The sequence below is a fragment of the Geotrypetes seraphini genome, chromosome 9, assembly GCF_902459505.1.
Source record: "Geotrypetes seraphini chromosome 9, aGeoSer1.1, whole genome shotgun sequence".
In the NCBI taxonomy this organism is placed as follows: domain Eukaryota; kingdom Metazoa; phylum Chordata; class Amphibia; order Gymnophiona; family Dermophiidae; genus Geotrypetes; species Geotrypetes seraphini.
In genome coordinates this window covers 111,625,183-112,201,898 of record NC_047092.1, presented here as the reverse complement: position 1 = coordinate 112,201,898, position 576,716 = coordinate 111,625,183, and the positions used below count along the sequence as shown (strand labels likewise).

Sequence of the window (576,716 nt, the reverse complement as noted above, 5' to 3'; positions counted from 1 at the left end):
ATACCGCGCTCACGGGTATACCGCGCATGCTGCCCGACGCTCCTTTCGCCCGCCCTGACTTTCCGTGCGCTGTCCCGACTCTCCGTTCACCCCCCCTGACTTCCGTGCACTGTCCCCCCTTGAAGGTCTGTCCCCATCCTGAAAGCCTGATGCCCCCCCCCCGACGTCCGATACATCCCTCCCCCCCCCCCCCCGAAGGACCGCCGACTCCCCAACAATATCGGGCCAGGAGGGAGCCCAAATCCTCCTGGCCACGGCGACCCCCTAACCCCACCCCGCACTACATTACGGGCAGGAGGGATCCCAGGCCCTCCTGCCCTCGACGCAAACCCCCCTCCCCCCCAAGAACCTCCGACCGCCCCCCAGCCGACCCGCGATCCCCCTGGCGACCCCCACGACCCCCCCACCCCCCTTCCCCGTACCTTTGGTAGTTGGGCCAGAAGGGAGCCCAAACCCTCCTGGCCACGGCGACCCCCTAACCCCACCCCGCACTACATTACGGGCAGGAGGGATCCCAGGCCCTCCTGCCCTCGACGCAAACCCCCCTCCCCCCCAAGAACCTCCGACCGCCCCCCAGCCGACCCGCGATCCCCCTGGCAACCCCCACGACCCCCCCACCCCCCTTCCCCGTACCTTTAGTAGTTGGCCGGACAGACGGGAGCCAAACCCGCCTGTCCGGCAGGCAGCCAACGAAGGAATGAGGCCGGATTGGCCCATCCATCCTAAAGCTCCGCCTACTGGTGGGGCCTAAGGCGCGTGGGCCAATCAGAATAGGCCCTGGAGCCTTAGGTCCCACCTGGGGGCGCGGCCTGAGGCACATGGTCGGGTTGGGCCCATGTGCCTCAGGCCGCGCCCCCAGGTGGGACCTAAGGCTCCAGGGCCTATTCTGATTGGCCCACGCGCCTTAGGCCCCACCAGTAGGCGGAGCTTTAGGATGGATGGGCCAATCCGGCCTCATTCCTTCGTTGGCTGCCTGCCGGACAGGCGGGTTTGGCTCCCGTCTGTCCGGCCAACTACTAAAGGTACGGGGAAGGGGGGTGGGGGGGTCGTGGGGGTCGCCAGGGGGATCGCGGGTCGGCTGGGGGGCGGTCGGAGGTTCTTGGGGGGGAGGGGGGTTTGCGTCGAGGGCAGGAGGGCCTGGGATCCCTCCTGCCCGTAATGTAGTGCGGGGTGGGGTTAGGGGGTCGCCGTGGCCAGGAGGGTTTGGGCTCCCTTCTGGCCCAACTACCAAAGGTACGGGGAAGGGGGGTGGGGGGGTCGTGGGGGTCGCCAGGGGGATCGCGGGTCGGCTGGGGGGCGGTCGGAGGTTCTTGGGGGGGGAGGGGGGTTTGCGTCGAGGGCAGGAGGGCCTGGGATCCCTCCTGCCCGTAATGTAGTGCGGGGTGGGGTTAGGGGGTCGCTGTGGCCAGGAGGGTTTGGGCTCCCTTCTGGCCCGATATTGTCGGGAAGTCAGCGGTCGTTCGGGGTGGGGGTGCGAGTGGTCCTGCCGGGGGGGGGGGATGTATCGGACGTCGGGGAGTCGGCCGGGCAAGAGGGCTTGGGCTCCCTCTTGCTCCGATCGTGGATGCGGGTGTGGGTGGGAGCGCGTGCGAGCGGTCGTTCGGGGTGGGGGTGCGAGTGGTCCTGCCGGGGGGGGGGGATGTATCGGACGTCGGGGAGTCGGCCGGGCAAGAGGGCTTGGGCTCCCTCTTGCTCCGATCGTGGATGCGGGTGCGGGTGGGAGCGCGTGCGAGCGGTCGTTCGGGGTGGGGGTGCGAGCGGTCCTGCTGGGGGGGTGAATCGGGCGTCGGGCGGGGTGGGAACTATGTTTTAAAACTTTGGTATACCGCGCTCACGCATATAACGCGCGAGGGGTATGCGCGGTAGGTAAAAACGCGTATAACGCGCGCGTTATATGCGTGAAAATACGGTACTCCTTTAATAAACCAAATTTCTATCCCCTCATGCTCATTTTCTAACAGGTCTGTGAAGCCACAGAAGCCATAGCTACAGGATACCCCTCTCATCCTTAAACACTGGTGCTTGGGCCTCTTCATACTAATAATGTAACCAGCTGCTTATTTATTTTCTGCAGTTCTCACATCCCTTCTCACTCTCTTCAAGCTCAGTTTTGTGCTCTCTTGCTGTCTCTCCAGAGTTTTCTCCCCACTATCTGCTGAGCAAGGGTGAGGGCCAGCGGCCCAATACTGTCAATCATGTGTGCTGGTATCGGAACCAGAGCTTCTCATTTTCTGATTACCTGTGTATGATTTAGGTAAACATGAGTCCTTATGTCCCTTTGAAAGGATTTTGCTATTGTAATAATGCTGTTTTAAAACCACAGGACTTATCACCATTATATATATAAATTTCTTTGTTACTCCATCCTAAAATATAGTCTTTGTTATCTGTATGCTCTCTCCTTTAGCCATTCCTACCTCATTTCCATTACTAAGGTGGTAGCTTTGAGTGTCTGTGATGTGATGACTGTTTCTCCTGCTTGTCTTGTTTCCTTATCTGGGAGATGATAGCACCATTTCTGTTATGTCCCTTCCAGATTCTATCCGCTAGGTGTTCAATCCCAACCCGCAATCTGGGAGTTGCAGAAATCCACAAACTTTTCTGAGCACATGCTCCACCTCCTTAGCTTGAGAGCTAGCAAACATATCCAGTTACAATTTCTGCAAGCAATCCGTGCAGAAGTCTTTGCAGTTGCTCTGCTTCTTTTTCTTATTTTTTTGCTTAAAGTTTGTTTTCTCGGTGGCTTCAGTGCCTTGAGACCCCTTCCCAGTGGTCCCCTGTCGGAGGAAAGGATGTAGTCCCGTGGTGCTAGACTGCTGCTTCACAGAGAAACTTCCTGTTCAGAAGCCCTCTCGTCTGCTTGTGGCAGACCTTGATTGCAGTAGTTGCCATGCAGATATTATGACTCTTCTGTCTCCTGCCACCGTTTTTATTTTGGATTCGGTTGATTCCTTTGCTGGGATTGGTCACCTCAGCCACCCTGAGCATCCAGATTTGGGTGCTGACCTTTCCTACTGCTGTTGTTCTGAAAGAGCTCCATTTGGCTTCTCCACCTTTCACTTCTCAGGCTTCAGTCCTAGACCATTCTCCTGTGGCAAGGGGTCCAAATCTCCTTTTTTCCACTTAGTCCACAGCTCCTTGGTCTGGTTTCATAATAATGTAACACCCCAGAAAGCTCTTTCTGACCTTCTAAAGCAATGTCTAAGCTTTACCACCTGGATCCTGATTTTCGGCAGGTTTGAACAGCCTGATGTAGATTCCACCTTAGCTCAGGTTATCCAGCATGCAGCCCTTCCTCGTGATGAGGGAGCAAGGTTTAAGGACTCTCAGAGTGGATATTATAATAAAAATGTTCTCTTCTTGCGGAATCTTTGGGTATCCAAGTAGCGGTGGCTGCTTCCTTTATGGCGTAATCCTGTCATTCCAGCCTGTGCAATACATCATCTGTGGAAGTGCATGTCTGTCCTCTACTGGTGAATGTGCCGGACCCCCTTTATGATCTCATTCGAGTTCTTAGTACATTCTCTGCTGGGGCAGTCTTTGCACTGGTCTCTTTGGATCCATCTTTGAGCTGAGGACATTGTCTCAAGGGTCACCTTAAATGGACATCTTTTCAAGGGCCAGCTTCTTGTTGGTACAGATCTGGATGACCTCTACACTGGTGTTGCCGAGCGCTGCCCTAAATTTCTCCCTGTGAATGAGTTTCACTGGACGTTGGGAGAGGGTCATAGTGCTTTGTTCCTCACGCAGCTGTCATCGGAGATTTACAGGTTTTCCTCACAGAGACATTCCCAGAGCTATGCCCACATTACAACAGTTCAAAATCCAGGTGGCCTCAGGTTCATAGAAACATAGAAACATAGAAATAGACGGCAGATAAGGGCCCACGGCCCATCTAGTCTGCCCACCTTAATGTCCCTCCCCTACCTTTGCTCTGTGAATAGATCCCATGTGCCTATCCCATTTGGCCTTAAAATCAGGCACGCTGCTGGCCTCAATCACCTGTAGTGGAAGACTATTCCAGCGATCAACCACTCTTTCAGTGAAAAAGAATTTCCTGGTGTCACCTCGTAGTTTCCCGCCCCTGATTTTCAACGGATGCCCTCTTGTTGTCGTGGGACCCTTGAAAAAGAAGATATCTTCCTCCGCCTCGATGCGGCCCGTAAGATACTTGAACGTCTCGATCATGTCCCCCCTCTCTCTGCGCTCCTCGAGCGAGTATAGCTGTAATTTGTCAAGCCGTTTTTCGTATGGTAGATCCTTGAGTCCCGAGATCATCCGGGTGGCCATTCTTTGCACCGACTCCAGTCTCAGCACATCCTTACGATAATGCGGCCTCCAGAATTGCACACAGTATTCCAGGTGGGGCCTCACCATGGATCTATACAATGGCATAATGACTTCCGCCTTACGACTGACGAAACCCCTTCGTATGCAGCCCATGATTTGTCTTGCCTTGGACGAAGCCTGCTCCACTTGATTGGCAGACTTCATGTCCTCACTGACGATTACCCCCAAGTCTCGTTCTGCTACCGTTTTTGCTAGGATCTCGCCATTAAGGGTATAAGACTTGCATGGATTCTGGCTGCCCAGGTGCATAACTTTGCATTTTTTGGCATTGAAGTTGAGTTGCCATGTCCTGTACAGGTTCCTGTACTGTAGCTGCGCCTGAAAAGCCCCGATGATGCTAGGGGTCGGATGTGGTTTCCTCATCTCGGAGACTGACTTCTCTGTTTTACTGGAAATGGACTTGACTTTCATCGGACGCTAGTTAGTCCTCCTTTGCCCACCTCCGGATTTGTTTCTGCATTCTGGCAAGTCGACCGGAACGGAGTCCAGGGTCCAAATTCTCTGCAACACCTCTTAGACATTGGGATGCTAGAACCTGTTCCTAAACACGAATCAGGCTACAGTGGATACTCCTTATACTTCATGATACCTCAGGGCAGCTCAGAGGATTGGAGACCTATTCTGGATCTCAAGTTGGTCACCCACTTCTTGCAAATTCCCTTTTTTGGAATGGCAACGGAGTACATGGTGATAGCTACTGTCTCTCCAGGAGAGTTTCTATTGTCCTTGGATCTCACAGAGGCTTACCTCCATATTCAAATCTACCTGGATTAAAACAGGTTTCTGCATTTCCAGTTCGCAGCTCTGCCCTTTGGTCTTATGGTAGTTGTGGTAGCTGTGGTAGTTGTGGTAGCTTTCTGCCATCAGGGGGGTCCAAGTCCACCCTTCCTGGGACAACTGGTTATTCTAGGCTTCGTCTCATCAGGAGTAAGAAAGTGCGGTGGATGCCTTGGTTCGGCCCTGTTCAGCTCACAAGTTCCTGTATGATGTTCTTTCCATGACCTTTGGTCAGTTGGGTCCTCCGCCAGATAGCTTCAGACTGGCCTGGTCACCCATGGTATGCGGATCTTGTCTGTCTTCAGTGGGATCAGAATCTCCAGCTGCATCTTCATTGATATCTTTTTCAGTCAAGGGCCGGTGCCCATGGAGAACCCATAGCACTTTGGTCTTGTGGCATGGCTCTTGAGTGCTCAGCTTTGATGAAGTGTGTTTTTTTTGGATGTAGTTATCTCGCCTTTTTTTGTGCTTGATAAAACCCTCTCCTATGGTGTCTTAGGCCAAAGCCTGGACAGCTTTTCAATAATGGTGTTCTATGAATCACGTGGAGCCTGAGAGGGCTTCCTTTTCAGTGGTTCTGGGTTTTTTCTTCAGGTGGGCCTAGAAATAAGTTTAGCAGTGGCCTCCCTTACAGTTCAGATTGCAGGCCTTTCATGTTTAGAGTGCACAGAGGCGCTAGTTAAATTTCTGATCATCTAGCTTGTGTCCAGGTTTCTGAGCTAGGCACTTCGTTTGCGACCTCCCTTGCATCTTCCTTTCCCTTCATGGACTCTTAACATCGTTCTGCAGGGCCTTGGAGAGGATCCATTCGAACTATTGAAGGATGCTTTTCTTCTGGATCTGACAGTCATGACTGTCTTTCTGATCGCCATTGTCTTGGCATGGCGTTTTTCGGTACTTTAGGCTCTTTAGTGCAGGGTGTTCTTTGTCCATATTCTGGAAATGGGAGTTTTCGCCGTACTGTGCCTTCCTTCCTTTCTGGCAAAGGTGGTTTCTGCCTTCCATGTTAACAAGGAAGTTTGTTTGCCTGCGTTTCTTTCCACAGGCTCAGAGTGAAAGGATTGGATCTTGCACAAGTTGGCTGTCAGGAGAGTCTTGCTCCACTGTTTGGATAGGACTAATGATTCCTGGCTGTCTGATCACCTATTTGTCCTGACTGCTGTACCTCGCCAGGGGCAGCCAAGGCTTTGATCGCTAGAATGGCTATTTCTGCGCCTTTCATTGCCCATGGCAAGCAGACGCCGATTTTGTTTAACGTCCACTCATCTGGAAGTGTGGCTGCGTTGTGGGTGGTGTCTCGTGCAATTCATCCTGATGAACTTTGCGGGATGGCTACTTGGTCCTCTATTCATAATTTTACATGGTTTTGCCGAGTGGCTGTGGTGGCTCATTCTGCTGCCCCTTTTGGAACCTCGGTGTTGAAAGCAGGCTTTTCTGTCCCTTCCTAGATGTTACCATTGCTTTGGTACGTCACCTACCTTATGGAATCCAGAAGGGATGTAACAGAATGGAAGATTAGGTTTATACCTTCAGTAATCTTCTTTCTGTTAGTCCATGCAACCCACCCTCTCTGTGTACACTCAGTTGTTTGGAATAGCTTGCTCCTTTCTGCCTTGATGATTCTCCTTACAGGCTTGAACACTTTCCAGCCAGTTGACAGATCCTGTGGAGTGTTTTCTGTGAGTATATGCATTATCCCAGGACAAGCAGGCAGCATATTCTCACATGTGGGTGACGTCATCCACGGATCCCCAGTACAGACAGCTTTAAAAGTGCATTGCCACTTTAAGAACTTAAGAAAGTTCACAAAATGCCCACACCACACATGCTTAGGTTAAGAGGGTGGAGTATGTGCTCAGAAAAGTTGTGGATTTCTGCAACTCCTAGATTGCGGGTTGGGATTGAACGCCTAGCGTATGGAATCCTACAGGGATTAACAGAAAGCTTATTGAAGGTATAAACCTAATCTTTCATTCTCATCACGGCTTCATTGTGTAGAATGAAAAAGTGTCTTCATTGATTTAGCAGTATAAATGTTTTTTTAAAAATGTACATACCTGATGAACAGATGTGGTGCTCTGTGCTATTATATAGCATCTCAGTGTTCAGTTTCCAAGCCCCTCTCCTGCTGAAGTACTCAGTTCACAGCCCTTGGAGTCTTTTAATATCTCTGTACAGCGGTGCACCAAAGCTTGCTTTTACATACACTTGCATGAGGCTTTGAAGAGAGATGCAGTCCATTAACATAGGCAGCTATGACTCATGTCCCAGGTCTCTCACCAATCTGGTCCACCCCCTCTGTTAAAATGAAGATTGGGGAGCTGGCCTGGGCAAGAAACATATGACAGTTGAAATTGTGGTAGTGATAGTGATTGGGACTTGTATACCGCCTTTCTGTAGTTACACAACCACATTCAAAGCGGTTTACGTTTAGGTACTCAAGCCTGATGGGCTCATAATCTGTCTAATGTACCTAGGGCAGTGGAGGATTAAGTGACCTGCCCAGAGTCACAGGGAACAGTGAAGGGTTTGAACCCACAACCTCAGATTGTAGCTCTAACTACTGTGCCACACTTGGTACAACTTAGCTGCAGTTTTATTAACAGAGAACCAATCGACTACATAATTGTACCTGAGCCAACAATTCTAAACCCATTACATTTGTATATGATCCCCATCATCTGATCCAAGGCCTGCTGCCAATGCAGTAAAGGAGCCCAACTGCAGGCACAACTGACTCAGCTGTGCCACATGGCATGTTAGGATTCTGCGTGTGCCTCCCCCCTCCCCAGATCTACCCACTGATGGTTTTGAGTCAACCCTGCCATGAATGTAGGGAGTCCATTTGTCTATCAGCAGGTCTTCTAGATCATGTGCCCCTGCTAGCTGAGGCAATTTAAATATCAATAACATGGGGATATAAGATTGAGTAGGAGGGACGGACTGTTTGCATACAGATGTCTGGAGGAATGCTGGCCATATCAAAATGTGGAGGTAGGGGGCTATTTTAAATCCGTTGCAGGCATCACCCAAACTCAGAGAGGTGTCTGATCCATAGCAGGAAAATCTTCAACTGTGGCTCAGGCCGCCAATCACAAGAGAGTAGTTGAGGGGCAGGTGGCTGGAGGCACAGCACCATGTTGCAGGTGCACCTGGCAATCCAAATTCTTTTTCTCTGCCAGAGGATCACTGTTGTGAAAATAGGCTAAGGAAGTAATATATGGTGGTGTTAATGCCTCTCTTGTGGCAGATTGATTGGACAGGAGTTGTCCCACTAACACTTTTTTCCCTGTATCCTTATCCAATAGAACCAGCTTTCAGGATATCTGCTGCGGAAGTTCAAGAACAGTAATGGCTGGCAAAAACTCTGGGTGGTCTTTACAAACTTCTGTCTGTTTTTTTACAAGACCCATCAGGTATTTGGGAGAAGAAATGGGCATGTGTGTGTATATGGACAAAAAGCCATTTTGTTTAATAACCTACATATGTCTCAGTTCTGTGTAAGTTTCTCCACTGTAGATCAGTGTTTCTCAACTTCTTCAAGCCAAGTACCCCCTAAGCCTAGCAAATATCAATCGTGTACCCCCGCCCAAGCTCCACCCCAGACAATCGCAAACTCCGCCCTGACTCCACCCCCATAATAATGGTACTAATTGTAATGCAATTTCTTCCATCCATTTTTCATATACATACAATATAATCTTATTAATACATAATGGTAACCACAAAATTTAGAAACCATAAAGCACACCGTATGAAGAGAAAATGTTAATTATCATTTATATTTGGGGGGTTTTCAAAGAGATCAATGCAGATGACTTTAAAATATGCAATGTCACCTCAGTAACAACTATAGAAAAATAGACAAATTTAGTACAAAATATAGATAGTAGATATATATTCTCAAAACTGACACATTTTGATCACTAAATTGAAAATAAAATCATTTTTCCTACCTTTGTTGTCTGGTGATTTCATGAGTCTCTGGTTGCACTTCCTTCTGACTGCATCCAATATTTCTTTCTTTCTGCCTCCTGCATGCTTCCTCTCCTCCATACCTCATTCCATTCCCCCAACCAACATCCCTCTCTATCCCTCCATGAGTCCAACTTTTCTTCCTCTCTCCTCTGCCCCATTGGCAACAAGTCTCCCTCTCTCTCTCTCTCTCACTGTCCATCTGTCTTGAGAGATCAAGGCATCTCTCCCACCCCCTCTACTGCTATATTCAACATTTTTCCCTCTCATCCCCCAGATCATGTGCAGCATTTTTCATCACTGCCCACTGCCCCATGCCCATTTCTCCTTCTATCACCCCTCTCCAACACCATGTCACCATCGGTAAAAGCATGTCGTTACAAGAGATTCTTAGGAAAAACTTTTGTATTTCAGGCTAGTGCAATAAATTCATGTTGCAACACCCTTATTCCCCAAGCTCTGTCTTATTATTTATTTAGAAAAATTCTCAAAACTTACCTGTTTAATAAATATGTGACTTAATTGCCATTTTTGTATTTTCTGATAAATATTTGATATGCTTATGTATGTAATTTACTGTTTTTACCGTTTCCTCTTGTAAACTGCCTTGAACTAATGGTTTGGTGGTATATAAGAATAAAAATTATTATTATTATGCCACATCTCTCCCCACACTGACTCTCTTCCAATAGTGGGGAATTCCATCTTTTCTCCTGGTATGGAACAGGGTCCTATTTGCAGATGGATAGATTCTTTGTTGGAACATATATTTTCTTTTGTGGGAGAGGACAACAATATAATTTCATTTGATGCATTATTAACTAATTTGGGTGTGAGGCACACTGACATATATGCTTATACGCAATTAGTTCATTATATTACCACACTGAAAAAGGAAGGTTTGACATTGGGAGTGGGATATAGATTGGGAACTTTTTTTGAACATCTGGAAGCTCTACCCTCAATTTCATACTTTAAAAAGACCCTTGATTTTGTATATCCACATATGAGCTATAAAAAGAATTGTAGATAAGTGGACTGAGGAATTGGGAGTGGAAATTAGTGAGGTAATAATAGAAAAGGCTCTTCAATTAGGCATTTCCTCAATTTCTTGCACTTATTATAGAGAGAGTCTATTTCAAATGGTTATGAGAGCTTATGTTTCTCAAGTTCAGGCTTCACATTTTGGTTGTGTTGAGACGAGAATATGCCTAAAATGTAAAAAAATGGATAATACATTGGGTCATGCTTTTTGGTTATGTCCCAAAATTCAGAAATTTTGGAATGCTGTTTGTGTTTTTCTTGGATCAATTATTTCTAGAATTGTGGTTCCTTCCCCCCAGATGGTATTATTTCTTCAATGGGACAGGATTTTTAAGAAAGGGATTAGGGAATTATTTCGTAAATCCTTTATTATAGGTCAAAAATGTATTTTACAACATTGGTTGGAAGAAAGTCCACCCTCATTTTGGCATTGGAGGGCAGCATTTCATGCTCTTATGATTATGGAAGCTAGGGCGACCTCCCCATCTTATAAAAAGCAGAGTAAATTTTGGATGACCTGGGAACCTTATATACAGCAATTACCAGTCAGAGCACGCAGTTTTGTAGTGAACTCATTACATTTGTAATTAGAAAGTGAAACACTATTTATTAATAATATTTGGGAATGGAATGGGTGGAGGGGGGCAACGGGGGATGGGAAGGGAGGAGGGAGTGTTGGGAGTTACTTTATCGTGTTTGTATTGTGATGATAATTGATTTGTTGATTTGTTTAACTTATATATTTAATTGAGATGATATTCTTTGTAAGATTTTTGTTATGTATATTTTATTTTTATAACTCAATAAAAAATTATTGGAAAAAAAAAAAACAAAGTCATCTGCCTTGACCTCTTTGAAAAGAAAACCCGAATATAAATGATAATTAACATTTTCTCTGTGTACAGTGTGCTTTGTGTTTTTTTTTTAATTTTATTGTTGGTAGATCATTTTGACTTGGTCATTTTTAAAGTAGCTCGCAATCCAAGAAAGTGTGGGAACCCCTGGTATACAGTATTGTTAGAAGTCTGAGGCCTGCTGTAGGAAGAGGAGGCTGTCTCCCTATTGGTAACATTTGCCCTTTTGGCTGTTTTACAGGATGATTACCCACTGGCCAGTCTCCCATTGCTGGGTTACATTGTCAGCACACCAGTGGAGACAGATGGGATTCATAAGGATTACGTCTTCAAGCTGCAGTTCAAATCTCATGTCTATTATTTTAGGGCTGAGAGTGAATACACCTTTGAGAGGTAAGTTTGTTTGCATAATCAGAATGCCTGTGTGGCACTTTGTCTCAGATCACTGGTCCCCCAGACCTCCCACCGATCTCAGTGGGTGACCCTCTCTAATTCCCCCAGTATCCATCTTAACATGTCCTAGTGGCCTAAACTAAACATTTGCTTCAAACACTACATATTACTGACAGCACACACTTTTTAATGCAGCAGTCATTTGCATGCTGTTTTCTTATGGCAATAGGGAGATCACTTTGTGTTAGAAAATTTTGTGCATGGCTCTAATAGTCTTAGTGTATGGGTTCCTCTTTTGCACAGAGTTAACAAGCCAGTGTATTATGCTGTAGATGCATTTTGAGCGGCATAGGTATTGATATCTAGTACCTAAGACTTCTGTATCTCTGCAGGTGGATGGAGGTTATAAAAAGAGCAACAAGCTCCCCAGGGAGAAGCAACATGCTGATTCAAGGAGATAAAGAGAGGTGCAAAGACTGAGAGGAAACAGAGTTTTAATTCTGCCCTGGAATAATCTCAAATGACATTACAGCATAAGAAAAATGTATCCCCCTTGCATGATAAGAGACTCATAAAAAATAAACAGCTGGTGCTAGCTGCTGGAACCACAGCAGTGTTAACTAGGCAAGTAAACAGTCAGGCACTGTTTTAAGGAAAATTATGGAAGCCTAAACTAGCTATGAATCATTCCATTTTTTGTACTGCTTATGCTTAAGAGCTGGAGCCCTCCTTATAGTGTTGTGTTGCAGTGATCCTCTATGATATGTTTAGTTTGAGGGAAATAAGATGGTTTCCCATCATCGGCATCATAGCTTGAGCCTTTTTCCTCCAGTCCTGCCACAGACTGAAGCACTGCTCCAACTTTAGCTTTATAGTTTTGCATTGCTTCTAACTTAATAAAATGTCATTAAGGTTACCCCTGAATTCTTAGTGCCCTATGCTATTCGACTCAGTTAAAATCCCTTGTTACTAGCAATAAGCATTTGTTAGCATTATCTTATGTATCGAGCAAGGAAGCATGCAGTCTGAACTTAGTGTGCAATAATAAGTGGTTAGAATTTCTCTCTTGAAACCCTGCAGCCCATGGGCATACCTGCACTTAGGCAAGATTTCTCCAGTTGCTGATATATACAGAGAATAGCTTTTTGTTCTTGTTTAAAATGAAGACAATAAGAGTTTGACAGCTGTGTTTTGTCATCCTTTTGAAAACTGGAAATCCTGTATTCTTTTCAGTTTTTCATCATACCTGTTCTCTCTGAAAGGGTGCCTGTTCACGCATCTTTATCATCGGGACACATTCTATAATGAATGGCAAGCTCTGATAAAGAAGCTGGTAGGTGGTTAAAGTGAAGGAGAGACAAGTCTAAATTGTAATGGCAGGTAGTAAGATGGCTGGCAGATAAAGCAATGGGACAGTAATATGTTGGGAATTTGAAGAGAGGTGGGAGTTGCTAGGAAAGTAGTAGATGCTGGTGTAATAGAAATGACATTGTGAAGAACACAACTTCTAGGAATAGAAGGACCATGGTAGATCAAATTTGTATAGTAAGGTATGAGCTGCCATTGCAGACAATGGAGAACCAAATATATATGGTCGTGTCCCTTAGCAAAATGAGACCTGGCTTCACACTAATATGGTATATATGTTCTATTAGATTTTTCAGATAATGAGGGATGCAAATATTAAATAAATGATAGTAAGACTCAATTAGGTTATTAGTAAAAAGCAAAGGATTGTATTAATGCCTAATATGTGAGCTAAAACCACAGCCCTAATTTTTCATAGATTGAAAATAGCCTTTTATCCATCTAATTCACCTGAATGGGTGGTCTAGCAATAAAGAGATTAGGTTCTTACCTTGTTAATATATTTTCTAGTAGATAGATGTGTCATTCTGGACAGTAGGGTATTCTCCCCATAATCATGAGCTGTGCAGAAGGAATCCAGGTTTTCAAATTCTCCTCCTTCTCCAGAGGGCTCTGTTGCCCCCTTCAGTTTGTACTAAAGCAAGCAATAGCCTTATATAGGAACACATAAGAAGGAGGAGTACAGGGAGACTTCCTGAACTACCAATCTGTTCTTCACTGAAAGTATAACAAACATGTTAAATATTTTAATTGAACAATCAAAAGAAGCATACCAATCAGAAATATTTATGAAACTCAAACATTCTCCTGTTTGGCTAACATCAGAATCTCAGGTTTGACTCAAATTTCCTGACTGAGACAGTAAATAGGCTGTGTAAATATTGTAGGTACTGTTGTTAGAAACTGATTCCACACATTAAGAATGATCAGAGCACTATCTAGTATCTTAGATCTCTCATCATTAAATATACTGATTCATTCACTTGTAATGGTGAAAATTGATTACTGCAATTCTCTATATAAGGGTATATTACAGAAAGAGATTCGGTGGCTTCAACTTATTCAAAATGTCGCTATTAAGGTCATTACAGGATCTAAAAAATATGATCATGTTACTCTGTTGTTGATAAAGGCACTCTAACTCCCCATCCCCCATAGAATAACATATAAACTCACCCTGATAATATTTAAAACACAAAAAACAAATGAACCAGCATATGTAGATAAATTGATTATTCCTCATGAACCAGCCAGCTAGGACATGTAGATCCTCAAACCAACATCTTCTTTTTGTTCCCTTGTTGAAAATAACCGGCACTCGCCATACAACAATATTTTCTGTAACAGCTCCCACAATCTGGAATTCTTTACCTTTACACATTAGATCTGAAATCAATTTAGAGAAATTCAAAGGCACCTTAAAATGTTTTTTATTCAAAGATGCCTTTGAACTCTAGATATTTCATTCTGCCTAAAGATATCTAGGGATGCCAGGTACTCTTTCCATATCTGCTATTTGTCTCGTCCAGTCTTCTTTATTTCTTTTAACAGAAATTCAGCAGCATAACATATGTTTCCCCTTCCTAGTGTTTGTTCCTGACATGTTTCCTTTTTTAACTTTATTGTAGTTCTTTCCCCCTTTCCATGTATAATCTGTATGGTTTGTCTGTAGTTTGAAGATAACTGTGTTTTAAATTATTGTATCCTTTATTTTTATTAATATTGTACTTTCGCCTAGAATTTTTGATAGGCGTGTAATCAAATTTTAAATAAACTATGAAACTATCTACTAGGGGGGTGGAGCTTGGCCACGAGTGAAGATGGCAGCATAATCTCACTGCTCTCCCCTGCCTCACATACTTGAACATTCTGGAAGATTTAAAAACATCCTTTTTCTATGTTGTTGTTTTTTTTTAGATAGTGTCAAACTTAATCTAGACATGGCTTCAGGAAGGCAAAATAAGAAAGATGCTGCTTGTTCATCGGAGGGAGATCACAAGAGGTTGAAAACTGAATTTCTCTGCCTCAGGAATCCAATGATCTTATGGAGCCGGTGATAGCAGATTTACAGATAATAAAAGAACTGCTTAAAGAGACTACATCTAAATTAAATGGTCTTCAGAATGAGGTCTCTAATTTGTCTCATCAGATGGCAGCAACCAATGTTCGTGTTGAACATCTAGAGCAGAGGATTGTGGCAGTGGAGGAGACTAGTTTTCTGAACAGGATGGATCACAAAGTTATTGCCCAGCTTTCCACTGATCTGGAGGAGATGGAAAACAGATATAGAAGGGAGAATATTCAAATTATAGGAATCCTGGAGGGCTTGGAGGGGGAAAACCCCATTTCATTCCTCACCAATCTCATCCCTGAGGTTTTATCCCTGAATTTTAAGGAACTGTTTGAAATTGAGAGAGCACACAGGATGCCATCTTATGTGCAGAGCAATCAGAGGGGATTTAAACCAATGCTGATAAAAGTATTGAGATTCCAACATGTAATGAAGATTTTTGAGGCTACCAAGCAGATAAAAACAGTGAAATGGCAGGATAAAAGGCTTCATTTTTTCCTGATTTTGCCAGGCAGACTGCCTCTGTCAAGAAGCAGTTTTTTGGATTTCAGAGTGCAGCTTTGGGATTTAGGGGCAAGATAAGGATTATTTTATCCTGCTGTAATGAGGGTGACCACTCACTATCGGGACCCAAAGAAGTTGGAAGAATTTATAAATCAGCATAAACATCACATGGAAACATAATTGAGAGGGATCTAGCAGTTGGTGACAGTTGGCAAGGCAGTTAATTTGCTGTTCTATTTATGTTTTTAATACATTTTACTATTTCTTTAATGCCTTTGGAGATATGGGAACACTAAGAGAGGGGAAAATCTTGGCAACATTTTATTATTCTCTTTGTCTTTTGTTTCTTTAGTGATTTATTTGATCCTTTATTTTGACATTTGTTTCTGTGAGTGATTTTCACATTTCTACCAAGGAGGTAGAAGCTTTGGATGGGGCGGGACTTTGTCACCAAGACTCCCGTGCTCTGATTGGAGTCTGCTACCTTTATTTCTGCTGTGACTTATTTGGTGGAGCAAGCAATCTCGACGATTTCACCGGCAATGTGTCAACATTTATGTGCTTCTGGAAATAAGTTTCTGTCCATCTGGTTTGTTACCGGACTTTCACTTGCCTGGCAGGAGAAAGTTGGGGGAAAATTTTTTGTTTACTGCTCAGCTGACTGACTGTAGCGGCCTATAGTGAAAGAAAGGCCGCGTTGATCCAGGCTACTACTATTACTAAAGATGTGGACCATGTTTGGGGGTGCATCTCATTAGCAACTTGCGCGAGTGTTTCGGGGAGTGTGTGCTGTGGTCATGTTTTCAGCCATCCAGTAAAGCATGTGGCCAGGATTGCTGAATGCGAGTTGTCTTCCTTATTTTTATTTTTATTTATTTTGGGTATATTGGGAGGGAATATTGGTAGAAAGATTTACAGTAAATGTGGGGAATATAGTATAAGAATTCAGTAGGAAATTAATGGGTATTTACTGATTATTACTGGGATGTTTATTGATACATTTTTACTTCTGATATTCAATATGATATGCTAATTAGTTTATTTAAGTAGTCTTGATTATTGCAAATGAATTGGGGTAATATGTGCTGTACTTATAATTTGATTAATGTAATTTGAATTAAGGGATGGGGATAAAGGGTTTCATGTAAATTGTGGGGTGGGGGATAGTGGTTTTGTGTGCCTATTCAATCTGTATCCAAGCTTACATGAATTATTTTAGGGGAAGGGTTAGGGGTAATGGGATAAATGGGGTCCTGGATAGGAATAGGGAATTATTCATTAGAGTTTATTATGATGGAAGGGGACGATACTAAGCTATTCAGAGTAGTGAAAATGCAGGAGGATTGCAATCAGTGGCGTACCTAGGGTATGTGGCACCCGGGGCCCATAATTTTTTGACACCCCCCCATGTAAAAAAATATTTTTTGTAATAACCATGAAACTGAATAAATGGTCATAATAGAAACAGGCAGTGAAAATTTTCTTTTATTGAACCTCATATATGTAACCATTATTCCAAACATACCATAACATAACATAAATTATGTCTGAATTGTCATGACATGAGAAGTACATATGGAGTAGTTGCAGGTGATGCTTGAGACAGTTCTGATTGTGTTAGTTCGGTTTTATGTGTTTTTTGAATAGAAGGGTTTTTATTTCTTTTTTGAAGGTTTTGTAGTTTGTGGTCGAGGTCAATAGGTTGTAGAGTTGGGGGTCGAGTGTTGCAGCTCGAATGGCTAGGAGGTTGTCGAACTGTTTTTTTCTTTTGACGTTTTTGGTTGGAGGGTGTGTGAATGGTGCGTGAGTTCTCCTATGTCTGGTTGAGGTGGATTGAATTATTTAGCTGAAGAAATTAGTTACCCCCCATTCCACACACATTAATTCTCTTCCATTTTTGTTCCCATTATAAAAAACACTGATAAGTTCTCAGAAAAAAAATACATTAAAATAAGAAGTGAAAACAAAGGCCCCTAAAGATGAGACCATAACATAAGAATAGCCTAACTGGGTCAGACCAATGGTCCATCATGCCCAGTAACCCATTCTCATGGAAGCCAATCCAGGTCACTAGTACCTGGTCAAAACCCAAAGAGTAGCAACATTCCATGCTACCGATCCAGGGCAAGCAGATGTTTCCCCCATGTCTTAATAACAGACTATGGACTTTTCCTCCAGGAATTTGTCCAAACCTTTCTTAAAACCAGCTACGCTATCTGCTTTTACCATAACTTCTGGCCACTTCATTTTTAAGCTGAGATCTTTCCTTCCAAACAGAGACTTTGCTAGATGTAAAATACAGCACAAGGTAACTTCACACGGACTTAGCTGTGCAGGAAATGTGAATCTCCTCATACACCCACCATATAGTGCAAAAATGTGCAAAGGTCTGTTTTTTTCTTTTGATCACTACATAGACTAATGCCACACAAGCAGCGCTGTTACAAACATATTCTGTAGGTCAGTGCTAAGGTTAACAAAGTTTCCTTCCTTGGGCCAGAAGGAGATACTGACAAACCACTGGAAGAGATCCCAAAACAACTACCCAGGAACAACACCCAAAGACCCACTCAGTGTGTGAACCAGTTGAGTAGAGTGGACTAACTGGGGGGTGGAAATGGACCCGGAGTTTACTCAGCAGAATTTCCCAGATCACCTCTTCCTCTCAACACTGACACGCTGCCACCACCACCACTAGGAACACCTCACCAGGTAGGCCAGCAATGCTATAAACTTTATAAAACACATTATTATATTTTCTTATAAAGCACATATTTTAACTGAACTCTCTGAATTTTTCAGCCTTTCCATTCACAAAAATAGAAGGAAGAAAAGTTCCCATTTCCTGCTGTCTCATGTCCCCGGCCTATACAATATTTTTCTTCTGCAGAGTGCAGACCCTTGAAAAATCTGACCAAATCCTCATTTCACTTGCATTATAAAGTACTGAGGATGCCATCTCTCCCCAGTCCCAGGTCCTAAAGTCTAAGACAGTAGCACAAACCAATGCTGCCAGATTCAGGAAAAAAATTTTTGATTCGATTCAGCCTATTGAATTGGTTTATCGATTCGATTTTCCTGCCCAATTGGGGTTTTGTTTTTTTTCAAACAAAACAAATTTTATAGCTTTTTCACCTCCCTTTGGCTCCTCCTAACCACACTGGCGCTGTGGTGTAAATAAAATAAAGAAACAAAAAGGTCTTTTCCTCTCTCTGTTAAATCCTAGCTCACGTTTGCGGTCTAACACCAGCTCTGGCAGGATACACATTTCAAATCTGACATATTGTAATCACAAAACAGAAAATAAAATTAGTTTTTCTACCTTTTTGTTGTCTGGTTATTTTTCAAATCTTGTTGGTCCAAGGCTCTGGTTGTCTTCTGATAACTTGCTTGCCAGGGTCTCCTTCTTTCTTCTTTCTCCGTGCTAACCATCCATCTGCCATCTCTGTCCTCCCCTTCCGTTTCCCTTCTCTCCCCCGGATGTCTGGCATCTTTCCTTTTTTTGTCTCCCTCCACAGATCCACCTTTTCTTAACTACCCTTTCATCCAGCAGCTCTCCCTCCTTCCCCACCACCCCAGGGTCCACCATCTCTCCCTTTCTTTTCCCAACTACCCTCCTAACCAGTATCTCTATCCCCCCTCCACACCATCCCTTGTGTCCAACTTCTCTCCCTTTCTGTTCCTTCCCTCCCTAAAACCCATGTCCATCATCTCTCTCTCTATCCTCTATTTTCAGACCCATTATTTCTTCCCACCCAAAGTCCGGCATAAGCACGTCTCTTTGAACCCCTCCCCCTTCCCTCCGTGTACTTCTACACCAGGGCCCCCCTCCCCTGAAGGCCTGTCCTCCCCTTAAAGGTCTGCATCCCACCCCTGAAGGCCTGTCCCCCCCCCTGAAGGCCTGCCCCCCCTGAAGGCCTGTCCCCCCCCCTTTGAAGGCCTGCACCCCCCGAAGGCCTGTCCCCCCTCTTGAAGGCCTGCCTGCCTGTTCCCCTTGAAGGCCTGCCCCCCCTGAAGGCCTGTCCCCCCCTTGAAGGCCTGCACCCCCTGAAGGCCTGCACCCCCCCAAAGGCCTGCACCCCCCGAAGGCCTGCACCACCCCGAAGGCCTACACCCCCCTCGAAGGCCTGTCCCCCCCTTGAAGGTCTGTGCCCTCCCTTGAAGGCCTGCCTGCCTGTTCCCCTTGAAGGCCTGCCCCCCCGAAGGCCTACACCCCCCCCGAAGGCCTACACCCCCCTCGAAGGAGTGCACCACCCCGAAGGCCTACACCCCCCTCGAAGGCCTGTTTCCCCCGAAGGCCTGCACCCCCCCCCCCGACGGCCTGTCTCCCCCCCGAAGGCCTGCACCTCCCCCGAAGGCCTGTTCTTCATGAAGGCCTGTCCCCCCCTCCACAAGGTCTGCCTGCCCGCCCCACCCTGAAGGCCTGCTGCCCCTCCCCCACTACCTTGAAGGGCCGCTCGGCTCGGCCCCACCACCACCACCACGAAGCACTGCTCATTCCCCCGGCCTCCACGCTTCATTTCCCTGGGGAAACAGCCTGCAGCAAGATCGCGCGATGCCTGCAATCTTTGCTTGCTTTGGCTGTTTCCTCCGCTGCGGTCCCGCCCCTCCTCTGGCGTATAGGACCACTGGTCTGACCCAGCAGCGGCAATTCTTATGTTCTTAACTGCTTTGAATTTTATTGTGAATCAATTTTTTATTTTTTTTTTAATCTTTATTTATTGGATTATTCATTACAATACCTTAGTAACAAACATTCATGAATGAACACAAAAGATGCAAATGTAAATTCCCTACAAGGAACAACAAAATAGTTAAGGAAACTAATCAACCATATCCTAGTCCACATTATTGCTGATCGCCAGTATTTTAAAATAAATCATCAAATCAATTATTTCTATCTACTATCTAGGAGCAGGCAATTGGCTTTTATATACCGTATTTTCACGCAGATTACGCGCACCCGTGTAAAACACACACACGGGTATAGCGCGCAGAAACCACGATTTTATGTACAAAAACTTTTGTATACCGCGCATGCTGCCCGACTGTCCTTTCGCCCGCCCCGACTCTCCTCTGGCCACCCCGACTCTCCTTTCGCCCTCCCCGACTCTCCGTGCGCTGTCCCGACTCTCCGTTTACCCGCCCTGCCCTGCCCTGCCCCCCCCCCCCGGCAGGACCACTCGCACCCCCACCCCGAAGGACCGCCGACTCCCCGACAATATCGGGCCAGAAGGGAGCCCAAACCCTCCTGGCCACGGCGACCCCCTACCCCCACCCCGCACTACATTACGGGCAGGAGGGATCCCAGGCCCTCCTGCCCTCGATGCAAACCCCCCTCCCTCCAACGACCGCCCCCCCAGCCGACCCGCGACCCCCCTGGCCGACCCCCACGACACCCCCACCCCCCTTCCCCGTACCTTTGGTAGTTGGCCGGACAGACGGGAGCCAAACCCGCCTGTCCGGCAGGCAGCCAACGACGGAATGAGGCCGGATTGGCCCATCCGTCCCAAAGCTCCGCCTACTGGTGGGGCCTAAGGCGCGTGGGCCAATCAGAATAGGCCCTGGAGCCTTAGGTCCCACCTGGGGGCGCGGCCTGAGGCACATGGGCCCAACCCGACCATGTGCCTCAGGCCGCGCCCCCAGGTGGGACCTAAGGCTCCAGGGCCTATTCTGATTGGCCCACGTGCCTTAGGCCCCACCAGTAGGCGGAGCTTTGGGACGGATGGGCCAATCCGGCCTCATTCCGTCGTTGGCTGCCTGCCGGACAGGCGGGTTTAGCTCCCGTCTGTCCCAACTACACAAAGGTACGGGGAAGGCGGGTGGGGGTGTCGTGGGGGTCGGCCAGGGGGGGTCGCGGGTCGGCTGGAGGGGCGGTCGGAGGTTCTTGGGGGGGGCGGTCGTTGGAGGGAGGGGGGTTTGCGTCGAGGGCAGGAGGGCCTGGGATCTCTCCTGCCCGTAATGTAGTGCGGGGTGGGGGTAGGGGGTCGCCGTGGCCAGGAGGGTTTGGGCTCCCTCCTGGCCCGATATTGTCGGGGAGTTGGGGAGTCGGCCGGGCAAGAGGGCTTGGGCTCCCTCTTGCTCCGATCGTAGATGCGGGTGCGGGTGGGAGCGCGTGCGAGCGGTCGTTCGGGGTGGGGGTGCGAGCGGTCCTGCTGGGGGGGGTGAATCGGTCGTTGGGCGGGGTGGGAACTATGTAAAAAAATTTTGTATAACACGCGAGGGGTATGCGCGGTAGGTAAAAACGCATATAACGCGCGCGTTATATGCGTGAAAATACGGTATATTATACATCATCCTCCAAAAGTAAACTCAATATTAGAAATTAAACTTTTAGCAAAAGTTTCTCTTTAATAAAATCTTCCACCTGGGCTGGATCAAAAAACACATATTTATCACTTCCATATGAAATCAAGCATTTACATGGAAATTTCAAAAAGAAAGTAGCTCCGACTGCCAAAACCTTAGGCTTTAGCTGAAGGAACTGTTTCCTCTTGAACTGAGTTTGTCTTGAGACATCTGGAAAAATTATCACCCATTGACCACAAAACATCTCTTGTTTTTTCAGGAAATATAATTTCAAAATATCTTGTTTTTCAAGCTCTGTCTTAAAGGTCACGAGAAGAGTTGCTCGTTATCAATTATGTCTTTAGATGACTCCAAAAACTGTGACTTCAAAAACTGTGATACATTCAAACTATCAGGTAACACTATTCTATCCATTCACCTTCATCTACCTTTTCCTTGGAGTCTCTTGAGATGTAATATAGGTTATCAACCTCAAAGGTCTCCACTTTAGTATAATGTAATATCTCCCTCAAATACATTCTCAAGAGCTCCATCGGAGAAAAGTAATGTGTGATTTAACAGGCGAAGATTTTTAACTCTGATAGCATTTTCCATTTTTTCTAATTTAGCATGTATCATCATACTATCCTTTATATTAGAAACAGCACTAGCTTGTAAATTACCTACTACCTGATCTAGCTTTTCAACCTTCACAGCTGTTTCTCCAATTTTATTATCTTGTTCTTTAATTTTCACAGTTACATCAGATGAAAATTGACATAAGTTCAAAACGGTTTTTTGTAAAGATGACTCTATTCTATTAATACTTAGCCAAACATCATTTAGAGTGATCACCTTATCCCTGGGGAGAGCGTCCGAGCTTTGCCCAGTAATCATCTGTACTGGGGTTAGTTCTTTAGTTTGCCCCAGGGATTGTCCTGAAACCTCCAGACCAGATACTAAAGATGATTGAGGGGAAGAAGAAATTAACCGTGAGGAATATGATGGTTGAGGAGGTAGTGTTGGTTCCCCGGAAGATAAGGAAACAGCTTGAATGTTAAAAGTTACCTGTTCCTCAACATGTGGCAAGATAGGAACCACAAGATGGCGATCCATCGGGCCTGTTGTTCCAGCAGATGGTATTGCTTTAGCTTTCCTCTTACTAATGTTGAAGATTCGATAACCCTGCTCCCTGCTCCTCTTAGGCTCCGAAGGGGCAAGCCCCTTGAGCCACGCCCCTTCAGCTCGTGACCCGGGGCTCACGACCGCGGGCCGCGTACCGCGGCTGTGCCGGTGTTTTAAGGCTCCTCTCCAAGGGCCCTCTCAGCTGGCTGGGTCGGGCAGCAGCGGGACTGCCTGCCCCGATGTAGAAAAGTGCAACAAGCACTAACGACAGGCTCCCTCTCTGCTGTGCCGGTGTTTTAAGGCTCCTCTCCAAGGACCCTCTCAGCTGGCTGGGTCGGGCAGCAGCGGGACTGCCTGCCCGATGTAGAAAAGTGCAACAAGCACTAATGACAGGCTCCCTCTCTGCTGTGCCGGTGTTTTAAGGCTCCTCTCCAAGGACTCTCTCAGCTGGCTGGGTCGGGCAACAGCGGGACTGCCTGCCCCGATGTAGAAAAGTGCAACAAGCACTAACGACCTATTGTGAATCATTTAAGATGTCCTTAAAAATATTTTCATTAAATGTCAATGGTCTTAATCATCCAATTAAGAGGAAAAGAACACTAAACTTTCTTAAATAGCAGGATGCTGATATATATTATATTCAGGAAACACATTTAAATGCCATGGAATCAAATAAATTGGAATGGGGGTAGGTTACACAATGTTTGTTTGCTCCTGCTGTAAGTAAAAAGGCTGGAGTTGCTATTTTAGTTAATAAGAAATGCTTAGCTACTTTTAATTTGAATTCTGCTGATCCCTCAGGTAGCTGGATCCATGTGGACATGAGCATAGGCAAAGATACGCTGGCACTCTTTAACATCTATGCCCCTAACTCACATCAGGCTGAATTTTTAAGGCTCTTCAACAGTTGATACTACTGGCTATTGTACTTGCAGTCTAAGACCCTTGTTCCTCTGAAAATGCACTAGTGCCATGTACCACAACATACATGGTCAATCCGGTGCTACAAGGACAACTTTCCCTGGGTTGTTTGATTTTTTTGTGAAATATCTGCCCTATGATTAGCCAAGGAGGAAAATGTACAAGAGCTCACTCTTTGACCACAGCTGGACTTGGGCATCCAGACCTTCACTTCCGGGCTCAGATCTTCGACTGAAGAAGCAGTCTGCCTTCTTGTTCCTCACTGTATCCATCAGATGGAAAGTTGGCTGACCCTATCAACGAACAATGGACTGACACTGCTGCAAATAACATCCATTCTTCTGGGTCAAAAATCTGTCTGCTGAAAAAATCAGCTTGGACATTGTCCACTCCCACCACATGCACCACAGAGATCGCCTGTAGGTGCAGCTCTACCCATCAGAACAATAAGTGGATTTCCAACTGAGAGTGGTAGAAATCTGGAACACTCTTCCGGAGGCTGTTATAGGGAAAGCACCCTTCAGGGATTCAAGAAAAGGTTGGATAAGTTCCTACTGGAACAGAACATACGCAGGTAAGGCTAGACTCAAATAGGGCACTGGTCTTTGACTTAAGGGCCGCCGCATGAGCGAACTGCTGGGCACAATGGACCCAGTAGTAGTCTGACCCAGTAGCAGCAAATCTTGGTGCCTCCTTGGTGACTGACATAAGCCACTGCTGTAACATTGTCCAAGAAGACGTGGACTGCCTGTCCTGCCACACTCTTCTCCAGCTCCAAACGCTGAGATATTCAGGCTGCCAGTTGGACTGATCCTAAACCTCCCGCATGCAAAGGGGGCAGATGAAATCACAGCTGACACCCTGAAGAGCCCTGTTGAGCCCCCAGCAGATGCCTAACAGTCTGCATTCAAGCTCCTACGATTCAGTAGGCAAGCTAAACTACTTGGGATACAGACCCTGAACTCCATAAAGTTCTCTACAGGCTGGCAAAACAGGTCCCCCAGTGATTAACCCTCTGACTGCAGACCCAATTCTGCTTCTCCATGCAGGCAGAGCTTTCACCTGCACTGGGGAGCTCTACTGCACTGATAGCTGCAAAAACTGTGAAAACACCAAAAATAATAGATATATACAGAACAGATCAGAAAACACCTTCTAACTCACTTTCAAAAGGAAAAACTGAAGGGGGCAGCAGACCCCTCTGGAGAAGGAGCAGGATTTGAAAACCTGGAATGGATTCCTTCTACACGGCCTCATGCCTATTGCACTAGAAAAATGCATTGCTCATTTCTAAAATATATATACCTCAAATTGGATTAAATCTAAGAGTACACTATGGGCCTGTTATATGAAGCCGCGCTAGCAACTGTGCTGTGGTAATGGCCCATAGAGATTTAAAGGGCTTCGGGGCCGTTGCTGCGCGGCTTCATAAAACAGGGGGTATGTCAGAATCTCATTCCTCCCTTATATCTTATATTATCTGATTAGATTAAACTCCATTTCCTAGCTTCAGTCTGTATCACATATATTTCAAATTTTTATTTCCCTTATGCTGCCTTCTTTGAGAAGATAGCCTTTTCTTGCAGGTGTCTGCTTTCATGGTTGGATATCATGATGTAAAGCAGGGGTAGGGAACTCCGGTCCTCGAGAGCCGTATTCCAGTCGGGTTTTCAGGATTTCCCCAATGAATATGCATTGAAAGTAATGCATGCAAATAGATCTCATGCATATTCATGGGGGAAATCCTGAAAACCCGTCTCTTGAGGACCAGAGTTCCCTACCCCTGATGTAAAGCTATGTGACAGGAGTGACATGTATTGGGATCTCAGAAGTGAGGGAGTATAGATGCTGGGGTGTAGTGGCATTATTTTAGCTTTTGTATGAATTCCCTTAGGAATGCAGTGATGGAGACACAATGGCTGCTAGGCTAGTGATGACAGGTTAACGTAGGTGAACAAATATATTCACTAGTAGCTTTTTATCTAGCTCTTTTTTTTAAACGGTTTTAATGTATGTATAAATCTTTGTATATACTGCATATGTTAATATATTTTTATGATAAGCTATTGCTACACATGTTTGATGACATTTCTATAAACTGTCATCCTTCTCCACTAGCTTCCCCACACAATTTCATATCATTTTTAAGTCAAGGTGTTGTAAATGGTGCTAAGACATAATAATTCAGGTCTTTTTCCTTTGTATAATGGTTATTCTGAAATTGGCTATTGCAAATACTACTTAGATTTAACTTTGGAGTGTACATTGAGTTACCTAAGTAGAACCCATGGTTTTCTTGTTTTAGAACCTATTCACAAAACATTGGAACTAGGGACTAGCTGGCTTCATGCACACTAGCATAGTTTAGCCTAGTTTTTTTTTTTTTTTTTTGGCTGGGGAGGGGACGTGTTTGGTATATGTCTCAAGCATCTTGATTATGTTGGTGAAGTATAGGTCACACAATATGAAGATGGAATGAACTTATTCTCCCTCTTGTCCAACAATACTAATTACTGATGCTTATTAAACATGTAGAGGGTTCTCTCTATGGTACATGTGAAATAAAATAAAAATCTATGATACTTAATAGCTGGGCCTATTCTACTAGAATTTATTGGAAAAGGAATCATGTATGTAGATATAGCAGCAGGATACCCAGTAGCTCACTTCACTGGAGTAAATATAATTTGTTGGTGCAGTTTGAAGCTTTGTATTCTTGATACAATAATTATGCAGCAAAACCCTGCTAAAGTGTAACTTATGGAGCCTATGTTACACATGCCAAAGGGGCCCATGAAACTCATGCCGCTTTCTGGGCAAATTGACTTTATAAAAATGATGGTCTTAGACTGGTACCTATTCTGAAGCTTGAAGGCTATGAGAGGGAGTCATGGGAGAAAACCATCTGTCGATAGTGTTATGAGATATGAGACCCTTCCTGTTTATTAGGGAAATAAAATTAATAAATCATGAAACCAAACCACTGTGTGAATCTTGTATCACTATTCTGAGGTCTCTTGTGAAATTGTTATTCTGGTGACAGCATTGGAAACCTGTTCAAAACATCTGAATGTGAATAAGCTATGCTGAGCTGATCATCCTTTTGTCTTAGTACAATCTCATTTATTCACATCATGATTAGTTTAAAAAGTAGTATTAGCTAATAATTTGGAAGGGCAAATGTTAAATGCGAAAATCATGCATTATGTCCAAACCAGAAGCAAAAATATCATTGCCTACCTACAAGTATAATTTCTTTGAATGGATCTAGCACAGCAGTTCTCAACCTCTTTACATTTGGGATAGACCTTGATAGATGATGCTTGCTTTGTGAGGCACTTCATATGCATGACCCTCACAAATCTTTAGTCTGATACATTATGGCAGTTCTTATGAGTTAAATATAAACATGCCCTACATTCAGAAAAAACTCCTAATGGATGCATATCAAAACTAGTATATTTTCTCCATGGAATTATATAAATTCTGATTCTCATGCCATCTGAGTAATCCTCTATAATAAAACTTTAAGCGCGCGCACGCGCACTTATGATGCCATGATCTCTGCCACCGTGATGTGTGCTTTTGTGCCGCACGTGCGCACTGCCTGCCTTCTGCCCCAATCTCCGATGCCGGCTGACTTCCTGCGCTGCCGCTGCCAGGACGCCTGTTCTCACTCCTGGACCAGCAAACGCAGCAGCTGCGGGGCATTTGCTAGGCCGACTCACTTCGATAATGTGAGGTAGGCCGGCCTAGCATAAGCCCCGAGGCTGCCCAGGCTAGCGGATGCTGGACAGGGGGAGCAGAGAAAGGAGTAGGGGTACTACTGAACAGGGGAAGCAGGGAAGGGGTGCTGCTGGACGGGGAGGAGGTAAAAGGAAGGGGTGCTGCTAGACACAGGGGAGGTAAAAGGAAGGGAGAAGGGCTACTGCTGGACAGGAGGAGCAGGCAAGGGATGGTGGTGGACAGCCAAGGAAAGAGAGAGACAGAAAGTCAGACAGACAGACACACACATCTATTCTTGCACCCGTTAATGTAACGGACTTAAAGACTAGTAGCAGTATAAATCTCTCCACTACCAGGCATATTGAAATATAAAACCTGAAAATATCCTAACTCAACATGTTTCAAACCTACCATAGAAACCCACCTATGAATAGGCAGCACTACAAATTTACACAGTTGGCGTACAGTGCGAGATTAGAGAAACTGGGCCTCTTCTCCCTTGAAAACAGGAGACTGAGAGGGGACATGATTGAAACATTAACAATAATGAAGGGAATAGACTTGGTAGATAAAGACAGGTTGTTTACCCTCTCCAAGGTATAGATTCCGTACAAACGTAAGGAAGTTCTTCACCCAGAGAGTGGTAGAAATCTGGAACGCTCTTCTAGAGGCTGTATAGGGGAAAACACCCTCCAGGGATTCAAGACAAAGGGCTCCTTTTACTAAGCTGCATTAGGGCATTAACACATGGATTAGCACGCGCTAGATGCTAATGCCAGCATTGAGCTGACGTTAGGTCTAGCCATGTAGCGTGGTTTTAGTGCACACTAAAATGCGTGCGCTAAAAACGCTATCACAGCTTAGTAAAAGGAGCCTAAAGTTAGACAAGTTCCTGCTGAACCAGAACGTATGCAGATAAGGCTAGACTCAATTAGGGCACTGGTCTTTGACCTAAGGGCCACCTTGGGAGTGGACTGCTGGGCACGATGGACCACTGGTCTGACCCAGCAGCAGGAATTCTTATGTCCTAGAACACCAATATAACTACTAGTAAAACAACAAGTAGGACTGTTAAAGAGTTCTACACAGAAACTACATGCAAACAGAATACTACATCTCTGTCACATGAAAAATGCAGACAGACCCTCATTAAATACAGCATTGGGAATAACAAATACGAAGAAAAATTGAACTGGGAAGCCTAAGAAGTCAAACTAGGCATATACCACAACATAGGAGAAATAAAATCAGCAATGTATTTCCAGCAAAATAGAAAGATATCCTTGATGCAAGTTTTCCAAAACTAACATATATTCCACATATTAAATTCCAAAACAAAACACTTTTTTCTACCTTTGTTGTCTGGGCATTTTATTTTTCCAACCATTTTGGTCCCAGTTTCTCTCTTCTTGCTTTCTTGTCTGTCTTCTGCTCTCTTTCCAGTGGGTGCTGTCCACTTTTCCTTTCTCCACTTTTTTTCCTGTCTTCCATTCCCTCAACATATCAGTCTCTGAAATATAGGTGGAGGTCTGAAGAATGAGAGAACGAATTCTTAGTGGACAGAGAGGAAACATGTCACTTATCTATCAACTTTCAATCTCTTTAGTTCACTTTCTAGCTCTCTTGTCTTGTTCCTTCCCTGGCTTCCTATTCTGTCATCTTTCACTCTCTTCCTATTATTACACTTTTACCCTCTATACTCACCATGCTCCTCTTACTCATCTCCCTTGAGAAACACCCATGGTCTCTCCCACATGGTTCCACCATGCCAAGCATCACCCCTCCCTCTTCCTTCCTACACTCTTGTAGCACATTCCCTGACCTGCCCTCTTCTCTCTCTCCTCTACCCCTATTATCCAGCATCCCCTTCTTTTCTCTTTCCTCTCTTCCCTATGATACTGCACCTCCATGTCCTCCCTCTGTTCTTCCTCCTTATGTTCTAGCAATTCTTTGTCCCCACTCTTCCCCCCACTCAAATAAAGTACAGCATCAATATTCAGCAGGTAATCAGCTTGGAGGGAAGGTGGTTGCAGAAAATCCAGCAGTATTAAATGTGGTTACACTGAAAGGTCACTTTGGTCCGCCACAAAACCTCAGAGACTTAAAGAAAGAAACAGGCTCTTTATTCAGCAATTGCAGAATAGACTTCCAAGCACCTATTTGGCAGCTTTAGAAGTGAAGTGAATAGGAAGTACAGTGATATTTATTCATTTCCTGATTATACATCAGCTCGCTAGCTAAAAGTTCTTATTTGCTGTTTTTCTAACATCTCTCACACGCCTTCATTTACTATTGGGTCAAGGGGTTCTGCTCCTACTGTCCTATGGGGAGCATTTCTACCTTTTTAAGCCTTGCAGTTTCAGTGTTACATGTCCAGGAGGGAAAAGTACATATATGGCAATGTCTTCAACACAAACAGGATGGGGTTACAGCACATAGCTTGTAGCTCAGGCAGAATGAAATGAGAGGAGTCTGAGAAGTAAGATTAAACACAAAGCAGCTTTTAAGTCAAGGAAAAACTCAAGGTCATGTCAAAGTCCTTCATTTCCCCCTTTCAGGCTAGTTGACCGAAGGAACAGACAAGCCTGACAAAGTTCAAGAAGGGGGAGGGTCGGGGTCATATTTTTTTACCATTGTGAATAAGTTTAACGGCAAGGTTTTGAATTATCTGTAAACGTTTCTTTTCTTTTTGAGTAATGTTTAATAGTAATGAATTACAATAGTCTAGCTTGGCAAACAGTTATACAGAAGGCACCTGCTAAAGGCACTAGTTGGAGGCAACGATAAACCACGGCTGTCAGTTACACTTAAACACTCGTAAAGGGTTATAGGCAGGACACCTGTTTAACCATAGCAGTAAATATTCAGAACAGTTTTGAAGTTTTAGAGATCTTCAGTTGGAGGTCGGTTTTGTCCGGGGCGATTTGCCAAACACTGGCTGGCTTAATCCAGGTTTCATTACAGTACACCTTGACAGCTGTAGGGGAAGAAATTAGAACAGTGAAAGGACCTATCCTCCAGACTTCCAAGTTTTCAACCATACTGTATCTCCAGGGACATACCCATGGGCCTGAGTAGCTAGCGGTAATGGGGCCCTTTCCAGGACCCATTTGTGGAGCTCCTGAAGGGCCATGGCTAAAGATTGGACCTGGCTCTGAATGAGGTCCAATCAAAGAGTAGCAAAGGAACCAGGGTCGGGGTTCACAATGGGCGGTGGGCGGCCAAACATGAGCTCAAATGGGGACAGTCTTAGTGGGTTTTCGATGGAGTACACCTGATTTGGAAAAGAACAGAAGGCAACAGGACAGGCCAGGGCAGATTAGTTTCTTCAATTCATTTGTCGAGAAGGGTCCTAAGAGTTCTGTTAATTCGTTCGACTTGGCCTGAGCTCTGGGGATGGTAGGCAGCATGTAATTTCCATTCAATGGAGGGCTTGGGCAGCTTGTTGGACAACCTCAGCAATGAAGGCGGGGCTGTTGTCACTGCCTATGGAAACAGGGAGACCGAACCATGGAATTATGTCATTCAGGAGATGTTTGGTTACTTCCCTGGCGTGTTCAGTGTGAGTAGGGAAGGCTTCGACCCATCTGGTCAGGGTGTATGTGAAGACTAGGAGGTGACTGAGGGAACGGGAAGTGGGCATGTGGGTAAAGTCTACAGACAGGACCTGCATCGGATGTGTCCCAATGGGTTGGTGTCCAGGAGGTGGCAATCGTCTGGTCGGGGGATTTGTTTTTGAACAGACAACACACTATCTGATAGTATTCCAGACTAGCTGGTCAAGGTGATTGATAAAGAAATGTCTCTTGAGGGTCATTTTCATAGCGGGTTCTCCAGAGTGCACCAGGTCGTGGCATCTCCTGACAATAGTGATGGCCAGGTGTTGAGGAATGAATATGAGGGTACCCGCTGTGTTTGCGTTTGAAGTACCAGTCTGTAGGTCTGGATTGGCGCTTGGAGTGTGTCACAAACCCGATACTGAGGTCAGGTTTGTGCCTGTAAAAATACAAAAACCCCTAATCTTTAAAAGGGCTGATCAATGTAACAGCAGTGCTAGCAGGGGAGAACAGGATTCTAGCCCTGATGAGAGTGCCCAAGAGCAGGAGCCCTGGGGGGAGGGGAAGCAGGATGAGTTTGAGAACTTCCCTGAACCTAGAACAGTCCCTGCTAAAAAGCACTCTGGTAGGCAGGCTCTTAATCAATCTAGCACACAGCTCCTGAGACTAATTGAGCAACACCAGAAGGCTCAGCAAAAGCCAACCCTTTCCCCTTTCAGGATAGGGCGTGGCTTTCTCAAGTCTGGTCATAACCAGCAGTCCAAGCTGGGAAGATTCAGTCTGGATCCAACCTTGGAAGGAGACTCATGGCCAGGTGCTGCTCCCGTGGCTCAGCAAGGGAACGAGATTGAGATGAAGGACCTGAGTAATTTCCCTTTGGCAAGCCTACCTGAGGAAGCAATGGATATTACCTGCGAACTTGGAGAAGACTGCATGGAAGAGAGTTAAGTTGTTTTTTCTATGTTTGTTCTTCTCTTACAAAACTGATTGGTGTTTTGAGGCACCTGGGACTTGTGCTGGCTGGGACTGTGTGTGTGTGAGCATTTTTATTAAGTCTCACCCTAAAGAAACTCTAAGGACTGTGAACTCTGTTTTGAGTTTTTGTTTTTCCTTTTTCCTTGGTGATAAGGAGCTACTGATTGTTTTCCAGTGGGAGTTGTGGGGTTTGAATTCACAAAGATCCAAGGTTGGGATAGAGGGGCCATTCTTTGGCAAGTTAATTAAGTGAATTCAGCAACTCCCCACCCCCGCCAGCTTGGCTGGTTTAAAAGGGGAGAAGCCTGTGATACACTCAGGCTAACACAGTGTGCTTGCTATAACAAACTGACTTTAAGTTTCAATAATAAGGACTACCTGATAAAGGCTTACCCTGAGGAAAGGGCTGCTCATGTTTAGCTCTGAAATAAGCTGGACTACTGAGCTTTCTTTTGGTTTTCTTTTATTTTTTTGATTTGGACATGAGCACAGTGACTGTATTAAATAAAGTGTGCTATCTTTAAAAACTCAGATATCCTGAGCATTTTTGTGTGTCCTGACATTATTATCACCAGCAGGGCCTTTCAATTCGCGAAGGCACGTCCAGGAACTGTGTTTGTGCTCAGCACCCGGTAGCCATTCTGACTAGCCAATACCGGGTGTGCGACAAGTGGCACATATTTGCATCCATCCCCCTTTCAGGATAGACTGGCCCAAGAGAAAGCGGGCCCAAGTCTGTTCCTCAGAAGTGTTTTGGTGTGTAAGGGAATCCAGAAAAGGAATGATTGTGTACAGAGGAACCGAAGGAGGGGGGCAGAGGCTGGCAGATTGGGCTGTGCGGTCAGCAAGGGCACTGCCGCAGGAAACAAGATTAGTGACACGGCGGTGGGCTCGACAGAGCATAACTGTGACACAGGAGGGCAAGTTAATGGCTTCAAGGAGGTCAAGAACGAGGGGAGCATGATGGATCAGGTGACCAGAGGCTGTGATGAAACCTCTGTGTTTCCAGATGGCCCCGTGAGCTTGCAGGGTAAGGAAAGCATATTTGGAGTCAGTGCAGGACTGAGAGACAGAATGGCGCAGGGCAGAAGTGAGGGCATACAGTTCAGCTTCTTGGGAGGAAATACCGGAGGGCAGGGGGCCCATGAGTAAAGGATAAGTGGCTGAAACTACTGCATAGCCAACAATGCGGATACTAGAAGGGGTGATAGAGGAGCTACCGTCTGTGAAAAGAGTGATATCCGGGTCCTGGAGTGGGATGTCAGTGAGATCAGGACGAGAAGAATAAACTGAGTCAACAGTGTCAAGGCAGTCGTGTGCGATTGGCTGGGTAGAGACAGGGTGGAGGGGTAAGGAGAGAGGAGACAACAAGTGAGACCTGAGGGTTTTCGCAGAGAAGAGCCTGGTATTTGAGGAGGCGCTCATTCGTGAGCCACAGGGAGCCTTTATGTTCTAGGAGGGAGGTCACACATGTGGGACAAAGAGATCAACATGTTGGCCGAAACTGAGTTTGTTAGCGTGCTGTAAAAGGTCTGAGACAGCGGTAATGGCATGAAGGCAAGGAGGCCACCCAGCAGCAACCGGATCCAATTGTCAGGAGAGGTAGGCGATGGGCCTATGCCAGAAGCCGAGGAACTGGGTAAGGACCCCGGCTGCAATGCCAGATTTTTCATGAACATAAAGCTGGAATGGTTTGGAGGGGTCAGGAAGACCAAAGGCAGGAGCTTGAGTCAGAAGATTTTGTAGGCAATGGAAAGTCCAATCCTGAAGTTGGGTCCAGACAAAAGGGGCTGAGTCCGCGCCCTTAGTGGAATCATACAGGGGATGGGCAATGGTAGAGAAATCAGGTATCCAGATGCGGCAGTATCCGGCAATACCTAGGAAGATGCGCAGAGCCCTGCGGTTATTCGGAACAGGGAGACTAAAGACGGCCTGGACCCGGGTGTGAGGAAGGTACAAGGTAGCCAAGGTAGGTGACACGAGGAAGGCACAATTGAGCCTTTCGGTAGCCACAGTGGAAGAGAAACTGAAGGAGAGACCTAGTGTCTTCCTGACAGGCAGAAACAGAGAACAGAGGAGGAGATCATCAACATACTGGAAGACTTGGGAGTCAGATGAAAGGGCAAAATTGGCAAGGTCTGAAGCAAGGGCAGTGCTGAACAGGGTGGGGCTATTTTTAAAACCTTGAGGAAGACGAGTCCAGGTAACCTGTGAGGTTTGACCAGTGGAAGGATTTTCCCATTGGAATGCAAAAATGGGCTGACTGGAAGGAGCTAATAGACAACAAAAGAAAATGTCTGAGATCCAGCGTAGTAAAGTGGGGGAACTAAACCCAACAGGGTGTAGGGATTAGGGACGGTAGGATGAATGTCCTCTACAACAGTGTTTTTCAACTTTTACACCTATAGGCCAGCAGAAATAAAATAATTATTCTGTGGACCGGCATCGGTCCGTGGACCGGCGATTGAAGAACACTGGGCTAAGTCGTGGGCCAGACCCCGCCCATCTCTACCCAATCTCCACCCCAGACCCGGCCCCCATAATAGTATTAATTGCACCTTGCATGTCCTGTGCCTCATCTGGAAGCCTTCCCTCTGACGTTGCAATGTCAGAGAGAAGGCTTCCGGTTCAGGTGCAGGATGCCCATAGGAATCACTGCCTGTGGCTTTGTGCACTGAATCAGTTAGGAAGAGGAAGCTGGCTTGAAGATAATGTCGCATCGATCGCACCGTGGACCGGCGGTTGAAGAACACTGTTTTGGGCCTGATGCACATGCTGGCCCTGTGGACCGGCAGGAAATTTCTGTGGACCGGCACTGGTCCATGGACCGGTGGTTGAAGAACACTGCTCTACAAGACGGTTGACAGCACATAAATCCTGGACAGGGTGGTAATCAGGTGGGTCTCCGGATTTTAGGACTGGGAGGAGGGGGGGTGTTCCAGGGTGATTTACAGGGAACCAAAAATCCACAGTCTAGCAAATGAGACAAATGGACATGTTTTCCCTGGAGGGCAGACTGGGAAATGCGGTACTGCTTAATAGAGACCGGGTGAGCAGAAGTCTTAAGGGTGACGATAAAAGGTGGGATGTTGCGTGCTAGCTCGGGGGACCCAGACTCGGCCCAAACAGTCAGATCAAGGTCTTCAAGAAAATCAGGTACAGAGGGAGGGGATTTATCAGCTTTGGGTTCCGATAATAAGGGACAGAGAAGGCTCAGTGAGGGGGCAGACGAACGGTCAGATGGGAGGGTGAGATTTGCAGAGGGGAGGTCCATAGTTAGACCGGCGGAAGAGAGACGAATAGTAGCTCCCAAGCGCTGGAGCAGGTCCCGACTGAGCAGGAGAACAGGGCAGGAGGGCATGTATACAAAAGAATGTGGCACAGATTGGCCACCAATGCGGACCGAGATGGGTTCAAGGATAGGAACAGAATCAAAGGAGCCAGTTGCACCAATAATGGAAATAGATTTGGAAGAGCGCTTGCTGAGAGGGCGGGTCAGAATGGAATGCTGGGCACCAGTATCGACCAGCATAGAGATGGAGTGGTCCCCTATACGGACATTGACCAAGGGCTCGTGGGAACCAAGTGAGTAAGTTGGGAACAATCCGGTAAGTTCCCGATACTCACTGCGAGCCAGTCTATCTCAGTATTCAGTTTCAGAGTCAAAGTGGAAGGATGCCAGACCAATAATAGGTTGGTCCTTAGTTTTAGTCTGGCGGGTACAGGGTCTGTGTAGACATTCATTCTTCCAATGACCAATCTCCTTGCAATAGGCACACTGATCCCATTCCAAGTCCTTGCAGGGTCCTGTCCTATCAGTGGGTTTTGAGGAATCAGTGGAATAAGGGGGACGTTTGGAGCGTGGCTCAGAGTTTCAGGCTAGGGGCCGGTTATTTGGGAGCGTATTCTGGAGGGCTACCGCAAGAAGGTCAGCTTTACGTCAGAAGAGTTTATCAGGGGGGGCGTGGCTTGGAGCTGCAACGGAATGGACGGGTGATATAGTAGCTCCCTTATAACAGGTCTATATCTTGGATAAATAAGCTTTGAAGAAGAAATTTTTTCATTTGAGACGGTGTTTCTGTGAATATAATGGCAGCTTCAAAACAATCAAAGGGAGAGGTGGCTGGTACAAGCGGAGTAAGTGCGAAAAGATCAAAAACTGAAACGCTGACCCCCTCAAGCTCCGTTGCCAGGTGAGGAAAGAATTGATGTAGGAAATGAACTCAGACAGATTAAAAAAATAGTACTGAATAATTCAAAAAAGATACAAGAAGCCATTGATGAAGTGGCACTTCTTACAAGGAAAATGGCAGTGTTAGATATAAAAATGGATCAGTTAGAAAAAAGAACTGAGGTGACTGAAGCAGAGATTAGACAGTTGAAGCCAGATAAAAAGTTACTTATGAGCCTTACAAGTGATCTGGAAGATTGTATTAATCGCAGTAAAAGGAATAATTTGAGGGTAATTGGTTCTGCCGGAAGGATCAGAAAAAAATGATCCTGTTTCATTTCTAGAAAATTTTTTACCTAAAATCTTACCTTTAAAGTTCAAGTATCCGATGGAGTTTGAAAAGGCTCACAGAATTCCAACAAGAAGATCAAATAAACAGCTGGGACCGCGTCCTTTGATATTCAAGTTGTTAAGATTTCAGCAGGTTGCAGAAATCCTGAGACTGGCTAAAGAAAACCGGAATTTAAAATATCAGGATTCAAAAATATACATTGTGCCTGACTTCGTCAGGGCTACGGCTCAGAAAAGAAAGAAACTGTTGGACTTCAGACCGAAATTAAAGAGTCTAGGGGCGAGATATGGGCTGTTTTATCCAGCCATAATGAAGGTCACATACGACAATAAGACTCTTAATTTTGAGGATCCAGAGAAGTTAAGTGACTTTATTGAAAACTATGAATGCCAGATGTCAGTTTAATTTATTTTCAATGCAGCTAGCAGACTGTGTGTAGGAGTGGAATGCTTTGAGTGAACATTCTAAATAGATCTGGACATATAAGGAAAATGAAAAACTATTGGTGTGAAGGAATAAATAATTTGTGGGACAATTTGCTTAAGTTTAAAGTAAAATGTTGGAGAGTAGGAATGAATATGGAAAGATATTCAGCAAAGGAAATAAGTGCTGGAATTAATGTACAGTGGGTTGTTAAAGAAGTGGAAAGGCTAGCACTACTACTGTAATAAAGATGAGAAGCGGAGTTGAAATATAAACTATGCCAAAAGCTTTGATGAATTGAACAGATATAAGATTTTATGAAAGTGCTGGAGTTAAAAAAAACCAAAAGCAACAATAAACTGTTAAAAGGTTGGAATAGCAGCACTACGTTTGAAATTAGGAGAAGCGGGGATACAGTTTAAGATATGACATTATATTGAGGATTTTCAAGAAGATGAAATGGCGAGACTTTTGGAAACAGGAAGTGAAGCAGAATTACAATATAAAACAAGACAATGTATTCAAGATGTGGGAAGTTATAGGATTTTAACATAAGTACTTTTCTTGGAAGATGATTGAGAGAATGGATTGCATATCAGAAATTTGACTTTAAGAATGCTGAATGGTCTTAAATATATGGTATATGTATTGGATAGTATGGATGAATTATAACTCAGTATTTCATATTAAATGGGGATATAGAAAGCACAGTTACTTACCGTAACAGGTGTTATCCAGGGACAGCAGGCAGATATTCCCACACATGGGTGACGTCACCGAAGGAGCCCCGCAGCGGACAGCCTCGAAAGCAACTTGCTTGAAGATCTCGAGCTTTCGAGTGCTGCATCGCGCATGCGCGCGTGCCTTCCCGCCCGAACTAGGGGGCGCATCTCCTGTGAGGATCCTCAGTTCAGATACCAAGCTAAGAAGCCAACCAGGGGAGGTGGGAGGGTTGTGGGAATATCTGCCTGCTGTCCCTGGATAACACCTGTTACGGTAAGTAACTGTGCTTTATCCCAGGACAAGCAGGCAGCATATTCCCACACATGGGTGACCTCCAAGCTAAGTAAAAGGGAGGAGGGAAGTTGGCAATTTACGAAAAAAGATTTTGCAAAACAGATTGGCCAAAGTGGCCATCCCTCCTGGATAAAGTATCCAGACAATAATGAGAAGTGAAAGTGTGAACCGAGGACCAAGTGGCAGCTTTGCAAATTTCCTCAATAGGAGTTGATCTGAGGAAAGCAACAGAAGTCGCCATAGCTCTGACTTTGTGACCCGTCACTCGACTCTGTAGAGAAAGACCAGCCTGAGCATAGCAGAAAGAAACGCACGCAGCCATCCAGTTGGAGATGGTACGCTTCGAAACGGGATGACCTAATCTATTTGGGTCAAAAGAAATGAAAAGTTGAGGAGAAGTTCTGTGAGGTTGAGTACGTTGAAGATAGAAAGCCAACGCACGTTTACAATCTAAAGTATGTAGAGCCGCCTCACCAGGGTGAGAATGCGGCTTAGGAAAAAATACCGGTAGGACAATAGACTGATTGATATGAAAATCAGACACTACTTTAGGTAAGAATTTGGGATGTAACATAGTAACATAGTAACATAGTAGATGACGGCAGATAAAGACCCGAATGGTCCATCCAGTCTGCCCAACCTGATTCAATTTAAAAAAATTTTTTTTTTTTTTTTTCTTAGCTATTTCTGGGCGAGAATCCAAAACTTTACCCGGTACTGTGCTTGGGTTCCAACTGCCGAAATCTCTGTTAAGACTTACTCCAGCCCATCTACACCCTCCCAGCCATTGAAGCCCTCCCCTGCCCATCCTCCTCCAAACGGCCATACACAGACACAGACCGTACAAGTCTGCCCAGTAACTGGCCTAGTTCAATCTTTAATATTATTTTCTGATTCTAAATCTTCTGTGTTCATCCCATGCTTCTTTGAACTCAGTCACAGTTTTACTCTCCACCACCTCTCCCGGGAGCGCATTCCAGGCATCCACCACCCTCTCCGTAAAGTAGAATTTCCTAATATTGCCCCTGAATCTACCACCCCTCAACCTCAAATTATGTCCTCTGGTTTTACCATTTTCCTTTCTCTGGAAAAGATTTTGTTCTACGTTAATACCCTTTAAGTATTTGAACGTCTGAATCATATCTCCCCTGTCTCTCCTTTCCTCTAGGGTATACATATTCAGGGCTTCCAGTCTCTCCTCATATGTCTTCTGGTGCAAGCCTCCTATCATTTTCGTCGCCCTCCTCTGGACCGCCTCAAGTCTTCTTACGTCTTTCGCCAGATACGGTCTCCAAAACTGAACACAATACTCCAAGTGGGGCCTCACCAATGACCTGTACAGGGGCATCAACACCTTCTTTCTTCTACTGACTACGCCTCTCTTTATACAGCCCAGAATCCTTCTGGCAGCAGCCACTGCCTTGTCACACTGTTTTTTCGCCTTTAGATCTTCGGACACTATCACCCCGAGGTCCCTCTCCCCGTCCGTGCATATCAGCTTCTCTCCTCCCAGCATATACGGTTCCTTCCTATTATTAATCCCCAAATGCATTACTCTGCATTTCTTTGCATTGAATTTTAGTTGCCAGGCATTAGACCATTCCTCTAACTTTTGCAGATCCTTTTTCATATTTTCCACTCCCTCTTCGGTGTCTACTCTGTTACAAATCTTGGTATCATCTGCAAAAAGGCACACTTTTCCTTCTAACCCTTCAGCAATGTCACTTACATACATATTGAACAGGATTGGCCCCAGCACCGAACCCTGAGGGACTCCACTAGTCACCTTTCCTTCCTTCGAGCGACTTCCATTAACCACCACCCTCTGGCGTCTGTCCGACAGCCAGTTTCTGACCCAGTTCACCACTTTGGGTCCTAACTTTAGCCCTTCAAGTTTGTTCAACAGCCTCCTATGAGGAACTGTATCAAAGGCTTTGCTGAAATCCAAATAAATTACATCTAGCATATGTCCTCGTTCCAGCTCTCTGGTCACCCAATCAAAAAATTCAATCAGGTTCGTTTGGCACGATTTACCTTTTGTAAAGCCATGTTGCCTCGGATCCTGTAACCCATTAGATTCAAGGAAATACACTATCCTTTCTTTCAGCAACACTTCCATTATTTTTCCAACAACTGAAGTGAGGCTCACCGGCCTGTAGTTTCCTGCTTCATCCCTGTGACCACTTTTATGAATAGGGACCACATCCGCTCTCCTCCAATCCCCAGGAATCACTCCCGTCTCCAGAGATTTGTTGAACAAGTCTTTAATAGGACTCGCCAGAACCTCTCTGAGTTCCCTTAGTATCCTGGGATGGATCCCGTCTGGTCCCATCGCTTTGTCCACCTTCAGTTTTTCAAGTTGCTCATAAACACCCTCCTCCGTGAACGGCGCAGAATCTACTCCATTTTCTCGTGTAACTTTGCCGGACAATCTCGGTCCTTCTCCAGGATTTTCTTCTGTGAACACAGAACAGAAGTATTTGTTTAGCACATTTGCTTTCTCCTCATCACTCTCCACATATTTGTTCCCAGCATCTTTTAGCCTAGCAATTCCATTTTTTATCTTCCTCCTTTCACTAATATATCTGAAAAAATTTTTATCTCCCTTTTTTACATTTTTAGCCATTTGTTCTTCCGCCTGTGCCTTCGCCAAACGTATCTCTCTCTTGGCTTCTTTCAGTTTCACCCTGTAGTCCTTTCTGCTCTCCTCTTCTTGGGTTTTTTTATATTTCATGAACGCCAACTCTTTCGCCTTTATTTTCTCAGCCACTAGGTTGGAGAACCATATCGGCTTCCTTTTTCTTTTGTTTTTATTGATTTTCTTCACATAAAGGTCCGTAGCCATTTTTATCGCTCCTTTCAGCTTAGACCACTGTCTTTCCACTTCTCTTATGTCCTCCCATCCTAACAGCTCTTTCTTCAGGTACTTTCCCATTGCATTAAAGTCCGTACGTTTGAAATCTAGGACTTTAAGTATCGTGCGGCCGCTCTCCACTTTAGCCGTTATATCAAACCAAACCGTTTGATGATCGCTACTACCCAGGTGAGCACCCACTCGAACATTAGAGATACTCTCTCCATTTGTGAGGACCAGATCCAATATCGCTTTTTCCCTTGTGGGTTCCGTCACCATTTGTCTGAGCAGAGCCTCTTGAAAGGCATCCACAATCTCCCTACTTCTTTCCGATTCCGCAGACGGAACATTCCAGTCCGCATCCGGCAGGTTGAAATCTCCCAACAGCAGAACCTCCTCTTTCCTTCCAAACTTTTGGATATCCACAATCAGATCCTTATCAATTTGCTGCGATTGAGTCGGAGGTCTGTAGACTATACCCACGTAGATAGAAGTTCCATCTTCTCTTTTCAGAGCAATCCATATCGCTTCTTCCTCTCCCCAGGTCCCTTGCATTTCGGTCGCTTGGATATTGATCTTTACATAGAGAGCTACTCCTCCACCTTTATGACCATCTCTGTCCTTCCTAAAAAGATTATATCCCGGTATGTTTGCATCCCATCCATGTGATTCACTGAACCATGTCTCTGTGATAGCAACAATATCTAGATCTGCCTCTAATATCAGGGCTTGCAGATCATGAACTTTGTTGCTTAGACTGCGAGCATTTGTGGTCATCGCTTTCCAGCTATTTTTCAGCGATAATCTCCTTCTTCGTATGGATTTTTGTGTCGTGTACGGAGCACCACTTTATCATGGTGAAAAACTGTGAAAGGCGGATCCGAGACCAAAGCTTGCAACTCACTAACTCGACGAGCTGAAGTGAGAGCAATCAAGAAAACAGTTTTCCAAGTAAGATATCTAAAATGAGCCAAGTCAATAGGTTCAAAAGGAGGTTTCATCAGTTGAGCCAAGACCACATTAAGATCCCATACAACAGGAGGCGGTTTGACAGGTGGATGGAGATTAAAGAGACCCTTCATAAAACGAGAAACTAGAGGGTGTGCCGAGAGCGGTTTCCCATCCAAAGGCTGATGAAAAGCAGCAATTGCACTAAGATGGACTCTAATAGATGTGGATTGAAGACCTGACTGGGATAAATGAAGCAAATAATCCAGAACAGAAGCCAAAGAAGAAGAGTTTGGCTGAAGACTATGAGTGGAACACCAAGATGAGAATCTGGTCCACTTTTGACCATAACATTGACGAGTGGACGGTTTTCTGGAAGCCAGAAATACATCCTGAACAGACTGAGAAAATTTAGCAGAATCCGTCAGGTAGAAAGGAACCATGCTGTCAAATGAAGAGACTGCAGGTTTGGATGAAGTAAAGATCCCTGACTCTGAGTGAGCAGAGAAGGAAAAACTGGCAGAAGAAGAGGTTCCTTGATGCTGAGTTGAAGAAGAAGAGAGAACCAAGGTTGTCGGGGCCACCGAGGCACTATGAGAATCATCGTGGCATGGTCCGACTTCAGCTTGACAAGGGTTTTGAGAATCAGAGGAAAAGGAGGAAAGGCGTATAGGAACTGACCCCTCCAATCCAGAAGAAAAGCATCCGCCTCGAGACGAAGAGGCGAGAAGATGCGGGAACAAAACAGAGGAAGTTTGAAGTTGTTGGGTGACGCAAAAAGATCCACCCGAGGACTCCCCCATCGAGTGAATACTTGACAAAGTGTGGGGGAGTTGAGCGTCCATTCGTGAGGCTGAAGCAGACGACTCAATTTGTCTGCAAGGCAATTCTGAAGACCCTGAATATAAACAGCGCGAAGAAGGATGTTGTGCGAAATCGCCCAATGCCACAACCTCAGAGCTTCCTGACAAAGAGAGTGGGAACCCGTCCCACCCTGTTTGTTGACATAATACATTGCTACTTGATTGTCCGTCCGAACAAGGACTACTTGGTCGTGAAGGAGGTGAATGAAAGCTTTGAGAGCAAGAAATATCGCTCTGAGTTCCAACAGATTGATGTGACATCGACGATCTGTGGCAGTCCATAACTCTTGCGTACGGAGACCATCTACGTGGGCTCCCCATGCGTACTCGGACGAATCTGTTGTGAGAACTTTCTGATGAGGAAGATGGTGAAACAGCAAACCTCTGGAAAGATTTGAAGAGAGCATTCACCAGCGGAGAGACTTCTTTAATGAAGGCGTCACCGCTATATGACGAGAAGGTGAATCTAGGGCTTGTTGCCACTGGGACGCCAGTGTCCACTGAGGAATGCGAAGGTGGAGTCTTGCAAATGGAGTCACATGCACCGTAGATGCCATATGTCCGAGAAGGACCATCATTTGTCGAGCCGTGAGAGTCGACAGGGAAGTTACGTGATGACAAAGGCTCAAGAGAGTATCCTGCCGATTGAGGGGGAGGAAAGCTCTCATGCGAACAGAATCCAACACTGCGCCAATAAATTGGATCGATCGAGTTGGAACCAACTGAGATTTGGGAAAGTTGATATGGAACCCCAGACTTTGAAGAAAAGAGATAGTCTGAAGGGTCGCTTGAGTAACCCCTGGAAGAGAAGGAGCTTTGATAAGCCAATCGTCGAGGTAAGGAAAAACTTGCAGTCCCCGAGCCCGAAGGGCTGCGGCTACCACAACTAGACACTTGGTGAAGACCCGAGGAGAGGTTGCCAAGCCAAACGGAAGAACCCTGTATTGAAGGTGAAGGTTCCCTACCTTGAACCTGAGATATTTGTGAAAATTTGGATGGATAGGAATGTGAGTATAAGCCTCTTTGAGATCCAGTGAGCACATCCAATCCCCTTGATCCATGAGGGAGTACAGAATCGGAAGAGAGAGCATGCGAAATTTCTCTTTGACTAGAAATTTGTTGAGAGCTCGGAGATCCAGAATGGGTCGCAAATCCCCCGTCTTCTTTGGAACTAGGAAGTATCTGGAGTAAAACCCCAGGTTGTGTTCGGAAGGAGGAATCTCCTCCACCACTCGAAGGCGAAGAAGCGCCTGAGCCTCCTGAAGAAGAAGGGGGAGTTGCGAGGAACTGGAAAGACACTCTCCTGGAGGGTGATCTGGGGGCACCTGAAGTAGGCGCAGAGAGTATCCCTCGCGGATGACCGTAAGGACCCAAAGGTCCGATGTAATGGTTTCCCAGACAGATGAAAAAAGGGAAAGGCGACCTCCGATGGGAAGGGAGGAATTTGGATGTAAGGAGGTTGGAATGCTCACCACTGGACCGTCAAAAAGACGGAGCTGTTTTGGTTGGAGCAGGCGTCTGGGACTTTTGAGGACGTTGTTGCTGTGGCCGTCTAGGTGGAGGCCTAGAAAAAGCCGGTGTGGACTTCATCGGGTAACGACGAGCTGGAGGTTTGTAAGCTCTAGTCACAGAAGGTTTTGGTTTTGGACGAAGAAGAGAGGCGAAGGAGCGCTCATGCTCAGAAAGCCTTTTAGTAGCTGCTTCAATAGAGTCATCAAAAAGCTCAGAACCTAGGCACGGCAGGTTCGCTAAACGATCCTGTAAATTGGGATCCATGTCTACTATTCTGAGCCATGCAAGACGTCGCATGGCCACTGCAAATGCCGAGACCCTGGAGGACAGCTCAAAAGCATCATAAGATGCCTGCAACATGAATAGACGCAATTGAGAGAGAGACTGAAGAATGTGTTTGTATTCAGAAAGGCGTTCTTTGGGCCAGTCTGGGCAAAAGGATGACAACTGCTTCAAAAAATGATTAAAATATGAAGTAAAGACATAGTTGTAATTCAAAATTCGATTTGTCATCATTGAATTTTGATAAAGTCTGCGCCCAAACTTGTCCATAGTTCACCCTTCGCGTCCTGGTGGAACTGTTGCAGACACCTTAGAGGGATGAGCCTTCTTCAGGGACGATTCTACCACTAGAGATTGATGAGAAAGTTGAGATTTCTCAAAACCTTTACATGGAACAGTGCGATACTGAGACTCCAGCTTCGATGGGATAGCTGTCACAGAGTAAGGAGTCTCCATATTACGTAGAAAAGTCTGCTTCAGCACCGGTGTCATGGGTAGACGTAAAGTCTCCTTAGGAGGATGGGAAAGTTCCATATCCGCCAAATATTCAGGCGTGTACTTCGAATCAGAATGTAAGTCAATATTAAGCGCCTGCCCCATGTCGAAAACAAATTTCGCAAACGAAGAAGACTTCGAGGTCGAGGCTTCCTCAGGGGAGGCAGAACGAGTATGAGGCCCCACTGAAAACGATGGAGAAGCCTCGCGCGAATATTGAGATACAGGCTCCGATTCAAGGTGCAAAGTGATGGATGATGCTCCACTGCCCTTCAAAGGAGGAGTGGCTGAATGCTTCCGCTTAAGGCTCCGAGTTGGAGAGGTGCGTGGAGTATGAGGTTTAGCCAGAGGAGATCGATCTCGAGACAAACGCCTTGAAGGTGGAGTCCTCGACCTCGAATGCCTCGATGAAACTGAAGAGGCAACGGTACTATGAGAGCGAGGTACAATCTTGGAAGCGAGATCCGAATGCCTCGAGCTCCTCGTGGAAGCGAGCTTCGAAGACCGAGATCTATGCTTGGATCGAGGCAATGATTGTTTAGCAACCTGTTCAGGTGAGGAATCCGACGAGGAAACCCTGGATCGAGACCTGCGACGAGGAGATCGTCGACGAGGTGCAGACTGCTGCTCAGGCTGGAGTTGCGAAGACAGAGTCGAGGCCGGGACCAACTGAGCCACTATTGAGGAAATTTGCGTAGTCAAAATTGACTTAAGCATATCCTCAAACATGGGGACAGAGACCAAGGGACTTGGAGTCACAGGAGGTCTCGTGCGTTCCAAGGAGGGCGACCTCGATCGAGAGTATTCCCTAGACTTGGAAGCACGTTTTGAAGGTCGAGAAGATGGAGTCAAACCTGGAGCCCCAGGTTGGATGGATGCAGACTCCGTCGGCTTCTTAGGGATGGTACCTGAAAAGGAAGCAGGAGACTTACCCCCCAATCCAGGCTTCGAGGACACCGTCGAGGCCTTCGAGGCCGAGGACCCGGAGGTCTTCGAGGCCGAGGCCTGTCGAGGAGGCGAGGTTGAGGTTTTAGCACTCAAGGTTTGACCCGAAGTCGAGGTTTTAACAGATGCCTCGACCGAGGCCACAGCTTTTTCAGGCTCCATGCGAGGGAAAAGTTCTAAAAACCTGTCGCAGCGGCGCTTGAAGGCACGAGGTTGAAGAGTGAGGCAGCGAAGACAATCTTCAGGGCGATGAGTCGACCCGAGGCAGATCATACACCGACTATGTGGATCAGTGATGGAAATAGTCCTGCCGCACTGATAACACCTTTTAAACCCGGTAACAGGCCGGGACATAGATAGGACAAAGTCCGTGTCGAGAACGAGGAAGAGAGGCCTAGGCCTCAATCTTCCAACTCGACGTCAAATGAAAAACAGAAGGATGTTTGTTTTGTTTTTTAAATAAAATAGAATCAGAACACAGCGACCGAAAACAATAAAAGTACTCAGCCGCGGTGAAGAGAAGGCACAACGCTACGGGAACCAAGTCGACAAGTCTTCTCAGCTCCGCGGAAAACGTTGAACTGAGGATCCTCACAGGAGATGCGCCCCCTAGTTCGGGCGGGAAGGCACGCGCGCATGCGCGATGCAGCACTCGAAAGCTCGAGATCTTCAAGCAAGTTGCTTTCGAGGCTGTCCGCTGCGGGGCTCGTTCTGCAGCATAAAATATGCTAAGATGACATAAAAAAAGATAAATTTGTCAAAATGGTGAAAATGGTGGTCTTGCTGAGGCCAAACTCTTTGACGAGGTCACACTGTTTTACCCCAAATTCACTCCTTCTAATTATTTCCCGTTTCATTTCAACAGAAATCACCTTCCTGCTTTTTTTAGAAGCCATGATATATAAAAAATATTGAGTTTATCTTAAAAGGACGACTGTATACAGTGAGAGAGGGCAGTTAAGCACAGTGACTAACGACTGCCTGCAGTGCCTGCGCGGAAGGATGCAATACATCGACAGCTCGGGCGACTTCGTTGTGTGAAACGAAGTTCGTTGTGTGAAGTTCGTTGTGTGAATCAAGACATGAAGTTCGTTGTGTGCAGCGTTCGTTGTGCGAGGCGTTCGTTATGTGAGGCACCACTGTACACAGTTTCTTATATAATGAGCCTGTTGTTATAATTTAATGGTAATTACAAAGGGCTCATTATAGAAAAAGTCTTATTAACCCCTTCTTTTGGATATTAGTGCAAAGTATTAATGTAAGAGTTAGGGAAGGTGTTGAAAAGTTGAGAAGGATTTTGTTTCATTTATAGGAATGAAAACAAATTTTAAATATTGTTTTATGGGGGTTTCTTTTATTGTTAAAAGGGAAAAGTGAATATAGATATAGAAGCTGGTTATAGGATTTTTGGAGGAGATAAAGGATGAGTGAAGATAGTAACTATTTTAATATCTAATAGATATATAAAAAAAAAATATTTTTGGGGGGGAAGATGTATGAAAAGTTGATGCATTGTAAAGTATTTAAAATTATTTGGATCTTGTCTTAACAAATTGGTATGAAGACTAGATATTTTCAAAGATATTTATGAATTTAGTATAATTTGAGGGGAAGGGAAAAAAATTAGTAAAAGAGAGTAAAGAAATTAAATGTAATTTATGAATTATATTTATAATGTTGTACTGCAAATATTATAATATGAGAAACTTTATATGAGAATTTATATGATAGAATATACTGATGTTTAGTTATAGGTTAACTAAGATGTATTATGTTAAAGGGAGGTAATAAGGATAGAGTATTTTATATATAATTGTTATACACTAACTGGGTATTCCTTATCAACTTTTATTAATGTTTTAGGGATTGACTTATAAGGATGGTAATATTTATTTGGGGATTTTTTGAGATTTTGAGGGGAAATTGGATAAAAGTTTCTTATAAATTAATTATTAAAAGAATTAATTTAGTTAGGGATTCATGGGAGGAAATAAATGAAGATAGCTTATTGATTAGAATGTGATATATGTATAATTGTCACTCACTCAATCAAAATAATAACCTCAGCTTAACTCATATGATAAGACCAACACACAACTCAAAGGTGGCCACAGCTCAATACATAGAGATGAAGACTAAATTTCTCCAGTGCCCAAGGTTAACACCTAGAACTAATCTTGGTAATTAAACCCTCGATTGAGCTATCATCGAATGTAGTCTTATTTTCTCTAAGAGCTTTTTATGTTCTCATTATATATGTAACATATTGCAAGCTGGTACTCATATTAATGCTGCATTACTTAAATGCTATATTGTACTGCTGTGCAAGTGTGGTACTTAGCTCGGGTAAACCAACGCCCGGCAGGAATCCCACGTCTTCCGTTGTCTAGGCATGGGATTCCTGCCGGGTGTTGGTTTACCCGAGCTAAGTACCACGCTTTCACAGCAGTACAATATAGCATTTAAGTAATGCAGCATTAATATGAGTACCAGCTTACAATATGTTACATATATAACGAGAACATAAAAAGCTCTTAGAGAAAATAAGACTACATTCGATGATAGCTCAATCGAGGGTTTAACTACCAAGATTAGTTCTGGGTGTTAACCTTGGGCACTGGAGAAATTTAGTCTTCATCTCTATGTATTGAGCTGTGGCCACCTTTGAGTTGTGTGTTGGTCTTATCATATGAGTTAAATATATGTATAATTGACCTGGGGAAGATTCTTGTCACTTGTTGCCATATGTGGTTTTCCAGGCTTTCACTTTTATTAAAGGGTGGGGGGGATAGGGTGGAGGGATGGGATGGGGAGGGGGGTGGGATGATTAATGTTTCTTTAAGACATGAAATTAGGAGGAATGTAAAAATTGAATTGTTTCAATATAATTTTATTTTTTGGGAAAAAAGGGATGGGGGATTAGGGGAAAGGAGTTATATCTTAAATATGTGCGGATGTCTGATCATAATACTTATTATAGAGTTATGTGTCAAATTTTAATCATAAAAATAGATGGATATTAAAATTTTCTCTATAAATGTCAATAGTCTAAATCACCCAATTAAGAGGAAGAAAATGTTAGCTTTTCTACATAAACAGAATGCGGATGTATATTTCATTCAAGAGACGCATCTTTCTGGGATTGAATCTAAGAAGCTATCAGGGGGTTGGGTATCTAAATGTTTGTTTGCACCTGCTGTTGGGAAAAAAGCTGGGGTAGCTGTTCTTGTAAATAGGAAATGCAGTGCTGATTTTCAATTAATAAATTCTGGTCCTTTAGGAAGATGGGTGCATATCAAAATGGTTTTGGGAAACACAACCCTGGATTTATTTAATTTGTATGCTCCTAATTCGAATCAAATGGAGTTTTTCAAACAAATTCAACAAATATTATTACCACTGGCTGCTTCTAATTTAGTGGTAGCTAGGGATTTCAATGCTATAATGGATCCGATTTTGGATAAGAGACCAAGCAGAATTATGAAATCGTTAGGATTAGATAATTTGGTACAATCTTGTGATTTAGTTGATATATGGCGTATTCTTCATTTTAATGATCAGGAATTTTCATTTTGTTCTCAGGTCCAGAAATCTTTTTCACGAATTGATTATATATTTGTGTCTAATAATATAGCACAGCGTGTAATAAAAGCAGTTATTGATCCTATTGTAATATCGGACCATGCTGGTGTGTGGATTGACTTTCAGAATGATGATTTGGTATATTCTAAATCAATTTGGAGATTTGATAATGTTTTACTTGCGGATTCGAACTTTCTGGAAGATCTTAAATTAAAGATGAATGAATTTTTTCAAATTAATAATTCGGATAATATAAATGTTAAGATCTTATGGGATGCTTTTAAAGCAACAATGAGAGGAAATATTATTTAATATTCAGCATTTATTAAAAAACAACTTAAAAAACAATTTGTTGATTTGGAAAAAGAAATTAAAGTATTAGAAAATAAATTAATTGAGAAATGGGAACATAATATATTACAAAAATTATTAAAAGCAAAAGCTAAGTATAATGAGATTTCTTCTCAATTTGTGAGGAAAGATATGTTCTCTCGGCAAGTTCAGTATTATGGTAATTCAAACAAGGCTGGAAGATTATTAGCAAATTTTCTTAAAGCAAAAAAAAGGAAATCTAAGATTATTGCAATTAAAGATGTACAAGGCAATACACACACTAACACTAAGGATATTTTAATACAGTTTCTTGATTTTTATAAAGATTTATATTCTTCTGAATCTTATGAAAATAAAGAACAAGATGGGTTAGATTTTTTAAATTCATTTAATGGACCAAATGTTCTGGATCATATAAAAAGAAGTTTAGAAGATCCTATATCTTTAAAAGAAGTAGAATCAGCATTGAAGTCTCTTAGAGTTGGATCCGCTCCAGGTGGCGATGGATATACTGTTTAATTTTATAAATCATTTCAAAATATTATTTTACCATATCTATTAAATTTATATCAGTACCAAATGAATAATGGGAATATATCAGGTACTATGGCTGATTCTGTAATTATTGTCTTGCCAAAACCAAACAGGGATCCTACTTTGGTTTCAAATTACAGGCCTATCTCTTTATTAAATGTAGATGGTAAATTGGTTGCTAAAGTATTAGCATCAAGATTGGCAAAAGCTCTTCCTTTTATTATTGATGTCCACCAAACAGGATTTATTGCTAAAAGGCATTCTTCAAATAATACTAGATTAGCATTTCACTCTTTAAATTTAGCAAAAAATATTAATGATCCAGCCTTTATAGTGTCTTTAGATGCAGGAAAAGCATTTGATAGAGTGGAATGGAGTTTTATGTATCAAGCTTTAGAATGGTTTGGTATAAGCCCCGGTTTTATTAAAATGATTCAGACATTGTATAGCTCTCCTGGTGCAAGATTATATATTAATAATAATTTATCAGATAGATTTAACTTGCGAAGGGGGGTTAGACAAGGATGTCCTTTGTCCCCCTTACATTTTGATGTTGTTCTTGAACCCTTAATAATTGCAATTAATCAAACTAAGGGGATAAAGGGAATCCCATACTCTAACTGGGAATTTAAACTTTCTGCATATGCAGATGATATTTTACTATATTTAAGAGAACCGGGGAATACTGTTCCATGTTTACTTAATCTTCTAGAGAAGTTTGGAAAATTTTGTGGATATAAAATTAATTGGAGTAAATCTGAAGTTCTTCCAATTAATGTTCATTGTACCAAAGGATTATTTGATTCATATTCATTTATATGGAAAGATGAAGGTTTAAAATACTTAGGTATTATCAAAAATACAATTGAGGACACAGTGAAAGAAAATGAAAAACTTTTATTAAGTAAAATAACAGAAATGTGTGAGCAATGGAATCCTTTACATCTCTCTTGGTGGGGAAGAGTTCAAACAATTAAAATGATGATATTGCCTGTGGTTTGTTATCAAATGAGTATGATACCAATATTTTTTCAGGGGTCATTTTATAAAAAGTTAAACAATGTTCTTACAAAATTTGTTTGGTTTGGGAAAAGACCCAGAATTGCTTTAGCATCATTACAAAGACCAATTGTGGAGGGAGGGGTAAATTTTCCAAATTTTTATAGGTACCATCAAGCCTATATTCTAAGACAGGGTATGTATTGGATCCTCCCAGATCTCATGGAGAATGTACCTGATTGGTTATATTTAGAATGGTGGCTCCTGTTCCCATTACATTTAGAGCATGTAATTAGTATAAAATTGCCTAGGAAATACAAAGATAATAGAATTTTATTTGATACTTGGAAGACCTTAAGGTATATTAGTAATTTGTCACCAGATCCAATTGCAAAATCATTAAATCAATCCATTTGGGTTAACTCCAGGATCAGGATTGGCGGATTTAAGATCGTATGGAAGCAGTAGATAATTGCAGGTATACGGACATTGAATGATGTTATTTCAGATGGATCACTGCTTAGTTTTTCACAATTGCAACATAAATTTGGCTTAAATAAAACACAATATTTTAAATGGTTGCAATTGAAGCAGGCTATTCAGGTAGGGTTCCCTGAATGGAAGGGTCTTAACACTCAATATAGCTTGCAGGTCCTCTGCTTTCAGGTGGATTTTTTGGGACACGAAGCTGCAAAATGGTATAAATTATTATATGGATTTTTAAATAAAAAAAAGAAAACTGGACTTAGGGATATTTGGAGTATTGAGATTGGACAGACAATTTCTGCATCTCAATGGCCACGATTTTGGTCCTGGAGATTAAGGTCTACAAGGTCAGCATCTATGAGTCAAACGTGGATGTTTTTGTTACATCGAGTTTTATGGACCCCTACATGTTTACAAAAGTTAGATAGCACTAGATCCAATAGATGCTGGCATTGTAGATTAGAAGTTGGGACGTTAGATCATTTGATTTTTTTTTTGTCCTTGTGTAAATGCTTTTTGGAAACTAATTTGCCCCCAAATTAATACATTATTAGAAAATCATGTAGGACTCTCGTATGACACTATATTATTTGGCACAGCAATGAGAACTCAGAGCCCGATTTCTGCAAATAATAACAAGTTATTATTAATATTGACAGGGGTCGCCATGCAACAAATTACTCAAAATTGGAAAGATTATACTAAATTAAACTATACATTTTGGTGGAATTCAGTTTGTCACATATATAAGATGGAAAAGATGATAGCGTTACAACAAGGGAATATTCATAATTTTAAAAAAATATGGGGACCATTGACTATTTATTCTAATGATCAGATATCATAGCACATGGGTAGTATATATGTGGGGGTGGGTTAGGGAATGTATATCATTTGGAATAGGATTGATAATAAAAAGGGGGGTATTTAATTTATCATATAAGAATATTTGATTGTAAATACAAGTGATATGTGGAAATTGTTTATATTATGTTTAATTCACTTGTTGTAAGATGCAAAAATGAATAAAGAATTATTTAAAAAAAAAAAAGAAGAGTGCCATTTGGCACTGTCCCAAATCATGAAAACATGCTTGGCTATTTTAAAAAGCAAAACCGTCCTGTTTCTGAAGTTTTCTACGGATATCAGGTTGTGTTTGGCTCACAAATGAGGTGTTAACCATACGAAGGTTTTCAGGTTTTTCTGGATCAAAGGGAATGAAGGTACAGTAGGCATCACAGAGGTGCTCATAGAGTGTGGCTGGAGATTCATCAGCCTTTTGGAGAACTTCAGATACTTTTGAAATGTTGGTGGGCTTCCAAGAAGCCAAGCGGAGACCCTCAAGGGTATACTGCTGGTACCGGGCATGGAAAGTATTATGAGTGATGTCATTGGGATCCCAGTTAGGGCCCTGAGAAGGAAAGTGGTTGTTAATCCAGTTGGGGTCGGCTGCATCTGCATCCGACTGGGCTCTCATAAGGGCTTCCTGCAAGACATGTCTATGTTCTTCGTTGTTTAGGAGGCACAGAAGCAACTCCTGACAATCTGACCAAGTGGGGCGGTGAGTGCAAATAATAGACATAATAAGGTCAATAGTGGCTTGGGGCCATTCAGAATAAGGGGGCAGTGGGATTTCCAGTTATATAAATCAGTGGTACTGAAGGGTTGGTATACAAGGCTAATAGTGGGCGGCCTAGGATTTCCGGCGTCGTCCAGTGGGTTGGCAACAGGAACTTGGCGGGGGGGGGGGCATGGCTAAATGGTTAGTATCTAAAGTCTCCTGTTTCAGTCGTCTTCTCGAGGGAATCAGGGAAGGAGGATCAGTTCTTAGCCGGTGGCTAATAGGGGAATCATTGGAAATGGAAAGGGTGTCCAGAGACAGATAAATACTTTCATGAACTGAGATGCTGGCTGGGAGTTATGCAAAGGGAGCTGTGGCTTGAACAAGAGATTCAGGGTTAAGATTGGGTACAGGCTGAGAGGTGGCAGATTGCTGAACAGGGGGATCAAGATTAGGGTGGGGTACTGGCGGTGGCACCTCTAAGTAAGAAGGTGGGGCAGTGGGTATTTCGAGTATGTCAGTTGAGAAATCAGAGGCGAGAACTTGACCAGGGCGGCAATGGTCAGTGGCAGTTTTCCTAAGGGTGAGGACTTGGGACTGGAGTTTCTTGGGTATGGGAGGAAAAAGCCAAGAAGGCTTGCTATGGACTAGGTCCAACCAACTATATAAGGGAATTGGTCAGGGTGGCCAGTCTTAGGGTGGGTTATTACAATAGAGACCTGATGGGTTATGGCTTCATCCAGAGAACCAGATGGGAGCCAGTCCACACCGATTGTCGGCCATTCTAACTAGCACAGACGAATGAGGGTTGATTTCTTAACTGTGGTCCCATAATTGAAGCCAAATCCCTTCTTAAAATTAAGTAACATTGTATCTAGGGGATCCCCACAAGTAGACTGACTTACCCCCATTGTACAATGGAGGACAAAAACGCTTCCCTGTATTCTTGACCCTGCCCGTCTCCGGACTAGGGAAACATAGTACTAACAGGTCCGCACTCGCTTTGTCCACAAAGACGTCTCAAACACTCTCAAACAAACAAATACACAATAACTTCAACTCAGTTAATCAATTACAAAATAACAGTTCCCAGAATCCCTCCCTGCTACTTCAACAATTGATCAGATTGTCTACTAAGACAAGAAAAAGGAAACAGGACAGAAACGATCAATTTCTGCACTTACCAGATTGGTGGCCAACCCAAAACTAGACAGATACCAGGTCCTGCGCTTTGAACCAGGACTAGAGTAGTCAGTTGAGTCAGTCCAAGTCCCAAGTGCTACCGATCTCAAGAGGAGATAAGCCAGCTTGGCAGACAGGTCGGTTTTCAGACCAGACACAAGTGACCAATCGAGTAGCCGGCGGTCAAAAGACCTTCAAGTCCCTGTGCAGGCGCCAAATGAAAGGTCACTTTGGTCAGCCACAAAACCTCAGAGACTTAAAGGCTCTTTATTTGGCAATTGCAGAATAGACTTCCAAGCAGCTTTAGAAGTGAAGTGAAGTGAACATTTATTCATTTCCTGACTATACATCAGCTCGCTAGCTAAAAGTTATTTGCTGTTTTTCTAACATCTCTCACATGCCTGCATTTACTATTGGGTCAAGGGGGTCTGCTCCTACTGTCCTATGGGGAACATTTCTACCTTTTTAAGCCTTGCAGTTTCAGTGTTACATGTCCAGGAGGGCAAAGTACATATATGGCAATGTCTTCAACACAAACAGGATGTGGTTACAGCACATAGCATGTAGCTGAGGCAGACTGAAATGAGAGGAGTCTGATAAGTAAGATTAAACACAAAGCAGCCTTTAAGTCAAGGAAAATCTCAAGGTCATGTCAAGGTCCTTCAACACAAACCCTGATGCCATGCTCCTTCCCTGGTTATGTAGATAGCAAACCACACACTGGAAGTGAAAGCCTGTTAAATGTGGTTTATCATCTACATAACCAGGGAAGGAGCATGGCATCAGGGTTTGTTTAGCCTCCCTTTCTTCTCCAGTTCAACATCGCATATACTCACTCTCTCCCTCTCCTTACAGTCTGACATGTTTCCCTTCCCCCTACCCTCCATGGTCTGACATGTCCTTCCCTGCATATTTCCAGTGCCTCTCCCTCTGCTTTCCTTAATCTTCTTCCTATAGGTTTAGCATTGCTTGCCTTTACTCAGTTCAGTAACACACTGCCTAGGCCGACCTGGTTCCTTTCCTCTGCAATCTTTCTCCCATGTGTAAACAATCAATTATATCAGAGAAGCAGGATGCTGCAGAGGGAATGAGGTAATGTTACTGCAGTCTGCATTGGCAAAGTACTCAAGTTTGTTGGTACAGGGACATTGAGGGAAGACAAGGAAGAGGTGCTAGGCTCTGGGGGGGGATTTGGGTTTTTTTTTTGGGGGGGGGTAGGAGATAGGTGCCAGATTCAACAGCGGGAGAAATGTTGCTGCATTATGAACAGGAAAAAAAGTTCTGGCTACTGGCCCCACAACACACTAGTGTGTCATGACACAGCAGCTGGGAACTGCTGGTTTAGGTAAAACCAAGTTATTTGCCTGTAGCAGATATTCTTGAACAGCAGAATACATGCCCTCACAGCATGGGGAGATATCATGGATGGAATCTGGTGCATGGTCCTAAAGTAAAACTTCTTTAATTGTCCCTGACCCTGAAGACCTAATAGCTCCAGGGGGGTCCCGCAATCTGGGCATTGCTTCCCCTTTTTGGGCCATATCCCTCCCTTCTCCTCTCCGTAGCGGGCGCTTTTCAAAATCAGTTTTCGCTCTCAGAGGGGCCATGACATGACAGCCATTCCCACAAGTTGCACGTAGCTACTCCGAAGCTTCTCCTATGACGCAGCTTCCTGTTTCCACCAGGGTGGATCACAGCAGAGGAGAATCGTCGCGGCAGCCACATGCAACTTGTGAGGATGGCTGCTGCATCATGGCCCCTCTTGAGAGAAAAGCTGATTTTGAAAAGTTCTGCAAAGGTGAGGGGAAAGGAGGCAGATGGCCCAATAAGGGGAAGAGGTTGAGTGGCGCTTCAGTTTTATTGTTTGGAGAAAGGGGGCAGCCACTGGATGGAAGTGGGGGGAGTGAAAGAGGGGTAGACACTGGAAGGAGTGGTGAGAAGAGAGAGAACAAATGCTGAATGCAAGTGGAAGGGGGAGCAGACGCTGGATGGAAGTGAGAGGAAAGCAGTCGCGAAGGAAGTGAAGAGTAGAGAGGGAAGTAGTCACTGGAAGAAAGTGGGAAGGAGAAATGTCACACCCAGGGGAAGGAGAGAGGGCAGAGAGTGAAAAGTTGGGCTCATGGAGGGAGAAAGGGATGTTGATTGTGGGAGGGAATGAGGACCAGAGGAGAGGAAGCATGCAGGAGGTGGAGGGAAAGAAATGTTGAACTGTTGGGAAAGGATAGAGAAATGGACTGGAAGGAGGGCCAGAAAGAAGGAAGGGAGGGGAGATGTTGGATTGCAGGGGGTAGAATGAAGGAAGGGAGAGAGAAATATGACATTGGGGGGAGAGATGACTCAAGAAGAGATACCAGACCAGGAAATGGGGAGATAGAGATGCCAGACTGCAGGAAGGGGGAAAAGGAGGGAGAGATGTTGGACCACTGGGGGGATGGGAAGGAGAGAGAAATGTCAGACCATGGAAATGGGAAGGGAAGAGGAGAGAAAGCCCAGACCATGGAAACTTGGAGGGAAGGAGAGAGACATGCAAGACCATGGGAAAGGAGAGAGATGGGAAGGCATGGAAAAGTAGAGTTTGAGAAGAAAGCATAAAAATGGAAAAAAGTTTAATGTTAATTGTTTTGGGGTTTTTTTTGAATAATTTTTATTGGTAAAGCAGACAATATAAAATAGCAAATTAGGCAAAGTACAGCATAACCTGTCCAGGATACATACAGTCTAGGAATGGAAATGAAAACACAACAGTAGATAAACGACAAATACAATGCCCACCAAAAGGGGAAATACGCCAATGGCCATCAATGAGGGGAAGTCCCCCCGTAAAGAAGGCATGATAAGGTTATAAAGAAATCACCCTCCTGGAGCTAACCAGGGCTGCAATAACATTTTTGAAATATGGACCTAACTTTCCCCTCCCTCTCCCTCCCAACCGACCATTCCATCCTGCGCAGAACACACTAGCCTCATCATGCATACCCCATACATACCCCATGCGTACACCAATCATACCAGCTTGAGAGCAATCATGCAGTGCCAATAAAGTGAGACCCAATAGGTTATATCCCTGGAGTCCCTCAGGGCAGAGTCGGAGCGGAGCAGCAGCTACATATGACTCATCTGTGGCCCAGAACACCCATCATAAAGAAACAAAGCTTTTTATCGCTATTCAAGACAGCAGTGTAGGTCTGTATCTCAAAAGTAGCTATCTCCCGCATTTTCTGGAGCCACTGAGGGAAGGAGGCCAGCGCCGCCACCATCCAATGTAATAACAAAAGCTTTTTTACCAACAGGAGTGGCAAGGCAAACCCCCCTCCCCCCTGAGACACTTCCCTCAGGTCCCCTAGTAGCAGTAAATCATAATCCTGGGGCACTGGCAGTGGCGTACCTAGCATATGTGACATCCGGGGCTTATCATTTTTTTGACACCCCCCCCCCCATCTGTACGAAAAACATGATTTTTAGTAACAAGCCACATGAGTACCTAGGAAAAGGCAGCATCTTACATACTGCAGTGAGCAGAACAACATCAATACACCCATTGTAAAACTAAACAAGCCAGACTAGTACAGATCAATCCTGCAGTCAATCCTAACAAAAAACCATGTCTTTCGAACACACAGAACACAGAAAACACCTTCGCCTAGTATGGAATATGTAATCACAAACTAACCCCTCCCTCTTTTACAAAACTGTAGTGTGGATTTTAGTCACGGTGGTAACAGCTCTGATGCTCATAGAATTCTGAGTATCAGAGCTGCTACCACCACGGCTGGCACTAAAAAATGCTCCACAGTTTTGTAAAAGGGGGGGATAAAATAGAAATACATAGACAAAGGTTAAATTGAACCAGTAAGAAGTTGGACTCTGCATACAGTGCACCACAGAAACAGTGACACATGTCTCCTAAAGCAATAAATAAATAGAAAACATTTTTTCTACCTTTGTCTTCTGTGGTTTCTGCTTTCCTCATCTTCTTGTAACTCTCTTCCTTCCATCCACTGTCTGCTGTCTTTCTTCCCCTATATGGCATCTTCTCTCCTTCTATGCCCCTTCCAGAAACTGTATGCCTCCCCCTTCCATCTCTTCTTTCACCCCCATTGGTCTGGCATCTCTCTCCTCTCCTTCCCTCTCCCACACCTCTCCTCTGCAATCCTTTTCCCTTTTCCCCTCATTTTCTTTTTCAATTTATTTTCTGCATCTGTCTAGATTACGTTCTTACTACCCTCTCATCAATGTCCTTTTTTACTGTCTACCTAAAGCTTGCCACCTCTTTCCCTCACCTCTCCAGTGTTTCCCTAACTCAATCCTTTTCTCCCCATCATGTGCCCTCCTTTTATTTATCCCCTCCTTCCATCATTTATCCTCCTTTCTCCAACCCTTCCAACCCTTCCTTCCATCCAGCGTCTGTTCCCCTCTTTCTCTCCTCCCATTTCCTTCCTGCATTTGCTCCCTTATCTCTCCCATCTGCACTTCCATCCAGCATAGGCTCCCCACTACCATCCAATGTCTGCCCTTTCTCTCGCCATTCACCTCTCTTCAATCAGCATATGCCCCCTTTCTTTCCCTCCAATATCCTTCCCCCTTATGTCTCTCCCCTTTCTCTGTACATCAATTCTATCAGCACTACCCTTCAATACCACCCTGCCCCCTTTCTTTCCCTCCACCACTCTTCCATTCCAGCAATCTTGCTCCTTTCTCTCCCTTCATTCAGCAAGGTTCCACGATGACTGTAGCTGCTGACTGCCAGTCCACCCCACTCTGACGTACTTGCTTTGGAGTGGACTCAGCAGCCGCGATGACTCGTCTGCTGGCTCTGCTCCGGAAGAAGTAAGTTACAACGGAGGGGGTGGACCCGGCAGATGCAGGGAGTTGTGGCAAAGTCCCGCAATGACTGCGTCTTCCGGGTCCACCCCTTCCGACGTAACTTACTTCTTACGGAGCAGAGCCGGCAGATGAGTCATCACGGGACCTTCCTGCACCTCAGTGCAGCTGCCAACTCTGCCGCAGAAAAAGTAAGTCAGAGGTAACCTGACCATTTATTTTTTTCATCAAAAGGGGACATCTATTAATTGACTGTGTATCCTTTCTTTCATTTCTTTCTTTCTGCACCCAGTCCCAACAATTATCCCTTTCTATTCCCTCCCTCCTTCCTTCCTGTGTCCTTAGTGCCTCCAGTGCCTCCTTCCTGTGTCCTTAATGGCCCCAGTGCCTCCTTCCTGTGTCCATAGTGTCCCCAGTGCCTCGTCTTGTGTCCTTAGTGCCCATATTGCCTCCTTCCCATGTCCATAGTGCCCCCAGTGCCTCCTTCCTGTGTCCATGGTGCCCCCAGTGCCTCCTTCCTGTGTTCTTAGTGCCCCCAGTGCCTCCTTATGTCCCCCCACTGCCTTCCAGATTTTCTCCACCCTCAAAGCCAGCCTGCCTGTCTGCCTACCTATCTCCCTCCCTTCCTGATGCACTAAAGAAGCCAGCATGCCTGCCTACATCCTGCACTATCTACCGTGGAAAGAAAAAAAGCGCCTCTCCCCTTCCTTTCTCCCGGTCCACACCTGCAATCTTACCTCCACCCGCCGACAAGAAGTCTTTCCGTCAATTCCGACGGAATCACTTCCGTCGCTTCCGTCGGAATCAATTCCGACCAATCACTGCCTGGTTGGCCCAGAACGTCCTCTCCGACGTCTGAATTGACGTCGGAAAGACTTCTTGTTGGCGGGGAAGGTAGGATTGTAGTAGCGTGGCCGGGGAAAAGGAAGGGCTGGAGGACCTGGCCGGCTGTGCACCCCCCCAAGCCATGCACCCGGGACGGATCGCCCGCCCACCCCTTGGTACACCACTGGGCACTGGCCAGCCAATCAGGTCGTCGAGGAAGGGGAGAACCTGGAGCCAGATAGCCGCATGAGGGCATTCCAGAAACATGTGTATCAGCCTACCCGTGGTCTTCTGGCAATGGGAGCAGATTGCGTCAGCCCAAAGGCCCATAACTTTCCACTCTAGAAATGTAAGCATGGTGCAGGATTTTAAATTGCATCTCCCTAAGGTCTGTGGCTCCAACTAGTTGAAATAGATTAGCAAAAAGATCCAAAAATTGAGTTCTAGATCATGAGACCACTGAGCAGCCACCCGATCCAAATAAGGAGCTGGGAGGGCTGTCTTAAAGACCCTATACTGTGGCTAAAGTGTTCATTTGAAAAGGTAGCAAAGCCAGGTGGGCATCCAGCCTACCAAGAGACCACTGCTCCTCTCCATCTGCATGATAAGGAAAAATGATAGTGCCTCACCTGCAAATAGGCCCAGAACTGTGTATCAGGGAGCTCTCATTGGGACTGTATCTATGCAAAAGTGGGGAAAACCCCTGTACCCTCTCAGAAAGATGCCTCAGGCTGACACAGCCCCGAGACTCCCATAAGCGAAAACCTGAAGTACCCATCCCTGGGAGAAAGTCCACATTCCCCACCAGGTGCAAGAAAGGAGATGCCTGCGGAGATCGATGCTGTGTCCTCCACCACCACCTGGCGTATAGGTCACAAAAATTGAAACCATGAATCAGCCCCTGGCAAGGCCCGTGATAGCCCGTGCAATAAGGAGTGAGGAGTGCACCACTCGGTTATCCAGCCAGATGGGGAGTATTTATAGTATCCCGATATAACTTCATGTACAAACAGCAGCAGCGAAGCTATATTGTACAATTGAAGGTGGCAAAACTAATCCAAGCCACTTTATTAGCCAAAGAAAAGAAACAAGGATGGATTTAAAGGCCTGTTCATACTTAGTAGTTATCCACATAGGAACGGTTTGTAGCAGGTAAAGAAGCTTTAGCAATAAAACCATCTTAAACAAGGGGATAAAAACCACTCTGCCCCAAGGGGATAACGGCAAGTCCTTCCATTTCATACAGAGTTTGCGTATAGCCTCGATGTGATGAAGAACATTATACTGATACATGAGTTTAAGTTGGACACTCAAATAGATTCCCAGGTAGCGCATCGATTTCCGCACAGGGGGTACAGGGAGATTATCATGCCAGCGTTCATAGAGGCCAGGCGCAATAATTCTGATTTGGTGCAATTAACTCGAAGGCCTGAAATGGACCCAATGTCCTGGACTACAGGGTGAAACTGAAAGAAGCCAAGAGAGAGATACGTTTGGCGAAGGCACAGGCGGAAGAACAAATGGCTAAAAATGTAAAAAAGGGAGATAAAATTTTTTTCAGATATATTAGTGAAAGGAGGAAGATAAAAAATGGAATTGCTAGGCTAAAAGATGCTGGGAACAAATATGTGGAGAGTGATGAGGAGAAAGCAAATGTGCTAAACAAATACTTCTGTTCTGTGTTCACAGAAGAAAATCCTGGAGAAGGACCGAGATTGTCTGGCAAAGTTACACGAGAAAATGGAGTAGATTCTGCGCCGTTCATGGAGGAGGGTGTTTATGAGCAACTTGAAAAACTGAAGGTGGACAAAGCGATGGGACCAGACGGGATCCATCCCAGGATACTAAGGGAGCTCAGAGAGGTTCTGGCGAGTCCTATTAAAGACTTGTTCAACAAATCTCTGGAGACGGGAGTGATTCCTGGGGATTGGAGGAGAGCGGATGTGGTCCCTATTCATAAAATTGGTCACAGGGATGAAGCAGGAAACTACAGGCCGGTGAGCCTCACTTCAGTTATTGGAAAAATAATGGAAGTGTTGCTGAAAGAAAGGATAGTGCACTTCCTTGAATCTAATGGGTTACAGGATCCGGGGCAACATGGCTTTACAAAAGGTAAATCGTGCCAAACGAACCTGATTTAATTTTTTGATCGGGTGACCAGAAAGCTGGATCGAGGACATATGCTAGATGTAATTTACTTGGATTTCAGCAAAGCCTTTGATACAGTTCCTCATAGGAGGCTGTTGAACAAACTTGAAGGGCTGAAGTTAGGATCCAAAGTGGTGAACTGGGTCAGAAACTGGCTGTTGGACAGACGCCAGAGGGTGGTGGTTAATGGAAGTCGCTCGAAGGAAGGAAAGGTGACTAGTGGAGTCCCTCAGGGTTCGGTGCTGGGGCCAATCCTGTTCAATATGTATGTGAGTGACATTGCTGAAGGGTTAGAAGGAAAAGTGTGCCTTTTTGCAGATGATACCAAGATTTGTAACAGAGTAGACACCGAAGAGGGAGTGGAAAATATGAAAAAGGATCTGCAAAAGTTAGAGGAATGGTCTAATGCCTGGTAACTAAAATTCAATGCAAAGAAATGCAGAGTAATGCAGTTGGGGATTAATAATAGGAAGGAACCGTATATGCTGGGAGGAGAGAAGCTGATATGCACGGACGGGGAGAGGGACCTTGATAGTGTCCGAAGATCTAAAGGCGAAAAAACAGTGTGACAAGGCAGTGGCTGCTACCAGAAGGATGCTGGGCTGTATAAAGAGAGGCGTGGTCAGTAGAAGGTGTTGATGCCCCTGTACAGGTCATTGGTGACTTGGAGTATTGTGTTCAGTTTTGGAGACCGTATCTGGCGAAAGACGTAAGAAGACTTGAGGCGGTCCAGAGGAGGGCGACGAAAATGATAGGAGGTTTGCGCCAGAAGACGTATGAGGAGAGACTGGAAGCCCTGAATATGTATACCCTAGAGGAAAGGAGAGACAGGGGAGATATGATTCAGATGTTCAAATACTTGAAGGGTATTAATGTAGAACAAAATCTTTTCCAGAGAAAGGAAAATGGTAAAACCAGAGGACATAATTTGAGGTTGAGGGGTGGTAGATTCAAGGGCAATGTTAGGAAATTCTACTTTACGGAGAGGGTAGTGGATGCCTGGAATGCGCTCCCGAGAGAGGTGGTGGAGAGTAAAACTGTGACTGAGTTCAAAGAAACGTGGGATGAACACAGAAGATTTAGAATCAGAAAATAATATTAAATATTGAACTAGGCCAGTTACTGGGCAGACTTGCACGGTCTGTGTCTGTGTATGGCCGTTTGGTGGAGGATGGGCAGGGGAGGGCTTCAATGGCTGGGAGGGTGTAGATGGGCTGGAGTAAGTCTTAACAGAGATTTTGGCAGTTGGAACCCAAGCACAGTACCAGGTAAAGCTTTGGATTCTTGCCCAGAAATAGCTAAGAAGAAAAAAAAAAAAAAAATAAAATAAAATAAAAAAATTTAAATTGAATCAGGTTGGGCAGACTGGATGGACCATTCGGGTCTTTATCTGCCGTCATCTACTATGTTACTATGTATGTTACTATGTTACTATGTATGTTACTATGTTACTATGTATGTTACTATGTTATGATAGAGAAAGCCACCGGTAATTGCAAGTGGGAATGTTCTAAATATAACAGTATGTCATCTGCAAATAGGTTAATCCGGCTCTCCCTAGCCCCAATTTTAATACCCAGAATAGTGGGATCTGATTGGATCTTAACTGCCAGTGGTTCAATAGCCAGCAGAAAGAGGAGTGAGGACAACTATAAAATTGATCCAGGGAAGATTCTGCACCTCAAGCTTAACGTGGTGATAAAGTTTGAATGTGGAGTGGTGCATTTGAGGTAGAGAATGACACGGGGAAAAAATCTGTCCCCGTCACTGCACCGTCCTCGGCCCACCATCCACTGCACCACCCCGTCACCGCCGCTCCCTTCACCGCCCTGTCACCGTCACCGCCATCCCTTTCACCGCCCCGTCACCACCACTGCCATCCCATTCACCGCCCCGTCCCCGTCCCCGCAGCATCCATATAAGCCTTAGTACTGCAATATTTAGCTTATTCCTTTCTTATAAATCAAAGTTCCTGTTGCTGAACTAGAGAAAGAGATGTTCAGCTGGCAGGGCTTTGTTTATAAATTTTTATCAACACAACTAATATACTTCTTTATCCTAAAGCAAAAAATAAATAAATATAATTTTTTTTTCCTACCTTTGTTGTCTGGTTTCTGCTTTCCACATCTTCTCATTCAATTCCTTCCATCCACTGTGTGTCTTCTCTCTGCGTCTTCCATTTGCTGTTCTGTGCCTCTCCCTTCACCCCCTCCCACAATTGGTCTAGCACCCATCTTCTTCCCTCCGTTCCCCCATAGTCTGTCATCTGTCTTCTTCCCTTCCAGCGTCTTCTCCCCACTCTGCCTTCCACATTTCCCTTCAGGGTCTGTTCCTCTCTACCTTCTTTCAATGTCTGTTCTATTCCTTTCCACCACCACCCTTCCCTCCCTCCTTTACCATCTGTTCCTTTCTACCACCCTTCTTTCATATCTTCTAACAGTCCCCCCACCATCACTAGCAGTCTTTCTTCTCCCTTACCATGAGCAAATAGAACTTCTGAAAATTGTAGTGCTGAGGCATTATTTCTAGTACGCCTTTTTTTCCAGATGGATAATGACATCAATTTTATAATTCTAACTGTCTGCTCTGATTTCATTCACAATTTGGTTTGTGTTTTGTACCTGAGGATTCCATGAGGCATTTAACCTTTTCCTGTCTCTTCTGTGATTTCAAGTTGATTCCTTCAATAATGGAGTCTCAAGGCAGTAGCAGTTTTCTCTTTTGGGCTCTTTTGACATTGTTTAAAGGATTTCTTGTACATTTGGTGCTGGTCTTCTTTGATGAGGTCACTTCAGAATCTATTTCCAAGGAAGAGAAACTTTTTCCCTTTCACCCCCTCCTTCCTTGTGTGAGCCGGAACACGCGGACTCCGCAGCCCCCACCCGCACGCCGGCTCGATCGTGTAACCAGCTTCCTCTCTCCAGCTCTCCTTAGTTTGCCGGCTTTCTTTTTCGGCGACCGGCACGCTTTCAAAGAGCCGCGCATGCACGGCTGCTCAAAGTTCAATCTTCTGCTCTGCTGCAACTTCCTGTTTCCAGTTGGGTCAGAGCAGAATATTGAATACTGAGCAGCCGCGCATGCGCGGCTCTTTTGAAAGCGTTCTGGTCGCCGAAAAAGAAAGCCGGCAAACTAAGGTGAGGTGGAGAGAGGAAGCTGGTTAAACAATCGAGCCGGCATGCAGGTGGGGGCTGCGGGGACCGCACAATCCTTTATACCACACTGCGGTGACAAGACCATTCACCGCTCCACAGGGCGGTGATGGCCTTGTCCCCGTCCCCGCAGAGGCTGCTAATTTTCATTCCCCGTTTTTGGCGGGTTACCCGCGGCTAAACGCGGTAGCCGCGGGTAAACCGCCACCGTGTCATTCTCTACCCAGTATCCTGCTTCCAACAATGGTTAATCTAGGCCACAAGACCTGGCAGAATCCCAAATAGGAAGATTCCATATTACCAATCCTAGGGATAGCAGTTTCTTACCCTATGTCTAGCTCAATAGCAGACTATGAACTTTTCCTTCAGCAACATATCCAACCCTCTTTTAAACCCAGATAATGCTAATCGCTGTAACCACATCCTCTGGCAATGAGTTTAATATCCCATCCCTCCACCACAATAAAACACCCCACTGCGCTCGCACTTGTGCAAACATAGCACAACCTACTGCTCACTACTGAACTGACTAGTGACTTCCCACACAAGAAGCAATAAACAGTGTCCCTGTAATGACAGCCAGCTTAAAATAAATGCAGCCCTGTCTTTGACTGTTTAAATATTCATCTGGAATGTTGATATTGCCAAGATTCCAAACTGTTTGCAAGTAAAGTCAGTTATGGCCATACTGATTAATATCCTCATGAGAATCACAGTTTAATGTCATTAAATTTTTGTGCAGTGCTCAGACCTGCAACCAAAAGCGTGCTCAACAAATGCGGTTCCCCAATAGGACCATTATAGCACTCACTTGTCTAACCGCCACTTAGCAAGATATCACATTGGATTACATTCTTAACAGAAAAACTGATAACTTATCTGATAACACAAAAGAACTGTTCAACATAGTTACAAATTTATTTGACACCACACATTACACTCAACCCATGCATAACACCAAGCTACCCTCAGCAAATGATCTAGCACAACATTTCGATTCAAAAATAAAAAACCTAAGAAATAACTACTCAACAATTGTTGCATACGAACATCAGTCAATTTATATGCACAGAAATGAAATACCAGCGGATATGATCTGGAGCTCCTTCCATAAGTTAGAATGGAATAACTACATCAAACTATATAACAAATACTCAAAATCATACTGTGTCCTGGACTCAGGTCCCCCAGAAATTATGAAAGCAGCTCCAATAGACTTTAAATTATCTCTACTGAATTATGTAACCAATAACCTAAACAATGGAAAATGCCTCACTAACAATGGGCATATTATAATAACTCCAGTCCCCCAAAATCGTAAAGAATCATCAACAGTAACCAACTATAGACTATTCCATTCATGGTAAAAATCATGGAAGGATTGGTACACACCCAGCTAATGGAATATCTCAACCAATTCTCTATTCTGCACGAAACTCAATCTGGTTTTAGGCCTATGTTTAGCACTGAGACAGTAATTGCGGCTATCCTGGACAATTTGCGCTACCTATTCAGTAAGGGCCTCAACGCCCTAACCATGCAATTTGACATGAGCTCTGCCTTCGACCTGGTGGACCATGGAAAACTGTTACAATGCCTAGACACCATCGGAATCAGAGGAGATGTACTGAACTGGTTTCGAGGTTTCCTTATATCATGCACCTACCAAGTCCGTTTTAATCACGATCTCTCTGACACCTGGAGCAATCCATCTGGTGTGCCACAGAGATCACCACTATCCCCTTTGCTCTTCAATGTTTACTTGTCCTCACTGGGTGCGCAATTGTCCCAGCTGGGGATAAAACTATATAGCTACGTGACGACTTCACGATAATTATCCCATTCACTAACTCTAACTCAGAAGTCACCCCCAAAGCAACAGAAGTACTAAATCAGATGGAGCAATGGATGACTGAATTCAGAATAAAACTAAACTCAGCTAAAACAAAATTTTTCATAGCATCGCCACACCCACTTGACACAAAAACACCATTGTGTATCAATAACTTTAGTTATCCCATTCAACCCACTATGAAGGTATTGGGAGCAACACTGGACCAGAGCCTGACCATGAAAGACCAGGTAGACTCCTTGATTAGAAAAATCTCTCTCACCCTCTGGAAGCTTTGGTCCATCAGAGCTTACTTCGATGCTTCAAGGTACTTTATGGCTTAGCCCCTAAATATATAACAGACCTTTTCTCTTTCTCAATCAACAAACATAGGCGAAGCTCACACCCGAACTTTGTTTCCCCACCGGTCAGAGGCTGTAAATTTAAAAGTCATCACCAACATCTTTTCTCACATCAAGCAGCTCTGTGGGATAAAGACCTAAAACAATTACTCGTGTCTACTACCTATAGGGAATTCAGAAAATGTCTAAAAACACATCTGTTCCTAAATACTCATGAAACTAACCTATACAATCCTAGCCCTCAACAAATGATCTCTAGAACTGTCAATCACCAAGTCTATACTTTGTTGATTCCACTCTATTTGTAACATCTTTAATCACTGTAAACCGCATAGAACTTCACGGTCCTGCGGTGTATTAAAAAACTGTTGTTATTATTATTATTATCTGAATGATTGTGACAGGTAGAGATGTCCATCCCATAAGTTGGGCAACTACTTGTGAAAACGCATTTAAGTGAAAGTAAAGCTCCTGAAGCCATAATAATCAAGCCATCACCCCCATTCCCCGACTCGAGTTTCATGTTTCTTGCTTCCTCAGGAGAGGAATCTAAAAAAACAACAAATAAACTGAATAAACATTTGTTCACTATATGTTGAACACGTTGTTGGTTGCGGGTCTGAGCACTACACAAAAAATTTAATGACATTAAACTGATTCTCGTGAGGATTATATAGTTATCACAGGTATTTAATAAATTACTCCCATTGTATATTGAGTTGGCTATAGCATACTGATTAACAACCATATCTAAATAACAATTTAGTTCTTTGAGTTGACAGTCTCTCTTGCATTGCTAAAAACTGCTTTCTTCTTTGCACAGTTTCCTTAGTTAGATCAGGAAAGATCATTACCTTCTGTCCTTCAAATTGCAGGGATGCCTTAAGCTTCGCACATCGCAACACCTCCATTACATGAGGAAGGCAGAGCATTTTCACCACTATTGGTCTAGGGCAGGGGTAGGCAATTCCGGTCCTCGAGAGCCACAGGCAGGTCAGGTTTTCAGGATATCCTAATAAATATGCATAAGATAAATTTGCATTCCAAGGAGGCAATGCATACAAATCCATCTCAAACATATTCATTGTGGATATCTTGAAAACCTGATCTGCCTGTGGCTCTCAAGGACCGGAATTGCCTACCCCTGGTCTATGGTATTTAGAAGCAGATGATCTTAGAAGCAGGAACTCAGCGAGCAAAACTCAAAGGGTCTGCCTGTTTGCATCCCCACTACCTAGGGAAACAAGGTTTCCATGAACTGCATTAAATCAGGGCCCTCTGCCCCCTCCTGGATACCCAGAACACACCATTTATTCTTTCTGGCCTGATTTGACTGACTTTATAGCTCCTTTTGCCAGTGACTCTGTCAACTGTTGTTTCTTTTGCAGCTGAGCTATGGTGTCAGCATTAGCATTGCTGCTTTATTGCGGCAATTTCCTCTTATGTCTTCCCTATCTGTGCATGTACATTACACATTTTGGATCACAAATCATCCAATGCTGTAGTTAATATTTAAAAGCTCCTCCTTAATGTGCTGCAGTGTAACTGTATCATTTGAAGTAGGATCAGACTTAGATCTTTTGTTAGCAGGCATAGAACCAATGTCAGACTTGTGCGCTTTCCAGGAAGACAGGAAGTCAGCAATGTCTACAATAAAGTAGATTTTTACAAAAGCTGTGATTTAAATGTAGGTAGAGATCAAGTATTTAGAAAATTATGGGAAGCCTCTCGCTTAGGCTGCTATCCATGACAACATTCTCTAATGGAATCCACTTGTGAAATGGAATCCACTCGTGTTCTAATGGACTGGCCACACATACATGCCAACAGAACATTAGGCCACTGCTGTGAACTTCACATAAACAATGCCAGAAGTACATCTCACCATAACCCCTTCTAATGTATGGTGAGCCTAGCCAAAACTCCACTAAAATCTTTTTTTTTTTTTTTTTATATACTCATTTTTATTGAGCACAAATGGTACAGCATAACAAAAACATTCAAAAACCAGTAAGAACAGTCAAGAACACAAATGATAAATACAGTTCACCGTAAGCAGTACAATGAACACAAATAGTTCCCGTGTGGGAAAGCGGAACTGTAAAACTTATCTGTAAGGTAATGTAACCTCAAAAGTGCAGTCATTCAGGCACAATGTAATAAGGAGCAGACATAAGCGTCAACAGCAACTCGTGCCAAGAATGTGAGTAAGAGTAATACTACTGTAATCCATAAGGATCAGTGATTATATAATATACCGTTGCAAAGGGAAGTCCAAAAACCTCCCACCCCCCAAATGTCAATTCCCACAGACGCACACAACATTCATACACCATGCACACTCGAACCAGTTCAGACAAGCATGAAGAGCAACTAAAAAAATGAGATGGAATGGCTTAACATGGCTTGTAGTGTCAGTCAATGGTAGGAGAGAAGAGCAAAGAATGAGCATGAAGAGAGGTATATGAATATGAAAAGGACGAGCAAAGATACAGAAGAAACGGGAAAGAGAGGGAAGAGAGGAAGAAGAAGAAGAGGAGGAAGAGGAAAGAAGGATGAAAGCAGAAAACAGAGCATAGGGTAACCTGCTCGGGGTGGAAACAAATGTGACCAGAAATCCATCCCCATCAAGGCAGACCAATCTAGTAGCTGTTCAGGAATCTATCCCACATAGCGCTGTATTCTTTCCAGTGTTCCTGAACACGCGAAGAGTAAGTTTGTAATTCATATAGTCCTAGAACCTTCATGCGAGTTGTCCAGAGCGAGTAAGCCGGAGCTTCAGTGGATGCCCAGTGCTGTAGAATAAGCTGTTTTCCCAGCATAATCGCATGAAGGATAAATTTTTGAGAGGAGGTATTAAGCTGCTGATGGGCCAGGTCCTGCACATCCCCCAGCAACAATGCAGCCGGGTTCCAAATCAGGGTGCAACGAAGGGTGGAACCAAGGCTGTCTCGGACAGAATCCCAGAAGGAGAGGGTAGGACAGAGAAAGAAAGAATGCAGATAGGTTCCTGGAGAAAGCTGGCATTTGACACAAATGTCATCTTTCCAAAGTTTCATAATAAAACCTTTTTGACGGGAGAGATATGCGCGGTGCAAAATTTTGTATTGAGTTTCCCTTAGCGAAACATTTTTGAGAAAAAAGTAGGTATTGTGGAAGAAACTCTGCAGATCCTGGAGAGAAACTTCCATTCCCACATCCCTGCCCCACTCATCCGCTATAGATTGGAGGCATATTTCCCCCTGAAAGTCTCGTCCCTCCTTATACCAGGTAGAAATCTTGTTTTTCTGGGGAGGAGTAAGTAAAGCTTTTTCGTCAAGGGTACCGCAAACCCAAGAAGAAGAGGGGATATTAGAGAAGGAGGAAAAATAATGTTTGATTTGTATGTAAAGGTATACCTGTGTGGCGCGGAGCCCCCAGTGAGCTCGCAAAAGGGGGAAAGAAGGAAAGTTACCGCCCCCCACATGCAACAAGGTAAGTATAGTGGTGTCACATTCAGTGCGGTCCTGCAAACCCGGCAGACCCCGCAATCCGGGTACAAATCCCGGGTTGCCCAGTAAAGATAGGAAGGGGGACGGAGTAGGAACCCTGTGCTGCAGACGACGCCACCACGTCCACGCTTTGCGGAAGGCACGTAGAAAGTCTAAGGTGACCGTCGAGCCGGAGCTCCCATGAATAAATGATACAAAAGATATAGGGGAGCAGCAGGAAGCCAGGAGGCCCGGTGGGTAGTATCTACGGTGTGAGGTCAGCTGTTCATGGATCCACCGAAACAATGCGGCCACATTGTAAAGGCGAATGTCTGGCAGACCAAGGCCTCCCTGCTCCCTACTGCGAGCTCTCTTGTCCTGCCAGATGAATTTACGGATGATGAAATTATAGTGGCGTTCATCCTCCCGGCTGACCCAAAAAGGTACGGTTTGAAGGGCGTATAGGATTTTGGGGAAGAGAACCATCTTGACCAAAGCCACTCGGCCCATTAGGGACAGGGGGAGGGAGCGCCACCGATGACAAAGAGATTTAATCTTCCCAATAATCGCTGAGATGTTAGATTCATAAAGAGCCTTCGGGTCTTTATGTAGAAGTATCCCCAAATATTTCAATTTCCCGGGCGCTATACCAACCCCCAGACGTTCAGACCAGGTGTTGTCTGTTGACTCGTCGAGGAGAAGAGCCTCAGTTTTATCATAGTTAATTTTTAGGCCCGTAAAAGAGCCAAAAGAGTTAATAATATGCATTAAATGGGGGAGATGAATATCCGCATGATTGACATATAGTAGCATATCATCTGCGAACATACTGATGCGGAACTCCGACCCCCCCACCCTCAGGCCCTGCAGGATGGTATCTTGACGGATTTGGATAGCAAGGGGCTCAAGAGAAAGAAGAAAAAGCAGTGGGGACAATGGGCAGCCTTGTCGTGTGCCGCGGCCGAGAGTAAAAGGATCCGATATCCCTCCATTGATCAGCAATTGTGATTTGGGTGAAGAGTAGAGAGTGGATACCCAATGCACGAAGTCTCCAGAGATACCATACTTTGCAAGCACCCAGAAAAGGTGGCGCCAGGAGACCATATCAAATGCTTTTTCTACATCTAAACTGGTGACTAATGCCCTGCGCTGAGCCCGAGGTGGCGTTTGGAGAACCGCCAAGACCTTTAGTAGGTTCATGGAAGCATGTCTTCCGGGGACGAAACCCACCTGGTCTTCATGAACCAGTTCCGGCAACAGTGCATTCAGCCGTGTCGCCAAGATTCCAGCCAGAATCTTGACGTCCTGATTCAAGAGCGAGATTGGTCGATAGGAGCCTAGTTGGTCCGTGGGCCTCCCGGGTTTCGGTAAGATAATTATATGAGCAGTGTTATGTGTATTTCCCAGGGGAATGTCTGAACGAAGTCCCATAAAATAATCTTGGAGAGCACACAAAGCGGGGGGCGGTAAGAGTTTATAAAATTCCGGTCCGAAGCCGTTCGGGCCCGGGATTTTAGCTAATTTTAACCGGCGAATAGCTGATTGCAATTCCTCACCACTAATCGGCCGACTGAGAAGAAGATTTTGAGATTCAGAGATGGTAGGCAAGCGCAGGTCCGAAAAGAAAGCATCCCGGGCTCGATCATCAGAAGGCTGCTCAGCATAAAGCTGCCGGTAAAATTGTAGAAATTGGTCCGTGATCTCCTGCTGCTTGGTATGCAGGGTACCCACTTTATCCTTAATTTGCGTGATAACATGCCGAGTGCGAGGAGGCCGGATTAAGTTTGCAAGTAGTTTACCAGTTTTATTACCCCATGCATGCAGTTTATATTTGTAAAAGTATATACTTTTGGTAGCTCTGTGAGAGAGTATATCGTTAATCTGACGTTTCACTGAGTGGAGTCGGTCCCTCAACCCATGTGCAAGATTGCCTATATGGGAACGCCGCAGATTTTGCAACTCGATAGTTAACTTCAATAGTTCCCCATCCCTCCTCTTTCGAGCAGCCGCAGAGTAAGCGAGCACGTGACCTCTCATAACGGCTTTGGCTGCCTCCCAATACACCACCGAGTTGACATCCCCCACACTATTTGTGGCGAGGAAGTCCTCCCATTTGCCCTCCAAGTAGGGTTTAAAATTAGGATCAGAGTACAAATGAGGAGACATCCGCCAAATTCTGCCAGGTGATGCGGAAGAGAACTGAAAGGTAGTTCCCAAAAGTGCATAATCCGATACCAGTGGGGCGGCCATAGTAGCCTTAGACAGTTTCGGGAACAGCCCAGCAGAGACAAGTATATAATCAATTCTAGTATATACATTGTGGGGATGGGAAAAGAATGAGAAATCGCTATCATCCGGATTCAGGGTCCGCCAAGCATCCAGTAATACCCAATTCTCGAAGGAGAAAGGGTATACCCCTGTCATAATGGCCTTTAGAAGCCGTTTTAGCGGGTTTGCGATCCACCAGGGGCTCCGCCACCACATTGAAGTCACCCCCTAGAATCAGTTGGTGAGAGGAATAAGGCGCTAATAGTCCCACAATTGCAGAGAAGAATGCATGAGAATAAATATTTGGGGCATAAATAGAGCCTAACACTATAGGGACTCCCCACAGCTCTCCAATCAGAAACAGGTATCTGCCCTCAGGGTCAGTAATCTCCTTATGAGAGATAAAGGGAAGTTTTTTATGAATCAAAATCGCTAACCCTCTCTTCCGAGAGGTGTAAGCGGAGAATCCCACCTGTCCCACCCATTCCCTGCGGAGTTTAAGATGCTCAGTGGATGACAGGTGAGTCTCCTGAAGGAGTGCGATATCACATTGCTCTTTTTTCAAGTAGGATAGAATTTTTTTACGTTTCACCGGGGAGTGGAACCCATCCACATTCAAAGATTTGACAGAAAGACTAGCCATAGAAAAAGACATTAGAGTTAAATAGCAGAAACCAAGGTCCAGAATCGCTGGATACAGGGCAGGGGGCGTCCCAGCCAAATCCCCCCAGCCCTGCATCCGCGAAAAGTATGCATCCATCCCACAGCCGCAGCCACCATACCAGAAGAAGCTCCACACGCCACTGCCTGTCAAGAAAAGCACAGCCATTCATCCCACAAACATACCCCCACACACTCACATCCCTCCCCAATCCCCCCAATTCCCTTTTCTTTCCCCATCCCCCCATCCCCAGACTAGTTAGTCTACCCCTACATAACATTACAGCATAGAAAAGAACATCAGCTCCGGGCCGCCCCACAACATGCAAATAGTATTTGTGTAAAAAAAAAAAACGCAATATATAAAGGAGATGTAGCAGTTAATGCAACCAGAGAAGTATACCATGACATGCATCAGAGGAAAATATACAGAGAACAACCAGAAAAACAACTATATGCAATCAGTATCTAAATCAGAATGCACGGTTAAAGCAACAGTAGCAACCGAAATATGGTTGAATGGTACTAGTAAGGGGTACCCCCCTGAGAGTACTCATAAAACAGGAAGCATTTAGGTGGTGGGAATTTCCAGAGTGTAATATTGCTATAAACCTGTATGATTGGTATATAAGATCCATCAAGAATTGAAGAGTAAACAAGTCTGTGAAAAGAAAGTAAATCCCACACCAGTGGTCTGCCTGCCTGCCAAGGCCCTGCTCCACATGGCCTCTGTCGTATGGACGGAATGCAAGATCAGGCCCCACATATGCCTCTCGGGGGTGTAAACCGAGGAGTCAATGTCAGCAAGGTCTTACCCCATTCAGTCAGTCAGCCACTCCTGGCAGGTTTCGATCTGCAGGTAGTTTTTGGATGAATTGTTCCATTGCTTGTGGATTGTCCAGAAAGATAACCTTGTTGTTATGAAAAATCCTTGCACGTGCAGGGTACTGAAGAGTGACTCTGATGTTTCGTTTGTAAAGCTCATTACAAAATGGAGCCATGGCTCTGCGTTGATAGGAGACTTGAGGCGAGAAGTCTTGAAAGATAAGAATTTTCTGCCCTTCAAATTGCACAGCAGCCCCTCTGCGATATAGGGATAAAATTCTCTCTTTGGTCGCATAGTTGAGGAAACGCGCCATGACCGGGCGCAGGCGTTGGTCTTCCTCTCTGCGTGTGCCCACCCGATGAGCCCGTTCTATGATCACCGGGTTCAAAGGTGGCTGGAGGTCAAAGATTGTGGGCAGCCATGTTTCCAGTCGGGTGCGGAGATCCACATCACGCACCGAGGTAGGTATCCCTATAAACCTCAGGTTATTTCTGCGGCCGCGATTCTCTTGGTCCTCCGCTCTATCTTTCAATGTGGTGGCAGAGGTTTCCAACGAGCGCAGCCTTTCCTCGAAGTTATCAGTGCGGGCCTCCTGTTGGGCTATTCGATCCTCCGCTCTTTGCAGCCGTTGAGATTGCGCTTCCAAACCCTCTCGCATCTCTTCCATAAAGGATTGTATTTTAGTAAGTTTGTCATCCATTACGAGGGTCAGAGAGCGAGTGAGTTCCTGCACAGCAGCCTCCTGGAGGGTAAACATGGGCACCTCGTGTTGCTCCGCCATCTTGGGCGCCGGCGAGGTGGGTTTGGCCTTCACTCCTCGCTGCGGTTTAATCGGCATACCCCACAGGAGCCCAGCAGAAAAGATGATTATCAGATGCCCCACAGCTTTGGGTTAAGTCCGCTGTGAAAACCGCGGACCGCAGATGCCGAAAATCGGGCTTTTGTCAAAGATTTGAAACGGAGCAGCCCGGAGCCGAGGAGAGGCACGTCCGATCAGGTCTCCAGCATCACGTGACCCCCCCCCTAAAATCTAATATACCCACCTGTCCACCACCTCAATATCCCTTATGAATGTAGAATTGTAGGGTTTTGGTGGGCTCACTGTTCACCATTAATGTAGTGGTTTAAAGTGAATTATGGGGCTGACTCCTCTCTATGGTTCACTAGCCTACCCACCTGACTACTTAAGACACTTATGTAATTTAATCATTTTTTTAATTAAATGAAATAGTACAATATATGAATATATATATATATAAATAGATGAATGTAAAATAATCATGTATAACAAATAAATATAAATACAAAAGTAAACACATCTTAGAATAATTAAATTAACTCCAAAAGGGAGTACCTAAATAGGCCACCGCGTGTGCGGATCACCGGACAAGATGGACCTCGGTCTGATCCGGTGCAGGCATTTCTTATGTTCTTATGTAACTCAACTATATTTCAGATACAATTGTAATAGAAGAAAGGCTACCTAACTAATTACCCCTCCCAAAAAATCCCACTCACTCCCCTTCCAGGACTGCATTAAGAAAAATTAAGGTCTACATTATATAACATGACTTCGAGCAATGGGTGTCATTGTATTTTAAAATGGTTGCCAAATCATGAGTAACATTTTACCCCTTTTCATATCCCAATCAGAAACAAACAGCCTCCATGAACACAAAATATAACATACGAGCTGTCCAATGACCGTAAGTCAGACCTGTAGATCTTATCCATAAGTAGAGAATAGCTTTTTATCCCATAAGAATTACTCTTTTCAAAAAACCTTTATAGCCTTTATTCAGGTATTGAATATCAAAAATCCAAAATAGGCTATAACTATTTTAATGCCATTTTACCTGCCACATAATACTGACTTTGGAGAAAAACTCTGACCAAAAATTGTGAATTAAAGGGCATTCCCAAAACATATGAGATAATGTCGCTTTGATGTGACCACATTTCAGATAAGAACCCAAAGATATGATTGTTGCTTTATAAGCTCGCCAAGGTGCCATATATAAGCAACAAAGAAATTTGTATCCCATCTCAAAATAAGAAATATCATGTAATAAACCATGCAGCAATTGTAAAAAACATTTACGGTGAGCACCTTGCAAATTTATCTGCAATTCATTATTCCAAGCACAGGCCACTTTGTCATAATCCATAAGAGGAGAAAATTCCAGCATTGAATGTCTACAATATTTTAAAGGTACTATCAACTGAGCCTCTAACCAAAGCACCTCTGATGAAGTCTCATAAATTTTTGAACATAAAAATTTGGACTTCAGTGAAGATATCATAATTGAAAATAAGAAAAAAATATCCAAATCAGGCCACCCATATTCAGTACACAGATGAGAATATGTTGGCAGAGGATCATCTTCTCTAAGAATTTGATATAGGTAGATAAGAGTCCCCCTCTTTTCTACTCTAAGACCTGTTGATAACATACCAGGTTTACTTTAAATAATTTTTATTGAACATGAGGAAGTACAATGAGAATTAGATATAAAATAAATTTGTAAATGTAAACATCAAAGATCAGATTTAAACAATTTCAATTTCAACTACCAGTCTCTATCCCACCAACCCATTTCCCACAACTCACCCAATTTCCAGAGCAATAAATATGTAAATATAATAATTGAAAAATAAATAAATAATGAATATATCTCCCCATATCCCCTTCCAGGACTACATAATGAGTATATCTACCCATATCCTCTTCCAAGACTGCATAAAAAAAAATTATTTAAGGTCTTCCTAACAAAACACAACTGTGAGCAACTGGAGTCAATGTTTCTAAAAATGGTTTCCAAATAATAAGTAAATTTCTACCTTGTTTCATATCCCAGTCAGAAACGGACATAGCTTCCATGAGTACTAGATATAACATTTGTGCTCTCCAGTGATCATAATTTGGTCCCGTAGGTCCTATCCATGAATATAGAATTGCTTTCAACCCTGAAAGAATCACTCTTTAAGACCCTTAGGTACTGGATGCTGTATATCAAAAAGCCAAAATAAGCTGTAACTATTATAATGCCATTTAACAAGCCACATGCTACTAACCTTGAAAAAAATCTCTGACCAAAATTTACAAATCAAAGGACATTCCCAAAACATATCTAATACTCATGGAAGCTATGTCCATTTCTGACTGTGTTCATCCGAAGGCAACATTATCACATATAACATTTGTGCTCTCCAGTAACCATAATTTGGGTCCCGTAGGTCCTATCTATGAATATAGAATTGCTTTCAACCCTGAAAGAATCACCCTTTTCAAAAAATCTTTAAGACCCTTAGGTACTGGATGCTGTATATCAAAAAGCCAAAATAAGCTGTAACTATTATAATGCCATTTAACAAGCCACATGCTACTAACCTTGAAAAAAATCTCTGACCAAAATTTACAAATCAAAGGACATTCCCAAAACATATGTGATAATGTTGCCTTCGGATGATCACATTTTAAACAAGAACCTACAGAAACAATTGTCGCTCTATAGGCTTGCCAAGGTGCTATATACATACGACATAAAAATTTATAACCCAACTCAAAATAAGAGATGTCAGGTAAAAGATCATGGAATAAAGATAAAAATCTTTTGAGATGAGTACCTTGCAAATTTATCTTCAATTCAACATTCCAATCTTGGGCTACTTTGTCATAATCCATATTTGGAGAAAATTCCAGCATTGAGGCCCGGATTCTGTATAGGACACCCGTCCCAGGCATCCTATACAGAATCGGAAAAAAACCTGCCCAAAGTAAACCCGGTTCTGTAACCGACGTCCATGTTGCAGACGCTGGTTACAGAATTGGGTTTGTTTAGATGCAGCCGCTATACTTAATCACGGCAAGGGATCTCCCTGCTGCGATTAGTATAGCGACCGCGGCTACAGCAGTCAGCCTCCTCTCCCCACCCCATCCCCTATGATCGCAGCAGGAGGGTGCCCAACCCCTCCTGCTGACAGAACCCACCCTCCGAAGATTGCCGGCAGGAGGGTACCCACCCACCACAACCCCCCCCCCAACAAAATGCCCCAACTGCCCTCCCAGGACCCCCCAAACAGCCTTTCAAAGATTACCAGCAGGAGGGTGCCCAATCCCTCCTGCCAGACCCCCAACTAAACCCCCACCCCAGAACACCCCTCGGGCTTACCTCCAAGTTGGCCGGACAGGTCTTCGCACTGTCCGGCCAGCAGGCCCGCCTCTATCCAAATGAGGCAGGTCCGCCCCTCCCCTGCCCAACTCATAGGATCCTAGGGCCTGATTGGCCCAAGCACCTAAGACCCCCCTCCTATTTGCCCTCTCATTGTAGCTTTCAAAGCATCCCAAATAATTTCTAAAGAGATTTTCTCTGAGGTATTGATTTGAAAATACTCATGCATTTTTATTTGAATTTCCTTGAGAAAGTTTGAATCTGCAAGAAATGTATTATTAAAACTACAAACAGGTCTATTAGAATCTTTTTCAGTAAACTGAAACTCTATCCAAATTTCAGCATGATCCGTCAAAAGGATCGGGTCTATGCTGGTTTTTATAACCTGTTGAATTAAATGATCTGACACAAAAATGTAATCAATACGTGAAAATGATTTATGAACATGTGAGCAAAAAGAAAATTCACGAGCATTAAAATGAAGAATCCACCATATATCATTCAATCCACAGGCTTGCACAAGATTATCTAGGCCCAGTGATTTCATCTGCTTACTAGGCTGCTTATCTAATAATGGATCTATGATAGCATTGAAGTCTCTGGCAATGATTAGATTAGATGTAGCCAATGACAACATTGTTTGCTGGAGTTTTTTGTTTTTTTTTAAGAACTCAGCCTGATTTGAATTAGGGGCATAATTATTAAAAATTGTCAGGGTATCATTACCTGAAGTCATATCCACATGAAGCCATCTACCCAAAGGATCAGCTTGAGCATTACCAAATACAGCTGAACAGCTTTTATTGACCAGGATAGCCACACCAGCCTTTTTCGCTACCAGAAACAATACTTAACCCATCCCCCTGCCAATTTAGCAGCCTCAATCTGCAAAAAGTACGTTTCTTGCAAAAAAAAATAAATAGACATCCGCCTCCTGCTGCTTCAAAAAATTAAGAACCTTTTTACTCTTAATAGGATGGTTGAGTCCATTAACATTTAAAGAAAAAAATTTTAAAGGCATCTTATTTGATTAACACATATTAATAAATAAACCCTCAAATTCCAATTAACCAAATATCTACTTAATACTTCCACACACATCTAGGGCCCTAAACAATAACCTCTCCTCCCCATCCCCTCCCTTAAAATAATATAAAAACTTCTCCAAGTCCTCCGCCATGCCCTACAATAATTCCAAACCCAACCCCAACATCTATTTTATGATAATTGCATTCCCAGCTCCTATAATTAAAATTCCTACAGTAATAATATTACCTAGATCAGTGGTTCCCAACCCTGTCCTGGATGACCACCAGGCCAATCAGGTTTTCAAGTTAGCCCTAATGAATATGCATGGATCAAATTTGCATGCCTCTCACTTCCATTATATGCAAATCTCTCTCATGCATATTCATTAGGGCTTGCCTGAAAACCCGATTGGCCTGGTGGTCCTCCAGGACAGGGTTGGGAACCACTGACCTAGATCAAACAAAATAATCAAGTAATCCTATTACCTTATAATTAATCTAATTATAATACTCATAGACATTTTATTATGTATCCTAAAACCCCTGTCCCGTTGTCCCCAAGTACAGCCTTGGGACACCCGTTTTCAGAAAAAGCATCCCGCAGCTGTGCTCAAAATGTCAATTGCAGAGCCCGGGATTTTTCCTTGCTTTCCCAATGCCGATACAGCAACAGATCAGGTGTATGCAGTAACTTACACAAGCCTTCCCCCCTCCCCCTGTCAATTCTGATGTTACAGATCACTGCCTGGCTGGCCCGTAAACACCTTCTGCTCCTCCGTCTGGCCACAACACCACTGGGCCTTAGGCCCCACCCTGGTGCATCATGGCAGCTTCAGTAGCTTTCCTCAGATCCACTCCTATTGAAGAAATTTGCAAAGCTGCCACCTGGTCCTTGGTTCATGCTTTTACCTCTCATTATTGTCTGGATGTTTTCTCCATACAGGATGGCCATTTTGGCCACAAAGTATTACAAAATCCTTGGATGCAGAGAAGGCCTTTGGTTGTGTGGAATGGACCTTTATGTATCAAGCAATGGATTGGTTTGGTATTGGTTCTGAATTTATACAAATGATTCAAACCTTGTATAGTTCCCCTACTGCCAGATTATATATTAATAATACTTTTTTTAATGTTTTCATCTGGAAAGGGGAGTTAGACAAGGTGTGACCTTAGAATACATGGTTCTAACTGTACCGAAAGTCATTCTCAGGAATTTGCAGTGGAGGTTTGTGGGGCAATTTGGTGTTCAATGACATGTGCGGATTTACCATGTAATTTCTTATGAAATGAAGGAATGGTTAAGTTGCAATAAATCCTCGTGAGTGTTGTAACATCTACATGTCAGATAGAACCCAGAAGTCATCTGAGTTAAAAATACTGAAAATTGTCACTTAGAACCCTGTAATTCTAAGGTCGTGAAGGGTGTCCATTATCGCCTTTACTGTTTGATATTGCTCTGGAACCCTTGTTATTGGTTATAAAGCAGGCAAAGGAGATTCAGGGTATTTTTTAAGCAGGTCAGGAATATAAATGCAGATGATATTTTGCTTCATTTGAGGAATCCTGAAACTACCATTCCACATTTACTAGATTTGATTGATAGATTTGGGAAATTTTCAGGGTATAAAATAAATTGGAGTAAATCAGAGGTTCTTCCGCTTAATGTACATTGTCCAAAAGGATTATTTGATTCATTCCCCTTTCTTTGGAAGGAAGAGGGTATAAAATATTTAGGAATTTGGATTTATAAAACATTGGAAGAAGCGATGAAAGTAAATGAAAAATCTTTATTGCTAAAGGTCACAGAAATGTGTGAGCAATGGAACCCCTTACATCTGTCTTGGTGGGAGAGAGTTCAAATGGTTAAGATGATGATTTTGCCTGTGGTTTGCTACCAGTGTTTTTTCAGGGGTCCTTTTACAAGAAATTAAATAGTATTCTTACTAAATTTATTTGGCTGGGGAAAGCTGCGAGAATTGCTTTAGTATCTTTACAAAAACCAATTGCAGCAGGTGGGGTAAATGTTACCAATTTTTATATAGGCTATATAATGCGTCAGGGTATGTATTGGATCCTCCCCGAGCTCATGGAAAATCTTCCAGATTGGTTATGGTTGGAATGGCAACTCCTGTATCCATTGAGATTGTGTCACGTTTTGAGTATCAAATTACCTAGGTTGTATAAGGACAATAGAATTTTATTAGACACTTGGCAAACATTAAAATTCATCAATAATTTAACATCTATTCCGATTCATAAATCCAGGTGTCAGTCCCTTTGACTGAACTCCAAGATTCAAATTGGTGGATTTAAGGTCATCTGGAAGCATTGGCTGAAGGTGGGCATACGAACTCTGGATGATGTAGTATCAGATGGAAAGCTGCTTGATTTTTCACGACTGCAACAAACATTTGGTATTGTTAAATCTCAAAATTATAGGTGGTTGCAAGTTGAAGCAAGGGGTTCCCTGATTGGCAAAATCTTAAAAATCAGTATAGTTTACCAATCCTATGCTTCCAGATGGATTTCCTGGGACACCAGGCCACTCAGTGGTACAAATTAATATCTGAATTTTAAAATAAGAAACCAAAGACTGGTCTTCATGACATTTGGAGCATTGAGATAAAGCATCAGATTACTGTGCCTCAATGGCCACAAATCTGGACTTGGAGGATGAGATGTATGGTGTCTGCATCTATGAGACAAACATGGTTTTTCTTGTTATATTGAGCATTTTGGACGCCTGTTCGATTAAAGAAATTAGATAGTTCCAAGTCTAATATATGCTGGCACTGTCATCTCAAAGTTGGGACGTTGAATCATCTATTGTATTATTATCCCTTGATACTTAAATTTTGGAGATCCATCTGGGATCAAGTGAACAAAATATTGGAAAATCCAGTGGCATTGATATACGATACCATCCTATTTGGTACATTAATGAGGGCTAAAAGCCAAATATCTGCTCGGAATAATAAACTTCTCTTTATAATGACAGGGGTTGCCATACAACTTATTTTGAGGAACTGGAAAAACTGGGATCAGTTAAATTATACTTTTTGGTGGGAATCTCTATATTACACTTTTAAAATGGAACGAACGGTGGCCATACAATAGGGACATTATAGGAAGTTTATGGATATTTGGAAGCCATTGACAAAATTCTGTAAGGAGCAATTGTTGATTTTCCCCTTTGGTATTACACATCCAGGGTGGGGGGTGGGAAGATAATTTTAATTTTGCTGTTAAAGTGTATGTTGACTGTATAATATGTTGCACTTATTTTTGGCTTTAAAATGAATAAAGATTTATTTAAAAAAATTAGCCAGAGAATAGGCCAACAGCGATTGAGTCACTATCTTTAGAGAATCTGGACCAAAGAAATTTCTTTTAGAGCTAGATTCACTAAACCTTCTGATCCTGTACCGACAATTGCAAAACCAGTTTTACTGGTTTTGCGATCAGTCCCCGACCCAATTCACTAAACTGATGCCCGATCAATCTCCTATCCAATCCGATCCTCCCTTGCAAAATAGCCAAGCGATTGATTCACGAACAATTGCTTGGCTATTTTGAATCGGGTTTTACTATTGTCAAACCCGACTGCTGCAGACCTGTTGGTAACTGTGTTACCGACAGGTCTGCCTGTTTTATTTTATTTTTTAAATGGCCCTGATATTTTGCATGTATTATTGAATTTCCAAACAGGTCTACTACAATCTTGTTCATCAATTTTAAATTCAATCCAAATTCCACCATGGTCTGACAAAATGATTGGATCTATGGTAGCCTTTGTAACCTGCTGCACAAATTGATCTGAAACAAATATATAATCTATTCATGAAAATGATTTATGTATCTGGGAGCAAAAAGAGAATTCCCGAGCACTAAAATGAAGAATCCTCCAAATGTCCTTCAATCCACAGGATTGTACCAAGTTATCTAACCCTATTAATTTTAGTATTCTACTGGGTTTTTATCCAATACCGGATCCATAACCACATTAAAGTCCCCCACCACCACTAAATTAGATGCAGCCAGTGGGAGGACCAATTGTTGAAGAGTTTTTAAAAATATATTTTGATTTGAATTAGGTGCATAGATGTTAATAAGCTCCAGAATATTTTTCCCCAAGCTCTTATCCACATGTAACCATCTGCTGGTAGGATCAGCAGAAATTAGATGAAATGCAGCTGAACATTTCTTATTAACTGTTCCCTACAGCGGGAACAAAAAAAACAATGTTTCACCCCCCCTTCCAGCTTTTTAGATTCCATGGCATTTAAATGTGTTTCCTGTATGTAGCATATATCCGCATCTTGTTGTTTTAGGAAGTTAAGTGTTTTTTCCCCTCTTAATTGGATGATTGAGACCATTGACATTTAGGGAAAACAGTTTTAAAATCATTGTACCATTTTTAAAAATTGAAACCATAAAAAACCCTCCATAATTCTATTTATATCTAACAACACCTTTTGATCAATACATGTCCACATCCCTATAATAAAATCCCCATGTGCTTCCCCTCCCCAAAAAACATTTGACTACTTGAAAGCGCACATATAGACAAGCAACCAGAAACCCCCCCAGGCAATACAAGTATTTCCCCTTAAATCTATCCCAATATACAATAATAATAATTGAGTAGAACCTTAAATAATTAAATGAAATCAATAATAATCAAAGATTAAAGAATAACAAATTAAAATTAATGGAAATTCATAATTAAAAAAAAAAATCATTGTCCTCAAAGGTAGTTAAAAATAAAAAATATCAGGGAAGAGATCAAGAAAGCTGCAATAAGGAAAATTTTCAGAACTGAAAAGGATTTCTTCATCCAGGACCCTTCCTACAAAGCCAGGGCAGCACCGAGAGCTATGCATTAAACAGCAGGATTACAAACACATTAATTACACTCTATAACATGACTGCTTTGTTATCAAATTATAGAGCAACTTCTTAGCTCCTCACAATACTGTCAGTACCATGATGATTTTGCAAAGGCATTGCAACCTGAAACTGTTAATGTTTTGGTTAAACTGAACAGTTTGCAATAAAAAACCTTCATCTTGTTTTTCCCTTTTTTTCCTCAACCAAATAGCTTAATTAAGAGATTTAAAAACTTTCACAAGGGTAGGTATATTTTAAAAGAACAAATCACATTCATAGTCAGAAGAGACCACAATTAACAATTTGATGATGAAAGCTCTGACTGTAAATGTATTTCTCCCTTTTAAATTTAGCAGTACATATAGTAAAAAATGCTTAGCAGAGCTGCATGCTTGCAACTGATTCAGACCCAACACAGGTCTCAGGAATAGGTTCCCCATTCATTATTAACCTTATGATGCTTTATATTTTACGTTACCTTCTGTTGTTACCATTGTAACAGTAACATTTCACCTATAATCCACATGAGAAATGCAATTTCATGGCAGGTCTTCATCTGCTCTGACACTAGCATTAAAGGCATTTAATACCACAACAAAAGCATTTCATACCCAACTTACCATGTCCTCAATCAGTGACACAAATACTGTAAAACCCATCTGTGCCTTTTATTAAATGAAAGGAATGTAAACCTCTCGGTTAGGCATCAGTATTGCATATACTTAAATCCTTCCATATCAACATAAATCCAGCTGCAACTGGTTACAGATTGGCCAGGATGAAATGGAGAAAGGCAGCACAGACCATCAATTTCCATGTCAATGCAATATTTTAACATGAAAATCATCTGAAGTGGGGGAGGGGGGTGCATGAAAAATGTTCTTTCCATGTCCCTTGCACGATAAGAGTCAAATCCAGGATGGGCTGTGCACCGAATCAAACTTTTGCACATTGATGCAGATAAACACCCCCATTTCCCCATGAATTGTTTTCTTTTTCTCATATGAGGGGCTCACTTTAACTGTGCCACCTTGAGTGTTGTGCTGGTTGTTTCCATGACAGTGGGGTCCGTGGTGGCGCTCCTCAGCTTAGCCATCCTCCAGTTGGTGGCCATCAGTTCGGAGCGCAGGTTGCTCGCCTCCTGGCCAGTGAACTGGAGCGCTCTGCCAATCCTCAGGGCCAGCTGCTTGTTGTCTTCCATCATCCTCAGGATTCTGGCCTGAGGAGAGAGGCAAAAGAAAGCCGCATGATAAGTGGGCACCGGGGCTGGGGGAGAGGCAGAGGTCCCGTCCCTCGCTACCCTCCTCATCTGTTACATGGATGGCCAGAGCTGCCGGAAATTGTCATTCTGCATCTCATCCACAGAGGTAAGTGCCCTCCGGTGCTCTCCCCTGGCGTTCTAAAGACCAGCCCATTCTAAAGTTCTTTTTCCTTCCTCTGACATGTCATCTTACTAGCGTGCTTCCTGAATGGAGGATTACATTCTCCTAATGGGCGGGAGCAATAACAATCTAAGCCTGCTATTCGTTGAAATTGAAACAGAGGGCTGACTCCTGCTGGAGATTCCACTCTCCAGTCAGGCACCCCTGCAGCCCACCACTGACAGCTGCCGATCGAGGAGAGGTCCTCTCTCCTCGGGATAAAGACCGGGTGAGCCGCGGAACTAGAGGGCTGACTGACTCCTGCTGGAGATTCCACTCTCCAGTCAGGCACCCCTGCAGCCCACCACTGACAGCTGCCGATCGAGGAGAGGTCCTCTCTCCTCGGGATAAAGACCGGGTGAGCCGCGGAACTAGAGGGCTGACTGACTCCTGCTGGAGATTCCACTCTCCAGTCAGGCACCCCTGCAGCCCACCACTGACAGCTGCCGATCGAGGAGAGGTCCTCTCTCCTCGGGATAAAGACCGGGTGAGCCACGGAACTAGAGGGCTGACTGACTCCTGCTGGAGATTCCACTCTCCAGTCAGGCACCCCTGCAGCCCACCATTGACAGCTGCCGATCGAGGAGAGGTCCTCTCTCCTCAGGATAAAGACCGGGTGAGCCGCGGAACTAGAGGGCTGACTGACTCCTGCTGGAGATTCCACTCTCCAGTCAGGCACCCCTGCAGCCCACCACTGACAGCTGCCGATCGAGGAGAGGTCCTCTCTCCTCGGGATAAAGACCAGGTGAGCCGCAGAACTAGAGGGCTGACTGACTCCTGCTGGAGATTCCACTCTCCAGTCAGGCACCCCTGCAGCCCACCACTGACAGCTGCCGATCGAGGAGAGGTCCTCTCTCCTCGGGATAAAGACCGGGTGAGTCGCGGAACGTGGCCCGCGGACGCGTGCCCGAAGGGGCGTGGCCAAAGGGGCCAGACACGCCCCTTTGGAGCCCATTCGGAGCCAGGAGCGAGGAGTGATTGGAAGAACAATGGGGAAACGTAAAGCCAAGATTACTTCTTCTTCACCTTCTAATATCTGTGGACCTATGGATCGTCACCTTTTAGCTTTACAAGCGATATCTGAAGGTAAGACTGATGTTTCTTACCAATCAGCCTCTCTCTCATCTGGCGAACCCACGCCTCCACCTCAACTTTTAATTGCATTATCGGAGAAGGCTGACTCCATTTCCCAGTCTGGACTGGACTTAGCCTCCCCATTACCTTTAGAGTTGGACTCTAAAAATAATTCTTTAGGGGAACATTCCTTTATGGTTACTCCTGTTTCAATGCCTACCGGACCTATTCAAAGGCCGGAGGTGGGCAATAAACCAATTACTTTGCAAGATGTCTGGACAGTTGTTAATAGAATTGAAAGTTCACTACAGGGCACAGTAGTGCAATTATGCAAATTTTCTTCAGAAATAACACATAAAGTGGCTGAACATGATACTCAATTGGTAAATATGGGGAAAAAATTAGAAAAAATTGAATCAACTGTACCTGTATTGCAATTTTGTATGATATCTCAAGTAAAAGATAACACTTTACTACATTTACAGTTAAAGGAAAATTCAAGAATCTGAGGTTCCTAGATCTCAAAGCATTCTCCATTTTCTCTATCTCATTTTCTTTCTCCCTTAGAACTACTTAAAATGTATTTAAAAGATGTACTATCTTATACTGGTTTAGAAAGGTTTTGTCCAGATAACTATTTATCCAGTAGTATAATAAAGGTTTCAGAAGAAGGGGGGGAAAGATCAATTAGTGTCTCCTGATAGCTTGAATATTTCCCAATTCTTGGAGTCATCTAAAGACTATATAGCCAAAAGAGCAACATTATTAGTCACATTTAAAACTGAGGTGGAAAAACAAGATATTCTTAAATTGTATTTCCTAAATAAAACTGCAATGTTCTGTGGTCAACAAATAAATGTTTTTCCAGATGTCTCTAAGCAGACACAATACAGGAGGAAGCAATTCCTACAACTTAAGGATAAAACGTTGAGTGTAGGTGCTTCATTCTTCCTTAAATTTACCTGCAAATGTTTGGTGGTATATCAAAATACCAAATATATTTTTTTAGATCCAACTCATTTAGAAAATTTTCTTATAGATAAACCTAAGTTGGACATTTTACCTCTTACTAATACAGAGGTTAAGATGGAATGATAAAAGGAATAGTTACTATGCTTGACTCTAGAGTGTATTTAAGTTGATTATACTGATTATGTTTAACTATTGCTTGTTTAAAGGATGAATCAGGAACAGCCAGCCCTAATAATGTGGACTTGAAAATTATTATCTATATTTTTTATTCCTGTACTTGTTTATTTTTCCTGTATTTGTTATTTGTTTATAACAATTAATAAATAATAAATAAATAATGTGAAATTGAAACAGAGATCGTTTTCCTTCCTATCACAAGGCTTTTCAAAGAAAATTAGAATGTCCTTGAGGTCTGCATCTCTGTGACAGTTGGAAGCCTGAGAAATCCGTTAATTATTAATGCCAATGCAAAAACAACAAAAAAGCAATATATCCAATAAATCTGTTTTCAAAAACACATGGATAAAAACATATAGAGTCCTGATTCCCTCCAAATATCTTAAGACTCTTCATCCGATGCCACCCCCGTATTTGACAGGAATCTGACTCAGTTCATTGGTGTTTCTTGCTGCTCCAGAAATTCCTTTAACTTTTCAGGATCCTCAAATTTAAAACTTTTATCTTTATATGTAATCCGCATTAACCTAGGACAGTAAAGGCCATACCTTGCACCAATCTCCTGCAATTTTGGTCTCATTGTTAAAAATTGTCTGCGTTTATTTGCAGTTTCCTTGCACAGTCTGTGAGAAAAAGGATCTTCAAGTTAGATTTCTATTTTCCTTTGCCATTTTTAATATTTCCAAAACATTTTGAAAATGCAGTACATGAAAAATTAGTGGTCTGACCATTAACCTTTCTACCTGGTATTCTGTATGCCTTTTCAATCTCCAACAGCACTTTTAGCTTAAGGGGGAGTATCTTTGGTATATTCTCCTCTAAAAAGGCTATCACATTCTTCCCTTCAACTCCCTCTGCTAAACCCAATATTCTCAAATTTGTTTCTTGGTGCGTCAATTTTGGGGTGTTGTTTTTTCTAAGGTTGAACATATATGGAACATTAAATGGCATTGTAATAGTTATAGTCTATTTTGGATTTTTGATCTTAAACATCCTATTCCTAGAGGCCTAAAGGTTTTCTTCAAAGAAAAATGTTATCAGGTCTGAAAGTCATACTCTGTCTTTGGATTGGACCCTTGAAACCAACATATAGGGCTCCTTTTACTAAGGTGCGCTAGCGTTTTTAGCACATGCACAAAATTACCATGCACTAAACTTCTAGAATAACGCCAGCTCAATGCTGGCATTAAGGTTTAGCATGTGCAGCAATTTAGCAAGCACTATTCCGTGCTTTAAGGCCCTAACGCACCTTAGTAAAAGGAGCCCATGGCCATTGGCATTCTAGAATGTTACATATTTTGACAATGCAATTATTAGAATGGGATAATAGACAGGGGAGACAATTTCTCACTGTTTGGAAACCTTATTTAGACACTTTAAACACCACATACTCGCAGTTGTATTTTAAATAATGTGTCATGATTTGATTTTTTAAATTTATTTTGTAATCACAACTCTGGGATGGGGAAAAAGGGAGGGAATTGGGAATATTTGTTTTTATTGATAATGTTGATTATATAATAGTTTTGTAAATTTTGTTTCTTCCTTGTATTTGAAATGTTTCTTACTCTTTTATTTGTACCGTATTTGCCGGCGTATAAGACGACTTTTCAGTACCTTAAAATCCTCCCCAAAGTCGGGGGTCGTCTTATACGCCGGGTACTGTTTACATGCCCTTACTTTACATTAGAGAGCTGCACGGGGACGCCCCTAGGGTCGCGGGGATCCCGTGGGGACGCCCCCTAGGGTCGCAGGGATCCCATGGGGACGCCTCCGAGGGTCGCGGGGCTCCTGCGGGGCTGGATGTACTCAGTCTTCTGGATGTACGCGGCTCTTCTTCTCCCTACCTTCTCTGCTTGCAGCACAGAGCCGAACGGAAGTCTTCCCGATGTCAGCGCTGACGTCGGAGGGGAGGGAGGGCTTAAACAAAGCTTAAACAAAGCCCTCCCTCCCTCCGACGTCAGCGTTGACGTCGGGAAGACTTCAGTTCAGCTCTGTGCTGCAGGCAGGGCAGATAAGGAGGAGAGTAGCCTCGCGGTTCGAGTGGCTACCAAGGGAGAGGGGCGGCCCGCCCCGCCCCGGTTGCAGCACAGCCGGCCAGGTTCCCTTACTTTTGAGGCACTTCCCCGACCGACCGATAACAGCCCCGGTCCGACATACCTCCCTGCCCTTAACCGCAAATCTAAATTACCTTCTTACAGCAGCTGTAAGAAGGTAATTTAGATTCGTGGTTAAGGGCAGGGAGGTTTGTCGGACCGGGGCTGTTGTCGGTCGGTCGGGGAAGTGCCACAAAAGTAAGGGGACCTGGCCAGCTGTGCTGCACCCGGGGCGGTAGAGAAGGAGGGGGGGAGGACGCTGAAAGGCCATGGTGAAGACAGGAGGGGGGGAAGGACTCTGAAAGCACTTGAAGACAGAGGAGGGAGAAGGACGCTGAAAGCACATGGGGGAATACAAAGGGGTGGAGAAGGACGCTGAAAGGCCATGGGAAGGGCGGGGGGGGGGAAGGACTCTGAAAGCACTTGTGGAAGACAGAGGGGGGAGAAGGATGCTGAAAGCACATGGGGGAAGACAAAGGGGTGGAGAAGGACGCTGAAAGGCCATGGGGAAGACAGAGAGGGAGAAGGACGCTGAAAGGACATGGGGAAGATGGGGGGGAGAAGGACACAAAGGAAATGAGGAAGAGAGAGTAGGGAGAAGACGCTGGCAGGGAAGAAGACAGATGCCAGACTATGGGGGGAGCGGAGAGAAGAAGATGGGTGCCAGACCAATTTGGAAGGGGGAAGAAAGGGAGAGGCACAGTAACAGAGCAAATGGAAGATGCAGAAGGAAGAGAGATAGTGGATGGAAGGAATTGAATGAGAACATGAGGAAAGCAGAAACCAGGCAACAAAGGTAGGAAAAGAATTCTATTTCTTTTTTTTTGCTTCAGGATAAAGTAGTATATTAGTTGTGTTGATAAAAATTTATAAACATTAGAGGCTCTGGTAGAAACCCGTTTACAAAGTATGTATTCTTCCCAATTAATATTTTCAAATTAATAGTCTTTTTGCTTATTTGTAAATGGGTTTCTACCAGAGCCTTTAATTCAGTAGCATAATTAAATGAAATAACTATTTCTGAAGTTTATAGGGACGGGCGGGGACGGAGGGGATTCCTCGCGGGGACGGGTGGGGACAGGTGGGACTTTGGCAGGGACGGGTGGGATTTCTGTCCCCGCGCAACTCTCTACTTTACATGCCCTAACATCTCCTTCCTTACCTCCTTACGGTGCTTACGGTACTAGTAAACCTGCCGGGACATCAGCGGGGCCATGGCGGGACATCAGTGTGACAAGGGTGCCAGCTCCTTCATCCTGCGCAGCGGGAAGCAGCGGCGCTCTGGCCCCACCCCTTTTCTCTTTACTACGTCTCTCGCACATGCGGCCGTGTGTGGAGTCTAGCCCTTAAGGAAGTTGTGGGGGCGAACAGGAGGCTTTTGAAGGCTTTTAAAGGGAAACTGTCATGCCAGCAAACTTGCTAGGGACTTGCCCGGCACTTGCTCTCTCCCTCTATGTGTTATCTTCCTTCTATCATTGACAGTTTCAGTTTGGTTAACAGTTTAGAAAACAAATAGCATGGCAGCTCCCATGGGTTTATTGTTCTATTCAGCTTTAGTGAATTAATTAAAATTGTTGAAATAAATTCTGATGTTCTTTTAAGTTTTATTTGTTGTGCAGAAGGTGTGCGGAAGAAGGGGTAGTCTTATATGGCGAGTATATAACAAACTCTATATTTTAACTGTAAAAGTTGGGGGGTCGTCTTATACGCCCAGTCGTCTTATACGCCGGCAAATACGGTATTTAAAATTTAATAAATATGATTATTATCAAAAATCTATGGCTCTCCCATTTCAATCAACTTTACCTGTGCAATGGAATGGTACTATACAATGGAATGGTACTATACAATGGAATGGTCTATACCTATCTATACCCCCCAATCCCTTTTTCTTCTAGGAATCTATCCAAACCTTCTTTGAAACCATTTAGTGTTTTCTTGTCTACAACAGCCTCTGGAAGCGCGTTCCATGTATCTACCACCCTCTGAGTGAAAAAGTACTTCCTAGCGTTTGTTCTAAACCTGTCCCCTTTCAATTTCCTCCAATGCCCCCTTGTGCTTGTGGTGCCCCTTAATTTGAAAAATCTGTCCCTGTCTACTTTTTCTATGCCCTTCAGGATCTTGAAGGTTTCTATCATGTCTCCTCTAAGTCTTCGCTTCTCCAGGGAGAAAAGTCACAACTGCTTCAATCTGTCGGTATATGGGAGATTTTCCATTCCCTTTATCAGTTTGGTTGCTCTTCTTTGTACTCCCTCAAGTACCGCCATGTCTTTCTTGAGGTACGGCGACCAGTACTGGACACAGTACTCCAGATGCACGATACAGCGGCATGATAACTTCCTTCGTCCTGGTCGTAATACCCTTCTTAATGATACCCAGCATTCTGTTTGCTTTCCTAGAGGCTGTGGCGCATTGCGCCGATGCCTTCAGTGTTGCATCTACCATCACTCCCAGGTCTCTCTCCAGGTTACTAACCCCTAGTGGTGTTCCCCCCATTTTGTATGTGAACATCGGGTTCTTTTTCCCCACGTGCATGACCTTGCATTTCCCCACGTTGAAGCTCATCTGCCATTTTTCGGCCCACTTTTCCAGCTGCGTTAGATCCTTTTGGAGATCCTCGCAGTCTTCCTTGGTTTGAGCCCTGCTGTATAGTTTGGTGTCATCTGCAAATTTAATGACTTCACACTTAGTTCCCGCCTCTAGGTCATTTATGTAGATATTGAACAAGAGCGGTCCCAGCACCGACCCCTGCGGAACTCCGCTCGTGACCCCTTTCCAGTCTGAGTAGTGGCCCTTTACGCCAACCCTCTGCTTCCTGTTTGCCAGCCAGTTTTTGATCCATCGGTGGACCTCCCCTTGTACCCCGTGGTTCCATATCTTTTTAAGCAGTCTCTCGTGTGGCACCTTGTCGAAGGCTTTTTGGAAGTCAAGGTAAATGATGTCTATAGATTCCCCTTTATCCACCTGGCTGTTCACTCCCTCAAAGAAGTACAATAAGTTTGTGAGGCATGACCTACCCTTACAGAAGCCATGTTGACTCGGTTTTAGCTGCCCATTTTTTTCGATGTGCTCACAGATGCTGTCTTTAATCAGTGCCTCCATCATCTTTCCCGGGACTGAGGTCAGGCTCACCGGCCTGTAGTTTCCCGGGTCCCCCCTTGCGCCCTTCTTGAAGATGGGCGTGACATTTGCTATTTTCCAATCCTCCGGGATCTCTCCGGTTTTTAAGGATAGGTTGTATATCTGTCGAAGTGGCTCCGCTATTACGTCTTTTAGTTCCTTGAGTACCCTTGGGTGAATGCCATCCGGACCCGGCGATTTGTCGCTCTTTAGTCTGTCAATCTGCTTGAGTACATTCTCTTGGCTTACCTCTAAATCGACCAGCTTATCGTCTTGGTCTCCTATTACGATCTCCTCGGGTTCCGGAATGTTGGTTATATTCTCCATCGTGAAGACTGACGTGAAGAACTCATTTAACCTGTCAACTATCTCTTTCTCTTCTTTTACAACTCCCTTTCGGTCTCCATCGTCCAATGGTCCCACTTCTTCTCTCGCCGGTTGCTTCCCCTTGACGTATCTGAAGAACGACTTGAAGTTTGTTGTTTCCTTTGCCAGTCTCTCTTCGTATTCTCTTTTTGCTTTTCTAACCACTCAGTGACACTCTTTCTGGTGTTCTTTGTGCCCTTTTTGGTTCTCCTCTGTTTGGTCTTTTTTCCATTTTCTGAACGATGCTTTCTTGTCGCTTATCGCCTTCTTCACTGCACTTGTTATCCACACTGGGTTTTTTGTTCTATTTTTTTTGCACCCTTTTCTGAACTTGGGGATGCATATGCTTTGTGCTTCGTGCACAGTCTCCTTGAGTAAGGTCCAGGCTTTTTCTACGGATTCCGTCTTCCCTATGTTGCCTTTGAGCTTCTTTCCCACCATTTTTCTCATGGCATCATAATTTCCTTTTTTGAAGTTGAGTGCCGTCGTTGTGGTTCTTTTCCCCTTTGATGATCCAATTTCAAGCCTGCACTTCCAAGAATGTGGGCATCACCTTGTATTGCAATAGTTATAGCCTATTTTGGTTATTTGATCTCACTCATCCTATAGAGGCCTTAAAGGCTTCCTTCGCCGAGCAATTTTGGTAGGTATGGTCATATCTCTTTGGAAAGGACCCTTGAAACCTGAATATGCCACTGACACTTGCGTATAATTCATTTATTGACTATGGAAAGTATGCAATTGTCTGAGTGGGAAACTAAACAAGGAAGGTTGTTCCTTACAATTTGGGAACCTTTTTTGGACACATTAACTCCTTATGCCCATAGTCATGTATTCCTTTGTAATTCTTAATATATTTGATTATTCTTTTGTAATGCACTCCTGAGATGGATGGGTTGGGAGGGTGAGTGGGTTAATTTATTGTATAATTGCTTTATTAATTGTGTTGATTTTGAGATTTGTTTTTATTCCTTTTATTCTTAATTTGTTGAAATGTAATTTTATCTTTGTAAAATCAATAAAAATGAAAAAAAAAAACCATTAACTGCATTAAGTTAACAAAATCCAGCAAAGAGACCATATCTTGTTTGCTTCCGTTTTGGTTCATGAACTTCCTCTTGCCCCCCTACTATAATGCCCCTTCCCCTCCATGACCAGCAGCTTCAGTTGTAATTTTTATACACCTTTCTATGGACTGACTGGGTGTGTGTAATGGCTAGTCTGGCACCACCATGGGCTTGCTCAGAAATGACTTGTTACCAGAAGAGGCTCAGAAACTCCAGAACTCGTCAAGTATTTAGGTACGTGTAGTTGCCTCAGTGTTGATGGATGGTGGTTTCCTGGGTCGCATCCTGTTCTCTCCAAGCTGTCTCTTCTCACCTCTGATCTTCGATATATTCGCCATTGTACCTCTTCTCTTATTCCTCTTCAATGCACAACATAGCTTGCAGAACAGCCTTCCTGTAACTATACCAAGCTGATCTTTGTACTGTAGGCATGACTATCTTCCTTACTTCAGACTGTTCTGTTAACCATGTAACCTCCACCACAGCACTCTACAATCATTTATATGTTTTTCAGATTATGCTTGGAAATCCGTATTCTTATTAACCTTAGAGCTGTGAGCCATCTGCTATGCAATACAGGTCCTATTTTCAACAGGGTCAGATTCTTTGCAAAGACACCTGTTCTAATGATAGTTATAATTCTATAGCCATAGCTTTGATCTGTGATTTTACAATCTGACCCTTGGGAATGGCTGCAGATTGACTGAATGGCTCTTGCCCATTTACTTACACTCTACACATCTAAAGCCCAATGCTTGGGTGTATCCTTCAAGCTCTGGACTTTCAAAAGATATGGTAAAGACAGGTGCTTGAGTATAACAAATGAACCCAGTATCTTGGCTCCATCTACCAGGTTATCAAAAGTGTCACACCTCTTGTCAATGGAGTGCCAACAGATCAAACAAATACCAAATTGTGATACCAAACGATACTGGAAAATATTAGATCAGGGAATGCAGATCTATAAAAGACAGGCTTCAACCTCCTGACACACACACACACACACCCTCCTTGTCAATTGAGGATAATTAGAAACAAAATTATGACACAGAAGAGGAATTCAGGTCTATAAAAGAGAATGGCTTTAACCCCTTGGCTCTCTTTTCTATATCTTCATCTACACATCCACCCATCAAGACATATTCATTGAGATAGGGCATACCTTCCCTGCTTTCTCACACAGACACCCTTCTTCCCCAAACCCAGATCACACATCTGCAGAACCACATTTTTACTTAGACACACACATACACACGCTGAAGTTGCTTTATAATCATATTATGCTCTATATTTGTAATAAGCTTATTTCTATATAATATACTCTCTTCTAAAACACCCCTGGCTGTTCGTCTCATTATTTTACTTCCTTCCTCTGAGGCCTGATACCCAAGACTCAAAAGACTAGGAAAACACAACAGATTACAGTCACTATCTCAAAAAAGATATATTACAACTGGAAACAGAGACGGGTACAAAGAATGATTAAGGGGCCTGAACAGCTTCATTTATGAAAACAAGCTAAACAGTGTAGGGCTTTTCAGCTTGCAGAAAGTGATAAGGGAGGAGAGAGAGTCCTGTACAGGTATACAGGTGAAGATTTTAAGTCCTCTATGAGACTAGAGGTGAAGACAGAGCCCCCTGAAAATCCCCCAGAATAGGCCAATAAACACTACTAAAGGCCTAAGATGGCTGAGAATGCTCTGACTAAAGCTTTCAGTCTTTGCACAATCTATGCTTGCTGAAATCAGCAAGCCAAGCGAAACTTATGCTAAGATAAGCAAGTCTAGCGAAACTTATTCTTTCACATAGCAACTGGTATCGCATCTGCTATGGTGTCATAAAAACAGGAAAGCAAACATAAGGATTAGGACATGTCCTGACCAAGATATAAAAATACATCATTTGCAAGATAAATCCTGGAATGGGCAGATCCTTACCCTTTGCTCAAAATTGATGATTTGATATTAAAATGGCATTTGATGGGAATAGTTATTTTAGTAAACAAGGCATGCGTACAATATGACACAGGAGGTCGGTCAGCGGGATGAAGACATCATGCAGGAACTAAGAAGCCTTAGGGAGGAGGTGAAACGTCTGAGAGGCATTAGAGAGGATGAGGCCTACATCGATGGGATAGTGCAGGAACTATCCCAGGTCACAGAACGGGCCCGTGACGGATCACCCATGATGACTCCCGGGCCGTTGACAAAGAAACCAACTGTTGCAGTTCAGGAGATGGATGGAGACACTGACTCCTGGCAGTTAGTGACCTCCTCCACAAGTAAACGTAGGAGACCCCCCCAATTTACAATATCCTCACCTTCTCACTCTTTCTCTCACCAGGGCAGCTCCACATCGACTCCACAGCTGAGCCTGAAGAACAGATTCCAGGTCTTGCAGGAAGAGACTACCGACGTGGACCAGGATCAACACACTTCTCCATCTCCGGGGACGATGGATCGACACCCCCAAAAGAAGCGTAGAGTAATAACCATTGGGGACTCCATGTTGAGGGGCACCGAGGGACCAATATGCAGACCGGATATGCAGTCGAGGGAGGTCTGCTGTCTGCCCGGAGCCAGAATAAGAGACGTGACCACCTGTCTCGATAGACTTCTCAGGCCCCAGGACCACTTCCCCATGCTGCTCATCCACATCGGAACGAATGACACTGCCAAGAACACCCTGGAGGTCATAGCGAGAGACTTCGGAGCTCTGGGAAAGAGGCTGAAGCAGATAGGAGCACAGGTAGTATTCTCTTCCATTCTTCCTGTTAGGGGCAGAGGAAGGAACAGGGACGAATGCATCCTGAAGACGAATGAGTGGCTACAACGATGGTGCCAGGAGATGAACTTCGGATTCCTGAATCACGGAGAGACACTATAGGGACTACAGGGACCAGACGGATTCCACCTGACCAACAGAGGTAAGAATGTCTTCGGACACAGACTAGCCCGCCTACTTCGAAGGGCTTTAAACTAGGTAAGTCGGGGGTGGGTACCCACTTTTACACCGGAGCAGCAAGTAATAATCCTGATGTAGCGAACCAACATTACGCTTCTAGGTCTGAGGTAAATACCTTTACTGCAAACGAATCGCTAGGAGACAATTTGAGCAAACAGAAAGAGTGGAGAGCTATGTATGTTAACGCACACAGTCTAGGGAATAAATTTCTAGAACTAGAAACAGAAATAGTTAATGCAGACCTAGACGTAGTATCAATATCCGAAACATGGTTCACAGACTCTCATGGGTGGGATATAACCATACCAGGATACAACCTGATTAGACAGGACAGAGAGGGTAAGTTAGGTGGTGGGGTAGCACTTTATATCAAAGAGAACATTAAGACAACCAGGATCACAGATGTCAAGTATACTGGGGAATCCATCTGGGTAAACTTGGCCAGAGGTAGAGAAAAATGCCTGTACCTTGGTGTGGTATACAGACCTCCGAGACAATTGGAGGAAAAGGACGCAGAATTAATTGAAGACATTGAGAATATCACCTTACGGGGGGAGGCTGTTCTATTAGGAGACTTCAACATGCCTGATGTAGACTGAAACACACTATCAGCGACAACTTGTGATAGCAGGAGGATATTAAAGTCCATGAAGGGAGTACGGCTTAAACAAATGGTACTAGAGCCCACTAGGGCCCAGGCCATCCTGGACCTGGTACTTACGAATGGGGAAAGCGTCTCGGACGTCTCGGTGGGAGAGACGCTAGCCACCAGTGACCATAACATGGTATGGTTTAACCTTAAGAAAGGCTTCCCTAGATCACAAACAAAAACAAGGGTACTCAATTTCAGGGGCACTGACTTCGCACGCATGGGAGATTTCGTCTACCAGACGCTGCAGGTTCAAGAAGCAACTGATAATGTGGAAGCTATGTGGTCAACCTTGAAATCAATCCTTCATGAGGCAACTATCCGCTACATAAAATCGGTAACCAAACAACAAAGAAAAAGGAAACCCCAATGGTTCACAGATAAGGTATCATACCTCGTCAAGGAGAAGAAAAGAGCATTTCTCTCATACAAACGCATGGGGGAAAAAGAAGCAAACATTGAATACAGGACAAAGTCTGCAGCGGTCAAAACAGCAATCAGGGAGGCCAAACTTCGTATGGAAGAAACTCTAGCGAAGAACATCAAGAAAGGGGACAAATCCTTCTTCAGATACATTAGCGACAGGAAAAAGAACACAAACAGGATAGTACGCCTTAGAACGCCAGACGGGAATTATGTGGAAACTGACTCCGATAAAGCCAAACTACTGAATGATTACTTCTGTTCAGTCTTTACCTGCGAGGCACCAGGGCACGGGCCTCGGCTGGATACAAAGCAAAGCCTGGATGACCCATTTCAGAAGTTTGAGTTCACACCAGCTGATGTTTACAGAGAACTGTCAAGACTCAAGGTGAACAAAGCCATGGGACCGGACAATCTGCACCCAAGAGTGCTCAGAGAGCTATGCGATGTTTTGGCGGAACCGTTAGCCATGCTCTTCAATCTCTCCCTAAGTACGGGGAGAGTCCCCCTGGACTGGAAAACTGCCAATGTTGTTCCTCTGCACAAAAAGGGTTGCAGAGCGGAGGCTGCAAATTACAGACCAGTAAGTCTCACATCAATAGTGTGTAAACTCATGGAAACTCTACTTAAAGGGAAATTAGACACGATATTGGATGAGGGGAATCTGAGGGATCCCTGTCAACATGGATTCACTAGGGGCAGGTCATGCCAATCCAATCTTATCAGCTTCTTTGACTGGGTGACAGGAAAGCTAGACTCGGGAGAGTCTCTGGACATAGTGTACTTGGATTTCAGTAAAGCGTTTGACAGTGTCCCACACCGTAGACTATTAAACAAGATGAAATCGATGGGGTTAGGTGAGAAACTAATGGCATGGGTCAATGACTGGCTGAGTGGAAGACTTCAGAGGGTGGTGGTCAATGGCACCCTCTCTAAGACATCGGAGGTGACTAGCGGATTACCGCAGGGCTGTCCTGGGACCATCCCTTTTTAACATATTCATAAGGGACTTGACCCGAGGGCTTCAGGGAAAAGTAGCACTGTTTGCCGACGACGCCAAACTGTGTAATATAGTAGGTGAAAGCGATCTCACGGATGGTATGGCGCAGGATCTGATCAAGTTGGAAAACTGGTCCTCAACATGGCAGCTGGGCTTCAACGCAAAGAAGTGTAAGGTGATGCATCTCGGCAGCAGAAATCCATGCAGAACATACACCTTGAATGGAGAAACACTAGCTACGACCTCAGAAGAACGGGACTTGGGAGTAATCATCAGTGCAGACATGAAGGCTGCCAAACAAGTAGAGAAGGCCTCATCCAAGGCAAGGCGAATGATGGGATGTATCAATAGAAGCTTCGTCAGCCGTAAACCTGAAGTCATAATGCCACTGTACAGAGCCATGGTGAGACCTCATCTGGAGTACTCTGTGCAATTCTGGAGGCCACATTACCGTAAAGATGTACTTCGAGCTGAGTCAATCCAGCGAATGGCCACTAGGATGGTCTCCGGACTAAAGGGTCTCTCATATGAGGAAAGACTGGGCAAATTGCAGCTCTACTCTCTAGAGGAGCGCAGGGAGAGGGGTGACATGATTGAGACATTTAAATACGTCACAGGTCGTGTTGAGGTGGAAAACGACATATTCTTTCCTAAGGGACCTTCAGTCATAAGGGGGCACCCACTCAAACTCAGAGGAGGGAGATTTGGTGGTGACACCAGGAAGTATTTCTTTACAGAAAGGGTGGTGGATCACTGGAACAAACTACCGGTGCAGGTGATCGAGGCCACTAGCGTGCTCGACTTTAAGAATAAATGGGACATCCACGTGGGATCTCTACGTGGGTTGAGCAGCACTCTGACTTAATGGGGTGGGCAGACTTGATGGGCTATAGCCCTTTTCTGCCGTCATCTTTCTATGTTTCTATGACACAAGATAATGTTAACCAATTAATAAACTGATAAATGTACTGATGTTTATAAGTAACCAATGAAAACTAATAATGTAATAATGTAGCAGCGTAGCCTCAGGCTATCAAAATTGTATAAAAGATAGCCTTTTTGATTGTGTAGGCAGAACAGATCCGAGATATCAGGCCTGATGATCCTATGCTCTGTTACTCTATATGCTGATTTATTCTTGTAAACTATTATTGATTTACTAATAAAAATATGTATTACTTATACCAGCATATTGAGTGCTGGGAGGTCAGTTATTGCAGCAGGCCCCAAACAGTAGGCCACATCAATTGGTGACCCCCCGGCTGTTGCTAGAAGGGAAACGCAGGATTTAAAGACCTATATCTGCTTGTCAGCCTCTCCGCTTACTTGTGATCACTTAGGATTTATTTGCTTAAGACTTTATACATAACTTGCGCTTGTGCTTGTTCATCTTTCTTGCAGCTGTGTCTTTGCTAACATTAACAGTTTTACTTCCTCTAACGATCCTTTTTTTCTTTTTCCTTATAGCCTATTATCCATATGCTTTAACATTCTGTTCCAGCAACTAGCAGTGACTAGTGGGGTTCCGGGCACCGGTAGCTAGCTCTGACTAGTGGGGTCCTAGGAACTGGTAGCTAGCCCTGACTAATGGGGTTCAAAGAACCGGTAGCTAGCTCTGACTAGTGGGATTCAGAGAGCTGAGACTAGTGGAGAAAAAGACAAACTTGGTAGCCGTAGTTAGCTGTGCCTAGCGGGGAAGCTCCAGGTTTTAACCACCATTGATCATTTTCTTGACGTAGAACCAGCTTTGACTGGTGGATAAGCTGTTTCAGTGGTCCCGGGCCACGCCTGATCTATTGCTAAAAAGGTACCTGCTCGCTTGTAATCACACTGCATCATTTTGTAAGTATTCTTTCTTTTCTTCCATTAGTTAGTAAAGGCCTTAATAATTTTGTTTTCAGATTCATTATTGTTACTCATGGGGTTTGTAGTTATATTATTTCTCCCATGTTGCCTGCTCCCGCAGTCTCCCCCTCAGCCTCAGTTCCCATGCCACCTGATTGCATTGAGACCACTGTAGTGGACCCACCCCCTTATTCTCATGTTTCTCCATTTTTGCTGCTAGCATCTCAGTCCTCCTGCTTGTACCCATCTCTGCAGCCTCCAGAACCACATACTTCTCGTTCATCCAGTCCTATTTCTTCCCCTGCCTTGCCACTTCATCTGCCCCTTTGTTCTCCCCAGAGCATGTTCCTGCTCCTGCTGTCCCAATGCCGATTTACCCCAATACCAACCATAGACCATGACTCTGTACCTTCCGTTGCATGTCAAGTGCAATGGCAGGCAGATAACACCCTTACATCACATAATGGTCGCTACTCTCCTGTCGCATAGCCCACAATATCGCAGGCAATAGATATCGATGAAGCTATCAACAGCAATGCGGCCTGTCCCCACCTTCCCCCATTTTACAGGAAAATATGGTTAACCAGTGTTCCTGTCTCAAGAACTCACATCTTGAACAGGAATGCCCTCTATGTCCGATTCCATCTCCTGCTGCTTCTCCCACTACCCTTGATGACATTATGAATCCCCTGTCTTATACTTCTCTGGCTTGGTCTGGCTGCAAGTGCTAGCCCTAATTATTTGTCCTGTGACCCTCACCCTGGCCTCTCTTTGTCTTGCCTGTCCCCTCCTGATTCTATCTGCCTCCCATCCCTTTTTCCTCCTTATACTCTTGCATTTCAACCTTCGGTATTGCCCACCCAAGGCCCACCCCTTGATCTCCCTGTTGATACAATATGTTCACATCCAGATCTTGCACATGGATATTTGGTGCTTACTCACAAGAAACCAAATCTCTACTTATAACAATTCCTTCTGGCCCTTCTTCTCAGTGGAGCCCACAATGACTGCATTTGGTTGGTAAAGCTGAGGGAACTTTTCAGTTTTCCTCCTTAAATAAGGATCGTCTAACGACCCTTTGGGGCATTCTGAAGGGCAATCATAAAATGATGACTTTGGCTCACGCCCTGCACTCATATGGTGAGACAGGGGCTGTAAAAAAGGTCAAGAAAAAGTTAACTTATCAGTTTAGTCGAGCAGTTTTGGCTATGTTTTTAACATAGCCCTCCCCGCTTGCTTGCCATACACTGTTGATACTGTTCCTTCCCTATCCTTTCAGGCACCTTTCCGCTTGCCCCCAAGCCAGCATTGCTATTCCCGGTTTTCCCTCCCTGCTATTTTTCCTACTACCTTCTGTCATGCTTCGTATTTTTTGCATAGGTCTTCTGTTAAGCCGTTGCATAGGCACTCCTGTTTTACTGTTCCCATTCTACCCCATATTTCCTGCCATTATTGAATGGAAAGAATACACTGCTTCTCTGCACTATGCCTTGTGCTACGTAGCCCCAGATGATGTCACAATACTGCTTGATTATGACATTACTTTGATTGACATACAGGCTAACTTTGCCCAGCTTTCTTTATTTATGCATGATATGTTGTCTTCCTGGATTTTATTACTATAAGTGGTATTATCCCAGGACAAGCTGGCAGCATATTCTTAACTGATGGGTGACGGCACCAACGGAGCCCCGGTATGGATAATTTTAGAGTGATTGCACTCTAAGAACTTAGAAAGTTCTAGCTAGGCCGCACCGCGTATGTGCGAGTGCCTTCCCGCCCGACGGAGGCGCGCGGTCCCCAGTTTATTAGTTTCCGCGGAGCTAAGCAGACGCGTGTTTTTCAACGGCTGTTGAAAATTTTTTTCTCTGCCTTCCCACTCGCGTGTTTTTTCTCTTTTTGGAAGCTTCTCTTCCTCTTTTTATTTCTTCTCTTTATAATCTAAAAAAAAAAAAAAAAGTAAAATTTTATTTATTTTTGTGGATTCGCCCCGGCGGGGCCTGTAGTCATCATCGAAGCCTCCGCTTTCGATTTGGCAGAGGCTGTCTTTACCTTCATGCCCCCTCAGCCAGGTTTCAAGAAGTGCCAACGGTGTGCCCAGCCCATTTCTTTGACCGACCTGCACAACTGGTGCTTGCAGTGCTTGGGTCCGGATCATAGGGCTTCCACCTGCACCCGTTGTGCTACTCTAAAGAAGCGCACCTTAAAGAACAGGCAGCTTCAACAGAAACTTTTGTTCGGTGCCGCGATGGCTGATCCTTCGGCATCGGCGTCGACGGCTTCTCAGCCGGCGCCTACCTCATCGATGGCGCGCGATACTGCCCCGGCGTCGCACCCCTCAGGTAAGCCGGCTAAGAAGCCTTCCTCTTTGGAGCATCCTCCGGTCGCTGTGGCAGAGAGTCCAGTCCTGCTGACATCGAGGCGCCCCCGTAAACGCTCCGCCCCTATCGAGGTGAGTGCATCCTCCTCGGCCTCCTCATCCTCTGGGCGTCAAGCGGCACCGCAGGTACCGCAGAAAAAGAAAGCGATACCGGTGCCTTCCTTGGATGACTGGATTACGGCTATCCTCCAAGTCCAACTTAAGGAGCAATTACAACAACTCCTTCCTGCTCTGTTGGCACCGAACCTTCCAGTCCCGGTCCGGTCTGAGCCGCCGGTACCGTCCGTAGAGCAGCCTATATTGTCAGCTTCTACCCTGTCGGTACCGGTCCATTCTGCCTCCTCGACTTCCATGCCAATTTTGTCTGTGGAACCGAGAGGTTCAAACCACCGAACCCCACTCCTTTCTGATCAGTGCCGGCACCGACAACCCTTAACTTCCCCCAGTGCCGCCTCCTTACGTTCCAGGAAATCGGTGCATAAGACCCGGCACGCTGAGCCTTCCACACCGGACTCCCGGGGCCGTGTCTCTCAGGTACGGGACCCTGATTTGTGGGACGACTCTGAGGAGCCTCTGCTCTCTGAGGATGAGGTTTCTTCAGTTGAAGAGGACCCCTCTCTACGGGACTCTTCTTCCAGACTGGAACATTCATCCTTTACCTCCTTTTTAAAGGATGTGTGAGTCTCTGTCTATTCTTTTGGAGGCTGAATCCAAGAAATCTAAGGCATTTCTTGAAGCTTTGGACTTTGATCAGCTTCCAAAGGAATTCCTTAAATTGCCTCTTCATGACATTTTGAGAGACTTTTTACAAAAATCTTGAGACACATCTGACAATCCCTGGTGCTCCTCGCAAGTTGGATACCTTATACAAGGTCATTCCCATTCCAGGTTTTGACAAGCCCCAACTACTGCATGAATCTTTGTTGGTTGAGTCCACCCTAAAAAGTCTGCGGGCACTAGTGTCTATGCTTCTGTCCCTCCTGGCAGAGAGGGGAAGGCCATGGATAAGTTTGGCAAGCGTTTGTACCAAAATGCTATGCTTGCCAACCGATCAGGCAATTATGCATTTCATTTTTGAAACACCTTGTTCAACAACTGGCTTCCTTTGAGAAGTACTTACCTGAACGGAAACTATCTTCTTTCCACCAATACAGTTCCAGCCTGTTACAGCTTAGAAAATTTATGGTCCGTTCAATCTACGACACCTTTGAACTCACCTCAAGGGCTACTGCGATGGCTGTGGCTATGCACCGTCTCGCTTGGCTTAGCGTTTTGGAGCTTGACATCAATCACCAGGATCGCCTTGCCAATGCTCCTTGCCTTGGAGATGAGTTATTTGGTGACTCTCTCGATTCTACCACACAGAAATTGTCGGCACATGAGACTCGCTGGGACACTCTTCTCAAGAAAAAGAAGCCTCCACCTAAGCGGCCCTTTCGCCCACAATCTTCTTATCAGCGCCGCTACACTGCTAGACCCTTACCATCTGCTCCTCAGCAGCCTAGGCGTCAACGTCAGCAGCGTCAACAACTTCGTGCACAACAGCAGCAACAGGTGAAACCTCCTGCACAACCGAAGTCCACTCAACCCTTTTGACTTCGTTCTCCAGGGTCTAGCCAGTCTGCTACCATCAACCCTTCTGCCTCAACCCATAGGAGGACGTCTTTCTCTTTTCATCAGCCCTTGGGAGATCATCACTTCAAACCAGTGGGTTCTAAACATCATTCGCCATGGCTATTCTCTCAACTTTCAGACTCTTCCCAACCAAAGTCCTCCAAAAAAGTCTGCTTTGAACACACCTCAGTCCTCCCTCCTCCTTCAGGAGGTCCAATCCCTTCTTCTTCTGAACGCCATAGAGGAAGTTCCCTCAGATCAGAAGGGGCAGGGATTCTACTCCCGCTATTTTCTGGTTCCCAAAAAAAAACAGGGACCTCAGACCTATACTGGATCTCCGAGATCTCAATAAATGCTTGGTCAAGAAAAAGTTCAAAATGCTTTCTCTGGCCACACTTTATCCTCTTCTCTCTCAGGGCAACTGGTTATGCTCCCTCGATCTCAAGGAGACCTACACTCACATCCCAGTCAATCTGGCCTCCAGACAGTATCTCCGCTTCATGATCAATCGCTGTCATTACCAGTACAAAGTGTTACCCTTCGGTCTTGCCTCCTCTCCCAGGGTCTTCACAAAGTGTCTCATTGTGGTGGCCGCTTTCCTACGATCTCACCATCTTCAAGTCTTCCCTTACCTGGACGACTGGTTAATCAAGGCTCTTTCATCTCAGGAAGTCCTTCAAGCCACCAACCAGACCATCCTCTTTCTCTAACTTCTGGGTTTCGAGATCAGTCTGCCCAAGTCGCATCTCATCCCCACTCAGCGACTTCAGTTCATCAGAGCGATCTTGGACAATGTTCTCATGAGGGCGTTTCTTCCACCCAATCGCCTTCAGACCCTTCTTCATCTGTCAGCAGGTGCTCTCACAGCTGTCCATCTCTGCAAAACAAATGATGATACTCTTGGGTTACATGGCCTCGACAGTTCATGTCACTCCCTTCGCACGTTTTCACCTGCGCACTCCTCAATGGACCCTAGCTACCCAGTGGTCCCAGGCGACGGATCCTTGTTCGCGACACATATCTGTGACATCGTCTTTTCGACAGTTGAAATCTTACAATCTCTCCAGAGGCCTTCTGTTCCATCTGCCTCCTCATCATCTCTTTTTTTATTTTTTTGCAAAGAATCGATTTATAAACAGACACCAAAGCATTAAAAACACATATGATTTACAAGTATTTGAACAGAATCATTTATCCTACCCCCTTCCAATAATAATCAACATTAGTAACAAACATTTTTACCCGCCCTCCCACCCACCCTGGATGTGCATAGAATTATCAAATACAATATTCAAAAATAATCAGAAATCATATCTACAAACTACCATAGGTTATATACACTTCTCCCTCCGTATTCGCGGTTTTAGCAATCACAGTTTTGATTATTCATGGTTTTTAGCTTGCTGGCTCCTCCCCTCCAATTATGTCAGCTTGCTTAGAGAAATAGCTGTATTTAGATGAGGTTCCTAGACAGGATATTATCATTTCAAGCTGGTCAATGGAACAAACGCCTAAGTTGAGTTTATTTTAAATGCATTTTCTTACCGAACCTTTAGAAAAATCGGTTAAAACTTATCTTTTAGATAAATTGATTTGATCCTATGTTTTTGCTGAGGTAGTTTTGACTGTTTCAAGTAATATCGCTGTCTGCACGCAGTCTCTTTTTATTGTAAATCGCTCTGAATTATTTGTAGTACTGTGGTATATACAAAGAAACCCTCTCCTTCACTAACGCGCAGTGCGGTAACTGCTCTGGCGCTCATAGGAATTCTATGAGCATTGGAGCAGTTTCTGCCGCTGCTAAAACCCACGCTACACGTTAGTAAAGGAGTGGGCAGTTATTATTATTATTATTAAATAACCGGGGGGGGGAAAAGGACAAGTTTTCAAAGTACAGTAGTACCTCGGTTTACGAGTGCACCAGTTTGCGAGTGTTTTGCAAGACGAGCAAAACACTCGCAAACTTGGTGCCTCGCAAACCGAGCTTGCCTCGCTGTACGAGCGCCCCCCCCCCCCCGAGCAGTCAATGACACCCTCCACCAGACCCGGCACCAGCGCCCGAAGATCCCCCCTCCTCTGTCGCAGCCTGGGCTGGGCGGTGCATCGGAGACCCTCCCCCCCCTAGTCCGGGCCGGGCCGGCCCTGAGCATCCGCGCATGCCCAAAGCCCTCTGGTCTCGCTCTCAATCTCGGAGAGAGCGAGACCAGAAGGCTTCGAGCATGCGCAAATGCCCTAAGCCAGTCCAGCCCAGCCCAGAAGAAGGAGGATCTCCGATGCACCGCCCAGCCGTGCCAGAAGAGGCAGGATCCTCGGGCACCGGCACTGGTGCCAAGCCGGGCAAAGGGCACCATTGACTGCTCGGGAGGGGGGAAAGTAGAATCGCGGTGGAGGGGGGAGCAACGCGAGCGGGGGGAGGATGCTGGTTCGCTGGGGGGGGGGGAAGCTGGATCGCAGGGAGGGGTTTGGAACAGCGTCGGATTCCTCAAGGGGGGGGAGAATGGAGCAGCACCGGTAGCCTCGTGGAGGGGGGGGTAGGAGGTGGAACCAATCAAAGCAGTTTCCCTTACTTCCTATGGGGAAACTTGCTTTGATATACGAGCAATTTGGTTTACGAGCATGCTTCTGGAACGAATTATGCTCGTAAACCAAGGTTCCACTGTATCTTTAAATGTTGTATAAGATAACTGAAGTTTGTTTGTTTTTTTGTCCTTAGTTGTTCCCTGATTCAAGTCAGGAGTTTCACTGGCGGTCCTGCCACAAAGCTGTGGAATTCAATGTAATTTCAGGACGCTTGAGAAATTCCCCCTGCTGTTCATTAAGCATCAGTTGGACATTCCAGTTTAGTGCGTTATGAAGAAATAGCCAATATTTTAGTAAATCAGCTTTTGTGGTATTGGCGGTGGTGCTATTTGATTTTTTGGGGATCACTAGAATGATCAAATCGCTCGTGCAGGAAATGAAAAAGTAATGGATGAGCGAATGAAGATTTATACAGAGGGACTTAAATAGAACTTTAATGTGAAGGTGGTAGTTTATAAAAGTGAAAGTAAACAAGAGGCTTTTCTAAAGTTGTTTGCACATTTTATGTATTGCATACAGCGTGATTATATATATATAATATAATAAAACGCTAGACCGCGCATGCGCACTTCCTATGTGTGCGCCGGTTTTCCGTGAGCTGTAGCAACACATAGGAACTGCGCATTCGCGGCATACGCTCTGTCCTGCTCCATGTTGAAAGAAGCAGCGTCTCCCTTACTGTTGCCGCCTCTCTGCTCTCTCTCTTCCTCCATCCCCCACCGAGGCGGATGTCGACCGCAGCGGCCCGAATCGGATGTCTTTTTTTTTTTTTTTTAATTTATAGTTTTGAATACTTTACAATATCCAACAGTTCAGAAGAAAAAAGGATAACACCAGAAATAATACATAATCAAATCATACATACAAAGCTCCTTTCAAGCCCACATTAATGGGGAGTATATCTCATTATTTCTAAAAATAAAGTTCAGAAAATATAAAGGATAATGATTCTTGATTCATACTATGAACCCTGAGTCATTCCTTAATCCGGGATACATTTTATTAATTCTCCTCATATTCTCAGTAAAGTGAAACAAATCTCATTTCTATTTCTTTTCTCTTGCAATTAAGAATTGTTGTAGTTGTATTGGATCCCAAAATGAGTATTCAATATCTTGTAATTTAATCATACATTTACAGGGAAATTTCAGGTAAAAGGATGCATCCAGAGCCAACACTCTGTCCTTCAGTTTCAAAAATTATTTCCTCCTCAACTGTGTGGTTCTGGATACATCCGGAAAAATCCTGACCAAATCCTCACAAAATTTTGTTAACCTATTTTTAAAATAAAGTCTCATTATCAACATTTTATCCATCTCACTCATGCATGTTATTACCAGGGTGGACCTAGTCTGAATCACATCCTGTGTATCTTCCAAAAATTCCGACAAATTTACCTCTGGTGTGGTCAGATGGTCCTCTCCCTGGGCAGATTCAAGTTTTTTTTAAGGGAATATAATAATAATTATTTATTGGAAAATTCTCTGCATTGGTTAATCCCTTTAAAGAACTTCCTTAATAAAATCTCAGGTGACAATAAATGAGTTACTGGAAAATTGATCAAGCGTAGATTTTTCACTCTATTCATATTCTCCATAGATTCAATTTTAGAATGTATTACTGTTGAATCTTTAACAGCTGATATAGAGACAGCTTGCAAATTATTACATTGATTTTCCACCACATTTAATCGTTTATCCAAACAACCTAAATTAACGTCCACATTTTCTAATTTAGAAGAAACTGACAGAGTAATCTCCCATTTGCTTCATCGTTGTCCTGAGAAACCCTTCAACTCTGTTTATTCCTAACCATAAATCTTTTAAGGTAATATCCTGTGTTTCTTTTGTTCGTGTGGTTTCATCCACTCCACCCAAAAAAGACAAAGGTTTAGGTATTTCAACATATACTAGTTTACTTGAATGGGTGGGTGAAGTCACTTGAACATCGGATATAGTGGGGGTTATATTCCCACCATCACTGGGTACCAGATGAAGGGGGGGAGTACGATTGAGAGGACTTATTGAAGCTCCTGACAAAGAGGAGTCTACATCTGGTGGGTTCGCTGGTGAATTATCCGAGAATAATACTAAATGTCTGTCCATTGGACCAGACACCACTGGTGTGGAACTTTTAAGCTTTATCTTTCTTTTCCCCATGTTCTTAAAGTCTTATAAGATTTTATATATTACCAAACCAGTCTCCGGCTCCCGAGCTCCTTGTGGTTCCAAGGGGCTCCCAAGGGGCCTAGCGTGCCCCTTAGGGCACGCCCCTTCGTCCACGCCCTGCGGCCGCAATCGTGGCGGCGGCCCGACTTTAAAGTGCTGGAGACGGACCCGGTGACGTCAAGGGGTCCGTCTCTGAAAGTGCCTGCCCGCAAAAACAAATTAGTATTCAGCCCGCTGCTGCAGGAGATCAGGAACAGGCAGCAATTCCTCCCAGGTAGTATCCTCCAGTCACAAGACAGCTCCCAATTCGACCGCGGCGGCAGCCCAACTTTAAAGTGCTGGAAACGGACCCGGTGACGTCAAGGGGTCCGTCTCTGAAAGTGCCTGCCCGCAAAAACAAATTAGTATTCAGCCCGCTGCTGCAGATCAGGAACAGGCAGCAATTCCTCCCAGGTAGTATCCTCCAGTCACAAGACAACTCCCAATTCGACCGCGGCGGCGGCCCGACTTTAAAGTGCTGGAGACGGACCCAGTGACTTCAAGGGGTCCGTCTCTGAAAGTGCCTGCCCGCAAAAACAAATTAGTATTCAGCCCGCTGCTGCAGGAGATCAGGAACAGGCAGCAATTCCTCCCAGGTAGTATCCTCCAGTCACAAGACAGCTCCCCCTGCCTCCTCATCATCTCGTCATCACCACAGACGCATCCCCATATGCCTGGGGAGCTCACTTGAACGATTTCCAAACTCAAGGTCTTTGGACTGCCCAGGAAAAGAAACATCACATCAGTTTCCTGGAACTCAGAGCGATGTTTTATGCCCTCAAGGCTTTTCAGCATCTCCTTTTTCCTCAAGTTTTACTACTTTGCACAGACAATCAAGTAGCAATGTACATCAACAAACAGGGTGGGACGGGCTCTCGCCTGTTGTGTCAGGAGGCCCAAAAAATTTGGTCTTGGGCGACAGCTCGCCATTTGTTCCTGAAAGCTGTCTACATCCAGGGAGAGCAGAATTCCTTAGCAATCTCAGCAGAATTCTACAACCCCACGAATGGACTCTCGATCCCCTAACTCTCCAGTCCATTTTCGTTCAATGGGGCACCCCTCAGGTGGACCTTTTTGCAGCTCCTCATAATCATCAACAGCCCCAATTTTGCTCCAGACTCTACTCTCCTCACCGTCTGACAGCAGATGCGTTTCTCCTGGACTGGACCAATCTATTCCTTTATGCATTTCCTCCTCTACCTCTAATGTTGCGGACCTTGTTCAAGCTCAAGAGGGAACAAGCCACCATGATTCTCATCGCTCCATAGTGGCCCAGGCAGCATTGGTTCTCCCTTCTGCTTCAACTCAGTTCCAGGGAGCCCATACTTCCACTGTTTCCTTCTCTGCTTACTCAGCATCAGCAGTCCCTCCTACATCCCAACTGTCTCTGCACCCGACAGCTTGGTATCTCTCGGGCTGACCTCGGCCCATTCACTTCTTTCTCAGCCTGTCCATTCTATTCTTGATGCTTCCATGAAGCCGGCCACTCTTCAATGCTATCAACAGAAGTGGACCCGGTTTTCTTCCTGGTGCTTTCTGCATCATCATGATCCAACTAGCAGTAGAACTAGTGTTGGATTATCTACTTTCTTTGTCTAACTCTGGTCTCTAATCTACTTCTATCAGAGTCCACCTCAGTGCCATTACTGCTTTTCATGAGCCAGTTCACAGAAAACCTCTTGCTGCTCATCCTTTGGTTTCCAGATTCATGCGGGGACTTTTCAATGTGAAACCACCTCTCAAGCCCCCTCCTGTGGTCTGGGATCTTAATGTGGTTCTTTCCGCCTTAATGAAACCTCCTTTTGAACCATTGGCCACAGTTCATTTCAAATTTCTCACTTGGAAAGTGGTCTTCCTTATTGCTCTCACCTCTGCCAGGAGGGTCAGTGAATTGCATGCACTAGTTGCCGATCCACCTTTCACAGTCTTTCACCATGACAAAGTGGTTCTACGTACACATCCAAAGTTCCTCCCTAAGGTTGTATCTGACTTTCATCTTAACCAGTCCATTGTCCTGCCTATATTCTTCCCGAAACCTCATTCTCATCCTGGAGAACAGGCTTTGCATACTTTGGACTGTAAGCGTGCTTTGGCTTACTATTTAGAGCACACTAAGCCTCACAGATCGTCTCCCCAACTTTTTCTGTCCTTTGATCCAAATAAGTTGGGACATCCTGTTTCTAAACGTACGTTATCCAAATGGCTTGCTGCTTGCATCTCGTTCTGTTATGCTCAGACCGGACTGCCACTGGAAGGTTCTGTCACGGTCCATAAGGTTAGAGCTATGGCAGCATCTCAGATCAACTCCTATTTAGGAAATCTGCAAGGCTGCTACTTGGTCCTCAGTTCATACTTTCACATCTCATTATTGTCTGGATGTATTCTCCAGACGGGATGGACACTTCGGTCAATCTGTTTTACAAAATTTATTTTCCTAATGGCCAACCTTCCCTCCATCCCTCTTTTTGTTAGCTTGGAGGTAACCAATCAGTTCAGAATATGCTGCCTGCTTGTCCTGGGATAAAGCACAGTTACTTACCGTAACAGGTGTTATCCAGGGACAGCAGGCAGATATTCTTACGTCCCACCCACCTCCCCAGGTTGGCTTCTTACTGGCCTATCCTAACTGGGGACCGCGCGCCTCCGTCGGGCGGGAAGGCACTCGTGCATGTGCGGTGCGGCCTAGTAAGAACTTTCTAAGTTTTTAGAGTGCAATCACTCTAAAATTGTCCGTACCAGGGCTCCGTCGGTGCCGTCACCCATCAGTTAAGAATATCTGCCTGTTGTCCCTGGATAACACCTGTTACGGTAAGTAACTGTGCTTTATGTGTAGCAACTATTTTGTATGGGTTTTTGCATATTAGTTCTGTTCTTACGGGTTTATTTTCTTTGTTACCAATGAGAGGGGTAGTACAGCCTTATTAGCACAGCTCTAAGTGTTTTAGTGTTATGTTTTCAGCTTGTCATGCTGCCTAACGGCTTCCTTTGTTTTTCCGTTTATACTGTTTGATTTACATTTTAGCTGTCGGCTTGTGTACGGGATTTCTATTAAACTTTATGGGAAATCGAAAGCATTGTTATCGTGGCTTTTGTTTCCTGTTCTTTTGTGGTTTCCCTCACAAACCAAATACAAAATAAAGTAAAACATTTTTTTTTTTGGGGGGGGGGGTTTAGGGAAATTAGGAAGTATATTTTAACTGTGTTTTAATGTTACCATAAGCTTTAATTAAAAATTTAGCTCATACAAGTTTGCTGTATTATGAGTTTGCTTTGTGAGAGAAAAAGAATCACTGTTGTTTTTGTATATAAAGGCAGCGAGAAGGAATAAGAAAAATACCGGAAGTCAATAGTGTCATGTAAGAATGGCAATAAAGGGAAGATGTAACCAGGTTATTGCAGGTCAGAGAAAGATAGTGTACATAGATAAGAATTTGTGTTAAGTGTTTGCACAGTGATATATGCCATGATTACTTCTAACTAAATAACTGACAGGTACTGAGTATGATAACTGGCAATGTAAAAATAAAAAAACCTTTGTCTTTATAGGTCTGGGATTTTAATATGGGTTTTTCCCATCACCTCACTTTTTCCCCATTACTAACGATTGTTTTCTAGAGTTAGGAAAAAAAACTGCAGTCTTCTACAGTGCACTTTAAGAGAATACCTATTGATTTTTATGAGTATTCTAAAAACATAAACAGGAGGGGTGGCTCTCCGGGTAGCTCCCCCCCTAATACAATGTTTGTCCATTTTTCAGAGCTATAATCCTTCAAGTTACAGCGAGTCATTATCATTTTTGTTATGCCATACATCAAATTCAGTGTTTTTGGAAATGAGTGGATTTCCATTTGAGTGCTCAATATAATTACCAATATAAAGAAAAATCATTTTTCACCACAACAATCTCAAACCTTTTTCTTTGTCTGTGACCAGTTTAAGAAATTAATTTCCTCTTTTTTCCCGTTATACAAACACACATAGCTACTTCCTGGTTGATGTGTCTTTGTGTTTAGGGACACTGGGAGATGTGCTATATTTCTTTACCTTAAAATTATCTGCAGCTATTTTCTTTTTGTTTTTTTTTCATTATTCATGTCCCTATAATAACTGGAATACATTCCATGGGGTTCTCATGACCCTCTTCTTTCCCAAATAGTAATATTAATTGACATTGTACCATATATCGAAGTGAAAGTAACTTCTGCTTTCCATTTCCTATGTCGCAGAGGAAAATAAAAGGAAAACCCGGGGCTGATTAATCTCATGGGGAGGACAGTGACATCTATTCAGGCACCCCTGCGGCTATCCCCGGCTTTGTGCTATCAGTCAATTTAATTACATCATTAATTATTCCCCTCTCTAGATTTATTTGATCTTTTTTATCCCATCCTCCCAAAGGAACTCAGAATGGGTTATATATATATTTAGATCATTTACAAATATATTAAAAAGCAGTGGTCCCAAAAACTGCTTTCTTCTCCTTTGGGTAGGACATGATAGGTCTGGATACATTCTTATCACATTAGACAAAAAGGGAACATCTTTATGTTTAAGAAACAGTTTAAGCATCCATTCCCTATCAGAGTCTAAAGCAAATTTAATCAATAGTGTAGCCACAACCTGGACTTTTGGGGATTTTTTTAGTTTTTGATTATGAGACCTCAGATTCTTCAATTGGGAGCCACCTTTGTTCTGAGATACCCTTGTAAATGTGTTTAAGGAAAATGAGCCGCAGCAACTATCCAGATTTATTTCCGCTAAAGGACACTGTTATTTCTTGAGTTATGTTACCGATTACTAGCTCAGCAACGCCAAATTCGGGACCTAGATAGTCTCATCTTTAGTTTACCTTATTTTCATTTTCTGATGTGGTTAAATTTCAGTCTAATTTCAGCTCCTCTTTCATATATGGTGGACTAACTACAATCTGTAATTTAAAGTATTATTTCTTTTTTGGAATAACAAGTAGACAATGTAACACACTGGATTGACATGTTTTTTTTAGTACAGATTGTTTTTCCATTTTCTTGAGTTGTAAAATTGTCAGTTAAAAATCATAAATAAATAATAATAATAATAATAAAAAAGCAGCGGTCCCAACACAGGCCCTTGGGGAACCCCACTATCTCTACCCTTCTCCATCAGACTATGTACCATTTATCCCTACTCTTTTGTTGTTTTTTTTTTTAAATCTTTTAACTAGTTCTTAATCCATAATAGGACAATACCTCCTATTCCATGGCTTTCTAATTTCATAAGTTACTTTGTTAGATGCCTTTTGAAAATCCAAATCCAAAATCGCAACTGGCTCATCTTTATCTACATATTTAATCATCTCATCAAAGAAATGTAGTAGATTGGCTTGGCAAGATTTCCCTTGACTAAATTCACATTGGCTTTGTTTTATTAATCCATGTTTATGTATAAACTTAATAATTTTGTTCTCTATAATAGTCTCTATTTTTTGCCTGGTACAGACATCAGGTGAACCAGGCTATAATTTCCCAAATCGCCTCTGGAACCCCTTTTGACTCCAACTCCAACTCCAAAAGCAACACATTTTTATAGCAGAAAGTCTGTATCCCAAGAAAAACACAAAAAGCACTTGCAAAGTCCTTCATTGATGGTCCTTTATGAGGGAGTGCTCCAAATAATTTCAAATGTCCAAATTATCAGCAGAAAGTTTCCAACTTTCTCACTAACTTTCTAAGCTTTCAATATGTGAGGCAATGCCAACTCAGGGATGGACAGGATCTCTCAAAGATAATTTCTTGAACAAATCTCTTTGATATACTGCATGTCTTGGGAAAGTTCAGAAATCCTTAAGTATCTGAATATGTTACCTAAATATTCCAACCTACAATGAAAAGCAATCATTTAACTCTGCTGGCATCTCTTGGACTTTCTTACAATTTTCCTTCAACATCTCCAATTTGTCCTCATTGGGCTTTGGCTCCCCCAACTAAACCAAAGTGTCTTGTTGGATATCCAAAAAAGAAAAAAAGTATAATCACTGTGGAAATCGAATTAAGAAGCTTAGAAAGTCTTTTAAGGTCTCGTACACTAGCACTGATTTCAACAATGAGGTAATACCCTCACCAAAACCAGCACCACAGTAACTAATGGGAGGAGAGGCTGTACAGCTTCTTTCACATTAATAAATAGTACAATAGTCAAGACAGTACCATATATCTGGTCTTGTAACAGGCTTTCTTTGCTCCATTGCAATGGCTGCTGATTAGACCTGCTTGACTTCCATGAGCAACCAGATTCTTCAAATGAAGTGAGAAAGCCCCTCTCCTGGGCTCAGCAGTATCAAACATACCAGAGGTAGGGAGTTCTTATCAGGGAATAGGTGCAACTGCCTATTCATCTAAACAGATATTTCTTCTACCAACAGATATGGATGAGTCCATTAGCTGTCAGAAGACTGCTTTAGCACCCATGTTTGTCAGAGCTTCCCCATAGTAGAAAATAAAACAATATGCCTGCAAAATGAACACATCTACTTCCCTTCCAAGAGCACGGGCTGACTTTTCATGTGTTTATATCCAGGTGTTTCTGACTACATCTTCTACCTTTAATATCTGTGAGAAATGGATGGTCTTTTAAAGGGATGAGCACTTCCTCACTGAGGGTGCAGTTTAGCTACCTAATAGCAGGCAGTACCAAACTGCAACAGCAGGTACTGAGTCAGAGAGAAGGAAGCTTAAATGTTCTGAGTGTATATAAATCAGTGAGTTCCTGAGGCAAGAGGTCTCTGGAAGGGGAGGTCCCAAGGGCAAGGATCCTCCCAGCATGTCTTGCTGGATGCAGTACCTGGGAAATGTCTGGGAAGTAGAGAAGTTCTTTGAGACTCTAAGAAGTGACGTGCGATACCTGTCAGGGACAGAGTATAAGGATTGGATTTGAGAGACTTTGTTGAGAGTGCCAAACCTGTGAAGAAACTAGCCTATTTTTCTCTTTTTGTGCAGAAATAAACTTTTCCTTTTGACCTCACTACCCCATTGTTTGTATTTTATGAAGAGTCCATGCCTTAAAATCATACACGCAATCACAATACCATAAATCGTGAATAACTCATTTTGCAGTTTCCATATTTTAAGCAATGTTCTGAAATGGTTTAAATCTTACTTGGCAGCTCACTCAAATTAAAACAGGTTGTAATGGGTCCAAATAATTCCCATATGAAAACTAGTGTATTGGAATGGTCAACTTTGCAGGCAATTTTCTATATGTGTCGCCATTTAGAAAGAGTTTTGCTGAATTTCAAGTAGGTCACAGATTTCATAGAGAAGAAAACCCATTTTTCCCTGTGTTATTTCAGTAAAAAAGAAAAAAAAAACCCAAACATCTTCATATTTTCTAAAATTTGTCAATTCTACATGTATTTTAACAGTTTTTACATTTACAGTTAAATAGGTGACAAGGTTTAGTTGTAGATTTTCATTTCCTCTTTTTTTAAATATTTGGCTCCTTCTCATTTATATCATGAGTGCTCTTAGCTAGGGTTTACTGGGCAGTCATTGTGCTTACACTAGACTTCAAAGCAAGACCGCCTTTCCTCTGAGTCCAGGTAAGCTGAGCACAGGACATGCACTAATTTCTGAGGATCTCAAATCATTCCTGAAAATGGCCACAAGAATTATTGATGCAGTTAAACAGCTTGTGTGTAATATCTATTACTATATATATTTTTAAAAAATATCTATGCCCTATTAAAAAAAAAAAAAAATAAAAAATTCTACAGTGAATTTTGGTAATTTATAGGAACAATGTCATTTTCTGTTTTTGTATGTACCTCTCCCTGTCATGAAAAACAAGACATGAAGTACCAGCTAGCTATCTCCACCTTTTTTCCCCCATACATGTGAAGGCTACAAGGCAGATACTTCTATGAAGTCCAAGTTAGCAGCACAAGAAAGTCATTTTCATTCTATAGATGTAGTTTCTTTGAGGCTGAGAAATGTCACTTTTCATAACCCAGAAAGGGGGGAAAAAATCCACAAAACAGCCCAACAAATCTCCATGATGGCTACTTTTCCTCTTCAGCGACTAGAAGCCAGACTGGTCTTGCTGGATGAAAATCTGCCAGAGAAAGAAAAGAGAGAAACTGTTTACTTCACTGCAAAATGCAGAAGTCAGAAAAGAGATCAACCTGGAGAGAAATAGATCAGATGTGCAAGGTCGGCAGAAGGAAAGCCAACCATTTATTTTTATTATAAAATCATTTTTATTAAATGAAATAGTACAATGTACAATATATGAATGTAAAATAATCATGTATAACAAATAACTATAAATACAAAAGTAAACATATCTTTAATTAAATTAACTCAACTATGGGCTCCTTTTATCAAGGTGCGCTACGGGGTTAGCACGTCGGACATTTCATCACGCGCTAACTCCCGCAGCAGCCTAAAATCCTAGTGCCTCGTCAATGGAGGCGTTAGGCACTAGCGCGGCAGGCGGTTTAACGTGCGGTATTCCGCGCATTAAACCGCTACCGCGCCTTTGTAAAAGGACCCCTATATTTCAGATACAGTTGTAATAGAAGAAAGGCTACCTAATTAATTACCCTTTTCCAAACCCCCTTCCCCCACTCTCCTTTCAGGACTGATTAAGAAAAATTAAGGTCTACCTAATAAAACCCGACTTCAAGCAGTGGGTGTCATTATATTTAAACATAGTTGCCAAATCATGAGTAACATTTTACCCTGTTTCATAACCCAATCAGAAACAGACTTAGCCTCCATGAACACAAGACGTAACACACGAGCTCTCCAATGACCATAAGTCTAACCTGTAGATCTTATCCATAAGTAGAGAATAGCTTTTCATTCCATAAGAATCACTTTTCAAAAAACCTTTATAACCTTTAGGTATCAGGTGTTGAATATCAAAAATCCAAAATAGGCTATAACACCAGATTAAAGAAGAACACCAGATTAATCTGGTGCGATATAACATTAGCTGAGCTGATGTCACCTGCTGGTAATATTTATTGAATGATGGTGTGGGTAAAATGGGGGGGGGGAGAGGGTGAGGGGAATATATGAGGTGTTGTCAAGGGTAGAGAGTTGCGTGGGGACAGAAATCCCATCCGTCCCCGCCAAAATCCCACCCATCCCCGTGAGGAATCCTTCCGTCCCCACCCGTCCCCGCAAGGAATCCCCTCCGTCCCCGCCCGTCCCTAGAAACTTCAGAAATAGTTATTTCATTTAATTATGATATTGAATTAAAGGCTCTGGTAGAGACCCATTTACAAATAAGCAAAGACATTTTATTGATTTGGAAATATTAATTGGGAAGAATACATACTTTGTAAACAGGTTTCTACCAAAGCCTCTAATGTAAATATAAAATATAAATACTCAGCTGATGAGAACCCCCAAGCTGTCAACTGAGGACTTCCTTTGCAGTTGGCCGGGGGTCCCGTTTGCCAAGTTTGGCAGGTAGCAGTAGCGTCCCTGAGTCACAGATGCGGGCACCTTAGTGGCTCACGGATGTTGCCAGCGACTGCTGTGCTTGGTGGAGGGGAGTTCTGGCTGTCTCTAGAGGAGGTTCTCTGCTGGTGGTGCTTGGGGATCCCTACCAGCCACAGCAAGGGACAGCAAGTACTTCAACACTGTAAAAATAAAACCAGAAATGCATCTGCTATATACATTTCCCAAAGCTAACATATTTAGTCAATAAATTCCGTTTTTTACCTTTGTTGTCTGAAGACTTATTTTTCCATAAAGTTGGTCCCAGTTTCTTTTTTCCGCTTTCCCATCTTCTGTAAATTCTTCTGTTGCTGTCCATTGATTCCTCCTACCATGGTCCAGCATTTATCCCTTTCTCATCTTTCGCCCCTGCCTACCAGCCCCATGCCCAACATTTATTGAATATTTACCCCTCTATCACCCCTCTCCAGCACCATGCCACATCTCTCCCTCCATTCCCTTCACCACTATGTCCAACATTCCTCCCTCTTGCATCCATTTCAATCTGTCCCACTGTTCCCTTTACACCACAATATTTCTCCCTCTCATCTGTACCTCACTCCCTCCCTATGACCAAAAATTCTCCTTTCTTCCATTCCCCAAGTAAACAACCATCTCTTTCCCTCCCTTCCTCTCTCCCATGTTCATGCCTTTTGTCCAAAAACGCATTCCCTCCCCCACCTCAGCATCTCTTTCCCTCCCTTCCTGCATCCTCTCTCCCAAGTTCATGCCTTGTGTCCAAAAACGCACTCCCTCTGCCTTTTTGTGTTCCGCATTTGCCTCCCATGTTCAACCTCCTTCTGTCCCGCATTTGCCTCCTACGTTCGACCCCTTCTGTGTCCTGCGTTTGCCTCCCACATTCGTGTCCAGCAACCTTATCAGCAACTTTCTCATCCAAATGGAGCTCTGAGAGGTAGCTGGAGCCGCAAGGTTCGTCTTCTATTTCCTGCCTGCCCTGCAGCAGCACACATAGCTGACCAGAAGTCTTCCCTGATGTCAGCGCTGACGTCGGAGGGAGGGAGGGCTTTGCTTAAGCTCTCCCTCCGACGTCAGCGCTGACATCGGGGAAGACTTCCAATCGGCTATGTATGCTGCTGCAGGGCAGGTAGGAAAAGAAGACGAGCCTCGCAGCTCAAGTTGCATCGAACCTCACGGGATCCCCACGGGATTCCTGTGACCCGAGGGGGTGTCCCCATGGGATCCCCACAACCCAAGGATTGACAAGTTTATAAGAGGAGGTAAGAAAGGGGTTAATAGACAGAGCTTGTAAGAAAGAAAAATGATTAGGAAGGTTTCTAAGGTGATGGGGTGGAGCAGTCACGTGATTGGTTGGATGTTGTGGCAGGCTGGAGTGAATTCTGTGAGGAAAGGGGAACAATAGAGTAGTCTCTTCAGGAAAAATTATTCTCTTCAGAGTATATTAATTCTTACTAAAAATATTCTTCTTCATTGTGATTTTAATGTTAGGAAATTTGGTTTGTTTCGAGTAAGGGATTTTTTGCCTTGTTAACCTCTGTGTCTGTGTTTTAGTCAGGGCAGGCTATTGTGTCTGTCAGGTGCTGGATTTGTTGCCTGAGGAAGCAGAGGCTGCAACGGAGTGGCAGTTTGGGCTGTTCTGTGGAGGTTTGACTTCCTGGCAGCACAACAGTCCCTTGTGTGGAGTAGCAGTTAGTGTTGAGCTGCCATTTGGTGAGTTGTCTGCACCACCATGGGTAGAGTGGGTTGGCTGTGAGGGAGATGGTATGTGAAAGGTGTTTGCTCACTAATGTACAGTGTGTGAGAGAGGGGGTTATTTTTGTGTCACACAGAGAGGTAGTTTCAAGTTTCAAGTTTTATTAATTTTAATATACCGACTATCAAATTAATATCTGGCCAGTTGACAATAAATTTAAAAGATAGGAAGACTAAAATAGAATTAGCATATTAAAAATATTGTGTGAACATGAATAACAATTACAAGACATACTAGAGAGTGAGGGAGAGGGGAGAGGAGGGGAAAAGTTACATATTTAAGAAGAAGAAGGGGATAGTGGGGTTAGGATAAGACATAGTGGGTGGGGTCGCTTTATCAAAGCGGTTTGTTGCTGGTAAGAAGATGGGAGATGAGGAGTCTAAGTGTTAGCGAATGCATCGCTGAATAGGAAAGTTTTTCCGTCATGTTGTAATTTTGCCAGATTGTTTTTTAGTAGGCTAGTTTGGGGGAGCTGGCAGATGGTTGGTCTTTAGTTCACGAGGGTGGTCAATGTGCCACACAGTTGGGCACTTCTGGAAAGGTTTGAGGCTTTGATGCTGAATTCTGGTGTTGGAGGTAAGGAGGGAGTTGGGAGGTGCTGATGCTGCATTCAGGTGTTTGTTTTTACAGCTAGGCATAGTTGTGGATTTGCGGCCTTTGCGGATTTGGTGTTCCTGTGTCTGGTGTTCGCGGATTTGGTGTTCCTGTGTCTGGGAGCTGAGGAGCACCGGCAGCTGCCTTTGCAATAGTTGTGTGCTCAGCGGCTGCTTGATTGTATGGCATCACCATTTTCGCAGCATTGTGATTTTAAATTTTGTTTGGAGTGTCAACAAGGGCCATCTTCCTAATTCTCCTTTTGTGCTGTGACCTTTCTGGGTCTCTTAGGTCTTCCTGTAACTGGCGTTCTTTCTGTGGCGATTCAGCACGGTGTCAGTTGTCCTGATTCGTTACCTTAGCAGGAGAGGACCTGTTGTTAGTGTTTCAGGTGCATTCATATTATGTACTTGTGGTGTTTTTCTGGGTGTGTGGTGTGTGTGTGTTAGAGGGAAATACATTTCTTGGTGTCTGTCTCTGTGGAAAGGGGGGTGGGTCATTGTAGTAAAGTTAAGGATTTGTTGGTGCTGGAGAAATTAAAGGGGACAGTTTTTATGGTGTTAGTGGGGGGGATCATCTAGGTAAGTGGTAGCAAACCTGAACAAAGTTATTTTAAGGGTAACAACCCATTGTGCATGTCATGTATAGGAAATACTGAGTGAAGTGCAGTGGAAAGGGTTGATGTGAATTGTTTGTTCACTCTTTCCAAAAATACTAGGACTAGGGGGTGTGCAATGAAGCTATTACAACAAACCAGAGAAATATGTCTTCACACAATATGTGATTAATCTATGTAATTTATTACTGGAGAATGAGGTAAAATCAGTTAGCTTAGGGGGGGTTTAAAAAAGGTTTGGATACTTTCCTAAAAGAGAAATACATAGGGCCTTATTGAGATGGCTTGGGGAAATCCTCTCCTTACTCCTATGATAAACAGCATTATTTCTGTTTTATTACTAGGGCATGGAATTTGGATTATAGGATCTAGCTAGGTTCTTGGGTCCTGGGTTGGCCACTGTTGGAAACAGGATACTGTTCTTGATGGACTTTTGGTCTGTCCCAGTATCACAATTCTTATGTTCTTCTGTTCTTATGAGGTGCAAGGCATCAGAGGCACTATTGGATAGAGTTAAGGAGAGGTTGGTTGAGTAGTCTGGAAAGCGAAGATGGAGATGGAAGGATAAATAGCTACCACGGTAATGATGGGGGACAAGACATTTTTAGATTTATTAGGGATAGGAAGACATGCAAAAGTGGCATTGTGGAACCCAAGGGTACAAGGGGGCAATAAGTAGCAGCTTATAAAGAGATAGCTGACTTCTTCACTAATATTTTCTGTTCTGGGTTCACAGCTGAAGGGTTTGGGGGAGGGAGGGTGTACAAACACCTCTTGTGACTGGGGCAGGAGGTGTGATAAACCCTGATTGATTTTCAGTGGCTTGGGTTTGTGAGGGTTCGTTAGAACTACGGGTGGATACCGTGAGGGGAATGATTGGTACATCCAAGAAATTTGGGGGTAGTTCTGGTGACTCTGCTGACTGGCCTTCTCACTGCTTCTTTAGAGCTGGGAGTGGGTAATGCAGGAATAGAGCAGGGAGGATGTGGTTTCCCTCCACAACAAAGAGAGAGAAGGCAGCACTAGGGATATACAGGCCGGTAAGTTTGACTTTTTAGTAAGTAACTCAATAGAAACACTTTTAGAACAGAGCTTGAGGATTCACTAGAGGCGGGTTTAGTTCAACAAACCTGCTTACTTTCTTTGGGTGATCTTGGCATTAGATAAGGGGAATGTGGTGAATATGGTGTATTTTGATTTTTGTAATTTTTACCATTTTCATAGACATATCATATTCTCAGTGTTCTCGTATGGGGGGCTCCACTGGTGGTCTGGGGCAGAAACTAGTTAGTCAGTAAGGTGTCAGTAGGTTGTGGTCCCAGGAGATGGTTATGCCAAGGGGGGATCGTATTGGTAGTGTGTTTGAAGGTTTGTTATTGGGCTTGTTCTTTTCACAAGCAATCTTGTAAGCAAGATTGTTGTAGGGTTGTTAAGTAAGATTTGCCTTTTTGTGGAGGAGGCCAAAGCAATACTGGACTAGACAGTCCTGATGGAGTGCCTAACTGAGGACAGGCTTAAGTTTGTGGAATGGCTTCATATTGTGCAGCTCAGAAATACCAGGTCATGCATTTTAGTTGCCAAACCACAAAGGCATGCTACGATTAAAGGATGAAGACCTTGGTGTACGAATGAGGAGTGTGGGGTTTGGTGCGATGAGCTACATGAGGCAACCAGGTTGTAACAGTGCTAGCAAAAGCTAGGCAGATGTTTGGGTGCATGGGGATCAGTATAGCCAGCAGGACAATGGAAGTTTGCTGCCCCTCTCTAAACATTTTGGTGAGACCTCATTGTGAATTTTGTGTACATTTAAGTTCAGTTCAAAGGAAGGCTACTACAAGGGTTGATGCTCTATGTCCTATAGGCATATGGGAACTAAGTTCATGATCTCCATCTGGATGCTTTGAGGAAGGGCATGAAAAGGGAGATAATAGTGATGTTTAAATATCTATGTGGCCTAACTATGCATGACATGACTCCCCTTTTATTAGACAGCAAATCCAGAGTAAGAGGGCAGGGGATGCAGTGCTGGGCTCTGCAGTACTGTATGGCACTACGTTGTTTACAGAAGGTGAGGTAGATGCATGAAATAGTTTTGGAATTCCAGTAGGTGTAGTAGTAGTAGATGTATGAAATAGTTTCTGAATTGGGGAAGGCATTGGATAGGCATATGGACTCTCTGGGACAGAGGAGGAGTTAATTGTTGCTGTGCAGGAGTATACTGGCTGGAACTTTTGGTCTTTATCTGCTCTTATGTTTTTTCTAGGTGTATTTGCTTGTGTCCTCAGGCTGGGTTATGAGGAACTGCAAGGTGCTGGGAGCCAAACTGCTTTGTTTGACTCGTTTTCTGCAATTTTGGGTGCCAGAGGTGCGTTGCTACTTTCTCATATGGAGCAGCCGCTTGTTCTATTAGAACTGTATGGTTTGTTTGTAGGATGATTTGGGGATATGGTTCACTGGACATTTGCTGGTGTAGGGATTTTATTTAAGTTATGAAACTGGTACTGAAATTGTTTGTGGGTGCGTGTGATCCAGTGTCCTTGTGCAGGGTTTACTTGGTTTTTTTTGTATGAGGGTTTGGTGACATTTGTTTGCAGTATGGAAAAATTATGTTCTTACCTGTTAATTTTCTTTCCTTTAGGAGCAGCAGATGAATCCAGAGACTAGTGGGATAGCTCACATCGACCAGCACGTGGAGATAGAGAAACTGATTAACAGGTGGTCTTATAGACTGGCATTCCTCCTGTATATTCAGTTATGCTCCTTGCCCAAGCATCCAGAGATAGGAGAATGAGCATCCAAAAAACTTCTTTCCAGTAGCGAATCTCAAATAGTAAACTATAGAACACAACTACCAACAATAACCCAACTGAAACACACCACACAGAATACCGACAGATTGTCCACAGAAAGGGTGGGGCTCTGGATTCATCTGCTGCTCCTAAAGGAAAGAAAATTAACAGGTAAGAACATAATTTTTCCTTCCTTAGCACAGCAGCAGATGAATCCAGAGACTAGTGGGATGTAGCAAAGAAAAACTCAAACCGGGTGTGAAGCTAACGCCGCCTCCGCAATAACCGAAGCGCCAAAACCAGCCTCCGCACGGGCCGCCACATCCAACCGGTAATGTTTCGAAAAGGTATTCCCAGAAGACCAAGTAGCCACGCGGCAAATCTCCTCTAAGGAAAGACCTCCGGACTCCGCCCAAGACGTAGCCAACGCTCAAGTCGAATGAGCACGAAGTTACTCCGGCAACCGCTTCCCCGCTATCAAATAAGCCGAAGCAATCGTTTCTCTGACCCAACGAGCAATGGAAGCCATAGATGCCGCCATACCTTTGTTCTTGCCCGCGAACAACACGAACAGGTGGTCCGACCGACGAAAGTCGTTAGTCACCCCCAAATAATGCAGAACAATCCTGCGCACATCCAGGAAACGCAACGACGAGAAGCGCTCCCCCCAATCCTCCTGCCGAAAAGCCGGGAGGAATAAACACTGGTTCACATGAAAGGAAGAAACCACCTTAGGCAGAAAGGATGGCACCGTCCGAACAGACACCCCAGCATCCGAAATGTGCAAAAAAGGATCCCTGCAAGACAGCGCCTGCAACTCCGACACCCGTCTGGCTGAAGCCATAGCCACCAAAAACACCGTTTTCAAGGTGACATCTTTCAGAGTAGCAGTAGACAAAGGCTCAAACGGTGCTGCCCGCAATCCCCCAAGGACAAGTTTAAGACTCCACGCGGGACAGGTTCGTTTTACAGGAGGCCGAATATGGTGAACCCCCTTGAGGAATCGAACCACGTCAGGTTGCGACGCGAGCGCAGAACGAGAGACCCGGCCCCTGTAACAAGCAATGGCCGCCACCTGAACCTTCAGGGAATTATAGGCCAACCCTTTAGCTACGCCCTCCTGCAGAAAGGAAAGAATAGCCGACAGAGACGCCTGGAAGGGCGAAATACCCTGTCCCCTACACCAAGACTCAAAAACTCTCCAGACTCTAGCATAGGAGGCAGAGGTAGAAATCTTTTTGGCTTGAATAAGAGTGGAAATAACCTGTTCCGAATAGCCTCTACGTCTCATCCGCGACCGTTCAAGAGCCAGGCCGTAAGACCAAAGTGGGACGGATTTTCCATGGAGATTGGACCCTGAGTCAGTAAGTCCGGAGTCACCGGGAACGTCAGCCGATCGCCCGCCGACAGCTGAATCAGGTCCGCGTACCACGGCCGACGCGGCCAATCCGGAGCCACTAGGATCACCCTGCCCTGAAAGAGAGAGATGCGGTGCAACACCCGACCTATCATCGGCCAAGGAGGAAACACATAAAGAAGGCAACCCGGAGGCCAAGGGAGGGCTAACGCGTCCACCCCCTCCGATTCCTGTTCCTTGCGTCTGTTGAAGAATCGAGGAAGCTTCGCATTGCGGTACGAGGCCATGAGATCCATCTCCGGAAGACCCCACCGCAGGACCAGCAGATCGAACGCCTGAGCGGACAGCTCCCATTCAACTGGATCGAGAAGATTTCTGCTGAGAAAGTCCACCTGAACGTTTTCGTGACCCGCAATGTGTGCCGCCGAGAGAAGAGGAACATGCACCTCCGCCCATCGAAACAGAACCATCGCCTCGTCAGCCAACTGAGGACTCCGGGTGCGATTGATATACGCCACCGCCGTGACACTGTCCGAAAAGACCCTGGTCGGACGGTCCTGAACCATGGACTGAAACGCCAGAAGCACAAGCCTGATCGCCCTCAACTCCAGCATATTGATCGACCACTGGGCCTCCTCCTGGGACCAAACTCCCTGCACCGAGGCCTGCAGACACTGTGCTCCCCAGCCCAGAAGACTGACATCCGTCGTAATCATCCGGACCCAATCCGGCGTCGCAAGCGGCATGCCCCGGAATAGATTGACCTCGCTGAGCCACCACTGCATGCTGCGGGACGCCTGAGGACTCCACTGGAGATGCCGATTGTAGTCCTGAGACACCGGGGACCACCGGGAAAGAAGAGACTTCTGCAACGGCCTCATGTGGAACCGAGCCCAGGGCACCACCTCCAGAGCCGCCACCATCGAGCCCAGAACCTGTACATAATCCCAAACTCGAGGCCTGGGCGACCGGAGAAGCAGACGAACCTGAGACTGCAACTTCTCTCCCCGGTCCCGGGGCAGAAACACCTTCCCCAGACAAGTGTCGAACCTCACTCCCAGATGTTCTAATGACTGGGACGGGGACAGAGAGCTCTTGGGAAAGTTGATGATCCACCCCAAAGACTGAAGGAGAGAGATCACTCTCTGAGTAACCGACAGACTCTCCTGCCTGGAAGAGGTGCGGATCAACCAGTCGTCCAAGTAAGGGTGCACACGAATTCCCTCTTTGCGCAGAAATGCTGCCACCACCACCATCACCTTTGAAAAGGTGCGGGGAGCCATGGCAAGACCAAAGGGCATCGCCCGAAATTGATAATGCTGGCCTAGGATCGCAAACCGAAGAAACCTCTGATGCGGAGGCCAGATCGGAATATGGAGGTACGCCTCCTTGAGATCGAGGGACGTGAGGAACTCCCCAGGTTGAACCGCTGCAATAACTGGGCGAACAGTCTCCATACGGAAATGGCGAACCCTGAGAAATTTGTTGACCCTCTTGAGATCCAGCACAGGTCTGACCGACCCCCCTTTTTTGGGCACAATGAAGTAAATGGAATACCTGCCGAGACCTACCTCTTCCAGGGGAACCGGCACTACCGCCCCCAGATTCAGAAGCACCTGAAGAGTTAGGCGGACCGAGTCTCCCTTGGCCGCCCCATGGCAGGGGGATACCAAGAAAGAATCGGCGACGGGAGAGGAGAACTCTAACTTGTAACAGTCTCGAATAATGTACAAAACCCACTGATCTGACGTTATCTTGGCCCACTCTGCCAGAAAAGAAGACAGCCGCCCCCCCAAGGGAATGGTGGAGGGAGCTGAGACCCTGTCATTGTGGAGTGCGATTTGCTGGAGCACGGTCTGGCTGAACTGATGGGGGTTTCGCTGTACGAAAGAAACTCTTTTGTGGAAACCTAGGTCTCGAAGTAGAGAAGGAACCGTAAGCGGGCTGAAAGGATGGCTTACATGGCCTATATCTCTTAACATCCCGGAAGCGCGGTCTGGCAGCCGAGGACTTCAAAGAGGGTCGAGGCCTGTCCTCCAGTAAGCGCTGTGTTTTGGTATCGCCAAAATCCTTCACCAATTTATCCAAATCCTCCCCAAACAACAAACGTCCTTTAAAAGGGAGTTTCACGAGCCGAAGCTTGGACGCCGCATCTGCCGCCCAATTACGGAGCCACAAAGATCTGCGAGAAACAACCGAAAGAGACATCTGCTTGGCAGAAGCGCGAATAATATCATACAAGGCATCTGCCAAATACACCAGACCAGACTCCAAATCAGCCAGTTCCAAGGGGACAGAACCCCCGGACTCCATCATATTATCTGCCATCAGCCGAGACCATTGCAGACATGCCCACGCAGCATACGAACTGCAAACCGCGGCTTGTAAGGTGACCGCTGCCACTTCAAAGGACATCTTCAGTGAAGATTCAATCTTCCTATCCTGGACATCCTTCAGCGCAACACCCCGCGCAACACCCCGCGGCCACCAGCGCGTCAACCCTGGGCAACTTAAACTTCTCGAGTTCATTCAGAGCAATAGGATACAATTGCTGCATGGCTTTCGACACCCTTAGACTGGCCTCCGGCGTATCCCATTGCGTCGCGATAAGCTCCTGCATGGCTTTTTTTTTTTTTTCAAACGGAGAAATCCCGTCAAAACCGCCGACGCAGCCCTTCCAACAAACAGATACCCGGTACCGACCGAACCGTACCAGACACCCTCAAAACAGCAAGAATCACTCACCCAAATCCTTACAGTACAACAGCAAGAAGAGTTATGGCTGGCAGTTGCAACAAGAAGCTGACCAAAAGGCACAGCCCAGCACAGTATAGGGAGGCTCAATACAATTTTTTTTTTTTTTTAACACTGGAAAGAAGAAAATGCAGAGCCCAAGTAAACCCCTCAATCTACAGGAGGGGAGGGTGGAGAAGGGACCTGGGGGGGCCCAGGTGTAGCTCCCAAAGCCGGCACCGCTCAGCCAGGCACCCCTGTCTCTCTGAAGAGAACTAGTCTTAACAGAAGAATAGAAATTCACACAAAAAGCACCCGGCATAGCCAGAATCCAGGAGCTAGATGTATAGCTACGAACCCCTGCTGGGAGATAGAGCAAACTGAATGTACAGGAGGAATGCCAGTCTATAAGACCACCTGTTAATCAGTTTCTCTATCTCCACCTGCTGGTCGATGTGAGCTATCCCACTAGTCTCTGGATTCATCTGCTGCTGTGCTAAGGAATGCCTGATGTGTGCACTTCATGATTTGTAGTGGTGCTCTGGCGGTTCGCCTTTTTGCGGCACTTGGCATCTTATCGAGTGGGTAAGCTGGCATCTTCTCAACCTGCTATTGTGTTCACGGGGTAGCTGTCTGGAGATGTTGGGTTGACTGCAATTGCCTATTCCCTGGTCACCTGCTTTGGATCAGGAATTTGGATTCTTTTGTACGTGTGTGTGTGTGTAGCAATGGGAACGTGCAGTATCATGTGTACCATTCTAATGGGCTGGGGAGGATTGTCTTAGCTGTTTCTGATTCCAGTGGGGCATGGACTATAGATTTTATGGTTAGGTATATGGAGCATTTGTTGGGAGTGACTCTTGCTAATCCTTTTCCAGCAAAGACAATTTCCTAATCTCCTATTCTGCTCTACTTCTAATTCTTTTGGTGGGTTGTAACATTTGTTCAGCAAAGGGAGAGGATTTCATACAGCCCATGAGGTGGAATTTGTTGTCTGCTGCTTTGTTTTCCCTAATGCCCCCCCCCCCTTTGTTTGGTTCTCTATGTTTCCTTCATGGAGTGTGTAAGGAGGATTGGGACATGGTTGCTATTGAGTGGCTGTGTAGATGGGTTTAATACTGAGCTTTTGGAGTTACGGATAGCTTTTGAGGGTTTAGAGTGGTATCTCATGAGTTTATTGCAGCTGTTTTCCCTGGACATTATTGTCCTGATGCTGTCTACCTTTCAGGCATAGGTTTGGCCAATTTTATTGGGATACTCTTTAGGATTTGTTGGAGACTTGTTTTAAAGCTGTTGGCTGCAGCTTATGTGGTGGGGGAGCGGTGACAAACTCGAGGCTGTCACCGCTTGTGGCGGAAAATGGGGTTTGGCCCAGTTAGATCTGGGAGATGAGCAGTTAATAAATAAATAAATGTAACACTCTTATGTGATACCGCTGCGAGGGGAAGCATGGCCCTGCATCACTATGGCTCATGCTTGGGGGAGGGGAAACATGGCCTTGCGTCACTGTAGGTCATGTTTGGGGGAATGTTATAAGTTTAAAGACTTAACGGGAGCTAGTTTTGACACCGAATAGCTCCCTGGGGGTGTGTGAAATATGCATTGGGGGTTTGTTGGTTTTTGGATACAGATTGTATTGTAAGTGGAGATAATATTCAGATAGATAATAAAGCTAAGACCAAATATTTATTCCAATAAAATTGAGTTGTGTGATTATTGATTGATGGTGATTAGCTTTCAGATGCAGGTGATGGGAATGTGAATGCTAATGTTATGCCATTTTACCTGCCACATACTACTGACTTTGGAAAAAACCTTTGACCAAAAACTGCAAATTAAAGAGCATTCCCAAAACTTATGAGATAATGTCGCTTTGGTGTGACCACATTTCAGACAAGAACCCACAGATATGATTGTTGCTCTATAAGTTCGCCAAGGTGCCATATATAAGCGACAAAGAAATTTGTATCCCATCTCAAAATAAGAAAGGTCAGGCAATAAACCGTGCAGGAATTGCATCATTTAAATGAATACAGATATAGTAATAAATAATATATTACAGTTTTAAATTGATAAATGTTATATCAACTTCAATTCCTTTTTACTCTCATCTTTCTCATCCCACCCTAACCCCTTTTCCTAGGACAAAATATATTAAGGTTTTCCTAATAAAACAAGACTACGTACTTTAGGTGTTAAGGTATCTAAAAAAGGTCGCCAAATATTAAGTAATTTCCTTCATTGTTTAGTATCCCAGTCAGAAAGACACAGTTTCCATTGTTAACAAATAGAGCATACGAGCACGCCATTGTCCATAACTCGGACTTTGAGATCCTATCTAAAGTGAAAGAAGGACTTTCAAACCAGAAAGTATTACCCTTTTCAAAAAACATTTATAACCTTTAGGAGTAGGATGTTGAATTTCAAATATCCAAAACAAACTATAACTATTATAATGCCATCTAGTATTCCACATATTGTTAACTCTTGAAAAAGTAACAGACTAAAAGTGTCTAACCAAGGGGCATTCCCAAAACATATGCGATAGAGTTGCTTTAGAATGTCTACATTTCAGGCATGAACCCTCAGAAACAATTGTTGCTCTATATCAGTGGTTCCCAAACCTGTCCTGGGGGACCCCCAGCCAGTTAGGTTTTCAAGATATCCCTAATGAATATGCATGAGAGAGATTTGCATATAATGGAAGTGACAGGTATGCAAATCTCTCTCATGCATATTCATTCGGAATATCTTGAAAACCTGACTGGCTGGGGGTCCCCCAGGACAGGTTTGGGAACCACTGCTCTATATGCACACCAAGGTGCTATATATATAAGAACATAAGAACATAAGAAGTTGCCTCCGCTGGGTCAGACACGAGGTCCATCGTGCCCAGCAGTCCGCACCCGCGGCGGCCCATCAGGCCCATGACCTGTAATGTGATCCTTCTCTAATCCCTTTTATCCTTCTATCTATACTCTGTCTAAAACCTATCTTTACCCCTATTTGTATCCTTCAATCCCTCTATCGTTCAGGAATTTATCCAAACCTTCCTTGAACCCCCGTAGTGTACTCTGTCCTATCACAACCTCCGGAAGCGCATTCCAGGTGTCCACCACCCTCTGTGTAAAGAAGAACTTCCTAGCATTGGTTCTAAAATTGTCCCCTTTCAGCTTCTCTGAGTGCCCCCTGGTGCTTGTGGTTCCCAATAATCTGAAGAATCTTTCCCTTTCCACCCTCTCTATGCCCTTCATGATCTTGAAAGTCTCTATCATGTCTCCTCTGAGTCTCCTCTTTTCAAGGGAGAAGAGCCCCAGCCTTCCCAACCTGTCCGTGTATGAAAGGTTTTCCATACCTGTTATCATTTTCGTCGCTCTTCTCTGGACCCTTTCAAGTATCGCCATGTCCTTCTTGAGGTACGGTGACCAATACTGGACACAGTACTCCAGATGCGGACGAACCATCGCACGATACAGCGGCATGATGACTTCCTTCTTCCTGGTCGTAATGCCCTTCTTAATAATACCCAACATTCTGTTTGCTTTCTTGGAGGCCGCTGCACATTGTGCCGTTGGTTTCATTGTAGTATCTACCAGTACACCCAAGTCTTTTTCAAGATTACTATCCCCTAGCACTGACCCCCCCCATTTTGTAGCTGAACATCGGGGTTTTTTTTCCTAAATGCATGACCTTGCATTTCTCTATATTAAAGCGCATTTGCCATTTGCTTGCCCACTCCTCCAGTTTGTTTAGGTCCCTTTGTAGGTCTTCACATTCTTCCGTGGTTCTAACCCTGCTGCAGAGTTTGGTGTCATCCGCAAATTTTATAACTTCACACTTCGTCCCTGCTTCTAGGTCGTTTATGAATACATTGAACAACAGCGGTCCGAGCACCGACCCCTGGGGAACACCGCTCGTGACCTTCCGCCAGTCCGAGTAGTGTCCCTTCACTCCGACCCGTTGCTTTCTGTCTACCAACCAGTGTTTAATCCATCTGTGTACGTCCCCTTCCACCCCGTGGCTCCACAGCTTCCTAAGAAGCCGCTCATGGGGCACCGTGTCAAAGGCCTTTTGGAAGTCGAGATAGATGATGTCTATGGGTTCTCCTTTGTCCATCTGGTTGTTTATCCCTTCAAAAAAGTGCAGTAGGTTCTTTTGGCACGATCTTCCCTTGCAGAAGCCGTGCTGGCTCACTTTTAGTTGTCCATTTTTTTCTATGTGTTCGCAGATGATGTCCTTTATTAGTGCCTCCATCATCTTGCCTGGGACTGAAGTCAGGCTTACTGGCCTGTAGTTCCCTGGGTCACCCCTCGATCCCTTTTTAAAGATAGGTGTGATATTTGCTATTTTCCAGTCCTCCGGGATCTCCCCAGTTTTCAAGGACAAGTTGCAAATTTGTCGGAGAGTTTCCGCTATTTCGTTCCTTAGCTCTTTTAGAACCCTTGGGTGGATTCCATCCGGGCCCGGTGATTTGTCGCTTTTTAGTCTGTCTATCTGTTTGAGGACCTCCTCATGGCTTATCTCTATATGCACCAGTTTTTCCTCTTGATCTCCACTTATGATCTCTTCTGGTTCTGGTACGTTCGATGTGTCCTCGCTCGTGAAGACCGACGAGAAGAACTTGTTTAACCTGTCGGCTACCTCTTTTTCCTCTTTTACCACCCCCTTTCTGTCTCCATCATCCAACGGTCCAACTTCCTCCCTCGCCCGTTGTTTCCCCTTGACGTATCTGAAGAACGATTTGAAGTCTCTGGATTTCTCAGCCAGCTTCTCCTCATATTCTCTCTTTGCTTTCCTAACCACTCGGTGACATTCTTTCTGGTAATTTTTGTGTTCTTTCCGGTTTTCCTCGGTTTGGTCCTTTTTCCATTTTCGGAACGATTTTCTTTTATCTCCTATCGCCCTCTTTACTTCTGTCGTTATCCATACCGGGTCTTTTGTTCGATTTTTTTTGCACCCTTTCCTAAACCTGGGAATGTACAGGTTTTGTGCTTCCAGCACCGTGTCCTTGAATATGGACCATGCTTTCTCTACGGTTTCCATCCATTTTGAGCGATTTTTGAGTTTCTTTTTCACCACTGCTCTCATAGCTTCATAGTCCCCTTTCCTGAAGTTGAGCGTCGTCGCTGCAGTTCTTTTCACTTTGGATGCTCCTACCTCTAGTTTGTACCGGATCATGTTGTGATCACTATTTCCTAGTGGTTCTACAACTGCCACTTCCTTTGCAGGTCCCCCTAGTCCATTTAGGATTAGGTCGAGAGTGGCATTTCCTCGTGTTGATTCTTTAACAAGCTGTTCCATGAAGCAGTCTCCCACAGCCTCCAGGAATTCTGTTTCCCTCGCACAGCTTGAGTTCCCAATGCTCCAGTCTATCCCGAGGTAGTTGAAATCCCCCATCACCAGTACACTTCCGCTTTTGCATTCTCTCCTCAATTCTGCTTCCAGTTCTTTGTCGTTTGCTTCCGTTTGCCCAGGCGGGCGATAGTACAGTCCCAATTTTATGTCAGCTCCATTTCTTCCTGGTAATTTAACCCATAATGATTCCAGTTCTTCCACCCTTGCTGCCGTATCCAATCTGGTCCAATATAGTGCTATTCCTCCGCCCTTCTTGTGGGTCCTGTCTCTCCTATAGAGATTGTACCCGGGTAATACTACGTCCCATTTGTTGTCCTCAGTCCACCATGTTTCTGTAAAGCACAGTTACTTACCGTAACAGGTGTTATCCAGGGACAGCAGGCAGATATTCTTGACTGATGGGTGACGGCACCGACGGAGCCCCGGTACGGACACTTTTAGAGTGATTGCACTCTAAGAACTTGGAAAGTTCTAGAGACCACACCGCGCATGCGCGAGTGCCTTCCCGCCCGACCCCGACGCGCGGTCCCTCAGTTAAGATAAGCCAGCTAAGAAGCCAACCCGGGGAGGTGGGTGGGATGCAAGAATATCTGCCTGCTGTCCCTGGATAACACCTGTTACGGTAAGTAACTGTGCTTTATCCCAGGACAAGCAGGCAGCATATTCTTGACTGATGGGTGACCTCCAAGCTAACGAAAAGAGGGATGGAGGGAAGGTTGGCCATTAGGAAAACAAATTTTGCAAAACAGATTGGCCGAAATGTCCATCCCGTCTGGAGAAAGCATCCAGACAATAATGAGATGTAAAAGTATGGACTGAGGACCACGTAGCAGCTTTGCAGATTTCCTCAATAGGCGTGGAACGGAGGAAAGCTACAGATGCTGCCATAGCTCTAACTCTATGGGCCGTGACAGAACCTTCCAGTGTCAGTCCCGACTGAGCATAGCAGAATGAAATGCAAGCCGCAAGCCAATTAGATAGCGTACGCTTAGAAACAGGACGTCCCAATTTATTCGGATCAAAGGACAGAAAAAGTTGGGGAGATGATCTGTGGGGCTTAGTATGGTCTAAATAGTAAGCTAAAGCCCGCTTACAGTCCAAAGTATGAAGAGCCTGTTCTCCGGAATGGGAGTGAGGTTTAGGAAAAAAAACAGGCAGTACAATAGATTGGTTGAGATGGAACTCAGAGACAACCTTAGGGAGAAACTTTGGATGTGTACGTAGAACCACCTTGTCATGATGAAAGACTGTGAAAGGTGGGTCAGAAACTAGTGCATGGAGCTCACTGACCCTCCTGGCAGAGGTGAGAGCAATAAGAAAAAGTACCTTCCAAGTGAGAAATTTGAAAGAGGCAGTAGCCAAGGGTTCAAATGGAGGCTTCATCAAGGTGGAGAGAACCACGTTCAGGTCCCAGATCACAGGAGGTGCTCTGAGAGGTGGTTTCATATTGAAAAGACCTCGCATGAATCTGGAGACTAGGGGATGAGCTGAAAGGAGTTTCCCCTGGACCGGCTCATGAAAGGCCGTAATGGCACTGAGATGGACTCTGACGGTAGTAGACTTAAGACCAGAGTTAGAGAGAGAAAGCAGATAATCCAAAAGAGTCTCCACTGCAAGAGACTTGGGGTCATGATGATGAAGGAGACACCAAGAAGAAAACCTCGTCCACTTTTGATGGTAACATTGTAGAGTGGCTGGTTTCCTGGAGGCGTCCAGAATGGAGCGAACAGGCTGAGATAGAATAAGATCAGTTGAAGTCAGCCCGAGAGATACCAAGCTGTCAGGTGTAGGGACTGCAGGTTGGGATGGAGAAGGGTTTCCTGATTCTGTGTAAGCAGAGAGGGAAACAGCGGAAGTAGAAATGGATCCCTGGAACTGAGTTGAAGTAGAAGGGAGAACCAATGTTGCCTGGGCCACCGCGGAGCAATCAGGATCATGGTGGCCCGTTCCCTTTTCAGTTTGAACAAGGTCCGAAGCATGAGAGGTAGAGGAGGGAAAGCATAGAGGAACAGATTGGACCAATCCAGAAGAAAAGCATCCGCTGCTAGACGGTGGGGAGAGTAGAGTCTGGAGCAGAATTGGGGCAACTGATGATTGTGAGGAGCTGCAAAGAGGTCCACTTGAGGAGTGCCCCATTGGGCAAAGATGGACTGTAGAGTCGATGGGTCGAGAGTCCATTCGTGGGGTTGGAGAACTCTGCTGAGCTTGTCCGCTAAGTAATTCTGTTCTCCTTGAATATAAATCGCCTTCAGGAATAAGCGGCGAGTGGTTGCCCAGGACCAGATTCTCTGAGCTTCCTGGCATAAGAGGCGAGAGCCTGTTCCACCCTGTTTGTTGATGTAGTACATGGCTACCTGGTTGTCTGTGCAGAGTAGAAGAGGAAACAGAAGGTGTTGGAAGGCCTTGAGGGCATAGAACATTGCCCTGAGTTCTAGGAAATTGATGTGATGCTTCTTTTCCTGAGGAGTCCAAACGCCTTGAGTTTGGAACTCGTTCAAATGGGCTCCCCATGCATAAGGGGAGGCGTCGGTGGTGATGACCAGTTGATGAGGAGGCAGATGGAACAGAAGGCCCCTGGAGAGATTTGAGGATGTCAACCACCATTGTAGAGACTGACGAAGAGATGATGTCACAGATATGTGTCGTGAGCAAGAGTCTGTCGCCTGAGACCACTGTAGAGCCAGGGTCCATTGAGGAGTGCGCAGGTGAAGACGTGCCAGAGGTTGACATGAACTGTGGAGGCCATGTGACCCAAGAGAATCATCATCTGCTTTGCAGAAATGGAGTGCTGGGGCAGCACCTGCTGACAGAGCGATTGGAGGTTGTGAAGACGGTTGTCCGGCAAGAAGGCTCTCATCTGGACAGTGTCCAGCACTGCTCCAATGAATTGAAGTCTCTGTGTAGGAAGAAGGTGAGACTTGGGTACATTGATTTCGAACCCTAGAAGTTGTAGAAAAAAGATGGTCTGGTTGGTGGCCAGAAGAACAGCTTGAGATGAAATGGCCTTGATCAACCAGTCGTCCAGGTAGGGAAAAACCTGAAGGTGGTGGGAGCGCAGGAACGCTGCTACCACCACCAGACATTTTGTGAACACTCTTGGAGAGGAGGCAAGACCGAAGGGGAGCACTCTGTATTGGTAATGACAGTGATTGAGCATGAAGCGAAGGTACTGTCTGGAGGCCGGGTTGATTGGAATGTGAGTGTAGGCCTCTTTGAGATCGAGAGAGCATAGCCAGTCGTTGTGATCGAGGAGAGGATAAAGTGTTGCTAGAGATAGCATCTTGAATTTTTCTTTGACCAAGCATTTGTTGAGGTCTCGCAGATCTAGAATTGGTCTGAGGTCTCCTGTTTTTTTGGGAACTAGAAAATAACGGGAGTAGAATCCCTGCCCCCTTTGATCTAGAGGAACTTCCTCTATGACGTTCAGAAGGAGGAGGGATTGAACCTCCTGACGAAGAAGGGCAGATTGAGGAGTGTGCAAAGCAGACTCTTTTGGTAGACTTTGGCCCGGAAGGGTGTGAAAGTTGAGAGAGTAGCCGTGGCGGATGATGTTGAGGACCCATTGGTCCGAAGTGATAACTTCCCACCGGCTGAGAAAGAAAGAGAGTCGTCCTCCTATCGGTTGAGGGAGGAGAGGAGATGTTTGAACGCTGGCTATGCCCTCGAGGACTAAGTCAAAAGGGCTGAGTCGATTTTTGCTGAGGAGGCTGCTTGGCTGACTGTTGCTGCTGAGGTCTAGGCGTTTGCCTCTGTTGTTGACGCTGCCTCCGAGGTTGCTGAGTGGAAGGCTGCAAGGGGCGAGCCACAAAACGCCGCTGATAGGCCGATTGCTGTCTAAATGGCCGTGGAGGTGGGGGTTTCTTCTTGGTCTTAAGAAGGGTATCCCAGCGGGTTTCATGAGCCGAGAGCTTCTGAGTCGTTGAGTCCATAGATTCTCCGAACAGCTCATCCCCTAAACATGGGGCATTAGCCAACCGGTCTTGATGATTAACATCAAGCTCGGAGACTCTGAGCCAGGCCAAACGTCGCATGGCTACAGACATGGCTGTTGCTCTAGAGGTAAGCTCAAAGGTGTCAAATATAGACCTTACCATGAATTTTCTGAGCTGGAAAAGAGATGAGGAGCATTGATGGAAAGCCTCACGATTCCCCACAGGAAGGTACTGCTCAAAGGAAGCCATGGTGGTAAGGAGATGCTTTAAATAAAAAGAAAAATGAAAAGCATAGTTACCAGAACGATTAGCAAGCATCGCATTCTGGTAAAGTCGCTTACCAAATTTGTCCATGGCTTTTCCCTCTCTGCCAGGAGGAACAGAGGCATAGACACTAGCTCCTAAGGACTTCTTGAGGGTGGATTCTACAAGGAGAGACTCATGAGGGAGCTGTGGTTTATCGAACCCAGGAATAGGGATCACTTTATATAGGGAATCCAATTTGCGGGGAGCTCCCGGGACAGTAAGAGGAGTCTCCAAATTCTTGTAAAAGGTCTCCCTCAGGATGTCATGTAAAGGGAGTTTCAAGAATTCCTTTGGAGGCGTCTAGAAAAGCTTTGGACTTTTTAGACTCAGCCTCCAAAGGAATGGAAAGAGAGTCACACATATCTCTTAAAAAAGAAGAGAAAGAGGTGGAATCAGGTTTGGAGGAAGTATCCTGAAGAACAGGCTCGTTCTCCTCTGACGAACACTCCCCTTCTGACAGAAAAGGTTCTTCAGAATCGCCCCACAGATCAGGGTCTCGAATATGGGGACCACGGTCCCGAGACTCAGGGGTGGATGGTTCCCGGTGTCGGGACTTCTGTACCGACTTACCCGACCTCATCGACGCGGTACCGGGTGATGTTATCGGTTGCACCGGAGCCGAAGTCTGTACCGATTGGTGATGAGACCTGGGCTCCGGTGCGAGGACAGGCATCGATACCGATGAGGCCGAGTGTACCGGTACCGAAGGAGTGGATGGAGACAATACAGACTGTTCCACAATCGGTACCGGTTGCCCAGTGGGGACCGACACCGGAGGGCTCGGTGTCAGGAGAGCTGGAAGGAGTTGTTTGAGCTGTTCCTTCAGCTGCACCTGTAAGATGGCCGCAATGCGATCATCGAGGGAGGGCACCGGTACCGCTTTTTTCTTCTGCGGTACCTGCGGTGCCGCTCTACGCCCCGGAGATGAGGAGCCCGATGTCGAGGGACTCACCTCAATAGGGGCGGAGCGCTTCCGCTGGCGCCTCACGGTCGGCAGGATTGGACTCTCTGCAATGGAGACCGGAGGACGTTCCAGCGGGGAAGGCTTCTTAGCCGGCTTACCTGCATGCTGCGACGCCGACACGGTGGGTGCCGACGAAACAGGTACCGAGACCGGTGCCGAAGACGCGGGGTCGGACATGTCGGTGCCGAAAAGCAGTCTCTGTTGTATTTCTCGATTTTTGAAAGTCCGCTTTTTCAAAGTGGCACAGCGGGTGCAGGTGGAGGCCTGATGTTCCGGACCCAGACACTGAAGGCACCAGTTGTGTGGGTCTGTAAGGGAAATAGGCCGTGCACACCGCTGGCACTTCTTGAACCCGGGCTGAGGGGGCATGAACGGAAAAACGGCTTCTGCCAAATCGAAGGCCGAGGCCTCGATGATGGCAGTAGGCCCCGCCGGGGCAAATCAAGAAAACTCGAAAAAACTAAGTTTTTTTTTTTTTTTACAAAAGAAAGAAAAAAGGAAGGGCAAAAAAACCCGAAAAAGTTTACGCGAATGAAAAAAATTTTTCAACAGCTGTTGAAAATGCGACTTCTTAGCTCCGCGGAAACTAAGAAACTGAGGGACCGCGCGTCGGGGTCGGGCGGGAAGGCACTCGCGCATGCGCGGTGCGGTCTCTAGAACTTTCCAAGTTCTTAGAGTGCAATCACTCTAAAAGTGTCCGTACCGGGGCTCCGTCGGTGCCGTCACCCATCAGTCAAGAATATGCTGCCTGCTTGTCCTGGGATAATTCCTATAATGTCCAGGTCCTCATTTTTAGCTGTGACTTCCAGTTCTCCCATTTTGGCCCTTAGACTCCTTGCATTAGCATATAAACAGTTTAAGTCCTGGTTTTTTCCCTTTCTCGTTCTGCCTTGTGAATTTTTCCTCTTGCCTTCCACCTTGCGGGCTTCCAGCCCCTGAATTCCATTTTGTTCTTCTTCTCTCAATGTCTTGTCTTTCCCGTCCTCAGCCTGTTTCCTCAAATTCACCTGTTCCCCTAACTCCTGCTGTATGCTCTTCGTTTTGTTCTCTGGTTCCGCTTGACCTTTGGACCCCTGTGGTGTGCCATTTGTTTCTTCCCAGCATTGTTCCCACTCAGCATCTTCATTTGATACTGTTTTCCGAAATGTCGACGTCTGGTCGATGTTCAGCTTTCCCCTTTTTCTCAGTTTAAAACCATCTCTATTTCTTTCTTGATGTTGTTTGCCAGCAGTCTTGTTCCCGCCGTGCTCAGGTGTAGTCTGTCCCTCCTGTAGAGCTTGTTCTTCCCCCAAAAAGTCATCCAGTTCTTCACAAAGTGGAAGCCTTCCTCTTCACACCATCTCCTCAGCCATGCATTCATTTCTTGTAGCTCAGTCTGCCTCTTCACATCTGCCCTCGGTACTGGCAGGATCTCTGAGAATGCTATCCTGTTCGTCCTCAGCTTCAGTTTCTTCCCCAGGATCTTGAAATGTTCAGTTAGTGTAGTCCTGCTGTAATTTCTGCTGTTGATGTCGTTTGTTCCAACGTGGATTATCACCGCTGTCTCTTCTGTTTCAGTTCCTTTCATGATCCTTTCGATTCTGTCGGTGATGTCCTTCGTCCTTGCACCTGGGAGACATGTCACCAGCCGGTCCTCTCTCCCTCCTGCTATGTGACTGTCCACTTCTCTCAGGATTGAGTCTCCCACCACGATTGCAGATTTCCCCTTCCTCAGCTTCCTCTCTGGTCTCAAGTCTGTATCCTTGATGAGGCTCGATGCTTCTCCCTCAGGGTTCTGGTGAATCCTTGTCTCCTCTGTCTGCTCGATGCTTTCATGAGGGCCTCCTCCCCTGGTGTCTGGAGGCTATTGTCTTCCGTCTGTTGGTTCCTGTCTGCACTGTTGATGATCCTGGTTCTCCACGCTCCTGTAGGCCTCCTCGATGAATCTCTCGAGCTCCCGTACTTGCTCCTCAATGTAGCTCTCTCTTGTGGGGTTCTCAGCTGTCCACGGTTCTTCCGAGATGCGGAGTCCCTCCAGCTCCTGGACCCTGACCTGCAGTCTACCGACCTCCTTCTTCAGGCTTTCCAGTTCCTGACACCGACCGCATATGTATGCCTGCCTTCCCAAGGGGAGGTAGTCATACATATGACACTCCGTGCAGTACACCGGAGAGCTTCTCTGGATTCCTGCTGCTTCCATTTCTCTTTCTAGTCTCTTGGTGTGAAGTGTGCAAAGGCGGTCCCTGCTGGGAAGAGAAAAAGAAGAAAGAATTTAAGAGAGAAGTACTGGTGTCTTACTTTCTAGTTTAATCTGCTGGTGGCCTGGTCTCCTGGCTCCTTCACAAGGCTCCTTCGCAAAGGTGCTCTCGCTAAGGCGAGCGCCTTTGCCGCTCGCCTTCGCCGCGCGCCGAACGGCTGCGCGCCGTTGGCTCCCCCCCTTTTAAGGGGGAGTCCGGGCGCTGACGACGCTGGTGACGCGGTGCGGGTGGGCGGAGCTTACTCTCGCTACCCGCTCCTCGCCACCAACAGTCCCTGCTTTCTCCTGCCTCCTCCAGTCTCTGCTCCCTCTGTCTCCGACTCCCGCAGCTACCTCTCCTGCCTCAGCTGCCGCCTGGGTTCGCCTCCTCCATGCGGCTTCTGTGCCCCTCACGCCACGGCTCCTTCCTGTTAAGGGGGAGTCCGGGCGCTGACGACGCTGGTGACGCGGTGCGGGTGGGCGGAGCTTACTCTCGCTACCCGCTCCTCGCCACCAACAGTCCCTGCTTTCTCCTGCCTCCTCCGGTCTCTGCTCCCTCTGTCTCCGACTCCCGCAGCTACCTCTCCTGCCTCAGCTGCCACCTGTGTTCGCCTCCTCCACGCGGCTTCTGTGGAGGAGGCGAACACAGGCGGCAGCTGTGGCAGCTTTGAAATTTATACCCCATTTCAAAGTAAGAAATATCAGGTATGAGACCATATAGAAATTTCAGAAAACTCTGGATATGGCTTCCTTGCAATTTGATTTGTAGTTCAGTAGTAGATCTCTAAGCTATCATATCACAGGGCAGTCAGAGACACCTGCCTGAAAACTGCTATAGCTGAATAAGTAAAAGCCCTGTGCTCTTCTTCCAGAGGTCATAAGTTCAAATCCCAGCCAGTTACCCAGCACATATTTTAATTGTGGCATTCTACCTTGTAGGTACACCTTGATGATCTCACAATGAAGTTACCATTGTGCAGCTGCAAACCTCCATTTGCAATGAAGTAGAAGCCATGCTAAGGTCTGTATCTGTTTTTTCTATTTTTAAGCTTTTGCAAATGAAGTTATGTTTGCAATCTATATATTTTTGTCATATGCTTTCTTTGCTTTCAAGAATGAGCTGATTGGAGCACTGTTTAGTCAGAAAAAAAGGGTAGCTTTTTAGCAAGAAAACTAAAGCTATGGTTTTCATGTGCTGTGCTTCAGTTAATGGATCTTTTTCTCTAATTAGCAAATAACATTGCTGTTTGTCCATAAAAATAGGTTTTGCATGCAATATATCTGTTTTGATGTGCCCCGTTTATGTGGTGCCTTATTAAATGTATTTTGAGCTTAATAAAGCAAAAATAAAAACCCAGAGCTATTTAGCAAATCGCATTAAGGACATCCAAACTGTGCCTAAGTTCCGGAAGAATGTCCAAAGAGTGCCTAAGCTCCATCCATAGAACTCAGATCTATTTGAAACCCAAACTAAGCTCAAAAGTAGACCTGGTTTTCATTCACCTACAACAGGGGTATCAAACTCAATCACATTAAGGGGCCGAAATCCAAAACACAGGCTAAGTTGCGGGCCAGACCCAGCCCAATCTTCACCCCACCCCGCCCCAATAATACTACTAATTATAACACCATTTTTTCCATTCATTTTTCATATGTACACACACAATATAATCTTATTAATACATAATGGTAATGGTTAACCACAAAATTAAACTACACAAAGCACACTGTATGCTTCTCAACATTCATTCCTACCAGAACACAGATAACCCTTATGAAAATACGGGACCAAAAACTAAAAGTACTAATATATTTTTAAAAACACCCTAAGCTTCAAGATTCTGCATGCAGTACAACTCCCAGAGAAAAAGAAACAAATGTATTTCTTCCTGAGCAGTGCAAAAGATAGACAGCAGATTAAAATGCTCAAAATTGACACAATTCAAACACTAACTTGAAAATAAAATCATTTCCTCTACCTTTGTTGTCTCCCTCCCTCCATACTGTGCCTCACCTGGCCGTTTTATGTGGCCCACGGTCCGATGCCCCCCGGTGTTATCTTGTGGCCGGCTCCCTACTCCTCACAGCTGCAGTGTGCACGAAGCTGCGTGCAGTGGCTCCTCGTGCGTCCTACACATGAACTGGAAACCTTCTCTCTGACATCGCAATGTCAGAAGGAATGCTTCTGGATGAGATGTGGGATGCGTGAGGAGCCTCTGCACGCAGCTCCGTGCACACTATGGCTGTGAGGAGGAGGGAGCCGGCCACAAGGTAACATTGGGAGCATCAGATCGCAGGCCGCATAAAATGACCAGGCGGGGCAGATTTGGCCCGTGGGCCTTGAGTTTGACACCTGTGGCCAACAATATAGGCATGATATGGATGCCCTAGGTCGTTCAGTGTTATGTAAATGAATCAAAGGAGGCCCAAATTGAGTCATTGCTCAAACCACGCCCATTCCACACCCACGCCTATTGAGTTAGGCGCGAGTTTTAAACATGGGTGTCCATGAAATTGTGGCTGCGTCTACAAAGTGGTGTCTACGTTTTTGCAAGCCTAAGTACCAATTATTGCTTGTTAAGATCCTTAATTGGCTAATTACCTACTTAGATTGGATGCTTAAAGCAAGTCTAACTTTAGGCATGACTTAGGCACCCTTTATAGAATCAGGGCCATAATGTTTAAGTTGTAGATAAGAAAAAATATCTAAACTACACCAACCATAACCAGTGCATTATTGTTTGCCTTCATCAGTTAGAATTTGATATAGAAAAATAATATTTTCTTTTCTTTCAAAAAACTTATCGCAGTCATACAAACATGTCGCCAAATAGATCTCAGAGGTACAAGTAAAAATAATAAGGATTCCCCAGAACAACATTCTCTACTCTGCACAAGGGGAGACCATATTCCAGGAGGCTATGAGGGACTGTTTCATGGAACAGCTGGTCACGGAATCAACACGGAGAGATGCCACTTTTGACCTAATCCTCAACGGGCTAGGGGGACCCGCAAAGGAGGTGGCAGTACTAGCGCCACTAGGAAACAGCGATCACAACATGATCCAGTGCAAGCTAGAAAGTGGATCATCAAAGGTGACAAGAACCACAACCACAGCACTCAATTTTAGAAAAGGGAATTACGATGCCATGAGGAAAATGGTGGGAAAGAAACTCAGCGGCAGCTCATGGAAGTTGGGGACCGTAGAAAAAGCCTGGTCCCTACTCAAGGGCACGATGTACGAAGCACAGAACCTGTACGTCCCCAAGTTCAGGAAAGGGTGCAAAAAGAATCGAACAAAAAACCCAGTGTGGATAACAAATGCAGTGAAAAAGGCGATAAGTGACAAGAAAACTTTGTTCAAAAAATGGAAAAAGGACAACCAGAAGGAGCACAAAAGACACCAAAGGGAATGACACCGAGTGGTTAGGAAAGCAAAAAGAGAATATGAGGAGAGACTGGCGGTGGAAGCAACAAACTTCAAATCATTCTTCAGGTACGTGAAAGGGAAGCAACCAGCCAGGGAGGAAGTGGGACCACTGGATGATGGAGATAAGAAGGGAGTGGTTAAGGAGGAAAAAGAGATAGCTGACAGGTTAAATAAGTTTTTCTGGTCAGTCTTCACGAGAGAGGACACATCCAATATTCCAGAACCCGAGGAGATCATAAATGAGGATCAGGATGTAAAGCTGGTCCAACTAGAGGTTAGCCAAGAGGATGTCCTCCGAAAGATAGACAGACTAAAGAGTGACAAATCACCGGGTCCGGACGGCATCCACCCAAGGGTACTCAAAGAGCTAAGAAACGAAATAGCGGAACCACTTCGCCAAATATGTAACCTATCCTTAAAAACTAGGGAGATTCCGGAGGATTGGAAAATAGCAAATGTCACGCCCATCTTTAAGAAAGGTTCAAGAGGTGACTTGGGAAACTACAGGCCGGTGAGCTTGACCTCGGTTCCGGGAAAGATGATGGAAGCACTGGTTAAGGACAGCATCTGTGAATACATAGAAAACAATGGACAGCTGAAGGCGAGCCAGCATGGCTTCTGCAAGGGAAGGTCTTGCCTCACCAACTTACTGTACTTCTTTGAGGAGATAAACAGCCGGATGGATAAAGGGAAGTCCATAGACATCATTTACCTTGACTTCCAAAAAGCCTTCGACAAGGTACCACACGAACGGCTGCTTAAGAAGCTGTGGAACCACGGGGTGCAAGGGGATGCCCACCGATGGATCAAAAACTGGCTGGCAGGCAGGAAACAGAGGGTTGGAGTAAAGGGCTATTACTCAGACTGGCTATGGGTCACCGCTCCTGTTCAATATATTTATTAACGATCTGGAGGCGGGAACAAAATGTGAGGTTATTAAATTTGCGGATGACACCAAACTCTGCAGCAGGGTTAGAACCGCGGAAGACTGCGAAGACCTACAAAGGGACCTAATGATACTGGAAGAGTGGGCGAAAAAGTGGCAAATGAGCTTTAACATTGAGAAATGCAAGGTCATGCATGTAGGGAAAAAGAACCCGATGTTCAGCTACAAAATTGGGGGATCACTGCTAGGGGTAAGTAACCTTGAAAGAGACCTGGGGGTGATGGTAGACACAACTTTGAAGGCGTCGGCACAGTGCGCGACGGCCTCTAGGAAAGCAAACAAAATATTGGGTATCATTAAGAAGGGGATCACGGCCAGGACGAAGGAAGTCATCATGCCACTGTATCGTGCAATGGTGCGCCCACATCTGGAGTACTGTGTCCAGTACAGGTCGCCGTACCTCAAGAAAGACATGGCGGTACTTGAGGGAGTCCAGGGAAGAGCGACTAAACTGATAAAGGGTATGGAAAGCTTCTCATATGCTGACAGGTTGAAAAAGCTGGGGCTGTTCTCCCTGGAGAAACGGAGACTTAGAGGAGACATGATAGAAACCTTCAAAATCCTGAAGGGCATAGAAAAGGTAGACAGGGATAGATTCTTCACACTGTGGGGAACCACAAGTACAAGGGGGCACTCGGAGAAATTAAAAGGGGGCAGGTTTAAAACAAACGCTAGGAAGTTCTTTTTTACCAAGAGGGTGGTGGACACATGGAACGCGCTTCCGGAGGCTGTGACAAGCCAGAGCACGTTGCAGGGCTTCAAAGAGGGTTTGGATAGATTCCTAGAGGATAAGGGGATTGAGGGGTACAGATAGGAGTAGAGGTAGGTTATAGGAATAGTCAGGGACCACTGCACAGGTGATGGGCCTGATGGGCCGCCGCGGGAGCGGACCACTGGGCGGGATAGACCTCTGGTCTGACCCAGCGGAGGCAACTTCTTATGTTAAGAGTATGTAAAAGGTAGCTAAAATGGTAAGGTTTCCAAAACTAAAGCTCTACTTGAGTCCAAATAAGATGTAGAAAGAAAGCAATCATGAATATGTCTCATATGACACGATTCTATATATCTCCTCATAAACAACAAACCAAGGCTGTTAAATGAATACTTCTGTTCAGTCTTCACCCGCGAGGTGCCGGGAATCGGCCCTCAACCACATACAAGGATTAAATCAGTAGACCCGTTTAGTAATTTCAAATTTACACCCAGCAGCGTCTACTGCGAGCTGTCAAAAATCAAGGTCAACAAGGCAATGGGGCCTGACAACCTACACCCTAGGGTACTCAGGGAGTTGGGAGATGTCTTGGCGGAACCACTATCCGCGCTCTTTAATCTCTCCCTTAGTACAGGTAACGTCCCGATGGACTGGAAGACGGCTAACGTCATTCCACTACACAAGAAAGGCTCCAGGGTGGATATGGCAAACTACAGACCAGTGAGTCTCACTTCAATAGTGAGCAAACTAATGGAAACCCTAATCAAACACCAAATGGATAGGATCATGGACGAGGAGAATCTGCGGGATCCCCGCCAACATGGATTTACTAAGGGGAGATCGTGCCAATCCAACCTGATCGGCTTCTTTGACTGGGTGACGAGGAAGCTGGATGTTGGTGAGTCCCTGGACATCGTCTATCTGGATTTCAGCAAAGCATTTGATAGCGTGCCACACCGCAGGTTGCTGAACAAGATGAGTTCTTTAGGTTTGGGCGACACTTTAACAAAATGGGTTGGGAACTGGCTTGGAGGTAGGCTTCAGAGGGTGATGGTGAATGGCACTCCCTCCGAGATGTCGGAGGTGATAAGTGGAGTGCCACAGGGCTCCGTCCTAGGCCCGATCTTGTTCAACATCTATATAAGAGACCTGACAGAAGGGCTTCGAGGTAAAATAACATTGTTTGCCGATGATGCCAAACTGTGCAATGTAGTGAGCAAAAGCACAACAGACAAAAAAGCAATGACAGACGATATGGTGCATGACTTACTTCTGCTGGAGCACTGGTCTAGGTCCTGGCAACTCAGTTTCAATGCCAAAAAATGCAAAGTCATGCACCTGGGAAGCCAGAATCCATGCAAGATCTACACCCTAAATGGCGAGATCCTGACAAGAACTGTAGCAGAAAGAGACTTGGGAGTGATTGTCAGGGAAGACATGAAGTCGGCAAACCAAGTGGAGCAAGCTTCATCCAAAGCAAGGCAAATCATAGGTTGCATACGCAGGAGTTTCATCAGCCGTAAACCTGAAGTCATTATGCCACTATATAGATCCATGGTGAGACCGCACCTGGAGTACTGTGTGCAATTCTGGAGGCCGCATTACCGCAAGGATGTGCTGAGACTGGAGTCGGTCCAGAGAATGGCCACCAGGATGGTCTCGGGACTCAGGGAGCTCCCGTACGAGGAGCGGTTGGGGAATTTGCAGCTCTACTCACTCGAGGAGCGTCGAGAGAGGGGAGACATGATCGAGACATTCAAATATCTCACGGGCCGCATCAAGGTGGAAGAAGACATCTTCTTCTTCAAGGGTCCCGCGGCAACAAGGGGGCATTCGTGGAAAATCAGGGGCGGGAAACTGCACAGTGACACTAGGAAGTTCTTCTTCACTGAAAGGGTGGTTGATCGCTGGAATAGTCTTCCACTTCGGGTTATTGAGGCCACCAGTGTGGCGGATTTTAAGGCCAGATGGGATAGACATGTGGGATCTATCCGCAAAGATAGATAGTGAGGATCACTGGGGTGGGCAGACTTGATGGGCCTTGGCCCTTATCTGCCGTCTATTTCTATGTTTCTATGTTTCTAAGGCCAACTGATAGAGCCATCTTACTTAATGAAAGGTGAGATCGTTTTTCTTGCCAAAGAAATCCCCTAAGCATTTTATCCAATTGAGATTCAACTTGCCATGTAAGAGATAAAGGCAGTATTTGATAAATATATAACAATCCAGGTAAAAATCATCATATTATAAAGAGAAATGCGCCCCCTTAGTGATATAGGAAATTGCCTCCATATCAAAAAACGTGATTTAGTCTTTTCTAACAAGGGCTGTATATTTACTTCATGAAGTTGGGTTATATTTTGTGGAATTGTAATTCCCAAATATATTATTTTTTCAGATGCCCATGTTAAAGGAAAAGTGTCATTCCATTGTTTTGGTAATGTAGATTGAAAAGGTAGAACTACTGATTTCTGATAATTTAACTTGATGATTTTGGAAACCATATTCAGCCAAAGCATCAAGTAAATGTGATGAGGATCTTTCTGGATCTGTCAAAATCAACATAAGATCATCTGCAAAAGCCAATACCTTCAATTCATACTAAGACCTCTAATATGAACATCTCTTTGCAATGTACATAACAATGGTTCTAAATAAAGAAGAAATAATAGCGGGGGATAAAGGACATCCCTGACGAGTTCCTCACAAAATTTTAAAGGGAGAAGAACGACTCATTTAGTAATATAAATGCCTGAGGGTCAGTGTATAGAGTTTGTATACTTTCTAAGAAACCAATATAAGACAACGTATGAAAGAGAAAAGACCATTCTACCCTATCAAAAGCCTTTTGGGCATCTAGGCTAGCCAACAAGCCAAGAATTCCAATCTTCTGACCAGTCACTAATGCCATCAGTACCTTTCAAACATGTATACTGATTGTCTACCACAAACAAATCCAGCTTTTTCATTCACAATTAATTGAGGCAAATAAAATGCTAATCTATCTGCTAATACCCTTGCAAAGATTTTTAGATCTACATTAAGCAAAGATATAGGATGATAAGAATCAATATTTTGAGGATCCTTCCCTGGTTTCGTGATTAAAGCATCTATAGCTCCTAAAGGGAAGGAACCATCGTCTACACATGCGGTAAAATAGCTCACCATCGGTCCCGGAAGCATTTTATAATATTCAGCAGTAAAACCATCAGGTCAGGGTGCCTGTAGATAAAGATTTAATAGTCTTTTGCATTTCTATTGCCCGTAAGAGCTTATTTAAAGAATCTAACATCTGAGAGGTTAAACATTTCAACCCAGCATCTTCCAAATATGTCTGCATCAATGAAAATTGAGAAGAGTCTGCTGTATAAAGTCAAGAGAAAAAAAATCATAAAAAGCTTGAGATATCTTACCAGTGTTACTAGTAATAGTTCCATCTGAGAGACAAATTGTGTTAACCAATCTTGGTCCATTCCAAGCTTTGGTAAGATGTGCAAGATATCATCCAGGGTGATTTTCAAAACGGAAAAAACGTAATCTTCTATAGATGGCACTACGCTTGGTCCTTTCCTGTAGTAAGAGTGTTCAAAGCTACTTGCGCTGTCAACATTCCTTCTTTATTTGCCAAAGTTGGACGACATAGATAAGTCTTCTTGGCACTTTGGAATTAGCATTAAAGTGAGATGATTTTCGATTCAATTCTACGATTTCTTGTAGCTACATAAGCAATAACATGTCCCCTAATTACTGCTTTAGAGGTTTCCCAGAATAGGACTGGATCTGTAGTATGTTCTGAATTAAAATGGGTATAATCTGCTCATCGTTATATGAGATACTGTTGGTAATGAGAATCTTCATATAAATAAGCAGGAAAATACAAACCCCTTCCGCTGCAAGTTCCTACTTCCATATCTATATATATCAGAGAATGATCTGAAATTGTCTGTGGACCAATAACAGAATAACTCGAGAGACATCAATTGAGATACTAGAATATAATCTATGTGAGACCAAGTTGAATGAGAACAAGAAAAATGAATGTAGTCTCTTTCTGTTGGATGTAGTAATCTCCAAGGGTCAATGAGATTTAAAGTTGAGCATAAATAAGGAACACCCCTATAAGAACATAAGAATTGCCACTGCTAAGTCAGACCAGTGGTTCATCATGCCCAGCAGTCCGCTCACACGGCGGCCCTGTGGTCTAAAACCAGCACCCTAACTGAGACTAGCCCTACCAGCGCACGTTCTTGTTCAACAGAAACTTGTCTAACTTTGTCTTGAATCCTTGGAGGGTGTTTTCCCTATAACAGCCTCTGGAAGGGCGTTCCAGCTTTCTACCACTCTCTGGGTGAAGAAGAACTTCCTTACGTTTGTACGGAATCTATCCCCTTTCAACTTTAGAGAGTGCCCTCTTGTTCTCCCTACCTTGGAGAGGGTGAACAACCTGTCCTTATCTACTAAGTCTATTCCCTTCAGTACCTTGAATGTTTCGATCATGTCCCCTCTCAATCTCCTCTGTTCGAGAGAGAAGAGGCCCAGTTTCTCTAATCTTTCGCTGTACGAGGTAGAGTAGGCTGCTGTCCTAGGGAGGATCTATCTAGAGAAGAATCTAAAACTTGGTTCAAATCACCAGCCAAAATAAGAGGGCCTGCATTAGTACTCAATACAGTCCTGGCAAGCCTCTGAAGAAAGCATGTTCTAAATTGTGAGAACATAAACTACCAAAAGGTTAAAACTGAAAGAACTTAAAGTCATTTGCAAAAATACAAAACGGCTGGATGTGTCCTTTGCAAGTAGTTTAGTTTGACATTGCAATTTTTTGCTAATAAGTACTGCTTACCCACCCTCTTACAAGTTGTTGAAGAATAATGAATCTCTCCTACCCAACCAGATTTAAGCTTTAAATGTTCTACATCAGATAATTTAGTTTCTTGTAAACAAGCTATATCTATCTCATGTCACCGTAAATAAGATAGCAATTTATTTCTTTTAATAGGCGAGTTCACCCCGATACATTCCAAGATGCTAATCACAACGAGGAATATGATTTAACCTCAATCATCCCAGTTAGCAAAAGGGCCAAATAACAAAACCAAAAAATAACATTCGAAAGCCCAACCCTTCGCCTGAATGTGAAAGATTACAGCAGTCTTGTTATTGTAATATAAATTGTTCAAAAAAAAAACAAAAAAACACCCCATGATAAAATGTATATTGTTCTAAAAATAAAAATATACTAGAAAAAAGTTGCCAAAATAAAAGAGATAATTTGTAGAAAATGAATAAAAACTATGACAGTCCTGGGAACCCACCCCAAATTCAACCTCATAACTCCCCAACCTTCTCCCTTCCCCAATCCCTCCAAATCCCACAACCTACACAACATCTCTAATTCCCAAAAAATAGGAATTAGTGAGCTAGAGTCACATCAAATGTGCTCAGCCCCCAGGTCTCATCTAGACAATTAGATCAATTACAATTGTGTTCCTTATTCATTAAATATTATCAAATATAATAAGCCAAATATAAAATCTATAGTTAAAAGGCAATACAAAAATCATGTATTAAACCTCAAGTTCTATTTAAATTATATATAAACCATTCAATCTCAACTAGTACTAACTTAACATATATAATGATAAGTCACTGCAGTTTCTTCATAGTATCTATGGTAGATAATTAAATAGATGAAATATACAAATAAACAATAAATAATTAAATAGATTAAATATATATATAAATGAATAGATATATATGTACTGTATTTTACGCTCTATAAGACGCACTTTTTTCCCCAAAAAAATTGGTTGGGTGAATACCCGACCTCCCCCCCCGACCTTAATTCCTTTGGCATTCCAGCACCGACTGACTCCCTCTATGTAGACACCACTGTCTACAAGCTTACCCTCAGTGCTGCTCCACGCCAGCATGGAGGAAGAGTTGCTGAAGCAGTTCAGTTTTCAGCACTGGCGGGGGAAGGCAGCATAAAAAGAAGTTTTCAGCTCTGGCGGTGCTGTAAAAAACGGAGGACCTCTGACGGTACAGAGGTTAAATACCGTCACTACTCTGCTTGAAACGCGAGGACTCCCGCCGACATCGGGACTGGGAAAGAGCTGGCGAAGCAGCAACATCTCTCTTCAGGGCCCTTCCTCCAGCTGACCCCCTCCTGCCCTTTCCTCCAGCTGACTCCCACGGTGCAGGACAAGGCAGGAAGCAAAACACTTGCACTTGCCTTCTGCACAGCTTTGACTCTGATGCAGCATCTGACTGATGCAGCGTCAGAGTCAAAGCGGTGCAGAAGGCAGGTGCGAGTGTTTTGCTTTCTGTCTTGTCCTGCGCCGCGGGAGTCAGCCAAAGGAAGGGCCCTGTCACTCGGAAGTCAGCTGAAGGAAAGGGCAGGAGGCTGAAAGCTCCTGCCCTACAGCCCTGGACCGCAGGAGGAATTGAGGTAAAGGGGGGGCCCTGCCTACCTGTCTCAGTGTGGGGGCCCTGTGTGTGGTGGGGGACCCTGCTGGGGGGGCCCTGCCTGCCTGCCTGTCACCAGGCCATTAGGCCTGCCTGCCTGCCTGCCCTGTGCCCTATCCCCGCCAGCCCTGTGCCTTGCCCCAGCTCACCCTGTGCCCTGTCCTGGTCTGCCCTATGCCCTGTCCTGGCCAGAGGGGGGACAGGGTACAGAGTCTGGCAGGGAGGGGGGGCAAGGGTGCAGAGCCTGGCAAGGAGTGTGGAGTTGGGTGCAGAGCTGGCAGGGAGAATTTGGTTCAAAATGTTTTTTTTCTTGTTTCCTTCTCTAAATCTAGGGTGCGTCTTATGGTCAGGTGTGTCTTATGGAGCAAAAAGCACAGTTACTTACCGTAACAGGTGTTATCCAGGGACAGCAGGCAGATATTCTTGACTGATGGGTGACGGCACCGACGGAGCCCCGGTACGGACAATTTTAGAGTGATTGCACTCTAAGAACTTGGAAAGTTCTGGCATGCCGCACCGCGCACGCGCGAGTGCCTTCCCGCCCGACAGAGGCGCGCGGTCCCCAGTTATGATAAGCCAGCTAAGAAGCCAACCCGGGGAGGTGGGAGGGACGCAAGAATATCTGCCTGCTGTCCCTGGATAACACCTGTTACGGTAAGTAACTGTGCTTTATCCCAGGACAAGCAGGCAGCATATTCTTGACTGATGGGTGACCTCCAAGCTAACAAAAAGAGGGATGGAGGGAAGGTTGGCCATTAGGAAAACAAATTTTGCAAAACAGATTGGCCGAAGTGTCCATCCCGTCTGGAGAATGCATCCAGACAATAATGAGATGTAAAAGTATGAACTGAGGACCAAGTAGCAGCCTTGCAGATTTCCTCAATAGGCGTGGAACGGAGGAAAGCTACAGATGCTGCCATTGCTCGGACTCTATGGGCCGTGACAGAACCTTCCAGTGTCAGTCCGGTCTGAGCATAACAGAATGAAATGCACGCTGCCAGCCAATTAGACAACGTACGTTTAGAAACAGGACGTCCCAATTTATTTGGATCAAAGGACAGAAAAAGTTGGGGAACTGATCTGTGGGGTTTTGTACGCTCTAGATAGTAAGCTAGAGCCCTTTTACAATCCAAAGTGTGCAAAGCTTGTTCCCCAGAATGAGAATGAGGTTTTGGAAAGAAAACAGGCAGAACAATGGATTGGTTGAGATGGAATTCAGAGACAACCTTAGGGAGAAACTTTGGATGTGTACGCAGAACCACCTTGTCATGGTGAAAGACCGTAAAAGGTGGATCTGCAACCAGTGCATGAAGCTCACTGACTCTCCTGGCAGAGGTAAGAGCAATAAGGAAAAGTACCTTCCAAGTGAGAAACTTGAAAGGAGCGGTAGCCAAAGGTTCAAATGGAGGCTTCATTAAGGCGGAAAGAACCACATTGAGATCCCAGATAACGGGAGGGGCTTTAAGAGGTGGTTTCACATTGAAAAGACCCCGCATGAACCTGGACACCAGGGGATGAGCTGAGAGAAGTTTTCCATGGACCGGCTCATGAAAAGCAGCAATGGCACTGAGGTGGACTCTGATGGAAGAAGACTTAAGGCCAGAGTCAGACAAAGAAAGCAAATAATCCAACAACGTCTCCACTGCTAGGGAAGTTGGGTCAAGATGATGAAGAAGACACCAGGAAGAAAATCTCGTCCACTTCTGATGGTAACATTGCAGAGTGGCTGGTTTCCTGGAGGCATCTAGAATGGAACGAACAGGCTGAGACAAAAGCGTATCATGAGAAGTCAGCCCGAGAGATACCAAGCTGTCAGGTGTAGAGACTGGAGGTTGGGATGTAGAAGGGTCTCCTGATGCTGTGTAAGCAGAGAAGGATACAGTGGAAGAAGAAAAGGTTCTCTGGAACTGAGTTGAAGTAGAAGGGAGAACCAATGTTGCCTGGGCCACCTCGGAGCAATCAGAATCATGGTGGCTCGTTCCCTCTTGAGCTTGAATAAGGTTCTCAACATGAGAGGCAGAGGAGGGAAAGCGTACAGGAACCGATTTGACCAGTCGAGGAGAAATGCATCCGCTGTCAGACGGTGAGGAGAGTAGAGTCTGGAGCAGAATAGGGGCAGCTGGTGATTGTGAGGAGCTGCAAAGAGGTCTATCTGAGGAGTGCCCCACTGAGCGAAGATAGACTGTAGAGTTACAGGATCGAGTGTCCACTCGTGAGGCTGGAGAATTCTGCTGAGCTTGTTCGCTAAGGAATTTTGTTCTCCCTGAATGTAGATAGCTTTCAGGAAGAGATGGTGATCTATGGCCCAAGACCAGATCTTCTGAGCTTCCTGGCACAAGAGGCGAGAGCCTGTCCCCCCTTGCTTGTTGATGTAGTACATGGCCACTTGATTGTCTGTGCACAGCAGAAGGACCTGAGGAAAGAGAAGATGTTGGAAGGCCTTGAGGGCATAAAACATCGCTCTGAGTTCCAGGAAATTGATGTGATGCTTCTTTTCCTGGGCTGTCCAAAGACCTTGAGTCTGGAACTCGTTCAAATGAGCTCCCCATGCATAAGGAGAGGCGTCGGTGGTGATGACTAGTTGATGAGGAGGTTGATGGAACAGAAGACCTCTGGATAGATTTGAGGATACCAACCACCATTGTAGAGATTGACGAAGAGATGATGTCACAGATATGTGTCGTGAGCAAGGATCCGTCGCTTGGGACCACTGAGTAGCAAGGGTCCATTGAGGAGTGCGCAGGTGAAGACGTACGAGGGGTGCGACATGGACTGTGGATGCCATGTGACCCAAGAGTATCATCATTTGTTTGGCAGAGATGGAATGTTGAGGAAGCACCTGCTGACATAGAGACTGAAGAGTCTGAAGACGGTTGGATGGTAGGAATGCTCTCATGAGGAGTGTGTCCAATATCGCTCCAATGAATTGGAGTCTTTGAGTGGGAATGAGATGAGACTTGGGTAGATTGACCTCGAATCCCAATATTTGTAGAAACAGGATGGTTTGGTTGGTGGCCAGGAGAACTGCTTGAGCGGATGTGGCCTTGATTAACCAGTCGTCCAGGTAAGGAAATACCTGAAGGTGGTGAGAGCGTAGAAAAGCAGCTACCACGATGAGACATTTGGTGAACACCCTTGGAGAGGAAGCAAGACCGAAGGGCAGCACCTTGTATTGGTAATGACAATGATTGATCATGAAACGGAGATACTGTCTTGAGGTTACATTGATCGGTATGTGAGTGTATGCTTCTTTGAGATCGAGGGAGCATAGCCAGTCGTCTTGGTTGAGAAGAGGATAAAGAATGGCTAAGGAAAGCATCTTGAATTTTTCCTTTACCAGATGTTTGTTGAGATCGCGAAGATCTAGAATTGGTCTGAGATCTCCTGTTTTTTTGGGGACTAGAAAATAACGGGAGTAGAATCCCTGCCCCTTTTGATCTAGAGGAACTTCTTCTATAGCGTTCAGAAGAAGGAGGGATTGAACTTCCTGAATAAGGAGGGCAGATTGAGGACTGTTCAAAGCAGACTCTTTTGGCGGGTTTTGGGACGGAAGAGTCTGAAAGTTGAGAGAGTAGCCGTGGCGGATGATGTTGAGGACCCATTGGTCCGAAGTGATAACTTCCCACCGGCTGAGGAACAGAGAGAGACGACCTCCTATAGGTTGAGGTAGGAGAGCAGATATAGGAGTACTGGCTATACTTTGGAGAAGTAAGTCAAAAGGGCTGGTGTCTTCTGCTGTGGAGTTGGCTTCACAGGCTGCTGTTGCTGTTGTTGCCTGGGAGGCTGACGCTGTTGCTGCCGTTGACGCCTGGGTTGCTGAGCAGTTGTTGGCAATGGCCGAGCTGTGAAGCGGCGTTGATAGGCTGACTGTTGTCTAAAAGGCCTTGTTGGGGGAGGCTTTTTCTTAGTTTTAAGTAGGGTATCCCAACGTGTCTCATGAGCAGACAGCTTTTGAGTAGTCGAGTCCATGGATTCCCCAAAAAGCTCATCCCCTAGGCATGGGGCGTTGGCTAACCGATCTTGATGATTAACATCAAGTTCAGATACCCGAAGCCAGGCCAGGCGACGCATTGCTACAGACATTGCTGTCGCTCTGGATGTAAGTTCGAAGGTGTCATAAATGGACCTAACCATGAACTTACGCAGCTGAAACAGAGATGACAAGCAATGGTGGAAAGATTGTTGTTTCCGGTGAGGAAGGTATTTCTCAAAGGAAGCCATGGTGGTAAGGAGATGTTTAAGGTAAAAAGAAAAATGAAAGCCATAATTTCCAGCTCTATTTGCCAACATTGCATTTTGGTAGAGCCTCTTACCAAATTTGTCCATGGCTTTACCCTCTCTGCCAGGAGGTACAGAAGCATATACACTGGCTCCCGAAGATTTTTTAAGGGTGGATTCGACAAGTAAAGATTCATGTGGAAGTTGCGGTTTGTCGAACCCAGGAATGGGAATTACTTTATATAGAGAGTCTAACTTACGTGGGGCCCCTGGAACCGTTAAGGGAGTCTCTAAATTCTTGTAAAAAGTCTCCCTCAAGATGTCGTGAAGAGGGAGCTTCAAAAATTCCTTTGGAGGTTGGTCAAAGTCCAGGGCATCCAAAAAAGCTTTAGACTTTTTGGACTCAGCCTCCAAAGGAATGGACAGAGAATCACACATATCTTTCAGGAAACTGGAGAAAGATGAAGTGTCATGCTTAGAGGACGGGTCATGTACAGCAGACTCCTCCTCATCTGAGGAACATTCTCCTTCAGAGAGAAAGGGTTCTTCTGAATCTCCCCACAGATCAGGATCCCTGACATGGGGAGAATGGTCCCGAGATTCTGGGGTAGATGGTTCTACATGCCGGGTTTTGCGCACCGATTTACCCGATCTCATCGATACCGACCCAGGCGATGTAATCGGTGGCACCGGAGCCGAAGTCTGCACCGACTGATGTTGAGCTCTCGGCTCCGGCGCAAGGACTGGCATCGATACCGATGAGGTGGAGTGAATCGGTACCGAGGGAGTGGATACCGACAGTATAGGTTGTTCCACTATCGGTACCGGCTCAGTACGGACCGGCACCGGAAGGTTCGGTGCCAGGATAGCTGGAAGGAGCTGTTGTAATTGCTCCTTGAGCTGTGCCTGGAGAATGGCCGTAATACGGTCATCAAGGGATGGCACCGGTACCGCTTTTTTGTTCTGCGGTACCTGCGGTGCCGCTCGACGCCCTGGAGAAGAGGAGCCCGATGTCGAGGGACTCACCTCGATAGGAGCGGAGCGCTTCCGCTGGCGCCTCACAGTCGGCAGGATTGGACTCACTGCACTCAAGACCGGAGGACGCTCCAGCGGGGAAGGCTTCCTAGCCGGCTTACCTGCATGTTGGGACGCCGGCGCGGAATCTCGCGGCGTCGAAGAAGAAGGTGCCGACTGAACTGGTGCCGAAGTCGGAGTCGATGGAACGGGATCGGACATCTCGGCACCGAACAGTAATCGCTGTTGTATTTGGCGATTTTTTAATGTTCGTTTTTTAAGTGTGGCACAGCGGGTGCAGGTGGAGGCCTGATGCTCAGGACCCAAACACTGTAAAGCACCAGTTGTGTGGGTCCGTGAGAGATATGGGCCGAGCACACCGCTGGCACTTTTTAAAACCTGGCTGAGGGGGCATGAACGTGAAGACCGCTTCAGCCAAATCGAAGGCCGAGGCTTCGATGGTGGCAGAAGGCCCCGCAGGGGAAAAGCCAAATTGAATCAAAAAAAGTAGATTTTTTTTTTTTTTTTTACAAAAAATCAAAGAAAAAAGAAACAGGCAAAAGCCAAAAAGGTTTACGCGAGCGGGAAGGCAAGTCAAAAAAATTTTCAACAGCCGTTGAAAAAACGCGTCTTCTTAGCTCCGCGGAAACTAAGAAACTGGGGACCGCGCGCCTCTGTCGGGCGGGAAGGCACTCGCGCGTGCGCGGTGCGGCATGCCAGAACTTTCCAAGTTCTTAGAGTGCAATCACTCTAAAATTGTCCGTACCGGGGCTCCGTCGGTGCCGTCACCCATCAGTCAAGAATATGCTGCCTGCTTGTCCTGGGATAAAATACAGTATGTACATTTATAAGTAAATAAAATAGATATATATTTAGTTATTTATATAAGTGGCTTTATGAATAAATAAATTGATATATAAATTATTAAATATTTAAATAGCTATATGAATAAACAGATAAATAGATAAGTATGTAAATAAATGAATAACTATGAAAAAATAAATGGCTACTGATGCATTTTAATTAGTAGACGCCAGTGTGTTTTTTTCCTGAAAGCACCTTTTAGGTGCATTTGCTTTGCTTATTCTTACCTCGGCATGGCGAAAAGGAGAGGTAGGAGTGCTGCTGGAGCCTCAAGGTGTTCTGGAACAGCAACCTCCGGCAATATCGAGGAACTTCTTAGGCGAATGCAAGGTGTCATAGTGCCGTCAGTGATACCGCCGCTTGAGACACCTCAGGCAAACGGAATGGAGGCGTCTCTACGAGGCCTTGAGACCACTCTGAGTTTCGACGTTAGAGCACTTCTCCCGCATTCTCGAGCCACCAGCTCCCCAGAGGTTGAAAACCTACCGGAAGTCAGGATGTGTTCTCTCTCAGAGGCTACTGGGAGTGGTATGGCGAATGACGACTCAGGCTCCCAGGTTTCGCAAGACAACCTGAGTATGGAGGAGGATGTCGTAACAACAGAAATTGGACCATCCCAAGCTAGGGGAATCGGAGGAGAGCTACTGGCTGGTGAGCAAAGCTTTGTACAAACACGCTTGCAATGTCCTATCATAGTAAAGCCCCAAGAAGTTACTTTGGACGCTTTGTGGGATCTGATGGCCAATTTAGTGAAATCGATGAATATTCAACATGTGCAAATGGATGGGAAAATAAAAGAGCAAGAAAAGGAAATTATCCAGATAAAATAAGATATTGGTGACTCTTTAGAGAGTATTAAAAACGAATTAAAATCTTCCAAACAACTTCATGAAACATTAATGAAAGATAATGTGAACTTAAGAAGAAAGATAGAGACATCTGAAAATTTCTCAAGGGGTAATAATATTAGATTGATTAATTTTCCTTGAATTATAACAACTACCCCTCGAGAAATGTTAAAACGCTATTTGATGGAAATACTGAAAGTGCCTGAAGATTCAATACCTCCATTTACACAGGTTTACTATTTACCAAATAAAAATCAAAACCAGCAACAGGAAATAGTCAAGGACCAATAAATGTATCAGCTTTATTGGAGTTATCAGATAGAGAAATGGCAATTTCTGCAATATTGGTGGCGACTTTAGCCCTAACGCTGGATAAAAATTGGATATTGAGATTTTTCTTTAAAATTAGAGCAAAATAATTTTTGGGCTTTAAGATACAAATGTTTCCTGACTTGGCTAGGGATACACAAAGGCGTAGAAAATAATTTCTTATACTACAACCAGGAATTATAGCTCTTAGAGCAACTTTTTATCTTCGTTACCCTTTCACGTGTATTATACAGTATAATTCTCAAAAAACATGTTTTCTTTGAGCCTTTCCAGCTGATGGCTTTCCTCTCCCTGTCCCGACTTGAGGGGAAAAAGTAGTGAGGACCAATGTTCCCTCTAAGGATTGATGAGGTGTGTGCAAAAAAAAATATGCATGAGCGACAAGTTATATACTCCACAAATTTATGAGTAGGCGCGGAGGACGAGTGCCCGTGAGATTGTGGGAGGGTTAAATACTCAAAACTTAGAAGAATAACAATTTACTTAAAGTTTTTGTTTCGCCAGCTTTCTGGTATCTCTACATATAGTGGCATACCTAGCATATGTAACACCCGGGGCCCATCATTTTTTGGCACCCCCCCCCATCTGTACGAAAAACATGATTTTTAGTAACAAGCCACACACCTAGGAAAAGGCAGCATCTTACATATTGCAGTGAGCAGTACATCAATACACCCATTGTAAAACTAAACAAGCCAGACCAGCACAAATCAATCCTACACCGTCAATCCTAACAGAAAACCATGTCTTTCGAACACACAGAACACAGAAAACACCTTCGCCTAGTATGGAATATGTCATCACAAACTAACCCCTCCCCCTTTTACAAAACTGTAGTGTGGATTTTAGCCACGGTGGTAACAGCTCTGATACTCATAGAATTCTGAGCATCAGAGCTGCTACCACCACGGCTGGCGCTAAGAAACGCTCCACAGTTTTGTAAAAGGGGGGATAAAAAAGAAATACACAGCTTCAACGCTCTAGCTCAGGGGTGCCCAAACTTTTTGGGCTTGCGAGCTACTTTAAAATGACCAAGTCAAAATGATCTACCAACAATAAAATTAAAAAACACAAAGCACACTATACGCTGAGAAAATGTTAATTATCATTCCTTTTCTGGGTTTTTTTCAAAGAGGTCACCTCAGTAACAACCATACAAAAATAGACAAATATACCCCCCTTCCTTTTTATTAAACCACAATAGCAGTTTTTAGCGCAGGGAACTGCGCTAAATGCCCAGCGCTGCTCTCGACGCTCATAGGCTCCCTGCACTAAAAAACACTATTGTGGTTTAGTAAAAGGGGGCCATAGTGCAAAATATAGACAGCATATATAAATTCAGACACATTTTGATCACTAAATTTAAAATAAAATCATTTTTCCTACCTTGTCTGGTGATTTCATGAGTCTCTGGTCGCACTTTCATCTTCTGACTGTGCATCCAATCTTTCTTCCCTTCTTTCAGCCTGTATGCTTCCTCTCCTCCAGACCTCATTCCCTCCCCTAACTTTTTCTTCCTCTCTCCCTGCCCTTTCTTTCTTTTTTCTCTCTTGATGCCCCCTTTCTTTTTTTCTGTTTCCCTTCTGTCTCCCTGCCTGCCCCCTTTCTTTCTTTCTCCCTACCCTCCACAAAGCTACTGCTGACACCATCGGGGGAAACAGGCCCCAAAGCCACCGCCATGGCTGCCCCAAGCTCTCTCTGTTTCCCACCATCGGGCCAACCAGCATTCCCCCGACGTCAATTCTGCCGTCGGAGAGGAAGTTCCGCCCAGCCAGGCAGCGATTGGCTGGCCTGAACTTCCTCTCCGACGGCAGCCTTAGGGGGGTGCACAGCCGGCCAGATCCGGACCTGGCCGGCTGTGCACCCCCCTAAGGCTGCACCCAGGGCTCCCTCCTTGGTACACCACTGAAGACGTGGCAGCGGCTCCTCTCACGAATCCCCACCTGCGTCGGAAGTCCGATGCAGTCAGGGATCTTGAGAGGAGCCGCCGCTGCATCTTTCAACTTAAAATACACTAAGGCGAGCTGGGCAGACCGCCGCTGCCGCTTCCTCTCACCTCTGCCCGCCCTCGATTGAGTGACACGAGTAAATGTATGAGCGACGCCACTGAAAATAGTGAGCGATCGCTCATGCGCTCAGCTTAGAGGGAACATTGGTGAGGACTATAGAATGTATTAGATGCCCATATTTCAGTTAATCTGTATCATCTTTCCTATGTTAGTTTTTTTTCCTTAATTTCTGTTTATATATTACATTTTGGATCTTTTGTGGACTTGAGCTGATTTAAGCTAAATTCTGTACTTTAAAGTGTTTTCTTTTTTAGATTTTCTTGTCTTAAATTGTTTTCTGTACAAGTGTAATCTTGAATTGTATTTTGAAAATGTATAAATAAATAAAATAAATGATATTGATGTATGATTAGGAGAAATGAGATGAATTTTATGGCCCTACCAGTGCACCAATGAAAAATTCTTATGTATCAGCGATGCTCTTAGGCACATTACCAGATAAATGAAGCACGTTACAGGGCTTCAAAGAAGGTTTGGATAGGTTCCTAGAGGACAAAGGGATTGAGGTGTACAGATAGGAGTAGAGGTAGGTTATAGGGATAGGAGCAGAGGTAGGTTATAGAAATAGTCAGGGACCACTGCTCAGGCAATAGGCCTGATGGGCCGCCGCGGGAGTGGACCGCTGGGCGAGATGGACCTCTAGTCTGCCTCAGCGGAGGCAACTTCTTATGTTCTTATGTTACATATGCAAAATAAAGCTGAATGAGTTATATCAAGGCAAATTAAAAGGAAGGCAGTCAAGAAGTACAAATCACATAGTATCTCCTCAGCCAAAGATAAAGAAACAATCATATCCCTTGATAAATTTAAAGTAGTTTAAAGGCCTTTCTTTTTAAAGATGCATATGATGTTTGATAGTCCTTTTAAGGACGGTAATAGAAGTCCGTTCCCTGCCATTAGACTCGTAATTTACTTTCTCTTGTTTTTACCCTCTTCCCATCTTTTTCTATTTAAATATTGTACTTCTGCCCAGTTGCCTCTCGTGTCGGTGTGTCATTGTTTGTCAGTGTGTCAGACTGTTAGTGTTATTGTATTGAAATTTGTTTTTAATGTATGTTTTTATAATTTCTTGGTTTATATATATATATATATATATATACATATATACACTATGTAAAACCGCTTTGATATTTGATAAGACGGTATATCAAATTTTAAATAAACCTAAAATCTGATCTTACTTCAACACCGGATTTGCATAGAAGTTGCCTGGTCGAGTAATGCTAGTAACTGATTTCCTTTTGCTTTCAAACTTGGGGGTGATCTTGCCAAGAATAGATTGGATCTTTAGGGAAGTTCATCCACAGTCTGGCAAATTGCAGCAACAGTATTATCCTCATCAGGGATTTCTACAGCCTCTATAAATGTCTTGTTGAGTCGGAAAGTAAGCAGAGGTTCCTTGAGATTTCTGAGGAAGTCTTTTAGAAGGCCACAAACATCCACCTTACTGAGCATAGGGGCAGCTTTCCCATAAAGAAACTTTTCTTTCAGATCCTTCACTGTACAATCGTAGCCTGAAACTCTGTGCAAGCTAATCTCATGCAATCCATTCTGTTCGATTTCATTTACACAGTGAATCACAATAACAGGAATCATGAGGGATGTCTGGGACTCAAAGTCAGCAATGGCGCCCTCTCCAGTTCATACGGGGGTGCCTATAACTGTTGGGATGCAGGGAAGAGGACATCACTCTCGACATTCAGGGTGAGAGACAATTCAGCAGTCCCGGTATTTTAAGGCCAATTTACCAAACTTTATCCTCTTTCCACAAGGAACACATGAAGGGTTTGATAGCCATTTTTGATACTAAGGGGTCCTTTTACTAAGCTGTAATAGCGCTTTTAGCACGCGCTAAACCCGCGCTACGTGGCTAGAACTAACACCAGCTCAATGCTGGCGGTAAGGTCTAGCGCACTAAAACCGCTATCGCAGCTTAGTAAAAGGAGCCCTAAATCATGAAGCCGCATGTTTGCTTTTCTCTGTGGAGTGCCACAATCAATCTTGGGTTTTTGTTCCATCTACTGACTCACTAGGGAAGTCTCACTATTCTATGGCTGCAAGTTAATTGTCCTCCTACAACTTCTAGTCCAACATGGATGGCACTGTCTCAATAGTGAAAAATAGCTATATGGCTATATAAATAAATAAATGAATAGATATATGATTATGTAAATAAAGAAGTAATAAATAAATATACATATAGATAGTTTATTAATGTCAGGATTTCTATAAAACAATTTTCAATAACTACTGAAGCAATGTCTTAAAATCAATTCCTTTAAAGCTTCAAAACTCAGAACCCGATGGTATCGAGTTGAAATATTCCCCAACTACCTCTACAGTTTGAAATGATCAACACCCAGTCGACGTGAAAATTCGAAGTACAGCTGGATAGGCCAAAGTAAAATGTTGGTTTTTCTGTGAAAGAGCTATACAAATAGGTGAAATTTTTTTCCTTCTATCAGATAATGAATTTGAGTAGTCTTGGAATAATTGCACTTTATATCCTTCAAATTTCAACGACTCTCGATACAGACGATATTGTTGCATTAGCGCTGCTTTACCAGCGTAATTGTGTTTAATAATAGTTATTCGGGGCTTCTGGCGATTTTCTATTTTACATCCTAGGCGATGTGCCCTCTCTATTTTCAAGGATCCTAGGCTCACCGGATCTGTCTGTAGCCATCGCTCCACCCTTGATAGGACACCGGATTAGGAGATAAGACTCTGGCAGACCTACAATACATATATTGTCCCTGCGGGAGTGATTTTCTAAATCAACCAGCTTTTCTTCTTGTTGTCGAAGTTGCTCCCTCAAGGACTCCATGGTTTCCGAGTTCATTGTCGTTGAGTCCTCAATGTGTGCCACACGAACTTTCAGTTCACCTGTTCTCCTTGAAAGATCTGCGAAAAGTGCCTCCATATTAGATAGTTGGCTAGTGATTTGTGTAAAATGAGGATCTAGAGCTTGTATCACTGCTACGGTACTCTCAAATATAATCGGAAGTCAAAGGTGCTGTTGAGTCTCCCGCCATGTTGTTTGTCATTTGGTGCAGTTTTTCTTTATCTTTTTCCTTAGGGGAAGACTTGGAGCTCATCTGACTGCTATATGCGACAAATACCTGTCCACAGAGAAGGATTTAATTCAATTTAGGTTTAGCTGAGTCAAACTGAAGTTTGATCAACTTGCATAGACAGCCCTGCTAAAGTTTTTATACTTGGGAGTGAAATGGAGTTTTTTTGCCAGTGAGGTTATCATCCAACCACCTTAATCCACCTTTGTGGCGATGGGAGGGCTTCTGTCTGAGGCTTTTCCTCTATTTTTTTGAAACACATCCCTTTAAACTAAAGCAGCACTGTCTACATTATAAATGACATTTTTGTATCTTTCTTGTGAAAGTGTATCTTTAATAATAATGATTCTACAAACTGACATAAAGGTAGTAAACCAAGACCACCCTTGTCTATCAATAAAGCCATCGTACACAATGGGAGACGAGACCGACCCCCTTGCCAAAGGAATCCCCGAAGAAATTTATTCAATTGTATCTCGATTCTTTGATAAAGAACAAGAGGGTGCATCTGATAAATATACAACCATTGAGTTAATATAATCATATTGTAGAGAGCAATACGCCCCATCAATGAAACCGGAAAATGTCGCCACAACAAAGACGAGATTTAGTCATATCCAACAGAGGCTGAGCTGAGCAAGATCTTGTGGATCGTTATTCCAAGATATATTACTTTACCAGGTGCCCAGGTTAAAGGAAAGGTGCCAGTCCATTGAGAAGGTAATGCCGAATGAAAAAGAAGAGCCATCGACTTCTGGTAATTCAACTGAAAACCATTCATTTTTAAAGCAAAAGCTGTGCTGTAGCGATGCTACCATTGTAAATGAAGACCGACAAAAAGGCAAAAATTGTCAAGGGTTCCAAGAGTGGTAGCAGAACAGCACACCCCCCAAAAAAAGAAAATCAACAGTTAGTGTTGAAACTAAACGCTTAACTGTGAATAACTATAAGAATTTTGTGAGGTTTAGGAATCCTCAGTGTGGAGGATCAGCGACGGGAGCACTGCTCCAACGCTTCGCACAACAAGGTGGCGCCTGTAAGGCCACCACCTACTCACCATCATAGGGAACCTGTGTGTGTTTTAAATCAAAATAACTCTACCACCATCAAAAATAGTGTAAAATGAACACAGGTGAGAACAGTTACAGCCTCTCACCTGTGTTCATTTTACACTATTTTTGATGGTGGTAGTGTTATTTTGATTTACTCGAGTGGTGGCTGTAACTGCTCTCACCTGTGTTCATTTTACACTATTTTTGATGGTGGTAGTGTTATTTTGATTTAAAACACACACAGGTTTCCTATGATGTGTGTAGGTGATGGCCTTACAGGCGCCACCTTGTTGTGTGAAGCGTTGGAGCAGTGCTCCCGTCGCTGATCCTCCACACTGAGGGTTCCTAAACCTCACAAAATTCTTATAGTTATTCACAGTTAAGCGTTTAGTTTCAACTCTAACTGCTGATTTTCTTTTTTTAGGGTGTGTGCTGTTCTGCTACCACTCTTGGAACCCTTGACCATTTTTGCCTTTTTGTCGGTCTTCTGGTAAGGTGCTTTGACAATTTTGTTTTGGAGACTGTTGTGACCATTGTAAATGAACCAAAAAACCCACAGGAATTCAATGGGCTTTGGTGCATTTACTGCCACTTTATAAGAGGGGCTTTTAGGTTTAATACTTGATGACTTTTGCTCTATTTCATTTCTTCATAGAAACTTGCTTTTCTGGGATGATCTGAATTTCAGGCATTTTGGGGTCCTTTTTCTAAGGTGCGCTAGCCGATTTTGCACGCGCTAAACGCTAATACGTCCATAGATTATAATGGACGCGTTAGCGTTTAGCCTTAGTAAAAGGACCCCTTTGTCTTTATCCTCCAAATTTTGCCATGGTAACAGCAATTCTTCAAGCAAGGAGCAGAAACTGCACTGCAAGACATTGCCACCTCCTTACCACTGCATCTTCCCTGTTTCCTCTATTCTTCCTCCTCTTTAAATGCAAACACTGGGGGAAAAGTAAGCTCTGCTTTGCTCCTAACACTACAGGATTAAAAACCTCAACACATTTAAATTTGGAAAGGAAAAGAAAATGTTAATCTGTCATCAGAGCTAGTACTTACTGCTGTACTCGTTCCACCATTTGTGCTATGAGTTTGTCAGAAATGCCTGGACAAGACTCTTCAGCCAGGCTGAAGGCATTCTCCAGTTCCTCCATGGCACCTATATTGCTACCGCTCTGCTTGCGTTTATCCTTCAACTGCAAAAGGAAAATTCTTTGTTATTTCATGCTCTAGTGAAATAAAATTCAGATGTGACAATTCAGACCTCTATTCTCACTACTAAGTAACTGCCAGGCCATTCACACACAGTCATGCACACAGTTATCTGTCCACAGGACTGAAATCTGCAGGAAACTTTTGTCATATTTTTAAAGGAAAAATTAAAAATTAGCCTCGTTTTGCATTTTTGTTTTGTCTAAACTTTTTGCCCCTTGACATGAAAGTTTAAATACATAGTTCAATTTTCAAATTCTACTTTCACTTAAAATTAAACTTGCTGTTGAATCATCACATTTCCTATAAGTACTCTAGAGAGAAAACCTGGAGTATAGAATATGGCAGCAAATGTGGAATACAGGCTGAGCTTGGAATTTTTGGGACCGAAGTAACAATATGGTCAAACACACATCCTTCAGCAGAGGCATTTTCCTCAGACTTAATCCAGGCCATCCTGTTTGGGTATGCTCAGATGTCTTGTTGAGAAATACTGGGTCTGGAGCTCAGGCTTGACAAAACTTATTGTTTAAACATTATCTATATGCCACAAATAATGGAATTTCTAAGCAGCTTACAAAAGAACATATAAATACAATAAATATTGTTTATTGTAAGCTTCTATACTGCTACTAATGACTGAGTAGTCAATTCAAAGCGGTTTACGATACATGAGCTTCAGTAATGGTGTTACTACTATACCTGAGGTACAATTTATGAGCTTCAGTAATGGTGTTACTATACATGAACTCCATTTATGAGCTTTTATAATGAAGTTATGATACATGAGCTTCAGTAAAGGTGTTACAATACATGAGCTTCGATATACTTATTAATTTGTTTTCTATCCCACTGCCCCCAAAGAGCTCAGAACAGCTTACAGGTTAATTATATGTCATGCGATGTGGTGGGCTTAACAAGACGAATCCGTGCTGAGCTCCTGCTCCCCAGGTCTTATCGATCCTATTTAAACATCAACTTGACTTGGCAAAACTTAAATTGAATTAAACTCTTCTTTGTGGACAGATATTTTCTTTATATAGCAGTCCAGATGAGCTCTAGGTCAGGAGTGTCCAATCTTTTGGCTTCCCTGGGCCGCATTGGCTGAAAAAAATGTTTCTGGGGCCTCACAAACACACAAACACTGCAGCAAGACAGAGGAGGGAACCGGCAAGACGGTAAACACCCAGGGTCATCAGAGGAAAACACTGCATTGCCCTTGACTGGGGCGGCACAAAATACTTCACAGGGCCACAGGTTAGACACCCCTGCTCTAGGTCGACCCGTAAAGAAAAAGAAAAGGAAAAACTACAACAACTGACAAATAACATGGTGGGAGACTCAACGGCAACTTTGATGACTTCCGATTATGTTAAAAAGATTATCGCAGCAGTGATACAAGCTTTAGAGCCTCGTTTAACACAAATCTTTAGCCAACTATCTAATATGGAGGCACTTTTCATAGATCTTTCACGGAGAACAGGTGAACTGGAAATGCGTGTGGCAGACATTGAGGACTCAGCGATGACGAACTCGGAAATCATGGAGTCCCTGTGGAAGCGACTTCGATGTCAGGAAGGAAAGCTGGATTATTTAGAAAATCGCTGCTGCAGGAACAATATACTTATTGTGGGCTTGCTGGAGTCTATCTCTGACTCCAGTCTCCTATCAAAGGTGGAGCGATGGCTACAGATTTACCGCTACTGGTAAGCCTAGGATCATTGAAAATAGAGAGGGCACATTGTCTCGGTCGCAAAACAGAAAATCGCCATAAGCCTAGAATAACAATTTAAAAAATATACAACTATACCTGTAAGGCAGCACTAATGCAACAATATAGTCTCCATCGAGAGTTGTTGAAATTTGAAGGACAAAAGGTGCAGCTATTCCAAGACTATTCAAATTTATTATCTGAAAGAAGGAAATATTTTCACCTATTTGTACGGCTTTTTCACAAATAAACCAAAGTTTTACTTTGGCCTATCTGGCTATACTTAGAATTTTCATGTTAACTGGGTGGTGATCATTTGAAATTGTAGAGGCAGTTGGGGAATATCTTAAATCAATACCGTCGGGCTCCGAGTTGTCCCATTTGAAACTTTAAAGAACCAATCTTAAGACATTGTTGGTGATTTCTTCTGCAGTTATTGTAAATTGTTTTATAGAAATTCTGACAATGATTATCTATTTATATATTTATTTAGCTATTTATCTATAAATTTAACTATTTATTTATTATCTATTTATCTACATAATCATTATTTTATTCATTTATTTATTTATTTATTTATATAACCATATATCTATCTCCACTATTGAGACAGTGCCATATTGGGCTAGAAGCCATAGGAGAACAGCTAATTGCAGCCATGGAACATTAAGATTTCCCGAATGAGTCAGCAAATGAAACACAAAACCGAAACTGATTGTGGCACTTCGCAGAGAATAACAAACATATGACGTGGAGGGGCATAATCAAAAGGGAGGTCTAAGTCCGTTTACGTCCATCTCGCAAGTCGTCCAAAGTTAAAAAGAGCCTAAGACACATTTTCGAAAAAGACGTCCAACTTTTTTTTACTTTCGAAAATCATCTAATTATACGTCCTGCCGATCTGATCGTCCAAGCCACTAAATCGTCCATCTTTATACCACATTTCCGTCCAACTTTCCGTCCAAGTCCAAAACACCTAGAACAAGCCCTATTGGACGTGGGAGAGGTCTGCAAAGTGATGGACTGCATACCCAGACATGCCACCTAAATAGTGGGGTACCTTACAGGGCACTGTTGTGAACTTCACAAAAAGGGTGCCATGGCTTCTCCTCACTACAACTCCCTTATAGGTGATGGTGAGTCCCCCAAACCACCTCCAGAATGCCCTAGACCCACTTATCTAACACCCCAATAGCCCTTATGGCTGCAGGAGCCACTTATATGCCAGTAAAAAAGGGTTTTGGGGGTGTATAGGGGAGTGCACATGTTTAAGTATTAACGCGGTGATTACAGGGGCTTATGGGCATGGGTCCTCCTCTCCATGGGTCCCTAAACCACCCACAAGATAACTTAATCTGCCTCTGGGCTGGACGACTAGGCTTTCCTATGCCAGGCGGCCAGGTGATGATGGTCTGGAGGCTGAATTTTAAAGTTCTGAATAAAATTTTTATGGGGGTGGGGGAGATCGGTGATCACTGGGGTAGTGTGTGGGGGTCTGTGTTATACATATAGTAGATGACGGCAGATAAAGACCCAAATAGTCCATCCAGTCTGCCCAACCTGATTCAATTTAAATTTTTTAATTTTTTCTTCTTAGCTATTCCTGGGCAAGAATCCAAAGCTTTACCCTGTACTGTGCTTGGGTTCCAAATGCCGAAATCTCTGTTAAGACTTACTCCAGCCCATCATTTTTTTGACAAGGTGAACAAGCAAATCGACAGTGGAGACCCGGTGGACATAATTTACTTGGACTTCCAGAAGGCGTTTGACAAGGTCCCGCACGCAAGACTTATGAGTAAATTACTAAGTCATGGAATAGGAGGAGAAGTGCACAGATGGATCGGCAAATGGCTAGAAAACAGAAAACAGAGGGTGATCATAAATGGGAAATTCTCGGATTGGGAGAAGGTGACTAGTGGCGTGCCCCAGGGCTCGGTTCTTGGGCCCATCTTGTTCAACATTTTTATAAATGACCTTGAGGAGGGAACGACGTGCAATATAATCATGTTTGCAGATGATACAAAGCTATGTCGGGGGGTTGGCTCTCCAAGGGACTGCGAGGATCTTCAGAAGGATCTGAATCAGCTGGAAAAATGGGCAATAAAGTGGCAAATGAATTTCAATATAGACAAATGCAAGGTGATGCATCTGGGAAAGAAGAACAAAGAACATGAATATAGATTATTGGGAGTGACATTAATCGAATGCGAACAAGAAAGGGACTTGAGAGTCCTGATAGACAGAACCCTAAAACCATCGGCTCAATGCGCGGCGGCAGCAAAGAAAGCTAACAGGATGTTGGGTATGATTAAAAAGGGGATCACGAGTAGGTCGGAGGACGTCATAATGCCACTTTACAGAGCAATGGTCAGACCACACTTAGAATACTGTGTCCAGTACTGGTCTCCATACCTCAAGAAAGATATAACTCTGCTGGAGAGGGTGCAGAGGCGAGCCACGAAACTAGTCAAAGGTATGGAGAATTTGAGCTACCAGGAACGCCTCAGAAAACTGGGACTGTTCACCCTCGAAAAGAGAAGATTGAGAGGGGATTTGATAGAGACTTTTAAAATATTAAAAGGATTTGACATAATAGACCAGAAAGAAGCATTACTGACTTTTTCAGACGTGACACGGACAAGAGGCCATAGCCTGAAACCGTGTGGCAGCAGGTTCAAGACAAATATCAGGAAGTTCTTTTTCACACAGCGAGTGGTGAGCGCTTGGAGGAGACTAGTGTTCAGGGTTTCAAGCGCAAGTTGGATGCACACCTTCTTGCAAATCATAGCCAGGGATAGGGAAACCCGGGTCTCCAACAAGGAGCACCTAACTGGGCCTCCGCGTGTGCGGATCGCCGGACAAGATGGACCTAGGTCTGATCCGGTAAAGGCGTTTCTTATGTTCTTTCTTACACCCTCCCAGCCATTGAAGCCCTCCCCAGCCCATCCTCCACCAAACAGCCATATACAGACACAAACCGTGCAAGTCTGCCCAGTACTGGCCTTAGTTCAATATTTAATCTTATTTTCTGATTCTAGACCCTTTGTGTTCATCCCATGCTTCTTTGAACTCAGTCACAGTTTTACTCTCCACCACCTCTCTCGGGAGCGCATTCCAGGCATCCACCACCCTCTCCGTAAAGTAGAATTTCCTAACATTGCTCTTGAATCTACCACCCCTCACAACCTCAAATTATGTCCTCTGGTTTTACCATTTTCCCTTCTCTGAAAAAGATTTTGTTCTACGTTAATACCCTTCAAGTATTTGAACATCTGAATCATATCTCCCCTGTCTCTCCTTTCCTCTAGGGCAGTGTTCTTCAACCTTTTTACACCCGTGGACCGGCAGAAAAAAAATAATTATTTTGTGGACCGGCAAACTACTAGGACTAAAATTTAAAAATCCCGTTTCCGCCCCATCTCCGCGAGCTCGGTCCCCACAAATCATCTGATCCCATCCACACAAGCCTCAGTTATGATTTTATATTGAATGTATTTTATTAAAGTATAAAAAGAAACAATATTCTGTAGAATTGTCATTTTATAAATACAAATAATTCAGAGCAAGGATCAACAAAACCCCTGTCTCCCCTCCCCTTCACATATATCCCCTCTACTATCAAGAAAACTGAACAAGCCAAATTATTACAGAATGCTACACAAAAATATCATGCTAACAGAATACTGAAGTAACACATGACAGGAATAGTTTTAGGGGAGTGCAACTAGGGCAACTGCCCCCTGGTCAGAGAGCGCCCTAAGCCAGCTGAAAGCTAAAGAAGCACTGCCTGGGTTTTGCAGTCCCCAGTTATGTCTAAAACCAGCTCTAGCAGGATATATATTTCAAATCTGATATATTCTAATCACAAAATAGAAATAAAATTATTTTTTTCTACCTTTTGTCGTCTCTGGTTTCTGCTTTCAATCTTTTTTTCACTCTCTTCCTTCCAGCGTATGCCCTCTCTGTCTCTTCAATCCAGCATCTGCCCCTTCCATCCACTATCTGTCCTCTCCCCCTTCCATATGGTATCTGTCTTCTTTCTATGTCCCTCTCCCCTTTCCATCCAGCTTGTGCCCCTCTCTCCTATTTACATGATTCATTCCAGCTTCACTGCTCTCTTCATTTTTATCTCTCCACCAGATCTATCATCTTTGTCCCTCTGCTTATTTTTCTGCTGACCCCTTCCTATCATCAATCTCTCTACTTTCTCATGCCTGTGTCTCCCCTTCCCCTCCTCTAATCTCTCTGCCAGCTGTTTCCTTCCTTTTTTCATTCTCCTTTCCCTCCTCCTCCTGTCCAGCAGTAACTCTCTTCCCTTCCTCCCCTCCCAGCAGCATCTCTCCGTCTCCCTCTCCAGTAGCAGCTGTCCCTTTTTTTTTCCTTGCCCAGCAGCTTCCCAGATTCCTTTCCCTCCTCCCCTCCCAGAAGCATCTCTCCTTCTCCCTCTCCAGTAGCAGCTGTACCTTTTTTTCCTTGCCCAGCAGCTTCCCAGATTCCTTTCCCTCCTCCCCTCCCAGAAGCATCTCTCCTTCTTCTCCCTCTCCAGTAGCAGCTGTCCCTTTTTTTATCTTGCCCAGCAGCTTCCCAGATTCCTTTCCCTCCTCCCCTCCCAGAAGCATCTCTCCGTCTCCTTCTCCCTCTCCAGTAGCAGCTGTCCCTTTTTTTCCTAGCCCAGCAGCTTCCCAGATTCCTTTCCCTCCTCCCCTCCCAGAAGCATCTCTCCTTCTTCTCCCTATCCAGTAGCAGCTGTCCCTTTTTTTCCTTGCCCAGTAGCTTCCCAGATTCCTTTCCCTCCTCCCCTCCCAGAAGCATCTCTCCTTCTTCTCCCTCTCCAGTAGCAGCTGTCCTTTTTTTTCCTGGCCCAGTAGCTTCCCAGATTCCTTTCCCTCCTCCCCTCCCAGATGCATCTCTCTTTCTCCTTCTCCCTCTCCAGTAGCAGCTGTCCCTTTTTTTTCCTGGCCCAGCAGCTTCCCAGATTCCTTTCCCTCCTCCCCTCCCAGAAGCATCTCTCCTTCTCCCTTTCCAGTAGCAGCTGTCCCTTTTTTCCCCTGCCCAGCAGCTTCCCAGACTGATAGTGGTTTTCTCCCCTCCCAGCAGCTCTTCTTACTTCCCAGCGCAGCGATTCACGAAGGCAGCCTCGGGTCCTTTGTTGGGTCGCGCCGCCTCTGAGGAAAGAGGAAGTTGCATCATCAGAGGCAGCCGCGACTCAGCAAAAGCCCCGAGGCTGCCTTCGTGAATCGCTGCGCTGGGAAGTAAAGGAGAGCTGCAGAGAGGGGAGAAAGCCACTGTCGGAGGCTCCCCAAGATCTCTCCGGCCCAGCGCACGCTTCCGATGCTGATCTTGCCGGTCCTGTGCGGACCGGCAGGAAGTTCAAATGAGTCAATCTTGCCGGTCCTGTGTGGACCGGCAAAAATTTCCTGCGGACCGATACCGGTCCGCGGACCGGCGGTTGAAGAACTGTGCTCTAGGGTATACATATTCAGGGCTTCCAGTCTCTCCTCATACGTCTTCTGGCGCAAGCCTCCTATCATTTTCGTCGCCCTCCTCTGGACCGCCTCAAGTCTTCTTACGTCCTTCGCCAGATACGGTCTCCAAAATTGAACACAATACTCCAAGTGGGGCCTTACCAATGACCTGTACAGGGGCATCAACACCTTCTTCCTTCTACTGACTACGCCTCTCTTTATACAGCCCAGCATCCTTCTGGCAGCAACCACTGCCTTGTCACACTGTTTTTTCACCTTTAGATCTTCGGACACTATCACCCCAAGGTCCCTCTCCCCGTCCGTGCATATCAGCTTCTCTCCTCCCAGCATATACGGTTCCTTCCTATTATTAATCCCCAAATGCATTACTCTGCATTTCTTTGCATTGAATTTTAGTTGCCAGGCATTAGACCATTCCTCTAACTTTTGCAGATCCTTTTTCATATTTTCCACTCCCTCTTCGGTGTCTACTCTGTTACAAATCTTGGTATCATCTGCAAAAAGGCACACTTTTCCTTCTATCCCTTCAGCAATGTCACTCACAAACATATTAAGAACATAAGAACATAAGAAGTTGCCTCCACTGGGTCAGACCGAGGTCCATCTCGCCCAGCGGTCCGCTCCCGCGGCGGCCCATCAGGTCCGTGACCTGTGAAGTGGTTTCTGCCTATTTCTATAAACTACCTCTAGTTATATCTGTACCCCTCTATCTCCTTATCCTCCAGGAACCTATCCAAACCCTCCTTGAACCCCTGTACAGAGTTCTGGCCTATCACATTCTCTGGAAGCGCGTTCCATGTGTCCACCACCCTCTGGGTAAAAAAGAACTTCCTAGCATTTGTTTTAAACCTGTCCCCTTTCAGTTTCTCTGAGTGACCCCTAGTGCTTGTGGCTCCCCACAGTTTGAAAAATCTGTCCTTATTCACTTTCTCTATGCCCTTAAGGATTTTGAAGGTTTCTATCATGTCCCCTCTAAGTCTCCTCTTCTCCAGGGAGAACAGCCCCAGCATTTTTAACCTGTCAGCGTATGAAAAATTTTCCATACCATTTATTAGTTTAGTCGCCCTCCTCTGCACTCCCTCGAGTATCGCCATGTCCTTCTTGAGGTACGGTGACCAGTATTGAACACAGTACTCCAGGTGCGGGCGCACCATTGCGCGATACAGCGGCATGATGACTTCCTTCGTCCTGGTTGTAATACCTTTTTTGATGATGCCCAGCATTCTGTTTGCTTTCTTTGAGGCTGTCGCACATTGCGCCGATGGTTTCAGTGATGTGTCGACCATCACCCCCAGGTCCCTTTCAAGGTTACTCACCCCTAGCAGTGTTCCCCCCATTTTGTAGCTGAACATCGGGTTCTTTTTCCCTACATGCATGACCTTGCATTTTTCTACGTTAAAACTCATTTGCCACTTTTTTGCCCAGTCTTCCAGTTTCGTTAGGTCCCTTTGCAGGTCTTCACAGTCTTCCGTGTTTCTAACCCTGCTGCAGAGTTTGGTGTCATCAGCAAATTTGATAACCTCACATTTTGTCCCTGCCTCCAGATCATTAATAAATATGTTGAACAGTAGAGGTCCCAGCACTGACCCCTGTGGAACTCCGCTCGTGACCCATTGCCAGTCAGAGTATTGGCCTTTTACTCCAACCCTCTGCTTCCTGCCAGCCAACCAGTGTTTGATCCATCGGTAGATATCCCCTTGCACCCCGTGGTACCACAGCTTTTTAAGTAGCCGTTCATGAGGTACCTTGTCGAAGGCTTTTTGGAAGTCAAGGTAAATGATGTCTATGGATTCCCCCTTATCCATCTGGCTGTTTATTCCCTCAAAGAAGTACAGCAAGTTCGTGAGGCATGACCTTCCCTTGCAGAAGCCATGTTGGCTCGCCTTCAGTTGTCCATGGTTTTCTATGTATTCGCATATTGTGTCCTTTACCATTGCTTCCATCATCTTCCCTGGAACCGAGGTCAAGCTCACAGGCCTGTAGTTTCCCGGGTTACCCCTTGATCCCTTCTTAAAGATGGGCGTGACATTTGCTATTTTCCAGTCCTCTGGGATCTCCCCTGTTTTTAGGGAGAGGTTACATATTTGGCGAAGTGTCTCTGCTATTTCGTTTCTCAGTTCTTTTAGTACCCTTGGGTGGATGCCGTCCGGGCCTGGTGATTTGTCGCTCTTTAGTCTGTCTATCTGTCTGAGGACATCCTCTTTGCTCACCTCTAGTTTTACCAACCTTTCATCTTGTTCTCCGTTTATAATCTCCTCGGGTTCCGGAATATTGGTTGTGTCCTCTCTGGTGAAGACTGACGAGAAGAATTTGTTTAACCTGTCAGCTATCTCTTTTTCCTCCTGTATCGCTCCTTTCCTGTCTCCGTCATCCAGTGGTCCCACTTCCTCTCTGGCTGGTTGTCTCCCTTTCACATACCTGAAGAAGGGTTTGAAGTTTCTTGCTTCTCCTGCCAGTCTTTCCTCATATTCTCTCTTTGCTTTCCTGACCTCTCGATGACATTCTTTCTGGTGTCTTTTGTGCTCTTCCTGGTTTTCCCTTGTTGGTTCCTTTTTCCATTTCTTGAAGGATGATTTCTTGTCGCTTATAGCCTTTTTAACTGCAGTTGTTATCCATGCTGGGTTTTTAGTTTGATTTTTTTTGCACCCTTTCCTAAACTTTGGGACGTACAGGTCTTGTGCCTCGAGTACTGTGCATTTAAGCAGTGTCCAGGCTTCCTTTACGGTGTTCACCTTCCCTGAGCTGTTGCTGAGCTTTTTTCCTACCATTTTCCTCATGTCCTTGTAGTTTCCTTTTCTGAAGTTGAGTGCTGTCGTTGTGGTTCTTTTCACCTTGGTTGTTCCCATGTTTAATTTGTACTGGATCATGTTGTGATCGCTATTCCCTAACGGTGCTAGTACCACCACTTCCTTTGCGGGTCCCTCTAGCCCGTTGAGGATTAGGTCTAGAGTGGCATCCCCTCTCGTTGGTTCCGTGACCAGCTGCTCCATGAAACAGTCCCTTATTGCCTCTAGGAATTTAGTTTCTCTCGTGCAGTTTGAGTGCCCAATGTCCCAGTCTATTCCCGGATAGTTGAAGTCCCCCATAACCACCACTTTTTCACTTTTGCACACCTGTCTCAGTTCGGCCTCCAGGTCCAGGTCGTTTGTTTCTGGTTGTCCTGGTGGGCGATAGTACAGTCCCAATTTGATGTCAGCTCCTTCCCCTCCTGTCAGCTTAACCCATAGTGACTCCAGACTGTCTGCCCTTATTGTTGTTTCAATTCTGGATGAAGCAATGGAGTCCTTTATATACAGTGCTATTCCTCCCCCCTTCTTGTGTGCCCTGTCCTTCCTGTAGAGTTTGTACCCTGGCAGGGCCACATCCCATTTGTTGTCCTCTGTCCACCATGTTTCTGTGATTCCTATTATGTCTATGTCCTTATTTCTGGCTATAACTTCTAGCTCCCCCATTTTAGTTCTTAGGCTTCTAGCATTTGTATATAGGCAATTTAAGTCCCAGTTTGTTACCTTTTCTTTTGGATCTACTCTTGATTTGTTGCTCCTGCTGGTCTCCTCGCGTGTTGTCTCCTGCGGTGTGTCTATTTTGTCCTCTGCCCGCTTCTTTGTTCTTTGATAGCCCTCTGGTTCCGGCTGTTTCCTCCTTGTTTTGCTCTTTAGCTCTAAATGCCCCTCGGTTCCCTGTGCTGCATCTTTGGGTTTGTGTCCATGTGGTGTCCATTTTGTCTCTAGTCCATTGTTGCCAGTTCCTGTCTCAGTATCTTTGCTCGATACTGTGGTCCGATGTGTCGAGGTCAGATCGACTATCGGCTTTCCCCTTGTTATCAGTTTAAAGTCATGTCTATGCAGGTCTGGATGTTACGTGCCAGCATCCTCGTCCCAGCCGTGCTCAAATGCAGACCATCTCTCCTGTAGAGCTTGTTTTTCCCCAGGAAGGTTGACCAGTTCCGTACAAAGAGGAAGCCCTCCTCGTCACACCATCGCCTCAGCCATCCATTTGTTGCTTGCAGCTCGGTCTGCCTCCTCGCATCTGCCCTAGGTACTGGCAGGATCTCTGAAAAGGCTATCTTCCCTGTCCTCAGCTTCAGCTTCCTCCCCAGGATCTTAAACTGTTCGGTCAGTGTAGTCATGTTGAAATTCCTTCTGCTGACGTCATTTGTTCCGACATGGATTATCACTGCTGTGTCCTCTGTCTCAGCTCCCTCCATGATTCTCTCGATTTTGTCGGAGATGTCCTTTGTCCTTGCCCCTGGGAGACATGTCACTAGGCGATCCGCTCTGCCTCCTGCTATGTGACTGTCCACCTCTCTCAGGATTGAGTCTCCCACCACGATAGCAGATTTACCTCTCCTCAGCTTCCTCCTAGGTCTCAGGTCTGTGTCGGTGATGATTGGGTCCTCCAGTCCTTCCTTCTCCTGGTTGGTTCCTCCGCAAGGTTCCTCTCCCTCGGCTCCTGGTGGGTCCTGGTGGGTCCTGGTGGGTCCTGGCGGGTCCTGTCCTCCATCCGTTTGTTCCCTTCTGAAGAGCGGGTGATCCTGTGTCTCTACCATCCTGCAGGCCTCCTCGATGAATCTTTCGAGCTCTTTGATCTGTTCATTGAAGTGGTTTTCTCTGGTGATGTCCTCAGTTGGTTCAAATTCCTCTGGTTCCTCTATGGAGCGGAGTCCCTCTAGCTCCTGTACTTTGATCTGCAGTCTCCCGACCTCCTTCTTGAGGCTAGCCAGTTCCTGACATCGACTGCATATGTAGGCCTGCCTCCCGGAAGGGAGGTAGACATACATGTGACAGTCGATGCAGTATACTGGAAAGCTTCGCTGACCTTCTGCTGCTTCCATTATTCCTTCCTTGTGACTAAAGTTGGCGCGCTGGAATTTGCCCGACGTGTATCTGAAGTCCCTTGGTGTGTAGGAGTGGTACCCGGTGTGCAGCTAGTAGAAAAATAGATAGAGAAGAGAAGAATGAGAACAGTAGAAATTTTTTTTTTTTTTTTATTTTTATTTTTTTTTTTTTAGGTTAGAGTTAGAGTTTGAGTTAGAGTTTGCTGCTGGGCTGCCTGTGCTTCTGGCTCCTTCTCTAGGCTCCTTCGCAATGAACAGGATTGGCCCCAGCACTGATCCCTGAGGGACTACACTACTCACCTTTCCTTCCTTCGAGCGACTTCCATTAACCACCACCCTCTGGCGTCTGTCCGACAGCCAGTTTCTGACCCAGTTCACCACTTTGGGTCCTAACTTCAGCCCTTCAAGTTTGTTCAACAGCCTCCTATGAGGAACTGTATCAAAGGCTTTGCTGAAATCCAAGTAAATTACATCTAGCATATGTCCTCGATCCAGCTCTCTGGTCACCCAATCAAAAAATTCAATCAGGTTCGTTTGGCACGATTTACCTTTTGTAAAGCCATGTTGCCTCGGATCCTTAACCCATTAGATTCAAGGAAGTACACTATCCTTTCTTTCAGCAAAACTTCCATTATTTTTCCAACAACTGAAGTGTTTGCAGTGCTTATCTGGTGACTTTAGGTGGGTTTTTGTGACCAACATCCAAGTTCCATCTAGGCTCTGTTGTTAAACTTTCGGTTATACATGCTGTACAACTAAGTCTAAGCCAGCCCATGTCCCGCCTAACTCCCGCCCTCGACACGCCTCCCAAAACGCCCCGTTTAGCTCTGGACGTTGAGCGGCACTATGAAGGCCTAGGTCGTTTAGAAATACGTCCAAAACCCGTTTTTATTTTCGGCAGTTGGACATTTTTGAGAAAAGTTCGTCCAAGTGCCGACTTAGGCCGGTTTTTGAACGTTTTTCTCTTTTGATTATGAGCCTCTTAATATCTAAAACGGCTATCAAATGGGAGTCATGTGTTCCTTCTTGTTGAAGAGGATAAAGATTAGAAAAATTGGCCTTAAAATTGACCTTAAAATGAATTGAAGATGCCATTTCTGATTCTGTGTCCCAGACATCCCCCATGATTCCTCTTATTGTGATTCATTGGGTAAATGAAATTGAACAGAGTGGATTACATGAAATTGGTTTATACAGAATTTCAGGCTATGATTGTACAGTGAAAGATCTGAAAGAAAAGTTACTACGTGGGAAAGTAGTCCCTATGCTCTGTAAGCACAAATCATTAAGGATTGAATAACTGATCAGAAGTTAGAATGTGTATTTATTTCTGAAACCTGGCCTACTTTTAAGGAAGATCCTATTATTAATGATGTGTTACCGCCACATTATAAAATGGTTCCACTTTGTTGGAATGAAAAAAGAGGAGGAAGAGTGGCACTCTTACTGCAAGAAAATTTTAATTTTAGAGTGCAAGACTCAATGATAAAAAATGGTTTGGAAATTGTGTCCTGCACTCTAAATAGAAAGGATTTCCAGGATTCTCTTAACTGTATACTCTTTTATACCCCACCAGTTCATTGGACCTCAGTCAAGGATGTTTTTTATGAATTTATTTTTAATAACTCTTTTGCTACCTCACAATGTTTATTATTAGGGGATATCAATCTATACTTAGAGGTAGAGTAAAACCAAGATGTGGCCGATCTCAAAGCCTTTCTGTCTTCTTTAGATTATTCACTCCCACAATTTTCTAAATCCCATATAAAAGGTCACCATAAGAACATAAGAACATAAGCAGTGCCTCTGCCGGGTCAGACCACAGGTCCATCCCGCCCAGCAGTCCGCTCCCGCGGCGGCCCAAACAGGTCACGACCTGTCTGTATCACCAGAGGGGGCTCCCTTGCCACCTTGGTTTCTCATTTAAGTCCTGTCTTCCTATCGAAGTCCTAATCCTCCGGTCTTGCACATGCACGACCTGGTTTCTATACTCATTTCCTGGTTAGCTTTCTATACTTGTGTTACATCCCAGTTCCTCCCTCAGTATCCTATGATCCCTTTATCCTTCAGGAATCCGTCCAATCCCTGTTTGAATCCCTGTACCGTACTCTGCCTGATCACTTCCTCCGGTAGCGCATTCCAAGTGTCCACGACCCTTTGGGTGAAAAAAAACTTCCTTGCGTTTGTTTTGAACCTATCTCCCTTCAGTTTCTCCGAATGCCCCCTCGTACCTGTTGTCCCCTTCAGTCTGAAGAATGTAATGTAATGTAATGTAATGTAATTTATTTCTTATATACCGCTACATCCGTTAGGTTCTAAGCGGTTTACAGAAAATATACATTAAGATTAGAAATAAGAAAGGTACTTGAAAAATTCCCTTACTGTCCCAAAGGCTCACAATCTAACTAAAGTACCTGGAGGGTAATAGAGAAGTGAAAAGTAGAGTTAGAGGAAAAATAAAAATAAAATAAACATTTTAACAAGACAGCATTGATCTAAATACTTTGGAAGGTAGAAGAGAGGAGAGAAAGGAATAGAAGCAGAAGGGGGAGCCGTTGAACAGTAGAATTCTGGAGAAATTTAAATGATAGAAATAGAACAAAACAAAGACAAAAGGCAAAACAATAGATAAGATTAAAGATAAATCATAAGCTGGAAAGAAAAATAAAATAAAACTTTGTCTTCAATCCACGGTTTCAGCGTCAGTGATGAAGTGGAGCAAGTAAGTTTAGGAGGAGCGATTGACGTTTCCAGAAAGGGCTTCTTCAGGGAAGAGACTTGGCAGACAGTCCCAGGATGCCTATGTCTCCTCCCCTGCGATGTTCTCCCATCCATGCATTCCCTCCCAGATACACTGCCCGTGCCCCAGCCGCTCCAAGGAGGCTGCCCCAGATGAGGCCCACGGTGAATGCAGGATTCTCTCCTCTGCGGGAAAGCCGCCCGGAGCCGACAGTCGATCTTCTTAGCGGATTGCATGGGGGGAAGAGTTCACACTCTTGGTAGGATCGGGTCTGTGTGCTCTCGGTGGTTGTGGCTGGTCTCGTTGCTGCTTAGGTGTAAAAGCAGTTGATCTCCACTGCTGCTGATATTTAAAAGCAGGCAGACTGATCTCTCCAATGGACTGCAGGGGGAGGAGTTCACACTCCTGGCAGGATCGGGTCTGTGGGCTCTTGGTGGTTGCGGTAGGTCTCGCTGCTGCTTGTATGTAAAAGCAGTTGTTTTTCTACTGCTGCTGATATTTAAAGCAGGTAGATTGATCTCTTAAACGGGATATAGGGGGAGGAGCTCACATGCCTGGTTGGATCGGGGCAAGGGCTCCTATTATAGGCTGCTTAGGTGTAAAAGCAGTTGATCTCCTACTTCTGATAATATTTAAAAGCAAGCATATTGATTTTTCCAACGGAATGCTGGGGGAAGAGCTTACTTGTTTGGCTGGATCAGGGCAAAGGGCTCTCGGTAGTGGTGGCTGGTCCTGTTGCTGCTTAGGTGTAAAAAACAGTTGATGCAGGGGGAGGTGGAGCTCACACTCTTGGCTGGATCGGGTCTGTGTGCTCTTGGTAGTTGCGGATAGTTCCGCTGCTGCTGAGGTGTAAAAGCAGTTGATTTCCCACTGTTGCTGATATTTAAAAGCAGGTAGATTGATCTCTCCAATGGACTGCAGAGGGAGGAGCTCACATGCCTGGCTGGATCGGTCTTGCTGCTGCTTAGGTGTAAAAGCAGTTGATTTTCCTAGCGAACTGCAGGGAGGGTGGAGCTCATATTTTTGCAGGACCGGGACTGTGGGTTTTTGGTGGGTTGGTCCCGTTGCTGCTTAGGTGTAAAAGCAATTGATCTCCCACTGCTGCTGATATTTAAAAGCAGGCAGATTGTCCAGGGAGAGGAGCTCTGCACTCAAACTGCCATCCTCCTCGCCTCCAAGTTCCGGAATATGTCCCTATCCACCCTCTCTATGCCCCTCATGATCTTGAAGGTCTCTATCATATCTCCCCTGAGCCTCCTCTTTTCCAGAGAGAAGAGCCCCAGCCTATCCAACCTCCCGGCGTATGGGCAGTGTTCCAGCCCTTTTACCATTTTCGTTGCTCTCCTTTGGACTCTCTCAAGTACCGCCATGTCCTTCTTGAGGTGCGGCGACCAATACTGAACGCAGTATTCCAGATGTGGACGCACCATCGCTCGATACAATGGCATGATGACTTCCCGTGTTCTGGTTGTTATGCCCTTCTTTATGATGCCAAGCATCCTGTTGGCTTTTTTCGAGGCTGCTGCGCACTGAGCAGATGGCTTCAGTGATGCATCCACCAGCACACCCAAGTCTCTCTCAAGTCTGCTGTCTCCCAACAATACCCCCCCCCAATTTGTAGTTGAACAACGGGTTCTTTTTCCCTATATGCATGACCTTGCATTTGTCCGCGTTAAAGCGCATTTGCCATTTGTTTGCCCAGTCTTCAAGCTTGTCCAGGTCTCTTTGTAGGTCCTCACACTCCTCCCTGGTCCTAACTCTGCCGCACAGTTTGGTATCGTCTGCAAATTTTATAACCTCGCACTTTGCCTCCTTTTCCAGGTCATTGATAAATATGTTAAAGAGTAACGGCCCCAGCACCGACCCCTGTGGTACACCGCTTGTGACTCCCCGCCAGTCAGAATATTGACCCTTTACTCCGACCCTCTGCAGTCTGCCCGACAACCAGTGCTTGATCCATCTGTGCACATCCCCTCCCACCCCGTGGTTCCACAGCTTCTTAAGCAGCCTTTCATGTGGCACCTTGTCAAAAGCCTTTTGAAAATCGAGGTAAATGATGTCTATGGGTTCCCCATTGTTCACCCGACTGCTTATTCCCTCAAAGAAGTACAGAAGGTTTGTTAGGCACGACCTTCCCTTACAGAATCCGTGCTGGCTTGTTCTCAATAGGTCATTCTTTTCGATGTGCTCGCAAATGCCTTCCTTGATCATAGCTTCCACCATCTTCCCTATAATTGAAGTCAGACTCACTGGCCTGTAGTTCCCGGGGTCACCCCTCGATCCCTTCTTGAAGATAGGTGTGACATTCGCCAATTTCCAGTCCTCTGGTACCTCACCAGTTTTCAAGGATAGGTTGCAAACATGCTGGATTGTGCCCGCTATTTCTTGTCTTAGTTCCTTCAGAACCCTTGGGTGGATCCCGTTCGGGCCCGGTGATTTGCCGCATTTTAGCCTGTCTATCTGTTTGAGGACATCTTCCTTACTTACCTCTATGTGATCCAATTTTTCAGCCTGTTCCCCACTCATGAGCTCCTCTGAGTCCGGTATATTAGATGTGTCTTCGCTCGTGAAAACCGACGAGAAGAACGTGTTCAACCTCTCGGCTACCTCTTTATCCTCCTTAATCACTCCCTTCCTATCCCCATCAAAGCTGAAGTAGTTCCCAAAATTCAGTTAAAATATTGTAGATGGCAACCTATACCTTGGGTCAGATCATTACATCTATTATGTTTCCTTGGGATGGATCAAAAATCAAAATCGAAAATCGAAACGGCAAAGACAAGAAATTCTTATTAGAAAAACACATGATCCATTAGATTTTTGGAAACGGGTAGAGCCATTATCTGATGGTAATAGAGAAATTTCCATCAGATTGCAATACCATCTGTGATAAAATTTTAAAAGGCATCACCCATACAGGAAAACTTGGAACATCCCTCCTCTTCAAGATCATCGAGCTGTGGAACAGCTTATCTGCCCCTCTTCGAAGTTCGTCCTCCCTCCAACGCTTCAGAAAACATTTGAAAACTTGGCTTTTCTCTAAAATGTAACCACTCCCTCCCTCTCCTCTCTACTTAGTCCCCTCCTTCCTTCCTTTTTACCAAGCCCTTCTCCTTCCCATTGGAGTTCCTTTCTTTAGTAATTCCTGTAAACCGTGTCGAGCTCTACTTCCGTGGAGATGACACGGTATATAAACTTAAGGTTTAGTTTAGTTTAGTTAGAAATTGCTCCTAAACATATCATAAAAAGACATTCATAAGAAGATAATAAATGGTATGACACAGAACTGATAGGGATGAAATGAATGGTACGATTAGAAATAAAATGGTTAAAATCAAAATTAGTGAATGTTCCCTCTAAGCTGAGCAGGTGTCCTCCAGCTGCATTGCTACCACTAGGGGGTGGAATATTTTCAGTCGCTAAGGACAGGTATGTTCCCTGGAGTCCTGCAGAACTTGCCTGTCCCTCACAATTGAAAAATGTGCTTACTTCCAACGATTTAGCAAATTTCTTCAGCTCCCTGTGTACCTTGTCCGAAGAATATAGACTATTATAAAACTAAGACTCAGGAGGAAACCAAGGTGGATCTTTCATGGACATGGGGAGGGGAAGGAGATGGGAAGGTTTTGAAATTGGGAAGGTTAGGTGGGCTCCCAGGATTGAATATTTTTGGGATTGGCCATTAATAGATTTTTAATTTTTCTCTTTTATATATTCTTTTCTTGTCTAATTTATCCTGCCTTGTTTTTTGGTTTTTGCTTTGCTATATCCTCTCATTTGCATGACTGTGATGCAAATTTACAACTGGGGGAAGGGCTGGGCCCCTAGATGCTTCTATTTAATTTTATTGCAAATTACACCCTTTTTCGTCTGGGATGATGGTGGTTAAATCGCTTTCATCGTTACGAATTGCATCTTAGAATGTTTCAGGGGTAAACTCAGTTATTAAACGTGCTAAATTGCTTTCTTATATCTGATGTTAGGAGATAGACAGCCTGTTTACAAGAAACAAAATTACCTGATATAGAGCATATGAAGCTTAAAACTGGTTGGGTAGGAGAAGTTTATTATTCTTCAACTAATTGTAAAAAGGGAGGGGTAGCTATTTTAATTAATAAACGTTTGCAATGCCATACTAAGCTCATGGCTAAAGATTCTTACGGTTGCTTTCTGTTATTACAGATTAACTAAGCTCCTTTTCATTTAACCTATTGGTGGTTTATGCTCCAACTATGAACATGCCTTTTTCCAATCTTTAGCTCGGACTACTGTATATTAAGTTTTGAAAATGGTCCCTTTATTTTGGCTGGAGATTTGACACAAGTATTAGATCCCTTCCCAGGACAGCAGACTTTTATTTCTCATAAGGGAGTTCCCTATTTATGTTCTACATTAGAATTAGTTGATCCTTGGAGAATATAATACCCTGTTGAGTGAGACTATATACACATATCTTGTTCTCACTCTACAAAGTGACAGGCTGGGTCAGGAACTGGTTGAGTGGAAGGCGACAAAGGTAGTGATCAATGGAGATCGCACTGAGGAAAGGGATGTTACCAGTGGTGTGCTTCAAGGTTCTGTTCTTGGGTCTGCTCTTTTTTAACATTTTTATAAATTATATTACTGTATTAACAACTGGTATAGAGGGACTTCTGACTTTACGGCCACGCCACTGGAGTTATCTCTGCTGGCTCCGTTTCATGTAAGCTATATTTTGCATGTGGCAGATCCGCAGATACGTCCTTTGGTGTCCCACTACCTGATATTTGCGCCAGCCCAGCGAACCTGGAAGTGGGTCTGTAAAACAGCTAAGTTGTCCTCTGGGGTTTCTTTATACTTGCCCATCCAGGGCAATGGAGCCTTTCAGCCGGGATTACAAAACACCTCCTTCCAGAGGTGGAGTGTGCAGGGACTTCAATACCTTTTCCACCTGTTCTTGGAGGAGGGGAGAATGGCAACTTTTGCAGAATTACGCCAGACTTTTGATTTACAACCCAATGACTTCTTTGCCTATTACCAGATCCGACATTATGTTCAGTCTCTACCAGGGGATCATCTTACTGAGGACACTCGGGATGTCCTTTCGGAACTCTTTAGTCTATCTGCACAACAGAGGATTCCTCTTCTTTTTCACATTGTGGGGATCCGGGACTGCCAATCTGGCCCCAATTTGGACATTTTGGCCATAGCATGGGCAGAGGACTTGCAATGCACATTAACAGCCCAGCAGCTACAGCGAGTACTGAAGCATATTCAGAAGGTGTCTCCTAATATCACTCACTGGGAAATGCAATTGAAAATTGTTCTGAGACTCTATATTTCGCCGGAACGAGCAGCCAGGATGGGGTTCACCGCGTCCCATTCTTGCCCGAAATGTAACCAGACTCATGCCTCTTTGGGCCATATGCTTTGGACCTGCCCTAAAATTCTGCAGTTTTGGAGACATCTAGGGCATTATATTACGACGCTTTGGGGGAGGCGCTGGCTCCCACAACCGAGAGCGTTATTTGGATATTACAACTTAGCCACGCCTAAGCCCAAGGGAATGTCAGCTTTCGTAACCAGAGTTATGGGGAAGAAAGCCATACTCACTAACTGGTTGTCCCGTGAGCCCCCGACTTATGCACAATGGAGATCGCTAATGATAATCCATGCCACGCTGGAACGGCGACTGGTAGGAGACTTGGATTGTGGACCGGGTCGTAGATTTTCTCAGACCTGGGAATGTTTCTGGCAGGATCTCACCCCACATGCTCGCAGTAGACTCTTGAATCTTTAAGTTTAACTCAGACTCTCAGTTTTGCCTCTAGCACTGGACTCTGGGGGTGGGGAGGGATAGGGAGGGGGGGATGTGATTGCCCTGTGGTTTATTGGTTGATTCTTATTGTATTTGCTTGTTTATAGTTGAAACAATAAAAACAATTGAACATAAATTATATTACTGAAGGGTTGTCGGGTAAGATTTGCCTCTTTGCGGATGATACAAAAATCTACAATAGCGCAGACACACTGGATGGAGTGAATAACATGAAGAAAGACCTGGTGAAACTTGAAGAATGGTCTGAAATTTGGCAGCTAAAATTTAATGCTAAGAAATGCAAGGTCATGCATTTGGGCTGCAAAAACCAGAAGGAACGGTGCAGTGTAGGGGGTGAAGAACTTATATACATGACAGATGATCTTAAGGTGGCCAAACAGGTTGAAAAGGTGACGACAAAAGCTAGAAGGATGCTAAGTTGCATAGGGAGATCAGTAGGAAAAAGGAGGTTTTGATGCCTCTGTATAAGACTATGGTGAGACCTCATTTAGAATATTGTGTAAAATTCTGGAGGCCGCACCTTTAAAAAGATATAAAAAGGATGGAGTCGGTCCAAAGGAAGGCTATTAAATGGTGTGTGGTCTTCGTGATAAGGCGTATGGGGACAGATTTAAAGATCTGTAATCTGTATACTTTGGAGGAAAGGTGGGAGAGGAAAGATATGATAGAGACGTTTAAATACCTTCGTAATATAAATGTGCATGAGTCGAGTCTCTTTCATTTGAAAGGAAACTCTGCAATGAGAGGGCATAGGATGAAGTTAAGAGGTGATAGGCTCCGGAGTAATCTGAAGAAATACTTTTTTACGGAAAGGGTGGAAGATGCGTGGAACAGCCTCCCAGAAGAGGTGGTGTAGACAGACTGTGGGCTCCTATTATAAAAGCGTGCTACTGCCGCCTCTTGAGCAGGCAGTAGTTTTTCAGGTAGCGCGTGCTATAGCACACGCTAATCCAGTGCGTGCGCTAAAAACGCTAGCGCACCTTTGTAAAAGGAGCCCTGGGTCTGAATTCAAGAGGGCTCGAGATAGGCATGTGGGATCTCTCGGAGAGAGAAAGAGATAATGGTTACTGCGGATGGGCAGACTAGATGGGCCATTTGGCCTTTATCTGCCATCATGTTTCTATGTTTCATAGCCATCTTCAGAGAGCCTTCAAGGTGACTCCCATTGGTCAGTGACTAAGGAGGTGATGTCCAGATGAGTAGGAAAAAAAGGTCGCTTGTGTATTAGTGCCACTCATAATGGAGAACTGAGATGTGGAGGGCTGCTCGGCATTGAGCTTCAATGCAAAGAAGGTGTCAGAAATGACATGTAAAATGGGGGGGGGGGGGGTGAAGTGACCTCACAGCACAAGCTGGTCGTGTAACATTGGGGTTTGGCCAACAAAAGTGACATTAGCAATTTTTGCAACTTTTGGATTACGGTGATATCTGTGTATATGTAAAGGATGCAGGCACTGGAAGCAATGAAAAAAGGAACGCAACACCGAACTGATCTTGAGACATTTGCGTTCAAGTCAGCGGCCACTCCTAAAGCTCCAGCAGGCAAGATGGCGATGGGCAACGTTACATCAGGTGGAAAAAGGAACAGCAGCATAGCAGGTCATCCAGGAGCCTGATGCTGATGTCGAGGAGGATCCTATGCTAGGATTTCAAGCGCTCTTAGTAGATATAAAAACTGACTTGAAAGCAGTGCGATTGGAGTTAATGGCCCTGGCCAGCAATTTGCGTGGAGAAATCAATGAATTGGGCAACAAACTAGTGGAGCATGAATCACGACTGGATGAGCACCATGTGGTGATTTATAGTCTAGAAGATTCCTTACAGGCTAGTACTGATCTCTATCTACTTAATAAAATTGAGGATTTGGAAAACAGGTCCCGGAGGCACAACCTGCATTTTTGCGGCCTACCGGAGAGCCAGAAATATAACAATTGAAAAACCATAATTCCGAAACTAGTAAGTGACTTATTATCAGATTACACGCATGCATTAGACGTGGATAAAGTGCGCATTGAGAGAGCTCACTGCACGTTGGGTCGAGTCTGGCCTAATGCACCATGTGACACTGTGGCGAAATTTGTGGATTATAAATTAAAGGAAACTATTCTCTCATTGGCACACTCTAAGGCACCATTTACTTGGGATACTTATTCCATTGAAATATACCAAGATCTAATCACCAACATGCTATGGAGACAGCATGAGTTGCGACCCTACACTCGATATTTGGCAGACACAGGAATAAAATATAAATGGCAATATCCACTTGCACTCAATTTCTATTTGGAGGGAAAATTACACAGTGTGCTCGATGCAGGAAGCGAAGAAACTCTTCCCTGGCATACATAATTCTCTCGATAAAGAACGGGAGGCAACTCCTCTTCAATGTTCACCAGGAGACCTTCTTCAACCACACTCCAAGTGGCAGCGGTCCACAAAAGGAAAGGGTTGTCTCACAAGAAATGCCTTGACAGCTCCAGTGGAATCTTTGCAACAATCAGGACATGGTTAATTTTCCTGGAATGTTTTAGAGTATTACTGATTTGATGTGTCATAATGATCCAAGAAAATGTGACTGTAAAGCCATATGGACTTTACTCCCAAGGTGTGTGATATATGTCTCTGGGAGAGCTTTCCGAGTGGTTTTCTATTATATTAGTTTATTAAGAGAGCTCAGGCTGAGCCCTGCAGATTCTACCACCCCTGGTTGGGTTTGGTTCCCCTCGATTGTAATATGACGGAGTTCTGTCATAGATTTTTTGGGGTACTTGCCCCCTGTAGGCAATTTCTTTTCCTTGTTATGTATCTGTTGTAACAGATATTGTGTGGGTGGGAGGGGGAGGGGGAAGAGTTGGGATTTGGGGGTTTTCAGGGGGAATTCTTCACCATTTTGCCCATGAGAGTTTGTGTTCACTTTGCCCTCAGATGACTGATGTACATTTTATGTCCTTTAATGTGCGGGCTAAGTCACACTGAATATAGTAGAGGGTGTGTAATCGTAGCTTAAAGGGCAAAGAAGTCAAAGAATTACTGTATAACTGGATAAGACTTCTCAGTATGCAAATAAGCAAAATATATATCTGACTTGTAAAATAAATAAAGTGTTCACATATACTCAGAATTGTGAAATTTGCCAAGAGCATTAGCTCCTATAGCCAAACCCTCTGCCCCATCACTGTGTATGACTTATTTTGAAAAAGAGCTTGAAAAGGACATACTGTTCAAGTGCTCAACTAATTTTCAGTGGCAAAAGAGAGAAAGAAGTTCCCAATTAACTTTCAACTGTGTCAGCAGGTCCCGACATGGACCATGTACAAGTCATTGGTGAGGCCCACTGGAATACTGTGTCCAGTTTTGGAGGCCTCATCTCTACAAGGATAGAAAAAAAACCGACCAAACACCACAACTTGAGGTAATTCAGAGGAAGGCAATGAAAAAACAACAGTACAGGGTTTATGTCATAAGAAGTATGAGAATAGACTGGAGGACTTGAATATGTATATGCTAGAAAAAAGAAGAGATATGGTATAATATAGACCTTTAAGTATTTGAAAGGTACTAATATTCAAACAAATCTCTTTCAGATACACAGAGGCAGTAGGAGTAGCAGACATAAATGGAGGTTGCAGGGAGGTAGACTCAGTTATAATTTCAGGAAATACTTTTTCACAGAGAGGGTGGTAGATGCTTGGAACTCCCTTCTGAGAGAGGTTGTAGAGTCCAAAACTGTGAACGAATTAAAAAATGTGTGGCATAGACACATGTTTAAATAGAAAGAGGATGGAAACACAACATGGCTTGTGTGAGGATAGTGGGAGGTGAGCCCAATGCCAGACAAGACTTCTACAGTTTGTGTCCCATAAATGACGAGAGAGAAAGAAAATCCAGCATGGGGGAATGGAGCCCGATGTCAGACAGACTGTGTCTGTGTCTTGTATGTGGTGAGAAACCAAGAAGAGTGGTCAAATCCAGCATGAGGGAATGGAGCCTGATGCTGGTAAGACTTGTACAGTCTGTGTCCTGCAGGTGCCGAGAGACAGATGAAGGTTTGACAACTCCGGTGTGTTGATCATTTTATTGTCACACGAGTGGCGGACACTACATATCATCCCTATTATGGCTGGCATAGTGGTGATGTCACAATCAACATTTAAACATGGGTGACCCGGGCCTACAAAGAATGGTGGGCAAAGTTCTGGTCACTCTGGTTTGACTGCGAGGGTCCTTTTATGTAGTTATTTACTATATTACCTAAATTGTTACATATCTGCTTCTACAGTCAAACTTCTGAGATACTAATATGGTCCCACTTTCCTTACCTGAGAAGGCCATATACACTCCTCCCTCTGTATTCGCGGGGGTTAGGGGAAGAGCTGGCTTACAAATAAGGAAAATTTGCGAATAACGTTTGGGCTGACTCTGACCCACCCTGGATCTTATCTGGTGGTCTAGTGGTGATGCGGGGCAGGAGCGATCTTACACTCCTGCCCCGTGCAGACCCGTGCAGTGTGTTCCTGTGGTCCACGAGACTAATAATAATAATAATAACAACTTTATTCTTCTATACCACCACAGTCGAATGACTTTTAGGCAGTTCACATCGAAGAAGGCTGGACAATCAGTCAATTACAGAATGCAAGAAGTGAGGGTACAACTTATTACATAAGAAATATATAAAAGGAAAATATGAATCTTAAGTATGTAGTATAGATCTCTTGTATGCAACCCAAGGAATAAAGGCGAATTGCAGAATGAAGCGAATTACAGAATAAAGCAGATTACAGAATAAAACTGGACAGCGAATTACAGAATGCAATTAGTGAGGGTCTCAGTAGACAATTTTAGACATCTAAGAGTCTTCATAGATTCCTGGTATTGTTTTGGTGTTCAAATTTATGGGAGTTTCCGTTGTAGTCTCACTGTAATAGCCATGTACGATAGTGTTTGTAAGTAAGCTTTAGCTGAGAACAAGGACTGTTGAATTGTTTGAACACAATGAATGTGTTTCTGTCTTATGGAAGGAAATCTTTGGCTTATGTCTAAAAGGGCTCCTATAAACCAAGGTGGATTTGATTTAAATCATGGTTTTCTTGCTGGTATAATCTTAATATTTATAACCAGATGTCATCAGAATAGAACAGTTCTTGATATACTGCTCAAAATAGTCCACTACAGAGTTCCATTTAACATTTTGGGATAGCGTTAGCTTGGTTCTAACCATTCTTTTCAGAGCTGCTGCAGCAAAATGATTGTTCCAGAAGTATTTAGCAATTTTAATGACATTAGTCTTTATTTTGGGGAGGCTGGTCTTTGGCTAGGAGGTGCAGCAAATGAGTACTGCAACCATACGAGCTTGGTATTCTCTTCATCCTCTTCTGAATTTCTTCTCATCTTGGATATATTTGCAGCTTCATCTGTGACTAAATTGCATCCTAGAAATTTGAATTTTTGTTCACATTTTATTATAGTTTCTGCTGTTACTTCCTGTAAGTGTTCTGCTGTATATTTCCTGAGGTATCAATTGTTTCTGCAAGAAAGACAGTCCCTTCTTCTGATGTTATACAAGCACATATAATCAGATCATTGTGGACATTATTCCACCCATCAAGACTTACCCAAAAATTTAACATTGCATGAATATACAGCCTCATGCTACATAATTAAAGATTAATCCTGATTTCATGATGCATAACTTTTGGCCTATAATGCATCTAATATAATAAAACGGTAAGCCGCGCATGCGCACTTCCTATGCGTGCGTCCGTTTTCCGTGAGCTGTAGCGACCCATAGGAAGTGTGCATGCGCGGCTTACGGTCTGGCCTCACGCGAGGCAAGACAAGTGCACATGCGCGCCCTTCCCTGCTCTCCACCTGCGGAGCGATGGCTGCCGGCCGCTAGCACCCCCTGCCCTCTCCAAGCCGGGACCGAAGCCAGCCAACGATCGCCTCCACAGTGCAAAATTACTTATCTGCCAAGCCCGCGAGGGGAGGAGGGAAAGGGCTGGGGGCTGTCCCGCTGGCAGCATGGCCCCGATCCCCTTGCGCCGCAGCAGTGTCAGTAGGGAACAAGTCGACGACTCCCCCCTCCCGCACCAACCGCTGCCGCTCCTGTTTGAAGTGGCCTGATGAGGTTCGCGGCCGGCTCCCGTTCTTACCTCCCTCCATCCATTCATGGTTCCTGCCGCCGCTGTCGCTCCTGTTCAAAGCGGCCTGCTTAGGTTCATGGGCGGCTGTATTGAACCTCGCAGGCCGCTCTCCACATGAAGCACGTTCCCTCTGACGCAATCGCGTCAGAAGGAACATGCTACTATATGGAGAGCGGCCTGCGAGGTTCAATACAGCCCCCATGAACCTAAGCAGGCCGCTTTGAACAGGAACAGGAGTGGCGGCAGGAACCATGGATGGATGGAGGGAGGTAAGAACGGGAGGGGAAGCCAAAAATGAAGGGCTATGGAGCAGGCAGAAAAGGGAGCTGTTTTGGTGGGAGGGTTGTGCTGAGTGCACGAAGCAGGCAGGCAGGCATTGCACAACAGGGGGAGAGGCAAAGGGGGCTGCTTGGGGGTTGTGCTGGGGGCCGACAGCAATCATGGGGGGAACAGAAGAGGGCTACAGAGCAGGCAGATATGGCACAACAGGGGGCCAGAGGGAGAGCGAAAGGGGGCTGCTTTGGGAGGAGGGGTGTGCTGGGGGCAGACAGCAATCAGGGAGGGGGGAGGAACAGAAGGGGGGCCACGAAGCAGGCAGGCATTGCACAACAGGGGGAGAGGCAAAGGGGGCTGATTTGGGGGGATGGTTGTGCTGGGGGCAGACAGCAATCATGGGGGGGGGAGGAATAGAAGGGGGCCATGGAGCAGGCAGGCATTGCACAACAGGGGGATAGGGGGCTGCTTTGGGAGGAGAGTTGTGCTGTGGGCAGACAGCAATTATGGGGGAGAACAGAAGGAGCCCTAAGCAGGCAGGCATTGCACAAAAGGGGGAGAGGGAAAGGGGGCTGCTTTGGGGGGATGGTTGTTCTGGGGACAGAAAGCAATCATGGGGGGGACATAAGGGGGCCACAGAGCAGGCAGGCATGGCACAACTGGGGGCCAGGGGGGGAGGGAAAGGGTGCTGCTTTGGGGGATGGTTGTTCTGGGGGCAGACAGCAATTATGGGGGGGAACAGAAGGGGGCCAAGAAGCAGGCAGGCATTGCACAACAGGGGGAGAGGGAAAGGAGGCTGCTTTTGCAAGCAGGGGGGCCAGGGAGACAGACAGAAAGAAAGACGCACAGACAGGGGACCAGGGAGAGACACAGACACAAAGAATGACAGACAGACAGTGTCCAGAGAGAGAGAGACAAATAAAAAACAAAAAACAAACATACAGACATCTAATCTAGCACCCGTTATTGTAACGGGCTTAAACACTAGTCTTAAATAGAAATATATAGATTTTTCCTCAGAAAAGCCTTTTAGTTAAAAAATATCCAATTAAAATAATCTGATTTTTTAATTAAAAAAAAAAAAATCATTGGTTTTTATTCATCCTGCAATAAACAAGACTCTGTGAATTGAAGAATCAGAGTTGATGAAAAATCTTGAAATTTGAAAAAATGAATTGTCCCTGAAACATATATGCCAATGATTGGAAGACTAGCCAAATGGTTAACACAGTAGGCTGTAAATCAGGGAAACTAGGTTCAAATGTCACTGTAGCTACTTGTGATTTTGGGCAAATCACATAACCCTCCCATTGATTGTAAGCTCTCTATGGATAGGATATATCTTCTGTATCAATAAATGTAATTTGCCTTGAACTACTGAGAAAGACAGGAGCTAAATGCAAGCTGTAAGATTCACTACTACTAATTATTTCTATAGTGCTACCATCTGGTACGCAGTGATGTAGAGTCACAAATAAGACAGTCCCTGCTCAAAAGAGCTTAAAATCTAAACAGACAAGAACAATCTAAACAGACTAGAAAGAGTAGTTTAACTATCAGAGAGCAAAAATCAAAAATTTAAAGAGATCTGGAATGGTGCACATGCATCTTACCTCTCTAAAGACTGGGCTTACCAGTGTAGAAAGACACTGAGATTTGGGCTGGCGTTTGATTGGTTCGACCTGTTGGACATTTAAGCAAAGAAATATCATTGAATATGATTATGAATCCCATACACTGGCTATCTGTTCTATGATGAACACACACTTATGCATCTCACTCTATTTCAACACAAACAATGTGATCCAAGCCTTCTCTCATATAATGACAATAGGTATGCATTATATTTTGCTGCATTAGTAAAAATGTGTTACTATGTGAACTTTGTTGTTTTTTGTTTTTTTTTTTGGGGGGGAGGGAAATACCAGCACTAGATTATCTGGCATATAGCAGATTCACAAGAATTTAAGCACAGTTTGCAAATTGGCACAGAAGCACAGGAATTGGGCATACATTGCTGCTGTCTACACTTTTTAGATTTCTCCCCTCTCCTTCTGCTTGTGAACAAATACATCCTATACAGCCTTGGCTCATACTATCATACTATCTAAAAAAGCCAGTGAATATTCAAGTGATTTTTGCTTTTGCCCCATTAACTAGCTTGTGGTTATAGGATTTCCAGATCCCATCCTGAGGAGCTCTACTATGAAGCCATTGCTCTAGCTTTCTCAAAGTATGCTCATATTCCCTTTACACATGACTAGCGTGGAGGTTTTAACAGCAATCTGAAACCTTCTTGGATTCTGGCATGCAGCTATTACAAGCAAGAGTCAGTAATACTGATACAGTTCCCCCAAGGTATAGTTTAGAGCAGTAGTTCCCAATCCTGTCCTGTAGCACCACCAGGCCAGTCGGGTTTTCAGGCTAGCCCTAATGAATATGCATGAGAGAGATCTGCATATAATGGAGGTGCCAGGCATGCAAACCTGCTCTATGCATATTCATTAGGGCTATCCTGAAAACCCGACTGGCCTGGTGGTCCTCCTGGACAAGGTTGGGAACCACTAGTGTAGAGATTGACACGGGGAAAAAAATCTGTCCCCGTCACTGCCCTATCCCCGGCCCACTTTCCCTTCACCGCCCCATCACTGCCATCCCCTTCACCGCCCCGTCACCGTCACTGCCATCCCATTCACCGCCCCGTCCCATCCATACAATCCTCAGTACTGCAATATTTAGCTTATTGCTTCCTTATAAATCAAAGTTCTGGCTACTGAACTGGAGAAACATGTTCAGCTGGCAGGGCTTTATTTATAAATTTTTATCAACACAACTAATATACTACTTTATTCTAAAGCAAAAAAAAAAAAAAAGAAATAGAATATTTTTCCTACCTTTGTTGTCTGGTTTCTGCTTTCCTCATCTTCTCATTCAATTCCTTCCATCCACTGTCTCTCTTCTCTCTGCATCTTCCATTTGCTCTGTTACTGTGCCTCTTCCTTTCTCCCCCCCCCTCCAAATTGGTCTGGTACCCATCTTCTTTCCCCCCCATAGTCTGGTATCTTCTCTCCACTCTCTCTTCCCCATTTCCCTTCAGCGTCTTCTCCCAATCTCTCTTATCCATGTCCTTTCAGCATCTTCTCCCCACTCTGTTTTCCCCATTTCTCTTCAGCGTCTGTTCCTCTCCACCCCACCTTTCCTCCCTTTCTCCCTCCCTGCCTCTTACCTTCATGGCGCTTTTACCCCACCCCTGCAGCAAGAACACCTCTTAGCCGCTTCCGCCATGCACCCTTGAAACACAGGTCTTTTTCTCCGTGTTAACTACTTGCCTTTCAGCCTTTTTACGTTCCGCTATTGGCAGTTTTATTCTGAATATTTGCTGTGATATTTTCTATTTTTGATATTCAGCTTGTTTATAGTTTTGATAATTTGTCATTTGATTCAAGCATATTTGGACAAAGTGCAACAAGCTATCCCATAAGGCAATGTAGTATTTCTTATCGAAGCAGGAGGAGCTCCCAAACCACTTCCGTTCAAAGGTGGCCAATTCCCGCAATTTAGCGTGCCACAGCATGGTAAAGGGAGAGTTCTCCGAGATCCAACTAGATCTACATCCCCGAGACGCCCACCCCTGAAATACTGAGCTCCCCCATCCGTCAGGAAGTTGGAGTTACCCATGAAGCGGAGAAGAGGAGAGACCGCTGTGCTGAGCCCTGTCTACGCCTCCACCAGCATCAAGCCTGCCGCAAAGGCCAAATAAATTGCAGTTGCTCTCTATGCCAGTGAGAAGGGTCCTGTTGTGAGTGAAGCATGTTCATGAATGTAAAGGGAAAGCTCCAATCCTCAACCCACCCCGGAGGAAAATAACACTCGCACCCCATTTTCCCTTCATGTATCCATCTCATAAGAGCGGCCACATTGTAAAGGTGAATGTCCAGGACATTAAGACTCCCTAGCGATTTGTCCAGCATCAGTTGTGCCATACTGATTCTAGGGGCTTTAGAGTTCCAAATAAACTTGGATATAAGCGTCTTAAAGTTAAGTTCTTCTCTGTGTCACAGCCAGACCAGTATCGTCTATAAAGGGTATAACAATTTGGGGAGCATTACCATTTTGACGAGGGCCACCCTGCCCATCAGTCCCAAAGGGAGGTCCTGCCACGCCAGACACAACTGACCAATCTCCTCCAAGGGCCGTATTACATTGGCAGTATAGAGAGTAGAGGGCTGTGTGCTCAAGAAAATACCCAGGTATCTCATTGGCTTGACCGTGGGCAGGATGGCCAATAAAGCATGCTATGGTTCCGGTTCCGGTTCCCCCACCGCCAACAATAAAAATTCAGACTTAGTACAGTTAACTTGGAGGCCAGATGGATGGGGGGCCTGGTCCAGATATAAAAGAATATCATCCGAGAATAAACGAATTGTGCACTCTTGACCCCCCACCCCACCCCACCAATGGTGTCGCACTGTCGGATTTTAATGGCTAAGGGCTTTATGGCCAAAAGGAAGAGCAGTGATGACAAAAGGCATCCCTGCCAAGTTCCCCGCTGAAGACCAAAGCAGGGAGTTAGACCCCCATTGATCAACAGACGTGGCTGGGGCTCGAAATTCAAAGCCCTCACCCACTCCAGGAAGGAGCCCTCAAACCTGTACCGCTTCGGTGTCCAGAAAAGATACTCCCAGGAGATGTTGTCGAATGCCTTATCCATATCTAATCCGGCGATCGCCGATTGTCCCCCCTTCCCCACATGTTCTCAAATAGCTCCCAAAACTTTCAGCAGATGCATAGCGGCCTGGTACAAAACCCACCTGATCTGGATGAATAAGGCAGGGCAAGATGGAGTTTAACTGTCACGACAAAGTGGCCGCCAGCAACTTGATATCCTGATCTAAAAGAGAAATGGGCCTGTACGAACTCACCAGTTCATGGTCTTTACCGGGCTTAGGCAAGAGAACCACATGGGCTAAGTTATCATGAAATGTGCCTTCGCCTGCAGATACTTCATTATACAGGGCACACAGGGATGTGCTACTAAATCCTGGAGTATCCTGTAATATTCCGGGACCAGACCATCAGGGCCTGGCGCTTTCACCAGGGTGAGGGAGCGTATACTGGTCAAAACTTCCTCCTTTGTAAGCGGAGTATTTAAGGCTTGCAGCTGCAAAGCCGGGAGATTAAGATCAGAGAAAAAGGAAACCATAGCTTCCTTGTCAAGTGGGTGCTTGGCGTACAGGTTCTTATAGTAGGAAACAAATTGCTCTGCTATTTGCAGAACATTGGTGTACCGCACCCCCCTCTCATCTCTGATGGAGGAAATTATTTGTTTCTTTTTGGGCGGACGCACTAAATTGGCTAAGAGTTTTCCAGTTTTGCTCCCCCACCGGTACAACTGGTACCGATTAAATTGCCAAGTGTTCCGCATGTGGTCATTAAGCACCCCCTTAATCTGGTCCCCTTAACTCTGAGTTCATGTTTGTCCGAGTCAGAGACTAAATATGATTCTGCCGAATAGCACGTAATTTTCGTGTTAGCTGCAGCAACAACCTGTCGCACTCCTTCTTATGCGCAGTGTATGCTAGAATATGCCCAAGTAACACTGCTTTAGATGCATACCAGTATATCCCAGGATCCACGTCTGCAGTTTGCTTTGTCAACCCATTTAGCTCCGAGATATGCCCGAAACTCCTGATCCGAGTACAACTGGGGGGACATTTTCCATGAAGTATCTGTGGTTGGAGATGAACAAGAAAGGGCAATCCCCACGGGAGTGCGATCCAAGACAGTGCAGTCATATATCTGCGCGTGTGGCCGAAGCAAATAACTGATGATCAAGAAGGAGGTAGTCCTGCCTCGCATAAACAGTGTGAGCATGTGAGAAGAAAGTAAAGTCTTTGTCGTACGGGTGTAGCATTCGCCAAATGTCCACGAGGTCCAAGTGGTGGGATAGAAAATTGACCCCCCCCCCACCAGCAGCCTGATCACGGGGCGGTTTACAATCCATACCCAGGTCAGCGGTGATATTAAAATCGCCGCCCACAATTATGTTATACTCAGGATATTCCGACAAGCGAGACAGGAGTGAGGAAAAGAAACTATGAATGTACACATCTGGGGCATAGATGTTACAGAGCATCGGCTTCATTCCCCAAAGTTCCCCCAGAACCAAAACATATCTCCCTTCACGATCTTGAAACTGCTTATGTAACTGAAAGGGTAGCTTTTTATGGAGAAGGATCACCATCCCTCGCTGCAGACCCCCAAACAATGAGGAATACACCTCACCCACCCAATATCTGTGTAGTTTAGAATGTTCCAATTGGGACAGGTGAGTCTCCTGGATATAGGCTATGTCTGCATTCAATTTTCTTAGGGAAGCCAGTACTCGGGATCTTTTTATGGGTGACCAAAGGCCATCCACATTGAGTGTGACCACCTTCAAGTCAGCCATTGTCATAGGGCCAATACATGTTCACAAGGCCGGAACATAGTGCAAACCACCCCGACAGGAACCCCCAGCTAGGTCCTCGGGCAGAAAAAAATAAGAAGCAGCCCTCCTGTCTAGGACCAATCAGTCCTCACATTCGCTCCCCCACAAACAGCCATACTCCCCATTCATTCCCAGTCATACAACCCCGGACATTCCCCCACAACCCACCCTTCCCCCCTTCTGTATCCATTGCGGTATCTCCCTACCCCATTCCCGCAAATCCCAAATCCACACTTCCCACCCCGCTTATAAGGAAGCCCCCCATATCCCCCAGATAGAAACCAAACAACGAGCGGAGAATAATTGAGGTGCCGAATCAACCCCAAAGAGAAAAAAAAAAAGAGAAAGAAAAACATGGGCTACGGGCTATTGCCAAGCTCTGGGTAGCCCCAAGAGAGTATGTAGATGTTAAGAGTCAGCCAGAGAAGAGATAGAAATATAAACCACAGAAAGCCATCTTAAGCAACCAAATGCAGGTCCATGGTGGGCCCCCTGCCACAGTATAGAGTCATAGGCCTGTCCTGGGAGGATAGAACTAAACCAATCAAAATCAGCAGGAAAGCTGAGAGAGAGAAAAAGAAACCCCAGGGTGCACTAAATGTGGCCTCCGGTGAAGCCACCCTGTCGTCCCATGCCGGCATTCCAAACCTAGGTTCAACAGGCTATAGTCCAGTGTCCAGAAATAGGCGAGCTTCATCCGCATCCTGCAGGGTAAACGACTTGCCATCCCTTCCAAACTTGCAGCTTAGTAGGAAAAGTGAGGGTGAATTGAATGCCTTTGGAGTGCTGTGCTGAACAGAAGGGTGTCATTAGCTTGCGCTGCACCTCCACTCTGATGGAATAGTCATTGAAGACGAGTACTTTCACTCCATTGTATTCCAAGGGCCCCTTTTTACGGTAAGCCCGCAGGATGCTCTGTTTCTCCCTCCAGCTGCTGTATCTTACAATTGTTGTGTGAGGCCTCCGGTTTTCCTGCTGTTGTGGGGAGCCGATCCGATGTGCCCTTTCACAGGTAAAGAGCATGCCGCTCTCCTGCAACTGCAGCTGTTCAGGCAGCCAGGTAGAAAAGATGGCATACAGCTCAGCATCCTTAATGGCTTCCGGGAGCCCCACCAGCCTGAGGCTATTTCTGCGGCTCCTATTCTCCTGCTTATTGAGCTGCGCTTTCAGGAGCTTGGTTTCTTTTTGCAGCACGAGCAACTGGGAATCAAGGCCGCTGTACGTGTCCTCTTGCGCCGCTACTCATTGCTCCACCTTTGTTGGCCGGTGGGCATGAGAATCAAACTTCTCATGCATTTCCTCCATGCTTGAATGGAGTTTATTCAAGCGATCCGCCAGCGCTGCAGACACCGAGCATGTTATCTCTTGCATCCATTCCCCTGCGGGGACTGTAAAAGTCGTGGTCTCCTCCACCATTTTGGCCGAGGTTGAAGCGGGCCGATCTTTAACTGCTCTTGCCGTTTTTAAGGGCATACCAGGGAAACCACTCTGGATGCGGCAGATCATAGTCCTCTCCACCCCAAAGGTAACAATCTGGTCATTGGTAGCGAATAGCAGAAGATATTAGCTGATATTAGTGAGGATATGAGGGAGCTCCACTTGCACGCGTCCACTCAGGCAGGATGCATCACATGACCCCTCTGTATATTCTGTTTTGATGTACAGTGCTGCGTATGTCTAGTAGTGCTATAGACATGATTAGTAGTAGCAGCAGTAGTAGTACATGGTCCCAGACAGTAGCAGAACTATTCCCATTTTCTGAAATAGCACCTGAAGAGAATGACAGGATACAATTTTGGAACCGAGTATTATTGAGGGGGATGGGAATTTGGGATGCCTGATAATGAGGGATTTGATGCCTGATAAAAGGGTTTTCTTGTACTGGGGGCCTGGGTCAGGAGGTCCTTTGATCAGAGCGCTTCCATAGTTACACGGTCGAGTCACATTTTGTGATCACCGCCTACCTCTGACGTCAAGGACGCATAGCCAATGAATAAATGCACGTGTCGTGCGCAGACTTCCCTATCTTGCCAAACTAACAAAAAAGATTGTCTTTAATCAATTAACACCATTCCCCGAGCAAACAAATGCACTTCATCCTAACCAAATAGGATATAGACCACATTACTCAACAGAACTATCTCTTTTGGGCTTAGTCACAGCGGTCAGAAATTATTTGGATCAAAGAAAAATCGGTTCTCCTGATTTCACTTGATTTAAAGATATTGTATAGAGGGGCCTTAACCAAATATCAACCCTAAAATCGTATACCAAATTAGATGAAGGGAAGATAATCCATTGAATATGTAGAATAATCAAATCATTAAAGCAAACACCATGAAGATGTAAAAATGAAAACCACTATAGTATCTGATTATTCTACATATTCAATGGATTATCTTCCCTTCATCTAATTTGGTTCACTTGACACAATTGACCATACACTTCTCTTCAATCATCTTGAAACACTAAGAATTGCTGGAGTCGCTCTTAAATGGTTCAACTCTTACCTCTCCGACAGACAATATCAAGTCCACTTTCAAAACTCTTCTTCAAAGCCATATTTCCCAAGATTCAGGAGTACCACAAGGGTCTATTCTCTCGCCTATGTTATTTAACTTGTTTCTTGCACCATTGTTAACTGTTGCCCAATCTGTAGGATTCGCAGTTTATGCCTACGTGGATGACATTCAACTAATCCACCCAGTCCAGAACTACAATCATGCCTAAATCTTGAATATTAATCAAAAATTAAATCTTGTGTCTGACTGGTTCTGTCAAAATCTTCTCTATCTTAATATACCAAAAACCAAATGTATGCTTTTTTCCCAGGATCAATATGAAACCCTTGTATCCCCAATATGTATCTCTTCAATCCCAATTGAATTTGTACTAAACCACTGAGCCGCGTGTAGGCAGCGGCGAAGAGACACAGGAGCCGGAGAGAGTAGTCCGAAGAGGGGAGAAGGAGAACAGCGGAGCGGGTAGCGGCGAGAGGAGGCTCCGCCCACCCCACCGCGTCAGCGCAGCATCATCGGCCGGGCTCCTCCTTAAGAGGAAGGGAGCCGTGGCGCTTGAAGACTACCGAGCCGCGTGTAGGCAGCGACGAAGAGACACAGGAGCCAGAGAGAGTAGTCCGAAGAGGGGAGAAGGAGAACAACGGAGCGGAGCGGGTAGCGGCGAGAGGAGGCCCCGCCCACCCCACCGCATCAGCGCAGCGTCATCGGACGAGCTCCTCCTTAAGAGGAAGGGAGCCGCGGCGCTTGAAGACCACTGAGCCGCGTGTAGGCAGCGGCGAAGAGACACAGGAGCCGGAGAGAGTAGTCCGAAGAGGGGAGAAGGAGAACAGCGGAACGGAGCAGGTAGCGGTGAGAGGAGGCTCCGCCCACCCCACCGCGTCAGCACAGCGTCATCGGCCGGGCTCCTCCTTAAGAGGAAGGGAGCCGCGGCACTTGAAAACCACTGAGCCGCGTGTAGGCAGCGGCGAAGAGACACAGGAGCCGGAGAGAGTAGTCCGAAGAGGGGAGAAGGAGAACAGCGGAGCGGAGCAGGTAGCGGCGAGAGGAGGCTCCGCCCACCCCACCGCATCAGCGCAGTGTCATCGGCCGGGCTCCTCCTTAAGAGGAAGGGAGCCAACGGCGCGCAGCAAAGGCGCTCGCCTTTGCGAAGGGCCTTTGCGAAGGGCCGGGTCACTACATCTAAGGACCCCAAGATAAGAAGACAATCAAGGTAAGGACACATCCACATCCACATACAAACAAGAAAGGCGTAGGGTTAACAAACACAGAACAAAAGGCAGAGTAGGCCCAGGGAGGACCACATATATAGGGAAACGACAGGCAAGGAAGGCACCGAAGAATAGAAGCAGGGGCAGAGGACAAGAAGCATGGGCAGAAGATAAAGTAGAGGCAGGCCAAGCAGGTAGCACACCTGTGAACATACACAAAGACAGCAACAAGCACTGCAGAACAAGATAAGGCGGAATCGAGGAAAAACACAAATACACGAGCAAGCGGAGAAGGCAAACACAAGGCAAACAAGAGGCAAACATACACACACGCACAAGCAAAGGGGAGCGGAAGACGAAGAAGGTAAGGAAGAGCCAGGCCCAGGGGTGAACATGCTAGCATCAGGACTCCTAAAGAGAAAAAAAGAATGCAAGCCGAAGGAACACAGAGGATGAGCTTCCCAGTGTACTGCATGGACTGCCACATGTACGACTACCTCCCCTCCGGGTTGCAGTCATACGTGTGCGGGCGTTGTCAGGAACTGAAGAGCTTGAGGAGTGAAGTCAGTCACCTGAAGTTGAGGATCCAGGAACTAGAGGGACTCTACATCTCAGAAGACCCCTTCCAGACAGCCAAAGATCTTACGCGAGAGGGGCGCATCGAGGAGCAGGTCAGGGAGCTCGAGAAGTTCACTGAAGATGCCTACAGGAGAGTGCAAGAGCAGGAACACGAGAAGTGGAGAGACGAGGAGGACACACAGAGCAGAAGACAAGAAGTATCTGACACCAAGGTAGAGGATACCCACGGAGGAAGTTTACTGAAAGAAGAGGAGAGGCACTCTCAGTGCCTAGAGCGAGAAGAAATGAGGAACACCAGGGACACAGACCTGCGACCGCAACGGAGGCTGAAAAAGGGAAAATCTGCAATCCTGGTGGGAGACTCAATCCTAAGGCAAGTAGACAGTCACTTAGCAGGAGGGAGAGAGGATCAGCTAGTGACCTGTCTCCCAGGAGCAAGAACAACGGACATCGTCGACAGAATTGTAAGAATCATGGAGGGAGCAGACACGGAAGAGACAGCAGTGATAGTCCACTTCGGGACGAACGATGTCACCAGGAGAGATTACAGCAAGAATGCACTGACCGAACAGTTCAAGATCCTAGGAAGGAAACTGAAGACGAGGACCCAGAGGATAGCCTTCTCAGAGATCCTGCCAGTACCGAGGGCAGAAACGAAGAGGCAGACGGAACTACAATCAATAAATGCGTGGATGAGGAGATGGTGTGAGGAAGAGGGATTTCTCTTCGTGAGGAACTGGACAGCGTTCTGGGGAAAGAACAAGCTCTACAAGAAGGATGGTCTACACCTGAGCACGGCAGGAACTAGACAACTAGCAAATAACATCAGAAGAGCGATAGAGCAAGCTTTAAACTAAACGGAAGGGGAAAGCCGACAGTCGACCCGATATCGATGGTTCGGGAGACAGTATCCAGTGAAGGTACTGAGGGGGAAAAATGCTGGGCAGACACATGTGGACAGCAACAGGTTATGGAAAAACAAGGGAGACAAAAGAAGAGAGAGGAGGACATGATAAACATACTACAAGGGGAAGTCAAAAAGGAACGGGAAGATGGGAAGGCACAGGAAGAAGAAAATACGAACATGCCACATGGGCAAGGCAATAGAAACATACCACAAAGGGAGGACAAAAGAGATAAAATGCAGGAGTTGGCTGGCCAGGAAGAGGACAGAAAGAAGACTGAAGCACATGGGAAAACAGCGGGGAAGACTAAATGCCAGGACTTGAACTGCATGTACACTAATGCAAGGAGCCTAAGGAACAAATAGGGGAATTGGAAGTCATGGCCAAAAATGAGAACCTAGACATCATAGGGATCACGGAAACATGGTGGAACGAGGAAAACAAATGGGACATAGTACTGCCAGGGTATAAACTCTACCGAAAAGATAGGACTTATCAAAAAGGAGGAGGAATAGCACTGTACATAAGGGAAACCATCCACTCAACCAGTGTGGATACAGCAGCGGCAAATGGACAACTAGAGTCATTGTGGGTTAAAATACCAGGAAAAAACGGATCCGAGATAAAGATGGGACTGATCTACCGTCCACCTGGGCAATCTGAAGCAGTGGATACAGAAATGGTAGCCGAGCTGAGGAGGGAATGCAAGAACGCTAACACTATAGTTATGGGAGATTTCAACTATCCCGGGATAGACTGGCGTCTTGGAAATTCAAAATGTACGAAGGAAACGGAGTTCCTGGAAGCCGTCCAAGACTGTTTCATGGAACAACTTGTCCAGACTCCAACGAGAGGGGCAGCGATCCTGGATCTGATCCTCAACGGGCTTAAAGGACCTGCAAAGGGAGTGGAAGTAATGGGACCGCTAGGAAACAGTGACCACAACATGATTCTGTTCCAAGTGGAAGTAGGATTACCAAAGGGGAAGAGATCAAAGGGAACAGCGTTTAACTTCAGGAAAGGGAACTATGATGCCATGAGACAAATGGTGAGGAAGAAGCTCAGAAACAGCTCCAAGAAAGCTCTGTCTGTGGAGCAAGCCTGGTCCCTACTCAAGGACACGGTAAGTGAGGCACAAAACCTATATGTACACAGATTTAGGAAAGGATGCAAAAAGAATCAGACTAAAAACCCAGCATGGATAAACAATGAAGTAAAGACAGTGATAGGAGACAAGAAAACATCATTTCGGAAGTGGAAGAAGGACAAAACTGAAGGAAATTGGAAAGAGCACAGGAAGCATCACAAAGAATGTCACCGAGTGGTCAGAAAAGCCAAGAAAGAATACGAGGAGAGACTAGCCAAGGAAGCAAGAAATTTTAAACCATTTTTCAGATATGTAAAAGGGAAACAGCCAGCGAGGGAGGAGGTGGGACCTCTGGATGAGGGAGACAAGAAAGGAGTGGTGAAGGAGGAAAAAGAGGTGGCTGATAAGACTAAACAAGTTCTTCGCGTCGGTCTTTACAAAAGAAGACACATCCAATGTGCCGGAACCGGAAAAAATCTTCAAGGGGGATCAGGAGGGTATATTATCATGCATGGAGGTAAGCCTCGAAGATGTTCTAAGGCAGATAGATAGATTAAAAATTGACAAATCTCCTGGCCCAGATGGGATCCACCCGAGAATACTGAAAGAGCTCAGAGACGAAATAGCGGAGTTACTCAGGCATATTTGCAACCTATCCTTGAGAACAGGGATAATCCCGGAAGATTGGAGGATAGCAAATGTTACACCAATCTTCAAACAAGGATCGAGAGGCGACCCGGGGAACTATAGACCGGTGAGCTTAACCTCAGTTCCCAGGAAGATGGTTGAATCACTGATCAGGGAAGGTATCAATGAGCATATAGAAAAAAATGAACTGAGGAGAACAAGCCAGCACGGTTTCTATAAAGGACGATCGTGCCAAACGAATCTATTACATTTCTTTGAGAGGATAAGCAAACATTTGGACCAAGGACCAAGGACCATTGACATAGTTTATCTGGATTTCCAAAAAGCTTTCGATAAGGTACCCCATGAGCGCCTGCTGAAGAAACTGTGGAACCACGGGGTGGAAGGGGACGTCCACAGATGGATCCAAAATTGGCTGGTGGATAGGAAGCAGAGGGTAGTAGTAAAAGGACACTACTCTGACTGGAAAGGGGTCACGTGTGGTGTCCCGCAGGGGTCAGTGCTGGGACCGCTGCTGTTCAATATATTCATTAACGATCTGGAAACGGGCACGAAGTGCGAAGTTATCAAGTTCGCAGACGATACAAAACTCTCCAACAGGGTCAAAACTGTTGAAGAATGCAAAGAACTGCAGAGCAACCTGAACAAACTGTGTGAGTGGGCAAAAAGATGGCAGATGAGCTTCAATGTGGAAAAATGTAAGGTCTTGCACATGGGGAAAGGGAACCCCATGTACAGCTATACAATGGGAGGAAGGGTGATGGGGAAAGGCACCCTAGAAAAAGACCTGGGGGTTTTGGTGGATAAAACAATGAAGCCAGCGGCGCAATGTGCAGCGGCCTCAAAGAAAGCGAACAGAATGCTAGGCATTATCAAAAAAGGTATCACTACCAGAACGAAGGAGGTTATCCTGCCATTGTATCGAGCAATGGTGCAACCACATCTGGAATACTGTGTCCAATACTGGTCACCGTACCTTAGGAAAGACATGGCGATACTTGAGAGGGTCCAGAGGAGAGCAACTAGGATGATAAAAGGAATGGAGAACCTTTCATATGCCGAAAGGTTAGACAAACTGGGGCTCTTTACCCTGGAAAAGCGGAGACTGAGAGGAGACATGATACAGACATATAAAATCATGAAAGGCATAGAGAGGGTGGAGAGGGACAGATTCTTCAGACTAGCGGGGACAACAAAAACAAGAGGTCACTCAGAAAAACTGAGAGGGGACAGATTCAAAACGAATGCAAGGAAGTTTTTCTTCACTCAGAGGGTGGTGGACACCTGGAACACGCTTCCAAAGGAGGTAATAGGACAGAGTACAATACTGGGTTTCAAAAAGGGACTGGATGACTTCCTGGAAGCGAAGGGGATTGCAGGGTATAGATAGAAGGTTACTCTACAGGACAAAAGCGAAAAGCGTATGTGAGTTTTAGGGTAGGAGCACTAGGTAGGACCTGAGGGGACGCCGCGTGAGTGGACTGCCGGGCACAATGGACCTCCGGTCTGACCCGACAGAGGCAAGTCTTATGTTCTTAAAGTTCTAGGAGTGATCCTGGACAAGCTATCTTTTAAATCTCAGATCAGCTCTGTGGTACACAAATGTTTCTTCAAATTAAAAATGATCAGATCTCTCAAATCACTACTTAATCCGAATTCAATCAATTTTCTTATCCATTCTTTAGTAATTTCAACTTTAGATTATTGTAACTCACTTTGTCAGGGCATCACTCAAAAGGAGATCAGGAGATTGCAAGTCATTCAGAACACTGCTGTAAAAATCATTTTTAATACTAAAAAATTTGACCATGTAACACCATTCCTCAGAAAAGCTCACTGGCTACCCATTTCACATAGGATTACTTTCAAAATACTACTTCTTACTTTTAAAATTCAATCTAATCACATTTCATCTTTTATAGATAGGATGTTAATCTCATATGATCCACATAGCATAACTACGTTCATCCCAACAATATCTTTTAGTGGTCCCTTCAGTCCGCCAATTGTTTTATGATATAACATGTAGAACAATCTTTTCTGTAACCGCTCCTACACTGTGGAATGCTTTACCTCTGACCTTAAGACAAGAAAAGAATCTCAATAATTTTAAATCGAATCTTAAAACATTTCTTTTAAGAGATACTTTTGAGATTTATACTTAATTTTTTATTCAAAACCTCAGACACCAGGCCTTACATTAAATATTCCCTTTTTACCTTTTGTATTTTACCTCCCCTTTCTTTTATTTTATGCAATGTATCCTCCCCATTTTTAAATGCCTGTTCTATTAGAGGCAAAGCCCAAATCATTAAAGATTGAATAATTGATCAGAACCTATCATGCGTTTTTCTCTCTGAAACCTGACTACTTTCCGATGAAGATCCTATCATTAATGATGTGCTACCCCCTCATTACAAAATCATTCCACTCTGTCCACTATACTACATGAGACTTTTAATTTTACAATACAAGACTCTTTGATTAAAAATGGATTAGAGATAATCTCTTGTACTTTTAATAGATTAGATTTATTAGACTCTTTAAACCAGGGGTGCCCAACGCGTCGATCGCGATCGACCAGTAGCTCAGGAAGGCAACGCGAGTCGATCGCGGAGCCTATCCCGGGCTCTGTGATAGACTCGTGTTGCCGTCCTGATCTACGGGCCGATCAGCCTTCCTCTCCAGTTTTCTTTCTCCCTAGGGCCTTTTAGCTGGGCGATCCGCCCAGCTGTCATCTGCCGCTGCTGAACAAAAAACCGGGTCCTGCCTTCGCGGAAACAGAAAGTAGGCAGGACCCGGCAGGAAGAAGAACAAATGCTTGTCTCCCGCATTAGCCCGTAGCGAACGCTTGCTTCAGGGCTCTCAACATGTGCGTGCCGGCTTCTCTTCTCTTCCCTCCGAAACCGGAAGTTATGTCCGGGGGGGGGGGAGGGGAGAAGGGAAGCCGGCGCGCACATGTTGAGAGCCCTGAAGCAAGCGTTCGCTACGGGCTAAGCGGGAGACAAGCATTTGTTCTTCTTCCTGCCGGGTCCTGCCTACTTTCTGTTTCCGCGAAGGCAGGACCCGGCAGCATTTCCCCTAATAGGTCGATCGCGATCTTGGGCTGATCAGCCTTCCTCTTCCCGATGGCAGAATTGACGTCAGGGAGAGGAATGCTGGTTGGCCGAAGCAGGGAGAGCTTGGGGCCTGTTATTGGTGGCGTTTGGGTCCTGGTCCCCGATGGCAATGGCAGTGGCTTGGGGGAGGGCAGGGAGAAAGAAAGAAAAAGGGCAGGCAGGGAGACAGAAGGAAAGAAGAGAAACAGAAAAAAATGAAAGGGAGGCAGAGAGAAAGAAAGGGCAGGGAAGAAGAAGGAAAAGTTGGGGGAAGAAATGAGGTCTGGAGGAGAAGAAGCATACAGGCTAAAAGAAGGGAAGAAAGATTGTATGCACAGTCAGAAGAAGAAAGTGCAACCAGAGACTCATGAAATCACCAGACAAGGTAGGGAAAATGATTTTATTTTAAATTTTGTGATCAAAATGTGTCTGAATTTATATCTGCTGTCTATATTTTACACTAAGGTCCCCTTTTACTAAACCGCAATAGAGGTTTTTAGCGCAGGGAGCCTAGGAGTGCGAGAGCAGCGCTGGGCATTCAGCGCAGCTCCCTGCACTAAAAACTGCTAACGTGGTTTAGTAAAAAGGGAGGGAGTATATTTGTCTATTTTTGTATGGTTGTTACTGAAGTGATAGTGCATAGAGTCATCTGCTTTGACCTCTTTGAAAACCCTGGAATAGGAATGATGATTAACATTTTCAATGCGTACAGTGTGCGTTGTGTTTTTTTAAAATTTTATTGTTGGTAGATCATTGTGACTTGGTCATTTAAAAAGTAGCTCGCAAGCCCAAAAAGTGTGGGCACCCCTGCTTTAAACTGTATACTGTTCTGTTGCCCTCCCGGATCTTGGGCCCAGACCAAACAGTTTTTTATTAATTTATTTTTAATAATTCATTAATTGCCCCCCCACTGTCTGTTAGGTGATATTAATCTCCATCCGGAAATAGATTCTAATCCAGATGTGAATGATTTAAATATTTTTTTAGCTACCTTAGGCTTTCATATTTCACAAATTTCTCAAACTCATAAAGATGGTCACCAACTTGACATGGTTTCCATAACTACTAAAACAGATTTTTCACCTACAATTGAATTATGAGGAGGACGTTGGTCACAGACCCCTTGGTCCGACCACTACATATACTACTTTCTTGTAGATTGGACTGTGCAATCAAACTCAATCTTGACACAACAAAAACAAAAAATTTTAGTTAGAAAATCTCCAGACCCCATCGAATTTTGGAAATGCGCAGATTCATTCTTAGAAAACAATACTTCTGAATTTCTATCTAATTGGAACAACTGTAATACCATCTTAGATGAAATTGCTCCATAAAAAGATGTTCAGATGATGCTAAAAAGTGGTATGATATTGAACTATTGGAAATGAAACATTCTTAAGACACCTCGACTGAGGGCCATAACATCTCTGCTTTGGACTATGCGCTGCAGTTTTTACTGGTTGCGCTCTGCGCTTCTCTTTTGTTTATTGTATTGTACTTTCAATGATCATTGTTTTATTTTCCTTTTTCTTTGTATTCTTGGTCTCTCTTGTTGACTCATCAATAAACATATTTTCGAAAAAAAAAAAAAAAAAAAGACACCTCGAGAAAAAATGGATAAAATCTAAACTAGCCGAGGATAAAGTAAAATGGAGACTAGAAGTTAAAAATTATAAACTTATGTTAAGGGGCAAACAAAAAACTTATTATTCAGCTAAAGTTGGTGCTACTACTTGTAATGTTAAAAAACTATTTCTATTAGTCAATTCCTTTCTCTGGAAAAGATTTTGTTCTACGTTAATACCCTTTAAGTATTTGAACGTCTGAATCATATCTCCCCTGTCTCTCCTTTCCTCTAGGGTATACATATTCAGGGCTTCCAGTCTCTCCTCATATGTCTTCTGGTGCAAGCCTCCTATCATTTTCGTCGCCCTCCTCTGGACCGCCTCAAGTCTTCTTACGTCTTTCGCCAGATACGGTCTCCAAAACTGAACACAATACTCCAAGTGGGGCCTCACCAATGACCTGTACAGGGGCATCAACACCTTCTTTCTTCTACTGACTATGCCTCTCTTTATACAGCCCAGAATCCTTCTGGCAGCAGCCACTGCCTTGTCACACTGTTTTTTCGCCTTTAGATCTTTGGACACTATCACCCCAAGGTCCCTCTCCCCGTCCGTGCATATCAGCTTCTCTCCTCCCAGCATATACGGTTCCTTCCTATTATTAATCCCCAAATGCATTACTCTGCATTTCTTTGCATTGAATTTTAGTTGCCAGGCATTAGACCATTCCTCTAACTTTTGCAGATCCTTTTTCATATTTTCCACTCCCTCTTCGGTGTCTACTCTGTTACAAATCTTGGTATCATCTGCAAAAAGGCACACTTTTCCTTCTAACCCTTCAGCAATGTCACTTACATACATATTGAACAGGATTGGCCCCAGCACCGAACCCTGAGGGACTCCACTAGTCACCTTTCCTTCCTTCGAGCGACTTCCATTAACCACCACCCTCTGGCGTCTGTCCGACAGCCAGTTTCTGACCCAGTTCACCACTTTGGGTCCTAACTTCAGCCCTTCAAGTTTGTTCAACAGCCTCCTATGAGGAACTGTATCAAAGGCTTTGCTGAAATCCAAATAAATTACATCTAGCATATGTCCTCGATCCAGCTCTCTGGTCACCCAATCAAAAAATTCAATCAGGTTCGTTTGGCACGATTTACCTTTTGTAAAGCCATGTTGCCTCGGATCCTGTAACCCATTAGATTCAAGGAAATACACTATCCTTTCTTTCAGCAACACCTCCATTATTTTTCCAACAACTGAAGTGAGGCCTGTAGTTTCCTGCTTCATCCCTGTGACCACTTTTATGAATAGGGACCACATCCGCTCTCCTCCAATCCCCAGGAATCACTCCCGTCTCCAGAGATTTGTTGAACAAGTCTTTAATAGGACTCGCCAGAACCTCTCTGAGTTCCCTTAGTATCCTGGGATGGATCCCGTCTGGTCCCATCGCTTTGTCCACCTTCAGTTTTTCAAGTTGCTCATAAACACCCTCCTCCGTGAACGGCGCAGAATCTACTCCATTTTCTCGTGTAACTTTGCCGGACAATCTCGGTCCTTCTCCAGGATTTTCTTCTGTGAACACAGAACAGAAGTATTTGTTTAGCACATTTGCTTTCTCCTCATCACTCTCCACATATTTGTTCCCAGCATCTTTTAGCCTAGCAATTCCATTTTTTATCTTCCTCCTTTCACTAATATATCTGAAAAAATTTTTATCTCCCTTTTTTACATTTTTAGCCATTTGTTCTTCCGCCTGTGCCTTCGCCAAGCGTATCTCTCTCTTGGCTTCTTTCAGTTTCACCCTGTAGTCTTTTCTGCTCTCCTCTTCTTGGGTTTTTTTATATTTCATGAACGCCAACTCTTTCGCCTTTATTTTCTCAGCCACTAGGTTGGAGAACCATATCGGCTTCCTTTTTCTTTTGTTTTTATTGATTTTCTTCACATAAAGGTCCGTAGCCATTTTTATCACTCCTTTCAGCTTATACCACTGTCTTTCCACTTCTCTTATGTCCTCCCATCCTAACAGCTCTTTCTTCAGGTACTTTCCCATTGCATTAAAGTCCGTACGTTTGAAATCTAGGACTTTAAGTATCGTGCGGCCGCTCTCCACTTTAGCCGTTATATCAAACCAAACCGTTTGATGATCGCTACTACCCAGGTGAGCACCCACTCGAACATTAGAGATACTCTCTCCATTTGTGAGGACCAGATCCAATATCGCTTTTTCCCTTGTGGGTTCCGTCACCATTTGTCTGAGCAGAGCCTCTTGAAAGGCATCCACAATCTCCCTACTTCTTTCCGATTGGATTATTTAATAAGCCTTCTAAGTAAAGGCAAAAGTGCACTAGTGCTTCAATTTGATCTTAGTAGCGCCTTTGATCTAGTAGATAATCATACTTTATTAATTTGTTTGGATACTCTGGGCCTTCAAGGAAATGTTTACTCCTGGTTCAAAGATTTTCTAGAGTCCAGATTGTACCAAGCTAGGTTTAGGACCCACCTCTCTTCAATCTGGAATAACCCATGTGGTGTTCCTCAGGGTTCTCCACTTTCACCTACACTATTCAGTGTTTCTTTCATCATTTGAGCAACCTGGATGTAGAACTGTTTAGTTACGCTGATGACATTACTATTGTCATACCTTTTACTTCAGCCCTATCCCAGATTACCACAAAAGTTGAAATTGTAATGAAACAGATGGATTCCTGGATGCAAAAATTTAAACTTAAACTAAACTCTGGCAAAGCAAAGTTTTTTGTGGCGACTGCTAGTAATATTTCTTCTGAACCTTTTATTAGTATAAATTCAACTCAGTATATAATTCATCCAACGATTAAAATTTTAGGAGTTATGAAAAGAATTTCTGTTAAGGAAACCTGGTGTTTTATCTCTGGGGGCGACTTTTTACTTGCGACACCCATGTAAATGTGTTGTTAATTACCATTCTCATAAATATGTTTTCTTTGAGCCATCTCAACTGACAACTTTTCTCACAACTGCATCTTTGGAGAAAGAAAGTGCTTAGTTTAAGAAAGGGTGCCTCAATCTCATTCGACTAGCTATTACTTTGTTTTAATAATTTTTTTGTCGCCTATTTTCCTTCTTGGATCTTTTTGAGGACTTGAGTAGAAATTTATGCTTATATGTTCTTTGATATATGTTTTCATTTGTATTAATTTCTTGCTAAATTTCCTTTCTGTACAAGTTATAATATGCTTGAATATATTGAAAATCTCAATAAATATTAAATTAAAAAAAAATAAAAAAAAAAAATTTTAGGAGTTATTTTAGACCAGCATCTTACAATGCATGCTCAGATAGATGCTGTAGTGCGTAAATGCCACTTCACATTATGGAAATTGCGAACAATTAGATCTTATTTTGAATTTACTGCTTTTAGATTATTTTTTTTATTCAATTTTCTATACCGTTCTCCCAGGGGAGTTCAGAACGGTTTACATGAATTTATTCAGGTACTAATCATTTTTCCCTGTCTGTCCCGGCAGGCTCACAATCTACCTAATGTACCTGGGGCAATGGGGGAATTAAGTGACTTGCCCAGGGTCACAAGGAGCAGCGTGGGTTTGAACCCACAACCCCAGGGTGCTGAGGCTGTAGCTTTAACCACTGCGCCACACACTCCCCACTGGTTCAATCGTTACTACTGAGTCTTCTCGATTATTGTAATATCTATCTGACAGTCACCAAGAAAGAATTAGCAAGACTTACAATAATACAGAATACAGTGGTTAGAATGATTTATGCCCTGAAGAAATTTGATCATGTTACACCCTTTTATCGCTAATTGCATTGGCTGCCAATGGAGGCCCGGGTATTGTTTAAACTAGGCTGTTTCTGTTACAAGACTGTTTATGGTACAGCTCCTTCTTACTTAGTTAATAGATTTTCTTTAGCATCATACAGACATAGTAGAAGAACTCATCCTTTGTTTAATTTTCCATTTGTGCAGGGTTGCAGGAGTAAGAAATTTCTGAATCATACTCTGGCATCTCAGGCAGCTCTTCATGACAACGAATTCCGAATATTGTTGCTTACTACCTATTCCTATGGCCATTTTAAAAAACAATTGAAGACCTATCTTTTTCTAAATATTTGACTGTTTAACGAATTATCTTATTTCATGTAACATGTTTACTTTTATAACTTTTTGTAAACCGCGTTGAACTTCTGGTTATGCGGTCAATAAGCACAATGTTATGTTATGTTATGCCCATGTGTATCATGTTGCGTCTGTATTGTAACTGTGAATTTGTTCCCTTTATTTTATATTTTAAACTTTTTAATACTTTGTATTAATTGGAAACCGCTTTAACTATAAAAGCGGTATATTAATATTCAAATAAACTTGAAACTTGGATGGCAGCAAGTTGCCAATATAGTGACCATAGTTGTCATGGAGAAAAAAAGCGCAATTTATCAGACATTGAAAAAGGCATGATCATTCCCTACCAGGCTAAGGGTGACAGCATTTTGAAAACGATGGAGTTTAACTATTCACGGGCTGCTGTGGTTAAAGTGTACCATGAGTAGATGAATGGAACCTTTTCAATGACCTAACATGGTAACTGTAGGGTAGCACGAGTCATCGATGCGAGAGGTGAACATCGGCTGCGCAGGTTGGTGTGGGCCAATCAGCATGCTACCGTGTAGCAACTCACCATCCAAATGAACTAGGGGACTTCCAGATCTGTGTAGCGACAGCTGGCAACTGCACCCATGCTCACGATGGTTCATCACAAACAATGGCTGCAATTTGCACAGGAGTACCGACATCGGACTTGCACAGACTGGCAAAGGGTTACCTTCTCTGATGAGTCATGTTTTGAACTCCAAACGGATGGAGGTTGGTGTATCAGGTGTGAAACCATCGAGAACAAACACCCAGTAACCACTGTTAGATGTACACAAGCTGGTAGCAGCAGCGTTATTATCTGGGGAATGTTTACTTGATATGTTCTGGGTCCCTTGATACCTCTGGAAGGCACTCTCAACTAATATGAGTCTCTCTCCATCCTTGCTGATCCAAGTACACCCATACATGTTAATGGTCTTCCCATGGCTGATAGGATCTTTAAACATGATAATGCAACATGTCATACCACCAGAATTGTTTGCGAGTGGTTTGCAGAGCACTGACCAAGACTTCCAGCTACTTCCTTGGCCTCCAAATTCCCCAGACCTTAACCCAATTGAGCACTTTTGGGACCATCTTGATCAACATGTTCAATGACTGGATCCATCACCACTCACCCTTCAGCAACTATCAGACATACTGCAGTTTGCATGGCTCCAGATAACTCTAGCAACCATCCAGCATCTTATTAAGTCACTCTCATGGTGTCTAGCTGCCGTCTGTTCTGCTAGAGATAGTTATTCTGGATATTAGCAGGTGGTCGTAATAACGTGACTCAACCGTGTAAAATAGAGGTAAAAGTTAGACATTAATTTTACCTCCATTTTAATGCATTACTTCTGGTTTAGTGCTATTTTTTTCACTACTTCCATTTAGCTTAATATTGTACTGTACTATGCTTGGGGTTTTTTTGTTGTTGTTGTTGCTGCTTTTGTGGTCACTTCCTACACATCTTTCCAGGTTGGGCAGAAATCTGAGAGTGATGTATGTGCTGGGAGGCGAGAGGCTGATATGCACAGATTGGAAGTGATAGTGTCTGAAGATGTGAAGATGACAAAGCAATGTGACAAGGTGGTGGCTGTAGCCAGGAGGATGCTAGGCTGTACAGAGAGAAGCATAACTAGCAGAAGAAAGATAGTGTTGATGCCCCTGTACAGGTCATTGGTGAATACACCCCACTTGGAGTATTGGGTTCAGTTTTGGAGGCCGTACTTGGCCAGGGATATAAAAAGACTTTAAGCAGTCCAGAGGAAAACAATGAAAATGGTAGGGGGCTTGCGTCCAAAGTACAGGAAGAGAGTAGAAGACCTCAACATGTTTACTCTGGAGGAGAGAAGGGACAGGGGTGATATGATACAGATATTTAAATATTTGAAAGGTTAAATATAGGACCAAATCTTTTCCAGAGAAGGAAAATTGGAAAAACTAGAGCTCCTGTTAAAATTAAAGTAATTAGATCTACTAAATTTAATTCTTGGTATACTGAAGCGCTAAGTGTAGACCAATGTATCGCAAACTGTGTGCTTCCTGAGATTTCAAGTGTACCGCAGAACACAGGGCAGGAAGAGAGGCTCCAGCGTCTGTGTCAGCTGACTCCTGCCTTTGCGCATCAGCCGCCGAGACTCCTGCCTTCGTCTTGTCTCCGCACCCCCAGACCAGCAGCAGCAGCTCTGTGTGCTTTTAAACTTTGCCACACAGCTGCCGCTAGCAAAAGTTTAGATACGGTTTCATGAGGCAGCCTCGGGGCCCTTGCTAGGCTGGGTCGCTTTGATGATGTGAGACGGGCCGGCCCAGCAAAGGCCCCGAGCCTGCCTGATGAAACTGCGTCTAAACTACTGTTAGCAGCAGCTGTGTGGTGAAGTTAAAAGTACACAGAGCTGCCGCTAGGCTAGAGAGAGAAGAGGTATTGCTGGAGAGGAAGGAGGAAAGGGAAAAGGGAAGGGAGAAGAGGTGCTGCTGGACCTGGCAGAAGGGGAGGGAAAGGAAAGGTGCTACACACTGAAGGGGAGGATGAGATGGTGCATGGTGAGATGGTGCTGGGAGGAGTGGAAAGGAGGAATGCCATTCAAGGAAAGAGGCAAGGACAGAGAAAGAAATCATGCAGGAGGCAGAAAGTGTTGGACTCATGGAGAGGGCAAGATGGATGGGGAGGACAGAAAGGAGGGAAGGAGAAATGGCACACTTAGGGAAGGGGGAGAGGGCAGAGAGTGAAAAGCTGGATTCATGGAGGGAGAGACAGAGATGTTGGTTAGGGGAGGGAAGGAGGACCGGAGAAGAAGCATGCAGGAGAAAGAAATGTTGGCTGGTAGATAGGAGGGAGAAATGTTGGACTGGGAGGGGGACCAGAAAAGAGGAACGGAAGGGAGTTGAACTGCAGGGAGCAGAACGTAAGGGAGAGAGAAATGTTACACTAGGGGGAGGAGAGATGACTAAAGAACGGAAGAGATGCCAGACTAGGGAATGAAAGCGAAGGAGGGGAGTGTTGTAGCACAATAGAAATAGTAGAAGTAGCAGTAGTAGTAGTAGTAGTAGTGGAAGAGAGAAATGTCAGACCATGGAAACGGGGAAGGAAGGAGAGGAAAGAGATGACTTGGAGAAGGGAGGGAAGGAGAGAGATGTCAGACCATGGAAACGGGGAAGGAAGGAGACATGGAAAAATATATTTTGAGAAGAAAGCAGAAAAATTGAATGTTGAGTGGATGCATGGCAGAAAGTGAAGAAGGAGAGAAAAACAGTCAATGAATAAGGCGGCACTGGAAACAGTTAAAAATAGAGAATGACACGGGGAAAAAAATCTGTCCCCGTCACTATCCCGTCACCAGACCACCGTCCCCTTCACCGCCCCATCCCCGTAGAATCCACCCTTCCTTCTCGCCACCTCACTGCCCTTCGGCACTCCTTGCGCGGTCCATGCATCTCCCTCTCTCCCCCTTACCTTCTCCATGTGTTTTAAGGTTTCACACTTGTTAAAAGCCACCAGAGTGTTCATCAGAAGTTGCATCAGAGGAGAAGCTTCTGCCCACACATGTACGCGTCTGCACATATGCTCTGGCGGCTTCAACAAGTCTGCAACCGTAAAACACGCCACAAAGGTAAGGGGGAGGGAGATAGATAGATTCGGGTGGGTAGGTAGGAAGGAGGGAGGGGGCTGCTCATGATCGGTGACCGCACACGTTCCTTCCCTTAACTGCAGGGGCAGTGTATGGCCTTGACCCTGTACCTGTGGTGAGCACCTTTCCCCCTCCACCGTTTTGGTGGGTTACCCGTGGCTATTTGCGGCTAGCCGCGGGTAACATCCACCGTGTCATTCTCTAGTTAAAAGCACAGAAAAATAAAGTCACCAGACAACAAAGGTAGGGAAAATAATTTTTATTTTCAATATACTGCCTGAAATGTGTCAGTTTTGAGAATTTATATCTGCTACGTATATTGTGTGTATATGAAAAATGAAAGGAAAAATTGCATTATAATTAGTAAAGGGGGCAGGATCTGGGGCAGACTCTGGGTGGGTTTAGAGTTGGGTTGGGAGATCTATGGTTGGGGGTACTTAGATTGAAGTAGTTGAGAAACACTGTGTGGTATGCAGCCTATGCCTGCTAGGAGTGTCCCTAGAGCAGTGCACAGTTCAAAAGCAGACACTACACAAACAGCCCCATTTAAACCCCAAACTGAGACATTGGATAACTTTCCTTCTTTGACCTATAGAAGGAGAAGGAGCAGCTAGAGAACAGGCAGCGGCACTCAAGGTTGAGAGCTCTGAATGGCAGCAACCATCTGGAAAGCATGGAGCTGACTGAGGCTGGAGCGGAACCGCCTCTCTGCATGCCTGAACTTCCTCAGGACATGGAGCTGGACCCAGAGCCATATGCTGAGCTACAGAATGAAGTCCTGCCCATGGAGGTTTGCTATTCTAGAGGCAAACAGTTGAAACTGCTTAAGTAATAACTGCAACTTTGCTTAACTAAGCTAATTCAAAGTTCTCTTTTTGGGTAACCCTGATGGAGGGGGGGTGTGCTTGGAGGCACCCGATGAGAACTGTGAAAGACTTATTTTGAATTTTGTATTTTTCTGTTTCCCCTGAGTGGGGGAAGGGCTGTTCCAGTCCCAGGCAGTGGGATTTGCCCCGCGTTCTCAGTGGTGGGATAGAGGGCCTATTGTTGGCAAAGTTGTTACCACGCGGAGCACATTGCCTGACCAGCACATCAGCTGCTGGTAGGGTCAGTGCCGTAGCACTGACTCAGGCTGAAGATATCAGCACCAGAGACTGTTTTAATTTTTTTTCAAGTTATTGGACTGTGAATTGGCTGGAGAGCCAGTCCCAGCTTTGAGGAAGATTTTGCCTTATATGTTTGGGACTATATCTAACCTACATTTACTCAGAGACTGTTTAATGATGTTTAATGATATATTTTGATTGTTTTGGGACTATTCTTGATCACTGAACATCCTGACAAGTTATGTTTTTGTTTGAATTGATTAATATGGAAACAAGCAAGCTGGCTTGATTTATTTTGATTTTAAGAATAAACCCAGTGATTACCTGAAGAATACCTACCTGGTGAAGTGGTGTTTCCTTCTGTTTTCCTTACCTTGTGCTGCCCGCTGCGGCTCACAAGAGTTTTTTCATGTCCCGGTGTCCCAGGACCCATTGCCCTGAGGCTGCCGGTGACAACTGTTGTAGGCAATCAGCTGGCGCTAGCACCTCTCCTTCTCTCTCCTACCCTCTTCTCTGCTGGTAGCCCCTACTCAGGACCCATCTGTAAGGCCTCATAAAAACATAAGAATTGCCGCTGCTGGGTCAGACCAGTGGTCCATCATGCCCAACAGCCTGATCCCGCGGTAGCCCTTAGGTCAAAGACCAGTGCCCTAATTGAGTCTAGTCTTACCTGCATACGTTCTGGTACAGAAGAACTTGTCTACCTTTGTCTTGAATCACTGGAGGGTGTTTCCCCCTATAACAGCCTTAGGAAGAGTGTTCCAGATTTCTACCACTTTAACTTTAGAGAGTGCCCTCTCATTCTCTCTACCTTGGAGAGGGTAAACAACCTGTCTTTATCTCTAAGTCTATTCCCTTCATTATCTTGAATGTTTCGATCATGTCCCCTCTCAGTCTCCTCTTTTCAAGGGAGAAGAGGCCCAGTTTCTCTCTCACTGTACAGTAACTCCTCCAGCCCCTTAACCATTTTAGTCGCTCTTCTCTGGACCCTTTCAAGTCCTTCTTCATGTAGGGTGACCAGTGCTGGATGCAGTATTCTAGGTGGGGATGTACCATGGCCCAGTACAGCGGCATGATAACCTTCACTAATCTGTTTGTGATCCCCTTCTTAATCATTCCTAGCATTCTGTTTGCCCTTTTTGCCGCTGTCGCACATTGCGCGGACAGCTTCATTGACTTGTCTACCAGTACTCCCAAGTCTCTTTCCTGGGGCGTTTCTCCAAGTACTGCACCGGACATCCTGTATTCGTGTCTAAGATTTTTGTTACTGACATGCATCACCTTACACTTATCCACATTACACCTCATTGGCCTTGTCGCAACCCATTTCGAGCGTATTTATGTCACGTTGCAGGTCTTCGAAATCCTTCTGTGTCTTCACTACTCTGAATAACTTTGAATTATCTGCAAATTTAATCACCTCGCTTGTCGTACCAATTTCCATGTCATTTAAAAATACAGTGGAACCTCGGTTTGCGAGTAACCCGGTTTACGAGTGTTTTGCAAGACGAGCAAAACACTCAGAAAATTTTTGCCTCACAAAACGAGCATGTTCCGATATGCGAGCACCTCCCCCCCTGAACCGGCATCGAAACACCCCTCCCGCGAACGCCCCCCCCCCCCATGAGAACCGCATCGCACCCCCGTGCTGAAAGCAGCATCCGCCCGCCCTTCCTCTCAAACACGCTCCTTACCCCTTCTGCTGGTTGTGAGAGTGAAAGCAAGCTCCCACCTCTTGCCTGGGCCAGGCCTTGAGCATATGCCGGTTAGAGTGGGGGGAAGGGGTGATGGAGCAGCGCCGGTAGCCTCGGGTGGGGGAGGGGGTTTTGTGGAACGAATCAAAGCGAGTTTCCAATCATTCCTATGGGGAAACTTGCTTTGAAATATAAGTAACTTGATTTACGAGCATGCTTCTGGAATGAATTATGCTCGTAAACCAAGGTTCCACTGTATGTTGAAGAGCATGGGCCCAAGCACCGAACCCTGCGGCACTCCACTCGTGACACTTTTCCAGTCCGAGTATTGTCCATTTAACCCACTCTATTTCTTATCTGCCAACCAGTTTTTAATCCCATGGAGACTCTACCTTATTTTTCATTTCCAGTGTGTTCTCTCCAGTAGACTCAATTCCCTCTTTGATGTATAGGGCAATACCCCCACCTATTTGTCCTACTCTGTCTCTGTGGTATAGCTTGTATCCCAGTAGCACAGTGTCCCAGACATTGTCCTCGTTCCACCATGTTTCCGTGATGCCGATATCTTTTGTGCCATAGCTGCCAATTCCCCCATCTTATTCATTAGGCTCCTTGTATTCGTGCACATACACTTGAGTTTGCAGCCTATTACGTTCTTGCATTTCCTTCCCTTTTGTTTCCCTTTTGATCTGTCAGGATTTCTATATTGCCTATGATCCGGTGAGTCTTCCCCGTAATCTGCTTGCATGGTATCCTCTGGGTATACCGTTTTCCAAACCATCGACTCTTTGGTTGACTGTCAGCTTTCCCCTTCTTCCTAGTTGTTGGTTTTTTTTTCATATTTTCGTTTATTTTTATATACAAAAGCAGTACAAAAATACAACAAAGTGATAACAACTCTCAACCATCAAGAAAATGATAAGAGTCTACTGCATGGTTTCTTCACGGAGACAAGAACCCAACAATGGCAACCACAACCAACCCCCTCCCCACCCCACCCCCCTCCAGCACCCTTCTTTCTAGTTTAAAAACTTTTCAATTTCTTGCTTGATGTTGCTTGCAAGTAGCCTCGTTCCATCTCCGCCTCTGCGCGGATGTTGGCGTGATGATGTTGACGTGATGATGTCGGGGTGCCTCGAGCTGTGGCCAGTACCTTTAGTGTGCCCCGGTTCGTGAAAGTTTGAGACACTGGTGTAGACAAATAGAGAGAATATGGCAAAAGGAGAATGCAATTCAATCAAGGACAAATTGGGGAATGACAATTAAATCTTATAAATCACATATCAGACAAGTCCTATTTATGTATTAGAAAAAGGGACAGGTAAAAGTAACTCTAAAAATACTGTTCCAAATTATGCATTAATTAAACAGATTCTTCTTTAGTAGGAAGCTCCATAACTAAATCTCAACCTTCAACCTTTTGTTCTCAATAAAAATCACCATGTTGCATCAACATCTTGAAATAATTATAATTTTAGATGAAGGGATTGAGAAGCAATTTATTTCTGATTCTCTGGAGTCTAGAGCAGTCCAGATATAGAATACTTTTAAAGTATATAAGATTTAATACTGTTATTAAAAAAGCTTTCTTCTAAAAATTGTGCACTGGACATATGCCCTTCATCTCTTTTTGTTTCTCTCCCAAATACTAGTTCTCTCCCAAATACTAGTTAGTTGAATTTATTAATAGGCTGTTAGCTGAAGGTTATCTTCCGCAAAATACGAATAATATTGTCATTACACCTATACCAAAACAGCGATCTCTCTCAACCATCTAACTTTAGACTGGTAGCCAATATTCTTCCGTTGACTAAATTGTTAAGAGTTTCTGGTAAATAAGCAGCTATCAGAATATATAGAACAATTCTTTTGTTTACATCCAACTCATTTGAGTTTCAACCTAAACATACCGTGTTTCCCTGAAAATAAGACCTATTTTGGGGGGTAGGTCCTAATATAAGTCCTAGTTAGATAGACCCCCCCCCCACGAAAGCCCCTCCAAAGCAAATGTAAAAGGGGGGACAGATTATTAAGGTACACAACCCTCCGCAATGTGGCACAAGAATTGAGTGGAGGAGAGGAAGGGAGAGTTAATCATTGTACATGAAAATTAAGACATCCCTGAAAATAAGCCCTAGTGTGTTTTTGGGAGCAAAAATTAGTATAAGACACTGTCTTATTTTCAGGGAAACATGGTAGCATTGAATTGTTATTATTAACGTTAATATCAAGAGTAAAATGTACTGGTTCAGTTTGGGTAGTCAATCTATATTACTACAATTTGATATTAGTACAGCATTTGATTCAGTAGATCATACACTATTAATAAGTAGATTAAGTAATCTGGATTTGTGTGGATCAGTTATTAAATGGCTTAAGGAACTTCTTATAAATCAGAGTTATTGTGTGATCAAGGATGGAATTTTCTCTAAAAGATATAACTCTTTGTAGAGTTCCACAGAGGTCTTCTATTTCTCCTGTACTTTTTAATATCTTTATGAGTTCTGTGCAGACATTGGTTCTGTCGGGTGAAGATCTTTTACTTTCTTATGCTGATCTTTTTTGGTTAATTCCAATGGAATGGAATATTGGAAATGTCAATATTAAGATCAGGGATTGTATTGGAAAACTTGAAAGATAGGCTTTGTCCTATAAATTAAAGCTAAATACAAGTAAGACAAAAGTTTTCTGGTTTAATAATCAGTTACGACTACATTAGAATCTGGAGCTTCTCTTAAAGTTGAAAAACAACCCAAGTATTAGGGGTTATTTTGGATCCCTCCTTGACATACAAGGATCAAATTGTAATTCAAACTTAAATTCAAAAATAGTAAAAACAAATTGCACTAGATTCAAAATAGTGCAGTGAGATTGATATATGGTCTGAAGAGATACAAGTGTTTCTATATTTTATAAGAAATCATTGGCTGCCTACAGAGAAATGTACAGCGTTTAGTAACAAAGTAGATGACGGCAGATAAAGACCCGAATGGTCCATCTAGTCTGCCCAACCTGATTCAATCCAAAAATTTGTTTTTTTTTTTCTTCTTCTTCTTCTTAGCTATTTCTGGGTAAGAATCCAAAGATCTGCCCATTACTGTTCTTAGGTTCCAACTACTGAAGTCTCCGTCAAAGCTCACTCCAGTCCATCTACACCCTCCCAGCCACTGAAGCCCTCCCCAGACCATCCTCCATCAAACGGCCATATACAGGCACAGACCGTGCAAGTCTGCCCAGTACTGGCCTTAGTTCTTCCATATTAACTATTATTTTCTGATTCTAGATCCTCTGTGTTCATCCCACGCTTCTTTTAACTCCGTCATACTTTTCATCTCCACCACCTCTCTCGGGAGCTCATTCCAGGCATACACCACTCCCTCTGTAAAGAAGAATTTCCTTACATTGCTCTTGAGTCTACCACCCAACCTCAAATTATGTCCTCTGATTTACCATTTTCCTTTCTCTGAAAAAGATTTTGTTCAATTATTTGAATGTCTGAATCATATCTCCCTTGTCCTTCCTTTCCTCTAAGGCAGGGGTGTCAAACTCAGCCACATTAAGGGGCCGAAATCCAAAACACAGGCTAAGTCATGGGCAAGCCCCCGCCCAGACCCCACCCCCATAATAGTACTAATTGTAACACCAGTTTTTTCCATTAATTTTTCATATATACACACACACTATAATCTTATCAACAACACATAATGGTTAACTACAAAATTAAATTACACAAAGCACACTGTATGCTTCTCAACATTCATTCCTACCAGAACACAGATAACCTCCTATGCAAAGCTCCTATGCAAATACTGGACCACAAACTAAAAGTACTAATATATAGAAAGGAAACCCTAAGATTCAAGACTCTGCATGCAGTACAACCCAAGAGAAAAAGAAACAAATGCATTTCTTCCTGAACAGTGAAAAATATAGACAGGTGTAATTTCTCAAAATTAACACAATTCAATCACTAAATTGAAAATAAAATCATTTCACCCCACTTTTGTTGTTTCCCTCCCTTCATGCTGTGCCTCAACTAGGTGCCTGCCTCTAGCGGGTGTCTTACCTTCTGGCTAGCTCCCGCCTGGCCCTTTTAAGCAGCTCGTGGTGTGATGTGATGTCTTCATTGCCACCCCTGGTGTTATCTTCTGGCCGGCTCTTTCCTCCTCACTGCCGCTGTGTGCACAAAGCCACGGATGGCAGCTGCTCATCTGGAAGCATGCCCTCTGACGTTGCGACGTCAGAGAGAAGGCTTCCAGTTCAGGTGCAGGAGCTGCAGCCGCTGCCCGTGGCTTTGTGCACACTGCGGCAGTGAGGAGGAGAGAGCCGGCCAGAAGATAACACCAGGGGGCAGCAATGAAAATGCTGCATTGCACCGCGGGCTGCCTAAAACGGCCAGGCAGGCCGGATTCGCCCCGTGGGCCTTGAGTTTGACATCTGTGCTCTAAGGTATACATATTCAGGGCTTCCAGTCTCTCCTCATACATCTTTTGGCACAAATCTATCATTTTCATCGCCTTCCTCTGGACCGCTTCAAGCCTTTTTGTGTCCTTTGGCAGATACAGTCTCCAAAACTGAACACAATACTCCAAGTGGGGTCTCACCAACGACCTGTACAGGGGCATCACCTTTGTTCTTCTACTGATTATTCCTCTCTTTATACAGCCCAGCATCCTTCTGGCAGCAGCCACCACCTTGTGGCACTGTTTTTTCACCTTTAGATCTTCGGACACTATCACCCCAAGGTCCCTCTTACCATCCGTGCATATCAGCCTCTCACCTCCCAACATATATGGCTCCTTCCAATTATTAATCCCCAAATGCATTACTCTGCATTAAATTTTAGTTGCCAGATATTAGACCATTACTCTAACTTTTGTAGATCCTTTTTCATGTTTTCAATTCCCTCCTCGGTGTCTACACTATTACAAATCTTGGTATCAGCAGCAAAACAGCAAACCTTTCCTTCTAACCCTTCAGCAATGTCACTCACAAACATATTGAAAAGGATCGGCCCCCAGCACCGAACCCTGAGGGACTCCACTACTCACTTTTCCTTCCTCCGAGCGACTTCCATTAACCACCACCCTCTGGCAACCAGTTTCTAATTCAGTTCTCCACTTTGGTTCCTAACTTCAGTCCTTCAAGTTTGTTCAAGAGCCTCCTATGAGGAACCGTGTCAAAGGCTTTGCTGAAATCTAAGTAAATTACATCTAGCATACGTCCTCGATCCAGCTCTCTGGTTACTCAATCAAAAAATTCAATCAGGTTTGTTTGACAAGATTTACATTTAGTAAAGAAAGCCATGTTGCCTCAGATCCTGTAACTCATTAGATTCTAGAAGTACACTATCTTTTCTTTCAGCAACACTTCCATCATTTTTCCAACAACCGAAGTGAGGCTTACCAGCCTGGAGTTTCCCGCTTCATCCCTGTGCCTTTTGTGAATAGGGATTACATCCGCTCTTCTCCAAGCCCCAGGAACCACTCCCGTCTCCAGAGATTTGTTGAACAAGTCTTTACTAGGACCCGCTAGAACCTCTCTGAGCTCCCTCAGTATCCTGGGATGGATCCTGTCCAGTCCCATCCCTTTGTCCACCTTCAGTTTTTCAAGTTGCTCATAAACACTTTCCTTCGTGAATGGCGCAGAATCAACTCCATTTTCCCGTGTATCTTTGCCAGACAATCTCGGTCCTTCTCCAGGATTTTCTTCCATGAACACAGAGCAGAAGTATTTGTTTAGCACGTTTGCTTTTTCCTCATCACTCTCCACATATCGGTTCCTAGCATATTTTAGTTTAGCAATTCCATTTTTCATCTTCCTCCTTTCACAGATATATCTGAAAAAAGTCCATCTCGCTTTTTTAAATATTTTTAGCCATTTGCTCTTCTGCCTGCGCTTTCGCCAGACATATCTCCCTCTTGGCTTCTTTTAGTTTCACCCAGTAGTCCTTTCTGTACTCTTCTTCTTGGAGTTTTTTTATATTTCAGGAACGCCAACTCTTTTGCCTTTATTTTCTCTGCCACTAATTTGGAGAACCATGTCAGTTTCCTTTTCCTCTTGTTTTTATTTATTTTCTTCACATAAAGTTTCATAGCCATTTTTAAAGCTCCTTTCAGCTTAGACCACTGTTTTTCCATTTCTCTTATGTCCTCCCATCCTAAAAGCTCTTTCTTCAGGTACTCTCCCATTTTATTAAAGTCCATACATTTGAAATCTAGGACTTTTAGTATTGTGCAGTCAACCTCCACTTTAGCTGTTATATCAAACCAAACCGTTTGATGATCGCTATTTCCCAGGTGAGCAGCCACTCGTACATTAGATATACTCTCTCCATTTGTGAGGACCAGATCCAATATCGCTTTTTCCCTTGTGGGTTCCGTCACCATTTGTCTGAGCAGAGCCTCTTGAAAGGCATCCACAATCTCCCTACTTCTTTCCAATTCCGCAGATGGAACTTTCCAGTTCGCATCTGGCAGGTTGAGATCTCCTAACAGCAGCACCTCCTCTTTCTTTCCAAACTTTTGAATATCCACAATCAGATCTTTATCAATTTGCTGCAATTGAGTCTGAGGTCTGTAGATTACACCCACATAGATAGAAGCTCCATCTTCTCTTTTCAGAGCGATCCATATCGCTTCTTCCTCTCCCCAGGTCCTTTGCATTTCACCACTCGTTGTGAGAAACAGAACTTCCTGGCATTCGTCCTGAACCTGCTGCCACCCAGTTTCAGGCTGTGACCTCTTGTCCGTGTCACATCTGAAAATGTTAGTAATGCTGGTTCTTGGTCTATTTCATCCAATCCTTTTAATATCACTGCACAACAATTTTTTGGTTAAGTCTTGATTCCTGAAAAGTTTTTGGTGATTATGACAGGTACCAACTTGGTATGCTCAAATATGGTTTTGGTTTTACTGCATCACGTAAGAACTATGAGAAATAGACATTTTTATGTTTACTGACAATAAAATATATAGTCAAGTTTACGTTTCGCACAAGCGACTAAATGAAACAGAATTAAAAGTGTTTTGCTCCCGAGTTTCTTTTATATTCAGTGTCTGGTGCATCACGTTGTAGCATCCAACAATAGTCGGCAAGCATTGACGGATTCCAATTGCCCTGGTATCGTTTCTCCATCGTAGCTATGTCTTGATGAAACCTTTCACCGTGCTCGTCACTCACAGCACCGAGATTTGCGGGGAAGAAGTCCAAGTGTGAATGGAGGAAATGAATCTTGAGTGACATATTGCACTTCATTCTCTTGTATGCTTTGAGAAGTTTGTCTACCAGCTGAATGTAGTTTGGGGCTCTGTAATTGCCCAGAAAATTGTCAACAACGTCTTTCAAGGCTTTCCAGCCAATTTTTTCCGGCCCAACTAACAGATCTTCAAATCGCTTGTCACTCATAACATGTCTGATCTGGGGCCAACAAAAATACCCTCTTTGATCTTGGCATCAGTTATTCTTGGGAACATCTGTCTTAAATAACGAAAACCTTCCCCTTCCTTGTTCATTGCTTTCACAAAATTCTTCATGAGTCCCAGTTTAATGTGAAGAGGAGGCAAAAATATCTTTGTCGGGTCAACAAGCGATTCATGTGCTACATTTTTCTGTCCTGGAACTAACTTTTTACGGAGTGGCCAGTTCTTTCTAGAATAGTGCGACTCTCTGTCTCGGCTGTCCCATTCGCAGATGAAACAGCAGTACTTTGTATAGCCAAGCTGCAGTCCTAGTAACAGAGCAACGACTTTGAGGTCTCCACAGATATTCCAGTTATACCTGGTATACTGGACATACTTTAGTAACATTTCCATATTCTCATATGTTTCTTTCATATGTGCTGCATAGCCAACAGGTACTGAAGGATAAACGTTGCCATTGTGCAACAGAACAGCTTTCAGGCTTAACATTGACGAATCAATGAAAAGACGCCACTCTTCCGGGTTGTGATCACAACCAAAGACCGAGAACAATCCTTCAATGTCACAACAGAAACAGAGACTGTCGACTTGTGCAAAAAATTGGTTATATCATGATGCCGGTCTCGAAACACAGAAATTTTCGTACCTGGTGATAGTAAACACCATTCCTGCAGTCTCGAACCTAGCAGCTCAGCTTTTGCTTTTGACAGACCCAAATCTCTGACCAAATCGTTCAATTCGGACTGTGTTATCAGATGTGGATCGCCTGATGAGGATGGTTCAAAATCCGGGTCAATGTCACTGTTAGAACCCTGCACTGCAGTTTCTTCATCTGGTTCGTCTAAGGTCCAATCCTCTGGTGGTTTCGGAACTGGAAGACTGCCATCATGTGGCATGGGTCTCATTGCTGAAGGCAGATTAGGATATTCAATTGACTTCTTGTTTTTGGCAGAGAAACCAGACACATTAGTCAAACAGAAATAACAGTCCGTCACATGGTCTTTCTGTTCTCGCCATATCATCGGAACAGCAAATGGCATCGTCTTTCGAGTACCTCTGAGCCAGGCTCTCAGACTAACAGCACATGTCGCACAGCAAATGTGAGGCGCCCATTGCTTGTCTTGATCACCTATTTTGCAGCCAAAATACAGATGATAGGCTTTCTTTACAAGGGCAGTCATCGAACGTCTCTGAGGCGTAAGTGTATATTCCCCACAGATATAGCATAGTAACATAGTAACATAGTAACATAGTAGATGACGGCAGATAAAGACCCGAATGGTCCATCCAGTCTGCCCAACCTGATTCAATTTAAAAATTTTTTTTTTTTTCTTCTTAGCTATTTCTGGGCGAGAATCCAAAGCTTTACCCGGTACTGTGCTTGGGTTCCAACTGCCGAAATCTCTGTTAAGACTTACTCCAGCCCATCTACACCCTCCCAGCCATTGAAGCCCTCCCCTGCCCATCTTCCTCCAAACGGCCATACACAGACACAGACCGTACAAGTCTGCCCAGTAACTGGCCTAGTTCAATCTTTAATATTATTTTCTGATTCTAAATCTTCTGTGTTCATCCCACGCTTCTTTGAACTCAGTCACAGTTTTACTCTCCACCACCTCTCCCGGGAGCGCATTCCAGGCATCCACCACCCTCTCCGTAAAGTAGAATTTCCTAACATTGCCCCTGAATCTACCACCCCTCAACCTCAAATTATGTCCTCTGGTTTTACCATTTTCCTTTCTCTGGAAAAGATTTTGTTCTACGTTAATACCCTTTAAGTATTTGAACGTCTGAATCATATCTCCCCTGTCTCTCCTTTCCTCTAGGGTATACATATTCAGGGCTTCCAGTCTCTCCTCTTATGTCTTCTGGTGCAAGCCTCCTATCATTTTCGTCGCCCTCCTCTGGACCGCCTCAAGTCTTCTTACGTCTTTCGCCAGATACGGTCTCCAAAACTGAACACAATACTCCAAGTGGGGCCTCACCAATGACCTGTACAGGGGCATCAACACCTTCTTTCTTCTACTGACTACGCCTCTCTTTATACAGCCCAGAATCCTTCTGGCAGCAGCCACTGCCTTGTCACACTGTTTTTTCGCCTTTAGATCTTCGGACACTATCACCCCGAGGTCCCTCTCCCCGTCCGTGCATATCAGCTTCTCTCCTCCCAGCATATACGGTTCCTTCCTATTATTAATCCCCAAATGCATTACTCTGCATTTCTTTGCATTGAATTTTAGTTGCCAGGCATTAGACCATTCCTCTAACTTTTGCAGATCCTTTTTCATATTTTCCACTCCCTCTTCGGTGTCTACTCTGTTACAAATCTTGGTATCATCTGCAAAAAGGCACACTTTTCCTTCTAACCCTTCAGCAATGTCACTTACATACATATTGAACAGGATTGGCCCCAGCACCGAACCCTGAGGGACTCCACTAGTCACCTTTCCTTCCTTCGAGCGACTTCCATTAACCACCACCCTCTGGCATCTGTCCGACAGCCAGTTTCTGACCCAGTTCACCACTTTGGGTCCTAACTTTAGCCCTTCAAGTTTGTTCAACAGCCTCCTATGAGGAACTGTATCAAAGGCTTTGCTGAAATCCAAATAAATTACATCTAGCATATGTCCTCGATCCAGCTCTCTGGTCACCCAATCAAAAAATTCAATCAGGTTCGTTTGGCACGATTTACCTTTTGTAAAGCCATGTTGCCTCGGATCCTGTAACCCATTAGATTCAAGGAAATACACTATCCTTTCTTTCAGCAACACTTCCATTATTTTTCCAACAACTGAAGTGAGGCTCACCGGCCTGTAGTTTCCTGCTTCATCCCTGTGACCACTTTTATGAATAGGGACCACATCCGCTCTCCTCCAATCCCCAGGAATCACTCCCGTCTCCAGAGATTTGTTGAACAAGTCTTTAATAGGACTCGCCAGAACCTCTCTGAGTTCCCTTAGTATCCTGGGATGGATCCCGTCTGGTCCCATCGCTTTGTCCACCTTCAGTTTTTCAAGTTGCTCATAAACACCCTCCTCCGTGAACGGCGCAGAATCTACTCCATTTTCTCGTGTAACTTTGCCAGACAATCTCGGTCCTTCTCCAGGATTTTCTTCTGTGAACACAGAACAGAAGTATTTGTTTAGCACATTTGCTTTCTCCTCATCACTCTCCACATATTTGTTCCCAGCATCTTTTAGCCTAGCAATTCCATTTTTTATCTTCCTCCTTTCACTAATATATCTGAAAAAATTTTTATCTCCCTTTTTTACATTTTTAGCCATTTGTTCTTCCGCCTGTGCCTTCGCCAAACGTATCTCTCTCTTGGTTTCTTTCAGTTTCACCCTGTAGTCCTTTCTGCTCTCCTCTTCTTGGGTTTTTTTATATTTCATGAACGCCAACTCTTTCGCCTTTATTTTCTCAGCCACTAGGTTGGAGAACCATATCGGCTTCCTTTTTCTTTTGTTTTTATTGATTTTCTTCACATAAAGGTCCGTAGCCATTTTTATCGCTCCTTTCAGCTTAGACCACTGTCTTTCCACTTCTCTTATGTCCTCCCATCCTAACAGCTCTTTCTTCAGGTACTTTCCCATTGCATTAAAGTCCGTACGTTTGAAATCTAGGACTTTAAGTATCGTGCGGCCGCTCTCCACTTTAGCCGTTATATCAAACCAAACCGTTTGATGATCGCTACTACCCAGGTGAGCACCCACTCGAACATTAGAGATACTCTCTCCATTTGTGAGGACCAGATCCAATATCGCTTTTTCCCTTGTGGGTTCCGTCACCATTTGTCTGAGCAGAGCCTCTTGAAAGGCATCCACAATCTCCCTACTTCTTTCCGATTCCGCAGACGGAGCATTCCAGTCCGCATCCGGCAGGTTGAAATCTCCCAACAGCAGAACCTCCTCTTTCCTTCCAAACTTTTGGATATCCACAATCAGATCCTTATCAATTTGCTGCGATTGAGTCGGAGGTCTGTAGACTACACCCACGTAGATAGAAGTTCCATCTTCTCTTTTCAGAGCAATCCATATCGCTTCTTCCTCTCCCCAGGTCCCTTGCATTTCGGTCGCTTGGATATTGATCTTTACATAGAGAGCTACTCCTCCACCTTTATGACCATCTCTGTCCTTCCTAAAAAGATTATATCCCGGTATGTTTGCATCCCATCCATGTGATTCACTGAACCATGTCTCTGTGATAGCAACAATATCTAGATCTGCCTCTAATATCAGGGCTTGCAGATCATGAACTTTGTTGCTTAGACTGCGAGCATTTGTGGTCATCGCTTTCCAGCTATTTTTCAGCGATAATCTCCTTCTTCGTATGGATTTTTGTGTCGTTTCACTTTCCGTTGCAATACTAAGAAATGAGTTGCTGATATTGCTTATGTTGCAGCCTTTACTACTATCACATCTTTTCTTTTGCCGGGGGTGGTCTTTATAATTGTCCTTCGTACATACACCACCCCCACCTTCTAGTTTAAATGCCTGGAAAAATATTGTCTAAATTTCTCTGCAAGGTTTCTTTTTCCTGCTGTAGTAATATGTAGCCCATCAGTGCAATATAGCTTCTTGTCCTTCCATGTATTTCCCCATCCTCCTATGTACCTGAAGCCTTCTTGATGACACCAGGCTCTGAGCCATCTATTAAAGTCCTCTGTGTTTTTCACTCTTTGCTCTCCTTTTCCATATGCAGGCAGTATTTCAGAAAAAGCTAAAGTCTTTACAAAAGGTTTCACGCCCTCACCAAGCTCCCGAAAAGCTTTCTGTGCTGCAAGTGTGGAGTTGTTGGCCAGGTCATTTGTTCCCAGATGGATAACAACATCAGTGTTAAAATCCTTAGTTTCTTCCTTAACTATAGTCAGTATTTGCCTGGAACTCCTGGTAGCTGAGGATCCTGGAAGACATTTCACTATTTTGGACTCCTCGCCCTGTGTTCCAAGGTTAATGCCTCTGATGATGGAATCCCCCAACAGTAATAGTTTTCTGTTTTTGGCTTTTTTATTTGTACTTAGGGTGCTCTTGTTCTCTTGAGTTTCCTTCATTGGTTCCAGTCCCACCTCCCTTCTGTTTTCCTGAGTATCGCAGTGCACTAGTGGAGCGAAGGAATTCTGTAGAGGTAATATTAGTGAAGGTGGATGTTTCTGTGTTACATGTCGCAGTCTTCCTGAGCCTACTGTGACCCATTTATTCCTGGGCTGTTTTATTCTTTGAGGTAGAGGTGGTAAGTTGGTATGATTTTGTGGAGTGATGGAAGCTGCTTTAATTGTATTCAATTCCTGTTTAAGTTTGCAGAGCTCCTCCTTAATACTGGCAAGTTGAAGACAGATGGGGCAAGCCTTAAGCCTCCAAATAGTATGTCTTGGAATTAAAGCACCACAGTGATTGCATAGAATAAAGGTCATCTTGATTGGTTGTGAAGTCCTGATTATATGGGTCTCTATATATGAATAGTGGTCCCTGGGGTTGGTGGGACTATAAGTAAGACTACTAGTAAGGCAGAAATATAGGCTCTATACCACCTAAAACACAGTATTTTAAACAAAACTGCAGGAAGAAGAAATAAGATTTAACAGAGGAAAGAGAAGGATTTTTTTGTGCTTTTTTATATTTTTTTTTTAGTAAGAAACAGGGAGGAGAAGAGAAATTAAGCAGATATAATGCTGAAAACCAGTGAAAAGAGCAGAATATGAAATGGTAACTTAGCTTTTAGAAGTTCACAGGGCAGCCTTGTTTCAGCAATGTCCCAAAGATAATGCAATTAACCTTAGAAGTAAAACAGAACCCCTCCCTTCTCCACCTAATCAGCAGAAAACAATGGCTGAATACTGGTAAGACAGAAATATAGGCTCTATACCACCTAAAACACAGTATTTTAAACAAAAATGCAGGTTCTATCAGTGCTACCCTAAAACACAGGATTTATAACAGGATTTTCCCTACTTTAGTCCCCCTGAGCCACAGACACCAGAAATATAGGCTCTATACCACCTAAAACACAGTATTTTAAACAAAAACGCAGGTTCTATCAGTGCTACCCTAAAACACAGGATTTATAACAGGATTTTCCCTACTTTAGTCCCCCTGAGCCACAGACACCAGAAATATAGGCTCTATACCACCTAAAACACAGTATTTTAAACAAAACTGCAGGAAGAAGAAATAAGATTTAACAGAGGAAAGAGAAGGATTTTTTTGTGCTTTTTTATATTTTTTTTTAGTAAGAAACAGGGAGGAGAAGAGAAATTAAGCAGATATAATGCTGAAAACCAGTGAAAAGAGCAGAATATGAAATGGTAACTTAGCTTTTAGAAGTTCACAGGGCAGCCTTGTTTCAGCAGAATGTGTCGCGGCTGTTACGACACCGACGAGACATATTGCCCGACACCAAAACGTCTATAGCATCAAGCTTACTTACTGTTATATTGCTACAGCTACTATACTACTATACTTTACTATACTGATACTATATACACACACAGACTATCTATATTAACCAAATGAGCAGGATCGGTGTATGGAAGCCACCATTATAGCATGGTGAGACAGCGCAAGCTCGTTCAGACCTGCCCAGACATGCCCAGGATGTCATCTTCCATAAAACAGCTTCCAACCTGGCTAGATTTTATGCATGGACATACCCAGGCGGCACAAACCGTTGTTGATAAGACACTTATGGGAGAAAAAATTGTTTGCATCCAAATATAAGAAAAAATCACGACAAAATTGAAGATTTCTCTGAAATGGTACGTGATGGGTAATTTTTGATGTAATATTCATGATCAGCACCCAAAATTCTATAAGAAACACCCAGCAGTGTTCAGGAAGCAAAAACTTTGTTGTGCAGTGTATTTTAAAAGTCTCTATCAAATCGCCTTTCAGTCTTCTCCTCCCAAGTGTGAACAGTCCCAGTTTCCTGAGGCGTTCTTCATAGCTCAAATTTTCCATTCTTTTGACTAGTTTCGTGGCTCACCTTTGCACCTTCTCCAACATAGTTATATCCTTCTTGAGGTAAGGAGACCAGTGTCACTTGGATATCGATCTTTACATAGAGAGCTACTCCTCTACCTTTCTGACCATCTCTGTCCTTTCTAAAAAGATTATATCCTGGTATGTTGGCATCTTATCCATGGGATTCACTGAACCATGTCTCTATGATAGCAACAACATCCAGCTCTCCCTCTAACATCAGGGCTTGCAGATAATGAACTTTATTGCTTAGACTGCAAGCATTTCATTGCTTTCCAGCTATTTTTCAGCGGTAATCTTTTTTATATAGATTTTTGTTTTATTTCACATCCCATTGCAATGCTAATAAGTAAGTTGCTAATATTGTTTGTGTTACAATATTTACTACCATCACCTCTTGTCTTTTGCTGGGGGTGGTCTCTATAATTGTTCTTCATACATATGCCACCCCCACCTTCTAGTTTAAATGCCTATAAACATATTGTCTAAATTTCTCTGCAAGGATTATTTTTCCTGGTGTAATAATAATAATAAATCAGTTTATATACCGCAAGGCCATAAAGTTCTATGCGGTTTACAATAGTAAAAACAACAACAACAATAAAAGAAGTTGAATAGAACTAAAAAAGTTAAAAGCCAATAATTAGAGACAAATGATCAAAATAGTGCATAATAAAATTTTTACAAATTAGCTGCCTAAATACTTTGAAAACAGATGTTTTTAGATGTCTCCTAAATTCCCCATAAGTGTCAGTAAGCAAAAGCAATTGTTCTAAATCATAATGCTGCTCGATATGAAAAAAGATTTTGATGATGTTTTTTAAGTTTACATCATCTAAAAGGCGGAAAAACAAAATTCAGATGTGAGTTTCTCTTATGTTTGTTGGTTGCAAAAGAGAAAAGCTCAGTTATATATTTGGGAGCTAAACCAAACAAAGCCTTAAAATTAACTTATGTAGCCCATCAGTACAATATGGCTTCTTGTCCTTCCATCTATTTCCCCATCCTCCTATGTACCTAAAGCCTTCTTGATGACACTAGGCTTTGAGCCACCTATTGAAGTCCTCTGTTTGCTCTCCCTTTCCATATGTTGGCAGTACTTCGGAAAAAGCTACAGTCTTTACAAAAGGTTTCAAGCCCTCATCAAGCTCCCGAAAGGCTTTCTGAGCTGCAAGTGTAGAGCTGTTGGCTAGGTTATTTGTTCCAAGATGGATAACAACATCAGCTTTAGACTTCTTAGTTTCTTCCTTAATTATAGACAGTATTTGTTGGGTACTCCTAGTAGCTGAGGATCCTAGTAGGCGAGGATCCTAGGCTCGTCTTGTGTTTCAATGTTAATACCTCTGATGATAGAATCTCCTAAAAGCAATAATTTATTGGCTTGAGGTTTCTTACTCTTCATTTGAGAGTGCTTTTCTTCTAAGTTACCTTCATTGGTTCCAGTTCGATTTAAAACTGCTTGTCTGATTCATCATATTATACAGGCTTCCTATCATCTTACTTTGTTCTTTTCACGTTTACATTATTCATCTACTAGATTGAGTAATACATTTTAGAGATAAACATTTTAAACGTCAGTTTAATTCTTCTTTTACATATACTGCTATTGTTATTTGGAATGATTTACCAATAGAAATAAGGACAGAAGTTAGTTATTGGAAGTTTCAAAGAATGTTGAAAACTTATATGACAGATTATAAAGTTAGCATTTTTAGTTAAAAAAAACCAGTAAGGATATCTTTTTATTCAAGCAATTTTATTTTCCCATAGAATTATTATGGCTTCTTTTTGATGCAAGTCTCTTTGAACTAAATGGCATTAGAGTAATTCAGAAATTTCGTATTAGATTAGATATAAATTGAGGTTGAAGGGTCATAGACTTATTCTTTTTCAAGGAGAGGGTGGTAGATGCCTGGAATGCCCTCCCGAGGAAGGTGGTGGAGAGGAAAACTGTGATGGAATTCCTAAAACCATGGGATGAACACAGAGGATCGCTAATTAGAATATGAATGAGCAAACTGTCAACAGTCTGAATCCAGCAAAGGAGATGGTTTGGATATGCTGTAGTGAGTTTCAACGGCAACTCCAGTAGTTGGAACCTAAGGACCGTACCAGGTAGACTTCTAAGGTCTATGGCCCAGAAATAAAGAAAAAAAAAAATATATATATATATATATAATAAAACCGTAGGCGGCGCATGCGCAGTCTTATCGGCGTGCTTCCATGATCCGTATGTCCGTGGCCGCCAAGACTGCAGCATGCCCCGCGCTTACTACGGCCCCACGCGCAGCTCAGTTCGGCACGGCGGTTTCCCCAGATAGGGGAAGCCGAAAAACTCAATCCCGCCTCATGGTCCTGCCACCGCTCACGAATTCCCCCCCCCAATCCTCCTGCAACAGCCGCTACCGCTCCTGTTCAAAGCGGCCTGCTGAGGTTCGCGGCCGCTGTAACGAACCTCGCAGGCCGCTCTCCACATGGTAGCACGTTCCCTCTGACGCAATCGCGTCAGAGGGAACATGCTACCGAGTTGGAGAGCGGCCTGCGAGGTTCGTTACAGCGGCCGCGAACCTCAGCAGGCCGCTTTGAACAGGAGTGGTTGCGGGAGGGGGGGGAGTTTTAACAGGAGGAGTCGCCGAAAAAAACCTTCAGCCGCAGCAGGCCAGCACACGGGAAGGGAAGGGGGAGGGGCCGAACGGAGCAGGGCAGCTCAAGGTAAGAAGGGAATGGGGGGTGGGGGGAAATGTTTCTACTACTCAGCAGGGACCTGGAGGGGAAGGGAAAACCGCTGCTGCTTCTGCAAAGGAAAGTGGTGGTAGGGGAGAGAAGGGAATGGGGGTGGGTGGGGGAAAATGCTGCTACTACTTCTCAGAGATCTGGAGGGGAAGGGAAATATCACAGCTGCTTCTGCAAAATAAAGTGGGGGGGGGGGAGAGAAGGGAATGGGGGGTGGGGGAAAATGCTGCTACTGCTTCAGCAAGGACCTGGAGGGAAAGAGAAATACCGCTGCTGCTTCTGCAAAGGAAAGTGGGGGGGGGGAGAGAAGGGAATGGGGGGGTGGGTGGGGGGAAATGCTGCTACTACTTCACAGGGATCTGGAGGGGAAGGGAAATAGCACTGCTGCTTCTGCAAAGGAAAGTGGGGGGGGAGAGAAGGGAATGGGGGGTGGATGGGGGGAAATGCTGCTACTACTTCACAGGGATCTGGAGGGGAAGGGAAATAGCACTGCTGCTTCTGCAAAGGAAAGTGGGGGGGGGGGAGACACAGAAAGAAATACAGACAGACAAAGGAGGCTAGGGAGAGAGACAGACAGAAATAAAGACAGACAGGGGATCAGAGAGACACAGAAATAAAGACAGACAGGCAAAGGGTGCTAGGGAGAGAGAGAAAAAAATTGCAGGAGGGAGAAAGACAGAAAGAAAGAAACAGGAACAGGGAGAGAGACATAAAGAAAGAAAGACAGCCAGCCATATATTCTAGCACCCGTTAATGTAACGGGCTTAAACACTAGTAAATATATATGTATGTATGTATGTATGAAAAAATGTCTTTTTTTATTTCTGGGCCATAGACCTTAGATATATATATACTGAGATTCTCGAATCTTGGCAAAACTTCAAGACTCAAAACAGCACTGGCAGGGCCACGAGCAAACTAGGAGAAACGGAGGAGGAGAGAGGGAGGAGACAGAGGGAGAGGCAGAACAAGACACTGAAGGATGGGTGGAGAGTTGGCGGGGACACTTGCAGCATACAGTCACAGCTACGTAGAAGTCCTTCTTGCCCCCTCCCCAGCACCAATCTAGAACCCTCAAATATGGCAAACCTATCAAAGATCGCAGTTCAACGGGGGAATAAACTTCAGCGGTGAGTCCAAGGACCAGGACAGGACTCAGATCCAAAGAGGAGAGGGGTCTCCTAGGCCCCTTTCCCTCCTCCCATGATCAGATCCCCCGACACATTGCTGCTCCCTCAGACGGGCTCTATATTGCCCCGTTCACTCCCCATGGATAAATCCACGAACACTGTGACCAGGCAGACACGATGCCTGTCAGGGTCCCTGGTAGTTCAGGAAAAAAAGTAAAAATGAAAACCCGAGGTGGAATCAGGAAGGTCCATGTAAATCCTGAGACTGATAATTTAGTCTGTGACCACCAGAGGGAGCCTGATTTATGTGATGAAGAATTGGGTGATTCATCCCCGAGCTACCACCGGGGGAGCTCAAGAGGCCCCTGGAACATTGTCGACTCAGACAGAGTAGGGCGTCGCTCTAAAGTATTTAAACCTGTAGTTGAGAACAGACAAGGAGGCCAGCTAGGGAGGAGGTTTAAGCCTTTTCTCCCTAGAGAGTCCCCTGGGCCAAGCAGGAGCAACAAACCCATTCCAATGGAGCTGTTAGAGGCTGGACAAGCTGAGGAGCTGCTTTTTCCAGGAGAACAGCCCATGGAGTATGAGGAGAGTCTGGCAGAGTATGCTCCTGATGTTCCTGAAGCCATGCAGGTGGGCTGGGCTTTCACCTATGAACAGTGAGTTGTGATTTTTGCTCTGGACTGTTTGGGGACTATTTTTGTTGTGCAAGCTAGGAGTGTGATTTGTTTGGGAGAGGTTTTGCTAACACCCTGGGAGGGAATTTTTGAACTGTCTAGAGGCTTTAATTTGCAAAACCTGACACTCTCCTGTCCTGGCAGTGAATTGAACTGGCCAGAGGCTTTAATGAACTTTGAGCACTAGTGCTACTGAATAAGTGCCATGAACTGTTTTTTTTTGTGTTTTTGAAACTGCCTGCCTGGAAGCAGTCAGAACTAGCTCTGAGGAGAGCTGAACTCTCAGACACAGCTGAGACTAAATCATTGCTGAGCGCAAGCCAAGAACTTTAAATGCTGATTGTTTGCTTGCTTATTTTGATATTTTTGTTTGCTGCTGTTTGGGAACATTCTGACAAGTTTGGCAGCTGTATCATGAACTACTTACCTTCAGGAAGGAATGAGTAAAATTGATTTATTTCCTATGAACTTCAATTGTTGTGTTTTGTTTGGGGATTTTTGGTTCCGGTTGAAAATAGTTCAGTCCTGCAGGGTGACTCCATTTCGGGTCACACGCTGGTGTGCTATTTTGTAGTAACCACTGAGAGTGCTATTGAGCCCTGTCCTGGGCTACAGTGGGCTACAACACATAACTACTACTCCTGCTCCCCCAGGAAGTCTCAGTGGCCACTAAGTTAAGAAGGAAACACTGTTTTAAATGGTACTTAATAAAATTTCAAAGCATCTAAACAAGCAGCACTAGAATCACGTCTCTGCAGATGCCTACCAGCGCCTAAAACCACTGTAGGCATGGCTAACGCCAGAAGTGGCATTAGGCGCTGGTAGGTGCTTCCAGAGGTGCACTTCACATCAAACGTAGGTGCTGGAAATGTAAGTCTTGAAAACCCTGGCCTACATTTCTAACGCCTACTTTTGCCAGAGGTGTGATTCTCTAAACGACGCTGTTGCATGTTTGAAACGTGATGGGCAGCCATTTTTAAGGTGGCTGCAGACAATGGCGCTGTTTAGAGAATCTGGGGGGGTAAGTGCAAAAAAGTTGCCCAAACTAACCAGATGACCACGGGTAAGATAAAGGCATGACCACTCAATCCCTCAGTGGCCACTGATTCCCCTTAGACATAAAAGTAGCAGCATACCAGGATCTGAAGATAGCTGCAGATATAAAGGCCATTTCTCTTAAAACTGCAAGCAGGTCCATTGGAGTAGCCTAGTGATTGGTGTAGTGGACTGTAGAGAAGGGGACCCAAGCCCATATCCTACATTAACTGGTACACTTGTGGTGGAGAGTGTGAGCGCTATAAAAACTACAAAATACCTACTGAACCCACATATAGGTGACACCTGCAGGCATAAGGACTACTGTAGTGATATACAGTTGAATAGAGTAGGTTTTTGTTGGGTTTTAGACGGCTCTCCATACAACGTAAGGGGATAATGGCGAGATGTGTACCTGGGATCTTTATCTGAGTTTCACAATGCCCCCTAGGCTGTCTAAACTGCTCTGCTTAGATGCCTGTGTGACAACTCTAGTAAGACAGCTGGCCCCCAGAAATCTAATGGCTTGTTTTATTGTGTTTTTCTCTTGGATGGGTGTTTCAAAATAGCCCTTAAAGAATGATGCACTAAGCACAAAGACATCTAAAACAGTGTGATTTTTAAACTAAATTGATAAACTTTTTTTTGGTATGAAAATGGACATATTTACTACTAGATTCGCGGATTTTTTTTGCAAAATGTTCAAAATCAGATTTGGATGTCATATCAAAAGTACCTTTCACAGTTAGTCTATCACACCAGAAGTAAAATAAAAAAATCAACATCAAGTAAACATAAAAAAACTACATTAAAAATCTAATATTAATATAGTTTTATTATACAAGGCTGTACTATGTGACTATATAGTTTTATTATACAAGGCTGTACTATGTGACTATACAGCCTTGTATAATAAAACTATATTAATACAGTGGTGCCTCGCATAACGGACGCCTCGCACAGCGAACGCTGCGCATAACGAACTTTTTGTCTTGCTCCCTATAACGAACTTCGTTTCACACAACGAAGTCGCCCGAGGGGCCCGGGGGGGGGCGGAACTACTCTCGCCGCTTCCTAATGTGAGCCGGGAACAGCAGCACCCTCCTGTCTGAATGCAGTGTTCCATCATCTCCCTCCACCTTACCTTAGATGCCGAGTTTTCCGGCTTTCTTTTTCGGCCAGCCACACACTTTCAAAGAGCAGCACATGCGCGCATGCTCTGTTGTTCAATCTTCTCCTCTGACGCAACCGGAAACCGGAAGTTGCAGGAGAGGAGAACATTGATCAACTCCAGCAGCTGCGCGTGCACAGCTTTTTGAAAGCGTGCGGCTGGGTGAAAAAGAAAGCTGGCAAACTCTGCATATAAGGTGAGGTGGAGGGAGGGAAATGTAGGGCTGCAGAACGAATTATTTTGTTTTACATGTATTCTTATGGGAAAACAGGGCTGCAGAACGAATTATTTTGTTTTACATGTATTCTTATGGGAAAACGCGTTTCACACAACGAACTTTTCGCATAACAAACTTGCTCCTGGAACGAATTAAGTTCGTTGTGTGAGGCACCACTGTATTAGATTTTTAATGTAGTTTTTTTAGTACAGCCTTGTATAATAAAACTATATTAATATTAGATTTTTAATGTAGTTTTTTTATGTTTACTTGATGTTGAGTCTATTTAAATAATCTTATTATATTATTGTGATTTTCTTCTTTATATAAAGTTTCCAAGTTTCCAAGTTTATTAGTTTTTAATAACCCGATCATAAAATGAATATCTGACCGGTTTACAATTATATAATAATTAAAAAAGAATTTAATATAGAATAGAGAGAAATAAAAAGAGTGTAAAAGAGTAGTTAGAGTGAACACGTATGACATTTACAGACAAACTAGAAAGTGAGGAAAAATGGGGAGGTGGGAAAAAGTTACATAATTGTAGAAGGAAAAAAGGATATAGAGGGAAAAGGGGATGACACATAAGGGGTGGGGGTATAATAAAAAAGAAGGTGGACTGCTCTAAAATAAAAAAAAATAAAAAATAAAAAAATTATATTATTATTTTATGATTAGGATTTATCATACGCATCTTGAAAAAGGAAAGTTTTGAGATTGACCTTAAATTTTGGTAGTTGGAGTTCATCGCGAAGATATTGAGGGAGAGAGTTCCATAAGGTGGGTGCTGTTATTGCGAAATTAGTTTTTCTAGTGTAATAGGATTCTTTTAAGGATGGTATATAGAGAAGTTTTTGATCAGTAGATCTTAAAGAACGAGGTGAACTTTGGGGTATTAATAATTTATCAAGAAATGAAGGTAAGTGAGAGTTTTTAATTTTGAAAGAGAGGAGAATAATTTTATAAGTTATACGGTGAGTGATCGGGAGCCAATGAGCCTCCTTAAGGAGAGGAGTGACATGTTCGAATTTGCCTTTTTTATTTATTAATTTGATTGCTGTGTGTTGTATGAGTTGTAAGCGTCGAATTTCTTTTTGAGGCAGACCATTAAGAAGGGAATTACAATAGTCTAAATGTGAGATGACTAATGAGTGGATTAGAATATTAATTGAATCTGTATTTAGAATAGTACTGAGAGAGCGGATGATACGTAATTTGAAGAAGCAGGTTTTAACGACAGAACTTATGTGGTCATGATAAGAAAGCGTACTGTCAAAAATGACACCTAATAATTTTATATGATTTTTCATAAGTAATGGGATAGATTTAATGTAGATAGTTCCTGGTAGTGATTCTGAAGTTTTAATCGGGAGAAGAAGACCACAGGATTTTTCAATATTGAGTGAGAGTTTGTTGGAAAGGAGCCAATCACTTAGAATATCTAATTTGATATTTAGATCTATAATATCTGAAGGGTTTGATGTATTGATTGGATAGAGCAGCTGTATATCGTCTGCGTAGGCGAAAATTGAAAATCCTATTGATTGGGCTAGAGAGAGAAGAGGGGATAAGAAGATGTTAAAAAGTAAAGGAGACAGAATTGAACCTTGGGGTACTCCAAACGTGTTTGAAATTCATGCTTAAGATTTCAGTCATTTCATATAAATGCTAAAAAAGTCCATAGCCTGGTGAAGTCAATGAAGCTGACTGTGATGGTGCTATCAGGTTGTGATGTGTTTCGCCCTCGTGGGCTGCCTCAGAGAACCCACCACTTCTTGTGACAACCAAGAGGATTACTGCTTCTCCTATAACAACTAATAGCAAGTAGTATCATATTTTAAAACATTCTATTTCTTTGTTTGCTATATGAGCAGCAAGTTAAATTTGTGCAGTCTCTTTCTGATTGTAGAGGCATGCATTTTCACATCAACAGTAGCAAGAGCCTACAGTAAGTCCCGTGATGACATTTTAGGGTTTTTGGAGAATTCTTTTAGCATCTTGCAGTCTGCTCTGGGAGTCAACTTGCTTGGACGGTCAGACCTGGGCATGTTGGCAGTTGTTTGGAAAGTCCTCCACTTGTACACTATTTTCCAGACTGTGGAATGACTAATGTCAAATTCTTTCGAGATCTTTTTAAATTCCTTACCAGACTTATAAGCTGCTACAATCTTTTCTGAAGTCCTGACAGCTCTTTTAGTGTTAATTCTCACCGCAGCAGTCATGAGCATACCAAACTAAATGTCTGAGGTTTAAATAAGGCAAATCTACTTCAAAATGCTGAGTAACCATGTTCTAATCATGTGCACCTAATATGATACACCTGAGTGTGATCTGAGCCACTTTAAGTGGGAGGATATGCAGGGCAGGATTAACCAATAGGCCAACTAGGCACGTGCCTAGGGCCTGAAGTTGTCAGGGGGGCCCGATGAAACAGAGGACTCGTTTTATTTTTTTTCCCTTGGCAATGCGGGCCCCCCAGGAAAGATCAGCAGTGCTGGGCCCCCCCAGGAGATCGCCAACACCACCCTTCCCCGGCATCACCATCAACCAACCTGAATAAGTGACATCGGAGGGGGTGGACTGGCAAGGTCCTTTGATGACTGCGTCTGCCGGCTCTGCTCAGGGAAGAGGTAAGTGACGTTGGAGGGGTTGGACCAGCAGATGCAGTCATCACGGGACCTTGCAGCAACTCTTTGCATCTGCCAGTCCACCCCCTCCGACGTCACTTGGTTGATGATGGTTGGTTGATGGCGATGCCGGGGGAGGGCGGTATTGTCGATCTCCCGGGGAGGGGGGCCCAGCGCTGCTGATCTTTGCCGGGGGGGGGGGGGGCCCAGCACTGCCAATCTTTCCCGGGGGGCCCGCGTTGCCAAGGAAATAAAAACCCACTGGATCCTCTGTTTCTTCAGCGGGTCCCCTCTGACCTAGAAGGGTGGTGGAAGGAGAGAAAGGGGCTGATGGTTATGGAATTGGTGTGCAAAGGAAGGGGAGAGATATAAGGGGAAGGATACTGGATGGAATTGGGTTGGAGGGAAAGAAAGGGAGCACTGATGGAATTGGTGTGCAGGGAAAGGGGGGAAAACATAAGGGGTAAGGATACTGGATGGAAATGGGTTGGAGGGAAAGAAAGGGGGCTGATGCTGATGGAAGTGGGGGAAGGGAGAGGAGAGAGTGAAATTCCAGACCATGGGGGTGTGGGTGTGGGAGAGGGAAGGGAAGAAGAGGAGAGGAGAGAGATGCCAGACCATTGGAGGAGGGAATGGAAGAAGATGGATTCCAGACCAATGGGAATGAAGAGAAAGATGGAAGGGGGAGGCACAGAAGGACAGAAGTGGCACAGAAGGACAGAAGATGAAAGGAAGAGAGTGACAAGAAGATGAAAGGAAGAGAGTGACAAGAAGATGAGGAGAGCTGCTGAAACCAGACAAGACAAAGGTAGAAACAAAAAAATTTCTATTTATTTATTTATTTGCTTTAGGGGACATGCATTGCTGTTTCTGTGGTGTTGCATTGTATGCAGAGTCCAGCGTCTTGATGGTTTTATTTAACCTTGTCTACGTATTTCTATTTTATCCCCCCTTTTACAAAACTGTAGAGCATTTTTTTTAGCGCTGGTTGTGGCTAAAAACCATACAACAGTTTTGTAAAGGGGGGAGAGGTTAGTTTGTGACTACTTATTCCATACTAGGTGAAGGTGTTTTCTGTGTTCTGTTTGTATGAAAGACATGATTTTTTGTTAGCGTTGACTAGCCTTGTTTGGCAAAATGCATCAGGCATGGTTCTTGGGAGTACCTTGAATTAATCTGATTTGAATCTCCTTATTTTCTGCCAATCTTCTTTTGTTTCACGTTGGATTCTTTGGTGGACTGCTTGCCTTGTTATTTCGTTGCAAATTAACATACATGGTGTGGAACATACTAGAGGAGTTACAGATTTGGTTGTTTATACATACATATGGGTTACAGTTGGTTGATGTAGAGTGAGGCAGTTGAGAGGCGTTGTAAACTTGGTTATTAATACAGACTTATATTTCGGATAGTATTACTGCTTTACAAATATTTGAACATTTTCATATATGCATGGAAAGGGCTCAGAGTTAAATTCCTGGGTAAGTATGTGGGAAGGGAAAGAAGGGGGATTTGTTCAGAGATGTTTGGGAGTTGCATAGAAGAAAAACTGTGCACTGGTATACTAATCTTTGTTTGTTTTGAATTAAAAAAAAGAAATACAAATAGAAATAAAGAAGAAAACAGATAAATGGGGGCGGGGCAGGGCCAGGGGGCCCAGTGTACTTGTGTGCCTAGGGGCCCTCGAAGAATTAATCTTGCCCTAAGGATATGTGGGGGTGTCCTAGTTTATTCCTCAGTTAGAATATACATTTTTGTAGATATCTTTTGTTTCATGAGTAAATCAAGGAAAATTTTGTTTACCTGCAATTACATCACTTTCTTTTCCAGAGATTAAAAAAAAAAAAAGATTTGACATCGATATGTGAACATTTGTTAAGAAAGAACTGAATATTTCATGGGGGTGTTCTAATTTTTTCATATGACTGTATATATCTCTCCAAGCAGAGATAGAGAGCCTACCACACTCATCCTCCATGAATGTGGTAGGCTCTCTATCTCTGCTTGGAGAGTGAAAGCAGCTTGGACTTACTTTGTGCGAGTTGTTGAGGCTGTTTCCTTTGTGCAGCTTGTTCAGAGAATTGGGACGGATGGTTGGTGGAAATGTCCACGTGGGTACCTGGTTTCCATCATCAACATCTCCTTCTCTGGAAAAAGAAACAGACTGCTAAGGCCTAAAAGCTACAGAGAGAGAGGGGATTGAAATGGGAATACAGCTGCAGTAGTGACCAATGAGAGAATAGCAATTTTCAAGTCTTGCCAAAGAGTTTGCAACTTCCATGGCTAAAGCCATTTTGTGTAAGGTGGTCATTTTATTTAAGTATAAGATTCAATTATGGATCTTCCTATCCTTGATTTTTTATAAAAAGAGATTATGTTCTTACCTTGCTAATACATTTTCAAGTAGATAGGTGTGCCATTCTGGACGTATGGGTAATGTCCCCATGCTTGTGAACCATGCAGAAGGATTTCACTCCAGCTTTTGTATCCCTCATCCTTCACTAGAAGCTCTGCTGTCCCTTCAGTTTGTACCAAAGCAGGCGATAGTCCCATATAGAAACAGATGTGAAGAAAGGGTAAGGGAAAACTCCCCAAACTACAACTCTGTTCTGCTCTGATATTATAACCAACATATTAAACATTGAACATTCAGAACAGCGAAACAATCATGCCAAACACATATTTATGGAACTCAAATAATACCCCAATGTGTTCTAGCAATAGACTTTTCTTCATACCCTTAAGGTCTGACTGATATCAAAATATCAGTATGAACTTGAATGTTCTGAATGAAACAGTAGGAAGGCACTGGAGATAACAAGACAGGGCAGGGCTCCAGAATGACACACTTATCTACTAGAAAAGATATTAGCAAGGTAAGAACCTAATATATTTTTCTAGTGCAATAGGTGGATCATTCTGGAAGGATGAGACGTACAAAAGCAGTCCCAGAAATCTTGGGCAGGACCACTGCACCATCTCATAACACCGAGGACCCAAAGGCACAGTCCTCCCTTGTTGATACATCCACTCTGTAAAACTTGGAAAATGTATGTAGAGTAGACCAAGTCGCTGCCCTACAAATCTCCTCGAGGAAGACCACCCAAGCTTCTGCTCACGAAGAAGCTTCTAGTGGAATGCACCTTTACAAAGACTGGTGACTGTTTTCCACAGGCAATATATGCTGACAAAATGGCCCTATGTCTCCATCTGGAGATCGTGGCCTTGGAAGCTGATGCACTGTGTCTAGCCTGCCTAGTGAGCACAAAAAGATGGTCACAAAAACATGGTCAGACTTCAAAATATCAGTGAAATAAGTTAGCTTAGCAGGATTTAAACAAGGTTTGGATAATTTCCTAAAAGAGAAGTCTATAGGCCATTACTGAGATGGCTTGGCAAAATCTACTGCTTATTCCTAGGATAGCAGCATAAAATCTGTTTTACTACTTGGGTTCTAGCTAGGTACTAGAGAATGACACGGGGAAAAAAAATCTGTCCCCGTCACTGCCCCGCCGTCCCCTTCACCGCCCCGTCCCCGCAGCATCCACTCTTCCTCTTACCACCCTTCCTCTTACCACCTGCCCTTCAGCAGCTCGAGAATCTCCCTCCTTCCCCCTTACCTTTGCGGCGTAAAGAAACTTAAGGGAGGGAAGGCGCGCGGTCCCTTCCCTCCCTCTGGCCAAATCTATTTCCTTCCCTCCCTCGCCCTTACCTTCGCGGCACTTTAGAAAAGAAACTGATGCCGGCGAAGCCTGCCTGTGACGCCCTGCAGTCGCGTGTGTGGGCGGAAGCTTCTCCTCTGACAATTGTCATTTTATAAACACAAATAGAGCAAGGTTCAACAAAGCCCATATCTCCTCCTTTTCACAAATATCCCCTTCACTATAGTGAAAACTGAACAAACCAAATTACTACAGAATGCTACATAGAAAAATCAAGCTAACAGAATGCTTTAGTCACACATGTTAAGAATAATGTTAGGGGAGTGCAACTAGGGCAACTGCCCCCTGGTCAGAGAGAGCGAGCGCCCTAAGCCAGCTAGAAGCTAAAGAAGCACAGCCTGGACTTTGCGGTCCCCAGTTATGTCTAATACCAGCTCTAGCAGGATACATATTTCAAATCTGAAATATTCTAATTACAAAATATAACATAAATTTATTTTTTTTCTTTTTGTTGTCTGCCAATTTTATTCTTCAAATCAAATTGGTCTCAGGCTTTGGTTTTAGGTTCCTTCTGTTTTCATCATGGCATGGCTGGCTCCTGAAGGTAAAATAGGCACAAGAAGAGCTGGGGAGAAGATGCCAAGTCTGACATGGGTGCAATTTTTTTTACCACAGGAGTAAGATTTTTCACCGCTCTCACGGGGTAGTAAAAGATCTTATCCCCATTCCCGCGGTAGACCAATTGCAAATGTCTCCATTCCTGCGGTTTACTGTGGTGACCCGCGGTTTACCGTGGTAAACAGCCCCTGTGTCATTCTCTACTTCAGACCTGGTTTGGCAACTGTTAAAAACAGGATGCTGGGCTTGATAATCTTTGGTCTGTCCCAGTATGGCAATTCTTATCTTCTCACATCCAACTTTTTCAGAACCCAGTCCTTCTTAGAACCTGTGGACTGGAATGCTGGCAATCTGACTTCTTGATCAACCTGGAAAGCCAAAACAACCTTCGGTAAAAGGATGGAATGGTGCGCCAAGAAACTCTGGCCTCTGTGAACTTGAGGAAAAGCTCTCTGCAAAAATGAACCTGAAGCTCTGAGACTTTTCTTGCTGAGGTAATAGGCACAAGAAAAAACATTTTAAGTGTCAGATCCATCAGGGACACTCCCTTCAGCAGCTAATAAGGAGCCTGACTGAGGCCTTGCAAAGCCATGTTAAGGTTCCAAGAGGGAAACAGGTGTTTTACCAGTGGCCTGAGCCGCAGTGCCCCCTTTAGAAATCTGGGAATGTCTGAACGACATGCCAACAAAACCTTACATTCAAGCCCTGAAACAAGAGAGTCCTTCTACTTGGACTCTGAGGAACACAATTGTAAATCCCATGTCAAGGCCAGCCAGGAGGAAGGCTAAAACCACATTTAATGGGGGCTTCAGTAAGGAATTCCAAGGCTGGTTTTAATATTTAAACAGTTTTACTGATGACCAAGAAGATTAAAAACAGAAAAATATACGTGAATAGAATACAAATAAGTCCAAACGGAACAGGAGTGACTACAGCAAGTCATCAAAGTTTCAATACAGTTGAACATTACCTCCTCCCCGCCCCCCACCCGAAGCAGAATCCCAACCCTAACTTCCTCCCATCTTAAAGATGGTGCAGAGGCATGAATGGAAAGAAACAAACTACTGCAAATAATAGGGGTGCTCAAAGCTGATTCAAAGTTTGGCTGCGCATTTGAGATGATAAAGTTAAGATAAGGGTCCTAAATAGCTAGAAAATGTTTTCTTCTTTTATAGGTGCCCTTATCATCTTTGGCTTTCCATCCCATTAACTCATGAATGGTCAATCTCAAACTCCAATAGGAGGGGGGACAGGGCCGCCGAGGTCACTTCTTGAAGATAGATTTCAATCCCAGGATACATAACCTCTGGTCCTCAATCTTAATCCCCGCCCCAGAATCTCACTAGTACCTAAGCAGACTGAAAAGGAACACTTCCGGAGACAAGACCAGGCTCTGTCCCAATACATGTCAAAAGGTCAAAGCCAAAAAGCATGAAAAAAAGTGGCCTCTTCTAAACTTTGCATTTCAAACAAAGAGGTATTTGTATACGCCTTCCCAGTTTCATAGAATGGGTTAGCATAAGCCCTATGAATCACTCTCAAGGTGCATTACCATAGGTGGGCCCTTCTGACTTCAATGGTAATATATTTTATACTGGTCTGAACTTCCCAGATCACCCTCCCATCTGCTGCGTAGCTGAAAAAAGTCTTTTGCAGGGCCTAAATCTAATAGAAATCAAATCAAATCAAAGAATTGGCGCAATTTATCCCCAAAGGGAAAGCTCATAGTTGTTCTATCTAACAAAAGATAATAATGTTTAAGATGGCAAAAAGCATAACAGTCTTTCCTTTTAGGTTCAATTATACGAGAGAATTCTGCGTAAGTAAGCAAAGACCCTGCAGAGGTAGTGAGGTGCTCTAAAAGACCCATACCTACCTCCTCCCAATGTTGAAAGGCCTTATTTTCTCTTCCCGGTAGGAAAGCCATGTTCTCTCTAATGGGCAACAAAGAGAAGATTTGTGGATTACCTCCCAAATGTGATACCAAGAACTTCCATGCATCTCTCAGTGGCGAGACAAACCAACTATATCTGAGGTTTCAGGGCAGAAGCCTCCTGGGAGCTTGCAGAATAGAACTAAAGTGATAGGGAGCTACAAAAGCCCTCTCCAAATCCAAAGTTAGCGGTTCCTCTAAACCAATCAGTAACATGCCTAAGGAGACAGGCTATATTATATAGTTTGAGGTCCAGAAGCCCCAAGTCTCCTGAAGTCTAGGTGCCAGACAACAGGGGGAAACGAATTTTAGATTTTTTATTGGCCCAGCAGAATTTGCAAAGCATCCAATTGAGATGGGAGAGGTCCCTGGCTCATAGTTTCAGAGGGAGAACCTGAAGCATTAAGAGTCATTTAGGGAATATTATCATTCTATAAAGATTAATCCTACCCAATAAAGATAAAGGCAGGTGCTGCCACTGCTCAAGCTGATGGTCACCACTGAAAATTACCTGGTGGGAGCAACTAGCAACTAGTAAAATGATGATCCAACCCAAAATCAATTATAGGTTAAGCATGTTGCCTTATCTTCTGAACAAGAAATTATATCATGATGTTGAGCAAGCTCTTAGCAAATTTCTGTGGAAAAATAGCCAACCTCGGATTGCATTGCATAATCTTAAAAATTATAAAACAAAAGGTGATGTCAACTTCCCAGACTTTTTCAAATATCACCAGGCATTTATAATGTGCCAAGGCTCCCTGTGGCTACTTAAAACCATGTCTGATTCACTCTAGAGAAAAGTTTGCTTGGTACCAATACTCTAGCTTTTACCTTATCAATGCCTATTTCTTTGAAATCACAATCCAACTACATTCATCGCTCTACGAATGTTGTACTTCAACAGTTTGACAGCATCATGAAGACTAAATGGAAGGACACATCTCTGATCTCACTATGGAACAACGACACCTTTAAAATCCAAAACTCTACTTTGAACTGGTCAATATGGCAAAAATGTGAGATATGGACGTTGCAGGACCTGCTTAATCATAAGAGCTGGATGACTTTTAAAGAACTGCATGACAAATTTGATATTCCAGCTAATCAATATTTTCGATGGCTTCAACTAAAACATTGCGTTTGCGCATCGTATCCAGTCCCTCAAAATTAGAGACCACACCTGACCTCATTCCGCAAACTCTTTCTATCACCTCTCTTAAAGGTGCTGCCTCTAAATGGTATGCATTGCTGCAACAGGCTTCTCCCATATCCATCTCACAGTTGATGAAGCCTGACCTGGATATGTCTGCTGATGACGATCTTTGGCAAGAAGTATGGACTAGAGTATTTAAGTCCATTCGATTGGCTGTTCTTCAATCGATATATTTATCGGACCCACTGGACCTCAAAGAAACTTGCTAAATTCTCCCATGAGGTATCTAACCTATGCTGGTCTTGTTCGAAATCAGAAGGTACACTGTCCCATATGATATATCATTGTACCCACCTTAGGGTGTATTGGGATAAGATCTGGAACACCATTTCTTCCATATTAAATATTCAAGAACCTTTACACCTTCTTGGACAGCATGGTCTTGTGCATTTTCTTTCTGAACCCAATACTCGATTGCCTAATATTTTGGCTATTAAAAACATTCTGCATTGCTGGAAAGATTTATCCAAAGTGGAATTCATTGTATGGTGGAATACAGTATGTACAACTATCAAATTTGAAAGTGTTATTTCGGAGAAACATAATTCTACTAATTCATTTCTGAAAGTCTGGAGCCCTGTTCAATCCTATTGTGCTTTGGACCGTTGACATATGAAATTTCAGGTTGTACTGTACAGATGTATAACTAAATATTTCTCCTTAGCTTAAAATTGTTATTTTAAGATGCTGGTTGGGAATTCTCCTCCATGCATTGCATGCATATCCACTGATGAAAGTCTTTGTTCTGGTTTTGTCATATATGGATAAGTGCAAGGTGATGCATGTCGGTAACAAAAATCATATGCACGAATACAGGATGTCCGGTGCAGTACTCGAAGAGAGCCCCCAGCAAAAAGAGACTTAAGAGTTCTTGTAGACAAGTCAATGAAGCTGTCCCCACAATGTACAGCGGCAGCGAAAAGGGCGAACAGAATCCTAGGAATGATTAAGGAGGGTATCACAAACAGATCTGAGAAGGTTATCATGCTGCTGTACCGGGCCATGATGCACCCCCACCTGATATACTGCGTCCAACATTGGTTGCCATAAATGAAAAAGGACATAGTACTACTCGAAAGGGTCCAGAGAAGAGCGACAAAAATGGTTAAGGGATTGGAAGAGTTGCCATACAATGAGAGACTAGAGAAACTGGGTCTCTAATCCCTTGAAAAGAGGAGACTGAGAGGGGACATGATAGAAACATTCAAGATATTGAAGGGAATTGACTTAGTAGAGAATGAGATTGTTCACCCTCTCCGAGGTGAAGAGAATGAGAGGACACTCTCTAAAGTTAAAAGGGGATAGATTCCATACAAATGTAAGGAAGTTCTTCTTCACCCAGAGAGTGGTAGAAATCTGGAACGCTTTTTGAGGCTGTTATAGGGGAAAGCACCCTCCAGGGATTCAAGAAAGGGTTAGATAGGTTCCTGCTGAACCAGAACATACGCAGGTAAGGCTATACTCAAATAGAGCACTGGTCTTTGACCCAAGGGCTGCCGCAAGAGTGGACTGCTGGGCACGATGGACCACTGGTCTGACCCAGCAGCGGCAATTCTTATGTTCTGACATGAGATAATTGGTTGTATTGTTTCAACTCATTCATTTTTCCTTGCATATTACTCATAGTTCGTACAGCTGGATTGTATCATGTCTTAGTTACAATTTGAATACCTTTGTTTACTTATATCATAAAATCAAAAAAAAGTTTGAACTAAAAAAAAAAAGAAAGACATTAATAAGAGTATAAATATTTGACATTCTGGGTAAACTGAATGCCCAACTACCTGAAGGAGCCATCTGCCCACTGAAGCAGGAAAAGTTCCCCAGTCGTGTCTCAGATTCCCCATGGGTGCCAGGGTCTCAGATTTATCCAAGTTCAATTTTAAACCCGCAAAATCTTCATATTCCTGAATAAGCGGGGAGACACTCTCTAGGGTCCTGAATATGCACCAGTAAGTCATCAGTGAATGCCACTATTTTTAAAAATTCCTGATCTCCTATACTCACTCCTTTAATATCTGGCATGGTTATAATCTCCCTGATAAGAGGGTCCAAAGTCAAAATGAATAAAAGGGAAGACAAAGGGCAACCCTGTCTAGAATTGAGGAGAGCTCAAACCATTCAGTCAGAGGTACGCCCGGGGATCTGTATACAGCATTTGGATGGCTTGTACAAACATGCCCCCAAACCCATAAGACTGAAGAAACAAATATAAAAAGTCCCAGCGCACTATCGAAGGCCTTCTCCGCATCAGAACTGATCAACTGAGAAGGCCTTCATTCCCTAGTAACCTTTGGCAGAGGAACATTATCTAGATACATGGTACTCTCCAACCCCTATAAAGTGCAGAATAATAATCCTGAAAAATCTGACAGATTTGGTGGTCAGTGACATCTTGTCCATTCGCCCCTTGCACCCACAAAATGGTAGAGTAAGCCTCTGCCACCTTTACCAACTGGGTCAGAAGTTTTCTTTCCACGTTCCCATATCTGTAGAGATGATATCTAAAATAAGTCACTGATTTCTTTGCTCTTTGATGTGGTAACATATTAAGTTCTACCCGAGTCATCAATTTTTCTTTATCCATTGGTAGATGGGTGTACCCAAAGTGCTTTCTCTCCTGCTGTAACTGGCGCTCCAGGTGGCGAATCTCTCTCTCTCTCTGGCCTCTCTTTTATGGCTGGTATAACTGATGATATGGCCTTTCAACACAGCCTTAGCCACTTCCCAAAAAGCACAGTTACTTACCGTAACAGTTGTTATCCAGGGACAGTAGGCAGCTATTCTCACATATGGGCGACGTCATCCACGGAGCCCATATGCGGACAGTCTCACAAGCATACTTGCTTGTAGAAAACTTCAAAATTTCGAGTCAGCCGCACCACGCATGCGCGAGTGCCTTCCCGCCCAGCACAGGGCGAATCTCCTCAGTTCAGATAGCTAGCAAAAAAGCCAACCAGGGAGGTGGGTGGATTGTAAGAATAAGCTGCCTGCTGTCCCTGGATAACAACTGTTACGGTAAGTAACTGTGCTTTATCTCAGGACAAGCAGGCAGCCTATCCTCACATATGGGTGACCTCCAAGCTAACCAGAATGGGATGGTGGGAACATTGGCAACTTAGGAGAATAAATTTTATAATACTCTCTAGCCAAAATGGCCATACCGTCTGGAGAAAACATTCAGACAATAATGAGAGGTGAAAGTATGAACCGAGAACCAGGTGGCAGCTTTACAAATTTCCTCAAAAGGAGTGGATTTGAGGAAAGCTACTGTGGCTCTGACTTTATGGGCTGTGACTCGACTCTGTAGATGCAGTCCAGCCTGGGCATAGCAGAAAGAGATACAAGCCGCCATCCAGTTGGAGACGGTACGCTTAGAAATAGGATGTCCCAATTTATTTGGGTCGAAGGAAACAAAAAAGTTGAGGAGCAGTTCTGTGTGGTTTGGTGCGTTCCAAGTAGAAGGCCAAAGCACGTTTACTGTCCAGAGTATGAAGAGCTGATTCTCCAGGATGAGAATGAGGCTTTGGAAAAAATACTAGAAGAACAATGGATTGATTGAGATGAAATTCTGAAACCACTTTAGGTAAGAATTTAGGATGAGTACAAAGGACCGCCTTGTCATGATGGAAAACTGTGAAAGGTGGATCAGCAACTAAAGCTTGCAACTCACTGACTCTGCGAGCAGATGTGAGGGCAATGAGAAACACCACTTTCCAAGTGAGATACTTCAGCTGAGCCATAGACATTAGTTCAAATGGAGGCTTCATCAATTGAGCAAGAACAACATTGAAATCCCAAACCACTGGAGGCGGTTTGAGAGGAGGTTTAACATTGAAAAGTTCTTTCATAAATTTGGAAACCACCGGATGAGCAGAGAGGGGTTTCCTTTCAATAGGCTGGTGGAAAGCAGCAATTGCACTGAGATGGACTCCGATCGATGTAGATTTGAGGCCAGAGGTGGATAAGTGCAAAAGATAATCTAGAACAGAAGATAAGGAGGAATCTTGAGGTTCCTTATCATGAGAGATGCACTACGTAGAAAATCTAGTCCATTTTTGATGGTAGCATTGCCTAGTGGTAGGCTTTCTAGAAGCCTCTGTTTCTTACAGGTTGAGAAAACTGAAGAGGAGTTATGTTGAGAAGTACCAAGCTGTCAGGTGCAGAGACTGCAGGCTGGGATGAAGTAGAGATCCTTGACTCTGTGTGAGCAGAGATGGAAAAACTGGTAGAAGGTATGGCTCCCTGCTGCTGAGTTGAAGTAGAAGGGAGTACCAAGGTTGTCTCGGCCACTGAGGAACTATCAGAATCATGGTGGCATGATCGTTCTACAACTTGACAAGAGTCTTGAGAATGAGAGGGAATGAACGGAATGCATGCAGTAAGCGATTCGTCCATTCCAGTAGCAAAGAATCTGCCTCAAGGTGATGAGGAGAATATATCCTGGAGCAGAACTGAGGCAGTTTGTGGTTGTGGGGAGATGCAAAGAGATCTATCTGAGGAGTTCCCCACTTTGAAAAAATGTGATGAAGAGGCGAGGAATTGAGTGTACATTTGTGAGGTTGCAGAAAACGACTCAATTTGTTCATCAAACAGTTTTTCGCCCCTTAAATGTAGACAGCTTTCATGAAGATGTTGTGGATTGCCCAGTCCCAAATCTTCAGAGCTTCTTGACAAAGGGAGGGAGATCCCGTCCATCCCCGTTTGTTGACATAGTACATGGTGCTTGGTTGTCCTTTCAAATGAGGACTACCTGGTCGTGAAGATGTTGAAAAGCTTTGAGAGCATTGAAGATCGCTCTGAGTTCCAACAGATTGATGTGACACTGACAATCCATGCTGGTCCAGTGGCCTTGAGTGCGGAGACCATCGAGATGAGCCCCCCAAGCGTGGGTCGAGGAATCTGTGGTGAGGACCTTCTGATGAGTGGGCGTTTGAAATAGCAAGTATCTGGAGAGATTGGAAGAGAGCATCCACCAGCGGAGAGACTGTCTCAACGAAGGAGTGACTGTAATGTGGTTCACAAGCCTGCGTCCACTGAGATGCCAGGGTCCACTGAGGAATTCTGAGGTGAAGTCTGGCAAAAGGAGTCACGTGCACTGTGGAGGCCATGTGACCTAGGAGGACTATCATGTGTCTCACTGAGATTGAAGAGCAGGAAGACACTGCATGACACAGTTGAGGAAGGAATGCTCTGAGTTGAATAGTGTCCAGAACAGCTCCGATGAACTGTAGATTATGAGAGGGCTGAAGCTGGGATTTAGGGAAGTTGATTTCAAATCCCAAGCTTTGTAGGAACCACATAGTCCATTGGGTCACTATAATAACCCAAAGATGTTGAATCTTTGATGAGCCAGTCGTCTAGGTAGGGAAATACCTGAAGACCATAGTTCCTTAGAGCTGCTGCTACCACCACCACCAGGCACTTGGTGAACACTCTGGGAGATGAAGCCAGGCCAAAAGGTAGCACTCTGTATTGGTAATGCAGATTCCCCACCCGAAATCTGACGGGAGGTCGGATGAATGGGAATGTGAGTATAAGCCTCCTTGAGATCTAAAGAACATAACCAATCGTTCTGATCTAGAAGGGGGTAAAGGGATGCCAGGGACAACATGCAAAATTTTTCTTTGACTAAAAATTTGTTGAGAGCCCTGAGATCCAGAATGGGTCGCAGATCGCCTGTCTTCTTCAGAACTAGGAAGTAACGGGAGTAAAAACCCCTGCTCTGCTGTTCCAGAGGAACTTCTTTGATGGCACGGAGATGAAGCATAGCCTGAGCTTCCTGAAGAAGAAGGGCGGTCTGGGATAGATTGGAAGGATACTCTCTTGGAGGAAGATCTGGTGGAACCTGAGTGAAATGAAGAGAGTATCCTTCCCTGATTATTGACAGCACCCAGAGGTCGGATGTAAAGGTCTCACATCAATAGTAAAAATGATGGAGACGACCGCCTACGGGGGGAAGGGAGAACAGAGGCAGAACGATGGAGGTTATGCTCTGTTTCAAACAGTCAAAAAGGCTGCACAGCCTTAGGCGCAGCAGAAGGCTGAGTTTTCTGTTGTTTCTGTTGCTGTGGTTTCTTGGGAGGTGCTCGAGTGTAAGGAGCCGCCCTTGAAGTATAACGCCTCTGGAAAACTGGAGGAGGGCATGAAGGTTTTGCAGGAGCTGGCTTTGGTCTGACAATGGAAGCAAAAGATTTTTCATGTTCAGCCAATTTCTTAGTGGCCGCCTTTATGGAATCATCAAAGAGATCATTGCCCTCACAAGGAATGTTAGCCAGATGGTCATGAAGATTAGGGTCCATGTCAATGGTGCGAAGCTAGGCCAAGTGGTGCATCACTTCAGAGAAAGCAGTGGCCCTAGCAGATGGTTCAAAGGCATCATAAGATGACTGGAGAAGATGTAATCTGAGTTGTGACAAAGTAGCAGTGACTTATTGGAACTCGAAATGCCAGGTTGATCCAGGTTCTTCAGAAAACCTGGAAGAATATCAATGAGGAACTTGAGATAAGTAATGAAGACAAAATTGTATTTGAGGACATTGGAGGACATCATAGCATTTTGATAAAGATGACGTCCAAACTTGTCCATGGTCTTACCTTCTCTTCCAGGAGGAACTGCAGCATAGACCCTGGAAGGATGGGTTCTTTTCAACTAGGACTCCATAAGGAGGGATTGGAGAGAACTGTGAATTCTCAAACCCTTTGCAATGTAGAGTTCTATACCTCATGTCCAACTTGCCTGGAACAGCAGGTATAGCATAAGGAGTCTCCAGACATCATTTGAAAGTTTGAGACAAAAGCCGGTTAAGAGGGAGCTTAAGTGACTCTGCAGGAGGTTGAGGCAGATGCATTACCTCTAGATACTCCTTAGAGTATTTAGAACCAGGTCATCAGCCATCTGACGAAGGAAGGAAGAGAAAGACAGCTGATCCGTCAAGGCCCTGTCTCGAGAGGGGCTCGATAACCTCGAGGCGCCTCAAATGGAGAACGAAGGCGAAGCCTCTCTGGAAAAGTGGCAATCCAAAGAATATGGAGACTTGGAGGAGGCAATGGAAGAAGCTGAGTCCTCGGGTTCTGGAAGCGGTGACCTCGATCGAGAAGTTGGAGTCCTCGAAGAACTGGAAGGTCTGGAATGAGGCCTAGACAAGGAAGGCTGCTCTTTGGAAGAAGACCTGCGCCTCGATGTATGTCTCGATGAGGGCCTCGATCGACAACGAGAGTGGTGTCTGGAAGCAGGTCTCGAGTAGGATCGAGGAGACTTTGCTCTATGTATGGAAACAGGCAATGCCGCTGGTGAATGAATAGGGCTAGAAGCTGTAAATCGAAACTCAGTGGCTTGGATCGAGGAATCTCAAAGCACTCCCAAAGACTCTACTCCTTGTATGGAGTGTGAGGATTCCTGTCAAGACACTCGCAAAGAATCTACTCCTTGCATAGAGTGTGTTGTTGCCAGACCAGACACTTGCAAAGACACTGTTCCTTGCATAGAGTGTGAAGCTTCAGCTCAAGGCACAGGCATGGACTCGACCTTGCGGGAGACTGCTGATTGCCCAGGCTGGATTACAGGAGGCATAGAAGAGGCAGAACAATATTTGCTCAGTAATTGAACAAATTGCTGCTCCAACATGGTCTGGAGAGAAGCCTGCAAATGTGGATCCATGTCTGAAACCGGACCACTTGCTTAGTCTAAAGCAGGGGTCCCCAAAGTCCCTCCTTGAGGGCCGAATCCAGTCGGGTTTTCAGGATTTCCCCAATGAATATGCATGAGATCTATGTGCATGCACTGCTTTCAATGCATATTCATTGGGGAAATCCTGAAAACCCGACTGGATTTGGCCCTCAAAGAGGGACTTTGGAGACCCCTGGGCTAAAGGCTCCAAGATGGCAGTGGAAATGTGCTTCGACTTGAAGGTCTTGGAGAGCTTGAGAACCACCGCCGGAACCTTCTGCTTAGGTATCTGACCTGAGGGAAACTCAGGAGAAGACAAAGCAGGTGTACTCGAGGCCAAAGACGATTCAAACGAGGAAGGTCTGATGAGATTCGAGGTCGGAATCGTGGAAGCAGGAGGACCCTCGATGGAAGGTGGAACCGAGGCAGCACTCGAGGTCGAGGGTGTCACTGAAGAGTCCATCCTGAAGACTTTTTCCACTAAAACCCGACGACATTTAAGGGCTCGAGGTTGAAGAGTAGCACAGCGCTCACACGACTTGGGACTACGGTCAGGCCTGAGGCACTTAAGGCACCAGCAGTGTGGGTCCGTGAGAGAAATCAAACACTGGCACTGACTACACTTCTTGAAGCCCGTTACTGGCTGGGACATAGGAGGGAAGATAGCCGCTACGAAGTCGAAGCCCGCAGGCTGCTGCCGAGCGGCCTGCCCCGCCAATCAGTCGACGAAGAAAATAAAATAAGTCTTTTTTTTTTAAAAAGAGAAAATAAAGTAACACAGCGATTCGCGACTAAAAAGAATACAAACCGTGTTGAGAGAAGGCACGAAGCGAATGAAGTTCAACGCAGAGTGTTTCAAAGTACAGACTTCTCGGTTCCACTGAGAACTGAGGAGACTCGCCCTGTGCTGGGTGGGAAGGCACTCGCGCATGCGCGGTGCGGCTGATTCGAAACTTCTGAAGTTTTCTACAAGCAAGTATGCTTGCGAGACTGTCCGCATCCGGGCTCCATGGATAACGTCACCCATATGTGAGAATAGGCTGCCTGCTTGTCATAAGAACGTAAGAACTGCCATCACCGGATCAGACCCTGGGTCCATCAAGTCCGGTTTTCTGCTCACACGGAGGCCCAGCCAGGTGTAACCTGGCGAAAAACTTAGTCACCTGTAACCCTCTATGCGCCTTCCGAGGAGATGTGCATCTAACTTGCCTTTAAATCCTAGAACGGTGGGTTCCGCAGCAATCTCCACCGCGAGAGCGTTCTAGGTGTCCACCACTCGCTGTGTGAAGCAGAACTTCCTGGCATTTGTCCTGGGCTTGTCTCCCCTCAGCTTCAGTCCATGACTTCTTGTCCTAGTCACATTTGACATCGCAAATAACTTTTTGTCCTGCTCTATCTTGTCGATTCCTTTTATTATTTTAAAAGTCTCAATCATATCCCCTCAGTCTCCTCTTCTCAAGGAAGAACAGTCCCAGTTTTCTAAGCCGTTCTTCGTAGTTTAAGTTCTCCATACCTTTTACCAGCTTCGTTGCTCGCCTCTGCACCCTCTCAAGCAATTTTATATCCTTCTTAAATAGGGAGACCAGTGTTGGACACAGTATTCCAAATGTGGTCTGACCATAGCTCTAGAAAGCGGCATTATGACACACATCGATCTACTCATGATTCCCTTCTTTATCATGCCCAACATTTTATTTGCTTTCTTTGCCGCCACCACATATTTCTAATATCTCTTACTACTTAGAAACATAGAGTATGACGGCAGAAAAGGGCCGGTGGCCCAACAAGTCTGCCCACTCAAGAACCCTCCCTCCTCGAGAATCCATTTTTTAAGCATTCCTCTGGAGCGACTCCACCAGACGGTCCCATTGACTCTTGAAGTCGAGTGTGGTACTGGCCTCAACTACCTGACGTGGAAGTCCATTCCATCGATCAATTACCCTTTCGGTGAAGAAGTATTTCCTGGTGTCCCCATGAAATCTTCCCCCCTGAGCTTTAGCGGGTGCCCTCTTGTCACCGTGGGACCCGTAGGATAAAAGATTTCTTCCTCCACCTCAATACGACCCGTGACGTATTTGAATGTTTCTATCATGTCCCCCCTTTCTCTGCGCTCTTCTAGAGAATATAAGCGCAGCCTGTTCAGACGTTCTTCATATGGGAGATCCTTGAGTCCTGAAACCATCCTAGTGGCCATTCGCTGAATCGACTCCATTCTCTTCACATCCTTTTGATAATGTGGCCTCCAAAACTAAACACAGTACTCTAGGTGAGGTCTCACCATGGTTCTGTATAACGGCAGTATAACTTCAGGCTTTCGGCTGATAAAGCTTCTTCTAATGCGTCCTAGCATTTGTCTAGCCTTTGCTGACGCTTTCTCCACTGGACCATTGTTCTAGTAAAATTAGGTCCCGTTCCATGATGTCGGGCATGGTTGCGCCGTTAGGTGCTGCTGCGCTGCCCACAACGTTACATAGTTTAGCGTCATCTGCAAATAAAGTAATTTTGCCTCGAAGTCCCTGAGGCAGATCCCTTACAAAGATATTGAATAGTACTGGGCCTAAGACCGAGCCCTGCGGTACTCCACTGGTCACGTCCGACATGTTTGAGGGAGTACCGTTCACTTTGAAGTCTGCTGTTAAGCCAGTCTTTATCCCCTTTTTTAACCTGTCTTGCTATATTTTCCTCCATCTGGAGTTTGGCCTCCCTGACTGCCATCTTAACATTTATAGATTTTGCCAGATAGTTTTCTTTAGCTTCCGGCCTTTGTGATTGTTTGTAGGTTATGAATGCTTTCTTCTTTTGCTTTACTAGTTCTGAAATCTCCACAAAGAACCACTGTGGTCTATTTTTTCTGCGTCTTTTGCTTGCAGTTTTTATGTAAATGTTGGTTGCTTCTTGTAGGGTGGATTTCAGAGCCGACCATAGTACCTCCACACTGTCCATCGTGCTCTGGTTTTGTAGCGTTTTGTAGACATAGTCCCCCATGCACTGAAAGTCAGTTCCTTTAAAATTTAGGACCTTATGTATTTGACCTAGTGGTTCCTTTCTTTAGGTAGAACCATACCATGTTGTGGTCACTGGAGGCCAAAGCTTCTCCCACCGATACCACTGTGACACTGTCCCCGTTGGTGAGCAGCAGGTCCAGGATCGCCTGATCCCTGGTGGGTTCAAACACCATCTGTTTGAGGTGTGCTCCTCGTATGGAGGTTAGTAGCCTTTTGCTGCTGCTGATTGTGGCAGAAAGTTTGTTCCAGTCCACATCAGGCATATTGAAGTCTACCAACAGCACCGTCTCACCTCGCAGTGTGATGGTCTCAATGTCCTCAATTAGCTCTTGGTCCGTATCGTCCTTTTGTCTTGGTGGTCTATACACAACACCAAGATATAGGCATTTGTTGTTGCCCCTGGCAAGGTTCACCCAGAGGGATTCTCCTGTATACTTGATGTCTGTGATTTTAGTAACTTTGATGTCCTCTCTAATGTATAGAGCTACTCCACCTCCTGATTTGCCTTGTCTGTCATGACGTAGTAAGTTATATCCTGGTATAACCATATCCCATCCGTGGGACTCCGAGAACCACGTTTCTGATATTGCCACCACATCAAGGTCAGCGTTTCTTATTTCTGTTTCCAGTTCCAGAATTTTATTGCCCAAGCTACAGGCATTAGCGTACATGGCCGTCCACTCTTTCTGTTTGCTCCTCTCAATCATGCCTTTGCCGCTCTTAGTGTTGCCTGTGTCCCTTTCAATATTCCTATCAGTACTTGTGCGATTACTTACATCATTGTACAGAGAACTGTATTCATACTCACAGAGGGACCGTCCCACCACAGTCCCCGCCCCAAGCCTTCAGCCAAAGGAGAACAAAATAGCACAACCATCCCACCAAATACAATCAATCACACTAACATCCATCCATACCCTCACCACCCCTCCCCCACCTCAACTTCCTTCCTCTCACAGTCCACCTGCAACCTTCCATCCCCCCTCCCCAAACCCAAAATCAGAGCCCAATCACACAAAGGTGCTACACTTCCTCCCAAGGCTCTGACGTTCTCCCACCCCTAAAGTCCTATATCTGGCATAAGAGAACAAAAAAAAAAGAAATCAACATGATATTCACACAGGTAAGCACTCCCCCTCCCAACTCCCAAACGGTATGCATGAAGCGCTCCATCGCCCTTCCAAACAGAGGTATGCAACAAAATAACAGAGGTGATTTCACCGCTCCCATTTTAGCTTCCAAATCAAAATTTAACTTTTCCATTTTAGCTATCTGTTCCTTGAGTCACACTAAACAGCCTAGTACAAAATCAATTTCAGAGGAAAAAATAATATTTTCTCACTTACTAAAGCATACCACAATAAGCCCAAAGACACTACTGCAGGTCAGTCTACAAAGATCTTAGCAGCTGGCACAGCAATTCCTCCAAACTCAGATATTAAATACCAGAGGAACAACTCTTTCTTCCTTTTCCCTCTCTTCCAAGAGGGTTCCCTGCAATTGTTCCTGTCTGAGGAAGCTGTTACTACCCCACTGCCCCCCCCCCCCACCTCAAGCAAACAGGGGTGCTGCAAGTTCAGAAAGCTTACCATGTATTGGGCCCATCTATTTGGAGGACGTCATTGACTGAGAGAAGGAAACACACTACTGCAGTTAAGCTGGAACTCATCTTTTCAAAATAGGCCCTCCTAGGAAATCTAAATTCCTCTTCCCTGTACCATCATCTCATCTATGCATTGAGACTCTGGAGCTCTATCTGCCACCTAAATCCTGTGTGTGGTATGGAAGTATTCCTGGTTGTTCTGAATTTTTGGAGAGGATAAGTAGCCTAATGGGCTAAGAACCAATTCCAACTATGGCTCCTTGTGATCCTGGGCAAGTCACTAATCTTCCACTGCCCCAGAATTAAAAACAAAATCCCAAAATCCACCATCAACCCCCCCCAAAAAAAAAAAACCCAAAAAAACATAACAACAACAACAAACACACAAAAACAACAACAAACAAACAAGAAAAAACAAACAAACAAGTCTTAGATTGTGAGTCATCTAGGAGCAATGAAGTTCTTGCATATAACAAATGTAAACCACTTTGTTTGTATATCACATATAGGCAGTATATTAATTCCATGACCCTTTAATTTCAATGTTCTATCTAAACCTAAATTTAACTTCCAGAACCTCCCTCCCACATTTTCCTATGTTACTGGTACCCACATGTAACAAGACAACCAGCTCCTCCCCAGCTCCATCTAAAATCCTATACAGATAATGGGTGCGATCCATCATACTAGGCAGGCCAATGACGAAGCAATCCTCATACCCACTAACCACCCAGCTATTTATATGTCTAATGATTGAATCTCTTTAACTAAAACAGTCATCTTAATTATCCCCTGGCTGGGCAGAATTCCCTCGAGGCACATCCTAAAATGGCAGGATAACTACACAAATAGGGATAGTTCAAAATGTTCCCCCTCAAAGAGCTACATAACATAGAAAAAGGTGAAGAGGCACAGGAATATTAGCTCAAAACTATGTCACACGGCACTTATCATAAATGCCAAAACAGTGCTCAGAAACTAGTAATTTTTCAGACCAGAAACCGGGATAACCCGGTAGTTTTTAACAGCTGGCATATGAGGTTTCTATCATTGCACTATTTTTGTTTGGCAACAGCTCAAAAAAATATAATAGCAAAACTTATCTTGTTGCTTAGTTTGCTTGTATAGACTCTGGTCCTAACGCGTTTCGCGATAGTTTCTTCTGAAGACCCTTAGGCTGAATCTCAAAAAATGTGGTCTACAAAACATAAAACACAAACACAACATTACAATTTGACACTGAAATATTACAACAAAGAACATCTAACACATACTTGCAGCAGTAACAGGACATACCTAATCTAATCTAATATTTGTGTGTCATGCACACCTAAACAGGCTCTAGGCAACTTGAGGAAGGAAGGAAAATAGGGTAGGGAGGGAAGATGACGCGGATGGGGGACAGGAAACAAAAATCCTAGGCGAATTAAGAAAAGGTCAGGTACTTAAGGCGATCTTAGAAGAATTAATTGTCAAAGAGTGAAGTTCTCAGTTTCTTCCGGAATACGGTATGGTTGGTTTCAGTTCTTATAATGTCTGTGAGATCATTCCAGATTTTGACTCCGAGGAAGGTGAACATGGACTGGAAGATTCTTCTGTACTTGAGATTTTTTGTCAAGGGGAGGTTCAGTTGGATCCTGTTGAGAATTCTGCATGAGATGGACCCTGCTTTAGTTAAGAGTTTGATGACTGGGGTGGCTGAGTGGGGTAGCTGTCTCTCTTACGTTGAAAAACTTCCAAAATTGCAGACGGAGCACTCCAAAAGGCTAGCCTAGTTTAAAGCTCCAAAACAAGAAATGATGTCACCCGCAGACACGGGAAATTCAAATATCTGACACAGAGAACAGCACAAGAACTTACTGGTGGTGAAATAAAAGCCCACCATTCAAGTTCTTTGTTAAGGCCACCGGGGGCGACAGTATCCCACAAAGATCCATTTTTTGCTCTTTCCTCCAAAAAACCTTCATTAGATTGCCACCACGAGGTAAGTGCGGAGCTTTCAAAACAGTATACTTCAAGTCTGAAATCATGTGAGCCTTCTCCTGCCAATGAGCTGTTAAAGGGTCATACAGATCACCACATCGAATTTTACTCAGATGTTCCCCCACTCATGTTTTAATGCTTCGTGTGGTATGGCCCACATAAAACAGATTACATGGGCAGACAGTCAGATAAACCACGCCAGAAGTATTATAATTTGTTGACATTTTGGGATGAAGTTCGTACTGCAGATGGGGATGAGTAATCACATTATCCAAAAGAATACGTGCACAAGTAACATAGAAACATAGAAATAGACGGCATATAAGGGCCACGGCCCATCTAGTCTGCCCACCCTAATGTCCCTCCCCTACCTTTGCCCTGTGAATAGATCCCATGTGCCGATCCCATTTGGCCTTAAAATCAGGCACGCTGCTGGCCTCAATCACCTGTAGTGGAAGACTATTCCAGCAATCAACCACTCTTTCAGTGAAAAAGAATTTCCTGGTGTCACCTCGTAGTTTCCCGCCCCTGATTTTCCACGGATGCCCTTTTGTTGTCGTGGGACCCTTGAAAAAGAAGATATCTTCCTCCGCCTCGATGCGGCCCGTAAGATACTTGAACGTCTCGATCATGTCTCCCCTCTCTCTGCGCTCCTCGAGCGAGTATAGCTGTAATTTGTCAAGCTGTTCTTCGTATGGAAGATCCTTGAGTCCCGAGACCATTCGGGTGGCCATTCTCTGCACCGACTCCAGTCTCAGCACATCCTTGCGATAATGTGGCCTCCAAAATTGCACACAGTATTCCAGGTGGGACCTCACCATGGATCTATACAATGGCATAATGACTTCCGCCTTACGGCTGACGAAACCCCTTCATATGCAACCCATGATTTGTCTTGCCTTGGACGAAGCCTGCTCCACTTGATTGGCAGACTTCATGTCCTCACTGACGATACAACCACAAAAAACAGGGAGGAATGGAGGGAAGTGTAATCCAAAAATCCAAAAATATCACTCCAAGACAAAAGCACCACACAAGCCAAGAAAGCTAGCTTATTACTTAAGCGAAAGAAAAGCCTCAGACAAACAGAGAGGTGTACCCACACTCTTCCATCCAAGCATCATAGGCAAAACACTTTTGCACAAGTTTAAAGTTAGCAGGTGGGAGCAAAAAAATAGCCGAGAATGATTAATGGTAAAAATCACTGAACACGATCGTTTCGTGGTGGGTAACCACCAAATCAGGGCCTTAGCGCCAAATCCAGGCTATTAGTACGCAGCTTCTAACTGCTGCTTTCAAACACTGGCCACACTATCGATGTCCACTTTCCAAGAGTGTAGAGGCAGGGGGGAGCAGATATTGCCATCTCATAACTTGATCCCTCAAATTTCTACCCCTTGCATATGCAAAACGAGGTGGGGGAGAGGAAAAAACCCCATGCACTTGGAGAATGTGCCAATGTCTTTGGATCACTTTCTTGAACTGAAAGATACGAGAAGAGTAAGGCAGTATACAAACCAGGCCAGTCAAAGTTTTAGACTGACCTGGCCCATTTCTAAGCTTTTCTTATCACCGCCGCAGGGTACCCCTTCTCCTTAAATCTCAAACACATGTCTTGGGCATTTTCTTTGTACTCTTTGTTCCACAGTAGTGCACAATCTTCATAACCGTAAAAATTAGCCCACAGGTATGTTATTTCTCAGGTGGAACGGGTGATGACTGTCATACCACAGCAGGTTATTGCGATCTGTAGGCTTGCGGTAAAGAGATATGGTGAATCCTGAGCATTACAAAGTGATCCAGGAAAGCCACAGATTCAGGACTCAAAACAGGAGAAAAAGTGAGATTAAGGTTGCATCCATGCCATTGTACAAAAATCAAAAAAGCAGAGGCAGATTGTAACCAAACCATAAAAATATCATCAACGTACCTTTTCCATAAAAAAAATATTCTTAAACTGTTCTGAGCTGTACAAGAACTTTTCTTCAAATGCTGATACGTAAAGACAGGCAATAGTGGGGGCCATAGTTGTGCCTTGGCCATGGCTGTGCCTTTAATTTGCATAAAAATTGTTTTGGCAAACAAAAAATAGTTCTTTGCGGGTGCCACCCCCACTATGGATAACAAAAATTCCACCCGTCCCTAAGATAGAGAAAGCTTCCTGAGGTGGTATCGAATAACTTCCAGTGTTTAGCGAAGTAACATCTATTGGCTAACAAAGCTCCAGCTGGAACATTGGTATAAGACTGAAGAAAGTTTAACAGAGGTGGTATCTTTAATATTGAACGAGCACATAAAACTTCAGATTTCAAGTGGTAGTCTACAAAATCTGACAACGGCTCTAGCACCGAACCTATGCCAGCCATAATCAGACGTCCTGGAGGGTCTGTAAGATGCAAACTAAGCAACAAGATAAGTTTTGCTATTATATTTTTTGAGCTGCTGCCAAACAAAAATATCAGTGCAATGATAGAAACCACATATGCCAGCTGTTAAAACTACCAGGTTGTCCTGATTTTTGGTCTGAAAAATTACTAGTTTCTGAGCACTGTTTTGGAATTTATAAGTGCTGTGTGACATTGTTTTGAGCTAATATTCCTGTATCTCTTCACCTTTTTTCTACATCCTAAAATGGAACAGTTGAATCTTGATTTGTTTAGTAGAATCGATGAACTGTTCAGGCCTTTACCTGCCATCATCTTCTATGATACCATGTTACTATGTGAGAATAGCACTTACCTGCGACAGGTGTTATCCAGGGGCAGCAGGCAGATATTTGCACAGATGGGCGATGTCATCCATGGAGCCTGGTACAGACAGTGCAAAACTACTTTGGAAGTACTAGCTTTGGAAGTACTTTGGAAGTAGCTTTGGAAGTACTTTGGAAGTACTAACTTCTTTGGAAGTCTCAAGACTACCTGTACCGTGCATTTGCAAGTGTCTTCCTGTCTGACATTGGCGCACGGGACCATCAGTTCAGTTAACAAGCTAAGAAGCAACAAGGAGAGGAGGGAGGGTTGTGAGAATATCTGCCTGCTGTCCCTGGATAATACCTGTTACAAGTAAGCAACCGTGCTTTATCCCAGGACAAGCTACTACGAATGGGATGGAGGGAGTTGCGACTAAACAGAGAATAAATTTTTTTTGTAGAACTGGTTGGCGAAACGACTATCCCATCTGGAATTGGGCTCCAGACAAAAATGGGATTTGAAAGTATGGAGTGGAGATTTAAGAGTCTGTTTCATAAATGTCCACAATGGAGAAGGAATGGAGTAAACTACTAAGGCTACCACCGCTGTTATTTCATGCACTGGAGTACTACTGGCCAGTGGTGGCCAAGTCTGAGCATGGCAGCATCATATGTAGTCCATTGAGTATGGAGAGATTGACTTCCTGATTACTGAAGCTCCTAATCTGTTGGAATTAAATGATTGTAACAGATGTGTTGTAGTTTAGAAATGCGTAGTTCAATGTAGACAGCAAGCCAAGGCAGGTTTACAGTCCAAAAAGTGAAATACAGTCCTGGATAACATGGTCTGGAGAAAGCAGTCGATAATTCTATAAACTGGTTAAGATGAAAATTGGAGACTACCCTTAGTAGGAAGTCAAGATGTATGAGAAGAGCACCTCTATTTTGAGAAAATGTTGTGTAAAGTGAATGATGTACGAGAGATTGGAATCTCTGGGATCAGTGCATAGCAGTGATACAAAGGGAGAAGACTACTAGCTAAGTATGGTGCTGGAAATATGATGACTTCATTAAGTGAAGAGGACAGCCTGAGGGTGTTTTTTAGCAACTGGAGGAGGTTGGTTTGGAGGCTCTTACATCATGAGCTCCTTCAAGAAGTGAGCAAATAACACATATGTAGCCAGAGAGTTGGTGTCCAAAGGTATCTATAAGGCACTGAAGTCTTGAGATATGGTGCTGAAAGGCATTGAGATTTGAGATAAGCATGTACTATAGTGTTTTTGTTTGCTATCTCTTAATTATTATTATTTTTTTTTAGTGAGAGACACAAAAAAGGTAATGCAGCACTGATGATGTAGGACATATATTTGGAGACAAGTCCTCTAGATCAGTGGTTCCCAACCCTGTCCTGGGGGACCAGCAGCCAGTCGGGCTTTGAGGATATCCCTAATGAATATACAGGAGAGATTTGCATATAATGGAAGTGACAGGTATGCAAATCTCTCTCAAGCATATTCATTAGGGATATCCTCAAAGCCCGACTGGCTGCTGGTCCCCCAGGACAGGGTTGGGAACCACTGCTCTAGATGACATGTGTCCACATGAAGCAGTAGAATCACCGGGTGGAGAGTTGTGCTTAGGAAATTAAGGCAGTTGACACTGGAAGAGAGACATAGAGGTTATTACTCATAGGGAGCTAGGAAAGAGGCTGTAAAGTGCCAATACTATAGATTGGTAGGCAGAAGGGAACTTTCACTCTGAGACAAGACAATTGAAATGTTTGAAGAGGAATTGGTTCCTTGACATTGAACTGAAGAAGGTAATCATGGTTGCCTCAAATACTGGGGAGCCACGAGAATCATGGTGTTTGGATTCTGCTGAAATGTGAATAAGGATTTCCATTATCATAAGGACTGAAGAGAACAGATGTAGAACTGGGTTGTCCAGACTGGAAGAAATTCAGTGGAATCTAAATGATGAGGAGAGTGTAGCCTGGAAAAGAAGTGCTAAAGATTGCGATTGTTGGCAAAGAAGAAGAGACTTAACTGCGGAGATCCCTAAGTCAAATAGATTTGATGGACTAGAGATGAAGTAAGACACCACTTGTGAGACTCAAGAAATCTGATGAAAATGACTGTTAAAGTATTCTGTTGCTCTGCTAGCTTAGAAGAAAACTGTATCGCCTCTGGAGGAGAGAAGAGTCTGCACACCCTTAGTTGACCATGTAGCAGATGACTAGTAGTAGGAGTAGTAATACTCTGGGTGCTAATGCTAGGCCAAAGGGTAGCTCCCTATATGTTCCTAACTGAAAGTGTAAGTAGTTCCTGTGGGCTAGAAGAATTAAGATATTCGTTTAGGCTTCTTTGAGATCCAGAGAGAAAAGCCAGTTATTCTATAATTAGGGAGAGCTTGCCTAGTGACAGCATGCAAAACTTCCCTTTGACTAAGTAATAGATGAGGGTTCGGAGGTCGAGGATCGGGCACAGTCATAGAAACATGATGATAGATAAAAGCCAAATGGTCCATCCAGTCTGCCCATCCTCTAAGAGATCCCACATTCCTATCCCAGACTTTCTTGAATTCAGACACAGTCTGTGACACCACCTCTTCTGGGAGACTGTGCCACACATCTTCCACCCTTTCTGTAATAAAGTATTTCTTTAGATTACTCCTGATTCTATCACCTCTCAACTTCATCCTATGCCCTCTCATTCCAGAGCTTCCTTTCAAATGAGAGAGACTTAACTCATGCGCATTTACATCATGTACGTATTTAAACATCTATCGTATCTCCCCTCTCCCACCTTTCCTCCACAGATTGAGATCTTTAAGTCTGTCCCGATAAGTCTTATGACGAAGACCACGCACTATTTTAGTAGCCTTCCTCTGGACCAACTCCATCCTTTTTATATCTTTTTGAAGGTGTAGCCTCCAGAATTGTATACTATATTCTAAATGAGATCTCACCAAAGTCTTATACAGGGGCATCAATACCTCCTTTTTCCTACTGGTCATACCTCTCCCTATGCACCCTAGCATCCTTCTAGCTTTCACCGACGCCTTTTCAATCTGTTTGGCCACCTTAAGATCATCACATAAAATCACACCCAATTCCCGCTCTTCTGTCGTGCACATAAGTTCTTCACCTCTTAAACTGCACCATTCCCTTGGGTTTTTGCAGCCCAAATGCATGACCTTGCATTTTTTAGCATTAAATTTTAGCTGCTAAATTTCAGACCATTCTTCAACTTCACCAGGTCTTTTGAGTTATTCACACCATCCTGGGTGTCTACTTTATTGCAGATTTTGGTATTATCTGCAAAGAGACAAATCTTACCTGACAACCCTTCAGCAATATCGTTTATAAAAATGTTAAAATGAACAGATCCAAGAACAGAACCTTGAGGAACACCACTGGTAACATCCCTTTCCTCAGAGCGATCTCAATTGATCACTACCCTCTGTCGCCTTCCACTCAATCAGTTCTTGACCCAGCCTGTCACTTTGAGACCCACCCCGAGGGCACTCAGTTTATTTATTAGATGTCTGTGTGGAACACTGTCATAGGCTTTGCTAAAATCTAAATACACCACATCTAGTGCACTTCCTCTATCAAGTTTATTAAAATTTGATTAATCACTTAACATAAAATGCTAAGCGATGTACAATTAAAATGAGGGGAATACATGCAATCATCTGAAACATGAATGACAGACACTAACAGACATACAGGAACATTAGGAAAAAGGGTGAATTACAATATTTTTAGGAAAGAAACATAAAAAAAGATAGGACGCGAGGAGGGGGAAGAGAACGTAAAATATTTAATGATCAATGCCAAAAACAGGGTAATACTGAGAATCTGGATATTGGGACCTTCTGTTAAGCCTTTTTCCTATTCTTTTGGGGTCTTAAATGTGATTCTCTTCTCTTTACCAAGATCTGTCGTCCTCATTATTGGAAATGATTTTAATAGTGGTATTTTGGATCATTTGGAGTTGTTGGAGTGCCTTCTGCGAAACACCTTTATATAAAGAATTACAGTAGTCCAATTTTTTTTCACTCAATAAATTTTATTATACAATACTTATAGATACAATCAAATCATAACAGATTACATTATACATAGGAAACAAAAATCATCCTATACAATAACAGTTACCGTATTTTTCGCTCCATAAGACACTTTTTCCCCACCCAAAAGTGGGTGGAAAGCTAGGTGCGTCTTTACAGTGCTGGACCACCAGAATAAAAAAAAGGTGCGGGGGGGGGGGGGGGCGGGCAGGCCCTGCCTGCCTACCACTAGGCCTGCCTTGTACCCTGTCCTAACCTACCACTGATGGGGGATGGAGTATAGGGCATGGCAGTGGGCATAATTTTTTTTGCTTGGTTTTTCCTAATCTACAGGGGGTGCATCTTATGGTCAGGTGCGTCTAATGGAGCGAAAAATACGGTATATAATACATCGGAAAAAAAAATATTAAATAGCACAATTAAAACAAAGCACAGATAAAGGTAGCGCACTAGCAACTATCAATAGATAATCAACATATAACTAACAGTAGTCCAAATTTTAATATTATAAGGGAATGAACTAGTATATTTAAGAAGGTGTGGTCTTGATAGCTTGACAAAGAATGGATCATTCAGAATCTGAAAAAACTATTTTTAACTACTGTACTAATTTGTTCATGGTAACTAAATTTTTGGTCAATTATTACTCCTAAAAGTTTTACTGATGCAACCATTTTGAGTAGGGTATTATCAATGCAAATCGGAGAGGACAAGGATATTCAGTCTTTCTATGGAAACAGTAAAGTTTTGATTGATGTCATCTATTTCGGAAATATTTGTTGGATCTAGGGGGTGGAGAAGCTGAATGTCATCAGCATAGGCAAATACAGAAAAACCGATGGATTAGCATAATGTTAATAGCGGGACTAAATAAATGTTGAACAAAAGTGGGGGAATGAATGGACCTTTGAGGGAATCCATGGTTGTTTATTAAATACCACTTATTTATTATTAACTATCACTTTGGAGGTGCTATTTGAGAAGTAAGATCGAAACCAGTTGAGCACTTGTCATTGAAACCTACTGAGTATAGTCTATTTAGTAGAAATTGGTGGTTGATAGTATCAAACGCGGCCAATAAGTCGAGTGAAACAAGTATGACGGATTGGTGATGATCAAGAAAGTATAAAATAGCAGTTGTTAGGCCTAGTAAGGCATGTTCAGTTGAGTGGTGTTTGCAAAATACTGTCTGATTGGGGTATAATGTTTTTGTTCCAATTCTCTGGTCACCCAATCAAAGAAATTGATCAGATTTGTCTGACAAGATCTACTTCTAGTGAATCCATGTTGCCTCTGGTCCTGTAGTCCACAGGATTCCAGAAACTTCACCATTTTCTGTTTTAAAAGTGTTTCCATTAATTTGCTTATCACAGAAGTCAGACTTACTGGCCTGTAATTCCCTACTTCTTCCTTATTTCCACTTTGTGGAGAGGGACCACATCTACCCTTCTCCAGTCTTTTGGTACCACTCCTGATTCTAGAGACTCATTGAAAAGGTGAGTCAGTGGAGCCACTAGAACTTCCTTAAGTTCCTTCAGTATCCTTGGATGTACACAATCCGGCCCCATCGTATTCTCTACCTTTATTTTAGCTAGCTCCTCTCGAACACAACCCTCTGAAAATCGATCAGGGTCTACCACTTCTCCATCCCTATTCATGTTTGTCTTCTATGGTCTCATTCTCAGTGCTTCATCCGTGGACACAGCACAGAAATATTTGTTAAGCAATTCAATCTTTTCTTTAGCAGCTTCTACATATTTTTCCCCTTCGCCTTTCAGTCTCACAATGCCACTTTTGTACTTCTTCCTATCACTAATATATCTTTAAAAATGTCTTGTCTCCCTGTTTTACCATGTCAGCTATTTTTTCTTCCATTTGCATCTTTGCTTTCTTGACTACACGACCAGCCTCTCTTAACTTTTCCAGATATTTCTGCTTCTGGTCTTCTTTGGTATTAGTAAATATTTGGAGTAGAACCCCTAGCCTCTTTGCTGCAGAGGTATTGATTCAATACAGTCAGTTGCAGAAGGTCTGAGAGTTCTTGTTGAAGAAGGGAATTTGCCGATAGTTAAAAGAATACTTTCTTGGAGGTCTGAGTGGAGGCATTTTGTGAAGTTGAAGAGTATAGCCTGCCTGTATGACCTGCAAGAGCCAGTTGCCGATGGTGAGTAGGGGCCAACGATACTGATAATAAGTCAGACAATCCTCAATGGGATGGTAAATAGCTAGTCTCTGAATAAGAGAGCATAGAAGCATTGGTAACTGAGTGGCCAAATGGATTGCTGGGAGGTGACGATACCTTTTGCCAACCAGACTTCCTAATAATGGAAGAGATTAATGCTGTAAGAGTGGAGCATTGCGGTCACGACAAGTAAATACTGTGCAACACTGTGGATGCTGATTTAAGGCCCAAAAGTAGTTCAATAAAGAGAAGGTGAGCTGGTCTATTCCAAAAATGCAGGTACTGCTGGTGGACTTATAAAATAGGGATGTGTGTGCATATTTGCATGAGACCTCGAGACCACCACCACTGGTTCTTCTCCTGGAGGGGTAATAAGTTGTTGTTTTTTTAAGTATATGTGAAGAGCAGTGAGCTTCAGAATTTGTTGATGACCTCTTATCTGGTTTAATATGAGAATGGAACCTCCACCAGAACTGATAGAGAACTCTCCTTGTATAGTGTCTGAATAGAGTTCTGGTAAAGGTAGAGCATATTCATGTTTCACCCCAGGCAAACAGATCAGCGTTAGTGGAAGAGGGTGAGTGAACCTCCAATGGGTGTGGAAGAAGGTTGTAGGACGCCAAGCGGTTGAGTGAATTTCAATTAAAGTAGGAGTCTTAGATTTTTGAGTGTTGGTTTCTAGGGTGCTTTGAAGCCAGAGTTGTTGAAGATGTTGATGGCATACTGTAGTGCTTTTCAAACAATGTAGTTGACTGTTTAGGATCATTTGAGTCTATTTTTGTGTATTTAAGATTCTAGCAGACTTTTGTTGGGTTTTGCTTATCTTTTCCTTTACTACTGTGGGCTGGTAGAGAGTTCAATTTAGATTTTCTCTCTTATCTCTTCTGTCCACAAGTAGAAAGCCATGTACGACTCATGGAGTCACCACAAGTGACGATTTTTGTGGCAATTCCTGAACAGAGTAAGTTTAGCAGCACCACCCTGAGCCATCTCAATGCAATGGGGAGTTAAATGGCAGAACATATGCAATCTTACTCTCACAACTCTCGCCTCTGGCAGCAAGAGATTCCTTTTCAAGCTCAGCTGATTGAGACCCTTATCCTAGGCTGGGAATATTTATTTAGTATTCTGATCCAAACAAAAAAATAAAATAATACACTCATGACTAGATGGGCCATTTGGTCTTTATCTGCCATCATGTTTCTATGAACAGTCTCCCAGAAGAAGTGGTGGAGATAGAGACTTGTGTTTGAATTCAGGAAGGAGTGGGATAGGCATGTGGGATCTCTTAGAGAGAGAAAGAGATAATGGTTACTGCAGATGGGCAGACTAGATGGGCCATTTGGCCTTTTTTTTTGTTTTTCTTTAATTTTCCTTATTTTCCTTTAATTTCTCAGTTAGTTTTATTTTATTTGGTAATCATCTATATTTTTCTTTAATTGTGTGCTAGTTCAATACAATTTTAGCTTTTATTCAGTGCTTGTGGTCTCCGGTGCCACTTGGCCTATAGAATTCCACAGCTGTTTTAAAATAATTGCGCCGTTATTCTCAGTACTGACCTCTTGACCTGCACCATATTACTTAACTTTCCTGAATAATGAAATGGAAATTCTTGCCAGCTTCGTATCTGCTTATCAATGACCACCAGCACTTCTCCATTATTCTCTCTCCAGATCTGCACCATTTTACTTAACTTTCCTAGAGAACTAAAGTGGAAATCCTTGTGTTCACTTCCAGCTCAAGACTACTTATCAAAGGACTCTCTCCTACTATCTCACCAGGAGGCATGGCAGACTAGTTTTCTGCTTTGCAGCGGTTCCCGCCTTTGACTGGGAGGAGACGAAGATGAGCTGTATCTGCCAGTTTTAACCCCCTGTGATCTGGCTTTCAAGCATTCATCATCTCTTCTGTCAGCCGCTGCCATCATCATCTATACACTGCTTCATCAAGCTTGCATTAGAAAAACTGACTGCTAACAATCAGACTTAATGTTTTCAAGGGTTACTCCTCCCACCATTGCAGCTTCTATAATTTACCTTCCCTCTCGCCTCATTCCACTGTTCTCATTGCAGCTTCTATAATTTACTTTCCCTCTCGCCTCATTCCACTGTCCTCATGTCCCACCAGACTATAAAATTTTGACGCTATGCAGAAAACAAAAGAGGAGGAGGTCTTGCCATTATAGTAAAAAATTTTATCCAAATCAACTTAATATAATTCGAACAAGATAATATTGAAATTTTGGCTTGTCAGTTGTCAAACCCAACTTACAGTCTCCTCTCACTTGCATTCTTTTTTATGTGACTCCTAAACACTGGTCTAACGTAAAAGACACTTTCCTTAGTTTTGTATTCAAAAATTCCCTGGACTCTTCCAATTGTATATTACTTGGTGACCTAACCCTTCACCTTGAATCTACAACCAACCACTCAGTCTTAGAGCTAGTAACTTTCTTGGAAAGCTTAGACTATTCTTGGTTACCTTTCAGCTCCACACATGAAAAGGGCCACCATATAGACTTAGTTTCTACTTCCTCTAATGACCCTCTCCATTCTCCTATATCCACCTCAGACGGCAAATGGCACCAATCACTGTTATCAGACTACTTTGTATTCAAATTCAAACAAAAAAGCCAATTCCATCGCAGACAGTACTATCCAGAGGAAGACTTGAAACGAGTCTGCCTTTTGGTCTAGCTACGATAACAAATTTACCTACATCCTACTTATAACTTCTTTACTAATTAGGACTCCTTCAGCCCTATCACACTAGACCAGTGGTCTCAAACCCACGGCCTGGGGGCCACATGTGGCCTGCTAGGTACTATTTTGAGGCCCTCGGTATTATAAAGAATGATCCTTTATGAAAAACCTGTGCCTTGCGGCCCGCTATAGGAGGGGCCTTAGGCGCTTGGGCCAATCAGGCCCTAGGATCCTGTGGGTTGGGCAGAGGAGGGGCAGGGCCACCTCATTTGGATGGAGGCCGGCCTGCTGGCCGGACGGTGCGAGGACCCATCCGGCCAACTTGCAGGTAAGCCCAAGGGGGGGTTTCAGCAGGAGAGGTTGGGCACCCTCATGCTGCGATCGTCGGGGGTGGGGTGGGGGGTCAACTATCAGGAAGGATTGAACACCTTCCTGCCGGCAATCACGGGTTTTGTCGGCAGGAGGGGTTGGGCACCCTCTTGCCACGATCGTCAGGGGGGTTGGGGAGGGGCCGCTATACTAATCGTGATTAAGTATGGCGTCCGCATCTACTTACCATGTAGGCCAGCATTTTGCTGGCCTACATGATAAGCATCTCCCACTCTACTAGGGAGACGCGTAGGGCCGCCTATCCTTAGGCGAGCTTAGGCGGGCTTGTGGGCCTCCCTAGGCTCCCGGAGGCACCTTCAATATAGGCGACCTGCCTGGGGAGCATTTTTTAAAGAAAATGTGCCTCCCGATTGGCTAATTAGACAGCTGTAGGACGCCTACAGCTGCCTACAATCGGAACACACTTTTCAGAATCGGGGCCTAAGTGTCCAGCAGTCGCTGTAACCTCATGCAAGCACTTTCCTGCATCTGTACGCGATTGTGAGGTGGAGTCCAATCGCATGCAGACACAGGAAAGCGCTTGCATGAGATTACTGCAGTGAGGTGGGCAACATTCCAGAACATAAGGAAACCACTGCTTGTGTGTGTGTCCGGTGCTGGAGGAGGTGAGAGATGAAGGCGGTTGTGGACAAGTTTTCCATAAAGAAACATTCTTTATAATACTAAGGGCCTCAAAATAGTTGGTCCAAAATCTTTTCTCTTGCTGTTGATACTTTGATAGTTTTTCACTTTCTGCATGTTGCACTGCTTTCAGCTGTTTATAGCTGAAATTATCAGAAGCAACTAAGGAAAGATTTATAAGCTATAACAAGTTTTACCTCATGCAAGGTTGTCATTTCTTTAATGAGATATTAAATATTTTTTCTGTGGCCCTCCAAGTACCTACAAATCCAAAATGTGTCCCTGCAAAGGGTCTGAGTTTGAGACAGCTGCTTTAGACCAACTTGCTCCCATACAGTTCAAACTCAAACACCAAAGAAAATCTGATAAATGGTTTGACACAGCCACTTTCTCTGAAGCACCAGGTACGCAGGCTAGAACGAGCTTGGACCAAGAACAAAAGTGAAAGCACTAAATTAGATTGGGGAGAAATATCCAGAGCATACAAAAACTTTCTAAAAGATAAACACAAAACTTTTTATTCCTCTTGCATAAATAAACATAGCCTGGACACAAAAGAACTATTTTAAATAGTCAACGGCTTATGTGATACCTCATCTTTCACTAACCTTTCCAAAAATATCCCTCCCTCAGCTAATGACCTTGCTCTTTACTTCCAATCAAAAATTCAAACTGCCAGAGCATCTCTGAATCTAAGCCAAATCCCTGCCCTTTTTAACACCTTAAACTCGAAATTTCCAGCATCTCAAGCCGACATGCCCTGGAGTTCTTTTACTAACCCTACCTGGGCTCAATTTACTTATTTAAGAAATATGTTCAAACTTACTCACCTATTGATCCCTGTCCTCCTGCTTTATTGTCCAAAGCAACTGACAAATTTATGACTGACCTCTACTTCTGGCTAATCAATTCCTTCAAAGGAACATTCCCTCCCAATAAAGGACATATCATTATCCACCAATCATAAAGGACAAAAAAAAAAAAATCAATCATTCTCTTAATCTAGCAATTACAGACCAATTGCTCTCATTCCCCTGTTTGTAAAGCTTTAAATATAGAAATGTGATGACAGATAAAGGCCAAATGGCTCATCTAGTCTGCTCATCCGCAGAAACCATTATCGCTTTCTCTCTCCAAGAGATCCCACATGCCTATCCTAGGCCCTTTTGAATTCAGTCACAGTCTCTGTCTCCACCACCTCTTCTAGGAGACTGTTCCATGCATCTACCACCCTTTCTGTAAAAAAGTATTTCCTTAGATTACTCCGGACTATTACCTCTTAACTTCAACCTATGCTCTCTCATTGCAGAGTTTCCTTTCAAATGAAAGAGACTCGACTCATGCGCATTTACATTGCATAGGTATTTAAACATCTCTATCAGATTTCCCCTCTCCTTCCTTTCTTCCAAAGTATACAGATTGAGATAAGAACATAAGAATAGCCTTACTGGGGCAGGCCAATGGTCCATCAACCCCAGTAGCCCGTTCTCATGGTGGCCAATCCAGGTCACTAGTACCTGGCCAAAACCCAAGGAGCAGCAATATTCCATGCTACCAATAAAGGGCAAGCAGCGGCTTGCCCCATGTATTTCGCAATAACAGACTATGGACTTTTCCTCCAGGAACTTGTCCAAACCTTTCTTAAAACCAGCTACGCTATCTGCTCTTACCACATCCTCTGGCAGCGCGTTCCAGAGCTTTAACTATTCTATGAGTGAAAAAAAATTTCCTCCTATTGGTTTTAAAAGTATTTCCCTGTAACTTCATCGAGTATCCCCCTAGTCTTTGTAATTTTTGACAGAGTGAAAAATCAATCCACTTGTACCCATTCTACTCCACTCAGGATTTTGTAGACTTCAATCTTTAAGTCTGTCCCCATATGCCTTATGATGAAGACCACATACCATTTTAGTAGCTTTCCTCTGGACCGACTCCATCCTTTTTATATCTTTTTGAAGGTGCGGCCTCCAGAATTGTACACAATATTCTAAATGAGGTCTCACCAAAGTCTTATACAGGGGCATCAATACCTCCTTTTTCCTACTTGCCATACCTCTCCCTATGCAACCTTGCATCCTTCTAGCTTTCGCTGTCACCTTTTGAACCTGTTTGGCCACCTTAAGATCATCACATACAATCACTCCCAAGTCCCGCTCATTCTTTCAGCATGGAGACAGCTATTGCATCTCTTCTCAATGACTTGTACAAGAAATTCAGCAAAGGTCAGAATGCTCTTATCCTCCAGTTCGACCTCAACAGCACTTTGATCTTGTGGACCATGACTTATTGCTACAACGTTTGGACGCCTTCAGTCTAACAGGAAAAGTACTAAACTGGTTTAAAGGTTTCTTAAAGTCCCAAAGGTACGAAGTTAAGATTGAAGACACATTATCCACCTCATGGAATAGTGAATGTGGTGTCCCTCAGGGCTCTCCACTATCTCCCTTGCTCTTCAATGTTTATCTTTCATCGTTAGGGATCCAGCTCAGCAATCTTAATATCTCTCATTATAGCTTTGCTGATGACATCATCATCATCCCTATCACCAGCTTGACTCCTCCTGAACTGCATTTACTAGATACCATCCTCAGTATAATGGAAAACTGGATGTCCAGCTACAAGCTCAAGCTAAACATGGAGAAAAATACATTCTTTTCAGCTACGGTCTCCCATTCTCCGATTAATTCCATAACTTTAAGAGGTGTCAATTATCTCATCTCCTCAAACATCAGAATCCTAGGAGTACACCTAGACAGACAAATGTCAATGTCTGTTTACATCAACCTCAACCATCAGAATCCTAGGAGTACACCTAGACAGACAAATGTCAATGTCTGTTTACATCAACCTAGTCATTCGAAAATATTTCTGTGTGCTCTGGAAGCTCAAATCAAGGAAATATTTTGACCAAGCAGCTTTCATCCTCCTAATTCAATCTTTAGTTTATATCTACTTGTCTGGACTTCGCAAACACTTCCAAAAGCTTAGCATAATCCAAAACATCACTGTTAGGCTAATATTCAATTTGAAAAAGTCTGACCACATTACTCCTTACTATCACTAACTTCACTGGCTGAAAATGGAAAACTGAGTATTATTCAAACTGGGCTGTCTTTTACAAAGCACATAATGGATTACCCTCCTACCATACCAATCAATTTTTCTTCTCCAGACCTGAGCGTATCACTAGACCGCAATCATTTTTTACTTTTCCATCAGTTAAAGGTTCTATCCAGAAGAGATTCTTATCCAAGCTCCTAGCCTACCAAGCAGCTTCAAAAGATCCAGATTGGAGTCAACTAGTCCGGCTCCTCAACTTCTTATATGCATTTTAGAAAACTCTTAAAAACATTCCTCTTCTCAAATTAAATTATCCTAATTTAATAACATCCTTTCCCCCATTATCGAGAAAACTCTCCCATTCTTTATCCATCCTTACTTTTCCATTGTTATAGGTTTTAATTCATCATACTTGATATTATTTATAATAATAATAATAATAACTTTATTTTTGTATTCTGCCATATCCAGGGAGTTCTAGGCGGTTCACATCAGTTAATCGAAAGTTACAAACAGTGAGGTCTTTGAAGTTAACAGGATAGGAAGGAGCAAGTCCTTGAAGTTAACAAGTTAGGAATGTAAAACAAGAAGGAGTAGGTGGAGATTCCAGATCGTTGGTGGGAGGGGTGGGAGAAGTAGAAGAAGGTAAGTTAAGGGTTCTATCCGTGAAATAAGTGTGTTTTGGGTTGTTTTCTGAATTCGAGGTAGGTGGGGGAATCGAGCATAATTTGAGCTAGCCAAGGGTTAAGTTTGGCTGCCTGGAAGGAGAAGGTTTTGTCAAGGAACCTTTTGAAATGGCATAATTTTAGGGAGGGGAAGGCAAACAGATGAATCCTGCGGGAGTTCTTATTGCTGTAATTTAAATTGAAGTGAGGATTGAGGTAACTTGGGGATATACCAAATACAGTGGTGCCTCACACAACAAACTTAATTGGTTCCAGGAGCAAGTTTGTTATGTGAAACGTTCGTTATGTGAAACGCGTTTTCCCATAGGAATACATGTAAAAAAAAATAATTCGTTCTGCAGCATAAAATATGCTAAGATGACATAAAAAAGATAAATTTTTTGTTATTATTTTTATTTAGATACATCTAAAAACATACATCTCCCTGTCCTTTTACTTCCACTATCTTCCTATCCCATCTCTATTCCCTTTTGTCCCTCTCCCCATGATCAATCATCTCACCACCTCTCTCTGCCCTCACCCTCAGGGTTCAAGATTGCTTCCACTCTTTTTCCTGTTGTTCTGTTTCCTGTTGTTCTTTTTCCTGTTGTTCTGTCACCCTATGATTTAGCATCCCTTCTGCCCTTGTCCAATATTTCCCCTTCTCTCCCTCCCTCTCATCCCCTGCTTCAACATGTGCTTTCAGCGGCCTTCTCCCCCCTTAAGCGTCTTTTCTTCTCCACTCCACCTTTCCTCCCTCCCTGCCTCCACCTTTGTGGCGCTTTTGCACCCGACCGACAACAGAACAGGCCCGGTCGGACAAATCTCCCTGTCCTGTAGCCGCGAATCTAAATTACCTTCTTACAGCAGCTGGATTATTGAAGCTGCTGTAAGAGGTAATTTAGATTCGCGGCTACAGGGCAGGGAGGTTTGTCGGCCGGGCCTGTTGTCGGTCGATCGGGGGACCTGACCAGCTGTGCACATTCTTCGGGGCGGACCGCCCCCTCCCCCCTCTTTCGTTCGCCATTGCCTTCTTCCTACCTGCCCTGCCGCAGCCGCACACAGCCGACCGGAAGTCTTCCTGATGTCAGCGCTGACGTCGGAGGAAGGGAGGGCTTTGCTTAAGCCCTCCCTCCGACGTCAGCGCTGACATCGGGAAGATTTCCGTTCGGCTGTGTGCTGCGACAGGGCAGGTAAGGAGAAGGAGACTACCCTCGACCAACCCCGCTGCGATCCAACCCCGCAGGAACCCCGGAAGGATGCAGCTCGGGCGACTTCGTTGTGTGAAACGAAGTACGTTATACGGATCACGACATAAAGTTCGTTGTGCGCAGCGTCCGCTGTGCGAGGCGGCCGTTATGCGAGGCACCACTGTACTGTTTTGTAGCCGAAGCAAGCGAACTTGAATATGACTCTGGATTTGAACGGTAACCAATGCAATTTATGGTAGAAGGGGGTGACGTGTTCCCATTTGTTCAAGCCAAATATAAGGCGGACGACTGTGTTCTGAATCAATTTTAGAGTCCTGATGGTTTTCTTCGTGGATCCTAAGTAAATGATGTTGCAATAGTCCAGGATGCTGAGAATGGAGGATTGTACTATCAAGCGAAATGAGGTGTCGAAGTATTTTTTTATGGTGCGGAGTTTCCAGAGCACCGAGATGCTTTTCCTGACTGTAAGGTCCGTGTGTTTCTCAAGGGATAGATGTTTGTCTAAGGTGACTCCCAGTACTTTTAAGGTTTGTTCTAGGGGGAAATCCGATCCATTCACTTGTATTGTGGTGTCTTTGATTTTGTCGTTGAGGGTAGCTAGGAAGAATTTAGTTTTATCAGAGTTTAATTTTAATCTATAGGATAACATCCAGAGTTCTATCTGATTAAGTAAGCTTGATAGCGAGTTAAGCAACTCTGGTGTGAAACTGGTTAGCGGGATGACTATTGTAATGTCGTCTGCGTAGATGAAGAATTTGAGCTTGAGGTTTTGCAGGTTTCCAAAGGAGATGAGATAGACATTAAACAGGGTGGGAGATAGGGGGGGAGCCCTGTGGAACCCCACAGGAGTTGTCCCAGCTATAGGAGAAAGTGTCGTTCTTAAACACCTTGTATGATCTATTTCTTAGGAACCCGTGGAACCAGTTGAGAACCTGGCCTGAGATGCCGATGTAAGCAAGGCAGTCTAGGAGAATAGTGTGGTCGACTAGGTCGAATGCACTGCTCAGGTCGAGTTGCAAGATCAGGGCACTAGAGCCCTGGCTAAAGAGACCGTGCAAGTGATCGAGTAGAGAGGCTTTAATGGTTTCAGTGCTGTGGTCTGAGCGAAAGCCCGATTGGTTATTGTGTAAGATATTGAATTTTTCTAGATATTGTGACAAATCTAGCTCTCTGTCTAGCTTTGACACAGGGTTAGAGAAGAAGAGCGGTAGACCAGAGGCAGGAGAGCTGACCAGGTTGGCCCTGTAGAGTATGAAACGCTGACTTCCCTTGGTTTATTCCTGCTGAGCCAGACAGTATCTGCCAAGGAGCTGTTAGGGGTTAAGAAACTACAGCTCCCAGAAGGCCAGGCGCAAAGTAGTAAGTGGTCACAGAAGCAGGCTCAGCTGCAGAAAGATCTCTCTCCCTTCCCTCTCTTCAGAGCAGGGAGGGGCGCGTTGAAGACTGTAAAAGCAGGGCAGCTGAGTCACAAAGGAGGAGGAGCTGAGGAAGCTCCAGGATGAGCTCGCAAGAGAACACTCTCCTCCTCAAATGAAGCCTGGTGGATTAAGCCACGACTGGGACAAGGTGGACATGTCTGATGTGCTGGATATTGAAGCTGAGACAGTTACCAAACTGGGAACCAATGGACATTGGAGTATCTAGTCTGCCTAGTGAATGCTTGGAGGCAATGGATACAAACTAAGCAAAGGTTTGAAAGTGTTTTGCTGTTTTTGGTTTTCTTACCTTTGTTTCTTTTTTCTGCTTAATAGTTTTGAGATTGAAGTTGCTGGTGTGTCAATCTCTGTAAGCTTGTCAGCTCTGATCTCAGAAGCACTGCTATAATTGAACTGTGGCACTTGACTATATCACTGAGCATTTGTCTGTTCTCTCTCAGCCCAGCTGGAGGCTAATTAAGGGAGATAAGGCTCCCTAGAAGCACAGGGAAGCTCCTTTTAGAGGAATTCCTTATCTACAGTCACTCTGAAGCAGGGCTGCAATGGCAGCAGCTTTGTGTTCTGTTTTTTGTAAACTTTATTTTGCCTGGACTGCAGGAGTATAGTTTTGTTTTTCCTTCTGCCTTTGCCTGGAGAGGGAATTTTGCTGAAGCCATCCTTGACACACCAAAGGCTGGTGAAGAGGACTATGACAAAAAGACTAGAGTCCAGCCTAAAGTGTTTATTTTGAGCTAATCTTTTGTACATTAAACCAGAGTGGTCAGCTTGACCTAAAGTTTTGTGTTTTCTACAACCTGTATGAAAATTGTTGCAATGTGCTATAAATACCTGGACAAAGTAAACCAGAAGTATAGGAATAAAATACAACTTTATTGTTCTTCTAATCTGTTTTTAGAGGTGTGTGAATTTCTTTTCCCTTGCCTGGTTTCTGTAAGGACATGGAACCTGTTGTTGTACCTTAGGCAGGCGCCTAAGAAGGCCTGAAGGATACCCTGGTTAAGGGGTACACGTTGGAAACAGTTGCGGTCACGGGGTCCATAGCTCGCTGCAGTGAACAGGAGCTTGTGGGGTGTGACAATATGTAGTGAGTTCTGCATTTACCACCCCTTCTACTATTTTGGTGATTAGTGGGATGCTAGCGATGGGTCTGTAATTGGACGGGGCGTTGGATGGTTCTTTTGTGTTTTTTATAATTGGAGTTATCATGATATGGCCTTGCTCTACTGGGAAATTTCCTATGGAGAGTAAAAAATTCACCCATACCAACATATTGGCTTTGAAGTGGATTGGGGCAATTTTCATGACATTTGGGGGGCAAGTGTCCAGTCTGCAATAGGTGTTGGTATATTTATTGTAGTATTTGCTAAAGGTTAGCCAGTTTAAGGTTGTGAATTGGTTCCAATTTAGGTCAGTTCTGGACCCTAGGTCAGATTTAGATATGTCTGCGTCTAGGAGAACTGGAAAATACCTGTGGGGATTGGCCGGGGCAGTTATCGATGATCTTAATTTTTGTATCTTGGAGTTGAAGAAGTCTGCTATAGAGAGTTGCGCGGGGACAGAAATCCCACCCGTCCCCGCCAAAGTCCCACCCGTCCCCGCGAGGAATCCCACCCGTCCCCGTGAGGAATCCCCTCCGTCCCCACCCGTCCCCGCGAGGAATCCCCTCCGTCCCCGCCCGACCCAATAGTTATTTCATTTAATTATGCTACTGAATTAAAGGCTCTGGTATAAACCCATTTACAAATAAGCAAAAAGACTTTATTAATTTGAAAATATTAATTGGGAAGAATACATACTTTGTAAACGGGTTTCTACCAGAGCCTCTAATGTTTATAAATTTTTATCAACACAACTAATATACTACTTTATCCTGAAGCAAAAAAAAAAAAAAAAAAAGAAATAGAATTCTTTTCCTACCTTTGTTGCCTGGTTTCTGCTTTCCTCATGTTCTCATTCAATTCCTTCCATCCACTGTCTCTCTTCCTTCTGCATCTTCCATTTGCTCTGTTACTGTGCCTCTCCCTTTCTTCCCCCTTCCAAATTGGTCTGGCACCCATCTTCTTCTCTCCGCTTCCCCCATAGTCTGGCATCTGTCTTCTTCCCTGCCAGCATCTTCTCCCTACTCTCTCTTCCTCATTTCCTTTCAATGTCCTTCTCCCCCCCATCTTCCCCATGTCCTTTCAGCGTCCTTCTCCCTCTCTGTCTTCCCCATGGCCTTTCAGCGTCCTTCTCCACCCCTTTGTCTTCCCCATGTGCTTTCAGCATCCTTCTCCCCCCTCTGTCTTCCACAAGTGCTTTCAGAGTCCTTCTCCCCCCCGCCCTTTCCATGGCCTTTCAGCATCCTTCTCCACCCCTTTGTATTCCCCCATGTGCTTTCAGCGTCCTTCTCCCTCCTCTGTCTTCAAGTGCTTTCAGAGTCCTTCCCCCCCCTCCTGTCTTCACCATGGCCTTTCAGCGTCCTTCTCCCCCCCCCTCCTTCTCTACCGCCCCGGGTGCAGCACAGCCAGCCAGGTCCCCTTACTTTGTGGCACTTCCCCGACCGACCGACAACAGCCCCGGTCCGACAAACCTCCCTGCCCTTAACCGCGAATCTAAATTACCTTCTTACAGCTGCTGTAAGAAGGTAATTTAGATTTGCGGCTACAGGGCAGGGAGGATTGTCGGACCCGGGCTGTTATCGGTCGGTCGGGGAAGTGCCACAAAAGTAAGGGGACCTGGCCGGCTGTGCTGCAACCGGGGTGAGGCGGGGCGGACCGCCCCCTCCCTTGGTAGCCACTCGAACCGCGAGGCTACTCTCCTTCTCCTTACCTGCCCTGCCTGCAGCACAGAGCCGAACAGAAGTCTTCCCGACGTCAGCGCTGACGTCGGGAAGACTTCCGTTCGGCTCTGTGCTGCAAGCAGAGAAGGTAGGGAGAAGAAGAGCCGCGCGACTGAGTACATCCAGCCCCGCAGGAGCCCCGCGACCCTCGGAGGCGTCCCCATGGGATCCCCGCGACCCTAGGGGGCGTCCCCACGGGATCCCCGCGACCCTAGGGGCGTCCCCACGGGATCCCCGTGACCCGAAGGGGGAACCCGCGGGATGCCGTGCAAGGCCAGCCGAAGGGAGACTGTAGGAGCTGTGCCTAGTCCTGAGCACATGGTAGCAGAGTTCTGAGCACATGGCAGAACAGTGAGCGGAAAGTGTGCTAGCAGGAAGAAGCAGAGAGAGGAGCAGAGAAGGCGGTGCTAGCAGGGGAAGAGGCGAGAGCTAACTCCGCCCACCCCTGACATCACCAGCCAAACTCCCCCCATAAAAGGGGACGAGCCAACAGCAGAGAGTTCACAGTGCAAGGCCAGCCGAAGGGAGACTGTAGGAGCTGTGCCTAGTCCTGAGCACATGGTAGCAGAGTTCTGAGCACATGGCAGAACAGTGAGCGGAGAGTGTGCTAGCAGGAAGAAGCAGAGAGAGGAGCAGAGAAGGCGGTGCTAGCAGGGGAAGAGGCGAGAGCTAACTCCGCCCACCCCTGACATCACCATCCAAACTCCCCCCATAAAAGGGGACGAGCCAACAGCAGAGAGTTCACAGTGCAAGGCCAGCCGAAGGGAGACTGTAGGAGCTGTGCCTAGTCCTGAGCACATGGTAGCAGAGTTCTGAGCACATGGCAGAACAGTGAGCGGAGAGTGTGCTAGCAGGAAGAAGCAGAGAGAGGAGCAGAGAAGGCGGTGCTAGCAGGGGAAGAGGCGAGAGCTAACTCCGCCCACCCCTGACATCACCAGCCAAACTCCCCCCATAAAAGGGGACGAGCCAACGGCGCACAGCCGTTCGGCGCACGGCGAAGGCGAGCGGCAAAGGCGAGAGTGCCTTTGCGAAGGGCATCAAGAAAGGGCTATCAACTATAGCCGGACTCCCAACTTATAAGACTAGCTAACTAATCAATTGTCTTCAGTCTTTCTTTAGCGTTCTACCAAGTCTTTAACTATCAATCTACAACTTTCTACCAAGTCTTTAACTCTCAATCTTACAACTTTCTATCTCACCAACAAGCTACTAAATCTTTCTCATTAAACAGGCACACTAACAAACAGACGTTCTTAACTGACAATTAACTAACTGTTAACTAACTAACTACTACTACTAACTAACTAACTAACTACTCCATCCCTCAGACCAAGAACTAACTAACTACCTCTATCCCTCCCTCAACACTTACTGACCAACACCTAACAGCCCCCACCCTAACAAACATCCTTAAAAAAAAAAAAAAAAAAATTAAGAAATAATAACAATAAACCTTTGTAATGGCAGGTAGGACTAGAAGCAGCAAGACTTCAATCAAAACAGGCAGTTCAGTCACCGAGAGCACCCAGGGGATGGCTATGGTCCGAGTACAGATGGAAGGAGAACCAGGACGGAGGGCAGAGGTCTCTGTACAGACCGAGGCCATCCCCTCAAAGATGTCTACAGTCTCAACGCAGACAGAAGTAATGGTTCAACCGGACGAAAGCCTTTTGATGGAGCTAAAGAGCCTGAGAGAGGAGGTTCAGCGCTTAAGGAGCATCCGAGACGACGAGACCTTCATTGATGGAGTCATCCAGGAGCTGTCTCAGATCGCTGAACAGGAACCTGACAAGACCACCCTGGGAACACCCATAGCATCCAAAACGGCCACCTTGAGACAAACTACCGGAATGCAGGAAGTAGTTGGAGACGCTGACTCCTGGCAGTTGGTGACTTCCTCCACAAGAAAATGCAGAGGACCTAACTCTGTCTCTTTTTCCCCCATACAGGACAGCTCAACATCGACACCTCATATCGCCCTGAGGAACAGATATCAGCTGCTACAGGAAGGTCTGGAGAAAGAGCTACAAGTAGTTGTTCAGCAGACAGTTCCAACTCCGGAATCAACAGTACAGCCCACCCCTAAGAAGCGCAGAGTGGTGGTCATCGGAGAATCGCTGCTGAGGGGCACCGAGGGACCAATCTGCAGACCAGACCTACAATCAAGAGAGGTCTGCTGTTTGCCAGGGGCCAGGATCCGGGATGTCACTGCTTGCATTGACAGACTCATCAAGCCCCGAGACCACTTCCCCATGGTTCTAATCCACGTCGGAACCAACGACACCGCAAGGAGCATCCCGGACAGCATACCTGAAGACTTCAGGGCCCTGGGGGAGAAGCTGAGGAGGATGGATGCGCAGGTAGTCTTCTCCTCGATTCTCCCAGTGAGGGGCAAGGGCAGAGCCAGAGAGGATCGAATACAAAGGGCGAACGACTGGCTGCGAGGATGGTGCAAGGAGATGAACTTCGGGTTTCTGCACCATGGAGAAGCATTGCAAGGACTACAGGGACACGACGGGCTACACCTAACCAGAAGAGGGAAGAATGTCCTTGGACACCGCCTAGCCCGCCTACTCCACAGGGCTTTAAACTAGGTAAGTCGGGGGAGGGTACAGGCACAAACAACATACCAGGCGAACTAAAATGCCAATACATTTATGAGGCTGAGGAAAGTAGACACAGAAATTCTGGGTCAGGGGTGAGTGCACACACTTTTGAGTCGGGAGTAGGGTCACATCATATTTATGGGTCACATTGTAATTCCGGGTCTAGGGGGAGTACACACTGTAGTTCTGGGTATATGGAGAGTACACATTGTGGTTCTGAGCCTCAGGAAAGCACAAATAACACAAACAATGCTAAAGGTGTTCAAATAGCTCAAACAGGAATATCCCCACTGAGACATAACAAAAATATAACATGGAGGGCTATGTACGTCAACGCACACAGTTTAGGAAACAAGATCCTGGAATTGGAAACAGAAATAAGGTTTGCCGACCTGGATGTGGTGGCGATATCCGAAACCTGGCTCACAGACTCCCACGGGTGGGACATGGTCATACCGGGTTACAACTTGCTTCGCCGGGACAGAGAGGGTAGGAAGGGAGGGGGTGTAGCATTATATACTAAAGATGACATTAAGGTCACGAGAATCTCAGATGTCCAGTATACTGGGGAATCCCTTTAGGTTAATTTGGCCAGAGGGAAGGACAAATGCTTGTATCTTGGCGTAATTTACAGACCCCCAAGACAACAGGATGACCTGGATATGGAAATAATCGAAGATATAGAAAATATCACCTTGCGTGGGGACACAGTATTGCTAGGTGACTTCAACATGCCTGATGTGGATTGGGTTACACTTACCTCTGCTTCCGGCAGCAACAGGAGGCTATTAAACTCTATGAAAGGAGCAAGCCTCAGGCAACTGGTGTTGGAACCGACAAGGGATCAGGCAATACTGGACCTGATACTTACCAATGGAGAAAGTGTCACAGAGGTCTCGGTGGGCGACACATTGGCCTCCAGTGACCACAACATGGTATGGTTCAATATCAGGAAAGGTTTCACTAAATCTACTACACTAACCAAAGTCTTCAAATTCAAGGACACAAATTTCAAAGAAATGGGAGACTTCGTTCACCAGGCACTACAAAGCCAAGAAGAAACCGATAACGTGGAAGACATGTGGTCGACTTTGAAAGCAACCATACAAGAAGCAACAAACCGCTATGTAAAATCAGTAAGTAAACGGCGAAGGAACAATAAGCCACAGTGGTTTACTGTGGAGATCTCAGACCTGATCAAGGAGAAGAAAAAAGCATTCATCTCTTACAAACAATCAGGGAAGCAGGACTCTAGAGCAGACTACCTGGCCAAATCAAAAGCCGTCAAAACAGCAGTCAGGGAGGCTAAATTCCTCATGGAGGAGTCTCTAGCAAAGAACATCCAGAAGGGAGATAAATCCTTCTTTAGGTATATCAGTGATAGAAGAAAAAACTCAGGCGGGATTGTACGTCTTAGGAAACCAGACGGAGACTATGTGGAAAAGGATTCGGAAAAAGCCCAACAATTAAATGAATACTTCTGCTCAGTCTACACCCAAGAAGCGCCAGGGCTCGGCCCTCAGCTACAGACAAGGGTTGGCTCAGTTGACCCGTTTAGTAACTTTGAGTTTACGCCCAGCAGTGTCTACGGTGAGCTGTCAAAGCTCAAGGTTAACAAAGCAATGGGGCCGAACAACCTGCACCCCAGGGTGCTTAGGGAGCTGAGTGATGTCTTGGCGGAGCCACTGTCCGCGCTCTTCAACCTCTCCCTTAGTACAGGCAGCGTCCCGTTGGACTGGAGGACGGCTAACGTCATTCCACTCCACAAGAAAGGCTCAAAGATGGAGACAGCAAACTACAGACCAGTGAGTCTAACATCGATAGTGAGCAAACTAATGGAAACTCTAATCAAACACCAATTAGATAAGATCCTGGATGAGGAGAATCTACGGGATCCCCGACAACATGGATTTACTAAGGGGAGATCCTGCCAATCCAACCTGATCAGCATCTTTGACTGGGTAACGGGGAAGCTGGATATAGGGGAGTCCCTGGACATCGTGTACCTGGACTTTAGCAAAGCATTCGATAGCGTACCACACCGCAGGTTACTGAGCAAGATGAGTTCTATAGGATTAGGTAACACATTGACGAAATGAGTTGGGAGCTGGCTTGGAGGTAGGCTCCAAAGGGTGGTGGTGAACGGCACCCCCTCCGAAATGACGGAGGTGATTAGTGGAGTACCACAGGGCTCAGTCTTGGGCCCAATCCTATTCAACATCTTTATAAGAGACTTGGCAGAAGGGCTTCGAGGTAAAATAACATTATTCGCCGATGACGCCAAACTGAGTAATGTAGTGGGCAAATGCACAACAGACGAAGATTCAGTGCCCGACAACATGATGCACGACCTACTCCTACTGGAGCGATGGTCTAGGACATGGCAACTCAACTTCAATGCCAAAAAAATGCAAAGTTATGCACCTGGGCAGCCAGAATCCATGCAAGTCTTATACCCTTAATGGCGAGATCCTAGCAAAAACGGTAGCAGAACGAGACTTGGGGGTAATCGTCAGTGAGGACATGAAGTCTGCCAATCAAGTGGAGCAGACTTCGTCCAAGGCAAGACAAATCATGGGCTGCATACGAAGGGGTTTCGTCAGTCGTAAGGCGGAAGTCATTATGCCATTGTATAGATCCATGGTGAGGCCCCACCTGGAATACTGTGTGCAATTCTGGAGGCCGCATTATCGCAAGGATGTGCTGAGACTGGAGTCGGTGCAAAGAATGGCCACCCGGATGGTCTCGGGACTCAAGGATCTACCATACGAAAAACGGCTTGACAAATTACAGCTATACTTGCTCGAGGAGCGCAGAGAGAGGGGGGACATGATCGAGACGTTCAAGTATCTTACGGGCCGCATCGAGGCGGAGGAAGATATCTTCTTTTTCAAGGGTCCCACGACAACAAGAGGGCATCCGTTGAAAATCAGGGGCGGGAAACTACGAGGTGACACCAGGAAATTATTTTTCACTGAAAGAGTGGTTGATCGCTGGAATAGTCTTCCACTACAGGTGATTGAGGCCAGCAGCATGCCTGATTTTAAGGCCAAATGGGATCGGCACATGGGATCTATTCACAGGGCAAAGGTAGGGGAGGGACATTAAGGTGGGCAGACTAGATGGGCCGTGGGCCCTTATCTGCCGTCTATTTCTATGTTTCTATGTCCCGCGGGATTCCCGTCGTCCCCGTTCCCATGTAGCTCTCTAGTCTGCTAGGGTATTAGCGGTTAATGTGGATTCTTCACGGATGTCGGTAAGTGTCTCGAGGTTGTAGAGGTCGTTGACCAGTTTAAAAAGGTTTCTACTGTTAGTTGAAACGTTTCCAATTTTTTGGGCATAGAATTTTTTGCGTTTTTCCTTGGTGAGGTTGTTGTAGTTTTTTAGTTTTGATCTCCAAGCAGCTCTGTGCTCCTGGGTTCCAAATTTAATCCATAGTCTTTCTGATTTTCTTAAGTCCCTTTTTAGCAGTAGCAGCTCTGAATCAAATCATCCCTCCAGGTTTGAAGTTCTTATTCTGCGGATTTTTATGGTGGCTATTTCATTCAGAATATTTGTGCTGTCATTAATCCAGGAGGACATAAATTGATGTGTTTCTTCGTTTTGGTTTGCAATGATCTCATAGTGGGACCAGAATTCTACCGGACCGATCTTACCTCTAGTAGTGTGAGTTTTATTGTTTCTTGTTTTGTTGTTTTTGTTGGATATTTGTTGGCAATCAATGGTAAAGTTACATAGTCTGTGGTCAGACCATAGGGAGTCTGTCCAGTTATCTTGTTTCCAGTAGAATTTAGGGTTAGTTGGTTCTTTGGAGGAGAATGTCACCATGTCTAGCTGATGGCCTCTTTGATGGGTTATGACCGGAGGGGGTTTGAAGTAGCCTAGTTGGGAGATAAGCAACCAGAAGTCATATATTTCTGGTTGGTCTATTTGCTCTAGGTGAATGTTGATATCTCCACATAATAAGTTGTATGGACTTGCTAATGAGTTAGTTAGTAAAAATTCAGCAAAGTCCTCTTTGGCTAGGTTCCATTTTTTTGGTGGGACATAAAACAAAGTACAGTGGTGCCTCACACAACGAACTTAATTGGTTCCAGGAGCAAGTTTGTTATGCGAAAAGTTCGTTATGTGAAACGCGTTTTCCCATAACAATACATGTAAAAAAAAATAATTCGTTCTGTAGCATAAAATATGCTAAGATGACATAAAAAAAGATAAATTTTTTGTTATTATTTTTATTTAGATACATCTAAAAACATAATTGTTTTTTAAAACAACACACATTTTTTAAATTTAAAGACAGACTAAGTAGAGTCTACCGAATCTTGCACATCTTCATCCATTTTCTGCTTTTTGGCCGATGGTTTCATGAAAAACCTGTCCAAAGTCGTTTGTTTTTCTCTTTTCTCCAACATCTGCCGGAAATAACGGACAAGAGTATCGGAGTAAAGATCGTTGATCCTGTTTGCTTCAGCTGAATCAGGATAGTGGGCATTGGTAAACTCCTGAACTGCTTTCCATTTGACCAGGATGTTCTTGATGTCAGCAGTTGGGATTGGTTGATTGTTTGATTGTTGCTCCTCGTCATCAGATGACGCTTCCCTTTGAGCATTGTCCTGTTGCTGGACCAGAAGTGCTTGGAGCTCTTCAGTTGTCAGCTCTTCTTCGTGTTCCTCAATAAGCTCCTCTACATCCTCTTCCTCTACCTCTAATTCCAACCTTTGGGCCACTGTGATGATGTCCTTCACCACTTCTGTGTCATCAACTACTGCTGCTTCCTGGGTCCACGAAGGCACAAGCATCTTCCAAGCAGAAATTAGGGTCCTTTGTGACACTTCTTCCCAGGCCTTCTTTATAAGTCGTATTGCCATAAGGACATCAAATTTCTCCTTCCAAAACTTTCGGACAGTCAAATTGTCTCCACCAAACTCGCATTCTTCAAACACCTTATTAAAGAGGGCTCTAGTGTAGAGTTTTTTAAAGTTCGCAATAACTTGCTGATCCATTGGCTGAATAATGGATGTGGTGTTTGGTGGCAAATACTGCACCTTGATAAAAGGATAATTTTCCTGCAATATTTCCTCTAGGTCTTTTGGGTGAGCAGGGGCATTGTCAAGTATCAGAAGGGCTTTGAGCGGCAGTTCTTTTTCCAGCAAGAATTTCTTCACGGCAGGAGCAAAGGTTTGCAGAATCCATTCGTTGAAGATAACTTGGGTCACCCATGCTTTTTGATTGGACTTCCAATGGACGGGCAGTTTGGACTTAATAACGTTATTTTTCTTGAAAATTCTTGGATTTTCAGAGTGATAAACCAATAGAGGTTTGATCTTGAGGTCTCCGCTAGCATTAGACGAAAACATAATGTCCTTCATGGCTTTGTGTCCTGGCAATTTCTTCTCCTCTTTTGTAATGAAGGTTCTGCTCGGCATTCTTTTCCAGAAAAGACCCGTTTCATCGGCATTGAACACTTGTTGTGGGCAGTATCCTTCATCCTTAATACATTTTTGAAAGTTAATAGAGAACTTTTCTGCTTCTTTCTTGTCAGCACTGCCAGCCTCACCATGCATAGTAACGCTGTGGATTCCACACCTTTTCTTAAATCTAAAAAACCACCCCCTGCTGGCTTTGAATTCTTCTTCATTAGCTTGATTGCTGCTACTTCCAGGGACGTTTTTCTTTAGATCGTCATAAATTCTCTTGGCTTTGTGACAGATAATATCTTGGGTTGTTACGTCACCTTTCACCTGCCTGTCCTTAATCCAAATTGCTAATAGCCTCTCCATTTCCTCGTGGATTGAAGACCTATGTTTTTCATGAAATAGTTTTGATACTCCTTTGGCTACTTTGGCTGATTTTATTGCATCCTTATTTGTCAAAATGGTGAAAATGGTGGTTTTGCTGAGGCCAAACTCTTTGACGAGATCACACTGTTTTACCCCACATTCACTCCTTCTAATTATTTCCCGTTTCATTTCAACAGAAATCACCTTCCTGCTTTTTTTAGAAGCCATGATATATAAAAAATATTGAGTTTATCTTAAAAGGACGACTGTATACAGTGAGAGAGGGCAGAGTCTCAGCAGCAAAAACTGGGACTTAACTGTTTATTTTTATTATTTTTTTTTGTATGAATGGGAGGGAAGGGAGAATATTTTATTATGAAATCAAATTATGAGCTCAGAAATCAAGACAACTTTGCTGTTTCTCTCTCCCTTGTCCATGTCGTTCTGCTGTTTCTCATAATCCTCTCTCTGGTAAACAAGGCGACAGATGGAATAGTCTATCTTTTGGATGGATAAGGTTCTGCTGATTGTTCTTGTATTTAGAAGAAGCTCAAATTCTCAGGTTGTAAAGAGGTCTGGATGTTCAGTTTCCTGCCTTTACTGTCTTTGTCCACAATTTCCAGTCGCAGTGTTGGGGCTTTCTTTGATTCTAGCCCCAGAGGGAGATTGTCTTTGGTCTTCAGGAGATTTTTGTCTGAATCGTCCACAGCGATATGCAGCGTGCATCCCCAGGGCAAGAGGTTCTGCTCATAGGCTGCAGCTAACTGGTTCACAACCCGGCGTTCAACCTCATGTTTTATGGATCGGGCTCCATAGTGCAAATTGTAGCCATCTGCTAATACATCCATCACTTCCCGATCCCACACATTTTTTTTTTTCTAGCATCGGGGAAGCGGCGAGAGTAGCTCCGCCCCCCCCAACGCATCAGCAGTAGGCGCCGGGCCCCTGTGAGCCGACGGTCCGCCACTGCACAGGGAGCCAGGCGGAGAGAGGGCAGTTAAGCGCGGTGCCTGCGCGGAAGGATGCAGCTCGGGCGACTTCGTTGTGTGAAACGAAGTTCGTTGTGGGAAGCAAGACCTGAAGTTCGTTGTGCGCAGCGTTCGCTGTGAGAGGCGTCCGTTATGCGAGGCACCACTGTAGTTGTTAGAGAGGCAGTTAGGGACTTTGAGGTTAGTGAGAGAGATAATATTTCTAGGTTGGGAGAAGATTTGGTGTTGAGTATGGCGCAGTTTAGGTGGGCTCTAAAGATTATAGCTAGTCCTCCTCCTCTTCCCCACGTTCTGGCTAGAGATAGAATCTTGAAGCCTGGGGAAAGACAGTTTCTGTGAGTAGAACAAAGTCGGGGTTAGTTTCGTTCAGCCAATCCTTGATCAGTATGGATTTATTCCTCATCGATCTTATGTTTAGGTAGAAACCTTGTAGGTTCTGGTAGTTAGAGAGGTCAGTTGGAAAGTAATGGGAGTAGGCTAGTTTTTTTAGTGATCGTTGATTTTAGTGCGGGGTTTGGTTGATCTGTGGGGGGGCGGTGGAGTAGGGAATGGGAGTGGGCCTGCCTCTGGGTAGTCATATGGTATATGGGGTGTGGATGTTGGGAATTTGGACTTTATTGTGCGGTATAAGGAGTAGTGAACTGGGATAGGGGCAGAATATAGTGAGTTGGCTGTGCATATTCTGATGCTGATTAGATAGAGAAAGAGCAATAGTGCACATTGATGAGAGTTTGGCAGGGCCATGGCGCAGAGCTTTCGGTGGGGGGAATGTTGTAGGGAAAAATGGGTGGAATTTGGAGTTTGCGAGAGGCAGAGAACAATGCTTGTCTGGCTGTACAATGCTTATCAGGCTACTAGACTTATCAGGCTACTTATTAGGCTACTTATCAGGCTACAGGCTTATCTGGCTATACAATGCTTATCAAGCTACTAGACTTATCAGGCTATTAGACTTATCAGACAATGCTTATCAGTTTACAAGAGGCAGAGAACAATGATTGTCTGGCTATTCTATGCTTATCAGTCTACTAGACTTATCAGGCTACTTATCAGGCTACAGGCTTATCTGGCTATAAAATGCTTATCAGGCTACTAGACTTATCAGGCTATTAGACTTATCAGGCTACTAGGTGTTTGAGTATACAAGAGGCAGAGAGCAATACTTGTTTGGCAATACAATGCTTATCAGTTTACGAGAGGCAGAGAACAATAATTGTCTGGCTATGCAGAGAACAATAATTGTCTGGTTATACAATGTAGACTATCGGTTGCTTATCGGACTTTACAATGCTTCGTAAGGCTACGTGGATTGCTTATCAGATTATGCAGTACTTATCAGATTGGTCTGCCTGGTCCAGTTCCGCAGTGCAGGGTGTCCAATTTGTATCAAGTTCGGTAAGTGAGGTCTGGTCCTGCCGTGAAGGTTGGTCATTGTCACCAGAGGTAGGGGTCTGGGAACAGACCCAGGTATTCCGCTGGAGGTGTCCAGTCTGTGTCAGGTCCGGGCTATGGGGACTAGGCCTGCCGAGGAAGATTGGCCACTGTTACCAAGTCAAAGGATCCGGGATTTGGTATTCGGCTCCTGTTCAGGGCATGAATGCTTCAACGCAGACGCCTCACGCAGACACTTCGCAAAGGCGCGTGCTAAGGTGCACACGCCTTTGGCTGCACGCCGTTGGTGCAGCTAGTTTTAAGCTGGAGGTCTCCTGCCGGTTCAGGAGGGGCGGAACAGTGCTCCCATGCTCCTCTCCGCTTGGGGGACGATGATGGGCTCGGCTGCCCACAGGCAACAGTGCGGGGGCCGAAGAAAAAAGGCCGTGCTCCGCCGGTGCAGCTAGTTTTAAGCTGGAGGTCTCCTGCCGGTTCAGGAGAGGGGCAGAGCAGTGCTCCCACTCTCTTCTCCGCTTGGGGGACGACGATGGGCTCGGCTGCCCACAGGCAACAGTGCGGGTGCTACTAATCTACTCCCTTATCATATCCATTCTAGAATACTGCAATTCATTATATAAAGTAATCTGCCAAAAAGACATTCGACGCCTCCAACTGATACAAAATACTGCTATCAAAATCATTATAAATATGAAGAAATTTGATCACGTCACCCCCTTATTAAAAAGTGCACACTGGCTGCCAATATCACATCGAATTCTATATAAAATAGCTATTCTTTCATTCAAAACCCAAAATACCAAAGAACCCACTTTCATTCATAAGCTCTTAATCCCACATGATCCCCCTAGATCCTTAAGATCCTCCTCTCAGCATCTACTTCACATACCATCCTTAAAAATCATCAGTATATGGCGGGCTTCTTCATTCGCTACAACAGCACCCACTGTCTGGAACTCTTTACCACCCTTTATTAGGGCTGAACAAGACTTATATAAATTCAAAGGAAATCTTAAATCCTTCCTTTATAAAGATGCATATGAATGCTGAAACAGTTTTGCTGATGCCTTGATTCTATTCTGATCTCCTTTACCTCCCTTCTGTTATTTACCTTTCATGTCCTCCTTTCTTTCAAATTGTAATTCTCCCTACTTTCCTTTTGTTTCTTCATCTGTCCAGTTTGTCCAGTATATATTCAGTATGTTAAATGTTTCTCCCTTTTTTACTGTAAAACGCTTAGAATTTATGATTAACGTTATATCAAAATTGTAATAAACTTCGGCACTTGGTACTTTTATTACTTTATTTTTATCCTGTAAACAGCTTTGAACTGTAAGGCTTATGCGGTATATAAAGAAAAATTATGTAAGGTTATGTTTTCCAACCTCTCCTGATGTCTCTCAAAGGCTGTCAGCCTTTACTCACTGTGGCTTGTTTATAGGAGTAGTGCTGGAATCTGCTTATAGCTGTCTCACAGAAGTTAGATGCTTAAAATCATTGCCACAATGCTGGAAATGCTTCACAAAGCTGATCTTCAGGCTGCCAGTCAGCCTCCAATGTTTGACTACACCTCTACCCCTGCGTACCACCGGATGTGCACTGGGACGGGCAGCGGTGCAACGATGCAGCCCCGTCGAGCCTCCTAAGGTGCCTAACAGCCTACGCCTGACCTCTGATTAACAAAGGTGAGGCCCTGAGCTCCAGAGGAAACTATGCAGGCTGGCTAAAAGGTACTCAGTGGATCGGCCTTTCAGCTACAAACTAAAGTCTGTGAAAGTTCAAGCAGGCAGAACTTGAAAAACACTTCAAACACTGAAATAGTTGAAGAGGGAAAGAAATTACATTTTTAAAAACCCCAATAAAATGGGGAGAGCAGAACACACACAACTGCAGCCATGCATTCAGAAGGAAACATAGAAACACGATGGCAGATAAAGGTCAAATGGCCCATCTCATTTGCCCATTCGCAGTAACCATTATCGCTTTCTCTCTCCAAGAGATCCCACGTGCCTATTCCAGGCCTTTTTTGAATTCAGACAGTCTCTTTCTCCACCACCTCTTCTGGGAGACTGTTCCTTGCATCTACCACCCTTTCTGTAAAAAAGTATTTCCTTAGATTACTCCGGAGCCTATCACCTCTTAACTTCATTCTATGCCCTCTCATTGCAGAGTTTCCTTTCAAATTAAAGAGACTCATGCGCATTTACATTACGTAGGTATTTAAACGTCTCTATCATATCTCCCCTCTCCCGCCTTTCTTCCAAAGTATACAGATTGAGATCTTCAAGTCTGTCCCCATACGCCTTATGATGAAGAGCACATACAATTTTAGTAGCCTTCCTCTGGACCGACTCCATCCTTTTTATATCTTTTTGAAAGTGTGGCCTCCAGAATTGTACACAATATTCTAAATGAGGTTTCACTAAAGTCTTATACAGGGGCATCAATACCTCTTTTTTCCTACTAGCTATACCTTTGCCTAAGCAACCTAGCATCCTTCTAGCTTTTACTGTCACCTTTTGAACCTGTTTGGCCACCTTAAGATCATCACATACAATCACACCCAATCCCGCTCTTCTGTCGTGCACATAAGCTCTTCAATCCCTAATCTGTACTGTTCCCTTAGGTTTTTGCAGCCTAAATGCAAGACCTTGCATTTCTTAGCATTAAATTTTAGCTGCCAAATTTCAGACCATTCTTCAAGCTCGCTTTCTTCATGTTATTCACACCATAAGGTGTGTCTACTTTATTGCAGATTTTGGTATCATCCGCAAAGAGGCAATCTTACCCAACACCACTTCAGCAATATCATTTATAAAAATGTTAAAAAGAATAGGCCCAAGAACAGAACATTGAGGCACACCACTGGTAACATCCCTTTCCTCAGAGCGATCTCCATTGATCCCTACCCTCTGTCGCTTTCCACTCAACCAATTTTTGACCCAGTCCGTCACTTTGGGACCCATCCAGAGGGCACTTGGTTTATTTATTAGACGTCTGTGTGGAATACTGTCATAGGCTTTGTTAAAATCTAAATACACCACAACTGTAGAGGGAGCTAAACAGCCCAGTGAAGTAGTATAGAGGCAGAGTGAAAAATCTGGAGTCGATTCCTTCTGCACCATGCGGCTAAAGGGAAATAACCCTACTGTCTAGAATGTCTCACCTATTGCACTGGAAAAGGCCTGCTTACCTGACCAAAAGCTGTCCAGTGAAGACATCTTTGTTCTTTTTACCCATTGAAATCTTATGTTTTGGTTCAGAGACTCCAAAACACTCCTAGTCCTGAACTGCAATATTTTCACTACGATCTTAATAGCAGCATAGAAAGATTAGAAAGTTGCTTGCAAAAAATTGTCAATCATGTTTCAACAACTCCTCCTTTCCAGGGAGCTCCTCCTGCCCCCTCATTTTGTACAAAAGCAATCAAGCATCCAACCTCTCGCTTCCAGGCTAGTGTCTCCAGTTGTAGAAGTGAGTTGTCTGTGGTTACTGTTGAGATCATCAGATCTATCTGTGGAGGCCCTCACTGCCGACCTACAGAACTGAACACCCATGGGGGACAGTGAGCATTCCCTCAGGTCAAGTGTCTGCCGGTTGAGAAAATCGGCCTGCTCCTTTCTACTCTTGCCACGTGCATGACAAAGCGCCTGCAGATGAGCTTCTGCCCATGGAAGAAAGAGTTGAGCTTTTAGGCGCAACGGGGTGCTCCTGGTGCCTCCTTGCCTGTTGACATAGGCCACTGTTGTTGAATTGTCCTAGAAGGCTGACTGCCTTGTCTTCTAGAGACTTCTCCAGTGCCTGAAACGCTAGTCAAATAGCTTTGAGTTGCATGCAATTTATGGATCACTTCTGTTGGGCCAGTGTCCAACGACCCTGCACTGTTACCGTTGTAACCATAAAGGCTGACATTAGTTGTTAATGTCTGCCAGGAGGAAATGTGTAGAGGCATGCCCCTGGAGAGAGCAGCTAGCTGCAGCCACCACCACATGCAGTTCTTCGCTGCCAGCAACCATGAGAATGGTTGCTGAAGCGAGTCCATCTGAGGAGACCAGCGAGATAAGAGTCTTGGAGACGTCTCATATGCACTCTCACCCTAGGGACCACCTCTATAGCTGCTGCTATCAACCCCAAGACTTGAAGGTAGTGCTACGCCATGGGAGATGGCCTCTGCAGCATATCTAAAATCTTCTTCTGGAGCTTCAGTCTGCGTGGCTCTGGAAGAAAGATCCAGCCCAAAGCCAGGTTGAACAAGACTCCCAGGTACTCCAGACACTGGAGTCAGCTCCAGCTGTTTCTTCTTGAAGTTGACAATCCATCCCAAATCTCAGAGTTGTTCCATTCTTGAAACTGCTCATTTTTCCTTCTTCCTTAAACGAAGCTCTGATGAGCCAATCGTCCAAGTATGGGTGCACTTGGATCCCAGCCTTGCAGAGGTGCACCGCCATCATCACTTTCATAAAGGTGTGAGGTGCTGTTGCTAGGCTGAAGGGGAGCACCGAGAACTGGAAATGCTGGTCCAGTACATGGAACCATAAATACCTCCTCTGGGCCAGGAAAATGGGCATGTGGAGTTGGTTACATCCCTGCCTATGGCCAGTGGATTACAAAGGAATGGATATTGGTGCTAGATCCTCTGTATGTGTCAAGTTAGAAGAAAATCTTGTACTGTAAAAATGGCAAATTGTAACTTATTTACTGCATATTAGGTATATTGATGTTAGATCCTCAATATATTTTGAGTTAGGAAAAACTTCTATTGAAAAAACTTGTACTATACTATGGCAAATTGTAATCTGTTAACTACCGTATTTTTCGCTCCATAAGTCGCACCTGACCATAAGACACACCCTAGATTTCCCATAAGTCGCACCTGACCATAAGACACACCCTAGATTTAGAGGAGGAAAACAAGAAAAAAAAAAAATTCTGAATCCAGGCTCTGCACCCAACCCCCCTCACTCCCTGCCAGGCTCTGCACCCAACCCCACATTCCTTGCCAGGCTCTGCACCTTGTCCCCCAAAGGATCTTTTATGTGTAAGCAATTTTAAATTTCAATATTAGAGGCAATCAACAAAGAAGCAAATACAAAGCACAAGCAACAGTGAAGAAATTCCTAACAGGAAGCAGAGTACAAATCAACTAACCACACCCCCGTGTCATCCCACACCCCAATTCCATAAACACAAACTGAACCATGCGGCAGTGCCTTGGACTCTGATAGCCCACTGTTGAAAATGAAACCCCATCTCCAACCTCCCCAGCCTTTTAGGAAGGAATAAGAAAAGAAAAAAAAAGAGAAGGAAAAAAAAAAAAAAAAAGGGAAAAAGAGACCAGTACACAACAAACCAAGAAAGAGGAAAAAAAAAAAAAAGAAAAAGAAGATTTAGCCCTCTCTCGCACCCCGGACTCCCCCGCACTGACCATGTCCCGAGCTCCAGCCTAGACGGGGTCCACAGTAGAGAGCTGCACGGGAACGGGGACGACGGGAATCCCGCGGGACCCGCGGGCATCCCGCGGGTTCCCCCTTTGGGTCACGGGGATCCCGTGGGGACGCCCCCTAGGGTCGCAGGGATCCCGTGGGGACGCCCCCTAGGGTCGCGGGGGATCCCGTGGGGACGCCTCCGAGGGTCGCGGGGTTCCTGCGGGGCTGGATGTAGTCAGTCGCGCGGCTCTTCTCCCTACCTTCTCTGCTTGCAGCACAGAGCCGAACGGAAGTCTTCCCGACGTCAGCGCTGACGTCGGGAAGACTTCCGTTTGGCTCTATGCTGCAGGCAGTGCAGGTAAGGAGGAGAGTAGCCTCGCGGTTCGAGTGGCTACCAAGGGAGGGGGCGGTCCGCCCCGCCACACCCCGCCCCGGTTGCAGCACAGCCAGCCAGGTCCCCTTACTTTTGTGGCACTTCCCCCGACCGACCGACAACAGCCCCGGTCCGACAATCCTCCCTGCCCTGTAGCCACGAATCTAAATTATCTTCTTACAGCAGCTGTAATAAGGTAATTTAGATTTGCAGTTAAGGGCAGGGAGGTTTGTCGGACCGGGGCTGTTGTCAGTCGGTCGGGGAAGTGCCACAAAAGTAAGGGGACCTGGCCGGCTGTACTGCACCCGGGGCGGTAGAGAAGGAGTGGGGAGAAGGACGCTGAAAGGCCATGGGGAAAACGGGAGGAGGGGGGAAGAACTCTGAAAGCACTTGAAGACAGAGGAGGGAGAAGGACGCTGAAAGCACATGGGGAATACAAAGGGGTGGAGAAGGACGCTGAAAGGCCATGGGAAGGGCGGGGGGGGGGAAGGACTCTGAAAGCACTTGTGGAAGACAGAGGGGGGAGAAGGATGCTGAAAGCACATGGGGAAGACAAAGGGGTGGAGAAGGACGCTGAAAGGACATGGGGAAGACAAAGGGGTGTCGAAGGACGCTGAAAGGCCATGGGAAGGGCGGGGGGGGAAGACTCTGAAAGCACTTGTGGAAGACAGAGGGGGGAGAAGGATGCTGAAAGCACATGGGGAAGACAAAGGGGTGGAGAAGGATGCTGAAAGCACATGGGGAAGACAAAGGGGTGGAGAAGGACGCTGAAAGGACATGGGGAAGACGGGGGGGGGGGGGGGAGAAGGACGCTGAAAAGGCCATGGGGAAGACAGAGAGGGAGAAGGACGCTGAAAGGACATGGGGAAGCAGAGGGGGGAGAAGGACACTGAAAGCACATGAGGAAGACAGAGGGGGGGAGAAGGACGCTGACAGGACATGGGGAAGATGGGGGGAGAAGGACGCTGAAAGGAAATGGGGAAGAGAGAGTAGGGAGAAGACACTGGCAGGGAAGAAGACAGATGCCAGACTATGGGGGAGCGGAGAGAAGAAGATGGGTGCCAGACCAATTTGGAAGGGGGAAGAAAGGGAGAGGCACAGTAACAGAGCAAATGGAAGATTCAGAAGGAAGAGAGACAGTGGATGGAAGGAATTGAATGAGAACATGAGGAAAAGCAGAAACCAGGCAACAAAGGTAGGAAAAGAATTATATTTCTTTTTTTTATTTTGCTTCAGGATAAAGTAGTATATTAGTTGTGTTGATAAAAATTTATAAACATTAGAGGCTCTGGTAGAAACCCATTTGCAAAGTATGTATTCATTCCAATTAATATTTCAAATTAATAAAGTCTTTTTGCTTATTTGTAAATGGGTTTCTACCAGAGCCTTTAATTCAGTAGCATAATTAAATGAAATAACTATTTTTGAAGTTTATATGGACGGGCGGGGACGGAGGGGATTCCTTGCGGGGACGGGTGGGGACAGAGGGGATTCCTCGCGGGGACGGGTGGGGACGGGGGGATTCCTCACGGGGACGGGTGGGGACGGGTGGGATTCCTCACGGGGACGGGTGGGGACGGGTGGGACTTTGGCGAGGACGGGTGGGGACGGGGTGGGAATTTCTGTCCCCGCGCAACTCTCTAGTCCACAGGACCTTTTAAAAACACCCCCATACCTATTTTTTTTTTTTTTTTTTGCAATTCTTTATTTATTAAAAAAGACACTATAAATATTCATCAGGACATCAAGCATAAAATACAATGCAACATAAAACCCCCCACACATGATGAATAACAACAGTCTGCATTACCCTTCAGAAGAACCCCCCTCCCAACAGCAGGTTAGACCCCGTACCTTTTATTTCTCCAGTGTCACAGTACTTGCTGGGTTCAATTTTGGTCTTCTTCTTTCTATTTGGGGGTTCCTTAAAGCCTGGGGGTTCCTTAAAGCCTGTGTTTTGTGGGTGAAGAGGTCATCAGCACTGGGGGTAGGTGAGAGGCCCCTCCTTACTTTCTGCTTTGGTTGCTTCCCGTCTGTGGCAGAATGGAACAGGAACAAATATGCAGACCTTCTAGCATGTTGCTCTCATCAGGCCTAGCCCAGGGTGGGGGCAGCCCTCTGCTGGTGGGATTCAGCAAGTATAACATAAGAACGTGCAGGAGCAGCTTGCTGGTTGGTCTGACTTGCCTTGCAGACCTTTGCCTGCCATCCTTTGCTCTGTTCCTATGAGAACGTGGTCTAGGCGGGAACTCAAGTGAAGCAGCTTCTCTCCGCCATTTTCTGGACCTGGATGCCTGCCAGCTACCACCACTCACTAATTAGCCACAGTGGAAGCCAGTCCCCATGTGCATTCTCTCCTGGCACTAGGAATGGATAATGCAAGTGTCACTCAAAGCGCCGGTCACCTCCCACCTCCAACTGGCCGCCACTTCCACGCCGGGCCCCTGTCAATCACCTACAGCTCACCACTGAGCGCCAGAGGCATAAAATAAATTTGCATTGAGCGGTGAGTAACAGCTTCGCCTACCAATTAGTTCTTGGCGGCCCCGGGATATCAAAGAGGCGGGGTGTTTTTAAAAGGTATGGGGGAGTAAAAATTTGTACCTTTGCTGCATAAGACACACTGACATTTCCACCCACTTTTGGGTGGAAAAAAAATGTGTCTTATGGAGCATAAAATACGGTATATATTATGTTAACTTGTCAACTCATTGGGGAAAAGGGGATAGAAAATGAATTAAATAAACAGGTTTCCATCAAGTCGAGGGAAGCAAGGAACTCCCCCAGCACCACTGCCGCTATGAGACTGAAGAGTCTCATGCAAAAGTGTAGCACCTTCAGAGCTGCATTGACAAACTTGAGGTCTAGAATCAATCTAGAATCAATCTCCAGGTCTTCTGAGCCTTTCTTTGGCACAATAAAGTATATGGAGTTTATTGCTGGTTTCCTGGTCTCGCTGCGTTTTGTCAGGTAGAAACCGCCATTGCAACCTTCATGCTGTGGCTTTCTTCAGGGTATGCTGTGAGGTCTTATATATACAGTGGGTCCCACTGACCTGATTGAGAACAGGGATATCCGCTGGTCATGATTTTGAATTTTGGGTAAGTTTGCTGTTTCCCATAAAATGGAAAAGTCTCTGGTGAGTTTAGAGATGTTATTCACATGAAGCTGGATTGTATGTTCTCTCAGGGTTTCTGCAGCTGGCATCAAGCTTCTTGCAGGTTTCTGGGTTTCGCTGCATCATCAGGTAGAAACTGATGTTTCAGCCATCATGCTGTGGCTTTCTTCAGGTTATGCTGTGAGATCTGCAGTTTAGTAACATGTCGGCAGATAAAGACCTGAACGGTCCATCCAGTCTGCCCATAAATTATACTCATTAAAAAATACATGATTAGATTAACTTGTCTTTTCTTTGATATTTCTGGGCTGTAGACTGTAAAGTCTGGTATTGTCCTAGGTTCCAAATGCCGAAGTTGCCATCCAAGCTCACTCGAGCCTATCCAACCATCCCATTGTTTGCAGGACATCTACCATAAAGTCTGGCCAGTAACATCCTCCTGTTCCATATTAGTGGAGTTCACATTGATGCCAACCCCAGCACACCCTACACCGAATCACCATATATGGAACACAGACCGTTTTTTACTTTACATCCTTCAGAAGCATATCAGAAGCACATCTGAGCAATTTGCTTGCAGAAGAAAAACTGGGGGGGGGGGGGGGGGGGGTAGGAGCAAGCCTACTGGAAAGAAGGCAGAGTTGAGTGATGATATTTTGTAAGCAACTTGCGGGTTCTGATACATAACCCTAACATTTAGGGCTACTAGACACATTGCACTAGAATGGCCAATACTCACTGTGCTGCTGCTGATGATATGCCTGCTTCAGCTCACAGAAAGACTGGCAAAGTGGTAGAGGCTTACTGCTTCAGACAAGCATAAAAAATTCTCCAGATGTTTGTATCCTTGGGCTGTCAGTCAGGCTATTTTACAGCCTAAAGACCCAGACTCCCATAGCTCCTCACGTATTTTTGTGGGGGGGGGCAGTTGGCAACCAATAAAGTGCCGGAATCAACATGGATGCCAACCAGCCTGCACTCTAGTTCCGGCAAATGACCAGGAGCTAGCTTCACTAACATGAGTAACAAGTCCCCAGAGTCACAAAAGGATAAATGCAAGCTGACTAGGTAGGTGTCCTGAATCAGGGTTGCCCTCCCAGCTATAGATCCTCTAACAGTTAAGGTACTGTCTCTCACACCAAGGCAAACTGCCCCAGGAAAACCTGGGGAACCTCTGTAGCACCAAAAAGCCTCTGAAAGTGGTTTGAAATGCACAAAAATAACCAAAATCAGAGCAGATCAGAAAAAACACATTCAACTCACTTGTAGAAAGAGAAGAACAGAGGGAATAAAGAACACAGAGTAGGGACAGAACGAAGCGGAGCCAACAAAGGTAGATGGTGCCTTCTACATAACTTGCGATTAGAGGTGAATAACCCCACTGGTTCAAACTCATATTCTTTTTACACTAGAAGGCATGTTAACTACTGTAATGCACTATTCAATGGATTGACAGCAAAAGTTTCAAATTTCAAGTTTTATTAAAAATTTGATTAAATCGCTTATCTTGCTTCTAATTGATGTACAAAAAAAAAAAAAAAGATTAAAAACAACTGGGGAAGTACAACATAAAATACATACTTGACATAAAAAGACAGTGCCAATGGGGAAGAAAGGTAAGAAATACAATATAAAATAGGAAAGAAACAAAACGCGGCAATTAGACTCTTGAAAAACCTCCATGCCCATGACTCCATCTCAGAAGCACTATCATCAGCCCACTGGCTATCCATTAGCAAACATACCTTCAAGGGCCTAGTAATAACATACAAGTCCCTACACAACATGGCACCCAGCTCAGTGTTCTCCCCAGAAATTTTTTCCAGCCGGGTGGCATGAAAAAGTAGCTGGGTGGGGCGGGATGGGGAAATTTGGTGGTGGGGAAAATGAACCCCCTCTTTTACTAAGGTGCGCTAGCATTTTTAGCACGCGCAACCCCTGCGCTATGTGGGAAAACTAGCGCCAACTCAATGCTGGCGTTAGCATCTAGCACGCATGGCAATTCCTCCGCGCGCTAAGCGCACACTAAAACCACTATCGTAACTTAGTAAAAGGAGCCCTAAATGTATACTATTTTTATTAGTTAATTATTATTATTATTTTCCAATGCTCAATATGACTTCCTTTTTTAAGGTTTGACACTTGTACCAGAATATTTTTACTAAATTTAAGAAGTATTTGCCCTCTTTCAAATGGTATAGAGCAGTGTTTTTCAACCTTTTTTGGGCAAAGGCACACTTGTTTCATGAAAAAAATCACGAGGCACACCACCCTTACAAAATGTTAAAAAATTTAACTCTGTGCCTATATTGACTATATATAAAGTAATTCACTTGAGTGCCACCGCCGCCATCGGGAACAGGCCGTCGCCAAGTTCTCCCTGCTTCTCTTCCCCACGGGGCCGACCAACTCTCGCCACCCGTCGTCAATTCTAACGTCGGAGAGGACGTTCTAGGCCAGCCAGGCAGCGATTGGCTGGCCCAGAACGTCCTCTCCGACGTCAGAATTGATGCGAGTGGCGAGAGTTGGCCGGCCCCACAGGGAAAAGCAGGGAGAACTTGGCGCCGGCCTGTTCCCGATGGCGGCGGTGGCACTCAAGTGGCTAAAGAGCCGCAGTTTGCCGGCCTAGGGACAACACTGGAGGGTGGCCAGCTGTGCACCCCCTTGGGATGTAAACCCGGGGTGGGGCAGACCGCCCCCCCCCCCACCCTGGTATGCCACTATCTGTACCTCACTCCCTCCCTATGACCAAAAATTCTTTCTTCTATTCCCCGTGTACACAACCATCTCTTTCCCTCCCTTCCTCTCTCCAAAGTCCATGCCTTCTGTGTCCAAAAACGCATTCCCTCCCCCACCTCAGCATCTCTTTCCCTCCCTTCCTCTCTCCCAAGTCCATTTCTTCTGTGTCCAAAAACCCATTCCCTCCCCCACCTCAGCATCTCTTTTCCTCCCTTCCTCTGTCCCAAGTCCATTTCTTCTGTGTCCAAAAACCCATTCCCTCCCCCACCTCAGCATCTCTTTCCCTCCCTTCCTCTGTCCCAAGTCCATTTCTTCTGTGTCCAAAAACGCATTCCCTCCCCACCTCAGCATCTCTTTCCCTCCCTTCCTCTCTCCCAAGTCCATTTCTTCTGTGTCCAAAAACCAATTCCCTCCCCCACCTCAGCATCTCTTTCCCTCCCTTCCTCTCTCCCAAGTTCATGCCTTGTGTCCAAAACGCACTCCCTCCCCCCTTTTGTGTTCCGTGTTTGCCTCCCAGCCTATCTTTGCAACTTTCTCAGCAAAACGAAGCTCAAGCCGCGAGGCTTGTCTTCTGCTTCCTGCCTGCCCTGCCGCGCACAAATAGCCAAACGGAAGTATTCTCCGACATCAGCGCTGACGTCGGAGGGCAGGCTTTGCTTAAGCCCTCCCTCCGACGTCAGCGCTGACATCGGGGAACGCTTGCGATCGGCTATATGTTAGCTGCAGGGCAGGCAGGAACAGAAGACGAGCCTCGCGGCTGGAGATGTATTGAACTCCGCGGGTCCCCCGTCCAGCTCTCTCCTGTCCACGTGGGGCGGACCGCCCCTCTCCCTAGACTGGTGGTACTGCCCTAATGGCGGCCCTGACCGTACGGCACACCAGGCAACATCTCGCGGCACACTAGTGTGCCGCGGAACAGCGGTTGAAAAACACTGGTATAGAGGTCTAAAAAAGGGAAAGGCATTAATGAAGTCATTATGTTCAATCTAGCCATTTATTTCTGCATGAATTTAAACAACTAAAAAAAAAAGATAAATATAGCTCATCCAGTCATACAAGAAATGACTGTACAGCAGGGGTGCCCACACTTTTTGGGCTTGCGAGCTACTTTTAAAATGACCAAGTCAAAATGATCTACCAACAATAAAATTAAAAAAAAAACCACAAAGCACACTGTACGCAGAGAAAATGTTAATTATCATTTATATTCCACGGGTTTTCAAAGAGGTCAAGGCAGACGATTCTATGCAATGTCACCTCAGGAACAACTAAACAAAAATAGACAAATATACCCCCTCCCTTTTTACTAAATTGTAATACTGGTTTTTAGAGCAGGGAGATGCACTGAATGCCCTGCGCTGCTCTCGATGCTTATAGGCTCCCTGCGCTAAAAACCGCTATTGCGGTTTAGTAAAAGGGGGCCATAGTGCAAAATATAGACAGCAGATATAAATTCTTAAAACAGACATATTTTGATCACTAAACTGAAAATAAAATCATTTTTCCTACCTTTTTGTCTGGTGATTTCATGAGTCTCTGTTTGCACTTCCTTCTTCTGACTATAAATCCAATATTTTTTTCTTTCTGCCCCTCCCCTTTTCTTTCTGTCTCTCTTTCTTTCTCTCACCCCCTGCCCCCCCCAAGCCTTCGCGCCAATTTCTCCACTTCCCCGATTCTTTCCCTACCCCCTAAGCCACCATGCCGATTTCTCCCTGCTTCCACGAGCCAGACCAGGAATGTACAAGCGCTGGACTCACAAGACTTCACCTCTGATGTCAATTCTTACGTCGGAGAGGAAGAGCCAGGCAGCCATTGGCTGGCCCAGAACTTCCTCTCTGACGTCAGAATTGACGTCAGAGGTGAAGTCTTATGAGTCCAGCGCTTGTACGCACCTGGCCTGGCTCAGGGAGGCAGGAAGAAAAAGATTGCCAAGCCAACGCGATTGACTCACATTGCCTTTGTGATCTACTGGTCGATCGCGCTCGACCATTTGGGCACCCCTGCTGTTATGGTATGGTATCCTGTCCTGACCTGAGGAAAGGGGTTTAGTCCCCAAAAAACTGCCTTATTTCCATTTCCTATTTATAAACTTTAATCAACAGATACAATACTACTTGATTCTACGTAAAGCAACAAAAAAATTTTTTTCTACCTTTTGTCGTTTCTGCTTTAATCATCTTGTCTTCACTCTTCTTTCTAGCCAGCATCTGTCCGCTCTGTCTTCCATGCAGCATCAGCCCCTTCCATCCACTGTCCACCCTCTCCCCGTTCCATATGGCATCTTCCCTCTTTTTATGCTCCTTCAATAAACTTTCTATCCTGTGCCCCTTCTCTTCTCCTTTGTACATGATTGATTTCAGCTCTGCCACCTTTCCATTTTTCTCTCTCTGTCAACACCCCGTCCCCTATGCTCTGGCATCTCTCTCTTCTCCTTTCTTTCCTTCGCACCCCACAGTCTGGTATCTTCCCTTCCCTGATTCTCTAGCATCTCACTCCTTTCCTTTTCTTCCATCTCTCCCTCTCCCTCCATGCTCTGACATCTTCTTCTTCCTTTCCCCCTTCCTTTTCCCTTGGTTTGGCATACTTTCCTCCTTCCCTCCAATCCCTGGCATCTCGTTTCATTCCCTCCCTCATCTTCTTTCTCCCTCCAGTTGGGTGCAGCAAGTCTCTCCCCCTCTGCTCCCTTTCCTCCTTCTGTCACCCAAGGCCTGGCGTCATGAACTTCTTCAGGCAGCAGCATTCACAATTCGCTGCTGTTGCCAGCTTCGGGCCTTCTTCTCTGCCGGGTCCTGCCTTCATAGAAACAGAAGTAGGCAGGACCCGGCAGAGAGGAAGGCCTGAAGCTAGCAACAGCAGTGAATTGTAAATGCTGTTGCTAGCCGAAGAAGTTCATGATGCCAGGCTGAGTACCCGGGGCAGACTGCTACTCTCCCCCCCCCCCCCACAACCTTCCTATCTCTTCCTCCTCCCATCACGAGACTCTAAACAGCACTGCTCTACTCTAAGCAGGCTGCTTCAGGGCTTTCTCCTGCCGTGATTCCCTCTGGCACGTCACTGATGAGGGAAGGAGGGAGAGATAGGAGGGTCAGATCGGGTTGGGGGGGTGCCCAGGATGATGATGAGGCTGCTGCTGCTGCCGCCAGCGAATCCAGCAAGGGTGATGCCCCAAAGCACAGCACTGGTGGGACCCCCCTGACCATTTCAGGTCCTAGGCCTGTGCTTACTGGGCCTATCCTTTAATCTGGCCCTGCTTCCCCTCCCCCCCATAAGCCCTGACATCTCTCTCTTCCATTCCATGGTATGGTATCTCCTTTCCCTCCCTCCCATGGTCTTTGCATCTCTTTCCTCCTTTTCCTGATCTTCCTTCTCCCTCCTTCCCTCTCTCTCTCCAATTGGGTGCAGCAGCATTTCTCTTCCCCTCCCCCCATTAGGTACAGCAGTATCATCAGCATTTCTCTTTCCTCCCCCCAATTTAGTACAGCAGAAGCAGCATTTCTCTTCACCCTCCCCCCTAATTGTGTGCAGCAGCATGACTCTTCCCCTCCCCCTATTGGGTACAGCAGCAGCATCATCAGCATTTCTCTTAAACCTCCCCCCCCCACAATTGGGTACAGCAGAAGCACCAGCATTTCTCTTCCCCCTCCCCCTCTAATTGGGTACAGCAGCATTTCTCCTCCCATTAACCCCCCCCCCCCGCTGTCTCACACACCCAGCAGATTCGCTACAGACAAAGGCAAGTTGCAAGTTTGCCTTCGTCGCTGACCTATCTCCCAAAGGTCAGCGAATGAGGGAAGCTTACAACTTGCTGCTCTTGCTTACTTCGGGCCTTTCTCGTTGCCGGGTCCTGCCTTCGCGGAAACAGAAAGTAGGCAGGACCCGGCAGCGAGAAAGGCCTGAAGTAAGCAAGAGCAAGTAAGCTTCCCTCCGTGGCAGGCCTATCTCCCGCATGCTCCGGTGCTCTAATGGTCCGTGCCGGCTTCTCTTCTCTACCCCCCCCCCCCCGACGTAACTTCCGGTTTCGGAGGGAAGCCAGGTTCGAGTCGCTTGCTGGGTTTTGTTTATTTTAAAGTCTGGCGGTGATCAGTGGAGTGCCGCAGGGCTCGGTCTTGGGCCCGATCCTGTTCAATATCTTTATAAGAGATTTAGCAGAAGGGCTTCGAGGTAAAATAACGTTATTCGCAGATGACGCCAAACAATGCAATGTAGTAGAAAGGAGTGCAATGGTCAAAAACACAATATTCGACAATATGACGCACGACCTACTCCTATTGGAGCGCTGGTCTAGGATCTGGCAACTAGGTTTCAATGCCAAAAAATGCAAGGTCATGCACCTTGGCAGCCAAAATCCATGCAAAAGTTACACCCTTAATGGCGAGATCCTAGCAAGGACTGTAGCAGAACGGGACTTAGGGGTGATCATCAGTGAAGACATGAAGACTACCAATCAAGTAGAGCAGGCTTCATCTAAGGCTAGACAAATCATAGGGTGTATACGTAGAGGTTTCGTCAATCATAAGCCTGAAGTCATTATGCCATTATATAGATCCATGGTGAGACCCCATCTGGAATACTGTGTACAATTCTGGAGGCCTCATTACCGCAAAGATGTGCTGAGACTGGAGTCAGTCCAGCGAATGGCCACCCGGATGGTCTCAGGACTCAAGGACCTCCCGTACGAGGAACGGCTGGATAAGTTGCGGCTATACTCACTCGAGGAACGCAGAGAGAGGGGAGACATGATCGAGACGTTCAAATATCTCACGGGCCGCATCAAGGTGGAAGAAGATATCTTCTTTTTCAAAGGTCCCACGGCTACAAGAGGGCAATCCGTGGAAAATCAGGGGAGGGAAGCTGCACGGTGACACCAGAAAGTACTTCTTCACACCGAGAGAGTGGTAGATCGTTGGAATGGTCTTCCACTTCAGGTGATTGGAAGGGCCAGCAGCGTGCCCGATTTTAAGACAAAATGGGATCGTCACGTGGGTTCTCTTCACAGAGTAAGGTAGGGATGGGGACATTAAGGTGGGCAGACTAGATGGGCCGTGGCCCTTATCTGCCGTCTATTCTATGTTTCTATGTTTCTATGAGTCTTTCGGCGGCTCTTCAGGCTGCGCGTAAAAAGTGGTGGCAGCAGTATTTGGCAGATGACAGCCGGGCGGTAATCTAAATTTGCTGGGCGGAGCGCCTCCGGCTGAAAATGCGCTGGGGAGAACACTGCAGCTACAGTGTTCTCCCCAGAAATTTTTCCAGCTGGGTGGCATGAAAAAGTAGCTGGGCGGGACAGGGAAATTTGGTGGTGGGGAAAAATTAAGGGCTCCTTTTACGTTAGGTGCGTTAGGGCCTTAACATGCGAATAGCGTACGCTAAAATGCTCGTGCGCGCTAGCCGCTACAGCCTCACTCTTAGCAGGCGGTAGTTTTTTTGGCTAGCGCACACTAATCCTGTGCGTGCACTAAAAACGCTTAGTGCACTTTTGTAAAAGGAGCCCTAAATGTGCATTATTTTTTATTAGTTAATTATTATTATTTTCCAGTGCTCATATGACTTTCTTTTTTAGGTTTTGACACTTAGCAGTGTTCCAGTAGCATTTAAGCCACCTTTGAAAAAAAGTAATGCAGATCCTCTTATTCCGAATGACTACCGTAACTTGAGAGAGTGATAATCAACCAACTTCAAACTCATGTTGAATCATTAACGACAATCTGTTTTTTGTTTAAGGACATAGCACAGAGACTGTAGTTCCTGCCTTAGGGTTCCTTATAAAAAGCTGCAATAGCAATTCTGTCACAGCAAATTGCCATTGAAGCCCATAGGAAACTGAATGGACTTTGGCTGCATTTGCCATGGGAGAATTGCTACTATAGCTTTGTAAAAGGGGCCCCTTACTGAGTGAACTCCATAGTCACCTAGACAGTGCTTCTCACAATTTCAAGTCAAGTACCCCCTTAGTCTAACAAATACCAACCAAGAACCCCAGCCAAGCTCCGCCCCTGACTCCCATCCCCATTATAATAGTACTAATTGTAATGCAATTTCTGCCATTCATTTTTCATGTACACACAATATCTTATTCATAATGTAATCACAAAATTAAAAAAAAAACCACAAAGCACACTGTATGTAGAGAAAAAGTTAATTATAATTTTTTTTTTGTTTTTCAATAGAGGTCAAGGCAGATGACTATAAAATAAGCAATGTCACCTCAGTAACAACTTAAGAAAAATAGACAAATATAGTGCAAATTATGACCCTCAGATTATAAATTCCTCAAAACTGACATATTTTGATCACTATAATTGAAAATAAAATCATTTTCCCTACTCTTGTTGTCTGGTGATTTAATTAGTTTCTGGTTGAGACTTCCATCATAGTTTTTTTCTTTCTACCTCCTGCATGCTTCCTCTCTAGACCTGCAATTCCCTTCCCCAACCAACATCTCTCTCTGTCCCTCCATGAGTCCAACTTTTCTTCTTCTCTCCTCCACCCCTATTGGCAACAATGTATCCCTCTCTCTCCCCTCCTCTGTTATGATTTTGCATACTCTCTGTTCTTCCTCAGGGTCTCTCCACCCCTCTGTCTCTTGTCTGTCCCTCCCATTAGTCCAGCATCTGCTTCCTGTCTTTCCCATTTGGTCCAGGTCTCTCTCTCTTTCTTCTGCTTACAACCCCCCCTTTCTCCCTCAGGGTCTCTCCCCGTCTCTTCTGTCTGCACCTCCCCATAGTTCCAGCCTCTGCCTCCTGTCTTTCTCCTTTGGTCCAGGGCTGGCTCTCTCTCCCTCTCTCCCTATCTTCTGCTTACAACCCTCCTCCCAATGTCCAGCATTTGTTCTCCTTTCTTCTAGGTCTTTCCTCTGCCTCTCTCTCTGCCTTTCTTCCTCCCTCCCTCCCTGATCTTTCCACCTCTTCTGCAGTCTCTTTCTCTTCCCTCTATATACCCCCAAGTCCAACATCTGTCCCCCTCTCTTCTGCCCCTTTGTTTCAGGTTTCTCTCTATCTTCCTTTTACTAACATTTCGAGCCAAGGTCTTTCTGTCTCTCTCACTCTCTTTGTCCTTCCCCCTCCCCAAGGGCTTGGTATCTCCTCTCCTCGGTTCAGGGTGTTTCCTCTCTCTACCCCCTCTATTCCAGCATCTGAACTTGTTTTTTTGGTTCAAGTCTGCTTTCCTGCCCCGCCTCAAGGTTCAATTTCTGTCTCACCCCCCCCCTGCGGTGTCCAGATCCAGCGTCTCTATGGCATATCCCCATCCCGCCAGGGCCCCTCGCACACAGGCGGGGCATTACCTCCGCTGCTTCCCTGCATCCAGCGAGAGAGGTCATCTTCCGCATTGTGACAGCCCGCTTGTTGAGGACCAACCTTTAAAAGTAAATATGGCATGCCTGCAGAGGATTGCCGGTGCTGTAGCGAACCTAGCGGGCTGCCGGCAGCCTCCGCAGCACGTTCCCATTTGCCACGGTTCCTGCCCCTCCTCGATCATGTGACATCTTATTACCGACAATTGCACTGGCTGCCGACGGAAGCACGTGTAAAGTTTAAATTCGCCTGCCTCTGCTTCAAAGTACTATATGGACTAGCCCCCAAATACATAACTGACCTTTTCTCCTTTTCCACCAACAAACATAAGAGAAGCACACATTCAAACTTCGTTTCCCCTCCAATTAAAGGCTGCAAACTGAAAAAACACCATGATCACCTTCATCTCACACCAAGCAGCCTTATGGGGTAAGACCTAGCTCAACTGCTTTCGCCCACTACCTAAGAGGAATTTAGGAAGCGCCTAAATACACTTGTTCCTGAAATACCTAAACAACTGACCTGCTCTTCACTCTCTCCTCAATAACTGTCCTCCCGACCCTCCTTACCCTTTCCTCTCTCCCCTCTTAAGTCCGCATAGAACTCTTGATTCTGTGATATATTCAAATTGTTATTATTATCATATCGTAATTTTCGCTGTACTTTCAGAATTGCACAAAGAACTCTTGGTTCTGTGACATATATAAATTGTTATTATCGTAATTTTCGCTGTACTTTTTGAATTGCATGGCCTTCTCCTAACAGGCCCACTTGGAAATTTCTTCCAATCTGTATACCTTATACTCTTGCTCAGCAAACTGTATATCTATAATTTTGCTTCCTAAATGTTTCTGCACTCTGTATTTCCTCTGACTATCTGTGTCGAGGAAATACACTATCTGTAACTCGCTGAATGTCCAGCTCTCTTGATTGTAAACCACTTAGAAGTCGCAAGATTGTGGCGGTATAGAAGAATAAAGCTATTATTATTATAAAGGGGCAGGTCCATGGCAGAGGGAACGTGCTGCGGAGGCCATCTATCTCAAGAAGAGAACCCGGCTTTTAAGTTTCCTTACTGTTTCTCTCGAGGTGGCACGTCAAAACCACGTCAGTCATTTGCGCACCGACAATGGTGCGCCCTTCTCTCGGAGGCTTTGTTAGGTCCCTGGAGGTTCGGGCAGGCAAGGAAGCAGTAGCAGCAAGTAGAGAGCTGCACGGGAACAGGGCGACGAATGAATCCCGCGGGACCCGCGGGACGCCCCCCTAGGGTCGCGGGATTCCTGCGGGGTTTGGGATGTACTCGAGCCGCGAGCTTGTCTTCTTTTCCCTACCTGCCCTTGACGTAGCACACAGCCGACCTGGAAAGTCTTCCACGATGTTAGTGCTGACGTCGGAGGGAGGGCTTAAGCAAAGCCCTCCCTCCCTCCGACGTCAGCGCTGACATCGGGAAGACTTTCCGGTCGGCTGTGTGCTGCGGCAAGGACAGGTAGGGAAAATTCAAGGCCAGTGGCGTACCAAAGGGGGGCGGTCCGTCTTGGGGCAGCCTTAGGGAGTGGGTGTGCAGAGCCGGCCAGATCCCCTTACCTTTGTGGCGCTTTCACCCCGCCCGCCCACCCGACAACAGAACAGGCCCGGGTCTAACAAACCTCCCTGCCCTGTAGCCCGCGAATCTAAATTATCTTCTTACAGCAGCTGGATTCAGGGCACGGAGGTTTGTCAGACCGGGCCTGTGTTCTGTTGTCGGGCGGGCAGGGAAAGGCGCCACTAACGTAAGGGGCAGGGAGGGAGGAAAGGGAGGAAAGGTGGAGTGGAGAGGAAAAGACCGCTTAAGGTAAATGGGTAAAACTGAGGGGGGAGAAGGACACTGAAAGCACTGGGGAAGACAGAGGGGGGAGAAGGACGCTGAAGCACATGGGGAAGACAAAGGGGTGAGAAAGGACGCCTGAAAATGAAATGGGGAAGAGAGAGTGGGGCGAGAAGACGCTGGCAGGGAAGAAGACAGAGTATGCCAGACTATGGGGAGGGGGAGCGGGAGGGAAGAAGAGGGTGCCAGACCAATTTTGGAAGGGGGGAGAAAGGGAGAAGCACAGTAACAGAGCAAATTGAAGACGCAGAGAGAAGAGAGATAGTGGATGGAAGGAACTGAATGAGAACATGAGGAAAGCAGAAACCAGGCAACAATAGGTAGGAAAAAAAAATTCTGTTCTTTTTTTTTTGCTTCAGGATAAAGTACCGTATTTTCACGTAGATAACGCGCAACCCGTGTAAAACGCGCACACGGTATAGCGTTGCGAAAACCACAAATTTATGTACAGAAATTTTCTATATACCGCGCACACCCGTATACGCACATGCTGCCTGACTCCTTTCGCCCGCACCCGTCTCTCCTCTGGCCACCCTGACTCTCCTTTCGCCTGCCCCGACTCTCCTCTCCCCCTTGAAGTCCTGTCCCCAACCCTGAAAGCCTGATGCCCCCCCGAAAGTCCGATTCACCCCCCCCACCCGCAGGAACCGCTCGCACCCCCACTCCCGAAGGACCGCTCGCACGCACCCGCACCCCCACCCCGAAGGACCGCTCGCACCCCCACAGACTCCTCGACCCCCCCATCATGTAGAAGCTCCTACCGGTGTCCCTGCTGCGTTCCTCTTGGCAGTCCGACTCCCCGACACGATCGGGGCAAGAGGGAGCGTCAAGCCCTCTGTGCCCCATCCAACCGCAGCACACCTCGACACGATAGGGGCAAGAGGGGCTCAAGCCCTCTTGCCCCAGCCAACCGCAGCACCCCCGACTACGATCGGGGCAAAAGGAAGACCAAGCCCTCTTTGCCCCGCCGACTCCCCAACAATATTGGGCCAGGAGGGAGCCCAAGTCCCTCCTGGCCCTGGCGACCACCCCCCCCCCCGCTAGTTGTTTCGGGCCAGGAGGGCAGCCCAACACCCTCCTGGCCACGCCGACTCCCTACCCCCACCCCGCACTACATTATGGGCAAAGAGGGATCCCAGGCCCTTCTGCCCTCGACGCAAACCCCCCTCCCCCCAATGACCGCCCCCCCCCAAGAACCTCCGATCCGCCCCCCCAGCCGACCCGCGACCCCCCTGGCCGACCCCCACCCCCCTTCCCCGTACCTTTGTGTAGTTGGCCAGACAGACAGGAGCCAACCCGCCTGTCCGGCAGGCAGCCAACGACGGAATGAGGCCAGATTGGCCCCATCCGTCCCAAAGCTCCGCCTACTGGTGGGGCCTAAGGCGCCTGGGCCAATCAGAATAGGCCCGGGAGCCTTAGGTCCCTCCTGGGGGCGGGGCCTTGGGCACAATGGTCGGGTTGGGCTCATGTGCCTCAGGCCCCGCCCCCAGGTGGGACCTAAGGCTCCCGGGCCTATTCTGATTGGGCCCAGGCGCCTTAGGCCCTCACCAGTAGGCGGAGCTTTGGGGACGGATGGGTCCAATCCGGCCTCATTCCGTTGTTGGCTGCCTGCCGGATATGTGAGTTTGACTCCCGTCTGTCCGGCCAACTACACAAAGGTACGGGGGGTGGGGGGTGTCGTGGGGGGTCGGCCAGGGGGGTCGCGGGGCGGTCGGGAGGTTCTTGGGGGGGCGGTCGTTGGGGGGAAGGGGGTTTGCGTCGAGGGCAGTAGGGCCTGGGATCCCTCCTGCCTGTAATGTAGTGCGGGGGTGGGAGTAGGGGTTCGCCGTGGCCAGGAGGGTTTGGGCTTCCTCCTGGCCCGAACAACTAGCGGGGGGGGGGGGGGGTTGCCAGGGCCAGGAGGACTTGGGCTCCCTCCTGGCCCGATTATTGTCGGGGTAGTTGGGGAGTCGGTGGGGCATGAGGGGCTTGGATTCCCTTTTGCCCCGATCGTGTCGGGGGAGTCGAGGGGGGGGCAAGAGGCTTGAGCTCCCTCTTGCCCGATCGTGTCGGGGGTGCCGCGGTTGGCTGGGCAAGAGGGCTTGAGCTCCCTCTTGCCCTGAATCATGTCGGGTGTCGGGACCGCCCAAGAGGAAGCCAGCAGGACACCGGTAGTAGCTTCTTTTGTCTTTGTTTTGTTCTATTTCTATCATTTAAATTTCTCCAGAATTCTACTGTGTCAACGGCCTCTCCCTTCTGCTTCTATTCCTTTCTCTCCTCTCTTCTACCTTCCAAAGTATTTAGATCAATGCTGTCTTGTTAAAATGTTTATTTTATTTTTCCTCTAGCTCTACTTTTCACTTCTCTATTGCCCTCCAGGTACTTTAGTTAGATTGTGAGCCTTCGGGACAGTAAGGGAATTTTTTCAAGTACCTTTCTTATTTATAATCTTAATGTATATTTTCTGTAAACCGCTTAGAACCTAACGGATGTAGCGGTATATAAGAAATAAATTACATTACATTACATTACATGATGGGGGGGGGGTTGGGAGGCTGTGGGGGTGCGAGCAGTCCTTCAGGGTGGGGGGTGCGGGTGGGAGTGCGTGCGAGCGGTCCTTCGGGGTGGGGGTGCGAGCGGTCCTCGGGGGGGGTGAATCGGACATCGGGGGGGGGGAAACTATGTAAAAAAAATTTTGTACAACGCGCTCACGCGTATAACGTGCAAGGGTATGCGCGGTACGTAAAAACCACGTATAACGTGCGCGTTATATGCAAGAAAATACGGTAGTATATTAGTTGTATTGATAAAAATTTATAAACATTAGAGGCTCTGGTAGAAACCCGTTTATAAAGTATGTATTCTTCCTAATTAATATTTCCAAATTAATAAAGTCTCTTTGCTTATTTGTAAATGGGTTTCTACCAGAGCCTTTAATTCTGTAGCATAATTAAATGAAATAACTATTTCTGAAGTTTATAGGGACGGGCGGGGACGGAGGGATTTCCTCGCGGGAAATGGGTGGGGATGGAGGGATTCCTCACGGGGACGGGGGGGACTTTGACAGGGACGAGTGGGATTTCTGTCCCCGCGCAACTAGCAGCAAACCGCAAGAGCAGATTGTTGTGTTTTTTTGGGGAGGGGGGTTTGGGGGAGGGAGGCAAGACATAGAGCTTTCTTTCTGTCTTTGCATGGCTTATGAGGTAGGGGAAGAGGCGGATGGAATATCTGCGGTTTGAGCATGCTGGGGATTCCTTTCTGCTTAGTCCATCTAGTCCAGGGATATCAAACTCAATCACATAGGGGCCGAAATCTGAGGCATGGGCTGGATCGTGGGCCAAATTTTTTATTGAGATACTTAGGGATCCTTTTATTGAGGTATGTTAACCGATTTAGCTCGTGCTAAATGCACACCTTAATAAAAGGACCCCTTATGCTTGGTAGAAGTGCCGGGTTGCGGTCTCTCCAGCCCCGCGCCAGCTCTGTGATGTAGACAAAATGGATGGAAGAGACTTGTCTATACTGGGATGAGCCAACCTGCATAACTGACACCGTTTGTGGGAAGTTTGTATTTCTGAAAATCTTTTGAACAAAGGAAAGGGAGGACTACCTGTGGAGCTGATCTTTTGTTCGAGAGAAACAGTAGGGCCCTACTTTTGGGAATGAGGGATGGGGGGAAGTGCTCTGGCCTCTTGTGCTGCCCTTGGCCTTGCAGAGGTCTGGCAGCACGGCCCCGGTCATCCTCCCTAGCAGATCATGCAAGGCAGCCATTTTGCTTCCTTCTGCTCCTCTGCAAAAGCAACCTAGCCTCCGCATTAGTGTTCATGGGGCACTTTGACGTCTTTTCTCATCACTTGATGGGACCTCAGCATGGCTCTTGCTGGCTCCCCACGGTGTGCGTGACTAGCATGTGGGCCAGCCTTCCAGACTCTGCGTGCCGATGGCAGGCTGTTCCCGGTCACTCTGCTTTTGTGGATCACTTCTCAGTCCACAATGGTGAAGCGCTCATGCCTTCGGGTGCCTTGCGCACGTTCCCACACTTCTTGGCTTGTCTTCTGAAGCGACCGAGGCTCTGGAGGGCGGCGGTTCCAGCCTAGCACACTGGCACTGGGAGGCGGAGGTTGCGGTCCGTTGCTCACCCTGTTGCCACTGGCAAACGTCAGGACAGTGGGCTGTAAGGCCACTCAGCGTTTGCGTCTGTCTGCCTGCAGGCCAGCTTGGCTGGGGTTTTGTGGTCATCTGGCGGGCCAGATTTTGACATGTCTGGTCTAGTCAGAAATCGGCCGGGTGAGGGCGCAGGTGCAGCAACGAGGGTTGAGCATACAGAAGGCGGACACAAGCTCTGCTCAGTAAATTACCCATCCCTGCGGTATCCCATCCTTAGCTGGGCTACAGAGAAGAGTTAAAACCAAACAGAAACGCATGTGATTTCCTCATCCCGAAAGTACGTTGTGGGGAAAAAAAAATTACTTACTCCTGAGGGGAAGCGCGTCATTGGAGGAAGGCAGCCAGGCGCCACCTAAATTAGCTGTGCGGAGCGCCCGGCCAAAACAGGCTAGGAGAACACTGCAGCTACATATCAATCAATCTTCCTCCCATATGTCCCAAACAGATCACTCCGCTCCCAGGAGGAAATACATCTACAAATACCTCCTGGTCATGCCCTCCAACTCCAGAGCACCAGATGCCGTTCCTACTCTCACTTCCTACCAAGTTATTGGAATCAACTGCCTCTTCTCATCAAATCCCTCAAAGGGCTTCTAAACTTCAGGATAGCAATAAAAAAGTACCTCTTCCTATAAATCCAGTCATTCCCTTTAAACCATATGTATTCTAATGTATACTGAACTAGATCTACTCTGGTTGTTAACTGAAGATGGAAATAATCATATATTAACTTAAAGGTCAAATTGTAAGCTAAACTTAACTCTTTATATCTAACATTACTGTACAAATGTAAATTCATAATTTGTCTGTCTATGCAAATGCATGTCAAGCTAGTTACCTGTTCTGAGCTTGTTGGAGAGGACATGATATAAAAAAACTAACCAGGGGTCACGTGGTATCATGCACGAGTGAGGACGTCTCCTCGTTTGCTCCGGGGCTGCCCCACAATTAACTGACCCGATCGAGCCAATTTGACCGGCCACGGCGATTACAGAGCGCCCGAAAATACCCCCCCAATTGCATGGACAGATATATAACTCGCTCCCAAAACTCCATGCAGGCGAAACCAGCCAGGAAGGAGCGCGATCGAGTGCGGCCTGACCGAAACCAAGATGGCGATGAGCCCCGCGGCGGCGGTATCTAATCTTACAGAGGCGCGCTTAGCGATATCAAGACAGCACTGGCACAGGTACTGGGGCCCCAAATGGACACTCTGACTGCTCAGATTACCAACATTGAACTGCTCCTAGCCGCGGCAGCTACTCGAACCTCAGAACTGGAACACCGGGTGTCTGATCTAGAGGACACATCCACTGCACGTGCGGCTGAGGTAGAGACTATGCAGGAGAAACTGAGAGCCCAAACTGAGAAGTTGGATGACCTAGAGAATTAGGTCGCGATCGCTCTAATTTGCGGCTGCTGGGGGTCCCGGAGACTATTGCTGACCGTCTCCTGCTGGAAATTTTTGGAAAAAATGGCTACAAGACGAATTCTCCTTCCCACCTTTTATGGGCCTTTGCGCCTGGAAAGAGCGCACCGCTTGGGCCCTAAGTCGGGCCTGGATACACGACCCTGGGTGGTAATACTGAAGATTTTGAATTTCAGGCATAAGGTGGCCCTCCTGCAACAATTTCGAACCAGGAGGGAGAGTTTGAAATATGATGGACACTTGATTCGCATGAGTCAGGATTTTTCTGTAGCGCTGCAGGAGCGACGGAGGCCGTATTACCCTCTATGTGCACGGCTCTCCGAGCTGAAACACCGCTTTCAATTTAACTATCCAGCCACACTGAGGGTTCAACACAATGGAGTTTGGAAAACTTTCCAGACACCAGAAGCCGCTGCTGAGTACATACAGCACTTGGAGAGTCCGGGGACTGGAGCTGTCTGACTCTGAGGAGTATTGCAACACTGAGAGGGGCATGAGGACTAATGGCATAGTTTACTGTTCTAGTTACTTGAAGTGGAAAGGGTGGCCTATTGGCTCTTTTGAAAGAATTATATTGGTGGTTGGGGTGGCCCTGGGGAGATATCTCTTGTGACCTGTACCCCCGACACGGGATGGGGGTTTTTGGGATACCTTGGGGGAAGGGCAGGGATAGGGGAATTTCGGGGGCAGCAGCGGTGGGGTATTGTTTTCTTATGATCTACTTTGCTTATTCTTTTGCGTTGAATTTCAGGTGGTGGAATGGATGGTTTGCTAACACTGTGTGTGTACTGTCTTGGGGTGAGGCTGGGCGCCCTGGGACCCTTCCTTCTGGGGAGATTGTCTATACTTGCACAGGGAGTGTGGATCCTTATGGGTGACCGGAAAATACGTATAATCTCCTGGAATGTATCGGGCATAACATCCCCTGTTAAACGCACTAAAATACTCTCACAATTGAAACATCACTCGGCAGATATAGCTTGCTTGCAGGAGACTAGGCTTACTGATAGTGAACATCGGAAACTTCAGAGAGGTTGGGTCGGAGATTTACACTTTGCTTCTGCACCAGGGAGGAGAGCTGGGGTGGCCATATTGATTCGCAGGGGCTTCTTAGGTAAAGTACAAGTATTGCGACGTGACCCTCAGGGCCGGTATCTGTTGGTAAGGGTGGAGGGACCCGGTGGGATATTCAGACTATTGGTGGGATATGGTCCAAATAGCTATCAACATGCATTTTTTCAGAATCTGGTGAATATTTGTGTGCAGGATCTGGGCTGCCCTCTAATCTTGGTGGGTGACCTAAATCAAGTACATAATCCCACTATGGACCGCTCTGGGTCGACGAACACGGTCCGAGTGAAACAAACTAAGGGTATTCCCTATTTGTGTAGAGCCTTGGGTTGGTGGACCCCTGGAGACTACTACACCCATCTGAACGTGATTATACGCACCAGTCTAGAGCACACGGCTCTTTTTCTAGACTCGATTACATCTTACTCTCTGAGACATTGTTTACTAAGGTCTCGGAGGCCACGATAGGCCCTCTGGAAATATCGGACCACAACATGATTTGGATTGATGTGACACTGGGGGGTCCGTGGGGTCCGGGGGCTGGATGGCGATTTCCCTCCTATTTACACAAAGATGCTCATTTTCAGGAATTCTTAAAAGAAAAATGGGAGGCTTACTGTACACATAATGCCCAACATGTAGACCAACCAACTTTATTTTGGGATACGGCCAAGGCGGTATTGCGCGGAGACATTATTGCGTATGTCACTACTAGAACCCGTCGAATTGCACATCGCATAATATTTCTTGAACGCCAAGTGACAGTGTTGAAAAAGGACTTGTTGCGTGATCCATCTGAGGCTAACAACGAGGCGTACAGGGCGGTGTTGGTGGAGCTTAATTCCCTAATCCACGAACGCACTAAGAAACTCCTGTTTTACCGTAAATTTCACTTTCATAAATATGGTAACAAGGCGGGGAAATTGCTAGCCTCTATAACAAAAAGCTGGAAGGGGTCTAGATACATACCCATGATACAGGAGAGCTCGGGGAGGTTCCTAACTTCGTCAGGGGATATATCGGCTGGCTTTCGGAAATATTTTGAGGCCTTTTATGCTTCCCCTGGTCCCTACACGGGTCCTGATGTACAGGACTATCTGGAGGACGCGGGAATGCCTCGATTGACGGCGGCCCAGTCGTCCAGATTGGACAGGCCATTACATGTACAGGAGGTGACCCAGGCAATACTAAAATTGAGATCTTGTACTGCACCGGGACCGGATGGTTATTCGCCCGAGTTCTATAAGATCTTATCCCCTTACATAGGCAAACCTCTTTTGGATTATTATCTAACTATCCAAGAACAAGGGGTTTTCCCCCGTCATAGTAATGAAGCTCTGATTACATTGATCCCAAAACCTTCTAAGCCCCCAGACAATATTGAATCATATCGCCCAATATCTTTACTAAATGTTGACGTTAAAATATTAGCTAGAGTCTTGGCCGATAGGTTGGCCCTTCTTTTGCCGTCCATAATAGTGCCCGAACAGGTGGGTTTTGTGCGGAATAGACATTCCACCATTAATGTTAGGCGCACACTTTTAGCTTTTTCCCGCGCTCAACAAGAACGCCGCCCTGGATTACTTGTCGGGTTAGATGCGGCAAAGGCCTTTGACAAGGTTAACTGGCACTACCTGTTTCAGGTTTTACACTATATAGGGATTCCCGTGGGTTTCCTATCCTCTGTGCAAGCACTATACACTGGTCCGACGGCCTCAATTCTGGTCAATGGAGTGAGGTCTTCTCCCTTTGAAATAGGTAGGGGGACAAGGCAGGGCTGCCCACTTTCTCCTTTACTTTTTCTGTTATATTTGGACCCATTGCTGCGCACCATACAAAAGGATGATATACTCCTGGGTTTACCTGAGGGCGCGTCGCAATTACGAGTGCTAGCCTTTGCGGATGACCTCTTACTTGCATTAGACAACCCACATAGCTCACTACCAAGAGCATTAGACATACTGGATGAGTTTCACATTTATTCTGGCTTGGAACTAAATAAGCAAAAGTCTTTAGCACTCCCCACTCTTTTAGAAGTGAGACACACTTGGCCGGGTGATTTTCCATTACAATGGGCAACTTCTTCATTGACATATTTGGGAGTAATTATCCCCCAAAACTTGAAGAGACTTTATTCAGCAAATATAATACCCTTGCTTCATCGAACCTTTAGTACATTGAATGGCTGGCGGACATTTCCCATTTCCCTGTCTGGCCGCATAGCTCTCTATAACATGATGGTTGTGCCTCAATGGACCTATGTCCTACAAATGCTCCCTATCATGTTAACCGCACCTCACATTGCACTTCATAGATCCCATCTATCTAAATATTTGTGGCAGGGTAAAAGAGCGAGGATTTCTTTGGCTAAGTTAATGCTTCCTGTGGATCGAGGGGGGTTGGGATTACTATGTATATCTCGGTTTAACCTTGCATGTCAACTGCGTCATATTCATGACTGGTTCTGTACCACATCTGATTTTTCTATGCCTGTGATTGAATGTTTTTCCTTACAGCCGTACCATTTTAGCTATCTTCTCCATGCTCCTCAGTTACCAGACTTACCTCAGCTGAAATCCCATCCACTTTTGCCAGCGATGCGTACAGCATGGAAGTTGTTGTGCAAGGGCTTGCAGATTTCTCCGCATCATACCCCTTGCCTCCCCATAGTTGAAATGGAGACTTTCTACCTGGCATGGATTCCGCAGTGTTCAGACGTTGGTCTCATGAGGGCTTACAATTTGTGTCCCAGGCCATACAGGATAATGGTTCTCCGATCTCCTTCCGTGACCTACAAATACAGTTTCGGCTATTATCTACGGACTGGTTTGCATATCAACAGCTCACACATTATTTACAGTTCTTGACTCCGGTGAGGTTGAAGGAGGATGTGCAAGACCGACTGCAGGAAGCGATTGCACTCACTGCTCCTGAGTCCATGTCCCTCAGATTCTTCCACAAATGGTTACAGAAACGGGCGGGTGAAATAGACTTTACCGCCTTGGCTCGAAGGTGGTCTGCTGATCTTCAATTGCCCATTGCTGCAGCTGTGCTTCGCAGAGGCCTTCGCTTGGGAAAGGCCACGACTGTGTCCTCGATTGAGAGGGAACGAAATTATAAATTCATACTAAGAGCCTTCTGTACGCCCAAGAGGGCGCATGTGATAGGGATCAGCGTGGACCACTGTTGCCGGAAATGTGCGGGTCCTCAGGCATCGTTTGGACATATGTTTTGGACTTGCCCCATGATATCTTCCTTTTGGATGCAGTTGGTGTCCTTGGTGGCAAGACTTTGGCATTGCTCTTGGAGATTACACCCTGATTTTCTTTTTACGATGCAGGTTCGATTTCATCCACCTAGACCAGGTTGTGCAGCATTCTTTAGGAAAACCGTGTTGCTGGGACGGAAATGTATCTTGTTACAATGGCTTTCACCCCACCCTCCGACCGTCCCACAATGGAGAGCATTGATGTTACATCAAATGTTGCTGGAACGGCGTGAAGTGATGGACTTGTCGACTAAAGCTGGACGATTGTACGCACAGTGTTGGTACTCTTTTAGCTTGACTTTTACACCTTACGTTCAAAACCGACTCTGGGGTACTTAATTGACTTCTTTTCCCCCCTATTGCTTTATCTTTTTTGATTTGTTACCGCTGCTGCCGGGGTGGGAGGGAGGGTGGGAGGGGGGTTGGCGGGTTGGGTGAGTGGGGATTGGTCTTGTGTGGTATTTGAAAATAGTGCTCTGTTTTGTTCAGTGCTATGTTTGTGCTTCAATAAAAATGATTTGAACATAAAAAAACTAACCAAAGAAAGAAAATGTAATGTGCTCCTAAGGATATATGCATATTAATCACATGGGAAATAACGACAAACTTTACATTCTTCTTTGTATGAGACAAATAGTATTAGCTTGAAAGATCTCAAAACACCAGAGAGAATCATACAAGAGAAGAGAAATCAGATCATCTACTAGTTTAGAATGATGACAAGATGGGCACTGTTATTAAGATGCACTACAGTGAGACAATGCATTACGTAAGTTGCTCAAGTAAAAGTACACAAAGTATACATACATTTCTGAGTCATCTGAGCTTGAGTCCTGGCCATGGCCCTCAGACTTCCACTGCTTGTACCTGTCCACCAGATCTATAAGAAAGGAGGTTTTTTTGGTGTACCGGCTGATGAATTTGTGCTTTAGCAGTTCCTTCGCTGTTGGCCTCTGTGAGAGAGACACTGGTATGTTAGTAGTGAAGTGGGAAAAAAAAAGGGGACAGGTAAAGAAAAAGCACAGTCTAGAACAGGGGAGCCCACACTTTTTTGGCTTGTGAGCTACTTTTAAAATGATCAAGTCAAAATGATCTACCAACAATAAAATTTTAAAAAAACACAAAACACTGTACACAGAGAAAATGTTAATTATAATTTATATTCGGGGGTTTTTTCAAAGAGGTCAAGGCAGATGACTTTAAAATATGAAATGTCACCTCAGTAACAACTATACAAAAATGAACAAATATACCCCTTCCTCTTTTAATAAACCGCGATAGCGTTGTTTAGCTCAGGGAGCTGTGCTGAATGCCCCACGCTGCTCCCAATGCTCATAGGCTCCTTGCGCTAAAAACCGCTATTGTGGTTTAGTAAAAGGGGGCCATAGTGCAAAATATAGACAGCAGATATAAATTCTCAAAAAACGGACACATTTTGATCACTAAATTGAAAATAAAATCATTTTTCCTACCTTTGTTGTCTGGTGATTTCATGAGTCTCTGGCTGCACTTCCTTCTGACTGTGCATCCAATCTTTCTGCTCTCCTCCAGACCTCATTCCATTCCCCAATCAACATCTCCCTCTGTCCCTCCATGAGTCCAACTTTTTCTTCCTCTCTCCCTGCCTGCCCCCTGACACACTCCATTCCCTCCCCCCCCAAACTTTTTCTTCCTCGCCCTGCCCCCCTTTCTTTCTTTCTCTCTCCCTGCCCCCCAAGCCACCCCCCCCCCAATTTAAGCCACTGCCAATTTCTCCCTGCTTCCCTAACACCAACAATTGACTGTCCTGAAACTTCCTCTCCAACATCAGAATTGATGTCCGGGGGGGAGAAGCAAGTCAACGCGAGTCTTTCGCGGAGCCTGGGATTTATTTATTTATTTATTCATTCAATTTTTTTATACCGTTCTCCCAAGGGAGCTCAGAACAGTTTACATGCATTTATTCAGGTACTCAAGCAGTTTTCCCTCTGTCCCAGCGGGCTCACAATCTATCTAACGTACCTGGGGCAATGAGGGAATTAAGTGACTTGCCCAGAGTTACAAGGAGCAACGTGGGTTTGAACCCACAACTTCAGGGTGTTGAGGCTGTAGCTTTAACCACTGCGCCAAACTCTCCCGTATCGATCGACTCGTGTTGCCCTTGCGATCTACTGGTCGATCACGATCGACCTTTTGGGCACCCCTGGTCTACAGGGATACTGAGAAAGAAAAGAAAAGAAGAGCTGGGAAAAAGTGAAATGGTCAGGGGAAAGGGAATAAACAGAAGGGAAAGACAAGTGAGGTGGGATGAAAAAGAGTGAGAAAAGCTAGGATAATAGGAAAGAGAAAAGGAGAGTGATGTAGGGAATAAAGAAAAATAATGTGTTGTTGCTGGCTCAGATGTTTATTTATAAAATTTATCAACTGCCTGTTCCCAGAACTTTAATTGATATCTATAAATTATTTTTTATCATCTGCTACTAACGGAAAAATAGTCTTCTACTTACAAAGCGTGGGTCCTTGTTGAGGCATGCATCCACAAACTCTTTAAAGGGTTTGCTGTTGTGCCCTTCTAGTGTTGGTGGGTTGTTCTTGGGAATCAGGAAAAGAACCCTCATAGGATGAAGGTCAGAATTTGGGGGTTCTCCTTTGGCTAATTCAATGGCTGTGATCCCCAAGGACCAAATATCTGCCTGAAAAGGAGCAAAACGACATGATGCAATAAAATAAAATAAAATAATTAAAAGTTCAATGTCACAACCTGGAGCAGTTTGCAGTTAATGCTCCAGAATTGGCAGCTACCTATTATGACTTTAGGAGGATGCCTCCATGCTAATCCCTGGAGACAAACTGGATGAAGGTTTCACTGACCAGCTGCAACTCAGAACACATATCCTTACATACAACTATCATAGCTGCTCCAGTTTCACAGCAAGATTCCTAAAAGTGATAACTTTGGTTGGGCTTGTATGCTAAATAGTTTCCCAACTTCTGTAATGCTTTTGGACCTCAGCACCCCTAAACTCTTAAATAAGCCCTACTGGAGGTCATCAGTTCCACAAGAGCAGGGGTGTCAAAGTCCCTCCTCGAGGGCCGGAATCCAGTCGGGTTTTCAGGATTTCCCCAATGAATATGCATTGAAAGCAGTGCATGCACATAGATCTCATGCATATTCATTGGGGAAATCCTGAAAACCCGACTGGATTCCGGCCCTCGAGGACCGACTTTGACACCTGTGCACAAGAGAGTCAGATAAAGGGGAGTTCAAGTGCAGCATTGAAACAGTAAAATATTAACCTAATTTGTTGACACTGTCTCAAAATGATTTCTGTGGTTTAAAACATGAGTTCTGACCTGGCAGTTGTGCATTACCAGGAGCATCAGAATACTAGTGTAAATCACTACTAATAAGCTCTATAGCAAACAGCACTTAATAAATGTGTGTGCGTGTGTGTGATCTCCCTTGTTTAGGGCAAGCTTGTATTGAAAGATTAGGTTCTTACCTGGATGATCTTCTGTTAAATCTACTCTGGATTCCATACGTGTGGTGATCAATCCAATCTAATTGGGTCCCCCCTGGAAGCAATGGTAGCACCCTCAATAGGATGCTTATATATGGCTACATTTGAACAGAATTTTGTATACAATTCTCATTTCAGTCATGGCACAGCATTGTGGAAACATTTTATTGATGATATCCTTTTAATTTGGTCAGGAACTGAACTTGAATTACCTCAGTTTTTGCAATATCTTGACAACTGTGAAAATAATATATATTTAGAGTCATCAATGTCCACAATTTTCACTATTTAAGATTTTGTGAGTTTATTGTAGATTGTTATTGATACTCGTAAGACTTTTTTATGAATAAAAAAAAATAATAATTTGAACAATTCAACATAATAGGAAAATAACCAAAGAGAAACCACCTGCTGTGTGTAACTTGCACAAACATTAAGGAAGTCAGACACTGAGGAATACACTTACTTATACCAGATTTTTTGGCATTTAACCGTCTGGTTGACAGGAGAGCTCCTCCAGGTCTGGAACACAGAAATATCAGAGGCAGAAAAGTGGGCGACACAGGATAGACAGAGGATGGGGCCATACAAAATCCATAGTAAATTAACAAAAAAAGAAGATTATCCAGGTAAGAACCTAATCTTTCATTTTGTTACATCTACTTCAGATTTTGTACTTGTGACGATGTATCAAAGCAGTGGCCGACGTCTAGGATGGGATAGAAAAGCCTGTCCGCAATATCAAGGACTCAAAAGTGGCGTCCTTCCAAGCAGCCACATCTACTCTAGAAAATCTGGAAAAAGTACATAGATGAGACCAATAGCTGCTCAACAAATCTCTGCGGGAGGCACTGCCCGAGATTCCGCCTAGGAAGAGGCGATGCTCCTGGTCAAGTGCGCCTTGAGAGAGACTGGTGGCTGCTTATCATAGGCAATGTACATTGAAGAAATGGCAATGTGACTCCATTTAGAAATCGAGGCTTTAGACGCTGGCTTAACAAGTCGGGGATAGCTGGTAAGCACGAACAGATTGTCAGAAAGGTGAAAGTCATTCAACCTTTCCAAATACTGGAACAAAACCGTGTGGACATCCAGCTTCTTCAACAATCTATCCTGTTTGTCAGACCCTGTAGATTGAAAAGCATGCAGACAAAGCTCCTGGTTAAGGTGGAAATCTGACACCACCTTTGGAAGAAAGGAAGGTGCAGCATGGAGGGTACACCTTCATCAATTATTCTGGGGAAAGGCTCTCTACAGGAGATGGCCTGCAGTTACGAGATTCACTGTGCCGAAACAATCACCACCTGGAACACAGTCTTGACTGTAAGGTCAAAAAAAGGAAGCATCCATGAGGGGCTCACATGGAGTTTTAGTGAGGCCCTTTAGAACCAAATTAGGGTTCCAGGTCGGAAAAAGGCTGCCACAATGGAGGCTTCAAAAGGGGAGCTCCCTCGAGGAACCTGGTCACATCAAGATGAGCTGTCAGCGAAGACTTGCAATCCTGCATCAGGAAGCAAGACAGACAAGCCACCTGCATCTTAAGGGAAGCCACAGCCAGGCCTTTTTCCAGCCCAGCCTGAAGGAAAGCCAAGATGACTGACATGGAAGCCTGAAGCGGCTCCACCTGGTCCTTACCACACCATTGCTGAAAAACCTACCAGACTTTTGCATAAGCTGCCAGAGTAGAGGGCTTCTTAGTGTGAAGCAGCGTGGTAATAACCACTTCAGAATAGTCCTTGCGAACTAGTGCCAAGTGTTCACAAGTCATGCAATAAGACCAAAGTACTGCGGATTCTCCATGGGGACTGGCCCCCGACTGAGACCACTTTGAAGCAGCAGCCAGAGACCTTCATCCTGCTGCAGACGTACTATGTCTGCATACCAAGGCCAGCAAAGTCAATCTGGAGCCACCAGGATCACAAGGCCTAGTTGAGTTGCAATCTGGCAGATGACCTGGTCCACCATAGGCTAAGGAGGGGACGTAAAAGAGACTGATGCAGAGCCAGGCCTGGACCAACATGTCCAACCCCAAGCTTCCTGGTTCTGCTCTTCGACCTTTGCGTTCTTGGCCAAAGCCATTAAATCCATCACTGGTCTGCCCCAGCACTTCACAATGAGATTGAAAACCCTGTGCATGAGCGACCATTCCCCCAGATCCAGGAACTGTCAACTCAAAGTCATCCTGAACATTTTCCACTCCAGCCACATGAACAGTGGAAAGAGCATGTGGGCCTTTACCCACCGGAAAAGCATCTGACCTTCCCCTGCCAGTTCACATATGCCACGACCATGGCGTTGTCGAAGAACACTTACAGTCTTCCCCTCCATGACATCTTCCAGAGCCTTTAAGGACAGCTGAATGCTCTTCTGAGTTCCAGATGGTTTATGGACCACTTTCTCTGATTGGGAGTTCACTGGCCCTGAACTGAGCAGTCCATGCAAAGAAACCCCCAGCAAAAGAGACTAGCATCAGTCATGACAGTCATCCAGTCTGAGATCCAAAGAAGCATGCCTTTCAACAAGGACGCATCCTAAAGACACCAGCGTAGTCTGACCCTTGCTGCCCCTGTCCAAGGTGGCTGCATCTGAAGAGGATTTATCTGCAGAGACCACCAGGACAGAAGGGAGTCCTGAAGAGGTTGCATCTGGGCCCTGGTTCAGGTGACAACTTCCAGCATGGCTGCCATAGAGCCCAGCACCTGAAGGTAATGTGAAGCAGTCAGTCTGCATTTCCAAGAAAGACAGAATTTGTCTCCAGAGCTTATGTTTGTGTGGCTCGGGAAGAAACCCTTGGCCACAAGTCATGTTGAAGAGAATGCCCAAGAGAATGCCAGACTATGAGTCAGATTCAGATGACAATCCAACCCAAACACTGGAGCAATTCCACTGCTTGACGCACCACCAGCTCACACTCCTGCCTGATAGGGCTCTGATTAGCTTGTCATCCAGATAGGGGTGAACTTGAATCCCCATGTGCTGGAGGTGAGCTACAACCACCACCACCATAACCTTGGTAAACGAGCCGGGGGAGACGGGGGGACTGTTGCCAGGCTGAACAAGAGAGCCACAAACTGGAAATGCTGCTGAAGTACATGGAACCACAGATACCGTCTGTGGTCCAGAAAGATGGGTACATGCAGATATATATGCTTCTGAGGTACAGAGAAGCTAGAAATTCTCTCGGACCAACTGCCACAATGACTGAACGGGCCAACTCAATTTTTTTAAATTTTTAGTTTATTGAATTAAATTATCCAAATACAAAAAGTTCAACAAATCCAATAATAGTACAAACAATGTAAAGTCATCCGCATGGTTTCTTCACAGAGACTTAAAGATACAAAGTAAGACCAGAGAAAACAAACTTCCGCTCCCCTCCCAGCACTCCAGTGTCAAGAATTCAGCAGAGCACTGTGGGCTCTATGTGACAATACATCCCAGACAGGAGCCCAAATGACTTTGAACCTTCTCCATTGACCTTGTAGACCCCTTTTTACATCCAGATATTTCAATTTTAACAGTGTAAACATTTCATTTCTCCAGAGGATGATAGTAGGTGTTTTAGATTGCCTCCACAGTAAAAGAATACATTTTCTAGCCATTAAAGAAGCTTTTGCAACAACAAATCCCCCCCCCCCCAGACAATCTTAGAGAGTGAACCTGGGAAAAAAGCAGAACATCTTTCCTCATGGGGATCCTTTTATGCAAAATGATCCGTAAATATAATCCAACAAAGAATCAAAAGGTTCTCAATCGCATGACATTCATAGAAGTTTATTGTTGGAACCACTGCGAGGGGCATGGCAGTATTTAATGAAGAGTTGGAGGTGTGATGCTAATGTTAGTTCCCTATTTCCCTTAGTAGGTAATGTAGACTTTATCCCAGGACAAAACAATGCAACCTTTCGGAGATGGGGTACAACAAGGCATTTGATTGATAGAGCACTTGTTGAGGGAGGATGGACAACCTTTGACCTTTGATGATTTTTCATCAGTGAGTAGCTACTCATCCATCACATTTTTTTGCTTATTGTCAAGTTGCACACTATATGCACTCGATAGGGTTGAACCATTTGTCTCCGGTAGTGGGCAACAAGGTAAAAACTCTCATGCAGGGAGATGAAGACAGTCACGTATCCATATCGAGTCTCTATAAGTTATTGCTTAAAGACATCCCCCAAAAGATTACACCTCAATTCAAATGACATGGGTACGAGACCTTGGACTTTCAGCTCAATCACATAATTTCCCCCTGATATTATCCCAGATCCCTTGGCTAGTATACGATGCAGAAATATAGGAATGTCAGTACACTCAAAGTTGCAGGGAAAACCAATAGGCGGAAATATTTTTCATTCAGAGAATAGTTAAGCTCTGGAACACATTGCCAGAGGTTGTGGTAAGAACGGTAGTTTTAAGAAAGGTTTGGACAATATTCTGGAGAAAAAGTCCATAGTCTGTTATTGAGATAAACATGAGGGAAGCCATTGCTTGTCCTGGATTGGTCAATAAATGCTACAGGGGTAATTGACTCAACTATAATGTTATTGTTGAGTGACTAAAGAAATAGATATAGGTAATACAAAGTCACTCGGAAAATAATGTAGAAAAAGAGTTTTAACTCAAAATATTGTCAAATTGTAAATGCAATAGAACTCTGCTCAGAGACATGAAGGCTGATCTCTCCGCCTCATCCACCAATCATTTCAATGTTCAATAAAGCCTCACTCCTAATCACGTATTCATAATTTATTCTATTTGCTAGCTTGTGCAGCTATGCTTGAACTTTTATCACAGTTTTATGGTAGAAGAATGTTGGTACTTAGCTTAAACAGCTAGCAAATAGAATAAATTATGAATACATGATTAGGAGTGAAGCTTTATTGAACACTGCAATGATTGGTGGGTGAGGCGGAGAGATCAGCCTTCATGTCTCTGAGCAGAGTTCTATTTCATTTACAATTTGACAATATTTTGAGTTAAAACTCTTTTTCTACATTATTTTTCGAGTGACTTTGTATTACCTATGTCCTGGATTGGTAGTATGAAATGTTGCCACTATTTGGGTTTTTGCTAGGTACTAGTGACATGAACTGACCACCGTGAAAATGAGCTACTGGGCTAGATGGTCTGACCCAGTAAGGCTATTCTTATGTTCTTAATTATTATTGTAGAAAATGTATTTGACTTTAAATAAAAACATAACATCGCTTTTTATTCCCAAAGATTAAAGGTTTTGAATTCATCAACTAATTAGTATTTCCCATCATTACAAATCTAAACAATCTGAAATTTGTTCTACTTCTTCCCATCTGGGCCCCATTCAGATGTCACACCAATATATGCAGGGCCTAATATTAACAAACACACATGCAATTGGCAACAGAAACCAACCACCTGAACGCTTTTCTAAAAAGAATTTGCTGGCACTTTGCATAACTTTTCATCATATAAGTTATTATAGAAACAATTCTATAAGCTAGAACCTAAATTTAGGCATTATTAGTGTGCCTAGTTTATAGAATAGCTTACATGTGTGATCTGCTCCAATAATTGGCAGTTAGACACACAAGTGCTAGATGCTGTTCTATATACCGTATTTTTCGCTCTGGACCATAAGATGCACCCACCTGTAGAGGAGGAAAACCCAGGAAAAAAAAAATTCCCACCTCCCTGCCCTGTACCCCCTCTGGTGGCTGGGACACAGCCTTATAGCGTGAAAAATCCATAGGAAGCTTAGACACCCCCCCCTATAGACAGCACAGGCACAACCCATCCCTTGGCAGCACAGGCACCCCCCCCTGCGAGAACTGACTGCAGCCAATCAGGGAGCGGCGCCATACCAGGCAGGAACACGAACAGCACGTACCTGCCTTCTGCACCGCTCTGCCCAAACCGAAGAAGAGCCATCCAGCGAGGGAGACAGGCAGGAGTGCGGAAAGGGGACTTAAAAAAAGGTACTGGGGGCAGGGATGTATTCGCTCCGTAAGACGCACCCTTATTTTCAAACCCCTTTTTGAGGGTGGAAAAGTGTCTTATGGAGCAAAAAATGCAGTACAATACACAAATCATTTCCTGGCAACTGTTTTAATTTCAGGATCCCACTACGAATTTCAAAGCGGTCATATGACCGCTCAACATAATCTCTTTTGCATTAGGGATAGAGGAAGTCGCTTAGCAGTGAGCGCACTGCACACTGGAAGATCAGAATCTCTTAGAGGATCAGGTCATGCTCCTTAGACTTGCTCCTTGGGGCAAACAACGGAACAATTTTAGAGGGCATCAATTACTGCCTCGGCTGAGAGGTACATGTGTTATTTCTACTTTGAAGATTTTTGCTTGGCTATTTGAATTATCTGCTTTATTCCAGTTCTGACCAGAACAGACCAGGTCAGAGTTCTATTTATAATCCTGTTCAACCGGTTTGGCATTTGAAACCAGTTTTATTAACTAGAGATAAAGAGAATTCTACATTAGTTAAGAAGGAAAAATTATGTTCTTACCTGTTAATTTTCTTTCCCTTAGACGCAGCAGATGAATCCAGAGACCAATGGGATAGCTCACATCTACCAGCAGGCGGAGATAGAGAAACTGATTAACAGGTGGTCCTATTGGCTGGCACTCCTCCTGTCTCATCAGTATAGCTCCTTGCCCAAGCACACGTAACCAGCAATAGGCATAGCATGTAAAAAACTTATTTCCCATAACACATCTCAAAATGCAATAATACAGAAAACAACCTGCCATAATAACAAACTGCGAAAGTTGCAAAAGAAAAAACCGAGAGACAATATCCAGAAAGGGTGGGGCTCTGGATTCATCTGCTGCATCTAAGGGAAAGAAAATTAACAGGTAAGAACATAATTTTTCCTTCCCTAGCAACAGCAGCAGATGAATCCAGAGACCAATGGGATGTAGCAAAGCAATCCTCAATCTGGGTGGGAAGCAAACGCCGCCTCCGCAACAACCGAAGCACAAAACGCCCTACCGCATGCGCCCCCACATCCAAGCAGAAATGCGGAGAGAAAGCACTCTTGGAAGACCAATTAGCCGCAAGACAAATCTCCTCCAAGGAAAAAACCTCTGGGCCGAGCCCAAGAAGTAGCCATCGCTCCAGCGGAATGGTCATGAAATTCTTTCGCCATCCGCTTCCCTGCCAGCAAGCAAGCATAAAGAATGTCCTCCTGGACCCATTGAGCGATGGAGGCTTCGGACGCCGCCAAACATTTGAGGCGTCCCTTGAAGAATACAAAAAGGAGATATAAACAACTAAAAGTCGTTAGAAACCAAGCTCACAGAGAACGCTACGTACATATAAAAAAATGCAGTGAATAAAAGCACTGCTCCCAATTTCTCCTCCCAGGAAGAAGGAAGGAAAAGCGAGCATGACATAAAAGAAAGGATGACACCCCCCTAGAAAGAAATAATGGTACCATCCGAACTGATACCCCATATTTCGGAAATCAGAAATAGGAATCCCCGTTGAACAAGGCCTGCAACATAGAAAACTGCAGAGCTGAAGCATGGCCACAAGAAACCCCATGTTCAACGGTACAGCCCTTTAGAGTCCCAAAAGACAAGGATGAAATGAAGCCTTCGGTAAACTGAGAAGAAGTACGTGAAGATTGTACTCCAAACCGTGCTTTCTAAGAGGCGCATGAATATACCGCACTCTGTTTAGGACCTGAACTACATGAAGCTGAGAAGTAAGCAAAGAGCAATATACCTAGCCCTTGTAACAAGCCAAGAATGGCACTAGAAGCTGAAGGGAATTGAACGCTAAGCCCTCGGCAATACACCTGTGCCAAAAAGGAACTCTGGAGTGGTTCAAACATTAAGAAGCACCCAAGAAAGGAAAAACCTCCAAAAGGAAGCAGAAGCTACAGGAGAAGACGTCCGTAGCACCTGGATAAGAGAAGAAACAACCTGCTTCGCATAACCCTTACACGTCAGCCAAGATTTTTCAAAAAAACTAGGTCGTAATACTAAAGTAGTACAAATATCCATGTTGAACGGACCCTAGGCGAGCAAAGCCGGAGATACCAGGAAACTTCTTAGTCCGGCTGTCGAAAGACTCATCAAATCCGCAAAGTAAGGATGGCACCGCCAATCCAGAGATTCTACAAATACTGTGCCCGGAAAGCGAGCTCGAGGTGGCAAATCCAAGCCATCATCAGCCAGCGGAAAACACTGAAAAAGAGAAGGCAGAAGCGAGAAAGGAGCCATGCAGCTACCCCCTCTAACTCCCACTCCCTGGGCCCGCCGAAGAAGCTAGGAAGCTTAGAATTGAGAGACGAGGCCATGAGGTCTAGGTCAAGCAAATCTCACGTCCATAAAAAGAGCTAGAATGCTGAGCCACAAATCTCAATATCCAGGATGCAGAAGATTACACTATTACTAACATGCACACTTTCCAGAGCGTACACAGTGCTGTACACTGTCACATACAAGAAATGGGCCATGCTCAGATTCCGCGGAGAGAAAGTCTATCCAAACTCTTATCCTGATCCATAAAAGGATCTGCCAACAGAAGACGAAGATGAGAGTCCACCCATTGAAGCAGAACAACTTCACCTGCCAATGAGTACAACACCTACTGCCCAAGCAGCAGAGAAATATCCCCATCCTAATACTGACCAAAAGGACCCTTAGCGGCAATCCGGAAGAATGATCTGAAGCTCCAGAAAGGTAGCCTGACCCTGCTCAAGAGCAGAAGAATGAACAAGTACTGAGTCGCCTCTGAAGACCAGACTCCAGGAGCTGAGGATGGAAGCCACGGAGCCCCCCAACCCGACAGCCCGGGATGGTCGGTGGTCATGAGATAGTCCAGCAAAGACCGAGGCATGCCTTGAAAAGAGAAATCGCGCTGAGCCACCAAATCATACAGAGTGATGCAGGAGGAGCATACCAAATAATTGGTGCCCTGAGATACCGGGAACCACCGGAACAAAAGTGACTGCTGTAGCGTAAGAAGGGGAAAGCAAGCCGAAGTCCCCAGTGGAGTCAGCAATATGGATCCAAGAAACTGTACAGAATCCCATACTCTTGGTCATGGTAAGCGAAGAATACCAATCTGAGACCGAGACCCCACGCCCAAGTCTCCGGAAAGAAACACATGTCTCTCCTATATGAATAAAAACATCACCCAGATATACCTATAAATAGTACAGGAGAAAAGAGCGCTGTGCAAATTCAAAGATGCACGTGTAAAGAACTGAGGAAAAGATATCACCCTTTTCGTGTCAGTCTAATGGCCCGACTGGAAGTCGTCCGAATCAAGCAGGCAGTCAAGAAGAAATTAGATGAATCGCCTGGTAGCACCAAAACGGTACCACCGCCCACATCACCTAAAACGTTCGTGAAGCCTTGGGTAGGTGAAATGGCATGTGCCAAAACCGAAAGCGCCGCTCCAAGAGAGGCAGGCAAACCAAGTGCTGATTAGGAGTCCATAGAGAAAATGTAAATATACTCCCAGGTTGTCTGCAGAAATGTGTAACCCCGAGAAACTAATTCAGCAGAATGGGATCCAGCCTGCCCAATGGCCCCGTCTCGGGCACCTTGCAGTAAGTGGAACAACGTCCCTTAGTTCCTGAAGGACTACAAGAACTGTCCTGAGGACCAGTAACACTGAAAAGGGAAATACAAAACATAGAGACTCCAAGAACGAACTGGAAACCTGAGGAGGATGCAAAGATGCAAGCATCCTGAAAAATCTTCACAGCCCCCTGACCTGACATTATAGCATCTTCTCCCTCATGAGAAAGCCTGAAGAGTCATTGGAAGAAGTCAAGATCCCCTCAGAATGAAGTGCAGAAGGTCAGGGAATGGCAGGATGAGACTGTAGGATCTGCAAGAAGAGTCTCCTAGGAAAAATCAAGTTTCACAATGTAAAGAGGAATATACTGGAACCATGAAAACAGTACTAACCCCATGCAACATGAGCGAAATACGTATGTCCTTTAAAGTGAATACGTACTAGACTCAATCAAGGTGTTGCATCTACCGCCCTGTGGAAAACAACAGCATCCTTACAGGTAGCAGACAAAGCTCACATCGCTAATGAGAGCTTCAGGGATGAGGCTAACAGCCACATAGCGCATGATCCTTCGTGGGTTTGATAGAATAGGTGACTGGCTCCTGGTTAAAAGGAGCTGTACAGCCCTTCCTGTCTGTTCGGGGGGGCCCGTCTAGCATGTGCCATGAGAAAATGGTGACAGGAGAAACCAGCGTGATAAGCATGGAAATCTGAAGTCCAGTCCCCCTCAGAAATAGAGAAAGAGAGTCCTGGCCACAGGAAGATGCGCAGTGTCATTATGCCCACAGAGACAGCCCAAACTTGGAAACTGTTTGTACTACCTTTAGGCATATATATCCTGTGCCACTACTAGACACATGCAGCTCAGCACAGAGGCCCAAATAAGGACAGTTACCAACAGACAAAGGCTCAATCTGCAGGGACCCCCAAGAGAGACAATGAGATACCTGTGTGAAATACAGGGCACTATCTTACTGCTGATCTCACCGTGCCGTGAGTTGCCGTATGTCGCCCCAGTCCGGAGACAAACCGAGACTGGGTAACCTAGCACAGGTCAGAGTCTCTCTGGTAAACCCTTTGAGTGCTAACCCCAGAGTCCGATTAAACAAGCAGCTTCCTTCTAGGGAGTACAGCAGGAACACAGACATAGACATATAAAGCTGCCCAAGCTTGTCCCAAAGCTGGTGAAACACATACAACTTGTCTGAACCGGAAAGGAGAGAAGCCTCGGCATACCCTGAGCAAAGTCAGCTGGAAATAAACTACCGGAACGCCGCAGCTCTCCTGCCATCGCCGGAGACCCAAGCACACGCCTGATTCTGACACGTGGCCGCTGCATCAACGCTCCTAGAAACATAGTCGGATTCAAGCCCCGCAAAATTTACCCTGCCGCGGCTTGCATAGAAATAAAATCAGACTCAGGGAATAACCAGAAGAACGGCCCACAGCGCCGGAAAAAATATGTCCCATCTCATGCTGCTATAAACTGGCACCTGCACAATCAGCTGCACATGGCCGTGACAAACACCGATGAAAAAGAGCCTCAGAATAAACAGGACTACTGCTGCACTGAAACCCAACAATGAGAACAAGTGCGAGCAAGAAATCGCACCACTACTGCCGCGCTGTAACCAACAAGGAAACCAAGCGCGTGCATGTAAAGGGCGGGAAGTCCTGGCTCCCTCCAAGGATTTCTAGTCATAAAACTTAGCCACAATAAAGTATCCATGCCTTAAATGTACGATGACCGAACCCACAGTACTAAGACTCCCAAACAAAACCTGAAGTTCAAACAACTGTAAAAGCCAGACATACTCACAGCTTGTTGTTAGGGCCGGTTGAAGCCAGTTTGCAGCAAAAGCATGGCATAATGTAGCAACTGTGGTCTCTTTTTTTTTTTTTTTTTTACAGAGTAGGGAAAGAAGAAAAAAATTGAGACCCAGTCAGACCCTCTAGCAATGGAGGGAGGGTGAGGCAGGGACAAGGGGGGGCCCAAGTGTAACCTCTAAAGCCGGCACCGTTCAGCCGGACACCCCTGTCTCACTGAAGAGAAAATCTCAACAGGAGAAATAGCACTGCCAGCTCACTGAAGAGAAACCTCAACAGGAGAAACAGAATGGCAGTCTCACTGAAGAGAAACCTCAACAGGAGAAACAGAATGGCAGTCTCGCTGAAGAGAAACCTCAACAGGAGAAAATAAAGTTCCAGCCACAGCCAGAATTCAGGAGCTAGTTGAATAGCGACCTTTTCCTGCTGGGAGATAGAGATTACTGATGAGACAGGAGAAGTACCAGCCAATAGGACCACCTGTTAATCAGTTTCTCTATCTCCGCCTGCTGGTAGATGTGAGCTATCCCATTGGTCTCTGGATTCATCTGCTGCTGTTGCTAGGGAATTTTAGTTTCCTCTTAGTAAATTGTACATCAGTGAAGAATAAAACTGCTGCTATACCTGATTTTGTGGAAAGCAGAAATGCGGATATTGTGTGTTTTACAGAGACATGCTTATGCACTGATGAGGAAGCCTATTTATATCAAGCAGTGCCTGCAGATTTTGAAATATTCTCTCATTCTAGACATCATAGGAAAGGAGGAGGAGTAGCCATAGGTTGCAAGACTTCTTTACAGGCGTTTGAATTAACATCGTTGACTTTTTTTAAATAAAGTGCTAATAGTCCAAACTGGTAAGAAGCTTCCAATTTATTTAGCAGTTTTTTTTTATTGTCCACCTGGTTATCAGCTAATATTTGGAATAATATTCATCAGACTATAGCAGATTTAACAGTGGCCTATCCACATTTGATAATAGTTGAAGATTTTAATATTCAAATTGATAAGGTGAATGAGTGTAGAACTAGACACTTTCTTATCAGATTTGAGCCTGAAACAATGGGTTGACATAGCAACTCACCAAAAAGGTCATACTTTGGGTTTAGTGTTGATGTTAGTGAAAATTTTTCAAGAGTGAAAACTAAACCACTTTCATGAAGTGATTATGCAGTTAGCTGGCATTCAGAATTTTATAACAAAGGAAAAAAGGATTTTAAGACAAAAGATGTTAGATACTATAGAGCTTTACATTCTCTTCAGTTAAATGATGGTATCTCCTTTCTTTCAAAATTTTCCTTTTAACTTTTGTGAGGTTTATCTATCAGATCAAGTTAGAATCTGAAATACAGTTTGAAAGGAGGTAAAAAGGTAGAAAATCTAAGGTAAAAGATAATAGATGGTTTCATAGAGGATTATTCTAACTTAAGAGGCAATCTAGAAGGGCAGAAAGAATTTGAAAAAAGAGAAGAACTAAATTAGCTTTGGGTCGTTGTAGGAATATTCAAGGTATTTACAATAAGGAGTTAAATAAGGCAAAAAGGGACTATTTTATCCGCAAAATAAAAAATGCAAAAGTTCCAACTAAACTCCTTTTTTCTATTGCATCAGCTTTGAAAGGAGGGAAATCAAATTGGAAAAAAAGTGGGATCAGGAAGCAGAGGATCTAGCAGATTTTTTTTCGCTCTAAAATTTCATCTCTATGTGCAGATGAAAAGATTTATTCGGTAACCTACAAAATTGAGGATTCAGGTACATCAAGGATTGAAGATAACAATGTTAGTTTAAGAAAATCAAGTTTGTCAACTTACAAAATACCTACTCTAATGAATTTAGAGAAATTATTGGGTAAAATGCATGTTATTTCTTGTGAGTTAGATTCTATTCCATTTCAATGGCTCTCAAATTGAAGATATGGTTGGAAACAAGCAATAGTTAAACCTATTTTAAAAAACAACAATTTTGATTTGTTAACTCAAGCAAGCTATAGACAAAACTCTAATCTTTGTTTTTTGGTGAAATTAACTGAAAGAATAGTTTCAGAACAGTTAGTATCTTATATCGAATCATCTAATGTACTAGACCAGTGTTCTTCAACCTTTTTACACCTATGGACCGGCGGAAATAAAATAATTATTTTGTGGACTGGCAAAAGACTGAAATTTAAAAACCCGTCTCCGCCAAATCCCCGCAGCTCGGTCCCCGTCCCATTCCCATCCCATGTACAGGGAGTGGGGAAAGAGAGAGAGAGATCCATGGTGCATCTCTTCCACTCCCTATACTGCCATATTCAACATTTTCCCTCTCTCATCCCCTGGATCATGTGCAGCATTTTTCACTATTGCCCACCAGCCCCATGCCCAACATTTCTTCTTCTATCACCCCTCTCCAGCACCATGCAACACCTTACCCTCTATCACTATGTACAAAATTCCTCCCCCTTGCATCCCATTCAATCTGTCCCTCTGTTCCCTCTCCACCAACATATCCAACATTTTTCCTTCTCTTCCCCATGTATCTATTCCTCTCTATGCCCAACAATTTTCCTCCTTCTTCCTTTCCCCATGTGCATTATCTTTCCCTCTCACTTACACACTCATCCTCAACAATTCTACCTTTCTATCCCCTCTCTTGTGTTCCAAGTTAATGCCTCCTCCCTTCCTTCTGTTCTCCCCCCCCCCCCCCACTGCCTTCCAACCTTTGTCCCAAATTCATGGCCCTCTCATGTCCCAACTGCTCCTCCCCCCCCCCTCTTTTCTCCCTTACTTGTTCAGGGCCATCCAGCTTCTTTCCCTTACTTGTTCAGGGCCGTCCAGCCTCTACCGAAACCGGATCAGTGTTCCCTGCAAGCGCGTGTCCATCTTCCTTCTGGCTTGGCTGCTCCTTATCTTCAGTGCCAGCTGTACTTTTTTGCCGGGAGAGCGCGCAGCGGCTCTTGCACGCTGCTGACCCGGTTCTGGTTCTGTGTCAGCCACGTGCAAGAGCCACTGTGCACTGTCCTGGCAAACAAGTGCAGCTGGTGCAGAAGATAAGGAGCAGCCAAGCCGGAAGTAAGACAGACACAAGCTTGCAGGGGACAATAATTCTTCATGGACCAGTAGAAAATTTTTGTGGACCATCAACAGTCCATGGACCAGCAGTTTGAAGAACACTGTTCTTAGATGACTATTAAGATCACTAAAAGGTAGAGTAGCTGTACCTCATGTAGCTAGAGCATATCTTGCTTCAACTAGGAAATGTGCATTTTTCTATTTGGTTCCAGTTTTATGGACTAGTCTACCAACAAAGTTGAGGAAAGAAGAGTCATTATTAAGTTTTAAAAGACATTTGGAGTTTTAAAAGATATTTTCAGTTGGCCTTTTCTTCATAATGTTGGGACTTGAATTCAGGGTTTCAATCTGTATCATACACTAAGTTATTCTATGATTTTATTTATAGATTGATACATTGTAAGTAAGTTAGAGCTATGTTATATATATTGTGATTTTCTCTCTCTCTCTCTCTTTTTCCTTTTCTATTTTAATGAAGTCCTTTGAATAATTTTTTAATTGTTTTGTTCACCACTTTGATCCTACTTGGTAAATTAAGCACAGTTACTTACCGTAACAGGTGTTATCCAGGGACAGCAGGCAGATATTCTTGACTGATGGGTGACGGCACCGACGGAGCCCCGGTACGGACAATTTTAGAGTGATTGCACTCTAAGAACTTGGAAAGTTCTGGTTGGCCGCACCGCGCACGCGCGAGTGCCTTCCCGCCCGACAGAGGCGCGCGGTCCCCAGTTATGATAAGCCAGCTAAGAAGCCAACCCGGGGAGGTGGGAGGGACGCAAGAATATCTGCCTGCTGTCCCTGGATAACACCTGTTACGGTAAGTAACTGTGCTTTATCCCAGGACAAGCAGGCAGCATATTCTTGACTGATGGGTGACCTCTAAGCTAACAAAAAGAGGGATGGAGGGAAGGTTGGCCATTAGGAAAACAAATTTTGCAAAACAGATTGGCCGAAGTGTCCATCCCGTCTGGAAAAAGCATCCAGACAATAATGAGATGTAAAAGTATGAACTGAGGACCAAGTAGCAGCCTTGCAGATTTCCTCAATAGGAGTGGAACGGAGGAAAGTTACAGATGCTGCCATAGCTCGGACTCTATGGGCCGTGACAGAACCTTCCAGTGTCAGTCCGGTCTGAGCATAACAGAATGAAATGCACGCTGCCAGCCAATTAGACAACGTACGCTTAGAAACAGGATGACCCAACTTGTTAGGATCAAAGGACAGAAAGAGTTGAGGGAATGATCTGTGGGGCTTAGTACGGTTTAAATAGTAAGCCAGAGCCCTCTTACAGTCCAAAGTATGCCGAGCCTGTTCTCCAGAATGCGAGTGAGGTTTCGGAAAGAAGACAGGCAGAACAATGGATTGGTTGAGATGGAATTCCGAGACAACCTTAGGGAGAAACTTTGGGTGTGTACGCAGAACCACCTTGTCATGATGGAAGATTGTAAAAGGTGGATCCGCAACTAGTGCATGTAACTCACTGACCCTCCTGGCAGAGGTAAGAGCAATAAGGAAAAGTACCTTCCAAGTGAGGAACTTGAAAGAAGCGGTAGCCAAGGGTTCAAATGGAGGCTTCATTAAAGCGGAAAGAACCACATTGAGATCCCAGACAACAGGAGGGGCTTTAAGAGATGGTTTCACATTAAAAAGACCCCGCATGAACCTGGACACCAAGGGATGAGCTGAGAGGAGTTTTCCATGGACCGGCTCATGAAAAGCAGCAATGGCACTGAGGTGGACTCTGATGGAAGAAGACTTAAGGCCAGAGTCAGACAAAGAAAGCAAATAATCCAACAACGTCTCCACTGCTAGGGAAGTTGGGTCAAGATGATGAAGAAGACACCAGGAAGAAAATCTCGTCCACTTCTGATGGTAACATTGCAGAGTGGCTGGTTTCCTGGAGGCATCTAGAATGGAACGAACAGGCTGAGACAAAAGCGAATCACTCGAAGTCAGCCCGAGAGATACCAAGCTGTCAGGTGCAGAGACTGGAGGTTGGGATGTAGAAGGGTTCCCTGATGCTGTGTAAGCAGAGAAGGAAATAGTGGAAGAAGAAAAGGTTCCTTGGAATTGAGTTGAAGTAGAAGGGAAAACCAATGTTGCCTGGGCCACCTCGGAGCAATCAGAATCATGGTGGCTCGTTCCCTCTTGAGTTTGAACAAGGTCCTCAACATGAGGGGCAGAGGAGGGAAAGCATACAGGAACAGATTTGACCAATCTAGGAGAAACGCATCCGCTGCCAGATGGTGAGGCGAGTAGAGTCTGGAGCAGAATAGGGGCAGCTGGTGATTGTGAGGGGCTGCAAAGAGGTCTATCTGAGGAGTGCCCCATTGAGCGAAGATGGATTGTAGAGTTACAGGATCGAGTGTCCACTCGTGAGGCTGTAGAATTCTGCTGAGTTTGTCCGCTAAGGAATTCTTTTCTCCCTGAATGTAAATCGCTTTCAGGAATAGATGACGATTTATGGCCCAAGTCCAGATTTTCTGGGCTTCCTGGCACAAGAGGCGAGAGCCCGTTCCACCCTGCTTGTTGATGTAGTACATCGCCACTTGATTGTCTGTGCACAGCAGAAGAACTTGAGGGAAGAGAAGATGTTGGAAAGCCTTGAGGGCATAAAACATCGCTCTGAGTTCCAGGAAATTGATGTGATGCTTCTTTTCCTGGACTGTCCAAAGGCCTTGAGTTTGGAACTCGTTCAAATGAGCTCCCCAAGCATACGGGGAGGCATCGGTTGTGATGACTAGTTGATGAGGAGGTAGATGGAACAGAAGACCTCTGGATAGATTTGAGGATACCAACCACCATTGTAGAGACTGACGAAGAGATGATGTCACAGATATGTGACGTGAGCAAGGATCCGTCGCTTGGGACCACTGGGTAGCAAGGGTCCATTGAGGTGTGCGCAGGTGAAGAACGTGCCAGAGGGGTGACATGAACTGTTGAAGCCATGTGTCCCAATAGTATCATCATTTGTTTGGCAGAGATGGAACTTTGAGGAAGAACCTGTTGACACAAAACTTGAAGAGTGTGGAGACGGTTGGACGGCAGGAATGCTCTCATGAGGATCGTGTCTAGCACCGCTCCAATGAATTGAAGTCTCTGAGTGGGGATGAGATGAGATTTGGGAAAATTGATCTTGAACCCCAGAATCTGTAAGAACAAGATGGATTGATTGGTGGCCAGTAGCACTGTTTGTGGAGAATTGGCCTTTATCAACCAATCGTCCAGGTAAGGGAAAACTTGCAGATGATGTGAACGAAGGAAAGCAGCCACCACAATCAGACATTTGGTGAACACTCTTGGAGATGAAGCAAGTCCGAAGGGGAGAACTTTGTATTGGTAATGACAGTGATTGATCATGAAGCGGAGATACTGTCTGGAGGCTAGATGGATGGGAATATGAGTGTAAGCCTCCTTGAGGTCGAGGGAGCATAGCCATTCGCCCTGATTGAGAAGAGGATAAAGAGTTGCTAAGGAAAGCATCTTGAATTTCTCCTTGACCAAGCATTTGTTGAGATCCCGAAGATCTAAAATGGGCCTGAGATCTCCTGTTTTCTTTGGAACTAGAAAGTAACGGGAGTAAAATCCCTGTCCTTTCTGGTCTAGAGGAACTTCTTCTATGGCGTTTAGAAGAATGAGGGATTGAACCTCTTGAATCAGGAGAGAGGATTGATGAGTGTTCAAAGCAGACTCTTTTGGCAGACTTTGATCGGGATAAGTCTGGAAGTTGAGAGAGAAGCCGTGGCGGATGATGTTGAGGACCCATTGGTCGGATGTAATGATCTCCCAACGGCTGAGATAATAGGTCAGGCGCCCTCCTATCGGTTGAGGAAGATGGGCAGATGGTGTAATATTGGCTATGCTCAGGAGAAACACGTCAAAAGGGCTGGGTAGACTTTTGAGGTGGTGGAGGTTTTTGTTGCTGTTGCGCCTGCCTCTGAGGTTGACGTTGTTGTTGTTGTCGCTGACGTCTAGGCTGTTGAGTAGCCTGAGGCAAGGGGCGAGCAGCATAGCGGCGTTGGTAGGCCGATTGTTGTCGGAAAGGCCTAGTAGGGGGAGTCTTCTTTTTATTTTTGAGGAGAGTATCCCAACGTGTCTCATGCGCCGATAGTTTTTGTGTTGTGGAATCCATAGAATCACCAAACAGCTCATCCCCTAAGCAAGGTGCATTCGCTAGACGGTCTTGGTGGTTTACCTCTAGTTCTGAGACCCTGAGCCATGCCAACCTGCGCATAGCCACCGACATAGCCGTGGCTCTAGAAGTCAATTCAAAGGTGTCATAAATTGATCTTACTAGAAACTTCCTCAACTGGAGAAGAGAGGAAGTACAGGCATTAAAAGTAGATTTTTTGCGATCAGGAAGATATTTCTCAAAAGTAGAAATTGTTTGGATTAAATGCTTCAAATAAAATGAGAAATGAAAAGCATAGTTTCCTGATCTGTTGGCTAGCATGGCGTTTTGATATAACCGCTTGCCAAATTTGTCCATTGATTTGCCCTCTCTGCCAGGAGGGACTGAGGCATACACATTAGCTCCCGCTGATTTCTTTAAAGTGGATTCCACTAAAAGAGACTCATGCGGGAGTTGGGGTTTATCAAACCCAGGAATAGGTATCACCCTGTATAAAGAGTCCAGTTTCCGAGGGGCTCCTGGGACAGTCAGGGGAGTCTCAAGGTTTTTATAAAACGTTTCTCTCAATATATCATGGAGAGGAAGTTTAAGAAGGCTGGTCAAAGTCCAATGCATCAAGAAATGCCTTAGATTTCTTTGACTCAGCCTCCAAGGGAATAGACAAGGATTCACACATTTCCTTTAAGAAGGATGGAAAAGATGTGGAATCCAGATGAGAAGAGGGATTTGTAACTAGCTGTTCCTCCTCATCAGAAGAGCATTCACCTTCGGACAGAAAGGGCTCTTCAGAATCACCCCATAAGTCAGGATCCCTAACCTGAGAGCCATGGTGTCGAGACTCTGGTGTGGAGGGTTCTAGGTGTCGGGTTTTATGAGTAGACTTGCCCGACCTCATGGATACGGTACCAGGCGATGCAACCTGTTGTGCTGGTACCGAGGTTTGTACCGCCTGGTGGTGAGATTTTGGTTCTGGAGCTAAAACCGGCATCGAAGACGATGAGGTGGTAAGAACCGGTACCGATAAAGTGGATGCCGATAAAAGAGGGCGTTCCACCATCGGTACCGGTGGCTCCGACCGGACCGGAACTGGAAGGTTCTGGGGTAAAAGAGCAGGAAGTAGCTGTTGGAGTTGCTCTCTCAGCTGTACCTGCAGAACGGCGGCAATACGCTCGTCCAGCGAAGGCACCGGTACCGCTTTTTTCTTCTGCGGTACCTTGGGTGCCGCTCGACACTCCGACGAAGAACCCGATGTCGAGGGGCTAACTTCGATCGGAGCGGAGCGCTTCCGTGGACGCCTCGCAGTCGGCAGGATTGGACTCACTGCAGTGGAGACCGGAGGACGCTCCAGCGGGGAAGGCTTCTTAGCCAGCTTACCTGCTGGATGCGACGCCCGCGCGGTGTCGATGAAGTCGGTGCCGATTGAGATTGGACCGATGTCGGTGCCGGTATGGTGGAATCGGACATCTCGGCACCGAAGAGTAACCGCTGCTGGATTTGGCGGTTTTTAAGTGTTCTTTTTTTCAAAGTTGCACAGCGGGTGCAAGTGGACGCTTGATGGTCGGGACCAAGACACTGCAGACACCAGTTATGCGGGTCTGTCAGTGAAATTGGCCTAGCGCACCGCTGGCACTTTTTAAACCCGGGCTGAGGGGGCATGAAAGTAAAGACAGCCTCTGCCAAATCGAAGGCCGAGGCTTCGATTGTGGCAACAGGCCCCGCCGGGGCGAAACGAAAACTGAAAAAGAAATTAACTAAAGTAATTTTTTTTTTTTTTTTAAAGAAAAACAAAAGAAATAAAGAAATCTTTATTTCAAGGAAGGTTTACGCGAGCGGAAAGAGCACAAAAAAATTTCTTCAACGGCCGTTGAGAAAACGCGTCTTCTTAGCTCCGCGGAAACTAAGAAACTGGGGACCGCGCGCCTCTGTCGGGCGGGAAGGCACTCGCGCGTGCGCGGTGCGGCCAACCAGAACTTTCCAAGTTCTTAGAGTGCAATCACTCTAAAATTGTCCGTACCGGGGCTCCGTCGGTGCCGTCACCCATCAGTCAAGAATATGCTGCCTGCTTGTCCTGGGATAAAGGCTTATATAAAGAATTTTAACATAAACATAGCTCTGTCATGGGTATGTTGTCAAGGAAAGCATGCAACTCATAGAATACTATAAATTGCCCACATTACATGGCATACTTAAGCGCCCTCACTTATGTCAGACATTGACCTGTTCAAGTAGGTGCACCAATGCAGCTTTGGAGCAAATATTCTATAATGGTTTAAGCATGCCCTTCATTCAGTTTATAAAACTTCCACTTATATAGCCAAAATTATGCATTTTCAATAAGAAGTGGACTACATTTAATATAGAGTCTAAGTAATGCATTGAAGTCTGAATGCCGAAAGAACAGGAATAACTTTAAATGGATAACTTATCTTTTTAAAGTTATGCTGGCATTTTCACAATTCAGGCCAGAACACAATCTGGCTGAAAAGTCCACATAAGGTTAAATGGATAAAATATCCATATAACGTTATGTATTGGCCATCCTGCTGAATACAGACCTTGTAACAAATATAGCACAGAGCTGAAGAGTGATTCTTCGGAGCCCCACCTGGGTGTCACACTGAAACTTGTCAGGAAGATAAAACCAGCTAAAGAATGGACTTACACCTGTTTGGGGTTCTGATAAAACAGATATATTTAAAGCAAGAATGTAGCACAGACAAGTGAACTGAAAGATTGTCTTTTTTTGATCTCCTGGAACAATAGAGCTATTGAAGACAGAGCAGATTAGCTAGTATCAGGACCTCTAACAAGGTCTTTCACCAAACAAACAAACCTTAAAGTCATAGGCAGACTGTTTAATGACCTCTGGTGCCATCCAAAAGGGTGTCCCCACGAAGGTGTTCCTCTTGATCTGGGTGTCTGTCAGTTGCCCTGCTACCCCAAAATCAGCCAATTTCACTTCTCCTTGTTCTGACAGGAGCACGTTTGCAGCTACCCACAATAAAAGAAAAAAGCAAAACCAAATCAGCAATTGACCCACAAAGCAGGGCCAAAGTTATACTGTTGTCCAGAAAAATCCACTTACACAGGCAGCAACCCCCTTGTCTTAGCAGGGGAATTGGACTGAGGTGTGACGGGAGAGAGCAAAGACACCAGGTACACACAACACGGATCATACAATATAAAGTAACTGAAGCTTCAGGGAGATTTCTATCCGATGCCTAAAGTGGATTCATCAAGAATGTCTCACCCTAGACCAAGGAACTGGTGCCTTTTTTTGAAAAGTTGAAAGCAAAATAACAAGCAAAGGTCAAATCATTGGTATAGGTTACATATGTTACAGCTCAAAGTGCACAGGATGCAGGTCATATGGTTAGTAGGTAAAAGGTACATTACGCAAACAAACCACATTACACAAATAAATCACAAAGTCAGAATTATGTCACCATAACAAATCATTCTACATAAATAAATCACATAGTCAGAATTATGTTACCAAACCTTTTACCTTCTGGCAGGGACTGGATCAGTGTTTAGACCATCCAGCAGGCTAGAACCTTTATTCTGTCAGGGAAAGTGCACTAAAGTTACCCTCTGTGTATCATATACACATGGTTGTTTAGTTCTGCGTTGACATGCAAGTTCAGTGCCCCTCAGGGAGTAGAGTGCAAGCTTTTAACATAGCTAGCCATGGCAAATCTTAGCTGAATTAGCAGAGCAATATTCTTTATGTCTATATTTCACTATATATGTTTTCAGCTGGGGGTCTAAGCCTTACATAGTCCCTTTCAGGGTCCACAATACTACAAACTCCCACAGCAGAAAACTAAAGAAAAAGTATTATTATTATTATTATTATTATTCTTATATACCGCCATACCCAGTGAGTTCTAGGCGGTTTACATCAATTAGCAAATGATCTGCATTGAATAGCAGATTTACAACAAAATTAGAGGTAGGTTTACAAAATTAGAAGCAGATTTACAGCATTGAGTAGCAGATTTACAACAAAATTAGAAGTAGGTTTACAAAATTAGAAGCAGATTTACAGCATAATTAGAAGAATTTTTGACAGAAAATTGCAGGCTGAATTACGATAAATTACAGTGATTTGCCGCAGTCAGCCGTGAAGTTACAGCGATTCTTAACTGTCTGCAAAGAGGGCAGGTTTACTTCAATATTACAGAAATTGCAGGTTTGACCGAGCTAGGTAGGGGAGGTAGAGAGTGGGGGAGGGAGGGACTGGTGAAGGAGGAAGGGGGCAGCGGTGGGGTAAGTGTCATGTGAGGTGAATGGGTTGTTAAGGGTCGTGTTTGCTGAAAAGGTACGTTTTTAGTAGTTTTCTGAATGATAGGTAAGTGGGGGCCTCGAGTATCATCTGAGCTAGCCATGGGTTCGACTTGGCTGCTTGGAAGGCAAAAGTTCTATCCAGGAATCTTTTGAGAGGGCAGTGTTTAGGCGAAGGGAACTTACCTCAATAATCTTCTTCCTTGTAGATGTATTCACTGGTCCTGAACTGTAGGGTCTTGTATTTGAACCCACAAGTTGCTTGCAGAAAACTATCAGTCATGTTTTCAACTCCATCTACTTCCCAGGGAGCTGCTTCTGCCCTCTCAGTTTGTACAAAGCAATCAAGGAGCACTGTAATGAAATACATACTGTATTTTTCACTCCATAAGATACACCTGACCATAAGACGCACCCACCTTTAGAGGAGGAAAAACCAAGAAAAGAAAATTCTGAACCAAATGGTGTACCCTGTACTGGCCTACCACTAGAGGGGGGGACAGGATACAGGGCACATCTAATGGTAGGCAGCACCAAGCCAGCCTGCCCACCCCAAGCCAACCCACCAGCCCCAGGCCAACCAGCCAGTCAGCCCCAGGCCAGCCACCTCCAAACCATCCATCCAGCCCCAGGCCAGCCCCCCGTACCTTTTTAAATTCTGCCATCAGCTCCAGCCGGTTTCGCTCCCTTCCTGCCTGCCATGGCAGCCTTCGTTCTTCTGGGCTCCTTATTTCCCAGCCAGCGGCGAAACAAATCAGCAGCGCGGCCATCAGGAGCAAGCTTTATACTCTCCCGCTTGGCCTCGCACTGCTTTCCGAATGGCTGCCATAGGTTCTCACGAGGCCTGCGAGAACCTACGGCAGCCATTCGGAAAGCAATGCGGGGCTGAGTGGGAGAGCATAAAGCTTGCTCCTGATGGCCGTGCTGATTTGTTTTGCCACTGGCTGGACGCTGGACCACCAGGTAAAACGGGGGGAATGTCGATGGCAGATAGATGGACAGATGGACCGGGGGGGGTAAAAAAAAAATGTGGTGTAGCGGGCAGGTGGGTGGGTTTAAAAGAAGGTGCGGTGGCAGCGGGTGGGTGGGTTTAGAAAGGTAGTGCGGCGGCGGGTGGGTTTTACAATGATAAGGAGAGGAGGGTAACAAAATTTGTACCTTCATTTCATAAGACACACCGAGATTTCCACCCACTTTTGGGTAGAAAAAAAAGTCCGTCTTATGGAGTGAAAAATATGGTAATTAGAAAGAGGGAAACAGGGAGGAATACCTGACAGTACAATTTTATTCTGCTCTGTAAAAACATTAGCAATACACATTATAACCTTCAAACTGCTGCTTTAAAAACAGATACAAAAACATGTCCAACCAATACTAAGTTTATATAGAGCTCATAGCTACTTGTATGTCCCACTATCTAGCAGAAACCTGAAGCAGACTATACACTGTCTGGCGTGCTCTCCCTTTTTTTCTCTTTGCTCTCCTGAAAGACAAATTTTTCCAGCACCGAACTAATTAAGAACATAAGAAGCTGCCTCCGCTGAGGCAGACCAGAGGTCCATCTTGCCCAGCGGTCCACTCCCACGGCGGCCCATCAGGCCCACTGCCTGAACAGTGGTCTCTGACTAATTTTATAATTTACCTCTAATCCTGTTCTTACCTCTACTCCTATCTGTACCCCTCAATCCCTTTGTCCTCCAGGTACCTGTCCAGACCTTCTTTGAAGCCCTGTAGCGTGCTTCTGCCTATCACATCATCCGGCAGCGCGTTCCATGTATCCACCACCCTCTGGGTGAAAAAGAACTGCCTGGCGTTTGTTCTAAACCTTTCCCCTTTCAATTTCTCTGAGTGCCCCCTTGTACTTGTGGTTTCCCTTAGTTTGAAAAATCTGTCCCTGTCCACTTTTTCTATGCCCTTCATGATCTTGAAGGTGTCTCCCCTGAGTCGTCGCTTTTCCAGGGAGAAAAGCCCCAGCTTTTTCAGTCTGTCAGTATATGAGAGGTCCCCCAAAAGGCAGGTGAAGCCCACATACAGGGTGGGGCTTCAGGACCACTAGACACATCTACAAGAAAGAAGATTAGAGGTAAGAACCTACTTTTTCTTTCTAGTGCAATGTGTCTAGAGGTCTTAACCATAGGGATGTACCAAAGCAGTCCCCAGAATCTAGGGTGGGCCCGCTGAGCCTGCCTTTCAGACAGAGGTTCCAAAAGTGGTGTCTTTCCTGGCTGCTACATCCACCCTGTAGAACCTGGTAAAAGTATGGCGGGTAGAACATGTAGCTGCTCTACAGATCTCCTTGGGCAAGACAGCCCTAGTCTCTGTCCAAGAGATAGCAGCTCCTCTGGTGAACTTTCAATGAGATTGAAAGCTGCTTACCGCAGCCCACATACATGAAGGAAATGGCCATCTTGATCTATCTGGAAACTGAGGCTTTAGAGGCCAGCATCCCTTTTTTGCATGACTGGTCAGAACAAAGAGATAATAAATGGCACATTACACATGACTGGTCAGAACAAAGATAATAAAAATGGAAAGGGAAACAACCTCCATCTAATTTATGTGGCTCCAGAAAGAAAACAATACTGTATAAAAGCAGGGTCTCAGCACAACTCACCAGCCCTCCACATACACTAACAGTCCTAATTTGTTCTGTTGTCATACTCATTGGTATGTCAAACTCATTGGTAGCTTCGAGGTACCGGAGGAGAGCATGCTTGACATCCAATAAGAACATAACATAAGAACATAAGCAATGCCTCTGCTGGGTCAGACCTCAGGTCCATCGCGCCCAGCAGTCCACTCACGCGGCAGCCCAACAGGTCCAGGACCTGTGCAGTAATCCTCTATCTATACCCCTCTATCCCATTTTCCAGTAGGAAATTGTCCAATCCTTTCTTAAACCCCAGTACCGTACTCTGCCCTATTACGTCCTCTGGAAGCGCATTCCAGGTGTCCACCACACGTTGGGTAAAAAAGAACTTCCTAGCATTCGTTCTGAATCTATCCCCTATCAGCTTTTTCGAGTGCCCTCTTGTTCTTTTATTTTTCAAAAGTTTGAAGAATCTGTCCCTCTCTACTCTCTCTATGCCCTTCATGATCTTGTAAGTCTCTTCTTCTCTAGGGAAAAGAGACCCAGTTTCTCCAATCTCTCAGCGTATGACAGATTTTCCATATCTTTTATCAGACATGTCGCTGTCTTCTGAACCCTCTCGAGTAACGCCATATCCTTCTTAAGGTACGGCGACCAATATTGTACGCAGTACTCCAAATGTGGGCGCACCATCGCCCGATACAATGGCAGGATAACTTCTTTCTTTCTGGCTGTAATACCCTTCTTGATTACACCTAGCATTCTATTCGCTCTCTTAGCGGCCGCTGCGCACTGTGCCGTCGGCTTCATTGTCATATCCATCATTACCCCCAAGTCCCTTTCCTGGGTACTCTTATTCAATAATATCCCTCACATCGTATAGTTGTACCTCGGGTTTCTGCTTCCCACATGTAATCCTTTACATTTCTCAACACTGAACTTCATCTGCCATCTTGTCTCCCATTCCCCTAGTTTGTTCAAGTCCCTTTGCAATTCTTCACAGTCCTCTTTAGTCCGAGCTCCACTAAATAGTTTGGTGTCATCTGCAAATTTTATTATCTCACACTTCGTCCCTGTTTCTAGATCATTTATGAATATATTAAATAGCAGTGGCCCGAGAACCGAGCCCTGCGGGACACCACTCGTGACCCTCCTCCAGTCCAAGTAGTGGCCCTTCACTCCTACCCTCTGTTTTCTACCCTCCAACCAGTTTCTGATCCATCTATGTTCGTCTCCTTCCACCCCATGGTTCTTCAGTTTCCGGAGTAGACATTCATGGGGCACCTTGTCAAAGGATTTTTGGAAATCTAGATATACGATGTCTATGGGGTCTCCTTTGTCCATCCATTTGTTAATCCCTTCGAAGAAGTGCAATAAGTTCGTTAGGCACGATCTCCCCTTGCAAAAACCATGTTGGCTGGTTATCAGAAGTTCGTTTCTTTCAAAATGTTCATCGATATTTTCTTTTATCAGTGCTTCTGCCATTTTCCCCAGAACCGAGGTCAGGCTCACCGGCCTGTAGTTTCCCGGGTCACCTCTTGATCCCTTTTTAAAGATGGGCGTAACATTGGCTATCTTCCAATCCTCCGGGATCACGCCTGTTTTCAGAGATAAGTTGCAAATTTGCTGCAGTAGTTCCGCTATCTCCTCCTTTAATTCTTTCAGAACCCTTGGATGTATGCCGTCCGGACCCGGGGATTTGTCAGTTTTTAGTTTTTCTATCTGCCTGCGCACATCCTCAAGGCTCACTTCCATAGATGTTAATTTTTCTGCTTGACTTCCATTGAAGAATTGCTCAGGTTCCAGTATGTTGGACGTGTCCTCGTTTGTAAATACAGATGAGAAGAACATGTTAAGCCTTTCTGCCACTACCTTCTCCTCCTTCACCACTCCCTTCCTGTCTCCGTCGTCCAGCGGCCCCACCTCCTCTCTAGCCGGCTGCTTCCCTTTAACATATCTAAAGAACGGTTTGAAATTTCTTGCTTCCCTTGCTAGCCTCTCTTCATATTCCCTTTTGGCTTTTCGAACCACACGGTGACATTCTTTTTGATACTTCCTGTGCTCTTTCCAGTTCCCCTCAGTTTTGTCCTTTTTCCATTTCTTGAATGAATTTTTCTTATTGCTTATCACTTCCTTTACTATTTTGGTTATCCACGCTGGGTCTTTTGTTCGACCCTCTTTGCACCCCTTTCTGAATCTGGGGATATACAGATTTTGCGCCTCGCTCACCATGTCCTTGAAGAAAGACCAGGCATGATTTACCGTTTGCCATTTTTTGGAAGTGTTCTTAAGTTTCTTCCTTACCATTTCCCTCATTGCTTCGTAGTTTCCTTTCCTGAAGTTAAAAGTTGACGCTATGGTTCTCTTTCCTTTCGGTACTCCTACCTCAACCTTGAACTTGATTATATTATGATCGCTGTTTCCCAACGGTCCCACTACTTTTACTTCCTTTGCAGGTCCCCTTAACCCATTTAGGATTAGATCCAGGGTGGCATTCCCTCTCGTTGGTTCTCTAACAAGCTGCTCCATGAAGCAATCTTGTGTAGACTCCAGGAATTCTGTCTCCCTAGCGCATTTTGAGCTTCCAAGACTCCAGTCTATCCCGGGGTAGTTGAAGTCTCCCATAATAACCGTGTTGCCACTTTTGCATTCTCGCTTCATCTCGGCTTCCATTTCCTCATCGATATCTCCGGTTTGCCCGGGTGGACAATAATATAGGCCCATCTTTATTTCAGGCCCTTTCCTTCCCGGTATTTTAACCCATAAAGATTCCAGCTTGTTGGTCGTCTCTGCTGTGTCCATTCTTGTCGACTGTATGCTTTCTTTTATGTATAGGGCTATTCCACCTCCTTTTTGTCCTGACCTGTCCTGGCGATAGAGCTTGTACCCCGGCAGTGCTGTATCCCATTTATTTTCCTCATTCCACCATGTTTCAGAGATTCCAATGATGTCTATGTTTTCTGCTTCGGCCACAGCTTCTAGTTCCCCCATTTTGTTTCTTAGGCTCCTTGCATTAGTATATATGCAATTTAGATCATGGTATCTTGTTGTCCTTCTTTCCTTTCCCTGTGCTTCGGTCTTTAGTTTCTTCTCCTTTGCTGCAATCATTTTAACCTCCTTTTCTGGGTTAGTTGACTCCTGTAAATTGTCCCTTGTTTCTTCCCAGCCTTTTTCCCTCTCAGTATCTTCACGGGATACCTTCTTCCGAATTGTCGACGCTTGGTCAACTATCGGCTTTCCCATTCTTCTTAGTTTAAAGCCTGTTCTATTCCTCTCTTAACGTTATTTGATAGAAGCCTTGTTCCCACCGCGCTCAGGTGCAGTCCATCTCTCCTGTAGAGCTTGCTCTTGCCCCAGAACGTTGTCCAGTTCCTCACGAAGTGGAATCCTTCTTCCTCACACCATTTCCTCATCCACACATTTATTGATTGTAGTTCCTCCTGCCTTTTCACATCTGCCCTCAGTTCCGGTAGGATCTCTGAGAATGCTATCTTCTGGGTCCTCATCTTCAGCTTCCTTCCCAGAATCTTAAACTGTTCTATCAGCGTGCTTCTTCTGTAGTCTCTCCTGCTGACATAATTCGTCCTGATGTGGATCATTACTGCGGTCTCTTCCATCTCCGCTCCTTCCAGGATCTTCCCAATTTTGTCCACGATGTCCTTGGTTCTTGCTCCTGGGAGGCAGGTCACCAGTTGATCCTCTCTCCCTCCTGCTATGCCTGAGGATCAAGTCTCCCACTAGGATTGCTGACTTTCCCTTCTTCAATTTTTGCTTCGGTCTCAGGTCAATGTCCTCGGTGTGCTTCGCTCTTTCTTCTTCTTCTGAGCATCGACTAGCCAATTCCTCCCCCTCGTGCAGTATTCCTCTGTGGGTGTCTTCTTTGAGGTCATCTGCTTCTTGTTCTCCCTTCCGTGTTGGTATAACTTCATCTTTCATCTGAAGTTTATCCTCTTTCACCCTCCTCCTGTAAGCTTCCTCAATGAATTTCTCGAGTTCCCTGACTTCCTCCTCGATGTGTCTCTCACTCATGAAGTCTTCAGCTGTCTTGACTGGGTCCTCCATGGTGTAGAGTTCTTCTAGCTCCTGTATCTTGTCCTCTAGTCGCTTGACTTCCTTCTTCAAGCTTTTCAGCTCCTGACACCAACCGCATACATATGACTGTCTCCCCGAGGCGAGGTAGTCATACATATGACAGTCTGTGCAGAACACTGGAAAGCTCATCTTCTGGTTCCCCTCTGCTTCCATTGTCGTTCCTGCTTTAAGATAACAGTTAAGATTACGTGTTCCTTCTGCGCCTGCTTCCTGCCTTCTTGTGTGTGCTGCCTTTTATTCTTATGTGTGCTGCCTTCTTGTTGTGTGCTGCCTTTGCTCTATCTTCTTCCTGTGCGTGCTGCCTTCTTCTTGTGTGTGCTGCCTTTGCTCTACCTTTCCCTACTTTTGCTTGTGTGTGTTTGTTCCTTCTGCGCCTGCTTCTTCCTTACCTTTCAGTCTTTCCTTGGTGTTTTTGGATGTAGTAACTTTGCCCTTCTTGAGGCCCTTCGCAAAGGCGCTCTCGCTAAGGCTCCTCCCCTTTCAAGGGGGAGTCCGGTGCTGCCTCTGACGTGGTGGGGTGGGCGGAGTGAACTCTCGCCGCTTCCCCGTGCCTTCTGCTTCCTTCCTTGCCGCTTCCCCTGCTGTGTTCAGCCCGACGCTGCTCCTCTCCTTGGCCAGAACAAGGGAACCCGATGCTGCTCTTCTCCTCTCTGCTGCTCTACTCAGCCGCGTGTGTCAAGCTGGCTCCTCCCCTTTCAAGGGGGAGTCCGGCGCTGCCTCTGACGGGGTGGGGTGGGCGGTGCGAACTCTCGCCGCTTCCCGTGCCTTCTGCTTCCTTCCTTGCCGCTTCCCCTGTTGTGTTCGGCCCGACGCTGCTCCTCTCCTTGGCCAGAACAAGGGAACCCGACGCTGCTCTTCTCCTCTCTGCTGCTCTACTCAGCCGCGTATGCCGCGCTGGCTCCTCCCTTATGTCATTTTTCTTTGATCGCATAGAAGAGAAGGCAGGCAGACAGAATTCCTGATTAATGTGGAAGCCCAAGACAACCTTAGGTAAGAAGGACAGAACCGTGCATAAGGACATCACTGCTTCCATAATCTTGATGAATGGCTCCCTGCAGGAAAGAGCTTGCAACTTGGAAATTCAACTTACAGATGTAATCAACACTAAGAATACCGTCTTGATGGTAAGATCCAGAAGGGAAGCACTCTGCAAGGGCTCATATGCAGATCTGCCGAGACCCTGCAATACAGTGTTAAGATTCCAGGAAGGGATGGGTCGAACTGGAGGGCGTAACCGAAGAGAGTCCTTTACCGGATACCATCTGAGTGAGAAGTCAGGGAGCCTCTGTTCTCTCATGTATGGAAAAAGTAAAGGCCTGCTATCTGCATTTTAAGTGAACTGACCAACAGGCCCTTCTGAAGTCTCTCCTGCAGAAAGATCAAGACTTCTGAAACTGGAGTTCAAAAGGGATCAACTTCCTCCATAGCGCACCAGTGCTGAAAAGACTTCCATAGCCCCAGGTACATTAGCTAGATTGTGAGACCACCGGGACAGATAGAGAAAATGCTTGAGTACCTGATTGTAAAACCACTTAGATAACCTTGATAGGCGGTATATAAAATCCTAATAAAACTTGAAACTTAGCATAGGCTACCATAGATTGCTGCTTAGCTCTAAGCAAAGTGGTGACTATCACATCCGAATATCCCTTGCTCATCAGGTTTGCTCACTCAAGAGCCATGCCATAAGCCCAAAATGTTCTGGATTCTCGATAAAAACTGTACCCTGATTGATAAGGTCCACTGAACAGGAAACCTGAGGCCATCAGCCTTCTGGAAGCTGACTAGGTCCACATAATGCAGCCTATGGGGCCAATCAGGTACCACTAAGACTACCAACCCCGACTGCCTCTCAACCCTGCAAATGACTTGTCCAAGAATGGGCCAAGGGGGGAACACACATAAGAGTTCTTTCTCTGGCCACGGTTGGACCAATGCATACAACCACTCACTTCCGGGCTTGTGTCTCTGGCTGTAGAAGCAAGTCATCTTTGTGTTTACTGCCAAAGCCATTAGATCCATCTGTGGAGCCCCCATTGCCAAACTATGGTGTTGAATGCACAGGATAGCGACCTTTCCCCAGGGTCAAGTTTCTGCTGACTGAAAAAGTCAGCCTGCATGTTTTCTATTTCTACTACATGCGCTGCTGAAAGAGCCTGCAGATGAGCTTCTGCCCACTGGAAAAGGAGTAGAACTTCTAGGCGCAACAGAGAGCTCCTGGTGTCTCCTTGCCTGTTGATATATGTCACTGCTGTTGCATTGTCCAAGAAGACTCCGATTATCTTGCCTTCCAGAGACTTCTTCAGTGTCTGAAGCACTACTTGAATGGCTCAGAGTTCCAGGTGATTTATGGACCACTTCTGTTGAGCCAGTGTCCAACTACTCTGCACTGGGTGACTGCTGTAATGATCCCCCTTAACATAAAGGCTGGCATCGGTTGTTAATATCTGCCAGGAGGAAATGTGAAGAAGCATGCCCCCTGGAGAAGGCAGCCAGCACTGCATGCTGCTCTCTACCAGTAACCATGGAAGTGATTGCTGAAGTAAGTCCATCAGAGAAGACCAGTGAAAGAGGAAAGAGTCTTGGAGAAATCTCATGTGTGCTCTTGCCCAAGGGACTCTCTCTATGACTGCTATCATTGACCCCAAGACTTGCAGGTAGTGTCACACCATGGGAGACGGCCTCTGGAGCAGATCTAAAATCTGTCTGCATGGCTCTGGAAGAAAGATCCAGCCCAAAGCCATGTTGAACAAGACTCCCATGTATTCCAGACACAGTTGGCTCCAGTTGGCTCTTCCTGAAGGTGACGATCTATCCCAAACCTTGGAGGAGTTGTACCACTCTTGAAACTGCTTGTTCACCTTCCTCCTTGGATGAAGCTCTGATGAGCCAATCGTCCAAGTACGGATGCACTTGGATCCCAGCCTTGCCAAGGTGAGAGAAAATAATAAAAACCGCAGAGCAGATCAGAAACAGTTCTGAGCAACTTGCTTGCAGAAAACAAACTGAGGGGACAGGAGCTGCTCCCTGGAAAAGGAGATAAGTTGAAAACACGATTGACAGTTTTCTGCAAGCAACTTATGGGTTCAGATACAAGATCCTACGATTCAAGACCACTAGACACAGTGCAATAGAAAGTACTGTAGTTTATGATTATTGGCATATGATATACCACCCTTTTGTTGAAGTTTAGAGCACTTTGCAGGGGTTGTTTTGAGTTGTTTTTAGCAGACACTAAATATTGTCCCAGTGGGCTCACAATCTAACTATGGTAGCTGGGGCAAAAGTTAAGGGACTTGTCCAGGGTCACAAGGAGCGGTGCTAGGGTTGAACCTCTAATAGGCACATGGGATCTCTTAGGGAGAAGAGGAGATAGTGGATGTTGCAGATTGGCAGACTAAATGAGCCATTTGGCCTTTATCTGCTATGTTTCTATGTAGGTGCTTAGGCAGCAGCTCCAACCACTAGGCCACTCCCAGTCAGCACCAGATGCCCCACATCTATTCAATAGTGTGTTTTTTCTTTTCTTTTGTATTTAGTTCACATCTTTTTAATAGTATCTCAAGGGAAGCTGCATTTATGTAGTTTTGCCAAGCAGATCTAGCAATTATACTGCTTGCTGCTCCCTAAAACTGGCCTTAATATCAACAATCGCCTCTGTCTTTCCTAGTAAACCTTTCTCTAGACCAGCCTGAGCAAGCAAACATATGCACACAAACTCTGCTGTACATTTGCAGCTTTGACCCCACTTGGGATATTTTCAGGGTTAGAATAAAACTGGTTCTCACACCAATTCCTACTTTTAGTAAATATATACATATATATCTGGGTATGAAGATAGAATAGGGACCACTTACTCCTAGCATATTTTGGGATATAAGATTTAAGGGTGGGAAAGCAGAAGCTAAGCTCTTCGCTCAGAGCAGAATAGGCTCCATCTCCAGCAGGGTTATGGGTTTCAGTGCCAGTCTCAACATCGAATTTATAAGGAGCCAATTGGATGTGGACATTCCCTCTACAATGATACACAGATAAGTGAGTATACTGTATACTGCTTTTAAGCCAGCTAGTTCCCCATCAGAGATATTTGGGAGCCTTCACTCCGGAAACCAAAAAAAAAAATCAATAATTCAAATTCAACATCCAATCCCAAAGCACAAGATCTGGTAGACTACTTTTGTGAAAAAATTGCTCTTATACGAAAAACCTTTGACACTAATATATCTGATGAGTCCTTACGCAATAGCATTAATTCTACAATACCTACGTCTAAATGTACAAATTTTAGAATTCCATCTTTAAAAGAAATAGAAGAGGTTTTTCAAAGAATCAATATAAAAAGTTCTCGATCCGAATTAATTCCTCCGTTTTATCTGAAAAAATTTTTCTTCTGCTTTGGCCCCTTTATTCAGTCACTCATTAAAAATAGTTTTCTTACAGCCACTGTCCCTCCAATTGGAAAACAGCTATTGTTACACCAATAATGAAAAAACACAATTTCTAACTTACCTTTCTTAGCAAAGTTAACTGAAAAACTGGTTTTCGAACAATTATCGGATTTCATTGAATCTTCAAACGCATTACACCCTAACCAAACTGGATTCCGCAAACATCATAATACAGAATATTCAATGCTAGGCCTCATAACTAACATCCATTATTACTTAGATCATCATAAATCGGTTGCCCTTTTCTCCTTAGACTTATCTGCGGCTTTTGATACTATCGATCACGATCTTTTACTTAATCGTTTAGAATCTCTTGGCATTGGTGGGCAGGTTCTAAATTGGTTTGTCTCTTTTCTTTTTTTTTTTTTTTTCAAAGTATTTTTATTGAGAATGGCAAATGGTCCAGACAAGCAACCATATTCTGTACAGAAACTTATACATTATCAAAAAGAACACAGAGTGAGAATAGCAGCAACAACAAGCATGAACAAGCCTCTCCCAAGAGAAAAGTGCCAACGAGAGGCAGGGCAATACACAACAAAAGGCCAAAACTTGGGGCAAGCAAGCAAATCCCACCCCAGAACCCACAAAAATAATAAGCCGGACTAGACCCTCAGCCATATTTTATAATGAAAAAACCCCCACAAGCAGCAACACCCAGACCGCTCACCAGACACACCAATCCTCACAACAAGCACCCAAGAAACACCCAGCCACCACCCAGACAAAACTACCAGACACACCTACCCCACCAAACCCAAACCCAACCCCCCCTCCCCAGAGAGTGCAAGCGCAAAGTGGACCGTGAAACGGGCAGCTGCAGAAGTGGAAAGCCCCAGATAAGTAGGTTAGCTAAAGAAAGCCCACAAATAAGAGAAATCAGGATAAAAGAAGTTCCAGCAAATGCTCCCACAAAGCGACGTAGTGCCTCAGATCCAGCTTACTAGATTTACTGTAGGAGCGGATCTCAAATTGCGCCATCTCTCTCAGCTTGGCCCGCCATTGGGCCTGGGGGGGAGTGCCCTTGGACACCCAATAGGTCAAAATCATTTTCTTCCCCACTAAAATGGCATTGTAAAGGAATCGTCTTTGCGGGAGTGAGAAAGCCTGATCCCGTAGGGACCTCTGTAAGCCCAGGAGGAGAGTACCATAATCCCACTCTATAGAGCTGTGGAGAACCGCATCAAGAAGGCCCAGGAGCCCCGTCCAGATAGTGAGCTTTGTACATTCAAGGAAAGAGTGAAGGTACGTGCCAGGCTGGCATTTACATTTACTACATAAGTCGCTAGCCCATAGCCCTATCTGAGCCCCCCGCTGTTTAGTAATATAGACTCTGTGCAAGATTTTATACTGCATTTCCTGATAGTCTGCCGATTTGGAGAAGAGATAAAGAGACTGAAAGCAATCCAGGAATTGGGGCTCTGAAATACTCAAACCCAGATCCCCCTCCCATCTCTCCCGTAGAGCACTCATCCCAGAAACCTGAGCAGAGAGACGGAGAACACTATACCAGTGGGACAGCCGGTTGAACGTCGGCGGGGTCGCTTCAAAAATCCGATCCAGAGGCCCCGCGTCCCAGCCCCGCGCATGAGCCTGCCGAGTGACCCCCCAGTAATGGCGGATTTGAAGGAAAGAAAACAATACCGGGAGGGGAAGTCCCATTTCCTCTGAAGCTGTTGAAACGAGGGGAAAGTACCCCCCGAAACGGCCAAAACATCGGATACGGTACGACATCCACTGCGTGCCCAGGCCCGTAATATCATCCGTCCCCAAACAGGGAGAAAGCCCGTATTACTCTCAAAGGATAGAAAGGGAGAAACCGCAGCCGGCAGACCCTGCCTGCGCCGCCACCACTGCCAGGCCCTCCTAAAAGGAGCCAAGAAAACTGAGCGACCCCCCCCTGAGCAAGCCACATGGTCCGGTTGAAAGTGAAGCAAATTAAGGAACCGAAAAGGTAGGCTCCAAGATTCAACCCAGCCCTGAGGGAAATAGCGCGCTAAACCGGTGTGACCCTCGTGGATCCACCGCAGAAGGGCTGCTACATTGTACAGGCGTAAATCAGGGACATTCAACCCTCCCATTCCTCTGGCCAACATCAGCTTTGTCAGAGCGACACGAGGGGCCCTAGATCGCCAGAGAAACCGAGAAATCAGAGAATGAAAGCGGAGGACATCGGGGCGTCGAAGCCAGATTGGGACCGTTTGGAGCGGATAGAGCAATTTGGGAAGCATGACCATTTTCACCAAGGCCACTCGGCCCATCAAACCCAGGGGAAGGTCCTGCCACTGAAGGCACAACTTCCCGATGGCGTCAAGGTGACGAAGAACATTCATGGAGTAAAACGTGGCCGGATTGGTGCTGAGATAAATACCCAGATAACGGACCGGGTGAAGCGACGGCGGAATGGGGAGTAGGGCATGCCACGGTTCCACAGGGCCGCCAGCCAGTAGCAAAAGTTCGGATTTACTACAATTAACCAGCAAGCCTGATAAGGCCCCAAAGTCCCGAACAATCGCCAAGGCAGCCTCCAGGTGAATGGGGGCCTGATCCAGATATAGTAAAATGTCATCCGCAAACATACTGATTTTGCACTCCTGTCCCCCCACTTGAATCCCCCGAACCTCCGGAGCCTGACGTATTTTGATAGCTAGGGGCTCTATAGCTAACAAAAATAACAAAGGAGATAACAGGCACCCTTGCCGTGTTCCCCGCTGCAATGCAAACGCCTCGGTCAAACTCCCATTGATAAGTATACGGGCCCGAGGGTTAGTATACAAGGCTTTGATCCAGTCCAAGAAACTCCCCGTAAAACCAAAGTCCTCTAATATCCGAAATAGATACTCCCAGGAAACACTGTCAAACGCTTTCTCCATATCTAAACCCGCCACTGCCGATTGCCCTCCCTTACCCCTATGCTCGTGAATAGCCCCTAACACTTTCAACAAATTCATAGATGCATACCGACCCGGTACAAAGCCCACCTGATCTGGATGAATCAGGTGCGGTAGAAAACAATTAAGCCGCCGCGCTAACGTCATAGCTAACACCTTAATATCCTGATCTAAAAGAGAGATCGGACGAAAAGAACTCACCAGGGTCAGGGTCCTTCCCAGGTTTGGGCAACAACACTATGTGAGCCAGGTTATCAGAAAAGGAGTCAGCCCCTCTCGCCACCGCATTACACATCCTACTGAGCGGAAGAGCCACTAGATCCCTCAGAATCCGGTAGAATTCCGGGCCCAGGCCGTCCGGCCCCGGCGCTTTAGCCAAAGTGAGCGAGCCAATCGCAGTGGAAATCTCCTCCGCTGTAATAGGCTCGTTGAGAGACGCGGCCTGAGTCGCCGTCAACTGGGGCAACTTCAAATCAGCAAAGAACTGGGACATAGCATCGGCATCCAAAGATCGGCGGCCATAGAGGGCCTGATAGTATTGAACAAATTGAGAGGCAATGTGACGCTCCCCCTCATGTCGGACACCCCTAGAGTCCTTGATAGAAGTAATAACCTATCTTTTTGTGCGGTCGGATCAAATTGGACAGGAGCTTCCCCGTTTTACTCCCCCACCTATAAAGTTGATATCTTTGATAGTACAAGGAGGTCTCCGTTCGCCTATTGAGAAGCTCCTCAAACTGACCCCGCACCACCCGCATCTCCTCCCGATCCGAATCCGATAAGGTAGAGATATGTGATTGGTGGAGGTCATGCAACCGGTTAGACAGCCGCAAGAGTTCCCCCTTCGTTTGTTTACGTTTGCTAGCAATATTACATTACATTACAGATTTCTATTCCGCTTGTGCCTTGCGGTTCTAAGCGGATTACAAATTAGGAGACTGTATAATTTCAGGAATATTACAGTACATAGAATCAGGAATGTATCAGTTACAATTGATTAGTCTGGAAGTTTCCAGGAGACATTTAGAGCCCATAGTAGATAAATAGTAGGTTGTTGAAGTGAGTTGTACAATGTTTAGGTATAGTTAAGGTGGTGGTGTTCGTGTGAGTATTTTCTAGTGCTATGTTGAGGTTAAGATGATGGAAAGTATTTTTTGAAGAGATGAGTTTTGATTTCTTTTCGGAATTCTTTTATGTCTATTGAATTGATCAGTAGATTGGAAATGGTAGTGTCAATTTTTGCTGCCTGTGTAGCTAAAAGGCTGTTGTATAGTTTCTTGCGTCGTATACCTTTGAGAGGAGGGTAAGCGAATAGTTTTTGAGTTCTCCTTAATCTGTGTGAGAGATTACGGTGTAGTCTTTTGTTTAGGTAGCTGGGTGCTGTTCCGTGTGTTACTTTGTATAGTAGACAGTAGAATTTGAACTGGGATCTTGCTTTTATTGGTAGCCAGTGTGATTCAAGGTAAGCGTTGGTGATGTGGTCAAATTTGCTGAGGGAGTAGATGAGTCTGAGGGCCGTGTTCTGAACAGTCTGTAATTGTTTTATCATGTAGTTTGGGCATGATAGGTATAGGCTGTTGCAGTAGTCTACTATGCTTAGTACTAGGGATTGTACTACTATCTTGTATTGATCTTTGATGAAGAATTTTCTTATTTTTCTTAGGTTACGCATTGTGAAAAATGCTCTTTGGATGATTTTGTGGATTTGGGTCTGCATTGTGCAATTTCTGTCTAGTTGAATTCCTAGGATCTTGAGTGTGCTTTGCATTGGGTACTTGATTGTGTTTAATTCCAGTTCTGTGCATGATGGTTTTTTTTCCTTCTCTAATAGTAGGAATTTAGTTTTTTCCGAGTTCAGTTTCAGTTTATGACTTGACATCCATTTTTCTACCGTTTCCATTATTATATTCAGGTGGTTTGTTGATAAGGGGGTCTTGTATGTTGAAGGGGATGAGGATTGTTATATCATCCGCATAGCTGAATGATATTGTGTTTAGGGCGTCTAGGGTATTGCCGAGTGATGCTATGAAGAGGTTGAATAATATAGGAGATAATGGTGATCCTTGTGGTACTCCGCATGGGTTTGACCATGGGTCGGATAGATGCTCTTTTGACTTGACTCTGTATGTTCGAGTTTTGAGGAAGCCTTGGAACCAGTTGTGAACATTACCAGAGATTCCAATTGCATCTAATGTCTGGAGTAGTGTGGGGTGGTCAACTAGGTCAAATGCAGCAGAGAGATCGAGTTGAATGAGAAGTAGTTTGTTTCCTTTGCTAAGGTATTGTCGGGCTGTGTCTAATAGTGATATCAGTAGAGTTTCTGTGCTATGGTTAGATCTGAATCCAGATTGGGATGGATGCAGTATGTGATGGTCTTCAAGGAAATTGGAGAGATATTGTGCGACTAGGCCTTCTGTTAGTTTGATATATAGTGGGATTGAGGCGATTGGTCTGTAGTTTGTAGGATTGTCTATAGGACCTTTGGGATCTTTTAGGATAGGAGTAATTATGATTTCTCCTAGTTCCGGTGGGTAATGACCTTCCCTTAGTGTAGTTTGAAGCCATAGTGTGAGGTTGGCTTTAAATTTGGTGGAGGCTGTAGTTAGTAAGTATGGGGGACAATTGTTCAGGTCACATGATGATTTGCTGTATTTTTTGTAAATATAAGCGATAATGTGCCCGCGTAGCACCGCTTGGGAAGCATACCAAAAGGTAACGGGGCCCACATCCGACGTGTCATTTGTAAGTTGATAATCTAACCAACGCGCCCGTAAAAAAACGCGGAACTCCGGATCCTGATACAAAGAAGAAGGCAACCACCAAGAGGAGGTCCTACCCGCCGGCGCCACGCACAAACGGAGTCCCACCGGTGCATGATCAGATAATGTGCTCTCATAGATTTCAGAATGAGTGGCCCTGGAGAAAAGGCGTTTATCAAGGAGGAGGTAATCCAGCCTGGCATACACCTTGTGGGAATGAGAGTAAAAAGTGAAATCAGTGTCATAAGGGTGTAAAGTACACCAAACATCTACCAGGTCTAAGTGTTGAGTGAGAAAGCCCACCCCTCGCGTATCATGATCCCGAGTCCGTGCCCAAGGCGGCTTACAATCTACACCAGGATTTGCAGTGATATTGAAATCCCCACCCACAACCAAATTGTATTCAGTGTGCTGCGAAATATGGGCCAGTACAGTGGAGAAGAACTTATGACAGTAGACATTGGGTGCATACAAGTTGCACAACAGTAACTTAAGACCCCATAGCTCTCCCAGCACCAGAACAAAGCGACCCTCCGAATCCTGAATTTGTTTATGAAGATGAAAAGGGAGATGCTTGTGAAGGAGAATGGCCACCCCCCGCTGACGGCCCGTAAAGGCCGAAGAAAACACGTCCCCCACCCAGCCCCTGCGTAGTTTGGCATGTTCCAGCTGAGAGAGATGCGTTTCCTGTAGGAAGGCTATATCCGCGCCCAACTTGAGGAGGCAAGACAGCACTCGCGAGCGCTTAATAGGAGATTTGATACCATCCACATTGAATGTGAGTACCCTGAGGTCAGCCAGGATCAATTCTAGGTGGAGTGGAACCGAGCAGAAAAGAGATAGAAAAAACCGCTCCTTGGTCTCCCAGCTGGATCCAGCAGCAAGACAACAGGTACCAAATGAGCCTGCACCCCCCCGAGACCTCCCCCCCTGCCATCCAAACCACAATCCTAACACAAACACACCAACATACAAACCCCCATTCACACACCCCAGCAAACTCCCCCATCCCCCCTAACCCCCCTCCCACCCTCCCCCACACACCCCCAATCGTGTAACCAGTACACAGACCCTAACAGACCCACTGCCTACCCATAGCAGAACCCCCCTCCCGCAAACTTCCACCCCCAAAGGACCACCACAGCAAGCAAAAAGAAACAGGTGAAAGAAAAATAAGTCCAACTCAAGCCGAAATAGGCTCGAGAGCAGTGCCAAGCCCCGACAACGAAGGGCTAGGGTCCAAGGACAGTCCAACGTAGTGTGAAGGAAAGCAGCCAATGTCTGCCCCTAGGACCAAATGGGGGTCCGGCCGATACACCATCGGAACCAGCAGAACAAGAATAGCAGTCAGAGCATCAAGTGCCCGCAGCAGATCATCATCCGAGACACACACAAGTTCGGTCACCAAGGGCACAGTGGAGACCCGGCAGTCGAAGATCAAGGAAAAGGGCAAGCTGCCAGATTGCCCACATAGGCGCGAGCCTCCTCCACATTGGTCAGGGTCTCAGATGCACCATTCCGCCAGACCCGCAGCTTAGCAGGGAAAACCAAAGCAAACTGGATCCCCCTCTTGTGAAGCTCAGTGCAGAATGGTGACATCAGCTTGCGTTGGGCAGCGACGCGCACCGAGTAGTCATTAAAGACCAGCACCTTCGCCCCCTCGAATTCCAGGGCTCCAGCCTTGTGATAGGCCCGTAGCAGAGCTTCCTTGCCTCTCCAGTTGCAGAAGCGTGCAATAGCTGTGCGCGCTCGCTTGCCATCCCCCGATTTGGGGCCAATACGATGAGCTCTTTCACAATCAAACTGCATGCCGGAGCCCGACAGGCCCAGTGTCTCCGGCAACCAGGTGCTGAATACCCGGTACAAATCAGCATCTCTGACAGACTCTGGCAGACCAACCAGCCGTAGGTTGTTACGGCGGCTGCGGTTCTCCAATTCCTCAATTTGCTCCTGCAGGTCAGTGTTAGATTTGCGGAGTGCCGACATCTGGGTCTCCAAAGCCGCGCACATGTCTTCCTGGCCTGAGATACGCCGTTCCACTTCGGTAAGGCGCCGCTGCTATGAGTCGAATTTTTCATGTACCTCGTCAACTGCCGATTGCAGTTTATTGAGGCGATCCGCCAGGGCAGCCGATACCGACCGGGTGATTTCCTGTATCCAGTCTCCCGCAGGGATAGTGAAAGATGCGGGCTCCTCCGCCATTTTAACAGCGGGAAACTGAGGCCGATCCCGAGTGGTCTTCGCGGATCGGATGGGCATGCCCGATGACAACGCACCTCTGGACCGCAGCTATAACAGCGCAGGACTCCCAGCACTGCTCCCAAGGAGATCGTGGGTCTAAACGGGTGGAAAATCGCTGGTAATTAGCCGATTTCAGCGGGTTCAGGACGGAGCTCTCCTCTCCCACGACCGATCAGGTAGGCTGCATCACGTGACCCCCCCGGTTTGTCTCTTTTCTTTCAAATCGATCCTCTACTGTTAAATTTAAAGATGATCACTCTAATTCTTATTCATCATCCTTTGGAATACCTCAGGGTTCTATTCTGTCACCTCTTTTATGTAACATTTTCCTCTCACCTCTACTTACAATTTGCCAATCTTTGGGCTTTACTTCATTTTCTTATGCCGACGACATCCAACTTCTTCACCCGTTTGATCCCGAAAATGTCGAAGAAATTACAACAATTAATACTAAACTGGATACAATAAAAAATTGGTTTAGCCTTAATAAATTATCATTAAATATACAAAAAACTCAAACCATGTTTTTTACTTGGAAAAAAGACATTATTCCAAGATCTTCATTTGCACTCGATAACATCCCCCTTGAATCTGTACCTATGCTAAAAATTTTAGGCGTATTTATTGACGCTAATTTATCTTTTCATAATCACATTAGTCAAATAGTTAAATTTTGTTTCTATAAACTTCGCCTGATACAGTCCATCTCTTTATTTCTAGAACCCAAATCCGTTAATATACTTATCCACTCTATGATCATATCTAAACTAGATTATTGTAATTCCCTGTTAATCAATGTATCACAAAAAGAAAAAAGAAGACTTCAGATTATCCAAAATACTGCAATAAAACTCATCCATAAAGCAAAAAAACATGACCACGTTACACCGTTATTGATCAAGTCCCATTAGCCACCGAATCACTTTTAAGATATTATTTTTGGTATTTAAAGTACTATCTTTTAATGAACCTCAATTCATATCTAGAATGATCATTCCATATTATGCCCCTCGTTCTCTTCGATCATCATCTCAAGACTTACTAACTGTTCCTTACTTAAAAATTGTGGGTACAAGGAGAAATGAAATGTTTTCTGTTATAGCTCCACAAACCTGGAATGCTTTACCACTTTATATCAGAAAAGAAAAGGATCTTATTTCTTTTAAAAAACTTTTAAAAACTTTTCTATTTAATGATGCTTTTATTAATTAAACTATTAAGCCAATGCAAACATTCAATTTATTTATTTTTTTTTTTCTCCCCCCTTCCCCGTGTTCTTACCTCTTTTATGTTTTTCTGCCTGAGAAAATTGTAACTTTTTCCTCCTTTCCCTCTATATCATGTTTGTCACTAAGCCACATGTATAAAGAAATTTATAATGCGTTATAAGTATTTTAACTTTTTACTTGCGTCTTAATAGTGTTTGTTCTTTAAAATGTTGTTTTAAAATTGCTTGCTCTCTAAAAAGTCATTTTTTAAAAATTGTTCATCGCTTAGAATGTTTTATATAGGCGATTCATCAAATAATAAACTTGAACTTCAAAATGTATGAAGGCTCCTGCATATATTTTCAAGCCGTAACACTTACTAGTGTATGCTGCACACAGGTCAAACTGGGTGTCTCACCTTTGACGTCACGGTGTATCTTCCTTTCACAATGAGGTCAAACTGGGTGTCTCACCTTTGATGTCACGGTGTATCTTCCTTTCACAATGCAAATAATCTAATCCTTTCAGGATCTCCCGCAGAATTGTGGCAATGTACGTCTCCTCCAATGGTCCGGGCTTCAACTATACAAGATGTAGAAGAGGAAATAGAGTGGGAGTTTTTAACAACAGTGAACAGAACTTTTCCTTAACTCAGTTAAAAGTATATTTACTGACAAAACAGCTTGAAGATAAAAGCATGAATGTAATTAAATTGCTATAAATTTATTTTCTTGAAAAACTGTCATGTCATCTGTGCTTTCATTTTCAGAGAAAAGTATTAGGGTTGGCATAGATGGAATACTGTGATTTCCAGGTTCCTGGTATACAACATATACATTACAACACATCACGTAAGCCAGAAAATTAAAACAATAAAAAGGGAAAGGGAAACAACCTCCATCTAATTCAGAAAGAAAACAATACTGTGCAGGGTCTCCGCACAACTCACCAGCCCTCCACATGCCATTTTTTTGGGGGGGGCATATTTGTCCATTTGTCCTTTGAATCTTGCAGTGCGATTTTTTTTTGTTTTTTTTTAAATAATTCTTTATTTTTGATCAGGAACAGAAACCAGTACACAATCGTAACATCATACTCACAGCAATAACAGATCAACAGAAACAATAACAACAAAAGAAATCAACAACCCCTACCACCCATCCTTGGATCTCAGCTCCCTGATCCTTACTCCCCCACCCCTCTGTTCCCCCCGAACCTGTAACCCACCCTTAATAACCCCCGAAACAGAGAAGATATGCCCAACACCCCCATATAAAAACAGAACCTGCCTCCCACTACCCCCAACTCCATCCAGTCCTTGAATAAGAGAGGTCCCTCCTTTTCTACATCCAGATATTTCACCCATATATCCAGGAATTGATTCCATTGGCGTGACAAAATGGCCAATAGTCGATACTTAACACACACCATCCCTAGTCTATACTTCATATCCTCCAGCATAGGAACTGTATTTCCACACCACTTCTGACCCACCACCAAACGGGCTGCTATAAAGACCAGACTCAAAAGTCGATCCTGAAAGTGATCAACCCATCCACTCCCACTCCCAATAATGCCCGCTCCACCCTCATACTCACAGGAACCTGAAGATGTTTGCTCACATACTGAAACACCTGCTCCCAGTAGCCCCGAATGTTGGGATAAGCCCACCACATATGAAAAAAGGTGCCCCTTTGCTGGCAGCCCCGCCAGTACCTATCATTGAGCCCAGGAGACATCTTACTGAGTAATATCAGGATAACATACCACCGAACCAACATTTTAAGTGCATTTTCCACCAAGATGGGAGCCCTTGCAATATGGTGCAATCACAGCGCCAGAGCCTCCCACTCTACCCCAGCAAGTTCCATCCCCAAATCTTGTTCCCAGGCCCTTCATATATGACGTTTTCCCGTCTGCCTCCACCTGCAACATTTTATAAAGTGCGGAAATACAGCCCCGTTTTACAGAGCTCCCCAACCCCTGTTCAACCCCAGAACTACTCAAGGCCTCTGGCACTGCAGCCCTAGCTATCAAAATATCGTTTTTCAATTGTAAATACGGGAAAAAAATCCCCCCCCCCCCCCCGGCCAACTGAAACTGACTCTGAAGATCCCCAAAAGCTATAACCATATCGACCATTCCTAGACCCTGACACAGGTCTAATTTCTTGTTGTAAACCGCCTAGAACTGAAAGGTATTGGCGGGATAGAAGACATCAATGTAATGTAATGTAATCCTAATCAATTCCATGTGGCCCATCCAGGAAAGAAAAAGCTTATCCCACCTCTCCATATCTCTCTGAATGTCGTTCACTAGCGGAATGTAATTAAGTTGAAACAGAGATTTCTAATCCACCCCAAAATTTATGCGCAGATATCGAATCAGTCCCTTAACCCACCGAAAGGCACCAACCCGTTGAAGCTCCAGAGCCTGAGCCACAGGGACTGAAATGTTCAACACTTCTGTCTTAGTCATATTAGCCTTAAAACCCGATAACTGCCCACACTCGACCATTAATTCCTGAAGAGCTACCAAACAAGAGTCCGAGCACTCAATGCTGGCCAACACATCATCCGCAAATAAAGATAGCTTATGTTCAACCCCATTTATCCACAACCCCCGTATCCAAGCAGAGTGCCATATCCTCTGTGCCAATGGCTCAATCACCAAAGCAAAAAAGAATGGGGAGAGCGGGCACCCCTGTCTCGTCCCCCATCGCAACTCAAACGGAGAAGAATAGTCCCTGTTCTCTTTTACACAAGCCACTGGTCTGTTATATAGGGTAAGAATCCAAGCTATAAAACTATTACCAAATCCCATATGCCGCAGCACTGCCGCCATAAATCGCTAATCTACCCAATCGAATGCCTTTTCGGAAACTACTGCTACCGCCACTCACCCAATTCCTTCTCGACATGCTTGCCACACCAAATTAAGAACCCTCCATATCCCATCCGCTGCTTGTTGCCCCTCTGATCTGGATGAATGAGTGCCAGCAAATGGACAGCAAGACGGTTCGCCAATACTTTAGTCCAGTGATCGGCAAACTGCGGCTCACGAGCTTTATGCGGCTCTTTAGCCACTTGAATGCAGCTCGTCTAGAGCAGGGGTGCCCAACCTGCTTTCCTTCCCACTGCCCTCCCCCATGCCACCGCCACTGGGGAACAAGCTGCCACCGCCGCCATCAGGGAACAGGCCAGCACCGAGTTCTGAGTTCTCCCTGCTTCCCTTCCCTGTAGGGCCAACCAACTCTCGCCACTCAACGTCAATTCTGACGTCAGAGAGGACGTTCTGGACCAGCCAATCGCTGCCTGGCTGGCCTGGAACTTCCTCTCTGACGTTAGAATTGACAGCAGCCGGCCAGAGCAGCAGGAGCAGGAAGACTTTCCTCCTGCTCCCGAAGACTGGTGTAGGAGCAGGAGGGTCCGGGCACCCCTCCTGCTCCCGAAGATGGAGGGAGCCTTATCGCAAGGAGCAGGAGGAACCGGGCACCCCTCCTGTTCCCAACTATTTTAAAGGTACCGGGGTGGGTGGGCTGGGCCCGACCGCCTGGGCCGACCAGGGGTGGGCTGGGGGTGGGAGGTCTAGGAGCAGGAGGGACTGAGCACCCGTCCTGCTCCCAACTTTTTGGTGCCAGGAGTGGGTGACCATGCAGTGCTGAGGGAGGGCGAGGGAGATCGGGGCAGGGCAGGTAGGAGAGATCGGGGCCTGGGGGAGTGTCGGGTCGGGCTGGTGGGTGGGGGCTAGTGTAGGCTCTCCTGCCTGCCCTGCTCTGCCCTGATATCTCTTCCCTGCTCGCCAGACTCTCCTGCTCTCTGCTGCTGTTCCCTGCAGTGCAGGCCCACTTTAAAACCAAGGGCTTGCACTGCAGGGAACAGCGGCAGAAAGCAGGAGAGTCCAAGGAGCAGGCAGGAGAGATCGGGGCTGAGCCCTGACAGCAGAGACAGGAGACTACTTCTTCTGTCACTATTGTCAGGAGGCTGCTTCTCCTGTCACTACTATCAGGGTGTGCACATGAGCGGGGATCGCTCTCTAGTGATCCTGGCCATGGGTAGGGGGTGTGTTAACGATCGTCCCCATTTGCATGCAGGCCTTTAGTGAATTCGTCAGCCGGCATGTGAAGGGAAACAGATCACATACGGTTTGGAGGGTTAGTGAATTTGGGCCTATGTCCTCAATCTTGACCTCTAGAATCCACCCCCCATCTTTTAACCAAGCATGTCAATATGTATGTACACATCATGTGGTGGCGAATAGTATGTATAGCCCCTCCTCAGGACATGTATAGCCCATCCACAACATTAAGGACATCCAGGAAGTGTTTCAACTGTTTCCTAGCATGCTTCAATCTATCCCCACTCCTCCCTGTAGAATCCCATCTAAGGTCTATAACTAAATTATCCCCCCCCAACAAGTACAGACCCCTCCTGCACCTTCAACACCATATCCAGAAACTCCCCAAAAAACTGCCCCTGGTTGGTATTGGGAGAATACAAGTTCAGCAATGTCACCCGTTCCTTAATCGCTCCCATCCAGATGACCCAGCGAACTCCCTCATCCCGCCATTCCCTTTCCTTAGTTACCTTCAAATGCTTAGCAAACAACAAACCCACCTCCGCTTTCTTCTCCAATTTATTGGAAGCCCAGACCCTCACCAGATAATCCCGGAATTGAATCAGCTTTTCCCCAGACTTCAGTAAATGCAATTCCTGGACATAGCAAATATCTAATCGCAATCGTTTCATGTCTTTCAAAAGTAGTTGTCTCTTACATGGTATATTGAGCCCTTTCACATTCATACTGCCCATGTGCAACTTGCTAATCCCCATATCCCTTAAAGGTCTCTATGTTGCTGACCCTTCCCTCACAGAAATCATTCAGCTCCAGCCAGGTTCCCCTCCCCAAACCCCACCCCATCCCATTCCATTCCAAGCACAGACCCCCCACTCACCTCTCTCCCTTGCATTCCTCCCCACCTCCAGGACTTCGTGTGACTTGCCCAGATCTCAACAGTCTCATCAAACTTCACCCCCCTTCTCATTGCCCCCCCCAAACCACCCACAAAGTGTCCTCAACTCACACACCCCCTATTCATTCTTCAGAGCCAGCTACTATGCCGTTACCACACTAGGCTCTGGCTACAATTAGCATTTCAAAGTCATTAACTAGAGTCTCAAAATCAAGTCTCAGCGCCGTCCAGAAGATGCCCAGTCTCCGACTCCGCTCCAGGCCCTCCACGCCTCTGTCTCCTGGAACAGGAGATCATCTCCTGCCAGCGATATGTCTCAGTTTGTTGCACTGCCAAAGTGCCCAGTTTCAAAACTGCTCCAACCATCAGCACATCTTTACGCAAGTACTCCTCCGCCTCTGCCACCGTCGCAACTCTTATGTATTCCATTGTGGGTGATGAGGCCAAATGGAAACAACCACCGGTACCGTAAGCTCTTTTGTTTCAAGACTACTACAATATGGCAAAACTCCCTCCGCTTCTGCAGCGTGATTGCAAACAAATCTTGGAAAATCTCAGTTTTATGGCTCTGCCACTGAAGGACTCCCAGGTCACGGGCTTTATGCACTATTCTCTCTTTATCAGTAAAATTATGCAGACAAGCAATAATATAATGAGAGCTCACTTTTCTGAAGAACCATAGGTCTATGTGCTCGGTCCACTTTCAATATAGGTAGAATAGTTGAATCCCCCTTCACAGGAGCAAAGAGAAAGGCATCTTTAAATTCATCAGTGTCAGGGACCCCTCTATGGGATCTATTTTCCAAATCCTCCAGACAAATCATGCACTGCTGCAGCACCTTTTGTGCTTCCCCAATCTGGCCACTTATTACCTGCATCATGTCTTCTTGCTCCCCCACCCTCCGCTCCATTTCTCACGCTCAACCTAGCAAGTCTGCAAAATCTTTCCTGATTTCTTTGACTGTGTCCTTGATTTTTCCTGCTACTTCACTTTTAATCTCTAAAGCCCACTGTTGCAGGCCTGCTTTAGCAGCTGTCGCTGCTGAATCATGTCGCCATAGTCTCAGCAAAGCGCCCCGTTCAGATTCCTCCTCCGAGGCGCTCTCACCGGAGTCATGCACAGGACCACAGGAGGCTCCGCGCACATGGCGCAGGCCGCTCATGTCTGCCCCATGCACCGGCATTTTTGTGTCCTCAACTCATTTCTTCGATGGCATCAAAACGCTCTACACCGACCCCCAGTACTATACAAGGGTGCTGCTCCAATTTGCCTGCTCCAACGCTCAAATAGAAGGAGGTATTGTGTTGTAGGAGATCAGAGGCTGGTAATGTCACCGAAGTCCTTGCAATGATATTTTTGAGCGTAGTCAGCTCTGCTACTTGCTTCTACCAATGCTGGCCTTGATGTTCCAGAAATAAGTTAGTCTGCCGCATGAACTAATAATTTCTCAGTTGACACCCTAATAGACAGGCTGACAGGCAATTCTACTATTATTCCAGCAACTGCAACTACTTCAAATCCAATCAAGTGCCAAAAGTATCGGGCGATCGGGCGTCCGCATCTGGAGTACTGCGTCCAATATTGGTCACCGTATCTTAAGAAGGATATGGAGATACTCGAGAGGGTTCAGAGGAGAGCGACATGTCTGATAAAAGGGATGGAAAACCTTTCATATGCTGAGAGATTGGAGAAACTGGGTCTCTTTTCCCTGGAGAAGAGGAGACTTAGAAGGGATATGATATAGACTTATAAGATCATTAAGGGCTTAGAGTGAGCAGAGAGGGACAGATTCTTCAAACTTTCAAAAAATAAAAGAACAAGAGGGCATTCGGAAAAGTTGAAAGGGGATAGATTCAAAACGAATGCTAGGAAGTTCTTCTTTACCCAACGTATGGTGGACACCTGGAATGCGCTTCCAGAGGACGTAATAGGGCAGAGTATGGTACTGGGGTTTAAGAAAGGATTGGACAATTTCCTGCTGGAAAAGGGGATAGAAGGGTATAGATAGAGGATTAATGCACAGGTCCTGTATCTGTTGGGCGCCGCGCAAGCAGGCTGCTGGGCGCGATGGATCTCAGGTCTGACCCAGCAGAGGCATTGCTTATGTTCTTAAGTCTTGAGCAAGTCTGCATTGCCATCACATTTTTTTTTTTTTAACATTTTTAATCCGCCTTTATGCAAGGTAGCTCACAGTATTACATACATATTTCAGGATCTGCACAACATAAAGACCCATACATCAGCAAAAATCATAAGATCATACCATCTCAACCTATAAATTATATCTCAATCACTCATTTACTACATTACTTCAATCAAGATGCATAAATCTAATAACTAACTCAAGAAGCAGAATATTAGCTTAAAAAAGCTTGCACAAACAAATGGGTCTTAAGCAACTTTTTAAATTGAAAGAATGTCCTGTTCCACCCAGCAACATTCCGAACTGGAGTTCCCAAATCTTGCGACACTTTGGCCTCCAGTGACCACAACATGGTATGGTTCAATCTTAAGAAAGGTTTCACTAAAACTACCACACTGACCAAGGTCCTCAATTTCAGGGACACAAACTTCCAAGACATGGGTTCCTTTGTCCACCAGGCGCTACATAGCCAAGCAGAAACCGATAGCGTGGAAGAAATGTGGTCAACTTTGAAAGCCACCATACAAGAAGCGACAAACCGCTATGTTAAATTAATAAGTAAACGGCGAAGGAACAATAAGCCGTTGTGGTTCACTGCGGAGATCTCAGACCTCATCAAGGAGAAGAAAAAAGCATTCATCTTTTACAAACAATCGGGGAAACAGGACTCTAGAGCAGACTACCTGACCAAGTCAAAGGCCGTCAAAACAGCTGTCAGGGAGGCTAAATTCCACATGGAGGAATCTCTAGCTAAGAACATCAAGAAGGGAGATAAATCCTTCTTCAGATATATCAGTGACAGAAGTAAAAACTCAGGTGGGATTGTACGTTTTAAGAAACCAGACGAAGACTATGTGGAAAATGATTCAGAAAAAGCCAGCTGCTAAATGAATACTTCTGCTCAGTATTCACCAGAGAAGCACCGGGGCTTGGCCCTCAGCTACAGACAAGGGTTGACTCAATTGACCTGTTTAGTAACTTCAAGTTTACGCCCAGCAGTGTCTACGGTGAGCTGTCAAAACTCAAGGTTAATAAGGCAATGGGGCCTGACAACCTACACCCCAGGGTGCTTAGGAAGTTGAGTGAAGTCTTGGCGGAGCCACTGTCCGCACTCTTCAACCTCTCCCTCAGTACAGGCAGCGTCCCGTTGGACTGGAAGATGGCTAACGTTATTCCACTCCACAAGAAAGGCTCCAAGATGGAGACGGCAAACTACAGACCGGTGAGTCTCACATCAATAGTGAGCAAACTAATGGAAACTCTAATCAAACACCAATTGGATACGATCCTAGATGAGGAGAATCTACGGGATCCCCGTCAACACGGATTTACTAAGGGGAGATCATGCCAATCCAACCTAATCAGCTTCTTTGACTGGGTGACGGGGAAGCTGGATGTTGGGGAGTCCCTGGACATCGTGTACCTGGACTTCAGCAAAGCATTCGATAGCGTACCACACCGCAGGTTACTGAGCAAGATGAGTTCTATAGGATTAGGTGACACATTGACGAAATGGGTTGGGAACTGGCTTGGAGGTAGGCTTCAGAGGGTGGTGGTGAACGGCACTCCCTCAGAAATGGCGGAGGTGATCAGTGGGGTGCCGCAGGGCTCAGTCCTGGGCCCGATCCTATTCAACATCTTTATAAGTGACTTAGCAGAAGGGCTGCGAGGTAAAATGACATTATTTGCCGATGACGCCAACCTGGGCAATGTTGTGGGCATAAACACAACGGACGAAGATTCAATGCCTGGCAACATGATGCACGACCTGCTCCTCCTGGAGCACTGGTCTAGGAACTGGCAACTCAGCTTCAATGCCAAAAAATGCAAAGTTATGCACCTGGGCGGCCATAACCCATGTAAGACTTACATCCTTAATGGCGAGATCCTAACAAGAACGGTAGCAGAACGAGACTTAGAGGTGATCATCAGTGAGGACATGAAAGCTGCCAATCAAGTGGAGCAAGCTTCATCCAAGGCAAGACAAATCATAGGTTGCATACGGAGGGGTTTCGTCAGCTGTAAGCCGGAAGTCATTATGCCATTGTATAGATCAATGGTGAGGCCCCACCTGGAATACTGTGTGCAATTCTGGAGGCCACATTATCGCAATGATATGCTGAGACTGGAATCGGTCCAGAGAATGACCACCCGGATGGTCTCGGGACTTAAGGATCTCCCGTACGAAGAACGGCTGGATAAATTACAGCTATACTCGCTCGAGGAGCGCAGAGAGAGGGGTGACATGATCAAGACATTCAAGTATCTCACGGGCCGCATCGAGATGGAAGAAGATATCTTCTTCTTCAAGGGTTCAGCGGCAACAAGGGGGCATCCGTGGAAAATTAGGGGCGGAAAACTGCATGGGGACACCAGGAAGTTCTTTTTCACTGAAAGGGTGGTTGATCGCTGGAATAGTCTTCCACTTCAGGTTATTGAGGCCAGCAGCGTGCCTGATTTTAAGGCCAAATGGGACAGACACATGGGATCTATTCACAAAGAAAGGTAGGGGAGGGTCTTTGGAGTGGGCAGACTGGATGGGCCATGGCCCTTATCTGCCGTCTATTTCTATGTTACCAGACTAGCATCTATATGTATATAACTAACGTGACCATTTATTTTTTTCATCAAAACGGGACATCTATTAGTATTCAGTCCCGCCCCCAATCCCGCCCTAGCCCCACCTCAGCCCTGCCCCCAATTTCTTCCATTCATTTTTCATATACATACAATATCTTATTAATTCATAATGGTAAACATAAAATTTAAAAAAACACAAAGCACACTGTACGAATTTCAGGTTTTTTTCAAAGATGTCAAGGCAGATGATTTTAAAATATGCAATGTCACCTCAGTAACTATAGAAAAATATAGACAGCAGATATAAATTCTCAAAACTGACACATTTTGATTACTAAATTGAAAATAAAATCATTTTCCCTACCTTTGTTATCTGGTGATTTCATGAATCTCTGGTTGCACTTCCTTCTGACAGTGCATCCAATCTTTTTTTCTTTCTTATCCAACATTTCTTTCACAATCCAGCCCCATCCCCGTTGGGTCCAGGTCTCTCTTTTTTCCGTTACCCTCCCCAGATCCAGTGTCAGTTCTCCTTTGTACCTACCACCACCTTTATTCCACGTCTCCCTCTCTCTCCCTCCTCTGTTATGATCTTCCATCTCTCTGTTCTTCCTCAGGGTCTCTCCTACTTTTTCTGCACCTCACACAGTCCGGCATCTGCTCCCTGTCTTTCCCCTTTGGTCCAGGCCTTCCTCTCCCTAGTCTTTCTTCTGCTTATAACCTCCTCCCCTTTCCCTGCCTCTCTCTCCCTCCCTTCCTCCTATGTCCCCCTCACTGCCTTCCAGCCTTTATTCCTACCCCTCCCTCAAAGCCAGCCAGCCTGCCTCCCTCCCTGCCGCGCCAAAGCCAGCCTGCCTCCCTCCCTCCAAAGCCTGGCCTACTGCCGATTCTTCTGCTCCCCCCCCCCCACCTGGTCCGCCGCCGCTGCTGCTGCTTCCCATCCACCACAACAACCGCAAGAAAGGAAGGTCCAGGCGCTGGTCCTCAAGCCTTCTCCCTGATGTCAATTTTCAGACGTCAGAATTTTTTTTTCAAAATCTTTATACATTTTTTCATCTTACATCAAGTACACCATATTATATCAATTGAATCATATACATTACTTGAAATTTTCACATATCATCATAAAATACATAAAAATATCTCCCTCCCCCACCCACCCTTTTCACAATATTATAATCAAAAATAACATATATGTACTGTATTCATAAAAAATTGATAGAACCTATAATATAACTATAAAACCACCCCTCTTCTCATAATTATACTTTCAATGTAAAAAAGGCGTCTAATCATTACAATAAGTTATCAATGGCCCCCAAATCTTTTTAAAAGTATTATAATTCCCTTTTTGTATGGCAATTACTCTTTCCATTTTGTATATATATGGCACAACGAATTCCACCAGAAGGTGTAATTTAGTCTAGTGTAATTTTTCCATTTTCTAGTTGGATCGAGTTGGTTCAATGAATGGCGACAAGGATGGTCTTGGGGCTCAAGGATCTCACGTATGAAGAAAGACTAAAAAAGTTGCGGCTGTACTCACTTGAGGAAAGAAGAGAATGGGGAGACATGATTGAAACGTATAAGTACATCACAGGACGTATCGAGTCGGAAGATGATCTCTTCTGTCTCATGGGACCCTCAACCACCAGAGGGCATCCACTGAAAATCAGGGGAGGGAAATTTCGTAGCGACTCCAGAAAGTACTTCTTCAGCGAGAGAGTGGTGGATCATTGGAATGGACTCCCATTGCAGGTGATTGAGGCCAGCAGCGTGACGGATTTTAAGAAGAAATGGGATATTCACGTGGGATCTCTAGGAGAATGAACGCTGGGGGGCGGATAATTGGAATGGGCAGACTTAATGGGCTATAGCCCTTTTCTGCCGTCATTTTCTATGTTTCTATGTTTCTAATGGCGACTCCAGTCATTATTAATAAAAGTTTATTATTGTTTGATGAAATTTGACTTTTTATTCTCATTGACGTTCCAAATAGAATTGTATCGTATGATAAAGCTACATGGTTTTCTAATAAACAATTAATTTGAGACCAAATTGATTTCAAAAGGCCATGATACAGGGACAAAAGTAAATTAAATGATCTAGAGTCCCTGCTTCCAGATTACAATGCCAGCATCTATTAGACTTAGAGCTATCCAACTTTTGTAATCTAACTTGGGTCCAAAATGCTCTATGTAATAAAAAGAACCAAGTTTGCCTCATAGATGCAGACACTGTGTACATCTCATTCTCCAAGACCAAATTCGTGGCCATTGAGATGCATAAATTTGATGCTTAATCTCAATGCTCCAAATGTCTCTAAGACCAGTCTTTGTTTATTTATTCATAAATCCAGATATTAATTTATACCACTGTGCGGCCTGGTAACCCAAGAAATCCGTCTGAAAGCATAAGAATTCCAGACTATACCGACTGTTAAGATTTTTCCATTCAGGGTATCCCTCCTGAATAGCCTGCTTCAGTTGCAACCACTTAAAGCTTTGTGATTTGTTAAGACCATATTTATGTTGCAACTGTGAAAAATCAAGCAGTTTACCATTTAAAATAACATCACCTAGAGTCTGTATACCTGCAATAATCCAATGCTTCCATACAATTTTAAAACCGCCAACTTGAATCTTGGAGTTTAGCCATAAAGATTGATATGTTGATTTGTGTATTGGGTTTGGAGTTAAATTGCTGACATAACGTAATGTTTTCCATATATCCATTAATATTCTGTTCTCTTTATATTTTCTAGGCATCGTAACACTAAGAAAATGAGACAAATTTATAGGAAACATGAGTCGCCATTCCAAATACAGCCAATCCGGGATATTTTCCATGAGCTCTGGGAGGACCCAATACATACCCTGGCGTAAAATATAGGCTTGATGATACCTATAAAAGTTTGGAAAATTTACCCCACCCTCCACAATTGGTTTTTGTAATGATACTAAGGCAATTCTAGGCATTTTACCCAGCCAAACAAATTTTGTAAGAATACCATTAAAAAAAAAAACTGGTATCATACTCATTTGATAACAAACCACAGGCAATATCATCATTTTAATAGTTTGGACTCTCTCCCACCAAGAAAGATGCAAAGGATTCCATTGCTCACACATTTCTGTTACTTTTTTTAATAAAATATTTTTATTCTCTTTCATTGTATCTTCTAGTATATTTTTAATTCTAATACCTAAATATTTTTAATCCATCTTCTTTCCATATAAATGAAAATGAATCAAATAAGCCTTTAGTACATTAAGTGGAAGAATTGACATCGGGGAGAAGGCTTGAGGGCCGACGCCTGGACCTTGCTCTCCTGTAGTTGCGGCAGCGGGCGGGGAAGCAGAGAGAGAGAGAGAGAGAGAGAGAGCCCATTTTCTGTGATCACTTGTCCCATTGTCCCCACACACAGCTTCAGAACATCGTCTCTGAAAACGGGACATTTCAGCATCCCGAAGCTGCGTGTGGGGACAACAGGACAGGGGATCTGAAAACGGGACGTATGGTCACATTATATAAAACAAAACATAACATAACAAATCTTTATTTATATACTGCAAAAACCTTTTGGTTCGAGGCAGTTTACAGGAAGAGTGGCTGAGAGTCAGCAATGGAGAAAGGACTAAAAAATTAAAGTGGTACTTCGGTGCACCGGTTTGCGAGTGTTTTGCAAGATGAGCAAAACATTTGCAAAATTGGTGCCTCGGAAACCGAGCATGGCTCGATTTACGAGCGCCCTCCCGCAATCTGGCACGCCCCCCCCCCCGATGCGATCCGGCACCCCCCCCCCCCCCCCCCCGACGCGATTGGGCACCCCCCGCCACAATCCGGCACCCCCCTGACGCGATTGGGCACCCCCCCCCCGGCCGCGATCCAGCACCCCACCAACGCTTCTTACCCTCATCTGGGCACCGGCACCGGCATGTCCTGTGCTTGGTGCCGGTGCCCAAAGATCAGCCTCCTCAGAACGTGAACTCGCAAGCCTTGAGCATGCTCAGATGCTCAAGGCCTAGCAGAAGAGGAGGCCGATCTTCGGGCACCGGCACCAAGCACAGGACATGCCGGTGCCGGTCCCCAGATGAGGGTAAGAAGCGTCGGAGGGGTGACGAATCGCAGAGAGGGCCTTCAGGGGGAGCAATGCCAGTTCTCATGGAGGGGGGAACGCATCAAAGCGAGTTTCCATTTCTTCCTATGGGGAAACTCGCTTTGATAAACGAGCATTTTGGATTACGAGCTTGCTCCTGGAACGAATTATACTCGTAATCCAAGGTACCACTGTATACAGATTGCATAGAGGGAGGTTAAGCAAGGTTTTATAAGGAGGAGATAAATAAATAGGTAGGAATGTTTGTAGTCTTAGAGCAACAGCATGGAATAAGTCAGTGGGTCGGAAGTCTTTTCATGGAAAAATTTAAAGTGGGTCGTCCTGTTTGGGGGAAGAGGAGTGTTTTTAAGGAGTTTTCTGAAGTGCATGCAAGAAGTTGATGTTCTTACCAGTTGCCTCCATTCGGGGTCTTTGGAGGCTGCTTGGTAGGGTTGATTAATCTCTTATGGATGCATCCATTTATTGAGGGAAAGGCAAAGAATTATGGAGGTCGAGTAGATTGCCCGGCTCTGGCAAATGTGAACCAATTGGTGAGGTAGCTGGGCAGTAGACCATACAGAGATTTATAGAAGGAACATCCGAAATTTCTCAGTTCTCAATTTTCAGCCAATTAAGTTTTTGGTAGAAAGGTGAGATGTGATTTAATTTTTTCAGGTTGAATATGAGCCTCACTGCTGTGATTTGGATGACACTTAGTTTCGAGAAGTGTTTGCGTAATCCCGCTAAGTAGATGATGTTGCAGTAGTCTAGGATGCTTAGGGCTAGGTGTTTGAAAGTTGCATGGTCAAAGTATTTTCTGATGGATCTCAGATTCCAGAGTATGTTGAATCCTTTGCATGTGACATGGTTGACTTGGGGGGGACCGTGGTCAGTGCAGTAAATCTGCAGGAATGGAGACATTTGCAACTGGCTTACTGCAGGAATGGGGACAAGACCTTTCACCGCCCCGTGGGAGCAATGAAAAGTCTTGCTCCTGTGGTAAAAAAATTGCACCCGTGTCAGACTCGGCATCTCCTCCCAGCTCCTCTTGTACCTATTTTACCTTCAGGAGCCAGCCATGCCACGATGAAGACAGAAGGAATCCATAACCAAAGCCTGAGACCAATGTGATTTGAAGAATAAAATTACCAGACAACAAAAAGCAGAAAAAATTTATTTATTTTATATTTTGTGATTAGACTATTTCAGATTTGAAATATGTATCCTGCTAGAGCTGGTATTAGACATAACTGGGGACCACAAAGCCCAAACTGTGCTTCTTTAGCTTCCAGCTGGCTTAGGGTTCTCTTTCTGACCAGGGGGCAGTTGTCCTAGTTGCACTCCCCTAACACTATTCCTGCAATGTGTGACTGAAGTATTCTGTTAGCTTGATTTTTCTATGTAGCATTCTGTAGTAATTTGGTTTGTTCAGTTTTCACAATAATGGAGGGGATATTTGTGAAAGGGAGAGGAGACAAGGGTTTTGTTGATCCTTGTTCTGTATTTTTTTGTGTTTATAAAATGACAATTATACATAATATTGTCTCTTTTTATACTTTAATAAAATAAGTTCAGTATAAAATCATAACTATTCGAGGCTTGTACGGATGGGACCTGACAGTCTACAGGGCAGGGACGGGGACTAAGCTCACGGGGAGGGGGCGGGAACAGTGATAAATTTTTCCCCCATGTCATTCTCTAACTTGGGCATACATGGACAGTTGTCTATCTAGATGCACGCAAAGGATTCTGATTGTGGAAGAGAAGGGGAAGTTGGTTCTTCTTAGGGTTATGGAGTTTATTGAAAAGTTGGTGGCTATGGCTAAGAACAATTTTGTTTTCTCAGTATTCAGTTTTAATTTGAAGGGGGCCATCCAATTTTCTATTGTAGACAGGATGGTGTCTATTCTGTGTATTTCTGTGGGAATCAGGCATTTGACAGGGAGGATGATTGTAATGTCAGCATAGCTGTAATGGGTGACTTTTAGACTACTGAGTTCTTCTCCAAGGGAAGCAAGGTAGACGAAGAGCAAGGGTGAAAATGGGGAACCTTGTGGGACGCCACAAGTCACTGGTCCATGCCATAGTGTGTCTTCAATTTTGACTTGGTAGCAGCAGGATTTCAGGAAGCCTTTGAACCAGTTCAATACTGGTCCAGTGTCATAGTTGTTCCAGAAAATCAGTGCAATGATTGGGACATGAGCCATTTAAAAGCGGGCTGTATGCTTTCTCAACGGTCTCGTCTACTATCAAGTTCTGAGCACAGAAGAAATAAGTATTTAAGAATTTATATTTTTCTGGTGTACACTATATGTTGTTGATTTATCGAAAGTTTATTGAACCGGTGTATATAAAACATATTTTTCCCATCATATTTATATTAGGAATTTATTTGAGGCTTTAGACATTAGAGCAGGTGGGCAAGAGTCAATGGGAGAGTATGTTTGAGCATATTTTTAAAATAGGAAGTAAAATTGAGACTAGGTTGGATTGGTGAAGGAGCTCCAAATCATGTCGGCTTAGGGTGCAGGAATTCTTGGGTTCAGTATTTTTGTGAGGTCGATGGAGTGGTTTGTGCTGAGGGAGGCTCTTGTGGTTTGTATTTTGGATTGAAAATGGTGAGCGAGGACATTGGAGGAGGGAGGGAGGGATATTGTGGGAGATGATAATTAGATGTGCGACATCAGTTATATTAACTAGTCTAAATAGCTCCTTTGAGTCGAGACTAGTGCTGCCCGATTCCAGATTCGAATCGGTTCACCAATTCACTTCAGGTAAATAGATTCAAATCGATTAAAAAAAAAAAAAAAAATCGGCTTCCCGATTCAGCTGACCCTCCCCCCTCATTCCCTAAAGCAGGAGCAGCAGCGCTGCTCTTCCTGGCCGGCCGCTGCCGCACCTGCCTTAGAGGGCAAGGGGGGAGGGTCAGTCGGGAAGTGCTGCTGTCCGGCTTCCCCCCTGGCATACGGTTTCCCCCCCGGCCTCCCGCTTCCCCCCTGGCCTCCCCGCACTGTTTATCTTATAGGAGCAGCCTGTAGACAATATCGCGGTGCTAACGATCTTTGCAAACTGCTTCAGAACTTTTTCCTCCGCCACAATCCTGCCTCTGACGTCAGAGGAGGGACAGGACCGCGGCAGAAGAAACAGCTCCGAAGCAGTTTGCAAAGATCGCTATCACTGCAATCTTGTCTGCAGGCTGCTCCTCAAAGATAAACGGTGCGGGGAGGCCAGGGGGTAAGCCAGACACCAGTGGGAGGCCAGGGGGAACATGCAGACCTTCCGGGGGGAAGGGGGGTGAGCAGTCCATTGGGGTGGGGGGTGTGACAGGGTTTCAGGGGGGACAGGCAGGCAGGCCTTCAGGAGTGGGATGCAGGTCTTTAATGGGGGGACAAGCCTTCAATGGGGTGGAACGCAGGCCTTCAGGGGGACAGGCAGGCCTTTAAGGGGTGAGATGCAGGCCTTCAAGGGGGGGCACATGCCTTCAAGGAGGGGACAGGCCTTCAAGGGGGGAGGGGACAGGCCTTCAAGGAAGGAGGAGACAGGCCTTCAAGAGGGGGGGACAGGCCTTCAAGAGGGGGGGGACAGGCCTTCAAGAGGGGGGGGGACAGGCCTCCAGGGATGGGGGGCCAAGGCCTTCGGGGGGACAGACCTTCAGTACACGGAGGGAGAGAGGGAAGGAGGGGTTCAAAGAGACATGCGTATGCCGGACTTTGTGGGGAAGAAATAATGGGTCTAAAAATAGAGGAGAGGGAGAGAGATGATGGACAATGGGATTTAGGGAGGGAAGGAACAGAAAGGGAGAGAAGATGGATACAAGGGATGGTGTGGAAGGTGGGATAGAGATACTGGATAGGAGGGTAGTTGGGAAGAGAAAGGGAGAGATGGTGGACCCTGGAGTGGTGGGGAAGGAGGGAGATATGCTGGATGAAAGGGTAGTTGACAAAAGACGAAAAAAAGAAAGATGCCAAACCTCCGGGGGAGGGAAGGGAAATGTAAGGGGTGGACAGAGATGGCAGATGGATGGTTAGCACGGAGAAAGGAGAAAGAAGAAAGAAGGATACCCTGGCAAGCAAGTTATCAGAAGACAACCAGAGCCTGGGACCAACAAGATTTGAATACTGACCAGACAACAAAAGGTAGAAAAAAATAATTTTATTTTCTGTTTTGTGATTACAATGTCAGATTTGAAAAGTGTATCCTGTCAGAGCTGGTGTTAGACCGCAAACGTGAGCTAGGATTTAAGAGAGGAAAAGTTCTTTTTGTTTCTTTATTTTGTTTACAGCACAGTGCCAGTGTGGTTAGGAGAAGGCAAAGGGGGTGAAGAAGCTATAAAATAAACCCACCAGGATGTTTGAAAAAAACACCCAATTGGGCAGGAAAATTGAATCAAAAAACCAATTCAATAGGCTGAATTCGAATCAAAAATTTTTTTCCTGAATCGGGCAGCACTAGTCGAGACCATGCTGGTTTATTTGGAAGGAATAGTAGTTTTTGAATTTCTCTTTCAGCTGGAATTTGTATTCTTTTGATTTATCTCACCCTGGGGGAAGGGAAGGGGGTGAGCGCATAGAAGGGAGGAATAGGGCAAGGAAGGGGTGGGCGGAGAGGAGGAGAGGTATCAACACCCAGGGCAAACCATCCCCCTCGACCCATCCCCTTACTACACCACTGCTTGTACCCGAAGTTGAACTGAAAAGTTTCTTGAATTGCAACTTCCTGGCTTTTAAGCAACCGTGTCTTCAAGAAATGTCTCTAGGGTCAGGGCTTAGGTACTAGAAACAATTATGCAGGTCTATACCAGAGATGGTGGTCCTGTGGAACCTACTGCATCACTTGAGACTGCTAGGAGCCTTGAACATCGATGGAAAAACTGCCAAACCGAAGCTAAAATGACTCTAAGGTCTGGGGAGCTCGAGTATGTATTGAAAAAACATTAATGCTCCCGACTTGAAAACAGACTGAAAAGAGCCCGAAGGCCCAAAAAACAAACAGAAACAAAAAAAAAAAAATTTGGTAAAAAATCGTTGAGGATACGTTGAAACCCTCAGCTCAGTGTGTCAATGGCTATGAAAGCAAAAAAGAGATTAGTTTCTTGCCTTGTTAAAAATCTTTTCTAGTAGAGTTGTATCCTTCTTGACAGTAGCAGAAGGAATCCACTCCAGTTTTTCAACTCTCCCTGAGTGCTCTGCTGTCCCCTTCAGTTTGCACCAAAGCAGGTACACATAAGAAGGAGGAGTAAGGGGGGAATTCCCCAAAATACAGTGCTGTTCTGCTCTGAAAGAATAACATGTTAAACACTGCAATGGAAAATTCCAAGCTTTGGAATAACCATACAAATCAATACATTATTTTTCATTCTCTTAAGGGCTGACTTCAAAATCTCAGTTTTGACTTGAATTGTGTGACAGAGACTAGGCAGGAGGAGAAATAACTAATAGGGCAGGGCTCCAGAATGACATACCTATCTACTAGAAAAGATATTAGCAAGGGAAGAACCTAATCTCTTTTTCTAGTGCAATAGGTGTGTCATTCTGGACAGTAGGGACATACAAAAGCAATCCCAAAAAGCTAGGGTGAGAACTCTGCGTCTGCTTTAGCACTTAGGATCCATGTTCCCTCTAAGCTCTCATGTCGCTCAATCGAGGGCAGGCGGAGGTGAGAGGAAGCGGCGGCGGCGGTCTGCCCTGCTCGCCTTAGTGTATTTTAAGTTGAAAGATGCAGCGGCGGCGCCTCTCAAGATCCCCGACTGCATCAGACTTCCGACGCAGGTGGGGATTCGTGAGAGGAGCCGCTGCCACATCTTCAGTGGCATACCAAGGGGGGCGGGGGAAGGTCCGCCCCGGGTGCAGCCTTAGGGGGGTGCACAGCCGACCAGGTCCGGATCTAGCCGGCTGTGCACCCCCCTAAGGCTGTCATCGGAGAGGAAGTTCGGGCCAGCCAATCGCTGCCTGGCAGGGCAGAACTTCCTCTCCGATGGCAGAATTGACGTTGGGGGAATGCTGGTCGGCCCGACGGTGGGAAGCAGAGAGAGCTTGGGGCAGCCGCGGCGGTGGCTTTGGGGCCTGTTTCCCCCGATGGTGGCAGCAATGGCTTTGTGGAGGGTAGGGAGAAAGAAAGAAAGGGGGCAGGCAGGGAGACAGAAGGGAAATAGAAAAAAGAAAGAGGGCATCACGAGAGAAAAAAGAAAGAAAGGGCAAAGAGAGAGGAAGAAAAAGTTAGGGGAGGGAATGAGGTCTGGAGGAGAGGAAGCATACAGGCTGAAAGAAGGGAAGAAAGATTGGATGCACAGTCAGAAGATGAAAGTGCAACCAGAGACTCATGAAATCACCAGACAAGGTAGGAAAAATGATTTTATTTTAAATTTAGTAATCAAAATCTGTCTGAATTTATATATGCTGTCTATATTTTGCACTATGGCCCCCTTTTACTAAACCGCAATAGTGTTTTTTAGCGCAGGGAGCCTATGAGCGTCGAGAGCAGCGCTGGGCATTTAGCGTAGTTCCCTGCGCTAAAAACTGCTATTGTGCTACTGCGGAACAGCTTTACTGCCCCTCTTCGGAGTTCGACCTCCCTCCAACGCTTCCGAAAACATTTGAAAACTTGGCTTTTCTCTAAAATGTAACTACTCCCTCCCTCTCCATTATACTAAGTCCCCTCTTTCTTTCTTTTTTACTAAGCCCTTCTTCTTTCCATTGGAGTTCCTTACTATATTAATTCCTGTAAACCGTGTCGAGCTCCACTTCTGTGGAGAAGATGCGGTATACAAACTTAAGATTTAGTTTAGTTTAAAAAGGAAGGGGGGTATATTTGTCTATTTTTGTATGGTTGTTACTGAGGTGACAATGCATAGAGTCATCTGCCTTGACCTCTTTGAAAAAAACCCAGAAAGGAATGATAATTAACATTTTCTCAGCGTATATTTTTAATTTTATTGTTGGTAGATCATTTTGACTTGGTCATTTTAAAGTAGCTCGCAAGGCCAAAAAGTTTGGGCACCCCTGAGCTAGAGCGTTGAAGCTGTGTATTTCTATTTTATCCCCCCTTTTACAAAACTGTGGAGCATTTTTTAGCGCCAGCTGTGGTGGTGGCAGCTCTGATGCTCAGAATTCTATGAGCGTCAGAGCTGTTACCGCCGTGGCTAAAATCCACACTACAGTTTTGTAAAAGGGGGAGGGGTTAATTTGTGATGACATATTCCATACTAGGCGAAGGTGCTTTCTGTGTTCTGTGTGTTCGAAAGACATGGTTTTCTGTTAGGATTGACGGTGTAGGATTAATCTGTGCTGGTTTGGCTTGTTTAGTTTTTCAATGGGTGTATTGATGTACTGCTCACTGCAATATGTAAGATGCTGCCTTTTCCTAGGTACTCATATGTGACATGTGGCTTCTTACTAAAAATCATGTTTTTCGTACAGATGGGGGGGTGCTAAAAAATGATGGGCCCCGGGTGTTACGTATGCTAGGTATGCCACTGTATGTAAAGATACCAGAAAGCTGGCGAAGCAAAAACTTTAAGTAAATTGTTATTCTTCTAAGTTTTGAGTATTTAACCCTCCCACAATCTCATGGGCACTCGTCCTCCGCGCCTGCTCATAAATTTGTGGAGTATGTAACTTGTCGCTCATGCATATTTTTTTTTGCACACACCTCATCAATCCTTAGAGGGAACATTGCTTAGGACCCAAATATGGTACCCTCCCGTGCTGCCACATCCACTCTGTAGAACTTGGAAAGCATATGCAGTGTGGACCAGGTCGTTGCCCTACAAATCCTCAAGTGAAATCGCCCAAGCTTCCATCCACAACGAAGCCACACTTCTTGTCAAATGCACTTCCAAAGATATCTGCAATTACTTGCCACAGGCAATATATACCGACAAGATGGCGTTGAGAATCCATCTTGAAATGGTAGCCTAGGACGCCAATCTACCGCATCTAGCCTCACTGGTGAGCACAAACATATGGTCAGACAGTTGGAACTCATTGTTAACCTCCAGATAATAAGGACTCTCCTCACATCCAGCTTTCTCAGAGTCTGACCCTTTTTCTTTGACCTTGTGATCTGTAACACTGGTAATCTTACTTCTTAACTGACATGAAATGCCAACAGCCTTCAGCAAAAAGGACGGGACCATGTGTAGGGAATCTCCTGCCTTCGTGACCTTGAGGAAGGGCTCTCTGCACGACAGCGCCTGCAGTTCCAAGACTCTTCTTGCTGATGTAATAGCCATGAAGAGAATGATCTTGACGGTAAGGTCCTTCATAGACACCTCTTGAAAAGGCACACACATGGAGCCTGACTGAGTTCATGCAGAACCATGTTAATGTTACATGAAGGAAATGGCTGCTTCACCAATGGTCTTAGTGGCCCCTTTTAGGAATCTGGCTATGTTTGGATGAGAAGCCAGGGGAGCTTTGCATTCTTGGGCTCTGAACATGAGTGCCCCGCCACTTGGGAAAGCCTGCACCAAAGAGATTGTAGCACCAAACAGAAGCAACTTTTCTGTTGTGCACCAGTGCTGAAAAGTTTCTTATGCCTTAGAAGAAGCAGAGGCCGTCACAGGCTTCTTGGCTCTAAGGAGAGTAGAAATGACTTCCTCTGAATAACTAAAACCATACGTTCAAGAGCTATGAGGTAAGACCAAAGTGATCTGGATCTTCTTGACCACAGGTCCCTGTGAAAGAAGATCGGGCTGAACCTGCAGCCTGAGACCTCTGTACCTCTGAAGATTCACTAGGTCCATGTACCACAGCCTGTGCAGCCAATCCAGAGCCATGAGGACCACTCTCCCTGGGTGGTTTGCTATTCTGTTGAGAATCCATTCTACCATAGGCTATGGAGGAAATGTGTACAAGAGCACACTCTTTGATCACAGCTGGACTAGGGTATTCAGGCCTTCGCTTCCAGGCTAAGATCTTTTAACTGAAGAAATAGTCCACTTTCTTGTTCTTCGCTGTAGCCCTCAATTCGAAAGTTGGCCAATCCCACTGAAGAACGATGGACTGGAACACTGCTGCAGATGCCCATTTTCCCCAGGTCCAAAGTCTGCCTGCTGAGGTAATCAGCCTGGACAATGTCCACTCCTGCTACATGCGCCACAGAAATCGTCTGCAGGTGTATCTCTTCCCAACGGAACAATAAGCGGACCTTCAGGCTCAGCTATTATAGGGAAGTGGCAGAAACCCTTAAAAACAGGATATTGCCCATATGCTGTAATAGCTTTACTCATTGTGATATGCACTCTGAAGGTGATGCAGCCTGCCTCAGCTCTAAGAAACATAGAAACATAGAAAATGACGGCAGAAAAGGGCCACAGCCCATCAAGTCTGCCCAATCAATTGACCCTCCTCCTTGCTGTCCTCTTGGAGATCCCACTCTGATGACCTCTCCCTTTAACTCTACCCTCTTAGAGATCCAACATGTGCATCCCATTTATTCTTAAAATCTGGCACGCTGCTGGCCTCGATCACCTGTACTGGAAGCTCATTCCAATGATCAACCACTCTTTCGATGAAGAAATACTTCCTGATGTCGCCATGAAATTTCCCACCCCTGATTTTCAGTGGATGCCCTCTTGTGGCCGAGGGTCCTTTAAGAAAGAAAAAGTGGTGGCCGTGCAGAGCACAGGGAAGACGTGTTCTCTCTGAGCTCCAAAATTCTCCCTCCAAATCAGCCCTTTTGAACTAAATTCTTTGAGCGGATTTACCCAAGCGCTAGACCACTGCTGCCCTCGGGTCTATGGACAAATTTGTGCTCAAAAACAGCACTGATATGGCAACAAAAAGTGGCAGGAAGGAGCGGGAACGGCTGAAATCGGGCCCAGGGCCTGATGGGCCAGGCAGAAGCACCAGACCTCGTGGGTGAGGATATGGTGTCACGGCTCACGGATGCCGTGGTCCTAGCTCTGGGTTCCCGGCTTGATAAAGTTCAGGAATCGTTGGAGACGCTTTCTGCTTCTATGGCTGATTTTAACACACGAGTGACTGAGGTGGAACACCGTGTGGGCACCGCGGAGGACGCGATTACCCAGGTGCAGGAGGAGCTACGCCAGCTTAAAAGCACGGTGGTGAGTGCCACCGACAAACTGGACGATTTGGAGAACCGCTACAGGCGCAATAATTTGCGTCTGGTGGGTATCCCAGAAACTATTTCGGATGCGGATCTCCTGCCTGCCCTGGAGAAATGGCTGGCTGAGGAATTACTGGTTTCCCCTGCTTTTAATAATAATAATAATAACTTTATTTTTCTATACCGCCAAAGTCAGGCAACTTCTAGGCGGTTTACATTGTAAGAAGGCTGGACATTCAGCGAATAACAGGTCTTAATACAATACAATAAGTCTACTTACAATACCGTACAATGAGTCTAAATATAGTACAATACAATACATTACAATGAGTCTAAATACAATACAATACAATAAGTCTAAGTACAATACCATACTATACAATAATCTAAATGGGAAACTTACGTACTAATTGGAGTTCTGTGGGTTATAAGTACCTGAATATTTAGTACTTACATATTAATTGAAGTTCTATGGGTAGAGACTACCTGAATACATGAAAGGAGCTTCTTGAGAGCAAGAAAAAGGCGTTTTCAGGGGGGAAGTCCTAGTGAGGGAGGGTACAGTTTTAGTCAATGAATTTGGCGAAAAGGGCGGTTTTGATCGATTTTCGGAATGCACTGTATGTCAGATTGGGTTCGTTTATGTAGTTTTTCAGCCAAACTTGCTGTCTGTTCGCTTGGAACTTAAAGGTTCTGTCCAGGAATGATTTGTATCTGCAGCCTGTAATCTTTGGGTATGCAAAGATGTTTTTGTTTCTGGTTGCTCGTGTGGGGTTATGTAAGATGAAGTGAGTTAATAGGTAAGAAGGTGCTAGTCCCCAGGTTTGCCTGAAACAGGTGCAAGCAAATTTGAATAATATTCGCGCTTCTATTGGTAGCCAATGCAGCTTTTTATAGTAGGGGCTGATGTGGTCGCTTTTTCTTAGTCCGAAAATTAGGCGAACGGCGGTGTTTTGTATTAGTCTCAGTTTTTTTATTGTTTTTTGTGGGATACCCAGGTAGATGATGTTGCAGTAGTCAAGAATGGATAGGATCAGCGCCTGTACCAGCAACCTGAATGATGTTGGGTCAAAGTATTTTTTTATGGTCCTTTGTTTCCATAGCGTGTAAAAACATTTTTTCACTAGTGAGTTTGTGTGGTCAGTCATAGTTAGGTGTGTGTCTAGAGTGATACCGAGTATTTTTATGTTTTTGGATATTGGGTATTCGTGATTGTTTATTTTTATCGTTGTTCTCGTAATTTTGTCATTAGGACTAGCCAGAAAGACTTTTGTTTTCTCTGCGTTTAATTTCAGTTTGAAATTGGTGGTCCATTTATCGATTTCTGTCATTATGTTTGAGAGGTTGTCTACAATTTCTTTTGTGATGTCGTTTAAGGGGATTAGAATGGATATGTCGTCTGCGTAAATGTAGTGTATTAAGTTTAGTTTTTGTAGGAGGTGACCTAAGGAGGCGATATAGATATTGAAAAGGGTGGATGATAGTGGGGAGCCTTGAGGCACGCCTGACGGGTTTTTCCATGGTTTGGAGTAGTTTCCATTGCTGATTACTCGGTAGGATCTGTTTGTTAGGAATTCTTGGAACCATTTCTTTGCCTTTCCAGAAATTCCCATTACTTCAAGGCACAGTAGCATGATTTCATGGTCTACCAGGTCGAACGCGCTGCTGAGGTCTAATTGTAGAATCAGTGCGCTTTTGGCCCGCTTCTCATTGAGAGGGCCCATAGACTGGGCAGGAAGCAGGAGGGGATGGCAAAACCACGAGTGGTGATAGTTCGTATATTGAATTTTGCTATAAAAGATCTGCTCCTTAAAAATTTCCGCCAGCGAAAAGATCTTCAGTTTCAAAATCATCGTATCCTGCTTTTCCAAGATTACTGCTCTTCGACGAGGCTTTTCGCCAATCTGCACTGCCCTCACGGAGAAGAAGATTCGATTCACATTGCAATTCCCTGCTAAGCTCCGGGTTATCCACAATGGCACACCAGTGGTGTTTGAAACATGTGCGGCGGCCAGAACCCAGCTGACCACGTGGTTCCCTGACCTGATGCCGGGAGCTTGATCAGCCTTTTTTGCCTCTGCGGAGGGTATGCGCATTTGATTCGGAGACCCTGGAGAGTGAGGGAGACTTCTACTTGGGGAATCCGGTTTGGGACCTGGACTATGTTTACTTGTTCCAGTTTATGCAGGTTTGATGTGACATTTTTGCCTTGCTGCTGCTGCAGCGGTTTGCCATCTTATTGACATTTTTATTTCTTTATTTCTGCTCCCCTGCTTGAATTGGCTATGTATCCTCTACACTGACACGGACTCAGTGGGGGTGGGGAACTGTTTTTTGATATATACTGTTTTATTTCAAACATTGTCTTTAATTTCTTTCCTTCTTGGAAGCTTGGGCTCTGTTTTTCAGGGGCTGTGAGGGGGACTTCTGGCCACATGGAGTCCTTCTTGGTGTGGTGGTTTTTGGTCTGTTGGGGGGTTGGGTGGGAGGAGGGAGTGGGGAGTTCAGGAGGGGGGAGGCTCCTGACCTGTGTGTATGTTGTTGATTCATGTGAGGAAGTGATGTGGAGACTGGGCTGCTGGGGGATGGGCTGAGACTCTCGGCAGCTGTTTTGTGCTCTTTTTCTCTTTTGGTATATCTGGTTCTTTTTTCTTTCTTATGCCTGCTAAGAAGGGTTTGAGGTGTGTGTCATGGAATGTATCTGGTATCAATTCTCCTATCAAGAGAACCAAGATCTTGCAGTGCCTAGCCAGACATCAGGCTGATGTAGCTGGACTGCAGGAGACTAAGCTCACTGAACGGGAACATGGTAAATTGTGTCAATCCTGGGTGGGGTAGTGTTACTCGGCCTCCTCCTCCAAAACTAGGGCTGGGGTGGCACTGTTGATCCGCAAATTGGTGTCTTTTACTGCATCTAGGGTCCTCTCAGATCCAGAGAGACACTATGTTATTGCCCAGGGTTCTCTTAATCAGCGCCCTGTAATTTTTATGTCCGTATACGTACCCAACAGTGCACAGCGGTCCTTTTATAGGACACTATTGGGGGTACTGCTGTCTGTACCACAAATCCATGAGTCTCAGAAAATATTTTTGGGGGATTTTAACTCTATACTAGATCCGCTTCTGGATTCCTCTAAGTCTAAGGGATCAACTCACACCTCCGGTAGGTCCGATAATGGGCTTGCCGCTTGGTTGGAGGCTTTGGATCTAGTGGATGTCTGGCGGACCCTACACCCAGGGGAGCGGGATTTCACTCATACATCTAAAGTGCATAATTCCTCCTCTAGAATAGATTATATTTTCCTCTCGCGCTCCTCCTTTTATGCGGTTCATGTGGCTTAGATTGGAGTACTGGCTCTCTCGGATCATACCATGGTGTGGATGGACATCAGCTTCTCGGCTAGCGCCCTGGGGGGAGGGAAGCACTGGCGATTCCTGATAGCACTTCATTTGGACCTGGACTTTAAATCTTACTTGGAGCAGCAGTGGAATTTAATGGGGACCATGGGTATAATGGAACTATGTTTTGGGAGGCTGCCAAGGCAGTGCTCCGAGGGGCTGTGATAGCTTACTGCGCGCGACGTAAGAAAATGCTGGCGGAAAAAATCTTGGTTCTTGAACGCAAGGTGCGGGATAGTAGACTTTTGGTCCTTCAGAATCCTACCCTGTCTCATAAACATGCTTTTCAGATGGCCCAGTCAGCACTCCATGCACTTCTTCATGAGAGAGCCCACAAATCCCTTTTCTATTATAAGTACCGACTACACCGTTTTGGTAATAGGCCAGGTAGAATGTTGGCCCAGATGACTAAGGCGAGGCGGGGTGCCAATTTGATTACCTCGCTTAAAGATGATGGGGGAAGGTTGGTCACGGATCAGTCTCAGATGGAACACTATTTGTCACCTTTTATAGCTCTCTATATACTGCGGAAGTAGTAGGTCGGGAATCTCAGATTCGGGCATTTTTGGAATCTTTGCCCTTACCAAAACTATCAGCGACGGACTCGGAGGTCTTGGCTTCCCCTATAACCCGAGAGGAGGTGCTGGGTGTTCTCAAGCATCTACCTCTTTGTAAATCTCCAGGCCCTGGCGGCTTTGGGGGGGAATTCTATCGTTTTCTTCAGGGGTATGTGGCTGATCCATTACGGGGCTACTTTGAAAGCGCGGCGGAGGTAGGGCAGTTTCCTCTTGGAGCGAACCAAGCGCTGATTACTGTATTGCCTAAACCGGGAAAAGACCCCTTGCTTGTGGGATCCTATAGACCTATTTCGCTTATTAATGTTGATCTAAAAATTTTAGCTCGGGTTCTGGCTAACCGTTTGGCCCAGTTTGTTCCCTCTTTGGTGGGTGCAGATCAGGTAGGTTTTGTGCGGGGGCGATTAGCAGGTCATAATGTTAGGAAGCTCATCCTTGCTTTGGCCCATTGTGTTTCTCGGCAGCAACCAGCGCTGGCTATTAGTTTTGACTCCGAAAAAGCCTTTGATAGAGTAGAGTGGGCTTTTTTATTCCCCTTTTGCGATATTATGGGTTGGAGGGTTCTTTATGAGAGCTCTTGGGGCCCTTTATTCCCACCCAGTGGCGGCCGTATTGGTTAATGGGGTAGCTTCTCCGGACTTTGTGCTCCAGCGGGGTACTCGCCAGGGCTGCCCCTTGTCCCCTCTGCTTTATATATTGTTTATGGAGCCTTTGTTGATTTCCCTTCGATGCCATCCTCGGATAGCTGGAGTAGAGCTGGGGAATTCCTCTTTGCGTTGCATGGCTTTTGCCAATGATATTATGGTAATATTGACTGACCCGGTTTCAGGCCTCCCTAGATTATTGGAGATGTTTCACCAGTTTGGGGAAATCTCGGGCCTAAAACTCAATGTGTCTAAATCGGAGGCGCTTCCTCTTCATATTAGTATCTCGCATGCGTGGGCTGATTTCCCGCTTCGGGAAGCACCACAGCAGGTAAAATATCTGGGGGTTCTGATACCGTCATCCCTCACGCGACTCTATGAGATCAATGTGAAGCCCCTGCTCCGGAGCACGGTTGAGCTCCTCCGCTTGTGGGGTGATTTGTCGGTATCCCTTGCGGGGCATATATTTTTGTACAATATGATGATTGTCCCTCGGTGGCTTTATCTGTTTCAAACTCTTCCGCTGTGGTTGCGGACCGGGGACTTAGCTCTGTTGTATAGTGCTTTGAGGACTTTCTTGTGGCGTGGGCGCCGGCCTCGGCTATCTCTTCGTATTTTGATGTTGCCTGAGTCGCAAGGGGGAGTTGGACTGCTAGACATTCGCGCCTATAATCTGGCTTGTGGGACTAGATTGATTCGGGACTGGTATATGGAGAGCTCCTCTTTTTTAATGATTTCTGTGGACAGGGATTTTTTACACCCTATCTCTGGTTTGTTTTTGTTACATGCTCCAGCTGCCCAGTTGGACTCCGTCTACCGGGGACATGTCGTTTGGTCTTATATGAGGCACATTTGGAAATTACTTTGTAAGCATTTGGGCATTAACTCTAACATAACTCCTCTTCTACCACTGGTGGGTAATTTGCATTTTAAACTGGGCAGTGACAGCAAGGTGTTTAGGATTTGGCATGCACATGGAATTCGCAGAATAGGGGATGCTCTCTCCGATGGGGGCAATCTCCTTTCTTCTGTCGAATTGGGGTCGCTATATGGGCTGGATAGGGTGGACGCTTTCGGCTACTTCCAGCTCCGACATTATGTCCGCAGCTTCTCTGGGGATCGGTTGAGCGGATCTGTGGCACGGGATCTTAGGAGGTGTTTGGCGTTGGGGGAGGACACGGCTCCACATCTTCGCTATTATGTTGATGCTTTGGGGCCCCCCCCCTAAAGACCGAACGGGCTGATTGGTTGGCAGGGGCATGGAGTGCTGACTTAGGCTGCATAGTCCCGTCTGCATTGATCTCTCACTGCTTTGTCCATTTGCGCACCATATCATGTAACATGTTACATAGGGAACAAGAATATAAATTCCTTCACAGGGCTTTTATCTCCCCTCACAGAGCACACCGGGCCGGTATTGCAGCTCATGCGGGGTGCCCCAAATGTCCTGTAAATCCTGTTTCCCTGGGGCATATGTTTTGGGAGTGCCCCTCTGTGCGAGCCTTTTGGCAGCGTGTTTGGGTCTTCTTGTCCTCCTTGGTTCATGGGCTCCTGAGCTGTAACCCTTGTGTAGCTCTTTTTTACCAGGAGGCGGAGCTTCATGGTTGCACTGTTGGGCAGCGGCAGTTGATTTCTAAGGCCCTTTTGCTGGCTAAGAAAGCCATTTTGACTTTTTGGCGAGAGCCGCATGCTCCCTCTTTCTCTCGATGGCAGGGGTCTCTTTATGACTTAGCTCTCTTGGAAAGACGGGCCGTGGGCACTCGGGATGAACGAAGGTGGTCTCGATTTCAGGATGTATGGGAGGAGTATTGGCTGTCCCTTCCCCATCGCGAGAGGAGTCTACTATTGAACTGTTAGCATCTACTGGGGTCTTCTGTCCTCTTCTGTACTCTCCCTCTTCAGACTCATTCTTACTTAGATTCTCTTATGGGGTTCATTTCTCTTTCTCTTTATTTTTTCCTCTTCTTCTTCTCTTTTTGACCTAGTTTTCCTCCCCATTTTGTCTATTTTTTGTCTATTTTGTCTATTTTGTGTATTTCGTATATATATTTCACAGGTCGGGAGTAGGGGTGGGTGGGGGGGTTGGGGGATGGTTTGGATCCGGTTTTCTACGGTGTATTCTAATGTATGTTATAGTATTGGGGTGCTACGATATGTCCTGGGGGGGGGGGGTTCCGAGGGTTTTACATGGAAAATTGTATTGAGCACCTCTTGTTCCTGAGACATCTGATCTTGGTTGTGTTTCTGACCTTTGCTCTCTGTATGCCCGGTAGGGCGGTTTTTTCTGGATTGATGGATGTCCCTTTACTCTGTTATGTTCTGTGAGTACTGGTTTGCTCAATAAAGAAATATTATATATAAAAAAAAAAGAAAGAAAAAGTCATCTTCCACCTCGATACGACCTGTGATATATTTAAATGTCTCAATCATGTCTCCCCCCTCTCCCTACGTTCTTCGAGGGAGTTTAGCCGCAATTTATTCAGCCTCTCCTCGTACGAGAGATCCTTGAGCCCCGAGACCATCCTGGTGGCCATTTGCTGAACTGACTCGACTCTCAGCACATCTTTACGGTAATGTGGCCTCCAGTATTGTACACAGTATTCCAGATGAGATCTCACCATGGTTCTGTACAAAGGCATAATGACCTCGGGCTTCCGACTAACGAAACTTCTACGGATACAACCCAGCATTTGTCTAGCCTTGGATGAAGCCTTCTCCACTTGATTGGCAGTTTTCATGTCTTCACTGATGATCACTCCTAAATCTCGTTCTGCCGTAGTCCTAGCCAAGGTCTCACTATTCAAGGTGTAAGTTCTGCACAGATTTTTGTTGCCAAGGTGCATGACCTTACATTTTTTAGCGATGAATCCCAGTTGCTCTAACAAAAGCAGGTCCTGCGTCATACTGTTGGACAAATTGCTGTCACTTACTACGTTACATAGTTTGGCGTCATCGGCAAATAATGTTATTTTCCCTTGAAGCCCCCGAGTCAGGTCTCCTACGAATATGTTGAAAAGGGTCGGGCCCAAGACCGAGCCCTGCGGCACTCCACTCTGTCTCAATCAGCCATTCCTCTAATGCTGAGATCTTTAGGCTGCCAGCTGGACCGAGGTCGAATTGATCCTCAACCCCTTTACCGCCCCGTCTCCGCAGCATCCATACAAGCCTTAATACTGTAATATTTAGGTTATTCCTTCCTTATAAATCAAAGTTCTGGCTGCTGAATTAGAGAAAGAGAAGTTCAGCTGGCAGGGCTTTGTTTATAAATTTTTATCAACACAACTAATATACTACATTATCCTAAAGCAAAAAATAAATAAATAAATAGAATTTTTTTTTTCTACCTTTGTTGTCTGGTTTCTGCTTTCCTCATCTTCTCATTCAATTCCTTCCATCCACTGTCTCTTCGTCTTCCATTTGCTCTGTTACTGTGCCTCTTCCTCCCCCCCCCAATTGGTCTGGCACCCATCTTCTTCCCTCCACTCCCCCCATAGTCTGGCATCTCTGTCTTCTTCCCTGCCAGCATCTTCTCCCCATTTTCTGTTCCCCATTTCCCTTCAGCATCTTCTCCCCTCTCTTCCCCATTTCCCTTCAGCGTCTTCTCCCCGCTGTCTTCCCCATGTCCTTTCAGCGTCTTCTCCCCACTGTCTTCTCCACGTCCTTTCAGCATCTTCTCTCCAATCTCTCTTCCCCCATTTCCCTTCACCCCATCTTTCTTCCCTTTCTCCCTCCCTGCCCCTTACCTTCGTGGCGCTTTTACCTCCCCCCCTGCAGCAAGAACACCTCTTAGCCACATCCGCCATGCACCCGTGCACCCCCCCCCCCAGACAACAGGCCCCGGTCTGACAGGCAGGAGGAGTGTTTCCTGCTTGCAGCACACAACTGTGCCGACAAACCTCCCTGCCCTTTACATTCAAGGCCAGCAATTTCTAAACTGCCTTCTTACAGAAGCAGGAGCGTTGAAGTTGCATATGGCTGCCGGAAAGGTCGTCTTTGATGCAACTTCTGGTTGCGTCAGAGATGACCTTTACGGCAGCCACATGCAGCTTCAATGCTCCAGCTGCTGTAAGAAGGCAGTTTAGAAATCGCCGGCCACGAAGGTAAGGGGCAGGGAGTAGGAAGGTGTTTAGACTCGGCGGCAGCAGTAAGGAGGGAGGGAGCACGATAGGTGACCGTGCGCGTTCCCTCCCTTAACTAAACTAAACCTTAAGTTTATATACCGCATCATCTCCACGGAAATGGAGCTCGGCACGGTTTATAAGAACTTAAAATATAAGAGAAAGGAAAAGGTTTACATGAGCTTATATATAGAAAGGAAAAGTAAGGGGGAAATTAGAATTACATGTTAGAGAAGAGCCAAGTTTTCAGTTGCTTGCAGAATAATTGGAGGGAGCCCAGGTTCCGCAGCGGGTCGTTCCAAAGACCTGTGATTTTGAAGAGAAGTGATTTTCCCAGTTTACCTGCATAGAGAATACCGTGTAGAGAGGGGAAGGATAGTTTGTATCTTTGGGCGGGTCTTAACTGCAGGGACAAGGCCATTCACCGCTCCACGGAGTGGTGAATGGCCTTGTCTCCGTAGCAACGGTGAACACATTTTTTTTCCCTACCGTTTTGGCGGGTTACCCGCGGCCAGCTGCGGGTAACAGCCACGTGTCATTCTCTAGGAAGGATCAACCTTTTTACCACTTCCACACATCCTAGCCATGAATTAAACATCTTATTTCACCTTTCTAAATCTTTCTGAATATCCGTTGCCAACGGTATATAATTTTGCTGAAACAAAAGTGTCCAATCTGCTCCCAAAAATTATTCCTAAATAGCAAATAGGTTCCTTTACCCATCTCAAAGGCACTGATCTCTGTAATTCCTGTATCTTCTCCATAGAAGCTGATATATTCATTACTTCCGTCTTAAATAGGTTAACTTTAAATCCTGACAGTTGACCATATTCACCCATAATATCCTTAAGAGCCGTTAAGGACAACTCCGAAGCCTCAACAATAATCAATACATCATCAGCAAACAGTGCCAACTTTTGTTCTTCACCCGCCGCCCTCAAGCCTTTTATCTGTTGAGATTATCTTATTCTCTATGCCAATGGCTCAATAACTAATGCAAAAATCAAAGGGGACAGCAGGCACCCCTGCCTTGTCCCTCTCTGAAGTTCAAATGTAGGGGAATAAGACCCATTTATTTTAACACATGCTAATGGACTATTATATAATGTGAATATCCAATCTATAAATCTTTTCCCAAATCCCATACATCCCAACACTGCTTCCTTTATGACAATTCTTATGTGCTTATCCAAAATGTTTAAACCGAATGAAATAAAAAGAAATGAAATATAAAAATATAACTAAAAGTAAGGAAAAAATGAAACTGAAAGGTAGAAAAAAAATTCACAAGTTTGACACACTTAGAGAAACTCTAAAGAACAGCTTCTCATCTCCGCAGAAAACTGATGATCCCGTGAGCTGACATTGGGCATAAAGGTACCAGCAAATGGGTAGTCTTAAAGTTTTTAAGTGATAGTACACTTTTTGACTGTCCGTGCAAGGTTCCTTGGATGATGACAGCCATATGTGAGAATATACTGCCTGCTTGTCCTCGGATAATTATTATTATATTGCTACCTTATTCACTAAAATGGGGACCCAAAAGTGTTTACATGCATTATATGTTAGGGATATTTAATATTGACTTTTCTATTATTTTATTATACAAGTGCTAGCTGCTAAGAAGAAACAGGAACCAACAGTAAGAAGCAATTCTCAGTCTATTACAATTCTCATCAGTCACAACTTATGGAATTCAAAGCAGCCCAAAGTATTAATCTCCCACCAGACCATCAGCTCATATCCGTCTCTTGATGCTACAGTGTTTGGTGAACCCCCCCTCTCCCAATTGCTGTTTTACATACATCTTCCACAAAGGTGGAAGTCCATTTTAATAGTATGTACACAGAGGAAACTCAGATATCCGAGTCCTTTATGGTTCAGTAATACAAGTCACAGGCCATTTTAAAATGAAGTCTTAGAATTAGCAATCCTTCCTTAGTACAACCACAATTGAATAACTGTTTTGATTTTGTTAAAAAAATAAAAAAAATCATTTTGCAAATAAATTTAACATCATCCTGATATCCACACAGTGATGGTTTGCCTCTTGAGGATTCTTGGACTTTGGACACAAACTGAGTTAAGACAACTTTTTAGTTTATGTAAAAATAATTAATCTTGAGAACAAAACTTAGAACACTTTTTACCACCACAAAGTATGGAAAAAAGTGTAATAAAAAGAGAAAACAAAGGACAGCACTGTTGATTTGCTCCCTCTTTAGGCTAATAAAACTGCAGCTGAAAAAGATACTACCTTAATAGTAAAGCTAACAGAATATGTCTTTATCCTTTGGACAAAAATGGAATTAATAAAATATTCTGTCATATAGGTTTTTGTGACTATAGTACAGTCAAACCTCGGTTTGCGAGTAACGCGGTTTGCAAGATGAGCAAAACACTTGCAAATCTTGCCTCGCAAACCGAGCATTGACTCAATATGCGAGCCCCCATCCCCAAGAACAGGCATCGCCCCCCAGAACTGGCATCCCCCCCACCCCCACCCCACCCTAACCCTTACCGCAATCGGGCACCAGCATGCAGCACCAACCCACAGGACATGCCGGTGCCAAAAGAGCCTGCTGCTGATCTCTGCTGTGCCTCGAGCATCTGCACATGCTCAAGGCCTTCTGGCTCCCGCTCTCTCCGAGATTCTAATGAGAAACCGAGAATCTCATTAGAATCTTGGAAAGAGTGGGAGCCAGAAGGCCTTGAGCATGCACAGATGCTCAAGGCCCAGCAGAGATCAGCAGCAGGCTCTTTCGGCATCGGTACATCCTGTGGGTTGGTGCTGCATGCCGGAGCCCGATCACAGTAAGGGTTTGGGCGGGAGGGTTCTCGGGGGTGGGGTGGGCGAAGCCAGTTCCTGGGGTGGAAGTGCGCCAATGACTTCGAGGGGGGGGGGGCTTTTTGGGATTTGGAATGAATCGCCTGCGTTTCCATTACCTCCTATGGGGAAAGTTGCTTTAATATACAAGCACTTTGGTTTACGAGCATGCTTCTGGAACGAATTATGCTCACAAACCAAAGTTCCACTGTATTTTGTTTTTGTACAGCACTGAATGGAAAGCTAGTTTGAATATATTATGGATCAAGTTAATGAAAACCATATTAATACCTTGCACTATAATTTCTTAGAACTAAACTTATAATTATGAATTATAATTATGAATGGAGATTGCAATTTGTTGAAAATAAAATGCTAGATCAAACAACTTACAAGGTCCAGTGCAGAACCACCGCCCAGATACTCCATTATAATCCACAGCTTGGTGCCCTGCAAATAGAGTGAAAATTAAGGAAAAAATTGTTACCTGATAAATTTGTTTCCTTTAAATCCCAATAGATCAGCTCAGGAACTGTGAATGTTATATCTGCCCACCAGTGGATGGAGACAGAAAAAAATCAAAATGGTTCCACGTGATTCATCTCTTAAGGCAGGGGTGTCAAACTCAAACACATAAGGAGCCGAAATCTAAAACACAGGCTAAGTCATGGGCCAAACATTTATTAAGACACTTTGGGGTCCTTTTATTAAGGTGCGCTAATCAATTTAAGTCATCCATTATATTCCTATGGGCATCTTAGCATTTAGCGCACGCTAAATCGGTTAGTGCACCTTAATAAAAGGACCCCTTAGTCTTAGTAGAAGTATAGGGTTACAAACTCTCCAATCCCACACCGGCTCTGTGGTGTACACTAGAGGTCTGCACGGGAACAGGGATCGCGAGAATCCCACGGGGATTCCCCCTAGGTCAACAGGACTCCCACGGGGACCCCTCCAAGGCCGACGGGACTCCCACAGGGATGGAACTGAGTTTCCTATCCCGACTCGAGGCCTACCTTATTTTCAGTCCGGTGCTGCACTGAGCTCCGAGTCCCGACGAATCAGCAGCAGGTCACTAAAGCATGGAGCTCGTCACGTAGGCAGTAAGATCAGCACAGGCACACATTGGTTCAGCTGCAGCACAACGGGCCAATCACAAATGACCTCAGAGTTCTAAGGTCATTTGTGATTGGCCCACTGTGCTGCAGCTGAACCAATGTGTGCCTGTGCTGAGCTTACTGCCTAAGTGATGAGCTCCAGAGGAGGGAGAGCAGGCGACCGAGTTGCTGCTTCTGGGGAGCTGCAGCGCTTCACTTTTCATTGCTTTTGTGCAGCCACCCGAGCGAGATGGCTCTCTGGCTCCCAGCTGCGTACTGCCCTGCCCCCACCTGAGCTGGCCAAAGTTGTGTGGGGTAAGTGGGCACTGGGTCTGGAGAAGGGAAGGACGTCGGGTGTTGGGGGCGGGCCAGGCCCCTGCGCCTCCCCCTCCATGGCTCCCCACTGCCGTGGTGAAGATGGCTGCAGCTCCTGGGCACTGGAGTGGCTAACTGGGAGAGGGCCTACTCCCCCTGCCAAACCACTTGGCAGGAGCTGGCTGGTGCTGCTGAAATCAAGTTAGTGAGAGAGGGGGAAAGGCTTGGTGGGCGCTGAGACTTGGCATGCATGTGACAGATGGGGGAGGAAAGAGAGGAGAGTCAATTTGGTCCACAGGTTAGGCAGGGGTGGGCTTGGGATTGTGGCGGAGAGCTAGGGGGAAGGGAGGGGGAAGTTATATGCAGGCCCGGGTGAGGAGAAGAAAGAGTGAGAGCTAGCATAAAGGGAGAGAGTGAGGTGATAGGGAGAGGAGGGGGGCACAAGATAGCAGAAACAGGCAGTATGGCTAATATGAGAACTAGCAAAAGGAAAAGGTGACGACCATCATGAGGGGTAGGGAGAATGAGGTAATGGTGAGATGGAGCATGGGATGACAGGTGGCTAGAGAATAAGGTGGCAGACAGGCCAGCCATGGTGATAGCCTTCCACTTGGGCAGAGAGAGAGGTAGGGAGAGTGAAGTGGCAGGCTGGATGGTGTGAAGGGGAAGGGAGAGAATCTGGTGACAGGAACAGGTATAAAGGGGTACAGAGATGATGGTGACCGGATCATGGTGACAGGATCAGGGATAAGAAGAGTGTGGTGATGGTGACAAGGAAACAAGTGGGCCAGTGTGAGGGGTAGGGAGATTGTGTTCTGTATGTATGAAAAAGACAGTTTTCTTTTTGTGTTGACTGCAGGATCGATCTGTATTAATCTGGCTTCAGTTTAACAATTGGGTATATTAATGTTCTAATGCTCACTGCAATGTTTATGATAATCCCTTTTTCTAGGTGCACCCTTGCTTTGTGACTCATGGATTATTACTAAAAATATTTTTTTATAGAGAGGAGGGGTATTAAAAAAAGGAGGGGGGTGTAAAAAAAAAAGATTGTATTTTATTGTTGGTTTAAATAAACTAAGGCTTAAAAAAAAAATCAAAACTTTCTGAAGTAATTGCTGCTTTTTATGGGGACAGGTAACTTTAAAGGGGGCTGGGCGGGGATGGAGGGGATTCCTCACAGGGACAGGTGGGATTTCTGTCCCCGCACAACTCTAGTGTAAACAAAATAAATTTTAAAAGGCTTTTCTTCTCTCTTTTAGTTCCTAGTTCATGCTTGCTGTTTAACACCAGGATACACATTTCAAACCTGTAATCACAAAATAGAAAATAAAATTATTTTTTTATACCTTTTGTTGTCTGGTCATTTTGTTTTTCCATCATCTTGGTTTCAGTTTCTCTTTCTCTATTTTTGTCTATCTTCTGCTAATTTTCTTTCCAGTGTCTGTAGTCCATTTTTTCACCTCTTCTCTCTTGTTCCATTCCCTCCTTATGCCTGTTTCCAATATATTTATTTTTCCCATTCCGCTCTCTTAACTTTTTTTTTTTCTTTTTTGCCTCTGTCCACTCAAATCTTGCCCTCTTTCTCACCCTTCTTTTAAAATTTTCAGCTACCTCTCAATTCTCCATCTCCTCTCAGTCCCTAGCTCTCCCATTTCCTTCTATTACATTACATTACATTACGGATTTCTATTCCGCCTATACCTTGCAGTTCAAGGCGGATTACAAAAGAATTGACTGGACATTTCCAGAGATGTAAACATTTCAGAGGAGATTACTGGACATTTTCCAGTGAGGATGCAATTTTTTTTTTTTTTGGGTAACTGGAATTTTCTGGATGAAGGTGAGAGGTTGGTGAAGTGAGCTGGTGGTAGGTAAGGGGGTTAGGATTTTTGGATGAATTTTTTGAAGAGCAGGGTTTTGATTTCTTTGCGGAACGTTTTGAAGTCGTCCGATGTTGTCAGCAGGTTGGTGACGGATTGGTTGAGTTTTGCTGCTTGAGTTGCCAGAAGGTTGTCGAACATTTTCTTGCGATGTGTGCCCTTGAAAGGGGGGAAGGTGAAAGGGTTAGGGGTTCTTCTGTGTCTTTTTGAGGAGATCTGGTTTAAGCGGTTGGTTAGGTAGGATGGGGAAGAGCCGTGTAATGCTTTGAATAATAGGCAGTAGAATTTGAATTGAATTCGTGCTTGTATGGGTAGCCAGTGGGAGTCTAATAAGGCAGCTGTTATGTGATCATATTTTCTAAGTGAGTAGATTAGTCTGAGGGCGGTGTTTTGTATGGTCTGGAGTTGTTTTAGCATAAAGGCTGGACAAGGGAGATATAGGGAGTTGCAATAGTCCAGTAGACCTAGTACTAAGGATTGTACTATTAGTCTGAATTGTGTTTGGTTGAAGAATTTTCTGATTTTGCGTAGGTTTCTCATGGTTAGGAAGGCTTTCTGTGTCGTCTTGTTGATTTGGGAGTGCATTGTGCAACATCTGTCTATGGTAACTCCTAGTAGTTTTAGTTCGAGTTGTATTGGGTATTTGGTGTTTTTGATTATCAGTTCTGTGATGGTAGGGGTTTTGGCCTTTTCAAGCAGGAGGAATTTTGTTTTTTCTGGGTTTAGTTTTAGTTTGTGATCCATCATCCATTTTTCTACTGTATCTAAGGTTGTTTCCAGCTTTTCTGTGGTGGTGGGCTCTAAAGGGTCGAAGGGGAGGAGTATGGTGATGTCATCTGCGTAGCTGAAGGATGTGACTTTTAGTTTATCTAAGGTGGCTCCTAAGGAGGAGATAAAGAGGTTGAAGAGTATAGGTGAGAGAGGTGATCCTTGTGGTACTCCGCAGGGGTTTGCCCATGGCTCTGATTTGGTATCGTTGTATTTTACCCTATAGGTTCTTGATTTGAGGAACCCTTGTAACCAATTGTAGACCTTGCCTGAGATCCCTATGGCCTCGAGTATCTGTAGTAATAAGGTGTGGTCAACTAGGTCAAATGCTGCAGAGAGGTCAAGTTGTATTAGTATCATCTTTTTTCTTTTACTGATGTGTTGTCGGGCTATATCTAGGAGTGAGATTAGAAGTGTTTCTGTGCTATGGTTGGTTCGAAAACCTGATTGTGAGTGGTGAAGTAGGTTATGTTTTTCCAGGTAGTTTGTGAGGTGTTGTGTAACAAGGCCTTCTATTATTTTGACATACATTGGAATTGAAGCGATAGGCCTGTAGTTGGAGGGGCAATCTATTGGGCCCTTGTGATCTTTTATGATAGGGGTGATTATAATCTCTCCTAAATCCTGTGGGAATTGGCCTTCTGTTAGTGTGGTTTGAATCCATAGCATCAAGTTGGTTTTGAATGTGGTGGAGGCTTTGATAACAGGTAGGTGGGGCAATTATTGAGTTCGCTGGATGCATGGCTGTATTTATTGTAGAGTCGGTTCATATCCGACCAAAGTAGGATTGGGAAGTTGGACCAGCATCTGTCTGCTACGATGGCTTCATCAGTTGTTGGATTTGTTATTATTTTTTCGAGATGGGTGGGTGTGTTTATGAATGCAGCTCTGATATTTGTGATCTTATTTTTGAAGTGGATGGCTGTCTACTCTCCATTACCACATCCCTCCTCCTCTCTCTCCGTGGTCCAACATTTTGCTCCCTCTCTTTTCTGTTCTTCTGCCCTGCCCCCTTGATGCTGAAAAATGAGATAGAAGGAAAAAAGAAAGAAGAGATGCCGCATCTCTCTCTCCCTTCCACCCCCAGGCCTAACATTTCTCCATTCCTTCCATCCCCAGATCCAACTTCTCTCCCTTTCTCTTCCTAACTGCCCCATCCCTTCTCTCTCTCTGTCTGTCTACCTCTTCTCAACCCATGTCCACCATTTCTCCCCTTTCTCTTCCCAACAGTTCTACCTTCAAGTATCTCTTTCCCTCTTCCTCCATACCACCCCAGGTCCAACTTCTCTCCCTTCAGAACATTGCCCATCATCTCTCTCTCTCTCTCTCTCTCTGTGCCCTCTGTTTCTGGCCCCATAAACTCTCCCCCCACGCCTAATCTGGCACTGTTTTTAATACTCTCCCCCTCCCTACTTGAAAAACAAACAAACCAAAAAACCAAAGAACTAGTTAGTCCAGGAGGCTTCCTCAGCCCAGCATGACATCTCCCTATCAAGGTGAAGGAAAGCAAATCAGGGAAAGTCTCTCATCATGCTGAGAGGCATAAATATATGCTGTAACATATGTCTCCTTATTCTCTTCGTGTTTGTTTTCAGAGTAAACTCCTTAACTCAAGTTTGGGACATAGTTCTACTCGCAATATTGTGCCGATATGGCAAACTGTCTAAAAAATCTGTAAAGTGTATCTCATAAACCTGAGCTGCTAGCTGAATTTCAATTACAGATCTGAAATCAGCATAATTAAATTAACTAAGAACACCTCTTAAGTTCTCAGTAGCAAAGAAAAAAAAGAGAAAAAAGATTTAGGAATACTATTAATTTACAGACCTCTTAGTAATTGGAACAAGGTAGAGGATAGTTTTTTATTTGATCTCTCACTATGCCACAATCATGTGATAGATTTAGGAGACTTAAATCTATAAGGTCTGACAAATAAGTTTGTGAACTTGCCTCCATGCGCTTACGCTGGCAGCACTGTTCAAACAACTCGGTAAGGGTTCATAACTTTGGTATATCAGTGTCTCACAGCTGTGTTTGTGACAACTTGTGGCGGTATCTTGCCGAGTGGCGTTCATTATTGTTGCGTGTTTTTATGTGCCATTGTGAGAATGTTGGAGCTTGAATTAGAGCAATGAACAAACATTAAATTTCTTGTTAAACTTGGCATGAGTGGAAGTGAAATCAGGGACATGTTAGTCCAAGTTTATGGGGATAATGCCATGAAGAAAAATGGCAGTATACAAATGGATTAAACGTTTTTCCGAGGGGAGAGAAAGTATCACTGATGAAGAAAGGTCAGGACAGCAAGTAACAAGCAGAACTGACAAAAACATTGCAAAAATCCATCGAATTGTGCATCAAAAAAGCATGTGCATCAAAACAGTGTGTCAAAGCAGCTCCTGATTGGTGAGGCCCGACTTTAGCACAGGAAGAGACGGTAGGAGCATACCACGAGTGATTTCCTTCACTCGCCGGCGTGCCGGCTGCCCTCTCCTGCCCAGTCATTCGTGGTCAGAAAATACCGTGAATGACCGGGACCGCAAATCGCGGACCGCAAATGAGCACTGTATTGTAATTTATAGCTAAAGAGACATATGATCAAGAAACTGTTTTGTCATGTGTCTAATTTGACAAGCAATATTAAACCTTTGAATACTTGGTAACCCCAATCCTCCCTGGTCTCCAGGTAACATCAAGATGGACAGTGGTATGCGGGCATGTCTGCCCCGCCATAAAAAAAGCAGACAGGGAAATATTGTGCTGCGCAGCATGCCACTGTGTCAACATGAATGGTAACATCTGTAATAAATATAGCCATTTAGGTATTTTGACATCTGTAATAAATATAGCCATTTAGGTATTTTGACCCCCAAATAAACCAAATGCCCATCCGCCCACTTCAAAGGAAAGATGCCCATTCACTTCTCCTGGACAGCAGGGGAAGTTGGCAGGACAAATGATTTTTGCATATTCAAGGTAAGGCCAGAATAAACATTAAATTAATCTAGAATTTCCCGAGCCCTAAACAATGATCTTTAGGGAGTCCCCAAGGTGAGTAATAGATCGTCCGCAAAAGCCAACACATGAAGCTGTGAAGTCCCTTCCTGTAAGCCTACCAGTTCATCATCCCGCATCAAGGTACGGAGGAGAGGATCTATGTATAGAACAAACAATAATGGGGACATGGGACAGCCTTGTCATGTACCCCGTCCAATAGGGAAGCTAAATGTTCGCACCCCGTTAATTAGCACCGAGGCCGTAGGCGTAGTGTATAAAGCCTTCAATGCATTCAAATACCACCCAGAAAATCTCATATGAATAAGCAGCTGAAAAAGGTAATGCCAGTGGACTTTATCGAAAGCCTTTGCAGCATCCAGCCCCACTGGTGTCCTCTGCCGCTGAGCACGGGAATATGCCAATAACACCCTAAGGACATTAAATACAGAATGTCTATCACGGACAAAGCCCGCTTGTTCAATAGTCACTAAGTCAAGTAAAATTGTGGCCAATCTATTAGCCAAATCCCGAGCAAATATTTTAATATCCACATTGAGTAAATAAATGGGCCGATAGCATTCAGGTTAATTTCTCAGCTTAGATGGTTTGGGGATTAAGGATATAAGGGCCTCATTTGCATAACGGGGTAAAGCACCAATGGACTGAATAGTCTCATAACACACCACGAGGGGGCTACCAATAGATAGGGCCAAAATTTTATAGAACTCTAGAGCAGTGTTCTTCAACCTTTTTACACCTATGGACCGGCGGAAATAAAATAATTATTTTGTGGACCGGCAAACTACTAAGACCGAAATTTTTTTTAAAAACCATCGCCGCCCCGTCCCTGCGAGCTCGGTCCCACAAACCATCTGATCCCATCCGCACAAGCCTCAAATAGTTATGATTTTATATTGAACATATTTTATTAAAGTATAAAAAGAAACAGTATTCTTTACAATTGTAATTTTATAAATACAAATAATACAGGACAAAGATCAACAAAACTCCTGTCTCCCCTCCCCTTCACATATATCCCCTCTACTATCAAGAAAACGGAATAAGCCAAATTATTACAGAATTCTACACAAATATCATGTAACAGAATACCAGTCACACATGACAGGAATGGTGTTAGGGGAGTGGAACTAGGGCAACTGTCCCCTGGTCAGAGTCCTAAGCCAGCTGGAAGCTAAAGAAGCACTGCCTGGGCTTTGCACTCCCCAGTTATGTCTAACAAGATACATATTTCAAATCTGATATATTTGAATCACAAGCTAGAAATAAAATTATTTTTTTCTACCTTTTGTCGTCTCTGGTTTCTGCTTTCATTGCCTTTTCACTCTCTTCCATCCAGCGACTGCCCTAAGAACATAAGAATTGCCACTGCTGGGTCACACCAGTGGTCCATCATGCCCAGCAGTCCGCTCACACGGCGGCCCTCTGGTCTAAGACCAGCACCCTAACTGAGACTAGCCCTACCAGCGCACGTTCTTGTTCAGCAGGAACGTGTCTAACTTTGTCTTGAATCCTTGGAGGATGTTTTCCCCTATAACAGCCTCTGGAAGAGCGTTCCAGCTTTCTACCACTCTCTGGGTGAAGAAGAACTTCCGTTTGTACGGAATCTATCCCCTTTCAACTTTAGAGAATGCCCTCTCGTTCTCCCTACCTTGGAGAGGGTGAACAACCTGTCCTTATCTACTAAGTCTATTCCCTTCAGTATCTTGAATGTTTCGATCATGTCCCCTCTTAATCTCCTCTGTTCGAGGGAGAAGAGGCCCAGTTTCTCTAATCTTTTGCTGTACGGCAGCTCCTCCAACCCCTTCTCTGGACCCTTTCGAGTAGTACCGTGTCTTCTTCATGTACGGTGACCAGTGCTGGATGCAGTACTCCAGGTGAGGGCGTACCATGGCCCGGTACAGTGGCATGATCACCTCCTCTGTCTCTTCAGTCCAGCATCTGCCCCTTCCATTCACTGTCTGTCTTTCCCTGCCATCTCTCCTCCTGCCCCCCCCCCCCCCCCAAATTTGGTCTGGCATCCATCATCTTCCTTCTGTTCCCCTCATGGTCTGGCATCTCTGTCCTTCCCTCCCCCCTGTGGTTTTTAGCATCTCTCTCTTCTCATTTCCTCCACTCAGATCTGATATCGTTCTCTGCTCTCTCTTCCCTTTTCTTCTCTGGTCTTCCTTCTCTATTTTCTGCCTCCATCTAAATTAAATTCTTTCTTACTATTTAGTCCTGTTTCCCTCTTTTCACTGTGTCTACCCACAGCTTGTCACCCCTTTCCCTCACCCCTCCATTATCTTATTATTTTCTTCCCCCTTTATTTATCTCCTCCTTCCATCCAATATGTGTTCTTTCCCCACTTCCATTCAGCATCTGCTCTCCCCTCTTAACTGACATCCATCTGCCTTCTGCTCTCTCTCCCTTCTTCTCACTTCCATCATCTGTCTCCTTCTCTCTCTCATCTCCTCCATTCCATCATCTGCCCCTTCTCTCTCTCTCTCCCCCCAACTTCCATCATCTGCCCCCCTTCCCCTCACCTTTGCGAGTCACTTTCTTTCCCCTGAGGGTGGCTCATGTCAGAGGGGAAGCTTTGGCCGAACAGAACCGCTTGCAAGGAACAGTGGAACTTACTTGATGTCGATGCTGGTGCCCATTGCCGTTTGAAGAAAAAAAAAAAAAAAAAGGTGGAAAAAAGGGACCTGCAAAGGTGAGAGGAAGGGAAACCTCCAGGACAGCTGCTCTTTGCCCTCCTTCAGCGGCCCAAGAGTCTTTAGGCAAGCAGCAGCTCTGTGTGCTTTTAACATCGGCACAGAGCTGCCCCTAAGCAGTAGTTTAGCGCGGTTTCATGAGGCAGCCTCAGGGCCTTTGCTAGGCCGGCCCATATTGCATCATCGAAGTGGGCCTGCCTAGCAAAGGCCCCGAGGCTGCCTCATGAAACCGCGCTAAACTACTGCTTAGGGGCAGCTCTGTGCCGAAAGTTAAAAGCACACAGAGCTGCCGCTGCTGGTCTGGAGGTGCGGAGACAAGGCAGGAAGCATATGCGACAGGAGTCCCGGCACAGCGATGGCAACAGGAAGTTGCAAGTCAGCTGACGCCTGCACCTTTCGTTGCGGCGGGGACCCGAATCCTTCACAGACCGGTAAGATTTTTTTGCGGACCGTCACCGGTCCGCGGACCGGCGGTTGAAGAACTGTGCTCTAGAGAATACCCATCTGGCCCTAGAGCTGTATATGATCTCCGAATCTTAATAGCCTTTAACACTTCTATTAACAGAAGAGGCCTATTTAGCCGAGCTATATGAGAATCTAATAGTTTCAGCATCCTCCAAATAAGCAGACACTTCAGGACCAGTGTAAGGGCCAGGGGCTGTATAAAAGGCCTGAAAATAATGATAAAAACAATCTGAAATTGCCTTGGGTTGTGTCAAAATTCTGCCCTGCTCATCCTTTAAAGTGGATACATATCTCGACCCCTGTCAATTCTTTGTTATGGTGGCTAACAGTTTACTAGTTTTATTACATTTGTAATACTGAAATTTACTGTAGAGCAAGGATTTTTTGGTGCGTTCATGAATTAAGGCATTGAGTGCAGTTTGGCCCGCCAAGTACGCCTCACTTTTATGTGGGGTAGGCTGATTCAATAGCATGCCCTTCAACTGCTTGCATTGCTGTTTTAAAGGTAATATTCCCTGAGCTATACGCTTTTTATGAGTGGAGACATAAGCAATGGTGTCTCCCCGAAGTACAGCTTTTGCCACCTCCCAGATCAGAATGGGGTCCCGTAGATGTTGAGAGTTAAATTGAAGATATTCCTCCCGTTTGGGCTGCAAATATTTGATAAATTGTTTATCCTCATGTAAATACGCTGGGAACCTCTATCCCGCACCTAGACCTGCCTGTCCACCCAAAGTAATATCTAACCAAATTAAATTATGATCAGATATCTCCAAAAGGTCCAATATAAGCCTCCTCTACCTGTACGAACAAAGACTCAGAGATCAGGACATAGTCTTTCCAGGAAAAAGTGTGATGCACCCAGAACTGATGGGTGTAATCTCGCTCTGTAGGATGTAATAGTCGCCATGGGTCCACCAACCCCAGCGAGCGGCATAGATATGGGATTCCTTTAGTATGTTTTATTGCCACTCCTACGCCAGGGTGAGATCTATCCAGTGCTGTGTCAGAAACCTGATTAAAATCTCCAGCTATCATCAATGGCAATTCAAAATCTTTAATGCATAAATTCACCAAATGTTGAAAATACGTGTGTGATTAGGTATTAGGACCATATACAATAAGAAGGTGAAATGGTTTATCCCTTATCATTAGATGTAGCAGTAGGTATCTACACTGGGGATCCTGTCTCTTTACAGACACTTCCTACCTGAGGAAAAAGCATAAGGTATATCACCCACCCAACTCCGCCGTAATTTTTGATGTTCGCTATCAGTAAGCCAGGTTTCCTGAAGACAGGCAATGTCCACCTTGTGATGTTTTAACTGAGTAAGTATTTTCATTCGCTTAATGGGAGATGAAATGCCAGATAAATTCCAGGAAATAAGCCTTAGAGGCCAGTCGCCCAGGGCTTAGTGGACTCAATCCAAGCCTATTCCTAAAACAAAAGCTCCCTAGGCATCCAGCCTCACCCAGGAGATGTGAAGGTCGAGGAAAAAGAACAAAAATACTAAATACTAGTGCTGCCCGATTCACAATTTGAATCGGTTCACCAATTTAAATCAGGTGAATCGATTCGAATCGGTTCGTTCTTAAGAAAAAAACAGACTCACCGATTCAGCCCAGAGACCGGTTCAGGCTTTCCTTCTGCCGCCCCTCCCGCCGGAGTGGTTCCCATCTAATGTAACTTCCTGTTTTGCAAAACCGGAAGTTACATCAGAAGAAATGAAAGGACTTGGGAGCGCCGAGCGGACAAAGTCGGCAGCAGCAAAGGGTGTTTTTGGCTGGCTCTCTCCTTCGCGCATTTCTCCTCTCTTCCCCGCAATTCCACATCCACAGTGCCCTATTGTCCTGTAAGTATATGAATCAAGCAGGGGGGCTGGTGAAACTTGGGGGATAATTTTCTTTGGGGCTGAGGAAGCTGATAATCATTTTTGTAGGCTATCAGAAATTTACTTAATTATCTACTCATACAACATTTTTGCTATTCATTGTATCTAAACTATTATTCAGAAGAAAAAATTTAATTTGTTCAATCAAGCAGAACATTCACTCATAGAAGTCCAAAGTCCAGACAGATTTTGATTTAACAAACTAAATTTTTTCTACCGAATGATAGCCTAGGTACAATGAAAGTAAATAGCAAAAATGTTGTTTGAGTAGATAATTAAGGAAATCTTTTTTCATATTGATTACTTATGGACTGAGGGGGAAAAAACTGCTCATGCATGTCTCCAAAACTGCTTTAATGGAAAAATGTGATTTTTTGAAGTACTTTGTGAAATTTATTGTGTTGTTGATGCCTGCTGGCATCCTTGCGGACGAGCAGTTTGCAGTTTTCTCCAGGCACTGGGAATGCGCATCTGGTTTTTGCTTACTGTCAGCAAATATTATGTATGCAAACTTGTATGAAAATGTTTTGTTTCTATTTTGGGTACTGCTTGACTAAAAGATGGACAAAACAACTGCTGAAAATAAAGACTCTACTTGTGCAACAAGTTCAGCTGAGCAACAACGTTCCGTAATATGGTTTCTATTTGATCATTTGGATAATGGAAATGGCAGGTGCAAGCTTTGCAAAGTAGCTGTTAAACACAGTGGTAGCACTCGTAATCTGTGACAGCATATTGAAAGACATCATAAAGCAAAATATCTTGAACTACAAGCCAGCGACACCGCTAGAAAAGCTTCTATACCAGCCAAAGGTTTGTTTCATCCTTCTTCCAAAAGCCACTGCAGCTAGCAGATAAAAAAAGGATTAATAATGCACTTTGTTATTTCATTGTCACAGACATGCAGCCATTTAATGTTGTAAAGGAGAAGGCTTTCTTCATTATTCACAGTCTTTGAATGGAGGCTATATAGTACCATCAAGGCAAACTTTAGATCGAATGATTGATGCTAAATATGAAGAAGTTTCCGCTCATGTTATGGATAAGCTTCACCATCTTAAGTATGTAAGCATCACAACAGACCTCTGGACAAGAAGACCCATGGAGGCTTATATTACAATCACAGCACATGGCATATCTAAAGGCTTTCAACCAGTCAATGTTGTGCTGTAAACACATCACATGCTACAGCGACATACAGGTGACAATATTGCTGATACAGTTGAAAATACTGTGAAAACTTGGAAGCTAAAAGGCAAGGTTTTCGCTGTTATCACCGATAATGCTGCCTCAATGAAAAAAGCAGTGGGCAAACTTATTCGAAAAGGTGTCTGCATGGTCCATTACAACTGCTTTGGACATACACTTCAGTTGTGTGTCGAAGATGGACTACTGTCTGAGCAAGCTATCACAGATACCATTCACAAATTCCGTGATATTGTTAGCACATTTCATCATAGTACAATTCTCACAGAAAGTTTGAAGACGGCTCAAGAGACTTTGGGAATGCCTGTAAAGAAACTCATTGGTGATGTAAAAACTAGATGGAACAGTACTTGCCTCATGTTACGAAGTGTGATTAAGTTACAGCAACCTATCAGCTTAAGTTTATATAACAGTAAAGCCACGAAGAAATGTGACTATGATTTAGCACACAAGCTTGTTGATATATTGGAAGCTTTTGAAGAAGCAATTACAATTGCATCTGGTGAGCAATATGTTACTGTGTCTGTTGTTCATCCAATGGTTGAACACCTGATAAATTCCATTGGTGAGTCTGGCAATGAATCAAGCAAATCAGATATAAGAGCTGATGATGATGATGGGGACGAGGGAGAGGGATGTAGTGATGATAGCGAGTCAAGAAATGTAAAGATCATCAGTTCCTTCACAGAAGAACTGAAAGAGTTTATTGCAAAGATTTCAAGACATTTTATATAATAATTCTTACAGATTAAGCAGCTTTCTGGACCCAAGATTCAAGTCTACATATGGTGAGGTAACAGATAACACTGCATTTGTTATACAAGAGATCCTGAAGATGAAAACACCGAGCATCCCACCAGCAACACTAACCGCACCAGAAAGTACTCATGTGGTACCTGAACAATTTCACATGCAGGATACAGATTTACCTCGTCGGTGACACAAGCGCAGCTTTTGGGAAACAGTTAAAGATACCAATGTGGCTGCCATTAAAGCTAGACTTCCATCGATGTCAGACAATGGTGAAATCAGCCTCAGATGCAATGCAGAGCTTGCATGCTATAAACTTGAAGAACCCTTGGAAACTGGTGGTGATGTATTTAACATACTGGCATGACAGACAAAGCACAGTTACTTACCGTAACAGGTGTTATCCAGGGACAGCAGGCATATATTCTCACATGTGGGTGACGTCATCTACGGAGCCCCAGCGCGGACAGCTTTTCAAGCAAACTTGCTAGAAGTTTCAAGTTTGCACACTGCACCACGCATGTGCTAGCCTTCTTGCCACTAGAGGGCGCATCCCCACCTCGTGGTCCTCAGTTCCATAACATAGCAAAGAAAGCCATCCCCGGGGAGGTGGGCGGGTTGTGAGAATATATGCCTGCTGTCCCTGGATAACACCTGTTACGGTAAGTAACTGTGCTTTATCCCAGGACAAGCAGGCATGATATTCTCACATGTGGGTGACCTCCAAGCCAACCAAAAAAGGGCAGGTGGGAGGATGGCAATTATGAAAACAAATTACGTAACACCGACTGGCCAAACCGGCCGTCGCTTCTGGACAAAGTATCCAGACAGTAGTGGGAGGTGAACGTATGAACCGAAGACCAAGTGGCAGCTTTACAAATGTCCTCACTTTATGACCCGTAACGCGACCCGCAAGCGGGAGACCAGCCTGAGCGTAGCAAAAAGAAATGCAAGCAGCTAACCAGTTGGACAAGGTGCGCTTTGAAACCGGGTGTCCCAAACGATTAGGATCAAAGGACAAAAATAATTGAGGAACCTTCCGATAAGACTTGGAGCGTTGGAGATAAAAGGCCAACGCCCTCTTACAGTCAAGGGTATGAAGCGCCGCCTCACCAGGATGAGAATGGGGCTTCGGAAAAAACACCGGAAGGACAATAGACTGATTGAGGTGGAAATCAGACACAACCTTAGGTAAAAATTTGGGATGGGTGCGTAGAACCACCTTATCATGATGAAAGACCGTGAAAGGAGGATCCGCAACCAAGGACTGTAACTCACTGATTCGACGAGCAGATGTGAGTGCAATCAAAAAGACTACTTTCCAAGTAAGAAACTTAAGATGCGACTTGTCGATGGGTTCAAAGGGAGGCTTCATAAGCTGAGCCAAGACCACATTAAGATCCCACACCACCGGAGGAGGTTTCAGAGGAGGATGGATATTCACTAGCCCCTTCATGAAACGTGTCACCAGAGGATGAAGAGAGAGAGAACGACCCTCAAGATGCCGATGGAATGCTGCAATGGCACTGAGATGCACCCGAATGGAAGTCGTTTTCAGGCCAGACTCAGACAAATGCAAAAGATATTCCAGAATCGAAGCCACAGGCACCGAATCTGGTCGCAGACTATTCAAAGAACACCAGGATGTAAACCTGGTCCATTTCTGAGTATAGCAAAGCCGAGTCGAGACCTTACGCGAGGCCTCCAAAACGTCCCTCACGGCCCGAGAGACCGGAAACGAAGTCAGAGGGAGAGAAACCAAGCAGTCAGATGTAAAGACTGAAGATTGGGATGCAACAGCGAACCCCGACTCTGAGACAGCAGAGAGGGAAACACCGGTAGAAGCAGAGGTTCCCTGGTACTGAGTTGAAGAAGTAGGGAGAACCAGGGCTGCCTTGGCCACCGAGGTGCAATGAGGATCATGGAGGCTCCGGTCGATCTGAGATGAACCAGTGTTCTCAAAATCAGAGGGAACGGCGGAAACGCATAAAGGAACCTCCCCTCCCATTCGAGGAGGAAGGCATCCGCTTCGAGACGATCCGGAGTGTAGATCCGAGAGCAATAGAGGGGTAACTTGCGATTCTCCGGAGAGGCAAACAGATCCACTTGAGGAGTTCCCCAGCGGTCGAAAACCTCGCGAAGTACTCGGGAGTTCAGAGACCATTCGTGCGGCTGGAGAAGACGACTGAGTTTGTCTGCCAGCTGGTTCTGCTCTCCCTGAATGTAGACCGCCCGCAGGAATATATTCTGGGAAATTGCCCAGTCCCAAAGACGGAGAGCCTCTCGGCATAGAGGCCAAGAGCCCGTACCCCCCTGTTTGTTGACATAGTACATCGCTACCTGATTGTCCGTCCGCACGAGTACTACCTGGTCGTGCAGCAGGTGGACAAAAGCTCGCGCAGCCAGAAAAATGGCGCGAAGCTCCAGCACATTGATGTGGCACCGACGGTCCTCGACCGACCACAGACCCTGCGTCCTCAGACCGTCCAGGTGCGCTCCCCACGCGTACTCGGAAGAGTCCGTCGTCAAGACCTTGGTGTGAGGAGGAACGCGAAACAGCAAACCCCCTGACAAAGTGGAAGAGTCGGTCCACCAACGGAGCGATCGACGTAAACAAGGAGTTACTGATATCCGGGAAGACACCGGATCGCGATCCTGGCGCCACTGCGACGCCAGAGTCCATTGCGCGATTCTCAGGTGCAAGCGAGCGAACGGCGTGACGTGAACCGTCGACGCCATGTGACCCAGCAAAACCATCATGTGCTGGGCCGACACCTGCGATTGCCCTCGACAATGACGACTCCACCGAAGCAGAGTCTCCCGCCGGGGCGGGGGGAGAAAAGCGCGAAGGCGAACCGTGTCCAGCACGGCTCCAATGAACTGGAGAGACTGCGCCGGACGCAATTGGGACTTGGGGAAGTTCACTTCGAACCCCAGGTCCTGTAAAAGACTGATAGTCTGTCGGGTCGCTAAGATAACCCCCTCCCTGGACGGGGCTTTGATCAGCCAATCGTCCAGATAGGGAAAGACCTGTAGACCCCGCGAGCGCAGGGCCGCCGCCACCACCACCATACACTTGGTGAATACCCGAGGGGAAGATGCCAGCCCGAAGGGAAGAACCCGATACTGCAGGTGCAAATCCCCGACCTGAAAACGCAAGAACCTGCGGCAAGCGGGATGCACCGGAACATGGGTGTAAGCTTCCTTCAAGTCCAGGGAGCACATCCAATCCCCCTCCTCCAAAAGAGGATAGAGAACCGGGAGCGATAACATACGGAACTTCTCCCGGACCAGGAACTTGTTGAGCTTCCGGAGGTCCAAAATGGGGCGCAAGTCCCCGGTCTTTTTTGGGACCAAAAAGTAACGGGAGTAAAACCCCAGGCCCATCTGATCGCGAGGCACCACCTCGACCGCCCTGAGGCTCAACAAGGCCCTGGCTTCCTCCAGGAGAAGGGCCAGCTGGTTCCGATTGGGAGGGCAAGCCCCGGGGGGCAAGTCCGGAGGCGGACAGGAGAAGTTCAGCGAATAGCCGTCTGAGATTATCCCGAGCACCCAGGCGTCCGACGTGATCACCGACCAGGCCCCGGCAAAGGCCGTCAGCCGACCCCCGATGGGGAGGGGGTGGCTCGATATTGCGGTGAGGGCCCGCCCCCAACCGCATATCCCGTCAAAAGGACGGCGCGGCCTTGGCGGCCCCCTGCGCGGCAGGTTTAGAGGGGCCGCCTCTACTCTGCTGGGGCTGTCTTCGAGGGGGCGGTCTGGAGAAGGCCGGTGTGGACTTCTGGGGGTATCTCCTCGGAGGCTGTCTGAAGGGACGCTGGGCAGGAGCCTTAGGCTTCGGCTTCACGAGAGAGGCCAGGGAGCGTTCCTGTTTGGAAAGTCGCTCCGTCGCCGCATCCAAAGTGTCATCAAACAATTCCACCCCAACGCAAGGCAAATTAGCCAGGCGTTCCTGCAAATTGGACTCCATTTCGAGGGTACGAAGCCACGCCAGCCGGCGCATGGCCACTGCACAGGCGGACACCCTCGAGGCGAGTTCAAATGCATCATAAACCGCGTGGAATAAATATAGGCGCAGCTGGGTCAGGTTGGAACTAAAGGTGGCGAACCGGTCCCTATGCGACTCAGGCATCACCTCACGAAAGGAGGGGAGGTCCTTCACCATCGTACGGAGGAAGGAAGAGTACGAGAAGGCATAGTTCAGGACCCTGGTAGCCATCAGAGAGTTCGCATAGAGACGGCGCCCAAATTTGTCAAGGGTCCGGCCCTCCCTACTAGGCGGGACCGTCGCCGAGACCCGGGAAGGCTGAGATTTCTTGACCGCCAATTCCACCAGGAGCGAAGTATGGGAAAGTTGGCCCTTCTCAAACCCCTTGATGGGAAGGGTGCGATACTTAGACTCCATTTTGGCGGGGACCACAGCGACCGTCAATGGAGCCTCAAGATTCCTCAGAAAGGTCTGACAGAGGACCTTGTTAATTGGAAGGCGCGGCGACTCCCTGGGGGGGGCAGGAAGATCCTGCTCCTCCAAAAACTCCTTGGTGTAAGTGGACCCTTCAGACAAGTCAACACCCAAAGCCGCAGCCATATCCTGCACAAACCTCGTAAAGGATGAGGGTTTAGCAGGAGGAGAGGGAGACCGAGACTTCCCGGCAGAGCCGAAGGGAGAGGCCTGGTTGGAGTATCTGGGCTCCCTACCCGACCCCGACCCCAACGAGGCACAGTCCTGCGACCTCGACGGAGTCGGAGACCGGGTGCGCCTGAAGGAACCCCTCGGGGATCCCCCCGGGGTCCGAGGCACCGAGGCCCGACCCTTCGGCCCGGGCGAGGAAGCCCGAGAGCTCTCCCTGGCCGGAGACCGGAACAAAATGGGGTTATCGACACGCAAGTCCCGTACCTGCAAGGCACCGCCCCCGGCCGGCGACGAGCGACCACGCCGCCGAGGCGAGGTCCGAGACCGCTTAGCCTTCCTCGGCCTGCGCCTCGCTCGAGACCTGCCCGAGGGAGATGAACCCCTCGAGGACCCCGAGGACGAAGACGAAAGTCTTCGTACTCGGCGCCCCTTGTCCTTCGGGCGCACACTACGCTCCGGCGGATCTCGCGAAGCCGGGTCCGAGGGAACTACCGAGGTCGAGGCCGTGGGCGCCTCGGGAGCCGAGGCCCCGGTACCCGAGACCGAGGTCGCCAACTGCGGGGCCACCGGGGCCGAAGCCTCCGAGGCCGAAGCTGCCGAGGCCGAAGCCTGGTGCAGCTGGTCAATGGCCCCGGTGAGCTCCGAGGCGATTAACGCCCGGAGCAATTCCTGGAACACGGGGATTGACATCCCCTGCGGCAAGACCTGCCGCTGCTCCTCAGAGGGCGACCTCGGTCTCGAGTATTCCCTCGGGGCAGCGGACGCTGGCAACTTGGGCTTCACTGAGGCGGACCCACCCGCCGACGAGCCCGAGGATGGCTTCTTGGATGGAGCTGAGGAGGGAAGCGGAGACTTACCCGAGGCCTTGGAAGAGGCCAGCTGCTTCGAAGGCACCGAGGCCCGAGGCGAAGCCGACGGTCCCGAAGCTGAGGTCGAGGCCGATGTCGAGGCCGAGGTCAAGGCCGGGGCCGAAGCCGAGGCCGAACTCGAGGCCTTCCCCGGCGGGGACTCTACAGAGAAAAGTTCCGCCATGCGGGCCTTGCGGCGTTTAAGTGCCCGCTTCTGAAAAGTGGCACACTTATCACAGGATGCCGTCGGGTGTTGGGGCCCCAAACACCGCAAACAGCACCCGTGCGGGTCAGTAATCGAAAGGAGTCTTTCACAGCGCCCGCACTTTTTAAAGCCCGTTACGGGCCGGGACATGGGCCCACAAGAGAGCCGGGAACAAGCGAGGTTCCTCGGCCACGGCTACCGGGAGCCCCCGGTAGTAACGGATACGAAAGATGTTTTTTTTTTTTTTTTTTGAAAAAGAAAGAAATAAAGCAAGAAAAAGACGAAAAAACGCAGCGACCGTGCGAAAAACCCTACACAGCCGCGGCGACAGAAGGCACAATTAGCACAAATTCTCCACAGGGCTTCTGGCTCCGCGGATGAAAAAGAACTGAGGACCACGAGGTGGGGATGCGCCCTCTAGTGGCAAGAAGGCTAGCACATGCGTGGTGCAGTGTGCAAACTTGAAACTTCTAGCAAGTTTGCTTGAAAAGCTGTCCGCGCTGGGGCTCCGTAGATGACGTCACCCACATGTGAGAATATCATGCCTGCTTGTCCTGGGATAAGAGAAGTTACCTTTACTAAGCCAGCTTGCTCAGAAGTTTCTATGTTCGCCAACAACTTCTGTTCCTTCACAAAGAATATTCTCTGCAGCAGGTCAAATAATTGCTGCTCGGCGGAATTGTCTGAAGCCAGCCAAAGCTGACAAACTAATATTTCTAAAAAAGAACTGGAAAGTGTAATTGATTTAATCCATGTTTCTAACTAATTTTAAAGCTATGTTATAGTCTGGATGTTCCTATTTTTGACATGATATTCCTTGGTTAAATAAAATGTTTAAACTTAAAAAGCTTTGTCATTAAAAGAGAATCGAATCGAAAAATCGAAATATTTTTCTCTGAATCGGGCAGCATTACCAAATACCATTACCCTCAACCAACCTAAAAATCCCGGTCCCCATGCTGCTGTTCCCATAAAACAGTGACTCCCTCCTCCCTATTCTTCACCATACTCCCCATGCATCCTCACCAAGGAGGATATCATCGAGGCCCAAATAAACACTATTGGAATGGGGCATCCCCCCTCCCAGGACAGTGTGTCAAAACTGCCCCCCCAACAAGTTTACAAAGCACACAGAACAAGCAATTATACTCGGCTAAGGACAACTAAGTGAAGGCAAGCCATGCACAGTACCACAAGAGCAAAGAGAATTCCATTCATCAAGTTGGGGTAGATGAAGAGGTTCCCAGAGTATTCATAAAGTCCCCGGCCGCCTCTGGTGTTATAAAGGTGCGCCACGCTCCATGATGATAATTCTTCAATATAGCAGGATAAATAAATTGAAAGCATTGCTTGAGGGCCGCCAATTTTTCACACAAAGGGTAGTAAGGCTTCTGCTTTTCTGTGAGTGCTGCAGAATAATCTTGGCTAATTCTGATTGGAGTACCCTTATATTTCAATGTATCCTTTTTCAAGTGATATTGTTGAAGCAACTCCATTTTGTGGCGATGATTGATCAGTTTTACAATCACAACTTGAGGATGTATCTCCCTGCCAGCTGAGAGTCCAATACGATGAGCGCGCTCCAAACAGATCAGGCCCAACACCTGTGGTAATGGCAATTCTTCCTTTAACCAGAACTCCAACAGCTCCAGCAGTCGCTGCTCTGGAATCGTCTTGGGGAAACCTAAATATCGTAAGTTGAAGCAGCGGGATCTGTTTTCCAGATCTTTAAGTTTCAATTGCGCTTGAACCAACTCCTGCAGGGCAGTCAAATCAGTCGCGTGTATGGTAGCGGTGTCCTCGATCATGGATACTTGCTGCTCCAGGTCTGTAGTACGAGTTACTGTTTTGGAAAATATTTGCTCCAAGTGAGTTATTTGGGAGGAAAGGAGCTCAATGTGTGGGTCAAGCACCTGGGCAATTGCAGCCTTTAAATCATTTAGAGCTGCCTCGGTAAACTGGGACACCGCTGCGGGTGCAGCCTCCACCATTTTGCTTTCAGCAGGCCATGCACGGTCTCGCTGACACGGAAACCGAAGAGCAAGTGATGAATTTGTCCATGCTATCTAGGTGTTTCCCCGATCAATTCTCACCTGTCGGGGGGGGGGTTTCTAAGAGACTGCAAATGTGTCCTTAAGTGGAGGGTAGTCCCGGAGCAAGCAAGCACGCATCCTTACTTGCTCATCGCGTCACGTGACCTCCCCATCCTTATTTATTTTATACATATATATACACACACATATTCATACACACACAAACCTTAGCTACTTCTTTTTTTAAAATGTTTTTATTTTATAATATAATTTTTATCCATAAAAAAGTAACATATCACATCCAATGATAGAAAAATCCCCTAGAACACAAATAGTGGAGTTTAACTTATATACATGTGATGTCCGGAAAGCAAGTCAAAACCAACTCCAACCAAACAATTCCTCAAAATTTTTTATCATTTGGCCCAATATTTACTAATCTAGGTGAACAGAAATGAATGTATGGAGAAACCAATCCCAGATAGTAATCAGTGCACCTCATTTCTCCACTCCAGATAAGTATCCCAAACTTTATGAAAGGGTACCACTCTACCATATTTGTAAGAGGTCAATTTGGACATTAAACACCAACTTGATTATATATAGCACCATCTCTACAGAAGGGATCACTGTTTGCTTCCAGTTTCAGGCCAATGTTAGTTTAACAACTATAAAGAACACCATAGCCAATTTATGAGCATGAATTGAAAGCCCTGGGGACTTATTATGCAATAGGCAGCATTTCTGTGTTTGAGGATAATCTATGCCCAGTATCTCGTGCAGAACTTGAGTCCAGAATGGCTGGAGTAATGGACACTGCCACCACATATGTGTAAATGTGCCCTTCTGGCAACAACCTCTCCAGCAAACATCCTGTACATTCGAAAACATTTTATGTAAGCAGGTTAGGGGTAAGATGCCATTGATAAAATATTTTATATCCATTTTCCGCCAGAGAGACCGGCACCGATACCTGCAACAAGGATTTATATATCTTGACCCATTGTGGTAGTAAAAAAGAACAATCCAATTGAGCCTCCCACCTGCTCATATATACTACCAAGTTTTATTAAAATTTGTTATTCCGCTTATCCATTTTCTAAGTGGTTTACAGAGATAAAATTATACATTAAAAAAATAAGGGAGTAATACAAAATGAAAGTCTTTGACAGACAATATACCGTATTTTCACGTAGATAACGCGCACCCGTGTAAAACGCGCACACGGGTATAGCGCGCGGAAAACACAAATTTATGTACAGAAATTTTTATATACCGCGCATGCCGCCCCGACTCTCCTTTCGTCCGCCCCGACTCTCCTCTCCCCCTTGAAGTCCTGTCCCCACCCTGAAAGCCTGATGCCCCCCCCCACGTCCGATTCACCCCCCCGCAGGACCGCTCGCACCCCCACCCCGAAGGACCGCTCGCACGCACCTGCACCCCCACCCCCACCCTGAAGGACTGCTCGCACCCCCACAGCCTCCCGACCCCCCCATCAAGTAGAAGCTCCTACCGGTGTCCTGCTGCTTCCTCTTGGTGGTCCCGCCCTTTCTCTGACGTCAAACCCTCTTGCCCCGCCGACTCCCCGACACGATCGGGGCAAGCGGGAGCTCAAGCCCTCTTGCCCCAGCCAACCGCGGCACCCCCGACACGATCGGGGCAAAAGGGAGCCCAAGCCCTCTTGCCCCGCCGACTCCCCAACAATATCGGGCCAGGAGGGAGCCCAAGCCCTCCTGGCTCTGGCGACCCCCCCCCCCCCGCTAGTTGTTCGGGCCAGGAGGGAGCCCAAGTCCTCCTGGCCCTGGCGACCCCCTCCCCCGCTAGTTGTTCGGGCCAGGAGGGAGCCCAAACCCTCCTGGCCACGGCGACCCCCTACCCCCACCCCGCATTACATTACGGGCAGGAGGGATCCCAGGCCCTCCTGCTCTCGACGCAAACCCCCTCCCCTCAATGACCGCCCCCCCAAGAACCTCCGACCGCCCCCCCAGCCGACCCGCGACCCCCCTGGCCGACCCCCATGACACCCCCACCCCCCTTCCCCGTACCTTTGTGTAGTTGGCCGGACAGACGGAGGGAGGACCCAGGAGGGAGAACAAAAGAACGTAACAAAAAGAACGTAAAAGAATGTAAATGAAGCTCCTTGCAAGAATTCTCGCGAGAAGGAGTTGACTACCCACAGGTTTAGGAATGGAATGTGTCGCACTAGAATGAAAACTAGAAACAAAGAATATCCTACTAGACCTTGGTAAGGAATACTTGATCTGAGAGACGTTAACCTGAAAAGGTGTAGTAAATTCCAGGTAGCAGCTACTAGCAAGCAGAAGAGATAGATCAGAGGAATCAATAAGGTAAAACAAACTGCCTTCACATAAAAAAATGGCTGCTACACATAAAAAAGGGTATATTCACAAGTAGAATACCTGGAAATGGCTGCTACACATAAAAAAGGGGTGAAGATGGATAAAGACCTTCCTATATTCACAAGTAGAATACCTGGAAATGGCTGCTACACATAAAAAAGGGGTGAAGATGGATAAAGACCTTCCTACATTCACAAGTAGACTACCTGGAAATGGCTGCTAAGAATTAAACTATAATAAGCAAGCACTAAGAGGAAATCTGGAATGCTCAGATTTAACTGTGAGCCTCTGGATAAAAAGTAAATCATCTAAAGAGAAAGTCTCCTCTGATTCCTTACTTTATATTTTTTTTAGCTGAAGAGAAAGAGCGTCTGCACCACCGAGAAAGCTTCTATAGCTAATTAAGAGCAAGACAAATATTTAAATGGAGAATGTATTCCTGAATTTTAAAAAAAACAAACAAACAGGTGATGGCTGTGGGCTGTGACCAGTGAGAATGAGCCAGGAGAGCGGGAATCTAGTCCATAAAAATGAATACAGTAGTCGAGGTTGCAGAACTGCTGAGGAAATATAGAGTTGATCAGTGATGTAATAATGCCTGAAAATCTTGAAGCACCAAAAAGGGCAAATAAAAATCTTACTGGAGAGACTAGGAGCCAAGCAGAAATAGACTAGATGGTAATGCTGTGGATTATGAAAAAGTTTGACCATCAAACCATCTTTGGGAAAACTATAAATAGTATTGAAAAGTGGGCTGGCAAAAACACATAACCCAAAGCTGAAAACAGATGCACAATCTCTCAGCACCAACAAGGAATGAGGTACAAAGTTCAAGTTAAAAGGGAGACACCAAAGACCAAGTACAAGGAACATCATCAAATGAGCAAGAGAACATAATGAGTTCTCTCTTGGTGAAGAACCACTAAAAGACAAAAATAGCCTTCTAAGGTTAAAAAACACACAGCTACCAGTATGCAACTATCAAGAAATACTGGATAGAATCTTTGCATTGAACTAGAAGAGGAAAATTAGCCAGCTACTGTTGGTATAATATATTTGCGTTACTACATAGTGCGTGGAATGCATTACCATCTCTTATTCGTTCAAGTGCAGTTTTTAATACTTTACAGACAGCATAGCGTTGGCTTGTGCAATTATTGGGAGGGAATCCGATGGTTTCTGATCTCTTGGCTTTGCAGGGTAATCCGGCTTTTCTTCCGGGTAGAGACTCTAGGGAGTACAGATTATGGGGAGCAAGAGGAATTTCAAGACTAGAACATATACTGGGAGATGAGGGAGAGCTATTGACCCGTACAGAATTGTTAGCTAAGGTGGGAGAGACTTGGGGAGCGCAGTTTACATGTATACAAGTGGAACATTATCTGAGATCCCTTGACAGAGCACAGTTGAGTTATTGCATTTGGGGGCTAGATTGAGAGAGTTGTTTGCTCAGGAGGAGGGGATGTCTCTTTCGGTGTCTAGTATTCATGCTATTTTGCAAAAACTACAACCAGATAAGGACTACCAGAATATTCGGGAGAAATGGGAGAAAGATTTATAGCTTAATTTGAGACATTGGGATGTTGCCCGTACTTTAAGAGCGACACCTGGGCTGACACCATGTACATAATTCAGCACTTTTGGAAGGGAATAATAAATTATATGTCAAAGATAATTGGAAGATCTTTGCGCTGTTCTCCTTCCCTCTTTATTTTGGATTTGCCAGAAGCTTTTGGCTATTTGCCTAAGGGACATAAGGCGCTGTGTAGGAAAATGAGTCTATTGTCTAGAAAATGTATACTTCAATATTGGACAATCCCTGACCCCCCGAGGATTTGGAATTGGTGGAACCAATTACATCAGTTGGCCATTTGGGAAGCTAGAGATGCTGGAATTACTAGAAAGTGAAAGATGTTGTTTATACAAACCTGGGATTCATATTTGCAAGCTTTACATCCTAAGGGCCTTAGTGCAGTTTTAAGTTGAGTCTTTTAATTGGGCTTTTATTTAGTTGAATGAAAATAATACTGACATGTTTTGATGAGGTGGGGTAGAGTACCATTGGGTGGGGTGGGGAGGGTGTGGAGAGGGGTGGTAGATGTTATTGAAAGGTTCAAACACATAGTCACATATAGATAAAGTGGGGGTTTATTGAAAGTGGAATATGTCTATTTTATTATATATATTATCTTATTATATTTGATGCATTATTGTTGTAATCAATGCCTTGATATTGTATTTGTTGTATTTGATGATGTTTGCATCAATAAAACTGTTTGAATCTAAACAGGAGCTTATATAGTGGGTTCTATAGGAATTGGTTCATTATAAGGCATTCGGAGGAAGCTACCTCTAGAGGTATTTGGGGTTTGTTGCCAAGATGGCGCTGGGTTAGGTCACAGGTGGTAGTGCCTCCTTCCCTTATTTCTAATTTCTTTTCATCTTTATTCCAATATCTTTTATTAACTTTTAAACTTTTTAACTCTTTCATTTATTATACCTAACTTGATTCAAATTTTTCCCCTAACTGTAACTTAATTTTTTAAAAAATCTTATTTCACCTTGTCTGACCATTGGTTCTATAGCCTAACAGTTTCTAATAACTTCGGGATTCTACCTGTTTTGCCGGGTCAATTTTTCTCATCAGTTCCCCGGTGTTTGGTGGTGTGCTATGGTGGTGGAGGGTGGTGGTGGGAGAACCGATGTTCCCTCTGTGCGGCTTGCCGTAGCAAGAGCAGCAAATTACAGAGGAAGTGAGGGGCTCATCCAGCATGTCTGAGAAGGGTGCAGCTGTTCTGCTCAGGATCCGGTCCACTCGACTAGAGGGCCCTGCAGTGATCGGGGAGACCTCTTGGCTTTGTTCCCCTGCTTTTTCAGTCTCCGAGGGCGGTTTGCTGTGTCATTTCTTCCACCAGCTGTAGCAGGGACCCAACGTCACCATAACTCCATCACTTCAAAGGATCTCTGGTGGCCTAATTTCTTTCCTCGACCTGCTGTCTTCGATTACCTCTGAACTTCATCTCTGTCTCTCCATCTGGCAGAGGTTGACTGTCCTGCCTACCATGACTGAGACCTGCTGCGGATGAGCCAACTTCTGCTTCAATGAACCGGCAGCCTTGCATAGAATGGATTGCTTTGCTGTTATTTGAATTGAACTAAAGCTCTACAGATTGTGATCCATTGTGTTTCCCTCCCAGCTTTATTTATCTTTCTTTCCTAGTATATTTGCTTCATGCCAGTTGGGACAGATAGGGAAATTTTATCTACTGCTGCTTTGCATTGAATTGAGCCTAGTTGGACTCTCCATTCCACTTCAGCTTAATTTTTTCTTTTCCTATTCCATCCCTTCTTCCTTCAAGGGGATCTTGCCTTTATTGAGTTTATAATATCTCATTTTCAGGCTGCCTAACAGATTGTGATCCCATCTGGGACAGACAGGGAATATCTTTCAGCCTTATTATTATGTTTTTATTTATCTTTAATGTTAATATCTTCCTTGATGTATTCTTTCTGTACACTGCCTAGAACCGCAAGGCATTGTGCGGAATACAAATAAAGACCTAATGTTATGTTATGAGCAGAATTTATCAGGTTATACAATGGAAGGCATGAGGAACTTACCTTTAGATAAGAACCAAAATAACGGGTTATATAAGGACTATCACACTGGCTGAGCACAGTGATTTCCTGCTGGATGTCCTCAATTTCATCTTCTGCCTCCTCTAGATCAATGATTTTGATGGCCACCACTTCCTTGGTGCGATTATCAATGCCCTTGTACACTTCACCAAAGGAGCCCTTGCCAATCCGCTCCTGCTTAGTAAAGAGCAACTCAGGGTCCATCTGTAAATTCTGCAGCAGGAACATAAAGGAGAGGAGAGACAAAGGAGAGAGAGGTCATTCAATCCATGAAAACCCAATAATTGACTTGTAAAATAACCACGATAGATACCAGTATGTCAAAATGACAAATCACTGCCTCTGTCTTCACCATCCTTCCTGCCAAAGGTTTTCTATTTCCTCTATTATTATTTATATATGGCTATGAGATTGATTGATTTATTTGTTCGTTCGATTTAGCTCGTCCTCCCAAAGGAGCCCAGAATGGGTTACAAAGTACATCCACAATATAATCGAGACAGGACAGAGATGACATAATTTACATAATTAATATAGACATGACTATAAAACATATACACTAAGCAGCATCTGGTGAGAGTAGGTGGCATAGGTGCGCTGACTCTGAATGGCATTACTGGATGCATGTCCTTAAGGCGCTGGGCTTGTGAACAGGAAGGTTTTCACAGCCTTCCTGAAGCTCCAAAGCCCACCTAGTGTTCTAACAAATGGGGGATGGTGTGCCATAGTCTGGTTATGAAATATGAGTAGGAGCATTTGCGGGCTGTTCCAGTTTTGAGGGAGCAGCCAGGAAGTATGGTCAGTCATTTTAATCCTCAAGACCTCAGTCATCACTTTGGGAAGTAGATTTGTAGTTTAGTTTTCATGTAGTGTGGAATCGTTTCATGGAAGATTTTGAAGGTGCATCGTTTTTGAATGGGCAGCCAGTGCATAAAGCTAATGCAGGCGGAACGTTGTAGCGGATACCTAGGTTTTTCAGGAGGCAGATTGCAGCATTTTGCACCCTTTGTAGGCGGAAGAGAGTATTGGTAGATGGTAGAGAAACTGATAAAGGACCGCATCATCGATCACCTTTACGGACACAAACTGATGAGGACCAGCCAGCACGGCTTCAGCAAAGGAAGGTCTTGCTTGACAAACTTACTGCACTTCTTCAAAGGAGTAAATAGGCAGATGGACAAGGGTGACCTAGTTGACATCGTATTTCAGAAGGCATTCAACAAGGTCCCATGAACATCTACTTTGAAAAATTGCGAGCTATGGAATCGAGGGCAATATACTCACGTGGATTAAAAACTGGTCGGTGGATATGAAACAGAGAGTGGGGGTAAATGGACAATACTCAGACTGTTTATTCAAAAGACTAAACACACGCAAAAAGCAGATATCACATTTTCCAATATACAGCAAGTACAAAACAACCTACAAACAGAACCATGGAAATATGTGGAATCCAAACTTGTGTTCTTATAGCCCGGACCCAGCTATTCCTCACCCCAGTAAGAGCTCCACCCCTACCCCAACCCTGTCACCCGCCCACCAACCGCCATCCCCCCACCCCCCAAAACCCACCCTCAACTCACTGGCAATAAAGGAACCACTGGCTTCTGCAATCTATTGACCACTTGGCTTTTGATCATGGGGGTAAAGTAACCAAATAGGAGGCCCAAACAGACAAGAAAAGCTTACTCCTGGAATGAGAAAACCGAGCTGACAGATTCCCATACCATTAAAAGATGAAATTTATTGCGCCAATACCAGAAGGTGGGTGGTACAGGGCAGGGAGGGGGGACAGGGTGCAGAGCCTGGCAGGGCACTTGAATATTAAGCCCCCCCTCCACCTTATATTCAAGTCAAACATTTTTCCTCCTTTTGGGGGGGGAAAATGGAGGTCTCTGCTCATATTCGAGTATGGTAATCTCTTTTATTTGCATTCTTAGCTACCGCCACAGCACATTGAGCAGAGAGTTTCAATGTATACTCAACTAGGACAACTAGATCCTGTTCCTGGGCAGCGACACCTAACATGGAACCCTGCATCCAGTAGCTATAGTTCGGGTTATTCTTTCCCACATGCATCACTTTGCATTTGCTCACAATAAAAGTCATCTGCCATTTTGATGCCCATCCCCTTTACCCTACTTTGGTTTTCTCCTGATGGGTGTGGAATCTACACCATGCATAGATATATTTAAAAAAAAAAAAAAAAAAAATTCTTCCTTTCCTTGTTAGTCACTTGATCAAAGTACAAATTTCAGCATATTCTGACTAACCTGTAGGGAAACTGACATTCTCTTAATGTGTCACTTCACCTTGAAATGATAACGACTTACAGGTTCCAATTAAATATCTTGTTTGAACTTGAGATAAGTTAGCAAATAAGCCATTTCTATTTACCTAATCAACAATTTCTCTTCTGAAATCAAACACATGTACAAATGCAAATAGGTTTTCCTCATTTTTCACCCTTCTGGAGCAGTCATACTATCTCTTATCCCTTCCCGTCACTCCCACGCCTTTTCTTTACTAGGGTCAGATGTTAAAAAGCATACTGTTTGAGTAAGGCTTGTTGTGGCCAGTCTATTGAGTAACTGCAGTCTTTAATGTTCAAGAGGGGGTTCTCAGTGGCTTTTACCAATAGCAGTAACAGCCACAGAGAATCCTATACTAATGCATTACAAGAAGTTCATTAGTATTAAAATGAGCACTCTGTGTAATGTACAGCAAGGAGCACCATCTTTAGCATACAAACTTTAAAAGGCAGGTCTGAGCTCTCGGGACCAGATGCACGAACTCCAGCAACCTGGTGGAAAACACCATTTTTTTTTTTTTTTGGGGGGGGGTGTTCATTTTATTGATGATGCTCAGCACAAATAGCAAGCAAATTACATAAATGCTATTTGCACTGAGTATGGTGGTGAAAGGAGAAGGAACTGTGCTTGGCACCTGCATTAGGCACAGCTCTTGTGCACAGGCCCAGTACAGTGCAAGGCTGTATTCACGGAGCTCCAGTAAGCAGCAGTAAACAGGAAAAAAAAACCTTCCAGCCACAACTGAAGCATCTTTTGCTGTGGCAAATTCTGAAATCTTTTTTTTGTTTGTTTTAATTTGATTTTTTTAATGCGATTAGGATGCAGCTGTCGTTCACATTTATGTGCATGTGTCCTGCGTCTATGGCAGTGTCTCTCAAACTTTCTTGAGCCGGGGCACATTAAAGGTAGTGGCCACAGCTTGAGGCACACAGAAGTGCGTGGATGTCGCCATGATGACATCACGCATAAGCATGACATCATCATGTTGATGGCCACGCATGTGCAGAAGCCCTTCAGATGGGCCCTGAGACACCAGTAGGGTTTGCCAGCAGGGAAGAGGGCCAGAGAGGAGAGGCACTGGCGCCAGCTGATTGCCTACAGCAGTGTGTCTCAACTACTTCAAGCTAAGTACCTCCTAAGTCTAACAAATATCAACTGAGTACCCCAACCACAGACCTCCCTAGACCCACCCAAGCTCACACAGCAGATATAAATTCTCAAAACTGACACATTTCAATCACTATATTGAAAATAAAATCATTTTACCTACCGGTGATCCTCTGCAGGCTGCAGTAATTAGCTTTAAAGGTGAGACCAGGAGGCCAGGGGAGAAGCCGGAGGACCCCAGAGAGAAGGGGGAAACATGCAGGCCTTCAGTGATTTGGGCAGCGCTGGCGCTGTACTGCATAGGGAAGTCAGCTGGCAGGCGCCTCTCTTCCTCCTCAGTGTGCCGCAGCATACTTGGAATCTCAGGAAGCACCCTAGTGTGCCTTGGCACACAGTTTGAGATACACTGGTCTATGGTCACAATGCAGCTGTTAAAACACGGGACATCATATACTCGAAAAACATGCACAGAGCTCCTAAGAAAAATGCTCCTGCCGAACCTACCAACAACTAGAGCCTGCCAGAAATGTTTGCACAGTAAGAGGTGGGCGTTCCCTGTTGAGCATTATAAGGGGTGCTTATTTTAATACTAAATGAACTCCTTGTATATATTTGCATAGGATTCTCAGTTGGCTGCTACCTCTAATCAGTAAAAGCCTCCAATTACCCTTTTGAGTATTAAAGGCAGAGGTAACTCTAAAGCTAGACTGGCTATAGCCAGCCTTACTCAAATGGTATGCTTTTGAAAATCTACCCTTTGTAGCCTTACTTTCCTGTCAATACCCAAGCGCAAATTGGCTCAGACAGAAAAGTAAGGCTAGAGCTTAGACCCACAAAAAAATCCCCTCCGATCCCTCCTCCCATTGAGTCTGCCGCCGCCAAGTCCTCTAATCCCCTTCCCACCGAGCCTGCCACCACCGAGCCCTCCGATCTCCTTCCTGATGAGCTTGCGTCACCGAGTCCTCCGAGCCCCCCTCCCACCAAGTTTGCCACCAAGTTCCTTCTCCCTCCAAGCCCCAAAAACCTGGTGGTCTAGTGGACCAATAACCCCCCCCCCCACCAGCTCAAGGGCCATGCCCCCTGCATACCTTCTATAGGCCAAAAAAAAGATGCGACCACGCCCTCTGCCACAAAGTCTACCTCTTCAAAATGGGTCTAAATACCATAAGAGGAGAAACTCCTCATATGGTATTTAGGCCCCCACCCCTTGCAGGGGCAATGCCGCCATTTTGAATGGACAGGCCCCGAGACAGGAGGCGTGGGCATCCCTCTTGCCAGTCTTCTATAGAAGGCACCAAGAGCAGGGGCAGGGGTCCCAGAATGAACCACCAGGCAGGGGCATGGCCCAAGCCCACTAGACCACCAGGCCTTCAGGGCTCGGCGGCAGCTCATCAAACTATCAACCGAACGAGAAGAGATTTTACTGGATTTCAAACTCCCTCCATTAATTTTAACCTGGCTCAACAACTTCTGATGCCCATACCCCAGGATCCCAAAACACATACAGAAAACTTTCCTTCAGATCCTAAACCTTTCCCTTCCATCCTAATTCCCTGCTTTCCAGCTCCCTGGTACACTTCAGACCCCTAGATGGAATAAAGATAGGAGAAATAGGGTTGAAATCTGGAGGAAGGCTTTCAAAGATTCTATGTATGTCATTTGGAAAACAAAAAATGGAGGAACTGGAACAGTTTGTTCGGTGGTTTAATCTCCAGCATGATAAAATTGAAGTGGAGATGAGAGAGAAGTTGGACCTGGGGTGGTGTGGAGGAAGAGGGAAAGAGATACTTGACGGGAGAACTGTTGGGAAGAGAAAGGGAGAAATGGTGGACCCGGGGAAGGCAGGCAGGCAGGGGGAAATATGGGATGGGGGCAGTTGGAAAGAGAAAGAAGTTGGATTTGGGGATGGAAGGGAGTGAGGGAGAAATGTTAGGTCTCTGGATGGATGGCAGAGAGATGCAGAATCTCTCTTTTTCCCCCTCCATTTCATTGTTCAGCATCAAGGGGGGAGGGAAGAAGAAAAACAGAAAAGAGAGAGAGCAAAATGTTGGACCATGGGGATAGAGGAGCAGAGATGGACCCATAGGAGGACAGGAGGGAAGAGAGCTGGGATAAGAAGATGCTAGGAGATGGAAAGAAAAGGATAGGGAATTATAACCTGACCAAAGGAGAGATGGAGGGGGATTCTTAAAGTGGTGAGCCAGGTGGATGAGGTCAAAAGGGAGATGACAAGATGAGTGACAGAGCAGTGAGTACAGTGGTAGAAAGTGGTAATGGGGAGTAGATAGCAGGAAATAGGAGGCTGGGAAAGGAGTGAGATGGGAAATGGGAGAGTTAGGAACTGAGAGAAGATAGAGAATTAAGAGGTAGCTGAACATTTAAAAAGAAGAAGGGTGAGAAAGAAGGCAAGATTTGAGTAGACAAGAGGCAATAAAGAAAAGAAAAAGTTAAGAAAACTGAAAAGGAAAAAATCAATACGTTGGAGATAGGCCTAAGAAGGAAATGGAACGAGAGAAGAGGAGAAAAAAATAGACAGCAGACACTCGAAAGAGAATTAGTTGAAGACAGACAAAAAGCAGAAAGAGAATCTGGGACCAAGATGATGAAAAACAAAACATCCAGACAACAAGGTAGAAAAAAAAAAGTTTTATTTTGAATTTATTAACTGTAATATATTAGCTTTGGGATATGTGCATCACAATTATTTTTGTATTCAGTGGCGTAGTCATATATAGCTGATTTGGGGAAGGGACTGGAGCCCAAAATGAGTGGATGGGCACCAAAGTTTCTTCCTGCCTGAGTGCAATTTATAAATACTAGAGCTAGTGGGGATTCCCAAGCCCTGCCACTAAAGACATCTTCCTCCAGTCTTGCAACCCAAAATCTCCAAGCTTTGCAGCCAATGGCAATATCCTCAAGCTGCCACTGCTTTCATGCATGTATGCATGAATGCCAAGGGGGGGCAGGGAGGAGGGAAGGCAGCCACTCTGCAATATTGCTGCCAGCTGCAGAACTTGGGAAGTTGGAGGGGGAGGAGGTGGCCATCAGTTGGTGAGGCTTGGGGATCCCTACCAGTTACAGCAGGGGAGATATTCATTTTGAGGGAGCCTAAGCTCAAAGTGGGAGGCCCAAAAAAGCAGTAATATTTACCCTGATTAAACGATCCTCCACGTGTGCTGCTGACAGCTGATTCAGCATCCCCACTCTGATGAGGCTCACCGTAGCTGTAATAGAAGTGAATGGGAAAACCAGGAGCGTGCATCCCTGCTCAGAGTGGGGATGTGAAAGCCTGTGGCTGCTCCCACTGTCAGCGGTACATGTGGAGGATCACTCATTCAGGAAAAGCATTACTGCTTTTTTGGGGTCCTCTCCAAAGTGTCCCTTTAATGAAGGTTTATTATTAGATACATACATCTTCTATATTAGTGATTGCAAATTTGGGACCTGCTCAACCTTTTTTTTTGCTCATCAGCTAGTGTTAGTGTTTGTGCAAAAAAAAATTTTCTGGGGCCGCACAATCGTGAAGTCTCAAAAACATGTATAAATCTTATAAACCATAAAAATCAAAAAAGGAGACACAGCTTGCATGAAAGTGTGGGGCATATTAGTCAAAGACCCCCTAGGGCAAAGTGCACAATATACTCAGATGTAAATCAGAAAGGCTGGTCAAAGAATCAGAAGTCCAACTTATCAGTACTTATTGAAGCAGACAATAGGCAACTCAGCAACTCAAACGGCAGGTTCCAGGAACAGAAAGTGGATTTACAAGGAAAAGAGATTATGTACTTACCCTGGTAAACTCTTTTCCAGTAGATAGTTGAGACATTCTAGACCAGGGGTGGGCAACTCCGGTCCTCGAGGGCTGGAATCCAGTCGAGTTTTCAGGATTTCCCCAATGAATATGCATTGAAAGCAGTGAATACAAATAGATCTCATGCATATTCATTGGGGAAATCCTGAAAACCCAACTGGATTCCAGCCGAGAGTCAGAGTTGCCCACCCCTATACTAGACAGTAGGGTTATTGCCCCATAACCGTGTGCTGCTGTAGAAGGAATCCACTCCGGATTTTTTACGCTGCCTCTGTTATACTTCATTGGGCTTTCTAGCTCCACCTTCAGTCAGTACCCAAGAACGTAGAGCCACCTAGTACACATGAAGTAGAGGCACCTGTAGCAACAGGCCTAAACAAATTGTTCTGTTCAAAAGTAACTAAACAGTACCATTAACTGCCAACACTGGCTTCAAAGGAGCTCAGAAACTACTCCCCAATAACTTGAAACATATATACAATTCTTACCAGCCCCCAAGGGCTGACAGACATCCAAGAATCAGCTTGGAGAAGCATAAACAAACTGAAAATTGTAAGCAGGGGCAGGAAGGACAGTAAGGGAGTCTGGAATGTCTCACCTATCTACTGGAAAAGAGCTTACCAGGCTAAGTACATAATCTCTTTTTCCAATGCAATAGGCGAGATATTCTAGACAGTAGGGACATACAAAACCAGTCCCCCAAAAAGTGAGGACGGGCTTGCTGCAACAACCCTTAAGACCAAGGACCCAAAGGCACAGACCTGTCTTGCCACTCTGTCCACACTGTAGGAGAGACAGATCTAGCTTCTGCCCATGAAGAAGCCACACTCCTGGTAAAATGTGCCTTATCGGAAACATGAGACTGTTTCCTCAAAAGAATGTAGGCTGATGACTGAATGAGTCAGCACAAACAGATGGTCAGAGAGAGGAAACTCATTGGTGACCTCCAAATAATGCAGAAGAACTCTGCGCATATCCAGTTTCTTCAACAGGTGGTCCTGTGTCCTGGAACCTGTCAGTTGAAAGGCAGGCAAACATACTTCCTGATTGACATGAAAAGCTGAAACAACCTTCAGAAGGTAGGAAGGAAGGAACCGTCAAATCCAAACTTAAAACCATCCTATTCCACGACGCTTTCGATATGGATTAACTCCTTCCTACTGAATAATACAAAACTAGAAGAGCCGCCCCTCTCTTTTTGTGTTTACCATCCCCCTAACTTTCCTCTTAAATTTTATTGTAACTTTCTTCCCTTCTCCCACTTCTCCACTTGTCTCCTGTACGTCTAAGTCTGTCTTCTCCATACTCAATATTTTTAAATTAAGTTTCTTTATTTTGGTTTTTCATTATTATAAACCATCTAGATACCCGTGATGGACGGTATAACAAAAATTAATAAACTTGGAAACTTGGTCCGAAGGGAAACCTCTTTCTTCCAAAAAACGGAGGAAAGGGTCCCTGCAAGATAAAGCCTGCAGTTCTGATACGCAACATGACAAAAAGCACAGTTATATGGACAGCAGACAGCTATTCTAACATATGGGTGATGTCATCGACGGAGCCCGGATGCGGACGCCTCACAAGCAGACTTGCTTGAAAAAACTCGAAGTTTTGAGTCGCCCACATCGCGCATGCGCGAGAGCCTTCCTGCCCAGCGCAGGATACGTCTCCTCAGTTCAGATAGCTAGCAGAGAAGCCAACCCGGGGAGGTGGGTGGGTTGTGAGAATAGCTGCCTGCTGTCCCTGGATAACACCTTTTACGGTAAGTAACTGTGCTTTATCCCTGGACAAGCAGGCAGGTATTCTCACATATGGGTGACCTCCAAGCTAACCAGAATGGGATGGTGGGAGTGTTGGCAATTTAGGAGAATAAATGTTGAAATACTGTTTGGCCAAACTGTCCATCCCATCTGGAGAAAGTATCCAGACAATAGTGAGAAGTGAAGGTATGAACCGAGGACCAAGTAGCAGCTCTACAAATTTCCTCAATAGGTGTAGATCTGAGGAAAGCTACTGAAGCTGCCATTGCTCTGACTTTATGGGCTGTGACTTTACTGTGAAGGGGTAATCCAACCTGGGCATAGCAGAAAGAGATACAAGCCGCCATCCAGTTGGAGATGGTACACTTAGAAATAGGATGGCCCAACTTATTTGGATCGAAGGAAACAAAAAGTTGAGGAGCAGTTCTGTGTGGTTTGGTGCGTTCCAAGTAGAAGGCCAAAGCACGTTTACAGTCCAGAGTATGAAGAGCTGATTCTCCAGGATGAGAATGAGGCTTTGGAAAAAACACTGGAAGTACGATGGATTGGTTGAGATGAAATTCCGAGACCACTTTAGGTAGTAATTTAGGATGAGTACAAAGAACCACCTTGTCATGATGAAATACAGTGAATGGTGGGTCAGTAACTAAAGCTTGCAGTTCACTGACTCTTCGAGCAGAAGTGAGGGCTATGAGAAACACCTCTTTCCAAGTGAGATACTTCAGATGAGCCTTATCAATTGGTTCAAATGGAGGCTTCATGAGTTGAGTAAGGACAACATTGAGGTCCCAAACCACAGGAGGCTGAGAGGAAGTTTAACATTGAAGAGTCCTTTCATGAATTTGGAAACCACTGGATGAGCAGAGAGGGGTTTCCCTTCAATAGGCTGATGGAAAGCCACAATTGCACTGAGATGGACTTGGATAGATGTAGACTTGAGGCCAGAATTGGATAAGTGCAACAGGTAGTCCAAAACAGAAGATAAGAAGGAATGCTGAGGCTCCTTATGATGAGAAAAACACCATGTAGAAAATCTAGTCCACTTTTGGTGATAGCATTGTCTAGTGATAGGATTCCTAGAAGCTTCTAAAACATCTCTTACAGATTGAGAAAACTGAAGAGGAGTTACGTTGAAAGGTACCAAGCTGTCAGGTGTAGAGAATGCAGGTTGGGATGAAGCAGAGAAGGAAAAACAGGTAGAAGCTATGGCTCCCTGCTGCTGAATTGAAGTAGAAGGGAGTACCAAGGTTGACATTGCCACCGAGGAGCGATTAGAATCATGGTGGCATGATCGCTCTTCAACTTGACCAGAGTCTTGAGAATGAGAGGAAATAGAGGGAATGCGTAGAGGAAGAGATTCGTCCATTCCAGAAGAAAAGCATCTGCCTCGAGGCAAAACTGGAGCAAAACTGAGGCAGTTTGAAGTTGTGGGGAGCCACAAAGAGGTCAATGTGTGAAAAAATGTGATGAAGGGGCAAGGAATGGAGAGTCCATTCGTGAGGTTGCAGAAGATGACTCAAGTTGTCCGCCAAGCAATTCTTCACCCCTTGAATGTAGACATCTTTGAGAAAGATGCTGCGGCGGATTGCCCAGCCCCAAACCTTCAGAGCTTCTTGACAAAGGGAGGCAGATCCTATCCCTCCTTGTTTGTTGACATAATACATGGCGATTTGTTGTCCGTCCGGATGAGGACTACCTGGTCGCGAAGATGTTGAAAAGCGTTGAGAGCCTTGAAAATCGCTCTGAGTTCCAACAGATTGATGTCACACTGATGATCCATACTGGTCCAGTGGCCTTGAGTACGGAGACCATCGAGATGAGCGCCCCAAGCGTAGGTCGAAGAGTCTGTCGTGAGGACCTTCTGATGAAGGGGCATTTGAAAAAGCAAGCCTCTGGAAAGAGTGGAAGAGAGCATCCACCAACGGAGAGACATCTTCAAGGAAGGAGTGACTGAAATGTGTCGAGAAGGAGGGTCGCAAACTTGCGTCCATTGAGATGCCAGGATCCACTGAGGAATTCTGAGGTGAAGTCTGGAGGCCATGTGGAGGTACTGTGGAGGCCATGTGACCCAGAAGTACCATCATGTGTCTCGCTGAGATGGAAGTGCGGGAAGCCACTGTATGACAGAGTTGAAGAAGAGCTTCTAGACGTTGTTGTGGAAGGAATGCTCCGAGTTGGACAGTGTCCAGAACAGCTCCAATGAATTGTAGATTCTGAGAGGGCTGAAGTTGAGACTTGGGAAAGTTGATTTCAAATCCCAAACTTTGTAGGAACCAGGTAGTCCGTTGGGTCGTTACAATAACCACTTGAGATATTGAATCTTTGATGAGCCAGTTGTCGAGGTAGGGAAATACCTGAAGACCATGGTTTCGGAGAGCTGCCGCTACCACTACCAGGCACTTGGTGAACACTCTGGGAGACGAGGCCAGGCCAAAGGGTAGTACTCTGTATTGATAATGCAGATTCCCCACCCGAAATCTGAGGTATTGACGGGAGGCCGGATGAATGGGGATATGAGTGTAGGCCTCCTTGAGATCCATAGAGCATAACCAGTCGTTCTGCTCGAGAAGGGGATAAAGAGATGCCAGGGACAACATTCAAAACTTTTCTTTGACTAAAAATTTGTTGAGAGCCCTGAGATCCAGAATGGGCCACAGATCGCCCATCTTCTTCGGAACAAGGAAGTAACGGGAGTAAAACCCCCTGTTCTGCTGTTCCAAGGGAACTGGTTCGATGGCATGGAGAGAAAACAGAGCTTGAGCTTCCTGAAGAAGAAGGGCGGTCTGGGATGGATTGGAAGGATACTCTCTTGGAGGAAGCTCTGGTGGAACCTGAGTGAAATGAAGAGAGTATCCTTCTCTGATGATGATAAGTACCCAGAGGTCGGATATAGTTATCGTCCATCGGTTGTAAAAATGATGGAGACAACCTCCTATAGGGGGAAAAGGAGACAGAGACAGAACGGTGAAGGTTATGCTCTGAAATAAACAGTCAAAAAGGCTGAGAAGCCTTAGGTGCAGCAGAAGGTTGGGGTTTCTGTTGCTTCTGAGGTTGCTGTTTTTTCAGAGGAGGGCGAGTATAAGGAGTCGGCTTTGGAGCAAAACACTTTTGATAGATAAGAGCAGGGCGTGCAGGCTTGGCAGGAGCTGGCTTTGGCTTAGGTCTGACTATAGAAGCAAATGATTTTTCATGGTCAATTTCTTGGTGGCTGCCTCGATGGATTCATCAAAGAGGTCGTTGCCTTCACAAGGAATGTTAGCCAAGCGATCTTGAAGGTTAGAGTCCATGTCAATGGTACGAAGCCAAGCAAGACGATGCATAGCTACAGAGCAAGCAGCCGCTCGGGCAGATAACTCGAAGGCATCATTAGATGATTGGAGGAGATGCAGACGTAATTGAGATAAAGAAGCAAATGACTTCCTGAAACTCAAAATGCATTTGGGTATCCAAATAATTCAAAAACTTTGGTAGAAGAGAAATCAGGAATTCAAAGTAAGTGATGAATTGAAAATTATAGTTGAGGACTTTAGAGGACATCATAGCATTCTGGTAGATGCAACGTCCGAATTTGTCCATAGTTTTCCCTTCTCTTCCAGGAGGGACGGTGGCGTAAACCTTGGAAGGATGGGACCTTTTCAAGGAGGACTCGACGAGCAGGGATTGTTGAGATAACTGAGAGTTGTCAAACCCTTTGCGATACACAGTCTTATATCTAGAGTCCAATTTTCCTGGAACAGCCGGTATAGAAAAAGGTGTTTCCATGCAACGACCAAAAGTCTGATTCAAAAGCTTATGAAGTGGAAGCTTAAGAGACTCTGCCAGAGGTTGAGGAAGATGCATGACTTCAAGATACTCCTTAGAAAATTTGGAGCCAGTATCAAATTGAATATCCAAGTCTACAGCCATCTGTCACAGGAAAGACGAGAAAGATAGCTGATCTGCCAATGCTTTGCCTAAAAAAGGACTCGAGGACGTCGAGGCAGCCTGTGTCGAAGATGACGCTTCGGCAGGGAAAAAGGCATCAAAGTAACCCGGTGACTTGGACGAGGCAATTGAGACCGGGACATCCTCAAGGTCCGGCATCAGAGACCTCGAGCGAGGAGTCGGTGGTCTGGTCGAGGTTGGAGTAGATCGAGGCTTCGAGGAAGATGGTCTGTCGTGAGAAGAAGAACTATATCTGGAAGGATGCCTCGATGAAGGCCTCAATGTCGGTGAGAACTGTGTCTGGACGCAGATCTCGAGGATCGAGGAGACTTCGCCTCGGAGACGGAAGCAGCCGTAGCTATCAAAGAATGGATAGGACTGGAGGCTGTAGATCGAAGCTCCAGAGGCTTGATGGAGGAACCTTGATGCACTCCCAAAGACTCTGCTCCTTGTATAGAGTGTGAGGATTCCTGTCGAGGCACTCGCAAAGAATCTGCTCCTTGCTTCACGTGCTTGGATACCAAACCAGAACTCACAGAGACTCTGCTCCCTGCAAAGAGTGTGTAAGCTCAGACTGATGCAAAGGAAGTGGCTCAACCTAGCGGGAGTCTGCTGAATGCCCAGGCTGGATAAGAGGAAGCAGTTTGGGTCCCATATTAGTAAGGAACTGAATAAACTGCTTCTCTAACATGGTCTGGAAAGAAGCCGGCAAGGATGGATCCGCGTCTGAAACCGGACCATCTGCTTTGGCTGGAGGTTCCTTCGAGGTAGTGTGAGTGTGCTTTGACCTGGGAGTCTTAGCCACTTAGCCACTTTAATCACCACCGGCGGAACTGACTGCTGAGCTATCTGACCTAAGGAAACAGGGGAAGATACAGCAGATGACGTCGAAGCAAGAGCCGCTGCAAATGACGAAGGTCTGATGAGGCTCGAGGTGGAAGCAGTAGGCGCAGAAGGAGCCTCGGTGGGAGTCGAGACCGAAGATGCCTTCGAAGTCGAGAGATCCGTATAAGACTTCATCTCGAAGAGCTTGTCCACCAAAATGTAACGACGCTTAAAAGCACGAGGCTGAAGTGTTTGGCAAGGCAGGCACAACCTAGGATGATGTTTCGGCCCAAGGCACTTGAGGCAGCGTCCGTGAGGGTCCGTAAGAGAGATCGCACGCTGACACTTGCTACACCTCTTGAAGCCCGTGACAGGCTGGGACATAGAAGGAAAAATAGCCGCCGCAAAATCGAAGCCCTCGGGCTGCGGCCGAGTGGCTTGTCCCGGAAAACGAACCGAAGAAGAAAAAATATTTTTTTTTTTAAACAAATTTAAAAGAAATAAACTAAAAACAGCGATTCGTGAGATAAAAAACACAAACCATGGTTGAGAGAAGGCACAAAGAAACGAAGTTAAACGCAGAGAGTCAAAGACGGACTTCTCGGCTCCGAGGAAAACTGAGAACTGAGAAGATGCGCCCTGCGCTTGGCGGGAAGGCAGTTGCGCATGTACGGTGCGGACAACTCAAAACTTTGAGTTTCTTCAAGCAAGTCTGCTTGTGAGGCTTCTGCATCCGGGCTCCGTCAATGACGTCACCCATATGTGAGAATACCTGCCTGCTTGTCCTGGGATAATAATGGTGACCAGAAAAACGATTTTGAGTGTCAAGTCCAAGAGGGAAGCATCTCAAAGGGGCTCAAAAGGAGCCTTGGTAAGGCTAGACACCATCATGTTAAGGTCCCAGGAAGGGAAAGGATGCTTAACCAGCAGTCAGACACAAAGTGACCCCCTTCAAGAATCTAGCAACATCAGGATGAGAGGCCAAGGAAGACTGAAACTCCCTTGATCTAAAACAGGAGAGCCCGGCCACTTGGACCCCAAAAGAAGCCACAGTGAGGCCTTTATCCATATCAGCATGAAGAAATGTGAGAATCAACGAGATCAGAGCTGAATAAGAGTCCACCTGGTCCTGGGCACACCAATGTTGGAAGGCCTTCAGAAGAGTATCAACAACCATAGCAGAATATCCTTTGTGCTCTATGACTGCACGCTCAAGAGCCACGCTGTAAGAGCAAAGTGACCCAGATTCTCCATGGATACCGGACCCTGTGTGAGAAGGTCCAAATAGGCGCTCTGTTGAAGTTTGCGACCTTTGCGTAGCCTCATCAGATCTGCATACCATGGTCTGCGAAGCCAATCTGGAACCACCTGAATGATGCAGTCTGGATGAGCCGTGATCCTCTGAATGACCGGATCGATCGGCCAAGGAGGAAAGACATACAGCAGAATCTCCTGAGGCCACGGCTGCACCAGCGAAATCAAGCCTCTCGCGTCTGGGCTCGGATCTTTGACTAAAGAAGCGATTGTTTCTTGCCATGAGGTTGGAGCAGGGCTGCTCCAAGCACCCCACTATCACTTGTAAAACCTCTGGGGACAGGACCCACTTGCCCAGATCCAGAGTGTCTGCTGAGGAAGTCTGCTTGCACGTTGTCTACTCCCACCATATGCGCTGCCGTCAGTGCTAGGAGATGACAATCCGCCCAAAGAAAAAGAAGGCAGGCTTCCTGAACTAGAGGAGTGCTCTTGGTATCTCCGTGGCAATTGACATACGCTACTGCCATTGCATTGTCTGAGAAGACCCTGACTGTTTAGCTCTCCAGAGTCTTCTGCAATCTCATCAGAGCCAGATGAATGGCTCTGAGCACCAACTAGTTTTCTGACCACTTTCGCTGATAAAGCGTCCAACACCTCTGAACAGGACAATTGCAATGTGCTTCCCAGCCCTGAAGCATGGCATCCATCATCACCACGAATATGCAGAAGGCAATGTACACCCCTGTGGAGTGATTGCGGGAAAAGCCACCAGGTCATGCTTGCTCTGGTTTCCAGAGTCCACGGTAGACGGGGCTGCAAGGCATCCCTGTGTAGAGCCCAGCATGCTGAAGAGGATGCATGTGCGCCCTCACCCAAGGAACCACATTCGTGTGGCAACCGTGGATCACAGAACTTGAAGATAGTCCCATGCCAAAGGAGCTGGCCGCTCCAGAAAGGAAGAAATCTGAGCATAGTTTCTAACTGCCTGCTTCTGGCAGATAGATGCAGCCCACCGCTGTGTCGAAAAGAACTCCTAGATATTCCAGCGATTGTGTGGGCATCAGATGGCTCATCCTGAAGTTGACAATCCATCATGTGTCATCCCTCGGCCAACAAGGGAGCTCTGATAAGCCAGTCATCCAAGTAAGGGTAAACCTGGAGACCCATCTTGCGCAGGTAAGCCACCACTACCACCAACACCTTGGTGAAGGTCCAGGGCACTGTCACCAGCCCAAAGGGCAGTGCCAAGAAATGATAATGGTGTTCCAGAACATGAAACCGCACAAATTTGCGGTGAGCCGGAAAAATGGGAATGTGCAAGTACACCTCTAAGATCCAGAGAGGCAAGAAACTCTCCTGGGGCCTCTGCTGCAATAACTGAATGTACAGTCTCCATTTGGAATCTTGAGAGCAGCATTCATGTGCTGAAGATCCAGAATAGATCGCCAATCTTCTGAGCCTTTCTTTGGCATGATAAAGTAAATGGAGTATCTGCCTGAGCCTGATATGTTGGGCAGTACTGGCTCTATAACGTAAATATCCAGCAAGCACTGAATAGTGGCTTGAACCTTGAGTGCTTTGTCCAGCTGACCTGCGGGAGCGTCCACAAACCAAACCGTCAGAGCGGGACTGCACAGGGAAGAATGCTGACTTTGAAAATCATTCCACAAATGTTTCATAAATTCTGAAAAAGCCTCCGGCTCCCGAGGCATAGTCACCCTTTGATGACTTAAGGGTCCACAGCCAGATGCACGGAACTAGCAGCCATGCCAAGCCCTGAAAATAAAGAAGGCCACCCCAATGGGCTAGCCAGGCATTTTGTCACCTGCTTAATTATGGGAGCAGGTGTATCCACCTCTCCCAGCTGTAACATGGTACGAGGACGCTCTTGAGGCGGTAAATTTTAGAAATTGTGGCAAGAATTCACATTAGGAGATCCCAAGGACTCCATCCCAACAAGTTTTGAGGCAAAAACTGCAGTTTCGAAGCAGGGAGCTTTTGGAAAAAAGATTGCTAAAAATCCAAGATGGCCACTGTTGAGAAATTTGCACCAAAATCACAATATTTTTCACATATGGCAAAGTTCAAAAACAGCGATTTTAGGATTTTTCAGTTGGGGGAACATAGGGGGACATGAAAAACCTTCAAAACTTCAACATTCAAACTTCCTCCAATTCACCTCCCAGGCTGCGACAGCCTTTATTCACTGTAACCTGTGCTGGAAATGTTCTACAGCCTGCCTCAGCTCTCTTACAGTAGCTGGAATCAGAGAATCAATGCCTCATTTTGGGAATGCCTCTTTGACGCAGATCTTCAGGCTGACAGTCAGACCTGTGCCCGACCAACAGACGTACTCAGGAATGGGTGGAGGCGAGAAGACGCAGCTGGCACCCTGCGAGACTTTGCCAAGTCTCCTATGGATGCCCAATAGCCTGCGCACGAAGGAAGTCAGAAGATGTGCTTTCCAGTCTTCTGTACCGGCTGCAATATGTATGACTACCTCCCTTCGGGGATTCGGGCATACATTTGCAATCGGTGCATGGAGCTGAATAGCTTGAAATGGCAAGTCCGGCTACTAGAGGAGACAGTGATGGAACTAAAAGAACTCCTCACATTTGAAGATAGAATCCGCGAACAGGAGAAGTTTCTAGTGGAGTTCAGTGCAAACAAAGAGGTCAAGGAGCTAAAAAGATTCATCGAGGAAGCTCACCAGCAACATGTGGAGATCCCAGGGCTGGAGAACTGTACCTGAGCAACCCAGGAAGATGGCATGGACGAGAGGAGAGAAGACACCCCTACAAATTTAGAAGAGACTGAAGCTGAGATAGGGGACGACCGCACACCAGAAGAAAGAGAGAGAACGCATGAAGATGTCCCCCAACACAAAGAGCTGAAAACAACTTCAAGCATATTGAAGGAGGAAGAAGATTGGCCCTACACCATGGACGTGGATTTACGACCCCCAAAGAACCTCCGAATAAAGAAGATGGGGATCTCCATTATACATCATGTGGACAGCCACACCGCAGGAGGTAGAGAGGATAGAATCGTCAGCTGCCTGCCTGGAGCAAGAGTGAAGGGTGTGGCTAACAGGATCTCCAGGATCATAGACAGCGCAGGGGGAGAGGATACTGCTGTGCTTATCCACGTGGGAACCAACGATGTGAGCGGACGGAAGTATGACAGGGAAGAGATGAAGGGCCAGCTCCGCTCACTCGGAAGAAAACTGAAGATCAGGGAGGTGAAGGTGGCTTTCTCCGAGATCCTCCCAGTACCAAGAGCGGATGGAAAGAGACAAGGGGAATTGCAAGCGATCAACGCCTGGATGAGACGATGGTGTGAAGAGGAAGGCTTTGACTTCGTGTGCAACTGGACGGCGTTCTGGGGAAAAAGCAAGTACTACAGAAAGGACGGACTACACCTCAACAAGGAAGGAGCAAGAGTATTGGCAGGCAACATGAAGAGGGCCATCGAGAAGGCTTTAAACTAAAGGACAGGGGAAAGCCAACAGTCGACCACCAGTCGTTGGCCCGGTCGACAGGATGCCCCGAAGAAGGAACTAAGGACAACTACTCAGACACGGGAGGGGACGACCACAATGCAAATAAGGAAGACAACGCAGGAGCAGAAAAGGATACCGTGAAAGAAACAGTAGAGACTGCTAAGCTTAGAAAGTCCAAGAAGGTAACACAAAGGGAACTCAAATGTATGTATACGAATGCTAGAAGTCTGAGAAACAAAATGGGAGAATTAGAGACAATAGCAAGACACGATGAACTGGAAATCATTGGCATAACATAAACATGGTAGAATTATGAAAACAAATGGGACACAGTACTACAAGGATACAAACTATACAGAAGAGATAGAGTAGGGCAGAAAGGTGGAGGTATTGCCCTATATGTTCAGGATGGAGTAGAAACCGTTAGAGACACTACGATGGAAAGGACAGAGAAGCTGGAGTCCCTCTGGATCAAGATTCCTAGACACAATGGTGCAGACACAAAAATTGGCCTTTACTATCGATCCCAGAACAGATGGAGGAGACAGACTCAGAAATGATAGAGGAAATTAAACAAGAATGTAAGACAGATAAAGTAATAATCATGGGAGACTTCAATTTCCCGGGGATAAACTGGAACCTGGGAACTTCGAACTGCGGCAAGAAGGCCAAGTTCCTGGAAGCGTTAAGGGACTACTTCCTGGAACAAATGGTGGGAGTGCCGACGAGAGAAAACGCCACCTTAGACTTGGTCCTAAATGGCATTACGGGACCGACAAAAGAAGTAGAAGTCACGGTCCCGCTGGAGACGAGCAATCACAACATGATCAACTTTAAACTTGACATCGGGAAAGGGAAACGTACCAAAACCTTAACCACGACCTTAAACTTTAAAAAGGGAAGATATGATAACATGAGAGCCATGGTGAAACAACGGCTCAAGAAAAGGATGGACAAAGTTAAAATGGTAGATCAGGCATGGTCCCTACTGAAAAATGCTATCACGGAAGCACAAAATGGTTACATTCCGTGGATTTCCAAAGAAAGGAAAACTAAAGGCAAAGGAGAACCGGCATGGCTTACTAGAGAGGTGAAGGAAGCCATAAAAGAAAAGAAGGACTCATTTAAAAAAATGGAAACGCACAAAAACAACCAAAGCTTGGAACAAACACAAAGATGATCAGAAGAAATGTCACAAGGCAGCGAGGGATGCCAAAAAGGATTATGAGGAGAAAATAGCGCAAGAGGCCAAAAATTTCAAGCCCCTCTTTAGATACGTAAAAGGAAAAAAAACCTGCAAAACAGGCAGTGGGACCGCTGGATGACCAGGGAAGAAAAGGGTACATCAAGGAAGACAAACAAATTGCAGACAGATTAAATTCCTTCTTTGCGTCTGTCTTTACAAAGGAGGATACCACAACAATACCAGAAGCAGCCTCACCACAGTAGAAGTGGACTTGGATCAGATATACTACCAGATCGACAATCTTAAAAGCAACAAATCCCCTGGACCTGAAGGAATTCACCTGAGAGTCTTAAAAGAACTGAAGGTTGAAATCGGAGAGCTTTTGCAAAAACTTGCCAACCTGTCAATTAGAACTGGACAGATACTGGACGATTGGAAGATAGCGAACGTCACGCCAATTTTCAAAAAAGGATCAAGAGGAGAACCGGGCAACTACAGACCTGCGAGTCTTACGTCTGTCCCTGAAAAGATGGTTGAAGCACTGATTAAAGATAGCATAGTCTGGCACTTGGATACACACGACCTGATGAGAGCCAGTCAACATGGCTTCAGGAAAGGGAAATCATGTTTGACAAATTTACTTCAATTTTTTGAGACCATGAACAAACTGATAGTGGAGAACCGGTGGACATAATATATTTGGACTTCCAGAAAGCGTCCAACAAGGTTCCACATGAAAGACTTCTCAGGAAACTACAAAGCCATGGAATAGAGGGAGATATACTAAGATGGATAGGCAAATGGCTGGAGAACAGAAAGTAGAGAGTGGGCATAAATGGGAAGTTCTCAGACTGGGAGAAAGTGACTAGCGGTGTGCCCCAGGGCTCGGTATTTGGGCCCATCTTATTTAATATTTTCATCAATGACCTAGAAGAAGGAACATCCAGTGAGATCATCAAGTTTGCAGACGAGACAAAGCTATGCAGGGCAATCAGATCGCAGAAGGATAGCGAGGAACTCCAGAGTGACTGTGTCAGTTTGAGAAATGGGTGGAGAAATAGCAGCTGAAGTTTAATGTGGAAAAGTGCAAAGTAATGCATTTAAGCAGAAAGAACAAGGAACACGAGTATAGAATGTCAGGTGCAACTCTGGGTAAGAGCGAACAAGAAAAGGACCTGGGTGTACTGATAGATAGGACCCTGAAACCGTTGGCACACTGCGCGGCAGCGGCAAAGAAAGCAAATAGAATGTTAGGCATGATAAAGAAAAGAATCACGAGTAGATCGGAGAAAGTTATAATGCCGCTTTATAGAGCAATGGTCAGACCACACACACTTAGAATACTGTGCCCAACATTGGTCTCCCAACCTAAAGGATATAAAACTGCTGGAGAGGGTGTAGAGATGAGCAACGAAGCTAATAAAAGGTATGGAGAACTTGGAATACGAGGAACGACTTAAGAGACTGGGATTGTTCTCCCTTGAGAAAAGGAGACTGTTGAGGGGATATGATCGAGACTTTCAAAATACTGAAATGAATCGACAAAATAAAGCAGGAAAAAATCTATTTACAATGTCCATTGTGACACGGACAAGAGGACATGGACTGAAGCTAAGGGGGGGACAAGTCCAGGACAAATATCAGGAAGTTCTGCTTCACGCAACGAGTGGTGGACACCTGGAATGCTCTCCCAGAGGAGGTTATTGCGGAATCCACTATTCTAGGATTTAAAAGCAAACTAGATGCACATCTTCTTACGAGAGGCACAGAGGGATATGGGTGACTAAATTTACATCAGGTGTACACCTAGCTGGGCCTCCGCATGTGCGGATCGCTGGACTTGATGGACCGAAGGTCTGATCCAGAGATGGCAGTTCTTATGTTCTTTGTTCAGTAGTAGGAGAAATATGGGGACAGCCCTGAGCTCCTTAGAAGCAAATGCAGGCTGGCTGATAGGTACCACCAGGGATTGGCCTGTCAGCTGCACACCAAAGTCTGTGTGATCTCTGTAAGGTTTGAAGTATCGGTCCCCCACAATGTGAGGTTGTAGGGGTTATGGGAGGTGCCCTTACAAACGCCAGGTCCCAGGTTCAGTTCCCTCACAGAAGATTCACCAGGAGTAGAATCAAATAAGAAACTCCCAATAGCTACCAACATGCATTTTTTCAAAACTTGGTGAATATTTGTGTGCAGGAACCGGATGACCCCTTAATTTTGGTGGGTGATCTGAATCAGGTACACAATCCGGCTATGGACCGCTCTGGGTTGACAAAAGTAACTGGGGTGGGGCAAGCCAGGGGCATTCCCTATCTATGTCGAGCCTTGGGGTTGGTAGACCCCTGGAGATTGCTACACCCGACGGAACGTGACTATACACACCAGTCGAGAGCTCATGGCACATTTTCCAGAATTGATTACATACTACTTGCCGAGACATTGTTTGCTAAAGTCACGGAGGCCTCGATAGGTCCACTCGAAATATCAGACCATAATATGATCTGGCTTGATGTGTCAATGGGTGGTCCTATAGGTCCCGGGCCGGGATGGCGGTTTCCCTCTTACTTGCATGCCGATGCTCACTTTACAAAATTTTTACTTGAAAAGTGGGAGGCCTACTACACGCACAATGCCCAACATGTGGCTCAACCAACCCTATTTTGGGACACAGCTAAGGCGGTGTTGCGTGGAGATATTATTGCCTATGTCGCGACCAGAACCCGTCGAATCGCTTATCGCATCATACATCTTGAACGGCAATTAGTGACACTAAAACAAGATTTGCTGCGAGATCCCTCCGAGGCCAACGGCGAGGCATATAGGGCGGTGTTAGTGGCACTTAATTCCTTAATCCATGAACGTACTAAGAAACTCTTATTTTACCGTAAATTTCAATTTTACAAACATGGTAACAAGGCCGGGAAATTGCTTGCATCCATAACAAGAAGCTGGAGGGGATCTAGATATATCCCCATGATACGGGAGAGTTCTGGGAATTTTTTAACCTCCCCTGGAGATATCTCAGCAGGCTTTCAGAAATATTTTGAGGCCTTTTATGCATCTCCTGGCCCATACGCGGGACCTGACGTACATGACTATCTTACAGACGCAGGATTACCTCGTCTGACAGCTACTCAGATATCCAGGTTAGATCGCCCATTACATGTACTTGAGGTAACCCAGGCCATACAAAAATTGAGATCTTGCACAGCACCAGGACCAGATGGCTATTCACCCGAGTTTTATAAGATTTTGTCCCCTGCTATAAGCACTTCCCTGTTGGATTATTACCTATCCATTCAGGAAAGTGGGGCTTTCCCCCGACACTGTAATGAAGCCCTGATTACGTTGATCCCGAAACCATCTAAACCGCCTGATGAATTCGAATCCTATCGGCCAATCTCATTATTGAATGTTGACGTTAAAATACTGGCTCGAATTTTGGCTGATAGGTTAGCCCATATCCTGCCCTCACTCATTGTGCCTGAACAAGTGGGCTTTGTTAGGAATAGACAATCTACGATTAACGTTCGCCGGATACTCTTAGCTTACTCCCGCGCACAACAGGAACAACGTCCGGGCTTGCTAGTTGGACTTGATGCGGCTAAGGCCTTTGATAAAGTTCATTGGCATTACTTGTTTCAAGTCTTACAACACATAGGGATCCCTGCGAGCTTCATGTCCTCCGTGCAAGCTCTATATGGTGGCCCGACGGCCTCGGTGCTGGTTAATGGAGTGCGATCTCACCCGTTTAAAATAGGTAGGGGGACCAGACAAGGTTGCCCCCTATCTCCGTTACTGTTTTTACTATACTTAGACCCATTGCTACGCACCCTACAAAGAGATGATGTTCTCATAGGTCTATCGGAGGGTGAGTCACAACTACGGGTGCTAGCCTTTGCAGATGATCTCTTACTCGCACTGGGTGACCCCCATAGCTCTTTACCACGGGCATTGGAAATATTAGATGAATTCCACATTTATTCGGGCCTAGAATTAAATAGGCAGAAATCTTTAGCACTTCCTACACTATTAGAAGTACAACAGACTTGTACAGGAGCTTTCCCTCTGCAGTGGGCTCATTCTTCTTTGACATACTTAGGAGTGATTATTCCCAGGAATTTAAATAACTTATACACTGCTAATGTGCTACCCTTGCTTCGTCGAACCTCTAGCACCTTGCATGGCTGGCGGAAACTTCCTCTTTCTCTGTCCGGCCGCATAGCCCTCTACAACATGATGATACTGCCACAATGGCTATATATGCTACAAATGTTGCCGGTTATGTTAACTACACAACATATTGCTCTCCACAGGTCACACTTGTCTAAGTTTTTGTGGCAGGGTAAACGAGCGAGGATTGCCTTGGCCAAACTCATGCTGCCGCCAACACAAGGGGGGTTAGGATTGCTATGTATAGCCAGATTTAATCTTGCATGTCAACTACGTCATATCCATGATTGGTTTTGCAATACCATAGATTTCTCATTGCCTGTGATTGAATGTTTTTCTTTTCAGCCATACCATTTTAGCTACCTTCTTCATGCTCCCAGGTTGCCGGACTTACCACAGTTGCAGTCCCACCCGCTGTTGCCAGCAATGCGTAAAGCCTAGCAATCGTTATGCAAGATCTTACAGATTTCTTCATGCACTACACCATATCTTCCTATAGCTGGCAATGGGGACTTCTTACCTGGCTTGGATTCCACAGTGTTTCGACGTTGGTCTCGTGCAGGCCTTACCTATGTGTTCCAGACAATACAAACTTCTGGCTCTCCAATCTCCTTTGAAGACATGCAAGCGAAATTTCGTCTACTGTCCACGGACTGGTTTGCATACCGACAACTCCAACACTATCTACATGCTTTACCCCTGGCGGGGCTACGAGAGGACGTTCAGGACAACTTCCAGGAGGCGCTCTCCCTTACAGCTCAAGAGTCCATACCACTTCGTTTCTATCATAAGTGGCTACAGGAACGAGCAGGTGACTTGGACTTCGCTTGCTTGGCTCAAAAGTGGACAGCTGACCTCCAATTACCCATTTCGGCCGACGTGATCCGAAAGGGCTTGCGTGTTGGTAGGACCACGACTGTATCCGCAGTAGAACGGGATCGAAATTACAAGTTCCTTTTACGAGCTTTCTACACGCCAAAGAGGACACACATGATGGGGCTTGGTGCGAGCCACAGTTGCGGAAAATGTGCTTTTCCTATGGCATCGTTTGGACACATGTTCTGGTCCTGCCCTAGGATATCTTCCTTTTGGATACAAGTGGTGACTTGGGTGGCGCGCCTTTGGAGGTGTTCTTGGCGGCTACACCCCAGTTTTATCTTTACTATGCAGATTCGATTTCACCCACCAAAACCAGGCTGTGCAGCCTTCCTCCGTAAAACAGTGTTGCTGGGACGGAAATGTATCTTACTACAGTGGATATCGTCTCAACCCCCAACCATCTCAAAATGGAGAGCATTGATGTTACAACAAATGTTATTAGAACGCAGAGAGATTGTGGATATGTCGACCAAACCTGGACGTCTGTTCTACTCCTGTTGGTACCCCTTTAGCGTAACTTTTACTCCTTATGTTCAACACCAAATTTGGACTATTTGAATTATTGATTTGCATTTTCCTTTACTTTGACAATTACCGCTGCTGCCGGGGTGGGGGGGAGGGTGGGGAGGGTGGGGGGTTTGGAGGGTGGGGATTGGATTTATGTTATATTCTGAAAAGCGCTTTGTTATGAACCTTGTTATCCTTGTGTTATTTAATAAAAATGATTAAACATAAGAAACATAGCCACAGGTGATTACATAAAGAATATATTATAGAAACTAGTCTTTAAGCCCGTTACATTAACGGGTGCTAGAATATATGTATGTCTGTCTTTCATTCTTTCTTTCTCTCTCTCTCCCCTTGGCCGCTTTCTGTCTCTCTCTTTCCTTGGCTGTCAACCATCACCCCTTGCCTGTTCCACCTGTCCAGCAGTAGGCCTTCTCCCTTCCTTTTACCTCCCCCTGTCCAGCAGCACTCCTTACCTGCTCCCCCTGTCCAGCAGCACTTCTTCCCTGCTACCCAGTCACTCTTCCCTGCTCCCCCTGTCCAGCAGCACTTCTTACCTGCTCCCCTGTTTCTCTTCCCTGCTCCCCTGTTCCTCTTCCCTGCTCTCCCTGTCCAGCAGCACTCCTTCTTTTCTTCCCCTGACCCTCTTCCCTGCTCCCCCTGTCCAGCATGCGGCTCCTATCAGCATTCCCTCCACCTCCATTTCCTTGTGCATCAGCATGTCCCCCCTCCCTACTTCCCTGTGCAGCATTTTCCTCCCTCCCCACTTCCCTGTACAACAGCTGCAGCAGCATTTCTTCCCCTGTCCATTTTCCTGTGAGAGCCGGGTGAGAGCTGCTATCTTCAGCTGTTTGTTTTTTTTTTTTTGTAGTTGAAAGTCGCCGCTGCAATTAGGGTTCGCCGGCCGCCAGCGCTCAGCCGCACCCTGAGAGCCGGGTGAGAGCGGCGACCTGCAGTTGTCTATTTTTTTTTTTTTTAGTTGAAAGCCGCCGCCGCAGCTCCTCTCTCGATCGTGGTGCAGAGCGGGAGGCGGGGCCTCAGCACCAGCCAGGCGGCTCGCAGCGCCGGCCCTCAGGAGCTCGAGGTCGGCAGCGGACATGCTTGGCAAAGAGGAACAGAGATAGTTGGCGGCGCGAGATGGAGAGCAGGTGACGTAAAACCCATGCATGCGCACTCGTGTTTCCGCAACGGGATCAGGGAACACGATTTTTTTAGTGCGCATGCGTAGCCTATCATTTTATTATATTAGATAGGCTTACAGAAAAGTAGGATTAATAAAAGTTACAATTACATTAATAAAAGTTACAATTACAATTACTGCTTCTGTGTTCTTGTGAATGAGAGAGAACACACACAGAGAGAGAAAAAGATGTATATGTGTTGCAGAGAGGAGGCTTTTATAGTTTTGAATCTTATTCTGAATATAGAAAACTATTGAGCTTCACTAAAAGTTAAACCTCCCCCTCCTTAGTAAACTTGTGCTAGACAGAATAAGAATAGGCTGCAGTCATATGTGATTTCCAGTATGTCTCTGACAATAGTTTCTGATTAACTTTAGTTATCTGTGCACCTGGGCCCATTGTCCTAAGCACCCTCTTAATCAGACATTAACACATTAACACCTTTTAGCTAATCATGATTTAATCAGGGCTATTTGAAACTGTCTTTTAGGGTTGTATGAAACCGTCTGCCTGCACTCAGGGTCTATCTGCATTCACATGCCAGAGTCAGATTGATATAATTTCCCATAGGCCTTTGCTGACATTAGTTATGCCAACTGAAAATGCTGATTGCTAGCAATAGCTATGTTGACAATCTCAATGCAGGAAGAGTTGAAGAATCGCTACGAGCACAAGAAATCCCCAAAAAGGGACAAAAAACACTGAATAAAATAAAATGGAGAGAGAAGAGAAGAGAAGAACTAAACTAAACTAAACCTTAGGTTTATATACCGCATCAACTCCACAATCATAGAGCTCGGCACGGTTTACAGGAGTTGAGAGAGAAAGGAATTCCATGAAGGTTAATGTGTATAGAGAAAGGGTATAGAGAAAGGGTGATTGGGGGCTTACGATGCCAAAAATGGGTAAGTATTACATTTTTGAAAACAGCCAGGTTTTCAAATGTTTGCGGAAGAGTTGGAGAGAGCTCAGGGTCCGGAAGGGGGAGGTAAGGTTGTTCCAGAGTTCAGTGAGTCTGAAGGGGAGGGAGGTCCCTAGTTTTCCTGCGCGGGAAATGCCTTTTAACGAAGGAAAGGATAATTTAAGTTTGTGAGTGGGTCTGGTGGTATTAAGGTTTAAGGAGTTCCAGGATAGTGGGATGAAGGGAGGGAGGATGCCATGGAGGATTTTGAAAGTTAGACAGGCGCATTTAAAGTGGACCCTGGCGATAATCGGAAGCCAGTGGAGCTTGGACAGGAGCCGAATTTACTTTTTGCGAAGATGAGCTTGGCCGCGGCATTCTGGATCCACTGAAGTCTATGAAGGCTTTTCTTGGTAAGGCTTAGGTAGATTGAGTTGCAGTAGTCCAATCTGGACAGGATGATAGATTGAACGAGAACAGTAAAGTGGTTTTGATGGAAATAGGATCTTACTTTCCTCAGCATGTGAAGGCTGAAATAGCATTTTTTTGCCAAGGAATTGAGGTGGTCATTGAAAGACAAAGTGGAGTCGATGATGATGCCCAGAACATTGCTTGAGGACTCCAGCTGCAGAGTGGAGCCAGAGGACAGGGAGATGGAGGTGGGGAGTTGGTCAAGTTTGGGGCCGAGCCAAAGTAGTTTAGTTTTGGACTCGTTCAATTTCATTTTGACAGTATGGGCCCAGGACTGGAGGTTCGTTATACAGGAGGATATGTTCTCCGAGAGGTTAGTAAGGTTTGGGTCGGTCTCGAGGAGGACTAGGATATCATCAGCGTAAGTGTAAATTGTTTCTAGGGGTGATAGGTGGAGGAGTTTAAGGGAGGACATATAGATGTTAAACAGGATAGGAGAGAGAGGTGAGCCTTGCGGGACTCCACACGTTGGTTGCCAGGGGGCGGATGAGGTGCCATTCATGTTGACGGTGTAACAGCGAGAGCGTAAGAATTTAGAGAACCAGTCTAAGACTGTGGAGTTGATGCCTATCTCGGAGAGTTGGTAGACTAGGATGTCATGGTGAAAAACGTCAAAAGCAGCGGAAAGGTCAAATTGAAGGAGGACGGCAAACTTGTTTCGAGAGTGGAGTAACTGGACCTTAGAGATTAAGGAGGTCAGTAGGGATTCGGTGCTGAAATTGGGACGAAATCCATATTGGTAAGGTATGAGGATAGAAAATCTCTCTAAATAAGATGCGAGTTGGGTGGCAATGATGGACTCGAGTAACTTGGTTAATAGAGGGATATTTGCTATTGGGCGATAGCTGGATGGTGTGGAGGGGTCTAGGTCAGATTTTTTCAGTAGAGGGGTCAGGGCAATATGGCCCATTTCTGGGGAGAAAAGGCCCGAGTGTAAGGCGGAGTTGATGAGTTCGGTGATAGAAGAGATGGCCTGCGCGGGAATTTTCTCATATAGGTAGGAGGGGAATGGGTCTAAGGAGCAGTTGCAGGATTTCAGTTTGAGGCAAAGTTTGAGGACCGAGGATTCCAATACGAGCTCAAAGATGGACCAGGATCTGTCCACTGGGATGGGATAGGAGGTCATTGGGGTAGAAATGGAGTCGGTGGGCACCAGGGAGTTGTAGGAGACTGTGGGCGGGAAGGGGGATCTCAAGGTGGTGATCTTATCGTTGAAGAATTTCGCCAGAACACCAGCTGAGGGGGAGGAGGGGACTGAAGTGGAGCCTTTTTTGGAAGTTAAGGAACGCCAGATATTGAATAGAGTACTGCTCTGGTTGTTGGATCTGGTGATTTTATCTCTGTAGAAGTTCTGCCTTGCTTTTTTCAGAACTGTATTGTAGAACTTGATGTTGGCCCTCCAGGACTGTCTGTCGATAGGGGATTTAGATTTTCTCCATTTGCGCTCCAAAGCTCGGCATTTCTGTTTTAGTTCTCTGTGATAGGGGAGAAACCAAGGGGCCTTATGGGAGTAGGAGATGGTTTTGGTGGAAAGAGGGGCGAGGGAATGGTAAGTGGACTGGGAAAGTGTGACCCAATTATGCCAGTAGGATTCTGGGTCTGCAGGCTGAGGAATGGAGGAGAATAGGTTGAGAAATTTATTCCAGAACAGGTCGTTCGTAATTTTTTTGCGGAAGGTGATGGAACTGGGAGTGCAGGGCGGGGCCCCAAAAGGCGACATGAAGATGGGGAGACAGAAGGTCCCTAAGAGGTGGTCAGACCAGGGTACATGATCCCAGCGAGTATCGCCGGCTAGAGTTTTGTGGGCGGTGAGGTCGAGGAAGCTGATGAGGTCAAGTGTGTGCCCCTTTTCATGGGTTGGGGATGGGGCAGGGGGGGGGAAGCCAAGGGAGGTGAGGAAGCTAATAAATTCGGTTGTGTCCTTGCTGGTGAGGTCGTCTAGGTGGAGATTGATGTTCCCTATAATCAGTAGTCTTTGGAATTTGAGGAAGGCATTTGTAAAAGTCTCAAGGACAAGTTCAGAGGATTTGTTCCAAGGGGTGGGTGGGCGATATAGAAGCAGGATACCCAGTGCATGGGGGTGGAGTTCATCGTTTACAGAGGCTAGCATGTATTCTAGTGAGGTGTGACTGCCTTTTTCGAGGAGCTGGACATCGAAAAATGATTTGTAGAGTAATGCCAAGCCACCTCCTTTACGGTTGGTTCTGGGAGAGAAGAGGCCATGGTAGCCGTGAGAGCAGAGTTCGTTTTGAGTAAGTTGGTCATCTTTTGTGATCCATGATTCAGAGATGCATAGAAATCCGGGGCCAAAGTCTTCGAGTAGATCCTTCAAAATTTGGATCTTGTTGCATGCGGACCTGACATTGCAATAAAGTGTTGGGACTGGGGTGAGGGAGTCAGAGGCGAGGTTTGGGAGGTTGGCAGGGGGAATAGGCTTTGGAGAGGCAAGGTTGGATCGTCGAGGGTTTTTTTGGGGGGGATGGTTTCTGGTGCGTATCAGCGTGGGGATTCTGAAGCCAGGGCAGATATTACTGGCACTAGCGGAATTAAGGAGGTTGGGAGAGGGAGGTAGTAGGCAGAGGGTGGTGTTGAGCGAGGAGCAGAGTAGGAGGAGAAGGAGCCATGAGGGTAGCTTCATGGTGAGAGACTGGGAAGCCTTAGTGGGTGGGGAGGCAAGAGGAACTGGAGAGCCTTTGGAAAGGGGAGGTTGGACTTTTATTTATTTATTTATTATTTTTTTTTGTTTTTTTTAAGAGAGGTAGGATGGAAGAGGAGCTTAGTGGAGAGTGGAGAATGAAGTAAGTAAATTCCCTTGTTTTTTGGGGGGGCCTGGGTTGGCAGGTAAGAATTGGGGAGGCAGGTAAGAAAGGGGGGGCTTTTGGAAAGGGGAGGCAGGATTATTTTTTTTATTGTTGTTTTGTTCCAATTTTTTTTTTGTTTTGAAAGCTAGGTTGCTTGTATTTTATTTTTTTTGAAAGCTAGGATGTTTGTATTTTTTATTTTTTTTTTGAAAGCTAGGATGCTTGTATTTTTTTTTTTTTTTAAAGCTAGGATGTTTGTATATTTTTATTTTTTTGAAAGCTAGGATGTTTGTATTTTTTTTTTTTGAAAGCTAGGATGCTTGTATTTTTTTTTTTTTTTTTGAAAGCTAGGATGTTTGTATTTTTTTTTTTGAAAGCTAGGATGCTTGTATTTTTTATTTTTTTTTGAAAGCTAGGATGTTTGTATTTTTTTTTTTGAAAGCTAGGATGCTTGTATTTTATTTATTTTTTGAAAGCTAGGATGTTTGTATTTTTTTTTTTTGAAAGCTAGGATGCTTGTATTTTTTTTTTTTTTGAAAGCTAGGATGCTTGTATTTTTTTTTTTTTTTGAAAGCTAGGATGTTTGTATTTTTTTTTTTTGAAAGCTAGGATGCTTGTATTTTTTTTTTTTTGGAAAGCTAAGATGTTTGTATTTTTTTTTTTTGAAAGCTAGGATGCTTGTATTTTTTTTTTTTTGGAAAGCTAAGATGTTTGTATTTTTTTTTTTTTTGAAAGCTAGGATGCTTGTATTTTTTTTTTTTTGAAAGCTAGGATATTTGTATTTTTTTTTTTTTGAAAGCTAGGATGCTTGTATTTTTTTTTTTTTTTTGAAAGCTAGGATGTTTGTATTTTATTTTTTTTGAAAGCTAGGATGCTTGTATTTTTTTTTTTTTTTTTGAAAGCTAGGATGTTTGTATTTTTTTTTTTTTGAAAGCTAGGATGCTTGTATTTTTTTTTTTTTTTTTTTTGAGAGCTGGGATGCTTGAAGAACACACACACATACTGACTGGCACGTGTGCAGAAGGAAAAAAAACCTGTAAGTGGAGCTAGAGAGCATAGTGAAGTACAGCAGAGGCACAGAGATAAAAATGTGGAGTGGATTCCTTCTGCAGATGGCACATGGTCACAACCCATCTGTCAATAACAGTGGTCTCAAACTCAAACCCTTTGCAGGTTTCTTTAATAATGTCTTATTAAAGAAACTAGTGTTTAAGCCCGTTACATTAACGGGTGCTAGAGTACATGTCTGTCTGTCTGGTTTTTTTAAAAATTTGTCTCTCTCTCCTTGGATGCTGTCTGTCTGTCATTCTTTCTGTCTGTCTCTCTCTGGCCCCCTGTCTATCTATCTTTATTTCTAACTCTATCCTCTTCCCTCAATCCTGCAGATGCCCTTTTTTCTTTCTCCTCCCCACTTCCTTCCAACGTCTGCTCCCCCTGTCCCTCAGACTTCCATTCAGCGGCTGTCCCTCCTCTCCTCCACACTTCCATTCAGTGTCTGTCTCCCTCTCTCTACCCCTTCTATCTACTGTTCACCCTCTGTCTTGCCCCTTCCATTCACTGCCCTCTCTTCTCTTTCCATCCAGTGTCCGCCCTCTCTCTCTCTGTTCCATATGGCATCTCCTCCTTCCTTTCCCCCTTCTTTTTCCCTTGGTCTAGCATACATTCCTCCTTCCCTCCATGCCCTGCCATCTCTTCTTCCCTCCAAGCCATTCTCTCCCCCTCTGCTCCCTTTCCTCCTTGAACTTCATCGGGCAGCAGCAGCATTCACAATTCATTGCTGTTGCAAGCTTCAGGTCTTCCTCTCTGTCGGGTCGGGTCTTCATGAAAACAAAAAGTAGGCAGGACCTGCCAGAGAGGAAGGCCTGAAGCCGGCAACAGCAGCGAATTGTAAACGCTCCTGCTGCCTGAAGAAGCCAGGCCTTGAAGCACCCGAGGCAGACCGCTTCTCTCCCCTCCCAGCCCAACCCCCGCTGACTCGTTTCTGGCCAGCTCCCTTACCCTTTCCGATCCCCGCCTGCGTCGCACGACACCCTCCTTCGCCACCACCGACATGCCTGCATGCGCCGGAAGCATGAAGACGTCAGAAGCAGTTTCACCCTGAGCGCAGCGGTGGCCACTGCGGCCGGCAATCGGGGTGGCGAGGACGCGGCTCATGAGACTGTGAAGTAATTGGTGGGCGGCGGCGCTCCACAAAGCCCTCCTCCCGGCAGCCACCACCAGCACCAATCAGGGCGGCGAGGACGCAGGCAGGGACAGAGCTTGCCTGCGCGTCCTCCAGCGGTTGGTGAGTGAGGGCGGGAGGAGGGGAGTGGCTAGAGTGATCCCTGCCGCCGCGTTCTAAAATGGAACACGACCACGGATCAGAAATCACAGCGGCAGGGATCACGCAGTTTTAAAAGCGCATGCACGGGTAAGGTTTTATTATACAGGATGACAATTTTGCACGACGTAAAACTCTTTATAGTTTATAAATCTTTCCTTTTAGCTAAGTCTTAATAATAATATTGTAATTTATAGCTAAAGAGACATATGATCAAGAAACTGTTTTATTTTACTTTTGTGATTATGATAAACATACTGAGGGCCTCAAAATAGTACCTGACGGGCCGCGAGTTTGAGACCACTGGACTAGAACATCTCACCTATTGCACTGGAAATAAAATGAATAAAAAATATATGAAACAAATACTAGGTCTAAATTACTCATACCACACTACTTATGATGATAAAACACTCCAACGTAGGTTGCCGCTATGTGCATAAACAATGCTCCAAAGCAGACTCTAAATAAAAGGGGGAAAAAAACAAATATAAAAGCCTGAACACATAAGATGACAAGAATGCAAACTGGGTCAAAAGAAGTTGAAACTTTCAAACCAAGATAATATAAATATTACTAGTCGTTAAGCCCGTTACATTAACGGGTGCTAGAATATATGTGTGTCTGTCTGTGTTTCTTTATCTCTCTCTCCTTGGCCACTGTCTGTGTCCTTCTGTCCCCCCCCCCCCCCGAGCAAAGCTGTCTGCCCCCAGCACACCCCTCCCCCCAAAGCAGCCCCCTTTCCTTCTCCCTAACTGTCTCTCCATGGCCCTCTTCTGTTTTCCCCCCAGAGCAAAGCTGTCTGCCCCCAGCACACCCCTACCCCCAAAGCAGCCCCCTTTCCCTCTCCCTAACTGTCTTTCCATGGCCCTCTTCTGTCTTCCCCCCAGAGCAAAGCTGTCTGTTCCCAACACACCTCCCACCCAAAGCAGCCCCCTTTCCCTCTCCCTATCTCTCCATGGCCTCTTCTGTCTCCCCAGCACACCCCTCCCCCAAAGCAGCCCCCTTTCCCTCTGGCCCCCTGTATTGATTCCCATTCGATCTTTACACTCTACAGAACTATCATTACTAGGCCTAACTTCCACTATACAATACTACCATGATCATCAAAAATCAGCTATTCTAGTTTCTCTTGACTTATCCGCAGCCTTTGATACTATTGACCACCCTCTTCTTATCACAAGACTTAAAGACTGCGGCATTACCGGCTCTGCACTCTCTTGGTTTATATCTTACTTTCACAATCGCTGCTCTAAAGTCCACCTTAAAAACGAAACTTCGCCAAACCTACCACAAACTTTCGGAGTCCCTCAAGGGTCAATTCTATCCCCTTTGCTATTTAATATCTTTCTTTCCCCCCTTCTTACTTTAGCCCAATCAATAGGATTTACGATTTTTGCATACGCAGACGATATTCAACTCCTTCATCCAATCAACACCACCAACATTTCAGAAATAATAGATATAAACAATAAATTAGATAACATATATGATTGGCTCTATACACACAAGCTCTCTCTTAACATTGAGAAATCCTGTGGTCTTCTTCTTCCAATTAAAACTTCTGAAACTCTATTAGGAACTATCTCTATTAAATCTATTCCACTTCCCATGGAAAGTAAAATTAAACTTTTAGGGGTTATTATTGATAGAGATCTCACTTACCATGATCATATCAGTTCAATCGTTAAAGTCTGCTTCTTCAAAATGCGCATTATTCGATCCCTACTTTCTATCTTGGACACTGATTCTATTACAGTATTGACTCACTCTTTAGTAATCTCCCACCTAGATTATTGTAACTCCCTTCTCAATGGCCTTCCCCAAAAAGAATTACGTCGCCTTCAATTATTACAAAATACTGCAATAAAACTTATTTATAAAAAAGGCCGATTTGACCATGTTACTCCACTCTTAAAAGAAGCTCACTGGCTCCCTATCACCCACCGTATCACCTATAAAATCATTTTACTCTGCTTTAAAATTAAACAATCTCATCAACCTTCATTCCTTGACAAACTTCTGATACCTCAATGCTCCTCCCGCACTCTAAGATCATCTGATCAAAAACTTCTTTTCATCCCCCCTCTAAAAGATTTCTATTATACTCGCAAAACAAATTTTGCCGTAACTGCTCCTACATTATGGAACTCCTTGCCACAATACCTCCGCGACGAACAACAACTTGTTAAATTTAAATCTTGTCTAAAGACTTTCTTATTTCATGACGCTTATAACCGAACCTAGATTTTCTTCTATCCATTTTCTCTCTCTTCTCTTTTATTTCTATTCTTTTTCCTCTTGCAAGCAATTATTACTACAACATGCCCTTACCTTCACGTTTTTCCCCTACCCATTCTTCCCTTTTCTTCTTATTAAATGTAACTTTTTCCCCTCCTCCCTTACTACCCTCACAGTCAAGTCTGTCTTGTTTTGTCATTCATGTTTCACTTAAATATTTTATCCATTCTTCCCTTTTACCCCCTTTATTTTTAAAACTATATTGTTAACCGGCCAGATATTTGGTTTATGGTCGGGATATTAAAAATTAATAAACTTGGAAACTTGGAAACATGCTTACCCTCCCTGCATCCCGGCGTCTTCTGGCCTGCTCCAGGCCGCGATTGTGGTGGCCGGCCCCAGCGAACCTCACAGGCCGCTCCCCAACCCGGAAGCACGCTCCCTCCCGACGCGATCCCGTGCGTTAGAAGGAACGTGCCACCGAGGTCGGAAAGCCAGCCACGATCGCAGGCTGCCCCGAAGAGAAGGATCAGCAGCAGCGGTGAGCGAGGGCGGGAGGTGAGGTGCTTGCTTCCAGTTGGTGAGGAGCTTGCTTCGGGTTGGTGAGTGAGGAGGGGAGTGGCCAGAGTGATCCCTGGCCGCGTTCTAAAATGGAACGCGGCCACGGATCAGAAAACACGGCCCCAGGGATCACGATTTTTCAAGAGTGCATGCGCGATCTAGAGTTTTATTATATAGGACTAGAATACTCATATGGCCAATGAAAAAAAAAATGGTCATACAATAAAATATATAAAATGGAACATCAGCATGTACTAAAAAAACAGGATAAAGATATCAACAAAACCTAAAGCCAGGGAGCAATTGCAATGGACAATGAAACACTATGGGCTCCTTTTACAAAGCTGTGGTAGAAGTTTCTACTACACGCCGGAGAGATAAATGCTCAGACACTCTTAGAAATTCTAGGAGTGTTGGAGCATTTACCTTGCTGGCCTGTGATAGAAACCTCTACCGCAAATTTATAAAAGCCAGCATAAGTAACCAAAAGTATATAGCAAACAACGTCAAGAGAGGAATAGAACAGGCTTTAAACTAAGAAGGAGGGGAAAGCCGACAGTTGACCAAGGGTCGACGATTCAGAAGATACTGAGGGGAAAAATGGCTGGGAAGAAACAAGGGACAAATTGCAGGAGTCGACTAACCCAGAAGAGGAGATTACAAGGTCTGCAGCAAAAGAGAAGAAAATAAGGACCGAAACACAGGGAAAGGAAAGGAGGACAGCAAAATACCAGGATCTAAAGTGCATATATGCTAATGCAAGGAGCCTAAGAAACAAAATGGGGGAACTAGAAGCCTTGGCCAACGCAGAAGACATCAACATCATTGGAATCTCTGAAACATGGTGGAATGAGGAAAGCAAATGGGATACAGCACTACCGGGATACAAGCTCTATCGCCAGGACAGATCAGGACAAAAAGGAGGTGGAATAGCCCTATACATAAAAGAAGGCATACAATCCACAAGAATGGACACAGCAGAGATGGCCAACAAGCTGGAATCTCTATGGATTAAAATACCGGGAAGGAAAGGACCTGAAATAAAGATGGGCCTATATTATCGCCCACCCGGGCAAACCGGTGATATCGATGAGGAAATGGAAGCCGAGATGAAGCGAGAATGCAAAAGCGGCAACACGGTTATTATGAGAGACTTCAACTACCCTGGGATAGACTGGAGTCTTGGAAGCTCGAGATGCGCTAGGGAGACAAAATTCCTGGAAGCTACACAGGATTGCTTCATGGAACAGCTTGTTAGAGAAACGACGAGAGGAAATGCCACTCTGGATCTAATCCTAAATGGGTTAAGGGGACCTGCAAAGGAAGTAGAAGTAGTGGGACCGTTAGGAAACATCGATCATAATATGATCAAGTTCAAGGTTGAGGTAGGAGTATCAAAAGGCAAGAGATCCATTGCGACAACCTTTAATTTCAGGAAAGGAAACTACGAAGCAATGAGGGAATTGGTAAGGAAGAAGCTTAGGAACTCTTCCAAAACATGGCTAACGGTAAATCATGCCTGGTCCTTCTTCAGGGAAATGGTGAGCGAGGTGCAAAATCTGTATATCCCCAGATTCAGGAAGGGGTGCAAAAAGAATCGAACAAAAGAATCGAACAAAACAGTGAAGGAAGCGATAAGCAATAAGAAAAATTCATTCAAGAAATGGAAAAAGGACAAATCTGAGGGGAACTGGAAAGAGCACAAGAAGCATCAAAAAGAATGCCACCGTGAGGTTCGGAAAGCCAAAAGAGACTATGAAGAGAGGCTAGCCAGGGAAGCAAGAAATTTCAAACCATTCTTCAGATATGTTAAAGGGAAGCAGCCGACTAGAAAGGAAGTGGGACTGCTGGACGACGGAGACAGGAAGGGAGTGGTGAAGGAGGAGAAGGTAGTGGCAGAAAGGCTTAACATGTTCTTCTCGTCTGTATTTACTAACGAAAACACGTCCAACATACCGGAACCTGAGCAATTCTTCAACGGAAGTCAGGCAGAAAAATTAACATCCATAGAAGTGAGCCTTGAGGACGTTCGCAGGCAGATAGAAAAACTAAAAACCGACAAATCCCCAGGCCCGGATGGCATACATCCAAGGGTTCTGAAGGAATTAAAGGAGGAGATAGCGGAACTACTGCAGCAAATTTGCAACTTATCCCTGAAAACAGGCGAGATCCCGGAAGATTGGAAGATAGCTAATGTTACGCCCATCTTTAAAAAGGGATCAAGAGGTGACCCGGGAAACTACAGGCCAGTGAGCCTGACTTCGGTTCCGGGGAAAATGGCAGAAGCACTGATAAAAGAAACATCGATCAACATTTTGAAAACATGAACTTCTGATAACCAGCCAGCATGGTTTCTGCAAGGGAAGATCGTGCCTAACGAACTTATTGCACTTCTTCGAAGGGATCAACAAACGGATGGACAAAGGAGACCCCATAGACATCATATATCTAGATTTCCAAAAAGCCTTTGACAAGGTGCCCCATGAACGTCTACTCCGGAAACTGAAGAACCATGGGGTGGAAGGAGACGTACATAGATGGATCAGAAACTGGTTGGAGGGTAGAAAACAAAGGGTAGGAGTGAAGGGTCACTACTCCGACTGGAGGAGGGTCACGAGTGGTGTCCCGCAGGGCTCGGTGCTCGGGCCGCTGCTATTTAATATCTACATAAATGATCTAGAAACAGGGACGAAGTGCGAGATAATAAAATTTGCGGACGACACCAAACTATTTAATGGAGCTCGGACTACAGAGGACTGCGAAGAATTGCAAAGAGACTTGAACAAACTAGAGGAATGGGCAGCGAGAAGGCAAATGAAGTTCAACATTGAGAAATGTAAAGTATTACATGTGGGGAGCAGAAACTCGAGGTACAACTATACAATGGGAGGGATGTTATTGAATAAGAGTACCCAGGAAAGGGACTTGGGGGTAATGGTGGACATGACAATGAAGCCGTCGGCACAGTGTGCAGCGGCCGCTAAGAGAGCGAATAGAATGCTTGGTATAATCAAAAAGGGTATTACAGCCAGAACGAAAGAAGTTATCCTGCCGTTGTATCGGGCGATGGTGCGCCCGCATTTGGAGTACTGCGTCCAATATTGGTCGCCGTACCTTAAGAAGGATATGACGTTAGTCGAGAGGATTCAGAGGAGAGCGACACGTCTGATAAAAGGTATGGAAAACCTGTCATATTCTGAGAGATTGGAGAAGCTGGGTCTCTTTTCCCTGGAGAAGAGGAGACTTAGAGGAGATATGATAGAGACTTATAGGATCATGAAGGGCATAGAGAGAGTAAAGAGGGACAGATTCTTCAAACTTTCTAATAATAAAAGAACAAGAGGGCATTCGGAAAAGTTGATAGGAGACAGATTCAAAACAAATGCTAGGAAGTTCTTTACTCAACGTGTGATGGACGCCTGGAATGCGCTTCCAGAGGACGTAATAGGGCAGAGTACAGAACTGGGGTTCAAGAAAGGATTAGACAAATTCCTACTGGAAAAGGGGATAGAGGGGTATAGATAGAAGATTACTGCACAGGTCCTGGACCTGTTGGGCCACTGCGTGAGCGGACTGCTGGGCACGATGGACCTCGGGTCTGACCCAGCAGAGGCATTTCTTATGTTCTTATGTTCTTAACCAATTGCCCAATCATTCTAGACTAAATAACAGAAATGAATACATGTAATGGTGATATAAAAATAATTAAAATATCAACATAAAAATAAAACTGAAAACAGGTGGATTATATACAGAATGTATAAGAAACAAAAGGATCGTTAATAGATCAACTAGAACAGTGGTTTTCAACCTTTTTACACCTATGGACCAGCAGAAATAAGAGAATTATTCTGTGGACCGGCATCAGTCCGTGGACCGGCAGTTGAAGAACACTGGGCTAAGTCGTAGGCCAAACCCCATCCATCTCTACTCAATCTCCACCTCAGACCTCACCCCCATAATAGTACTAATTGCACCTTGCACATCCCGTGCCTCATCTGGAAGCCTTCCCTCTAACGTTGCAATGTCAGAGAGAAGGCTTCCGGTTCAGGCGCAGGATGCCCATAGGAGCCACTGCCCGTGGCTTTGTGCACTGAATCAGTTAGGAAGAGGGAGCTGTTTCAAAGATAATGCCGCATCGATCGCACCATGGACCGGCGGTTGAAGAACACTGTTTTGGGCCTGATGCAAGTGCTGGCCCTGTGGACCGGCAGGAAATTTCTGTGTTCCGGTACTGGTCCATGGACCGGTAGTTGAAGAACACTGAACTAGAAAGCACAGTTACTCACCGTAACAGGTGTTATCCAGGGACAGCAGGCATATATTCTCACATGTGGGTGACGTCATCTACGGAGCCCCGATGCGGAAGCATTTTCAAGCAAACTTGATTGAAGATTTAAGTTTGCTCTGCTGCTCCACGCATGCGTGCCTTCCTGCTCCACTAGGGGGTGCATCCCCTCGTGGTCTCCGGTTCACTTAACTAGCCAAGAAGCCAACCTCGGGGAGGTGGGCGGGTTGTGAGAATATATGCCTGCTGTCCCTGGATAACACCTGTTACGGTGAGTAACTGTGCTTTATCCCAGGACAAGCAGGCATGATATTCTCACATGTGGGTGACCTCCAAGCTAACTGAAAAGGGATGGAGGGAAGTTGGCAATTTAAGCAAATAGATTTCGCAGTACCGATCAGCCGAACTGGCCATCGCTTCTGGACAGTGAGTCCAGACAGTAGTGGGAGGTGAAGGTATGAACCGAAGACCACGTGGCAGCCTTGCAGATTTCCTCAATGGGTGTGGACCTGAGGAACGCTACGGAGGCTGCCATTGCTCGGACTTAGTGTCCCGTTACTCGACCATGCAGCGCGAGACCAGCCTGAGCGTAGCAAAAGGAGATGCAATCGGCCAACCTAACCGGTTTGGGTCGAAGGACAAAAATAGTTGTGGGACTTTCCGGTGTGACTGAGTGCGTTGGAGGTAAAAGGCCAACGCTCTCTTGCAGTCAAGAGTGTGGAGCGCCACTTCTCCGGGGTGAGAGTGGGGCTTGGGGAAAAACACAGGTAAGACAATGGACTGATTGAGATGGAAATCAGACACTACTTTAGGTAAGAACTTTGGATGGGTGCGGAGTACCACCTTGTCGTGGTGGAATACCGTGAAGGGTGGGTCCGCTACCAGAGCTTGTAGCTCACTAACCCGCCGGGCGGACGTGAGCGCGAGTAGGAAAATTACCTTCCAAGTGAGGAATTTTGGATGGCATTTGTCTAGGGGCTCGAATGGAGGTTTCATTAGTTGAGCCAGAACCACGTTAAGGTCCCAAACCACCGGGGGAGGTTTGAGAGGGGGGTGGACATTTAGCAGGCCCTTCATGAAGCGAGAGACTAAGGGATGGAGCGAGAGGGCTTTCCCTTCAGGGGCTGATGAAAAGCCGCAATTGCACTGAGGTGTACTCGAATGGAGTTGGTCTTTAGGCCGGAATGAGATAATTGAAGTAAATAGTCAAGGACCAGAGGGACGGGGACCGACACCGGGTCCTGGCTGTGGGAGGAGCACCAGGTTGAGAATCTGGTCCACTTTTGGGAGTAGCAGGTTCTCGTCGAGGTTTTTCTGGAGGCCTCCAATATCTCCTTGACTGATTGAGACACGGGGAGAGCAGTCAGGGGGAGAGAAACCAAGCATTCAGATGAAGAGATTGAAGATTGGGATGTAACAGTGAACCCTGACCCTGTGATAGTAGAGAGGGAAACAGAGGCAGAGGCAGTGGATCTCTGACACTGAGTTGAAGTAGAAGGGAAAACCACGGCTGGCGTGGCCAGCAAGGGGCAATCAGGATCAGGGTGGCTTGTACTGTTTTCAGGTGGACAAGCGTCCGCAGTATCAGAGGAAACGGCGGGAACGCATACAGGAACCTTCCCTCCCAGTCGAGAAGGAAGGCGTCGGCCTCAAGCCGGTCCGGGGAGTATATCCGGGAGCAGAAGAGAGGCAGCTTGTGGTTGTGAGGGGATGCGAACTTCAAGACTCACCCGAGAGTCTTGAAGGAATTGAAGGTTGAAATCGGAGAGTTATTGCAAAAACTTGCAAACCTGTCAATCAGAACTGGTCAGATACCAGACGACTGGAGGAAAGCGAACGTCACGCCAATTTTCAAAAGAGGATCGAGAGGAGAACCGGGCAACTATAGACCTGTGAGTCTTACGTCTGTCCCCGGCAAGATGATTGAATCACTGATCAAGGATAGCATAGTTCAGCACTTGGACACACACAACTTGATGAAACCCAGTCAACATGGATTCAGGAAAGGGAAATCGTGTTTGACGAATTTACTCCAATTCTTTGAGACCGTGAACAAGCAAATTGATAGTGGAAAGCCGGTGGACATAATATACTTGGACTTCCAGAAAGCATTTGACAAAGTTCCACACGAAAGACTTCTCAGGAAACTACAAAGCCATGGCATAGAGGGAGATATACAAAGATGGATAGGCAAATGGCTGGATAACAGGAAGCAGAGAGTGGGCATTAATGGGAAGTTCTCCAACTGGGAGAAAGTGACTAGTGGTGTACCCCAGGGCTCGGTACTTGGGCCGATCCTTTTTAATATTTATATCAATGACTTGGAAAGCGGAACATCCAGTGAGATCATCAAGTTTGCAGACGACACAAAACTCTGCCGGGCAATCAGATCGCAGGAGGATAGTGAGGAACTCCAGAGCGATTTGTGTCGGTTAGAAAAATGGGCGGAGAAATGGCAGATGAAGTTCAACGTGGAGAAATGCAAGGTAATGCATTTAGGCAGTAAAAATAAGGAATACGAGTACAGAATGTCAGGTGCAACTCTGGGAAAAAGTGAACTAGAAAGGGATCTGGGTATACTGATAGATAGGACCCTGAAGCCGTCGGCCCAATGCGCGGCAGCAGCAAATAAGGCGAATAGAATGTTAGGCATGATAAAGAAAGGAATCTCGAGTAGATCGGAGAAAGTTATAATGCCGCTTTATAGGGCAATGGTCAGACCCCACTTGGAATACTGCATCCAACATTGGTCTCCCTACCTAAAGAAAGATATAAAACTGCTGGAGAGGGTGCAGAGACGAGCAACTAAACTAGTGAAGGGTATGGAGAAACTGGAATATGAGGATCGACTTAAAACACTGGGATTGTTCTCCCTTGAGAAAAGGAGACTGCGTGGGGATATGATCGAGACCTTCAAAATACTGAAAGGAATCGACAAAATAGAGCAGAGAAGATTATTTACATGGTCCAATTTGACACGGACAAGAATACATGAAATGAAGCTAAGGGGGGACAAGTTCAGGACTAATATCAGGAAGTTCTGCTTCACACAGAGAGTGGTTGACATCTGGAATGCTCTCCCAGGGGAGATTATTGCGGAATCGATAGTCCTAGGCTTCAAAAGCAAACTAGATGCATATCTCCTTGAGAGAGGCATATAAAGATATGGTTGGCTATAAAATAAGCCAGGTGTATACCTGGCAGGGCCTCCGCGTGTGCGGATCGCCGGACTTGATGGACCGAAGGTCTGATCCGGAGATGGCGCTTCTTATGTTCTTATGTTCTATTTGAGGCGTCCCCCACCGTTCGAACACCCCTCGTAGGGTCTGAGAGTGTAGTGACCACTCGTGTGGCTGGAGGAGGCGGCTGAGTCTGTCCGCCAGACAGTTTTGTTCTCCTTGTATGTACACCGCTCGAAGGAAGGTGTTGTTGGAGATTGCCCATTTCCAGAGGCGCAGGGCTTCCCGACAAAGGGACCAAGACCCTTTCCCCCCCTGTTTGTTTACGTAGTACATCGCTACCTGGTTGTCGGTTCGATGAGAACCACTCGGTCGTGGAGCAGATGTTGGAAGGCTACAGCTGCGAGATAGATGGCCCGAAGCTCTAGCACGTTGATGTGGCAGCGACGGTCTTGTGCTGACCACATCCCTTGGGTGCGTAGGCCGTCCAGATGGGCTCCCCAAGCGTACTCCGACGAGTCCGTGGTGAGTACCTTGCTGTGGGGTGGGGTGAGGAAGAGCAAACCTTTGGAAAGATTTGAAGAGTCGGCCCACCAGCGGAGCGATCGTTGCAATGAAGGAGTCACTGTCACGGGACGGTCGATCGGGTCCCGGTCTTGACGCCAGGGTCCATTGAGGGATTCTCAGATGGAGGCGGGCGAAGGGGTGTGACATGGACGGTGGAGGCCATGTGGCCCAGGAGAGTCATCATCTGTCGAGCTGATACCGAGGTCAGCAGGGAGATCCTTCGACTCAGACTTACTAACGCCTCTAGGCGCGGAGGGGGGAGGAAGGAACGGAGGCGAACCGTGTCCAGCGTGGCCCCGATGAACTGTAGGGACTGCGAGGGGCGTAGTTGGGATTTTGGGAACTTTATTTCGAACCCCAGACTTTGTAGGTAGGTAATAGTCTGTTGGGTCGCTGAGATAACCCCTTCCCTGGACGGGGCTTTGATTAGCCAGTCGTCCAGGTAGGGGAATACCTGGAGGCCCTGGGAACGTAAGGTTGCTGCTACCACCACTAGGCACTTGGTGAAGACCCGAGGTGATGATGCTAGGCCGAAGGGGAGGACTCGGTATTGTAGGTGCCAGTCCCCTAGCTGAAAACGCAAGAACTTGCAGTGAGCGGGGTGCACTGGGACATGTGTGTACGCCTCCTTGAGATCGAGGGAGCAGAGCCAGTCGCCCTCATCGATCAGGGGGTAAAGTGTCGGTAGTGAGAGCATCCGAAATTTTTCCCGTACCAGGAATTTGTTGAGGCATCTCAAGTCTAGTATTGGGCGTAGGTCTCCCGTTTTTTTCGGTACCAGGAAGTAACGGGAGTAGAAGCCCTTCCCCCGTTGGTCGGGGGGAACCTTCTCCACTGCTCTCAGGCGAAGCAGGTCTCGAGCTTCGGAGAGGAGTAGGGGTAGCTGAGTCCGGTTGGGAGGGCAATTCCTTGGGGGGTTGTCCGGAGGAATGGCCCGAAAGTTGAGAGAGTACCCTGATGAGATCACGCCAAGGACCCATGCGTCCGACGTGACTTGTTCCCAGCGAGGGTAAAAGGCTTTGAGCCGACCCCCGATGGGAAGGAGGCCTGGGACTATGGCGGAGGGGGCCCGTCCCCTTCCGCGTGTCCCATCAAAAGGACGGGGATGGTTTGGTGGTCGCAGGCGGTTGGGACTTGGGCATGGCCCGGTGGTGGGCTTGCGGACGCCTGGGTGGGGGCCGCGAGAAGACAGGGGTGGACTTTTGTGGGTAGCGGCGCGGAGGGGCCCTATACGGCCTGGACGCGAGCGGTTTGGGCTTTTGTCGGACAAGGGAGGCAAACGAGCGTTCATGTTCGGAGAGGCGTTTTGTAGCCGCCTCGATAGTGTCATCGAACAGTTCTTTTCCCACGCAGGGGAGGTTAGCCAACCGGTCCTGTAAGTTGGGGTCCATGTCGACCAGGCGCAGCCAAGCTAGTCGGCGCATGGCGATAGCAAAGGCTGCCTTTCTGGAGGAGAGTTCGAAGCCATCGTAGGCCGCGTGGAATAGATGAAGGCGCAGGTTGGAGAGGGACTCTAAAAGCAGGCCGAACGTTCCTTGCCGGGAGGCCGGTAGGTCAGTCTCAAAGGCTCTCAATAGTCCAATGAGGTGTTTGAGGTAGGATGTGAAGGTGAAAGTGTAGCTTTGCACCCTAGAGGCCATCATTGCGTTTTGATATAGTCTCCTGCCGAACTTGTCCAGGGTTCGGCCTTCTCGGCCTGGGGGGACCGCTGCTGAGACCCGGGATGGGTGAGCCTTTTTCAAGGAGGATTCTACTAGCAGCGATTGGTGGGAGAGCTGTGGTTGCTCGAATCCCGGGTAAGGTACTGTGCGGTACTTGGCCTCCATTTTGGAGGGTACGGCTGTGACCATGTAGGGGGTCTCCAGGTTCCTGAAGAAGGCCTGTTGGAGTACCGGGTTAGGTGGTAAGCGAAGGGACTCTCTGGGCAGTGATGGCATATCCAGCTCCGCCAGGTACTCCTTAGAGTATCGGGAGTCGGACTGAAGGTCTAAGTCCAAGGCGTGGCCCATGTCCTGGACAAAGCGAGTGAAGGATGGGCGAGATGTTCCCGGGGCCCCGTGCGGGGTCGGTGAACGAGAACTTCGTCGAGTGGAGAAGGATGGGGAGGCTTCCCTCGAGTATCGAGGTTCCTGCTCCGATCCCTGCTCCGAGGCCGGGGAAGCACTGTGAGAGTGTTCCGGGGTTGTCGATCGTCGGCGTCTCGAGGAGCCCCTCGGAGACGATGCCGGGGTTCGGGGTACCGATCGATGTCGAATCGGTGACCTCGATCCGGACTCCCTCGGAGAGTACCTGCGACCTCGGGTCGGGGTCCCGGTCCGAGGGGGAGTTCGGAGTATGCGCGGGTTGGAGAGTGATAACTCAGCCACCCTTAGTGGTCCCGTACGAGGTGTGGGAGAACGGCCTCGTAGGGTTGGTGAACCTCAGGCCTTCTTGGAGGTACGGAGGTTCGAGGTTTCTGTCATTTTAGCCCGACGTTTTGCCCCTCGGCGGTCTGCGGAGGGAGAACGTCTCGGGCGCCTCGGCGAGGAGTCAGAGGAGGATGGGATGCGGCGAGGATTGCGCACTTTTCCTCTAGGTTGTTCGATGCGAGGCTCCGGCTGGTCTGGCACATTCGGGGTCGAGGTCGAGGCCGATTGAAACTGGGCCATTGCCGCGGACAGCTCCGACGTGATCATCGCTCGGAGTAGGTCCTGGAAGACGGGCACGGACAGCATCGAAGGCATGTCCACTGCCTCGGTGCACTCCACCGGGGGCGACCTCGTATCAGAGTATTCCCGTGTGGTGGAGGCACGGCCCGAAGGCTTGGAGGGCTTAGCCGGGGCTGTAAGCATGGGGCTTCCGCCATGCGTCGACGTTGTCCCCGAGGCTGGCTTCTTCGATGTTACGGAACCTGAAGAGGGGACTTACCCGGGGCCGAGGCTTTCTGTTGTCCCGAGGACTTCGGAGTCGAGTCTCGAGGTGGTGCCGAGGTATCCGGGGCCGAGGTCAAGGCCAGGGCCGAGGCCGGGGCCGACCTCAAGGCCGAGGTGGAGGGTTGGTCCGGGGTGAAGAGGTCAGCCATGCGGGCTTTTCTTCGACGGAGGGCCCGGTTTTGGAAAGTAGCGCACTGGGGGCAGGAGTCGGTTGGATGAGCCGCCCCCAGGCAGAGAATGCACCGGCGATGCGGATCTGTGAGGGAAAGAAGCCGCTCACACCGGGTGCACTTTTTAAAGCCGGTCAAAGGCCGGGACATTAAATCGAAAGTAGCCACGGCTCGATTAGCCACGCGGCCACGGGGACCCGGAAGCCTCCGGGTCGTCAAAAACGAAGCAGGAATCAAGTTAAAAGGTAAAGAATTCGCGCACAGCGACTTAATCGTGAAAAACAAGAAAAAATCACGGTGCTAGAAGGCAGTTGGGGCAGAGCCTGAAAAACACGACTTCTAGGCTCAGCGGAAAATTTTGAACTGGAGACCACGAGGGGATGCACCCCCTAGTGGAGCAGGAAGGCACGCATGCGTGGAGCAGCAGAGCAAACTTAAATCTTCAATCAAGTTTGCTTGAAAATGCTTCCGCATCGGGGCTCCGTAGATGACGTCACCCACATGTGAGAATATCATGCCTGCTTGTCCTGGGATAATATATACACAGCACTCTTCAGCCTTTCAGCCCAACAGAGGATTCCTCTACGATTTCATATTGTGGGGATCCGGGATTGCCAACCAAGTACGAATCTGGATATATTAGCGACAGCGTGGGCTGAGGACTTGCATTGCCAGTTGACTGCTCAACAGTTACAACGGGTCCTGAAGAACATTCAGAAGGTGTCACCCAATATTACTCACTGGGAAATGCAATTGAAAATTGTTCTTAGACTTTACATTCCACCGGAACGTGCAGCCCGGATGGGGATTACTGCGTCGCATTCTTGCCCGAAATGCAATCAGGCTCACGCATCTTTGAGTCACATGTTTTGGGCCTGCCCCGCAATCCAACAGTTTTGGAGACATCTTGGCCTATATACCACATCGCTTTGGGGAAGGCGATGGCTTCTGCAACTGAGGGCGTTATTTGGATTTTATAATATAGCCTCGCCCAAACCCAGGGGAATGTCAGCATTTATCTCTAGAGCCCTTTTGATGGGAAAAAAAGCCATCCTCACCAACTGGCTCTCCCGTGATCCCCCGTCATATGCACAATGGAGATCTCTAATGATAGTGCACGCAACACTGGAGAGATGCATGGTGGGAGACTTGACTCTTGGCCCGGGTCGCAAATTTTGTCAGGTGTGGGAGCACTTCTGGCAGGACCTCACACCGCGTGCTCGCAGTAGACTTTTGAATCTTTAAGATTTTATTCCCACTCTCAGCTGTTGGACTGGACATGGATTCTTGGGGAGGAGGAGGATGGGAGGGGAACTGATTATATTGTTGAAAATGTTATTTCCTGAATGGTACTACAGTTTATATTTGCTTCTTACTGCTGGAATAATAAAAAATCATTTAAACATACATATATACACAGCAGCAATTGAATGGCTATAGGATAAACTTAGGGCTCCTTTTACAAATGTGTGCTAGCGGTTTTAGCGCATGCTAAAATGCCACACACACTAGCCGCTACCGCCTCCTTTTAAGCAGGCGGTAATTTTTCGGCTAGCATGCGCTAAAAATGCTAGCGCACCTTTGTAAAAGGAGCCCTTAGACACAAGAGCCCATATTGCAAAAATGTAACACATATATGCTCAAGCAAACCCTTTCACCTGAACTTGAAACTTGGAGACCAGTGTGTTTAACCAGCAGATTGTATAAGAAATCTAATGCTGAAACAAAAAACAAACAATCTCACCCACTAGAGTAAACTTTTGGCCAAATAAAAATAATACAGTAGAACCAACAAAATTAAATAAAAAACCAAACAAACCAAAAAATACAAACCCCAAACCTTACAATGTGAGTGAAGTTGCTGAAGGGTTAGAAGGAAAAGTGTGCCTTTTTGCAGAGATTTGTAACAGAGTAGACACTGAAGAGGGAGTGAAAAATATGAAAAAGGATCTGCAAAAGTTAGAGGAATGGTCTAATGCCTGGCAACTAAAATTCAATGCAAAGAAATGCAGAGTAATGCATTTGGGGATTAATAATAGGAAGGAACTGTATATGCTGGGAGGAGAGAAGCTGATATGCACGGACAGGGACAGGGACCTTGGGGTGATAGTGTCCGAAGATCTAAAGGCGAAAAAACAGTGTGACAAGGCAGTGGCTGCTGCCAGAAGGATGCTGGGCTGTATAAAGAGAGGCGTAGTCAGTAGAAGGAAGAAGGTGTTGATGCCCCTGTACAGGTCATTGGTGAGGCCCCACTTGGAGTATTGTGTTCAGTTTTGGAGACCGTATCTGGCGAAAGACGTAAGAAGACTTGAGGCGGTCCAGAGGAGGGCGACAAAAATTATAGGAGGCTTGCGCCAGAAGACGTATGAGGAGAGACTGGAAGCCCTGAATATGTATACCCTAGAGGAAAGGAGAGACAGGGGAGATATGATTCAGACGTTCAAATACTTGAAAGGTATTAACATAGAACAAAATCTTTTCCAGAGAAAGGAAAATGGTAAAACCAGAGGACATAATTTGAGGTTGAGGGGTGGTAGATTCAGGGGCAATGTTAGGAAATTCTACTTTACGGAGAGGGTAGTGGATGCCTGGAATGCGCTCCCGAGAGAGGTGGTGGAGAGTAAAACTGTGACTGAGTTCAACGAAGCGTAGCGTGGGATGAACACAGAAGATTTAGAATCAGAAAATAATATTAAATATTGAACTAGGCCAGTTACTGGGCAGACTTGCACGGTCTGTGTCTGTGTATGGCCGTTTGGTGGAGGATGGGCAGGGGAGGGCTTCAATGGCTGGGAGGGTGTAGATGGGCTGGAGTAAGTCTTAACAGAGATTTCAGCAGTTGGAATCCAAGCACAATACCGGGTAAAGCTTTGGATTCTTGTCCAGAAATAGCTAAGAAGAAAAAAATTTAAATTGAATCAGGTTGGGCAGACTGGATGGACCATTCGGGTCTTTATCTGCCGTCATCTACTATGTTACTATGTTACTTTATCAAAGCAAATGTATGCACTTCAGAAAAACAGTGACTAGTGCTGCCAAATGAAACAGTGCCTGTAGGGTCACTCTGCTCGGACACACACTGTCAGATGTGCCGGTCCTCTGCCCTGGAACAGGGAACAGATGTCAGAGGGGACAGAGGGTTGGCACAGCCGATGGTGTGCACCTTAGCAGAGCGGCCTCTTTGTGTTGTTTCTTCTTGTCGCTGTAATGTGAGCAACCATATAAAAATCTGTCAGCGATACACACAAAAAGTATGAGTGATCGCTCATGTGCTCACCTTAACATAGGCCTGTTTTCTAACCTAGACCCCTTGCCCCCTGGAAAAAAACCCAAAAACCAAACATCCAAAAGCTATCCCTCCTTTTTCTGCCTGGCTCTTATATTAGAGGAGATGGACACTTCCAGCTGACTGTCTTTCATTTTGCTAGCAAGGTTTATTTTATTTTACATTGCCAGACCTAGAAACTAGCTTTAAGATTTAATGAGCAGTAATAGCACAGAAACTGTTAGCTAGATTTAGTGGGGATATTTGGAATTAAAAAAAAGGAGAAAAGGTATTTTCTAGCAGAATTTGCATTTGTATCAGTGTCTCAATTGCCAGCCCCTCCTATAGATAGGGTTTCATTGGGACACTAAGATTTGCTACTCATATACAGTATAGACTGCTCAACAAAGCACAGTTACTTACCGTAACAGGTGTTATCCAGGGACAGCAGGCAGATATTCTCACATGTGGGTGACGTCATCTACGGAGCCCCGACGCGGACAGCTTTTCAAGCAAACTTGATTGAAGCTTTCAAGTTTGCTAGTGCTGCACCACGCATGTGTGTGCCTTCCTGATCCACTAGAGGGCGCATACCCTCCTCATGGTCCTCAGTTCAGATAGCTAGCAAAGAAGCCAACCTCGGGGAGGCGGGCGGGTTGTGAGAATATCTGCCTGCTGTCCCTGGATAACACCTGTTACGGTAAGTAACTGTGCTTTATCCCAGGACAAGCAGGCAGCATATTCTCACATGTGGGTGACCTCCAAGCTAACCAAAAAGGGACGGAGGGAAGTTGGCAATCCAAGAAAACAGATTATGCAAAACCAACTGGCCAAACCGGCCGTCGCTCCTGGACAGAGTATCCAGGCAGTAGTGGAAGGTGAAAGTACGAACCGAAGACCAAGTGGCAGCCTTGCCAATCTCCTCGACAGGCGTCGACCTGAGGAAAGCTACAGAAGCCGCCATCGCTCGGACTCTATGTCCTGTGACTCGACCATGCAGTGTGAGACCAGCCTGAGCATAGGAAAAGGAAATACAAGCAGCCAACCAGTTGGACAAGGTGCGCTTGGAAACTGGGCGTCCCAACCAATTAGGACGAAGGACAAAAAGAATTGAGGAACCGTCCAAGGAGACTGAGTGCGTTGAAGACAAAAAGCCAACGCCCTCTTACAGTCAAGTGTGCGAAGCGCCACCTCGCCAGGAGGCGAGTGGGGCTTCAGAAAAAAGACCGAAAGAACAATGGAAAGATCGAAAGGAAAGTCCGAAACCACCCTGGACAAGAACTGGGGTGGAGCACGCAGGGCCACCGTGTCATGATGAAATACAGGAAAAGACGGGTCCGCAATCAGAGCTTGCAGCTCACTGACTCTGTGAGCAGACGTGAGAGCAACCAGGAATACCACCTGCCAGGTGAAGTAATTCAAAAGAGCTCCATCAAATGGAGGTATCACCAATGGAGCCAGGAACACACAAAGATCCCAACCACCGGAGGGGCTTTGAGCGGAGGATGTACAATGAAGAGATCCCTCATAAAGCGGGAAACCGTCGGAAGGACGGAGAGCCGCGTCCCATTCATCGGCCGATGAAAGACCACAAATGCACAGAGGTGGACTCGAATAGATGTAGATGAGAGACCAGACCGAGACAAGTGCAACAGATAATCCAGCACTGAAGGCAAGGAGGCAGAGAGCGAATCCATGCGGTGCTCAGCCCACCACTCAGCAAATCAGGACCATATCTGGGAAAAGCATTGCCAAGTGGAGATCCTTCGAGAGGCCTCGAGAACACCCCCACCGACTGAGAGAAACAGAAGGAGGGAGGCACGTTGCGAGGAACCAAGCTGATAAGGTCGAGACTGCAGATTGGAATGCAACCGCAACACTGAGACAGCAGAGAACGGGAACATAGGTAGAAGCTGAGTCTCCCTGACACGCTGGAGGAACAGGGAGAACCATGGCCGCCAGGGCCACAGAGGAGCCATCAAGATCCTGGTGGCGCAGACCGACAGGAGGTGTAACAAAGACCCGAGAATCAGAGTAAAGGAAGGGAATGCATAGAACCCGCCCATACCATCGAGAAGAAAGCATCCACCTCGATGCGAACTCGGTAGAACATCCTCGAGCAATATCGAGGCAACCAGTGAGAGAGGGGTCAAGTGAACAGAACTACCTGTTGGATTCCCCACCGAACAACCACATGCCGCAGAGTCTGAGAATGGAGCAACCATTCATGCGGCCGAAAAGGGCGACTCAACGTGTCCACCAGACAATGCTGCACGCCCCGGAAATACACTGCCCAAAGAAAGAAGCAGTGATGTAACGCCCACTGCCATTGACAAAGGGCTTCCCTGCAAAGAAACAGGGAACCTGTACACCCTGGCATGGTCACCGAATACATCGCCACCGAGATGTCGGGACGCACTAGGACCCCACCATCTTGCAACCAATAACGAAAATCCACCACGGTATTGTAAATGGCCTGGAGCTCCAGCAGATTGATGCGACTGCGACAGTCCGCACCCGACCAAGGACCCTGAGTCCGAAGGCCGTCGAGATGCACCCCTACGCCAATGCCGAGGAGTCCATCGGCAGAACCTTCTGATGCGGGAAAACGAAGAGGTGGCCCACCAATGACACAAGCGTGTCAAGGAGGGAGGCACCTCAATGTGCTGGGAAGCGGAATCCCGATCCTGCCATCACTAAGATGCTCGGGTCCAGCGGGGAACACGAAGATGAAACCAGGCGAACCTCGGGACATCCACCGTGGAGACCCCTGATCCCAAAAGGATCAGCATCAGCTCGGCCGAGGCCGAAGGCCGCTGAGACACCAGCCGACACAAGCGCCAACAGGCAGCCTGCCGAGGCAGAGGCAGAAAAGACCGGAGGCGGACCGAGGACAGAGGGCCTACCTTCCGGCATAAACAAACAAGGGCCTCCTCTGAGGCTGAGACAAGGATCCAGGTCCGCCCCGATGGACTCCCGAGACTGGGGCGGGCTGAGTCAGACCCACTCCCATACTAGAACTAGTGCAGGTCACGAAGGGCCAGGACCAGACGCAGATGGGAGGATGGGAATGCCCGACCGACAGAAGTGAGGCTATACTCCCGGTGCGCAGATACGGAGACACCCCTCCCGAAGGGAGGGGAGGAATCCCCAGAAGGAGAGCAGCCCGGAGGCTATGCGAGAATAGACAAAAAGACGGCCCGGAGTCGCCGAAGCCGGTGGCTAACCCCAAACCCGGCGCTGCAGCAGCTATTGCGGCTGCTGCGAAGGAGGCCGAGATAACACAAGAAAGGTCTCCGGAGGCCCCCTCCGGAGAAGGAGTCCAAACCATCAAGGCAGACGGGATGTAGCTGAAGGCGTCCCGATAGGCGAAGGACCGGTCGCGATCTGAGAGGCGGTTAGTGGCCACCGCAAGAGAGGCCTCAGTAAGCGCAGAACTCACGCAAGTAAAAGCGGCGAGACGCGCCTGGAGGCTCGGAACCTCAGCCACCCTCGGCGCCAAGCGAGAGGCCGCATGGCGGGAGCAATAGAGCCGGAGCAGGGAGAGAGTCTGAACCCTCTCGAACCGGAGCTGGAGACGCCCAGGTGCAACCCCGCAGTCGACACAGAGGCCCAAAACCCAGCCGCTGCCGTGGTAAAAAGCCCCCAGCGATGTTGCTGCACCAAGCCACAGTCGACTTCGAAACACAAGGCCATAGCCAACCAAAGGGCACAAAGCCCCAAGCGACGTCAAGTCACAAAGCCCCCATCGACGGTACGAAGCCTCGGCAACGACGAGGCACAGAGCTCCAGCTGACGATGAGGCCCCCAGCCTCAGTCGACGTCGAGGCACAAGCCTCAGGCGACGTCGAAGCACAAGCATCGAGTGACGCGGAGCACACGGCCGCAGCCGACGTCGAAGGTACAAAGCATCCGCCGAGACACCCAACCTCCGTCGACATCGAGACGTCAAGCCCCAGTCGACATTGAGGCAGAAAATCAAAGCACAAAGCCTTAGACGACGTCGAGGCACCCAGCCGCATTCTACATCGAGGCGCAAGGCCTCAGGCGGCGGTGAGGCACCAAGCCGAAGTCGACGTCGAGGCAGCTGCAGTCGACGTCGAGGCACAAAGCCCCAGTCGATGTCGAGGCACAAGCCCCAGTCGATGTCGAGGCACAAAGCCTCAAACGACGTCAAGGCACGAAGCCCCAGGCGGCGGGGAGGCACCAAGCCCCACGCGACGGCGAGGCACCAAGCCCCAGTCGACGCGGAGGCACGAAACCTCATTCGACGCCGAGGCACGAAGCCTCCGTCGACGCCGAGGCACGAAGCCTCCGTCGACGCCGAGGCACGAAGCCTCCGTCGACGCCGAGGCACGAAGCCTCCGTCGACGCCGAGGCACGAAGCCTCCGTCGACGCCGAGGCACGAAGCCTCCGTCGACGCCGAGGCACGAAGCCTCCGTCGACGCCGAGGCACGAAGCCTCCGTCGACGCCGAGGCACGAAGCCTCCGTCGACGCCGAGGCACGAAGCCTCCGTCGACGCCGAGGCACGAAGCCTCCGTCGACGCCGAGGCACGAAGCCTCCGTCGACGCCGAGGCACGAAGCCTCCGTCGACGCCGAGGCACGAAGCCTCCGTCGACGCCGAGGCACGAAGCCTCCGTCGACGCCGAGGCACGAAGCCTCCGTCGACGCCGAGGCACGAAGCCTCCGTCGACGCCGAGGCACGAAGCCTCCGTCGACGCCGAGGCACGAAGCCTCCGTCGACGCCGAGGCACGAAGCCCCGGTCGACGCCGAGGCACGAAGCCCCGGTCGACGCCGAGGCACGAAGCCCCGGTCGACGCCGAGGCACGAAGCCCCGGTCGACGCCGAGGCACGAAGCCCCGGTCGACGCCGAGGCACGAAGCCCCGGTCGACGCCGAGGCACGAAGCCCCGGTCGACGCCGAGGCACGAAGCCCCGGTCGACGCCGAGGCACGAAGCCCCGGTCGACGCCGAGGCACGAAGCCCCGGTCGACGGCGAGGCACGAAGCCCCGGTCGACGGCGAGGCACGAAGCCCCGGTCGACGCCGAGGCACGAAGCCCCGGTCGACGGCGAGGCACGAAGCCCCGGTCGACGGCGAGGCACGAAGCCTTCGTCGACGCCGAGGCACGAAGCCTCCGTCGACGCCGAGGCACGAAGCCTCCGTCGACGCCGAGGCACGAAGCCTCCGTCGACGCCGAGGCACGAAGCCTCCGTCGACGCCGAGGCACGAAGCCCCGGTCGACGCCGAGGCACGAAGCCCCGGTCGACGCCGAGGCACGAAGCCCCGGTCGACGCCGAGGCACGAAGCCCCGGTCGACGCCGAGGCACGAAGCCCCGGTCGACGCCGAGGCACGAAGCCCCGGTCGACGCCGAGGCACGAAGCCCCGGTCGACGTCGAGGCACGAAGCCCCGGTCGACGTCGAGGCACGAAGCCCCGGTCGACGTCGAGGCACGAAGCCTCGGTCGACGCCGAGGCACGAAGCCTCGGTCGACGTCGAGGCACGAAGCCTCGGTCGACGCCGAGGCACGAAGCCTCGGTCGACGCCGAGGCACGAAGCCTCCGTCGACGCCGAGGCACGAAGCCTCCGTCGACGCCGAGGCACGAAGCCTCCGTCGACGCCGAGGCACGAAGCCTCCGTCGACGTCGAGGCACGAAGCCTCGGTCGACGTCGAGGCACGAAGCCTCGGTCGACGTCGAGGCACGAAGCCTCGATCGACGTCGAGGCACGAAGCCTCAGTCGACGTCGAGGTACGAAGCCTCAGTCGACGTCGAGGCACGAAGCCCGCGTCGACGTCGAGGCACGAAGCTCCAGTCGACGTCGAGGCACGAAGCTCCAGTCGACGTCGAGGCACGAAGCTCCAGTCGACGTCGAGGCACATCGAGGTTCAGAAGTCAGCACCGTACCAATGAACTGGTAAGAAAGGTGCAACAGTGCGCTCCATAAGGGCAACCTCGATCTGAGTATTCCCATGGAAGGAGGCACGCTTTGAAGGTCTCGTAGAGGCGGGCACGACTGCACTCGATGCCTGTAATGCCTGAGACTCAGCCGATGGCATTATCGAGGTAATGCAGCTAGAAGACAAAAGGAAAGAAAGAAGACTTACCAGGGATCGAAGCTACTCAGTCCGATTCCAACGAAGGAACAAGGGTCCCGGCCATCCTGCTCACACGAGGTGAGCCCAGAGAGAGGCCAGGGAAGAAGAAAACACAGCTGCAGCCAAATGAGGCCTAGCCACATGGCTGAGGCCCAAGAAGGGCCTGCCGTTGGTAGAAACACAATAAAAAGTCCGTTGTTTTTTTTTTTTAAAAAACAAAGAAATACACGATCAAGTAACAACGCACAGCGACTCCCTAACAAAATAAAGAAGCCGCGGTGCTAGAAAGGCACTTAGAAGAACGGAGAGAAGAGAGACAGGGCTTTCTGGCTCCGCGGAAAACTAAGAACTGAGGACCATGAGGAGGGTATGCGCCCTCTAGTGGATCAGGAAGGCACACACATGTGTGGTGCAGCACTAGCAAACTTGAAAGCTTCAATCAAGTTTGCTTGAAAAGCTGTCCGCGTCGGGGCTCCGTAGATGACGTCACCCACATGTGAGAATATGCTGCCTGCTTGTCCTGGGATAATAAAGAATACTCAGTCAATCCCCATTCCATCCAATCAAGATGATTTTTATTCAGTGCAATCATTGTGGTGCTTTAGTTCCAAGGCACACTAAGTTTACAGAGTTCCTGTTTAAATCTAGCAAGCTGAAGACAGATAAAAAGGAATTGGAGGGGGTCACGTGATGAAGCCTAGCTGAGCTGAGGCTCTCAGCCTGAGCTCCATCCCTTTCTAGCTTAATTGTGCTATTTCTGCAGTGCTTACCTTGTGGTTGGCTCTGTTCTTTTGACTCCATGGTCAGCTCAGTATTCACTGCACAGGGTGGTGATGCGATTTCACTCTCAGGGCAGTGTTGGGACCCGGGTCATGCCCTCAAAGTCTGCGCGGCCCGTCAAACTGAGACAGACCACGCTCTCTCCAAAAATGGCGGCAGCCGGCACTTCCCCAAAAACCACCGTTGCGCTGCAGGAGGAGACCATCAGAGAACTGACTCGGCATCTGTTGGCACTGATAGATGACAAATTTGCCCGGTTTCAGGCGGCGGTCGACGAGATGAAAGACTGCGTCGAACGGCAGGGTAATCAAATCACCCATCTGGAACAGCGAGTTTCGGCACGGGAAGATGCCGCCAGGCTGAGACTCGGGTGCGGGAGCTGGAAGCTACTTGCAAACTACTTCATTCCCGCCTGGAGGATCAGGAGAACCATGGGAGATGGAATAATTTGAGGCTGGTTGGTCTTCCTGAGTGGGTCAAGGATTCCGAGCTAAGGGACCTCATGGAGAAATGGCTGCCGGACCACGTGGGATTACATCTTGATGCTGGCGACAGTGTGGTGAAACGGGTGCACCGCATTGAAGCACAGAGAAGGGATAAGGCGCGCCCAAGACCGGTGATTGCCAGATACTTGAATGCAGCCATGAAAGATCGCATTTTGGCGCAGTTCCGCAGAGCTGGGACTTTAACCTTTGAGGGAACGAAACTCTTGCTATTCAACGACTACTCGGCCGAAGTCGCAGGGAGACGCAAGGCGCTGGCTCCGTACTGTATGGAGCTAAGGAACCGGGGCCTGCGATTTACTGTCCTCTTTCCAGCTCGGGTTTGGATCCATACTGCAGCTGGGAACCGTCTGTGTGAGACCAAGGAAGACCTGCAGGCTTTTTTGCGGAGCGCCGTGAGGATGTTGTACCCTAGGCAGCTTGTACTTGATTTCCCGGATATCAGCTGCAGAGGATGCCCCGGGCTTTGTGGGCACCTTTTGTGTATAGGGGGTGCCATGTGGAACCTTGTGTGACTTTTGGCTGCCACATAGGGAACTTTATTCGCCAGTGACTTTAGCTGTCTCTGATGGCTCTTTATCTCCAGGTCGCTGGTGTGTGCCTCCCCGGGGGCGTTTGGTTGAGTTCTACTTGTTTGAGCTGATGGCCTGCTCTGCTTACCAGGGGGGGAGGTTTTTGCCCGTTTCCTAGTGGTGTTGGGGGCATTACTACTCTAGCTTGTACAACTTGTTATGCTGCGGAGCCCCTTTTCAAGGGTCTGGGTGCCCCTCTGACCTGGCAATGTATTGTTCTGGACTGCTGTGGATATTTGAGTTTTATGCTATTTGCATTGTTATTTCTGTTTTTGCACTGTTTTTATTTTCCTGTTCAATTGATGGGGCTGGGAGAGGGCGTGAGTAAGGTACATGGGGATGTTTTTTATCCTTTGGTTGTGGGGGTCCTGGGTTCTGGTGGGGTCTGTTGCTCTTCCTTGGGTCCTGGGATGGGTGGGGTCCGTCTTCGTAGGGAGGGGGAGGGGTGGTAGGGTTTGGGGTGGGTTGGTGAGGGGTTGTGTGCTTGGGATGTTTGTGCATTGGCTTTGGGATATGAGTGTGCGGAGTGGTTGGGGGAGTGGGATGGTAGGGTTGAGAAGGGGGGACTTTTGCCTTGTGGCTCCTTTAGGTTGACAGGGGGCGGATGAGGTATGTTCCGGATGGGAGGTCTTGTGGGGTCCCTTTTTGTCGGTTCTTGCCTTTTGTTTGGGAGGGGTGTGGGGGTTCGCTGGGTGTGGAGGGGTGAGGGGAGGATTGGGGGGTACCCCTTAGCGATGGAGAGTTCTTTTTTCTTCTTCTTCTCTGGGGGCTCTGCTGGGAGGTCTTCTGGGAAGCTGATACGCTGTTTCCTACTTTGCTTTCTCTTTGCAGCTCTCATGGTTATGGCTTACCTGACTTATATCACTCTTAACGTGGCTGGTCTTCATTCTCCCATTAAACGTAAGAAGGTGTTTTCTTTCTTGAAGAGAGAGAAGGTGTCTGTGGCCTTTCTTCAAGAGACGCACCTTACCTCTTGTGAACATTCCAAGCTGGCCAGGGACTGGGTGGGCGAGGCTGTCTACTCTTCCTATAACTCTAGGCAGCAAGGAGTCGCTATTCTTATCAATAAAGCAGTGGTGGCAGTTCAACATAAGACCGTTGTGGACCCTCAGGGCCGGTTTGTCCTTTGGGCTGGCACCCTTCAGGATCGTTCTGTGGTCCTGTGCAATATTTAAGGCCCCAATATCTACGCTCACTCTTTTTTTTCCACTGTGCTGGCTCATCTAATGGCCTTGCCTAATTATGAACCCATTCTGGCAGGGGATTTTAACATTCCTAGCGATCCCACCCTGGATTGTAAACCTCTGAGGGCGGTGCAGGGGGATAACGAGCGGATTGGCGTGAATTTTCTGATGAGTGTAGTGGGACTGATTGATGTGTGGAGGGCTCATCATCCGGGGGAAGTGGATTTTACTTTCTACTCTGCGGTGCATCACACCCACTCCCGGCTGGATTATATCTTGATGCCATCACAGGCCATCGGGAGGGTGGTGGGCACCCATATTCTTGATGTTCCCTTTAGTGACCACGCGGCAGTTTCCCTCACTTTGCATTGGCAGGGCCCAGTACATGATCGCATATGGCGTTTGAATCCCTCACTCTATTTAGAAAAATCTTTTCATGCATACCTTGAAGCGGAATGGGACTTCTATTGTCAAACCAACGGAGGGGGGGAGGTCTCCGACACCATTTTCTGGGAAGCTGCTAAGGCTTTTCTTCGGGGGCGGATTATTGCCTATAAGGTTAAGCAACGCCGGAGACGTGATGTGGCCTTGGTGTCTCTCACTCGGCAATTGCGCTTGTGTAGGAGTGCTCTGCATGCCAAGCCCTCGGAGGCTCTTCGTGCGGAGTACTTGAGCCTGCGTAAACAAATCGATATTTTCACTGAGAGAGCTCTGTCTCATATTGACATTTATAAGTTTTGGCTGTATCAATGAAGAAATAAGGCGGGCAAATTATTGGCAAATCTGGTGAGACCCTTTCGTAAGGCCACTCGTATTTCTCACCTTCAGGCAAGCGACCACACTGTTCATACAGAGGAGGCAGAGATCCAGGATCAATTTGTTTGTTTCTACCAGGATCTATATGGGCTGGGCCCTTATGATCTGGCAGCGTGGGAATCCTTTTTTCAAGATCTTGTGTTATCCCAAGTGTCGGAACAGCAGTTAGGCATGTTATTATTATAAAACTTTTTTTATTGGCAAATGGAATAACATCTCACAAGCATAAAATACAGACAAGGATTAGAAACATTTCCAAAAACAATCAAATGAGGACCCCCTCCCCCCAAAGAGGACTGGACTCTGATGTCCTCTTCAGGAAACAAAAAGGCCCAAACTCCCCCCAACTAGCCCAAACCCCCCCCTGAGCCCCCCCAACCCCCTCCTCCCCCCACCCCCACAGAAAATGTCCCAGGTCAGATAGGTGGTGCAGAGTACAGTTGCAATCTATTCACAATTTGACTACGACTGCGTGGGGGCAAACAGTCCAAGTAAGGAGACCAAGTGCAGATAAAATCACGGCTCTTACGAGCAGAGGAACAAGCCAGCCGGGCCTCCCAACATACCAACTCATGTATTTTATTTCTCCAATACCAAATGGAGGGAGGCACGTCGGCCAGCCAATGGTTCAAGATACATTTTTTCCCCACAATATAACATTTGCTCAAAAATAATTTTTCAGCAGAAGAAAAAACAGAAAAACCAGAGAAGTGAGCAAACAACATGTGATAAACAGAAAGAGGGACAGGAACTCGCAGAAGGTCCTGCAGGAAAGAGGCCAATGCCCCCCAAAACCCCTGTATACTCTCACAACTCCAAAAGCCATGAAAGTAAGAATTCACTTCTGTATTACAAGTGAGGCAAATCTGGGTGTCCACACAGCCCATATAGAAGGCTTGGCTCTGGGGGGTATAGGCTCGCAACAGGGTCCTGTAATGGCACTCACGCAGTTCCGCATTAAATACTAAGGCCGGGACCCGGCGAATAGCACGGAGCAACCAATCCGCCCCCAACTCCTTCCCCAAATCCCTCTGCCAGCAGTTAAGCATGTTAAATGCACTCATCTCGTGTGACGAGATTCATATGGCGATGGGGATGCTGAAGCTGGCAAAGGCCCCTGGACCGGATGGGATGGGGCCAGAGTTTTATAAAATCTTGAAACCTAAAGTTGGACCAGCATTGGCGGCCCTGTACACCGACATGCAGAGCACTGATCGTGTTCTCCCTACCCAGAGCCATGCCCATGTGGTGGTCCTACCGAAACCGGGGAAGGACCCGGAGTTGGTGGGCTCCTATCGGCCTATCTCTCTACTGAAACAGGACATGAAGCTACTCACTGCGATTTTAGCGCGTCGGCTGGCTCGGGTGATTCCCCACCTGGTCCATGCTGATCAGGTCGGCTTTGTCCCGGGACGTTTCGCATCTTTTAATATCTTGCGGGTGCTGGTGGCCCTTCGGAAGGGAAAGGGCCAAGCGGGTAATGATCTTTTGGCTAGCCTGGACACGGAAAAGGCTTTCAACAAGGTGACTTGGCCTTATCTTTTTTGGGTAGTGCAACAATTCGGTATCTCCGGGCCCTTCCATCAGTGAATAACTCATCTCTACACATATCCTACGGCCCAGCTATTCATTAATAAGTGTCGTACGAAGTCTTTTTCATTGTATAGGGGCACGCGGCAGGGTTGCCCACTATCTCCGCTTTTGTTTCTTTTATCCTTAGAGCCTCTTGCTCACAAAATTCGGACTTGTCCGGACATCTCAGGTATCCGGGTGGGACACGAGGAATGCAAGATCACTCTTTTTGCGGACGATATGTTGTTGTTCATGAGCAGGGCATGGGAGTCGATTCCCTGTTTAACTACCCTTATTGGGACGTTTGGTGCGTTTTCGGGTCTTTGTATTAATTTTAGCAAGTCGGAGGCCTTGCCGGTCTCCTCCCCGTGTGCTTCGCGCTCTGATCTCAGTTTCCCATTCCAGTGGGCTAGCGGGGAGATTAAATATTTGGGAATTTTCCTTAGTGCGGACTGGTCCACTACTTACCGCCGTAACATTGCCGATCGGTTGAAGACTTTGCAGGACTACTGTGCGCGCTGGGGAGATTTGCCTCTCTCTTTGAATGGTAGAATTCCTCTGGTGAAGATGGTGTTGCTCCCTAAGCTCATCTATCCATTACAAATGATCCCTCTTTGGATTAGGGCGGTGGATGAACGTTCTTATAGATCTTTTATTGGCTTCTTTATTTGGTATAATAGATGGGCTCGAATTAGCTGGCGGACGCTGACTCAAAGTCGAGAGAGGGGGGGGATGGCTCTGCCGGATCTGCGTTTGTATGATGTTGCCGCCTTGATGCGCTGGGTTCACGAGCTCTTTACTGCTGCCCATTGCTTTACTCCAGGGGGCTTGTTCGATTCCTGGACGGCACCCCACAGAGCGTTAGCATGCTTGACTTGTCCTCAGTGGAGACGTCCCCAATTGGGTCTTACTTTGGTTTGGTTACTTCCTTTACGCAGGGCGTTACAGTGGTGGAGAAATCGGATAGGTCGGGGTCAGGGTAACTGGGCTTTTCAGCTGATCAGTTATAGTCCTGACTTTCCTCCGGGTGTGGGGTCTACGGGGGGAGTTGAGGCGCGATTCGGTTCCTGTTTTTGTTTGGGTCACGTGTCAGAGCTGAACTCTGACCCTTTTGTTTTTCCCTCCTATGACACTCTTCGCACCACATGGGTCTTGCCTCGTATGCCCTTTTTTGCTTATCTCCAGTTGAGGCACTTTTACTTGGCCAGCCTCCATCGTCGCCCAGGGGGTGGCTCTTTTCTATGGGTGGATCGGATATTCCTGTCTCTTCCCTCTGCTCTTAATTCTTTATCTTTTTGGTATCGGACTGCACGGGCTGAGAGGGTTGCCCGGACTGGCGGCTAAGTGGTCTGGGGAGTTGGGGGCAGATGTAACTTCGGGGGAGCTTCAGGCCTGTTTTTCCAATGTCAGAACGGGGGTATGTAGTGCACAGCTCCAGGAACTTCAGTTTAAATTGCTTCATCGTACCTATTTTACCCAGATCAGGGGCCTACAGGCTGGTTTATGGGATTCTGCGGACTGTACGAAGTGTGCGCGTGCATCGGGGACTCTATTGCACATGCTCATTGAATGCTCGACCTTGAGCGATTACTGGAATGGGGTTTTGGATTTTCTTGCCCAGATCCTGAGGGTGCCGGTCCAGTGGTCTTATCGCATTCTAGTTTTGGGTCATGAGGTGGAGCTTTTGGATCAGGGTTTCACTACTGCCCAGTGGCGCTTTGTCTATATTGCCCTTCTTGTAGCCAAACAGGGGGTACTTCGTAAATGGATAGATGTAGAACCCCCAGTATTGTTGGGGTGGCAGCAGGCACTTCGGGAGGTGGCCCATTGGGAGTTGCGGGGTGTGGAGGGGAGGTTGGAGGGGCCGATGCAGCTGTATAGGTCTCTTTGGGAGCAGGTCCTTGCTGCTCTTTCCGCTTCTCTATGAGGCTGCTCTCTTCTCCTTTATCGCTTCTTCTTCTTTTCTTCTCGTTTTTCTTCATTTTCTCTTTCTTTCTCCTGTCGCTGAGGGAGGAGGGGGATGGGGGGGTGTAGTGGGGTTTCCGTATGGTTTGGTTGTGGGGGCTTTCTTTCCTGAGAAATGGAAGGAGTACGCGGCCAGACTGTGTTGCTTTCTTCAGATCCTTCTTCTTGGATATTTGGTGGGTCCTGGGTCCTGCTGAGTACTGGCTGGTTTCTTGGTTTGGGGTGGGGCTTGTCACTCATTATGACTGGCTGGTATTTTATGTTCTTGTTCCCTCTGCCTTTCCTAGCCTTTCTGAGTTGGACTATGTATTGTATTTGCTATGACCTTGGATACTGTTTGGTTGTATCGGCATTGTCTGTCTGTTTGCTTCTTAATAAAAACGTTTCAAACCAAAAAAAAAAAGGAATTGGATTCAATTAAAGCACCTATCACCCGACAGAATCGTACCAAATTTACCACCACTACTTCAAAGAATAAAACAACCCAGGAATAAATGGGTCACAGTAGGCTCAGGTAGACATGTGACACAGAGACATCCACCCTCACAACTGTATTTTAAGTTCTTGTAAACCGTGTCGAGCTCCATTCTCATGGAGATGATGCGATATATAAACTTAAGGTTTAGATTAGATTAGATTAGATAATTCATTAGCTCTATTAGAGCATTGAGATGCTCAAGAAAAAAAAAAAAAAAGAAGTAAGGCAAAACTAGAAACAGTAAATAAAACTCATGAAGAAAAGTACACCCAAAGCACAAATAAAACCCAGACCAGAAAATTATTACAAACTATAATTAGGGAAGAAACAAAAGGATCCAAACCCTGATGTTGTTATCCACCTTGAAACAAATGACCTGGCCAATAATACCCCACTTGCAGCACAGTAAGCTTTTCAGGAGCTGGGAGAAGGGTTAAAACCTTTTGTAAAGACTGTAGCTTTTTCAGAAATATTGCCTACTTATGGAAAAGGGAGAGGAAAAAAATATAAAATATGGAGAATTCAATAGGTGTCTCAAAGCCTGATGTCATCAGGAAGGCTTTAGATACATAGGAGGATGGGATAATATATGGAAAAAGAAGAGACTATTGTAATAATGAGCTAAAAAAGAATCCTATCTGAGCAATTCAGGCAATATGTTTCTAGGCATTTAAACTAGAAGGTGGGGGTGGTGTAAGAATACAGGTCATTTCCAGTGGCCACCCCCAGCAAAATTCCACCCTGTGGAATGCCCTTCCTGCTGACCTTCAATTAGAAAACTCTTTAGATAAATTTAAAATCAAACTCAAAACCTTCCTTTTTAAAGACGCCTACACCGTGTAAACTCAACTTCAACAATTGTTTCCTTTGCAGAACTTTTTGACAATCAAAACGCTTCTTTTGAAGCGACACCTCCCTACCTAAATGTACTTCCCTTTTCCTCTTTCCTTCCTTTATTTTTATTTTCCATCTCGATGTATTTAAATAATTTTCCTCTTCCCATTTTCTCCCTTCCATATCATGTACGTCAATGCATAAGTGCTTCCCTCCTTTTAGCTTAGATATGCTTTTATTTTTATTTTTCTTAAATTTTTATATTCTATTTTATTGTTAACCATTTAGATACCTGTATAATAAACCGTATATCAAAAATAAAGAAACTTGATGATACTAAAGATAGCAATGAAAACAACAATATTAGCAATTTACTTCATAGCAATGCAACAGGAAATGAGAAGGAACTAAAAACAAATATTATATTGCTACAGAATGGTAGCTGGAAAGCAATAACCAGAAATGCTCGCAGTCTTAGCAACAAAATTCAGATCTGCAAGCCCTGATGTTGGAAGCAGACTTGGATATTGTTGCTATCACAGAGACATGGTTCAGCGATTCCCATTGATGGAACGCCAACATACCAGACTATAATCTTTTTAGGAAGGACAGAGATGGTCAAAAAGCTGGAGGAGTAGCTCTCTATGTAAAGACAAAAATCACAGCCACTGAAATGCAGAGGGTCTGGAGAAAGTAAAAGCGATATGGATTGATTTGAAAAGAGAAGATGGAACTTCTATCTACCACATTTTGTTCCCCCCCCAAAAAAGTGGGTGGAAAAAAGGGTGTGTCCTATGGAGCGAATACCCAAACCAACCCCCCACTACCTTAGTTAGATCAGGGTTTCTTGCCCGCCACCCACCACCGCAAGTAGAGGAAAGGCCAAGCGGGTACAGCGATTGCACGATGCCAGCCCAGAAGCCTTACCCCCAAAGTCAATTCCAACGTCAGAGAGATGGTTTCTGGGCCGGCAGCATGCAATTGCTGCATCCGCCTGGCCCTTTCCAGCAATTCATTCCATGCCAGCTCCCCACTTGTCCCTCACTCTCGGGTCGCAGCTGAGCCAGGCATCACCCCCCTGATGAGTCAGGCATCCCCCCCCCCACCGCTGCTGCTTCATCCGGCCAGGAGCAGTCGCCCTTCGGCAATGTGTATTTACAGCAGCAGCAACGGGAGGTAATTAAAACCAGCGAGTGGGCGGGCAGGCTTGGGGAGAGAGGGAAGAGGACAAAGGCTGGAAGGCAGGGAGGGGAACATAGGAGGGAGGGAGGAAGGGACAATTGTTGGCCTGAGGAAGGAAAGAGAGAGAGAGAAAAAGAGAGACAAAGAGAGAGAAAGAAAGAAAAAAGACAGACAAAGAGAGAGAGAGAAAGAAAGAGAGAGAAATGAGAGAGAGAAAGAGAAAGAAAGAGAAAGAGAGAGAAATAGAGAGAAAGAAACAGAAAAAAAGATAGAGAGAAAGAGAGAAAAAGAAAAAGATAACTTCCTTCGTTCTGGTTGTAATACCTTTCTTGATGATACCTAGCATTCTGTTCGCCTTCTTAGAGGCCGCTGCGCTCTGGGCCAACGGTTTCATTGTCTTATCTACCAGTACCCCTAAGTCCTTTTCTAGGCTACTTTCACCCATTACCAGCCCTCCCATCGTGTAGTTGTACCTCGGGTTTCTGTTTCCTAAATGCAAGACTTTAAATTTTTCTACATTGAACTTCATCTGCCATCTCGTCGCCCACTCCCCTAGTTTGTTCAGGTCCTTTTGTAAATCTTCGCAGTCCTCTTTAGTCCTAGCCCCATTAAATAGTTTGGTGTTGTCTGCGAATTTTATTACTTCGCACTTCGTCCCTGTTTCTACATCATTTATAAATACATTGAATAGCAGCAGTCCAAGCACCGACCCCTGCGGAACACCACTCGTGACCCTCCTCCAGTCCGAGTAATGGCTCTTCACTCCTACCCTCTGCTTCTACCCGCCAACCAGTTCCTGATCCATCTGTGTACGTCTCCTTCCACCCCATGGTTCTTCAGTTTCTGAAGTAGGCATTCGTGGGGTACCTTGTCAAAGACTTTTTGGAAGTCTAAGTATATGATGTTTATGGGGTCCCCCTTGTCCATCCATTTGTTAATTGCTTCAAAGAAGTCCAATAAGTTCGTTAGGTATGATTTTCCCTTTCAGAAACCATGTTGGCTTGTTTTCATAAGTTTATTCCTTTCTAGATGCTCCTTGATGCTATCTTTTATCAGTGCTTTCGCCATTTTCCCCGGGACCGAGATCAGACTTATCGGTCTGTAGTTCCCCAGGTCACCTCTTGATCCCTTTTTAAAGATGAGTGTAACATTGGCTATCTTCCAATCTTCCGGGATCACGCTTGTTTTCAGGGATAGATTACAGACTTGCTGTAGTAGTTCCGTTATTTCCTCCTTTAGTTCTTTCAGTACCTTAGGGTGGATTCCGTCCGGGCCCGGTGATTTCTCAGTTTTAAATTTTTCTATCTGTCTGTGTACGTCTTCAAGGCTTACTTCCATGGATGTTAATTTTTCTGCTTGGTCTCCCTTGAAGATTTGTTCACGTTCCGGTATGTTGGATGTGTCCTCTTTTGTAAATACTGACGAAAAGAACATATTTAGTCTTTCCGCCACTTCTTTCTCCTCCTTCACCACTCCCTTCCTATCTCTGTCATCCAGCGGTCCCACCTCCCCCCTAGCGGCTGTTTCCCCCTAACATATCTGAAGAACGGTTTGAAATTTCATGTTTCCCTGGCTAGCCTCTCTTCATATTCTCTTTTTGCTTTTCTAACCACAAGGCGACATTTTTTTTTATACTTCCTGTGTTCTTTCCAGTTCTCCTCAGTTTTGCCCTTTTTCCATTTCTTGAATGAATTCTTCTTATCACCTATCACTTTCCTCACTTCTTTAGTTATCCACGCCGGGTCTTTTATTCGGCTCTTTTTGCACCCTTTTCTGAATCTGGGGATATACAGATTTTGCACCTCGCTCACCGTGTCCTTGAATAAAGACCAGGCTTGCTCTACATTCTGCCATTTTTTTGAGGTGTTCCTAAGTTTCTTCCTTACCATTACCCTCATCACTTCGTAGTTTCCTTTCTTGAAGTTAAAGGTTGTCGCTGTGGTTCTCTTTCCCTTCGGTATTCCTACTTCAACTTTGAACTTGATCATATCGCTGTTTCCCAACGGTCACATTACTTCCACTTCCTTTGCAGGTCCTCTTAGATCCAGAGTGGCATTCCCTCTCGTCAGTTCTCCGACAAGCTGATCCATGAAGTAGTCCTGTATAGCCTCCAGGAATCCGGTCTCCATGGCACATTTTGAATTTCCAAGACTCCAGTCTATCCCGGGATAGTTGAAGTCTCCCATAATAATCGTGTTATCGCTTTTGCATTCTCATTTCATCTCGGCTTCCATTTCCTCATCGGTAGCTTTGGTTTGCCCAGGTGGACAATAGTACAGGCCCATCTTTATCTCGGGCCCTTTCCTTCCCAGTATTTTAACCCATAGCAATTCCAATTTGTTGGTCATCGCAGCTGTGTCCACTCTGGTCGAGTGTAAGCTTTCTTTTATGTTTAGGGATATTCCTCCTCCTTTCTGACCTGTCCTGTCCTCGCGATAGAGTTTGTACCCCGGCAGTGCTATATCCCATTTGTCACTCCTCTCTTGCAAAAAGCACACTGGCTACCAATTTCACACAGAATAACATAAAATCGCACTATTAACATTTAAAATTCAGAAAACTAATACTCCCTTATTTTTATATTGATATTTAATACCTTATTCCCCAGCTAGATCTCTTAGATCAGCTGATCAGTATTTGCTGTCCATTCCATCACTAAAAGTAATTGGCACCAGAAGAACCACAACTTTCTCTATCTTGGGACCCCAGCTTTGGAACAAACTTCCAATTTTTTTGCGCGTTGAAACTTCCTTAGAAAAATTTAAAAGCAAACTAAAAAGCTATCTTTATAAAGATGCATATGAAACCTAGATCAGATAATCTCTTTGATTTTCTATTATCACTTTATATCAAGTCTTTTATTAAAAGAAAAAACCAGTTACTTTTAGACCAAGTTTCTGTAAAACCTTTTAATATCCCTCCTGATGTTGTTCTTCCCTAAATGTTTTTTCTTTTTGGTTATTTTATTTTAAACAAATGTAATTTATCCTTGTATTCCTTATGTATCTTCAAATAACTATAGATAAGATTGTATGTTTTTATTGTTTAAATGGTTGTTATTTGTCCCCCCCCAAAATTACTATTGTTAAACGCATTGAATTATTTGATATTGCGTTCAAATCAAAACCTTAATAAAACTTGAAACTTTTCTTCATTCCACCATGTTTCGGAGACCCCAATGATGTCTAGGTTCTCAATTTTGGCCATGACTTCTAATTACCCCATTTTGTTCCTTAGGCTCCCTGCATTACTGTATATGCAATTTAAGTCCTGGTATTTTTTTGTCTTCGTTTCCTTTCCCTGCGCTTTGATCTTTATTTTCTTCTCCTGTGCTACTATCCCAGTGTTCTCCCTAGCGCTTTTCAGCTGGGCGCTCTGCCCAGCAAATTTAGATTACCGCCCGGCTGTCATCTGCCGAATCCTGCTGCCACCACTGCTTAACGCGCAGCCTGAAGAGCCGCCGAAAGACTCCCGCCGGACTTTAAAATAAACAAAACCCAGCAAGCGACTCGAACCCGGCTTCCCTCCGAAACCGGAAGTTACGTCGGGGGGGGTTAGAGAAGAGAAGCCGGCACGGACCATTAGAGCACCGGAGCATGCGGGAGATAGGCCTGCCACGGAGGGAAGCTTACTTGCTCTTGCTTACTTCAGGCCTTTCTTGCTGCCGGGTCCTGCCTACTTTCTGTTTCCGCGAAGGCAGGACCCGGCAATGAGAAAGGCCCGAAGTAAGCAAGAGCAGCAAGTTGTAAGCTTCCCTCTGTCGCTGACCTTTGGGAGATAGGTCAGCGACAAAGGGAAACTTGCAACTTGCCTTTGTCTGTAGCGAATCTGCCGGGTGTGTGAGAAAGCAGGGGGGGAGGTTAATGGGAGGAGAAATGCTGGTGCTTCTGCTGTACCCAATTGTGGGGGGGGTTAAGAGAAATGCTGATGATGCTGCTGCTGTACCCAATAGGGGGAGGGGGAAGAGTCATGCTGCTGCACACAATTAGGGGGGAGGGTGAAGAGAAATGCTGCTTCTGCTGTACCAAATTGGGGGGAGGAAAGAGAAATGCTGATGATACTGCTGTACCTAATGGGGGGGAGGGAAGAGAAATGCTGCTGCACCCAATTGGGGAGAGAGAGGGAAGGAGGGAGAAGGAAGATCAGGAAAAGGAGGAAAGAGATGCAAAGACTATGGGAGGGAGGGAAAGGAGATACCATACCATGGAATGGAAGAGAGCGATGTCAGGGAATATGGGGGAGGAGGGGAAGCAGGGCCAGATTAAAGGATAGGCCCAGTAGGCACAGGCCTAGGACCTGAAATGATCAGGGGGGTCCCGCCAGTGCTGTGCTTTGGGGCCTCACCCTTGCTGGATTCGCTGGCAGCAGCAGCCTCATCATCATCCTGGGCACCCCCCAACCCGATCTGACCCTCCTATCTCTCCCTCCTTTCCTCATCAGTGACGTGCCAGAGGGAATCATGGCAGGAGAAAGCCCTGAAGCAGCCTGCTTAGAGTAGAGCAGTGCTGTTTAGAGTCTCGTGATGGGAGGAGGAAGAAGAGATAGGAAGGTTGTGGGGGGGAGAGTAGCAGTCTGCCCCGGGTACTCAGCCTGGCATCATGAACTTCTTCGGCTAGCAACAGCATTTACAATTCACTGCTGTTGCCAGCTTCAGGCCTTCCTCTCTGCCGGGTCCTGCCTACTTCTGTTTCTATGAAGGCAGGACCCGGCAGAGAAGAAGGCCCGAAGCTGGCAACAGCAGCGAATTGTGAATGCTGCTGCCTGAAGAAGTTCATGACGCCAGGCCTTGGGTGACAGAAGTTGGAAAGGGAGCAGAGGGGGAGAGACTTGCTGCACCCAACTGGAGGGAGAAAGAAGATGAGGGAAGGAATGAAACGAGATGCCAGGGATTGGAGGGAAGGAGGAAAGTATGCCAAACCAAGGGAAAAGGAAGGGGGAAAGGAAGAAGATGTCAGAGCATGGAGGGAGAGGGAGAGATGGAAGAAAAGGAAAGAAGTGAGATGCCAGAGAATCAGGGAAGGGAAGATACCAGACTGTGGGATGCGAAGGAAAGAAAGGAGAAGAGAGAGTTCCCAGAGCATAGGGGACGGGGTGTTGACAGAGAGAGAAAAATGGAAAGGTGGCAGAGCTGAAATCAATCATGTACAAAAGAGAAGAGAAGGGGCACAGGATAGACAGTTTATTGAAGGAGCATAAAAAGAGGGAAGATGCCATATGGAACGGGGAGAGAGTAGACAGTGGATGGAAGGGGCTGATGCTGCATGGAAGACAGAGCGGACAGATGCTGGCTAGAAAGAAGAGTGAAGACAAGATGATTAAAGCAGAAACGACAAAAGGTAGAAAAAAAATTTTTTGTTGCTTTACCTAGAATCAAGTAGTATTGTATCTATTGATTAAAGTTTATAAATAGGAAATGGAAATAAGGCAGTTTTTTGGGGACTAAACCCCTTTCTTCAGGTCAGGACAGGATACCATACCATAACAGCAGGGGTGCCCAAATGGTCGAGCGCGATCGACCAGTAGATCACAAAGGCAATGTGAGTCAATCGCGTTGCCTTGGCAATCTTTTTCTTCCTGCCTCCCTGAGCCAGGCCAGGTGCGTACAAGCGCCGGACTCATAAGACTTCACCTCTGACGTCAATTCTGACGTCAGAGAGGAAGTTCTGGGCCAGCCAATCGCTGCCTGGCTCTTCCTCTCCGACGTAAGAATTGACATCAGAGGTGAAGTCTTGTGAGTCCAGCGCTTATACATTCCTGGTCTGGCTCGTGGAAGCAGGGAGAAATCGGCATGGTGGCTTAGGGGGTAGGGAAAGAATCGGGGAAGTGGAAAAATTGGCGCGATGGCTTGGGGGGGGCAGAGGGTGAGAGAAAGAAAGAGAGACAGAAAGAAAAGGGGAGGGGCAGAAAGAAAAAAATATTGGATTTATAGTCAGAAGAAGGAAGTGCAAACAGAGACTCATGAAATCACCAGACAAAAAGGTAGGAAAAATGATTTTATTTTCAGTTTAGTGATCAAAATATGTCTGTTTTAAGAATTTATATCTGCTGTCTATATTTTGCACTATGGCCCCCTTTTACTAAACTGCAATAGCAGTTTTTAGCGCAGGGAGCCTATGAGCATCGAGAGCAGCGCAGGGTATTCAGTGCATCTCCCTGCTCTAAAAACCAATATTACAATTTAGTAAAAAGGGAGGGGGTATATTTGTCTATTTTTGTATAGTTGTTCCTGAGGTGACATTGCATAGAATCGTCTGCCTTGACCTCTTTGAAAACCCGCGGAATATAAATGATAATTAACATTTTCTCTGTGTACAGTGTGCTTTGTGGTTTTTTTTTTTAATTTTATTGTTGGTAGATCATTTTGACTTGGTCATTTTAAAAGTAGCTCGCAAGCCCAAAAAGTGTGGGCACCCCTGCTACTGACCTTTATGTAAGGAAAATAAATAAAAAAAGATAAAGGAAACAGATATGATTCTCCCAACTAGTGGTGGAGAAAATAATAGCAAAAGAGTTTTATTACTTCGCACTTGGGCATTTGTGAAATCTAAAAAAAACTCAAGAGGAGAAGGAGTACAGAAAGGAATACCAGATGAAACTGAAAGAAGCCAAGAGAGATTCGTCTGGCGAAAGCGAAAGAGCAAATGGGTATGAAAATTAAAAAGGGAGAAAAATTCTCTCAGATATATTAGTGAAAGGAGGAAGATAAAAAATGGAATTGCAAGACTGAAAGAAGGTATGAACTATATGGAGAGTGATGAGGAGAAAGCAAATATGCTAAATATTTCTGTTCTCTGTTCACTGAAAAAAATCCTGGAGATGGACCGCGATTGGCTGGCAAAGTTACACGTGAGAAAGAAGTGGATACCATGCCATTCACAGAAGAGTTTATTAACAACTTGGAAGAAATTGAATGTTGACAAAGCCATGGGACTGGAGGGGATCCATCCCAGGACATTGAGTGAGCTCAGAGTGGTTCTATCAGGTCCTCTTAAAAGATTTATTCAATAAATCCTTAGAGATGAGGGAGGTTCCGTGGGACCAGAGAAGAGCAGATGTAGTCCCTATTCACAAAAGTGGTCGCAGAGATGAAGTGAGAAACTACAGGCCGGTAAGCCTCACTTTGGTTATTGGAAAAATAATGGAAGCATTGCTGAAAGAAAGGATAGTGAAATTTCTAGAATCAAATGGGTTACAGAATCAGAGGCAACATGGTTTTACTAAAGGTAAATCGTGCCAGACGAGTCTGATTGAATTTTTTGATTGGGCAACTGGAGAATTGGATCAAGGGCGGTTCCTCATAGAAGGCTCTTCAACAAACTCGATGGGCTGAAGTTAGGACCTAAAGTGGTGAATTGGATTAGAAACTGGTTGATGAACAGAAGCCAGAGGGTGGTGGTTAATGGAATTTGCTTGGAGAAAGGAAAGATGAGTAGTGGAGTCCCTCAGGGATCAGTGCTGGGGCCGATTCTGTTCAATATGTTTGTGAGCGATATTGCCGAAGGGTTAGAAGGTAAGGTTGGTCTTTTTGCGAATGATATCAAGATTTGTAACAGAGTGGACACCCCAAAGGAACTGAAAACCATGAAAAAAGATCTGCAAAAGTTAGAAGAATGGTCTAACATCTGGCAACTAAAATTCAATGCAAAGAAGTGCAGAGTGATGCATTTGGGGAGAAGAAATCCGAGGGAGCTGTATGTGCTGGGAGGCAAGATGCGAATGAGCAAGGACAGGGAGAAGGGCCTTAGGGTGATAGTGTCTGAGGATCTGAAGGCAATGAAACAGTGTGATAAGGCGGTGGCTGTAGCCAGAAGGATATTAGGCTGTATAGAGAGAGGAGTAACCAGCAGAAAAAGGGAAGAGTTGATGCCCCTGTACAGGTCGTTGGAGAGGCCACACTTGAAAGCATTGTGTTCAGTTTTGGAGACCATATCTGGCCAAGGATATAAGAAGACCTGAAGCGGTCCAGAGGAAAGCGATGAAAATGGTAGGGAGTTTGCGCCAAAAGAAGAACAAGAGAAGACTAAAAGACCTGAATATGTATATTCTGTAGAACAGGAGATATGATACAATACAGAACAAAATCTTTTCCAGAGAAGGGAAAATGGTAAAAAACAGAGGCCATAAATTGAGGTTGCAAGGAGGTAGACATAGGAGTAATGTTAGGAAATTCTTCACAGAGAGAATGGTGGATGCCTGCAATGCCCTCTGGAGGGAGGTGGTAGAAAGGAAAACAGTGATAGAATTTTAAAAAAGCATGGGATAAACCCAGAGGATCTCTAATTAGAAAATGAATGCAGCTAGCGCCGGAAGATGGGTATCTCGCGGGACAACTGGCACAAGCGCCGCAAGACTGGAGGCAAAAGAAAGCCCTAGCACAAGAGGAAGTATGAGTTGGGAGGCCCCCCGCCAACACCAAGATTGCTCTCCACCGGATTCACACAGTTATAGTCCGAGGTGGCAACAAGAAATATCGAGCTTTAAGATTGGATGCTGTGAACTTTTCTTGGGGCTCTGAGTGTTGCACCTATAAGACCAGAATTATTGATGTGGTTTACAAAGCATCCAATAATGAGCTGGTGAGAACCAAGACGTTGGTAGAGAACTGCATTGTTCAGATTAACAGCACTCCTTACAGATAGTGGTATAAGCACACTATGCCTTGCCTCTTGGACGCAAAAAGGGAGCTAAGTTGACTCCTGAAGAAGAAGAAATCCTGAATAAGAAGAGATCCAAGAAGATTCAGAAGTATGACGAGAGAAAAAAAAAAAAAAAGAGCCAAAATCAGCACCCTCCAGGAGCAGTAGTTCCAACAGGGGAAGCTACTGGCCTGTATAGCCTCCAGACCTGGGCAGTGTGGGCGTGCAGACGGCTATGTCTTGGAAGGAAAAGAGCTGGAATTCTACCAGAGGAAGATCAAAGCTAAAAAAGACAAATAAACTGAAAACTCCACTCTTCCAACAAATAAAACCCAAATACCTGATTAAAAAAAAAAGAATGGTATAAACTGAAGAACTAAGTCCAATAATGGGCAGACTTGCACGGTCTGTGTCCCACATATGGTGATTTGGTATAAGATGGACTACAGAGAATATTGATGGGAACGCCAATAACTTGAAATATGAGGACGTTCATTGCTGGGTTTCAGCAGGGCAGCGCGAGGGGAAAGCAGAGAGCCAGGGGCAGGCGAGAGGTAGCTCCGCCCACCCCCACCGCGTCAGCGGCTTCAGCCCAGACTCCCCCATAAGAGGGGGCGAGCAGCGGCAAGGGGCTCACTGTTTTTGACCGCTGGAGGAGAGGAGAAGGGCAGGCAAAGAGAGGAGAAGGACAGGCGAGGAGCAGAGAAATATTTGTTTCAGCAGGGCAGCGCGAGGGGAAAGCAGAGAGCCAGGGGCAGGCGAGAGGTAGCTCCACCCACCCCCACCACGTCAGCGGCTTCAGCCCAGACTCCCCCTTAAGAGGGGGCGAGCCAACGGCGCGCGGCAAAGGCGCTCGCCTTAGCGAGAGCGCCTTTGCGAAGGAGCCTTGAGAAGGAGCCCAGGCAGCCCAGCAGCGATATCTAAAAATTAAACCACAGGTACTCATTTCTCTTTCTCTTTCTACTCTTTCAGCAAGCTGAGCGCCGGGCACAACCCATTCACACCGTGGGACATAGGAACGAGAAAGGAGTAATGGAGGCCGTAGGAACCCAGCTGTGCTACCCAGTATACTGCACCGAGTGTCATATGTATAACTACCTTCCCTCTGGGAGGCAGGCATACATATGCGGTCGATGCCAGGAACTGGATAGCCTGAAGAAGGAGGTCGGGAGACTGCAGGTTAGAGTCCAGGAGCTGGAGGGACTCTGCACCTTAGAGGAGCAGTGCTGGGTAACTGAAGACACTGATGACACCGCCAGAGAGAGCCACATCACGGAACAAGTCAGAGAGCTCGAGAAGTTCATCGAGGAGGCCTGCCGGATGGTGGAAGCACAGGACCACCAGCACATCAGGAGAGAACCAGCAGAATCCACCAGACAGAATTCACCAGACGCCATGGAAATAGGACCTTGCAGAGGATCTGGACAAGCAGATGAGGTGGAGATCCAGCAGAGCCCAGAGGAAGGACCAGCGGACTGCGCCATTGACACAGACCTGAGACCAGAGAGACAGTTGAGGAAGGGGAGGTCTGCTATCGTAGTGGGAGACTCAATCCTGAGAGAAGTGGACAGTTACATAGCCAGAGGGAGAGAGGATCGACTAGTCACATGTCTCCCGGGGGCGAGAACGAAGGATGTCATCGACAGAATTGAGAGGATCCTGGAGGGAGCCGAGACGGAGGAGACAGCAGTGGTGATCCACATTGGAACCAACGACGTCAGCAGGAGGAACTACAACAGGACTACACTAACTGACCAGTTCAGGATCCTGGGGAGGAAACTGAAATTGAGGACAAGGAAGATAGCCTTCTCAGAGATCCTGCCAGTACCGAGAGCGGACGCAAGGAGGCAGAGTGAACTACAAGCAATAAACGGTTGGCTGAGGAGATGGTGCGAGGAGGAGGGGTTCCACTTTGTTTGGAACTGGACAACCTTCTTGGGGAAGAACAAGCTCTATAGGAGAGACGGACTACACCTGAGCACGACTGGGACGAGGATGCTGGCACGCAACATCCAGAGCGTCATAGACTTGGCTTTAAACTGAGGAGAAGGGGAAAGCCGAGAGTCGATCTGACCTCGACACATCGGACAATTGCATCAAATAAGGATACTGAGCAAGGACATTGTAAAAGAGGGCTCGGGACAGAGTGGGAATCTCTGGAAAAAGGACCAAAGGACGTAATGCAGGGGCCCAAGGTGCAAGTGAAACGGGCAAGCAGGATTAACAAAGCACAATGAGAACCAGAGGGGCAACCAGAAATGGGGAAACAAGCTGAGGACATAACAGACACACCGCAGGAGGAGGACGATCGAGGCTCGGCTCGGGGACTAACCACCCATGAGGGGGACGCCAAACCACGCAAAAAACCAACAGGGAAGGCAATCAACCGGGACTTACAGTGCCTATACACCAATGCTAGGAGCCTAAGGGCCAAAATGGGAGAGCTGGAAGTCATAGCCAGCAAAAAGGACCTGGACATAATTGGAGTCACGGAAACATGGTGGACTGATGACAACAAATGGGATGTGGCCATACCAGGGTACAAGCTCTACAGGAGGGACAGGTCACACAAAAAAGGTGGAGGAATAGCACTATATATAAAAGACTACATACCCTCAACCAGGATGGAAACAGCAGTAAGGGCGGATGGCTTGGAATCATTAAGGGTTAAGCTACTAGGAGGAACTGGAGCAGACATAAAATTGGGACTGTACTATCGCCCACCTGGAGAATCGGAAGAAATTGACCAGGACCTGGAGGCTGAACTGAGGCAGATATGCAAGAGCGGAAGTACGGTGGTGATGGGAGACTTCAACTACCCGGGGATAAACTGGAGTATCGGGCATTCAAACTGTACGAGGGAGACCAAATTCCTGGAGGCCACAAGGGACTGTTTCATGGAACAGCTGGTCAAGGAACCAACACGGGGAGACGCCACTCTTGACCTAATCTTCAACGGACTAGGGGGACCCGCAAAGGAAGTGGCGGTACTAGCCCCACTAGGAAACAGCGATCACAACACGATCCATTGCAGGCTAGAAATTGAATCATCAAAGATGAAAAGAACCACAACGACGAAACTCAACTACAGAAAAGGGAATTATGATGCCATGAGGAAAATGGTGGGAAAGAAACTCAACGGCAACACAAGGAAGATGGAGTCCGTAGAAAAAGCCTGGACCCTACTCAAGGGCATGGTGCACGAAGCACAGAACCTGTGCGTTCCCAGGTTCAGGAAAGGGTGCAAAAAAATAGAACAAAAAATCCAGTGTGGATGACAAATGCAGTGAAAAAGGCGATAAGTGACAAGAAAGCATTGTTCAAAAAATGGAAAAAGGACCAAACAAATGACAACCATAAGGAGCACAAAGAACACCAGAGGGAGTGTCACCGAGCGGTTAGGAAAGCAAAAAGAGAATACGAGGAGAGACTGGCGGGGGAAGCAACAAACTTCAAATCATTCTTCAGGTACGTTAAGGGGAAGCAACCGGCAAGGGAGGAAGTGGGACCCTTGGATGATGGAGACAGAAAGGGAGTGGTAAAAGAGGAAAAAGAGATAGCCGACAAGTTAAATGAGTTCTTCACGTCAGTCTTCACGAATGAGGACAAAACCAATTTTCCAGAACCCAAAAAGATCATAAATGGAGATCAGGAAGATAATTTGGTCCGAATAGAAGTGAGTCAAGTGGATGTCCTCAGGCAGATAGACAGGCTAAAGAGTGACAAATCGCCAGGTCTGGACGGCATTCACCCAAGGGTACTCAAGGAACTAAGGAACGAAATAGCAGAGCCACTTCGACAAATATGCAACCTATCCTTAAAAACTGGAGAGATTCCGGAGGACTGGAAAATAGCAAATGTCACGCCCATCTTCAAGAAGGGTTCAAGGGGTGACCCAGGAAACTACAGGCCGGTGAGCTTGACCTCAGTCCCGGGAAAGATGATGGAAGCGCTGATTAAGGACAGCATCTGTGAGCACATCGAAAACAATGGACAGCTAAAGTCGAGTCAGCATGGCTTCTGCAAGGGAAGGTCATGCCTCACAAACTTATTGCACTTCTTTGAGGGGGTAAACAGCCAGGTGGATAAAGGGGAATCCATAGACATCATTTACCTTGACTTCCAAAAAGCCTTCGACAAGATACCACACGAAAGACTGCTTAAGAAGCTATGGAACCATGGGGTGCAAGGGGAGGTCCACCGATGGATCAAAACCTGGCTGGCAGACAGGAAACAGAGGGTTGGAGTAAAGGGCCATTACTCAGACTGGCAATGGGTCACGAGCGGAGTTCTGCAGGGATCGGTGCTGGGACCGCTCCTGTTCAATATATTTATTGAGGCGGGAACAAAATGTGAAGTCGTTAAATTTGCGGATGACACCAAGCTATACAGCAGGGTCAAAACCACAGAAGACTGCGAAGATCTCCAAAAGGATCTGACGACGCTGGAAGAATGGGCCAAAAAGTGGCAGATGAGCTTCAACATAGGGAAATGCAAGGTCATGCATGTAGGGAAAAAGAACCCGATGTTCACTTACAAAATGGGGGGATCACCGCTAGGGGTAAGTAACCTGGAAAGAGACCTGGGAGTGATGATAGACACAACATTGAAGGCGTCGGCGCAGTGCGCCACAGCCTCAAGGAGAGCAAACAAAATGTTGGGCATCATTAAGAAAGAGGTATCACGACCAAGACGAAGGAAGTCATCCTGCCACTGTATCGTGCTATGGTGCGCCCGCATCTGGAATACTGTGTCCAGTACTGGTCGCCGTACCTCAAGAAGGACATGGCAGTGCTGGAGGGAGTCCAGAGAAGAGCAACAAAGCTAATAAAGGGTATGGAAAACCTCTCATATCCTGACAGGCTGAAAGAGCTGGGGCTGTTTTCCCTGGAGAAGCAGAGACTTAGAGGAGACATGATAGAAACCTTCAAGATCATGAAGGGCATAGAAAAAGTAGACAAGGACAGATTTTTCAAATTATGGGGGACCACGAGTACAAGGGGGCACTCGGAGAAGTTGAAAGGGGACAGGTTTAGAACAAACGCTAGAAGTTCTTTTTCACCCAGAGAGTGGTGGATACATGGAACGCGCTTCCGGAGGCTGTGATAGGCCGAAGCACGTTGCAGGGCTTCAAAGAAGGTTTGGATAGGTTCCTAGAGGACAAAGGGATTGAGGGGTACAGATAGGAGTAGAGGAAGGTTATAGGGATAGGAGTGAGAGGCAATTTATAGAAATAGTCGGGACCACTGATCAGGCAAATGGGCCTGATGGGCCGCCGCGGGAGCGGACCGCTAGAGTAAGCTTCAATAGCAACTCTAGTAGTTGGAACCTAAGAACAGTACCGGTATTTCTTTACAATCTATGGCCCAGAAATATCAAAGCAAAAAAGACAATTTAATTTAACCATGAATTTGTGATGTGTGTAGCTAATGGGCATACTGGATGGATTGTTCAGGTCTTTATCTGCTGTCATTTACTATTTAATTATAACTAAATGCTACCCTGACTTAAAAGAGGATCATTACTATCATGTGTAAAAACTACCTATTTAGAGACATTGCCTCGGTGCTTTATCTTGGAGAGGTATCTTCTGAAAAATGGTAAAATCTTATTATAGAACTACAGTATTAAAGCAGATACTTAAATTTTGCACCATCATATACCAGAAGATTGGGCAGATTCATACAATTTGTAAATATCCCAACAAAATTAATCATGCAGCTGTTCTGGGTGAATACTGCCATCCAAATGTGATTATATAACCAGCACTATGTATCCACACTACAGCTTACAGAGAACAATCTTCTTTCCTGAACACCTCCAAGACAAATCCTGCAGTACATGAAATCACATCATATACCTTCAAAAGAAAAGCTGGTTAAGTACTGTGCCTTGGCTTACCTGGGAAGTGAAGTCTTTGAGATGTGCCATTGTCCCAGGGTGACATCTATTCTCATCCAAAGACAACTCACTTTAGTGTTTAGGGAGGATCTCTAAGCTGCCTTGCAAAAAAGTGTTTATCTAATTCCAAAGCATCAGCAGAAACCAGTATACCACAAATGGATTAATCCACAGCTACCACTTTCTCTCACTAAGAGCATATACCCTTTCTCCAAATGAGTCCAATAACTTCCTTTAGTTCTGCCCCTACTCTTAAACATACACTGGTCTGACAAAGCCAAATTCCAAGACTAAACACTCAATGTCTCTTCCTCAACAGCAGTCCCAGTAGTACAATACTCTCCCTCTCCTACTTGCTAGTTCTTACCTCCCTTAATCAACCTTTTCTTACTTCCTTCAAGTATTAGTTCACAAACCAAACCATCTTTCAGCTCCCAACCAATTTCCTTATATTTGTTTAGCCTTCCATGTGGACTAGTGTACCTTGTGTAACTGTCAAAAGCTCAAGCAAAACCACCTTTATTGTTGCTAGTTGCAGATCTGAGAATTTCTCCAACTCCCAGGAATTAGCAATGGCTCCAGTTGTACTGAATCCCTCTTCAAATCCAAAAGTGGTCTTTACTGCACTAACCGGTAATTCCACTTACGGATCTGTAGTGTGTACCTCAATATAGTTACTCCTCCTTAGGACTTAGAAATACCTTTAACTGCTCTGGCTCCCCAATAGTAACTTTCCCTTTAGGGACCCCACTTCAAGATCTACTAGCGCCCCCCCTCACTGAAATTGCTCCCAAGCAGCTCTCAGCAGTACCCGTTATTGGACTGGCTCCAGCCTGCCAATCCAAAGTCTAAAGCATTCGTGGGGATCCCATCTGTCTAAAAGTTTCATTGCCTTATAATTAGGGGTAGCTCAGTGGTAAGAATTCTCGCAGGCTGGAACCAACACTGAAGAAGTTCAAATCACTGAGGAATCACCACTGGAATACTATAACCAATCGCCAACTGTCAGAATTGCAGTACAAACGTTATGTACAGAAAAATATCATTAACACAGAGCGAAATGAAAAGGCAATATTTCTAAACAACCGATTAAAAAGCGTGTTTAATCTTAAAGCAACAGAGTAAAAGGCCATACATTAGCAGGCACGCCACCAGACAGTTCCACCTCTCGAGGTAAGAGGCACTAACATAACATTAAAACAGCAAGCTCCCCTTCAGGCAGAAGATTCAGCAAACTACCAGCAAAAAAAACCCAAAAGGCAGGAAAGTAAAAGAACCGGAAAACAGGTTGACACTATACTGTATAGGTCTAGAGAAAAAATCTTTCCTACTCCACCCATCCTCACATGTAACTCAAAACAGGAGGGAAAACTAACCTGATTGGCTAGAGGTGGGAGCAAGGAAGCCAAAGCAAACTCCTCCTTTCCTCCGCCCTCCTATCCCGTCTTCCAGTGTTCCCTTCCCAGTACTACATGAGAAGCAGGCAAAGCTCATTCAAGATCAGTGTTGCCAGCAGGACATGTTTCCCCTGCTGCGGGAGTTGGGGGGAGGGGAGCTGCGATTCCGAAGTTTTAGGCTATTTTCTTACAATATGTAGAGTTTGCTAGCTGTTATTCGTTATTGTTCCAGCTGCTTCTCTGCGTTTTTCAAGCCTCATTTTGGTGCTCCAATAGCCTTTCTCACTGTATTACAAGCCTCATTATGGTGCTCCAATAGCTTCTCTCAGTCTATTCCAAGCTTCAGTTTAGCTTTTAGAACTTTGTGCGCAAAAGGTAAAATACGGATCCGCTGGATTCTCTGGATTTCCCTGGATCCTCTATAAATTTTAAAATTTGATTGAAAAATTTGACTGTTTCCTGACTTCGTTATAGATATGTCGACTATGGATATATTTTTAAATTTTTTTTTTTAATTCCTTCATATGTCAGTAAGACCATGCATGAGTCTTGCTATTCCAGTCCCTCAATGTCCACCTAGGGCAGGGGTAGGCAATTCCAGTCCGCGAGAGCCGGAGCTAGGTCAGGTTTTCAGGATATCCACAATGAATATGTATGAGATGGATTTGCATGCACTGCCTCCTTCAGATGCAAATCTATCTCATGCATATTTATTGTGGATATCCTGAAAACCTGACAAGGCTTCGGCTCTCGAGGACCGGAATTGCCTACCCCTGACCAAGATTACCCGACATCTGGGGAAACCCACACATGTCCTCTTTTTAGAGGACTGTCCAGGCTCCCGGGTAGACTTTCCAAAACCAAGCATTTGTCCGGGTTTTGGAAAGCCCCAATGAGCTCCGGCCTCATCTGGCGGGCCTCTGAACATACATGGATGACATCACACACATCCACGTATGATCCAGGCCCTCCAGGTGCAGCTGGAGCTTGTCCAGAAGAAGAAAGGAGGCTTTGTGGGGGTGGGGCTTGGGGCAGAATGGGGTGGGGTCATATGTCCAGGGTTTCCCGGAGAAAATATGGTAACCCTACCATAAGAGCTAGATGCACAAAACACGGTCATTAAGACTGTGCAAGTCACTGTTGGCTGATTTGTTAGCCGACTCTGGAACAGCAATCGATGTTCCAACAAGTCTGCATGCAAATGATTTGCAAGGAGGTTCACTGTAATCCCATCCAATTGGTCATTGTGAGAGTGACTTAGAAACATGCACAGTATAGTCCAGATGTTACAGCCACAATGTATGCCAAGATGTACTACATCGGTCATAGGCGTGGCTTATTGTAGCGCGTCATATGCGTACTGTATATTGAAGGCCTCAGCCGCAAAGCATTCTTGTAGCAAAGCGATTTATAAACACCACCGGTAGAGATTTTCCTTCTTTTTGGAGCTGTTGGAAGGATTTTGGAGCTGTTGGATTCAGCAAACACTGTTCCTTGTTGTTTTGTCTTTTCCAGTTGGTTATTTTTCAGTTTGGAAAAGCCAAGTTGTCGCTACATCCAAGTCATACCATTCCACATATGGAATTATGTGGAGCAGTACTAGTTGTAAAAATAGCAGATATGGTACTAAAAGAATCTGACAGTCAAGTGAGCACAGTCAACTTCTACACTGAGAGTAAAGTTGTCCTGGGCTATATCCATAACCAGACAAGGAGATTTTATGTGCATATCAGCAATAGAGTTGAACGAATAGGAAAGTCAACACGACCAAAGCAGTAGCATTACATGACAACAAACCAGAATCCAGCAGGGCCAGAATTTCTCCTGAAACCTGGCCATCCAATATCAATTGATGAGAACCCTTTTGAGCTCAAAGACCCTGAGTCTGACGCAGAGATTCATCCAGATAGAACTGTTCTTGCCACAAGGATTACAATTGAAAGCAACTTAGAAGCTCAACAGTTTTCTCGTTTTTCAAACAGGTCATCATTTAGAAGGGCCATAGCATGCTTGATCCACATTGCAATTTCAATGCATCAGCCAGTTGATAAAAATCCTGATACGTGTCACTATTGGCACATCTACACAAAACTTCTATCAGTAAATGAGATCATTCAAACAGATTGCACCATTATACACTATGTACAGCAAGAAACATACACGAGAGAGATTAATTGCATCAGAAAGGGGATGAACCTTCCAAGAGACAGCCCCCTTCTGAAACTGAACGTCATGCTGTTAGAGAGTGATCATCAGAGACTAACACATGAAGCATTAACCACCTTGCTGGCAGAGGTGGCAGCTATTATGAATGCCAGACCCTTAGTACCAGTATCCTCTGATCCAGAATCACCATTGATTTTGACCCCAGCTACACTTCTCATACAAAATCAACACCAATGCTGCTCCACCTGGAGACTTTAAGGATGGCAACATCTACAAGTACTGGTGGAAGCAAGTACAACATCTTGCTGATATTTTCTGGAAATTATGGAAAAGGGAATACATTCCTACTCGTCAACCACAGAACAAGTGACAGGATAACTGGCCGAACTTACAAGAAGATCTTGTACTGCTCAAGGACAGCCAAGCTCAGTGTAACAGCTGGCCCCTGGGCCTCATAAGCAAAACCTTCCCCAGTGAGAATGGGAAAGTTTGTAAGCTGGAGTTCAAGATTGTGAACCAAGGAACAGTGAAGACCTTCATCTGACCAGTTACAGAAGTGATCTTCCTGTATCGTGAAGGAATCTGAGACAAGGACGTCATAGACAATTGTCCATCCCAGAGACTCAATAACTCTTTTTCTCTCTTTTATGTTTGTTTGTCTATGTTGTGTTGTCAGTCTCTCATTACAGCTCCTATGAGACTGTCAGAGAGAGTTCATCCACGAATCAGAGATGACAAGCTAAGCCAGAAGTCATCAAGTCAAACTTCAATGATTTATGGACTTCGATATGACTGTGTGGTATTATTCAGTTTAAATAGTAATAGTGCTATCTGCTGATACCAGGCAGAGAGTGTTCGGACCCCATGTTATGTGGGCATTTGCTCAGTTTAATTGTTTATATTAAGATGTATGAGTAAAGTGTCCTCTGTGGACTTAAATCCCCAGAGAGCTTTGCTTCTCCCAGAGAGTTAGGCTACATCCACAGAGTTTATGTCCACCCTCCTTCTTGTTCAGTCTGAGAGAGAACAGTGTCCCTATTTTGTCAGACCACATGGTTATATGAGAAGCCGAGTTTAGCATTGTTCCTCTACCAAGTTTTCTACCCTTTATTTCTAACAATCTAATACAGCTTAGTTTATATCTAAGTCCGGAGAACAATGTTATTTCCACAAGGTGTGGATACACTCCTAACTCCCTTTTTGTGTGGGAAAGCTGGTAGAGTGAGAAGATTCTGTGACAGAGCTGAACTGCCTTTAAGTCATCAATTGTGTTTATTCTTTATTTCATGTTATTAAACAAAGTTGCTCAAAAACTCCAGAGTCTGGCTGATAATACTAAGATTACAGAAGTAAGGGTTAACATAGGAGTCTCTTATAGTTGCCAATATAACTCAGAAGAGTTCTTGCTTTCAGTACAAAAACCTGAGGACAAGACTGTACAGTAAAGTTGTAGCTGTTTAGTGAGATTTAGTCAACACAGGGAGAGAGAAGAGAAAGTAAGAATTGATGGACATGGAGTGGAGGAGATGAAGGGAGAGATGCAACAAACGGGTAGAAACGGTAGAAACGGGTGAGACGGAGAAATCCTGCATATTGTAGAGGGGCGAGAGACATGCATGGAAAAGAGAGAAATGTTGGACATAGGGTGGAGGGCAGGGAGAGATGTGCATGGGGAGAGAGAAAGAAATGTTGCACATGATAATGGAGGGGAGGAAGGAAGAGATGCTGCATGGAGGAGCATAGAGAAGTTTGACCTAAGCACCTTGAATGGTGAGACCTTGGCTAGGACTTCAACAGAACGAGACATGGGAGTGATCATCAGTGCAGACATGAAAACTGCCGATCAAGTGGAGAAGGCTTCAGCTAAGGCAAGACAGATGTTAGGTTGCATCCGCAGAAGTTTCGTCAGCAGAAAGCCTAAAGTCATAATGTCATTGTACAGAACAACGGTGAGTCCACATTTGGAACACTGTGTGCAATTCTGGAGGCCACATTACCGGAAAGATGTGCTGAGAGTGGAGTCAGTTCAACGGATGGCCACCAGGATGGTCTCGGGGCTCAAGGACCTCTTGTACGAAGAGAGGCTGAAAAATTTGCGGCTCTACTCTCTCGTTTAAATATATCACCGGCTGTGTCGAGATGGAAGAGGAGATTCTCTTTCTCAAGGGACCCTCGGCCACAAGAGGGCATCCGCTCAAACTCAGGAGCGGAAGATTTCATGGCGACACCAGGAAGTATTTCTTCACCGAGAGAGTGGTTGATCCTTGGAATAAGCTCCCGGTGCAGGTAACCGAGGCCAACAGCGTGCTAGATTTTAAGAGCAAATGGGATGCCCATGTGGGATCCCTTAGAGGGTTAAGTTAAGGAGATCGGTCATGAGGAGTGGGATCTCTAGGAAAGTAGACTTGGGGGTGGGTCAGTAGAGTGGGCAGACCTAATGGGCTATGGCCCTTATCTGCCGTCATTTTCTATGTTTCTAAGGCAGGGGGATGCTTCGTGGCGTGGCAGCAGAAGGAATTAGGCACTCCTCCTGCTGCGGACTGTGTCAGGAGGGTTCGCTGTTGCGGCAGGCGGAATTGGGACATTCGAGGAGGGTGTGGTCTTCAGGGGTTCCAGCAGGAGGGAGTGGAAATCATTCCTGCCAGCCGACTTCGTAGGGGGAACGGTTTCCCTGCTGCAGCCACTAAACTGATCGCAGCAGGGAGATTCACATGCTTTGATCGCCTCAGCAGCTGCATCTATTTGAAATGTAGACCAGCATTTTGCTGGCCTACATTTCAGGTGCCTATTGCAGCCCTAGAGAGATGCCTAAGGCCACCTAAGCTTGCCTAAGGCCACTTCCAGGCGAAACCATGCCCATGCCTAGCCTTGGGCGAGCTTAAGTGGCGTTAAGCATTACATTTCTAGACCACAATACCTTCCAGATCGATGTGGTTAGCTAAGATGGCAATTGGTTTTCTACAAGAAACGCATTTGCTCTCAACCCATGAGAAATATTTTCATCATGCTCATTATAAAGAAATTTATTTTGCTTCTAACAAATTGAAACCTAAAACTAATGGAATTGCTATTGTATTTGCTAATTATCTATCTGTAGATTTTAAAGAGGTGGTTCGTGATAAAGAAGGCCGGTTTATACTCCTAAAAATATCTCTGGACGGTCAATTATATACCTTGTTAAACCTGTATGCCCCTAATGCAAACCAAGGAGGGTTTTTTTTATATTAAATTAAGGGATATACTAACAATATGCAGAAGGTAAAATTATAGTAGGAGGTGATTTTAATCTTTTTTTTTGTTTGTTTGTTTGAAGTAATTTTTATTAAACAGAAAATAGGATGAACATACACAGCAGGCCAACATGGCACACATAGCTGATGGAAATACAAAGACAGAAAAAACAACAGAGAGACCCAATATTGGGGTTGAGGACAAAGCCCCAAAACCGTCCTCCATGACCAATCCCCAGCTATCAACCAGCAAACGGAAGGCAACAATCAGATGCACACCCACACATACACACACACACTCACATACCCACACCCAACTCCCCCCCCCCCATCCCCTGCCCTACCCAGGTGATTGGAAAGAGAAAAGGAAAATAGGATAAAGAAAGGGAAAGAAGACAAAAGCCATCACACTGAAGGAGCCCCCTCTAAGGCTGCCTGCCAAAGAGAACGATACAGCCGCTGGGAAGGTGTCACCCCCCTCCCTGCTCCCCGGAGTTCCCAACGGGCCACCTCATCAAGAGACCTATGCCAACCCAGTACATCAGGGGCACACTCATCCATCCACTGTCGGAACACCCCCCGCTTAGCCACCAACAGCGCAGTATAAAGAAATCGCCAGTGTTCCGTCCCCAGGCCCTGGTCATGCAGCGCTCCCTCACATCCCAGGACTAGGAGCAAATAGGACCACTGAACAGGCTGCCCCACTATCCCAGCCAGGAAATCCAACACCCCATTCCAGTAAGTATGCAGCTGGGGACATTCCAGCAACATGTGCAAAAGGGTCCCCCGCAGTCGCTTACATTTAACACACAGATCAGAGACCCATAAGCCCGCCCTGGCTCCCCGTGTCCTAGTGAAATACGTACGATGTAGTAACTTAAACTGTGTTTCCTGCAACTGGGCAGTCCTGGCCCCCCTAGCAACATCCGCAAAACAAACCTTCAAAAGGTCAACACTAACGGGCTCACCTAACTCCATCGTCCATCGCGAGGCCATCCCATACCAAAGAGACAGGGAGTTTAGAGGCGCAGGTATGGACATAAAAAGGTGGTCCACCTTTAAGAAACTAGAGCCGGAGGGGTTCCGCCAACGATAATCGTCAAAATAGTGTCGCAGCTGAAGATACGCATAAAAGGGCATGGCGGGCAAAGACCAGGTGCGACGAAGTTCGTCATACGAAAGGAATTGCGATACACCGGGAGGGCAAACATGTCCCAGACAAAACCCAGAACCAAAACATGCTGTCACCCCTCTGGCACCTCCCACTCCCGGGGGGAATTCAGGATTGCCACGAATAAATTGGAAAGCCCAATTGCCCTGCCCCCGCCCAATGGTCCTCCTCCACCAAAGCAGTGCCCGTCTCAAGGGGTCTAGCCAAATCAAATTACTGCCCACCGGAGGTCGTCGCCACCAAGGGAGATCCAAGCACGCCAAGGCACTATACGGAGCTAACCAAGAGTCAAAGAGGCCCTCCGGGGCAAACCGAACAGTACAAGTAAAAAGCTCATGGACCCAACGCAGGAGAGCAGCCATGTTATACAAACGAAGATCAGGCAGCGCCAGGCCCCCCTGGGCCCGGCTCTGAGTGAGCTTCCGAAGGCATATGCGGGCCCGACGATGATGCCAGATGAAGGAGCTAATAAAAGATTGAAATGTCTGTATCTCCCTACCCCGTATCCAGAGCGGTATCATTTGCAAAGGATAGAGAAGTTTCGGAAATAAGACCATCTTAACTAAAGCGACCCTACCCAGGAGAGACAGGGGGAGGTCCCCCCAGCGGAGGCATAGATCACGAATATGGGCAAGTTTAAGCACAATATTACGTCTGCATACAGTAGCCCAGTCCGCACTAAGGAAAATCCCCAGATATTTAAGTTCTCCCGTAGCCCAGCGAAAAGGAAACGTGGACAGTGAACGCGAGGCACAAGGAGAGGACACTGGCAGGGCCTCAGATTTGCCAAAATTAATGCAGAGACCCGAAAAGGACCCGTATCGGGCAATAAGACTAGTAAGAAGCGGGATAGAAGCCTGGCCCTTGCTGACGAAGAGGAGCATGTCATCTGCAAACAGAGTGATCTTACAATCTTCCTGCCCTACACGAATACCCACAATATCCAGGTCAGCTGGATCTTAGATGCCAGGGGCTCAAGCGAGAGAATGAACAGCAAGGGCGATAGTGGGCAACCCTGCCTGGTACCCCTCCGCAGGAGAAAAGAGGCCATACGGCGTTTATTAACGAGAAGCTGGGCGGTCAGAGCAGTATAAAAACGAAAAATCCAGTCATGAAACAAACCAGTAATACCAAACCGCCGTAGAATCCAGAAAAGATAAGGCCACAGAACCTTATCGAAAGCTATCTCGGCATCCAAACTGGCCAACAAATCATCCCCTGCCCGTCCTCGACCCTCATGGAGTGCCACCAGTGCTTTAAGAATGTTTGCAGAAGAAAAGCGCCCCGGAACGAACCCAACTTGATTGGGGTAGATAAGAAAAGGGATCATCCGAGCCAAGCGACCCGCTAAGATGGCAGTAAGGGTCTTCATATCCTGGTTAAGCAGAGAGATGGGTCATTAAGACCCCACCAACTCAGGGTCCTTACCCGGCTTAGGGAGTACGACTACATGGGCATGAGTCTGTTCAGGAAGAAGTCGATCAGCGGCCTGTACATCTGCATGCATAGCACTCAGTGCAGGTCCAATATGGGGTTTCAGAATTTTGTAAAACTCCGGCCACATACCATCGGGCCCCGCAGCCTTAGCAGGCTTCAATTTGCCAATAGCAATGTGAATCTCAGAGCAAGTACTGGGACCATTAAGTAAATCCCGTTGAGCGTCGGTAAGTTGGGGAAGGGCTAAATCCTGAAAAAACAAATCCTGCGCCGCTTCGTCGCACTGTCCCGCGCTCTACAGGTCGCTATAAAAACGCACAAACTGCTCCTGAATGGCAGCATCAGCCGTGTGCCTCACCACGGGGCCCTCCCGAATACTAGAGATACGCGTAGCTCTCTGGACAGGTCTAACAAGGTTGGCCAAGAGTTTCCCCGCATGGTTGCCCCATTTATATAGTTTATACTTGTAAACATCGATATGAGTCAGCGCTCAGGCAGTGAGAAGAGCATCGATACGTTTACGCAAGCCAAGGTACGACTGACGGGCCTCGTCGGAGCGATGTTGCAAGTAGTAAGCCCTGCTTTCCCGCAGTTGTTTCGCAAGCGACGTAAGTTCAGCATCCCGCTGTTTACGCTGGCGGATAGTGTAGGCAATGATGCAACCCCTAAGGTATGCCTTGGTGGCCTCCCAAAACACAGTATCAGAGACATCACTCCCCTCGTTAGATTGTTTATATCTAGTCCATTCCTCAATAAGATAAGTATGGAATGCATCGTCCAAATAGAGAGTGGGGTTGAATCTCCAGATACGGTCAGGGGAAGGGCCACCCCACCTAAGAGTCAACTGAACTGCCGCATGGTCACTAAAGGGGACATCCAATATGTGGGTGCGCACCACCTGCCCAATAGACCGAGAAGGGAGTAAAATGTAGTCCAATCTCGAATGGCTGTGATGCACTCCCGAGAAGAATGTAAAATCGGCCTTTCCGGGGTGATACACGCGCCATACATCCTGAAGATCTAACTCCCCCATCAAGAAATTCACCCCCAAGCGTTCATTGTCTCTGCGCACTGCCCGAGGTGGTTTACAATCAATGGAGGGGTCACTGGTAATATTGAAGTCCCCACTAATAATAAGTTCGTAGGCAGGAAGTGCTGTAAGGTGAGCCAGGACACCCGAAAAGAAAGCATGCGAATAAACATTAGGGGCATATAAATTACAGAGCACTACAGGTTTGTCAGACAAGGTCCCAGCCCAGATGACAAAGCGGCCACGAGGATCCTGAATAACCTTGTGCGTTACCACCGTGAGCCCTTTATGAATGAGAATAGCAACATCCCGTTGTTTAGAAGAAAAGGAGGAGGATACAACCTCACCCACCCAATCTCTCGACAGCTTACGGTGCTCAGCAGCCATAAGGTGTGTCTCCTGCAAGAAAGCCACTGAGACTCGCTCCTTCCGTAAAAAGGAGAGCAATTTCGTTCGTTTCACCAGGGAGTTAATGCCCGCTACATTCAGTGTGATGCATGTGAAGTCAGCCGTAGCCATGGGAAAAGCCAAGAGCCAAGGCACACAAGTGCTCTAGCATAGTGTAGTCCCCGAAGGTCTACCAGCCGGACCCCCCAGGACAAGCATAGAAGATCCAATCACCCAACCAGCCCACGCCCCCCCCACCCACCCACAGTCATCCACCCCCACCACATATCGACTCCACAGGCACACAAGCATACAGAAGAGAAACACAACACACGCACACCCCAGGCCCCCCGACCCACGCCCCCATACACACCCCAAAACCAAAGCAATGCTACAGAAAGAGCCCCAAACCATACCCCCCCACATACCCCCAGTGACACCAACTCATTCACCCACCAAATTCCACCCCAACTCCCCCATCCCAGACAGAATAAAAATAAGAGAAAAGAGCTCCCGTCCAACCCCCACCGAACTCAATCAATAAATCAAACAGCAAAATGTCCAAAACCAGTATAACAGTCCACAGGTCAGCAAGGCACAATAAAGAGAAATAAAAATAAATAAATAAATAAAAAAACTTGGCCCATAGGGCAGGTATCTCCAAAAAGCAAAGGAAAACAAAACAGTTATGGGACCCAGTCGCCCATTGTAGAGTCTAGGCACCGCACCAGTCCCACGCCACAAAAGGTGCAACAGCAGGCACAGTGTCCAGATCCAGACCCCCGTGTGAATCACCATCCAGGACTCAGGATTGTGACTACAAGAACCAAAGAATAAGGGCCGAGGGGGGGTACCCCACAACAGTAATCAGCAGCGGGCAGCAAAGTAGGCCTCCCCACAAAGCAAGGCAAAACGGGGAGGGCAGCCAATGAACCACAGCCACTCCGCTAACCTAGCCAGCACCCGGCAGCTCCCCGAGAAATTCAAGGAGCCAGAGGAGGCAGGCTCTGTAGATAGGCTTAAAGATCTTCCACAGATTCGCAGATCTTCGGGCCTCCTGCACTCAAAATGCGAATCCGCACCGGAAACTGGACGATGAAACTCAGCCCCCGGTTTTGAAGTCAGAGCAGTAGGGGCCTAGGGCACGCCGCCGGGCAGCAACTTCCGCTGAGTAATCATGGAAGAGTAGCAACTTGTTCCCCATATAGTCCAACACTCCTTTTTTTCAATACAGGGACATCAGCTGGGCTTTATCCGCATAGTTAAGGTACCGAGCAATGACAGGTCTCGGTCTGTCAGCTACCTCCCTCCTCACTCCCAAACGGTGGACCCGTTCCACAGCCATTTTCGGGCCCTCAGGAGGGAGACCAAGGGCTTCGGGGAGCCAGCGTTCTACAAGCCGCCAAAGCTCCTCATCTTTAACAGATTCCGGGAGACCCACTATGCGCACATTGTTACGGCGTTCCCAGTTCTCCTGATCTTCAAGCCTGGCATGAAAAGTGGCACAGCGTGTCTCCAGCGCGCGAACCTGCGCTTCCAAGATGGATGCGCGATCCTCGTGGACAGCAATTCGAGATTCCGCCGTGTGCAGCCGTTGTTCGTGGCGCTCCATGCAATCTCTAATGTCCTCCACGGTGGCCTGCAGCTTGGATAGACGATCGTCGATCACAGTCAAAATGGTCCGCATCATTTCTTTCACAGCAGCTTCCTGCAGGACCACCGTTGGGGAAGGGGGAGGCTCGGACGCCATCTTGCCAGCGCTGGAAGGCTTAGATGTCTTGGCCTAGCGTGCCGCTTTTATGGGCATAACTCGAGCCCGAGTCCACGTACAGGAACCGGAGTCGCCCCCAAGGTGCCGCGAAGAAAGCTCTGCACGCCAATACCGGCCACGAGTGCGGCAGTGGGAAAAGAAAGGAAAAAAACACAAAAATAGGTGGGTGAGGGTTGGAGCTCGAGCGCACAGCCACCGATCAGCACAGCGTCATCACGTGACCCCCGCTCAGCATAGCATCATCACGTGACCCCGATTTCAATCTTACTTTAAATGTGAAGTTGGATAATTCTAAAACTGGAGTGAACTATGGTAAAATTGAACAAAGTCAATTACGTTTGCTCATGGAATCAAGGGATCTTATTGATCTATGGAGCTTTCAACATCCAATAGAGATCGATTATACTTTTTACTCTGATGTCCATTCTTCGTATTCTAGAATCGATCTCTGGCTGGTGGAGAAAGATTTGAATGAGATTGTTAACTCCTCCACCATAGAAGTTAGAACATGGTCTGATCATGCTCCAATTTGTTTTAATTTGGGGCTCCTTTTACAAAGGTGCGCTAGCGGTTTTAGTGTGCGCTAAAATGCCACACATGCTAGCCACTACTGCTTCCTTTTAAGCAGGTGGTAATTTTTCGGCTAATGCGTGCTATAGCGCGAACTAATCTTGTGCGTGCGCTAAAAACGCTAGCGCACCTTTGTAAAAAGAGCCCTTAGTTATGCAATCTACCCAATCTGGAAGGAAGTATTGGTGACTAGATGATAGTCTCTTGCTGGATCCTACCTATGTGCAACAATTGGGTAAGGATTTAGGAGAATACTTACAATTTAATGATACAGGAGACACTTCCCCAGTTACTCTTTGGGAATGTCTAAAAGTGGTAATGTGGGGCAAAATTATTGCCCTAGGGGCATATGCTCAGAGAATATGTAGAGTTACGATTCGAGATTTGCGAGATCATATTTATATACTAGAATGGAATCATAAGGGTGGGAGTTTACCCCCTGAAAAAGAATCAAAATTACAACAACTTAAATTAGATCTTCAGTCGTTAGATTTGGAGATAATAAGGGCCTGATTCTCTAAAAGTGCGTCCCGATTTTAGGCAGCTGTATGCGTCCTACAGCTGTCTAATCAGCCAATCGGGATGCACGTTTAAAAAAAAAAAATGCTCCCCAGGCAGGCCGCCTATATTGAAGGCGAGGCCCGCAAGACACCTAGGCCCTGATTCTGAATAGGACGCCCGGGAGAGGCGTCCTATTCAGAATCGGCCTAAACTAAATCCCGATTCTGTAACCGGCGTCCATGTTACAGACGTGGGTTAGAGAAACAGGTTAGATTAGACACGGCCCGCTACACTTATCGCGGCAAGGGATCTCTCTGCCGCTATAAGTATAGCGGGCCGCGGCCCCCTGACCAGGAGGGTGCCCAAACCCTCTGCCCGAAGACGCACCCCCCCCCACTACCGACCGCCCCTCCCGACATTACCGATCTCCCCCCTCCCCCCGACAATATCGATAGCTGGCAGGAGGGTGCCCAATCCCTCCTGCCCGAAGACGCACCCCCCCGACACTACCGACCGCCCCCCGACACTACCGACTGCCCCCCCCCCCGACATTACCGATCCCCCCCCGACAATATCGATAGCTGGAAGGAGGGTGCCCAATCCCTCCTGCCCGAAGACGCACCCCCCCCGGCGCTAACCCCCCCCAAACCTCCACTCCACCAAACCTGTTCTTAGAAGGGTCTTGCACGTCTTGAGCCGGCAGGCAAGCCTCGTCGAAATGAAGCGGGCCCGCCCCTTCCCGGCCCATCCCGCCGAAGCCTAAGGCCTGATTGGCCCAGGCTCTAGAAGCCTGGACCAATCAGGCCTTAGGCATAGTGGGTCCGCCCATCCCCACTAAGTCTAAGGTCTGATTGGCCATTTCGACGAGACGAGGCGTGCCTGCTGGCTCAAGACGTGCAAGACCCTTCTAAGAACAGGTTTGGTGGAGTGGAGGTTTGGGGGGGTTAGCGCCGGGGGGAGGGGGGGTGCGTCTTCGGGCAGGAGGGATTGGGCACCCTCCTGCCAGCTATCGATATTGTCGGGGGGGGATCGGTAATGTTGGGGGGGGCGGTCGGTAGTGTCGGGGGGCGGTCAGTAGTGTCGGGCAGAGGGTTTGGGCACCCTCCTGGTCAGGGGGCCGCGGCCCGCTATACTTATAGCGGCAGAGAGATCCCTTGCCGCGATAAGTATAGCGGCCGCGTCTACTTACAATGTAGGCCAGCATTTTGCTGGCCTACATTTTAAGCTTCTCCTCTACTAGGGAGACGCGTAGGGCCGCCTAGGAACAGCCTAAGGCCCTTAGACGAGCTTAGGCATCTTGCGGGTCTCCCTAGGCTCCTGAAGGTGCCTTCAGGCTTGCCTGGGGAGCATTTTTTTTTTTAAAACGTGCATCCCGATTGGCTGATTAGACAGCTGTAGGACGCCTAAAATCGGGATGCACTTTAGAGAATCAGGGCCTAAGTGTCAAACTCCAATGGATTCACCAGGAATATTTTGAAATGAATAATAGAGCTGGTAGAATACTGGCCCATAAGCTGAAAAAAAAACAACAACCCAACTTCATAATATTATCACCCGCTTCCTGACTGGAGATTGTACTACCTTAAATCAGATCCAGCAAGCTTTTATTAATTTTTATCAACAATTATACCAACCTGAACATAAAGTGGAAGAAGCTGACATCCATGCTTATTTGGATTCTATACAGCTACCTAGTCTTACTCCTGGGGAAGCCCAGGAACTTTCTCTTCCCATTACAGTGGAAAAATTAACATGGGCTATTAAAGATATGCCGGTGGGAAAATCCCCAGGACTAGATTCTATAAATTCTATAAGACATTTCGAACAATTTTGATCCCTCCTCTATTGAAATTTTTCAACACCTTGGTAGATAGACAGGAATTACCTTATTCTTGGCGTTTAGCAGGTATAACTCCAAAATTAAAATCAGGTAAAGATCCGATATCCTGCTCCTCTTATAGACCTATCTCACTATTAGATGTGGATTACAAATTGTTTACCAAGATTTTAGCTAAACGTTTACAAATATATATGCCACATCTAATAGTAGATGATCAATCTGGATTTGTACGAGGTCGTCAGACTTTTGATAATATTCGCCGAGTGTGTCATAGACTGTGCCAAGCTGGTAGTGGAAATGAGTCGACGACTCTTATTCTGGGTGTCGATGCCGAGAAGGTATTTGATAGGGTCTATTGGACCTATTTATTTCAAGTATTAGAAAAGATGGGGATATCTGGAACTTTTCTACACTGGCTTCGATTATTATACTTGGCCCCTTTAGCTTCAGTTAAAATCAATGGAGGATACACTGAATGTTTTGCCCTAGGGAGGGGGACTCGCCAAGGTTGTGCTTTATCACCTGTTCTCTTTGCATTGGTTATGGAACCTTTTGCACAATAGGTATAAGTTGTGGTGGGTTAGAGACAAAAATATTACTATTTGCAGATGATATTCTTGTTACAATATGGGACCCCTCAACCTCATTGAAAGCTATAGTAATTTTTGGAAGGATGTCAGGATTTCGGATAAATATGTCTAAGTTAGAAATTCTGGATCTTACTTTGTCAGATTCAAAACACGGGTGGATTACTAGTAATTATTCTTTTAAATGGGCACAGCAATCACTACGATATTTGGGGATTAACTTAATGAAACAAGTGGAATTGCTATATGCCTAAGGTGACCACATGTCCCATTTTGAATGGGACAGTCCCGTTTACGGATCCCCTGTCCCGTTGTCCCCACACACAGCTTCGGGACGCCCAAAATGTCCCGTTTTCAGAGACAGTGTCCGGAAGCTGCCTGGCTGGCCTGGAACGTCCTCTCCGACGTCAGAATTGACGTTGGAAAGAAGGCTTCCGGGTTCGAGTAGTTTGCAGCAGAGGAGCAGCGGCGGTGGACCTAAATCAGGCCTGGAGGGAGGCTTTTGTTTTCTGTGGTAAGGGGGGGGGGAGGAGGTAGGCAGGCTGGCTCGTTTTGTGGGAGGTTGGCAGGCTGGCTGGCTGTCTCTGGGGGAGGGAGGGAGGCAGGCAGGCTTTGGGGGAGGTAGGCAGGCAGGCTGGCTAGCTCTGGGGGAGGGAGGTAGGTAGGCAGGCAGGCTGGCTCTGGGGTAGGTAGATAGGCAGACTGGCTTTGGGGAAGGCTGGCTTTGGGGAGGTAGGCCGGCAGGCTTTTTGGGAGGGGTGGGACAAAGGCTGGAAGCAGTGAGGGACATAGGAAGGAGGGATGAAGGAAGGAGAGAAAATGGCAGAGAAGGGGGAAGGTTGTAAGTAGAAGAAAGACTAGAGAGATAAAGGCCTGGACCAAAGGGGAAAGACAGGAGGCAGAAGCAGGACTTTGGGAGGTGCAGACAGAGGGGGAGAGCCCCTGAGGAAGAGCAGAGAGAGGCAAGATCATAACAGAGGAGGGAGAGAGATAAAGGGAGACCTGGAACAAAGGTACAAAGGAGAACTGACACTGGATCTGGGGGCACTAAGGACATAGGAAGGAGGCGCTGGGGACACTAAGGACACAGGAAGGTACTGGGGGCACTAAGGACATAGGAAGGAAGAAGGGAGGGAATAGAAAGGGACAATTGTTGGGCCTGAGTGCAGAAAGAAATGAAAGATAGGATGCATAGTCAGAGGGAAATGCAACCAGAGACTCATGAAATCACCAGACAGCAAAGGTAGGAAAAATGATTTTATTTTCAATTTAGTGATAAAAATGTGTCAGTTTTGAGAATTTATATCTGCTGTCTATATTTTGCACTATATTTGTCTATTTTTCTATAGTTACTGAGGTGACATCGTTGAAAACCCCCCAAATATAAATAATTAACATTTTCTCTGCGTATAGGGTGCTTTGTGGGGTTTTTTAAAATTTTATGGTTACCATTATGAAATAATAAGATATTGTGTGTATATGAAAAATGAATGGAAGAAATTGGGGGCAGGGCTAGGGTGGGATTGGGGCAGGGCTAGGGCAGGATTGGGGTGGGGCTAGGGTGGGATTGGGGGCGGGACTGAATATTAATAGATGTCCTGTTTTGATGAAAAAAATAAATGGTCACATTATATATGCCACTAATTATTCCCCTCTCTTGAAAGCAATTTGGGAAGATATTGAGAGATGGAAACATCTAAATATTTCTTGGCTGGGTAGAATACAAACAATAAAGATGGTGGTGTTTCCAAGGTTGTTATATCTTTTTTCAGCCCTACCGATCCCACTATCCAAATTTTTTTTTTTTTTACAATTAGAGCGGAAGGTATTTGCTTTTATTTGGCAGCATAAAACTCCAAGAGTTTCCTAAACAATGATGTACCAATCTAGAAAATTGGGAGGAATGGCAATACCACAATTTCAATATTACTATCAAGCAGCTCAAATACGATATTTAGTCAACTGGAAATGGGATAGGGGAAAATCCTGGGTATGCATGGAACAGGAGATACTGAATGCGTTCCCATTGTGGACAATACCCTGGCTTCAAATCTCGCAACTCTCTGTAATAGCTAAAAAGTCATACTCTTAAAATGTGGATTCAGGTACGTAGGCGATGTTATGGAGACAAAAACTATTTTATGGGGGTAGCTATAACACATATACCTAATTTTACCCCAGGAGAAGTTGGGGGAAGAAAGGTTTAAAAACATTAGGCCAACCGTTGGTAGATGATAAAATTGTCCCCTTTGAATTATTGAGAGAAGAATATGGTCTTGTACCTGGCAACTTGTTTTATTATAGATAAATTGAAAGCTTTATTAGAGAAGTGGTTCTTAAAGAGTTAATTACTGCTCAACAATCGGATTTAGGGAAGGCTATGATAAAAGAGAGTGGGAGAGGAACCATCACTAGATTATATAATGTACAATTGGAGCATCTTCACTCCCCTCCAAAATACAGATGTCGATGGGAAAAGATTATAGGTAAAACATATTCTGATAAAGAATGGACTAAAATATTGCATTCCCTTTTATATAGAACTATAGCTAGTAATATGATGGAAAATGGATATAAGATTTTTTTTGTTGGTATTATACACCAGTACGATTGCGAGCGATGTATGGGAAAGGAATGGATAAATGTTGGAGAGGATGTGAAGAATTAGGTACCTTTGAACATATTTGATGGTATTATATCAAAGCACAGAATTATTGGGGTAAAGTAATTTATTTTATTGAGGCAGTATTAGATATCCTGATCCCTAAGACTATGGAGTGCTGTCTATTGAACATGGGGCTAGATGCCCTGCCTTTGAAACATCAGAAATGGATACGTTTGATAATGACAGCAGGACGATTTGTCCTTGCATCTGCATGGAAACAATCAGATTTACCAGTATTACGAGTTATTATTGGTTAAGTCCAATATATACAGCAGATATCTAAATTAACTGCCCTCAGGAGAAACCAGATACAGAATTATAACACTATTTGGAGTGCATACGAATCTTGGATTAATTCCCAAAATGTTAGTCCCATTAATTTATAATACATAATCTTTTTCTGTAATTTATGAATGCACACATCCTCCCACCGGGGTTGGGGGGAGAGGGAGGTTTGGGAGGGTTGAGATATATTAGATATGAGAGGAGGAGGGAGATGGAAAGAAGAAAAATCATGGGAGTTCTGAAGGATCCCTGTAAGTCCTGACATTATTAAACCAGGTGAAGTGGGATAAGGAAAAACCATAAGCTCACAGAAACTGTTCTCTCTACAAAAACCTTTCTCTCCCCCTGCAACTAGTATCTTATCTCTGCAGCTGATGGAAACAGTAGATTAGCTGTGAAAAGATATTTCACATCATTGACTAAAGAGCATGCAAAGATGGGGAAATGCGCTGTTTTTAAGTTCAATTAGCTACTGTAGCAGTAAAACTAGAGAAAAAGCAATAGGTCCTGAGGCTGTGGGTATGCTGTGGTTTTACACCAAGACCCGCCCAGCCAGATACCATGAAGAGATAAACAGACCATGGTCAGAAGACAGAATTCTCAGAAGATAGAATTCACAAGAAATATCATCTAATAGCAAGTGTTGGAGATATTTACAGTTGGGAGGGGGTCTTGTGCTCGGAAATACTAATATGGTTCGGAAACAGGCATTTTGGGGAATAGGTTAGGTCTTACAGAAAACAGGGCGAACACATAACATGACGCAGGTGAAAACAGCCAATAAAGGAATGTAACTAGGCAGTAATGCATAAGAAAATAGCCAATAAGGATGTATAATGTGATCTAGGCCAGCGTGGTGTTGGCCACTAAGAAATGTATAAAAACCAGGCCTTTAGAAGGGAGAGGGCAGAACAGACTCCTGAGGATCTTCAGGCCTGGAGATCACCTTCTGCTACGCTATATGCTGAATGATTTATTCCTGTAAGCTATTAATGATTTATTAAATAAATATATACTTATTGAAACCAGTATATAGCGTGCGAGGTCTCATTACCGAGGTAGGCCTGGACAGCTGCCTACATCAGATATAAGATATATAATGTATTAATGTAATGCTTTGTATACAATTGTATTAGTCAGATGTTTTTAAATGCTCTATTTTTCAATAAATTTTAAAAAAAAACCAGATCGATGCAGTTTACATCATCAAGAGACTGTACATCACAATGAAATACAGAAGAGATACAAAGAAATGTTTATTTATTTATTTCAATTTCTATCCCGTCCTCCCAGTAGCTCAGAACGGGTTACAAGCCAACATTCACAATGGAAATATCGTCTTCCTTTACTTTCCTGCCTCAGTGTGTTGTTTTTTTAACATGCGTCCCAATTGGTCGATTAGACAGCGATAGGACGCATACCACTGCCTACAATCAAGATGCCGTTTATGGAATTTGGCTCCTAGAATATGGAATCTGGAAGGGATATAACAGAATTTTTAGTGCACTGAAATACACTAGTGCACTGCGATACTCAAGAAAACAGAAGTGAGGTGGGACTGGAACCAGTGAAGGTAACTTGAGAGAGAAAAATCACCCTAAGCACAAATAAAAAAGCCCAAAACAAAAACCTATTGCTGTTGGGGCATTCCATCATCAGAGGCATTAACCTTGGAGCACAGGGTGAGGAGACCAAAATAGTGAAATGTCTTCCAGGATCTAGAATCAGAAAATATTAAATATTGAACTAAGGCCAGTACTGGGCAGACTTGCACGGTCTGTGTCTGTATATGGCTGTTTAGGGGAGGATGGGCTGGAGAGGGCTTCAATGGCTGGGAGGGTGTAGATGGCTGGAGTAGTTTTTGACGGAGATTTCAGCAGTTGGAACCCAAGCACAGTACCGGGTAGAGCTTTGGATTCTTGCCCAGAAATAGCTAAGAAGAAAATTTAAAAAATTTAAATTGAATCAGGTTGGGCAGACTGGATGGACCATTCGGGCCTTTATCTGCCATCATCTACTATGTTACTATGTTATGTTTATCCTCAACTACCAGGAGTTCCAGGCAAATACTGACTACAATTAAGGAAGAAACTAAGGATTCTAACACAGAATAAAATCTATTTCAGAGAAAGGAAAATGGTAAAACTAGAGGGCATAATTTGAGGTTGAGGGGTGGTAGATTCAAGAGTAATGTTAGGAAATTCTTCTTTATGGAGAGGGTGGTTGATGCATGGAATGAGCTCCCGAGGGAGGTGGTGGAGAAGAAAACAGGGACAGAGTTCAAACAAGCATGGGATGAACACAGAGGATCTCTAATCAGAAAATAATGGGTGTATATTGAAGGAACTAAGGCCAGTACTGGGCAGACTTGCAAGGCCTGTGTCCCGTATATGGACATTCAGTTGAGGACGGGCTGGGGAGGGTTTTGATGGCTGGAATGGTTAAGATGGGCTGGAGTAAGCTTTGGTGGGGACTCCAGAAGATGGAACCTAAGCATACTACTGGGCAGGACTCTAGGTTTCTGGCCTAGAAATATCTAAGTAAAAGGACCATTTAATGTTTAAATGTTTTTATTAATTTTCAATGTGCCAGCAAACAACTTCAGTAAAACAAAGCAGAACACTTACAATTTTGCACATGTGATATCAGTACCCCCCCAAACTCCCCCTCTCACCCCCCCCCCCAACAGAAACAAATGAAACTATAAAATACTCATATTATAAGTTCAGTAGGCGACTTCTAGCAATAGGCGTAAGACTCGGCCAAAAACACTCCCAAATCCAACAGAATCTGCGGCTAGGGCCAATTTCTAAGTCTGAAAAATGCCTTCGCTCCAAAGAAGCATGTATGATCATCAGTGATCTGCATTGACTGTAGGTTGGGGGTTCACTGGCCAGCCACTGAGACAAAATTGCCTTCTTGCCAAGTAACATCATTCAACCCACAAAAGCTGAGAATCCCTTAGGTTTGGGAGAAACAATGGTATAGAATCCAAATAGTGCTCTGGGGGTTGGAGTTAAAAGGACCATTTAAACTAAAATAATTTATGGAGCATGTATGGTTGGGGAGACTGGATGGACCACTCGGGTCTTTATCTGACGTAATTTACTATGTTACTATGTTTAGTTTTCTAAATAAAAGCTTGCAGCCCTACTTGTATTTGTGAAGATCAGAATATAATAATTTTGTGCACAGACAGTATTCCTGCAACCACGGCAGAGGGAAGCAGAAGTCTTTGCGCTCTCTGTTTCATCTCAGTAGGAGGTACCAGCCTCCTCCCAGTCATAGTTATGGAATGTGAAATTCAAGACTCAGCAATGGTATATAAAGATTACATAAACCATCGCAGCAGAACACCTCACAGCCAGACTCATCAAGGTGGATTATGGGTTCAAGCAATTTAAAAAGAAGCCAGGGTTCCCTTGTATCAGCTTAAAGGATTCCATTAAGATTCCAAGAATAAACTGCATTTGTGACAAAACAGCTACACAAGGACTGTTATATTTTTGCAGCTTTGGGAATCCAAATACCAAATATCCAGTTTAGATTCAGCTAGACATATGAATGGAGAATTTATTGCCTTCCCATATAAATATCATGTTTTTCCTCTTTTCCAGTAAGTTACAAGAGACATATGTATTCTTGAAACTTCATGTGTATATGTCTGTGGATTTATTAAGGGCCAATGAAAGATATTGATAACAATGTTGTTTATGCTGTACTTGTTATGTAGTGTGCAGTGTGTTTTAAGGAAGCTTGTACTTCTGATATTAGTACTACTAAACACCACATTAGGAGAGTGTGGTGCAGTAGTTAAAACTAAAGCCTCAGCATCCTGAGATTGTGGGTTGAAACCCATACTGCTCCTTGTGATCCTGAGCAAGTCACTTAGGGCTAGATTCACTAAGGGCACGGATCAGATGTCTGGGGGGCTGATTCACAAATCGCTCTCATGCAAATGAGGGCTATCGGAATCACGCCCCCAACCGACAGCCGAGATCACTCTGTAGCGATCCCAACACATGCGCAGACCATCTGTAGATGATCTGCGCATGTGTCAAAGAGCAGTGACTTTTTTTAACTTTTAACTAGCCCAGTGAGCCCTTGGTTTTAACCCGCTTTAAACCCGTGGGTTAAAACCACTGACTCACACTGCGGGGGAAGGCCAGGGCAGCGCATGGGGCAAGGAGCAGGACAGTTGGGGGCTCTCTGAGCAATTGGATCTGGATCAACACATCACATTCTTACTACAGTCTGCACCTCTTTTAAGTTTGGCAAAAGGCAGAGAGGCAGGAGATTCGGGGCAGAGCAGGGCGGCAGGAGAAAATCATGGCAGAGAGAGCAGGAGAGTCAGGGGTGGGGGCAGAAAGCTGGAAAGTTGGGGCAGACAGCAGGCAGAGAGCAGGAGATGCAGTTGGAAAGCAATGAATGATTGGTCCTCAGCAGTCGCTTGTTTGTGATCGGCCAGCCCAGTCAGTGTTGCAGGTTTTTTGTTAGTGAATCGCTGCCTGTCTACATTTGAATGTCATTCCCCCTCATTTGCATGTGCGGATTGAAGGATGATCATGACAGAGGTTAGTGAATTGGGTCGGAGGGAAATCGGGTCGCAAAGGGGTCGCTAAGTGATCGGAACTTGATTGGTAGGCTTAGTGAATCTAGCCCTTAATCCCTCCATTGCCCCAAGTACATCATAAAGACTGTGAACCCTCTGGGATAGACAGGGAAAAATGCTTGAGTACCTAAATAAATTCATGTAAACCGTTCTGAGCTCCCCTGGGAGAATGGTACAGAAAAATGAATACATTTCTTGCTTATAAAGTAAATGTGTTCTTATGGTTAAATATTATTTTTATCTGATCAACATGCACAAAAACATTATAACTCAGAACTCTTACCACACCAGAAAGAGGAAATTTGATCCAAGTTTTCAGTCTCTATAGTCCAGCTAGTTATAAGCACTCCTGGAGAAGTCAAATAAAGCAGGAGATCTGTATTGCAGAGTGCCAAAAAGCATTAGTGAGGAAGTAAACAAAAATTAACCAGAACTCACCATACAATAAATATGTTTTTCCAACAAGATAGGGACAGGAACAGACCAACCACAGCTTCCCTTTGTCCTTTTTTTTTTTTATTATTTTATTTATAACATTTTACAATATTACCAAGCATATACATCTTGTACAGAAAAGTGAGATCAAACTACATATTAAACTATAATTCCAAACTTAATATTGCTACAAGGAAATACCAAACTAGCTGTTCTCACACTAGTCCTCAATATTATTGAATCCATTATTAAGAGCAGAACTTATATACTTCAAATTAATTAAGCAAGAAAAATCCTTGTCTAACTGAAGTGCAGGGAGCTAATTTCACATAGGCATTATTACGTTGTTATTCCTTTTTCAAGACGTTTCATTGAGAGAAAACTAATCAATTGAGATGGTTCTGTAAATATATATTTCAATGATAAATATCTCACTACACATTTACATGGATATCTCAAGAAAAAACTACCCCCTATTTGAGTCACTCCAGGTTTTAAAATTAAAAATTCTTTCCTTCTTTTTTGAGTCTCTCTGGAGACATCAGGGAAAATCTGAATATGTTGCCCCAGGAAGTCTTTAGACCTATTTTTAAAGAAAAGTTTTAATATCCAATCCTTGTCTGGAGCCAAAGCCACAGACAACAAGAGAGTAGCTGGAACCGCCAACTCTCTATCTGATTGTTCCAATATTGCTGAAATGTCCAATGACCTCTCCCGGGGTTCCTCCATGTTTTCTTCTTTGAATTGGGGCTTAGCAGGTAAGTAATACACTCTTGTAAGAGGAGGTAAGGAATTTTCAGGAATTTCCAAAATTTCCATAAAATATCTTTTCACCATTTCTCTGGGAGAAGTTGACAGGACCTTTGGAAAATTTATAAATCTCAAATTATTTATTCGACCATTATTCTCCTGCATTTCCAACTTCTTCCTGAGTAATATATTATCTTTTACCAACTTATCTTGATTTTGTTTTAATAACATTAACTCCTTATTTGTATCTTGTGTCTCTGTTTTAAATTGTAACATATCCTGCTTTAAAACTTTTATTTCTTCCTTTTGTTCTTTTAATTCTTTATCCAAACTTTTTATTTGAGGATTTAATGAATTTCCCAAATTCACCACCAAGTCCCATAATGCTTCGAGTGTGACTGTAGGAGGTTTTGTAGGTGAGAAAAGTTGTAATGGTGTAGTGACTAAATGTTCTGCCATTAGCTTTACCTCAGTGACGTCTTGTTTCCCCCCAACTTCTGTTGTCCCGGTCACAAGTCCTTGTGGAGAGATCAGTCCTCTCTGCGTTGTCGTATTCGGCGAGCTCTCCATACTAGCCTCTGTGGACAAAAAGACACCCACCTCCTCAGGTGGGTTCTGGTCCCTTGGAGAGCTTGCAGCTTGTGGCGTCGGTTGAAGGGGTGGCGTCCTAACATCGGGACTAAGAGTGACATCATGCTCAGGGGCACCCACCGCACCGCTCTCCGGCGGTGTCCCCAACGAGCTAGAACCCGACCCTTCTTGTTCCCGCTGTAGGCGTCGGAGAAAATCATCAATGGTAACCACTGGGGTTAAGGGTCGCCGGGAGGCTCCTCCGGTATTCTTCCCCCGTCTTTTCGGAGACGGACCCAGTGACGTCAGGGGTCCGTCTCTGTGAATGCCTGTCTGCGCCGCCCAGCAGGAAGAGAAGCCGCCGCTGTGGAATCCAGGACCAGCCACGGGTCTCCTCACAACTCTCCTCCAGCCGGTAACTGCTCCGAGCACTGCCACAGCAGCGGCTGCCTTTACGATGTTGGAGACGGACCCAGTGACGTCAGGGGTCCGTCTCTGTGAATGCCTGTCTGCGCCGCCCAGCAGGAAGAGAAGCCGCCGCTGTGGAATCCAGGACCAGCCACGGGTCTCCTCACAACTCTCCTCCAGCCGGTAACTGCTCCGAGCACTGCCACAGCAGCGGCTGCCTTTACGATGTTGGAGACGGACCCAGTGACGTCAGGGGTCCGTCTCTGTGAATGCCTGTCTGCGCCGCCCAGCAGGAAGAGAAGCCGCCGCTGTGGAATCCAGGACCAGCCACGGGTCTCCTCACAACTCTCCTCCAGCCGGTAACTGCTCCGAGCACTGCCACAGCAGCGGCTGCCTTTACGATGTTGGAGACGGACCCAGTGACGTCAGGGGTCCGTCTCTGTGAATGCCTGTCTGCGCCGCCCAGCAGGGAGAGAAGCCGCCGCTGTGGAATCCAGGACCAGCCACGGGTCTCCTCACAACTCTCCTCCAGCCGGTAACTGCTCCCCCCTTTGTCCTTTTTTTGATCTTAGGGGTTTATTTTAATACTTTCTTATTATTTGAAAAACAGCCTCATTATTTCATGCATGCTATACCACTATTTGATACATCAGAGCACTTTGTTCAATTTTGGATAAAAGAACAAAAGCAGAAACTGCAGGGATGATGTACAAGACGCCAAGGGGCTCATTTTCAAAGAACTTTAACACATAAAGTACCATAGTAATGTAAGGTACTTTATGTGTGTAAGTGCTGTGATAATGAGCCTCTATGTCTTTAAATGAACAAACATAAATATAAAAACATTCATGAAACCGTTTGTATCCAAAAAAGGTTGATTAACCAGGACCCGACATGGTCCGCGTTTCGAAGAAACACTCCTTCCTCAGGGGTCCTAATATGAACAATTAAATATGTATAAGCAAATATGTATGTGTGAATAAAAGTGATTGAGGATAGTGACAGCAAAAAGTGTTCCTGTATATAATCCTATATGTGATAGCGTGAAGCCATCATGTGGAAAATTGTGGAGTGTGATAGTGAACCTGCTTGGAAATGGTGTAAACATGATGGAAAAAATGATCCTGTGAAACCGTCATGTGCAAAATTGTGGAGTTTGGTGGTAGACCTGCTAAAAATAAGTGTGAGTATGATGGTGAAGTCTTGATGAGTCAAGTGAAGAGTGCAGGGAGAAATGCCATGTGGTATGAGATATAAAGGCAGTAAAAGCCAAAAAGCCATAAGATTGTGAAAATATGCATGAAAGGATAGGAGAGAGATATTAGGGCACAAAAATACATACCAAAAGTATATCATATACAAGGAAACCTTATGGATAACAACTGGAAAACAGCTAAAAAGAATGTATAGATATATTAAAAGAATATACAGATATATTAAAAACATAATATAGGCCCAGCTGGTCACAGGATTTACAGTGTGTGCTTACAGCATTATAGGTGAAACAGGTTTTGAATATACTTCATTGGGAACTTCAACTTAAGTTCCTTCTCCGGCTGTATATCCCACCCATGAGAGCATTTCGGATGGGAATCACCCCAGTACATAACTGCCCTAAATGTAAGCAGGCTCAGACTACACTGGGCCATATGTTTTGGTCCTGCCCGTGTATCCAGCAATTCTGGACTAGTTTGGGATACTACATGACTTCCTTATGGGGGAGGCCTTGGCTGCCCATGCCCAGAGCACTTTTTGGATTTTACCAGATAACATCTCCCAAACCTAAAGGAATGTCAGGTTTTATTGCCAGAGTGTTACTGTTGGGGGAAAAAAGCCATTTTGACCAGTTGGCTGTGACCCTTCGACGTATAGTCATTGGAGGTCTTTGATTATCGTCCAAGCTTCTTTGGAGCATAGACACTTAACATCTCTGGATGGGAGTCCGGGACGTCGATTTCAGCTGATTTGGGAACATTTTTGGATGGACCTTACTCCTCTTGCCCGGAGTAGACTTTTGAATGTCTGATTTGGAGTAGTAATTGTTTTGCAGGCTCACATTCTTTGCTGTGTAGGGTACTATGGGCGGGGGGGGGGGGGGGGTTTATTGTGCAAATTTCAAGAAACCTGTTTTGTTATTCATGTTTGCGTGCCCTTTGATATTGAATAAATATATAGGTAATAAAAGGGGTATGGATGAAGTGAGATTGTATGGATACATTAAAACCAGAGGGGAAAGATTTAAACTAGAAGAAATAAAAGAAGTTAAAAAGACTGTGAACAATAATTAGGGAGATTGTGAGGACAGAGCTGGGGGAGGCAGCGGATTGTGAAACTAAAAGATAATCGCGTGAGGAACGTGAAGGATGGTGACATGTCTAAGGGCATAGATATATGTGGAAAAAATGGCCAGCAAAGGCTGAAATGTGTGAAGAGAAGGAGGCAAATGATAGAACCATATTGGATTATATGATAGCTTATGTACGGCTATGCTATGTACTGTGTGCCTCAAAGAGAAGTGCAAAGATAGAGAAGTGTGTCGTGGAGAGATGAAAGAAACTGAAAGAAATGGAAACTGAAGAACCATGGGGTGGAAGGAGACGTTCACAGATGGATCAGAAATTGGTTGGCGGGAAGAAGCAGAGGGTAGGAGTAAAAGGCCACTACTCGGACTGGAGGAGGGTCACGAGTGGTGTTCCGCAGTGGTCGGTGCTCGGACCACTGCTATTCAATATATTTATAAATTATATAGAAACAGGGACGAAGTGTGAAATAATAAAATTTGCAGACGATATCAAACTATTTAGTGCTGCTCGGACTAAAGAGGACTGCAAGGAATTACAAAGGAACCTGAATAAGCTAGGGGAGTGGGCGACAAGATGGCAGATGAAGTTCAATGTAGAGAAATGTAAAGTATTGCATGTGGGAAGCAGAAACCCAAGGTACAGCTATACTATGGGAGCGATGTTATTGACTGAGACAAGACAATGAAGCCGTCGGCAAAGTGCGCGGCGGCCGCTAAGGGAGCGAATAGAATGCTAGGTATAATCAAGAAGAGTATTACAACCAGAACGAAAGAAGTTATTCTGCCGTTTATTGGGCAATGGTGTGTCTGCATCTGGAGTACTGCGTCCAATATTGGTCGCCATACCTTAAGAAGGATATGGCAATACTCGAGAGGATTCAGAGGAGAGCAACGCGTTTGATAAAAGGTATGAAAAACCTTTCATACATGGAGAGACTGGAGAAACTGGGGCTCTTTTCCCTGGAGAAGAGGAGGATTAGAGGGGATATGATAGATGTCAGGTTTGTTAGTGTGGCCCCCACAATGTATGGTGATAGGGGTTAAGTGAGAGGCGCCCTTACAAACGCCAGGTCCCAGGTTCAGTTCCCTCACTGAAGATTCACCACGAAGTAGAATCAAATAATAGGCACAGCCAGAGGTGATTGCATAAAGAATAAATTATAGAAATAGGCTTATAGAAAAGTAGTATTCATAGGCATTACAATGAAGCATTACAATTAAGTAGAGAGCAAAGCAGTTTCCCTGCCTTACATAGTTCAGAGGCAAAGAGACAGAGAGTCTGAAGTTCTAGGGAGAGCCAGAGAGAGAGAGAAAGGGGGATGGAGTGATAGTCTAAGTTTACTTAAAACAGTCTCCCTGCCCTCAGGGTCTATCTGCATTCACATGCCAGAGTCAGATTGATATAATTTCCCATAGGCCTTCGCTGACATTAGTAATGCCAACTAAGAATGCTGATTGCTAGCTATAGCTATGCTGACATCTCCCATACTTTTTTTATTTATTTATTTATTTATTTTTATTCTTTGAAATGAAGGGAAGCTTGTGGTACCCTCGCTTACCTCCAACAGCACGTCCCCTGTCCTGCAGAATCTCCAAGCTATGAAGATAGGTTGTATAGTCCGTAAACAGTTCCCATTATGAGTTCAAACCTCTGTCTTAGGTTGTATAGGCCATCATCTGGGCGGGGCACCCCAATATGCTTATATCTTACCCGTCGTTGAGCGAATGAACGGTGCATAAGGGATGCAGGAAGCTTTTTCAGGAGGTTCAGGAATAAAGGTACCACGATGTCATGAGAGAGTATGTATGTATGGGATAATATTATGTCTGACCCTGGTAATGGTAATGCAATAGGCCATGCCAAATTAAAACCAAATTAGAACTAAATTAGCCAAATTAGCAAGTGTCAGAGAAGATACTGGAAATACATGTATAACTGCCTTAAAAGCTAGAAGGAACTTTGTATGATATGCGTTGTAAAGAAATGTACATGTGTTTCACTTTACAGCAAAGGAAAATCATAATAATACATAGCAAAATTTATACAATAATTAAGATAATGATAGGGTGAATTAAAACATTAAATACGTGGTTTGCAGTGGGCGAATACCCAAAGAAAAGTTCCCAAACTGAGACATGAGCATCTCGTAGCAAATTTTCTACAGTTTGTGCAATGTGTCCATTTTCAAAAGTGATAGTATGATTCACTTCTTTGGAGGTTTTCTTAAGTTGTTCAATGTAAGTATGGAGTTCAGTAAAGTTCAGCAGCTTTTGAAATGTCTCGTTGCCCATACCAAGAGGTAGTGGATGTACAGCATATGAAATAAAGTCTGGAATGTCCATAGAATCATTAGTTACTAGAGGTGTGGAGTAGATTGTCCCATTAATGGTGATGGAGGACAGAGGTGAATGACTACACCAGGTATTGTTCAGTAAATAAGTTGAACTGTACAGCAAAGCGTTCTTAGGAAGGTGGCTGTCATGAATCCGGGGATCCAAGGTACAGGAAACGTTTTGTGGAAAGAATAGGTGAAAACAAAAATGTCCAGCTCCAAGGTAGTACAACGTGTGTGAAGAAGTAGAAGAGTAGGAGATCTTTGCGGACAGGGAGCAGGAAGCTGAATTAGTCCAGCAGAAACCGGCAGTCTCTTTAAACTGGTGAGATGCACACTTGGGATGAAATGGTGTCTGCACACAGAGTCAGGGATCCATTGGCTTAAAAAGAGTCCCGATTTCATTCAGCAGCTGTACTCCAGTGTGATCCAAATAAGAGAGAGAAAACGAGAGAGAAACCATGTTGCCTGTACTGAATGTATAGAGAGAGAGAGAGAGAGAGACCAGGTTGCCTGTACTGAATGTGGCAACATGTAACAATATTAATGCATTTACTTGGTATAGTTATGGCAAAAGACAGACAATATTCAGGTACTTAAGGTTCTTAATCAGACATTCCAAAAAGATATGTTTTTGTGTGGTGCATATAACTATTATGGCACTTCAGAGTGACCATAATTCTGTACTGAATGTATATATAAAAAAAATTATGTCAGAAATGTGTACTGAATCTAATGAGGATCATAGAATAAACACGGTATAAAGTAAAACCTTTACTTAAAAATATAGCCCCTAACTAAGCTATATTTAGGATATGAAACAATTGGGCTAGTTTAAAAAAAAATGGGGAAAAGGGCTCTAGAAATGGCCAATGTTATGTATCCTGGGGTACCCCCTAAACTAAAACAAATAGACAAAAGACAGACCACATGGCACAGACAAAACATAAAACACAAATTTTTAGGTGTGAAACTATTCTTCCATCTGTCAAGTGTTCAGGGCTGAATTTAACTCTGCAAATAAACACATTGTTATAGAAAAACACAGCAAAGATGAACACCTGAGTAGTACAAATAATTCAAATCATAACCATCTCATATTCAGAAAAGGCACAAAGCTAATATCTTCTTTGGAACGTCTTTATCTCTGCAGTGATAAAGAGGAACCTTGGAAAACACTAGAAATATCTTTGTGCCAAAACTGGTCTGGGATGGCTATGTATATATCCGAACTGCTGCTAAGAAAAAGAAAAAACATTTTAAATTAACAGCATCCTCAAGGTCACTTAGAGCAAACTTTATCCCTGTTCCATTCTGGCCGACCTTGACCACGTCTGCCACCTGGGTCCCACTGCACTCGGAGGAGTGGGCACTGTGGTGCAGAAGTCAGGTGCAGGCTAGATGTGTCATTTTTTGTCTGCACTGTCGTGTCCCGGCATTCAGAGGCAAGGGGCAAATTCCAAAAATCATTAGTCATGTCTAGGACAGAGAAAAATGCACATTTAGGGTTAAATTTCACAGTAATGTCAGAGTAAGAGGCAGCCACTGGTACTACAGGCTTTGAAATCTTAGTTAGGGCCCGAGAGTGTATAGTGAGCCTAACAGAGCCCTCTGAATTAGCAAATGACCAAGCTGGAGAGCCACATGCTAAAGAGATAGGTCCACTCAGACCCCTCTCCTCCATCTTAGGCACTAGTTCTGTTGCTGGAGAAAGTACTGGATACTGTGTTTGTGGTTGAGGATCTTCGGCCTCAAACAAAATTTCTGTGTACCTTTTCCCACAATCTTGTGCCCAAACTGAAAGATCTGCAGCCTCTGAGTGAGTTACACTACGATCATGCTGCTGTACTAGCCTGCTACACTGTGTGGCTAACTGCACAGGAATAACCTCATGAACCAAAGGTTTAGAAGCATTTGGAAATCCTGTACCTAATGCAATACCAGCCACCTCAACTATTTCTTTGCCTGTATTCTCACTCGTGCGGGCATTAGTTTCTACAATGTCTTTCCTTTGTTCCTTTTGTGGGTTAGACACACACTTTGAAGCTGTGTCATTAAACCCTGAATCTCACAAATTTCCATATTTTTCTGATCTCCAGTAGGAGGCACTCTATCTGTAAAACTGATTCTGGCCCCTGTATCAATTAAAGTTAATTTATCCTGACCCTCTATGGTAGTATTAAAATTGGGGCAGCTGCAAGTGTCCAATATCAAAGGTGCCACATACCTCAAACTGAATTCTGAGTCTGACTTCTTTCCCTTATCCTGCGTCTCCAAAAGTGAGTCCACAGGTAAATGAAAGGAGTCTGGCTGGGCTGTGAAGGCCTGAGTCACCTTGGCATTCGGACACAGAAAGTCAGGACATCCCTATGGACTAGCACTGTTGTTCCTAGCTGTCAAATCATTTTTTACTCTGTCCAATTCTATCTGCATTATGTGACGATCCTGTTTCCATTTCATTTTCTCTTTTTCTAATGCTTCTGTCTGTGCTCTGAGCTCATGGAAAGGAATGTAAGTGGAGGCATTTCTGTAACTACCTCTGCCATGCCCTCTATTTCCTGTGTGTGGTGTTTTATTGTATTGGGGTGTTCCTTCAGCACGCCACCTTCTAGCATCTGATACTGAAATAATTTGAGCTGGCTGGGTCTTCCACACAGACCCAATCCTGAGCAGTAAAGTGTCAAAAGGCGTAGTTTTATGGTCCTTCGAGAACAACAGAAGGTGTTTAGTAATCTCGGGAGATAATAATTCTAATAGGAATTCTTTATGTTCTCTCTGACCATAATCTGAGGAAATGGGCCAATGTTCATGTTCGTTAAGTACTGTGTTGATTACCCACACTCTATATGCAAACTGCTCTAGTGTATCACTTGGCAGGGGTGAAAGAGTTCTAAGTACTTGCAAAGAGGTGCAGCGAAATAGTTGTTCAATGCCCATCTTTACAAATTGGTATGGATGAACAAGAGATCCAAATTTATAATAATGTGGACCCAGGGCTAGGTGCATAAGCTTATCAAAATCTGCATTGTTCCTTTTGTATTTCCCTAGACCCCAGTGAATCAGTATGTCAGTAGCCCATTTGCACCATTCATTTATGTTGAAAGGCATAGGTCCCACTTTCTCCACTATTCTTTCAATGTCACTATCTCTCATATGTCCCTGCAGCACTACAGTTACTGGAGCTGTTTCACTTATAGGGGTACTATTGGTATTGCTCTGGCCTGGTAATGAATTTTCCTCACTTTCGTTTGTCAGTTCTTCTGCCTGTTCTACATCTGTAGCTAGTTTACCTTTTCGCTGGCCTGCTACAAAAACGGTTTTCTGACCACATGGATTATATGATGAGAGTGGCAATGGTGCAGACAGTAGAATCTGTGAGGAAATAGCATTAACACGTCCCTGTGAGGCACATTTTGACTTTAAATACTTTAATTCTGCCTTGGCCTCTTCTAATTGTTCATTTACAGTTAAAAAGGAATTTGTAGCTTGAACAATTTGGGTTCTTAGCATGGATATATTAATTTGTGCCTCATCTAAGTCTTTGGACAGCTGATGGCACTGAGGGGTAAATTCTCTATACTACGTCTAAACTTAGGCGTGCTTTAGACGTCTAAAATAATTGAATAATTACGGAGTTAAGGGTCTTAACAAGCGTTAATTGAGAGTTAGACGTGGGTAGACGTCAGGTAGACGTCCAGAAAAGATAGACGTAGGATAGACGTCTGAACAAAGGATAGTCACGTCCACATTTCTAGACGTGGGCGTAACCTGGGCGTGACATGGGCGTGGCAATGGACAGGCACTAGTTAGACGCTACTTAGGCGGACACCGCGTCTAAATATCGTCTATAATGTAGGCGTAAGAAATGCTGGTCTAACATGGATTTTGCTTCATATCAATGCAGTTTCAACTTTCATAATTCCGGCTCTCTGATAGACGCGAGTTAGACGTCCTTTTAGCTTTTGCAACAATAATTCCAATAGCGACTTTGAATAGGCATTTTTCATCTTTTCTCTGTCCTAATAAATTTAATGACACCGTATCAATAGAACACATTATATTGCATGGATAACAAACCACATTTCTGCCCAAACAATAATATAATTTATACATGGCTTTCCTGTTTAAAAACAACCCCCTTTTTTTCTCAACAAACAGCACTGCAATCGGCTCTCTTTTGAAAGCAAAGAAAGAACAGGAAACATATATCATTATTGCACACATTACTTCATTTCTCAGCACTTAAAAAGAGAATAAACAGATACACACCTAAACATTCAGCTTCCCTCATTGCAAAATGGAGGTCTTCAGCTGCACAAAGCTGACCTCATTGTGACCTCATCAATCTGCACCTTCAAAGTAGTATGCCACAATTAAAAGATGCGCTGGATGTAGAACTCACAACCTCTGGATGACTAGCACAGCATATTTACCCATCGAGCTACAGCAGCTTCTACTTAGGGCTTTCTCACCACCCTTTCATATCATACTTGACTGATCTGCCTATGTATCATCTCATTAGCTATCATGTCACACTCAGCTCAAAGAAAGCATTTCTAGCTCACCAGGTTAATGTGCCTGATCCAACCTCTCAAGGTCACCAGTTCAACTCCCACCATCAGCATACCTCTTTTTCACAGCTTCCTATTAGCACTCAAAATGGTATATATATATATATGGTGGATTTTGCTGTTTTTCATGGTTAGGGTTAGGGTTAGGATGTTATGCTGCAGGAGTGTGTGTTGAGGTGGGGGAGGGGGTCTAGGATGACAGAGAACAGGCTGCTGAGAATTGGTGCAGATCATTTTAAGGATCAACTCAAATAAGTTTAAGCAAAGGAATGCCTAAAGATTTGGAAGGTTTTCTGGTAGAAAACAAATATCAAATATGTATTAAGGAATTGCAGCACAAATGACACCGATCGTTAAGAACACCGCTTTTCCGCGTATGACGCCTAAACGGAACAGATTACTTACAGTCATACATCCATTAGTACAGTGCTTAGAATGAAGATTAGCGTGTAAGCATGGTCTGGGTTGGACATTAGAAAAATCAAGCTTGCGTTCAATCAAAACAGCACTTTTGGACTCCACATCACATGTATTCAACCATACTTGGGAATATGGGTTTGAGGCTCAGTGAAAGCAGCGCTTTTAACCATTGAGCTACCACTCTTTTGTCTCAGCCAGAGACATTGGAGCGAAAGGTGCTGTAGCTCAGTGAGTAAAGGTGCTGTACCGATCTTCCGGGGTTTGTGGGTTCAACTCCCAGCCTGTATTTTACTTGTGGCATATCTACCTTCCAGGTGCACCGTGATGATGCTTTCCACTTCTTATAGGAGTTGATTATAACATTACTGTACAACTTTCTGTGTAGCAGAAAAATAAACTTTTCCCCCTTCCATGCTAAGAATTTGAGTTCAACTCATCTTATATTTCTCCTTTTAAACATGGCATACTTTGTTAGTTTTTATAATGGTAATGTATACATTTCTGAAATCATGAAGAAAAAATATATAAAACAGCAGTGTTTTGTCTCCTAGCAAAACTAACTGCCTACAAGAAGCGGTATAAGCAAATCAAAATTGCTATTGTACGGTTTGTTATCTAGCACCTTCAAGGTATTATGCCACAATTAAAAGATGTGCTGGGTGTAGAACTCACAACCTCCGGGTTTAACCCCTAGAGCTACACCAGCTTCTGCTTAGACGGATCTCACCGCCCTTTCATATCATACGTGACTGAGCTGCCTATGTATCATCTCATTAACGATCATGTCACAATAAGTGCAAAGAAAGCATTTCTAGCTCACCAGGTTAATGCGCCTGCTCCAACCTCTCAAACTCCCCGGTTCAACTCCCACCTTTGCTCATTTTAATAAGGTCCTAGCAGCTTCCTATTAGCTCTTATAACAGGGTCTACATGGTGGACTTTGCCATTTGTAAGGTGCACATTTCCCTTTCCAGGCAAACCTATTTTCAACTTACCATGGCTCGGACATCCTAAGCAGTGATGAGAGGAAACCTTTCCTCTGACAGCAAGATGACATTTGTGGATCGCCTAGTTAATGTGCTCTATTACGCCTTGTCCATCTTCTCAAGCACCCTGGTTCAAATCCCATCCTCACCTTCACTTTTTCATCATTGCATCCTAACAGTTCTCAGAAGTGGTGGAATTTGCTGTTTCTCATCAGCATTCTGCAGTCACAGGTGCATGAGATACTTTCATTTGCTCCCAACTACAAGCCATTCTAGTAGGAATGTGTTTCTTTTGATGCAATATAGGCATTGGCCAACAGCTATGAGTTAAATCAAACTTCAGAGGGCTCGGACAGGTGTTGAAGAATGATATATTAGTAATGGTCAATGCAGTTTGGTTTGACAGTTAGGGGGGATGTTGGGGTGGGGGAGGGTGTTCAGCATGAGAGAGAACAGGGTGCATTAAAATTTAGACAATGGCTGCAGATAATAAAAGCTGAAGCAAAATATTTATATGTAAAGGCATGGCTAAAGAGTTACCAGGTGTCCTGGCTGAGAAATGAATATAAACTATTTGCTAACCTTACTCAAGACTTGAACCCCTGATGTATGGAAGATAAAAAGCAGTGCCTTAAGGCATAGAGCTATAGAGGTAACTTTGTTTAGAACATAGAGCTTCGTATCAAAGCTTAGAGATGTGAAGGAAATGACTACAACGTCACTACAGCTGTATATGGCAAAACGACATCCAATGCACGTCCAATTAGATTTGAATTATTTCGGCGGGAAGTTCTAACGGTTCCTATGACATCAGACGCTAATTAGGCGTGCTGAGTATATAGAAAGCTTTGGCACAGCCATTTTTCCTATGTAAGACCCCTCATGTGAGTTGGTGTTTGTGGTGTTCCGTTTCCTCAATGATGAAACTTTGTGCTATGACTTGCCTGTTCTCCTTTATACTCCCTTCTGCCTTTGACACTCTTCCCCACCCCCATTATCTGTATTTATTTTGTTTATGGATTTTTCTGGGTGTTGGTGTGAGGGATTGTTGAGGACTTAGGTTTTGTGTTAAGTGTGGAGGGGAATCAATTGTTAGGGAAAAGAAGGGGCCAGGCCAGGTTACACACAAATGCCCACGCCCACCACTCTCCCTGCTTTCATAATGTCATGGTCTGCCCTACCTCCATTTTCCATATCAGCAGAGTACACCAAAAAGAAAGAGCAGAGGGGACCTACAATTTCAATTAACTCCAAGTGGAATGGATGGGAACCTGTGTTTAAACATGGGAAATATGTCATCAACCAAGGCAGCTACTGCACCAAATGGGATAGATATTAATGAGATTCTTAAGTTGAATGCAGGAGAGGTGTCTAGAAATGGCCAGACTTGGGGGAGGGGGGAGAGAGACTGAGAGATATGCTGGATAGTAGTCTGGAATGAGAAAAGATAAAAGCAGGAGGAGGAGGATGTCATGGAGGCAAGGAGAGATTAGGGATGCAAGGGTATTTGCAAACAGAAAGGGTGAAAGGTTGACACTGGGGATGGAAGGAGGTTAGGGAGAAACACTAGGTTTTGAGGTGGAAAGGAGAGATGGCATGTAGGTTCCAGCCCCCCCCCCCCACCCATTGGTATGCATCAAGGAGAATAACTGAAAAGAAAGGGACAGATGTTGATGCATAGGGAGCTAGGTTGTGAAAGGTGGGATAAGAGGATTGTAAAGGATAGCCCTAATGAGCATGAATGAGAGACCAGCATCTAATGGAGGTGTCAGCCATCAAATCTACCACCATGCATATCCATTAGGGGTATCCTCAAAATCTAACTGGCCTAGTGGTCGTTCATGACATACCTTTGTAAACCATATGATACAGCAATGAAGCTCCGTGAAGCACCTAATGAATACAATATATGCAGAAACACAAACACACTGTCAGCTATATATGTTTCATTTATTTGATTGATTTTATTGTAAAATATCAATCCATTGGCTTGCCGTTATACATGATAGATGGTAAAATGCATAATACAAGATGCAAATAAATGGCACAGGTAGCACCTCAGTGAAGTGAGGCAAATGTCCAGGGTGCAAATAGATGGCACAGGTTGCAGCTGGGTGAAGTGAGGCAAATAGATGGCACAGGTTGCAGCTGGGTGAAGTGAGGCAACTGTCCAGGGTGCAAATAGATGGCACAGGTTGCAGCTGGGTGAAGTGAGGCAAATAGATGGCACAGGTTGCACTTGGAGTGGTGAATGAAGGTGGCAACATGGCTCCTGGAGAGCTACAGATCCTTGGAAGGGTGTCATAGTTATTATCCAACTATTATGCCCTCGATGGGAGTTGAAGCTGATGAAGATTGGCACTTAGGCCAGGAGGCTATCTGGATGAAAGATCTGCAGTGACTGAACCGTGATATAGAGGCTGTGGCGTGTACATGCAGAGGAGGTCCAGCAGAGCCCCAGGGTCCATGCGGCATGACTGGCCTGGGAGTGTTCAGAGGACATAGTGGGTCCTAATGGGGGCCCTTTCCTTTTCCCTTTCCCCGGCCACGGCCTCGACCCCGGGCACGGGTGGCCGGGGGGGAACCCCGCCTGGTGGGGGCCTGGCTGGAGGAGGTTTGGGAGGTGGTTTGAGCTCCAGGATCCCCAGGGGAGGCAGTCTGGGTGATGAGCTGGGGGAGAAAGTGTGTAAGAATGCCACACATGTCCTCCAGAGCACAACGTATCCCAGCCTGCTCCTCTAGCGTGGCAGCCTGCTGGGCTCGTGTCGCAGCCTGCTCTGCTACCAGGGAGGCCAAGTGCTGGTTCATGGTTTGGACCTCCCTGGCGATGACATGTGTGGATTCTTTTATCTCAGCCACCTCCCTGATGAGCAAACTTTGTCTTTGGTGGATGTGGTCACCCACCTCCACCAATTGACGGGTCACCTCATCAGGGGGGACCTCCAGCTCATCACCCTGATGGAAATCCTCCTCCCCCAGGGCTCCGACCTCACCAACCTCTTCTTCCCCCTCCAACTCTTCCCCCTCCTCTACTGCCCTGTTGTCATCGTTGGGATGAAGGGGGGCACCGGTGCAGGTTGCATATCACTGTTCTGAGGAGGAGGGGTGGCGCACGATGGGCCAGCCTCCTCCTCATCCCCTTCATCCCTATCAGCAGCAGAAGGAGGATGGGACGCCTCTGCATAAAGACAAGAAAATACACATTGGTATTAGTTGAAAGCGGTAACATCTGAGAACATAATTTGAATTGCATCACAGGTCACAATACTGTACATCTGGTCATTTACAAGGTATTATGCAGGCTAACATATGGAACATTAGCAACTTATTCCACATGTTAGGCTGCCAAGAATATCAAAACAGGCAATGGCTTTTATTGTATTACTATGAATTGCATTGGTTGTATAGTACTGTTGTAGTTTAGAAAAGATAGTTTAGAAAGATGTAAAATATGAGTTAAAACACCAAGTCAATGGCTTCTATGTAAAGTGATTTTACCTTGGTGCCCCAGGGAAGTATCAATGGCTCCCACAACAGGTGCTATTCCAGGACCTACTATGTCCATCACCTCACTCTCCAGGACAGTCATTTGGAGATTGCCGCAAGGACCCTGCGCATCGATCTGTTCTTGCTTCCGCCGGACCTCTCTCCGCAGGGCACGCCACTGTTTTTTCAGAGCCTCTATATCACGGCCCTGATGGTGTACTGAATCTATGTCACTGCAGATTATTCTCCAGATAGCATGCTGGCCTTCTGTCCCAATCCTATCAGCATCCCTCCCAAAGAGGGAATCATAGTTGGCCCCGACTTGGGCCACAAGGATCTGCAACTCTCCAGGCAAAAAAATTGATTTATGTTTTGGAGCCATGTTGCAAGGTGCAGCCAGCTTTTCAGGCTACTTGTAGAACACGTTCAAACACACACCCATAGGACACCCAATGAGGTGTGATGGGTGTGGTTAGGAAGCGGGACAAGCAACCGCACCCGAACAGCGCCCAATAAGCATAGAGAACGTTTTCCCGCCAAACTGACGTCAGACGCTACATAGGCGTGCATGGGTATAAGAAGGTCCAGGTGAGCAGTGTTTCCTTTCTATTCTGTCCTTTTGCTTATGCAGACATTTGAGACTTTACTCTGTCTTAGTCTTTTACATTTTCTTTCCTATCTCTGCCTCCCATTTCTCTCTATTCCACAGAGCCATTAACAAGCTACATGTCATTCTAATATGTTGTTTTATCTTTTCTAGAAGCAGCTTGCTAGCTAGCAGCTCAGAGAGTAAGTCAAGGTGAGAATGATATTTTGTAACCTACTTAGGTGTCCTTATGATAGAACCAAAGAAACCAACCAGCAAGAACTGACTTCTCTTTATGGGCTTTCATTGTGTGCTATTGTTTATAATAGTTATTTTATTTCTGATATCTCCTACTCTCCATTCCACAGGGCTGACAACAATGACTGATAAGACTGATAATGACTGTAAGAGCACCCATGCTGGTAGAAATTTTGGTGGCAGAAAAATGGATATGTAAGTAAAATGGATGTGTTCACACATCTGAGAGGGTTTACTCATAGAGCTAAAGTTAATTATTTGTAGAATCAAATTACAGGCAAGTTAAAATCAGGTGAGGAATGGTTCTGTGTACTAACTCATTGATAAGAATAGGTCGGGTGTGTTGGGGGGGGGGGAACATTGCCATTCAGTGGACATCCAATCAGTGTACATGGTTCAGGTGGAAAACTCCTAATGAGTGCCTAATGGGTTAGGCATTATCAAAAGGGGTCAGCTGTAGCTGCCATTTTTAATAAGGAGTCTAAAGGTATGTTAGCACTTCTGTTACTTCTAGGTGTGTGTTGGAGACTGTAATGTGACATTCTGCCACAACTTCAGTGTTTAATTTTGGAGACATAGGTCTTTGTTAACATGTTTCTCTCTATTCTTAATTTCAGGTTGACTATGCTCATCACCCCAGTGTGTTTGCCAGAGAGAGACCAGATGAGCAGCTCAGCACACCAGTTTGCACCTGGCCAAACAGTTGTAGGTGAGAATTATATATGGTAACCTTTATTTGCTTACTCTACTATTCTTCACTTGAGTCACTCTTCTGATGAGTGAAATAAATGTTCACAAAGCTAACATGTTTCACACTTCTATTGTTCTCTTCACACAGGTATCCTTGATGATTTTCAGGAACAATAATAAATTGATAATGTTGGCCTCATAGAACACCATGGCACGCATTCCTGCTGTTATATGCACACAAACTTTGTTTTCAGTTAGTCTATTCCCTCACATGAGTTCTAAACAGGTGCTGAAACATTTATCCCAACTTTATGTAATAGACCTGTAGCGGTGGAGGATTACAGGTGATATTAACCCACACCATCAGCGAGTTAAGGCTATTGCTTTAACAACTATACCACGGTGACATCTAAGCAGCTCAACATAAATGAGGTTAACACATTGCTTCAGGGAAGGGAGGACAGATATGGACCTTGGGGGTTGAACCCCCTGTTTGTGAACCTTGTGTAAACCAGCTTCTCCTCTTTTCTGTTTTCAGGTGTCCTGGACAGGCAACTGTAGTTCTTCCTGCGGTATTGTCAGATGGAGTTTTGTATTACTGAGAGCAGTGCAGCTGTGAGCATCTTTGTGGTTTCCACCTGCTTAACCAAAATAGTGCAGGCTGTATTTTGGTATTTGTTTTGGGTGTAGTTACCATACAGCTCAAGAACCAGGAGGATAGATTGAGGTATCTGGCCTTTACTTCCATCACCTTCAGTGAAAGGAAGAAAAACCCACATGTCTCATTTGGATTCTCCTGGTGTGGAGCCAGCTCTTACTAGCAGTAACCCTATTCCTCAACAACAAATCTACCACAGTGACATATTCTCTTCCTTATGTAGCCATTTACTTTGGAACAGGGACTGGCTTACTTTGCACATCATAGCTGAGACGTCATCATCTACCTACAGTTGCATATACCCTTACACTCACTTGCTTCTTTCCTAGATTCTGCAATGATTTTACATCAGAGTGGCTAGCAGGTAATAGAATGAATGACAGACCCCAATAAAGATTGTCAAACTTTCTATATGTCACCTTGTTGTTATATTGAAAAGGGCCCATTCAGCAGTCCCTCCTGAACCCCTATCTACCTTGGACTCTGTCCACTAAACTGATGATGCTACAAGGCTAAAACCACACAGGAAAGTTTAAAGTAAATATAAACCAATATTTTTTTTTTTATTATTATTTATTTATGAATTTTCAATATAACAATCAAGTATAAACTTGTACAGAAAAGCAAAATTGAAGAAGCAAAAAATACAACATAATACAAAACAAGAAATAATTATATCTTAAATCTCACTCAAGTCCTCTATTTAGGATCCAAGATTCAAAATAAACGGAATTTAAGTAGTCAATTAAAGAAGAAAAACAGTTATAGTTAATACTGTGCTAACAGTCGTCTATCTTTCTTATCTATCCTAAGCTGGCTCTTTCTCCAATCTTGACAGTGATAGGAATGTTGTCAGTTGAGATGGTTCAAAGAAAACAAATTTATGCAATTTATAATGGACTATACATTTACAAGGATAACGAAGAAAAAAAGTAGCTCCCAGGGCTATTACTGCTGGTCTCATCAGAAGAAATTCTTTTCTCCGCTTCTGTGTGTCTCTGGCCAAATCAGGAAACATTTGAACTTTTAGTCCCAAAAATTCTTTATATTTATTTTTGAAGTATAATTTCAATAACCATATCTTGTCCATTGTGAGAGCTACTGAAAGAAGCAATGTTGCCGGCGTAGCTACTTCCCTATCTGAGGATTCCAATAAAGCTGTAACATCCAAGGGCTCTTGATTAACTTCTTTAACATCCTTAACAGGAAGGTAGTACACCTGAGTTAGAGGTGGTATAGAAGATTCAGAAATTCCCAATATTTCCGTCAGGTAACGAGTAATCATTTCTCTAGGAGTCACTGTTATAATCTTAGGAAAATTAATTAATCTAAGATTATTACTTCTTGTGGAATTTTCAAGTGACTCTAATTTCCTTCTTAAATTGGTGTTATCTTTAATTAAAGCCTCCTGTATAACTTTTTGGGAATTAATATTCTGTTGTTGATTTCCAATCTGTAATTTGTTTTCAGTGGTTGTTTTCCGTATTTCCAAGATATCTTTATCATACACTTTAAACCGTTCCTCCACTTGATTTAATTGGGATGCTATAGTTTTAGGAATAGTAACTACCAGGTCCCACAGAGCATCCAATGTAACCTCCTGGGGTTTAGTTATCTGAGGAAATTGAAAATGTAAAGTCTTATGCTCACCCACTGGCAAATCTTCCAATATCTGTCCAGACTGGGCTATTCCTTCCCCCGTAGATGTCCTGTCCTCGGTTTCCTTGTTCAGGTTTCCCAGAGAAATCTGGAGAACCGATTCTCTGTCCCCCGGACTGATCTCTACTGCCTCTAGAGTAGGAAACACTCCGATTCCCGGAAGTTCCCCCTCCCTCGGGGAACTAGCCGTTCGTGGATGCGGGGGAGGTGCTCGGTTGTCAGGGCTAAAGGTGGTTTCCAGCCCCAAGGAGGACTGCTGCTCGCCGTTCTCCTGCAGTGTCTCCAGCGGGGGTAGCCCTGATCCTGCCGACGTTCCCTGCATGCGCCTGATGATTTCATCAATGTTGCCGAACACGGAGGTCTCTGAGCGCCGCGAGGCCCCAGCGGCGCTTTTCCCTCTCCGCTTAGGCATGTCGAAGGTAGGAAATCAATATTTATTCGAAAAAAGGTTTCTAATTGAGAAAACTCTCAGGAGCTGGCGCACAGCGTCCCTATACCGTCACCATCTTGGATCCTCCATAAACCAATATTTTTATTAAAATATTCAAACTTTTAAAAACTTAAACTTTAAAAAAAAACAACAACTATTTACATATATAACATATAACGCAGGGAAAGAGGGTGGGTGCCCCCCAAGAGCAGCTTGAGCTACCTCAGGTGAGGGGGGCGGAAGAGGTGCAGTCATTGAGAGGGTTCACGGCTGCTGGAACTATGCCCTCTTTCGGCTACCTGCCGAAAGAGGGCATGTTCCATCCTCTCCAGGCACCCTCTCGATAACTGCACCTCTTCCAAGAGGGCAGAGAAGGGGTCCATCTCCCTGACCGCCCCCTCCTGAGGCTGGTTGAGCTGCACCTGGGGGGGACAGCAGGAAAGGGGGTAGGATGGGATCATGAACAGGAAGGGCAGGAGAGTGAGGGGAAGGGCTATGGCTGGGGAAGAGGAAGGTCCAACAGGGGCAGGCGGTGGGGGTCCTGGAGGTAGTGTAGGTGGCGGTGGTCCAGGGGGGATGAGTGGTGCAGGCGGCGGTGGTCCAGGGGGGATGAGTGGTGCAGGTGGCAGTGGTCCAGGGGGGATCAGTGGTGCAGGCGGTGGTGTGGGTGGTCCTGAGGGCTGCCAAGGGGCATCAAACCCCTCCTCCTCCTCCTCCTCTTCCCCTTCTTCTTCTTCCCCCTCCCCCTCCTCCTCTCCTTCCCCCTCCTCTTCCGCCTCCTCCGCAGAGGACCAGGGTGGGGCTCCTTCCATGAGTCGCGGTGCCACTTCCTGAGGGGGTGCCTGCGCTGCTGCTTGACAAGAGGGAAACAGGATACAGTCAGATATGTCCACAACACTTTTGAACATGACATTCTTTACTACTTTATTTTCTTCAAATGCTAATAACAGGATGCAAAGCACCTACTCCACTGTAAACATCAAAATGTAGCGTAAGTAAGTGAGGCAAGTAGAACACCATAAAGCCATTGTGACATACCATAGGAGGGTGGTTGTTATGATATTACAATAGCAGCTTTACTGCAGATTTTATGATTAAGAATGGTTTACAGCTACTCAAGCATTTTCATCTATTTATTCTGGTAGGCTGATTACAAAGAAACACACGCTGGACTCATTACTCACTGGCTTCAGCGCGCAATTCCTCCCTCACCCCCTCAAGGAAGGCCCACTCCTCGCGCCTCAGCAACCGACCCCGTTTCCTGAGATCCTCAACCTGGATAATAGAGAGAGAGAGAAAGAACGGAGAGGGAGGGATATGATGAATGCCATATAGCACTGTGGCAATAACATGTTTACTTAAGTATTGACCTCTATAAGCACATAAAAATGGAGTACGCTGGCCTCCAAGAGCCCCTATCGGCTTTGCTGCCTGCCTCCACCCCCTTCTGCCACATGTTTTACATGAATGCATTCACGTACTCCAGCATTTTTCCCTTTCTCTGCTGAAGGCCTCGCTATCTCTCTACTGTACCTGGGACAATGGGGGGGGGGGGGGGGTGAAGTGACATGGCCAGCATCACAAGGAGGAGTGTGGGATTGAACTCACAACCCCAGGGTGCTGAGGCTGTAGCCAGTTTGCATGACTTTATTAATCTAGTCAAGCAATATTTCCTGTCCTGGTGAGCTTACAATCATGCAGCAGGGGCAATAAAATAGTTTGGTCAGAAGGAGCAGCTTGGCTTTAAACCCCTGACGTCAGGGTACTGACGCTGTCACTTTAAACGTTAAGCCAATATCTCCCTAGACCTGCAGATTGATACATACATATGGGAAAGGAAAGTTGTAGGTACTTGAAATTACATAGGAGCACTTTAATATAATTTGTTTTCCTTTGGCAAAGTTGATTTCAAGATGTGTCCATTACAAATGCCATGCTGGTGACTCTAAAATTACTTGTGTACATGTGAATGGGACCTGAATTTGTCATTTGAAATCCTACTACTGCTCCTTTGGGAAGTGCTTTAATTTTAGTATTCAATGTAAAAGATGCACAATTGTAGTTTTAAAAATGAATCAAGATTTACAATACAAAAGATGACTAATTTGATAGAGACAGGTTTACATAATCATTACATTTTACATGATTACTTGTGAAAGCCTCACTAGGAATACTTACTTCCCTGGGACATGAGGCTCTTCTATTATACCGCCGGGTCAGGCATGTCCAGGATTTCCTGAACTGCAGGTATGATCTGCGATGTCCCGGCATGACAAAGTAATGGTGCTCGTGCACCAAAAACAACCTGGCCAGGAGTTTGGTGTCATCAGTGGTGAAGTTGGGCAGTCTCCTGGCAGCCATTTTAGGAGAAATAACTGCGTATGAAGAACGGGCGATTCTATGATGTTACAACGCAAAAAAACACGATGACGTTTTTTGTGCCGCTTGGGTGTGCTTGCAGCGTCCGCTCCGCGCTACATGAACTCTGTAGATTACATACTATACCACGCCGAAATCGCTGTTATAAAAACAAGTATAGCAGAATGCTTAGAAGCTTACCATGTAAACCTGATGGGACTTCACCTCCCCCCATGCATTTAAGTTCACACAATCTACATTTGAACAAACACAATGACAAGTTATAAATGAAATAAATGAAGATTGGGAAGTAATAGGCATAATCTCAGGAGGTTCACATATTTTAGCTTAGCTAACTAAGGCACTTTTGTGCACCAGCTCTCATAAGTGTAGGGAATTCCAGAGCTAGGTCAGGTTTTCAGGCTCTCCACAATAAACATGCATGAGATGAATTGGCATGCACTGCCTCCTTGCATGTTTATTGTGGATGTGCTGAAAACCTGACCTGGCTCTGGCTGTGGAGGCATGGAATTTCTTACTCCCTGGTCTAGAATATGAACATTACTATCAGTACATACTGCTTGGCTTTAGAATTGTGGTACGGGTGAGGGGTTTCAAAACGTGACACAATAGGCTGCTTCAATAATCTAAGAATGGCTGCTGATAATTAAAGCTCAACCCAAACAGTATGCATGTTTGTTTGGGTGGGTGGAAAAAAAAGAATATTATGTCTTTGGTAACCTTAGTCAGGACTTGAACCTCTGACCTTTGGAAGATGCATAGAGTGCTTTTAAGCACTGAGCTATGTTGGGGATTTGGGAATGGGAGTCTCCAGAAATGGCTTTAGGTACAAGCTTTGACAAGGGGCAATCATTGCAAGTATCTACAGGTGTATTTGATCTGAGAACACCCAATGAATGTCCAAACAGATTTCAAAATTCTAACGGCTTCTATGACGTCAGATGCTACTTCGGCGTCGATTGTATATAAGGAGCTCTAAAAAACCATTATTTTGTCTCCTTTAGACTCCCGTGCGTTCGTGCTTCTGGTGCTTGATTTGTGATATTGTGACTTTGTACTGTGATCTTATTGTTTCTCCTTTCCCCCATCTTCTCCCTTTTGTTGTGTACTTGTCAGTTGGTGTCTTTGGTCTGGTGTTGGTTTGAGAGATGGCTGATGACTTTGAAGGTTTCGTACGTGTGGTTGCCCACCATAGATTGTTGCGCAGAGGAAGGGGTCCGGCCCCGGCCCCGGGGCATGGGCAGCTTAGAGGCAGAGGAAGGGGTCCGGCCCCAGCCCTGGGGCGTGGCCAGGTTAGAGGCAGAGGCCCAGGCTGACGCCGATACCAGGCCCCCAGGATATATAGGCCCAGGGCGAACTTCCTTGATATGACAGATGAGTGGTGTATTGGTCTCTTTAGATTTAATCGGGAGACCATAGTTCATCTCTGTGAGCAACTGCAGGTGGATTTGGAGCGCACCACTCTTAGGGGACATTCCCTTACAGTTTATGTACAAGTAACTACAGCCCTGGGGTTTTTGGCTACAGGAACCTTCCAAAGGCCCCTGGGAGCTGGGGCTGGCATCAGTCAATCACCTGTATCCAGGATAATCAATAAGTTTTTGGAAGTCTTTTTAAGGCGTATTGCTATGTATATCCAGTTTCCGATGAGTGAGGCAGAGCGGTGACACACAATGAGGGGTTTTGCTCAACTGGCATGTTTCCCCTCTGTCCTGGGAGCTATAGACTGCACATACGTAGCACTCACCACCTGCTGAAACTGAAAGGCAATTTAGGAACCGGAGGGCATATCATTCAATGAACATGCAGGTAGTCTGTAGTGCTACCATGGAGGTGACGGATGTGTGTGCCAGCTTCCCAGGGTCCTGCCATGACACTTATATCCTGGCCCACTCCGGCCTAGGTGGTAGGTTCCAGAGGGGTGAAATCCACGGTAGATGGCTGGTTGGTGAGTTAACGTACTACTGCAGATAAGCTTTGCTACATTAACCGCCTTTCTCTCATTTTACCACAGGGTCATGGCTAACTTTGGAGGATGATGCAGAACAATGGACAACAGATATGTGCCCCTTTTCTAATATTGTTTCTCCTTGCAGGTGATCGTGCCTATCCCCTGAGGACGTGGTTGATGACCCCAATTGTGCGTCCCCCAACAGCCAGAGGAGGAGCGATATAACCAGGCCCTGAACACCACAAGGACCATCGTGGAACGTGCGTTTGGGTTGCTCAAGTCCCGCTTTAGATGTCTACACCGCTCAGGAGAGTAACTGCTGTACAGGCCCGACATGGTATCCAAGATGTTTGTTGCCTGCTGCATGCTACATAACCTAGTGCTGAGAAGACGGATGCCAGACCCTCCTGAGCCGGTCCAAGAGAGTGATGATGACGAGGACATCCAACCTAGACGCAGGTCTCTACCTGAGCAAGAGGAGCGTAGGAAAGGGCAGGTGGTCAGGGACAACCTAATAAGAGCCCATTTCTTGGGATAATGGTGAGTATATTTATGTGAACCCCAAACAGCTTCTCTCTCTCTGTCTGTCTCTGTCTCATGTGAGTGAATGTGATGATGCCTCTTTCTCTAGGCAGCAGTTAAAGCTCAGATGTCCCTGACCACCAAAGCAAGAAGTATTAAAGTAGCAGCTCAAGTATTAAAGGTAGAATAATAGGTAAGAATCAAATATAGCTATCTTTGTTTTTGGCCTCATTCACTATGTTGCTCCTGTATATCATTCCATTAGCAGGCTTTATGATGAATTGCCCACATGTCAAATAGCTAACAGCTTTCATACTCTTGTTGCAGGTTGGATGTCCAAGACTTTCATCATCACCATACAAGGGCATCGTAATGTGCTTCTCGATGGCCTGGTAAGAGCTAGCAGTTTAGGACCTCTTGGTTTTTTGTTGTTTTACCAACAACAAATCGTATATCGACACATGCTGGTGTTAGGTTAGCATGTGTGTTGATTGAACACCCCCTTAGTTTTAGGTATAAATGACATCTATAGTGGAAGCTCAGAGAAAGCCGATTGGATGACCTATACTGCTAAAATGTTAAACTTTGGCTATCAGAAGCCTATATGCTGCTCAGCTTTCCACATCTTGTAGGAGTTAATGATGGTATTGGTCTACAAGTTTCTGTGTAGCATAAGACTATAGCATCCCCCCTCCCTTCTCAATGCTGGTACTTCAAGTTCAACTGAAGCTATAGGGTAACTGTAGGTATTGTGACAATTTGAGGTGGGGGACTTTTCCAATGTATTAACATGCTTCCCCTCTTTGCAGGTGTTCGGGCCCAGCTGACCTCCTCCTCCTCCTCCTCCTGTGGCTAGCATCTCATCGTGAAGCTGTTCCTGTGATACGGGTGGATCCTGTGACGTATTCCTGATACTTGTGCATAGGTAGGTATGAGACATTTGTGCTCACTTCTACTAACCTTCAACATTCCAAACAGTGTGTGTAGGTTCTTAGCTCACATATTGGCTCTGAAACAAGGAGGACAGCTTTTATTTCCCTTGCTTCTATGGCAGAAACCTCTGGCCTTTATTCTCTGACCTCCTTACTTTCCTTTCTTCCAGTGCACCGAAGAACATTCTACATCTCTGAATCTGTCTTCCTTTTCCTACAACCTGCCTTACCCTACCATGAGGAAATCTTAATATTTCACAGGCATTGACATTGTACCCTTTCCTCCTGTAGGCTGGGAGTTGATTTGGACCTAGGAGTGGCTTACTCTGTATACCGGTGTAGCTGTGATCCATCTCAGCGAACTGCAGTTGCATGATGTTACAATTTCACATCGCTTTTCTGGACTTTTGAGTGTCAATGAAATGACATGATATTCTACAATAAAAATCTTAAACCATTTAAGGATGATGTGATTACTTACCAAAGGAATGCCAGGGCCCAGTCTGATACATTGAGTAATGCACAGGCATTATTATTTCCTTAGGTACCGCTGTAAATGGATCACTCTTATCACATTGATCTTTGTCTGAGGGCCATGTTGGAAAGGTAAGAAGTGGGGGGGAGGGAACTAGGGGTTGTCATGTCTCCCATTTGCTCACCAGTCCAATGACATGACCTCAGAGCAGGGATCTCAAAGTTCCTCCTTGAGGGCCGCAATCCAGTCGGGTTTTCAGAATTTCCCCAATGAATATGCATTGAAAGCAGTGCATGCACATAGATCTCATGCATATTCATTGGGGAAATCCTAAAAACCTGACTGGATTGAGGCCGAGGAGGGACTTTGAGATCCCTCCCTCAGAGCCTGCAAATAGCATAATTAAGAAGATGGCATTACTAGGGAGGACGGACAAGGTGGTATCGTTCCATCTTGTGGTTTGTAGGGAAATATTTTCCTTCTTACACACCTGGGTTTCACTACTCTTCCGTTCCACACATAGCCTTCTGCTTACACCTCATCTAGCTACAGTTGCATAACATTACCCTCATTGTTAGATTATGCATCTGAGAAACCCACACAGGAAACATATGTCACAATCAGCTCAAAGAAAGCATTTCTGGCTCACCAGGTTAATGTGCCTGATCTGACCTCTCAAGGTCACCGGTTCAACTCCCACTCTCACCATCCCTCTTTTGCACAGCTCCCTATTAGTTATCAAAGGAGTATGTATGTGGACTTTGTTGTTTTTCATCAGCATTATGCATCAGATACATTAATTTGCTCTCAGCTACAAGCCATTGTGGTAGGAATGGATTTCCTGCTATGCAATATCCGCACAGGGCAACAGATAGAAGAGTTCACTTCAGCTTGGCTGGTTGTGGTGTTATGCTGCAGGAGTGTGTGTTGGAGTGGGGGAGGGGGGTTGAGAAGTGCTGGGTTTTCTGGTAGAAAAATGAATATCAAATATGCGCTAACCACACTCAAGACCTGAACCCCTGACGTACTGAAGACAAATGCAGTGCTTTAAGGCATAGAGCTAGAGAGGGAACGTTGGTAACGGAGCTTCTACAGACTAAGCAAATGACAACTGGTTTCTAGTAATATCTTTGAGAAGGGAAGGAATTGATTAAAAGTCAGGTGTTTGGCCAATCAGATTTTTATGTTTGTGTAGCTAACCACATTCAAGACCTGAACCCCTGACGTACTGAAGACAAATGCAGTGCTTTAAGGCATAGAGCTAGAGAGGGAACGTTGGTAACGGAGCTTCTACAGACTAAGCAAATGACAACTGGTTTCTAGTAATATCTTTGAGAAGGGAAGGAATTGATTAAAAGTCAGGTGTTTGGCCAATCAGATTTTTATGTTTGTGTAGCTATTTAGGTGTCTTTGTTAGGAGGCAAAACTGATTTCTTCTTTTGGTGATTATCCATTAACTATTTCTCCATTCCCCAGGGTCATTAGCAGGTCTGAATTTTAGCCGGAAAAAAACAAACCCTAGGCGTGCTTCTAGATCCGCTGTAACGCCATTATTGCAGCATGTAGGACGCCGAACGTTAAGCGCAAAGAACACCTCTTTTCCACATACAACGCCTAAACGGAATAGATTCATTCAGTAGCACAGTAAATAGTGTGTGAGCATGGTCCGGTTTTGACTCCCTCAACTCCTTCAGCTGACACAATACTCATTTGAATAAAATTACAAGATACAGACCAATCACATCTCATTTTCATCTGAAACAGCACATTAGCAATACCAGATACAAAACATTAGAGAAGTTGAACTTGCGTGTGATCAAAACAGCACTTTTGGACTCCATGTCACATGTATTCAACCATACTTGAGAATATGGATTTGGGGTCAGTGAAAGCAGTGCTTTAAACCATTGAGCTACCACTCTTTTGTGTCAGCTAATTGTGATATGCTAGCTAAGCAGATTATACCTTGGCACATCA

At 45.4% G+C, this 576,716-nt stretch overlaps 2 protein-coding genes and 1 pseudogene across 10 annotated transcripts in view; 2 read left to right on the top strand and 1 right to left on the bottom strand.

Annotated features, from left to right (window-relative positions):
• FARP2 (FERM, ARH/RhoGEF and pleckstrin domain protein 2) overlaps positions 1 to 13,288 on the top strand; it is an 818,436-nt gene extending 805,148 nt beyond the window's left edge. Inside the window, exons 25-27 of the mRNA XM_033957823.1 lie at positions 8,436 to 8,543; positions 11,242 to 11,393; positions 11,786 to 13,288. Coding sequence (XP_033813714.1) covers positions 8,436 to 8,543; positions 11,242 to 11,393; positions 11,786 to 11,873 — 348 coding nt within the window. The 3' untranslated portion in view covers positions 11,874 to 13,288. The remainder of the gene's footprint in view (positions 1 to 8,435; positions 8,544 to 11,241; positions 11,394 to 11,785) is intronic.
• A 104,943-nt stretch (positions 13,289 to 118,231) lies between these two features.
• Positions 118,232 to 526,009, bottom strand: STK25 (serine/threonine kinase 25). Of its 9 annotated transcripts, none has more exons than XM_033957946.1 (11): positions 525,878 to 526,009; positions 443,655 to 443,885; positions 416,261 to 416,317; positions 380,915 to 381,023; positions 358,759 to 358,916; positions 336,366 to 336,551; positions 334,687 to 334,832; positions 250,885 to 250,999; positions 197,809 to 197,877; positions 169,032 to 169,168; positions 118,232 to 118,960 (listed from the first exon to the last, which is right to left on the bottom strand). In XM_033957946.1, exons 2-11 carry the CDS (start codon positions 443,874 to 443,876, stop codon positions 118,921 to 118,923), a joined length of 1,239 nt encoding a protein of 412 aa, XP_033813837.1. In that variant the 5' UTR covers positions 443,877 to 443,885; positions 525,878 to 526,009; the 3' UTR covers positions 118,232 to 118,920. The 9 variants fall into 9 exon arrangements, with proteins under 9 accessions (XP_033813837.1, XP_033813836.1, XP_033813835.1 ...); XM_033957945.1 differs by lacking the exon at positions 525,878 to 526,009 and adding an exon at positions 525,666 to 525,867; XM_033957944.1 differs by lacking the exon at positions 525,878 to 526,009 and adding an exon at positions 524,290 to 525,647 and having other exon boundaries at positions 358,789 to 358,916.
• LOC117366520 lies at positions 518,063 to 518,688 on the top strand (annotated as a pseudogene).
• Positions 526,010 to 576,716: the final 50,707 nt, after the last annotated feature.

Coding starts and splice junctions, on each gene's coding strand:
- STK25 (XM_033957943.1), bottom strand. CDS start 524,319: ATGGCACATCTCAAAGACTTCACTTCCCAG. Junction 334,833..336,365: donor TCAACAAGGACCCACGCTTT/GTAAGTAGAAGA, acceptor TCTCTCTCACAG/AGGCCAACAGCGAAGGAACT. Junction 169,169..197,808: donor TAAGCCCAGTCTTTAGAGAG/GTAAGATGCATG, acceptor TTCCTTTTGCAG/TTGAAGGATAAACGCAAGCA.